Source organism: Emydura macquarii, unplaced genomic scaffold (assembly GCF_026122565.2).
Source record: "Emydura macquarii macquarii isolate MOO-44397 ecotype Brisbane River unplaced genomic scaffold, CSIRO-AGI_Emac_v2 contig_3305, whole genome shotgun sequence".
NCBI lineage: Eukaryota > Metazoa > Chordata > Testudines > Chelidae > Emydura > Emydura macquarii.
In genome coordinates, this window is record NW_027133442.1 from 378551 (window position 1) to 810877 (window position 432327).

Consider the following 432327-nt stretch of genomic DNA (forward strand, 5'->3'; position numbering starts at 1 on the left):
ACAATATGGCAAGAAGATAAGGATTCATGCCAAAATGTTGATCCATTACACTCGCTGAGAGCCTTAGAAAAGAACACTCCTTTACCGTCACTATTAACAGGAGATTTCTAATAAAACTGTGTAAATATGGCGATAAAAGGATGTAACTGCCAATGACATTAAGTTAATAACACCAGGGGTATTTTAAATAGAATAGCTGTTTTGTAGGTTCAGTACTTCCATATTTTTAGATATCATCCTACCTGAATTTTAACACCATCTTTGAACCACATATTTTGATTCCTATAAATAACTCAGGCCGTTGCTATACAATACAGTTTTGTTTAGATGAGAGTCCAGCCGCAGTTACTCTGCTGTTCAGCAGACCATTAGAGGGAAGAGGGAGATCACCACCATCAGAATAGACTCTATATTTCCTTTCAAATTGGCCATGACATTATGGAAAAGAAAAATGTGCTTAATGTTCTGAAATTGTTTGTTTCCAAAATTAGATCGGCTTCCTTAGAAGTCTAAAGTATGGGAGGAGAAGGATTGTGCAGTGAACAAGATTCAGCCGAGTGTCATGATGGTACTTATGGGCTTAACTCCACACACAGGGCTTCTGAGGCAGACAGTGCATCAGGAAAGTTTGTCTGGGAACCTGAAAAGACACAGTGAAGCCCAAAAAATGTGACATTGGCCAGGGATGGGACATGACCAGGATAGCTAGGAATGTACTGATTTTGCGTAGCCCCCCCAGGCAACTTCTATCAGCAGGACTCCTATGGAGGTCCAGTCATAACTTAAATTTCTCTCTTCACCCAAGACCCTGGTGGAAGGCAATGGCGGTACCGCCATATGCATTTCATTGGGGTAAATGTCCATAAGAGTATAGGGGGCCAGGGTGACACAACATGGTGTCATTTACACCTCCCTATGGGCCTGATCCCATTACAGTCCGTGGTAGGAGTCTCACATTCTACAGTGGGAATTGCATCAGACCCTAAGGCCCCAATTCAGCAAAGCACTTAAGCACATGCTTAAGTCTCAAGGAAATCAATGGAGCTTAAGCATGCACTGAAAGCTAAGCATATGCTTACATGCTTTGCTGAGTTGAGGCCTAAATTAGGTTCAGTGAATCTAACCCATTAACATCAGCAGTTTTTTAAAGCGTTTCAGTGAATGCAGTGTCTGCACACTAGCAGTGTGGATTTTATAAACTGCAGATGCAGTAAAATGTTCCCATTCCAAGCAGTGCTATAGAAAAAAGTCCTTCAGTGATGAATGAGCAGAATACAAGACTCCAGCAAGGAGAGTCTTTACCGAATGTGCCTTTGACTGAAAAGAGAGAAGTGACTTTGAAAGGCTTTATAGGGGCTCTATAGATTTTAACTAAGAGTGAACTACTGAGCTAGATTTTTACTCTTTATAGTATTCTTTAGGAAAGTAGGTTCGCCCTGTTAAGTTTTGCCAGGAGTTGGCATATCTCATTCCTGGATTCTGCTACACAAATGAGGCAACAATGTTGGAATGAGTAGCAGCTGTTTTTAGCAAACACGGCCTGATCCTAAGCCCATTGAAGTCGATTGAGCTTTGGGACAGACCCACAGTCAGGAAAGTCAGGAATGTTTATTGCTGTTTTCTCCTACAGATAGATCACAATTCAGCTGGTCTGATTAGCAAAGTTTGTGTGTCACTGTTCACTTGATTCTGAGTGATTCATAAATTCATAAAAGAGTGTGAGCTAGCACACACTGTATGTTCAGTACACTTGGCAGTTTCTCTGTGTTCCCAATGTTAGTTGATTTACTTTGGAGCTCTTTGTTGCATTTCTAGGGAACAAATCCTTTTTTTTTAAAGTGTTTATAGCCCTATTCGAAGGAGAAAAAGAGATATCTGGTGTGACTGACAAATCTGGGCTCAAGTACTGCAGCAACAATTACCCCTTTTCTCCTTCTATGTACATGGGTGCATTTGTAGGTGTGGAGACTAGGGTATAAAATAAGGGCAAAATCCTGGCCTCACTGAAGTCAATGGGAGTTTTGCCAGTGATTTCAAAGGGGCCAGGATTTAACACAAAATGTTGAAAGCACTCTTATGTTGAAAGCACATACTGTTATAAGGTGAGAGTTCACCCAAATTCTGAGTCCAGTCGTTACTTATACATATACGCCCATTTGAGTCAATAGGATTACTGCAGGAAGGACTACTCTTGTGATTGAGAGTTTGCAGAACAAGTCCTTTATCAGTACAAGTCTCATTGTCCCTTGTCCTTTATGCTGTTCAGGACAGTCTTTGGCAGTTAAAGAAAAGTTAGTTTCTTGTAATCTGATGGAGAATGTACCCTGCAATTTATTTATGAAGGTACTTATGGCGGGTGTGTACAGAATCCACAAACCAGTCTCAAAGCTACAAAATGAGGTCTCTAGCACAGGTCAATTTCATCTGTGTTATCAGAGCAATAGAGTTACACCAAGGATGACTATAGCTCCATGTCATAATATCTGTAGCAAATTATGATAACTGAACAAAAATATGTGGAGGGAAAGGACAGAAATATATTTTATAGCAGGGAAACTCTTGAATAGTTGAAAGGTAAGGGGTCAGATTTCCCGACAAATATATGATCTACTGCATGTCCCACCACATTTTTAGGGTATAATAACCTGAGTGATTGTTGGTTTGTCCATAGGCCATTATATAAGAAGACTTCTAATATAGTTTGAGTGGTGGAGAATTTGAAGAATTAGCAGATGTAAAATAATGTTGGCCAAATGCTGTGAATTCTGTTTCAAAAGCAGCTGTCCCTCTGAATTTGGTTGTTTGCTTGTAGATGAATATATTGTTGGTTTCTTTGTGTCATAAGGATGTGTGATTGTGCTACCATAATCCCTTTATTAAGTGTAGAATCAACCTGTGGATTTAAATGTTTACAAGTGCACTACCTACAGCAGAATTCATGCATTGACTAGCAGAAATAGGAGACAGTTTTTGGCCCAAGAATAGGTGGGAGAAAATGCAGAGTGGAGCTTCTGCTTCGAGTACCTTTCTCCCACACAATACCATGCTGGTGTAACTCACGGTGTACCCTTACACTGCACATGACCATTGAAACATCAGCTCATTACACAGGCCATTGGAATCCTCTCCCAAAATCTTTTCCCAAAGAGAAATCAGTGAAATTTGCACAATGCACAGGTTTTTTATATCTGATCCTCTTCTGGGGGATCCCTGTCTTGTTCATTTATAAACAGGCCACATGTTCTGTCCATTGTAAGCAAGTGAAGTGGACAGGATCCTGGCATTTTTATAGACAAAGACAATGATTACACAATGAGTATTACTGATCCGATTGAATGATTATAGTTTTGACATGGGTATTTTAAGCTTCCTGAAGCCAGGCCATCCCATATTAAACTATATTCATTAAAGGATTCGGTCATAAATATAAGCTCTTTGACAGATTTTTGGCCTTATTTTTTTAAATTTTTAAACAAAGATTTATATTCGTGTACTTTATGTACTTTAACCCAGTATGTTCTCGGTCATTAAAACAAAGCCCTGTGGTAGCTGGCTGCCATGTGACTAGGAAAAGAAATCTATTATGGCTGTTGATAAGACAGTAACTGATATAAGTATTTAAGATACTTACACACACACACACACACAATTTTATAAGTGCAAAAGATGGTTACTTGTTTTTGTTTCCACATTTGTATCAGCAAGTAAATATTAGTGTTGCATGCCAGTCATATATGTATATATAAAAAATATAACAGGACAAAAGTGTAAACAGCATATCTTTGTAAATTCAATAGTATTTCTAATTATTATTACTGCTACTATGCTAAATTCCAGTTCCCTTTTTTGAATGTAAGAGTTTTTTAAAAAAATTATCAAGAAGGTGAGGAAATTATGCACTGAAATATTTATACATTTATTTATTTATTTCTCTTACATGAAGAATTACACCCCTGAATCAAGAAAGTATGACCTTGTTCAGGAAAAGCAGTTAAAGCCCAGATCAGTCAATGGAATTTAAGCCCACGCTTAAAGTTAAGTACAGGCATAGGTGCTTTCCTGAATCAGGACCTAAAGTTGGAGCTGTTTAAACACATTCGTACCATCCTTTTGAACTTCTGTGAAAAGCAGGGAGACATTTAATTTACTGTGATTTTTATCAGTTTGCTAGTCCCCTTCCTGCAACCTGTATGGTGAGGATAGTTATCGAACACTGAGTTAATCTGAAAAATGTTTCTGTGCTGGTCACATGTACTGATTGCTGGAGTAGAAGTGTGTACATATCAAACTTCCACTACTGTCTGTCAATCTATCATATTTTGAGGGCAACCAGCCCTGTTTTTTCTGAGCACCATTTACAGTCATTAAAATTTACATTTCATGAGGTACCAACAGGTATTTTATAAAAGGTCTTCCTTTCCCTGGTTTGTGCCAATTTCTTCTAAAACCTTTTTTTTAAAAACTTCTAATTGACCTCAAGTTACATGTGGTGACCTGCATTTTTGAAAAGAGATGTAACATGCAAGTAAATGCTCAGCTGCAGATCTTCAGCTGATGTCAATTGTCATAGCTCCATTGATGGAGCAATGGATCTGCCGCTAGAAATCCTGCAATAAAATGCTCCCACTACTTGTAAACATTTGAGGGGTACCCCTGTTTCCATCAACCTGTTTTTCCGTTTAGGTCAGCACATCTCCATTCTAGGAGAATGTATCATCTGCATTGCTGTCAAAGGGGATTACGGTAGAATTGAATGTGAGGAGGCAAGGAGCAGTGCAGGAGTCGTCATAAGAATGGGATAGTAGAGAGGAAAGGTTAGAATTTTATGCTTGAGCAAACTCTTAGACACTTAGGTATTTTTCATTTTAGGAAAAAAAGCCTGCAAATCAAAAGAATAAAGGCTGATTATGAAGCAAGCATTGCATAAAATGAACCTCCATTTATCGTAGAGTTCATGACTCAGCTGAATTCTTCTTAGGTTCTTACAGAAAACATCTTTCTTTTTGGTAGCTCTCCTTAGTGAGTCTAAATCTTCACGTACAGCATGCATTTCTTTGTATCAAAATTGTGCTATGAAATCAGAAAATTCTTAGATAAATTAAAACTCCAACTAAAACATTGAATTTGTTGAGCTCATGAAAAAAGACAAAGGTTTCTGGATATCTTGGTCATTCAAGCATTCTAATTTTAAAAATGATTGACATATCAAAAGGGCACAGCAGATACATGTTTTATACAGCACAGGCGGAGAGCAAATGTGAATGAAAGTAAAATTGCATTGTGAGACACTGGTTCTTGTGTAATGAGAATGTTGGCAAGTTTTTCAAAGATTGCATTTATGTTGTGATTTGTCTGAAATAATATTTTATCTTTACAGTTCACTTTACCAGTTCTGAGAGAGGGTTTTGTTTTGTTTTTCCAGTAACAAGTACTGTATTTCCTTATCAGGGAAAGTGGGGAAGAGGAGTCAGAAATATTGCATGCGTCAGACTTGATTCTTATCTTAGATACATAGTACGTATCACTGATCATGCAAATCTACTCTGCCCGTGTGTCAGTATAGACCTATGTATCTGAGAAAAGACTCACACCCTTGCAATTACTGAATTCTCAGGGTCAAATTGTGATCAACTTCCTGACAAAAGTAGCCTCTCTGACTTCAACATCTACTCTCATGAACAAGGAAGTCACAGTTAGACTCTTAGACCTAGATGCTCAGAGGTATTTAAGTACCTAACTCCCATTATGGGAATTAAGCACCTAAATATCTTTGAGGATCTGGGCCTTAGTTACCGTACTCAGTGTTTGCAACAGCTGACTAAATAAATGTTAAGAGCTATTTTAATCCCCACACTGAATGTTCAAGATGAAAAATAAGCTAGAAGAGACACATTCTCTCTGGCAGTGTCCTGGGCAATGTCAAATTCCCCAATAAAATGGTGAAATCATGAATGTGTTCTCATGGTTAGAAAGCACCAACAAAAATTCAAACGGGCGTGTACAAACAGGAAGACAATACTGGTGCTTTTTTTAGTGCATTGTTATATATCCAGAAATAGGCACAGGATAAGCAGTCCTATGGGGGTAAACTTCACCCCTGTGCAGAAAGGCAGTACAAGGCTGATGAGACATTTAAACCCATAAAAAGGATTTAAATAGGACTTAAGTGCCACATAGGTCTAGAACTAACCCTATGCAGAGACGTAAATTTCAATCATGGTAAATAGCAGTGCTTTCAGGGCCAGATGTTCATGAGAGCTCAGCATCCCAACAATTCCCATTTAGGCACTAAATAAAGGATGGATTTTTTTTCCAAAAATGCTGAGCACCCAATATCTCCCATTGAGAGTATCAGGTGTGAGTGTGAGTGCTCTTGAAAACCTCGCCCTTTGATTTTTTTGTGCTTGACAGCACATGCTTCTGTGGTTAGAATGAGTTTACAATTACATTGTTGTAAGAGATAAAGAATAATGTAATGTATTCCCTGGAATTCTTCAGGAAAACTCCTTTGTTTTGCTAACAACGTTAAAGTCTTTAGACCACTGAATGCAGTCTCTGGTGTGGCTTGTTCTAAACTAAACAGTGATCAAACTATATAGATTTCCTTAAACTATTGTGTGCATGCTTAATTTTCTACTTAATGGTGTATCAGAAGCACAGCAATAAAAGTAACTGAGCTGAACAGCTTTCATTCAAATAACATTATCTGGGTTCTTTTCCACTGAGTTTGAAGACTCCATGATGCTTCTAACCATAAGGAAGAAAATGTAGGTGAAACTGAGTGTAAATCTGAAATGCACACCACATATAGATCACTTGTAGCAGCTGGGACTCACCAGCAAGGAGAAAATTCAACTGTTTATAGTAATAAAGTTCTATTCCAAATAGCTTCTTCTTAACGTGCTTTTGAAATGTCAAAATGGTGGCACCACAGACAAAACATTTGTTACCTTTTCAGATAAGTTACAATAATTTTGTCATACTTGTACAAGTATTATTGTCTGTCTTTCTGTACGTTTGTTTTGCAATTTGTTATAGAGTACTACTTGTATGCATAGTTGTTCCACTTGCCTGTGTCAGTTAGAAATTTAACAGAAATGAGAGCATGCATTTCTCTGTTTGCTGGTAACCTATGAATTAGAACCTTGTATTTTCTGTATTTTTAAAGTGTTATAACTATAAACAAAAATTCACAGCACTGTTGTCTAAGAAATATCAGAAAATTTTAATAGATTGAATTACTTTAAATGTTTTGTCATTTGATTTGATACTGTGTCAGATATCTACACTAAGACAATACATTTTATCAATAAAAAAATCTCTTGGTACTAACTTAACACTTTAGGACACATTGTGACAAACAAATAGAAAATCAACAGTGGGTCAATATCCTGCTTTTTAATTTTCTGGCTCATTATTTTAAGGACATCCAGTACCATTGTTTTGATCTGAACATTTAAATAAATAAAAAAAACAGGGAAAAGAAATCAATTTAGTAGTGTTTATACTTTACATTCCCTTCACTATTAAATTTGCACCTTCAGGGACTCCAGTAGCTCTGTTGGATATGGTGCAGAAGGAGGCTGCTAGAAATTGTATGTATTTGACTGCCACATAGAAAACAGACATTGAAGAATTTTATTTGCCTAGTAGATAGATGGCCAAAGTCTGCTCTTTTACATCCATCTAAATGAGCAGTCACTCCACTGAAGTTATTGGAGTTGTTCCAGATTTACACTGATTTAACTTGGAACTGAATCGAGTCCAGTGTCTTTGTTTTGGGACTAGTCTCACGCCATTGAAGTTGATGGCAAAGCTTTCATTGGTGCAGATTCAGGCCCTATGGAGCCAGCTTTGGAAGACAAAACTTAGGAGGTGCTATTAGTACAGCCAGACTTGTTGTAATCAACTTTTGTTAGGAGCCAAGCTCAGATGCCCTATGAAAAGGAATTTTGAAAGGTCATACATTCTTCTGGAATAGTGAAGTACCTGTATATACCTTGAAAAGGAGCAACTTGTATCTTCAATGAATGAGTCAGACAATACTTTTTTCAGGTATAAAAAATATGATGATGACAATGTTGTTATGTAGGATAGGCCTGTGATCAGATGGAATTTATCCAGTGTAAATTCTGCTCCGCACCAAGGAAAACTTGGATGAAGGTTAGATTTCTTCTTGTCCATATTCAAAATGTTGCTTGGATCACACAAAACATTGGTATCTACATTTGCCATACATGAACTGTCCCATCCACCCCAGACCACAAAACTGCTCATCTTCCACATGGCCTCTGCATCTTCTGACTTGTGGAATGTGTCTCTGTGGGGCTGCCAATTTCTGGGCAGCTTCTTGGAAAGCATTGGTCATTGGGAATGCATAAACTCTCCCACTGCAGCACCAACGGTACAGAGCCATAGTTATAAGCACACAGTTCTCAGTGCCAAGACCTCTTTGGATATGAGATCTGACTCTCCTCCACCCTCAAGCACCAGGATAAGAGTAAGTGGAGTTCAGGGATGCTCTCCACAGCATGGGGAAGAGGGGAGTGGGGTTGTCTGATCACAAAGAAGGAACATCGCATGTAGCCAAGGAGCTCAGGAGTAGATCAAAGATTTCTGTTCCAAAGGTGCTCCCGGTCTTACAATACTAACAATGCCTAGGACTCTGTCAGCTCTCCCTGCTTTGGTAACAGGTTCCTTGTGGCTTCTACTCAATACACTTCCTTATTCATGGGCAGCAGTGTAGCCTAGTGGATAGTGCACTAGACCGAGGTTCAGAAAAGTTGGGTTCAATTCCCAGCTCTTTTATTGATCTACTGGGTGACTTTGGGCAAGTCACCTCACCTGCCTGTGCCTCAGTTTCCCCATCAGTAAAATGGGAATAATTATACTGACTCCCTTTGTAAAGGGCTTGTAGAGCTAAAGATGAAAAGCACTGTGTCAGAGCCAGGTAATAGTATTCCAGTGAGCTGAATGGTCTCATCAGAACTGTCTCCACATGCTGACTTTAGCTTCTCTTATCACTTACTTTTTCCCTAAGAGGTTGGTTTAGGCTCTTCACCTATCAGGCCAGCTCATTTCAGATACTTTTGTGTATGCTGGTGACAGCCACTACCACAAGGGCTTTCTTTTGGCCATTCTAAAGCACCAGAGGTGTTCACCAGTAGTGGCTGTATATCTCTGGCACCAGGGAGGACCCGTGTACCCATATATGGACAGCTTGCTGGCTGATTCAAGCTTACACAAACTGACCCTTTGAAGAGTCCCTGTCAAGGACAAGCTATCTGTTTCAGTCATTATGTCCATGAATAAATGGAAGATAATCTGCCTTGATATTCTTCATCAATTGAAAACAGGCACAGACAAGGGGCAAAGAACTGGTGTATGCATTTCCGGTCTTTCTGTTGGTGTTCCAGAAGGTAGTTGGCATAGGGCCCAGACCAGGCTGATGACTCTGGTTTAGGCCAGGCTTTATTGGTACTCAGATCTTCTGGACATGTCATGGGACACCTTATGTTGTTTTTCACTATCACTAGACCTTTGGACTCAGGAAAATCTTGTTTCACATCCTCATTTAGAGTCACTCTCCCTGGCTTCTTAGCTCATGGGAAATTAACAGACTGTATGAAAGGTGCTCTGCAAAGGATTTTTTTTTTTAAACTGGGCTTGTGTCCTTATTTTATTCTGTATGATGTATAAAAGTCTGGAAGTTTGAAGGGCTGGGAGGGCTATTTATTACAGATGCTTTTTTAACCTTAGAAATGTCAGGAACATCCAGACTGGCCTTTCCTCGTTTTCCTGGAGAACCTTTGTGAGGTGTCTGTCTCAAGAGTATTTATTGTAAGGTCTAACAACACTTTAGCGGAAGGAGCAAGAGTGTTGAATCTGTAACACGGCTTTCCTAAGCCAAAATAAGTTTCATAGGTGTCTATAAAACACAAACTACAAAGAAAGTTTTAAACACTCTCACTCAAAGAAGGAAAAACGGGCACAAACCCATTTTATTTGTCTCTTTGAAGGTCACCTTTAGCTTACTCTGAGGAGGTTCAACCTGTCATTTGCTTTGAAATGTTACTCCCAAAAACTAAAAGGCTTGTCTCTAGGACTAGCAGATAACATCTGTCTCCCTGTTCTGCCACATTGATTTGGGGCTCTTTATTATACCTGAAGTATCTCTGCCTCTGCTTGTCCTGGATCAAATTGCACCTGTCTGCAGGCTCATAATATGGCTCTCCAGTTGACAAAGTCTTCAGCCATCTCAACATCACGGGGTACCTCAAAGGGCTGATTAATTATTTCCTCTGTTGCTAAGGTCAGCCTTTTTTCACTGAAAAGACATCTGCAAGAAGTGTTAGATGCAGGTTTTGATGGCTGACCCACCAATATCTTTATTCCACAGGCCCTATAGTCACATCCAAAATTTAGTGTCTGAATGCACCTGGACTAGCACATCAGTTTGGTTTCCCTTCCAAACCCTCATTCTCACCCAGAGGAAACGAGGCTCTATAATAAGACGACTTCCATGCCTGTTTATTTTGGTAGGACTAAGGCATTTAGGCAATCACCTAAACTTCTAGTTGCATTTGGGGTTCCATAAAGGGAGTGCAGTTTCCACACATTACTTATCAAAGTGGAGTTGGCTTGGCATTGATACTTGTTCTACCCCAGCAAATCTGTCAGTATTTACAGGGGTTGGGGCTCATTTGACCAGCCTGCCGCTAATGTTCCAATGACAGAAACCTGCAGAGCTGCGGCCAGGAGTTCTGCACACAGCTCGGCTCTCTCCACTTGGCAGCTAGAGCTGGTGCTCGTTTGGGCAGGGGAAATCTACAATACTTGCTGAATTAGAATGCCTCAGCCCACCTTCCTGGGGGCTGTACTGGTAGCTAGACTCCCACAAATAGGAATAGACAAAGGCCCCCTTATAAAAAGTTATTACATACCAGTGACAGTGGCTCTTGGCGAGCGTTGACCTTGTACATTCACACTCCCTGCCCACTTCCTCAGGTTTCTGCTCTCTGGGACTGAAGAAACGGAGGCAGTTGCAGACTTCACAGGCCTTTGCCACCTCAGCTCCTACCATTTGGGGCTCTCATGCAGTCCCAACAGGCAATCTAGAAAGTTCCAGAAGCTCATTAGCAATGTGTGGCCACATCTCCCAAGTGGGACTATGCAGAAAGAAGACTCAAGGGAAACCACAGGTACGTTCCTTCATTTATTTATTTATTTAGTGGCTGTTGCTTCAGTAATCATCCCTCCTTAGACCAGCTCAACCTCTGCCCAGTTCCCTTACATCTGCTCTAATTAGGATGAAGTTTGCTTTCAATGATAACTGCATCTTAAACCTCCTATTTATTTACAAGAAGTGCCCTGAAATTGGTGTGACTCTCTCTCTATAGGGCCAGTCAAATCACTAGAGATGAGCAGCATGGAATAATAAAAACAAGGAAATACCACAGTTTTGAAAGAGCTGGTTCAGAGAAACCACTTCAGAATCAAGCATTTACTCATTCTATGCCTCTCACACAAGATTTTACAAGCGATCCTTTTAGAGAAAGCATGAAAATAATGCAGCATAACTAAAATATCAGTTGTGGTGAAAATGTGTCACGCAAATAACATTAAAAAGAAACAATTATATTTCTTAAATCAAAAATTTGTCTGCTCATAGAATCGTTTGCTTTAGCTGCAGAGAAAGCTGGTTTTCAGCATTGTATTTTCTAATGTTGAAGAGCAATGCCATCTGTGGCATACTCACATACTGGTGAAGAATTTTTTTTCATCCTTAGTAACTGACCTTTCGTCTTTGGATAATAATATATATTAGCTGTAAGTGGGAAACTGCTTTCCTGTACTGGGACAATTTGAGATTTTAAATGTTTTTTCCAATCTCAAATCAGGACAAAAAGATGAAATCTCAAATTTTCATATCCCAATAATCTGAAGAAAAATTTAGTTCAGGTCAATCAGTAACTTCAAAATGTTTTGGTTTTGCTTTCTACTTTTTATATTTGTTACCATTTTTTTCTATAAATTAACTTAAAATTTGAAAACTAAAAGTTCTTTCAAACCAAAACATGGAACTTTATGTTTAGAAAACGTCAAAACGGGACATTTTGACAATTTAAAAACTTTTTTCAATTTTCTTGTTGAAAGGGTAAATTCACTGACATGGTCTCTTTTCCCCAGAACATTTTGGTTTTGATAAGTGGGCATATTTTTTTACAGCAAAACATTTAATCAAAACATTCCTGAGCAGCTCTAATACCTGTTTGAATGCAAATAGAATTTGATTTTCCAGTATATGAATTTGATTATTATCAAATTCCAGTATATGATTTATAATCATATGTCCATGATAATCCATTTGTAATCATATTTTCAGTATATTAATTATAATACTTTAATAATTATAATCCACATACTGACAATATGATTATATTATTCATCATTTCCAAATATTATTTTCTTATTATATTATTTCCATTATATTATTCATCATTTCCATAGGATTATAATCCATTTATAATCATATTTTCAGTATATGAATTATAATCAAATTCTAGTATATGAATTTGATTTTCCAGTATATGTTCTTTGTCAGATAGTAAATGACAGTTTTTTCTTGGTGAAAAAGAATTGGAATATAACAGCTTGTTTGTGTGTATGTGTTCATTCTTCTCTGATCCAATCCACTTAATTTGTAATTTGTCTGGTATGGACAGATTATTGATATTCTTAGTAATCATCAATCATTGGAGGCCTCTGCTGATGGCCATTAGCGCAGTCTGTAGGTAGAAGAGCTAGAGGTAGCTTATATATATACCATCTTATATATGTGGGTGATGATTGAAAATTGTATGTATGATGGGCCAGATTTTGGCACCTTTACTCACAGTGAGTAGCACTTCTCGAATAATCCCATTGAAATCAACATGGCTACATGTAGAGCAAGGTGCTGTTTAGCATGAATAAGGCTATAAGAATCTGGCCCTATTTTAGTCAGTCCCTGGCTATCATCACTTACCTGGGCTGTTTTATGTTATGAAAAATTGGCAGAAGATTAAGAGCCAAATCTTCAGCTGCTATAAATCAGCATAGCTCCATTGGGATTGGTGGAGTGACACTGGACTTAAGGTATAGCTCCAGATTCTCAACTCTCTTACACTCTTGGGCTAGGCCTGCACTTATGGCAGCATGTAGAATACATACACCGCACATGTCCCTAGCACAGGTTTACACAGGCACTGCTTAAGCGAGTAGAGCACAAACACACCAGAACCCTGGGGTGTGTACTCTACCCAGCTCTCCACACACCCAAGCAGTGCCTTCCTGTCTAATGTCCTTTGCCTCCTTGCTTGCTGGAGCCTTTCACTGTTGCATGTAGCTACCCACCGTAGTGTGGACGCAGCCTATTTTTCCCTGCTGTATGTAGCTTCACGTACTTCCACGCTGCTGCCTATTGTAGATAAGACTTAGATATACTGTCCTGTACTTTCACTCCAACAGCATCCTTTCATAACCTCAAACTTACCATTCCCCTGGAATGGAAGGCCCAATGACTTCAGGAAACCAAGCCAGTGTGTGTGTGTTCTTCATGAACAGTCCCTGACAACAGCCACCATCTCTGGACAGAGTTTTTAAACAGTTTATGGCCCTTTTTGATTAGTTTGTTCCCAAGCTTGGCAAAACAGCTGTGTAACTGTGACTGGAGCCTGGAAGTAGCATCTTCACAACTGATAGCTCAGGTATTGCTTCTTAACCTCCTGACAAATTTACCAGGAAGTGCTTTATCTGGATCCATAGGGTTGTCTTCCTGCTTGTTTCCTAATAACTCTGTTATTAAACCAAAACATTAGAATGGCCATGCTGGGTCAGACCAATGGTCTATCTAGCCAGGTATCCTGTCTGTGACAGTGGCCAATGCCAGATATTCTTCTTTGAGTGATTGCTCATGTCCATTCCATTACAGGTGTGTGCATAACACCGTACATGGCTACTGGAACTTTTTTCCCCCTTAGCAGATCCTGTAGAGCCGGCTCTGGTGCCCCCTGGAGTCCCACGCGCATGTCGCGGTATGTGTGGCACTGCCGGCCCTATACCCCCTCAGTTCCTTCTTTCCACCCATGGCAGTTACTGGAACTGCCTGCGCTTGCACTGCAAGCCCTTCATTCCCCGAGTTTAAACTTTAGACAAGGTTTTTTTGTGTTAGTTAGTTAGATATAATAACTGCTGTAGTGGTAGTTAGAGACTTAAAGATAGTCTAGCTCAGACTTTTCCAGGCGCAGGTATGCTCCGGTGTCATGGCTTCAAGCCACGTGCTTTTGGTGGGAAGGCTTTCCCGCTAGTTGGCCCCCACTGCCTGAGGCGTGGGGGGGAAGCCTTTCGTGGAACCCAGAAAATCCGCCTGAAAACCTGGCTCATGGAGCCCCGAGCCAGCTCCAAGCCATCCCGCTTCGCCACAGTATCCAGCGTGCCATTGGTGCAGAGGGCACCATCGGCACCGACCTGACTCGGCACCACGAAGACAGAGCACGGACACTCCCCCGCACCATCGGAGCAGGAGGGGTGGAACACCTACCGACACCATCGACTCCAGTGGCAGAAGAGTGGCAAGAGCCTTGTTGGCCTTGCATACGCCACCGCCGCCCATACCTCGACAAGAGAGAAAGAGCTGGCATTCGGGGTAGCCCCTGATTGGTTCAGGAGATCCCTGGTATGGGGAGGAAGATCTCCTGCAGACCGGTTCCTAGGGTAGAGCAGGGTGCTTCCCTAGAAGCCATCCCAGGTCACGGTCGCCGAACTGACTCGCACCAAGGAGGCGAGCGGACTCCCCCGCCCGGCACCAGTCTCGACAACCCCTGGCACCATCGGTACCGACTCGACTCCGTGGAGGCATACTCCCCCGCACTGTCAGAGCAGGCGGGGTGGAGCACCTACTGGCACCGTCGACTTCGGTGGCCGAAGGGCGGCAAGAGCCTTGTTGGCCTTGCATACGCCACCACCGCCCATACCTCCACAAGGGAGAAGGGGCTGGCGTTAAGGGGAAGCCCATGTTGGGACCTCCTGAATGGCTCTGGAGATTCCTGGTATGGGGAGGAAGATCTCCTGCAGACCTGTTTCTTAGGGTAGAGCAGGAACACTCCCCTATAAGTAATTCCAGGCCGTGGTCACCAGACCAACCTGCATCGAGGCAGAGAGCGAAATCGCTTGCCTAACACTGGTCTTGACCCCCCCGGCACCGGGCGAGGTCCATCCCACCACACCAGCATCGAGCAGTTCGCCCGCAAGGATGCGGAGCTGATCCCGGTCACCACAGACAGTCTCAGTACCAAGGACTTTGTCGGGCGGTGCAGAACCTGGTAGTCAGAGACAGGCTTGGCACTGAGGAGTTTGCCAGGCTGTGCAGAACCCGGATGCCGGAGACGGTCTCAGAACCGAGGAGTTCACTCCTGTGCCGAGGCAATGCAACCCCAGATGTTGGAAATGTACTCGGCACCAAGGAGTTCGCCGGGCAGTGCAGAACCCAACATTGTGAGACAGCCTCGGCACCAAGCGGGTTCGCCCTCATACCGAGGACGGGCATAGTTGGTTGCTGGAGCTTGACTCGGCAACGAGATGCATGTAGAGCACAAAGTCCTCGATGCAGGGATGATGCTCTGGTCATCTCAGTCCACCGGAGCATTGTCTGTATGCCTGGTCCGGCCACGGCACCCACAATGAACCTGGTAGTTGAGGTCATCATCGCCAGGGGGTCGCTCTCTGGAGTGACTGTACCACACAGTAAGAGGCTTTTGGGCAGCCCCAGCAGTGGTCTGTCAACGGTGCCCCAGTATCCCTTCGGGGATGCAGTACCTGGGGGAGCAACTATCAACGGAAGGTGCCAGAGCCCCAGGTGGATGGCCTCAGAGGCAATGGTCACCCCAATGGCTGTATGACCTTGGGGGTTTCCCGGGGGGACAGGACCACGGTCTGTCAACTCCTCAGGGATGCAGTCAGTGCCTCAAGTACAAGAAAAGGCCACCATGCGCCCTCGGACAACGGCTCAGTCCCACGGGCAGAGGCTTCTGGGGGGGACCGCCTGTTGGCGGAAGAGGGCTGCGGCTTGCAGAGCGCCCCCCCCTTCTCTCCTCCCCGCCAGATGAAGTATGTGCCCAAGCCCTGGTTGATTCTAGGGCACAATGGGAACTACTGAAGAGGCGACCTCCACCTTGGGGCTGGAGGCCAAGGAGGAAAAGGGGGCGGCGGACTACCTTTAATGTGATACCAGTGGGCTCCACAGAGTGGTAGCCCTCCTGGTCTACAGAGGGGTGCCAGGCATAGAGAAGGTCTCATGGCAACCCCCTCCTCCATAGCCCAGTGCCTAGAGGGAAGAGTATTACACCCACCCTAGGGGTGGGAATACTGTTCACCACCCCGCCCCAGGTCCCTGGTGGTATTGGCCGCCGATCACAGGGACAGGAAGGGCGGACGGGCTCTACTCCAGAGAACAAGGGCGACTGCAAGCCAGAGTTGTTGGAGAAAATTTTATTCAATAGTGCTACCAGCAGGTGGAAAGGGAGCCCTTGGGGGACTTGGTGAGCTCCTTTGCTGAGGCTCTGCCCAACAGCAGGTGCAGAACCTGTATGCCATTGCAGAAGAGGGTACTAAGGGAGCTAGAGCAGCTCTCCAGGCACCCTCAGGCGCTGCTGATTTGGTGGGCTGAGCCATGTCCCCCGCCATCGGCATGCCCAGGGGTTAGTGGCTGCAATCCCGGTCTAGCCCAAAAGGTCCAGCAGTCTATCCGGAGCCCTTCCTTGGACAAGTCAGCCCTCTCCTTGGCTCGGATAGAGGCGAAGCTGCATGGTCTCAGGGCCTCCTAAACCACACTCTGTTCCCTGGGCCGCTACGCACCACAGACCTTCAGGTGTCAGGCAGGTCTCCAGGGACAACAGCAGCAGGAGTGCCAGCCACAGCCGTCTCCTGACCTATGGGCAATGATACAGAGTCGGGGGTCTGGGAGACACCATCCGCCCTGACTGGCTCCTTAGGCCTCCAGTAAGGGTCCTCTCGGCAATAAGGCGCCACTCCCTTCCTCCCTCTCAGTGGCATTTCCACATCCAAGAGGTTGAGGGCGCCTCAGCCACGAGCAGCGGGAGAGATCCCACAGGCAATGGCGGAAGAGGCCCTACTCTAGGTACTCCCTCGTCCTCCCCCCCCCAAAAAAGGGGGATTTGAGGACAGTGGCAAACCTATGTCATCCCACAAATACCGAACAAGGGGCTCAACTTTCGCATGATTCCCCCAGCTCTAGTAGTGGAAGCGTGCCGACCTGGATGTCAGGGACGCACATCCGCAAAGGTTCCCTCACTTTGTAGGGTTCGACTCCCTCTAGTGCTTTACGGCTTACCCTGACATCTGTTTCTTGGCCAACAGTGTCTACTGAAGGCCTGGCAGTGGTAGCCGCGTGCTGATGGTGCATGATCTGCCCACACAGGCCCAGGTCCCAAGCCCAGAGCAGTGTGAGCCAGTCAGGCGTCTCTTGCGGCCGGCGGATCCTGCTGGTAAACGCACAAGTTCACGTTAACACTGGTGCAGCCTACGGAATGCATTGGTCTGACTGGTTGTTTCCCGAACCAGATTTTCTTGCCCCAGCCGTGCTGTGGGACACAGTCCCTCACGGGACCCCATTCATCAGCCTTATAAAGGGAACCTATCGATCCTTAGGACCTGGTGGTGATCACCTCCCAGGGGTGAGGAACGGCAAGGCGGACCGCGTCAAGGGGTTGCTCTTCCTCACCACGAGGGGCCACTGCACCAACTAAGGGTGTTTACGACCGTTTGGAGGGGGGGTTTTCCCCCAAAGGGAATCTGTCGATATCGGACTGCAGCATGACGTCCGCAGTACTGCCTTCTCCCTAGTCAAGGGGCAGGGGCGCTCGCCAACGCCATTCATCTGCATCGGTCAGAGGCCCTCATATTCACTTTCCTGCCTTCCCCCTCCTGCATACAGCCCTGTTGAAAGCGAGGAGGGGCTAAACAGATGCCACCTCGATTGTTCCGGCCTGGCCACACCAGCATGGGTTCAGCATGCTGCTGGATTTCTCGATCGCCACCTCGGGAGCCTCCAAGCCAGCACGATCCCAGCTCCAGGGATCACGGTCACCTGTGGTGCCCAGACCTGTACCTTCAGCACCTCAAGGGGTCTGTAAGCGGGCGCCACGGCCCGGCTGGGGTGTCGCGACCCTTCCTCAGTCCCAGGCTCCGAGGAAGGCCACAGTGCCTCTGCTAAGGGGAATTAGCAGTCTGTTAGGAGTCTGTTGCCCTGGCCCTTAGGCAGGGCGGGCGAGTGAGCAGTCTAGCGCCCCGGCCCTTAGGCAGGGCGGGCGAGTGAGCAGTGGTGCCACTTTCGGTAGTGGTAAGGGAGAGCACATTCTCCCGGGGTGGCTAGGGAAGGGAGGAGGGGGACGCAATACGCTGATGGGGGTCTTGCCCCTGACTCAGCCACTGTCTACGGCTGTCCCTGGGCCACTTCCTCCCCCCGGTCTCCCAGTACTTGTGCCCACGTATCTCCCTCCGGGTTGCTGGGGGAGGTGGTGAGCGGGCGTCCAGCGAGTCCCTCACCATCGACCGGCGGCAGGTCCGGAAACGTCTGAAGGTCATCTGCGAGTGGGAGTTCCTCCAGGTCAGCGCCAGCCTCAGGGGGTTCCTCCGGTCGCCTAGGGGCCATCCATGCCGGTGGGTTCTCCATGCCAGGCAGTTCCTCCAAGGCAGGGCTGGCCTCAGAGGGCTTCTCCCATCCAGCAGGTGGGGGTAGCTCCTCCATGCTACTAGGGTCCACGGCCCTTCCAAGTCCAGAGGGTCCGGCGGCCCTCTCCGGTCCTCCGGTCTCGGCACCCCTACCCAGTCAACCAGGTCAGGCAGCCTCCTCCAGTCACTCAGGCCTGGCAGGTCTGGCCAGGTTTGGGGCCTATGGTTGGCAGGGCATCTACACCACACCACCGCGGGGCCTGGATCAGGCCCAGTCTGCAGCCCCCAGGAAGGCACATCTGCTTCCAGCAGCAGCTTCCTCCCAACTGAGCTGCTGGGCCTGTCTTTTATACTTCCTGCCCTGGGCCTGGCTCCACCACTCTGCTTCCAGGTGGCTGGGCCTGCAGGGCCTGGTTCTGTCCAGCAGGGGCAGAGCGACCCTTCCTCTGGCCCAGGCTCCAAGGAAGGCCACAGCGCCTTGCTACAGGATCATAGATCAGTGGCCGAGAGGCGATGAGTTAACCGCTCATAACAACCCCAGCGAGTACCTATGGAAGTCCTCCACGCAGGTCATGTACCGGGCTAAGTGGAAGTGGCTGTGGCCTGCCGGGAGCAGTCCCGAGACACTCTGCCTGGCCTTTCGCCAGTATAGGCGATCCGGGAAATGCCTACCGCAGCTAGCAGCCATATCAGCCTTCCATCAGCCACTGGAAGGGGGATTGTGGTCCTCCCGTCAGATGGCGATTTGGTCCCGAAAGGGGATGGGAGGCTCTACCCGTAGGCCCCCGACCCAGTGCCTCCCTGGGATCTCGACCTGGTCCTTCCCGGCCCACAGACCCTCACCCCCCCAAAACCCAGGGCGTCATGCCCTCTACTTTGGCCTTCCGGGAAGGTGGTCTTTCTTGGGGTATATTACCTCGGCAAGGAAGGTCTCCAGGATCAGAGCTCTGACCTCAAAGCTCCTTCCTCATACTGTAGTCTATAAGATAAGGTTCAGATGAGACCGCACTGGGCCTTCTGGCCCAAGGTGGTTGCCCAGTTCATTGGACCAATCATATATTCTCCCCAGGTTTCCCCGAACCACATGGCTCGGAGGAGAAGGAAAGGCAGCACTAGCTAAAACACGAGTGGGGCCCTGGCTTCTACACCAGATGTACGAGGCTGTTCTGGAGAGCGATGCAGCTCTTCCTCGCTGCATCTGACTGGATGAAAGGTTCACTGGTCGCCGACCGGAGCAATTTCCTTGAGAATAAATTCCTGCATCGCGTTCGGCCACGAGCAGGTGAAGGTGCTGCTTCCGGATGCCACAGCTCTCCCAGCAGAGCTCAAGCTCCATCTACAGCCTTCCTAGCGGAAGTGCTAGGGCATGGTATCTGCAAAGCAGCTGCCAGGCTGATGGTACGTACCTTTATGTCCCACCACGCCTCTGTCCAGGGCACGGGAAGGAGTGGGCTTCAGCAGAGCTGGGCTGCAGGCAGCTCACTGCTAACTCCGGCCCACCTCCAAGGTATTGCTTGTTAGTCACCTATAGTGGAATGGACATGAGCAAGCACTCAAAGAAGAAAACAAGGTTACTTACCAGTAACTGCTGTTCTTTGAGATGTGTTGCTCATGTCCATTCCACAACCCACCCCCATCCCCGCTGCCGGAGTTGGCAGAAAGAAGGGACTGAGGGGCGTAGGGCCGGCAGTGCCTCATATACTGCAGCATGCATGCAGGACTCCAGGGGGCACCAGAGCCGGCCCTACCGGATCTGCTAAGGGGAAAAAAGTTCCGGTAGCCGTGCATGGAGGCATGCACACACCTATAGTGGAATGGACATTAGCAACACATCTCGAAGAACATCAGTTACTGGTAAGTAACCTTGTTTTTCAGAGGGCGCAAACAGAACAGAGCAATTTCAAGTGATCCATCCACTGTCGTTCACTCCCAGCTTCTGACAGTCAGGGGTTTAGAGACACCCAGAGTACGGGGTTGCGTCCCTGACCATCTTGGCTAATGGCTATTGATGGACCTATTCTCCTCCATGAACTTACCTCATTCTTTTTTTAACCCAATTATAGTTTTGGCCTTCACAACGTTCCCTGGCAATGAGTTCCACAGGTTGACTGTGTGTTGTGTGAAGTGGTGCTTCCTTTTGATTGTTTTCAACTTGCTGCCTGTTAACTTCATTGGGTGACCCCTAGCTCTTGTGCTATGGGAAGAGGTAAATAACACTTCCCTGTTCACTTTCTCCAAACCATTCATGATTTTAAAGATGTCTGTCATATAAGCCCACTCCCACCCTCCCCTACCCCCCGTGCCAGTCGTCTCTTTGCTACAATGAACAGTCCCAGTCTTTTTAATCTCTCCTTGAATGGAATCTAATCATTTTTGTTGCCCTTGTCTGAACCTTTTCCAATTCTAATATATCTCTTTTGAGATGGGGAGACCAGAACTGCATGCAGTATTCAAGACCTGGGTGTATCATGGATTTACATAGTGGCATGATATTTTCTGTTTTATTATCTATGCCTTTCCTAATGGTTCCTAACGTTCTGTTAGCTTAGACACTGCACATTGAGCAGATGTTTTTAGGAAAATATCCACAATCACCCAAGAAAGATCTCTGAGTTATAACAGCTAATTCAGACCCATCATTTTGTAGGTATAGTTGGGATTATTTTTTCCAATGTGCATTACTTTGTACTGAATTTCATCTGCCATTTTGTTGCCCAGTCACCCAGTTTGGTGTGATACCTTTGTAACTCTTCATGGTCAGCTTTGGACTTCACTATCTTGAGTAATTTAGTATTGCCACCTCACTGTTTACCCCTTTTCCTAGATCATTTATGAATATGTTGAATGGCACAGGTTCCAGGAAAGATCCTGGGGGGACCTTGCTCTATACTTCTCTCTCCATTGTGAAAACTAATCATTTATACCTACACTTTGTTTCCTGTCTTTTAACCAGTTACTTATCCATGGGAGGATCTTCCCTCTTATCCCATGACTGCTTTCTTTGCATAAGAGCCTCTGGTGAAGGACTTGCTCAAAGGCTTTCTGAAAGCACCATATGCATACAGTGAACTAACCAGTGTAGCTATACAATAAACATTCCAATGTCCCAGCCATGGAAGTGCCAGTCCACTCTCTGTTTCATAGAGCTATGCTGATTTACATGTAGTCCTTTTTCTATTTCTTTCATCCCAGCAACAAGAAATTACTTTTGTAATTAAAAGGGTTGATCTGGTCTTCAGAGACGATAGCCCCAGCTGCATACTAGGAATGCCTATAAAATAGCCCATTTAGCATCACACACACAATACCAGCATAACATAGCAATGGAAGTCCTGGAGAGCAATGAGCAAATGTTAGCTTCACTAATTAAATGTGAATCTGATTAACACATCTTTGTTAGGTTCAGTTAAAAAGCAATTTGTGTTAAGAGGTATATGTCAAGGTGACAGATAATTAGTTAAACATCATTCTCTCTAGTGATTTGTTTTCCTTTAAATTAACAGACTGTGTATGGTTTTCCCCTTTAACTGGATGTTTAAATCACTCTCCTTTGCCTTTAATGGAATGGTTTTATGGCCAGATCTCACAACCTGAAACATAGCCATTTTTCCTTTCTTCTTCTTTGTTTCTTAAAGATGAAAGCTTTCATTAGTGTTCTGCGAATTAAGAAGTCACTGTCCTGACGACTGAGTGACTGGAAATGCCAGCATCTGGTTTGGGGATGGATGCAAAGAGGCTGAGAGAGGTCCTTGGTGTGAAGATGTATGATGATATAAAGGTGCTACGCCCTCATGATGATTAAGTTTGAGACTAGGGCTTGGGAGTCAGGTGCCTAAATACCGTTGAGAATCTGAGCCTAGCTTTCTGTTTAACAACTCACTTTTCTAAACACTCTAAATCCCTTGCATGGTCTGTCTTGAAAATCACTGTGCTTTGTGAGGATCTGAGATGGGGTTAATGGTCCAAATTTGAAATGGTTTAATCAAGGGTTTCTGAGATACATACAGCCCCCTGTAACAAGGCAGCCTGACCTTTAAGGGCCAGGAGGTCTGGGGCCAGTGAGCCCTGCTTTACTATGCCCTGCTACACCTGTCCTGGCATATTGGACTTAAGAAGAGGAAATAGGGTGATCAGACAGCAAATGTGAAACATCTGGATGGGGGTTGGGGGGATAATAGGCACCTATATAAGAAAAAGCCCCGAATATCAGGATGGTCCCTATAAAATCAGGATATCTGGTCACCCTAAGAGGACGAGCAGCTGAGGGGTGACAAAGGAGGAGAGTTGACAGGCTACTTCTCTCAGGGTAAGAAGCCTAGTTTGAGGGCCAGGAGGGCTGTGGCAGACCAGAGCCCTTTTGTAGGAGGGTCTATCACAGATCCCAGTGAGTGCTTCTGCTTCAGCCACCTGCCAGGAGTGCAGTGAGGGGAACCCATGGCTCTGCTGTTCTGGATCCCCTGGGAAGTGTGAAGCTTCTGCAGCCTCATCAGGCTGCAGTGCTGGTTCCTCCCTTGGCATCTCTGGTACACTTCTTGGGTGCTGACTTTGTCTGCCACCCCTTAATGGCATTGGGGCTCCTCAGGCCACCTGCCCTAGGCCACCAGGACTGGCACTGACCCCCTGAGATACCTCCGTTACTTAAACTCACCCCTCTCCCAAACTCCACCCCAAAGACCTGGAGCTTCTGATTACAGTTAACTCTCAAAGGGGCAGGCAGTCATTGTGAAGCAGTCAAAACTCACACTTTGCACAATCTAACACCTTTATGTCCTGTTATATTAATCATGTATAGCACAGGAGATTCCAGATCATACTAAGTGCATTCCCCTGCCTACACTACTCCAAGGCATTCTTTGGGCTGGGGTCTTAGTCCTTCATGTTGTTCCGAGTACTTGAGGTCACCTGGGCTCAAGAAAGCAGGCAATCCTCCCCACCACCATCCCACCCCATGAGGGTGCTACATTCTATGTGACCTCTCCCCTCATAGAATCTCTGACCCTGCTCTCTCTTCCTGCCTAGATTCTCTGTTCATGTGTGTTTATTAATCCCTCCTGGTCTCTTGTTCTACTCCTGATAAGTTTCTACTCCTCTTACCTTCTCCCCTCCTTTCAGAGGAACTAGTTAAACAGGTTTTCTAAGGCAGCAACTTATCCACTACCCCAGATGTTTGCACCTGAATAGTGCTGTTATGTCCCAGACCCCTTTGGTTGTAGCTGTCTGGTGTAGTCTGCTTCTACAGGGCTTGTTAGCAACAGTGGAATCATGTACATACAGGTGCTCCTAATACAGCAGTTTTTTATAATACAACTTCACAATATCAACCAGAATTCATAAACTGTACAAATATAACCCCAATTCACCTCGGAGTGGGCCTGGACTGGATTGTTGAGTGGACCAGAGCCCAAGTACATGTTGGGGGGTGTTGAGACAGTTGCATCTGCAGCTGAAGCCAATCTGTAAAGGAGACGGCTGGATGCTGGGCTGAAAATTCCTTTGTTTTTGTATTTTTGTTCTCCTTTAGTTAAATGATTCGGTTACACAAAGAGTCATTTATACGTGCGGCAGGATTGGGTCTCATTGTAAGCCCCCAGTGTGTTTCTAGGTAGCCCCCTCACAGGATGGCTCAGGTGACATGCTGTGGCTATTGAACCAGAGCACCCTATTGAACTGTGAGTTCCAACTGGGCCCTTGGCAGCTTTCTAAAAGTATGTGCTGTACATATTAATTGTATTCTGCAAGGGCTCCTCTGGAAGTCTTGCCCTGACAGCAAAGCTTCTGGTTTTAAGAGCTGATATTTCAAACTGCTCTAAAAATTCACAGGCACACTCAGATTTTATTTCAGAAGTATTGTATGGGAAAATAGAATGAATTAAATATAAGGAAGATGAAAGACTTTAGTAAGCGTTAGGGTAATGCAGTCACGCTGTGTGCTCCTCACCCATTTCTTGAACAATGGCCCTGAGTGTGACCAAAGAAACTGCAACTTCCATCAATGGCAGCATGTTCAAAGTGACCATTGAGCATCAGGAGAACCCTGTTCCAAGGACTGGCATGAGGTTGACATTGACTAAGGGCTGGAAAAGTCAGCTTTTGTCGACAAAACAGTGGAGGTGTACAGACTAAAATGCTCCTCTCACTGATGTAACTCCCCTGCTATGCCAACATAATAAAACCACCTCAACAAGAGGTGTAGGGCTTATATTGGCTTAGTTAGGGCAACACAGTGTCAATGTAGGCACTGCGTCCCTTACCTCAGTCATGAGGCTATGGGTCTATCATTCTTGTCAATTTCACCTTTCCTGTGCTGCTGAGGGGTGTGCAGATCCCCCTGGAAGTAGAGGACAGGCTCAGGCTCCCTTCCGTGCCCCCTATCACTGCCTCCAGCTTGTAATGTACTCCTCATAGCCCATTGGTTACCACCTTCCTTCCTCCTCAGGGTGCTGCCAGCCGTACTGGGGCCTGGAGGGCCAAGACAGAGCTAATACTTGTGTGGCAGAGGTGTTCCCAGGAAGCTTCTGTATACCTCCCTCCCCACAGGTTCTTTCCAGTCATGGCCCCCCTCATTTCTACCACTTCCTCAGAAAACTAAGGAAATTCATTGCCCAAAAATGTTATTAATGTGATTAAGTGAGATCCCAGGCCACCCCGATACACCTCATAGCACTCTGTCCTGCCAGATGGACTGAAGCACTGCAGAAACACAGCATGTGGGGATAATAGGAGAAACTGTCAGATCGTGTCCTCTCTAAGGCAAAAGTTGTATCTAGGGCAGGTTTAGTGAATATCAGCAGGTTATATATGGCCTATAATTGACCCCTTCCCCTACTCTGCAAAAGCACCTTAGACTTGCCAGGTGTTATCACCCCTTGACCTTTGTCCCAAGGATTCCTTCTGGAATGTCAGCTGCACTTTTCTCTGCCCTATAGTGCACTGTCAAGTATGCTACCAGACTGCCCCAACTGCCTACAGCAATAATAGACTGTTGTGCTCCTCTGCTCACACAACAGACATCACTGGCTGGAAATGACAGATCCATATTCCCTTATCTTCACAGCACCCTCTGGAGGAAATTCCTCATTACAGATAAAGAACTGAGGCACAGTTAGTTAATTGCTCAAAGTCACACAGGCAGTCTGGGTCAGGGCTGGGAATTGATCCAAGATCTCCTGATGCTTAGCCCAGTGCCTCAACCAAAAACCCATCCTTCCTCTCCTCTTTAGAAACCACCCCTTTATCCCAGGCTTTCACTAACATCAGGCAGCCAGCAGTTAAAAGTGATATAGGAGAGCTCTTGTGCTTAGCTGGCTGTCTTGCCATGCCATATTTTCCTGGGATAATGTAACATTCTGCTCAGGACACCCAGAAGTGTAAGCCACTGTGTTACCCCTCTGCCTCGGCAAGTCAGAGCTTTGCTGCTGTTAAGTTGTGTGTCAGCTCCCTGACATTCCAGCCTGTCTGTCATGCCAGCAAATGCCTCAAGAGTTTGCCAGTCTAAACCTTGCCTCGCAGGTAACAATCAGTGCACCCCAGCTCCCCAGAGACGTCTTTCTGCAATGTACAGTCCCTCCTGCTGTGACTCTTACAGGAATTATTAAGGTCGCTGCTTCTGAAGACACAGCGTACACACCAACCTCTTCATCTAGCAGGAACCTTACACTTCACTTTGCTACACAGCACTGATCTGGTTTTGTAATGAAACAAGTTTATTAACAAAGAACAGTTGAGGCACGACTCTCCCTGCCTATGAGCAGACATTAGAGGGCTGTGACTGGACCTTGGATCATTGGAAGCACTTAGTAGGTGCCACAGGCCCATCCTGCCACTGAGTAGCCAGAAGTCCAGGGTGGAGAAGACTTTGATGCACCCATTAGAGATTGGCTCCTCCTCTAACTCTGTTACTGGTCTTGCCTCTGTGAGCTTCTCTTCCCCCTCTCCTACAGCTCATGGGCATGTGAAAGGCTTCTAGAATAAGAGCCAGCTGAGGAGGCAGCTGTCTTGAGGTCAAAATGTTGGCAGCCGCAATGAGAGAAAGCAAGGCAGAGGTTATAAATGTTTCTGTTCTTGGCTACACCTGCGAGGGTGTGAGAGCAGAAAAGCCAGCCTGTTTCCTCTCAGAGCCCTTCAATGCACCCAAAGCACTGCCTAGCCCGTGATCTGTGCACAATAACTATGACAGGAATAAAACAAACAAGCAGTCCTCTAGCTTTAACGTAGCCAAAGTATAAGCAAACCAGCCTTTTTTAAAGCCAAACTACCTGGAAAAGCCTGCCTCAGCTTAAAGCTACATTAATCTAGTGATGGGGAAACCTCAGAAGGCCCAGAGTTTGGATACTTGTCCAAACTATCCAAATCACTGTGTGCGTGGGGGAACATAGGGAGCATGTAGCCATCTGTCTCCACAGGAGGATGGTTCAGGGGTTAGGTTGTTAGGTCTCTGGAGGCCAAAGTTCAACTACCTGCTCTGCCACTGACTTCCTGCGTGACCTCAGGCAAGTCACTTAGCCTCCCGTGCCTCAGTTCCCCACCTGTAAAATAGCATTGCCCTATCTCACAGGGGTGTTGTGAGGATAAATAAATCAAAAGATTTTGGGGTGCTCAAATACTGTAATGCGGGCTACATAAGTACCTTAGATGGATATGTCCCTCTAAAGCCAACATGACCTGTACTAGACCCTCCCTTCCTTCACAACCTTCCCTTACCTCTATCTGTTACTCTTAATAAAACTTAGCTCTTTCCATAGATCTCAAAGCACTTTACAAAGGACAGTAAAGTATATCATTATACTAATTTTGGGCCAGAGAAAGTGAGGCATGGAGCAGTAACGTGCAGGTCAATAGCAACACTAGGTATAGAACCTACCCAGGTCGCCTGTTGGCCTGCTAAATTAACTCTCCACGGGACGCCTCTGCCTCTTGCAGAGAAAGGTGTATGGCCTGCAAACTTCCTTTGGCATCTTTGGTGGATGAACCACATCCCTTCCAGTGTGCATCGTGACTCCCAGGAAAGAGGCCGCTGCTCCCCACAAATCTTTCTGTGGAATTAATAATCAGACATCCTGGTTCTCCAATACACACAGCTGCAGAGTGCAGAACAGAGATGCTCCCTATGCTGTCAATTTTTGTTTGGCTCTGAGGACACACACACGAGTCAAAAATGGCTTCTGCTAAACCTTCTGAGCTGAGGGGATAGACTCAGCCACTCAGGAAAAGAGAACTTTATCACAACGCAACAGGAATGCTACATGAAAGAGAATCAGAAATGTAGGGCAGGAAGATACCTCAAGAAGTCATCTAGTCCATCCCTCCCTGTATTGAGGCAGTACCAAGTATACCTAGGCCATCGCTGATAGGTATTTGTCTAACCTGTTCTAAAAAACCTCCAGTCATGGGGATTCCACAACCTCCCTTAGTAACCTATTTCAGCACTTAACTATACTTATAGTGAGAAAGGTTTTCTAGTATCTAACCTAAATCTCCTTTGCTGTAGATTAAGACCATTATTTCATATCCTATCTTCATTGGACATGGAGAACAATTGATCCCCATTCTCTTTAGAACAGCCCTTAACATATTTGAAGATTATCTGGTCCCCTCTTAGTAATATTTTCTCAAGACTAAATATGCCCAGTTTTTTTTAACCTTTCATCATGTCAGGTTTTCTAAACCTTTTTTAAATCATTTTTGTTGCTCTCCTCCAGGCTCTCTTCAATTTGTCTACATCTTTCTGAAAATGTGGTGCCAAACACTGGACAAAATACTCCAGCTGAGGCCTCACCAGTGCTGAGAAGAGCAGAACAAGTATCTTCCACTAATACACTATTTGTACACTCCTGTTAATACATCTCAGAATGGTATTTGCTTTTTTACAACTTCATCACATTGTTGGCTTATAGTCAATTTGTGATCCAGTATAACCTCCAGATCTTTTTTTGCAGTACTACTGCCTCGCCAGTTATTTGCCATTTTGTAGTTGTGCATTTGATTTTTTTCCTTCCTACGTGTAGTACTTTGCATTTGTCTCTGTTGAATTTCGTCTTGTTTATTTCAGACCAATTCTCCAATTTATCAAGGTCATTTTGAATTTTAATCCTGTCCTCCAAAATGCCTGCAATGCCTCCTAGTTTGGTGTAATCTGCAAAATTTATACTCAGACTGTCCACTCCATCATCTAAGTCATTATTGTAAATACTGAACAGTACTGGATCCCAGACAGAACCCTGCAGGACACCCCTAGATATGTCCTCCCAGTTTGATAGCAAACCATTGATAATTATGATATGGCTTTTCAATCAGTTGTGCACCTATTTTATAGTAATTTAATCTAGACCACATTTCCTTGTTTGCTTATGAGTATGTGGGATTGTGGCAAAAGCCTTCCTAAAATTAAGATGTATCTCATGTTCTGCTTCCCCCCATCCATTAAAACAGTAACTCTGTCAAAGAAGGAAATTGGGTTGGTTTGGCATGATTTATTCTTGACAAATTCATGTTGTCTATTACCCTCATCCTCTTACAAATTATTTAAACAATTTATTCTAGTAATTCTGGGTATTGAAGTTTGGTTGACTGGTCTGTAATCCCCCGCCTCCTCTTTGTGCTCCTTTTTAAAGCTAGGTACTATGTTTGCCTTTCCCCAGTCCTCCGGGATTTCACCCATCCTCCAGAAGTTCTCAAAGATAATTGCTAATGATTCTGAGATTGCTTCAGCTGATTTCTGAAGTACCCTAGGGTGAATTTCATCACCCTCTGATAGCTAGTTAATATAAGCAGTACAACCTATGCACCTAGCACATGTTGCTGACTATTCTTAAGTTAGTAGGCTCAATAAAATTGTTTGTTATGCCAGTGTAACACCTTGGAGGCAATCATCCACCAGGGCAAGTCAGGGCAGGCTTTCTGGGAATCTGGTCCAGAATTTCTTCTAAAGTATAGCTTCCTGATGCATTATGAATGAATGGAATCAATTGCAATCAATAAGCAAGTCTTAAGTGGTTTGCTTGATCTCAATACTTGCTCCATGTAACTGTTCACAGCAACTATCTTTCTTCCTCACAGGTTTCACTACCTCATCCCACCAAGGACCTGCTAGTTGGCTCCACAAAAGAAAAAGGGTAATGTAAATCATTTTAAAAGTAACAGGTGGGGATTTTTTTTTTTGGCTAGCAAAGCAAATGGGGAAAGCTATATTCCAATGCCAACACATGCAGAAATGTGTGAAAGGCTTTAGTGTTATGAAGCATCACCCCCTGTGTAAACCTGCTGGGTCCATAAGTTAAAATGTCAAAAATCACCAGTCTGGGGAGGACAGACTGTTTTGTTTTTAATGATGTAACCTGACCTACTCTACCCTGTCTCTCCCTGTCCCCTTGCCCAGTGGGGAGTAAGCAGGTATTTCACATCCTGACCTAACATCTTATTGTCTTCTGCTTGGGGCATGTAGTCCAAGCCGCAGTCCGGTCCAACTAAGGCACCTGGCTTCAGAGACAGAGGAACAGAAAAGCAAGTCACATTAATATTTCTGTTTATAAACTCTAAAACATTTCTGTAACAAAGTCTCTGTAACAGAGAGCATGCACAGAATAGACTCATAATTCCAAGTCCAGAAGGGACCATTGTGATCTAGTCTGACCTCCTCTATAGTGCAGGCCACAGAACTTCCCCAAAACAGTTCCTAGAGCAGATCTTTTCTAAGAGCACCCAATCTTGATTTTAAAATTGTCAGTGAAGGAGAGTCCACCATTATCCTTGGCAAATTGTTCCAGTGCCTAGGTACACTCACCGTTAAAAATTATGCCTTATTTCCAGTCTGCTAGTTTAGTGAAATATAAAGGCTTTATTGGCACTTACTTGGGATGACCTACCAAACTTACAATGCTATATCATGGATGAATAATGCAGCCATTCCAATAAAATAAAACCTTATATCACCTCATCTGTACGTAGCTGTAACTTTCAGCTGGGGCTACATGGAGCCCCACTAGCAGAAGCTGCTCAGTTGTATCCCCAGGTTAGTTGATGCATCCCCAGACTATTCTGGCCACATCTGCCCCCTGGGTATCAATGCTCACTTTTGGAGCAATCCTGGATTCCTGTGAGCCCTTGCACCATGTTTGTTTGTTTGAGGAACTGAAGGTACTTTGTGCCACCAAAACCTCCCTCTGTGGATTTTCCACCACTCAGGACTTTTGCTTGAATCAAGCCCTTCCAATGTTTGAAGTGTAAACAACAAGATGGTGTTTGGTTGAGACTGATACCCCAACACGGCTCTCTTAATAGGTGCCCTATTTACAGATAAAGTGTTAGCCAAACTGTAGGGAAAAGCTTATTCTTCTCATAGTTTTATTGATGAAGCAAAATGTAATGAAGTAAGTCTGTGTTTGTGAAATATTGCATGCATGGATATTGGAATGAACTAAGGAACACCCATCGTCTGAACTACATAACCCTTCTATTCAAATTGCATTACATACTGTGGGCCATTTTCAGTGTCTCCACTACATTAGTTGAAGTCAATAGAACTGAATGTGTGTGAGAAAAATTGGCAGACCAAAAAGGTGCAGGAGGGAGGGAACATGATAATTGCTATACTGCATCAGACTGGTGATCCATCCAGTCCCATGTCCTGTCGGAAGCTAGTAGCACTGCTTGGATGAAGGTGCAAAAAAACCCTGCAGTAGGAAGTTATCGAATAATTTGCCCCATGGAAAGTTTGCTCCTAAACTCCATCAGCGGAAGAAGTGGATTAAGACACACAACCACAGAGCTGGCTAGAAGTTAGACACACTCTTCAGCAAGTCTGGGCTTGCTGGATTTTATTGCACTTTCCTTTATACCATTAACACTCTCCTGCCTCAGAGACACCTGAGATTTAGTCAGCTGCTGTATGCAAGGCAGTGTGAGACCTTGGATACAAAGTACTTATTAATACAGTACTAAGCATTGAATGTGCCCCTTTGGCCATGCAAAGCTGCGGTTTCAAGCACAGGAACAGCTAAAGAGGCACACATTCTGAGCAAAGGGATTCAAGAGATGCCTTTGGACTGTAGCCCTTTAAGTACGCAGCTCTCTAGCTTCCCATACTAGTGTTTAGCAGGATTCAGATCCTCCTCCTCCTATTGTCCAGCACCAGCTCCCTTCTCTGCCAGTCTGCCCACTCCCTTCCAGGCATCAGGTGAGGCACTCACACAATTCCCTTTGAGGTCCCATTTTCCTACATAGCTGAGCCAGGTATCAAAGGGAAATGGAACTGGCCCTTAAAGGACACAAGCTGAGAGGTGTCCCTCATGCTCCACTATTCCTGCTCTGTCACTGCCCCAGCCCCAGCCCCTCCCTGCTGCTCCTGCTCCCAGACCCCCCAACTTCCCCATGGATCCAGCTCCTGCCACGCCCCCCAACCCAGCTACTCCTGCCCTCAACTTTCCTGCTGCGCTGGAGCCCTGATGGCCTCTGTTCCTCCAACTCCCCCAACCCCTGCCACTGCCCCCTGATCCCTGCCCTCACCTCCCCCATCCCTGCTCCCCACTCCCCCCATCCCTCCCCCAATCCCGGCCCCCAACTCCCCCCAATCCCACCGCTGCTGCTCCCCTCCTCCTACCCCCCCCCCGTTCCCCTCCCACGAGCGGGAGCCAGGGTCCCTCCTCCAGCCTGCTCGGTAAGGGGGAAGGCGGCGCCGCAGCGAAGCCCCTTAGCCCCTGCCCTGAGCCGGCCGGGGCCAGCTGACATGGGGGGGTGCGCCGCCGCCGGCCGGCCGGCCCCCGGGAGTGGGCCAGTGGGGAGGGGCCGGGGGCGAGGCTGAGGCGAGAGGAGCCCGGCCGGCGGTGGTCACACAAAGCCCCGGCGGCTCCTCCCTCCCTGCCTCCGGGTGCCCGGCCGCTCGGCGAGGCGGGCAGCGCCGGGCTGCTCCCGCCGCGCTGGGCCGTGGGCAGCAGGAGGAGGCCGAGCAAGGTAAGGGCTTCCCGCGGGCTGCGGACACACGTGGCGCCAGGGGGCGGCCGTGGGAAGAGGGGCTGGGAGGGCTGAGCCCCCTCGTGTCTGTGGGGCCCGTCCGGGCCGAGCGACGGTCACCACAGCGCGGCCAGGTCTCTGCTCAGCCCAGGGGCGATAGCGCCGTCCCTGGCCCGGCTCCGCAGCCGGGTTAGAGCTGGCCTGGGCCCCTCGCCGTGGCCTGGCGCTGGGGTCCGGCTCTGGGCTTGCCCCGCGGCGGCTGGGAGCAGCATCTGGGCCTGGTAGTGGGATTTTCAAATCCATCAGAGCGATTTAGGAGCAGATCTGGCGCTCCTAAATGGCTGCGCCGCTTTTGAAATCCCACCCACCACCTCTGCCTCAGCCACTGCCAGAAGGTCGCACCAGATCATCTAGTGTGAGCGGTGTCTGTGTACAGCTTACCTGTGCCCCCACGCTAACCCCAGCAGTGAAATGAGGCCAAAGCATTAGCCCGTGGGAGACTAGGAGGTCATGTGCCATAGGCGGAGAGCAAGACCAGACCCCGGTGCCATGTATTCAAGGCCCTCACAATGAGAGGGAATGACTCAGAGAAACCCAGGTGTTCCTGGCAAGTGACCCGCACCCATACACTGCAGAGGAAGGTCATTGCTAATATGACCTGCTGGAAAATTCTCTCCTGTCCCCATATTTGGGGATCAGCTAGACCTTGAACATATAGGCAGCTTGAAAAATTGATTGGGAAGTTGCTTTTATGAACAATGCAAAGCAAAAATCTTAGAATTCTTATGGAGTCCTATTTTTTAACTTCCCTTTACATGATCTTATCGCTATTTTCTGTATTGGCTGGTATCCTGTGGGCCTCACACTCAGTTACTAGTGGTTATATATGAGGAAAACTTCTTGGTTGATTTCTTTTCTAATAGTTTTGAGAGGCCCCAGCTTCAAAAGGAAGTCATAAGTACATACATATATTAAAAAAATAGTATCACCAACTTATCCTCTTTCAAATCTTTCCTTAAAAGCTTCCTAGACTATGATATTTACAAATCATTGCCATCTGGCATTGGCTAGGCAGGTGGAGAACTTCGACTTATGATTTTCTACAAAATCTTGTTTTTTATTGTTACCTTATCCTCCCAACCCAGCCAGCCTCCATTTGTCAGTTTTGCCCCACCTGTTGCATCCTGCCTGCTGTGTAGATTATGAGCTCTTTGGGGGCAGGGACCATCTTCTAGCACATGGTGCATAGCACAATGGGGCTCTGATCATTGACTGGGGAATGCTAGTGCTACCGTCACCGAAGCCAGGCCTAGAGTACAAACTTTTGCTAGCATAGCTATGTTAGTCAGGGGATCCCTGACCAATATAGCTGTGCAGGCAAAAGCTCCTGGTGTAGAGTTACACTGGGATAATTTATTTCACTTGGTAGTTAAGGGTAGGGCACTGGAATAAACTATGCCAGCAAAAACACATTTGCCAGTACTATTCAATTTTATTCTAGGTTTTTATACTGTAGACATCACCATAGTATCTGAATGCCTAAAAAACACTTGCTCCTTAAAGATGACAAGTGTATAGTGGCATAGCTATACCAGCAAAGAGCTCCTAGTGTAAACCTGGCCTGAGAAAAGACAACCACTTCATTAATATATCAGATCTGTTACCTTTGAGAACATTTATTTGTTTCTTAAATAGTAGACTCTATTTGGAAGGGATTTTATTTGAACATTACTTAATTATAAGGGCATATATACATATAATTATACTAGTAGAAATGTCTTTTAACACTACAAACAACATGTGATTGTTGTAGCAGCTGTGTTGGTCCCAGCATATGAGAGAGACAAGGTAGGTGAGGTAACCATTTGTTGGTCCAGTAAAATATATTACCTCACTTACTTTGTCTCTCTCTCTCTCACATAACTAAGCAAGAAAAAAGGGCCATTTTTCTGATTTGGAGCAGTCCTCTTTAGTTGCACAGTATTAAATACAGAATACATTTGATATCACTAACACAAGATGTTGCTAAATGTATTCATTTATCTTTTATATTAATTAAAAATACAAATTAAATAGTGCTTACCAAGACTAGCATTGGGGGAAAATGTATATTGACTTTCCTCAAAATATGGAGGAACAGTTATATAGAACAAAATCCTTAAAGCATGCAACTTTCCATGAATCCACTCATCAAAGATGCTGTGTTTATAACTTTCAATACTCTCTATAATTTTGTTGGGAAACTATCTGTAACTTATTCACATATAATAAATTAATAAGAGATTGTTTATTAGATTATGAGGAGAGCTGGTAAAAAAAAATGTCAATTGTTTCTCTTGGGAAATTTGGGGAAAATATTTTTCAAAATTTCCTAAGGAAGTTTTTTGGTTTTACCAAAAACTGAAAGCGTTTCAATTTAAAACAATCCAGCTTTTTTAAAAACTGAAAGGCATACATTGTTACCAAAAGAAAATCAATTTCTAGCTTTTCATTGAAAAACTGGAAAATTTCAAGAAAAACAAACATTTTTTGTGAAAATGTTTGCTTTGGTGATAAAGCAATTTTTCATGCAAAAAATGTTTAGATGAAAAAATCGCAACCAGCGCTTCAAATTATCATTGTGAAATGAACTGGCTGATCTTTCGTGTCCCCTGGTGGTGGTGGTATGTGTAATATAGCCTCTAAAAAGTGCTTGTATAAAACAAGCTTAAGTTATTGTTTGGCCAAGAGTTTGGAATGGCAAAATAAATATTCAAGTCTAAGCAAAGAACACTGAAATTTCATATTGGTCATATCTTTGAACATGAGTATGAGTGGACTGCTTAGAAAACCTGCTGAATTGGGACTTCTTTGCACTAGGCACTTTACAAACACCTAGAAAGACACAGTCCCTTACCCTGGAGAGCTTATAACCTAATTTAAGACAAGATCCTAATATGTTATTAAAGTTGACAGGTTTTAGTTTTATGGGGATAATTTTTTTTATAATGAACAGTTTGGAGTCTGAATTCTTTGTGATGGAGTATGTAGTTTATCACAAAACACCACCAGCAACATAGCATCTCAAGGGCTTCTGTGGAATGTTATTTGCTTCACAAACATGGCTGTGATGCATTCTATAATTCATATCCCTCCAACTGCAGAGGATCAGTGCTTCACTATGTGAAATGAGTTTGGTGATTTCAGTCCCACTCTTAGAGCACATCATAAATCCACTGCCGTAATTATCACTACGTGGCACCTTTATTAGCAATCTCTGCAAAGGGATAAAGCCTTATCCAAAGCCTATTAGAGTCATGGGAACCTTTTCATTGATTTGTTTTTCCTGTGGGCTTAAGGTCAGGATCTGAGTGGGCATGGAAACTGAACTATGGTCTCACCTCCTAGAGATGGTAAGATTAGGTCATTTGCTAAGGAAACAACAGATTGATATAAAATAACTTAATATGATGTAGTAGCAGTGTGGTGGATATGGTTGGTTTGTTTTGGTTTTGAGGCTAGGGGGAATATCTATCCAATATATGTCTGAGTTTAGTACACTGAAAATAAATGCATCTCTGCTCACAGATGGTAGTTAATAAGCCAAAACATTTAAGCAATACAGTTGCTACTGAAACTGCTCTTGTATGCAACAGAATATCAGTGCTGAAAGAGACTGTTTATACATCTGCTTCTTAGCACTTACGATTCTGTGACTTAAAAGTGAATTACATACTGGCAATTCAGTTTTTCTTAGTCTGTGCTATCACCTGTAATTACACAGACCTACAATATCTAAAAAGCTGAATTTAATTGTGAATGAATTCTGCCCCTCCTGCATAGTCTGAATGGGGGTTTAGAGAGGAATGGACTTCTCCTCTCCAATATGTAAGCAGGCTGTAAGGCTGCAGTGCAATTCATCTGTGGATACTAGTCTAGCCTTTATGCTGGAATAGTGGCTGCTATTGCTTCATATCTCTGTCACCGGATTGAAGTGTCTCAGAGGCTGTGACTTCTCCTTTACCGCAGGCTGTTATGGGCTGGTACAGAGGGATCTCTCTAAGACGCACAGTCTCTGCCTATTCATCCCCCTCCTCTTTCCTTTGTAGCCTCACCACAGAGCTGAAATGGGTTGGATGGGTCCTAGTTTGCATCACAAGTGAATCTCACTCTAAGGTTGTGTCTACACTAGACTTCTTATCCTTAAAGACTCCCGCTCTTTCTACCACTGATTCAGCTCTATCAGTGGTAGCAATGGTGGGAGTACTAATGCAATCAGTGGTGCCTTGTGTTACAACTACCATGTAATCTAGCTCCCACAAGCAGCTCTAGACAAAACTGCGGTTAAAATGAAGGTTGTCTGTCTATGCTAATTCTCCCACTCTTATCCACGGACCTGAACCAGTTAGTGCAATAATGGGAAGGCCATATGAAAAGAAGGCTAGTAGAGACAGGGTGCAGGTGGGTAGCCTTTTCATCTATTAAATATTGTTCTTTCTTAAAGACATTAATCATGATAAAAACAAAAGTAGGGAACAGTGTGAACTTTGCAAGGTTTCACAGCTTTTTATTTGTGGAATAATAATCGCAGAAAAGAGAGCCTTTATTAGATCAAGATTATGGGCCAGATTCTCCTTTTACATCAGTTTTTCACTTATTTACACTTCAAAGGAGTTACTTCTGATTTACACCATTGCCAATGAGAGCTGAATCAGACCTGAACAGTTGATCTTAGTTCTGTAATTTGGTGCTGCCTCATTATACTTGTCCTGCATATAAGCGCATATTATTCAGTGTTGTTCTTACATTGAGCCCATGCTGTACTTTTAAGTATAATTGAACATTCATTTTGCAAAGAGAGTGACTGAAACTTTTCCCCATACTATGGGTTAGATTAAATGAGGATATACAGAGTATATTTAAATTTTATTTCAAAATGGTTTGCTTTTAAGTAAAGTGACAAACAATTATGATATCCTCTTAATGCATTTTAATGAAAGGATTTTAGTGATGTAGCCATTTAGGATCAGGTCAGGAATATTTTGCATTCTGTGTCCAGTCATTCAAACAATAGCATAATCAAAATTCACTTCAACATTTATTTTTGACATATGGAACACATTCCTCAAGACTTGTGGACCTGGATTTAATCAACCAGAAAACTTGTCCAGTAAAAATAAACTGGTTTGGTAGAGGAGAGACATTCCTTTTATTTTCCCCTTCCCTTTTAAGACCGAAAGTTGCACATATCAAGTTTTGAGGATAAGAAATTTTGGCGTACCGAGCCCATTCTCCCTCTGGTAGGGTTAACTCTCTCCTCAGTGGGTATACTTGCAAAAGCAAGTAAGTTAGTGTGGGATTTTCAAGACCTCTGCTCCTGTTGAATAGTAAAACTCCCATTGACATCAAGGGGAGCAGAGTTAGGCCAATGCTGAATATTCTGGAAAAATCCCACTCACATGTCTATTTTAGGATAGGAGGCTGCTATTTCCAATGTTTTCCCACAGATGGTACAAGAGTCCAAATAACCCTTTAACAGAGCCTTTTCTGATATGTACAGTTTATTTATTTATGCACCTAGGAGCCTCAACCAGATTGAGGCCCCATTGTGCTGGGTGCTGTACACATAATAAATGATAGTCCTTGGCCTGAGGTACTGACAGTCTAAAACACAAGACATAACAGGTGAGTGAGACAAAAATGTGGTTGGGATGGGAAGGAGGACGAGGTAGAAGTAATGAAAATGAACTTAATCCTTTCCTTAAGCCTCAGAACACAGAGGTGTGCAAAATTCCCTGCAAAAATAGGTTCTTTGGAGAATATGTGTATGTATGTTCAGCTCAGGTTTAAAGTCCAAGTTTGCCCTGGGGTAATTATCATCTCCCTGGATTTAAAAAAGATCTGCCCTGAGTAATTTTGTAAGATATTTAAATACTGAGAGCCAGATTCTCAGATGTAAATAAGTACAGGTCCATTGAAATTAATGGAGCTATGCAAATTGACACCAGCTGTGGACTTGGCTTGAAGAATCAACCTCCACTGCACACACTAAGTTGAGGCCTGTTCAGTTTTCAGAGCCTTTCCTCAAAAGAACCTCTTTGCTCTCCTTTGCACCATCTCCAGAATGTGAATGTCTGTCTTTTGGCTCAGTGCCTGGAGTACTGATGCTCTAAATGTGACCTCACAAGTGCTTTGCATAATACCCTTCCATATTTTCAAATGACTCCCTTACTTCTGTGTTCTAAATAATTCTGTTTACTTTTACTTTGTTTTTGGTCAACACAGAGTCCCTTTGTTCCAATTATTAACTCTGGGGTTCTTTTCGTTCTGTGTTAGTCAAAGCATGTTCCAACGTGAAAATAATCTTCAATCTCATTGGCTTTCCCTGCATGCATCATATTACATTTGCTGACATTCCCTTATCTTGTTTCATCTACCTGAAGATTCCCAACATCCTCTTTCAGCTAAACTCAAATTTCTGTTAATGGTTGACTCTGGGCCTGTGCCATACAAGATATATTTAAATACCCATTTAGAGAAAAGTTTCCAAAGTAACCAAGCTGCATCTCAGCCAGACTTGTATACTCAGAAGGGCGAATACATGGAGACACATGGAAATCCTTGTCTGGCCAACCTGAAACTGCTCTATGTTCCTTCAGGAGCTGAAGGATAGGGCAGACAGGGCAATGAGTGGATGGAGCCTGCACTAAGCCAGCTAACACAGCTGAGTCAGTGTATGGTGGGAAATATTTTGTGCCATGTAATGGACTGGCATGGATTAAATTCCCCCAGTGAGCAAAGGACAAAATTGTGGCTCTCTGAGTCCCAGTTCAGCCCCATGTCTACTCCTAGGCCAACACAACTATGCTACGTCCTGCCTTTTACTCAGGATTCTTGGGAGCTCCGTAATTGAGTCATGTATTAGGTTTGATCTGATGTTGATTAAGTGCCAGATTGCAATATGAGTATTCCCACTGCCATTGAGACTGCCTATGTGTGTAAAGGCTCATCAAATTGAGCAAATGAATTCAGTTTGGAACAAATATATCATAAAAAAGAATATCAAATTCACGAGAATAAATACCCATTGCTTTTGGTGACTGGGCCCTTGCCACATTCCTGACCCTGAGTTTATTTGGCCAATAATTTCCTGGGAAAAAGTTCAGATGTTGGCAACCGTGGGACACAGACAAGTAGTAAAATTTTTATAATAAGTTGTTCTAGCAATGGTTGGGGATTTAAAAAAAAAATCTGTTTTGCAATGTTCAGAGCAGTTAATGCAAGATGGAAAAATACTATGATTTTAAAGTTTTAAATAGCTACCAAAAAAGAAGCCAAAATTCTTAGTGTGTTCACTAATAGCCACACCTGCTTGGCTTGTCTGCTTGTGGAATAGCAGGGTACCATATATCATTTAAAATTTCTCTGCCAAATGCCAAATCATGAGCACTGCTCTTGTATACAGCTGTTATTAGGGTCCAGAGACAACCTTGTAAATTATGTTTATGTTGGAATTGGAATTTGATCAAAAACTCAGTACTTGAAGTGAGTTTCAGTTTTGGAAAGTGTGACTTGGTGATGTAATATTTTTGGTCCTGTAATTTTTATAATATGAGCAGCTTGAGCTTGATTTTTGTAGATATGAAGCAATTTGTTGCAGCTACAGTCAAGAATCTGTCATTATGTACATTAGGAACTGGGAGCCGAATGCTTTGTAAATTGGCTATAAAAACTGAAACTTGGAAAATGATGTCTTAGCAATGAACAAACTTTTCCTCTTTAGTTTGATATTTATAGTTTAACAAATCTATGTGGGAATTTGTAAGTCAAATGCCAAATATACAAACATAGGCCCAGGTCCTGCAAAAGGAGCTCAGGCACCAATCCTGGAAAGACTCCCGTTGACTTTGATGAGCTTTGAATCAAATCAAATGTAGGCAGAATCCATTGGGACTTGTATGGAGGGATCTGTTGATACATTTGCAGGATCAGGGTCCATGCTTGCACAGAAATATGCCATAGAAGTCTTTGGTTTTATTGCCTTTCATAATTTCAAGGATCCCAGCACATTCTCTGTTTTAATATCAGGTGAAATTGCTCCATAGTGACACCCGAACTTTTTCCAAGTATCAGCACAGCAAACCAATGGAAAATTCATTTACAAATTTCTAGAAAACAAACCCTGAACTCAGAATGGAGGAACTATGAGAATATCAACTACAGTCAGTGACAAGTGCACAGCTTTCATGAAAGTTACATGGTACAGAGCAAATTCAGACTATAGAAGATACATCACATTGCCACATTACCCCATCCTACGTTAAAAGCCATACGAGGGGGCCCTGTGGGAAGAAACATCTGAGGCGTCTGCCAGCATCGTGTGATGCCTCTTCCCCCATTGTAAAAAGTATGTGATGACCATGCTTGCATCTGGACCTCTCCCAGGCATGAGACCAATTCTCATTCGCATATAATGGAGAGGACCAGGAATTATACTGAAGTACAGGTTTTGAAAAATATAACAGAAATGTTTCAAAATAACTATAATTAAAGGTTTCACAGACAGCCGTAAGTTTAAGAGCTTGTTTACACATATGGCGCTACATCAACATGGGAGTAGCTGTGCCACTGTAGGCTTAGTGAAGATGCTACCTATGCCAATGGGAGAGCTTCCCCATCGGCGTCAGTACTTCACCTCCCTGGGAGGCAGTAGCTATGGCAAAGAAAAAAGCCTTCCCGTCAGCATAGCTCTGTCTACACCAGGAGTTCGGTTGGTATAACTGCGTTGCTCAGTGACAGTTATACTGACATAGGTCTGTAGTGTAGACCAAGCCTGACCTTGTATCAGTGCCTATTTTCTTATTCACTATGCATTTTGCTAATTACTGTGCTTGGGATTCATGACGTAGCTGGTAGAAATGAAGCTGCAGTATCCGGGGAGCAGTAAGCTTCCTCAGGTTAATTCAAGTTTTCATATAATCTTTCATCCCATTTTGCAATTATAATCAAATTTCTGTCCCACTCTGGCAAGTGGATAACACATCAAATGGAGTAGGTATTATTGCCATTGCCTTTTTTTTTTGCCATTTTTTTGTATGCTGCTTTGAAAATATTCACTTTTGTTGTCGCTTTATCCCGGACCTGCAAACTGCCAAGATAAATATTTAATTTACTAGATTTCAGATTCAAATTTTTTATGTCCAAAAGAAAAAGATTATTTAATCCCTTAGTATTTCAGGAACTATTGCACACATGTAAGCTATCATTTATAATATATTTCCCATATGGTTAACTGTGGTTCTAGAAACCAAAGAAGTGACTTGGCTCTACTTCACATCTCTTGTTCATTGCTAAAGATAGCTTAATATGTATACACCCTTCTTCTAGACAGACTAGGCATTTCCCGTTTACTGCCCTCTTTTTATTGGTAATCTTATAGTTGCCATGTGTTGTCATACTTACTTAAATCACTAGATTTACTGTGATGTGGCATATAATGGAGAGTAAATTCCCCCCAAAACATTCCACCTTGACAGTTCTGTCGAATTAAGGCCTTTGTTCTGCTTAAGATTTATTTTGAGGCCAAACAAGCCATAAACATATTCTGCCAAGTTATTTGATTTTGTGTGACTTAGTTTTCACAATGTATTGTATTTTGCCAATCACTGAAAGTTATTTTATAGGTGGTTTAAGAAACAGTAATAATTACATTAATAATACATTAGCAATTCCTTTCTTTAACAGTTCCAGAGGGCTAGCTGTGTTAATCTGTATACAGCAAAAACAACGAGAGTTCTGTAGTGCTTTAAAGACTAACAAATTTAATTTCTGCAGGCATAAGCTTTCGTGTGCTCCAGACCACTTCCTCAGATGCAAGTGATAGAGATATACAGGAGGCAACATATATAGGAGGCAACATATACATATCCAAGGGAAGTGACGACAAAGGGGGGGGGGGGGGAATTAAAGCAGAGTACTTGAGGCCTAATTACAGCCATTGAGTAGGGGGTGATAATGGGTGATCAGAGGCAATTACTTCTTGTAATGAGATAACCATTCTAAGTCTCGATTCAGACCCAGTTTGATTGTGTCAAGTTTGCAGATGATTTCTAGCTTGGCAGTTTCTCTTTGAAGTCTGTTTTTGAAGTTTTTTTGTAATAAAATAGCAACTTTCAAGTCAGTGACACAATGACCTGGGAGATTGAAGTGTTCTCCGACTGGTTTATGGATGTTGTTATTTTTTATGTCTGATTTGTGTCCATTTATCCTTTTGCGTAGTGACAGTCCAGTTTGGCTAATGTACATGCTAGAGGGGCATTGCTGGCACATGATGGCATATATAACATTACTAGATGTGCAGGTGAATGAGCCTCTTATGGTGTGAATGATGTGTTTAAGACCAGTGATGCTGTCACTAGAGTCGATGTGTGGGCAGAGCTGGCAACAGATTTTGTTGCAGGGATAGATTCCTGGAATGGCCTTTTTGTAGGGTGTATGGTTGCTGGTGAGTATTTGCTTCAGGTTGGGGGGTTGTTTGTAAGCAAGGTCTGCCTCCAGATACGAAAACTGCAGCTTTGTTACTAGCTACTCCTGTATTTTGCAGAGCTGTCTGTCATAAGGTGTGAGTACAGATGTTTACTGTGTAGAACTGTGGAAAAGTTTGGAGCCTTTGAATATGCCATTAATAATGTTTAATAGAAGACAGAAAGAAGAAAGTGCTATTCTAAGTGTGCTCATAAAAAATTTATTTTCTGCCAGTGACTAGAGAAGGTTGCTCTCATAAGACCAATTAATACACTTTGTCATACAGCCACCCCTTCCTTCCAATCAACATCCTTATGGACATCATTATAACTCCACCTACCAGGAAACTATGTTTAATTGTGATTGGCAGACTTTTATTTTCTGTTTTTACTTCCTTGCTTCCTGGTGTAGGTGGAGTTATAATACTGTCTGCAGGGATGTTTCCTTTCCAGGATGGGGGAAGAGGTAGACTGACAAAATGCATTACAAGTAAGTAATTGTTTTCTTCTCTGTGTGTAACTAAGCCCGATGTACTCTTTTGAATTCTGTCAAATTGTACAGAAGGAAAAAACCCTTTGCTTCATTAGCAGAGCTTGATTTGGAGTAGCTTCCTGACAGAAATCTGATGGTTTTCATAGGACAAATGTGATGAATTTAAGAAAGGCAGCTGGAAGGAGCTCAGCTTTACTATGTAGTGTCCAGATGCAGCGAGGTACTTTAAACATGTGCATGGTCTCATGCAAGTCAAGTTATGCAATTCTTAAGTACGATCTCTCAGTGCACAGGCCAAGAAGAGATTTTGCTTAAGTGTAAATGTTAGGGCATTATAGGTACACTATCAGCCCTAGTGGTGTAGGGGTTGTATACCCAGTGCCCATCATTTAAAAAGCTTTGTATATTCTGAATACACAATATTCAAAGTATTGTTTCTCATGTAAATGTCTTATTATGCTTGACACCTTTGACATTATGAGTTAATGAGTTTTATAAAGGCACTTATTCCCTATGAATTGAGAATCTCGGGGCCAGTTAATCACAGGTTTGAAGTCAGTATTTTAATTCTACTTTTGGCAGCACCAAATTACACATCAGATTTTGATTACATAGCAGATATTCTTTTTAAATTATATAATGTATTGTTACTTGATACCTAACTAATCTGCTAATTTGCACAAGTACATGTATAATACTGAACTTTACTAAACGGAATGCAATACAATGAGTGGTGGTTGAAGGTTAATTTATGATAACTGACTTAAATATCTAATACTGTGAAACTCTACGCCACTGACAAATCAGTCCTTTCAACTGTATTAAATGTTTCTACTCTCTTGCACTCTAAACATTCCTCTGTATCATAGTTACACAGCCAGTGAACAAGCTCAATTTTTTTTTTTGGTTTCAGGTAGCTGCTACACAGTGTATTAATCAAATGCAAATAACAGGTTTATTGACTTTATCCTCTCTGGAAGATTTTGGTTCAAATTTTCAGAAATAGGTACCTAAATTTTGGCTTCCAAATCCATATTTAGGCCCCTGCCTGATTTTCAAGAGTGCTTGAGTGCTCAGTTCTCCCATTGACATAAACAGAACCTTCAGGGTGTGCACACTTTTGAAAATCAGGCCACTTATTTAGCAGCCTAAATAAAGACATAGGAGCCTAATTTTCAGCATTGTTCTTTATGGAGGGAGAGATTTTTTTAAAGGCATAGAGGGCAGCTAGGCATCCAACTCCTATTAACTGCCTAACTGCCCTTTGTGCCTTTTGAATATCTCCCCCTTTAACTGTGGCTCCTAAATCCCTCTGTGGGTATCTAAATAAAGTGTCATGATTACCAAAGGTGCTGACCCGTGAAGCACTCCTAGACTTCAGTGGAAGTTGTGAGTACTCAGCACCTCTGAAATCCAGGCCACTTTTATTTTGGGGACTCAAATTTGAAAAACTTCCCCTTTATCCGTGTCATTACATCCATTTTCTAGGATTTCACTGTGGTTTTCAGAATAGAAAATATATTTGGAAGGTCACTTATTCAAGAACAACCTGAGTCTCATATTTGGTTGTATGAAAAGAAAATATAATCATTCTGAATGTTTGGTTTTCTAAAATTAGTTGTTTGTTTTTTTTAAAATGTTCCTCCTTAAAGAGCAAGATGCTGAGTGCATCTGGAGGAATGATGGTCGGTCCAGAGGTCAGAATGCTAGTCTGAGACTAGGTTCTATTCTCTGCTCCACCACAGACTTCCTGTGTGTAAAGTAGGGTAATACAATTACTGTAAGCCAACATGGGTTTATGGAAAATAGATTATGTCAAACTAACTTGATACCATTTTTGATGAGATTGCAAGTTTGGTTGATAAAGTTAATAGTGCTGATGTAGTATACTTAGACTTCTGTAAAATGTTTGACATGGTGCTGCATGACATTTTGATTAAAACACTAGAACAATGTAAAATTAATGTCGAACCATAGAAATGCAGGTCTATAAGGGACCTTGAGAAGTCCTCAAGTTCAGTCCCGTGCTCTGTGGCAGGACCAAATAAACCTAGACCATCCCTGACTTGTGTATGCCCTACCTGTTTTTAAAAACCTTCAGTGATGGGGGTTTCTCCCTTGGAAGCATATTACAGAGCTGAGCTACCCTTATAATTAGAAAGTTTTTCCTAATATCTAACCTAAATCTCCCGTGCTGCAGATTAATCCCTTACTTTTTGTCCTACCTGTAGTGGACATGAAGAACAATTGATCACCATCCTCTTTGTACTGGCCTTTAACATATTTGAAAACTGTTATCAGTCCTCATCTCAGTTGCCTTTTCTCAAAACTAAATATGCCCTGTATTTTTAACCTTTCCTTATAGGTCAGGTTTATGAAACCTTTTATGATTTTGTTGCTCTCCGCTAGACTCTGTTTTGTCCATACCTTTGCTAGTGTGTGCTGTCCGAAATTGGACACACTACTCCAGCTGAGGACTCAGTAGTGTCATGGCACACATTAAATTGATTAAAAACTGGCTAACTGATAGGTCTCAAAATGCAATTGTAAATGGGGAGTCATCACCAAGTTGGTGCATTTCTGTGTGGTCCCACATTGTTGATTCTTGGCCCTCTGCTATATAAAACATTTTTATCAATATCTTGGAAGAAAACATAAAATCATCACTGATAAAGTTTACAGATGAGACAAATTGGTAAACGATGAAGAGGAGGCTTCATTGATAGAGGGTGATCTGGATCCCTTGGCAAGCTAGGGACAAGTGAGCAACATATGCTTTAATTTGGCTAAATATAAATATATATATATCTAGAAAGAAAGAATGCAGGCCATGCTTACAGGATAGAAGACTCTGAAAAAGGTTTGGGAGTTGTGGTGCGACACTGTGGCCAAAAGGGCTAATGCGATCCTTGGATGTATAAACAGGGGACTCAAGTAAGAGTGGGGTGAGAGATTATTTTACCTTTGTTTGGCACTGTTGCGATTGCTACTGGACCACTGTGTCCAGTTCTGGTGTTCACAGTTCAAGAAAGATGATGATAAATAGCAGAGGATTCAGAGAAGAGCCATAAGAATGACTGAAGAGATAGAAAACCTGCCTTAGAGTGATAGACTCAAGGAACTCAATCTATTTAGCTTAACAGAGCTAAGGTTAAGGGTTAGTATAGTCTGTTCGTACCTTCATGGTGACAGAACAAATACTTGATAACGGACTCTTTCTTCAGTCTCCTTGTTGATGCCACCTCAGAATAGCAGTTACTCCCAAGACTGTAGTTTGGGGGAGAATGCATGTATAGTTGGTCATGTCGCCTTCTCAAAGTGCAGAATGGGGTCTGACTGAGCTGTCACACAGGAGTTTAGGAAAAGTAGTGGGCCAAAGGAACATATCAGCTTCCTTTTGGCATCCAGAAGTGTTTAAAAGTAAACTGAGGTAAGGATGAGCTTTCATTTCCAGCTTTGGAATGGACTGTTAGTCCATGCTCCCAGTATTATTGCTAAGTGCAGAGGAACAGCTTTTCTGGCAGGCAGCAGTTAATTGTCACTTTTCTGGAACTAGTTTGGGTTGTCCTGACCTGATGGACAATAGAATTTTTCTTGGTTTGTTGGTTTTCAAGAGTTGTATGCTTGGAATCCAAAACACGAGCACAAAACTTCAGAGACTTTGAAAAATCAGGTCAATGTAACATGCATGACAACGAAGTAAATATCAGGTATTATCCAGCAATCGCTGGGCTCTATTGGCAAGCATGCAGTTCTGGAATAAATCTGACTTGTAGTACAGGGGATGATGTTTAATTTACATATATGCTGACAAATGGTATTAGCTGGCATTTCAGCTATCTCTTTTAAAATGTTATTTTAAAAAACTACCTTTTATGTTGGAAGCCCAACCTCTCCCTCATGTAGTTTTGGAGCTAGGAAGACTGCTGGAATGAATCAAAAGGGTTATAAGAAATGTTATAAAATTAACATGGTTAATCTACAAAGTATAGTGAGCAACCACCTGTATATTTTTATGCCTAATATCAACAAATTAACATTTATAATTATCCAGTTATATGTATTTTATTTTGTTTTGCATCAACCTGCCTGATGTTTTGTGGGATTATTGATTTTGTTGTGATAAATTGACATTCAATGAAGGCTGTGTTTTAGGCCCTGATCCTGCAAAGATCTAAGAACGTGCTTGACTTTACACAAAGGCAATAGTCCCATTGACCATAATGAAACTATTCCCTGTGAGTAAAGTTAGGCAAGTGCTTAAGGCCTTGTCTACACTAGCATGTATGCCGGCAAAACTTTTGTTGCTCAGGGGTGTGAAAAAACACCCCATTGAGCGACATACATTTGGCTAGCATAAGCGCTTGTGTAGCTGCGTTATGTTGACAGGAGAGAGCTCTCCTGCTGACATAATAAATCCACCTAAATGAGCGGCAGTAGCTATGTTGGCGGGAGAGCGTCTCCCGCTGACATAGCGCTGTCCACAAAAGCGCTTATGCTGGTGAAATTTATGTCGCTCAGCGTGTCCTTTATTAACACCCTTGAGTGACAAAAGTTTTGCTGGCATAAGTGCTAGTGAAACAAGGCCTAAGTCTTTGCAGGTTTGAGGATTTTGACTATACATTTTACAGGACAGAATCTGTATCTTTCTCTGAAACAAGGGTTGCACTTGAACAAGAGATACATAAATTCAGATCCTCCTTCAGCATATCAAACATCAAAGATGAATCTGTTGTGTCAGGATTCCCCAAGACAGAAAGTAAATATGTTTTCTTCTTCTTAGCTACTCCCTCTTCAGACAGATATTTTCTCAGTGACCCAGCAAAAGGGGTACGCTTGTTATGGCAGGTATCACCAGCTGTTTGTTACATGTAAGTATGTGTACACAACTACTGGAAGTGAGTCTTGCAGCCTGGGTCGATGGCCTCACGCTACTGGCGCTTATGCTAGAGCACTAAAAATAGCCATGTAGACGTTGCTTTGACATTCAAGCTCAGCTGGAGCTTGGCCTAGGAAGGGGGGTAGGCTTTGGAGCCTGAGCTGGAATGTTCACGTTGCTTTATTAGTGAGCTAGCATGAGTCTGTTGACATGGGCTGCAAGATTCGATCCCAGCAGCTGTGTAGACAGATCCATAGTCTTCCAAATTGTTTTTCTTAACATGTGAGCAAATGTTCATTTTTGGGAAGACATGCTTTGTTGTGGTTAGCTTTTGTTATGCAATATTCTGTGTCGAGGCAGTGAATGGTCCTTGGAGTGGGTGCTGTGTGAGCACCCTGAGCATTTGCTCTTTGGTTAGAGTCAATTCATGAGGCAGAGATGTTTCCTGTGAACTTAGCATTGGAGTTGGGCTGAGATTCCTGAAAGGAGGGATTGCTTTGCTTGCTGTTTGACTACCTCTGTTCTAGGACTGGTGTATATGTGTAAGTAAAATAAGTTACACATAAAGTATATCCAGACTTGGTGTCAGTGACTGTTTTCTTTGACTGAAACTGATTTGTTTGGCTGAGGAGCAGTGCTGGTATCAGAATGTAACACTGGCATCAGAAGAAGGAGCAGCAATGTAAATGAGAATCGGACCTCATCTGCTTTTCCAGCTCATTTAGAATGGTAGGCTTCTATCACACTATACCCAATAATTCATTTTTGAACATACTTACTTACTGAGAAACTTCAATAAAATGTAGATGGAAATACTAAGCAAGACACAAGAGAGCATTATAAAGCTACTGTATCCCTAACCGTCACAAGACAGACGTAGGTAAATCCCTAACAGCCTTTCATAGATAATTTACCTCTTTGAATGCTTTCAAACGTCCATTTTTCCTGCATTATTATCGACGCAGATAACCTATGTCCATCAAATTTTGCACAACAAAGCAGAGTCCAAGATTCATATTGTAAGCATAGTCTTAAGAACTCCTCTTTCTCTACCACGTGAAATATTGAACACAGCTGCTTTCCAACTAAATCTATTGTGCAGTTGTTTGTTTGTTTAATTGTATCTATCTTGTCATTTCCAATTCCCATTTTGCTAGTAGATTCAGTTTTGTGCTGCACATTTTTTGTCGTATCAGTGTATTAAAGCACTGTGTGATGATAAGAGAATTACCCTCGTTTTAAATACTAGTTTGCCTTGATCTAATGATTTATACGTTGGGTCATGTATGCCATTAAAAAGTTATTTCTGAAGGCAATAAAAGATTACTGCGGTGAGCATTTCTTATTACAAAGGGCTCAGTCTTGCATAAACTGAAATCCGCAACAGGGTTTGACATACTGCTTTAGTATACAGGTTCAGTAACATGACATTGATATAATAGGTGAGATTATTTTAGAAGTACACATTCAGCCTTTCTGGTAGAGAAATGAGTTTATGACTTAGGTTCAGTATTTGTGACTGATCTGTTTTATATATTCATCTAAGTAATAGACTGGATCAAACAATATTTTTATTGTTCAGAAATTGTATCAAAAATTTTCAGTTATCTAAAAATTTATACCAGCTATATAGCTGGTCCAAAAAAACCTAAGAAGAGTTAATTTTTGTCAGAACATGAGAAATTTTTTTTGAAAATCAAATTTTCAAAGAGATATTTTATTACCTTTATTATTTTTTTGTTTTTATTTTTGTGACCAGCTATAGACATAGTCCACAATTTTTCAACAATCCAGAAATGTAATGAAATTTAATGTGTGTGTATATTATATTTTAAAATTTCTGCAAATTTTATTTTTTTTGCCAGTTAAAGAATTGAGAGAAAAGAACAAAGTCACCCTTAGTTAAATTCAGCACTAATCAACATATGTCAGATAGTTACAGTTCATCTCGTGTTCAAAATATGGATCTTTGGTACACTATGAAGGACTTCCTGTTGTTGTCTCCACTCCCTTGCTCTCATTCTGACGTCTATGATTAGGTTGGGCAAAGGTAAAAACCAGTAAATATGTAACTGCATCAGCCAACATAGTTTTAAAGATCCCGTTCCAGATTTGACATAAAATACACATTACGTGTCAGAAGGATTAAAGTGCAATGGTTTCAGTTTTAGTAAATGTGTACTGTATCTTCTGGCTCTTTTCTTATATTCAAATTACATAGAAAGTTAGCTGAAGGCAGGGTTAGTTTAAGGTGATTAAATTCTTAACAAAACTTGAAACTATCTGTCAAGTATCCTTACAGTTTAGTACAATGTTCAGTAGGAGTGGGAGGAGATTTGCCATGATATAGGGCCGGGGCACTGGGCATAACTCTACCAGAACTCCTTCAAGAAAGATGAAGAGTCAAACAAGCCAGATCAATGCAAATTTTGGATTAAGACAAACATTGGACTGTAGGAAGTGGGTATTTTTCAACACTTTATGGTTTATCGGCTTCTATTCATCTACTGCAGTCCAGTGGCAGATGGAGGAAGTTGTAATGTCAGTTAAAAGCTTTCAGCGCTGGACATGCAAAGGTTCAACTGGAGGAAATATGGTTATTTGATTAGCTCCACAGCCTCCCTTCTTGACTTACTCCTCTCTCTAGCCTATGTCTTCAGCCCCTTTCTTCGGTTGTGTCTATGCTGCAGCTGGGAGATGTAATTCCCATCTTGGGTAGGCTGATGCATGCTAGTTCTGCTTGAGCTAGCATTCTAAAAATATGCTAGCAGTGTGGCCATGGTGGCATGGGTGGTGGCTCAGGTAGGCCTGATTCAATAAAGCACTCCCTCACTAAAAGTCAGTGGGATTTAAGTACATGGTAAAGTCTTGTACTGAGGTTGGCAATATAATTGAATTGAAAGTCAGCTTGTTGGAGAAGGTGTTTAATGTGCTAAACTGGATGAGTCATGAATGGTAGCATGCTGATGCTTGGAGATCGTTGTATTGGATGTGAATGTGGTCTTTACTTGTTACTTCCTTGTTTTTTAGCATCTGCATTTTGTGAGGAAATACTGTACACATGAGGAGTCAACTTTTAAATTAATGAATTTCTGAACTGTGGGATTTTATAGCGAGAATCTGTGGTGGCATTGTACAAATTTTGTTGGCATGAGTTTGTTATGGCTCTATTACCCATAAGTGGTAATGAAATCTCAAGTTTGGGATGAACTGAGTAACTTGCAAGTCTTCCCAAAAACTTATTACATAAGCATGTATTCTTTAAATAAAACCAACAGAACAAGAGAAATATGATCACTCTGACCACTTTGTTTGTTCCTTGTATCTCTTTTCCCCAACTTTTATTATTTTACATTGTAAGTTCTTTGGGGCAGGGATTGCATCATTCTGCATGTTTGTACATTGCCTCATAGCACATTTGGGATGCTATTGTCATACAAATAATAAAGTCTAATATAAACTACATATTTAACAGGAAGCCACTTAGAAGTATTTGAGAGCTTTAAACATCTTTGATTGACTATTTTTTGCATACTTCTGTCTGTAAAGCCAGGTGCCTTATTTACTGTGTCCAACTGTGCGAGAAGCAGAGGGAGAGAAAGATTAAACTAATATATTTTTTAGACCTTCTGCAAATCACCTAAAATAGTTTTTCTGGACATAAAAAGGTCATCTTTAAATATCTAGTATCTGGAGACAGCCCAAGACTGGATGCATGTGCTTTGTCTTAATGGGAAGCAGCAATGTTCCTCTTTTTAGTGGTAAGCTCCAAGTTCTAGCTTTGGTGGTCATGAGATAACAGATCTTAAACTCACTGTTCTAGGAGTGACTCTGAAAAGGTGCTGCCCATGTAACTTGTGTGTGGGTGTGGGATGGGTATGTTCATGTGAAATTCCACATTTGGGGACAAAGAAAAGAAGCATGTCTGTGATAGTTCGCTTAAAAAAACGGCAGCTGTTTGAAACTGCTCACAGGATTGGAATGTAAGTAATCCTGGCAAAGAGAGAGTAATGGGCAGAGGCGGTCAAAGGGCTGCAGTAAATTCATTTTATCAAATGGATGTAGCTTTATTATCACCACTATTTATACTACAACAACACCTACAGTGCTGTCCCTTGTGCTAGGCACTCTGCAAATACATAGTAGGAGCCATTCCCTAGCCCAAAGAACTTAGTCTAAATCAACAAGTTTGACAGTGGGTTGGAGGAGAAACAGAGGCACAGAGAAGGGAAAGTGACTTGCCCAAGGACACAGCAGATATGACAAAGTTGGGAATAGAACTCAGGTCGTCTTCTCTGAGTCCCGGTCCACTAAGACATGCTATCTCTGAGTTGCAATAGAATCTTTAGGCACGGGGGACTAATGCAGTCAGCTTCTGCAGAAACTGAACGCTCATTTAAAAAAAGAGAGGCTCTAGCCATCACGGCTGTGAACAAAACCTTTAAAACGTGAGCTGAGTATAACCAGTGCTGCAGCTGCCAGGTAGTAGTAGAGCAGCTGCCACTGCTGTTACACTTTCAGGCCAGTGATTCTCCTACTTTGCCCCTCTGAGGCCTTCTCCCATGTCTGGCCCTAGCTGGCTCCTCCTCTTGCCCAGTTCCAGCAATCACTTCCCCAAGCCTAGGGAAAGGAACAGATGACACCCAGCTACTTACCCACCTCTAGGGAGAGGCCAAAATATTCTGGCAGCTCTGGTGGGCATCTCCTTAAGTGGAGGAAGGGACAGTGCAGGGCCCCAGCCCCTTTTTTTTGGGACTGGGGAGAGGGGAGCAGCCAGGAGGAGAGGTGAGGGGGCTGCCATCAGGGGGAGACTCAAGGCTCAACTGAGGGAAAAATCAAGATGCTGCAATCATGAGGAAGCGTGGGTAGAGCTTATCTGGCTGCTGCAACTGTGGATAGTCGGTGCTGGAAGATGGGTCAGGGAAGAGAACTGCTGAATTTGGAGGGTGAATTTGGGGTATGGGAAGAGAATGGATAGGCTGAGAGTAAATGGAGTGGTGAATGGCAGGCATGTGCCTCAGTGAGGGAGCCTTGAAAACTGAGTGAATGATGGGGTGTGTGTGGTTATCTAGTTTGAGACACGAGGAGGATTCGTGTGTGTGAGTGAGAGGTTGGTATGGAGTTTGCATGTATTAGTGTCCAGGAGTCTGTGTGTATGTTACGTAGTGCAGGAGAAGTTTACATTTTGGTGTTTAAGGATAGGTGAACAGATTTCTGTCTGGGCTGGTGAGATTTTTTTTTTTTACCATTTTGCAAGGTTGATATAAATAATATTGACTGGCACTAATGGCAGTACTAACAAAACATTGTCCAATTATGGCCATATTGAAAACAGGTCTTGAAATTATGACATACAACCGAAAGAACAATTTTTACTCACAGGCAGTTGGGGTTTTTTTTATTGTCCCTGGAAGGAAATGGGATATAATCACGTATTCCAGATGTTAGTTGCATTACTCAAACAAGTTAATTTATTCTTTTTCAAAAGAGCAGTAAGACATATTTCCCAGCACCCTCACTGATCATCCCACCACCCCCGCTCTTCCCCCCCCAACGCCCAAATTCATATAAGTTGTCAGTATGCTTGTTGTTACCATCAGCCATGGGAATCCCTCAGGGTGCCAGTATGCCAGAAAGCATTTAGCCCAGAAAATGTGTATTCACCTGATTGACACACCCTTCTGAGTTTTACCACCATACTTTGTGCAATGTATCTGATGTGAGTCACACAATTTTAAATTAATAAACACATCCTGTATAATATAAATCCCTCAGTATAATAAAGTATTGGACTCAGCATCTGCACTTACCCCAGTATGTTTTAATTTCAACCCTCCTCTGCTAGTTCAATCACTGCTTTGATTCTGCCAGATGTTTTTCTTTACAGAAGTCTTTTTCAAACCTGGGATGGAGAAAAAAGAAAACAAAACTTATAAGTAAATAAACAAATAAAAAAGAATGAAACCCCTGCTCTCCCTTCCTTAGGCGTTCCACTTTTACAGATCTCTATAAACTCACAAATCCAAAGGGAAAACTAACCATTTAAACAGTTTTCAATCAAATTGTTCCTGACACCAGTGGTGGTGACTGGAGAGGAATAATGATTGGGATGATCACTCTGTGCGTCCCTTGTGGACAGGAGTAGGCAGGACAGGGTGGAGGCAGAGTGCTGTTATGGCAGAAGATCCCAGATGGAGCTGTCACATGTAGTCTTACAAGTTTTTTCTTAGCATATGTGTAGTATATAGTCTTTGAAGACATGTTGTGACACTAGGCCTGAAAAAGCCAAACAACTTTACAAATTGCATGGCCCAAATCTGACCTTTAAAGATATATTATAGGAAAATACAATGGTAGTGAGGGTTATTCCTCATAAGTAGACTAGAGCTTTGATATGCAAGTGTATTGTTGGTAGTTATTTGATGTTGTTGACGTATCTCTTGTTAGAGGTTAGCAGTGTAGATAAACGGCTTTCCTGTCTATCACTGTTCCATTGATTAAGAGTTCAAAAGGAACATATGAACATTTAGATAGAACTTTGAATGTAACAATCTATTGTTTGTATTTCTTTTTGAAGTTTAAGTAGTAAATACCCGTAAATGGTTGTAAATGGCCAGTTACCTTGTGCTAATGTAACTAGTTACCGCTGTGCACAGGACATAGGAGATGATACTTCAGAGTCCCAGGTAATCATTTATTAATTGTTCAAGGAGGCACCTGCTGTAAAGAAAATATCAGTCAGCCTGCATGGATCTATAAAAGATTCTAGTGGACTGATCCTTTTTATCTCAAATCTGTCCAAGCTTGGCAGGGAAAGTTTGGATTGCAAGAATCCAGCCTGGAATCACCCTGCTAATTCTCATGGAAGAATTTGAACAAACTCTGCACATGAATTATTTAGTCTTCATTTCTCTGGACCGGATTTCTAACAAAGACGCTCTAAACAAGGACTGATGACCTCCAAGCTGTTTGGGTAATTTCAGAGACTTTGCAATTTAAGAACTTTGCAATTAGTCATCATCTCTGCTTTGAAACTGACCTAAGAGCTTTATTTTCATCTGTGTATGTATACTGACCTTTTAACCATTACTCTCTTTTCTTTTTTTAAAATAAATGTTAGTTTAGTTAATAAGCATTGGCTTTAAGCGTGTATTTGGGTAAGATCTGAACTATTCATTGACCTGTTTGGTAATGTGCCCGATCGTTTGGGATTGGTAGAACTTTTTTGCATATAATGGATAAAGATTTTCAGTAATCCCCATTATATTTGACTTGGCTGTCTGGGTGCTAGCCAGAGGGCTGGATAGTTTTAAGGGAACTGTACTTTGTCTACTGAATGACCAGTGAGGTCGTCAGAACCTGTTGGTTGCTGGCTTGGTATATCTTATGGAAGAAAAATCACCAATATGTAGGGCTTTGTCTGCCCCTTTCTTTGCAGGTTGCCCTGTTTAAGCCATCTCAGCATGGATCCCCTGGAGGCCAACATAACACATGTGTATTATTGTTAGTTTTGTGATGAAGATTCTTCTGGGGGAGCTATGGAAAGCTGCAAGAGTTGGCTCTTTGCCTTAATCTCTCTCACTAAAGTCAGTTGAAATTGCTGTTTGGCCTGAGATTTCTGAAAGCAGGGGGTTGCTAGGTGTTGTTTGTGACTACTTCTGTTCAAGGACTGGTGCACAAATTACACTAAAAATGTACCCATGACCAGCATTACTGATTTCTTTTCCAATGGGGAAGCAATCTGAAAGCCCTTGACATGTGCTGTCTCTCAGCAAAGGGGCAACAGTACCTTCATTTATTCCTCCCTCAGCTGCCCTGTGGCTACATGGCTCCTTAACATCCTTTGTTCAAAGCTATGCCTAATAGCCATAATCTAAATCTTCAGTGTATTACTTTCTGGCCTGGATTATTAAACCAGGAAGACCTGCCCCTACTGTGGGCAAACAGAAGAGAAAAGGTAATGTAGGAAAAAGGAGATTTCTGGCCAGCACAGAAAAGAGAGAAATGAAATATACCTATGCACAATCCCCTACCACAGAGAATAAGCCTCTTGCCTAAAATGTAACATGAATGTAAGCAGTGGGGAAGGCTCTCTTTCTTCTGCAGTTATTATTTTCCTCCTTTATATCATAAACATTATATAGAAACAGCCTGGAAGAGGTCTTAACCCTTTCACATTGCCCTAAGGATCAGTTTGTTTAGTTAATTTGTGATATAGGGGCTTTCTCTCACTGGCAGGAGTAATCTGTGGGGAGGGACTTTAGGGAAGGAGTAAGTGGCATTGTCAGAGGTGATGGGGAGGGGATAAGATGAGAGATCAGAAGTTCAGTTTCTTTCTGTCTTTAATTTAAGAAAGTGGTGGGACATTGATGAGAAGATGTTGGAAAGACAGAGAGAGATGGGAGCCCTAGCAGTGGGGGATCTGTTAAGGGTGGATGGGTAGATTTGAGAGGACAGCAAATAGTGTAGACACCTACATGGTAAGTGTAAATGTAGGATATAAGGGAACCAAGAAGAACCCTGAACAAGTGATTATCCATGTACTTTAAGTAAGAGGGACATAAAAGTCCAAAAGAAGAAAGGTTTTTAAGGATATCTGTGACTGACTGATTCAAAGGTAGCCAAAAGATTGAGGAGTATGGAGAAGAGACCCTTTAGGTTTAGGGCAATGTCAGTGGAATAGAGAAGGCCTAAATCAAACTGGAGAGGATTGAGGAAGGAATTGGAGTGAAGAAATTCAAGACATTGGTGACAGATTGCTCAGGAAGCATAGAGGTGTAAACAAGTGGAATGAGAGGATGTGGGGAAAGAGAAATGAGTCAAGTGAGGATTTCTTTAGGGGTATGGAAACAATTTCATGAAGGAATGCAGAGGGAAAGGCAACATGGGCAAAATCATGAGAGTTGGCAATCTCATTACATTTGATGTTTTATTAAATGTCCCAGATTCTGGAGTCTGGTGATTAGGCAACATTCTCCAATTTCTTGTTTTAAAAGTATGTTTCTATCCATCATGATTGCAGAGAAGAGTTGAAAAATATCCTGAGTCAACCAGACTCAAAAACCAGAAGGGAAATTAAAAGAATCCCAAATTTATCTTTGTTTTCAAGGTCATGATTTGGAGGGCCTAACTCATGATATTTTGTCTGGAGTTGGTGTGATGTTTCCCTCTGCAATCTGGACAGGTTTTGCTGTGTCACCCCAATCCCTCACTCTTGGAACCTGTCTTACACTTGGTCTGCTGCATGACACACGCACAGCCTACAGCAAGGAAGCTGTTCCTAACTCAGTGAGTGAGTGCCTCTAACCAGCCACTCATGGGATTATGCAGTGGTATGACCCTAGCCTCCACCACCCCCCAGGCCCAGATGCAACCCTAGGAACTGATGTCTTACAATGTTCAGTGCTGCCCATTGCATGCTGCAAGCTCATTGGTTTGTCAGTTTATCAAAGAAATTGATATGCACCAGCTTTGTTACTTCAAATGAAGTCTCTATACGCTTTAAACCGCATGCACAGCTTTAGATAAAACAAACAAACAAATGTATTAAGTACAGAAGGATTTTAAGTGATTATAAATCAGAGTAAAGTAGGTCAGATTTTATCAAAAGTAAATAAAAGGAAATCGCATTCTAAACTAAGCTTAACACTTTCAGTAACCTTACAGTCTTAGATGAGTCTCACCACAGGCTGGCTGGTCCGCTTCCAGCCAGGCTCTCCCCTGGGTCAGCATTTCAGTTCTTGGTGGTGTTTGGAGATGGAAATGGAAGAGAGAGAGAGAGAACAGCAAAATGTCTTCCTCTTTAACATGTTCCTTCACCACCCTCTGGGGCCCCATCCCGCCTTTCATAGTTAGGTGACAAACAGTGTCCATGCATGGTTCCTTTGTTGATGCTCTGGCTAGTCCTTTTGTTCCTGAAAGAGCTGGGTTTGTTTTATGCAAGCCTTAGTGAGGTGTGAATCGTCCTTTTTTGCTCTTTAGAGTTTTGCCTACATCTGTCTCAGGCCATGAGACACGTATTTGGGAATATTACATAACGAAGCATCATAACCATACACATGACATTGCAACAAACATATTACTATAACAACAATGTTCAGTATGTCATGAGCTTTCCAAAAACATCTGACATGATATAGTTTGCATTAAACAATACACAATTACACTCTAAGGGTGAACATTGGGGTGCAGTGTCACAGTTGGCAATACTGGAAAGGAGCCAGAGGAGAGACAACAGTTGATAATCAGCGATGAGGGATTGAGGGGAGGGAACAAAGGAGGTTAGGAAATGTGCAGGGATAGGTTCAGTTTGAAACAGCTAATGGATCAGACAGAATAAACTTGGAAATATCCAGGTCAGACACAGGGTAATAGAAGTGGGTGGAGAAGAAACTAGGGAATGTAATGCACCTGCTAGATCCTTTTAGTTTTGTCTTTAAGATCTAAGGTAGAGAATAAGGACAGAGAGGTAGAAAAGAGCATGAGCAGACACCTAAAATGGTGATGGATAGTTGTGTATTAGAGGCATGAAAGTTGATAAGGTAGGAGAAGTAACAATGGTTAGGCCAGGAGCAGAGTAGAAAGAAAAATATACATATAGTGGAGAACACTGACAATCTTGGGACTGCCTCCCCTGGTGCTCAGCGACATGAAAGAAAGAGTGGTTTTAAGGAAGGCTGGGGATAGGCAGAGCAAACAGCCAGTGGGAGAAGGGCAAAGGAGTCAAGTACAGAAGGTGGAGGATGGCTGATGACTGAGACCATGGCACTTTTCCAAAGAGACATTATTAAGAGCACAAGAGCAAACTATCTCACTACATAGGAAAGATAGGAAGTATGGCAGGAGACCACCCTGGCTTAACCAGGAAATCTTCAATGATCTGAAACTCCAAAAAGAGTCCTACAAAAAGTGGAAACTAGGTGAAATTACAAAGGATGACTATAAACAAATAACACAAGTATCTAGGGGCAAAATTAGAAAGGCCAAGGCACAAAATGAGATTAAACTAGCTTGAGACATAAAGTGTAACAAGAAAACATTCTACAAATACATTAGAAACAAGAGGAAGACCAAGGACAGAGTTAGCCTGTTACTCAATGAGGGTGGAAAAACAATAACAGAAAATGTGGAAATGGCAAAAGTGCTAAATGACTTTTGTTTCAGTTTTCACTGAAAAGATTAGTAGCGATTGAACATTTAACATAGCGAATATCAGTGAATATGAGGTAGGTTCAGAGGCTAAAATAGAGAAAGACAAGTTAAAAATTACTTAGACAAGTTAGTTGTTTTCAAGGCACCAGGGCATGATGAAATACATCCTAGAATATTCAAGGTGCTGACTGAGGAGATATCTGAGCCATTAGTGAATATCTTTAAAAAATCAAGGAAGATGGCAGATATTCCAGAGGACTGGAAAAGGGCAAATATAGCACCCATCTGTAAAAAAGAAATAAGGACAAGCCGGGAAATTATAAACCAGTCATCTTAACTTCAGTAGCTGGAAAGATAATGGAGCAAAGAATTAAGCAATCAATTTGCAAATATCCCGAAGATAATAAGGTGATAAGTAACAGCCAGCATGGATTTGTCCAGAATAAATCATGTCAAACCAACCTAGTAGCTTTCTTTGACAGGGTAACAAGCCTTGTGGATGGGGGGAAGCAGTAGATATGGTATATCTTGACATTAGTAAGATTTAATAAGATTTTTGATGCTGTCTCGCATGACCCTCTCATAAACAAACTGGGAAAATACAACCTAGATGGAGCTACTATAAAGTGGGTGCATAACTGATTAGAAAACTACTCTCTGGAACAGTTATCCATGGTTCACAGTCAAGCTGGAAAGACATATCAAGTGGGGTTATACAGGGTCTGGTTCTGTTCAATATATTCACCAGTGATTTAGATAATCGCATAGAGAGTACACTTACAAAGTTTGTGGGCGATACCAAGCTGGAAGGGTTGCAGATGCTTTGGAGGAGAGGATTAAAATTTAAAATGAGCTGGACAAACTGGAGAAATGGTCTGAAGTAAATAGGATGAAATTTAGTAAAGTCAAATACAAAGTATACCACTTAGCAAGGAACAATCCGTTGCACACCTACAAAATGGGAAGTGACTCTCTAGGAAGAAGTACTGCAGAAAGAGATCTGGAAGTCATAGTGGATCACAAGCTAAATATGCATTGACAGTGTAACAGTGTTGCAAAAAAAGCAAACATCATTCTGGGATGTATTAGTAGGAGTGTTGTAAGCAAGACAGAAAAGTAATTCTTCTGCTCTACTCTGCACTGATTAGGCCTCAACTGGAGGATTGTGTCCAGTTCTAGGCACCACATTTCAAGAAAGGTATGAACAAATTGGAGAAAATCCAGCGATGAGCAACAAAAGTTGAAAGTCTAGAAAACATACCTATGAGGGAAGATTGAAAAAACTGGGTTTGTTTAGTCTGGAGAAGACTGAGGGGGGACATAACAGCTTTCAAGTACATAAAAAGTTGTTACAAGGAGGAGGGAGAAAAATTGTTCTCCTTAACCTTTGAGGATAGGACAAGAAGCAATGGGCTTAAAATGCAGCAACAGTGGTTTAGATTGGACATTAGGAAAAACTTCCTAACTGTCAGGGTAGTTAACCATTTGAATAAATTAACTAGGGAGGTTGTGGAATCTCCATCATTGGAGATTTTTACAGCCAGTTAGACAAACACCTGTCAGGGATAGTCTAGATAATACTTAGTACTGCCATGAGTGAAGGGGACTGGACTAGATGACCTCTTGAGATCCCTTTTGGTCCTATGATTCTGTGATTGACAGATAGTAAAGGGAGGAGGCGGTGAGAGCAGCAGAGATCTTGAAGAAGTTGATTGATTGATTTTGATTGAAAAATCACAGGAGAGGTGCACGACGGGGTGTGAGGGAGGAGGAGAATGGGTGGTCCAAGTAACTGAATTGGCGGTCAGAGAAAAGAAACTGACATTGAGAGGTCAGAGAGAACAATCATAGAATCATAGAAGATTAGGGATGGAAGAGACCTCAGGAGGTCATCTAGTCCAACCCCTTGCTCAAAGCAAGACATGTCACAATTAATCATCCCAGCCAGGGTTTCACAATATTCTGTGAAGATCAGGTCCAAAGCAGAACTGTGAATAAGAAAAGGATAACATATTTACATGCCACTATAGTTATAACACAGACTTAGCTTTGAGCTGTCTGGCTTTGGCCTAATGTTGAATTCAGCCTATCCCACACTATTTATATAAAGAAAGAAAGAACAATGGGATTAGCTCAAGGCAGACCTATCAGCAACCTTATCATTGAATTTCCTGGGTATTGTTAGCGTGTGTCATAACCTCAATATGATTTCACTATTTAATTTTCTTTTGTCAAGAAAAGAGGACAAAAATAATAAACACACACTTTTTTATAGACCAGAACATCATATTTGGGATTTTTCTGATCTTGGTAAACATATATTCAGAACAAAATCTAAACTGGCTTGTAGAGTAAATACTTAGATAACTGATTTAAAATCAAACAAAGAAACCAACCAGAAAAAAACCTTAGCAAGTAAAAAAAAAAAAAAAAAAAAAAAAAAAAGACAAGTCAGCTGTATGAAAAATCCATTTAGAAGAGCATTAGTGATATAAATGAACAAATTAAATAAGTCATAGAACTATAGGGTAACATTTTCAAAAGTGCCTAAAGAGACTTAAGCGTTGATGTCCCTGTGACTGTCAGTGAGACGTTAGCATTTGGTGCCTCATCTTAGAACTGCTATATGTAATGTGGGTGTATAAATCACACTGTCAAATTATCTTCATTGAAAGAATACGGAGTATATAGATATTTTATATTAAAAAACATATAATCTCTTTCTTTAGTCTCAAAAGAATCAGATAATGAAGTGCTTGGACTTACGTAGATCTGCTGTGTCATTAGAAATACCAATAGCTGGGTATGTAGTGCCTGAGAGAGCTATTGACTGGTCTACAAGTTGGGAAGTTGGCAGATCTCACAAGACGGCTAGACAAACATCTAGTCAGTGCTTGGGAAGAGCCCACTGTGGTTGTTCATGTTGGTACTACTAATAAAGGGAGGCTTAAGAGAGACAACGTGGAAGCTACATTTAGATTACTAAGAAAAAGACTTATATCCAGAGCCTCTGCGTTAGGTTTCTTTCAGTTCTATGGATAAGCACAGTGAGACAGCAGGGACCTCAGCGTCTCTGTGTGTGGAGAAGATGACATAAAATGGAAGAAGTTACATTTTTAAGGTACTGAAGAACTGTTTAGGAAAGGGAAAGATTTGCCTTAACCAAAGTGGAACCAGATTGCTGGCACAGACAGTTGTCCGACTAGATTCTTGCAAGGTTAATTATTCAAACTAGGAGCTGGAAGAAAGCTGATGGGTGCCACGGGACACTGATGTTTGACTGAGGTATCTGGTAGGGATCTCAATAATACAAATGTATCCATCTCCCGTGTAGGCTAGGAGAGAAATTAAAGTTAAACTGCAGGAGGGACAGATGTTCAGAGAAGAGAACTTTGACAGAATAGGCACCTCTGAAACATGAAAGAATGACAAAACTCAAGAGGATGCTGTAATACTGGCTATGAACTGTCCAAGAAGGATAACTGAGGTCCTAATAGTGAGAGACTAATCCTATATCAAAAATTTTCCATAGGATACAGATTAGATGGTCTACCGGTCTGATCCACCATGCCATTTTCCTATATTACTAAATAGTCTCTTTCTATTTTCCTATAATATATAAACCAGTGTAACCTCAATAAGACAGAGCAGTGCCTAGCTGTGTCATAGTCCAGGTTGCAACTGGGTTTCTGTTTAAAGCCAAATTTTGCATTAATCTTGGGTAGCTGTTAAGTTTTCTTTAATTTAGCAGAACAGTGGTATGTTTAGTGCATTCTGGATAACTTCAGAATCTTGGAACACCAAACATATTGGACAAGAAGTAAGGACCAATGAAACTTTTTTCTATAGGTTTCATCCACTGTGATGTGAAGCTGGCCTCATTGAAAGGACAGAAAATGGTTGTGCTTTGAGGATTATCCTGCTTGGTATGTTGGCACACTTGTCTATCAGTCAGTTCAAAGCTGTACATGGCTCAGTTTCTGTTTTTTGACATAGCTTAGTTGAGCGAGTGTGATTCAAGAACAAATTACACATTCTGAATCAAATTGTAATTTTCCCTAAAAGGATCTTAATACTCCATTGCCCCCCAGTACACCATAAAGGGAGAGGCAATGGGGTATTATAATCATTTTATTCCTTTATGTGGCTTACCCACATCACCAGTCTGGTCCTGTTTCAAATCAAGGTGAAAAATAGTAGTTATCTGATATAGATGTTTCATATTAGCATATCATCAATGCATCCTAACTCAATCTGGGACAGTCAAAGCTTTGTGTGTTTAGATCTCTTTTCTTGTTAATGTCTATTAAATTTACTTGGAGGGTATTTTGTTATTTTGGGGGATAATAAAAGTCTGTTTTCGTTAGATAAAATATATGTCTTCTTCAGTCTTTGTGTGCGATAAGGCAGAAAATGAACAGATTGAGACATTTACATGCCATCATTTCATGTCTGTGGTTTTTCCAATGAAAACCTTTTATTTCGGTCAATGAGTCATAAATGTGTTTTCCCCAGTACTAAACTTCATGACTCACCGTATTTATACAGTGTATTTGCAAGTCAAATTGACAGCAACTTTGAAGAGTGTTACAAAAGAGAAGACTAAAAGGAACTGATGGTTTTTTTGCAAAATATCCTACAGGTGAATGTTCAGTGAGTAAATAAGTGAAAATTGGCTGTAAATCCTCTATTATTCATCCCCACCACCCATTAGAGAGAGAACCTTATTTGTGAGTCATATAATGTGGGATATCTGCACATTAACTTTCTGTGCAGGAGGCGAAAGTGACAGTATCAGAAAGACAACTGGTCTCTTTGTTAGAAGTATTTCATGCACAATCGTTCACAAACAAAAAAGCCCCCGTGACCAGAGGTGTGTGGGGGGGGGGGGGGGAAGTAATGCGGGGCCACCCTTCCCCACCTGCAGTTTGTTGCTTGGCTTGTACTGAGCATGCTCATGTGGACTGAGCAGGCTCAGTAACATCTACTGAAACTGCTCTCCTTACAGTGCCCCCCCATTACCAGTTGCTACAGGTGATCTCTGCCTGATACTATGTAGTTTATACCAGTAAAGTTAGAAAGTTGTAACTGACCCAATAAAAAGCAACTGTTTTGTGAGAATTCAAAGCCAATAATGTCTCCCGACAGACATGATGAAAATTCAGCCATATTTCTGAAGTCAAAGAATTTCAATAGATTTACACCAGCTGGTCCAAAATGTTTAGAGTCTGTTCTCGTTCTTGGGGGAGAGTGTCATAAAATCTTTGCTGTTTGCTTTTTTTTTTTTTTAATTAAGATGCATGTTGTTTCACATACCACTTACTGGAAGAACTGCCAAATTTCTGCTCAAGTTTTCCTTTGAGGGAAAAATAAGTAAATAGCTGTGACTGCTTAATAAAGCTGTCCATTTGTAGACCAAAGAAATCCAAATGTTTCTCCAGAGATTGGTCAGACATTAGATGTTTTCTCACCCAGTGGTGAAGCTAGTGAGTTTTATCTTTCTGACCTACTCCTGCAACCATGCCACCTTGAATCTTACTCCCCAGAAGTAGTATTAATACAAAGATTTTTTTATTTCCAGGAGTAAGTTCAATCAAACAATGTGGTGAGATCACTCCTAAGGGTGAAATCTCGGTCCCTTGAAGTCAGTGGTGAAACTTCCATTGACTTCAGTGGGTGTAGGGTTTCATCCTAGATTTTTTGCCCTCCGTAGGGGGTATTCCTAGGAACTAATAATAGCCATGTTTGCCCTCTCCAGTTCATTGTCCCCCGGGAGTGCAGAGTATCAGGTATCGCCCAAACAGATTAGTCATTTCTGTTTCACCTTTACCACAGTGTTCCTCAATATTTCCATTTGCAGATAAATATAAAGTTACAACTTAACCGGTTCTGTATTATTTATAAAATAATTATTAGGGTTTTAAATATGTGAATTCCATTGAGTGATGCAAATAAAGTGGCACCATGCAATAGCATCATGAATTAACTAAAGCTACATAGGAAAAATTATGAATTACAGAAAGAAGGCAAGAAACAAAGGTTTCATTCAAGAACTCATTCTTACTTTCCTACCTTCCCCTCAAAATAAATAAAAATTGAGGATGGGAAGTAGACTTGGACAATAAAGTTCTGCCCTTTGCTTATCTACTCTGTATAAACAAACTTGTAGACAATCAAGACATGCTTCCACTCCAGTGCTATATATAAAAGCACATCTGCATGAAGTTCCCAGTAAGTCACGTGGAGAAGAAATACTCATTTTCTTGAAATTTCCCTCATGGATGTAGCTCTTGCTTGTGGTGAAAGAGAGACTAATATATGGTGGTGCAGAAGCCCAGAGTTCCTTTTTTAATTATCATTATGCACTCAAAGGCTTTAAATTATTGGTACCTGGTGGTCACATGTTGTCTCCCTATCCTTATCTCCAGTGTTCCTATTGGACCATGGTTCCCTGTTATGCACAGCCATCTTTGTTTATATTCTCCTTTCTTTCTTGTGGTCTTTTCTGATTTTGCTCTGTGGTGCCCTCAGCCCACTGTTCCTGTGTTTTCCCTCCTGCTTATTACCTTCCTGTATTGTGTTATCTACTGCAGGTACTTATAGGGCCCCCAGAAAACCACAGTATCTGAGCGCCTTATAATCTTTAATGCATTTATCTTCACAACACCTCTGTGAGGTAGGACAGTGCTATTATCCCTGTTTCTACAGAGGGCGGGGAACTGATGGGACTAGGGAACTTGCCCATGTTCACATAGGAAATCTGTGACAGACCACTCAAATCCAGGTCTCGGCTACTGCCCTAACCACTGAATCTTCTTCCCCTTCTTCCACCATATGGCTCCTTTTCTTTTTACAAAGATAACTAATATTAAACTTTAACCAATGTGCCAGTTTCAACAAGAACATTAACTTCTGTATTTAGGATAAGCAGCATGTCAGCTGTAAAAGGGCCACCAGTCTATACTGGGAGTTCTTTGAAAAATAAGATTCTGAAAGTACGGTTTTTAAGATGAGCAGGTGATACTCCAGTTCATAAGTAAGTAAAATGTTAGAGTAATGGGAGCCAAATTATTTAAAACTCTAAAAGAAAAGTCTCTTAGAATGTCTTAGATAAGACAGTTCAAGGTTAGTAACACAACTAGAGTTTACCTTTCCTCCTAGTAAATCATTACTTCAACGTCTAATGCTGTGCTCAAGTTCAGATGCACAGTTAGTTGGAGCAAAAACACTGAGAAATTGCATGCAACAGAAAGGCGTGAGTACTATAAACTACTTCTATTTTAAAATATAATTGGGAATGACAGTCAGGTTTACTGTCTTAAATACTTCATTGGCTTTTTGTGCAATGCATTGTAAATTGGGGCCCAATCCACTGCCCCTGGAAATCAATGCAAGTCTTTCCATTGACCTTAAAGGCATTGGATCTGGCCTCTAATGCATTAGCTATTTCAAATGGAAAAATCTTTCACTTTCTTAATCTCTAAAATTTAGCAAAAAGTAATCACTAAATATATCCTCCTGTTTTCATAATAAGAAAAGTGCAGAAGGGGGAAAAAAATTAAAGGAGACACTAATTATTTTGCAACTACATAATAGATGCTATCACTCTAAAATAAAACGATCTATTAAACAGAACTGATATATTTAGACTAGCAGACTAGTAAACAGCTATAAACTGCTGCAGTATTATATTTTGACAAGTTACATTTGATAATTATGAACTTGAATGCAAACTTTCTAATTTATTGAATACAGTAATCTTAAAAATGCTGAAATGATTAAAAGATACATGTTTTCTTTTCACTGAAATATTACAGGAAAAACGAGAGTTCTGTAGCACCTGATGCATCAGATGAAGTGGGTTGCAGCCCACGAAAGCTTATGCCTGCAGAAATTTGTTAGTCTTTAAGGTGCTACAGGACTCTCATTGTTTTTGCTGTATACAGACTAACATAGCTACCCCTGTGGAACTTTTGAAATATTATAGAGTATCTAAGCAGCTTTTTCAAATTCTTTTTGGCTTTTTCAAATTAACTTTCGGGTGTGTGTGTGTGTGTGTGTGTGTGTGTGTGTGTGTGTGTGTGTGTGTGTGTGTGTGTGTGTGTGTGTGTGTGTGTGTGTGTGTGTGTGTGTGTGTGTGTGTGTGTGTGTGTGTGTGTGTGTGAAGGTGACATTTGTGAGCACTCAAAAGTCAGGAAATAATAAAAATTAAGGTTGCATACCGAACCTTAACTACCTCCTGCATATGAGTAGTGTCTTCTATTGCATATTTCTTTGTGTAAATGTAACCCTTGGTGTGGTGCTCTGTCCCCCTCTAATGGCATCTAGACCATTTAGAGCAGAGATCTAAGAGATAAGGGGAGCACAACTCCAAAAGTTTGGGGGCCACTAATCTAGGGATTGAGAAGTCTGCTACAGCGTTGGGTAAGAGCCACATGGCTCTTAGCTCATGCAGTAAAGGCTCTACACTAAGCTTCAGAGCTCCTAGGTTCAATCCTGCCCACTGACATTACATAAACAGAATCCTGGAAGTCAGTTATATACAGAGTGTGGAATTTTCAAAACCCACAAGTATTGGCCTAAAGCTGGGGTTGGAATTGGCTTCATTGGGAACCTGCCAGAGGCCAACACTGAGCACTTCTGAAGATTCTGCTCGAAGTGTGCAGTGAATGAGGCAAGAGCTCCATCGCACCAAAATCCTGAGTCTGAAGAAAACATTGTAAAAGAGAAATTATACCTACTTCACAGGGAGCTGGAGCATTAGTTCATTTGAATTTTGTAAGTTGGTTGGAGGCTGTATGGAAGGTGCTTTAGAAATGCAGATTATTGTTGTTCAGGCTAACCAGACTGGTGGGAACCATTACAGGTGTTCTGTTTATGACAGAAGACCTGGCTTGCTGCGCTCTGCTCCACTCAGTGAGTTCTATGTATCACAGTTATGGTATAGCAGGATTAAGAGTGAGAGCTGTATCCAGATATAAGGAGTGCTGTAAGTCTTATCTTCCATTGAGTTGAATCACTGGGTTCCTGACATTAGGGCAAGAAAAGACATGAATATATGCAAACAGTTAGAAATGTTTTCAAGCTAACTAGGCCATGCATGGCAATTTTAGGCCAAGATTTTCAAAAGAAAATAGCAATTGGCAGGAGTTTGAATTTTTGGAGATCTGACATCAGACACCTTAAAATGGCTTTATTTTCGTGTGGTGGGTGCCCTGGACTTTCTGAATACCAGGTCACATTTTAAGATTCTCAGGTTGAGCACCCAGAACCCGAGGCACCAAAAATCACTAGTTATTCTGAGAATCTTGACCTTAATGCTTGAGTAACATATTGCCCATTCCTGCTCTCAAAATTATGGGAATGGATTACTTACAGAGCCTGCCTTCAAAGCACAGTATTGAATCTCCTTTTCTTCAGACAAATGGGCCTTGGCCATTGATGGGACACTGCTTCTCTGTGGATGTATGCTACATTATTCCTCAATCTCTGGTTCCTGTTTTTATTGGGTGCAGTGGTTACCATTTTGTGGTCAATTTAAGGATAACAGGAAATGATGAATCTGTGGAGGCTTAGACAAAAATGCCACACTGTAATCTGAGGCTGTCTGTGTCACTTCTGGTAAGTTACTTAAAAACTTTTTTAAAGATTGGTTTAATAATATAACCATCAATAGATTATATAACTTATAGGCTACTTACTGTATTGAGTAGATTTTATTTATGTTCTCTGTTTTCAGTCCCTTGGAGTTTGTGTGTGTACATGTATGTATAAAATAAATATATTGAGGGAGAGGGGGGGATCTCAAAATCACTCTGTGTTGGTCTAATCTTGTGTCCAGTAAATTCAGTAGTAAAACTCCTATTGACTTCAGTGGGATCAAAGATAGGCCAACACTGAGCACTTTAGAAAACCCCACCTTTTCTCTTTTGCCTTTGTTGTTCTCAAATTGAGAGTGAAATGACAGAAAAGCACCATTCCCCTTGTTAAAAATAAATTAATTAGTTTAATTACAATAGAGGACAAAATCAATAGTGATTTTCTTTCCATGCTCACTGTTTAAACACTGCTCAAGAGTCCCGTTATTCCAAATAACTGTGAAATAAACAGCATGGTGTACAGTGCTGTGTTTAATTTTAGGTAAGCAATTATATACAGGTGCATAGAGAGAATATAGGAGCTGTTAAACTGTCGGTACTGGGATAGTATTACATAGTAAAAGTATATGTAATCACTGAAGGCTAGATCGTGGAATTACCATGAGACCAAAGTAAGCAGTGGCATGTAACTGCACTGCCTAGGAACGGCTTAGGTCCCTGCTTCCTCCTTGGTGTGGCGCGAGGTGGGAGAGAAGTTATCTGTGACAGCCCTATAGTCAAGTCTCTGCCCAGTGCCTGCCCCTAACTGCCCACCTGCATGGGAAGGAGAGTAGTTGCCCTACGGGAGCTGCTCTTCCCCCTTCTTCCTATAGTGTGAGCTGTGATGCAGGTAGCCTATGCAGAGGAGTAGAGGGGCATCTTACGTAGGGGCATAGGACAGTTGCATAATTTGAAAGAATGAATATAATCGCTCTCTGCAGTCAGAAAACTGACGGAAGTTGGAATCCTTTTAATATAATTCTTTTACTTTTGTTTGTGGATACAGCTGTACTAACACAATGCAACGCTTGAGTTAAAAGATCTGTTAAAATCCTGGCACCAAAGACAGTTTTCATACTGAGGCCCTTAATTGGTAGATATTCAAAGTGATACTGTGTTTGGTTGTATCAATGTGCTGCTTGAACTAGGCCTTCAGCTGACCTCCAAAAGGAAATAATTTCAAAAGGAAGAATTTAAGTTTGCCAAGATCCTGATAAGGGCATGGTAGTTAGACAATCCAGGGCTTTGTGAATTAGATATAAAATACAGTTATTTTGACAGTGCAATGCAGTTGCACCAAGAAAATGGGAAATAAAATGTGTGAGGCTCGTATGATGTGATTACAATCTGAAGTTTTGAGTCGGTCTTTTAATTTACCCTGAAGGGCAAATTTGAATTTTAGAAATGTTCCTTCTCATTAAAAAGGGTTTGCAAAATATATCTAGCCCACATTTTCTTAAAGCTAGGGAGCTTTTAATTTAACCCACAGAAAAAGGTTCACTGAAATTGAGTGCAGCTTTGTTGGGGTTTTGTTGTCGGGGTCTTTATTACCATTTCTTTAATTTAATTAAAAAACTATATTTCTTCATATAAATGTATTGCTATAACATTCTTGCTGTGATGTGATGTGTGGTGGTGATTCACAATGGACTAGTAGGTATGTAAATAGTATTTCCAGACAACCAGTGTATGTTTCTGTACTGAGGTGGTGAAGAGAACATGTCAGCTACTGTACCATAACCAGACGCTGGATAAATGGAGGGCAAGTGGCCAAATTTTAAAATGTGTAAATGATTATAACTCCAGTGACATCAATGGAGCTAGGCCAGTTTGATGTGCTGAGGATTGGTCCTTATAGTTGGTACTATTCTTCCATGGCAGGGAGTAACAATCATTATTTATTAGTTGCTGTACAGCAGCTCCTAATAGCCCCAGTCATGGATCAGAGGCCTCGTTATGCTAGGCACTATGCAAACATAACAACAACAAAAAGACATTCTCTACCTTAACAATTTTAAGAAACTAAAATGGGATGTAGAGTGAGATTTTCAAAAGCACTCAGTGTTGCCTTGAATGGGAAGAGTTAGGTCCATGCGGAGTGCTGCTGAAGGATCCCATGGCTGATCTTTGAGAATCAGTTGGGGTGCTAGTTTGACAGTAAAATTGTTACTTTGTAGCAGAAAGCATTTTCGGTGTCAAATGCTGCATTGCACTGAATTTTTCTCCATTACTCCGATGCTTAGCTCAAAGCTTTCAAATACTGCACCTAGCTTATGGGCTGCATCTAGACTGCTTGATATATTTATGCAACCTCTGTAGCATATTAGATTCTATGGAATCTATTTTTTTTTTTGGTTTTGTTCTTGTTTTGTTTTTTGTTTTTTAAAAAAAGCTAGTCTTCATAGCCACAGGTGCCAGGAATTGGTAGCTTCTGCAGGGAAGGGAGAAGAAAAGAGGAGAGATGCAAAGACTCAAAAGGAGGAGAAAAACAGGGAGGAGGATTTGGAAGGGAAAGAAACACAGGGCAAAAATGAAAATGGTCCCAAAAACGAGTTTATTTTCCCAATGAAGGATGCTAAATGGGGCCTAATAAGTAACAACAGTGATGACTAAAAGTTTAGTAAAACCATGCAAAACGATGCCCTTGAAGTGTCTCTAGTCTCTGTTTGCTAGAAGCTGGAAATGGGCAATGGGATGGATAACTTGATGATTACCTATTCTGTTCATTTCCTGTGATGCACCGGGCATTGGCCACTGTCGGAAGACAGGGTACTGGGCTGACTGGACCATTGGTCTGACCCAGTATGGCTGTGCTTATGTTCTTAGTAACAATATACAGGACCTAATCTCTCCTCAATATGTGCTTTGGGATTACTCTGACTTTGGTTATTATTGTTATACTTGGTCAGAGGTAGTCAATTTATTTTTGTCAAGGCCCAGATTTCTTGGTCAAGGTACAGTCAAGGTCCAGACTCCAGAGAAATATTTCTCACATTGCAAGTGCCCCTGTTCAATGAACACATACAGTGCTGTGTAATATACCCAGAGCCTATTATAAGGGTAGTCAATAGGTAGACTGTGGGCCAAATCCAGACTGCCAGAAGCTTTTGACTGATCACAAAACTCTGGGGGGCCACAGGCAGTTAGTGCTGAGGGGAGACGGGGGACGGGGACTAGTGTGGGTAAAGGAGTGACTGGTTGTGTGCTGGTGGGCTTCAGGGAGCTGACCCTCGGGGCTGACAGATAACTCAGGGTGGCAGGTGATCCCCTCTGCCCTCCCTATATGGAGTCCTGCCAGGCGCACTGGGGCTTGGAGTTCCAGCCCCGTAGGGGGCGCACCAAGGCTTGGGGCTTCAGCCCCATAATCCAGTGTAAAGTCTCTGGCAGTTCAAATTTGGTCTGTAGGCTGGCTACTGACCACACCTGGACTAATTGTGTAGCTTTCCAGGCTGGCCTGTCTAGACTCAGAAAACTACGTAGGGTTACGTTATCCTCTCTATTCTTGTGTGCAGCTTCCAGTGATGTCAGTGGAAGTTGAATGCACTGAATGAGGCATGATATGGCTCCATAGGTACCTGAATACCTTTAAAAAAAAAAAAAGGTACTTAATAGACTCTGTTCAGAGGTATGGATTCTACAAATGTTGGAGCTTGCATCACTGGGATGATCTACACGACCCTAACCACACTATAATGTTCCAATGATTTAATTGGGCTTTGGATCAGGAGCTGTGTGGAGTTAGCAAGCTAACATTTTTAACAGATGGGTTTATTACTCAGGAGAATACACATTTTCCAACTCCCCAGCGTTAGGTAGGTTGACTCCAATAGTATAAACTGCACGTTTAGTATATTTAGATAATACAATTGATGTGTATGTAATTTGTTAACGGAAGCTATTTGAGCTTTCTGCAATACTGTTTTTCTGGTTTGTCTCTGTCCCACAAAATGGGCCAAATCCTAAGCTGGTATAAAATGGCATAGCTCCATGAAGTCAGGAAAGTTGCACTGATTTACGCCAGCTAAAGATCTGGCCCAGAGTGTTCCATATTTGGGCTTTGGCAGGTTCTTAGCACTGTTTTGCAGTTTCATTCCTTTTTAATTATTCTGAAAGCCTGGTATGGAAATCCTCCAACCTTCCCAGTGCATTTCCTAAAAAGTTCATTTACTTCCTCCCGTTCTTGGTAGTTAGGTTTGGCAGAATTCAGTTTTTATTTTTTTTATAATTTCAAAGGATAATATTGGTGTTTGTTTATTTTTAAGAATTTTTTGTAGCACTTTCAGTTTCCACAGTAGTGGGACATTATAGCCGAGTTAGACATAATTATGTAATGACAATAGATGCTGAGATTCAAAAAACTAAATCTTTATAACCATTAAAACACAAATTGTCAACATCACGTGTCAAAATATACAAAGTAAATATCCTCAAATAAAACTGTAAGTTCTTAAGGAGCATTTTTCTTACTTTGTCTATCTATAAATTTTGAATATTATAGATGGAAATATTTTTTGTTGGTTTGTGTATGTACAGTTAAATGAATTTTTACTGACCTTTACCTACAAAAATCTAATCCTTCCCAGCATATTGATAGTCATTGTTTCTACACCACCATGGGAGATTTCCCTAGCCTTCATTAAAACACACTTAATTGAAAACATTATTAAGCTGACCACCATTTCACAACTATAATGTGACAACTGCTTCATTGTTGATTGTTGTGTGAAAAGAGAACCAAAGGATTATGACTGTGGCTTTGGAATCATTTCAAATAAAAAAAAAATATTACATTTTTAATTAAAAAGTATTTTAATAGCCAGTTTCATTATTTGCAGCTTTCAAAAGACAGGCAAATATGTTCAGATTAGGACTTACATTTTTGTTTCTTAAAATAATTCATTTACACAGATGAATGGATTAGTTTTTTAACAGACTAATTCAGTACCTTCTTGTTGCATTCCTTATTCATTTAATATTTTGTATAATTAATGTGTTGTATGACTCTTGGGACAGAACATTAAAGCACTATACTCTAATTTGCTATTCCTCCTCCTCCAACATTCCTGCATAACTAAAGGCTCATGTACACTTAAAATACTACAGCACTACAGCTGAGCAGCTGCAGTTGCATGGCTTTAGTGCATCAATGTAGACACTGCCTATGCAGATGGGATGGATTCTCCCATCAGCATAGATAAGTCCATCTCCCCAAGTGTTGGTAGCTAGGTCGACTGAAGAATTCTTCTGTTGGCCTAATGCTCTCTACACAGGGATATAGATTGGCTTAATTACGCTGTTCAGGGGTGTGGATTTTTCAGTCCCCTGATTGCCGTAGTTAAAATGACCTAATATTCTAATGTAGATCAGGCCTACATAGCAATTTGTGATTGTAGCCAGCATAGACAGTAAGGGCACCATTCATCTCACTGAGGATTTAGGTAGACAAATTCACTCTTCATTGAAATTAGAAATATCTGGTTATAGGCACTGATTCAGCAAAACACTCAGGTGTGTGTTTAACGTTTATGTGCATGTCTTGTCCTTTAAGCTTCTGTTTTACAATCATTCCATAATATGACCAAAATATTTTTTTGGCCTGAATTCTGGTTTACACTAAGAATCTCTTGACATTGCTTTAGCCATGTACAAGGGCCTGAAAGGTGGAGTGAATTATAGTTTCACCCACTTTAAGATTTCTTTACATGGTCAGTGAGGGTGTAAGGGGGCCTGAGAATAAAGTGCCTATTTGAGTGAGGAAAAGGGGGAATTGTAAACATCCTGGGCCTGATTCTCCACTGCATTCCACCAATTTTATAAGGAGGTAACTTCACTGAAATCAGTGGATCTGCCCTGGGCTAAAACAGGCCCAGTCATATTTAACTGATACACAAATTTTAAAATATAATAAATATGCATACATTGCATATAATGTAAAAAAATTCATGCACGTTTTTTCAGACTTTTTTCTTTTAAAAAGTTGACTGTCCACACAAATGCCTTTAAAAAGAATAAATACAAACCCTGATCTCAACTGTCTAACTTCAATCTGATTTTTATGGCTCTTGTTATGACCAAAACATAAGGTTCCATGTTTGATGTTTTACTTCATAACTTCTCAATCTAATCATTCTTCTTTGAGTGCTTGCTCATGTCCATTCCCAATTTAGGTGTGTGTGGTCCCTTAGTGGTACCTGTAGGAGCTTACTCTAGTGCCCCTGCAGCGACGCGCACATGCGCCCACATATAGGTGCCGTCGACTCCCCCTCCCCCTCAGTTCTTTCTTGCTGCTAATGACGGTGCTGGAACGTCTCTTGCCTTCGCAAATTCTCTCGCAAAAACCTAGTGGTTTATTCATTGCTCTGGTGTACACAGTTAATAGTTTGGTTCTAGTTAGTTCTAGTTTGTTAGTTGTTAGAGGCCCACGGCCGGGATTTAAACCCAGTGCTTCATGTAAGAAGTCTATGCCGAGGAACAACCCGCATCAAAGTTGTTTAAAGTGTCTGGGGGAAGCGCACACCATGAGAGGTGCAAAATTTGTAAAAGTTTTCACCCACGGACTAAGAAAGACCAAAATATTTGTCTCAAGGCCATCCTGATGGACTCAGCACTCAGACCAGTGTCGGAGCCTGGCTGATCAGACTTGGCACCGAGCACGACAGCCTTGGTGCGCAGTGCCCCTCCGGTGCTCTTGTTCTCCTCTCAGCATCTTCACCATCTCCGGTACTGAAGAAGAGGCCAAAGAAGACTCACACGGAGCGGGGATGCTCCCTTGTGGAGAAGGCTAAGGGGGACCAGGTGAGACCCATGTCGGGCTGTCAATCCTCCCTGCCTCAGAAAGGTCCCTTGCTGCTGCGAGCATCAACCCCGGCACCAGGCCCTCCATCGACTCTGGTAGCGGCAGAAGCCCTCACCGCCGGGTAGTGCCATTGACTCTGGAAGCTTTCCAGGCAATGAAGGACCTCCTGGCATTGCCCATGCCGCCGATGCCGAGAGACGGCAGGCCACCACACTAAGAATGGGCACTGGCACCAACGGATACCCTATCAAGGGACAGATTTGCCCAACAGTCCCCATCTTCGAGGCACTGTTCACCGGTGCACAGGCGGTCCCCGGAGTTGAGACCACACTTTCTGGCTGAGGACAGTGTCAGACTGGGCTCCTGCCACCAGTCTCCAGAGAACTGGCACCGAGCGAAGCACCACCATGGAACTACGGAGCAATGCAGGTCACCGGACTCACGGCACATCACTGGCACCGTGACCGCGCTTGTCTAGTCCAAACAAAAAGCCAAAAGACGAGCTGATCCTGTCACGCCCATCACTTGGACTCTCTGTACCGCTCACTGGTTCCAGTGCATCAGCGTGCTCTGCCCGGCACCGTGAGATATTTGGAATCAGTGCCACCCTGGCCATCAGAGAGCAGCATCTCCTCCTCAGACAGCGAGGAGGTTATTCATACTAGGCAAACTGCAGCCCCAATGTCCGGCTTCCCTATAGTGCTGCCAATGGGGGTGTGGTCATAGGGACAATGGCCCGGACTGTAGCCTTACCGGTGGGGGGTTTCCCTCGGGGATTCCGCAGTCCGGTTCCGTGGAAGGAGCATCGGCACTGCAAGCCTCCATCCCTCACAGTTCGGCACCACACCGACATGGATTCTGACCATGAGGGTTCACGCGCCTCGAGCATGGGGGGGAATCACCCCACCCAGAACAGAGGCCCCTCCCCCCATCTCAGCTTCGGCCTCTGTGTACTATATCAACAGACAGGGGGTAGAGGGGGCCCAGTCCCCGACCCTGTGAAAGGAGACCATGAGTTTCTGGAACTTTTGCGTCACTCACAACATTCACCCAATAGCAGTACATCTCCCAAGAGTCAACAACTCTTTGACGGACCATCTCAGCAGGTCCTTCTGCTCTCATCACGAGTGGTCTCTCCTTCTGGAGATAACGACCTGCATCTTCCAAAGGTGGGGCAATCCCCAAATGGACCTCTCTGCCACCAGGGCCAATAGGAAGTGTCATCGCTTCTGTTCCCGTCAGGGACTCAGTGCAGGCTCCATCACAGATGCCTTTCTCCTCTCCTGGTCGGGGACCCTCTTGTACGCCTTCCCGCCAATACGTCTAATCCACAAACTCCTCCTGAAAGTAAAGAGAGACAAGGCATGGGTCATCCTCATAGCGCCAGCATGGCCCGACAGCATTGGTTCAGGATGCTTCTAGAACTGGCGGGACCCAGGCAATGGACCCTCCCACTGAGACTGAATCTCCTGTCCATCAAGGTCACCTGCTCCACGCAGAGCTGGCCTCCCTACATCTGACGGCATGGATGTTCCGTGGCTAAGTCAGAAGGAGTAAGTCTGCTAAACCCAGGTCCAATGTGTGCTCTTGGAAAGCAGGAAGCCATCTACCAAATCGGCCTACAGGGCCAAGTGGAAGCGCTTCAGCTGCTGGACGGCTGAGCATGGCATTTCCCTCGATGGAGGCATTGATCCCAACGATCTTGGAGTATCTGCTCCACTTGAAATGAGGGATTGGTCTTCTCATCAATCAAGGTTCATGTAGCGGCCATATCTGCTTTCCACCCTTTGGTGGAAGGTAGAACAGTCTTTTCGTATGAAATCACAGTTAGGTTTCTTAAGGGATTAGAAATGCTTTCCCCGCCGATAAGAGACCCTCCTCCTCAGTGGGATTTGAACTTGGTCCTCTCCAGACTCACTGGGGCACCCTTTGAACCCATGGCTTTGTGCCCCTTTACATACCTGTCCTGGAAGGGCGCCTTCCTGGTGGCTATTACGTGTGCGAGTCGAATTTCGGCAATCCTGGCATTAACATCAGAGTCATCCTACACGGTGTTTTATAAGGACAAGATCCAATTACGCCCACACCCAACCTTTTAGCCCAAGGTGGTCTCCCATTTTCACCTTAATCAGGAGATTTTCCTACCTGTCTTGCCCCAAACCGCACAGCTCCAGTAAAGAGAGGTGCCTGCATTCTCTCGAGGTGAGAAGGGCCCTGGCATTTTACATCAACAGAACCAAACCCTTTTGTCGTTTTACGCAGCTCTTCATGGCAGTTGCGGAATGGATAAAGGGTCTGCCTGTTTCCTCGCAACATATCTCAAAGTGAATCACAGCCTGCATCTGAGCCTGTTATGAGCAGGCTGGAGTCACGCCTCCGGTGTCCTTGACAGCCCACTCAACGAGAATGCAGGCATCATCTGAGGTCTTCCAAGCACATGTCCCCATACTGGACATCTGCAGAGCAGCTACCTGGCCATCAGTACGTACCCACTATGCCTCGACGCAGCAAGCTGGAGACGATGCTGGTTTTGGTAGAGCAGTGCTTCAAGTGTCACATCCATGAACTCCTGCCTGCCACCGGAGACATTGCTGGAGAGTCACCTAAATTGGGGATGGACATGAGCAAGCACTCAAAGAAGAAAGAATGGTTACTTACCTTGTAACTGTTGTTGTTCGAGAAGTGTTGCTCGTGTCCATTTCACACCCGCCCTCCTTCCCCTCAGTCGGAGTTCCAGCAAGAAGGAACAGAGAGTGAGGGGGAGCCAACGGCACCTATATGTGGGCGCATGTGTGTGCCACTGCAGGGGGCGCTGGAGTTGGCTCCTATGAGTACCACTAGGGGAAAAAGTTTTCCGGCACCAGTGCATGTGGCGCGCACACACATCTATATTGGGAATGGTCATGGGCAAGACATCTCGAAAAACAACAGTTACAAGGTAAGTAACTGTTCTATTTAGTTAGCGAAGTAAGTTTGTTTTGTTTTTAACTGCCAGTCCTATAATCTCACTCCAGGATCTGAGAACCAACCTGTGTTCTTTCCTTCTCATGGATTGTCACAAGGAATCCAGGTTCTGTAAGCCAAATTATGCCCTCTCTTACATCTATGTCATATAAGGCTGAACCAGGACTGAAGCTGCACATGTGTTCCTCAGGGCATGTTTGAAGATAAGGGGATTGCACAGGTGTAACTGAAGAGATAGTTTGATCAGCAGAATCTGTATTATTGATGATGATGCTCACACAAGATAAATCCCAGTTTGACTTTCCGATCTCAGAGTGAATTTATGGGGCTGGCAATTAAAGAGAAAAAATAGAGTATTTCAGAGAATGTTTAATCCAGAAAGTAGAGATACAATAAACATAGACTTGCACAAGGGGATTTTTCAGAGCAGAACAGCATTTTCTGTATGTAACTGTAATTAATGGGAACTATCTGTGTATATATGAGTGAATAGACCCCTTAATGTTAATATTAAGTCCTTCTAAAGTTCTTAGGTTTGGATGGTGAGAGAAGATTATTGAGGAAGGTCTCTTCTGTCATATAAAAGTTGGTCAAAGAAAACCAGGCAAAGATAGTGTTTATTTCTGTATTTACTTGAAGCCAATATTTTATTTCTTTGTGTGTGAGGACTAGGGAGAAAGTCTGGATAAATTTGTTTGGACATTGTCTGCATGAGCACTCAGAAACGGATCTGAAAATATCATCAGGCTAGAACAGTCATCCTATTTTATAATTTATGTGACCTTTTGTCTATCCAGCAGGAAGGTAACATCGGTAATCTGGCCATTTTCGTGTTTACTAAAAGCATTGTGTGTATTACCTACATTTTAACCCATAGAATTATTGGTTCCTGAAAAACAGAGGCAGACATTTTCACTGACATCTTACCTGATTCCTGGTTGCAAGCGCAAGTCCTGTGATTCATGAATGGTTGCTTCCCTCCTGCATTTACAAGTACTGCTTTCCCTTGGCTGTCTAAAATCTGGATAAAGTGTGTGGGGGGAGAAAAAAATGTGCTTTGCTGATTCCTCTGAAATACAACACCATAAACAACATCTCTTCCTGGATGTTCCAACACCCCCTCAAGCTCAGCTTTACAAAAACTGAACTCATTTGCTTTTCCCAAAAGCTGCCATCTCTTGCTTCTCATTTACACTAAGGAGCCTGTACGCTGTCTGGCCCTTAATGTAACTGAGACTTCTGACCTCTGTCTTAGTGAAAATCTCTGCTATTTTCCCTGTCTCTTGTGATTTAAAACTTTTTTTAACATTATTATTTTTGCAGTAGCATTAAACTTCTGTCCTTTTTGACCCTGCACAATCCTCCTCTCCCTTCAACCAAGCTGTCACCAAACCTTAGCAGTTTTCTCTAATTTATTTCTTAAATCATCTCTAAAAATAAAACCTTTCCCCTCGTCTCTAAAACACCTGGCCATGCATGAACCATCTGTCACTCTCACCTTGTTTGCCCTATGAAAAAGGCATATTTTCAGTTTGAGATTGCTAACTTGAGCTAAAATCCTAGTGAAGATGAGGCAGTTTGTAATATTCATATGTTAGCAGGTTGACTGAGTTAACAGGTCACGACAAAGGACTGTGGGACAGCCTACCTAACTAAAAATACCTTTTTTCTGTAGTGAAGACAAGGCATCTCAGTATTGCAACCTCTTCTCTGGTCTTCCAGTTTCTTATCTTTCCCACTCCTCAGCCCATCCAAAGCCTCCCACAAAGATAACCTTCCTCTCCTGCTTCTCCAACTAGGCTATTCCTGATCCCTTTACTGGCTTCCCCTTGCCTTTCATTTAAAATTCATAGACCTCGCCCTCACCTTCAAGCCTGGCACAGTGCTCCGCTTCTCCATACTCCTGCTCTCATTTCATCCTATTCCGTTACTCAGTGCCTTGGCTCTTCTCAAGTCTTTTGCCTGAATGCTTCTTTTCTGTTCTTTTTCCTCTCTCATCCTTATGCTTTTTTCCATGTCCTCTCCTACTCCTGGAAACTTCCTCCCTCTTGTTCACCAACTGTTTGCCTCCTCAAAACTTGCCTTACTTAAGAGGCATTTCAGTTAGAACCTACAAAGCTTTCACATGTTGAAAGATTTTAATTTCTCCCATTGTGTGAAGGTTCAGTCTTCAACTAGTGTATTTTTTACCATTTATGTATATATGAGATAGCGGTTGTGATTCTCTAACCGTATTCACCAGTACAGACCCCTGCATCAACACAGAGCCGCACTGATTTTAGTAAACATCTGTACTAGCAGATCTGATTGCAGAATCAAGTGTGAGTCTGTACTTCCTACAGCTCCTAGATAGAAGCTCATTGCTGGCAGGTGCAGCATCTGTGTTTTGTACAGCACTGAACTATATACCGAGTGCTGAATAAGTAAATAATACATCCATTCTATATTCTGCTGCTGACAGACATTGGTTATTGGGAGAAAAGCACCTAATACGCCTCTCCTGATTGAACTTAGAGTCCAGTTCTGACTCTGATTTTCAAAACCCTACTTGGTTTTGGTACTGGTTGCTTGGGAGACCACCTTCCCTTCAGGGACCAGGACCTTACCACTGCTTCACTGCATTGGAAAAGCGATGCTGTTGATAAACAGGGAAGACCCAAATTGGCAGGAGCTGTACCAAGACTATGGCATTTGCTGCTCCAAGAAATAAGCCTGACCTGCCACTTTCTGCATATTCAGAGCTAAAATTCAAAACCCACCTCTTAGACTTAGCTTTCCTGCACTAACCATTTCAAACACAGCATCACCCTCATGCTTTACATAGCTTTAAAAGACAAAAACAGGCCCAGTAACTTGCAGGTTGTTCCTACTAACAGGGCTGCGGGATCAATTTTTATATAGTAGAACCTCAGCGTTAGAACACCAGAGTTACGAAGTGACAGGGTCAACCACACACCTCATTTGGAACCAGAAGTATGCAATCAGGCAACAGCAGAGACAAAAAAGAAAAAAAAAAGCAAATACAGTACAGTACTATGTTACATGTAAACTACTAAAAAAATAAAGGGAAAGCAGTATTTTTCTTCTGCATAGTAAAGTTTCAAAGCTATATTAAGTTGATGTTCAGTTGTAAACTTTTAAAAGAACAGCTATAACATTTTGTTCAGAGTTACGAACAACCTCCATTACCCAGGTGTTCATAACTCTGAGATTCTACTGTAAGTGTTATAGAATTGTGGTAGCAATACTATCATTCAGGCCCTGAATCAGCAAAATGCTTAAGCATGTGTTCAAGTGCCATTAAAGTGAATGGGATTTAAGCACATGATTAAAGTTAAGATGTTTGTGATTAGCTGAATTTGGACATTAGGTCACAATGGCACATCTTACAACTCTCTGTAATTAGCATCTAAAATTTCTCTTGCGTCATCTTAGCACTACATTTTTTAAATTTTTGTTTCTTAAAAATCTATTGAGCTCTATTTAAGGTTATGGGTGTGAATGTTTTTCACTAGTTAAGAAGCTTTTTTTGCACTCTGTCTCTTAAGCTATGTCTACATTGCAATCAGAGATGTGATTGCAGCTTGCATAGGCTCACGTGGTCTAGCTTTAATTGATAATTTAATTAATTTAATTTAATTGATAATTTAATTTAATAGTGTGGCTAAAAATAGCAGTGAAGACTTACTGGTGGGCTTCTGGGTGTGTTGAACAAGCCCATCTGGAACCCTGGGTACATACTTGTGTTACTAGTCACTGCTGAAGACTGCACTACTGTCCCTTCACTGCTGTTTTTAGCCATGGTAGCTAGACATGAGCTGTAAATTGTATCTTTGGCTGCAGTGTGGACATGCCCTAAGGTAAGAGGAAAAGATTTAATGAGGAAACCTTTTTCTCTTGTTACATTTACCTGTTGATAAGAACAGCTTCAAGCCATTTCCTTGCTTGTGGGTTTTCAGAGTATGGCACTAAAATTAATTGATTCATAAGATCCCAAGGCCAGAAAGGATCATTGTGACCATGTAGTTTGACGTCTTAAGTAATACAGGCCCTACAACTTCAAAAGTAATTCCTAGAGCAGATCTTTTAGAAAATCTTCTAATTTTGATTGTAAAATTGTGATGTAATTATTCCAGTGGTTAATTACTTTCACTGTTAAAGTTATGTTTTACTTCCAGAATTCATGAGACTTCTTTCCTAACCTCCTGGTTATGCAGTTGCATTTGTGCTCTTCTTTTGAGAGGACAGTAGCCACTGCTAAACTGAAAGCTTGTTTGTTCTTTACCTACTTCAGCCTGTTTTACACCTTTGTTTGGGTAAATGAGCATATGATCAAGCGTCGCTCAATTCACTAGAAATTCTAGAGTATGCATGGAGCTTGCTCTGGACAAATGAAGCTGTTTCTTTCTCTGGCCACTAGGGAGACAAAACAATATTTAAAGGAGGAATGGATGTAATATAAGGAGTCTGTGTTTTTCACAGAAACTAAGGTATGGGTGATAAATAAAGTTGCACTTAGTGCTGGATTTTAAATAGAGAGGCATATTGGGAGTTGAAAAATTCAGTTTTAATGTGAAATACAAAAGGACATGTACAGTATTATTTAGAAAGATTTTCTGAACGGGATAAGGGACTGATCTGGAAGAGGAGTTAAGAATAATTGGTTTAGCAGAAGGTTTTTGAGTCTGACAGTTTTTTGGGGGGAAATGTTGAAGAATCAACTGTTTTCCTACACAATTTCAGATGTCAGCTACCTTGCTGGGAACTTCTTTATAATAAAGTCCCTGACAGCAGAGTTGATCCATATCTTTGATGTTGATTTATGACAGTAGGTTCACTCTGTAGCAGCTCAATAATTGAACCCTCAAATACATGTAATAATACAGTGAATCAACAACATTTGGATATTTATAGAGATGCAGTAACACTCTAATAGATGGGGCACTGGAGGGGGAGACAGGACAGCTTTCCATGTTGCCACTTACCTAGGGTGTGACCCTGGGTAGGGTAAGTCATTTCCTGCCTGTTTCCTCCCACCCTTTGTCTTGTCTGTTTGGACTGTAAAATCTCTGGAGAACTGTTTGTAGAGTACTGAACACAATGGGCCCTGATTCCAGTTGAGGCCTCTGTGTTACTTTTATACAAATAATAGTAACAATAGCAGCCATGGAAAAGTATACAGCCCTAAAATACCCAACAAGAAAAGCATGCAGTTATCTTGTTTTCCAGATGCTATTTATTATTTATGCTGAATCTAACACCTTTGTTGCTAAACATAATAGTTTATAGATCTTCACACTGCAAATTTTGCTCTTTTGCTATGTACTTGTAACATATGTTCTTTGTTTTGTATGTGTCTGAAATCTTATAACATTAATTTTACCATTGTTACTTGTAGAAATAAAATGTATTTAAAAATAAAATCTTGGCGTAGTCTTATTTTGGTAGTACCGAGGCTGTATGTAGATATACATTCGGTACAGTTTAAAACCAAAGATTAGATTTCCTGTGAAATGGCTGTTTTTTACAAATAAGGTTATTAATGACAGTTTTATGTGAATGTGTACAGATGGATGTGCAATTAAATTACATAGCTCATAAATATCCAGTTTAACACTCTTGAAGTTTGCGATGTTGCCGGTGACACAAATTTGACACTGTCTTTTAAAGGGACAACATCAACTTGAAAATTGCATTTCTGTCTTAATTTCTTTTTACCTATGATTGCTACAGGTAACCCCCTAAGATGTCTGTAACTGAAGGAAGATAGTGAGAAAATAAATATTTTTTCTTTCAGTTTACTTTATGTTCACTTTATTTCAGTTCACTTTGGGCCAAATCCTCAGCTGCTGTAAACGGGTTTAGCTCCATTGCAGTCAGTGCCAGCAAAGGATCTGATGTTTAGTCAGTTGCACAGTTAGTGGGTGCTGATTTGCACTCCCTATCCCATGCATTGCTGTGGGGAAGACTGAGGTGGAACTTGCACACATGCCCCTTCCTGGGGCCCTGCAAGATGGTGTTTGGCAGTAACAACAGCAGATCAGGCTCTTCCTCTTGATCCACTATTCTGACAGACATCTGAAAACCCTTTGGAGTGAAATCGGAGCCTGTGTTTGGGTAATGGTGCAGTGCACCCCATTATAATATAGGCACATCATCAGGGAATTACTAGCCTGAGATATGATCTGTGGCCTTTTGGTAGAGCATCTAAACTCCTGTGGTGGTCTTCCTGTGCTGGGGTTCTATACATTCAATTCTCAGCTCAGTGAGCTTCTTGGAAATCTCATTGTAAAGCTTGCCACTTCTGTTCTTGCTCCAAAATTATGGGTCCTTATAGCTTTGTACCAGAAATCATCCTGTACTTGATGTCTGTCTCTAGCAAGCTGGCAACAAGCTCTGGTAGTATCATCTTTGGGGATGTTCTCATCAGGAAACAGAAAAGAGGCAGATGGCAAGAAAAGGACAGAGGCAGGGGATCCTAGTGGTTGTGGGAAGGTATTGGAGGACTAAGAGCTCTTGATTGTTGTGTGGTGTTGCTAGCCTGCATCTATGCTACAGGCAGATCCAGTTAGTAGCTCTCACGAGAAGCTCACTCGAGGTCTGCCCTGCACACATCGTCATGCCAACCAACTCCTCTTACTACAACCAATGCACAAAGTGATGAGTCTGTGTGCATGAGAACACTAGAACTATCCCTCATGTTAACTCACTAGTGAAGACGAACCCTTGAATTGGCGGTTGGAAGAGTCTCAATAGCAACAGGAATCTTGGAGCATTGGAGTGTAGATGAGAGAGATGAGAACTTCCTTCTGTGCTGCATGGAGCAACCAGACTCCTGCATGGAGACAAAGCATGACCAAAACCTTGGGGCAACCCCCCCAAAATCTTTCCTTCAAAGCTCCTAAACACACATGCATTACAGTAGCCCCTAGAGGCCCCAGCTGAGATCAGAGCCCTGTTGTGCCACATGTTGTACATGTACACAGTAAGCTCTTTGGGGAACTCTTACTATCTGAACTGAGAGGAGGGACAAAGGCTGGGAGAGAAGAAGGGGTTTCATTCCTGTTTTACAGGGAGGAAACTGAGGCACAAAGAGATTAAGTGACTAATCCAAGTATCACTCTTTAGTTCACATACTCTCCCTTACTGAAAAAAGATCCTTATAAGCATCAACCAGGAAATATAAATAATGACATTTAAACAAAACAAATAGGGCCTTGCTGTTTAAAGATAGCTCTGTCAGAAACTTAAGTCTCTTAAAATTAGAAAAGTTGACCACATTTATTTAAAAGAGTACCTACTTCTAGCTAATTCGGGAGTTATGTTTACAGTTCAAGCTAGAAGTGTAAATTCCAGCTCAAGGAGACATACTCACGCTAGCTGTGATTGAACTAGCACGTTAAAAACAGAAGCATAACCATGGTGGTACAAACGGTGGAATAAGCGGTGGAAGGGGACAGTCTTCCAAACTATGATCCTATCCAAATCACTAAGCACATACTAGGGCAGCTAGTCCCTCCTGACTTGCATGCTGCTGTGGCTTTCCTATTTTTAGCACGGTAGCTTGATCAGAACCTAGCATGGGTACATCTCCTTCCCCTGGAATTTATACCTTCACTGTGAAGTGTAAAAGTACTTGGTAAACCACTGGAGTTTTGAGTTCAGTTTGGCCAAGTGTACAGAATTCAACCTCAGAAGTCTGCAAAATCAGATTGGAAGCTTCTTGGAAACAGGCTTCTTCATGAGTTTCCCAGCCCTTCTACTTCTCTTTCTGGCCATGCCCCATAAGTGGAAAACCTGTAACCTTTTCTAATGTTCTGCACTTTCAGAGTAGCTTTAGAAATGGGCAAAAGTTCAGGGTGGGGTGAATGGTAAGCTTCTTTCTACATACTAAAATGAAAAGAAAATATTCCATTTTATCCCTCTCGCCTCTTCTAGCTCATAGTTTTACTTCTCATTCTTTTATAGTTCGTTTTTCTTCTTTAACTTCTCCACTCTTTTCAGTCACTCATTTATTTTTTTATTAACTCCTTCCTCCTTGAACTTGTTCTTTGCCCTTCTTGGCTTCTTCTAATAATGCCAATAAAGGAAAGTAAGAGTGGCTGGGTTTTTTTTTTTTTTTAAGCTCTTGCAGAAATTTTTGGCTCAGCTGCTACTTTCACTCAGACTTAAACTTCAGCTATTCAATGCCTTCAATTTTTCACTTACATTTGTACCCAAACTAAAGGGTCACATCTCTTGTGGTATGGTGCATTTTGCACTTCCAAGATTTGGTGCAATAATTTGGTGAAAACTCCAACATAATCAACTACTGTAATTTAATGAAAAGGTGGGGGGGGGGGATTAATTTTTAATTAAAGGTGAAGAATTATGACTAAGGACTGCAGATTTTGGCCTTTGTTTAGTTCAGGACTTTGTTTGCAAGAAATACAAACCTGAGTCGATTGAGACTATTTTTTTAACATCGCTAATCAGCTAAATATATTAATGGATACATGCATTGGTATAGATATGTTTGTACAAACATTATATTCTGGACATTGAATCACATTTTATTCAGATCTGGAAAAAAGTATTATCTTTGTAATTGCACCCCTGTATAAATTTATTGGATGCAAAGGTCCGAAAGGTCAATAATTATTTCATTATCTTAAATTAGATTCTCTCCTCTCCTCTCTTCTCCCCCCTTACGTTTACAGTAATTTGTTCTCTGTCCCTTGCTGGTGCTCTATTTTTCCTCTGATCAGCTACATTAAAACTGTAATCTTTGGGAGCGGATTGTGGTGACATCTAACATTTGTTCTATTTGTACTTCAGACTGAGGTCAAGCAAACAAACAAAGCAATCATTATGTTTTAGCATTCTTTTTTAATGAGTGCATTAAAATCCTCTCAGAGAGCATTACACGATCAGTTGTGAAGGGGAAAGGGGGAACGGAACTCCTAGTAACTGTCTTTTGAAGCAGTGCAATTTATAGGAAATAATAGACAAAAAGGATATGTAAGGGCTTTGGTGGGAAATCAATGGCACTATGTTGTTGATGGAAAAAGATCTTGGCAGAACTGTTGTTGTGACTGTTCCTGTGGCTTAGAAAGGAATTTCCTACAGACTGGACTAACCATTAAAAATGTCTCTACTTTTAGGAGTTCAAGACGTTCAGTGGAGTCTTCCCAGGGAAAATGTCGTCTGTGACAATGGAAGCCCGTTGTCTGGACAAGAGAGGAAGTTTCTTTAAGGTAAAAGGAAGATCTGATTTATTTCACTAATTAGGAATACACATTTGCTTTGAAAACTATGGCTGTTTATAACTACCAGCTGCAGAGAACCTCGGTCCTTTTACACATTATCCTGAGAGAACTTGCCTTAGGATAAACTCCAAATGTGTTATCTTCCAGCAGTTTAAAGTTTTGTAATTTAACAGACCAATACAAACACAAAGCACATGGCTTTATGTGAAACTGATGCTGCAGAATATGCCAAACAGCCTTTGATATGTAGAGAGCCTTATTTGTAAATTGGTAAGCATCTTACTATGTGTCTCATTTTACAAGTTTTGAGGTCTGATTTAAAGTCCAATCCTTTCATTTGCGGGTTTTTGCTATATATTATATATAATGATACATTCTGTGTAAACGTTTGTCTTGTGGCTTTCTCTGCAGCTGCTACTGACAACACACACAGACATCACACCTTCTTACTGTTTTTGCAGCAGGGATTGTTATAGTTAAAGTTGCAAGACAACATTGACTTTTTTCATTCTAACTCCTGATTTTGCTTTGTTCATAATTTTTCTGGAAAAAATGATCCCTTCAGTTGAATCTTTCTGTGTTTAGTTTCAGTCCATTGATTTTATTTATTTATTATTTTATTTTATTTTACTTTATGAAAACTTTGTAGGAAAACTCTTCAATGGTTTTTGAGTTACCTGAGCATGAAAAAACATTATTTTTCCATCTTAACCGATATTTAAGATTTTTTTCTTAATATACTGATAACTCAAATGATTGAACTTTTACAACTTTGTATTTCATACATGGCGAGTCCTTAGTGAGGAATAGCTGTGTCAATTCTGAGAACATATTTTAAAATACCCAGTTAAAAGTGACCTGAAAAAAAGGGGTTCATGCATTTACTCTTAAATTATGTACTATTTTTTAAGTTAATGCTTACCTGCAACACTATGGAATAGCAAAAGACATCATTGTGCAACACCACAGTCCTACAATGAGCATTTTTCTTTCTCCCACTCCCCTAAGAGATATATATTTTTAAATAAAAACAAGGAAATTAAATGCAACAGCCAGTTTTCATATGACATTAAAATGGCAAATTTCAACACAACAGTCACAAAATTGGAACAGTTAAAGTTCCCATAGCAACATTGATTTACCCACGTTGTGCACAAAGATATAACAAGGTCTAGAGGCTGGAAGTTGAAGTTAAACAAACTCAGACTAGAAATAAGGCAGACATTTTTTAACAGTGAGTTAATTAATCATTGGAATAATTTACCAAGTGTTGTGGTGGATTCTCCATCATGGGCAATTTTAAAATCAGAATTGGATTATTTCTAAAATATATGATTTAGTCCAAACAGAAACAAATTCAGGGAATTATGACGTCTGTATTATACACGGGGTCAGATTAGATGATCACAAAGGTCCCTTCTGGCCTTGGAATCTATGAATATTTTTGGTTACTGCTGCAGTTGGTATGTTATACTTAATGTGAAGAGAATGTTCCAAGTTCGTTAACTCACTGTTGCTCCAATTGGAAGATTTCATTTAATTTTATTTAAGAAATCCTTTTTCCCTCCTGAAGATAAGGATATAATGGAAGCTTTTACAGAGAAGGTGGTTGCATGCTGACATACAAATAATTAGTTTTGTGATGTGGAAAAATGTATATGACTCCTAGAGCGTGTGTGTGCCTAACATTTCAATTAAACTTGTCCTTTTGGCTATTATCCCCCTGTATATCACAAAGAAAACAGTATTACAATATACAGTGATGACACTGCAGGAACACTTGTAAATTTAGGAATTTGCAGTTATCTTTCCTGCTAATCTAGGGTCAGATTTTCTAAGGCATTTAGGTGCCCAAAGATGCAGATGAGCACCTACTGAGATTTTCAAAAGTATCTAAGAAGGCTAGGTGTCTAATTCCTGCTTGAACCTAGTGGGATTTAGAGCTTTTTGAAAATCTCAATCAATGCTTGTCTGTATCTTTATGTGACTAAATTACCTTTGAAAATCTGGCCTTTAGTCCCTTTAAGTTGCTTAGACAAATATATTGGGTGAAACAGACGTTAAGAAATCCATCCACCATGTCAATATAGAGTTATAAAGAGGTAATGTTAATACAGTAGAGCCTCAGAGTTATGAACATCTCAGGAATGGAGGTTGTTCATAACGCTGAAATGTTCGTAACTCTGAACAAAATGTTATGGTTGTTCTTTCAAAAGTTTACAACTGAATCTTGATTTAATACAGCTTTGAAACTTTACAATGCAGAAGAAAAATGCTGCTTTTAACCTTCTTAATTTAAATGAAAGATGCACAGAAACAGTTCCATTACCTTGTCAAATCTTTTTTTAAACTTCCCTTTTATTTTTTCAGTAGTTTACGTTTAACACAGCACTGTACAGTATTTGTGGTTTGTTTGTTTTTTTAAATCTTTGTTGCTGCCTGATTGCATACTTTGGGTTCCAAATGAGGTGTGTGGTTGACCAGTCAGTTCGTAACTCTGGTGTTCGTAACTCTGATGTTCTCCTGTAACTTCACATATGATACTGGTTAATGCTTTCTGAGTCTTAGGGTACTGTATTTAGTTGTCACAGTGGCATACAGGTACTGACGTCCTGTGTTTCAATACAAAGGACCAACGAACCCCTCCATTCTGCACTGCAGAATAGAGTTAAAGTACAAGAATGGCATGAAATGGGCCAGGAGGACATTTGTAGAAGAATGGGAGAAGAACCAACACAGTGTACTTCCTCCCTGGCACACCCTCTGAGGCACTGACACCTGTTGGGGGTTCGATGGCTTTGGAGGGGAGATCTAACTGCTCAGAGCTGGGTGACGCTGTGGAGCCCCTGTTGTAGGCAGCATGGTCTGCGCAGAAACTCGCTGTGAATACTCCTTAGAAGTGCGTGATGAGCAACATTAACTTCAGATCCATTGTTTCTTACCCTCCCTCGCCCCTGGGAGCTATTCATGAGCACTTGTATGGGGAAGTGGGACCTAGAACAGCACAGGGAGGGGAAGGCACACTCTGTGGATTCCCCAGAATCAATGGGGTTAGGCCAGAATTTTCCATAGATCCTCAGGCTCCCCATAAATGAAAAGTCTAACACCACCCCTCCCCCCACTCCTTGTGCACAGCTACAAATTCCTACTTCCCCCAGGGCACATGTGTTCGGAAGTAACCTGCTGAGTTTTTGACCTAGCTTTTCCCCTTTTTGGGTATGTCTTCATTGCAGACAAGTGATTAACGCCTGGGCAGCCTAATGTGGGTGTGAGCAAGCATACTGCAAAGACCTACCCCAGTTACTGCCTCCTCACTGGTGCTGCGTTTCCCCTTATGTGTCACTAGGTTGCTGTGCATTGCAACTGCTCGGATTCTTTCCCAATGAATTGTGGGAGAACTTGTCAATCATTCTAGGCACATGGTGTGGAATTGAGGAAAGGCTTTGGAGGACAAGGCATTGAGTGGTTTAGCCTGCATTCTTGCTGCAAAATGGTTGGATTATGCACCCAAATGAAAGCAGCACTTTTGTTTTTGCCTATAGCCCAGATGAGCCTGCTAGCCTGGACTGTAAGTACCACTAAATTCGGGAGAGAGGATTTTGTGTGGATGGGAGAGGAGTTAGGGCAACACCTGAGAAGGAGCCTGAGTTAACTCTGCAATGAAGAGTCACAGAGTGACTCTCCAATACGAAAATCCATAATTCTGCTCCACCTCTACTGACAGTGTAAATTGTAGTGCAGACCAGATGTAGGCATTTTTGTTTAATTCTGTTCCCAGACCAGTCTGCGCTACACCTTACACCAGGGTTAGTCCAATTAGTTTTTGTCAAGGTCCAGGTCAAAGTATGGTCGAGGTCCGGACCCGAGAGAACATTTTTTACATTGCAACTGTCCCTGTTCATTGAACACATACAATACTGTGTAATATACCGAGGGCCTATTACTGGGGTAGTCAATAGGTGGACCATGGGCCAAATCCAGACCACCAGAGGCTTTTGACCAGACCATGAAACTCTGGGGGGGGCTGGGAGCAGTTAGTGCAGGGGCGGAGAGGGGGTCACTAGTGTGGGTAGAGGAGTGACTAGATTCATGCTGGTGGGCTTGGGAGAGCTGGTGCCCAAGGCTGACGGGTAACTCAGGATGGCAGGTGCTGACAGCAGGAGCTGGGGCAGGTGACCCCCTCCCGCCCTCCATAAATGGAGCCCTGCCAGGCATGCCGGGGCTCGGGGCTTCAGTGCCTCCAACAAGGCCGAAGTTCCGAGTCCCAGCATGCTCTATGGTCTGGTGAGAAGCCTCTGGACCCGTGGGCTGCCTATTGACTACCCCTGCCTTTCACTGTTGGTAGCACCAGTGCTGGAAAAAAGTACCATTTTCCCTAATGTAAACTGGGCCTGTAGTGAATGAAACGCCAGGAGGACTTGTTGGTGCTGAATTAATATGTCTGGATTGTTTTTTGTCTCAAACATTGGCATGCTGCTGCAAACTTAGCTACTCAGCAGTGAAGAAATGGATCTTTCAGAATCCTCTCTGCCTGTATCAGAAATAATGTATTTGCTTTCTTCTCCTGGCGTTGCAGCTAACATAAATAAAAAGCTAAGATGTAACTGACACCTGGCAGCTGCCATGCCATCCTGCTGAGTCTTAGTTGCCCAGCCTTCCCAGTCTGTTGTTCTGGTCACACCCTAATCTTCCCAGCAGGTTACATTCCAAACATTTCACAGCTGTTGTCCTTCCCCCACCAAGGCTGAAAACTCTTGCTGTCTGAATCCCTCCTTGCAAACTGCACCCAAATGCCTTGTCACAGAAGTGATGGATCTAGCATGCCAGCAACATGACACATGCCCGTGAACCTCAGTGCTCCCACTGATGCAGAGACAATCACATCAGTTTGGATTACAACTTGCTTCCTGCAAAGCTAACCATGGTGTGGCTCTCACCAATGTCCAAATGGGTGAGGATAGCTGACATCATAGCTCCACTGCTGTAAATAGTCTTCCCAAAAGGCATTCTGAAATCTCCCAGAAGCCACGGCTTCAGGAAACTGCTGGGGGCTGTGGTGGCTGTGAGGTAGGTAGGTATCCAGAGGACAATGCAACTGCATTGCAAGAGCAGCTGTGTGACAAAACTGCAGTAAAAGCAGCATTGGTACTTGCACCCATGAAATCTCATCCGTTGGGTTATAAATGGATCTGTTCTCCAGTGTGGAAGCAGCACTATAGTGTGTCTACACTCTAATGCTTTGTACCGATTTTCTAGTGACATCTTAGCTGCGCTGATGCTTGCAAATGCAGTGCTTAAAATGGCCTAAAAAAGAGTATGGGGTGAGGATCTAGCGTCTTGATATCCCCTCATCAGTCAATCCTCCGGCCCCACAATTAATTCTGCATCCCAGCTCCCAACTCAATTTTGTGCCCTCTGCCCACCTCTGCTCCTCCTTCAGCTCCTGGGGTCCCTTTTCTCTCCTGTCTCTCTCAGGCCTGGAGTCCCCACTCTGCATTTCAGGGAGACTGGAGAGAAGCTGCTGTTGCTTGGAGGGGGAGAAGGAAGGGGAGTTGCCTTAATGGGCTCTTTCTGTTCCCAATTTCTTCTCCCTCCACCCTTCCCTTTGTGTGACTGAGAATGGTGTTCGGTTGCTGAACTGAGGCGGGAGGGAGAGTTGTGCCTGTTTCCTGCAGCTGCTCTACCCCAGGAGACAGGCTGAGGCAAGAAGGGAAAAGCCGTCAATCAGAGTTCTCCCAAGTGGTACTAAAAATGTGCATACTTGAGCTATCTAGCTCGCTTCTTAGAAATTTTATTTCTTGAGTCTGAGATCCCCTCAACCTGGCTGGCATACATCAGACACTGAGCAAATGATGCAACCAATGGAGAAGACAGGACTCCGGTGTTTTAACAACTGACAACACCGCTAATTGACACCTTATCTATATTGGAGCTTACACTTTTGCTAGCATTGGTGTTGCTGCACTATTGATGGAAAATGGGTACAAAATTTCCCAGTATAGACAACTCCCTTGATTCTGGTGTTCAAGGTTCAACCAGTTGGGAGATTCTCCCCACCCCCTCCTTCCCTCTCCCCTCTTTGCCTCCCCACAGGCTGGATGAAGGATGGGCAGTAGTAGTGAACTGTGTGCAATATGTATGCTGGAAAGGTGGCAGTGGAGGGTGTCACAGTGAACTTTGTTACCTTGCAATACAGAAGCAAGTGATGCAGCTGCGCAGATGTCCTGCAACAGCAATCTAGGGAAAAGGCATGTGGATATGGCAGGTCAGACACAATCTACTCACTGTCTGTCCTGCAAGATGGCATAGAATAAGAACTACCTACAGCCATGGAGAAGCTAAAACTTCCACATGCATTTCTTAGCTAGTATGTTAGGTTTGAATTATAATGCTATAGCTTGGGGTTTAAAGAAAAACCTAAAGGCCCATTTTCCTCTGAATTTTAAAGGGATTTGAACACCTTAAATTCCTTTGAAAATCCTAGCCATACTCATTTTAAAATACATATTTACCTATACAGCCGTTGTTTAAAAACCAAAGTGCAAATCTTCCTTTTAAGTCCTTAGCTGGCAATAAACATGCCTGGACTCCCCAGCACTTGGCCATTGGGGCTGGCTAATAATGTTGTCTGACAACACATTGTGTCATTAATTTTCACTTCAACAGCCTCATCCTATGATTATCATGACATACTTACACACTGAAATGCTCAGGTAATGCATCACATGTTTTGTTCGTCTATTATTTTAACACCATCATGTTAGGCAAGTCATTGGAAAACAAAAGAGGGGATGAGTTATATTGCAGCGATGAAGCTTTTTCCTCTGTGGTAACTTAAGCAAAGCCTCATGCAACCCAAAATAACCAGGGTCATCTAGGGACAGAATCAGCTTCTCAGTTCTTGCAACACATTCTGCTTATGTCCCACTTTGTTTAGATTCAGCCATTATCTTTATTTGGTGGCAATAAAGTCTTTCATTTTGAATGAATGGCCATGCTATTCATTAATATGATCAAAGTATCTTAAATTCTCAGAAGAATGTAGAGATTATTTCAACATGGTGGAGGCCAGGGGTTTCGGAGTTTAGAGTAGGGAGTCTAGTTCTGTGTGTTGTCTACATTGACTTTAATAGGACGTAAATACAGGCATTGTGCTTTGCTGAATTGGGTTTCAAACTTTTTTCTGGTAAGGGATATGCTCTGATTATCTTGTATATAATTTAATTATTGAAAACCATCGCTCTCTTCCACTAAGAAACAAACAGGAAAAAAAGACCTCATGGTAACTAAAACAAAAAAACAAATACAAACTGACCATTTCATCTCCTTTATTTGAAGCCTCCCTCATTGTAAGACAATGACATTCTGGGACCAGATTCTCCAGCCTGCTAAGGCTTCTTTTTGACACTATAGCAACATAAACAGCTAAAACATCAAACTGGTCACTGAAGATTGCCCCCTTCCTTTCCCCTCCCTCCCCATGTAAGCAAATTTTTGTGGGTAGCTAGACATGACAGTAGCAGCCAATGTAAAAAAACAGCCCCAAGGCTGCTCTGATTTTTGTCTGGGACCAGTCTAGTAGGTGGACAGCCCTGGGGGGAAGGAAATGTGGCTCAAAGCTACCTTTTCATCCCCACTGGAGAATTTTGCTGAGTACAGTTTGGCTGTATCTCAGGATCTAGGCTAGAACATCTTGGAAGTTGCAAATAATCTGCATATTCAGGCTGGCTACATTCCTTCTGCATTGTACAGTTGGTGAGCAGATGCACTGGTGACTTCTTTCACTCTACAAGGAGTGTTTCCTTCTCTTTCTCCTTATGTGGGGTCATTAGACCACAGAAAGCTGCATCTGGATGGGTTAGACAATACAACATTTCATAGTTCAGATTTAAAGAAGAATCCTATAGTATTTTCTCTTCTTTTTAATTTTTATTTTTATGACTGCACCCAAATATTTTACTTACTTGTTAATTGTTTTGTGTTTGGCGGGCATAACAGAGATATTTTCATCTCCATGTTGATGCCTAAGACACATTTCTCAGGATGTTCTCCAAATTCACAACCTGTCATCATAGGAGAATTTAGGGACATTTTGCCAATATGTATTATTTTACATTTATTCAAGTTACATTTAATCTGCTACCCGGTTTTCCAATGCATTTAAATCTATTGGGAGTGTCTTGCCATTCTCAGTACTTTTTACTATACAATAACAAACAAACAAAAAAAACCTAGCAGTTGTCAATGGCAAACTTCATAAACTTGTTATCCTTTTTCAATAGTATTGAAATGGTCCCTGTTGTTTTAGCTTCTGAGCAGCTTGCAATTTTTAACATTCATTCCCAGAACCCAGTAAGGTAGGAAAATATTACTTTTCCCATTTTACAAAAAGACTCAGTGACTCACCCCAAGGTCACATGGGAATTTTTTGGCAGAGCAGGGAATTGAATCTTCATCTCCCAAGTCCCAGGCTAATATTAACCAACAGGTCATCCTTTCTCTCCACTGGCTGCCAAAATTGTTAAAACATTTTAGAGATACCCAACTTATTAATGTGTGTGTGCCCTGAAAATAAACAGTTTCTAAGACTTGCTTATTACTTAACCAGATTTTAATCCATAATAGAGTTAATGTTAGCAGCCCAAGGGAGGGGATATTAGAAATTCTTGGTTTATAGCACACATTGCAAGTTGTTGAAGTAGATAAATACTTCAGTTCTATACAGACATTGGGAAAAACTCTCAAATTGGAACTCTCAAGTATTTGGCCATCATTGGCTTTTTGCCAGGTTCTTATACAGGGCACCCGCCCTTTCAGAATTGATGCACTCTGCTCATCAAAACAGGAAGGAAAAAGCTAAGATGCCAAAGAGGATGCAAGGTTCCAGAAAGAATGAAAAATGAAATGCTGGGAGGAAAGGGAGCAAATGCAGGCAGTTGTTTCCCGATTAAGTATAGCATTGGTCGTTGTTGTTTTTAGGTCATGCTCCCTTTCCAGGTTAGAAATGTTTATCCTTTTTTTTCCATCTTAGCTATTTTAAAGGTTTGAGTGTGATCCCTTGGAAACGGTCAGCAGTGGCCACCACAGTTGATCCTTGAAGTGCATTATAAGCAAGTTGGAGGTTTCATAAATTCACAGTGAACTTTGTTACCTTGCAATACAGAAGCAAGTGATGCAGCTGCGCAGATGTCCTGCAACAGCAATCTAGGGAAAAGGCAGCTGTTGTGCAACACAGACTTTTTTGCCAGTCTAATGGTACAAAGACCCACCTTTAAAGATCCCAGGGTATGGACATGTTTCCAGGGGCATGTGAGACAATGGATTAGATTATCCATTATGTCTGCACTCTTCTAGGCACAGGGCAGTAGTGTGTGGTGATTGGAGAAGGACTTTAGGGAGATGGTTATAGGTCCTTGATTCTGTGCTGCTCAAAGTCTGTTAGAATATTAGAGGCTGCTCTGACTTACGCTACTGGTATAAGGTCCTAAAGATGTAAACCAGAATGGAAGAGTAATTTAATCAATTAATTCAGGTACAGAGGAAACTGACATGCATGAATAGCAGCGGTCTACTCCATTTGTGGACAATGTATACCATCTGCACTAGCCTTCAAAATCTATGGGATGAATATTGTTGGCTGACATTAAACATGATGGGATGCAGTATTAAAGAAAACACTGTGTGGGTTTTGAGATATTTGTATTTGCAGTTTCATTCCTGGGTTTTGTGAGTGTAAACAATTAATACTTGGGTATTTTGGGTAATGTTTGGAATTGGTTTTGTTGGGCAATATCATACCAGAGAAGAAGTCTGCAATTGCTGATGGATACTATGATGTTATGCTAATATGTGACTTCATGGATACTCTGGGTCATGATAATTATTATTTAGGTTTATAATGGTTGTGTATTTCTTCAAATGAAAGGCTAACTGATGGTATTACAGTATTTGATCTTGAAAAGCGTTTTCCTTTTTTGGGTCATTTCTGAGGAAGCATTGTGGATGTGTGAAACTGGTTGTTATATATGTAAACATTATTGACAATTTAAATTTTGGATTCCAGAGGATGAGTTTCTACTTCCACCTAGGAGTTCGCTCTGTGTTGCTTTTTTTTTTTTTTTTTTTTTAATTCCTTTTATAGGTGCACCAGTGGTCCCAGTTTCAGTAATTCCTGTAGTATTGGCTTTGGTATCAATAGCTCATTGCCATGAATAATCTCTGCAGATCACTTCCATGGGTTTAAAGCTTTTGGTTGCTATTAACTTGGTATAGAGCCTGCAGATAAAAATATATTTCCATCTTATCTTTTAAGAAAATTTTCTCAAAAACAAGTCTTTTGAGCCTTGATCCTTGAAAGTCCGTGGTCTTTTTCCATTGAGTTCAGTGAGAGTTCAAACAGGTTCTTTGTGAAGGCAGACCTGAATTTAAAGAATTCGGATATATTGGGCCTTATGAGGTAATGAGCACCTGTAACTCTATTGACCTCTCAGCATCATATCTGTTGTCATTTTTTGCTCAGTATTCTAGCTGGTACTTTTGGGTGGAAGTATGTGTGTTAAGAGCTCCCTGTGAAGATCTGCACACAAGCTGCCCTTTTTGTGGTGTACAACTGACAAGAACTGGGGAATCTGTCTGTACAATCTATGAATTCTATGTGAGATCTTTGTATATATCTTTACCAAGCTGTAAACTCCATTTTGAACGTGCAGCCTTTTGCCTTGTCTCTTGTCGGTATCAGATTATCTATTCATATAGATCGGTTCTATTCAGTTCATGTTAATGATTCTGGTCTTGAACCAGAAAGCCAAGTAATTCAAATATCTCATCCTTTCCCTTTTACAATCAGTGTACAAAGTGCATAGGAAAGCTCAAGGATGCATACAAATCATTAACATATTGCCAAAATTCTCACATCCATTACATCAACAAATATTTGTATTGATCCTAGAAAACCCAGGAACTATACTACACATTCTTGAGCTCCATCTGCTGGTACATTAGCTGTTTGCTAACTAGCTACATTTAAACCTGCACCACTTGTAACAATATCTGCCTGTAAACAGCAAAGATGTATACATTCTCAGAACAATTTCCAATTGGAATTTCTGTCGAGGTTAGGACAACTATTTTTCTTTAACTAAATTTTTTTGCAAAATTTTTTTTATCTGCTTTCTGTGGAAAATTCATTTTTCTCTTGTCAACAAACAAAACAAAAAAACCAAACAAACCTATAAACCAAAAAATTTGGCCAAAAACTGAAATATTTTGATTTGGATATGTTGCCACAATGCCTTTATGGGAATTGCAGTTCAGTTGGATTATGTCCCCATTACCTGGTTTGTACTTCAAAGCTGGACTTCAACTCCCATGATGCACAGCCTCCCCTTAACTAGTGGGTGCATTCTGGGAAATGTAGTCTGACCAGGGAGACTGGACTATTTAGGAAAATAGGAGTCTGGGGCACCTGAACTAGAACGCCCATGAAGTGGGTGTGGCATTTCCAAATTTAAATATTTTAGTTTTCAGCTAATATATTTGGGTTTTCAATTTTTATTTATTGATTTCATAGAATCATAGCGTCATAGAGTTGGAAGGGACCTCAGGAGGTCATCCAGTCCAACCCCCTGCTCAGAGCAGGACTAACCAGGACTAACCTCAGCTAAATAATCCCAGCCAGGGCTTTGTCAAGCCACAGCTTAAAAACCTCTGAAGATGGAGATTCCACCACCTCCCTAGGTAACCGATTCCAGTGCTTCACCACCCTCCTAGTGAAAAACTTTTTCCTAATGTCCAACCTAGACCTCCCCCACTGCAACTTGAGACCGTTGCTCCTTGTTCTGTCATCTGCCACCACTGAGAACAGCCTACCTCCATCCTTCCTGGAACCCCCTTTCAGGTAGTTAAAGGCTGCTATCAGATCCCCCCTCATTCTTCTCTTTTGCAGACTAAACAAGCCTAGTTCCCTCAGCCTCTGCTCATAAGTCTTGTGCTCCAGCCCCCTAATCATTTTTGTTGCCCTCCGCTGGACTCTCTCCAACTTCTCCACATCCTTTTTGTAGTGGGGGGGCCCAAAACTGGACACAATACTCCAAGTGTGGCCTCACCAATGCCGAATAGAGGAGAATAATCACTTCCCGCGATCTGCTGGCAATGCTCCTGTTTATGCAGCCCAATATGCTATTAGCCTTCTTGGCAACCAGGGCACACTGCTGACTCATATCCAGCTTCTTATCCACTGTAACCCCCAGGTCCTTTTCTGCAGAACTGCTGCCTAGCTCATTGGTCCCCAGTCTGTAACTGTGCATGGGATTCTTCCATCCTAAGTGCAGGATTCTACACTTGTCCTTGCTGAACCTCATCAGATTTCTTTTGGTCCAGTCCTCCAGTTTGTTTAGATCCTTCTGTATCCTATCCCTACCTTCCAGGGTATCTACCACTCCCCCTAGCTCAGTGTTCTCTGCAAACTTGCTGAGGGTGCAATCTACCCCATCCTCTAGATCATTAATGAAGATGTTGAACAAAATCAGCCCCAGCACCGACCCCTGGGGCACTCTGCTTATGACCGACTGCTAGCTAGACACGGAGCCATTGATCACTACGTGTTGAGCCCTACGCTCTAGCCAGTTCTCTATCCATTTTATAGTCCATTCATCCAACCCATACTTCTTTAACTTGCTGATAAGAATACTGTGAGAGACTGTATCAAAAGCTTTGCTAAAGTCAAGGTATATCACATCCACCGCTTTCCCCACATCCACAAAGCCAGTCACTTCTTCATAGAAACCAATCAGATTGGTCAGGCATGACTTTCCCTTGGTGAATCCATGTTGACTGTTCCTGATCACCTTCCTCTCATTTGCTAAAAAGTCAAAGTTTTCTACTGGGGGAAGGAATTTCCAACCAGCGCTAGTCAGGACATGAATACAGAATCATCAACAGTTTTAAGAAGACTTAATTTTTTCATGACAAAACTTTATTTTTGTAATCCTTATCCCATTGAGATATGACATTAAGGTTAAGTATACCAGGGATTGTTTAAAAACAATTACATTTCCAAAAACTTTCTAATACATTACCAAAGAGCACTTCCCCAAATTAAACAGGTTCTAAATGGCCGTTTTATTATATTAAATAAGACAAACACATAAGATCACACAGAGGCAAGAATAATTCTGCAGACACTCTGCAAAAGAAAGTGACTGTTGAAAGAGGTAGAAGGAAACAATGCAAATGCTCAGCTCTTAGCTACAAGTCAGAAGGAACAACTAATAAAGCACAATTGCTCCTTTATGTAAGCAAGTGATGCAACAAGCCAACACAGTATTTTAGTTCTCTTCTCATAATATAAACCAGTAGCACCATTTAAGATTAAATTGATATTATACAACGTAGAATTGTACTGAAGCTATGGAGTGTAAAATACACGTATGTTCTGGAGTCTTTTATGTCAGGCCATTAGTGTAAATGAGGCTAGAATTCTTTTCCACAGCGGCCCCCCCGCTCCCCTCCCAGTGTGTTTTGTACATTTGATAAAACACTGATTAATCCAATTAACAATCTGACAAATCAGCTAATTATTTATGGCATGAGGCCATAAAATATTTAAATTAGGAAGTTGCCTGTATCGTACACTGCCATGAAAAGGAGCAGCTTTTAAAAGGGTGCTGAAAAGTGCATTTAGCACAAGCTGTTTGCATGTAAACCGCTTATAAAAGGGTGTAGGCATGTTTATCAGTTTTCTCTGATTACATTGATAGGAAGAGTAGGGCTATAAATGATACACAGATATTGCTTCATGTAATAAGCTTGCTCACAAATGCACTTACATAGGAAGGTAGATTAAGATGAAAGCCTAAGACTAAACTGCACTACCATACAGTATTTTATGTGTAAAATGGAACTATTCATGCATAAGTAACTCACTGTTTCCATGTTCTGTAAATCATGGCTGGTTCACAGGTGATTGCAGCCTTCTTCTGCTACTGGCTCGTACAGATAGCTCTGTAGGTAAAGAATTCTGTGCTGCAGTGCTGAAGCTTTAGAATTCAAAAGCTGCTGCATGTACATGATGGAGGCTTGTTACTGTTAGAATATTTTTTACCTTTGGACATTAATGCTGGATGTTTCTGCTATAAATGTGCTTATCCTCCAATCCCAAACTGCCTCTCCACGTATGCTAGAAGAACCAAGGGCATCCTAACTACCTGCCAAAATCTCCAGCTTTCCTCATCTTACATGTTTTATAATGCAATTATGCATTGTCAGTACACAAATCTATAGCATATTGAAAAATACAATTTTACATGGACTTTATGTTTTTAACAGGGTTCATCACCTCAAATGTCCTCTCATGGCCTGTGGTGGCTGTGTGGAAGCCTGTTTCAGTTTTCCCTTCTCCCAGGGCTTGTTAAATACAGCGTTTCTCAAATGGTGGGTCCCTGGAAGACTCTAGATGGGTCTTGGGTCCATTGTGCAGGGGAGACTCTGGGCAGGGGTTTGGGGAAGTGGCTGGAGAATGAGCTCAGCCTTCAGTGATGGTTTCTGTGTTGCGGGGCTGCATCCCTGCTCCAGGCGCTGTGGCCTGGCACATGGATTGCAACATCACTCATGTTTTGCCTGCCCGCCCCGCCGTCATGGCTGGATTGCCAAAAAAGACAAAATACAGTTGGTGGGCCACCTTCATAAAAAACTTGGGAGCCACTCCCTTAATTCCACACAGGCTCTCCCATGACTTAACACCAGTACTGCCTGGAGCAGGTTTAATAAACAGTTCAAAACAATCCTCAGAGTCTCAAAACAAAGTCCATCACCACAACACAAAAATTAATACTCAGCTGCAGGATCTTCAGCCTGTCCTGGAGCTTTTCTATTCTAGTCTGCTCTTCACCAAATAACCACTCCCAGACCTTCCTAGCTGGAGCTCAGCCTTCTTCACCCCTCTCTCTGGCTCAGAGAGTCAGTGGGCAGCCCCTGTCTGCTGCTTTCCTGGCGCTCCCCTGGTTACTCAGGGTCTCCTGCAGGAAAGCCTCTGCCACAGCTCCCTCTAGCAGCAGCAGCATCCTCACCTCCCTGGGCTGAGAGAAGTCAGCTGGTAGCCAGTCTTCCCCTGCTGCTATCTCCCCCTTTATAATGTCCAGGTGCTTTCTCTTAAGACCAGATGGGTAGCAGATAACCCATCACCTGTGCATTGGACCCTCTTAAAGGGGCCAGTCACCCAGTGACAAAAAAATTGCTTTTAATAGAAAAATAACAGAGGGCTACTGTATAAGTTGGTTGCTTTATTCCAATATTTAATTAATTCAAAACCTCCATTTTTCAAAAATAAATGACGCTGCTACAACATGTCCAATTTGATAATACACCTTGGATTCCAGGGATCTTGCTGGAGGATTTAGGCCTAGCTTTCTATGGACTATCTAGGGCCTTGTCTTAGATGGACAAGTGGTTCTCTAAATAGATGAGATTTTGCTCACACTTAAGAGGCCACGAGCAAACAATTGTATAGCAGAACTTTGGAGGGGCAACCCGAGGTGTCTTGAGATTCCTATTGCTTCCTCAGAGTGAAGAACACCGTGATTTTAATTCCCCCCCCCCCCCTGCTGTTCAGACATTTCCTTCTGCTAGTATTTTTTCTCTCTTCGTTTTAGTTGGGCCTCCCACAGGAAGAATAGACTACTGCAGGCGGAAGAGAGAAAAAAACAAAAACAAACCCACATCAGGCAAGGCTAAGAGGAAAGCAAACAAGTTCTCCTATTGTGGTGCACAGTCAGGTCTGACCAGCTCTTCTGTGTTTAATATGGCAGGCTTCTCAACTGTAATGCATGATCGTCGCTGAGGTATTTGCAACACCTGGCTTTGCTTCAGCTATACCTACTGAGGGGAGCACAGCTCAACAACTGAAGAGTGGGCAAGCCTGGTAGACCTCTGGGATGCCAGGGCAGTACAGGTCATTAGAGAAATGACTTTTCCTTTCCCTATTCCTGATAGACATCTCTGTACCAATTGCCTTTGTGGCAGCCAGACGGCAGAGGGAGAATCCTTCTTCTGCTCCTGTGAAGTCCTAAGGAAGTATCTGAAATTAAAAGGGAGACCTATTGTGGAAGTCACTTGGGTTGCTAGTCAACACTAAAGTAATCTCTCTTCCCTTTGTCTCATTTGATATTGTTTCCTTAAAAACTGTGGCTCCCTCTTTTGATGACCCAATTAAGAATAGTCCACACTGTTGTTCTAAGTCTCAGCATCCCGTAAGATGCTTGCAGGACTGGCCTTAGGGCTTATGGACTTCATGCAAAGAAGTTTGAGGTAATATCATAGTTCCTCTCTCTCTGTGAATCAGGCCCTCCATTCTCTGTGGTGTGGTTGGAGGCCCTCTGACAGAAGGATTGGGTAGGAGGCATGGGGACTCTGTGTGACCACATAGGTAGCATCGATCTAAGGATGCTCCTACATACTCCAAACACTGCTCTCTTGACTTCAGAGATGTCCCTGTGTGTATTTGGTGCATTCTATGTCTTTTCTGTGCATATCTATATAAATGTATGAGAGATTTTATTATGTGAGAGAGAATTGGTGACAGGGAGACAGAATATATTATACAAGTACATAGTACACAAGTGTACAAGTACAAGTACATAAGGAAAATTAGAAAGATCAACCCACAAAACTAGATTAAACTAGCTAAAGACACAAAGGGTAACAAGAAAACATTCTGCCAATACATTAGAAGCAAGAAGTAAACCAAGGACAGGGTAGACCTGTTACTTAAGTGGGGAGGAGGAGAAACAATAACAGAAAACGTGGAAATGGCAAAAGTGCTAAATTACTTTTTTGTTTCAGCTTTCACTAAAAAACTTAATAGCGACTGGATGTCTAACATAGTAAATGCCAGTGAAAATGAAGTTGGATATGAGGTTATAATAGGGAAAGAGCAAGTTAAAAATTACTTAGACACATTAGATATTTTCAAGTCACCAGGGCCTGATGAAATACATCCTAGAATACTCAAGGAGCTGCCTGAGGAGATATCTGAGCCATTAGCGATTATCTTCAAAAAGTCAAGGAAGACGGGAGAGATTCCAGAGGACTGGAAAAGGGCAAATATGGTGTCTATCTATAGAAAAGGGAAATAAGGACTACCTGGGGAATTACAAACCAGTCAGTTTAACTTCAGTACCTGGAAAAATAATGGAGCACATAATTAAGCAATTTGCAAACACCTAGAAGATAATAAGGTGATAAGTAAGAGTCAGCATGGATTTGTCAAGAACAGATCATATCAAACCATCCTGATAGCTTTCTCTGTCAGTGTAACAAGCCAGTGGATGGGAGGGAAGTGGTAGATGTGGTATATCTTGACTTCAGTATGACTTTTGATTCTCTCTCGCGTGACCTTCTCATAAACAAACTAGAGAAATACAGCCTAGATGGAGCTATTATAAGGCAGGTGAATAACTGATTAGAAAACCGTTCCCAAAGAGTAGTTATCAGTGGTCCACAGTCAAGTTGGAAGGACATATTGAGTGGAGTCCCTCAGGGATCAGTTCTGAGTCCACTTCTATCCAATATCTTCATCAGTGATTTAGATAATGGCATAGAGAGTACACTTAAAGTTTTTGGACAGTACTAAGCTGGAAGGGTTGCAAGTGCTTTGGAGGATAGGATTAAAATACAAAATGATCTGGAGAAATGGTCTGAAGTAAATTGGATGAAATTCAATAAAGACAAATGCAAAGTACGCCACTTAGGAAGGAATAATAATTTGCATGCATACATAATGGGAAATGACTGGCTAAGAAGGAGTACTGCAGAAAGAGATCTGGGGGTCAGGGTGGATCACAAGCTGAATATCCATCAACAGTGTAATACTGTTGCAAAAAAAGCAAATATCATTCTGGTATGTATCAGCAGGAGTGTTGTAAGCAAGACATGAGAAGTAATTCTTCTGCTCTACTCTGCGCTTATTAGGCCTCAACTGGGCATTGTGTTCAGTTCTGGGCACCACATTTCAGGAAAGATGTGAAAAAATTGGAGAAAGTTCCGGGGAAAGCAACAAAAATGATTAAAGGTTTAGAAAACATGACCTATGAGGGAAGATTGAAAAAACTGGATTTGTTTAGTCTGGAGAAGAGAAGACTGAGGGGGGAACAAAACATTTTTCAGTACATAAAAGGTTATTGCAAGGAGGAGGGAGAAAACTTGTTCTCCTTAACCTCTGAGGATAGGACAAGAAGCGATGGGCTTAAATTGCAGCAAGGGTGGTTTAGATTGGATATTAGGAAAAGCTTCCTAACTGTCAAGGTAGTTAAGCACTGGAATAAATTACCTAGGGAGGTTGTGGAATCATTGGAGATTTTTAAGAGCAGGTTAGACAAACACCTGTCAGATCAGTGGTTCTAAACCTGTGGTCTATAGGCTGCTTGTGGCCCAATCAGCACACAGCTGCGCCTCATGTGACATCCTCAGGGCCATATAGGTATTTTTGGATGAGTCCCACATAACACATTGTGGACGGCATATATGGCCCACAATGGTAAATAGGTTGAGAACCACTGGTCTAGATAATGCTTAGTCCTGACATAAGTGCAGGGGACTGGACTAGATGACCTCTTGAGGTCCCTTTCAGTCCTATGATTCTATAATGGAGGAGGTAGAGTGTATGATTTAGGGAAAAGGAGAAGAGAGAAAGAAAAGCAGAAGGAGACTCTGAAAACAATTCATGAAAAGATGCACTATGATTTATTACAGGAAAGAGAGAGGAAAAATTAAGTGCAGTAATCCATACTTGTTGTATGGGACTTGGCATATATATTTCTTGAGTAGTTTATCTGATGAATAATCTAGCTGGGACGATGGTGATCTGGGTTCAATTCCTTGCTATGCCACAGACTTCTGTGTGACCTTGGCCAAACCACTTAGTCTCTTTGTGGCTCAGTTCCCCATCTATAAAATAGGGGATAATAGCACTTCCCTGCTTTGCAGGGATGCTGTCAAGATAAATGCATTAAAGATGGTAAAGTGCTCAGATACTCTGATAATAGGAGCCATATAAAATAGTTAATACCTTAAAGGGATCACTCATCTTAGTGGCCTAGGTCTATCCAGGACCAGCCTGCTTTTCTCCCACCAACAGGGTCACTAGGAAGCATTTCCTGCCTACCACTTCACAGTAACTGATTGATTGATTGATTGGCTCATTGTTCATGCCTTATAACCGTAGAAATACATGACCACATGCTGGCATTTGGATTAGGTTTGGCCAACTACATCTTTTAGTTTAGATTTTCAAATATGGGAACAAGGACTCTTTATTTTAATCATATAAAGCAGTAACTACCTGGACTGAATTCTTCCCTACTGTAAAACTAGGAATGATTTTGCCCCATGTATTTAAAAGCCAACTGAATTACACTGCTCAGTGCTTGGCAGTAAAGATGCCATTTCCATTGGTGCATAGTGCACAAGAGGCGAGGTGCCTCCTAGTATAGGGTGAGAAAACTACTTCAGTACAGTTTCACTCCTGATACTGCTACTTCTGATACTCAGAGTCTGACTGTGCTTTTGCCCAATTCAATGTAGTGGGTCAAAGGATACACTGTGGCATTTTTACTAGTCAACACAAGGAAAGTCTTTGTAAATTCTCAAAACAATGGTACACTGGTACTTAAGGTTACTTACTAGGACTATGATCCTGAAAGGAGAATGCCTATGAAAAGATAGATAGAAGGATGTACTGTATTTCCTGTAGTTTTATTATATAAACCCTGGGATCTCTAACAAGACTGGAAAGCTCTAATCTATATGGTGACTGAAACCTTTCCTTTGGATTAATCAAAATAATGTGCAATAAAAGAGGGCATGCATGTCTGAGGTAGAAGGAAAGTATATTTGTGATTATATGCAGAAAAATGTTGTTTGGTATAGTACAGCCCCTTTGAAAACACTGCTCTTGTAAGGCTACCAATGTTACTGAGATTGTAGGTTATTACCTCTTTCTTATGTGATGAAGGGTTGGGCTGGAAAGGGCTTGGGGTTTTCTTTGGGGGAGCGGGGGAGGTTGGAGGTTGATTTTTAAAGCTTTGCTTACTTTTGGCTATTTTATTTTGTACAAAATCTGAGTTCTCCTGTGTTTATTCCATCTCACTGGCATCGTGCACCAAATACACTTGAATGCTATTGCTGTGGAAAGTATAGGGGGCTGAATGACTGACTTGTAAATTTGATGGTAGAATCAATTTCTGCCGTTTGCTATTAAAATATTTGCAAACATCTGATTCATACACACCATCATTCTAATAGTTTCTTATTCACTGAGATTCCACAGTATCCCTAAACTGAAGTCTAGTTCTGATCTCTTAGCTAAAGTACTGGAACACAGTATCACTTAACTAATAACTGGTCTGTTCAACTGTAGTCCAGGAGTTAGTGTGAAAAGTCATTACTCTTTTATTTGTGAAAATATATTTATTTTTGTACCAAAGAATGCTGAAAATACGATTTTGTGTACCTGTGAATTAACTTGAAATTTGTTTTTTGTTTAATGTTGTTTTTATGGGATAGTTTTCTTTTTTTAATTGTGGACTTGGTTGTTACAGTGGTCAAACCACATGATTGTTTTTAATTAATACCTTACTATGTTTGTGCCTATTGAGACTACAGTACTAATACATCTAATTTAAAATAATAATCTCATCTAACTTCCTGAGATGTTATATCCTGTAATTAAACGTCAACAGTCCTGCCTCCAAGAACAAGTACAGTCTGTCTCTCACTCATATTTTTTCTTTTGTAAGGGGAAGTCCAAATAGTATGGGATAAAAGGTTTATAATTCTAGTGACTAAACTTGTCCATTCTGTTTCCATGCCTCTTCCACTTGCTTGACGTCATACTGTTTTTGTCCCTGTCTAGCTCATTGACACAATTGCCTCAGAAATTGGAGAACTGAAACAAGAGATGGTACAGACAGATCTCATGCTGGAAGATGAATCCGCTGATTTGCAAAGGTGATTAAAAAGTATATTATAATAGTTCCTGGCAATGTAAAATGACAAGCCTGTTTTCACTGTGCTGTTTTATTCAGGAAGCTATTGTTTCTGTCATATTCATTACTTTTCCTCTGGTGAACACAAAAGGTTGTAGTTGCTGTAGATCAGTAATGAAGATGTTTGCCTGTGAGCAGTGAGAGTGTCTGCTGATTAAGTTGTATATATATTTGTTTTAATTTATTTTAGAAGCAGTTGAACTTTGTATACTCCCGATTCCTCATAACAAACAAACAAAACCCTAGGAAACAGATACAGTTTAAACTCGGAAACTACTAACATTATTACTGCTGGTTGTGGAAATGAATCTAACTTTTACATTGTAAAGTTTTTAAAATATTCATTGCTCCAGTCAACTTTATGAAGATTCAAAGGTACTTTCATTCACTAATACATTGTTGTTTTGCCTTTACAGGTTAGTAATAGTAAGGTATTGACTGCTATAAAGTGGTCCTTATTAAAGTATTTGTGAGATCCATGTGAAGTTTGTTTAATTGGGGCAATCTTAATATGTAAGGACAGTAGACTGATGAATTTTGGGAAGGCTAAGAAAGATGTTACAGTACAAATAAAGTTCTGGTACATAAAGTGCAGAAGTGGGTTATTATTGTAACTGTTAATTTAAATCTATTGCTTTCTATTGGCAAGCTAGTGAAATAGATAGGTAAATATTAGGACCATAGCTATTTGGTTTATCTTTTTAAATGTCTTTTTTAGCAGTACTGACATCTAGAAATGTTTGACAATTCAGTCAATTTTAGGGGACCTTTTTCCTCCTAAAAGGTGAAATATTAGTTGTGAAAGGAAAATAACTGATCCAGACATTCTGTTTAATCCGAGTGTATTGAGTAAATAGGCGGGTTTCTAACTAACTGATCTTTTATAATATGCAGCGTTGTTGTAGCTGCGTTGGTCCCAGGATATTAGAGAGACAAGGTGGGTGAAGTAAAATATCTTTTATTGGACCAATAAAAGATTTTGCTTCGCCTACCTGACCTTTTATAAGGCAGTGAAATGACTTCTTATTGCAATACCTATTAATATCTCCATAGTTAGACTTAGTTGCCATTTTCACTGCAGATGCTCATTCAGGGATATATAACTTGGTTCAGTACTGGTATTTGAATCCAGAGAAAATGTAACATACAAATTCTGAGTCAATAGGGGTCTGTTTGTGTGTGGTTTCCTTTTAAAAATAATTTAAATCACCTTAACTGCTTTTTAAATACTCAGTAAAATACTTTGAAAATGGAGTGGCTGCAAGGGCCTTTAGCTATATTCTAAAACCAGCTCAGAAGAAATTTTCAAATTGCGAAATTTTAGCTTCCATGCATTTCAACAGTTGTGGTGGCACAAAGAAGTGTTAAGAAGATGTGGTCAGCATCTTGGGGAGTGAAGCTAGTGCCGCCCCACCTCCTGTGTGTTGGCTTCCTTCATCAACAGGCGTGAGTGGGTAGGGCGTATAGTTCCTTTCTGGAGTAGCAGTAAGCACCACTACAAAGCCCATTGCTGTCCATATCCTCTGAGCCATCCTGCTTTACGCCTACAGGGCAGCTCAGGGGTATTCTGTTTGGCGGCTGCCATTCTGTTCTCCCCCTCACTATTGTCTTGATAAGGCCAGAATTTGGCCCTGCCTCTTTCAAATGGAGTCTCATGTAGTTTGTTTGTTTTTTTTAATTGATGAGGGGAGACTGGCAGCCTGATGTCTAAATGTGTTTTACATTTGTCAGGGCCATTCAATAACTAGTTTAAATAGTTTTTGTGGTGTGGTATTCTAAGGTATATTGTTCTTATTAGTGTCATCTGGCAGAAATATTACTTTAAAAAAAATCAGTGAGGCCATTCATTTCCTTCCAATCATAGCAGCATGCAGAAGATTCATCATGGAGCTAACCCTGGAAACAATCACGCCAGCAGCTCTGTTCCCTTTCCCCTTCCCTCTCCCCCAGCCTTGCCCTGATCCCTGTGAATGGGAGAGAAACAAGCTGGGAGAATGCACATCCCCACTGTTGCATGAGTAACACGCTGTAATACACTGCAGTGGAAAGTTATGCAGCCAGTTGCTGCATTGACTGCTCTGCAGGCCCTTCTGCTCTAGGAAAGACCCCCTGAGGAGTTGGAGCCTAGAGTTTCTGATGACTAAAGGAAGAGCTGGCAGCAAGTTTCCATAAGCTGCACTGTCAGAAAGGTATGAGGACCCCAGAGTCAGACTCAAGACACAGGGCCTCTACTTGTCTCTCTCCCTCTGGAGACCATGGTACCCATCATCCTAGCATCCGAGCATTTGAGGAATGGAGACAAAATAAAAGTGGCCTAGAAACCACTTGAGGAATGGGACCAGGAAAGAAAGGACAAAACAGGGTATGTCTTTGGTGCAGAGTTAACAAAAGCTCTTATTTGAGTATTGCCCCTAACCACCCTCCTGTCCATACACACACAGTCCTCTCACCCAAATGTGGTAGTGTCTTGAACCTGGGCTAGCTGGCCTGTCTGGGGCTATAGGCTACAGCAGTGGTTCTCAGCCTGGGGTACACATAGCCGTGGGGGTGCACAGAGGTCTTCCAGGAGGTACATCAACTTATCTAGTTTTACAATAGGCTACGTAAAAAGCATTGGCAAAGTCAGTACAAGCTAAAATTTCATACAGACAAAATGAGAAAGTAAGCAATTTTTCAGTACTGGTGTGCTGTGACATTTTGTATTTTTATGTGTGACTTTGTAAGCAAGTAATTTTTAAGTGAGGTGAAACTTGAGGTACACAAGACAAATCAGACTCCTGGAAGGGAAATGTTGAGAACCACTGGGCTACAGTACTACACTTGGGCTGGTAACCTGGATACTTTGCAGTGAGGACAAAAGGCTAAACCTCTCAGGTTCTGTTAGTCTTCCAGTGCCTTCCCACAATTTCCTATTGTGCCCAGAAAGAAGACAGGTTCTCCCCCAATTCACTGAAAGAATGATTGAGCAGTTCAGTTTATTGCAGCACTGAAAACCATGGACTATACCCCCAGAAGTTCCAGTGACACACTGGTGAGAACAGCACCTGTGAGAACACAGTAACTGGGGTAGGAATTGGCAGTGTGGCTGCTTACCCCTGGGCTAGGCTAACCTGCTGCTCAGACCCAGGTGCTGATCACCCAAGTTAGCTCTGCAGTGAAGACATACCCTAAATTACGAGTAGGGAAAAGACTCCACGTGTTTTATGTGTGTGTTTAAGAGGGAAAGTTCCACTATCCTCTTAGGGCTTGTCTTGGCTGAGACTTTGCTATAATGACAGTTGTTGTAGCTGCACCAGCACAGCCCCTAGTATAGGCAGACAGTGATGCAGTGCATTAGTGCAGTTACCTTATCTGTCTACACTCCAGAATGGACCAGTGCAGCGATACTGATTGCTGCTACTGGAGCAAATCCCCAGACCAGACAGGGCCCTAGACTTAGGATATGTCTAAACTGCCCAGTAGTTCGGACTACATGGGTGTGACCAGCAGTGAGCACCAAAGTGCTTTGCTGTAACTACCCCATGTGGATGATGCAGGCAAGAACTAAAAGGTTCTTAGTTCGGTTAACAGTCCTCTTCAAACCGGACTACATTCATGCGAAGTAAGAACCTTTTATTTAGTTCACACTTGTAGCGTGCACATGGAGGAGTTATAGCCTGCTCAGTACAATGGCAAACACACCGTTAAAAAACCTTTTAACCTTTGTTTAAAGATAAAGAAAAGAAGGGAAAACAGTTAAAGAATTTCAAATGTAAAGTATTAAGTGAGGCTATTATTTTAACATTTCCTGTTCCCTTTTCCTTTAGCTGGAGAGAGTTTTAGAGGGAAATCTCCTCTTGTTTGGCAGTCTTCAAAGATGGTAATAGCTGTTCTTTTTCGTAAAATAAGTTAGTTGGTATGAGGTGGAGCTGTTGTTGCTGCTTTTGTTGTTAAAGACTGAAGTTACCCATTTTATCTCAGGTGGTGCTGGGGATTCTGCTGCAGCTGGTAGAAGTGGTGATGTCATCTGGAGCCCTCTGTCTGGCCCAGTCTGGTCAAAACATCGCTCAGGATTAAGACGAAGAAGCTATGTGGTCCCAGGAGGCAGTGGGTGTGGCAGTCATGATGGTGTAGCTCGCTCCACTAGCCTCCGTCTGTTCTTCCATGTTTTCTCTGCAAAGTCTTTTTTTAGGGACCCCAAAAAGGAGTGATGAATGGATAGCCAGTCCCTTTAGTATTTGTCCACCAATTCGACTAAATATATGTTCATTTGGTTCATTAATTTCCGGTTCCACATCATCTGTTTTACCAAGCATGATTTCAGTGCAGTCCTTGAGTTACATCAGTCGGCCTTTTTGTTTTAGACTAATTCAGTCGGTTTCCCTTTTGTATCTTTTCCCATCGACTTTGGTTATTATAGGTTATTATGACATTTGATAAACTTTCATGTACTTTTACAGTCGAGCTCACAATTAGGGTAAGTTTGTAGGCTCAGTTATTACAACAGACTTTATAGTGAGCGTAGATTTTAAGGTTCTTTTATGTGTCTGGGGCAGGAATCAGATCCACCATCATGCTTGTTATAGTCCTGGGAATAATAAGGACTCAGCTCTGAAATTCCTAACCTTTGTGGGTTTGTACAGCAGATTGGCCAAAACTCCCGTATTTGGGGTGTCTATTCTTCCCTCTTGCTCGGAGAAAATAATTTTCTGTGGAAGGGACAAACTTGCAGGAATTAAGAAGAGACTTGGCCTAGGAATGGGCAAGAACCTTTAAAGGTTCTGTAATCCACTATTTACATAAGAGAACAGCTATTCTTTTATGTTCTCTTCTGTAAAAAGGTCTTTGTCTTAGATTTCACTGATTTCGTATTAGATTTCCAAACTTAAGAGTTCAAAAATCAACACTGGTTGATTCCAGCGTCTGCAATTTTGATAAGAGGGTTTCAGTGGGGCTTTCTTGGCTTCACTGCCCATGAACTGTCATTTTGATTTCCAGAGCCCATAATTATTAGACATGGCTGCTACGTACAACATACTCCCTCTTACTTTGGTTTGTTTTATTCTTTTGTCTCACTTCCTTGACTAACAAAGATCATTTATTTCTCTTCATCAGTTTATATATTGTGTATGGAGGTGCCTGAGCAAGTCATCTGAGTTTAAGGCAAAGATGTTATATCTACACATGAAAGTGTGGACTTGGAGAGAGCCTATTTGATAACTGTTTGATGGGCAGAGATCACAAAAGCAACTAAAGGTGGTGAAGGAGAGCCCACAGAAGCCAGAAATGAACTGATATGGGGGACCAAGAATGAAAAAAACAGTCAGGAGTGCAGGTTACAAGGTCAAAGCAAGAGATCTAGAAGAGATTGAGAAACTGGAAAAAAAAAAAAAAAAAAGAAGCCAGTGTAGCTGACTTTCCTAGAGAAAACAGACACATTGAGTGATGCGGGGTGGGTTGCACATGCATTCCAGCCTTCTGCTTACCGGAAGTAGATCGTACTGATTACAAGTCGCAACCTGCGCTGTGGACTTATTACCATAAGTTAATTGTGGTTTGGAAACAGCTAGTCATTCATTTCAGCTCTTACCTTCCAGTATTTCCCACATAATTGAGGGATTTCATGAATGTAAAAATAAAAGGCAAAATATATGGTTTTCTTTTGTCCCTCTGTGAGTTATGCAGAAACCTAGAGAGAATATAAATCTTTATAGGGGGATATGAAAATAATCAGTGCAAAACATACCAGAATCTGTAATTGTTTTATCTCAAATTGACCAAACCACTGTGAATATGTTTTTTGTTTTGTTTTGTTTTGTTTTTCTATTTTACTTGGCACTAGTCTTGAATATCACCAGAAGATACCATTATAAAACACCGAGTCATTAAATAATTTAAAAAAATGTATTAAATTGCATTTGTTGCTATTGCACAATGTATACTGTAGAAACTTTTTACTGTCTATGTTCAAACTAGTCAAATATCCCTTTTGGCTTTCTAGTGTTCATTTTAAGGTACTGTTGTTTTCCAAGAAACAATACACGACAAAACCCTGTACCAAGGAGGTTACAGTCTAAACTTGAGAGGTGCTGAATACCTGTAACCCTTGCCTCTCTGGATTAGATCTTATTCCTTTGGTTTGTGGATCGTTTCTTAAAGAAAATGCAAAGACTAAGGGGCTTGATTTTCATTTACACTAAGGCAGTATAAAGTGCCTTTCTAGTGCTGTAAACGGGTGACTGGATTTGTCCCCTGGTGTCTATGAAATTAGCTATACATAAATGTCTTGCAGGTTGTACAAGGAATTTTAGTGCTATTACCACAGTTCACCCAGGACTGGTGTCTCTTCCTTCCATCTACTATCCAGAAAACCTGTAGGGAATTTTAAAAAAAGGCAATTTGTTCCCAGTTTACTGGTGTGAAGTTGATAAGATGAGCCACTGCTGAGCCTGCTCTGAAGCCTAAGTTCATGTGAATCAGAGAGTGTGTTTGGTAGGGATGGAAAAACATTTTACACTGATGTATCATAATCTTTTGTCTCTATGTGAGAGGCCAACATACACAGCTGCAATGAGCTTCTGCAATCTAATTTTGTGTATCTAGGTCGTGGAGGTGTGGAAACCTGTACTACGTTCCTTCCTGTACCTGGCATGTGGAATGGTTTGTGTGGCGAGAGCTCCTGATAAACACTCTCTGGTTTAAATAAGTAGTTGTTAAGATTAATCTTCTTACATATAGCACAAAGGGTGTATATGACTGTGCATTTGTAAGCATTAAGATCTGAGTTGCATTTAATCCATTGGTAGATCAATGGGGAGCTAGGATGCATGCATGTGCACGCAAACATGCGCTCTCTCTTGGCATTCTTCAGACATCGTCACTTAAGCAAGCAGTGCATTGCTGATGCCAGTAAATGCTGCTTCTTTTACAGTTAACACTGAGTAAAATTCACTCCCTCTCAGTCTCCACCATTTGGTTAGGGCAAGGCGATAGCCTTGACACGGTTAAGTTTGCAGCCAGATTTTGTTAAAAAGCTCTTCTTTAGCACCGATATAACTCTGGCTTGGAAAATTCATTTGGCTTGAACACTGCTAAGTTGCTCTGAAGGCAAAAGCAGAAAGATTCTGCAGAAAATGTGTTAGACTGTTTGAGTTAACAGCTTCTGAAAACATTACCGTGAGCAGAGATTGTTGACTCCTGTGTGACTTGTTATAACTGATCATTTGTTTCTGGCAGCACCAACAGCATCCTTGGTGTTTTGCAATTATAAAAGGGACTGTCTCTACTTATAGCGTGTATTCTAATACACACAGGCAGAGATGCGGGGTAAGGGAAGGTGGAAATGCAAACCAGAAAGATGAGCAGGTGGTGAATGGACATGTCCTGATGATAGAAAATTGTAATGACTGTTGCAGTTCTTACTTGGCCATGCAATAAGAGTGAATAAGTCCCCCCCCCCACCAATTTTCCTGCTCAGACTTTGACTATAGAGGGGAGAATGGGGGCTGTTTGCCCAGTTGTCTTTGTTGTGAGCAAGCGGTCAGGGAGCAATGGGGTATGGGAAGTGGCTCTGCCCCTCCTATTCTGACTAGAGTCGCTGGCTGGGTACATCATGGAGAATGAGCTGCTCCGTGAAAAAAGATGAGGCAACTTACCCTCCCTTCAGAACAAGCAGGGAGCATGGAGGAAATGTGACCTACAATTTGGTCGCTGATGTGTTCCTGGGGTGGTGCAGCTACGTGCCAGTCCTTCTTACCCAAGGCAGATCAGAAAGTCACACATAGCTCCCTGTGGCTGGCAGGATGGAGAGTCACGTTCACTCATTAGAAGAGAGTACAACTCTGCTCTTGATCTCTATGGCATACAGCACTCGTGCTCAGTTTCCCTGTGTCAGGTCTAACTTCTGCATCTGGAGATCAGTCGCCAAATTAACAGTTTTGTAATTTTTCCTAACAAGGGAAGAATCACAGGATGTTCTTTGGTTGGGAAATAAGGAAGAAGTGCAGACACTCATGCACAATCCATACTTCCTATTCAGAAGTTTGGAATTGATGAAGAAAATTTGTATAAAACAACCAGGCAGTGCTGAGTTCATTTAGTTTCTTTGCAAGCACATGTTTTTAATATGTAGCTAGTGTCAGGAGCCCCAGCGCTTGCTGTTATTTTTCAGTTAAACGAGTATTTTAATAACTTGCTACCCCACCACTAAATAACTTTAACTCTGGTTAGCTTGTCAAGTTCCCCATATAGGGCCAGCTTCTGCCTTTGTTTTTTACATGGGAAGAATTAAGTATCAAAACCAAAGCAACCAGCTATATAAAGTTTAAATAGCCAGCTGTTTACCTATTTTCTTTCAGTTGTGAGGCAATGACATTTTAAAAAAGGGAGTGATGAAAGGCCTCACTTTGACACAAATTAAAAGGTCAGATAGAGAAGCTGGAAGAAAGTGGTTTAAAATGCAGGCCATACAAATGATTTTGTTTGCATTACAGTAGCACTGACAGACCCTGGTTGGGATCAGAGTGTGATCTGTGTACATTGTGTGTACAGTGCCAAACACAGGAAGGACAAAAGCAGTCTCTGCCCCAAAGAGCATTCAGTCTTTGATTATGATAGAACAGTGGCTTTCAACCTTTCCAGATCACTATATCCCTTTCAGGATCTGATTTGTCTTGTGTAACCCCAAGTTTCACCTCACTTAAAAACTACTTGCTTACAAAGTCAGACATAAAAATACAAAAGCGTCACAGCACACTACTACTGAAAAACGGCTTACCTTCTCATTTTTACCATATAATTACAAAATAAATCAACTGGAATATAACTATTGTACTTACATTTCAGTGTATAGTATATAGAGCAGTATAAACAAGTCATTGTCTGTATGAAATTTTTGTTTGAACTGACTTTGCTAGTGCTTTTTGTAGCCTGTTGTAAAACTAGGCAAATAATTAGATGAGTTCATGGAGCCCTGGAATGCGTCTGCGTGCCCCCAGGGGTATGCAAACACCTGGTTGAGAACCATTGTGATAGAACACAATAGATGGGTAAATGGGAGAATAAGGGATTGGTGAAACGAGCCAGTTTTGCACTGTAAGTGATAGTCACAGCTCATCATGGTCAGCTGGCAGCATTTTGTAGGCATCACAGTTAAGGTGAGTCTCAAGGAGGATCATTTGAAGTTTTTTGGAGAGGTTTCTCCCATGTGTAAGGGTCAACAAGGAGAAAGCATAGAAGTGTTTGAAGGAGAAGCTGAGAGATGGGAACATGGGTGGAGCAAAAGTAGCAGTCAGTGTTGTGATAGGTTCGTAGAGTGGCTAGTTTGGGTGAGTCTAAGTCATGAAGAGCCTAAAAGGCAAAGAGAAGAAGCTGATGTATCATGTGATGGAAAAGGGAATGTCAACTGAGTGGTGCAGAGAGGGGAGTGCCATGGTAAGAGCACTGAGCAGCATTTTGAATGGACTTGAGTGGGGCAAGGTTTCTGCAGGTTCTAATTTTTGGGATCCGGATGGGAATAAAATGTATCTGAATAATAATAAAACTCTCTTAACATGAGAGAGAAATAGATATGAAAAATGTTGCCCTGTTTAGTTAATATAGACAGGTGTGCATATGGCTGTGTATGGTATCTTCTTGTTGTAATTGCTGGACTTCAAAAGGCTATTGTCCACCTGACAGTAATGTACTATAACTTGCTCTTAGAGAGAATTTGTGGTCAGTACTAGTGGTATGAAATCTCAACAGAAGAAACATGTAGTAAGGGGGATACCCACAGCGTTGTCATTAAAAGAATTCCCTGTCTGTAGAATTGTTTGTTCTTGGAGAAATTTACTTGCCTACATTTTAATTGTTGTTTAATTCTTTTCCTTACAGCCTAGTAAAGGACATGGATAATGTCTGTTCTGAGAAAAAGGACTTAAAAGGCTGTCCCCGGGACTCTGGATATGACAGCCTTTCCAATAAACTGAGCATACTAGATAAACTTCTCCATACCCATCCTGTGTGGCTACAACTTGGCCTGAATGACTCTGAAGCAGTGGACATTCTTCAGTCCCAGCCTCCTGGAGTAAGAGACAAATCTTCAAACTGTTTTAATTCATTTAAAGTATTTCTTCCTAATGTAGCACACATTCACCGGCAGGGTACAGACTTCCTCTGATAAAAGGAAGCTCATCCCTCAGGGCCACAGCAGTTTGCGTCTTGGATGAGTTCCCCCTCCCCTACCTTATGTGATGGCCACCATCTTGGCTGATACTCTGTGGACTGAACTGGGGCCAAAAGCATGAGCTGCTGTAGCTAGAACTAAAGAGCCCTGCCTCTCTAGCTGGGGCTGTGGCAGACTCATGTTCTCTATGAATCAGGCACAAAGGAGTGACCTGTAACACATACTGACCAATGGGTCACACTGGTATTTCTCCCTTAGTGATGTCTCCATCAGATTTGCTGGCTGGACTCCGGGTCTAGCTGAGTTCAGCTGAGGACACTCCCAAGGTGAGGGAGCTCTTAGCTGGTGGGAAGCTGGGGTAGCCAATTTCTTCTCCAGGTGCAGCTCACATCCTGGCACAGGGGGCTTGTGAGAGGTGGAGGTGGGCAGATGGAGTGCAGCTGCATTCCACTAATTCTTGGCTGGTGTACAGGCTTTGGAGACTCTGGAACTCCAGACCTCTCTAACCTGTGCCAGAGCTGGATTAGATGCAGTGTGTTAATTCAGGAAGCCTTATCTGGCTCTATGATAGCACCTCTTCTCTCTCCTGCACTGAGCAGATCTCTGTGCAGGAGAGAATCTGACCTGCTAGGCTTACAAGAGCAAACAAAAATCTTTTGCTAAATACCAGCACATCACACTTAGCCTCAGACCTCGGACATTTTCTGTCTGAAAATCTTGATCTTCCATAATTATGAGTAATGCTTTGCCTAAGATGAAAGCAATTAGTGGAAAGCCATTTCTTCTTCTTTTTGTTTACTTTGTGCAATTGGCAGCATTTGTGTACAGTCAGTGTCATTGTTTCCCTATACAGCCAGGCTCCTGTCCTTGATCTCCATGTGGGTGGACCAGAGTGTCCATGCGGAGCCCTGTTGTCTTACATGGGTCATTCCTGAAATGTGCATAGAGCACTTTGCAAGACTGGGACCAAAGTTAGAACAGGATGGAGGACTCTATCCTGAGAAGCAGCAACTCTGAAAGATTTGGGGGGGGCGGATGGTAGAGGATCATCAGCTGAACATGAGCTTCCAGTGTGACTCTGTGACCAAAAAAGAACTAATGCATTCCTGGGACGCATAAATGGGAGACTCTCGAGTAGGAGTAGGCAAGTTATTTTACCTCTATATTTGGCGATGGTGTGACCACTGCTGGAATATTGTATCCAGTTCTAGTACCCACAATTGAAGAAGGAAGTTGATAAATTGGAGAGGATTCAGAGAAGAGCCACCAGAATGATTAAAGGATTAGAAAACCTGCTTATAGCGATAAGATAAATAGATTGAGCTCTTTGTATCTGCACCCAGAACAAATATTTGATAATGGGCTCTTTAATCTAGCAGAGAAAGGTATAACACGATCCAATGGCTGGAAATTGAAGCTAGATAAATTTAGACTGGAACTGAGCTGTGAATGTTTAATGGTGAGAATAATGAACCATGGAACAATTTACCAAGGGTTGTGGTGGATTCTCCATCACTGACAATTTTTAAATCAAGATTGGATGTTTTTGTAAAAAATTTGCTCTAGGAATTTTGGGAAAGTATGCAGGAGGTCAGACTAGATCAGCGGTTGGCAACCTTTTGAAAGGGGGGTGCCAACTCCTCCCCCGGCTTCTCTCCTATGTGCCATGGGCTCAGCGCCCTGGCCAGGGTGTTAGGCAGTGGCGTAGCTGGGAGGGGCACCGGCCGGGCCTTCCTCTGATGACCCGGCCCCCGCTGACATCCCCGGCAGCTGCCCCTCTCCCACGTGGGCCCAGCTGTGCCTTGGCTGGGGGTGGTGGGGAGCAGCCGCCGCGCAGCTCCTGGCCAGGGCCAATGGTGCGCCAACGCGGCTCCTCAGCCTCCTGTCCTCCCGGCCCCCGCCTGCCACATGGGTGGGGCTGGAAACGGGGAGGCGACCGCCGCACGCCCCTGCTTTGCAGCCGGGAACGGCACAGCGTGCTGTTAAAAATGGTCATGCGTGCCACCCCTAGTGCCAGGGGTTGCTGACGCCTGGACTAGATGATCGTAATGGTCCCTTCTGGCCTTAAAATACATGAAAAGCATCTATAACAAAGATTTCTAAAATCTTATTTTCTTCTCCTCTCAATAGATGTTTCTGGTTAGGAAATCCACACGAATGCAAAAGAAAGTCATATCACTCCGTCTGCCCAATGAATGTGGGTCTCGCCTCAAGGAATTTGCAATAAAAGAAAGCACATATAGTAAGTCATCTATTATGGAGATTTTAGTCATTTGCTGTACTGTATGGGCCAGATTCGCTTTGCATCAATGAAACCCAGTGTCTGGACTCTAGGCTGCAAGCAGCAAAAAAATCAACTAGGGTCAGGGGAATAGCAGTGCAAAAGCACCCTACAACGCCCCCTCTGCTGTGGGTTCCAGCCATCTGTGCAGGCCTCAACATGAGTGGGGCTGGCCCTGGAGGGGGTAGGCAATAGGCAGATTAAGACTGGTTAAACAAGGTACTTAAAAACATATGCCTAATGTAAGCAAGTAAGTAGTCCCACTGAAGTCAATTAGGATACTCGTGCTTAAAGTTAAGGCATGTGCTGAGTACCGTGCTGAATGGGAGCCTCAGTGCTTGTTATAGGCAGTCTCCACTTGTAAGGCTTCTATAGAACCACACCAGAATTTAAATCTACCCTTCCCTAATGATGCCACCATCACCCTCCACAGGGTGACTTCTTTTCTGGCACATCTTTTCCATGGGCACAAATGAGATTATGGCTTTATGTATTATTTTAGCCATTTGTTTGTTTCTCTGATTAAGTAACCATTTTCACCAGTCACAGCGTCAGAAATTTAACATGATTGAGAAACATTTCTAATATGAGATCACTAGACCTTGATTTTCATGATGTTGCAAGTATTATTTGTTCCATGTCTTAGTTAATAGAAATAAAACAGTGGCAAGGTTCCAATGAGTTTCAAAACAAAGATGTAGTGATCTCTATGAAAAGAGGGAGTGAAAAACAGTTCTAGGAAAAACTGAGAATAAAAAAAGGAAGCTGTATCTTCCTTAGATTGAAGCACAGTTTGGAAGCAGCAAATAGAACAAAGGGGTTATCTTAACAACATGCTGAAAATTGGAAATGAAATTTAGCAACAGATTTTCAGCTAAGCACCTTTTTTCAGGAATAATCTGTGAAGGAAAAGCTATCTTTCTATAGTTCCTTATGTGATTTAGCTTTTTTTTTTTTTTTTTTTTTAAATGTTTATCCATTACTGTTCCCCTGAGTCTTTACTTACATGGCTTTTTTACTCATAGAGTGACATTGTGACATTCACCACTGGCAGAAATGGGTGCCTCCACGTTTGAAGTCAGTGGAGTTGCACCAGCTTGTATGTGAGATGTATTTGTCCGTGGTCTGTAAATGTGCATTGATAGAAATACAAAACCATGGTGGAAATTACATTGTTAAAGGTCTTTATTATTTCTGTGCATTTAAAATAAGTGTTTGAATTTTTAGAAAAGTTCTAGTACAACTTTATTAGACAAAAGATATTTAGCTAAACAATTGTAAAAGCCATCACAAAGCATTAATATGACTCAGAATTGGCTAGAGAGCATTGTTAAAAGGGGAATGATTCATAGATTTGTCACCTATCATTACCAGTGGTTACTTGTATTGCTGCTAATGTAACTGAGGCAAAAAATTGGAAGGGTGGGTGCCAAGAGAAGGAAAGAGGTTTTTAATTAACTTGTCTATATTAGTACTATGGATAACACAAGGTCTCAGTTGTTGACTGGCTGTTCTGTTAGAAGTTGTGCAATTCTAATCTCTTTTGATCCTTTTCCAAGGATTAGAACATGTTTGGAATGAAAACACAAACCCACCACCCAGACTATCAGGATGCTTACTAGAATGTTTTTGACCCAGACACATACTCCTCCGCACAGTTGTTTTTGATTAACAAAACAGTAGTTAGTTTGATGCTGCAAGCTCCTTACTACTTACTGTGCAAAATCAGGAGCGTTTCCATTAAGCCTGGTTTCTTGCAATGTGCACTGAAAGACTGATCTGTTTTTTTCCTAATCGTTCCTTGCAGCTTTTTCCTTGGAGGGCTCTGGAATAAGTTTTGCTGATTTATTCAGGCTCATTGCTTTCTACTGTATTAGCAGGTAAGATTGTATTATGTTATATTTTGAGTAGCATTTGCTAGACCAGTGGCTCTCAACCTTTCCAATCTACTGTACCCCTTTCAGGAGTCTGATTTGTCTTGTGTACCCCAAGTTTCACCTGTCTTAAAAACTGCTTGCTTACAAAATCAGACATAAAAATACAGAAGTGTCATAGCACATTATTACTGAAAAATTGCGTACTTTCTCATTTTTACCATATAATTATAAAATAAATCAATTGGAATATAAATATTGTACTTTCATTTCAGTGTATAGTATATAGAGCAGTATAAACAAATCATTGTCTGTATGAAATTTTAGCTTGTACTGATTTTGCTGGTGTTTTTCATGTAGCCTGTTGTAAAACTAGGCAAATATCTAGATGATTTGATGTACCCCGGGAAGACCTCTGCATAGCCCCAGGGGGTACATGAACCCCCTGGTTGAAAACCACTGTGCTAGACCATCCTTAAAATTATTTGCTGTCTGTATGGATTTTCTTGGTTAAATATGGCATAAATATTCATCATCATGATCTCCTTTTGCCAAAGCCAAGGTTTCTTGGCTTAGGTAAGAACCTAGACTGCCAGCCACCTCAAGTCTAGTATAAATATTACTTATCTATAAATATTATCAGACTGTTTTAGAGGATAACTGGCGAAACAACAAGAGAGCATGAAGTGGAGCTAAGAAAACACAAAAGAAAGTCCTTGTTACCCTCTGTCTCATGTGGCATGACTAACAAAGGATCAAACGATGTTGATCTGAACATGCCGCAGAACATCACTGCTCTGTTTTTTCAATGAACCACAAATCCACAGGTTTGCAATGTATTGTGAGATCCTGCTGCTGGGGAGGAGGGGAGGGGGGGGCAATTCAGGTGCTGTCATGCTTCCTGCAAGCCTGTGGGGGAGTGGCACATCACCTTTTGACTCTGCCTTTGGCATGGACTAAGACCTAAAATGATTTCTTGCCATTTCTGCTTCTCTTCCATAATGGGTGGTGTTGTGCTACTCTGATTGTGGGAAGGGGCTGGAGGTGGAGGTGGGAGTCATTCTGTTCCCTTGGCACAAAGCAGCATTAACTTTCCTTTTTCCACATGTCTGGTCTCAGTGCTGCAGAGGCATGAAGTCACTTGCCCTGGCCCTTCCTCTTTCATCTCTAGCACTTGCGAATGGACAAAGCATGATGGGACATCACCGCTCTCCCATGCCCCGCATGCAGTCAGCATGGATTAATAAAGCTCTGTCGTATTTAATAAAGTTACTGTATGCAAGCACTTAAAGGGAGGCAGTGTGGCTTAAAGTATAGAGCACTGGATTGAGACTCATGAGATGACCTGGGTTCTAGTCCCAGCTCTGCCCCTGGCCTAGAGAGTCACTTGAGCAAGTCATTTCATCCGCATGTGTCTCAGTTTCCCTATCTGTATAACAGGAGCTAGGTACTTGGTTATTAAAGGGAAAAAATGCCACAGGAACAAATAACTGTGCAAGGAGATGGAGTCAGGTCACAAATCCACCTTCTAAGTCTGAAATGTTGCTGTATTACCAACACATCTTCAGTTCATCTTTTAATGCTAACTTATTTAACAAATACTGAACCCTTTCAGTCATTTAGGAATGACAGTTATTGGAGATGGTAGTAGAGAATACTGCCTTAAATGCACTGGGTGAATGTCAGTTTACGTTATGCAGCACTGCAGCTGAAAGATTTGTAAATGGCAGAAAAAATGGGAAAGTTCTGACAGATTTCAGTGTTATGACTGTCTGTCTTGTTAAACAGTTGCCTCACTGGTTCTCTGTCTAGTGTGTGTTGAAGTGTCTGGTATGTGTTCCTTAAACTCATTTTAGTATGAATTTAGTACTTGTGGCAAGTCCTGGATTGATAGCCCTTGGGACTCAAGTCCTATGTTTAGCCACAGAACAGGTAGAGAGCAAGGCCAAACTTCACCTCTAGGTGAATCCGTTCTAAGGGGGGAAAGACCGTTTGATCTCCTTGGCCCCTCTGCTCAGAGGGGTTGCCAGATATTGCTGGTGATGGTGGTTGAAATATGGCAATGTGAATATTTACCCACTGATGACTGAGAGCACAAAGCTTCCTGTTGTTGTTTGTGTTGTGGAGCACATAGAAGCCCCAAGGTCAGGGTGCCATTGTGCTAGGTGCTGTAGATGCACATGGTAAAAGACAAGCTCATGTCCCATAAGTAACTGATCAGCACTCAGAGAGTGACTGAGCTGGACTGGATTGAAACTGGTAACCTAGCAATGAAAGGTCCTATATCTTAACCGCATTCACGTTCTGTTTAAAATTCCATTTCTACAGAGTGGCTTTTAATTTTGCATATGGGGCTTTAAATCCGTTTTTGTTTGGAGCAAAGTTGAGACTGAATCTCCAGTTATGGACCAGCTGTCGCATGGAATCCTCCTGCCTGTGGAAATTAGGAATTGCAAGGGTGGATGCAAGACTGCACAGTCCCTGCAGCCATACAACAATGTGCAGCCCTGCTTCCTTTCTTGCTGCACCCTCAGGAAGTGAAAGACGAAGAAAACTGGAGAAAACAGAAGGGTGGTGCAAAACCAGACATAGCTGTGACTACTCCAAAGTGCTGCTCCTGGATATTCTTAAAGACATCCTTACCTGAAATCATATCCAGGGATTTTAATAGATATCTTTTACTCTACATTGATCTCAAGACGCTCCTAGAAGCTTGTGGTTTATTTCCCTGCCAATGTCTTTGTTTGATGATCAATTTCATTTTGCTGTTTCTCAAGCAGCAGAAACCATTCCAGTTCCATTTCCTATCCTTTTCAGGCTGTGTCTTGGCATCATCTGGGATATATATAAATGGGAATATGCTCAGTTCTGGGGGAAGCTGTAGTCAATGACTGTGACAGAGCAGCAGAGGGAGCTCACGTTAGTCTCTAATTTAAGTGTATCAAAGAAGACACAAGATAGATTCTTGACAAGAGTGGAGAAGTTAAAAAAAACCATAGCTGGGGTTTTCAAAGGAGCCTATTTATGGGAGCTGGGTGCCAAAGTCCCACTGAAATTCAGTAAGATTTGGGTGCCTGATTTCTTTAGGCTCTTTTGAAAACCCCAGCGTCAGGATGAAATCTGTGCCCTGGTGATATCAATGGGAATTTTTCCATAGCCTCAAGAAGGATCAGAATTTCACTCTTTAGTATTTGGAGACATTCCATGCTAGATTAAAATGGAATACTGATTTTGGGCCATGGAGATAGTTGACAGCATCCTTTCAATTATTTGTTAGTAAGTGTGTTAACCCACTGCATGTGTTTGTGATTTTAATCTGTTTGGAGTTTGCTGATGATGATTTTTCAGGGTGTAAACATAAAATATGGAAATTGAGTGATCAAAGAGCTGTTGTCTGTATTACACCATATGCTCGATATGCTTACAATTTTGAAAGTAAATTATCTCTATTGACACAAGTTGTATCTGAATGTAATGAAAGGGTGTGTAGGACACTTTTGCTACATGACCAGTTCTTATTTACTCTCATTACATAGGTACTTTTAATACAGATTTTGCAGTTTTTCAGGCTCTAGTGTTTGAGAATGCATTAGTATCAAGTATAAACAAATGGGGAGAAAAGAGATATAATATAAGTGTTAGAAATGCTTACACAAAGTATTTAGACATTAAGTATTTAAGAGTATTAAGTATTTCTTAATTAATTCTTAGTTAAGTATTCTTAATTTCTTGTTTTAAAGGATTTATACAGTGATGTGGTTTGTAGTTAAGTAACATCCATGGAGTCCCATATGTAAACATCCATTTATTATTTTAGTAATTGTGAGTGGGAAACAGATATGACCACAGAAACATGAATGTAGCTGTACTTGTTTGAACCAATGTTTATTCCAATTAGAGGTATTTTCAAATTCATAGAGTGGCTCTAATATATCAGAGTTTACAAGCACTTTTGTATTCTCTGTCCCAAATGCTCATTCAGATTCTTTTTGAAAACTGGAGGTTAAATAGGAACAAAACTCAAGTTTTATTCACAAATATGAAGTTTGGCTAAAGTGCTGATTTTGGCAGATGGAAGTTTCAATAATTAGACTGACATACTCTAAAACACCAGTGGAAAAGGTACTGCTATAATAAGAGGAAAAGTGCGTGGGCAGGGAGAGTGAGTCCAGAAGTAAGGGACACTGGAGGCCCAATTCTCATTTGCACTAAAATTTCTATACACCAAGGGGACTTAAAGGATTGCTGATTACATCATTCTCACTTTATTGCCCCTTTAAACTGCCAGAGCAGTTCAAAGTGGCTTTAATGTAAATGAGAACCTGACCTGTAGTCACTGCATGTGCTGGAAATAATGAAAAATTTGAAATATGGAAATAATTGCAAAAATTACCAATACTATTCCTTCTTTCTTTTAAAACAAGGGATGTCCTGCCATTCACCTTGAAATTGCCTCATGCTATTGCAGCAGCAAAGACAGAGGCTGAACTTGAAGACATTGCTCAGCTGGGAGTGAGTAAGTATGACTATTTACATAGGTTTATTGCCCTGGATCATTGTAACCATATCAGTAAAATAGTCCTTACGCAAAAGATGGCCCAGTTCGTTTTTTTGAAAGATAATTTTGTTGTTGCACATGTAATAGCTTTTTAATATCCCACCTACTAGCACACTTGATTCCCTTCCTATCCTACTGATGAGTCTCTGTGATTTGCTTTGCTACACTGCTGCCCCCTACTTTCTCTCTAGTTGTACGCACTCAGTCCCACAGAACACCTGGTACTGATCCAAAACCAGTCTCAGAATCCTGAGAGCAGGTTTTGGTGAAGTCCCACCTGCACTGTAGGTTAGAACACATGCAGCTGAAAGTGGAATGGCAATTACTGGCATAGGTCTTAGCTTGGTAATTGCTGGAAGATTTTGAAGGAAATTCATTATGAACAACATTCTGTATTCAGACTGGCACGTTTATATTTGCAAAGTGATTTAGGACTGACTGTGCAGTGGCATGCTGATCCGAATGCAAGTAGAAACACATGCAAAGTGAATGTATTCATGTTGGTATGATGAGGGTTTTCAAATGAGGAAAGAGAATGCAGGGCCGGGTCCCTAGAAAACACATAGTTCCACTGCTAAAACAAATATGGGCATGTCCCAAAATGTGGCTTGAGCCTAAAGCAGAAGTAAAACCAGGCAGAATTTAAACATGGACCGGAACCAGATCGTGTTGAGTAACTCCTGCTCAGTGCTGAGCTCCCTCTGAAGTCAGTGGCAGTTGCGGACACTCAGCACCTTCCAGGATCTGGCCCTCACACCCGTTTAACTGAGAGCAGAATTTGACCCAGTAACTTTTGTGTGCCCTTCCTCAGCATGGAGATTTGCACTAAAATAGGACTTGAGCACAAGGATCTTCATAGGTTGTTACTCTGCAGTGAGCCCCTAAGATGGCTCTGGATTTTGTTTTGCTGCAGTAACCGTGGTGATTGCTTTATACCACTGTCTGATCACTGAAGTCAGTTTAAAGTGTGCTGAAAAGACAAGAGAGTTGTCTTTTGCACTGCTAATCTGCAACGTTAGGTAGCTAATGAAAGTTTAGATTTACCCAGGCTGCAGCCAGATAGAATATGGAGTAAGCGCTTCCTTGTGGCTGTTTGTTAGGTCAGTGCACACAAAGGCCTGGTCTACACTTACCTGGAAATTTGGCGGCAGTTGACGAGAGTTACACAAGCTACGCAGAATAGCTTGCGTAACTCCCGTCAACTGCAGTACTTCCGTTCTGCGCAGTGTCTTCACTGCACTGCGCCACTTGAGAAGGTGATTTTACTAGGTCGACTTCATGATCAATTTAGCAGGTCTTCACTGACAGCTCAATCGATCCAGAACGATCAATCTGACGACGGACAGGTCAGTGTAGACATACCCAAAGAAAGGCAGGGGGAGCTGGGTTGGGATGTCGTTGGCATTTGAGCCTCTTGTACACCAAGTACTAGAGGAATCTATCCAAAGTAGGTGCAAATGCCACTGGTCACAAGCAGTCCTCTCTCCCCATATCCAGAGTTCTTGTACTTGTGTTTGTCCTGTGCAGATAGCATACACCACTGCTTGGATGCTGTGGGTCTGTCACCCCCGCCCCCAGACTTCCTCTGGCTGAATTTATGCCCTTGGTTTTGAAAATTAGTGATATGTTTGAAAGCTGAGAGAGGAATGGTCTAGTGGTTAGGATGTAAGCATGGGAGTCGGGAGACCCAATTTCAGTTTCCTGCTCCACAAGGCTTCCTGTTTGACCTTGCATGAGTCACTTAGTATGTCTGCGCCTCAGTTTCCCATCTGTAAAATGGGGTTAATAGCATATCTCTGCCTCAAAGGGTGTTGTTAGGACAAATTCATTTGTGTGTGAGACACTCAGTAGCTATGATAATAGGGGCCATATAAGCATCTAGATCAATGGTCCACAAACTGTGGGATGTACCCCTCTGGGAGGCACAGAGAAACATCTGGGGGAGGTGCAGCGGGGACTGGGCCAGCCCTCACGATGGGGCGGGGAGGGAGCACCACCCAGCTTTGGCCATGGTTCAGCTCCTGACCCCGCACCATGTCGGGGGCATGGACAGATTCTGTTACAGGTAGGGGGGTGTGAGAGAAAAAGTTTGGGGACCACAGATCTAGATAGTTTTTTAACAAACCTGTCAGTGTCCGAATTTATTTCTGTCCGATCATTTCATTTTTGTGCTAGCCAAGTTGAAGCATGTTGAACACCCGTAGTATAATTTGCAGGAATCTATGGGGTTGTTAAAGTAGCTGTTGTCTGATTTCCATAGACTCTCTCAGATGTTTTACTGAGTGCTATGTGGAGATTGTAGTTAAAATTTGCCAAGTTAGTACAGATTTTTCATACTTTTTTGCTGATGGCCCTGCATGTTCAATCTATTTATGTGCTACTGAGTATCTTAAAACCTCAAACAAATTGTGTAATTGTCACAAATGCACAGCTGCTGGTAGAAACACTTACAGACATGAATGCCTGACCAGCATGGCTAACGATTGTATCTGCCAAGGGGACAGAAACTGATTCCAACTGTATCATGCTTAGCTTGCTTTATTTTTACTCCGAACAACATCATCTTTTGCAAATTGCCCTAGGCCTGACGTTCAGGTTGTGTAAATCAGCAAAGTTCTGTTGATGTTGGTGGAGCTTCGCTGATTAACACCAGCTGCAAATCTAGCTCTTATTTTCTAATCAAGACACATTGAATATTAGCTCAGGGTCTGTTTCAATCTCAGAATGTAATAATGGTTGTTTTATAGCAATCATTCTTTTCTTTATATCCCAATTTATTTGCAAACTTAGCTACAAAGTCAGTTATAAAGATTCACACTGGCCAAGACATTTACAAACTGTAGACAAATAGCTGCAGTTTGAGTGTTTAGCATTCAGTTGAGTCTGACAGTGTTTTATGAGGCTGATTAAGAAAATCTTTTAAAAAATAAAAGCTTGCCTAAAGATTTCCATGCTTCAAAATTGCTATATTGAGTTGAATGTTCTGAAAGCCAACAGCATAATATTGAAATTCTTATGTTAACACAATAATGATTTTCAGATTTTTGGAGCTCTCCGGCTAACAACAACCCCCCAAATCCTTCACCTCCCCGTAGGCCTCTGCCCTCAGACAATGCTTGCAAAGACTCGCGTCAGCTCTGCCTTATAAATGGAGTGCATTCTATAAGAACCAGAACGCCTTCAGAGCTGGAGTGTAGCCAGACCAACGGAGCCTTGTGTTTTATTAATCCTCTCTTCTTAAAAGTGCACAGCCAGGATGTTAGTGGAAGTTTGAAAAGGCAGAGCCCAAGAACTCAAGATGTGAATGGCATAGAGAGCCCTCGCTCCCCCCCACCCAGACCTCCACCACCTTCTATTAATAGGCTTCTCACAAGTCCACAGCTCTCCAGGACTATAAAGCAGAAGGGCATGCCAGGAACAGTCAACCATAACAAACATAGGAACTCAGATTTGCTGCAGAAGAAACCAACCCCTATTCCGCCTCCTCGTCTGAAGAAGCAGGCTGTTTGCTTAGAAGTGGAAGGTAATGCAGAGACCTTGGCAGTAATTCAATCTAGTCATAACTCAGTGCGTGGGTCAGAAACTGCTAGAGTTCCAGGTGAAGCCCTGTGTGAGCAAAATTTAGCAGCTTGCAAAAAGACCTTGGCTACAAACTCTGAGTCACAAGGACAGTGGAATGGAGGCAGGCAGAGACTGAGCGACATGAGCATTTCCACCTCCTCATCCGACTCATTGGATTTTGATCGTAGCATGCCGTTGTTTGGCTATGAAGGGGACACTAACAGCAGCCTAGAGGACTTTGAAGGGGAAAGTGACCAGGAAAGCATGGCACCCCCTTTGAAGTCCAAAAAGAAACGGAACAGTTCATTTGTGCTCCCCAAGATTGTGAAATCCCAGCTGAGGAAAGTCAGTGGGGTGTTCAGTTCTTTCATGACCCCTGAAAAGAGGATGATCAAGAAAATTGCAGAGATGTCCCAGGACAAGCGCACTTATTTTGGGTGCCTGGTACAGGACTATGTCAGCTTTCTCCAGGAAAACAAGGAATGCCACGTTTCGAGTACGGACATGTTGCAGACAATTCGGCAGTTCATGACACAAGTGAAGAACTATTTGTCACAAAGTTCTGAATTGGACCCCCCCATTGAATCATTGATTCCAGAAGACCAAATAGGTAAGAAAACATTGAGTCTCTATTTTCAGGGCACATTTAAAAAAAAAAAAAAAAGATTCTGTGGTCTGAGTCTTTGAATCAGTTTTGGGGATATAGATTTTTCTATAAAAATTCAAAACCACTGATTCTTTTGTTGATTTTGTTTGTTTTGTTTTAAAGCTCAAATGCAAAAGGTCCATAAAACTATGTTAAAACAAGAGCAGTTTCTGTGAAGTTTGCCTTAAAACTATAATGGTGAATGTTGGACTTAATTGACAAGTGACTAACTTTTTTTTAATTACAGTGCTGTAATGTTACATTGGTTGATTCCACCCTACAGTATTTCTCTGAATTGTGGGGAAATATTTTTAGTATTTATTTAAAACAGATTACATACACATGCACGTGCACCCCCCCAATATGTAAATCATATACAGCAGCCATAAAATTCAAGTACATTATAAATGAACGACAGATGACATGGAGAGATTTCATAACTTACTCTCCGAGTATTGTCTCATTCACTATCAGCAACTTGCACTGTCTCCACTTGGTGTTGTGATATAAACAAGAGATTTTTATAAAAAGGAGAGGGAGATGCTAATCTCTGGATTTCTGCACCCCACTGTTGAATGTCTGTAAGTGTTTTATAAGTGTCTGAAAATGAAGTGTATGTTTGGGTTCACATTTTACTAACAGAGAAGGATTTGTGCATGCACAAAAGTGAAATAGTTGGATGGATACACATATTCTACTAACAAATAATGGCTTGTGTATGTATAAAAGTGAACTAGTTGTATAAAAACTCTGATTGTCCCTTAGTATTGATGTGTGGAAAGGTGTTAATAGAAGAGTTTGTAAGCCACATTTACGAGGTAAACATCCTTGAGGGAGAAATACTTTCCTTGTGAGCTCATTTCAGTCATAATTTGCTTGTTTTCCTCCCTCACTTCAGTGTCCTAACAGTTTGGCCAGTAAAAAGCTCAGTGACTTTTAAAATTGGCAGATATTTCTTTCACTGGCAATGGTTAGTGTTTTTGTTTTGAAATTTTGAAACTTCTTGAGTAAGAGGCGCTTTTGTCACATTGCTAGTCAACAATAAGGGAATGAGGTTAAGTAGTACTGCCAGGCAAAAAGTACACTCTAAAAGTTTCCTGTAAAATCAGGATTACTTAAAAGACTCTCATTGCTTTAGTTAGAAAAGTAAAAACATTGTGTGGACATTGTGTATTGGGCTTTTTTTGTGCTATACAAGTCTCAATTCTGTTGTGTTTCTGCATAATCTTAGATGTTTGACAAAGAAATCTAGAGCTCCTTATTTACGATTTGGTCAAGGTTTGGTTTTAACTTTCACTGTTTCTTGCAGGGGTGTAGTTTAATCCAGCCAGTGGGTCTCATAATAGCTTGCTAAAATGCTTGCTTTTGAATGTCTCAGTAAATTAGAGTAACTGAAGTTACTGAGTATCGTAACCAAACTGCATTAGTTTTTTTCCGTGATTGAGAGTCTGACTTTCTTTGTGCAGTTTCTTCTAAATAATTTATACTGTGAGGCAGTTTGTTCAAATGCAAGTTCCATGTTTGCTTAATCTGTTGCCTTCACCACTACTGGAGCCTGCAAACAACCGCAGCAGAGCAAAACATCAAATGTTGCTGACCTAAGCAGATAGCTATTTGGCAGATCCTTAGTCATCCTGCATAGCAGAACCTTTCACAGTAGAACAAAGGCCAGACAATCTCCCATCTAGTGTTTTACCTCACCACATCAGTACTGAATTGCAACCAGTTTTGTGACTACAGTTAAATATCCTGCAAATGTATTATTCCTATTAAAGTTACATTGCGAGACAAAGTTTCCTACTTTAGGTTCATCTGACTTGCTTATAGGCTATTCCGCACCTTCTGGCATGTTTGGAAAATATTTCCGTTGAATATCCTTCACAGACTATGCCTTGGTGGTGGTGGTGATTAATAAATATTTATTTTATTATAGTATTCAGTTGCTCTGATCAAGGCCCCATTGTGCTAGGCCCTATACATACATAGAGGTAGTCACGGCCCCGTCCCAAAGATTTATAGGTTTAGAGTCAGTAGGGGCAGCTGCACCCCATTGGAAATGCTTAGGAAGACGACAGGTGCTGTTTGCAGAACTGCCCTCCTACGGGGAAAGGCAGCTTTATGTTGCCACTAGGGCTGGTGGAGGCTGGATAAGGGATGCTTTGAATCAGCACATCTTTGGGCACCCTGGCCATTTTCCCCTCCCTGGCCGGTTCTGCACACTTTGAGAGCTGCACTAGCCAATTCCTGCCTCATTTTCCCCCTACAAAGCAAGTGTTTTGGCCAGCTAATATTTTAGGATGCTTTGAAAATCCCGTCCTACCCCATTTTATTATTTGAGTCGGTAGAAACTAAACTGAGTGCAAAAAGTTGAATCCATGTCTAGCTGTATAAGCGCAAAACAGAGATTGAGACTGGGTTGGGAAAACCCAGGTTGAATTTAAAGTTCACTGAGGTTTGAATTGCTGATGTTGGATGCTTTATTTATGTTTCATCTCTGTGGCACCCAGCAAAACAATAACGACAATCCTGATTCTTCTTCTGTCCATGGCCAGAAAAAGATGAACTTGAATATTTATTGAAGATAGTTGTGACTAGAAAGGATCTAAACAATTCAACAGCTCCATCCTGAAACCCAGAATCCAGGCCTATCCCAAGAAATTCCTGGTTTAAATACAAACAGGTAATAAAATGTTGAGTAGTGGAAAAAGGCACTTAAATATAAACTCGATTGTTTGTTCTGGCACTCTTAGCTGTTCACGGCATGCTTTTTAAGGTTTGTGTTTTAAGGCAGGACTGACCTATTAGTATTGGTGTGGAATTGGCCAAGTCCCTTCATCCTGGACATAATTTGTCATACGCGGTTCTGTTACTGAGAAACGGGAGACACAGTTATCCTGTGGTGAGAGATCAGAACTGAGAGACGTGACTTCTAGTTTCTTTTCCTGACTGTACCTCTGACTTGTTATGTGACTTTGAGCAATCATTTAAAAATTCCCTGTTCTTCAGGTTCTCCTTTTTTGTAAGAAGAGTGTAATGATCTATATCTGCCTTACAGGCAAACTGCGCAGTTTAGTTTAACATCTGTAAAAGCTTTAACATCTTCTGATGAAAGGAACTATAGAAATGCTGGGTAGTCCACAAGGCATAACCTTTCTGAAGTGAACTATATCTCTCTTGTGGCTGCATATGGTGTAGTACCAACCTGCTGATGCATGCAGGGTATTGAGAGAAGCCCAAACTAGGGTAACACAGTATAGTCTGTAGCTGTCAGGTCCCCCACTTTTTCATCCCTGCTGAACCTAGGTGATCTCTCTGTTTTCAGCCTTTTAAGAAATGCTGTTCTTACAGGCTGCATCTTGCTGTGACATTTCCTAGACTGGGCACATCTCCACTAACACGGTCCATCTTAAATTACCAAAGTGCTGAAGAACAGTGCATGCGGTCATAATAGAGAGAAACAAGGCGTGTGCGTAAGCCTGGAGGGTGAAAGGGGAAAGATAATCTCAGTGGAAGAGCAATAATTGGAAACTGGGTGTAAAGAAGTTTTAAAATTGGGACTTTGGAGAAGGGCAGGGGAACGTCGAAGACATTGGTATTCTTAATGCAGGGAGGACTGCAAAGACACCTGGTATGACCAGTATATCAAACAGCCCAGATTTAGGCCTGTCCTTTGTTGCCCCTTCGCATAGTTACACAACATGTCAGCACAGGATACAGATGTATTTCCACAAGCCTCAGCGAAACTCACTAGCCTTTCATTTCATTTATCAAAGCACTTCCAGTTCCCATTTCATGACTAGTGACTAATAGCAAATATTGAGTAAAGAAGGTTTAACAAGACTTAATTTAAAATGATATATGTGGAACCCATTGGTGAGTGTGTGTTATAGGTCCCTCTTTGTGCAGATCCACTGAGGATGTTAATCCTTACAGCTCCCAACTACGGGGCTTGGGACTTTCACTCAAGGTGTAACAGCTCATGCTTTTAGCTATGGAGTTTCCTGGGTCGATCTCCAGTGTGTTGGCCAAGATGAGGCCATCACATAAGCACTTAAAATATGAAGTAAATGTATTTTTTGAACATTCAGGGTGGAATTTTCAAAAATGCTCCGCATTGGCCAAACTCTGCTCTGTTTGAAATCAGTCGGATTTTATCACTGATTTCAGTGGGAGCTGAGTCAGGCCAAAGCTGACCGCTTTTAAAAGTCCCACTCTCAATACCTCAGAGAAACGTAGGAATATTAGTTTAAGGCAACCAAAGCGGTTTGTGCAATATATGTTACCAAATATTCATGAAATGCCATGTTTTCCGTTCATAGATTTCCCCTTGTCACCAGCCCAGCCTGTTAGAAGATAGTAATTGCCAGACTCCATCTAATCCTGTATCCTGTCTCTGACACTGGATGGCACCAGATGCTTTAGAGAAAGGTGTAAAAACCTACAGGAGGCAGACCCACATTTGGCCTCATCCAGATCTCTAATAGCTGGAAATTGCCTGCAACATGAAGCATGAGGTTTAATATTCTTCCCAAGCTTTTGTAATTCATTATGATCACACTGGATATTGTTGTTGATCCACATAGATGTCCAATCCCTTTTTGAATCTACCTAATTCTTGGCCTCAGCGACTTCCTGTGGCAATAAGTTCCCCACCCTAACTTCATGTTGTATGAAAAAAATATTTCCTTTTATCAGTTTTGAATTTGCCACCTATTAATTTCATTGAATGTTCTTTTGTTCTTGAGTTTACAGTGTGTTAGAGTTTACAGAAACAGTGTGGGAGGAAGGAAGGGGGATTTTTGCAACAGAGACTATGAGATCAAAAGAAAAGCAGCTGTTTACAATAATTAATCAATGGGAAATAAACCAAATGCCAGTGCAATCATGTTGTCATTTCTTATTTTCTCTTTGGCAATGAAGAAGTAAATGATTTCCTTGGTTATTGATCATCTTTGTAAAAAAAAACCCAGTGTATTAAAAAAGGGCCATTGGCCTCAATTTGTCTAGCCAAGTCTAGGTGTGATTAGTCTCTCTTTGGAATAGTGTATACATTTTCTCTTAAAATGTGGTTTTCCTTTATTTAATTTTCATCTTTCTTATTATGTGTAATGCAGTAATTAAGCCACATAGAAGGATTCCCAGACCAACCCCTGCCAAATATCTTACAAAAAACCCCGGATACATCCCTCTGATCATGCAAATCAGGGTAACAGAAGCCAGTAGGAAGAGACTTACATTAAACTTTTCACTCTGTGCAGAAAGGATGCGACCAAGTACTGTTAACATTCATGAGCCACCAGCGAGTATTTTGTAAGAATTGGGAATTTCTGCACTAGTCCATGCAGTTGCCCATGCTACCTTCCTTATAGCAAGATTGTATTGACTGCTTAGCAGATGAACTGTCTTATCTGCAGGAAGCTAGTGGTTGTGTGGGAGCTTGCCGTGGTCATAGCATTGCCAACAACTACCTGGGCAGTTCAGCCTCTCTCTATGTACAGTTGCAGATAGGCTAAGTTCCCTGAAAAATTGGGTCACCTGATTTCAGTGGGTTTCCCTGGCTCCAAAGACCAGGTCTGGGGATAACTCGTGATGGGTAGGAATCACTGTGACAAATTGCAGATGTGATGGCCGAGACAAATAACTTCCTTTTTTCCTTCCTGCACAGCTGTAGTAGGAGAATTGAAAAAATCTCAGTGATGCATTGTTCATCCATAAAGCTGTGAGACCGAAGTCAGGGAAGAGGGTGCCACCCTAACAAAAGTTAGGGCTTCATAATCTGTTGTCCTCACTAGCTTATTAGTAGAGTGAGTCTGCTGGCAGCATTCTCCCTCTCAGCCCTCTGGGAATGCTCAGGGTCTGTTAGCCTCTGAAGACTGGCCAGCAAAACAGGTCCCTTGACACAACAGGAAACAAGTGCACCAGATTCAGACTACAGGAGCTGGTGTTTGATCCAAGACGTGGGCAAGAGTTCTGTCCTCAGATCCTAGTCTAGATGCCCCCTATGTGCACGCTTCTCGTAAAGATAATTATCACAGACACCCCCCTGCCATTCCAACCAGGAGTTGTAGGAAATCTAAACTGTACCTGTTACATTTCAGCGGCCTTCATATCACCAAACATGATTTTGACACAATTTGTTTAGAGCGTGGTCTCTAGTAAGGGTCAGATTCCGCTAGCCCTCTATGTAAGGAACTCCAGTTGAAGTCACTCAATGGGAGATTTGATTCACAAGGAATGGAGAGTTGAGATCCTAAATGTAATGTTTGGCAGTGCTTATAATAGCCTTTGATTCTGACTTCAACAAGATTCAACAGCTGAAATGCTAGCTACCGAGGTGTTCCATTTAAAAGCACAGCACTTACACAGAACTTTTGATATTTAAAGAGTCAAACAGTCAGTACAGTTTTAAAAAAAAAAGGTAAATTGCCAATAAATACATGATGTTAGCAAGGAACTGTATGTACTATATTGAAATCAATTCATTTACATTGCGTTTGTGTGTGTATTTTGCTGGATGGGAACACATCCCTCTCCCACTAAGTATAAACGTAAGTTTTCTCTCATCTCTCTCGAGTGAAAGTTTGTCGAAATAAGGTCTAAGGATTCTCACTCTATTCTGGAATCCACCATTTACACCTGTGTTCCTTCGGGGTATTCCTTTTGCTCTTCTTCTGGCTGGGTGGGCAGTGGCTGTCAGTGGGTGGGTCTAGTGGGGTGATTGCCTACCTCCTTCCCTAATGCTGTAGAAAAGGTACAAATTATTTGAAATGTCACATCTTGTCACAGTTAGCAACTATGGCATAATGGAGACTTGTGGGTAAGTTAGCTTCATCCTGTATCTTATATGCTTTGCCCTGGACGGACCATCAGTGCTGTCTGGTCTGTGCACAGCTGGCAGGTCACATGGTACTGGCTCCTTGTCCTCTTTTTTGCTTCCAGTTGCTTTTACATGCTCCATTGCAAAGAACCTGGTGCCTATAAAAGCAGCTGGAAACAAAGAGGAGCCAGCTTACCTGCCTCCATGAGGGGCTTCTGCCTAAGAGGAGGAGTGGAAATAGAAGATGGAACATGCTGGAGGAGACAGGAGCTGCGTGTAGAACTGGAGCTGCCTGTGGGAGAAAAAGGAGTTGGTATTTGGGGAAGTCTGTGCACAGAAAGGGGAGGTGAGTGGGGCCATGTGGTAGAGAAACGTGAAGGGGGAGCAGTGGGAGAGTCCTGAACAGAGCAGATTTGGGGGGTAGGGGATGGATTTTTCCAAGACACGCATATCTCTAGTCACATTAAAAATAATTAAAAATGCAAAAGAAAGAAAGAAAGAAAGAAATAGGCAGTGTTAGTGTGAAATAACAAACCTAGAGGTAGTCAGGAATTTAAAAACAAAGTAAAAAGAGAAATAGGCCATGATTTAAAAGTATTAAAAACAGGCAGCCATTTTTCCTATAAAATAAAACAACCATGGAAATAGGCAGAGTTTAAAAACAAAAAAAACAACCAAAAAGCCCTTTTAAATGATTTGCAGCCATCAGACTGTACCCATCACTAGCTTGTGCAGCCACACAATCTTAGTTGTTACCCTCCTCCCTTCCTATTGTTTTTTGTGCTCACTTGTTACATCTCCTGGTTTAGGCCCCATTCCTGCAATGCAGTTGGTGGGACTTGGCAGGGGTCCGCTCTGGTGGGTTGTATTGCAGAATCAGGATTGATCTGAGATTGAAAGTTCTGCAGGGTAGAGATTCTTTCTGTGTGCTGGTACAATATCCAGCATAATAAGGCCACAGTCCTGCTTGAAGCCCTTGGGAGCTACAGCAGTACAAATAACAATCATACAGTAACCTTATACTTTCCTAAAGGTTTTTTTTTTGTTTTCATATGAGCTCCTGTTTGTCATTGCCACAAGGATGCTAGATGATTCTGAATGCGAGGTGAAGCGGTCTGCGTGATTGCAAAGGGTAGAGGAGGAGACTTGTGCAGCCATGATTTGGAAAGGAGCGTGATCCACAAAGAGCTGTCTGTTAAGATGGGGTCCACACTGTGAAAAAGTTTGAGCATCTGTTATTAAGCCTTGGTGGAGCAGGAATAAAAAGCTGTGGTTGCTCTGCCATGTGTGCCCTATAGCTAAACAAAGACCATGAGGGTTGATGACAGAGTTGTGAATAACTCCCATAATGAAATCTGAACTGGACAAAAACCGCTTGATTTTCATTTTAGTTGAAATCCTATATGCTGGCCAAAGTGCACAAACCTTTTGGCAAAGCTGAGCCAAGTTTTAGCAAAGCTGGACTGATCTATGGCTTTGGATTGGAAACTATGCAAAACTGGATGGATTCAACCCCAAACTGGAGAAAACTTATGGGTTTTGGCTGACTTGTACTGAGATGGGATTTATTTGAATCTGAAACTCAAAGCAAAACTCAGAGTCCCAAGATCCTTGTCAATCAAATCCAAGAGAGAGGTTTGCATGAACCCCTGTGAACTCAAGCCACTGTGTTTGATGCAGTTGAATAGTCTGGTTTTATTTTGCTTTTCATATTTGCCAAACTACTGTGAATTCAAATGAAATGCAGATTCTGTTTTGTCTTTTGATTCCTTCTTAGCAAACATCTGGAAACTCAGCTGTATTAATATATAGACTTTATTGAATAGATTCCACTCTTAATTTCTCCTTTGGGAGTGGCTAAGTTAATACTGAATCTACTCTAGGCGATGAAATCAAATGAACTTGTTTCCCTTTGCAGATGTCGTGCTGGAGAAGGCCATGCACAAGTGTATCCTGAAGCCCTTGAAGGGCCACATTGAAGCAATGTTGAAAGAATTCCATACCGTGGATGGCTCTTGGAAACAGTTAAAAGAGAACCTGCAGCTAGTGCGGCAGAGGAATCCTCAGGAACTGGGTGTATTTGTCCCAACACCAGACTTTGTGGACGTTGAAAAGATTAAAGTCAAGTTCATGACCATGCAGAAAATGTATTCACCTGAAAAGAAAGTCATGCTGCTGCTGAGAGTGTGCAAACTGATTTACACTATCATGGAGAATAACTCAGGTAAGACTCTCTTCAGGTTAGATCTCCCTGCTTTGAAACAGTTAGAAAGGGGGAGTAAATCATTTGTCTCCATGCTGATTGGAGTCCCCCTTTCTTCACTTACTTTGATCCCTTGTCATCTGCTTCTCTGCCACTCAGTTTCTGTCTAGAGTGCTGTGCTGCTCCTGGCAGCAGATCAGCTAAATACACAGATTTATGAACTGCAGGAGCAGCCCTTGGAAGAACAGCTCTGGTTAACTATTGGCATTTGAAGTAGACATTGAGGCTCTGAGCAAGACTTTCCGTAGCTGTCCTATGGAACCTGAATTTGACATTCTTAGTCTGAGTGCTTTCTAGAAACCATAATGGATGCAGTTAAACACATTCTGTATTTGAGGAGTGGAATCTAATAAGGTAGATACAGTACTACAGACTGAAAAATACTTTAACTGGAAGGTGGCAAATTAAACTTATACTTCTGACTAGCAGTGTCTCTGGATGTTCTAGTCTGAGCAGTGTCTTTTATGTTTTAGATAAAAAATAACATTACCACTTCTACACTGCAACAAGTATCAAAAATACAACCCGGGCCTTGAAAGATAGATAATGAAATGGAATGACATACCGATAAGAGGCATTTTTTAAATAGTTGCATAGAGTCAATAGCGAGGCATGCAGCTAAAACATGCTGCTAGATGGTGAGAATGTAGGGGTGTAGCCCTGTTACTTAGGACTGTGGCCTTATCAGGTGTCACCAGCTAAGCTGGGTGAAGCTCATGATGGGAGAGTTCCCAAGGCAAATACAAGATGTTGCAGGAAGTGATGTTGGTAGGTGCATTTTCGCCCTCTAAGGAAACATTGAATCTGGACTCCAGCATGGTGCTCTTTCATTTCTATGGATGGCACTTCTGCAAGAAACGGATCCAGCATCCTGCCCAGGTTATATTCGGCCTGTCTGAATTCCTCTTGCAGTTTCAATCTGATACAGAAGTGTTCCTATAGTATAAACCATGGGAGGGAAAGGGGGGGACTGGTTCAGGGTTAGGAGCTGCTTATGAATGTCTGCTGTATATCCAGCCAGCAGAGGGATTTCTAGGGTGCCATTTAGCTGGTGTAACTTAAGGTCTGTCTACTCAGCAGCTGGGAATGTGCTTCCCAGTGTGGGTAGACAGACCTGCGCTAGCTCTGCTTCAGTTAGGGTGCTAAAAATAGAAGTGTGACTACGGCTGCACAAGTGGCAGCTTGGGCTAGGTGCCCAACTACAAACCCACGCAACCCCCTGGGTGTGTGCTTGGGTTCGCTGTCCCCCTCTAGGGTGGTTAGGCCCCCCCCCAGAGAATGATGATGCTGCCACAGCCCTGGTTAACGGACATGTGTCTCTTAGTACAAGCAGTAGAGGCTCATGCATTTCGTTCCAGAGGTGTCAGGTTTGATCGCTGCTGCGGACACGCCTGTGTGGGTCAGTGTTACACATGGTATACTCCCCAGGAAAGGGAAGCACATCCCTGAACTTGAGACTTTCCCAGTTAATTGCCTGAAATCCCCGTATGGGCCACCATTTGTAATGCTGACCCTCATCTGGACATTGGCAGCGGAGATCAAACCTGGGACTTCTGGAGCTTAATGAGTGAGTAGCTATTGCTGGAGCTAAAAGACACACATCTCTGTTAGCCAAGGCTGTAACAGACTCTTCATTCTGTAGGAGTCCTAGCCACCACTGGGGGGCGGGGCAGAGCGCCAGTCCAAGCAAGCAAGGGTTACAGTGCTTGAGCAGAACTAGCCTGTGTCTGCCTGCTCTTGTTAGGAAGCACGCTCTCAGCTGCCATGTTGTTCTAAGGTTAGTTTGGCTTCTGGTCATGGTGGTTCAAAGTCACCTTTCCTCTCTCCCTCTTCGACCTAGAGTGAACACGGCTCAGCCAGATCCAGTGATCTGGCCCTTAATTTTTTTTTTTTTTTTTTTTTTTAAATGAAAGATTTTTAAATTCTGTAGAGCTGATGAGACGAGGAAAGAAGTATGGATATCATTGCACATAACACTTCACAGGAATGTTGTGAGGCTTAATTCACTAGTGATTGAAAATGAAATTCATGGAGCAAAGATGCTATTTAAGTGCAAAGAATAATTCTATCACTGTCTGTGTTCCTTTTGCTCCAGGGAGGATGTATGGAGCGGATGACTTCTTGCCAGTGCTGACCTATGTAGTGGCCCAGTGTGACATGCTGGAGCTTGATACTGAAATTGAATACATGATGGAGCTGTTGGATCCGTATTTACTACATGGAGAAGGTAAATGGGGTTTTTGTTCGTTTTTTGTTTTTATTAAAACCCGTTTCCTGGTAGCATAATTTGAACAGAAAGTATTTAAAGGAGCCCCAAAGCCAATGGTGCGCTGCCAGGAGGTTAACAAGAGGCTCCCAAAACTCTGTTCTCCTTAGGCTGTTACATACCCTGAGTCCTGTGGTTGCAGCATTTAGAAGTAAGGGACTAGGGAATCTATTTGTGGGGTTCCCATTTCCGTGACTAGGATTTCAAATAGCCCAGGAGGGATATGGCGTGACATGGCAGACAAGCTTATATTCAGTGCACATGCTGGATATGTTTATACTTCAAGTCCTGAAAAATATTCTGAGTGTATTTATAGTGCAGCAGCAGCATGCAGTTAACTTGTACTTTGGAATGGGGTTGGGTGGATGCCTGGGGAATCCTCTCCTGGGAGATGTTTGACAGTACCTCCCAGGTGACACACACTGGCCCATTCCAAAGGCAAAGTATTTGCTTCTTGGGAAGTATTTTTTTGAGCCCCAGGTATAAGTCATCTGTGGTTGGGATGACAGAGTGGGCTAAATGCTATCAGAGGCAGGGAAATCACTGCAACCCTCTCCAGTTTCATGGTGGTATTTAAGAAGGGGCTCCTGTGAACTGCCATCACTATCTATACCCAGGAAGATGGTTTTTAACTCCTGTGGTGAAGGTTAATTTTGAGTCTAAATTTACATATTTTTGCCATCAAGAACATTCAACTTCCTACTCTCATTAGACTGAACAAAACTGCTGTATCCTGTTGGATGCTGGTATGTTTGAGAGGATTATATCAAGACTCCTCCCATTCTGCACTTTTCTGTTCCCTGCCTTGGAATATGGAACTCCTCTGGTGGATTGGTCAGAAATCTGATCATGGAAAATATTTGGTTTGTGAAGCTGGTGAACATTAACATGCTTGAAAAGCAGAAACATCTGCTGAACTAGCTGGAAGTTTTGTTTTTAGTTCAGTAAAAGAAGTCCACAGTTGATTGGCTCTTGTCTTTAACACCAGATGCTCTGATAAAGTATAAGAGGAACTGTCTAGTGATTTGGGACCATGCGGTTCAAAAGGAACATACTGTCTGGTTTGACTGGTGGGGTTAGTGGTTATTTCACATGCTTTATATATAAAACTTGTTCAGAGACTAAAAGCCAAGAGGACACTAACCATAATCCTGAAAATACTGCCGCCAGCGTGGTGGTAATCTTTAAATGGCACTGAGTGACTAGAGCATCAACGCAATGTAAATCTCCCATTTGACTGGCTTGTTTAAAAAAAAACAGGGGGCGCCTTGTGTCCCCCACTTGCAGAGAGCTCAGTCAGTGTTTCCATAGACTTTACTCTGGGACTTTTACGGCTTTGGAGCCTGCCTTTTCTGCTGTAATTCTATCTTGGCTTCATTTAAATCCCTAATAAAAATTAAGTAAATAGCAAGAGAGGATTCCAGGGACCACTTCCTGAGCTAGATGGAAAGAAGGGATGCTGAAGGAGAGAAAGAGGGCATGGGAGATTCCTTTGGAAAAAACAAAACAAAAACAAACTAGGGCCAGGCTTCTGGCCAACAGACTGCATTGTGTCTCCTTAGCCTCCAAATTGTAGCAAACTCTCTGAAATTTGTTACACCCAGGAAATATTCCATTCTCAGCTGTTGCTTGAGAGCAATTACAATAATTTGACATAAGATCCTGTGTACTGTAAACTGAAGATTTTCGTTTTAAAAAACAGTCTGTTAATTTTACCTCTACCCAAAACTCAGGAGGAGAAAAAAAATCACTATTTGAAAATGGGGTGTTCAAATTAACTAGGGGAAAATAATATCCAACTTCAAAGAGGATGGTATAAATGCACAGGAGTAAAGAAACATTGCTTATGTGTCTGGTTTTTTTCTCTTTTTTAAAGAAAGCACATTTTAAGTAAATAGCTATCCACAATACTGCTGGGTCTGATGCTATACATGTCATAGCATTTCATAATGTGCAGTGTGTAAAACTGAGGTACAGAGCAATTCTAATCAGCCAACACCTTAACCAAATCTATTACTGCAGACTACATGTCTGGATGGATAGACTAATTCCAACAGATGAGCTTGTATTTTCCACTAGTGTTAGTAAAAGTGCTATCCGGTTACCCTGTTAGGAATGTTAATATAGGGTAATGGGCCCACTGTGGTTTTTTCCTTTTGCCAGAATATGACTATTTTGGAACTAGTATAGAGAATTTTATGGCTATACTGATTGTAGTTTCTCCCCTGATATATCAGCAGAGCTGACTAATTTCTTGTTTCTGAATATTTTGAAAAGCTCTTCTCTTGCACTCTTTCACAGGAGGCTATTACTTGACAAGCGCATATGGAGCACTTTCTTTGATCAAGAATTTCCAGGAAGAACAAGCAGCCCGATTGCTGAGCTCAGAAGCCAGAGATACCCTTCGGCAGTGGCATAAGAGGAGGACAACTAACAGAACAATTCCTTCAGTTGATGATTTTCAGGTACTGCATATGGTTTGTGAGAGAAATAAAGGGCCAGGTTCTCCATTGCAGCTATGATCTGTTCAGTGCAAGAGACAGTGAGGCCATGAGGAAAACGGTTATGGCTCGCTGATTCTTGTCGAGCTCTGCCTTGGCCATGGCACAGCTTAGAGCAGCCTCTAGGCTGCTCTAACCTACAGCAGCTGGCAATAGTCCTTCAGGCTACCCCTCTATCATTTTCTACCATATTCTCTAGTATAAAGTAGTAGCAGAGGAGCCTGTTATACACAAGCTGTATGCCTCCTGGAGTTTGCTAGGAGAATCCCCAGCTAGAGAGATGTAGCTAGTTTCCACTCCAGAATCTGACCCAAAATGTCTCATTCAGTTTCTGTGACAGTCCCTGCATCATACAGTAGAGTTGAGTTACAGCATGGTCTGGGAAAATGGATTAAAAGGAGGAATTTAATTTTTCCCTCCCTTTATACAAGTCTAGAGGCTCACAAGTGTGCTAACCTGCTCTAACTTCACTTCTGTATTTGCTTCATTGTTGTTATAAACCAAGTACAGGCTCATACCCTCATACCTCTGTTGAAGACCATGGAGCCAATCCACTTTACAACATCTGGGGAGCTGGCTCACTGTATTTCAGAGAAGCCTAAACAGTGAGCTGAATGAATTCTGAACTTCAGACATTCAGTAATCTTTCTGCCTTTCCTTGCTGCTCTTTAAGTGTAGGGCAGTAGCTTCCTCTGAAAAATAACTGAAATTAGTTTTAAGATTGTGTCACCTCTTTAGACAGCTCTGAGTTGTTCACAGAAATCATGATGTACCCAAGTACTTTCTAGTCGGATGATTCTTGCAAATTACTTCAGAAGATTAGTTGGCTAGATTAAGTAAAAATCTAATTTCTCCCTATGTCACAAAGTGACTTTTAAAAGTAATTTGTTGAGTCACTTAGACACTTATTGCATGGGACATACTCATCCTACAACTTCTTGTGAATATTTTACAGTAACAACTTCCCCTTTCTGATCAGAGATGAGAAAAGCTGCTTCTTTCTCTATTCTATACCCTCTCTTCTCTAGGTATTTCCTAAAATTGTGTTTTATGGAACTTTTATTATATTAATTTGTGAGCCACTTATTTTAATTCCTATAAACTCAGAAACTACAGTGGTATTTCTTTCTACCATCCTCTCCAGTCTGAATCTATCCCTTTAAAACTAATACACAATCATTATTTTGCTTTTCTTCTTATTGAAGTTGGGCTTTTTTTATATAATTTTGCTCAAAGTCTGAAAGTTTCATCTCTCTGTGAACGTGTCTTGCTCTTGAAAATAAAGGCTAAGAATTAAAAAAAAAAAAAAAGGGGGGGCCTAAAGTTAATTAGAAAAATTTGACTCAAAAGTGATGCACATTCTTAGCTCCCACTGAGTACAGTGGTTTTAAAAATATTGATAAAAATTGTAATTACAGTTGGAATTTCTAGGTCACCTTGTTAACCGACTGACTGCAGTAATGACATTGGCAGTATTGGGAACCTAGTATAAGAGACTGTATACACACCATAATCCTTGTGCAAAGTTTAAACATTATAAAAGACCTTAGTGTGTGGTTCTGCTCTGAAAAGTGACTGTACAGACCTGTGTTCTGGGTGTATTCAGAATCCTATCAGCTGACATTGACAAGAAAAAGTGTTTTACTTCCTCATAACACAGCTAAGAAAGTATGAGCTGGGGACAGCATCTGTATTAAGGGAGGATAGTTTTTCAAGTCCAGAGTTAGACAGCTCAGATATGTGAACTGCTGGACTAAAATATGCAGGTGGAGGATGGAGCCACAGAAAACTTTTTGGTTTCAGTTATTTATAGTTCACATCATAGTCTCTGAAGTTTCCATACTAGTTCATGATGACTATCAAGTGCACAATCAAGGTCTGATGGGGGTAAGCCATCAGTGGACAGTATAAACTTATTTCATTCAAGGTAACTTTGATGTTCTCTCTGCCTGCTTGGTGGTTTTCATTGCAAAGGATTAAAGATTGAGGTTGAACAGGAGGTAGCTGGGAAAAGAAGCCATCTTACATGGTTTCTTTTTAGGAGTTACGTAGGCTGTTAACCATGACCACCGCATGGAGCTAGTCTTGTCTTGCTGAGATCAATTTTATAAGTACATCCCCTTTACTTACATGACATTTCAATCTACCTGAGTCTACCCTCCCTGTCAATCAAATTATTGCACCTTTTGTAGCAACATTGCTAAAGAAACACCCTAATCTTAATGCATCTCCCATGAAGGACTTCATCGCAGAATGCTGCTGCTGTTGGCTAAATTCTATATTCTGTGCCATCCCCTCTTCCTGTGCTCCCAGATTTCAGAGTCGAGGTGAATTACATGACTGGGAATCATGCTGAATGAGGATGCCTGGAAAACAGATTTGGCACTGCATAAGGGAGACCACAGCTTCCCTTTCTGGGTCCTTCTTCCAAAATGGAATCTTGAATTATCAGGTTACATCCCAACCAGGCTATGCTTGGTGAAATTCATGCATTCAGCTAGCTGCTAGAGATGTCAACATTCTTCAGATCCTTTCTCACACTTCCTATGTTCCTGAAATAAAATATCCCCCATATGAACAGATGTGCAAAGCCAAACCCAGATGTTTTGAATTGCAGCATGCTCTCTTGGTCCAGCCTATCCTCTCTGGACACTGAAAAGATTCCACCCATCCTCCCTCATTCAAGTTTAAAAGCAAACTAGCCCCTAAGTTAACAATTAAATGATCACCCTCCTCATATATGTGACCTTGATACTTGTTATGAGTTGTGGGGGAACATCTCCAAGTTTTATCTTCTCCTTAAAGCAAACCTGTCAGAGTTAAAATCATGTATGTTTAAAACATATTTGTACTCAGGTTAGTAACACCTTAATTTCTCCCTCAGTTTTTAATAATTTAAAACTAATTTACTTTTCCCTATTTATACTGTTTACTTTTTGCATTAATTCCAGCTTGGATAATGAAAATAGAGTAGGTTTTTTTTTGGCTTTTATTTACAGTCACGTTCACTCTTGTCACCTCATGCATGGTCACAAGGCTGAAAGGTTTGGTCTGCAAACCCTGCAGGGGAATATTTAATTATTAAGCCAAAGTGTTTCCATTGGAATTTTTAAAAATTATATAGATGTTACTGTTGGGCTTAGCTTTTAACAACTCAAATGTGAGTTGGCCCCTTTAATGACTCTCTCTGTTTAGTCACATACAAACACAAGTCCCATCTGCAGTTCTCACTCAATACTAACCTCCTCTGCTTCCTTGATACTACCTCGATTTTTTCCTTTCCCCCAACTCCACTCCCAGATACATTTTTCCTGTAGGAAACTCTCTGTAGCAGACTTATTTCCTCTTGTGTTAAAAATGTGGATGTTATTTCTGTCTCCATGTTTTACTTTTCTAATGCTTATTGGAAAGCAGAAAGGTAATATTATTTCTTCTTACGTTGTTTTATTTAGCATTATATGTAGTGCCAAGGGGGGAGAGTGTCACTTTTCAGAGAGAAAAAAGATCCAATTCCTGCCTCAAAATTATACTGATGGCAGTCAAATATTGCAGAGGATTGTCTTCACATATCGTCTTTCTGTGCCTCTTAAAGGAAAGTAAAATTGTTACTTATTTTAAAATAGGCAGAAAAGTTCAGTTTTCTTCTCATTGTTAAGCCAATACTAGTACTTTCCTAAAGCTTCTATTCTGCAATCTAGCACAACAGCATCATCTGTTGGACATACTGCTCTGGGTGTGCATATTGCTTCCCAACATTACAATTCACATTGTTCATCAGCAAGGCCCCACGTAGAGTGCCGTTAAGATCAGTGCATGGGTGGTAGAGTCTTCCTAGTGGCTCTGATTGCAGGATTTAGAGCCTAAAGTACTAAAAGCAAGATGGAAGCTTGTTTATAGTTTTCACCAGGAGCTCTAAATTGTCACTGTGTTCCCGAGTGATATCAGTTTCGTAGCAAGATGGTCACCACTTCCAGGAAGCTTGAAAATGTAGTGTGATGTTTCTCACAATTAACATGTGGTGAGGCTTGCTGCTTACTTGTTGACCTTTCAGTCTCCTGGGGTGAGCAGAACAGTTTCATGTTTCTTTTTAGGTCTTTCATTTGACTTTTGTTTCTAATCTCTGTTTTCTCACTTTACAGAACTACCTTCGAGTTGCATTCCAGGAGGTTAACAGTGGCTGTACAGGAAAGACCTTATTAGTAAGACCTTATATCACCACAGAAGATGTGTGTCAGCTCTGTGCTGAAAAATTTAAAGTGGACAACCCAGAAGATTATAGCCTGTTTCTTTTTATTGATGATACCTGGCAGCAGCTAACAGAAGATACCTACCCTCAGAAAATTAAGGCAGAGCTGCACAGCCGTCCACAACCCCAGGTTTTTCACTTTGTCTACAAGCGCATTAACAGTGATTCTTATGGTGCCATTTTCCAGAACAATGATGACAACTCCACTTTGTAGAACAGATTTGTGTTCCTTGTTACCTTGTTGAAAACATCTCTTGGGTGGCTGCCTTCTTCTTTAGGAGGCAAAATAGTCTATAGATTAAATGCCTAGTAAGAACACGAGCAGCAGCTTTTAGCACTGCCTATAGAAAATATCTATACAGTACTTATGGCCAATTGTGCAGTATATTCTGAGGGTCTGAGTGAGGCAGCCCATGAAGCTGAGTTTCTTGGAACTCAGATTCTTCTAAAATATATTACACTGTGGCCCTCTGCAGGTCTATCTCTGTAAGCATGCTGAAATTAAGTTTCCCATACTTATCCTTCAGCCAAATGTTGTTTTGATTTAAACATGTATGCTAGACAAACTTTTGTGTGGACTGGCTGGCGCACTCTCAGTTTCACCAGCATAAGTGTGACAAGACTGTCCGATGCAGGGCATCAACTAACTCCCAATTATGTGGATGGTTGCATCCTTTTCTTTCTTAAACTAATTTTTTTTTTTTTTTTACAGAAAGGCTCCATGTTTTTATGTATTTCATAGAAATTTTTATAGCAGTTGCAGGTAAACTGTAAGGGTGGGTTTTTAAAATATTTTTTTAACTATAAAGTATTCTATAATTATGCATGTGACTTTAACATTTAATATACAAAAATAAATCTCTTGCTGGTTTTAGAGTATTGCATTAAATGTCTGTGGTTTTCTCTTCCTCGTTACTGGAGGGTTTTATGCAACTTTTGAGATTGTATTTCTGTAAGCAATTTGTATCATTGACACTGGCCACTTAGATGCCTTTATATGAACCTGATGTACTGTTATCCAGACTATTGTTTATATACAGCGGTTTTAGACAAACAGATACAAGAGTGTTGAAGGGGAACACGAAAGAAATGGATGTAGAGAAGAGGTAGATCGAGAATGTAGAGAACCTAATTTAGGAATCAGATGTGTTAGTCTGCTGGTTCAGGCTCCTTGCACAAAATGGGTGAAGGAGATTGATAAGGAATCATTGTATGTTTAAAGTACTGTAGATATGCTGTTGGATTTGACAATAACTCTCCCAGATATTAGTTACATTAGTAAAGGCTTAAGAGCACCAATAAAATGAATGAGAACACTAACCATTTTATATAGATTGATACTAGCAACATCAAACATGTTTTTGACTGAAACAAAGATTATGTTGTAATTTTTGATGAGTCTGAGATTGTCTTTTAGACAGGAGAGAAACTGTAAAGACACCTGAAAGTCAAAGCCTTAAATATAGAAAAGTAAAATTAAATTAAATGTGTATGTTCTTTAAAACCTGCTTAAGATGCTAAATACTTTGTTTGAAATTCTGGCCTCCTCATCCTCCATTGAATCATGGAATCGTAGTACTGGAAGGGACCTTGACAGGTCATCTAGTCCAGTCCTCTGCACTCAAGGCAGGACCAAGTAGACCACCCCTGACAGGTGTTTATCTAACCTGCTCTTAAAAATCTCCAATGATGGAGATTCCACAACCTCCCTAGGCAATTTATTCCAGTGCTTAACTACCCTGATGGAAGTTTTTCCTAATGTCCAACCTTCACTGCCTTTGCTGCAATTTAAGCCCATTGCTTCTTGTCCTTATCCACAGAGGTTAATGAGAACAATTTATCACCCTTCTCCCTTGTAACACTTTTATGTTAAAGTCTATGTTTTACCATTGACTTTAATGGGGCCAGGATTTCTCCCTAAATGTTTGTAGCCGTGTAGTTTTAAGACAGGTGGGTATAAGAACATAGACCTTGAACTTGTACGTATGTGTTGTTTATGTAAAGATCTGTACCTTTTCCATGTTGGTTTGCCACATATCTGAAATCCTTGGCACATGTTTGTGTTTTTATTTCATTTTGTAAATGATAAGCAATGAATTTTGCACATAAAACATTGTAATACTGTATTATAACCACGGGTGTTGTGTGATTATTTTGAAGACAGTCCACATGTTGAATTTTTGTGCATCAATAGAACCTTATGATACAAATCTCCAGCAGTGTGTAGCCCAGCCTGTAGAGTTTGCTGTAAGATAAGACTGGGGAAGTATATGCTAGTCTGTATTAAAATACAGTTGTGAGAAGCTGAATGATTTCATTAAAGGAAAGCAGCCTTTCATTTTTATTGAAATTAGAAATAATTAATGCAAAGAAAAAAATGAGTTGGATGGTACAGGAAAGCAGCAGCAGTATGAAGGAGCCTGAAGCTAGATTCCCCCATCCAGTCTCTTCCTCCTTGAAATGGAAGCAGTGCTTGCCCTGCATTGATTTTTTATTTGAGAAACATGCACATTGAAGGTAACACCAGAAGTTCTTGGTGCCACAGACTAGAACCAGCTAGTTATTCTCCATGATAGAATCATAGAAATATGGGTCTAAAAGGGATCTCGAGAGGTCATCTAGTCCAGTGGTTCCCAACCTAGGGGGCGGGACCCCCCTTGGGGGGAGGGGGACGCCAAAGATGCCAGGCTGTCCATGAGGCTTCAATAATATTGAGATCATTTAATCCCCCCAAGCTCCGCACCGGGTGCAGCAGCCTTGAGCTCTGTGCCAGCTGGAGCGGAGGAGGAGCAGCCCCCCTCACAGTCCCATACCAGCCAGGCACCCGGCTAGAGAGGAGCAGCTCTGTGCTGATGGGGGCCTGGAGCAGCCCTGGTCAACCCACCAGAGCCTGCCTCCATTACCCTCAGTCCATGAGGGATGGGAAGAGGTGAGGCCACACAGGGCATACGGTGGCAGCTGTGCCAGGGAGGGCTTAGCTTCTTACCCAGGTAAAAGTAATTTATTATGTAATTTAGTGTTATCGCTATGCGTGTTTATAGGAGTTATATGTGTTTATGGCTAGTGATGGGGTGGTTGTGGGAGAGGGGGAGAGAGAGAACGCATGTTTTACCTAGTGTTAACTAGTGAGGCTTTCACTTAAAAAGGTTGGGAACCACTGATCTAGTCCATCCTCCTGGCTGAGACTGAGAGTTATTAAAAAAAAAAAAAAAATTGTAGTGAAACAGTGCTGCTAAGTTTGTTGCTCAACCATTTCTTGCTTAGTCAGGAGTGACACTGGCTCCACAGGAAGTTCTACCCTTTCTTATTTACCAGGCAGCTATGATATGGGAAGGAGGAAAAGAGAAAAATTGTTGAGTAACTTCACAACTTCAAATGTGAAATGCTGGAACGCAAAGAAGGAGCAAGGGGAGGGAAACACGTGCACAAACCACCTCAAGATGATTCCTCTTGTACGCTTACGCAATTGCTTCTTTTGAAAATTAGAACACAATGTTTTTTACTAATTTTCTTCACTGGGCAAACATTTCTCACTTCTCATAATGCCAGGAAACAGATGAGAGTAAAGGTCTGGAAAAGATACATGATAGTAAAAATAAGTTGCTCACTTCTTGTGAGAGGAACAAAAGAGCATGCTATGAAATATTAAGAGACCAGGGGAAAGGTTTTAAACTAAGTATTATTTAGAAGTTCTATAACTTATTTTTGAATGCACATTCCCTATCAATTTTCATTTGAGTTGGAGAAGTGACTAGGGCGTAGGTGTGAATAAAGTTATACACGTTGGAAAGGTATCTTCAAATTGAATACAAGTCAACAATGTGATGCAGTTGCAAAAAAAAGCTAATATAATTCTGGGGTGTATTAGCGTGTCCTATGTGAGACAAGGGAAGTAATTGTCCTGCCCTACTCAGCTGTGGTGAGCAATTCTGAGCACCACACTTTAAGAAAGGTGGACAAATTGGAGAGAATCCAGGGGAGAGCAACAAAAATGATAAAAGGTTTAGAAAACTTGACCTATGAAGAAAGGTTTAAAAAAAAAACTTCTGAGTATGTTTAGTGCTGAGAAAAAATGACAGAGTGAACCTAATAGTCTTCAAATACCTTGAGGGCTATGATCAATTGTTCTCTATGTCCACTGGAAGTAGGAAAAAAGTAATGGGCTTAGTCTGCAGGAAGGGAATGTAGATTAGATATTAGGAAAACCTTTCTAACTATAAAGGTAGGTAAGCTTGGAATAGGCTTCAAAGGAGGTTGTAGAACTGTCATTGTTGGTTTTTAAGAACAGGGTGGACAAACACCTGTCAGGTATGGTCTAGTACTACTGGGTCTTGTCTCAGTGCAGCTGGACTAGACCTGATAACTTTTCAAGGTCCCTTCCAGCCCTACATTTTCTATGATTCTATATTTCCTTGGTGGATCCGAATACAAAAAAGCTTGCATATTACAAAAGTTAAAGCAGTTTGGAAATAATTCCTCAAAACCTAAAATCTGAATTTGGAAACACATTCTTGGAAATCACAAATATTAAATAAAACCAAATAGTAACACAGAATCAGAGGACTGGAAGGGACCTCTAGAGATCATCTAGCCCAGTCCCCTGCATTTAAGGTAGGACTAAGTATTATCTTTTGCCCTGGGATTGGTTTCTGTGTTCCCATCTTGAACATTTTAACCTTCCTCACATACCCTGCAGCATGCGCTGTTGCCAATTCTCTGATATATGGAGTTTTTCTTAAAGCTCCAGCTCCAGGAGCCAAGTGATGACATGAGAATCTCAGCTTTCGACAGGAAGAAAGAAACAGTTCTAGAGCCCTCAGAGCTGCAAAGAAAATGGTAACCCTGTGAACCCTCAACTCCACAAGCAGACAGCAAAAAAAAAAAAAGCCCTCAAGCTGCATTTTTATTTCTTTTACATTTCATGAGTTTGAAGCCTAATCTCATGACTGTTGGAGGTGGGAGAGTCTGACCTGACTTTTTAACTGGGGGCGAGGCAGTAAATGCTTTTCTTTAGCTTGACCCATGTCCTGCCAGCGGGGAAGGGCCTCCTCCAGCCTGCTGCCCAGTCACCCAGCTCTGGGCTGCCTCCCCGGCTCCAGCCCCGAGGCCTGCTTTGCCCCGTGCGTCTGCAGGCCGCCAGCAGGGCTACAGGAGCGGAAGTGGGCACCCTCGCGGGGCCGGCCATGCCGGGCTGGGGCCAGGCTCCAGCGCCCCTGCCCTCAGCCGTGCCCCCTTGGGCGTCTCTGCCGGGTCTGGCTGCGGGGCCCGTCGGCCTGGGCTGGGGCGCAGCGGGGGCCCGGCGCCTGCCTCTGCAAAGCCCCGAGGCGGTGCCAGGCGGCGGGGGCTGGGCAGCCGGATTGTGGCGATTCGGGGGGGAGGCTCCAGCGGCCAGAACAGGGAGGCAGCCGAGGCCCAACTGGACCGGACCTGGCCTGGGCCGGGCCGCCGCCACCAACCAGGCCCCGCCTCGCCCCGGGCCGGAGGGGGGGGAGGGGCGCCCAGCAGCGGGAGGCGCCGCGTCTCTCGGCGAACGGGGCCTGTCAGCAGCTCGCCTCCCAATCCGCCCCGCCCCGTTGCTTAGCAACCGCACCCAGCCCCCCTCCCATCTCCCTCTCCCCGGGCGGAAGTGACCCCCCGCCGGGGCGGGGTCAGAGGCAGCAGTTCCGGGTCGACGCGGGGACGCCTGGCGCTGGCTGGCGGCCGGGCCGGGGATTGGACGGGAGGGGCGGGGAAGCCATGACCTCGCTCCGGGCCTTCACGTGCGACGACCTCTTCCGCTTCAACAACATGTGAGCGGCTCCGGCCGCGCGCTCCGGGACTGGGGGGGCGGGGGGGGCGGGGCGCGTGGGAGCGGCCCGGCCCCCGCCTTAGTGGGGCGGTGGCTAACCTGCCCCTCCCCACCCCACCCGCCCCGCCCCACCCCTCGGGGGCCCTCAGCGCGCCGCGTGGGGCCCGGGCCGAGCGCCCTTCAGCCGGGGCAGCTCCTGAGCCTGCGGCTCTGCCCCGAGCCGCTGGGTCTCTGCAGAGCCCTCGCTGCCCAGGGTGCGCTGCCCAGGCTCGCCCCTTTTCTGAGGTGGCTGACCTGGGAAACGTGTGGGGCCCGGGCTTGTGGGCTGAGTGCGCCCAAACCCGCGCTCCAGTGTCCCGCCCGGCGTGGCGAACCCGGCTTGCAGCTGCTGGGCCGGGGTCTCTGTGCAGCCTGTGCCTGTGTCTGGGTTGCGCTCGGCGCGGCCGGAGCGTCTGACCCCCGCTCTGCACTGCGGCTTGAGCTGCACCCACGCTGCGAGATGACAGGGCGCGGACCCGAGGCACAGAGCCGCTGAGGTTCTGACCTGCTTAGCTCGTAGCGTCTTAGGACCCAGGTCCTCAGTGCTTGCTGACCCGAGTCACGCTGATTTATGTGGGCAGAAATGGGGGATAGCGGGGGGGATGGATGGGCTTGTGCTTCAGCTCATACCTGAGTCAGCGTCTAGGTTTAGTGAGAAGTGTAGACAAATCGTCGTGGGGGGGTCAGTACATGTTGCCAGCTGCTCCAGTTTATAGGCTCAGGATCATCACAAATCACCCAGGGTTTTGTACCTCAGAGGTGGCAACTGTACCTGAGGCCAGGTGAATCCATTGTTGACAAATGCACAGTAAGGGAAAGTGGGAGCAACCCCCATTGCCAGGTCTGACTGATCTGTAACCAGTCAGGAAGTGGGCATCCCTCACAGCACAGTGAAAACCCCTGACTGGTACTTAGGCATCAAACTAGCAAGTGGCGTGTTAAGGGTGTGCTGGACGCTGATGCTGACAGTGCTGTACTGCCCTTTTATTAATCAATGCGGCACTCTTCCCTGATATCCTGAGGTGGTGTGACAAGGACTGAAGGGTTGTAGCAGAAATAAAAGGGGTCTGGAGATAAATGACAAAAAAAATTATAGGTTGGGAAGAGACTTTCATACGAGGAGAGAATAGAACTGTTCAGTTTACAAAGGAGGTAAATAAAAGGGGGCAAAATAGAACTATTATAATAATAATACCTGTAAAACCAAGAAATGGCATAGAGATGGTAAAACTCACATTTCCTGACAGTAGAGGTGCACGGGGACATTCAGAAAAAACTGAAAACAAATTATAAAGGAAATAGATTTTTTTTGAGGGGGTGCTCTGGGCATAACCTAAATGTGAACATCAAAGAAACTTTATGTATGGAGAGGTTCTACCATAATTTTTCACTAACAGGTTTCTAGTCACTTCCTCTTGAGCATTTGACACTAACCTTTGTCAACGATGGGGTGCCAGGCTAGATGAACCTTAAGTGTGATCCAGTAAAGAAATTCCTGTGGTGTGGTGTGACAACTTCCTGGGATTAATTATATTAACTTATCTACCTGTTATGTGGACAAGAGGGGGAGAAAGTCCAACGTTTTGGATCCTTGTCACTGACATTTAAAACTTCAGAGTGCACAATAAGAGCAGAAGAGTTTGAATTAGGGACTGAAATGACACTTGGTGCATTTCTGGCCCTTTCTTATAAAATTCCCTACTGTATCTCTAAATCTTTCCTTTTAATTTGGACATTTGAGTGTTTTTAAAGTATAATCTTCTATATCTCCTGTTTACAAAAAGGCTTACAGTTAAGGATAATGAGAAGTTTTGGTGCAGAACAGAGAGTGGGCCCTAAAATATCCTTTTATGAGCTGGTCCTAGAAGTAATGCTTGCAGACACTGCTAGAACAAATAACTTATTCTTTGCTCTTGTCTTCAAAAGAAGGGACAGTCCACAGAGGCAGGCAATCATGCCAAAATTTAGTTTGAAAACTGGCACTGTAGCTCTCCCCTAACCTGCTACTAAGGGCTGTGGGAAAAATAACAATCAGAAACAAAGAGAAAATAATACAGTAAGAAAACTAGTAATGTGGTGGAAATTAATGAGCTCCCATCCCCTTCAACAACAGTCTGTTTTAGTTCAGATAATAAAAATAAAGATTAAGGCCACAATCCTGATATTAGATCCATGCGGGCATAATGGTCCATTTGAACCGGAGTCCTGTTCAACTGAGTGCAACTCTGTGCAGGTGTAAGAGTCTGCCATTTGGATCAAGATCAGGGCCCAAAGACATTGTTTGTGGTAGCATCACATGATGAATTTTGAATATTTTACGTTAAAGCTATGTCTGTGTTGTGGTTGGAGGTGTGATTACAACTAATGCGGGCACACCAGTACTAACATTAATCTAAAAATAGCAGTGAAGTTGTGACAGTAAGGGTCAGAAAGTGTGGGCTAGGATGTAAATACACACCCAAGTTTCTGGGCAGGCTTATGTAGCCCATGTTGCCACGTCTTCACTTTTGTTTTTATCCATGCTACGTAAATTAAACCTATAGTGGCTTTGCTTACACAAGCCTCAAATCACATCTCTGACAGCAGCGTAGACCTAAACTTACTGATCTAATACAGTTTTTGTTTCAGACTTACATGAACTCATTCAGTACTGCACTCCGTCACCAATGATAGGGGTTTTTTAAATTATTTTTTTTAGGGTTTTGTCTCCTGGAAATGTGTTTTTGGGAATTAAAACCTAACCAGATTAATATTCAAATAGAAATATACTTTGTAAGCCTTTTAAAAGTTTAATCTGTTTTTATTTTTTACAGTAACTTGGATCCACTTACAGAGACTGTATCCTTACGAAGTTTTTCATTGTACTTATATCTACAGTATTGATATCAGCAGCTTTGGTTAGGCTTTCTTCCCATCTTGTTCCTGTATGCAGTGCCTCTGCTGGGTGTGGAAACACAGCTTTGTGTTTATCTGCGTCTCTTCAAGCCATGTGAGACATACATTTGGGAATATGACATAGCAGAGTTTCATATCTGTACATATATATGACATTGCAGGAAACATGCTACCATAACCAGAATGTTCAGTATGCCATGAGCATTCCAAAAACACCTTACATGACATGTTTTGCATTAGACAATACACAGTTACACTATAAGGGTGAACATGAATGATACACAAATCACACTATAAGGGTGCGCATGGGGTACAGTGTGTCACACCATAATATGGTCTTTACTACATTTATCAAAATTTGGTAAATTAACTTACAGTAATTTGTAGGGGTCCTCAAGGCCTTAAATTTCTCTGCAAGCTGCCCTAACCTTTAATTTCTTCCAACATAGTATTTAAAACTATGTAAACCATATGTTTTGTTTTATGTTGCTCTCACATAGACTGTCTGCTGGCTTATCCCTACTCTTCTTTAAAATACTGGGTGAAGACCCAGACATAAGAATCTACTTTATCTGTGTAGTGAAAGCTGGCCATCCAGTATACTGATACAAGGAAGGTATAAATGCAACCAGTCAAGCTAAGACTCAACAGACTCCCACGTGTTTAGTGCATGTCATTTCAATGCTAATCTTTGACAAGCCATATTCAGTCCAGCATTGTGTACTGAAGAAAGTAGTATTGTCAGTAAAGCTGTATATTTCTTAACAAGAAATCTGTAGTATGGAATACCATTTTACCTACAGTATCTGGCTCACTGGCCAGAGTATTTTATTGTTGCAGAAGCACCAGGTGGAGAGCTAATGGGTTACAGTAAGTAGACTATTGTACACTTTGTGTGACAAAGCTTATAATTTTTAACCTGCTCTGATTCTATTTCATTTTAATACTTTGGAACTATGAATCTGATTTCAGTTAACTTCCAGGTTTTTTTTTAAATATTCACATCAAACAGGAGAATTTCCTACCAACACATCACCTCACAGGTGTTGAAGGGCATTACATAAATGACGCAGTCTTGTTTTGTGATGGTGTTCTTGTGTGGCAGTGAAACAGGACGAATGCTGAGCTCTAATAAGACACATGCCTTATGTTACACTTGTGTAAGTCTTTGCAATAGTAATAGGCCTTTGTCATTGCACTGGACCTCTGTCTACCATCCTTCTGCTCACACGTGAGGTGAATGAAATGTTATCCTTTGTTCACACTCTTGCCTTTAATAGGACACAGTAAACTGGATTGTTTTTAAATTAACTAATTTCAGCACATTCCAATTTCTTAGCACTCCCTCCTAATAGAATGGTTTTTTGTTTTTGTTTTCTAGTTCTTTAAAACAGAATTTATAAGGGGCTTGTGGGTGGCTTTGAGAATAACACTCCTTAACATGCTCAGGCCTTTTCCCCTTTCCCTATGCACATGCGCACCTACCACTGATTCACTTTATTCAGTTCTTTCTTATATCGCAATGAGTGAGTGATGTCAGTGTGGTAGTGCATGAGACATGAAGCAGAAATGACCATTCATAAACCAAAGCTGATCTGCCACAAAGTGCTGTCAATCACATTGGAAAAAAACACCAAAGACATATATTTTTTTCTAATGACTTCATTTGTGTAGAATTCACTCTCCTGAGGTCTTGGCTTTCTGGTGTGAGACAGGCAAAACTCTCCAAGCTCTAAAGGTTTTTGGCCCCTAATGGCAGCAATAGTGGCCAGGGACTTGACTGGCTAGTCCCCACTTCCGGGGAGCTCTTTGGGCCTCGAACAGCTGTTCCTTGACTGTTACGGTCTGTTCCTGATTGAACACCTATCAAAGATTCACCCCAAAATGTTTCACTTTAAATTTATGTTTCAAAGACAGAAATTATATGCTTAGCTGAAAGTCAGGAGTGAGAACCTTGCCAGATGGTATCCTGAGCAGAATTACAAGGGAGCAGTTTTCCTATTTTTCTCCAATCTCTTTCAGTTTTAATATTCTAAAGCCCTGGTCTTGCAAGGAGGTCTGCCTACGGACAGTGTGCAGGATTAGTGCCTTGGGGATTAGGGTTACTAGTAACAGTCAGAAGTACACAATTTAAAGATAGAAATGTGAATTTTTTTCAAATTGACTGTCCCCTGTTCCTTCTAATGTGAGGCTTTTGCAGTTAATGATATAGTAAAACTGTTTCATTCCAGCTTTCTGAAACTATTTCAGATTTAAGTATCACTACTGCAGCCTTTACAGAATCATTAAAACATTTTGGTTTAGAAAACTGTTTCAAAGATGTCTGTGGGTGTCCTTTGCACAGATGTTCCCCTGGGGATGGCATATGTTAATTGCAGCGGGTTAGCTTGTTAAATGCTCCTTCTGTTTGCAGTAATGGGTAAAGCTGAAGGCTCTGTGGCCAGGGAGGAGTGGCATGGACACGTCACAGCTCTCTCTGTTGCACCCGAGTTCCGCCGGCTGGGTTTGGCCGCCAAGTTGATGGAACTACTGGAGGAAATTTCAGAAAGGTGAGCCCCACGTACAAATTCTAAGAAACTTTTTCTTGTGCCCAAGAAAACTGACCTTCCTTGTCCACTGAACGTGTGATGTTCTGATTATAATTCCCAGTGGTTACAGAGAGCGAGGTTTCAAATGATAGCTGGCAATTTTAAGACATTTCCCAGCTGTTGTGAAAGCCTATTTGTGGGGATGAGAAGGAAGGAACTCCAGGTCCAGGAGGCGCACCCTATAACAATTGCTTGTCTTGGTCAGAGGAAAGTAGGGTGACCAGATAGCAAGTGTGAAAAATCGGGACGGGGACTTAGGGGGTAATAGTCACCTATATAAGAAAAAGCCCCAAATATCAGGACTGTCCCTATAACATTGGGACATCTGGTCACCCAAGAGGGAAGATTCCCTTCACAAAGGGTCAACACTGTTTCCTGTAGTGCTCACAATACTGTGCAAACAAGGTGGAAACTATCCCTGTCTCAAATAACTTACTGTATGAGAGACGTAGAGAAACAGATTAAATCTGTGAGGCTGCTGATTTTAGTGCTTGCAGTTTTGGCTTTGTGTATTTTGAATGAGATTGTTCCCAGCTGATGTGATCTGAAAATACTGGAGTCTTTTTTAAGCGCGATTACAGTGTGATTTTCATTTAAAATCTCTCCAAAATTATCAGAACACAGCTGAGCAATAAACCAGATAAGCACAGTATAAGATTAGATAAATGTACATAATGCAAGGGAAAAGGTAAAACTACAGGTTGTTTTTTTGGTTTTGTTTTTTTTTTGTTTTTTGCAGAACTGTGGCCAGCAAAAGAAATACAGAAAATAGTTACATGTGTAACTAAGGCTCATTTCTAGTGTACAGGACTCTCCCCTCTCTTGTTTGAGAGATGGAGCTAGGAGGGAAAGTTATTCATGTAGGTCTTTAAATGGGTGGGTAAAAAACTCTGCTCCCTCTCCTTCCATTGTGCAAAATATAGCAAATAACTCACCCCGTGTTTCTTTGGTCACTTGTACACAACTCCACTCTGCAGAGTTGTGGGTTGTGTGAAAGCCTGAGATTGTTCATGTGGCTAGAATCTTCAGTTGCACCATAGAAAAATACATCTGCCTGTAATATAAATAATACACCTTTTATCGTCATTGAATAGGATTAAGATTTAGTCTTGGGTGTTTTGAGTAAAAGTAATGGACAGGTCACAGGCAGTAAACAAAAATTCACGGCCTTTGACCCTGTCCATGACATTTACTATAAATTCCCAACTAAATCTTAGCTGCTCCAAGGGCACTGCTGCTCTGGGGGTCATAGGGGCCAACGGCTGGCCCCTGTTCTGGCAGCAGGGTCTGATTGCCCCTGGCCATCCGCTGCTGCAAGGCCCCCAGGACTGCTGCTCGAGTGGTCCTTGGAGCCAGCCACACCAGCCACTGCTGGAGTGGCTGGTGCGATTGGCCACAGAGCCGCTCCAGCAGCAGCTGGCACAGCTGGCCCTAAGGTCAGCAGCACCGGCCACTGCAGCTGTGGAAGTCACGGAGGTTGTGGAAAGTCACGGAATCTGGGACCTCTGTGAAAGACTCGCAGCCTTAAATACGATGAATTCTGTGCAGAATCTTTGGAAAAATTATTTCTCTTCTCTGTGATTATCGCTAGTAGATTAATGTTATCATGAAATGTATTCTTTTGCTCTTCCTCATTTTGTGTGTGGTTTTTTTTCCCTTTATAAAGAAAGGGTGGATTTTTTGTGGATCTCTTTGTAAGAGTGTCAAATCAGGTTGCAGTAAATATGTACAAGCAACTCGGCTACAGTGTCTACAGGACAGTACTAGAGTACTACTCAGCTAGCAATGGGGAGCCTGACGAAGATGCTTATGGTAAGAGCAAATAACCACCTATAATACTTATGAAGTGGAAAGCTACAGTGTTATTTTTCTTTTTTTGTTTAAATATAGCTAACTCAGACAATTGCTTATGAACTATACAAATGTACCTTTGGACAGTTCTTTAAAGAACAAATCGTACTTGAAATGACATTTCAATTATAGAATTTGATTTTTCAACACGTATATACTTTGTGGTATTTATATTGTGTGTATCAACCTAATACTTCCGTTTTGAATGTTGTTGATATTAATTGATACTCCTTTATTCTGATAGTTTTGGTAGTTTAAACACGTTATTTTGCCATTATAACAAGTACCAGAAATGCTTTCTATAACTGATTAAAATGCAGTTACTGTTCTAATCCCTCTTTTCATATGCATATAGCTTTATCTAGCAAATTCATTTTGGGCTAAAATTATCGCTGCTTTGCCTCATCCCACAGATGAATTTATTTTATAAACAGCAGCAAAATTGGTTGTCCGTTGAGTATTTCTTCTGGGGTTGAAAAATCCATTCATTTAATCATCAGTGGCAAGTAGAACACTTTCCCTGGTTTGGGAGGAGTCCTTAGTCTTCAGTTTCTCCGGAATATAAGCTTTTTGTGTAAGCCAGTTGTGAAGATAACCTTCCAAATGTAATACAATGCTGTCTCCCTGAGAATGTAGACAGAGGGCTGCCTGAGCATTGTGGATGCCATTCATAGCTTTTCCAAGCAGCTGAAGAGTGACATTGACATGATTCTTGTCATTTTTACTGTTACTAGTCAGAATCCTTTAGACAGCAGCTGAAGCTGATGAGAATGTGTGTTAATTTCATGCTGTTGCTGCTGCTGCTTGGGAAAGCTATGATCAGCAGCAGATGTAGGGAATGGGCATTCACAGGGGAAGGAGGACCCAAAAGAAGTTGGGACAGGAGAGCAGCTGAGACTCCCAACTTCCAAACACCTCCTAGTCAGGGGCTGATATAAAAGCTGTAAAGCTGGGAACCAGCTTCTTCCCCCTTCCCAGCTGGGAACGGAGAGGGCTGGACTTTTTACTAGTTCTATTGAGGGGGCCAAGCCAGCCGTTCATATTTTGTTTGGCCTCTGGATAGCAGATGCTGGTAACCCTTTGAAGCCTTGCTTTTATCAGACAGCCTGATCACAAAATTGTGAATGTTTAAAGTTAGCAACAATAAATGCGTGGCTTGAAACTTTTCTATTTGAATGCATGTGTTAATGACGTGTTCCGCTGGTGATACTTGTCGGTTCCTCAGGTGGTAGAGCCCTGCGTATTCTTTTCTATTAAAAAACAAAACAAAAACCACATGGACACATCCCTATACCTGAGATATCAGGCACTCACTGTTTGAGTTTTATCATCTTTGTTTGCTCCCACAAGATTTACTTGAGGATGTACACGTTGTTTTGTTCCTGCTTTGTTACATGTCAATATATGTAATGATTTATTAAAGTATACCATAAAATACGTAGGATGTGGCAGCTCCCATAGCATAGTGTGTTTGCTATTTCTACTTTAACATTGCATTAAAGCTAGTATATTTTGCATTTAGTTGTATTGCATTTGTAGCAGTCTTATAGTACTGGAATTTTTCTCATAAAACATGGCTTCTTATCATTTACAAGAACATTCACTTAATATGGGTTTGTTTAATATGGGTTATGCTGTCTGTTTTAGTCATAACATTTGTGTTTGTCAACAGATATGAGGAAAGCTCTTTCCAGAGATACAGAGAAGAAATCAATTATACCATTACCTCATCCTGTGAGACCTGAAGACATTGAATAACTTTAAGCTGTGGTTCTCAGGCAACTTACTAAAAATGTTTATGGACAATTTAAAATTTAGACCACATCAAATGTTTTTTGAAGGTAACTGAAAAGATCGTGGATGGCTGATAAGGAAGCAGGGATAGACTTCAAAAAGAATTTTAATTTAGGCTCAGTGTTTTACTTTTCATAAAGGCTCAAAAACAGCAATAGGAAGTTTAGAGTTACACTATTTGTATTTTGCTTTCCTGTTGTTATTTATAAAAAAGCAAATAAGTTTAAACATTCCACCATCATATTTTATACCATGTATTAAAACTCAGTGATGGAAAATATCACTACTTCCTCCTGTTGGGCCTGAGAATCACAGCTGCTAATGTTCTTGTTCATCTTATGTTTGAACAGTTGAAGCTGCAAGGGTAGATATGAAAAAGATGAAGTGTACAATAAAATACAAATTCAGTGTGTGATAAAGTGATTCCATGGCTTTCTCTCAGACTATTTGGTTTACATCATGTTCAGAATGTATTGTTCTAGCCTTCCCTGATCAGTTTTCCTGTTTAAAAAACAGCTTTTGCAAAAAGTGTGATATTGTGCATCAGTTATTGGTTAGACCAATCCAGTTGTGTGTGTGTACTGTACAGTATTATTAGAGGTAAATCAGCAACATTCTAAAACTTTAAAAAAACTTTAAATTTAATTTAAAATTCTCTTTACAGAAAATAGATTGTCTTGGCATGCAAGTGTTCTGAAATCAGAAAAGGTGATACCATTTACTATACTATAACATTTCCTCCTCACAAAGTTTAATTGTTCGAAAGTAAAATAAGTGACAGAAGCTTTGTGCTGGTGATGAGATTCATGGATTCATGTTTTCAGGGACTGAGTTTCAGTCTGATGCGGCTGTTGAGAAAGCTCTATCACATCTCCCTCTTGTGGTTGACAGGTCTGTTGTTCCATGAGAACTCAGCTTGTTGTGTATAGTTGTAGTCAGATGTGATTCCTCAGGTAATTTTAGCCATGCCCAGTCTTGCATGCCATAGGACGCCAGTGGAGAGCAGAGCAGCAGGGCAATGTGTGGCAGTTTGTTTTGCTGAAGAGGCGGGCAGATGCACATCTAGGCTAAAATCTTAGTCATATGAACCTTGCAAAAAGTTTTTGACTGGTGTTCAAAGTGGTGGTGTGCTGCAGGAGTGACTTGTTCTAGGATGCAGATTACTAATACTGAAGCTGTGCTTTGCTCTGCTTAGTGAGAGGAGGGAATAAGACCTGAGCCAGAGCTGCTAATTCATGTTCCCAAACTTTCTCCACAGAAAGACTTGAATAATACATTGAATTTAGTCTGATCATTGAAATGTGCCATATTTAGTAATCTGTTGCTACTTGAGCTGTCCTTCCACCTATAATTAAGGGTGCTGAAATGTATAACTGAAATCCTCTTTCCTCAGAACTAGGGAACAAATGGGAGATTGGCCTCTTGAGCGACAGAAAGGTGATCAAACTGGGGAGAGAACAGAAACAGGTGTGTGTGTGAACATGCAGCGCTCCAGTTGTATTTGAGTACTGTAGCCTGCTGTTGCATATTGAAGTTTTACATGAGAAGATAGTTAAAATCTCTGAACAGATCTTAAAAAACATCCAAGAGCCTGGTCTTCATTAAGGATGATAGTGAGAAATTTTAAAAAGCCAATTTTTAGAGTCTAGTGTGATACATTTGAAAAACTTGGAAATGAGCTGGCTTGACTGTAACAGTTTCCATCTGAAGACCTTAGAGTTCTGTACAGAGGTTGGCAAGGTATCACCCGTTTTACAGAGAGATGAAGTGACTTGCCTGCGCATGGTTCTACATGGCAGCCATTGGAAATAGAATCCAGCTTTTGAGTCCCAGTCTGAAGCCTCCTTGGGAACAGATTTTTCCAGCCATTCTAACTAACTGCTAGCTGGATAGAATGTTTCTGAACTGAGATCGACCTTTAGCTTTAAATGTAGGCAAATGTTAATTTTTTTTTCAGTAAGTTAATATCTCCACACTGACATATAATGAAATTGGTTTAAGCCCCAAGTAGACGGCTTGGAAAACAACTAGACTGTGTGTGTGTTCGGTTTCCAGCTATTGTGATAAAAGATTATTAAAAGGAATTTAAGGAAAATTTAGAAAGTGTTAAATGAGGTTCATACCAAGTCTAGTATGGAAGAGATCACCTGCTTGTGTCTTTTTTAAAACAACTTTGCAATATTAAAAAGTTACTCAAATACATTTATTCAGTCACTCAGATGAAATACTGTACAAAAATCAAAGGCAAAGGGGGGCAGAGGAGGAAAATGAAAAGTGTTAGGATTCGCTCTCATCAATGTCCTTGTCTGGATCCATCTCTTCAGGATCATCATCTTGTTGCTGTTTCTTCCAAAGTTTAGCCATAGCAAGCAGTTTGAGGTTGGGCTGGTTGGCAGCATCTTCTGGAAAGATATAATCATAGTATTCCTCCCAGCCAGCATCAGACTAGAAAAAGAACAGTACAAGTCACAGGTTAGTTTAGTTTGAACACGAGCTTTTGCAGTAGTTGAGCATTAATGCAAGTTCCTGGTATGCTCATCTCTAATAATCATGGCAATAAGAGCTAAGGACTAAATCAGAACTGAGGTTTTTATTTTTCATTCATTAGATTACCAATGACTGCTAAAATTAAGGAATCAGAGAGGCATGGAGTCCACTGCCTATTAATGTCACTGCTTCTCTTACATTAACTAAAAGGGAGAGTGCATACAGAGAAGAGATTTGAATGTACTTTTTAAGATTTACTCTCAGAAATAGCATCATGCATATCATATAGTCCTGCTAAATTCAGTTTAGTCTCAAAGATGCATTATAATAATGTACTGTGCACAAACAATGCCATCCACAATCACAGAAGTTATTTGCTCTGCCTTTACTCTTACCCCATCTTCAGCCTGCAATTTTCTTCTCTTCTTGACTTTTTCTGGCATAAGTTTTTCTACTCTCTCTTTATTGTCATCTGTTCCAAACTCCTCTTCAAAATTTCTCCAGGATTCCAGAAGCATAAGTCTTTCCTCCTTCTCTTCACAGTTGCGCATTGTTTTATTAGCCTCTTCATATACCTGTCTGCATCGTGACAAACTCTCCTCTTTTCCTGCAGAAAGTTCAAACTGAGCAAAACTGATCCATACCTAAGGGAAAAACAAAGCAAACCCTAACTGAAATTTCATTGTGAAAATGTCATTAAAATATAGGGTAAAATAAAAACAAGGGCGATGTGTCCCAGCTGGAAACCATCTATAAAAGTCACAGCCCTTATGCAAGCTTTATAAACACCCAACTAGACAAAATCATGTCATTGATTCAGAGTAAAGATTTGGTGAAGGTCCCATTTTATTATTGAAGAATATTCTGGTTTTAAAGTAGAGTACCATTGTTAAGTGTTTTCAATGGGCTGAAGGTCTTCATCTCAGAAATCGTGCCCCAAACCATCTTGGAGACACCACATAGTTCTAAGAGGAGTAAGACTAGTGTCTTTATTCACTCCATCTTTGGTCTTTCTACTTAATTTTCTGCCAGTTTTTGTAATCTGACCATAAGAAACTGGATTAACCCTCCCAATTCATTTTCTGTAAATCACTTAGCCAGCTGGTGGCCATTACTTTTGGTCATCATAAACCTAACTGAATTTAGTTAACTCATGGATCCAAATCACATTGCTAAGGCTGGTCATTTGTCACAGCTTCTGCAATTTTTTGAGCAGTTTAAAACAAAGATAAAAAAGAGGTCCTGGCTGCTCAGATGAGCAGAGGTGCTACATTATCAATTTTTTTTCTTTTTTTAAATTAATTTTATAGCCACAATGGTCGTCAAGATAATCTTCCAAATGTGGGAAACTCAGGAAACCTGGCTTAAGGAGCAGTGCTGTCTTCGTAAGTCCTAGTAACCCAAAGTTTCTCCAGAGTGATCTTTTTTTTAATATAAAGATGGTTTTACAGATCTTTTTAACTCTAAACATGTCATTTTTCCATTACTTGTTCCCAATCCCCTGATCCATGAATGTCCCCACAAAATAATGGTTGTAGTTAATTTTAAAGTGCCATACCACTGAAGTAGCTGAGATGGCTTCTCCTAATGTAGGATTTTGACTCTGATGCATACAACTGATCCTGTATTCTAAGTACACAAACAATTACCTTGACGTGCTGCGTCCGCTGCAGCAATCTGCGATAAAGGTTTCTTGTTTTCTCATACTCTTCTTGCTCAATTTCAAAGTCAATGTAGGATTTCCAAAGAACCTGAGAGAGAATGGGTCAGTCTCAGTTCAAAGCACTTAAAGTTACGATTGTTCAATGCACTTCATGATAAAGCCTTAAGAAGTTATAGAGGTTACTGAGCAGAAAATAAGCCAAATAATTTTCAACATTAAGGCAGTACTAGGTATTATTGAGATCAGATAATAATCTACAGCTGTAGGTAAGGGTAACAGGACAAAGGTCAAAAACCACTACCAAAAACAAGTGAGTCAATGATGTGTTCTGGGCTGAATGAAACATTGGGCTTCCAAGAGAAAGAGATGACATAAATCATTAGAATTCAGATGGAGGAGGAGAGAGGCTGAAGAGAGATTTAAAAGAGGCAAAGAACAAAAAAACAATGGGAAGACATGAACAGTGAGGCAAAGTAATCCTTTTGATCCTCTGCTTGCTTTTGGACTGATTGAAGAGGGGATGCTGGAAGATCACACTTACTATTTCAGATATTGAAGCACAAAATCACAGAGCAGAAATCCTGATTCCCACATCTATCTTAGGCAAAACTTGTGGATTTGTGAGCTGCTTAGAATTATATGGAATATTTAATACCATGAGAAATAGGACAACTAATAAGTTGCTTGACAGACACCGTCTCACCAATTGGAGCATTGTCCAAAGTGAAAAGTCAGCAGTGAGTGGGGGAGACATTAATTTGCCACAGTGGTACTTAACTTGAGGTAATTGGAACTGGAGAGAGAGAACATTCTGTCTATGAAAAAGAGGGATATAGTTGTATAAATTAGCTTATAAATGATAGCTTAGGCCCATGAATAGAGAATATAGAGAACTAAACAGACACATCCTATAAGTAATAAATTATTTGACGATAACCCCAAAAGACTGACTAGCTATATAAGGAGGAAAATACAAAACACTGGTGTGCAGCCTCAGAAAAGCCATTATGTGCTAAGCAACAGAAGAAGACAGGTGAGCTATAGTGTCCAAAGCACTTAGACTGGTAAGAATAAAAGTGAGATATTTTATTTTACAAATGTATCTATTGCACATTTATTTATATATATATATTGCGTGTGTGTGTGTAAACTGAACGTGATATTATGTAACCCTGACTCTAGCAGCCTCATATCTAGGACTGAGGCAATATTTTTTTTTTTAAAAAAAAGAACACCACATAGTTAAACTATGAAACTCAGAGCCACAAGATATTGAGGCAAAGAATTCAGAAAAGAATTAGACACTTATATAATATCAATTACACTAGCTAGGATGAGATAAAAGCAGTGTCAGCCCTCGTGCTACAGGCACATGCCAATCACTAACTCCTTAGGATTAGAAAAATATCCCCTTAAGCATGTACCACCCCACTTGTCTATTGTGGACTTGTATACTGCCTGCTGAAGATGTGGCTGACCACTATGAGTAACAGGATGCTGGATTAGATGGACCGCAAGTCTGATCTACCATGGCAACCCCCATGTTCCTATTAGCAAGTTAGTTAATTTTTTTTCTAACAATGCAGAGTGTGTTGAGAAATAGGCTACTTCAGAATTCTTCCTTTACTCCCATACCTCTGGCATGTCTAAGCGAGGTTGACCAATAGCCAATTCGTATATTGCCCGGGCTCTGTCAATATCACCAAGAATGGTTTCTAACTCTGCAAATTTAATCCATGAGGTGCAGTTTTCAGGTGTAAACTCTAGGAATTTTTCATACAGTTTCCGGCAGCGATCGAACTCCCGCAGTTGTAGTTCCAGTTCAATGTAGCCTTTAAATAGTTTGTTCTTTGGGCATTTACCTATGGATGTTCCCTGTAAAATAGAAAACAGTAACTGCTTAAGGCATCTCTATGAAGAAAAGCTCTTTTCCAGGTCCACTTAATCATTCAATACTAGCCTTTAAATTAATCTTTGATTAACTAGAGTTTCTATTGATTATGCCAGTCAGGACTAGTGTGAAATCTAACTAGTAATGATTCAGCCGGATCATTACAAAACTAATGTGTGCATAAAGTATCTAATAAGTCCTTTGAAGACAGAAAATGTATTAATTTGTTACAGCCAGTGTTCAAGCATATAATGTTTCTCCATGAAACTGAGCTAATGCAAATGAGTGCTTCAATTTGAGTCTCGAGACTGTCACCAGGCAGACAAAGGATGGCTCCAGCCTCTGATCCTCCAGGTAAGAGGTCCACAAATATATTCATAGTGAGAACCACATCTTAATAAATACTGTCTGCTGGTCCACCTCCCCGCCTACTCACAATTGCACAGCAATCCTCTGGTGCCTACAGTAATAATTACTAGGGCAAGTAAGCTTAGAAAAGTACTGAATGTATTTTAGCTCATTTTAATTGGTTTTAGGAGCTGAAAATAATTGAACCACCACCATGTGCCCAGCAAGGATGCAAACCAGCAGCTAGTGTGCTGTGACTCATCATTTGAGAAGCTCTCAAGGCTAACTTGGTTCAGATGGGCGAGTTGGAGTTCAGAGAAGAGAGAAGCCATCTGCTTCCTGCACTGTAGGTCTGTTACATTGGAAGAACAAAACTCACACCCCTCCCCAGTCACTTGTGAGGGAGGCAATGAAAGCAGAATATTCAAATATTTATAAAATGCGCCCAGTACGTAAATCTCTGCCTATGAGCCAACGGAACTGATTTTTTAAATCAAACTCAACACACTCCCGCACAAAATGTTCCTTACACTTGAGGTGTGACTCAAGTTCATTTTCTATCCATATACTCCCTAAAAATCAAGGAAGCCATCAGTCAAGCAAGTATTAGCATTCAATTCATATGCATTACCTACCCGGTCATCAGTTTCAACATACGACTACCCATGCTGCACCCACCTAGGTTTTTCCTCCGTTTCTCCTACCATTGCCTTTTTTTATCCAGACTAAGCTCCAGCCAATTTGCTGTCATCCAAGTCACAATCTCACACAAACACTGGTAAAAGCAAAGACCAGACAGGTCCAATGAAAATGAGGCAGAACAGTGTCATCTGCATACTGCTCTGCCACTAAAGCGCAGCAAACCTGATCTGTTTTTTCTGCAAAGAAACAGACATCTCACAGCAAGAAGAATGACTGAGTCATTACCAGCGCTAGCTTTATCTCAATCACAAGTAAAATGTCTCAGTCTTTAACCAAGCCTACTGGAAAACCAAGAGTGGAGGGAAACAGAGAGATTTTCATTTAAAAGGAGTTGGCTTTGCCAGAAGACCCATCTTTGGAGAGGCACTAGTGTGTTACTAATTTGGCACAAAGGCTTGATGCAGTTTCCTAACAAACTAGCCGAACCCCTAGTAGTGTTTTAGCTAGTATTCTGGTTGTTGCACTCAAAACTCTCAGGAGACAAGTCCTATTACCTGGATGCTCAGAGTTCTCAGAGATCAAGGGTGATTTTTAAATGTTTTCAATTCATATACCTACATATACCAATTAATACTTTATAAACACAGAAAGCTGACTCTGGCTTCTCAGTTGAGTGCTTTCCAGCTGAAACAAGTGAAGCTTCATTATGGCCAACTATTATCCAAACATTTAAACAAAGCCATATCTCCCTTTAAAATACGCACAACAGCATATATTGGACACCTATAGGTCTCAAATACACATCGACATTTTGATTTGCTTATATGCGTTGCAAAGAAGAGATTTTTCAAAGTTCTTTCAACTCTATTACCCCTAAAAGTCTTAATTTCCTAAAAGACAATTCAGTAATTACTCTCTTGTATTCCTTTACTTACCAAAGCTCTTCTGGCAAATGGAAGATTTTTCTGTCTTATTTCAAACTGAGCATACAATAGCCATATTTTGGCAAATGTAAACTGGAAGAAAAAAAAACCAAGAAACATTTGGCTTAGATGGATTCTTAGCATATAATGCTACTTATGTAGTTTCAGAAATTATTTCAGTATTTTACTGACTCTGTAGAGTGAAGTAATATTATGTAATTGCATGAATGGTCTTATTTGAATTAACAATATTTTGCTGAACAGGTGAATGTTACATAATCCAAAACAATTTCTCATGACAAAAACAATTTATTCATGACTGGCAGAAGTTGTTCTCCCACAGGAAGAAAAAAGTTATAGTTTGCAAATTAAGGCATTTGAGTTATATCTTTTAGAACTGAATAGATTGCATGGTTTAGAACAATGCCACACAGGAAGAGGAAATAAATGACACACAACTATTTCCAACCATCATACACACACAAACTAAAGTTAATTTTTTCTAACAAAACAAATCAAGATAGTATTATCTACACTAGGAAAGAAGAAAATTGAAAATTGAGACCAAATAGATCAGGCTAATATATAAAAGATTCTTCTTGAACTGTAATGTTAAACCTGTTTTATATTAAAAGCAAAACAAAACCTACATCCACATTTTCACTAAGTCACAAGTTTCTATTTTGTGAAGCAGAATAGCATCTTCTCTCTATTTCACTAGTAGCAGCTTTAAAAACAATTTTTTCCCCATTAAATGAGAAACACAGGAAATAGGACTTGTATGGGCCCAGTATTAAGCAAATCATTAATATGTACTTTGATCGCTTTAACAAGATGAAATAATGTGTAAACTTAATGTTCTGAGAAAAGAACTGAAAAATACCTTCATGAGTACAATTCCTAGATTAGGAAATACAAGTAGCACATTTGACCAGCTGTTACTCATAAATATCTTCCAGATTTCTACTATGCCCATGTAGGCACTATTTACTGATTAAAATATTCATCTTTCTGAAATAAGGGACGAGAATCAATTTCTTAAGAGGCAAAAGAAAATATAGAGAAGGGGAAAGCAATGATTTCATATCTAACAGGATGCTGGAAAGGAACCTAATCAAAATCCAGGGAAACCCTCTCCCTCATTCCAGAGCAAAGACTACATGACTCTGCTGGTGATTCTGTGCACAAAACACTTCTGGGGGTCTCTGAGCCCTGCATCCCCTGCTGATTGAGGGGGGAACAGTCCAATTGATCCCTTGTTACCAGGGAGGAGCATGTAGACCTGGGCAGTAATTTTCAGGATTTTGAATGTGTATTTTGAGCTAGTGAGAGTTTGGCACTAGACCCATTAGAAAAGCTATACCTTTTTGTGGGGAATGAGTTCCACACATGCTTGATACACCTGTCTCGTTCGTTCTGGATCCTGGAAGGACAAGTAAACTGGGTTAAATATTCTATTCAATACAAAGATTATTGCAGGGCTCTAATAAAATTTTGATTCAACAAACTAAACTCTGAAACAAAGGAATTTTTGGAAGAACGTGTTTAAGGTCAAATGTTTAGAACTGTGCAAACTAATTTTTTTTTTTTTTTTTAAAAACACAAACAACTTGCCCACTGATTTGTCTGCACAATTCCAAAAAGCTGGCCCTTCACGATTTAACGTTATGATCAAGAGTACAGACTACCTTTAGACCAAAGAATTACAGATGTTTTATCCTCACAGTGGGAATGTTTTTGTAGAAGAATAGTTTTTCTCCCTTTGACAACACACACAAGCTAAGATGCTATGTGATCATATTAAACAAAATTTTAAAGCAACTACAAAATGACTGATTATAAACTTGGAAAAAGCAGTTCTGTTTCCACTGGTAACTTATACCATTTACCCAAAGCTTCCTGAGGCCAGAGTAAGAAGGACTTCAGACATTGCCTACGAGAGAGTCACTTCTAAGAATTTGAATTTGAAAATGCCATCACAAAATGTGAGTTCAGACAACAGCCTGCCATTGGTAATTTAGCGAAGCCTGAGGTGGCTTGGTTCTACTTTTATATATCAGTAGGTTATCAGTTTGAATTGAGGGAAATGTTGCAGGATGTACCATTAGCAACTATACAGGGTACTTCCACAAAATGACTGTTCAATTCATGGCAGATTACCAGTGATAAGTATATAATTTAAAGGTCTATTATAAGTACAGTTTAATTTTCCAGGGAAAAATAACAACTTTGCTCAGAAAGTCAAGCCCCATTTCAGATTTTGCAAATCAAATGAGACAGTAGATTTTGCTTATTTAATAAGAAAAACTCAGAGCCAGACAGCATCTTACTTAGTAGGTCACAGACAGAAGTAGAGAAAAGAGACTCATATTTTTACCTTTGCCTCCAGTTCTTCATACAATGCATAGTTGATCCAGAGATATATGTATCTCTTCCAGTGTCTCTTCTCTTGAATTGGTGGCACGTTGGCAATGGCTCTTTCATAAACTTCACGTACGGTGTCAGGATCGGCATCACTTTCAACCAACCGTAAGTAGTCAAACCATGCATCGTAATTGTGGGGATTAGCCTTCCGGAAAGGGATGGGATACAGTTTCAGTAATGCATATATAACACATGTTCCTCTCTCTATAGTTTAAAGGAGAATTATGTTGGTTGTATTCTGTAAACTTGTACATCTAGGCTTTTTTTTAAATTAATCACTGAAAAAATGAAAGGTAAAAAATGTTCAAGTGCCTAAGTTATTTAAGCATTTTTGAAGATTTTACCCAAAGAGATAATCATGAGAGTTAAAGATGGACAAACAAGAGTGGGAGAAGAATTGCCACCATTATATAGTTTCAGCAATTCAACAATTAAATTAATAGAAAATGGGTATGCCAGATTTTCCCCCTTCACCCAAACTTATTTACACAAATCTAAGACGTTTTGTAAAAGTCTGTGAACTAGTAGAGGAACTGAACTTAAATCTAATAACGGACTACCAGCTATAGTGCAATTTGCAAATATAGTAACTATAAGTGAACAAAATCCTGGTTTTGATTTTTATTTGACTAAATGGGTTGTCAGGTGAACTTCACAGTTTATGTGACAATACAGATACTAAGAGAAGTAAGGAAGACAATCAAAATACTAATTTCATTCCCTCCCTCAACTTTCCACTTAGAAATTTGAAAATACAACCCCTTCGCTGCATCAGTTTCTTGGAAACACTATGGTGGATAAAGAAAAGATTAATGATCCATATCCTAGCAGGTAATTTTGGAATGTCAAATTTAGAGCCAAAACGCTGATGTTTATCATGAAGTCGTAGACCCTGAAGCTGATAAATACCCAGAATTTTACGTTTCAAGATGAGAAGAGAGCTGTCAGGTGTTTAACCATCAGTGAGACAAATTAAATATTTAAAGCCAGTATGCAGTCCTAACCATTAAAAAAAAAAACAAAACCAAAAACCCAACCCAAGATTATGTTAGTTTTGTTGCACTTTCTGCAGTTCCTGTAGTGGAACTGAATCTATCCCAGTCAACTGACATATGCCCTCGATAGCCCAATTCCCATTAAATCCAACAGCTAGAGTTTAAACGCGGTATGAGGAGATCCAGATAAACTATTGTATCACTTGCAGATAAATTACAATTAAACTAAAAATTCAATGATTTCATATGACCAACATTTGCCATTTAAAAGCAGTGCCTCAATACCAGTAGACACATGAGAACCTCATTCAGCACTGCAGATTGCAATATGTACCTAAAGCATATTTACATTTCTGTAAGCCTCAACATTTACCTTCACTTCCTCTTCATACTGGAATCTCCTTTTGCTGACAATAATGTCTTCAATGCCTCTTCTGTCTCCAAACTTCTTTTCGAAGACTGTGTAATTTTTGAAGAGTTCTTGGGCCTCCTGTTTTGGAATTCTATCCAGGGCGTATTTGTAGATCACTCTCACCCTCTCAAACTGAAAACATTAATACATGACAAATCAGTCATTTGTACTACATTTTATAAAACATCTCCTTTCTTCTGCTCCCCCTAAACCATAGCTAGTAGATTCGTTTGCTAAAAGTAAAGAATATTTTAATCTCTCACTGAGCACACAGCAACTTTTAAATATAAATGTTTTGCCTTTTTACCATCCATTCTTTCATGAGAGCTCTGTGAGGAGTAAAATTTGTAATGATTGCATTACTACTATCAATTAAGCTGAAATATTACTTGCTTTCCACATTGCAAAGCATGGGATTGCTATCAAAGAAAGGAGCAAAACCAAATCAGTGACATATTGAAGAATAGGCACCAAAGGTGTGATCCTGCACCACAAAAGTAACTGGGAGTTTTGCCACTAATTTAAATGGGTGTAGGAGCAGGCCCAAGGAGCGGAAGAGAGAAAAAAAGCCTTTTACCTAATACACAGGAAAACCAGAGATGCAGGTGCCTCAGTTGTTACTATAGAGAGAAAATGAAATGGGGAATACAGCAGACACATACTCTAGACTACTTTGTTGCACAGTACGTGTATAAGCTTTAAAAACTTATCTAGATGCTCTCTAGGGCAGGGACTTCGTTTGTAGAGTACCTAGCACATAGAGGCCCGACCTGATTGGCTACTAGGTGCTACCATAATTTTAATTAATAATAAAATGCAAAACTTGTTTTTTATACTGCTGTTAAGGCAACAATCATGATATAACAATGTTACAAAACTGCAACATAATCCCTGCTTTGTGCCACAAGGAAAAACCTACAGTATAACAAGCACCTGCATGGTAACATCTAAGGGACTGGAAATCTGACAAAGCACGGACAATCGTTAGGGAGATAAAAGGGTGGAAGTACATGATGTTTTGATGGTGAAATGTTCTATGGCAAGCAGGCTTCACACAGAAGGAATCTAAAGGATATCAAATCAACAAGGGAAAATTGTACACTAAGAACGTAATATACCATTGATTGTAAGTACTGTTTTTCCTAATGAAAGGTCTCTCCAGTTTATACTCTTAGATTGAATCCACACTTCATAAAAATAAATCCAACGTCAATGACATTTAAGCCTAAAGCAATGAGATACCATGTTCCTTTACAGGGTTCTTTCAGCTCCATGGCATCCTAGTTTATCAGGAAAGCTCTACAAGGGGCCAGTGCTTGGTGTACACCAGAATTAGAAAACACTGTTAAGAGTTAGAATGAGGAAGCACAGTATGAGGTACTGTAGGTGCAGAAAAGTAGGTACTAAGCCAGATCGTCAGCTGGAGTCAGCGAGTATAGCTCCACAATGATTTACACCAGTTGAAGATTTGACCCACACCATATTTAAAATGCAAACTGATAACCATTTTTGGTCCTATTTTTTCCCTGTGTTGGACACCACCTTTTCTCTTCTCTTGTTTAAAGTTTCGGGCTACTTTTTAAGAGGGTGGAGGATTTTTTTTTTATGTTTGAACTTTTAGGACGTTTTTAGTGTATTGTTACTAATGCTCCAGGAGGGTGTTTAGGAGAAACATAGGTAAATGCTTATAAATTAAGGACACACTTTTATCCCTGAAAGTTTCTCAAATATTGGGTAAAAAGACAAATTTAGGCCTTGATCCTGCAGAAACTTACCCATTTGAGCATTCTTACTGAGTTAATCCCATTAGCTCTTGCGCATAAGTGTTTGCTGAATCAGGGCCTAAGTCTCTTGATGGCAAAGCAACAGTGTCTTGCTCAAGTCAACAAGAAAAGACTAAGCTTCCCTTGATATCCACAGAAGACAAATATAAAACAAACATAAAACAACAGCCTCCTTGTTACTACATTCTGAGCACGAGTAATATGAACTCAGTCAAGATGCTGAGAAACTACAGCTAAAGAGAATTCTAAACGGCACAGAGGACAACTGACAACAAGAAATCTGCATTTTTATATTAGTTCAATACATTTTAGGAAGTCCTTACTTCTTTCTGATTCTCCTCAAATTTTGCAAAGGCCACAAACAAATGCTCATTCATATGTTCTTCTCCAAAGAACTCCACTGCTCTCTCATATACTTTTCTTGCATGGGCAAAGTAACTGTGTTTCTCTTCAAAGCGGGCGTACTTGATCCAATTTTTAACATCAGGATGCACAATGACAAGTATAAAGGTGTTAAGGAAATGCTAACAGTTCACCATTTCAAAATTCCATTCTTCCCAGGGATTACATGATCATGGATCATGTGAGAAAAGTAGTTAAAGATGAACTATGCAAAGAGCATAGCCAGGAGGTAGAAGAGGGTTAATGGGTGTTCCATACACAAGGGGTTTCAGACTCAGGCCCTACAGTTTTTAGAAAGGAAAAATAGTGAATAAAAAGGAAGGGAAAAAAATAAGATGAGGCAGAGGAGGAAAAACTTTTAGTAGCTCTGGCTGTAAGGAGAGGCAAACACCTTAGAAGAGAGAAGTGACCCTCTATGTCACAGCAATTTTTAAATGCAAACGTCCAAAGCTACTTCATTTATGACCTACCATATTTTACTGCAGTGCTTTGTAACATGTTTACTGTTTTTGTTGTTGTTGTTGTTGGTTATAGTGCTTAAATTATCAGCATCTTTCAAGCCAAAAAGATATACTTGCTGTGACAGTTCAATTACATACTTATTCTTGTGGGACTTTTATACTCATTTAACTGAATTTCACTGTGGTAAATAAAAATTCCCATTAGTGTGTACTCCTAGATATCAGCATTGTTTGTTGCTCACAAAACAACTAAAGTGAAGAAAAGTCACATACAAACTCATGGGCATTTAAGATGGATAATAATGAAATGTAAAATGCCGATTTAACCGTAGGTGCAAGTTGCACTGTTCTAAAAAGGATATATCTCTCATAAATGGTGCGTGCCCTCTCCACCTCCTTGTATCTCAGCTCAAAGTTAATATAGGAATGCCAAGCTTGTTCCTCTGGCTGCCACTCCATCCAGCGTTCAAACACTTGACGTGCTCCAGCAACGTTCCCCAACATCTCTTCCATGTAAGTATACTTGTACCTTTAAAAAAAAGCAAATGAGCTAACACTGTCAAAACCATTTAGTAAATAGAGAAAACTGTTTTGAAATGTATGTAACAAAATTATTATTTATAGGAAGTCCGTTTGGTATTATTCATTATTTGCATCACAGAATTGTCCAGAGGCCCTTTTGTGCCAAACCCCTATCCTGATGATATTACAATCCAAGAAAAAACAAGGGAGTGGGGGAACTTTCCAATAACATGAGTCTCCTTATTAATATTAGCTTGTAGAATCTCAGAAATAGAGAACTGAAACTCCAGAGATATTGAAGACTCTGTATTTTCACATGCAGTCATTTTTCTTCTTCACTAAGTGAAAGATCAGTTGTTTTTATTATTAGAGGTGAAAGAACAAGCTCTACTATCTGAACTTACCAGAACTGGTTGACCCTGGGGAGGGTAGTGATGGCTCGATCCCAGATATTGCGGGCATGGTTAACCTGGCGGTTCTTCATTTCCATTTCTGCATACTTCAGCCACAGAGTGACATTCCTGTAGTCCACGTCTAAAGCACGCTCGTAGATGGAACGAGCTCTGGAAAGCAAACAACATTGTTGAGGTAAATGCACATATGATGCAGTTTAAGAACTCTGATTGTATTAGTTGCACATATTCTTGAAGGCATATGAGTGATGCCCATCTTCATAATTACCTTTGAATTTCTTTTAGGCTTTCCTCCCATTGTGCGTACTTTATCCAGTTACTGATAACAGTCCTGTTTTTTCTTATATTATCTTCAAAGGTCTGAGAAGAAAGTTATAATTTATTTTTAACAGTAAAAAGTTTCTCTATGCAGAAAAATCCCATTGTAAACCCAGGATGGTGTGTTGATAACTCAAACAAAATATCTAAAGATTGGACTAAAAATCCCAAACATATTACAATTAGTTTAAAGGGAAGTTACAATAACTTAGCTTTGAGATCAAAATGAATAAGAGGTTTTCTAAAAGTTATGTCCTTGAGCAGTTAGAAATGTAGCTGCAGTGTTAAGTGTAGATCACAAGAAAGTTGTAAGCTTGTGAGAGCCTGTGTCTATAACACCAATGAATTAACAATTATAAGAGCATTCAAAATTCCTTTTAAAACCCTGTTTAGATATTTTAATAGTAACATTAATTTGCAGTTACGAGGCTCAGGTTTTGCACACAACACTGAAAATATATTCATTTTGACATGCAACATTCATTCTTTTGTGGCTAAACTGATCATTTGGTGCAAGTGTCTGATATCGGACACGCCAGCGCTTAGTACTTCCCAATCGTCTATATATGTACATTAGCGTTTATAGGCCATAAGAGAAGCCCATGAACTTTACGTCTTCTTGACTAAGTATTTTCTGACTCATATCTGTATGTGACCAAATGTCAGGAGGTAAGTTTTCAGTTCCATAACAAAGCAGTTCCACAGCTTGATGAACCGGAGATGGCATATTCAGTATTACAGATTGCCCCCAACCTATGTCCAACTAACATGACAGTGTCATTCTCACCTAACAGATGGGTATGAATGTAGAAAACCATTTGTACAACACTTGGCACATCAGGGCCCTAATCGTCAATTAAAGTTTCTATGCACAATGGTAATAAGAAAAAATATATGCATCAAGCATCGGTTTTGAGTGTACAATTGCTATATGGTGTGCTACAACAGTTATCAATTCTGAGTGCATGCCCTTGTTCTTCAGGGACTATGCCACTGTTCTTCCATCTCTAGATCTCAATTATGTTTAGACAATAAATAACTGACTTTGTAAATCAAGTTGGAATCAGGTAAGGATCAATCCAAGGTAAGCAACATGGTAGGTGTTCACCTCCTTTTGACTCTGGAGAGGAACTATCAAGGGAACAGACAGAACAAGCCTGCAATCTGTAAGTGCGTTTGCATAAATAGATCAGTCTGATGCAGAAAGTTCCATGTGTAATATAGTTAAGTGTGAAGAGAGCCCTCAAAACATGCCCATAGCTAGTGAAAAGGGAAAGTGTAGCTCCATGCACTATCCTGGAAGAGAACAATTTAAATTTGTTCAAGTACAGTCTAATTAATAAGAAACCTACAGTTTTCACTACAGTCAGGAAAAAAACAAAATCCCCCAACAGTGGCAAAAGCAAGCCAGTTCTAAGTTACATAGAATGGCTAAAAAGACTACAGCTCTGTTGGAGAAATCACACACAATAGATTATAAAAGGGGCAACACAGCAGCTCTGGTATCAGAGAGGCTCTTGAAGATTTAATACCATCAGCATAGTCTATCTAAATTCACATCCCTTTGGAGATTAACCTCAGTAAACTTTCAGACACTATACACATTCAAGTACTCCCTCCCTCTGATTCATTTTACTCTTCTTCCCTTGTTCGATAACCTACCTCTCAAGTTTCTAGCACATATGAATAGATTCATTAATAACATACATACAGTTTCTAATACAAAATCATAATGGAACAATTATACTGTTAATTTGCTACTAAATCCGAATTTTAATTGTTTAAAGGGAACAGGTAAAGTACCCTTTAACAGCTACTGTATTTTTGATTTTACCTTAAAACCACATAATGTCTATTTTCTCTCTTTGAAGTTAATGAAGAATGAATGAAAATATTTAGTAAAGTACAACATATGCTAGATTCTTAGTACTGTACAGGAGAATCAAGTCACTTGTGCACTTACCTTCCTTTTTCGAAGCTTGTAGTCATTTAGCTCTTCTTCATCTGTGATCTTTTGTTGCGGAGGTGGCGGAAGAAGTTCAAGTTCTCTCTCCTTTGCTTCTCTTAAGAGCTGTTCTGCTGTGATCTGTACTTCTGCTGGCGCTTTGTTTTTCACCTTTAGAAGAAGAAAAAATATTTGTTTTTGGTTTTTTTTAGTATTCTTTTATCTTTCTACTCCTATAAAATACTGAAAAATCCCCCAAAAAGCAAGTTAATCCAATGATTTAATAAGCAAAATATACAAAGGAATAGGATTTGGTGACTGGCTGAGAAATAAATAGAACTGATTTTGCAAATAGAGAGGAAATAGCAACACCAAATAAAAAATACTTATTACTGTGTCCATTTCACCCCATAAAAACTTCACAAACTCTGAAGCTATAACTCTGCCTGGAATGCAAAAAGATGGGAAATTTGGAACAACGCATAGAAGGGTATTCATCCAAGTATAATTGGGACAGAGGTGACCACCAACCTTGAAGAAAAATTAAATATGAACTTAGATCTGGAACTTGGTTTGTTTGTCAGATGCCACATAAAGTTGGAAATATCCTCATTTTTAAAAAATACTGTCAAGTAAAAAAATAACCACATCATAGACAATTTTACTTTTTAACCTATGTTACTGATAACTCCTTGATTCTTAAGCATAAAATAATTCTTAAATTCCAACTTGACTATTTACGTTCTTTATTTATTCTTAGCATTCCTCTTAACTTGGACAATGAAAATAAATGGTGGTGATTTAACTTTGGTTCCACATTTGCTGTACTGTGTTTCAAAACTAAAGAGCAATATTAATTTGTTTTTAAAACTGTGGGCTTTGATTTTTTTTAAGAATGGTGTAAACATTCTACTGATATTACAGGTTTTATAAAAGCTTGGGTTTGGAAGGTTTAAACTGGGGCCAAATCAGGTTGACCCTGTATTTGTCATACAAACTATTGACTGGATTAGAGTTACCACAGCTACAAAACACATGAATATGATCTATTTTGGAAAAAGTAAAGTATAAAGCCAGGAGTTTCTACATTTTTTGGAATACAGAGTATGGCTCCAATCCTGCAAACACATATACTTCATTTTACGCACGTGAGTAGTCTCATTGAATTAAATGGGATTACTCATGCCCTGAAAGCTAAGAACATGCATGTCAGAGCCACATCAGCATCTTCCAACAAAAAAAGTATCATCAAAAAATTCTCATTTGTCAAAACAAAAACTATTCATGGAAATATCGATGAAAATTTTTTGATGAAAATCTCATTGGGAAGGTTTCTCAGGTCCCAGGTGGAATTTCTGGTCAAAATCAGAGCACGTGATCACACCAGAATGGCCAATAGTTCAATGATCAGGGCACTCACTTGGAATGTAAACTTCAAGTCCCTGCTCTGTCTGATTCTGAGCAGGAATCTGAGTCTCGCACACCCCAGGTGACTGCCCAAACCACCAGGGTATTGGCTATTCTCAGATGGGTCTTTCTCAATATCTCCTGTTGGAGCTGTTCCACTTTATTTAAATAATTAAATATCCATGGAGCGAGAATGACTCTATAGCACTGTTCTTCAATTGGCAGCTCACAGGCCAGATCCTGCCACAAGGGCCTTCTGTTTGGCCCACTGCCAGGCATCAGCTGTTCCTTCATGCCCTCAGCAACCACCAATCAGAGCTTCTCAGGAAACAGTGGTGCTCATTCCCCCCTTCAGGAGCCTAGCCTATTCTCACTGAAAGGGGGGGAGGGAGGGAAGGCCCATCTCTGCTGACTGGAGGGGTAAGGGAGAGGAGGGAGCAGAAAGAGCCCTGCAGTTCAAGGTAGCTCCACTCCTTTTTCCCCCCATCCCCTCCTCCATACATCCCCCTCCCTCCCTCTAACACCCAGCCAGGAGAGGGGGTGAGGAACCTCTGGAGCTGCCTGATCGTGGGAGAAGGCGGGATATCACTGCAGCTCCCTCTCCCCTTGGCCTGGGAGATGGGGGGTGAAGAACCCCAGTAGGAACAGAAGTGAAACTGGAAGCAGGACAGTGAGGTAGGCAGATGTGGGGACTGGGCAGATGCACTTCAGTTTATTTTCCCTTTTTACCATCCTGTTATGTATTTAATTTAGAAATTTCATTTACATTTAAACACAATGGAACTAGACTGTGTTGATATATTTCAATTTATGGTGGTGCACTTTTAATCAGGCACTTAATCAAATGCTTATGAAACATAAAGTGATCAGTAATTGGCGTATTTTCATTAGTTAACCTTATTAGCACTTTTCCAGGGGGTAGGGAGAACCGTGTAAGTAAGTGTAAATATTTCAGGCAGTAAGAAAGGGAAATTAGATATCCATTCATTTCTTTGGAGTTTAACGTTTAATTTTAGTTGCATAGTTGTAATAGAATTAATATTAATAGCATGATGTTTAATAGCATTACAGTGTATATGTATAATAATTTGTTTGCAAGATTTTGTTGGACTATTGTCCACCGCAGCATGCTTAACCTTTTATTTTGAGATTAATAAATACAGTCTGGCATACCACTCTTGAAAGGTTGTGACTCCTGGCCAGTAGCAAGCTTACTTTCTACAGAGTAAACACCTTAAAAGCCCTTTGGCCTGCCAAGATTTGGACATTGCCTTATTCATCCCATCAGAAAATGTATTTGTAAACCACTGCTCTATAGTGTGGTGGATAGAGCACCAAATCAGCCAGAGTAGGGATCTGAACCTAGATCCTCCCACATCCCAGGTGTGTGCCTTACCCACAGGACAATTGGCTATCCAGGGAGGGATGCTCTTTCTCACTCACTCACTTTTAAACGGTCAGGGTTTCAGCCAAATGCTGACACCTTGCATTTTTTTCATGAAATGGAATTCTTGCTTTCTGGTCAGTTCTAAAGCACATGTTGGCAGGAGCAGATTTTTAGACATTCAAGATTCTGGTCAACCTACTGAAAGCTAGATGATTAGCTTGCAAAGAATGGTCTTTTAAACCATTCTTGTATGTGTCAGTGGGGCTTCACATAGGTGTAGAAGGCACCCACATGACACTCGGTCCAGGATCACAGCCTTAGTAATAACTGATGATAGTGCCATGGTAGCAATGCTATACCTAGCAATAGACTTTGGAATATTCCTTTTTTGTTACTTATGAGTTACAATTATTCTTAAAAAATTTAATTTGGATGAGTCTGCACTAGAAGGAAATTAAAAATATAGTAAGGCCCTTAACTAGCTCAGAACTCCATGATGGTAGGCCCTGCCCATACGCAGAGCTCTACTGCAGTCAAGAGGGTGCTATGGAAGCACTGGAGCACCAGCACTGTCAAGCAGGTGAAGTGCCTACCTCAGTTTTTAACCCAGTGTATGATCATGACTTATATCTGTATTTATTCAAAATATAGTGATCATAGACGCAGAAGTTCAGAATCGTATTTCATCAGTCAGTATTCCACGATTAGTGCTCAGGACTGTCACAGTAAGGAAAAAAATCATGGATAGCATGATTTTCCTATTTGCTTATGACTTCTTTCTGCGTCCATGACTCACCCTGCAGTGGCAGCTCCTGGGGCTCTTGTCCCACAGGGCTGAGCCTGGCTTCCTGCCTTGGGTGGTGTGACCTGACCTATTCAGGTTTGACCAGCCTGGTGCAAACTTCAGTGAGTAGCATTGATACCTGGTGCACCATCATAATGGGGAAAGGGAGGAAACCTGAACAGCATTGCAATCCTTCAATGCACGGAGCAGGATGCTGGGCCCAGCCTAGTGGGACACAGGAGCCACAGTGGAGGGGTGAGCTTGCTCCCCAGCCTCCCCTCACACCAGTCTGAGATTAGGGTCCGTACTCCATTGGCAGGGTGAGGAGGAGGGCATTTATTTTTTTTAAATAAAAAAATCAGGGAGCAGTCACAGAAAACTTAGTAACCCATGATTTTTATTAAATTTACTATGACTGCTCTGTGACTTTTGATTTAAAAAAAAGTCACGACAAATCTGCATCTCTATTCATGATTTATTAACTGATTGAGAGCAAAAGACTGCAACATATGCTTAACTTTCCTTCTCTGTAACTGTGTTAATGATGCAAACTGCTTGTTCCTTGAAGGCAAAATGGATGATTGCTAATATTTATTAATTAAAATCTAATCCTTTGAAGCCTATTTACACGAGGAGATACATTAATTCAAATGACCATTCTGCACAATACAGACTGAAAGTCACAATAACTTTGACTACACTAAATGACCGAGACGTGTAATTCTCTACCCAGTGGTAGCATAGACAAGGCTCAGGTGTTTTTAAACCAGGGTGTCATCCAACCCATCAAACTGGGAGTGATGGCTCATCATACAGTGCTGGCTCCTTCTCTTCATTCCCTGCTACTAAGTCTGATTAAAGCACATCTTAACAAAAAATTACTTTCCTAATTTTACTTTTTATGTGAACAAGTGTTGTAGTTGCCTCAGGGAGGTGATGGTATAGGAAATGGAAGTGATCCACAAGACAATCTCCCCATTGAAACATGGGGATTTTGATGACTGTTAAAAATGCCTTGTGTACACTTAAGTTTCACCCATTATTACTAGTGCTGTAGTTACACTAGTGGTGAATCACAGGTGCCATTTTTCCTAGAATAAACATAGCTGGAATGACTAACCTAACCTTCTCTAACCTTTAGTTCAGCACTTTTTCCCCCTCCCAGTTGGGTGCATTTACACCTTTTTAAAACTAAAAATGGCTTTGAAATTGTGAGTACATGGAATCTGGACATGTTTTTTTAAAAGAAACATTATAAATTGTTTGACCAGAAGTAGTGCTTTGTGTTAACTCTGTACCAAGACTTTTCTGGTGGTCTCATCTGTTTCTTTAGAATCTACAATTTTATTTGAAAAATTGAAATTTTGTTGGCCTTTTAACTATTGAGAAAACTTTCCCAAGGGGACATATCATTGTGCTGCACATATACAACTACGGGCCACATTCAGATCGTGGTGTAAAGCAGTGCACCAGGACTGAATTTGACCCAACAGGTCTGAGATAGACAAACTGACCTATTGGATCTTCACTCTGAAGCTTAGTTATAACAATTTAAATGGCTACAATTGTTAACCATTTAACTGCTGGTCATTTTAGTGGAAGTTTTCAACTGCTCTAGAACTAGGGTATAAGGAAGAAAGGCAACTGAACAAAAAGTTTTTCCTCCACCAAACAAGGATAGCCACCATTCTACATTAAGCAATGTCCCTTATTTGGTACTAACATCCCACAGCCTGTATCCCATAGGGGCCCACCAGTATGTGTTTGATCAGATAAAAGTTAGTTTTCAAGCTACAGCCGTGAGACCCATCATACACTGAGGGGAAAACACAGGATGGTGTCTGACCCTTGCGGGCAGCAGAGCCCTAAGCAAAGGCTGTTTCCAGCATGATTCACGCCAGAGGCCCCCAGCTTTCTTTATTGCTCTCTCCCCCCCATCACCCACCCTGGTATATCTGGGCACCCCTGAGCCCCCCCACCCCCAGGTCCCCCAATTCCCCAGCACCCCCCCACCCCCAGGTCTGCCCCTTCCCCCAATCTCCCTCCAACGGGCCTCCCTGCCCTAGAGAACTTTCACCCACCCCCACAATCTCTCCATTTCCCCTGCGTCCCCTCCGCTCGGCCTCCTCCAACACACCCCCCCGTCTCCTTTCCCTGGCAGCCGCATCCCCGTGGGGATTCTTCCCCCCCCCCGCACCTTCGCCACTTTGGGGATTCGCTGCTTCCCGGCCGCCGTAGACGCCATGTTGCCGCCGCTCTGAGCCCCAAGGCCCCCGATTCCGAACCCGCCGCCCGGCCCAGTGCCCCGCCCCTCTCTGACCTTTCACCTCTCACCCCGCGCAGCGTCGCCCGGGTCGTTGCCACAGTAACGGCGGCCGCGCGTCTCCTCCCACTGGCTGCGGCGGAATCGCTGCGTCCCGGGTGAGGCGTCGCCGGTTCTTCTCCGCGCTGAGGCGGTGGGACCGCCAGCCGCCCCGCGCCCCGCGTAACATCCGCGACGCTCTTGGAGTCCGGGGAGAAGGCGCTCCCGGCGACGGGGCAGGGACACCCCAGACAGGTGAGCGAGTCCCATATCGCACAGCTCTCCTCACCTGGGGACTACAACTCCCAGCATACAATGCGCCTCCTCCCCAGCGGGGACTACAACTCCCAGCATGCAGCGCGCCCCATCGCCCTTCCCTCCCGCGGGTGTTCTTTCCAGCGACTGCTCTGCGCTGCCCCCTGACCGCCCGCCCGAGAACTGCAGCTGTGCCGCGAGGCTGGCCGTGGGCGTGGCCTGGGTAGCGCGAGGAATTCAACCAGCGGGTGCTGGGATGGGGGATTGGCGGGACTGCAGCGGGTGTTGGCCCTGACCCACAGGCTGGGTGGCCCGCTGAGCTGCGTTGGAGGGGAGGTGGCACTCCCGCCCTGAGCCCTGCCGCATGGTACCACCCCCCCCCCATGTTCCTCTGTGCCCCCTGGGGGGGCGCACCCCACGGTTTGAAACCTCTGGGGTAGCTCTGCTCTGAAGCTTGATTTGTCCATTTTTATTCCGTATAGCCTTGACCATGGTGGTGTGGGAAGAGCCGACCGTAGTCCGTGTCTCCAGGGCAGTCAGTTAACTCCTCCTTGCCCTGATCTAGTGTGGAGTGTGTGCGTCCCAGCACTCTCCCACAGTCAGAAGGTTGGGGCTGTGGTAACCTTTTCCTAAATAATCTTTTCACAAGCACACCTATGACACGTTTGATGTGACTGGATGTAAGCCTAAACCCACCTACAATCAAAAGACTGCTAGGAAGGGAAATCTCTCTTGTGTTTAAAAAGTGTTTGTTTAATGTTGATAAACCAGAGAGGCAATTACTGGAAGAATTGGAGCAGAGTCCTAAATTTACCTGCCGTGTTCTCCAGCTCCTAACCAGTGCTTCCTGTCTCAGATCTCCTCCACTCCCCAGCTTCCTTGACCTTAATCTTCCACGTTTTAGTTCTACTCCTAATAAATTAACATCCCCAGTACCTATAGGAGCTGAGGCAAGGACAATATGTCTCCTATCCGTGCTTTGTAAATGTATTTGTCCCGTGTGCACTGTTGTTACTGGGTATTTAGTGATTAGTGTGGATATTCGTGAGATATGGTATGTTTGATGTGTAGATTAATAAGGTTTAATGTGTAGGTTTTTTATAAATATATTAATTAAATATAAAGTTTAAAATTAATTATAATATATTGTATTTATTAAGTTTAGAGAGCTAAGTAGTTATTTAGAAGGTTGTATATAGGAATGGGTTTTTTTTAGGGGCTTTACCAGGGAGTTAGTGGATTTTTTGGTTTGATTGGTAGTATTTTTTGTGGAGTTAGGTGTTGATGGAGTGTGTGTTTTTTGTTTAAGTGGTGATTTGTTATTTTTTAATAAATAATTTTTATTTAATACTTTTTTATTTATTATTATACATGTTAATTATTTATGTTAGGTTTTTATTTTTAATTATATTTTATTTTTATTATGATAATTGGGGTTGTTAAAACAACATTTGGTGATAGGAGCGGCAGTGTAAAAGTATGCCCCTTGGCAATGAAAGAATGTACCCCCAGACATTCAAGGATAACATGTTTTTATTACTGTTATTTCTGTGCAGCTGCAAGCAATATATGTTGTGTATTTTATTTTATGTGCTGTGGTATGCAGAAACTGAGATATTTACAAGGTTATTTAGTAGTTGTTTATTTTTGTTATTTGGAAGATGTTATGTTACAAAAATCAAAATAACTAAACAAACAACGAAAACTATAAAACAATAATCAAACAACTCAAAATATACTAAGCCTTCAATATGCACTTTATGAAATAGATGGTAGGGGTATGACACCTGTGGACCTTCTAAGTCCTTCAGTAGCTCCTTCCATCTTAATAATTTAACATTTAGAAAATAAATTTATAGCTGCATAATGTTTTTAGAACACAAGCCACCAACTACCAACCATGGAAATTCACCAAAAAATATACTTAACTGAGTTAAGGTTTCTATTTATCAGTACAATTTAAAATTGAAGTATACAGTCCAATTACAATTCTTAAAAAGCCTATGCATTTAAAAGTATGGAAATGAACAGCTAAAGAAAGGTAGATAAAGATTCAAGTTCAGTTCATACAGACTCTTGGGCAAATGTGTAAGTGTATTAAAAGGAGACTTCCTTCTCTTTGCCCATTCTAAAAACCAGCCTTCACTCTACTCAGTACACTTGTTCAACTATCAACTCTCTAGCCAAAATATACCTGTCATCATAAGTATTTTAATTTAAGATATTTATTTAAATTGTTTACACAAGAAAATATAATGAATTCTACAGACATCATTTCCATTCTCTTCTCCACGGTAAGAAGTACTGTTCTGATGAGGCCACTGACCTCAAGCTGCCTTATTTTAGTATATGTGTAGCACGGAATGAGTGTCATGCTGGATGCAAGGTCTGTATCTGGCAAGTGAGGTCTCTGACTTGTCAGGATAGTGAATATGGAGAGTAAAGTGAAGTTTCCAGTCCCTGTAGGGACAATGGATGGTGTCGATTGGGTCTTTTGTCTGATATTGGAATGGTGGATGGGAAGATGTTGGTTTTGGAATGTATATAGACAGTAAGGCCCAATTCTGCTCAGAGTACCACACCAATGAAATTCTATTGAAACCAGCTGGTCTCAGTGCAAGCACAGGGATGTGCAAATATAAGCTTGCAGGACTAGGACCTATGATACTATACAGTGTGGCCTGTTGACCACAATGGGAAATTAGGGTGGTTTGAGGGCTCATTTCCCTATTCTACATAGGGAAGATATAAGATGAGATGTTAGTTTCTCTGGCCCATATTACACAGGTGTGCTTGCGGATGTTCTGAGATAGGATGTATGGGCCATACTTGGGATGGTTGTCCAGGGTTGCAGTTGATATTGGAAGTTGCAGTCTGAGTGAATATTGGGAGCGCAGTTGTTTTTTTTTAAATGGGCAGTGTTATATTTTACCTATATTCCAATATGTGAGTTATTGTATGAACTGTGATTGTATTTGAACTGTCCATTTTCAGACCTTTAAATGCTTAGGCATTTTTGTCTGTATTTTTTTTATATTGCGACATTACTAGGTATGTATACATTTACACTTTAATGTTAAGTGGCAACAGAATTGAAAGGTAACCAAGTTTTTTGTTGGTTAATCATAGTTGGGCTGAATTCATATCACATTATGTATTATAAAACTGTTAGACATACAAATGACCAGATAGGTTAAGAGGATACTACAAACGCATGTGGAACTGCAAAATGGATTTTTATTTGCATCCAGAGTTAGGACTAATCTATAAAGCCTTCCACGCCTCCTGAAGTGTAAATAATCTTATTGATTTAAAAAGTTGGCTTTTGGACAAATAGTTTGAAACGGTCAGATACTCTGAGGATGAGCATTATAGAAATGTCTACTAATAAATGTGAAACCATTTTATACAGTTGTAGACCATTAAAAACATTCCCTCACTGTACAGTAATATTTTAGGTGGTAAGCATTTTACTACATCTAATTTGAGGCTGGAGTTTTCAAAGGGGCCCATTGGAGTTAGGCACTCAGGTCCCATTGATTTTCAACAGGGTTTAACTGCCTAACTCCCTTACATTCCTTTGAAAATCCCATCTAGAATGACTAACTTCAGTGTTTTCTTTGTTTTTGCTACAGTGTATAAAATGACTGCAATAACTTCTGCAAGAGGAAATACAGAAGTGGTCAATGCCAGAAGAACAGAATCACATGATGTTTCTGGTATTATCAATCTCATCACATATTTTACTGAAAAAACTTTTGGAAGGATTAATGTCATCTATCTTTTGTAAGTAGGAACATGTGTGACATTCTCGTCAAAGTAACTAGAATCATAAGCCACCGTGTTACCTCTCTGCCTCAGCAGAGAGAGCTTTGCTGGAACTTAGGCTGTGTGTCAGCTCCCTGCCACACTTGTCTGTCCTCCTTACCGGCAAATGCCTTGAGACTCTGCCAATCTTAACTTTGCCTTGAAGGTAACAATCAGTGAACCCCATTTCCTGAGTTCCCCAGAGATGCCGCTGTCAGTGTTCAGTCCTTCTCACTGGACACTCACAGAAATGATTAAGTTCGCTGCCTCCCAAGAGACAATTACACACACCAGTCTGTTTCTCATCACCATGATAGTGAAATAAAGTGAGAGTTAGTTTATAAAAAAACAAGAATAAGTTTATTAATAAAGAATGTAGATTTAAGAGATACTAAGCAAGAGTAAATGCGATAGGTATGGTTACAAACAAAACAAAATAAAACATGCTTTCTGGTGTCCAATTCTTAACTTTAACAAGCCACAATCTTTGCCTAAACAGCTCTCTCACTTATATCAACTTTCCAGCATCTCCAGCCCTTACAGCAAGAGGATCCAACACTCATAGAATCAGAAGGTGCTGTCCCCTTTGTTCTCTACGTTATGGATAACTAGACTGTCTTTCTGCTCCTCTTATATTTTCCAAAGTCCATTATCTTTGCTTCAAGAGCCAGGAAGACCACCTGGCAGTTCACACTCTGGAGTGTCCCCCGGTGTGTGTGCCAACCTATTTCCTTCTCTGCTTGTTAGCTTGATTGCTTTGTTTGCCTTTTATGTAAATGTACTTTCATTGTCCTCTGCCTGTGACCAAGCTGGGCAGACAGCTAAATCTGCATTTCTTTGGAATAGGGCAGGTTTGTTTATCCACTGCCTCCAAATCATATTTTAAAAACATATTTCCAGCACCCATACATAACTCTCTATATGCAACCTGTACATACATCACACAATGATATTCATGACCAGCATGTCCTTAGTTTTTATATGACACCATGCAGGAGACTGGTTGGCTAAATATTCTGACAGCAGTGTGTTGAGTGTGCGTTTTCCCAGTTGGCATAAATGGGCTTTTAGGGTCACAACATGTTACAACTGTTTCTACAGGAGGCTTCAAGAAACCATGGTCTATGTGGGTAGATAGTATTTACCTGCTTGACTCTATGTGGCATAATGTCATTAAATACAATGTCTCAAAAAGTCAGGAAAACACACCATCTGTTTTCCACTGCTGTTGTTCGTGACTTTAAGCCAGATCCTGCTCACTTGGCTCATATATAGTCCCACTCAAGTCAATGAGGCTGGTGTGCTGAATTTGTCTTCATGTTATAAGTAATAGAGAATCCAGATTTCAAGACTTTTATTAGGGCCATGAGAAATAAACCTGAGCGTTACCTGATGAAACCTATAGATTCCGATGTTCGTTCTTTGTTTTGCCTGACTCAGGTCTTTTGTCAATTGGAGAGGGTTTCAGATACAGGGGTAGGGATTTGAGGCTTTGATGACAGATTGAGGACACAACCTTTCTTTTTTTTCTTCCTTGTTTATTTCTTAATTTTACCCCCACTCTCGCTTCCCAATCTCCTCCCCAAAGAAGGGGTTGCTGGTTGGTTCTTGCCACTCTCACTCTCTTAAGCGATTGGCTCCCTACCTCTCTCTATCTGTTAGAAAGTATGTGTTTCAGTGTTGCTGTTTCTTTCCCTCTCTTGTTCCAAAGAGACCTAAGAGCTCCTCATAGCAGGTGGTCTCTTTAACCAATGGACTGTGCTGTACCTGGCACATGACACCCTCCCTCCCCCCCAAAAAAAACAAAACAAAAAACCCCAACCTTTCTGCCTTTTTTCATTAATACATAGGAAGACAGCTATGCTGGTGATAGAAACATTATAAATGCCTGAGAGAGATTAGTTTTGTGTGTTGCTGCGAGCTATTTTGTATAGCAGAAGTGTCCAAAGAAGAGAAGGAAAAGTTGTAAATTATGTTTTAAAATTATGTCTTATATGTAACTCCCAGATCATAAAAGCAAGTTTTATTGCTCTGTTTTTCCACACTTGGATGAATTAAGGCATTGTCAGAAGCAGGAAGCTTACACACTTGTTTTGTTACAATCACTTCCACTTGTGGCTAACTTTCTTTCTCCAAGGAAAAATACTGGATGATATATGGGGAGATAAATAGATTACATGGAAAGTTCAGTGGGTAATATAAAGTTGTTCTTCCTTATCTCCCTGAGACAGTGTGGATAAACCCCATGCTGGAGAATTAAGGGTGCAGGAACAACTCTAGGCCAAACAGGCCTCACCTGGGCAGGCCTGTTGAGCATGCTCCAGTTGGAGGAAGGACTCAAAAGGGAGTCTCTCCAGCATAGCAGGGTGACACTGGCGGATGGAGAGAGGCAGAGCTGCGCTCATTCCTGCAGAGGGACTACACCAGAAGGGCATTCCCAGGAGCAGGTCTGCTGCACAGAGATGAGACTCTGCTGAAACTTGTGGACCAGATTGCCAAGGGCAACTGCTAGCCATGATGCACCATGCGGGGGGACAGAGGGGTAGGAAGAGACCCAGGAGAGGGTGTGAGCTGGACTGCAGGTAGTGGACTCCTGCCTTAAAGGCCCTGGGTCAGAACCCGGTGGAGTGAGAGGGCCCAGGTTTCCCTACCCCCGTCCTGTGAGGTGGGGCTGCCACCACAACCTCTTGAGTCTAAGTGGGGAGGCTTGCCCCTACTCACAACTAGTGAAGAACACGGGCAGGATAGTGCAGTCCTGCTGAAGGACATAAAAAAGGCTAGCAGAGATGCGAGGAAGAAAATAAAAAGGGACTTCTTGGAGGTGGAGACGCTGCTGAAGTGTGTGGTGGAGAGCCAACAGTGACAGGCAAGTCGGCTATAGCAGCAACAGAATCAGTTACTACAACACTGACCTCCCAACACTGGTAGCAGCAATTCACTCAGGAGCTGACCACCCAACACCAAGAACAACAACAAAACCTGGTCCAACAGACGGTAGCGCTCCTACAACCCCCAGGAGTTGCTGGAAGCCGAGGCCAGAGTCCTCTGGGGGGGGGATCCTGATGCCAGGATCCTGGTCAAGCTGATGAAAATGGGCCAGGGGAATGACCCTGAAGCTTTCTTGTTAACATTTAAATGTGTGGCTACTGTGTTGGCATGGCCACCAGACAATTGGGCCATGTTCTTGGCCACATATCTGATAAGGCCGGCCCAGACAACCTGTAAGGCAAACGCCCAAGATTACCATAAGGTCAAGGCGGCTGTCTTGGTCTGTTTTGATATCTTCCCAGACATACCTTCAGGGCTTCCAGAGGGAAAAATATCTGCTGGGGGCCTGCCCTCAGATAATTGCCCAGCGCCTCAGTGATTATTGTTAGCACTAATTAACCATACAAAGGCATGCTGGGGTGGAGGTGGTGGAGGATATTGTCCTTGAACAATTCATCCAGACTCTCCTAATCAGAGGATGTGAGTGCCTATGAAGACATCAACCTGGTGCACTGTCAAAGGCAGTGGTCCTCATTGAAAATTACCTGGCCCCCGAAGGGTCAATGCCCCAGGATGCTAAGGGTGAAGGCCCTGAAATTAGGCCATCACCAAACATGGAGGGCCAAGTGCGATGGAGAGAATGGGACACAGGAGAGTGAGGTCTGTGACAGAGCCTTCAGGACCTTGAAAGACCTCCTGAGCAATGAACCAATCCTGTTCCATCTGAACTTCATACAACGATTCTTACTCCACACTGATGCTACAGCTGTGAGGTTAGGGGTAGTAGTGTCCTGAGACTCTGTGGGGAAAGAACATTTGATACTCTACATCTGCCAAAAGCTATTTTCTCGGGAGAAGGCCTACTTGATTATAGAAAAAGAGGGCTTGGCAATGAAATGCACCATTGAAGCATTGTGATATTACTTACTGGGAAACTCCTTCCTCCTGATAACTGATCACACATCCCTCTGTTGGCTCAATTCCATGAAGGACACTAGCTCTGGATTGTGAAGTGGTATTTGGCCTTACAGCCCTATGCCTTCCAGGTAAACCACAGGCCACGGAACAAACACCAAAATGCAGATTTCTCATCCTGGGAGGGGGACTGCAAGGCTTGGACTTGGACACGCTAGCACCGGATTTAAGGGGTGTGTGTGATGGAGTGGTTAAACCATGCCCTGGAGAGTTAAGGGTGCAGGAACAACTCTGGGCCCAGGAAGCCCCGTCCTGACAGGCCTGCTGGGCATGCTTGAGTTGGAAGAGGGATTTAAAAGGGAGTCTCTCCAGCACCGCAGGGTGGGGTGTGGGGAGAAGCAGATCTGCACTTACTGCTGCAAAGAGACTATGCCGAGAAGGCATTCCCATGAAGAGGTCTACTGCACAGAGTCGGGACTCCATTGCCTGCTGAGACCTGTTGGCCAGATTGTCACGGATAATTGCCAGCCATGACTGGGGACAGAGTGGTAGAAAGAGACCCAGTGGAGAGTGTTAGCCAGATCACGGGTAGCAGATTCCTACCTTATAGTGCCCAGGAGTGCCTCTGGGTCAGAACCCGGTGGAGTGGATTTGGGTTCCCTTACCGCTAGGCAGGGCTCCCACTGCCGACCTTAACACTAGGCAGGGTAACTGGAACAGGGTGTAACTGCTAGGTGGGGAGGCTCACAATCCCTAGTGGCAAATATCCGAGTTACTACATTTTGAGGAAGGTTTTTTTAGAATTAAGGAAAAGATAGGAACTGGAGGAGGGGGCATTTAATTCTTATACACTAAGTATGGATACTCAGAGGGTTAAAATCATATAAGCTGTTATGAGTTCAGTATTAGTTAAATAGAAGACACCTGTACAAGTATTTGCAACTGACATGTTCACCTCCAAAACAATGTGGACACAGCTAATGAAAATGCAGTCTAGTTTAGGGCCTGATCCTGCAAACACTGATGCACACCCTTATCTCTTCTATTGTGAGTAGATCCTTTGAATTAATTGGGGCTACCGAGAGTAGTAAAGCTGAGTAAGTGTTTACCGGATCGGAGTAATGAAAAACTGTTTGAAAGGGGAGAATGATGGTCGGAGATCTAAAAGACAAATTTATCACATTTATAGAATTTTGATGGATAACTCACAGGGGAGCAAAGAGAGAGGGGGAAATAAATAATTAAATCTGTATTTTAAAGAGATCCACTTCTTTGCTTTTTTGCCAATAAAGCAGGGATACCAGTGAAAGATAATCAGTAAAGTTTTATCATTTATAAATTATTAACAGCTGAGAAATCTATGGCGTGGCAGATCCTCTGGTAAATAAATTGTCAAGGGCCTAAACCAATGGGCCTACTCCAAGATAATTTACACTAGCTGAAGATCTGTTCCAGAGGATTTGATTGGGAAGCGATTCGTCATAACATTTTCTGGTCATGTACAAAATTGTTAATTTTTTTGGAACATGATAAATATAACTGAAAAAATACTCTAAATATATAATTCAATTTAGGTCCACTTTATTAATATTTGAAACCCTGGTGAAAAAGTTACAGAATAACAACTAGAGACAGTTATTTAAAAGGTATCTGTTGCTGCCAAGAAACGTTTTACAGTCTATCAGTTGAAGTCAGAGATACCGTCTTGTATGATAGGTCTTGAACAAATTAAGACGATAGAGGAGATACAAAAGATTACAGCTTAAATATGACAATGAAAAGATAAATAGGAAGTTAGATGATTGCCTATGGCATTCTGAATGGAATATTTCTTATCTTCAAAACATTTTATAATTCATATGATGGTTTTCTATGCAGATGTGTTCTGACAATAATAATAATATTCACATTTATATAATAGTAATAATAATACAAATCTTATATAGCAGTTCTGATCAGTCGATCTCAAAGATCTTTACAAAGGAGGTCAATATCATTATCCCTATTTTACAGATGGGGAAAATGAAAGACAGAGAGGGAGGTGCCTTGGGCTGTTTGTCATTCCTTTTTATAGTTTCAGAACCCCTCTTGAAAAACATTTGCAGGTCGGTACCTGGAGACAAAAAGTCTATGGGGAAAGATGTTCCTTGCTGTTTTTTCCTCACCTGTTTGAGCTTCCTTTTTTTTCCCCTTTCCTGTTCGATGACTCTTTTTACTGCTTAAATGCAAATTAAGCAGAGGAGGCATTCTTTTTTGTGAGAGGGACCTGTTTGCCACCCTCAGTTTGGAACATGTGTTAACACCACCATACAGTGGAATCTTATAACTTCACATATAATGTTACTACACATATTTTATCAGGATGATAGTGATCAGGAAATTATGAATTTTCAGGTGATATCTTATAAGGCATACTTTGTACAAAGATTACTATAATAGTGTGTAGGATGTGAATACATGGGTACATTCCGTCACAGGGATATGATCGAGATCTATAAAATAATGAATAGTATGGAGAAAGTGTATAGGGAAATGATATTTACCCCTTTACATAACACAAGAACTGGTGGCCATCCAATGAAATTAATAGGCAGCAGGTTTAAAACAAACAAAGGTAATACTTCTTCACACAATGCATAGTCAACCTGTGGAACTCATTGCTAAGGGGCGTTTTGAAGGCCAGAAGTATAACTGGGTTCAAAAAAGAATATGATAAGCTCATGGAGGATAGATCCAGCAATGGCTATTATCCAAGATGGTCAGGTGTGCAACCCCATGCTCCAGGTGTCCCTAACTTTCCAACTGCCATAAGTGGGGCCTGGATGACAGTGGATAGATCACTTGAATTTCCCCTGTTCTATTCATTCCCTCTGAAGTATCTGGCAGTGTCCCATGTCAGAAGACAGGATACTGGGATAGATGGATCATTGGTCTGACCCACTGTGGCTGTTTTTATGTTCTTAAGTTATATATTTTGCATTATATTATGCAGTTTAAAAATGACCGTGTTGTTATATAATTGTTAGTTTCGGTGTTAATATTTTTAAATAGACAGCTATTTTTTAATCTCTGAGGCTTCATTGGTTTAACAATAGTTCTTATTGATTGTCTACTAAAACACTGTTTTATAATTACATTGTTTATTGGCTCAATATTTAAAGATATAGGAATGTGGAGTGGATGTTGATATGCTGACATGTGCCTCCAGGAGAAATGACGTAAAAACAAACAGCTGTTTTGGTATGACAGCTTTTATATTTGTCTTGAATATTTTCAGAACACCCCAGAGACAATAGCACCTCTTTTAAGTAAGCCTGATCTAAAGTGAAATGATGTCAATGGGAATTTTTCATATTCTGTAAGAGTTCACAGTAAATTCTTTTCCACAGGAACTGAACACAGGAAAAGTACAATTTTAGGCAAAGGCTGTGCCATTTTAATTATTTGTTTAAAAAAATAAAAGAAAATTCACACACAAACCTATTTTTAAATAACATTAAGATTGACATCAACTGTAATCAGCTAGTAAGGTAAAAAAATAGGCTGATCATGGTATATTTTAATCATGGTGTGTGTGTTGGTGAGGAGGGAGTACATAGTTTATGGAGAGATTGTCAGCCTGGATTTAAAATTTCCTGGATTTTATTATCAATAAAATGTGGCATGATTGCATTCTTGTGGCAGAGATGTTCTTAACTGAAAGTGGGTGTGGTTCTTAGAACCAGATTGTCCTGAGCAGATGGGGCTCATTAGTTGTGGAAGGCCATCCACGTAGAAGAAGGGACTCTGATTTCCAACCAAGTACATGAGGCCTGGCCAGCTGGTTTGCAAAAGTAATGCCAATTATACCTGCTCTGTGGGTCTTCATCTTCAAGGAGCATATCAGAATGCTAGAGTATTCCCTGGAAGAGACATACAACCACTTTGTGTGATGGCTGTGGACAATGGGAAAATGCTACCTCATTCTGGTTGCATGTGGCTAAAGAAGACAGCCCAAGAATGACATGGATCCCAAATGGATCACTTGATGACTACCTGTTCTGTTCATTCCCTCTGAAGCTCCTGGCATTGACCACTGTTGGAAGACAGGATATGGGGCTAGATGGACCATTGGCCTGACCCAGTATGGCCATTCTTATTAATGTTGGAATAATAACTGGAAAATCAAGTGAAATAGCCAAGACATTGAAAAGAAGGAGAATGCCCATTGCCTGTATATGGAGACAAAATGGAATGGGTCAAAATCCATGAACACTTAGGAAAGTTACAAGATGCTGTATCATGGCTCAGTAGCAAGGAGGAATGGAGCAGAAATATTACAGTATAAGGTATGGGCATCTAAATGAAAAGTGACTGGCTCATGAATATTAGAATGACACTGAGCAGAGAACCAATATTTAATGTTATGTGCGGCTATGGGACACAAATTGGTTATACAATTGACGAGAAGGAGCGATTCCAGATAGAGGTGGACTAAGTGATAAGTGAAGTACCACATGCCTAGTACATGATTATCGGAGCAGATCTCAACAGATATGAGGGATAGCACAGTTATTGGCACGGAGGACAAGGCTTTGGAACCAGAAATGAAGCTGGTGAGGATATCTTAGCGTTAACTAGAGCCTATGGCTTGATTTTTGCCAATACATACTTTGTATGTACATCAGAGACAGTAAATTGATCCCAGGAGTGCAGATTGCAGGGCAACATAGATTATTTGTAATGGACTTCTGAGTGAAATGTCTAGTGTGGGACAAAAGATGAGCTGTGGAACAAAGGATAAAGTGGTGGAGGCTTGTAGATAGGTAAGTTAGTCTGAGATTTAAGGATGAGGTTTTATGGAGGTTGGACAATGACCAAACTGACCACATGATGATATCAATGAGATTGGGGGGGGGGGGAAATATCCAGACATATTGGAGAACATGCACAAGCTACCTGTGGCCAAACAAAAGAAGGAAAAATTCATGGGAAGGAGACATGGTGGTGGTCTGATGACATGTAGGAGGGAGTAAAGAAGAAGGAAAAGTTTAAGCAATGGCAGAGAATAAGAACGGTGGAAAATTATGAGGAATAAAATCTGGGAAAGAAAATGGTGAAAAGAGTGGTTGAGGAAGCTAAAGATCAGGCATTTAAATCCTTATATGCAGGATTACTAACAAAGAAAAGGGAAAAAGGAATATATATATTAGCCCAAGATTAGACAAAGAAGCACAGAGGACCTGGGAACTGTGCAATGTGTAAAAGATTAAAATGAAAGAGTAGTGGTGGAAGATAGTGAAATCATTATGAGATGGCAGCAATTTTATGAGGAACTACTCAATGTGGAGAATGCAAAGAAACTTGTGGGAAATATGTACAAGGAACAGCCTCACAAGAACTGTCACATGATGGAGACTCAGACAGTGCTAAAGATGATGAAATGGGGGAAGGCGGTTGGACCAGCCCATGTACCATTGGAAAAATTTTAAGCATTAGGCCACGAGAGAGTGGTGATGATGATGAACTTTTTCAACTTAATTCTCCATGCTGGAAAAATGCCTGATGAGTGAAGGAAGAGCACATTGGTCCCTATTTTCAAGCATAAAGTAGATGTGCAAGAATGTAGTTATTACCAACCAATTAAATTACTGTGTCACACAATGAAATGGCTGGAAATAATTACCAAGAAAAGAGTTCAGGAGGAGCTGGAACATCAAGTAAGGGATAACCAATGTGGTGGGTTTATGCCAGGAAGGTCAACAATGGATGCAGCGTTTGCAGCCCAAATCTTGCAGAAGAAGTACAGGGAGAAATGCAAGGAATTGCATTTATTGTTTGTGGATTTAGAGAAGGCTTATGTCAGAGTTCTTAGAGAACTGTTATGGTGTGCCTGCAGTTGCATGATCTGCCGGAGACATATGGACATATATGAGGGTAGCATAACAGTAGTGAGAAGAAGCTGTGGCGACAATGAATCATTCACTATGAGGGTGGAATCACATCAGAAATCAGCCCATTCCTATTTGTGATTGTTATGGACACCTTGACACAGGAGATTGGGTCAGAAGCTCCATGAAGCATGCTTTTTGCTGATGACATTATGTTGTGTCTCAAAGATAAAGGCAAACTGGAAAGGGACCTAGAACTATGAGGGGCTGCATTAAATGAAAATGTTTTATGAATCAGTTGACAAAAAAAGGAATACTTTCAATGCTTCATTGAGAGGGATAACAAGAAGCCAGTAAAACTGGATGGCATGCAGTTAAAATCTGTGCAGTAATTTAAATATGTTGGTTCAGTGTTGAGCCATGATGGAAATGTGGATGCAGATGTTAGGAACCATGTGAAGTGCTCTTGGTGTAAGTTGAAGGAGTTGATGGGAATTCTCTGAGATACAAATATGCCAAGTAAACTAAAGAATTTGAAGATCATGATTAGGCCAGGCATGACATATAGGTCAGAAAGCTGGCCAATGAGGAAGAGAGAACAACTACTTCATACTACTAAAATAAGAATGCTCAGGTGGATGCTGGATAAGATGAAAGTGTCAGTTATGCAGTGAAACAGTATGAGCCATAGTGCAGGTAGTTGCCATCATGGAAAAGCTGAGAGAATATAGTCTGAGGTGGCTGGGTCATGTGAGATAAAGAGATGTGGGCTATATTGACCAGAGAGTATATGAGCTAGTAGTCACAGGACAAAGACCACGAGGAAGAACTAGAAAAAGGTGGTTAAAGATGCAAAAGGAGGACATGAAGTTTAGTATCAGCTTGGTAGATGCACTTGATAAGAACACTTGAAAATGAAGAACAAGAGCTCCTGACCCTAATTGAGAGGACAAGGTGAAGAAGAAGATGAATATAGCATTATTTCAAGAGTCCTTTTTAATGAGAATTATTCATATACTGTATATTAATTTTGAGACTTGAAGGTTTAACTAAGGCATAGTATACAGCAAAATGTGGTACTATTCCTAGAGAATTTTATACTTTAGTCATAGTATTGAACTACAATATACAGGTATAATGATGTTTACAGTCTGCCACTGTTGTGGTATTCCTTCTTTCAGCTATCAAAGCATGGACTTTTTCTCACTTCTGATCCAAGAGAGTTTGCTCCAGCTGGGGTGTAGAAGCCTACTTCTTTCCTTCTGGTGGGATGTTGGGGTTCCTGGGTTTTCTGCTTTAATGCCTTTTCTCTTTTGATAACTATGATTTTGGTTCTCTTCCACCAGATCAGCTAGTGGGAAGGGTTTCCTTTCAGGGAGGCGATAGTGTCACTCCACAGACTAGAACAGAGTTTAGCTACATATTGCATCTTTTCTCCAGCTATTCTAAAGCACTTTACAATGCAGATGAATTACATATTAGTTTATTAGTTGTGTCACATATAGGCTAATAGAACAATCAGTACATACCCAGTAATAAATCAGATACAACGGTTTATCACCCATATTTTCAAGTGGCCACTGATTTTGTGTGCCTCAGTTTCTGTGCCCAGCTTGAGATCTCTTGGGCTTGATTTTTCAGAAGTGCCAAGTACCCACAGCTCCAGCTGAAGTCAGTGGTAGCTGAAGCTGTACCTCTGGAAAACTGGGTCCAATGTGCCTCAAATGTATTGTCTAGGTATACTTAATCCTGCCTCAGTATGGGGGAATGGACTACATGACCTCTTCAGGTCCCTTCCAGCCTTACATTTCTATGGTTCTCTGAAGTTGGGCACCTAAATCAGAGGACCCCCCAGATCAGTGACCACTTTTGAAAATGTGATTATTAAACTCTCTTGGTTCCACAGAGAAGATGGATTTACTGGCAGGAAATGTTTGTATAGCGTATCGGAGACCCTTTACGTTAACCTCTAACAAGGTTCCCTCATGATGCTGTTGAACAGCTATAACCTGAAGACTAAGAAATCTTATATCACTTACAGAATCTTCTTTTTGTCGTTTCTTTAACTTCCGCAAATTGAAATGTTTTCCACAGAGAAAAAGCTAATCTTGCCGTGACACTCAGCAATGAGAAGAATGAGGTTATTGCCCATGCTGCATTTCTGGACTATCCAAATTGGAATATTGTTGATCAAGCTGATTGGGAATCATTCTTACATGAAAACTACAGTAATAAAAAATGCACGGTAAGTAGAGTTACCACCTGGCCGGTATTTGATCGGCCTGGCTGGGTTTTTTTATGGATTTGCCAGAAAAATAATTTAAACTGCCAGGGTTTTTTTATGTGGGTCTAAAGATTTGCATACTTATCACAGTACACTGGGATATCTAATGTTACAAGTTTCTGTGTCCAGCTAAAGATGCTGCATCTGTATCTGTAAAGATACTTCCACACTTTAAGCCATAATAGATCAAAACTGTTGAAAATACAGCAGTTGTCTGCCCACCAACACTCAAGTGCACCATGCATCTGTGTGAGAGAGAGTTTGAGTCACGTGAGAGTGAGGAGATGGTGGGATGTTATCAGTCTTATCTACATGGGTTATTTCTTTAGGTACTATAAGTGGCTGTTGAAGAGGAGGGGAGTTGTGAGTTGCCTTGTGGTGGGTGGGTGGTTGCCAGTTTTTTTTGCATTTCAAAAGTGGTAACCCTAACGATAAGTAATTTATTTTTTCATATTTGTTTTCACTTTCAACTTGGTTTTTTATTTTGTTTCTTTTGAATACTCTGTATTGAATTTTTGGTACAATACGGGGGGGAGGGGAAACAATTAGATTACAACAGATGTTAAAGGGATGCATTGTCCTTGTTACATGTATTGCTATTCCCTAGGATTTGGGAAGGAGGTCAGTGTAGAAAATGGGATTCCTTTTATGGGAAATTTTTGTTTTGTTTTCCATTCCAAGTGATTTCTTTGTTTGACTAAGTTGGCCGATGGGTTTTTCTACACAAATGTTCTGACTCACTGAAAGAACATCCTTGGGGCCCTAAACATTCTCAACACTAGAAAATTATAACATATTAGATTTTATAATAGTTATCCCTCATCTTAGAGCTCTGTACAGTTTTAAAGTGTTACCAGCTCTTAGAATTTTATTTAGTGTCTCACTATCTTTGGCATTTTTCTGAAAGCCTTAACTCATGGAGTCAAGTCATTATGTGAGAATTTCCACTTTCCTTTTTTCAAAAAGTAAACTTCTAGACCGTTTTTGGTTGTTGAGATAAGCTGAAAAAATTGAATACTAAAGACAAAAACCAGAAGGCAAATAGAAAAACCAAAATATATTATTGGCTTAATAATCTCATGATTTTTTAACATATGGGGTTGGCAATACTGAAATTATCAAAATGATATGCAAACCGCCTAGAAAGAATGTTATCCACTAGTGATATTAAGCAACTGTTTTTAAAGAAACTGTCAAGTCCAGCATTGCTACCTGAAATTGTTGTGTATACTGTTATTAAAAAAAAATCTTAAAATCATTATAACTGAAGAGACTAAAAGGAAAAAAATGATATTTTTTCAGTTTATTTTATTTGTACAGTTGACAGCCTTTTGTACACCGTTGATCTCATTGTACTGTTGATGGTGCATACTTTTCCCCAGGCTATGCTTGGGGTGCTTACCAATAACACCATCAACAAAAAAGATGTAAATGAGCCTGATGAAAAGGCAGCTGGCTGAAGTGTGCACAGAGAAAAGGTGGAAAAGAGAAAGCTTGAAACATCTAAGATGTTACTGCTCCCAGGTCTGGCCTGAAGGCCTATCTGAACATCAGCAAAAAGTAGAAGGACCTTATTATTTTTTTAAAAAGAGATTTTTTTAAAAAACTTGAGAATATATCATTTAAAAAGTGCTTTAGGATCCTAATCCAGAAAAGTAATTCAGCATATGCTTAACTATAGTCACATGAGTATTCCTATTGACTTCAAATGAAAGCTGAAGTTAAGTGCATAAAGTTCAGGTATATCAGAAAATAGAATTTCAAAAAATTCAATTTCAAGGTGTGTCTTTTTCAGAGCATAGCAATACTAAAATAGTTTAAGGTCAGAAAGTAAAGAATGCTGCATCCAATTAAAATTTCAGGGGAATTTACATGGGCAGAATATAATTACCCAAACTGAAATTTGGTAGGGATGTCTAAATTAACATCTCTACTCAAAACTAGGATTAGAACTCAAGTTATTGATTCCTAATTCTACACTTGAACCTCTTTAACAGACCAGTCTCTCATTCACCTCTTTCTCCTTCATCTTTCTCTCTTCCATAATACTATACTTTAAAAAAAAATAAAGAAAAAGACATCTCTGTTTTAGAAATGGATTCTGAAATTTAGGGCCAGGTGCACTGGTGTGCTTTGGCTCCTTCCTGCTGCTTCAGCAATGCAAAACAGTAGTAAATTCAGTTTAATTGGCCAGTTAAACTATATTTATGGCAGTTTTGCATTGCTGGAACCATGCTCTGGCTACTTTGCTTATTGGTGAATCTGGCCTTTAGATTTTTAGTTAAGGATTAAAATACTCTGAGGATCAGGGAAAATCTACCTATCTAAATGGCAGGAAAAAAAAAAAAAAGAAACATTGAAATGAACTCTCTCTATGTCTAAGCTGGGCTTTCATTGTCTCACCATTTGGAATAAGTATGAAATGACAAAACTGCTGAGTAAAATTGTAGTTTCCCCTCCACTTTAGGAGTACTCCCCTGGCTGACATTTGTGAGGTTAGCTCCACAGAGCCATGTATGCCAAATATGTACCTTTAACCTGACCCCTCCTCTGGATGGAGAGGTAAACACGCATGTAGATAATATATGATGATGTAATATAAAGGTTTACTGGCATACATTTGGTATGGCTGCATTATGTAATGAATAGCAGAGCCACAAGTGAATGATTCAGGCAATCTGTAGACCACCTTAATATAGTAGCATTGTTTTTGCTATTCATTTTCTAGAAAAGCAATTTTCCAAATGTGATTTTTTTTTTTTTACTCTCTATATAAAGAAATGACAAACTTTTTTTCAGTCAAATGTTCTTAAATTAAAAATGTAGTGCTGGTGCCTTAAAACTTATTGTAATATTAAATATGAGTATAAGCCAAGTTTTCTGGCTTTTTTTAATTTACTGCATAGAGCGAGACTCAGAAATCCCGACATTAAGACCCCGCTCCTGCAAACATTTATGCACAGGAGTAAATTTACCCATACAATTAGTCCCATTAAAGTCAATGAAGCTACTTATGTGTGTCAAGTTACTCACGAGTCTTTACTGACAGGATTCGCAATTAAATTTGTATATTGAGATTTTAATTAATTTAAAAAATACTGCATGCATGGACTTATTTTATTTTATTCATTCATTTCTTTGTACTATAGCCTCTGAATACACTGTTTATGCATTTTTTTGTGGCAAATGATGAATATGCAGTTGGATGTGCCCAAGAAATCATTAGGTGAGTTGATGTGTAAGTTGATGCATAGTGAAGCCTGTACAGTTTTCTACTAACTCTTATCTGTAGAGACTGTGGAATTAAAAGATGTTACTGTAACAAAAAACAGCTTAAAAGCAATTTTAACAAAAATTAACAACGTTTCTAAACAATTTCAGTATGTGGCATGACATGACACAACTAGTGTACCCTGATGTACATTCTAGATTTCAAAACTAGATTCTTACAGTTCTGAATATATTTTCCTAATAGTGTAGTCTCTTGCTATATCTTCTTGCTGTTATTCTTGACATAAATATCAGTAATGCAGTCATTGGGACAAATCGATTTTTTGGAGTGGCGGGAGAAGAAGGTTCATGGTGCAGGGTTGTGCAGGAAGCCTAAAAGTTGTCAATGTTTCTGAAAAACCATTGTCTGCAGGGTGTCCTTGAAATGTTTGTTAGGTACAGACCATGCAGTACAAATAATACAATACATCCGAGCGCTAGTTCAATTCACAAACAAGCAAGTACTGCTTAAATTAATGTGGTTCAGCTCACAGCATCCCTACATAAACAGCGTAAATTGCATCTGGTGCTGTTGTTGTCAGTTTTACAGTTACTCTAACTGTAAAATCCAGCTCATCCAGATGCCAGGTCAAAGATCTGCTGGCAGAGATCTGGCATCTTTAATTTTTCACCACTGGGAAACTGATACAAAAAGGAAGTTATGTGAAATCATAGGATTAGGATATTAAAAAGAGATATTGGGTGGAAAAAACAGTGAAAATGCCTTGATAATTTTTATGTAATCTTTTTCAGAAATCATGTTTTAATTTTTTAGCTGTGTGCATTTATGAATGAAGTTACAGAGAACAAAGTTCCTTTCATTAAGAGACTTGCTGATAAATTTGATGTATGTAGTTACTGATACTAAATAAAGTAATATTGTTTGTCCAGGACAGTTTTTAATGCAGTACCAGAAGTGCATTTTATTCTTCTTTTTGTACCAAGTCATGTGGATTTAGGTAAGAGTTTATTTAATATTATTTTAATCTTAGAACAACCAATGTAGTCTTAAGTATCATTATGATTAATACAGTCGTGTTGTTTTCAACATATTAAGAAGGGATCATTCTATAGAACTGTGGAAGAACCAATCCTATCATATCCTTTTAAACTTCGAATAGCATCAACTCAGCCTTATATTGCTTAATATTACACAAACAGGCTAACAGTGTATGGCCCTGATCTGACATGGCTGTAGATCATAGTGCAGTATCATGGCCTAAATTTGAAACCACATTTTGCTCGAACAGTTCTACTGATAGGTTAAGAGATTTTTTGGTGACATTCCATTATAGTTTTTAACATGTTTTTATCATTCTTAGGCCCATGCTTAGGAACTTTTTTTGAGCCGATGATGAGTGTTCCAGGTTCGACAATTGATATGGACTTTACTTTGTTTATGTGCCACAGGCACCAACATTGTCCCCAGCTGTACATTCGCAAAGCAAGGTAATATACCTTCATCTTCTTTGCCAGGATGAGTTTGTTTGGTTCAACTGAAGGAATCCACTTTCTCGAATCGTAGTCATAGCAGTTTTCATTAAAACACCTAAATAGCTCCTTCCCACATTTTTCAATTTTCTTTATGACCCAAATTGTCGACTCATGACAGTTACTTTTATTAGAGAGATGAGATGGGTGAGGTAATATCTTTTATTGGACCAAGATATTACCTTAACCACCTTGTCTCTCTAATATCCTGGGACCAGCAGAGCTACGACAAGACTGCATAGTTACTTTTATTCTAATTTGTCACAAGACTAGTTGAATTTTTTGTAAGATAGGTGGCCTTATTTCTGTATGATTTAACTGAATATTTGTATAACAATACAGTTTCCAGATTCTGATGTTTCTCTTATACATCTGTTTATTTGTACATGTCATATTGCTCCATATTTTCCTGGGTACAGAAGAACTTTCTGTAACTTCCACATCGCCTCTTGGACTATCTTGCTGTTTAGTCCCTGTTTTTTCTGATAAGGCCAAATTCTGACCAACTGAGCAAAGCCTGGGTAAGAAGGCTTTTCTGTAAAGGAATTGCATAATAGAGCTGAGTAAAGAGGCCTTAGCCCCAACAAACCTTCCAGCATGCTAGTGCCTGCCTTCCTACACATTGTTTGGCACTCATGAATTCACTCTGTGTACAAACCCATGGGTGATCTCCGTAACTATATCCACTCACTGTCTGCCTGTGTAGGCCTCTCTCCAAACCGCAGAGGGAGTGCAAGAAAAAACCAGGTATAATAATCCTATTTTCCCCCACCCTCTGTCTGTCTGCTTCATTTAGATTCAGGCACACTGGCAGCAATTCCAGGCCACAGGGCAGATCAGTCAGTGGCCCCTCCCCCCTGGAAAGGGATTGCTGAGGTTTATGACCAGGGGAGGCAAAGTTTCCCATCCCACCTCTTCTGCCCTCAGCCCCACCCACACTCTACCGACCCTGCTCCACTCCAGACCCAGCCCACTCACCACCAGGTCTCGCCCCGCCCCTCCCTGTTTGGTCTTCCTCCTCTCTTCCACATTCTCCTTCCCCCCAGGTGGCGAGCAAAAGTGGGGAGGCTGAGCAAGGAGTGGGGTGGGGAGGCTGAGCAGGGAGTGGGGTGGAAGGATGTGGTGAACAGCAACAGAGGAGGAGAGGAGGGACGCATGCAGCGAGTGACAGTGTGGGGGTGCTGAGTGGGGAGGGGGGACATGGCAGGGAAAGGGGGTGTGTGGAAGAGAGGAGGGGGGGCCAAGCAGAGAGGGGGGAAGGGATGCGGTGGCGAGCGGGGGAGGGGCAGGGCAAGGGCCTGGGGTGGAGCAGAGCAGAGCAGGCCGGACTGTGGGTGGAGCCGCGGGCGGAAGAGGCAGGACGGGGAGCTAGCCTCCCTAGCTTCACCTGCCGCTCATAGCCTGGGCCCTTTTAAAATCGCCAGGCCCCTGGGCAATTGCCCCTTTTGGCTCCCCCTGTCAGCAGACCTGCTTAGATTATAACCAGTTTGGGACAGGAACCAGGTCTTACTGTGTGTTTGTACAACGTCTTCCACAATGGAGCCCAGAATTTGATTTGGGCTTCAAGGCACCAGTGTAATAAAAATATAATAATACAAATAAATAAATCAATAGAGTCCAGCTGTGTGGCTATCTGCTTCTCAGCCCCCCAGCACATCGGAAGTGTGATGTTGCTGTCACATTTAGGCCTTGGGGGAGGGGTCAAGGATATCCCTACAAGATTCATCTCTAGTTCTTTGCTCTTAGCTTTATTATCTCTATAACCATTTTCAGTACTGTTGTTCTGTAGTCTAGATCCTTATAAACAAGAGGTATTACTCACAATGCCTACATGTGTTTTCTCCTCACAGGAAAGGTATTCTGTGGCAATTCCTTTTTTAAAGAAAAAAAAATCAGTTTCTTTTAACTAGCAAGTAGGAAGAATGTTGCTTAAATCATTCTGTGTTTATGTACTGTGAAATGCTGCTCCACGATGTTCTTTGCAGATGTCTAAAATCTACACTTTTTTCCAAATAGTATCCACCACTGCAAATGAAATATGTGTTAAACTTTGGCATGTTGCAAAATCATTTATGTGCTGCAGACTGGTTTGCATTTCCCTCTGAGTCCATATTCAGTCTTTCTTTGGTACTTTATACTCTCCACCATCAATCAATAATGTGTGAAGGGACCTTAAAGTTGAAGTAATAGCAGAAGATAAACTCACTCCAGAGCCTTGAAAAGGTATCCATGTCCCTTGATTCTGTCCATCATGTTTGTCTTTTATTAATCTGAAGTACATTCTTCCCTTTGAGGGCTGTCAAACAATGCGGTTTGGGAAATAACATTTTTTGACATGATTGAAAATGCTAAGAAAGCCATTCCAGTATTATACTGAAGAGATGCCATCTTGCCTGAGTTTTTGTAATACATATGAGGTAATAATGGACTGGTAGCATTAATGAAAACCAGGGTAGAAAACTAGCCAGCAAACTGTTTAAAATAATGTAACTATTTGTGCTGCAAAATTCATAGTTTAGTATAGTCTGTCATAGATTCTTCAAGTACGCTAAATTATATTAACTGCTGATGCTTTTCCTTCCCTTTTCCTCTGTATTTGCCTTTATACTTCACTAGCATCCGTAGTGACATTCAGTGGAAACTCTTTAGAGACTTATTGATGAAAGGGTTTTGACGCAGTCCCCAGCCACCTGCCTAGCAACATGTTCTGGGTCAATGATATGAGATTAGAGTAATCTCTGTTCCCTCGCCCCCTTACTCACAGGAAAAAATATGCTGTAAATTGATCCTTTGCTTAACTCCTATTTATTGAAGTTATTCTTTATCTGACCTTTAAAATGTGAATTAAAGCTGTAGCATCCAAAACACAAACCAATGAGCTTTCATATTGAAGTTCCTTGCCTGTACCTTGCCATTTGATCTAATGATCATTGTTTGTGCTTCTCTTCACTTTACAGCTGTGTACAATAGATCACAAATCTGCCTTTACTGTGACATTTGTTTGTTCGAATCTGGGAAGACAGTAGAATAATATCTATATGTGTAAAAAGCCACCGCCTCTTATAAAGACAGAAGGGGGTTGGTTTGTAGAAGTAGACGTTGTGGTTCCTATCATGCAACATGTCGCATACAAGGAAGCTGTTGCACTTTTGGAGAGCCCCATTGACTTCAGTGGAGCTTTGCATGCATGCCAAAGTCCATCTCGTGCTACAGGTTTGCAGGATCAGGACCCAAATCCTGAAATGTGATTTCATGCAACCCCACGTTTTAGGAGGGAGAGTGTCATTTCAGTACAGCGCTGCTTTAAAAGAGCCAGTGGCAGCAGTATAGAAATGTCAGAGTGGCAAATATATAGGTTTAACACTTAAGTATAAATGAAAAAAATAGTGGTTCTTATCTCTTTCTACCTTTCATTGCTTGGCACAATAAAACAGCAAGTTGAAATTACAGTACAGCTTCATTGATTTGAACCAAAAGACTAGTTTTAATTATTTGAAATTTCATAGTAAACATACTATACAAAATCCAGTTGAAGTAATGAAGTCATGGTAATAGAAGACCCCACTCCAACCACGAAATCTTGTCTGAGGAGAAAGGAGAGACCACCATTTTTTAGTGTAAATTAAGAAGTGTGTGGATATTTGTTTTAGCCGGGGTCTGCTGTATTAATAGCTTCATTTTAGATGGAGGTTTCAGGTGGATAACTAGAATCACAATATATAGTCTGTTATATTTACCAATAGTTCCTTCTTGCCTATATAAGCCCATTCAAATTAGGTTTCTACCTATCCAACATATTCAGTAAGGGATGAAGGTGGAGTGGGAAATTTTTGTCACTAATGGCAGCTTGTACTCCCAGTTTGGAGTGGGCAGCTGCAGAATCCACCTGTATTGGGTCCCCAAGATTGTCATCCAAGCTTAAAAATCATGTGAACGAATCCAGTGACTTCTAGCAAAAAATTGATACAAATGAGTTCCTAACAGAGATCAATGCAGACATAGCTGAAATTCACTCCAAACTGCTAGGTATTTAAAAAAAAACAACCCAAAAAACAACCCCACCTTCCCCCAAAAAACCCACTTGGCAGACCTAGATGAGAAGGCCAGCACAGGTGAATCTAGTGTAGCAGAGATTACAGAGGAGACACTGAACCTGCAGACTGGAATCAAACAAACAGAGAGAAAGGGACAAGATGGGATCTTTCAAACTAATGGTACAGAGAATCATAAAAGAAGGGACAGTGTAAGAATAAAAGGTATCATTGATGACCAAGAGAAGAATAATCTTTCTCTAAGGGTCAAATACACTCCTGTGCATAAGGCCAGCACAAATCGTTTAAGCACCACTTAAGCCATGCTTATACCCTATGTTCAATTCCACCATTCTACAATATTTACAAAGCCAGACACAGTATTTGTCATAAAATTAATCAACAGAACTTCTGGCCATTTAAACCACTTTAAGGCCTCTTTAAACTGCCAGAGTGGTCTAAATGGGAATCAGGTCCTATATTTAATTTTTTTAAATCACTGGCTTCAGGGAAAACTTGGTATTAAGGGTTTCATTTTACATACTTGATCAATAGGAACATAAAGGAGAATATTAGTTTCCATTGGGGAAAGGTCTTAACAGAAAAATAGCCATTGAGGAATGGTTATCAGTATGATATTCAGAAAAAGTTTATCTAGTATGTACTATTCTAAAGGAAAACTATTTTAAAATATTGTTTCAATGACATCTTATTCCAGAAAAATGTAACAAAAGCTATAAGGCAAATGGTGACTAATGGTGATGAGGACATGGGAATATTGGAAGCTTTATTCATATCTAATAGGACTGCTCACAGGTGAAAGATTATTGGGATGGGATTATGACTCAGATTTGGTCAATAACTGTATATGGTCTGTTTTAAGGGGCCACTAGTAATCCTTTTAGGTCTTACAATTAATATCGTGGCTTTCAGTGAGCATGAGTCTTCAAGATTTTTCAGTAGCAGTATGGTTCTTAGCAGGGGATTATTCTCTCTTTTGTTAATATTTTGATTCATTAGAATTTTAGGACATAGTGGAAATGGAGAAATTAATGCATCAGATTAAACTCAATCTGTTGTCACCTGCACTGGGTGCGCTATGTTTGTCTTCCTCCCACAGGATAGAGATGACTTCATCTGTACCAAGTGCAGGCTGGTTTCCTTATTGGAAGAGAAGGTTAAAGGACTAGAGGCCCAAATGTCAACCCTGCGGTGCATTACAGAAAACAATGTCTTTCTCCATCAGGCACAGGCAGAGCGTAAGGAAGATTCAGAGAACGCCCGGCAGGCGAAAATGAAGAACGGGGAAGGAAATTGGCAGCATGTGACCTCCCGAAGAAAGAGAACCCATGTGCCAACCATGCAGATAGAAGTAAGGAATCGTTTTCATCCTCTCTGCACAAGTACTACGGCAGAGAATGATTTGGAGGACCCTTCAGAGGAAATGGATCATCAGGAGACCCGTTTGATCAGAAGGCAAGAGATGCATTCTCCTAGGGATGGGGGTTCCACGACCACTATTCCAAAAAGGAAGAGAAGGGTGATGGTGGTCGGGGACTCCCTCCTAAGGGGGACGGAGTCATCCATCTGCCGTCCGGACCGGGAAACTAGAGAAGTGTGCTGCTTGCCTGGAGCTCGGATTAGGGATGTGACGGAGAGACTGCCAAAACTTATCAAGTCCTCAGACCGCTACCCCTTCCTGCTCCTCCATGTGGGCACCAATGACACTGCCAAGAATGATCTTGAGTGGATCACTGCGGACTATGTGGCTCTGGGAAAAGAGATAAAGGAGTTTGAAGCGCAGGTGGTGTTCTTGTCCATCCTCCCTGTTCAGGGAAAAGGCCCAGGTAGGGACAGTCGCATTGGGGAAGTAAATGCGTGGTTACGCAGGTGGTGTCGAAGGGAGGGCTTTGGATTCTTCGATCATGGAATGCTGTTCCAGGAAGAAGGATTACTAGGAAGGGACGGGATTCATCTAACGAAGACAGGGAAGAGTATCTTCGCAGACAGGCTGGCTAACCTAGTGAGGAGGGCTTTAAACTAGTTTCGACGGGGGACGGGGACCTAAGCCCGAAGGTTAGTGGGGAAGAGGGACACCACAAGGAAGCAGAAGGAGGAGGGTGCAGGAGGGGAGGCCTCCCGATTCATACTGTGAAAGTAGGCCAATCGGCTACTTATCTCAAGTGCCTGTACACAAATGCAAGAAGTCTGGGAAACAAGCAGGAAGAACTGGAAGTCCTGGCACAGTCAAGAAACTACGACATGATTGGAATAACTGAGACTTGGTGGAATAACTCTCATGATTGGAGCGCGGTCATGGATGGGTATAAACTGTTCAGGAAGGACAGGCAGGGGCGAAAGGGGGGAGGAGTTGCACTATATGTAAGAGAGCACTATGACTGCCCTGTGCTCCAGTATGAAGCTGGAGATAAGTCAGTTGAGTGTCTCTGGGTTAAGCTTAGAAGCAAGAACAATAAGAGTGATGTCCTGGTGGGTGTCTGTTACAAACCACCAGACCAGGAGGACGAGGTAGATGAGGCTTTCTTTACTCAACTAGGGAAAGTTTCCAGTTCACAGGGCCTGATTCTCATGGGAGACTTCAATCACCCTGACATCTGCTGGAAGAGCAATACAGCAGAGCACAAACAATCCAGGAAGTTTTTGGAGAGTGTTGCAGACAATTTCCTGGTGCAAGTGCTGGAGCAACCAACTAGGGGCCGTGCTTTTCTTGACCTGCTGCTCACAAACAGGGAAGATTTGGTAGGGGAAGTACAAGTGGGTGGCAACCTAGGCAGCAGTGACCATGAGATGGTCGAGTTCAGGATCCTGACAAAAGGAAGAAAGGAGAGCAGCAGGATACGGACCATGGACTTCAGAAAAGCGGACTTTGACTCCCTCAGGGAACTGATGGGCAGGATTCCCTGGGAGGCTAATATGAGGGGGAAAGGAACCCAAGAGAGCTGGCTGTATTTTAAAGAGACCTTATTGAGGGCACAAGAGCAAACCATCCCGATGTGCAGAAAGAATAGCAAATATGGTAGGCGTCCAGCTTGGCTTAACAAAGATGTCCTTGGCGAACTTAAACGCAAAAAAGAAGCTTACAAGAAGTGGAAGCTTGGTCAGATGACTAGGGAGGATTATATAAACACTGCTCGAACGTGCAGGAATGAAATCAGGAAGGCCAAAGCACAATTGGAGTTGCAGCTAGCAAGGGACGTGAAGGGGAACAAGAAGGGTTTCTACAGGCATGTTGCCAACAAGAGGAAGATTAGAGAAAGTGTGGGCCCCTTAGAGAATGAGGGAGGCGACCTAGTGACGGAGGATGTGGAGAAAGCTGAGGTACTCAATGTCTTTTTTGCCTCTGTCTTCACAGACAAGATCAGCTCTCAGACTGCTGCACTGGGTGGCACAGAATGGGAAGGAGGCGAACATCCCACAGTGCTGAAGGAACGGGTCCAAGACTATTTAGAAGGATTGGACATTCACAAGTCCATGGGGCTGGATGCAATGCACCCGAGGGTGCTGAGGGAGTTGGCTGAGGTGATTTCAGAGCCATTGGCTATTATCTTTGAAAGCTCGTGGGAACAGGGGGAGGTCCCTGACGACTGGAAAAAAGCAAATATAGTGCCCATCTTCAAAAAAGGGAGGAAAGAGGATCCAGGGAACTACAGACCGGTCAGCCTCACCTCAATCCCTGGAAAAATCATGGAGCAAGTCCTTAAGGAATCCATTTTAAGGCACTTGGAGGAGAGGAAGGTGATCAGGAACAGTCAACATGGATTCACTAAGGGAAAGTCATGCCTGACCAACCTGATTGCTTTCTATGATGAGGTGACTGGCTCTGTGGATGTAGGGAAGGCGGTGGATGTGATATACCTTGACTTTAGCAAAGCTTTTGATACTGTCTCACACAGTATTCTTATCAGCAAGTTAAAGAAGTATGGGTTGGATGAATGGACTATAAAATAGATAGAGAACTGGCTAGAGCATAGGGCTCAACGAGTAGTGATCAATGGCTCCATGTCTAGCTGGCAACCGGTCACAAGCGGAGTGCCCCAGGGGTCGGTCCTGGGGCCGGTTTTGTTCAACATCTTCATTAATGATCTGGAGGATGGGGTAGATTGCACCCTCAGCAAGTTTGCGGACGACACTAAGCTGGGGGGAGTGGTAGATACCCTGGAGGGTAGGGATAGGATACAGAGTGACCTAAACAAACTGGAGGATTGGGCCAAAAGAAATCTAATGAGGTTCAACAAGGACAAGTGCAGAGTCCTCCACTTAGGAAGGAAGAATCCCATGCACAGCTATAGACTGGGGACCGACGAGCTGGGCAGCAGCTCTGCAGAAAAGGACCTGGGGGTAACGGTGGATAAAAAGCTGGATATGAATCAGCAGTGTGCCCTGGTTGTCAAGAAGGCTAATGGCATATTGGGCTGCATTAGGAGGGGCATTGCCAGCAGGTCACGGGAAGTGATTATTCCCCTCTATTCGGCATTGGTGAGGCCGCATTTAGAATATTGTGTCCAGTTTTGGGCCCCCCACTACAAAAAGGATGTGGACAAGTTAGAGAGAGTGCAGCGGAGGGCAACCAAAATGATTAGGGGGCTGGAGCACAGGACTTATGAGGAGAGGCTGAGGGAACTGGGCTTGTTTAGTCTGCAAAAGAGAAGAGTGAGGGGGGATTTGATAGCGGCCTTTAACTACCTGAAAGGGGGTTCCAGGGAGGATGGGGCTAGGCTGTTCTCGGTGGTGGCAGATGACCGAACAAGGAGCAACAGTCTCAAGTTGCAGGGCGGGAGGTCTAAGTTGGACATTAGGAAAAAGTTTTTTACTAGGAGGGTGGTGAAGCACTGGAATGGGTTACCTAGGGAGGTGGTGGAATCTCCATCCTTAGAGGTTTTTAAGGTGAGGCTTGACAAAGCCCTGGTTGGGATGATATAGCTGAGGTTAGTCCTGCTTTGAGCAGGGGGTTGGACTAGATGACCTCCTGAGGTCCCTTCCAACTCTAATATTCTATGATTCTATGATTCAATAAAGGAGACAAAAATCTAACATACATAGCTGCCCACCTGCCTTTTGTTGGATTTTCATATCAGGGACAACCAATAGCTGTAAAACTGACACCATTAAACACTCTGCATTTTAAATGAGAAGTTGATTATGAAACCTCCAGTGGAGAGGGCCTTCAACAATAGCAAGAAATATAGACTTATGCAACTGCCCTTCCCAGGAAAAAGAAGAAAGAAAATAGACTTAAGACTGATTTTACTATATGTTAGTACAGCACCTAGAAAATTAAGGCCCTGACCTAGCTACTTCTTGGAGCTACCACAATATAAATGTTATGTAATAATAATTAATGGACTAAAAACAAAACAATATGTAATAAACAAGAAAGAAGTGTAAATTAACTAAGGCTTAACTTTACAACATAAAATATTGCACTGATTCATGTATTGTAGGAACACTGTAAGAATGTCTTTTTTATTTTTGTTTTATTTTATAAATCATTTTGAAAAACCGAGTTGTATTTTTTAATTGCAGAAAGGTGCCAATTTTGAACACTGATCCTGTTTTGCGAACTCTGCTTATACAGGAACAAAAACTTGAAGAAAAAGGAAGCTGCCATAGTTTATCTGGCTACCTTGTAATCTGTGAATTATAGATTGTTAGGAGTATAGTATGTAATATATTCCAGTGGTTTTCGAAGAATGTTTAATAAAAGGATTGCCCCCAGTTAATGAAAGAAATTGCTGTGTTAATAACTAAGAGATTTAAGACTGTTAATCTTAAGAGGGATTTGGAAGTTGCATGACTCTAGCTTTTTAAAAAGTTTCCTCAGCAATTAATTTACTTTGTTTCAGAACATTTTCAAATGTGTTGCAGCCCTGTCTGAATGTTTGGATGAGTAATTTATAAGAAATGTGTTACATACTTGACCACTAGAGGTCATTAGAGACCTTACAACGAAATAATCACTTGCATTGCTTCTGGATGGCAATACATGTCCCAGTTTTGTGTTTATTATCTGAATGGAACCAACAGACAGGCCTAATTGTAGCCACCCTGGTCCTTTATTACTTAATATCTATATAATACTCGTTAGGCTGACATGATGACAGTGTGATAAAGTTCATGATTGCACCACCTGTGGGTGTAGTATGCCCACTCTTTGCCAAAAATATTAACACTCTTGGGGTATTTTTGAATCTCCAGCTCCTTTTCAATTTCAAGGTAGCAGCAGTGGCTCATTCTGCTTTTTAAAATGTGTGGTTATCAAAGAGGTCATTAGATATTGCTAGCTATCATGCCTTAGTTATCTGCAGTGCGCTATACTTGAAAGGTACCTTTTAAAAATGGTCTATACATTTTAACAAGGGAAGAATATGCTGGTTTACTTGTTTTAGTGCAGGGGGGTTGGTGGAAATATATCACCCATGTGCTCAGTGAACTGCACTGGATGCCCATCTTCTCTTGTTGGCTCAAATGTCTAATGCTCGCCTTAGTTTGATTCTTTCACCGTTAGGGACCATCTCTCTCCCTGTGCATTTCTGTGACAGTTGAGATTAGCTAATGCACATTTATAGAAGTCCAGTCAGGCAGACTTGGAGGCCAGGTGTTTTCAGTAGGGAGTCCCTAGCTGTAGAACTCATTCCTTCTTGTGGTCCATCACAGCCTGTGTTTCCTGACTATTAGGGGACAGTGCAAGGTACATCATTTTAGTAAAGCATATGTTTGTTGGACCACTGCTGAACTAGTTGGTTTGGGTAGTACAGGATGGGGACAGTTTATCCTGTTTATTGTGGATAGTTTAACATGAGGTATGTTTATTTTGTGACAGGCCCAGGTGTCATGGGTACATTAAAAAGCAGTAAATAAATCAATCAGTAGGTTTTGCATTTCCTAACTGTACTCTTTATCTACATTATTCAACATGCATTAAAATTCTCATTCAGTCTGGTGCTTCTCCTGATTAAGAACTAGGATTTTAAAAGCTTAATATTGGCTTTTAAAGTGAGAAAACATTAAGTATTGTTAAGTGTGTTAATCTCTTCGGGCCTTTAAATGAGACTCTATACACTGTGAATACTGTATGACTTTTACTGACAACAGTGTAAGTCAGGCCAAGTAGAGACAGGTTGAGGTAACTTTCACACCAACAGCAATTTGAATGTAGCGGGAACAGTAATAAAAGCAGCTAAAGTATGGGTCCTCCAAATTGCTACATGGGGAGGACCATTATGCCTTTACTGGAGTCCCATTTTGACTTCATTGGGAAGCCATGTAGACTCAAGGGTCTATCTTTGCAGTAAGTTGCAGGATTGGGTCCTAAGTCTTTATCCCTTCCCCCCCTCCAGTTATCCATGATTTATGTTGGAAAGATGATTGGCAGATGTTAGGCAGAGAATGGAGAGAGATTTGGACTACCCTTTCAGGCCATGCCTTCAGGCTCCCCAGCCTTTGTGAAGAAGGCAGCAGCTGAAGTGTCATCTTTGGGCCTTAGCCACAGAAGCCATGGAAGACAGCACAGGCTCTCCACACAGAAGGAGCTCTACCCAGGAGCACCTTCCAGTTCAGGGCTGACGTGCTGAAACATCCAGCCGAGAAATAGTTCAGAGGTTCCCCTGCCCAGACAGCTGCTAGTGCGTGCAGATCTGAACAATGTGACCTCACCTCAGTTTAGAGCATCCCTACCAGATTCAGATCTGGTCCATGTGCTCAGGACAGCACAGAAAAAGGGGAGATAGAGGATTCTCTTTAGGGAGTGTAGCATATGCTAACCTTCTGAAGTAGCTGACTGGGCATTTTTAGAGGCAATGTCTGGAATGGGAACAGCTTGATGCTAAATCTTGCTTGTGATTGGTCTTTCACCGACTGACTGACTGACACCAAGGGCAAGGGAATGCCCCTATTGTTAATTCTAGCTCACCAAGTCACAGAACACCAACTAGCGAGTAAGCGCAGTTCATTCTTTTTGAGTGAAATTATGTAATTTAATGATATCTTTTACACAAAAGCACACAGTTATAGCTGACTCTGCACAGGTGTGCTGGGGGGACAGTAAAGATATAGGGAGAGCCTCCCTACCCATCTTTGCACCCTCTTTGGTATGGCTCCATGAAGAGATTTCCACTAGCTGAGGATCTGGCCAATTGAATGTAGATTTTTGTCAGCCCTGTGTTATTTCTTTTCATCAGGGGATATTAGATGAGCTGTTAGACTTGCTTTGTAAATTAGCAATCACTGCCAGCAATGCAGCACTTAAAAGACTAAGTTTTTATTTCTCATCTTTGGGTAAGAGTGTAAGTAAAGGCCTCCTCCTATCTCAACCATTATCTCATGTTTTGTTTATGTTTTGTCATGGTGGTAGTTACAGATGACCGACGAGTACGTGATGAGGAACTTGACAGGGCTACTGGTTTGTTGTGGTATTGTAAGTCCTATGTTGCTGTCATGGGTCAGTATACTCACCTCTGTTGCATAGCACAGGAGGAAGCAAAATCACAAAAAGTTTATGGAAATTCCATTGGATGCATTGCAGGGAAGAAGGTTATTCAATATGTTCATTCCTCATCTCAGAGTCAATGGCAGCTCCTTTATATCAGCAGTGTGGAATTTCTTTTTTATATCATTCAAGGTTGTGGATGGATGGAGTTGGGGAACAGTCATATTATGTAATGGAAATGGCACTTAGATATGTAGTATACGTTGTTTTTGCCCTGAGCAGCAGTAATTTATCCTGTCATCAGAGGAGTGATTTGCATCTTCCAATAGAAGCATCACCACAAAGAGTCCGTTGTATTGCCAATACTGGGATAGTGGGGGGTGGGAAGTTCATAGAGGGTTAATAACTAGTCCTGGCTGTTTGAAGATGTCTGGGATTGGGTTTCTTTATGGATCCTTACTTTCTGCTGGTTCTGCTTCAGCAGGGGCCACGCCTCCAGCAAGGAAAGATGTGGTCAATGTTTACAGTAACAGCTCCAATTACCTTCCTAAGATCTCTTGTTTAAAGTGTTGTAAAGAATGTCTATGCTGTAAGAAATAATAGCTATCCAAATTTTCCTTTTCAGTTACCTCTGGTATGCCCAGCAAGACATCTGTTCTTTCATGCTCTGTCATTCTCTGTAGTGCATCAGAGTACATTCATAAAGCGTTCTAAAAATATTTTAACAATATACACTGAACGTGTTTTTATTTTATAACATTATTCTAAAAATAACTATGTCATTGACATCAAATAAATGGTTGCCTTTGTATAGAAATTATCATTTGCCTGTTCTCTAAAGGATCAGTATTCTAGCGCTAGAAAGTTTTAAGACATCACTGACTCTAAAAGACAACATCTGTTTTATAGGGTGGAAGACCATGATGATCTCATGCCTATCTTCATGCATCAGAATGAAATTCTGAGAGAAACCTATGGAGAATACTTTCTTGCAGAGCTAATAGAAGCTCAAGATGAAGGAAACCATGCTGTTGTTTGTGAGGTAGATCCTTGACATGCAGTAGGCTAACATTCATTACGCTGTATTTCGATAATAGCTGGTGCACTGGCTTCTTGAATAAAAAAGAACTAATTAGGATTTACTATGCCTTAGAAAGCAAAAATCATAATTTTGATGGCCACTTGACACTTGAGAAATTCAGCCATTTTCCTAGTAAGCTTTCAGTTCTCTCTGGAAAGTGATTGCCCCATTGCAGTGGGTATGTCCTTTAAGGATGGAACATGACAAGTGAATTAGTAATAAATAGTAATCATACTTTGTATTTCTAAAATACCCTTCCATCTGAAGATCCCAAGATACTTTGCAATTGTACCTCACAATATTCTTGAGGATGACAGTGTCACCCATTCTACAGATGAGGAAATTGAGAACATGCACATTAAGGGCCAGTTCTGTGGTGTTCTGATTGTGAGGATCCATGTGACCTTCACTCCTGTTGACCTCATTATGCTTTGAAGATGCTAAGTACTTCTCAGATGGTGCTCACCCCTTTGCAGAGTTGGGCCTTAAGTGACAACAAAATCATCATTGTATGTCACATGAAAACTTTTTTCATAAAAGAATGGAAATGTATTAATTTAATCTTGACTGGCCAGTTTTTCTGTGGGAGGGAGTCAGGAGCATAAGAACTGTCCAGATTTGCAGCCCCTTTGGTCAAGAAAGTATAGAGACTACTCTTGAGATGCTTCCATTAGGAACTCATTGAAAAGGGACGGAATCATGGTTCTGCCCTCCCATGCAGAGACCACCAGAATTGGCTGGACATACAGTGAGCAGTATGTTACACCTTTTAAAGGACTATAGCAGTTTGTATTTGCCCTAGCACAACTGGAATGCACAGGCAGGTACTGCCTTTCGATGCTTCATGCTCCAGAAACTGTGCCTTCAGTACAGGACTGTAGCTAAATGCCACACTCTATCCCAAAGTGATTTGTTTATATATTTTGTTTCTCATGGTGATATAAATGAAGCTACAATTTAGAGAATTTGCTAGATTTTTCTGACATAATTGAAAGATGTGATCTTAAATCAGTTATTGCTATTTTAGTCACTTTGCACTATAAATATCCAAATTACATTCACTAGCAACCTTAATACTGCATGTAAGGACTGGTAACCAAGGATACATAGTAAAAAATATCTCCAAAAGGCAGATGCTAGAGATGGACAAGATGAGTGAACACTGACGTTCGTTTCCATCTCCTGATCCATGCAGGAAAATGAGTGCAATTTCCAATAATCAGGAATTAGTTTCTTAACCAAAAGAGAAATGAGAGTGGCCAGCATGGAAGATATTTTTAAAACAACATTGATATTTTACATTGTCTAATTATCATACTTCGTAATTCTGTGAAGTATTGTAGGCAGATAGAAGATATAACCTACTTTAACTACAGAAATCTGCTCCCTATAGCAAAACAGAAAAAAGAAAAAATCCTTAAAATGTAATCACTGCTGTTTGAAACCAAGCGGTAAACAATAAGTCATCAGTGTAATAACACATTACGAACAGCTATCTTATAAATAATATATTTCTATCATACATTTATAGCTCAATACGAAACCAGCAAAAGGTGCTTCAGGCCTTCATAGTATAGAGTCACCAGTGCTGCTGCAGATTGGAAAGACACCTCCATGTGAACCAAGATAGATGCCAATTTCCCCTGCAGAGACTGAAGCTGGCAACCTCTTTTTGCACATATGGTAGATGGATTGGTTAATCAGCCTCTGCTGAGCCTTGGGCCTAAAATTACATAGCAGCCAGACAACTGCAGAGACCCATCTTTTGTTCAGTTACGCAAACAAGACAAACAATCACTTGTTGTTGGGGGGAGGGGGAGGATTTTATTTTTATTTTTATTGAAGTGTTGATGGCTTAACAAGACAGCTGGACAAATCCAGCCTTTTACTGCAAGATTTTTATTAAGTATAGGAGGGAAAAATACATATTGCAGTTATATGTTTTATTGATAGGTTGCATATAACGCTAAAAATTAAGTGGCTACCTTCTACCTGCCTGTTTTAGTGAAAAATCAATGTTGATTCTTACTTTCAGTATCTGTTTCTTACTTAATATTGTAACTTGCAGGGAACTTCCAATTCCATGCATTATTAAACCATTGTCACCTGCTATTTCATCAATGCAAGGTCCTTATCACTGTTATATCTGCCTGTGAATCTATTAAGGCATTTGTTTCTTGATATGTCCAGAACTTGAAATTATCTAGTGCCTATAATTACTGGGCTTCCTGTCCCCAAATTAAACCATGTCACAGGGGGAAAAAATATATTTCTTCCATTTAAGAGCACAAAGTAATTTGTACACTAGTGTTTAGCAATTAGTCAATCATTGTGTTTAGCTAGATCCAGACATTACTTAAACACGGTTTTAAATTAAGCAAGAATCTTTTCTGAAATTTATAATTTAAAAGTGCCACTTTTTTTTCCTTTAGCTATGTTTTGTATCTCAATAATTATTTTAAAATGTTACACAGAAAAACAACAACAACAACAAAAAACCTTACAAACAATATCTAACAATTTTTTTAATTCTTCCCCTGGGTATTTTAAAGTTGTGTGTTACTTTTTCTTATACCTTCCTCTGAAGCATCTGGTATTAGCCTCTATCAGAGACTGGATACTCAGCTAGTTGGACCTTTTTGCTGGTCCAGTCTGGCTATTCCTATATAAATCTTTCAAACCCTAGTACAAAATAGCTTTGTTAAGGTGCGATTTAAGATAAAAATGATCAAATATACTGGATGGGATGCCTTTTCTTGTGCCCCAAATTCATGTCTTTATATAGCCTTACAACTTTTTAAGAATGTGATCATATTATTTTGATATTTCAGGATGATGGAACTGCAGTAGGGTTCATGAATGTGTGCTCTGAAGTAAATATACAATTGCTTCATGATTGTTTTGACCTGGGGCCTTTCCATGGGCTGTGCATACCACATCCCGATGATATTCTCAAACCACCACAGGAGCCAAGCATTCAAACAGGTAAAAACAGAGTAAAATACATGGATTCAAAATCAGTTAGGCTACATTTATTTTTAACTTCCAAATATGTTATTTAGTAAGGTTGGAAGGGGACATTTTGGAATGGACTAGCTCAACACTTTTTACATCAAGCAGAAAACACAAAATGACTGTGCCTGGTGAGGAGATGTTTTCACAATGCATATTTTTTGGGGGGTGAGGTGAGAAGGTTTGACAGCAGTTGTCTCTGGTTATGATATGCTTGTCACTGATGAGGAGATGGAGGATCTTTCAGGATCAGCAGCATTATATAAACAAAGTTCAAATTTTGGAAAATTAAAGCACTTGGCATGTCCCCCAGATGTCATCTGCAACTGGACAGTTAACTGAAGGTCTCAGTTTGAAGCTGATTCTAATGACTGAGAATAGTTAGGTAACTGGTTAACTGTGACTACTGTTTATCAAGCTGACCAGTATCATCTCATTGTTCCTTTGTGCTCCCTCTGTCTGTTCTATCTGCAAGTTGTCTATAGTCTTGTACCTAGTCCCTGCCCTAAAGAGCTTATAATCTATCTTTTTGTTAAATGTTTGTATAATAATGTCTAGCACAGTGGGCCCCTGGCCTCTAAGGGCTACCATAATACAAAGAAATAATAATAAAATCGGTGTATGAATTGCTTGAAGAGTGGAAATGTTCTCTTAATGATGCACTGTCATCCTCTGGCCTCTCTTTCTTAAGAAGCACTGAAGAGGTTTTTTGTGTTTGTTTTTTTGCATAGACACCACATTTTGCTATTTGTTAATAATCAATAATAGAATAAAAATGAGCACTAATAAGAAGTTAACACATTTATCTGCCTCACTGAATGTTTCTAATGTCTTGTCTCAGACACAAAAGGGGTCCACTAAGCAGTCTAAAACCAATCACTCACTGATATCCTAGACTTGTCAGCTTCAGAGAAGAGGCTAGAGGAAAGAACCCTCTCCTAGCTATTATATAAACTTTCCCTCCCCTGCAAAGAACCACCATGTTAATAAAAGACTAAGGAACTCAATCATTTTATTCTTTCTTGCCTCCTTGCCCTTGATCTGCTGGAGTGTTACTGCAGACCTAGGTGAGAAACTGTGCTGGGAATACAAATTGGGCTGTGGGAGGAGAAAAAAACATTTGTACAAGTCCACTATTTTGTTGAGAAGCTCCAGCCTCATGACTATAGTTGGTGTGGATTCCCTCTTTCCTAACCTTGCATGCTGGATCAGCCTTCTTCAGGATCAGTTGACATTGACATTTGTTCTATGGCAAGTTCTGTTATTTGTCATAAAAAATACATATATGAGAATTATTCTAAATATAACATAAAATCATAGAATTTACCATACGAGAACTATTTATTCTATGCATGTTCTTTTGCAGCCGTTATCATTGTAGCATCTGAGTACCTTCCAGAAGTGTATTAAGCAACATGAATAACATTTGTCATGTGTGAATCTCTCTTTCTTCCTTTTCCTCTTCCTGGGGAAAATTGTGAAGTTTGTTTGTTCCCTGCAGTGTTGTGTGTGTTTTTATTGAGACAAGGTCAAAGAAGTGGCCCTTGAACTTGGATAGGAAAGTAGTTGGAAAAAATGGAAAGTAATGTGGTTCTTTGTTCCCGTAGAAGTTTGTTCCATAGTCTTGGACCAGTTCTCAAGGAAGCTCCATCTCTTGCACTGATGAGCTTTTACTGTAGTGTTGTTACAGCTCTATTGTGCCTGAGGAGTGGAATTGTTGACAACTGTCCTCATCTCAGAGCTACAGATGATTTTTTAAGTGTCTTGAGTCGAGATCATTGAGCACCTTGAAGAAAAGGACAGACATCTTGAATTTGACTTGATATTTAACTGAAAGTTGAGACTTTTACAGCCTGTAAAAGTCCATAGCCCTTCTCATTCATTCAAATGCTGAGAAGCAACTTTGAACCCAACCCTGTCATAATTCTGGGGAAAAAACAGAATTGAAACTGCTGTGAATTTTGTGGATAAATTATTGGCAGCTAATGGTCATTTATCACCCAACAACCAGGATTATATGAATTAGAAATGTGATATTTTATTGTATTAAATAATAATTACATTTGATGAATATTCACCTTTTAAAAACTAGATAACATGATTATAATGGTTCTCCTTCGAGTGCTTGCTCATGTCCATTTCATTGTAGGTGCATTTGCACTCCATGCATGGTTACCGGAAAATTTTTCACCTTAGCAGATCTCGTAGGGCTGGCTTCGGCACCCCCTGGCATCCCATGCACATGGAGTGGTATATGAGGCGCTGCCGGCCCTGCGCCCCCTCAGTTCCTTCTTTCCGCCACTGACGGTTGCTGGAACTGCGTTCTTGCTTGCTTTGGTGAGTACCTCTTAGCTGTTGCCTTTGTTTTTATAAGTACTTGTTAAGTAGATTAGGGACCTCCACCTGGCGTCGTGGTATGCCCCGATTTCCAGGCTTTAAGCCTTGTGAATCCTGTGGGAAAGCCTTCCCGATTAATGACCTGCACAAAGACTGTTTAAAGCGCCTTGGGGAGTTTCATCAAAAGGAGAAGTGCCGCATCTGCAAGGCGTTGAGACCAAGGACCCAAAAGGCCCGAGATATCCATCTGAAGACCTTGTTAATGGACGCGGTCTTGAGACCAGCATTGATGTTGTCCCGCTCCCTTTTGGCACCGAGTACCGGGTCAGTGCAGAGTGCTCTACTGGCACTGACTCCATCGCGGCACTCTTCACTGCAGAGGAAGAAGCCCAGGAAACAGTGTCTGCCAGATGACTGCTCCCCTGCGCGGAAGAAGGCGAAGGATGTGGGGTTGAGCTCCAGGGCAGCTCAGAGCCAGTGCACCAAGCAACCCACGCAGGGGCAGGTCTCGCCTGGGTCAGTGAGCCCCTCCGCAGAGCACCCCTGACTCCAGAGAGCGGAAGGAGACTGCTACACCTTGCGGTGCTGTTGATGCCAGAGGCACTTCAGGCAGCGGCCAACCTGTTGGCCCTTCCCGTTCCTCACACCCCGTCAGCTCGAACAGAAAGGGGGACGAGTAGGATGCCCGCAACGAGGGGAAAGCCTTCTATGGGTCCCCTCCAGTGGTTGCACACCTTACCAGACCCCTGATGCACTTCTCCATGAAACGGGTCACCACGGCAGAGATTGATCCCACCTAGAGGACGATCCCCTGGGGCACATTCTCTGGCACCGAGGCAGTCTCTGGGGACAGCGCACTGGTACCAGAAGAGCCCAGACAGTCCGAAGCGTCACTCACAATCTCCAGTACCGAGGGCGGCAGCATCGATGAGTCAACACAGGTCCCGCTCAGTATCAAGCAGATGCTCCCCATCCGGAGCCTGGCACCATTCTAGGTCACCAACATCAATGAGTTTGCCCACACATGGGCATCACAGAACCTGGTTGCCAGCATCACAGTGTTCGCCCAGGGAAGAATCTCACCAACCACAGGCTTCAGTACCAAGAGACTCCCGATCGCCCACACACCGCTCCTCCTCTAACCGCAGGCAGTCCTCCTTGCCAAGTTGGTGCTGGCAGTGACACAACTGGTCACTGGATTCGTATTCCCCATCCCCAAGACGTCGGTCAAAGGAACACTGGGATAGGAGGTGCAGATACTGCTCCCCCACCCCTCACTACCATGAGATAGGGAGACGGTCAAGCTCCAGGAGATGCTGGTCACCGGCAGGAGGGTCCAGCAATTCCAGGGGAGGAAAGGACCTAGTGGCTCCCCCCACCTAGCTTCCTCAATCTGAAGGGCAAAGGCAGGGTCCCTGCCTGGCCCCTCCAGGGTGGCCTCAGGGCCAGTGGCCACCCTAATTGCAGTACTGGAACCCCTGGGGGTAACAGGTGACCTTGGGACCCTACTCCCTTGTCTCGTCAGGGAAGCAGTCGAGGGCCCCAGCACTGCCGGCAGAGGCCCATGACTCCAAGTCAGGGGAGGAGTTGGACCCCATGGAGCGTACATCTTTAGGGGCTCCTGCGCACTCAGCAGAAGTGCCAGCCCCTCAGGCACTGGGTCAGTCATCTTCTTTCTCCCCAGATGAGGCACTGTTGACAGGACCATTGGCTCCCCTGGACGACTTCCAGGAGCACCAGGAGCTCCTAAAAGGGTGACCTCCAATCTTGGACTAAAATTGGAAGAGCTGCAGGAGCAGATGGAAGACTTGTTTAATGTGGTGGCAGTGGCGGTGCCATCCCAGGTCGCCCTGCTGGTGAATGAGGAGGTTCTAAAGTTGGCAAAGGGTGTCTGGCAAACTCCATCCTCCCTGCCCCCGACCTGCGCTCCTTGGGTCTGTACACACCACAGGCTTCCAGGAGGCAACTTCGGCCCCAGCAGAGCCAGCAGCAGCAGCAACCCAGGTTCCCAGCATAGCGCTTTGGGACCTACAGGAGGAGAGAGAGAGAGGAACGTTAGGTGGCGCAGGCAGGGCCCACCTTCTTCCTCGACCGCACAGCCGCCTACTTTCTGGCGCTTAGGCGGTCAGCGTCACTCATTTTGATGGTGCGCATGAGGACAGCATTCCAATCTCACACCTGGATCCTGCATCCCCACCTTTCCTGAACTGTCTCACTCCTTTCCTCCCAGCCTGGGCCCATATAACATCAGATCACTGGGTCCTGGACACCACTGGAACGGGCTATATCCTCCAGTTTTTCTCTCCTCCTCCCCGCACTTCCCATCCCTCTTCAGAGACCCCTCTGATGAGCAACTCCTCTTACAAGAGGTGAACAATCTTCTCATGCTGGGAGCCATACAGGAGGTCCCATTGGATATGAGAGGATGAGGTTTCTACTCCTGATATTTCCTCATCCCAAAGGCCAAAGGGGGACTCAGACCCATCCTGGACCTGTGGCACCTAAACAGGTACATCAGAAGGCAAAAATTCTGCATGGTTTCCCTGACCTCTGTTATCTCCTCCCTGAATCCAGGAGACTGGTATGCTGCCCTCAATTTGAAGGAAGCATATTTTCAATATTATCAATCTTTCCAGGTCACAGAAGGTTTCTCAGGTTTGTTGTGGGGGGTTCCCACTATCAGTTTACAGCCCTCCCGTTTGGCCCATCTTCAGCTCCGAGGGTGTTCACAAAGTGCATGGCAGTGGTGGCTGTGTATCTCAGGTGTCGAGATCTACCCATATCTGGACGACTGGTTAATCGAGGGCTCAGGCCTAAGCCAGTCTGGACCTTGTGTGAGCCACCTGTCACAGGCTGGGCCTGCTAGTAAACGAGCAGAAGTCTACTCTGGTGCTGGTACAAAGGATAGAGTTTATCGGGGAAGTCCTCAACTCAACGCAGGCCAGAGCGTTCCTGCCGCAGGCCTGGTTCGAGGCCATGTCTGGCCTGATCAGGAACCTCTGGGCTTTGCCCCTTACAATGGTACAAGTCTGCCTGCAACTACTGGGCCATATGGCAGCGTGCACCTATGTGCTCTGCCACACCCGCATGAAACTCAGACCACTTCAGCTATGGCTGGTCTCAGCTTACGCCCTGAGCAGGCACCTCATGGACAGGGTTGTCACGGTGCCCACACAGGTTCTGGCCTCCCTAGAGTGGTGGTTAGGCCCTTAGATGGTGATGGAGGGAATGCCCTTTGCAGACAGGGCCCCTCGATGACTCTAGTGTCAGATGCTTCAGACCTAGGATGGGGGGAGCACATCAGTTCCAGTCACAGTATTCAGGGGACCTGGTCGGAAGAGGACCAGAGGCTCCACATAAATGTCAGGGAGCTCCGAGTGATCCGGTTAGCATGTGCTGTGTTCTTTCCCTTCTTGATGGGACAAAACCTTCACTGACGGACAACATTGCTGCAATGTACTATATCAACAGACAGGGCCGGGCTCGTTCCTCAGCCCTCTGTCTGGAGGCGGTGGGTCTCTGGAATCTGGCAATAGGCCACGATTTTCACCTGGTGGCCTCTCACCCCCCTAGTATCAAGAATGCCACAATGGACCGGCCCAGCAGACCCTTTGTATCGTCTCACGAGTGGTCTCTCCACCCATCAGTCGCCTACATATCTTACAGAGGTGGGGGTTTCCCCAAATGGATCTCTTCTCTTCCAAGGTGAACAAGAAGTGCAGCCAGTTCTGCTTCTTTCAGGGGCGGGATGAGGGGGCCATGTCAGATGCCTTCCTCATTCCCTGGTCGGGCGGGCTGCTGTACGCCTTCCCTCTCATTCCGTTAATTCACAAGGTCCTATTAAAGATCAAGAAAGACAAGGCGAGGGTCATCCTTATTGCACCTGCATGGCCCAGGCAGCACTGGTTCACGACGCTCCTGGAGCTGTAGCTCACGCCTCTCCTGGAGCTACCAAGGTGGCACAACCTACATTCCCAGGACCAGGAGCGCCTTCTGCACCCAGACCTGGAGTCCCTCCACCTGACAGCCTAGAGGCTGAATGGCTGAGCTTGGAGGAACAAGCTTGCTCATTTCAGGTGCAAACTGTACTGATGAGTAGCAGGAAGCCCTTCACGAGGTCATCATATTTGGCCAAGTGGAAGAGGTTCACTTGCTGGGCTGCAGCACGGCAGATTAAGCCCCACCAGGCGCTGATCCAGGTGGTCCTGGACTACCTGTTGCACCTCAAGCTTCAGGATCTAGCTACTGCCTCTCTAAAGGTGCATCTGGCTGCCATCTCAGCCTTCCATCCCCCGATTCACAGGTATTCAGTTTTTTCTCATGCCATGGCGGCGAGATTTCTGAAGGGCATAGTAAAGTTCTACCCTCAGGTCAGGGATCCCATATTCCCCTAAGACCTGAAATTGGTCCTCTCTAGACTCACGGGGGCACCATTTGAGCCTATGACAACTTGCCCACTTCTGCTACTCTCATGGAAGGTGGCCTTCCTAGTAGCTATCACATCAGCTAGAAGGGTGTCCGAAATCAGGGCTCTCACCTCGGAGCTGCCCTATACGATTTTTTATAAGGATAAGGTCCAGCTGGTTTCACAATTCCACAGGACGTTTTCCTGCCAGTGTTTTTCCCAAAGCCTCACACTTCCGAAGAGGAAAGGAGATGGTATACGATGGATGTATGCAGAACCCTGGCTTTCTACTTGAAGAGGACGAAGCCATTCCATAAGTCCATGCAGCGGTGGCTGAAAGGATGAAGAGCTTACGTGTCTCGTTGCAACGAATCTCTTCCTGGCTAACCACTTGCATACACTTCTGCTATGAGCAGGCAAAGGTTCCACTACTGGGCAACGTCACAGCTCACTCCACCAGAGTGCAGGCGTCTTCTGCAGCATTCTTGGCACGGATGCCAATGCAGGACATATGCAAAGCTGCTACATGGTTGTCGGTTCATACCTTTACGTCCCACTATGCTATTGTGCAACAGGCTAGGGATGATGCCAGATTCGGTAGAGCGGTGTTGTAGTCAACCAACCTATGAACTCCAAACCTGTCTCCAAGGTACTGCTTGCAAGTCACCTACAATGGAATGGATATGAGCAAGCACTCGAAGAAGAAAAGATGGTTACTTACCTGGTAACTGTTGTTCTTCAAGATGTGTTGCTCATGTCCATTCCATGACCCACTCCCTGTCCCTACTGTCGGAGTTGATGACAAGAAGGAACCAAGGGGTCGCAGGGCCGGCAGCACGTCATATACCATGCCAGGGAACACCAAAGCTGGCCCTACAGGATCTGCTAAGGGGAAAAATTTTCTGGTACAATGGAATGGACATGAGCAACACATCTCGAAGAACAACAGTTACAAGGTAAGTAACAGTCTTTTTTTAACAAGTTATAATTTTCCTTTAAAACACTGTAAGCTGTACCAGTAAATTCTTACTAGGTATTGCATTTATGCTGGGAAGAGTTTGTCTATTGTATCTGGCCAAAGGGGACAAGAGGAAAATGATTTTTTTCTTGTTTTTAAAATCAAAGTAAAAAAAAAAAAAGCTAATTTACATTTATTACTATCCAGAGGTGTAGCCGTGTTAGTCTATATACAGCAAAAACAACGACTCTATTTATTAATATAACATCTATTACCAAATTAGTTTATATATATATATATATCTGCTTGCTTGGAGGGTACAAAAATTTGTACACCCTCTATTTGTTGTCATTTTGCATGGTTTCTTTATTGAAAATTCGTGCTTTATATGGTATATTTTCCAAAATCTGAACCTGAGCTGATTATTTAATTAAGAGCATTTATTCCTATTGTGTTTATTCGGTGTTACGGTTTAATGTCTGTTAATAGAAAGCTAGAGTTTTAAACAATCTGTATAAAACCCACTTCTGCTCTCAGTTAATCAGGTTTCACTTAGGTAGCATATGTGATGTCATAAATCTGTTGGTTCTCCAGTCATTCAAAAAGAATTTCAGGAAAAACAGAGGTGACCCAGAAACTTTAATTTAAAAAAACAGCACTTTTTAAAAATAAAACCTTTCAAGCTTTTATTTTTAATGAAGGTATTCAGGGAAAAAAGGCATACATCTAATTCTCCCTCCCTCCCCCCCCTCCCCCCCCGTGTCATCTTTAAAAGTATATTTTTTAAAAAGTAGTGTTATACATCATAATTTGATAATGGTAGAAAAAAAGTCCATATACAACAATTGCATCTTGCTATTCCAAAGATAAGTCTTTGCAGAATCAGGGTTGACCTGCATGCTTGAAATCAGTAAAACTAACTACTCATGTGACTAAAGTTAAATGCATAGGTATATCTTGCAGGATCACTACCATTTTTTTTGTGGGTACACCATTTGTGCATAGCTTTGAAAATGCAGAACCAAATTGTCTGCTGGTAAAAAGAGAATGAAGCTATGTTACTTTACACCATTAGAGAATAGGGTCCACTGTATATTTAATGAATTCAAAAGCTGAATATTTAAAATGTAAGCCACACTCTATGATACAAGAAATGCTATGTTCATGTATAAATAGCTGTAATAAAGAGAATTTTCAAGCTGTTTAACTTGCTTTAGCCTTGTACATGGAGACCCCAGGTTGTTATTGTTTTTCCCTTCAAAGTGTAATACCAGGCAATAAAAATGAAGGAGTATACAGAAATCTGTGTTTAACATAATGTTGATATGCCACTTACATTTCATTATAATTATAGTAATTTGGCTGTTACTCTATATGGAGTCAGGAATTGGTAGCTAGAAAACACTATGATACAGTGGGAATGATTCAAGAGGTTTTCATCAGGCTTCTTATTGAACTGACTTTTCGATCCTGTTGGCTTTTACTTCTACCATCAACCTAGCAAGCATAGAATCCTTTTCATTTTCTTTTGTCTGAAGTCTTTCTTTCTTCAGTTACAGTTACAATAGATAATGTTCTTCCAGATCGCACATATATGGTGTAAATATACAAATAGCAGGAATGCAACTATATTTGACTGTGTTGGATGGAAGAGCCATTAGAGGATTGCATTTTAGTATAAAATCAGAAACAACATATCAATATTTATATGAAAACTGGAGGCTTGTATTAATTAACTTCTGACACCTGCAAGCCTGCTTATAATGAGAAATATTGTTGGATTAATCAGGATGACATTTGATCATTTCTGTGAAGGTGCCCATCTGTGATGCTGCTGGAGAAACCACATATTGTAGTATGTGCATTTTTGTTCGCCCTGCACATTGCATCAACATTTTTTTTTCTGGCAGTGATTATATAATTTAAAAAAAAATCTTGCTGAATTATTTTAAGCCTTTAACTCATTTTTTAAAAAAGAGATCACCTGAGATTGTCCCAAGAAATACTTACATAAGGGAATCTACCTGTAACTTACTTAGGTTTCTCAAGACAAAGCATGCATAGAGGGCTCAGGTTTTTTGAAGCCCCGTCCCAAGTCTCAGAAGTCTTCAAATTCATAGGTTACTGTTTCGGCATTTTTGTTTTGTAAAAGTGATACTTTATCTTAAAATCTCAAGGAACTTTTATTAATTAAAGCTTCCTCTTCAGAGAATTCATTTTAAGTATATAAAAAAGATGCACTAGGAATATGTCTGTAGGATTTGGAAAGTGACTTTTAAGGAATTTTGATAACTAATTAACATATATTTAATGTTCACATATAGGGATCCCAGATTTTATTGTTTTTGGGTTTATTGTTGGGTTTTTGGTGGTTATTTGCTTTAATGTATTGACTCCATCAATGTTTAACTGTTTCTCACTTAAATGAACTATAAATCAGTTAATATTTGGTTCCATATATTGAATATAAATTTAACAATTGCAGCAGAATTTCAAATGATCTAAAGTAACTCACCTTGATATTATACTGCAAACTAAGGGACCATTCCTGCAAGATATTGAGTAATCTCACCTCTCATTGACTTCAAAGGGAATATAGTGTTCAGTAGAGATTGTGTTTTCCCAAAATTGTGTAATTGCTGTCAAGCCACTACCCAAAGGCTGCCAAGCATATAGATGGAATAAAAGTAACACAGCAGTCAACTTCTGCTGCACTGAGGTCAGATTTCAGTAGCGTCCTATAGTACAATTGTACATGAATGTAAAATAGTTAAGTTATATGTACAGTAGTTAAGCCATTACAAATCAAATGCAATAATGCATTATAAACATTCTGAAATTGACTTTGGACATTTTTATCTGGATTTTCTTGCCATTTTGCATTTTCAATGTGAGGAAACAACCTTGAGTCAGATCATCATCTCATGTAAATCGGCATAGCATTGCTTTCAGTGACGCTATGCCAATGTACACCAGCTGTGTATTTGGTCCATGTGAATACAATGCTGAACATGGTGAAAATTGTGAAATCTGGAGTTTATCAATATTAACACAATAAATACTATTCAGATTTTGCTTTAATCAGATTTTATGGGTTTAAACTGTAATCCAGAAACTCTATTTACACAATAATCTCTCTCTCTTTCTGTCTCTATAAATAATAAAAATATCATGTCTTTCAACGGCTAAATATAAGCTGATAGGGCAAGTGACTAAAATTAATTGAATCCTATTGCTTTAGTCATCAGTTTTGACACCAAAAATATTATTGCAATTGACTAAAACAGAATCTCATCATTCTTGGTTTTATTACTAGTCATTGTGATCAGTCAGTATGCTCAATGCTGTGCAGACTTTAAAATCTGGTCTCAGTAAATTTGAATGTGTGTTGTCCTTTCCTTTCTTGTTTATGGAACACTTTCATCCCTGCTTCACTACAGTTTAAAAACTGGTTTCTTTGTATTCATCTGCCTCCTCTGCTAAAATGGGTGTTCATTAAGCAGATCAGCCAATGTCTGCCTTTTGGGGCTGAAAAAAACAACAAAGATCCTTTCTTACTAGCTGACCAAGTGCTTTAAAGCAGTTACTTCGTCATCCTGTAGAGAGACTCCTGGGTGCTGCTAAAAATCAAAGGTAACCAAAGCTATGGCTTAGCGTAAGAAGGTGAAACCTATTGCCAATCCAGCAGCTCTTTTGGGGCTTAGATGTGCCCCAGATCCATATGCAGATGCTGCAGTGCTTCAAAGGAGCTGCAGCAGTTGTGTAAAAGGATCTTGGAACATGTCTGATCTGAGCCTCAAAGGCAGGCCCCAGCTGCAGTGAAGGAGACAGGTAAGTAAAAAGATAGGAGAGGCACCATTAACCCTTTTAGACTGCCAGCCAAACTAATGCCTAGGGCCAGAGTTTAAAAATTGCTCAGCGTCACTCCCATAAAATATGACCTTTAGTTTCCAAAAGGTTAAGAATACTTAAAATAAAACCCACAAAACCTAGAATAAAAGTAGTAAGGGAGAGAGTTCCTCAGGTAGACTGGGTGGGAGAGGAGAGAAGGGAAGTTTGTTTATATCTCCTGTTTTTTTAGTACAGGGTGTAGATAGCAAGTGGAGTAACTAGCTTGTAGTGAAAACTAGTGACCCTTGGATTTAAAAAAAGAATGAGCCCATTAGTAGACTACTACTTTTATTTAGGTCTTTGTCAGACAATTTTTCAAGCACTGGCTGATAATTTCCCACTAAAGTACACATTGTACTTATGTAAAATTTCAGTAAAACTTCAGTAAAATGTAACTATAGGCCCTTTGAGGTAGAGAATTAGCCATTTTAATTTTATAGATAATGATCATAATACTTCAGATTGCTCTGGCACCTCACACCTGAGGATGTCATGCTTCTTCACAAACACTAATGAATTAAGCCTCACAACGTCTCTGTGAAATAGAGAAATAGTATCTCCATTTTACAGATGGAGAGACTGATGGCAACAGGTTAAGTGATTTGCCCATGGTCATACCAAGTTAGCAGCAGAGATGGGTACTAAATGCTAAGAATCAGACTATCCAATCAGTACTTCAACCATTGACTCACATTGTCCCCCTTCAGTTAGAGACCAAATATAATATTACATCCAAACACAGTGTTAGTTAGGAATTTCTTCCAGATTGTCTTTTGTTCAAACCATCTGTTTTAAAATGACCTCTACAGTTTTGTCTTCAGAATAAATAATCAGATATGCTGAAGTCTTAGTAAAGTGAATTTAATGACTCAATCTTAACCAGGATCATAAGAAACATCTTAATAGTGGTGTTCTGCTGTGAGTTATACTTTCTGTACTGCTGTGATTCTGATGTTTATGGCTCCATTTCGTAAGCTTGTTTGATGCTTTTATTCCTTTTCATTATTCAGATGAAGAAAAAAGCAGCCAAACAAGTCAAAGAGCAGAATCTGTTTTATCTCAAAACTCTGAATGTATTAGTGCACAAGATATGGATATTCAGGTAATATTACTAAACATGATTCATTTAATATTTAAATAAATGCCATAACTATTGAATAGAGGATGCCTTTTAAATAAAACAATAAAAACATATTTGTAAATGCAGAAGGATAATAATTGCAATTTGTTCTTGCTTGTTTAAGAAATATGTGCAGAAGACAAGTCCAGACTACACTTAGTCTGACTACATGACTCTTTACTCACCCAAGTCGTGCCTCCCTGGCTACACTGCTATTTTTAACAGTGTAGTGTTCCACTGCCTCCCTTCAGGAAAAACCTCTAGCAGTGGAGAAGGGCTCTGGCAGGGGGGAGGCAGCTGGAAAAGGCTCTGGCAGCGGGAAAAGGCTCTGTCAGCTGCCTACTGCTGGATTCCTTTCCTGCAGCAGGAACAGACTCCAGGAATGGGGAAAGGTTCTGGCAGGGGGGAAGCGCTTCCCCACTGCCAGCATCTTTCCTTGCTGCAGTGAAAGGCTCCAGCAGTGGGGAGCTGTTTAAGTTTTTCCCTGCTGCCTCTCCTCTGCCAGAGCCTTTCACTGACACGTAGAGCTACAACCGTAGTGTGGACACAGCCTGCTTTTCACTGTGGCATGTAGCCACATGTACTCTGTATGCTGCCTCCAGTGGTGTGTCGCGTAGATGTAGCCAAAGTAGCCTGAGTTGTTAAAGTTTCTAGCAATATCCGTTGGAGTTGGGTAAATACTTACTTATAAATCTGCTTGTCAAAACGGTTCTAATTCCCCAGGGCCTCCTGTAATTTTGAAGAGGTCAGGATATTAGCGTCCTTCTATTTCCAACTCTTTTGCAATACTTTAAGAGAATTCATACTGACCCGTGCAGTAAGGCTCAGGGAAGAGATGAAGTTGTCATTAGGATTATTTGGAAACCCTTGGTTTCTGAGTTGTCTTGAAGCATCTGGTAAACAGAGGAGGAAATAGCTACAATGAAGTTGGCCCTGATGCAGCTTTGCGGAAGGAATTGCCCACCAACTGGCTGGATGAATCTGATTATGCTTGCACTCTGTAGGGCTATGGTAGCTGGATACTTAGGCCCTGTCTACATTAATAAACATCATAGCTGCAACTTAACTCCTGTGAAGCTCCATTTGTGGTAGAAGCACAAGTGTAGGCCACGCTTTGCAATTTATGCCACTATGTTTTAGGATTAAGTGACAGTGTTAAAAATGCCCATGACCTATCTACACTATAGCTTCCATTGTTGCTACGACTGGTGAAGGTCCAGCAATGGTGAACCATAACTATGAAACTTACTAATTCAGATGCATCCTTTACAAGCCGATGTAGATCTGGTAAGACAGATGACAAGGAGGATGGAGTTAGGATTGCCAGATTCCAGTTTAGTTGCAGCAATAGCCTGATTAAATGAATCCCTATCTGCCAAAGGAATCTGGGATGAAAAAACCAAATGGAGGAGTCTGGAATGTTTGTGTATGTGTTTTCATTATCCTTGGTTTTGCAATAAGCTGCCTTTGTCTGCAGACATAATTGGTTTTAAAAGGAATATTTTAAACTGCGAGAGTCATGAGCCCGTTACACTATGTAGTGCTTCATAGATGGGATTTTCAAAAGTGCTGCATGTTTTAACATTGATTTAAAGGAGATCAGAATTAAACCAGTGATGAGCACTTCAAAAAATCCTACCTTACAGCTTCAATTCATTTAATCTTACAGCACTTCTTGAAGTAAATGTTATCACAGTCTAACAGATACAGTTGGGGAAACTGAGACAGAGCATTTGAAATGATTTACCCAGGCCCAGACAGCGAGTCAGTTGCAGAGCTGGGATTAAAAGTCAGGAGTTCCTAGTTTGCAATTCTGTGCTCTGTACACTTGACTACATTGAAAGAGACCATAAAGTTGTATTCAGTTCTTACTTATCCTTAACCTGTGAAGAGAAGAGTTTATGAATGAGAGCCCAATATGTCCGGAATTAGTGATCCATAGAAAAACAAATGATTCATGAATATTCATTTGTATGTGTTACTGATCACTTTCTCTTCAGATGGACACTAAAACTGAAGATGTCCTTCCCCAAGCCTCAGAGGTTGTCACCTCACATTCTACAACAGGAAGTGTTCAGACTAATGTTTCAGAGGTGAGATCCAGATACAATAGAGAGTTTATCAAAATACTCATCCTCAGTGCATTTTTAAATGAAATACACCTTTTGGCATATGGCCACCCAAGGCTTTCCTGTTGTTGACAACTTTTGCAATATTTGGTATTTTTCTTAAAGCTTCAGCTCCTAGAGCCATGATATTACAACAAATCTCAGCTTCCATTAAAAAAAAAAAAAAAAAAAAAAAAGTAAGATTCTAGCCCTTGTGGTTCCAGAGAAAAGTTTGAAACTGTGTTACATAAATGCTGAAAAACCAGAGAGCAAAGAAAAAGAATGCAAAGTTATTACTTTTAAAAATCATTAATTTTTGTGGCCTGGCTCTTTTGGACACTTGGAGCTGGGAAAACCGTTTTCTACACATCTCTACCTATGCGTATTGAGAGGTGGGCTCTCTAACTCATAATAGGGCAGCACTAGGAGACCTTGTGGGGCCTGACAGGGGTGAGAGAATCCATAATTATGTAGTTCCATAACCAAGAACCCTCACAGAAGGACCACATTTCATTCTTAAATAGGAAAAGGCAGATTCTAAATGTCCTTCTCCTCCCACAAACATTTGCTTGAATTCCCACCCAAACCCTATTTACTTGGACCTTTGTGTAGGGAAATATTAAGTTCACTTGCAATAAACAGTGAATTTGAAAGTAAATGTCAATAATTGGTGTGTCCCAACTGTATTGTCACTATATGATTTGCTTTCCCTCTTTAAAATGAAATAATTTTTATATATAATTTTTATTCAATATTAGCATGTAGGTGACATAGCAGGTTATGATAAATCAATTGAAAAGACACACATTGAGTGGATTGATTATTTTAAATGCCTATACAGTCTGGATATTTTGTGCAAAGTTCTCCTATGAGACTTATGCAATAGTAATCAATTTCAATATATTGTTAAATTTGGTATTGGATCTCAGGGAGACCAATATAGCAAAGCTGAATTCTTCCATAGAGATCTAAAAGGGAAATTTTTCTTAGTCTATTTTTTTAAGCAACAAAGAATAATATTCATGAAATACAAATACTCATACATAGGAAATTAGCATTTCTTTAAGTGAGATGACACAGGTTCTCTTATTATGCCAAACTGTCATGATTTATACCTCATGCTACCCCACTGAAGTAATTTGATTTTGTATGGGGTCAAAGTCAGCAGAGAATTTGGCCCATGGAACTATAGACAATTATATCTGTCTTTTATGCTTGCTTTCAGTATATTTTCAAAACTAGTCTCTTGTTCTTCAAATATAGCCGTTCTTAATCACCAGCATGACATTTTCTGCATTGCTATAATTTTTGTTCTTTCAATTTTTTTATTTGGATGGAATCAAAATTTTTTACATTGGAAAATATTTTCTACGATTAAATTACAGTCCACATAGGGACTGTAACAAGAAATATCTCTTCCCAAATATATTGTTGTCTTTATTTCAAACCTCTTGCTACAGGCATTAATCATTTTATAGCCATACAGAAATGTCATTAAAATGCCCCCCCTAAACTTCTACATGTAGCAGAATGTATTGTGCTGGGTGAAATACAATCCTGTATTTCTGCTGGGAATGCTGTAAAATCAGAACGAAGCAACAAAAGGCTCATTAAACAAACAAACACATGCATGCAAAAAGAAATGTGGTTTCAGTTTGGTCCCTTGTCTCTTCTTGCTGCAGAAGGAGGTTGTAACCACTGTTTCCAATGCTGAGTTGCCAATAGATGATGTCATAGGCACAGATTTGAAAGCCGCTGGGACACCTACCTTGGAGACTGATGAGAGAGATTCCTTTCATCCTGTGTACAGAGGAGCTGTAACTGCTTTCTGTATTCAGCTGTTCTGTATTGATGAGAAACATGAAACAAGGCAAGTATAGACATACAGGTATTTGGTTTCCTGTTTCTAATAACAGCTTAACAGAATCCGTATTTATTAAGCCAATTGGGGGAGTGACAGCATCTGCTGCAGTTAAGATTGAATTAATTTCCATCTAACTCCTTGCTTGCATTCACTCATAACTTCTTGAAACTTTCACTTTCCACATGAAATTTTTCACACATCCCCTCTGATGGGGTGCCCTATGATGGAAAGGTTACCAGGTTGCAATACAAGCAGCCATCCTTCTTGGGCAAATACTAATTGTAGCTGTGAAAGAAGACTCACATATCCTGTGATGGGGTATACGGGCCCTTTTAGAGTATAGGGAGCCAGAAGTTCCCATACCAGGGAGTTGGAATGAGCAAAGACCCTGGAAATGGCCTGGTAGAGGAAAAGAGGAAGCAGTGTTAAGGAATAAGAGATTGGATGGCGGTGGAGGCACTCCAGGACTCTTCCTTTAATGGCTTGGGATCAGGAGCCTCGTAGGTAGGGTGTGGCAGGCTTGCCTCTCTTCCAGCCAATCAGGAGGAGCTGTCTGGAGGAGGGCAGTATATAGACTGGCTTTTGCCTCCGAACATAGGGGAGACACTGGCAAGAGAAGGAAGCCAAAGTCAGAAGGCTAAACTCCAGGGAGAGAAAGTTCTGAGCCGCGACCCTGTGAAGAGCTGGCTATAACACGCAAAGCGCTCTGTGTGGTTGCAAGAAGAACCAGAGATAAGTAGGAACCTTTGGACAGCAGTGTTGGACTTTATTGATGGGACTGTTTGGAATTGTTTGTGGGCATTAAATCAGGTCCAAGTGGAAGGTGGAAGGAGTTATGAGAAAGACAGTGGGGAGTCCCTCAGGGCCCCTGAAGCAGGAGAACAGAGGGAGGCTGCTGCAAAGGGAATCCTGGTCATGAGGGACTGCTCAGGAAGTGGCAGCCTGGTTACAAGAGAAACAATCGTTCATAATGTTCACTACTGAGTGTATGGAGAGAGCCACATGTCAGGTGACATGATGAGGAGGGCAGTTGTTTTCTGCCTTGACGTTAGATGCCCTCATTTCCATTCTAACCCTTCAGGTTTTTTTGAAGGAGTTGGTCAGCTTGCTCATGTCTGCTTCAGAGGACCTCCCCACTGGATGAAGATGAGTGGTCTTTTCCCTTGAATCATATCCCAGATTATCTTGGACACTGAGGTGTTGAGCACTGTGAAGCAAGGTTACAAATCTGCGTCAGAGAAATTCCTCCAGATGTCCCTCATCCCCTTGAGAATGCATCAGTATTCATACCAGGAGAAGTCACAATAGAAATGTCAGCCGTTTCTGGAAAAAAAAAGCCATTGAGCCCCATACCACTAAGTGAAAGAGGAAAGGGTTATAAATGTAGCTACATCTTGATATTCGGAAAGACAGGAGGGCTTAGGCCTATCCAGGATCTTAGACACCTTAAAGTTTATATAGAAAAAGAAATTCCTGTGATGTGTCTGAGAACAATTACACCTCCCTTAGAAGGGCTAGCTATGATTTATTTGTACAGCGCCTCGCAGTGTAATCCCAGTCCATGACTATGCTCTACCTCAATACAAATAATGATTAACAGTAATATGTGCTCTGGATCTTGTTGATATTTACATAAGGATATATCTCAAGCACAGTACGTATTCAGATTTCATATGGAAACAGCAATTGTGTATTGCCTATTGGGTTGGCATCAGTGCTGCATGTTTCCATCAAATGCTTGGTGATAGTAACCGTGAGTCTTCAGAGATGAGAATGAATTCCTTTCTCATTGAGATGAAGGGTGTCCGATACACAACATGTAGGCCAGATCCAGTCTGCATAACGTATTTATGTGGCCCACTTGACCTATTTAAATGCTCCAGATTCTAAACTTTTTAAAGTAAGTTTCTAGTCCTGGTGACTTCAGAGAGTAATCTTCTAAACATGAACTGGGTATACACAATATTTGTCTGCTAGTGATGTGCGCCTGAGTCTGCAGACAGCTTGAAACAATGAACCAGAGGAGTCAACTCCTCTGTCTTCTGTTAATCTGAGTGCCAATTATACAACCCTGTGGTGACACATGGGTGTCAACTGTAACTATTCAGTCACTGATCACTTCAGCAATGAATGTGGGTAGGGAATGGCAGTGAAACACACTGAACTGGAGGTAGGGGATTGATATTGAGTGTTGCTGCAGGGAAGGAAATGCAAAGGAAAGAACAGAGGCTACTCGCAAAGGCAGAGAAAGGGGAGAGGGAAGAGGATGTTGAAGGAAGAGAAACAAAGGGCAGAAATAGCAGTGGTCCTTATGAGAACAGATTTTCTCACTGATTGATGAATGCAACAATAAGCACTAAACCAATAACAACTAAATGTTTAGTTATTATTTATAGGTCATATTGTCCCTTTGATCTCTGTGCATATCTCACATTGATACTGTGGACTGTGGAGGGCATATACGCCTCAGTTTATATCCTAGGTCACAGACCATAATTAGACATAGAATTTGATTCTCTTCTTCAAATGAGTATGATGCCCTTGACCTGGGTGACTGGCTTATCAGAAAACACCCTAAAAAGTCTCCAAGGATGAGCTATTACGTCAGTTCACTCACTAGGGGCTTGTCAACACAGGGAAATTTACAGGCACAATTATATCACTGTAGTTCTATTGGTGTAATTCCTGTGTGGACACTTTTATTTGGAAATAAGAGAGTGCACACAGTGTTTACCACAGTTTAACTACAGTGGTATAATTATACCATTGTAATTATGCTGGTAAATTTCCCCATGTAGATATGCTCAGAGGCTCACGATATACTGCTCAAAGTCCCAATTTGTTCCTGAGAAAGAACTATAGTATGTAGAAGTTCTGCTAGATACAGCTTCTCCAGGACAAGATCTGTATGTATCACTGTGGATCTGAGAGATGATTTACCAGACCAGCAAATGTTACTAGAGAAGAAGTTATGATTATTGAGTCTGATGACTGTAACATTATTTAAAATACCTATGGCACATTTCCACATAAAACAGTCTCAGGAGACCCTGGGTGACTGACAGAATCTGAGTTTCACTTAGTGGTAGCCCACATACAAAGTGCAATGAGGAATGGACTTCAAAATTCCTTCATACCAACTGGATTACCCAAAGATGCATCCTGCTTGGAATGGGGAGCCCATCCAAAGGGCATATGCACGCCATTGAGTATCAGCAGCTGTATGTATATTTTCTGAGTATAATGGCAGTCCTAATTGTTCTAAGAACCTTGAGATATCATAGAATCCCAGCAGGTGACTATGTTTCAAAAAGACAATCAGGCTACCAGGTTTTTAGAAACAAGCAAGGAGGGCCAGAATCATTCCTCTTCGGTCAGGAAACCCTGTTGAGTGTCAGATTGGGTAGTGTCCCACAAGACATTCCCTGTGGCCACTTACCTGGAAGAAAAAGGAATTATGTCAAGAGGCATTTGAGAGGCATGTGTGCTACATGTGCAGGTATCCATTATGTTTGCATTCAGGTGAGATGCAAAATAGCCATATAATCTTCTCTATATGTTTTTACCAAGCAATCTTGCTTATATTCAGCATTGACGAAGAAATTCAGTTTTCATCTATCAGTTGAACAAGTCTATGGGTTTGCCTACCCAGGGAAATTGATGGGCATAGCTATCACTGAATTCCACCATATCTATTCTGGAATAACTTCCCTGTGTACACTCTAGTCTAAAATAAAAGAGAAGTGGAGTAATTATTCCATAATGAAAACATTTTTATTTTGTAATCCATATGGGAGAGTTATTCCCATTGAAATGGAATAGCTATAGTGGAATAGTTATTCTTCTATAGCTGCGCAGGGAAATTTCCACCATGTAGACAAGACCTATTTGTGGGCTAATAAAATCCAGTTCTCCTGCCCTCTAGTAGTTTTGTTTTGCTGGAGGATGTATCTTTAATTTATTTGTCCACCTTTAGTATTTATCTCTTGACATTTCCCCCTCCACACACACCATTGTTGTTGCTGCTCAAAGTATGCTTACCTTGCTTATCTCATTATACACTTTAGATTGCAGTCTCCTTTAATTTTTTTCTTAGAGGCGTCTTTGAAATTGTTCAGACTCCAAGATGGATATCTTTGGGAAAGAGATCATTATACCTGTAACCATTTTTCTCTAAAATTAACACTCTTCATGGAGTTGAGTTGTCTGTAAATCTTGTGATTTAAATATATATAATAATTTATCATATAAAATATATATCTTTCTCTCTTTAATTCACATTACTTGAATGTATGTTTACCTCCTTCTGTGAAAGAAACTGACCATTAGAGGACTGGGGGTAGCATAGGTATCTGAGGGAATGGCACAAGATAAGTTAGAATGGGAGTGGTATCTTCAAATTTTGTATGGAAGGACTTCCTGCTGAGTCTGTGTGCAGAAGCACAAATCCAAGAGTAGTAATTTGCAGAAATGTAACAGTTACAGAGAAGTAATTATCTTGTACCCCTCAAGGGGAATTCACTAGTGAAGAATTTGTGTTATCCATTAGTTATCAAATTTTTCATCTCTCTAAATCTAGAGCCAACATGTGGACTGTTAGTGACTGGAAGTGATTTATCAATGAACTAAACTGCCAGTCTAACAGCAAAAATATTGTATGGTTCCTCTAGTGCTGCCCCCATTCTTGAGGCCCCTAAGGTCAAGAAAATACTGAACGTTGGAAGAAGGGAAATTGCGTTGTCACGGATTTACTATATGTGGGGGGAAAAACGCATCTCAATTAAGCATAATTATACATTTATATTGTATGGGAGAAGTGAAAGTGTTACTGCATTAGCTTGGTTTCCCAATTCCAACATGTGGAGTTATTGTATTTTTATAAAATTTCACTTTTATCCACTCAATTACAAACATCTCAGTTAAAAATTATTACCCTTGTCATTTTTATTGGTACTGAAACCATGTAAAGGTTATTTACTTCAATTGTTTATTGCCACCATGGTTAGTCTTTTGAAATAACTGTGTGTGCTGGATGCATTTAAAATACATACATTTTCCTTTTTTGAGAGAATAGAAATAAAATTTCCACATAACTCTTGATGGGTTTAGAACAATTTCATATTTTTGTATGTTATAGAAACAGGTTAAAATAATTATTTCTATTGTCTTACTCAACTGGAATATTACATTTCACTTTCACCATGGAAAAGAAAGGGGAATTATTCCAAAACAGTAGGTGAGAAGTGAAAAGAAGGAAAATGTACAGAAACAGTTTTCAAAGTATACATGTTCCCATTAGTTTTATATGGTCTATTGGATAGGTCTACTGAATGGAGCAATGGAACAGTAAGTCTTTTGGTGCATGATGGAAATACCTTAGTCCTTAGCTATAACTGGTAATCATTCTTCCTGGACACTAATGCTATTCTGGCAAAATTTCTAAAAGTCTCCCAAAGGATGCTTCTGAGTAAACAACATCTTACTTTTATTTCTTCCTCTCACAGAAGAGACTTCTCTTGAGTTAATAAGCTCAAATCTCCAGGCTTACTGTTGCTTATAGTGTTGCTTTAGGCCCTAGAAAATGACAGTTGAAATGCATCATAGAACTTCTGCAATTGATTAGTGCTGAACTAGATGCAATTTCTGATTAGGAAGTATGAATAAGTGCTGCATGGATGGAGGGGGGGAGAGAAATCTTTTGAAATATACAGTACATATTGAATATGCCTTTGTTTATCTACATAAAGTGTTTGCTCTTGGTTGCAGGTCACTGGATTTCTTGCAATATGTTTTCAACCTCTTTCCAGTACGTATAAGTAAAATCTTAAGGTGAAAGTGAATGAAAATGTTATGATAAGAAATAAAATTACTTATAACTTGTACATAGCCAGCTTCCCCCCTCGTTTTTGGGCACACACCCTCTCCCCCTCCACAATGTTAGCAACCTGTTGGAAGGAAATTTCTGTGAGGAATTATTTGTTATTGTGGGGTGGTAGCACCACGATAGATAAAGTTGAGGTTAGTTTACAATTTAACAGCTGATTTTTTCCTGCTCTGAAATCTACATTCTTACTCTTATTATCTTGAAAATTGCTGTGCTTCTTGGGGATCTGGGATAGGGTTCATTATCCAAATTAGATGCTGTTTGGTCAAGGAGTTCTCCAGATACAAGTCCCCTCACCCTCCCCCCAAAAAATCATGTAACATCATTTTACAGTTCCTATAATTTTTTGTGTGTACACCTAAGATTCAAACTTTGGCTCTGAGCCACAAACTGATATCACCCTCTTGGGATTGATTCTGTTAGAAGTCAGCACTCGCTACCTCTTTGAGAAGCAGTATTTAAAAAGTTATTCAAGATCAAATTTGGATCTACAAGGTTGTTTGAGCGAAGTTGAGGAGTCAGAGAAAGTAATTTGTGTACGTGCAGCAGAACTGGGGCTCTGTTGCAAATCAGAATATTTGCAGCCAGCCTGATGTCGGAATAGGTGGCTAATTCAAGGTTGCATGTTTTGGCTATTGAACCCAAGAAGCACTCATGTACTCTGAGTTCGAGGCCTGCTGGCCCTGAGACTATTTCTTAGAAGGTGTATTGTGCATATTAGTTGTTCTCTGCCTGCATTCTGCAGGGGATCCTCTGGAAGTTTTGCACTGGCAAATAAATTTCTGGTTTAAGAGTTGATATTTCAAACTGCTCTAAAATCCACAGACAATCCTTCATCCTACAACCTTAACTCTGCCCTCTTTGAGTGATGCCTCAACATGTTCCTGACAGACCACATAGCATTCTATCCTTTCAGATGGTATGGAGCACTGAGGGGAGGTTGCGTATGGGTTACAGCAAGAGAAACTGTCAGATTGTGTCCCCACTATGAAAAACGTTGTTTTTAGGGGATCTCAAAGCATGAGCTCCTACAATCTCAGCTAAAAAGTCTGGTTGGATGCATAGCCAAGGGTTCATCAACCTCTGTGTGGTGCAGTCGCCACTAGAGGGGGACAGAGTGCCATAGAGAGTATGTATGAGTTATACTTGCAGCACTATATGTCCATTTTAAATGTTGCTCTTCACATATATGTCAGTTTTTTCTTAAATCTCAGTGGGAACCTTTTTAAAATTTGCTTTTAAATCACCAATAACCTGTTTGTTGTTTATTAACTGATATAGAATATTCCTTGTAAATCTTTTCAGGACAAAGACTTTTGCATCATCACAGTGCCACATCTTGTGCCAGAATTCCTTCTAATCCAGAATTTTGTTCGCGTTGATCCTTTCAGCAACTCTACTCTTGATCATGAGCTCTACGTGTTTCACCGTGCAGGACTGCTCAAGTAAATGCTTTGCTACAACAAATTATATTAACATAAAGCGACTGTCGAGACCAAGGCTATAAAGTGCTTTATATTTGAATTTAAAATTAATTAATAAATGACTTTTCTTCACTGAAACTACAAATGGGAAGATGCTTACAAATGCAAAAGTAAACAAGATTCACTGGCTTGCAAAAAATTCATATTAAATTCTTATAAAGTAATATGCATAGTGAGATGTTTCATAAAATGTTACATTAACAGATTCAGATTAGTTATAGATGCAAAGTGGTATACAGGAATTAAGTTCTCTGAGTTATCTAATTGTAGACTAAGGGCATGTAATAAACACAAGGCAGATAAAGAAAAAAAATCTAATTTTCTTCTTTGACAGGATAACTGGCTTAGTGGATAATGGAGAAGCAGTAGACTTGATATATCTGGGCATTAGTAAAGCTTTTGACATATTTTCACATGACACTCTCATAAGCAAACTAGGTAAACATGATCTAGATGAAATTACTATATCGTGGGTGTACAACTATTTGAAAGACCATACTCAGAGTTGTTATCTATGTTTGCTGTCAAGCTGGGAGGACATATCAAGTGGGGTCTTGCAAGTGGTCTGTCTTGGATCCAGTTCTATTCAATATTTTCATTAACAACTTGGATGATGGAGTGGAGAGTGTGCTTATAAAATTTGTGGCTGACATCAAACTGGGAGAGGTTGCAAGCACTTTGGAGGACAGGATTAGAATTCCAAATGACCTTGATACATTGTACAATTGGTCTGAAATCAGTAAGATGGAATTCAATAAAGTGCAGAGTACTACACTTAGAAAGGAAAAATCAAATGCAGAAATAAAAATGGGGAATAACTTGCTAGGCAGCAGTACTGCAGAAAAGGGTCTGGGGGTTCTAGTGAATCACAAATTGAATGTGTGTCAACAGTGTGAGGCTGTTGCACTAAGGAAAAACCACCATTCTAAGAGGTATTAACAGGACTGTTGTATGTAAGACAGAGGAAGTAATTGTTCCACTCAGCTCTGGTGAGGCCTCAGCTGGAGTACTGGGTCTGGGTTTTAGGCACTGCACTTTAAGAAAGATGTGCTGCAGATTGCCTGAACTGTACCGTCCTTACTGCACCTTCGTGTTCACTGTTTTCTGCTTACTGGATCATTAATATTTTAACCAAAGACTACCTTACCTTTGAAACAATGCATTTCTGAAACACACAGAACACAATGATAACTTGATTGGGAAAGTCCATTTCATCACCTTGTTCACCTCTTCATTTTCTCTTGTAGTGCATGTACTTTGTATCTTTTGAATTTTGAAATACTCTGAACATTACCATTTGCTAAAATACTGGTCTTAGGTCATGAAGTTAATAGTCCATTATAACTCTTCTGCTGTTTAGCATAATAACGTTTCTTGCTATGAGATTCATGTCTTCTGCCTCTTACATAGTGTAAGAATCATGCTGGGTCTGTAGTCTGCTTTAAAGGGCCTGGTCTTGTTAATTCAGCTCTTCATTGAATAATTGCTCAGTAGCACTTGTATTTTGAGCTTGTAATTGGTCACCTCAGGTGATATACCAGTAATTCATGCAGTAACTGGACAATAACCAAAAGCTTATTTCCAGACAAGGAAACTGAGCTTCTGCATATTACGTAAAGAACCTATTTTATCTTCCACTTGGCCACAGAGGAAGTCATTGATGTAATTACTGGTAATCTCAGGCACAGCTGTTGAGTAATTCATCAGTGAGATTGGTAGCCATGTGTCCTTTTGATATTTGTGATCAAAATCAAACTGGTCTTCAAGGTTTTGTAAAAGCGTCTACAGTTCTGCATAAATCGTGCATTCCAAGTGGTATTCATATTTCCATGAAAGCACAAGGGTTAGGGAATCAGTGACCTTTCCTTAGACTTCCTGCAGTTCTGGAGGAGGGTTTCCCCTTCTGAAGAGTCTGAAGTCAGACTTCACAATTAGCTTGTGAGTAAGGTTCCATGATCAGAAAATCTAAGGGGGAAAGTGGTTCAGGGTAGTGGGAAGTTTCTGAAGAATGTATAATTCAATGTGCAGTAGTAAACACTCTGTCATTTAAAAGCAAATTGTGAAAAGTAAAAGATCAATGTATTCTAGTTGCACCATAAGCTTTAAAAATATAGGTGACTGGAAAGGGAGTTGCATACAATGGATTAAAAGAGAAATCATAGGGTTGAAAGTAGAGACACAAAAGGGCAAATCAGAAAAAGAATGGCACAGACAAAAATAAGGTACTGATTAGCAAAGACAGTAAAAGGAACACAAAAAAGTATAAGGTACACAAAAAAGCAAGAGGATGGCAAATGGAAATGTTAGGTCTGCTGCTGAACAGGGAAGGAGAACAAATAATAGATGACAAAGCAAAGGCTGAAATGCTTAATGGCTACTTTTCTTCAATTTTCACTAAAAAGCATAATAATAATAATAATAATTATAAGTGTCCTGGCTTCTGAGCAGTCAGAGGAATTGGACTTCTAGAATGGGTTAATTCCATACTGGGAGGGAAATGAGAATACACAGACCCAGGATAGTGTTTCCTTAATCTATTGTACTACAGTGGACCTGACTTTCTTGTTAAATGCAGCCTCCATGTTATGCAGGTGGTATTTTACTCATGCTAAAAAATAGCTGCCTTCTCCTAACCGTGGGTACAAACGTTATCTTTGGGATGTCTAATTACTTAAATTGCTTAACCAAATATATTAGTGCAAATCTCATATCTAGAGGTAAAAGAAACCAAGAAGCAGGATTCAACGGGCAAGCTAGGGAGCCAGGCAGACAGCAGACTGAATGGCTAGGGAGTAGGGCTGGTTCCCTTGCCTCATTGCCTAGACTGCCTCCTAGGCTCCTCATTTGCACCTGCAAATAACTGTGTATAAAATTTGCCAGCAAAAATAGCCTGAGGTGAAGCGCTCTTAAAAATTCCAGGTCCATGTGTAGTTTAACAAGAGTTAAGCAAGTTTTGAAATATAGCCTTGTAGTCTAATATTTAGATCCCTCAAGTTAACCAATGGTCTCATTGAAACAGTTTGAAGTTTAGGTCCATGATTTTCAAGGCAAAATCTCAGGTAACTTTATTTTTAAACAAAAGTTACTAACATTTTTCATAGCTGTTTTTCACACAGTGAACTTGGACATGTTGCACAACCTTTTTACTTGTGGAATCTGTTAATAGTCTAAATCTTAATACATGAAAATTTAAATTGAAAACAAGGACGGCTGGAATGGAAATATGCCTGGCATGTGCTATGGACTGTAGTTAACTTTGTGTGAGAAACCTTAACTATTGGAATTTTGTAAGTTATAATGTAAGTTCCTGGAGTTACAACAATTGTCATGGTTTGCATTTTTGAACCCTGCTTAACAGAAATATTTAGTTTTCTGATGGTCAGGTCTGATGTCCTCCCACTAATGTCTGCAGAAGCTCATGTAACGTGGAATAGGAGGCAGATCCTTAGCTGGTGAAAATTGTCATAGCTCTCTTACAGTGAATATAGACCTCTGACAAATTACATAAACTGAAGATCTATCCCCAGGTCTTTGACTGGAGTTGGAGAGGATGTCAGTTCTGGCATGTTCATTGTATCCTTTGTGCCATCTGAACAACTCTGGACTACATACAAGCTTTTCATTGGGCATCTAATATCTCTTGTTGGGCTTGTGGGGTTGCACATGTAACAACCTAACCTCTTCCCCAGTGGACCTTGTCAGTCACTTCATCTGGAGCTAGTGTTTCCTGATGGAGAACTACTGAGTTTTCAAACTGTTAAGCTTCTTGATTTTTAATTTCCCTCTGCTTCATCAGCTGAGTTTGTAACTTCTCATAACCACATAGCTGCACATTTAGATAACGGTCTGGTCACACATGTATATCATACCTATCCCTACTTCTCACTGATTATTAAAATAGTAAAAAGCTTCAGAAAATTACTAATACTTGTCCCAATTTCCTTGAGAACATGGTATGAATAGGAGCCAGGAATACTTTTTTCCACCTCCAGATAAAAGGCTTCATGCCTTCCTCTTGGACAAGGCATGGCTACCATGACCCATACATTCAGTATGTCAAGAAGGATTACTATCACTCCCTTTACCCAGGGCTATCAGTCAAGGCCCATCAAACTCCACTTTTCCAACACACAACAGCTTGTGTAGGACTAAACTGCAGCGAACACATCATACTAGGTCTCCAACCCCCTTACTTCTTTTTAATTTCAAGATTCGTTTCATAGTCTTAATCTTTAAACATATTCCTGGGCTGCAACAAGGCTTCCGTAGTACCAGCCTCTCCATCGCTAGCTCTCCAAAACTGCTGTGCTTATCAGGACCACAGAAACTGGAAGGGTTCAAAGGAAAGCTATCAGAAGTTGGAGGCATTTTCAATGCTGGGAGGCTATGGAACACGCTAGCAAAGGAGATGAGAATGCGATTCATTCTGGCCATATTCACCATGTCTTGTAAAACCCATCTCTGCATCAAAGCCCATCCACAATAACAGAAGCCATGACAGTGATTAAAGACAATAATAATTTTGAGTACAAGTGATGACACCCTAGGAAGGCAAGAGTGGAGCTCACCTTTGCGTTTTGTTTGGTGCCTCTATAATTTTACTATATTTCACTGGTATTCTGTAATACCTGAGAGAGAGTAGTGTGTGAAAACAGGAGGAAGGAACGGGAAGCGTTCTTCACCCTTAGACATAGTGGTTGCTCTCAGCAAGACTACAGCATTACTTTCTGGTTTAATTTAAAGCCCAGTTCAAAACCTATTTTCTATTCACTTTTACTTTATTATACCTCTACAAGTGGCTCTCATTGGTTCCCATCTGCTAAGCCTTCATCTCTCTTGCACATTCACTGATTGATTTAATGTTCCAACTGAATCTATTTTTAACTCTTAATTCAGTTTTACAAATTTAGATTTAAGACCTGCTATTTTAACATTTAGACTGAAAGGAAAATGAACCATGCAACAGTTTTTTTTCCTATGGCCTGATGTAAACATTTTGTTTGGTTCTTTTGCTCATGTAATTTCATTTAATCTGTTCCATTTTGCAGACAATCTAAAATCCCAATCCTTAATCCACACATCAAACATGTGTGCTTAATTTTAAACATACCAGTTGACCTTTTTACTTCAGTAAGTCTACTCATGAGCATAAAGTTAAGCAAGTGAGAAGGTGTTTGCAGGATTAGGGCTCCACACCAACTTTCTTTGTTGGAAAGTTTGTTGTGTGGCTTTGACATCCCCAATGTCCTCTTGTTCAGTGTTCCAGCATGGCTTCTTTATTCTGTTTTCTCTTTTCTTATTCTTTTCTGTCTTTGTCCTTTTTTCTTATTTCCATCTCATCATTTCTCTCCATGTGTATTTCTCTTTTCTGGTTGATTTCTGTTTTATAAGATTCTTTGCTACCTTCCTATAATGGCTCCACCCTCATTCACTAGAAGGCTATGTACTGCTTGGAGTGGCAATGATGATGGTTCTGTGGGGCTAGGCCGGATGTACTTTAACATTGACTAAGTATTGTGCAGATCAGTGTGGGACATTTTATGTAAATTATGAATTAGCTGATTTACAGATTTGAAAATAATTTGCACAGAACCGTACATTTCATGTTTAAAAAATTGTTTGGCTGTAGTGCGAGTGAAAGGCATTGTCTTGACTGAACTGGTGAATGAAGTCTTCTGTTGATCAGCAGGGCAAACTTTTCATTTTTATCTCCTTTAATAGGTCATTTAAGGTAAGAGCAGCAATAACCAGTGACACACCTGCTGTTGAAATGCTCATCAAAACCCTTGACTTGAATGAAAGTATACTGGATGACTTAAAGGTCTTCACTCAGGCTCGCAGAGATCCAGTGAGTACTTGTTACAAAGACATACCAGTAATTGTCCATTGCACTGTCCAATGCTAAACCTAGCAGATACTAAATAATCTTTCTGAGGGTCCAAACCTATTCCACTGAAGTCAGTGGGGAAGTGGCCATTGACTTCCAGAGGAGCAAGATCAGGGCAATATACGTTACATCAATGGGCTTTGTTTGGGCACAGGAGTCCATCCATGTGGAGCTTACTGCCAGATTGGTCCCTATGTTAGGGAAAGATGACTGTAACCGAGCAATGCACAGGGGAAAGAGTATTTTAAATGTAGCATGTTATTGAAATTACAGTTAAGATCAAATAGCAAATTCAGAATTCTGATATTGTGTGTAAATCAGTGATCAGATTATTATTTGTCTTTCAGGATGGGACTCCGGTCCAGGCATTTGTAGCAGAAGTTTTGGGTCAGATAGTTGGCATTTCTGTTATTAGAAATGAAATGGTAAATCTCTTTGTATATATATATTTTTCCTTCTCCCATTTAAGATGTCTGCCCTGAGTTTGCACAGTGTAATGCCAGCCTCATTAATATTTCTATTACAGTAGCCCGAGCCAAGATCTTGGCCTTGTGCTAAGCACCGTACATACATGTAGGAGAAGTCCCTGTTCCAAAGAATTTACAATCTACACAAAGACAGACAAAGGCTAGCAGAAAGGAAGGATTATTATCCCTTTCTACAGATGGGGACCTAAGGCACAGAGAGAGATTAAGAGACTTGTACAAAGTCACACAGGGAGTCTGAGATGAAGCAGAAAATTGAACCCAGCTCTCCTGCATCCCAAACTGAAGCCTTAACCACAAAACCATTCTTTCTCTCTGTGACTTGATTACTCCTTGTAATCCGTTGCTACAAACCCATATTTTGGCCTATATTTTCCAAAACAGAAAATCAGCAGTTTGTCAGCATATTGAAAATGGTACTTCCACTCCTCAAATTGTCTTTTTTTTCTTTTCTTTTCTTTACAATAGCTTCTGAGTAATGTGCATCATACACATTCAACTTCAAAGAAATTCATGTTTTAAAAATAGGTAATGGTCGGGGTGGGTGGGGGTTAAAAGCAGAAGAAAAGCTGTCAACTGTATTGGGAAGTGAAGAGAATGTTTTGTTTTATGTTGGTTACTGCTAATTTAAAACTTCCCTGGCATTTTGCTGACACTAAAAAGGCAAAAACCTGGTCTTTCTTGAAAGATTGTAATATTCTGTTTTTAAATCATATCAAGGTAAGGAACAACATCTCTGAAAACAGAGATGGTTTTTAATTCTTCCAAATGCATTGAAATCACAGGTCACCATCTGTAAGGTGGCTAAACTAGAGCAAACCTCAGCTCTCCTATAAAAGAGTTGATGAAGGAATCATTGCCTAGGGCTCCTCACAGAGATTTTCTTCCCAAAAGTCCCCTCCTCAGCTTTTACTGTGAAAGAGACAATCTGGCCTTCTGTCTGATACTTGAAAAATAGAAAACTTGTTTCTTTGTAAATATCTGTCAAAAAATGTCAAGTGCTCGTGCTTTACATGTGTGCTGCTGGTGTCAGATATACATTCTTTATAGTAAATAAAACATGTTATAAAAATTGATTTTGATACAAAGGAAAGATTGTGAAGAAGCATTTGTTTAGCTAAAGTGGTTTGCTAGTGAATAACTCGCAAGGTGGTCTTGTTTCAATGTTCAAATTTTATCATAAATAAATATAAAGGCAGTTTGCTGTCACATCTTTTATCACAAAAGCACAACTCTTTCATCATCACTGATTTAAAATGTCTTATTTCCTAGGATATTGAATATATCCGTTCGCATTACAACATTGAAGATTTTATTTACTTCAATTATCACCAGAGGGAGGAACATGGTCATCTGTACCACTTTGCTCTAAATCCTATATTCCATCTCTATACCAAACATTTTCTGAAAGAGATCCTTCGCTTAGCCTACAAATCTTGTCTCTACTACCCTATTTATCCGCAGTCTGTGGAAGGCAAGGTAAAAGGAAAAGTCATTAGTGATTTTATTCAATGTCATACAACCTAACCTTTATTTGGTTTGGTTTTTTGTTTGTTTGTTTGTTTCTTTCTATGCATATCTAGCATGTGATTGGTACAGAGAAATTTCTTCAGAAATGTTGCAAACAACACTTTGTTCTCCTCTCAGACCATACAATCTCCGTTTGTGTTGAAGGGTTACATGCGGTAGGGCTAGGTTGTGGCTTTGCTACAATGCCTGTGTTTGGGGCAGCACACCAAGTGTGTTTTGTCAGGGACAGAGCAATGCAGGAATCATGCCTCAGAGAGGAATGATTTGCTCTCTACTTCCTCACTTGTGTCAGTGAGGGAGGTAGTTTGGTTTTTGTCCCTACTGTTACCTTCCCGCTTTGCACTGGCTCAGCTCTGCTGACTAATGCATTGTGCAGGTTGTAGCCAAAGCGCCGCCCATTCCCTTCCCACTGTCTGTGGCTGCTCCAGGACAGCTTAACAATACCCCCTCAGCCCTGCACATTTGGACACAATGTCCAAATAGCAAAATAAGGGCAGTTTTTACTCTACCTTTTGCCCCAGCATGGATGCATAGTTGAAGAAACAGTCTTGCTCATACTGTGTATTGACAAGGGAATACTCCATAATATTTTCATTAAATTGTTTAATATGCTGATGCTGCTGGTGTAACCTTATGTGAATTGCAGATCAGTTACATGGCACATTTTAAAATGTCAAGATATAAAGCAATTCATAGTTTGCATCTTCACCTTATATTTTCTGTTACATTAAACCAAACTTTTCTGATTAGTCATGTTCTCCCACCACGTTTCTCAGGGCTTGTCTACACTTACCTTGGAGATTTGGCGGCAGTCGACCAGAGTTACGCAAACTATGCAAAAAACTTGCATAACTCCCATCAACTTCTGTGCTTCTGTTCCTTGCTCCATCTTCACTGCACTGCACCACTTGAGGAGGTGGTCTTAATACGTCCATTTCTGGATCAACTGAGTGGGTCTTCACTGACCGCTCGGGCAATCCAGCTAAGTCAATCTGACAGCGGCGAATTTGCCGCTGTCAGTGTAGACATAGCCTCAGATGTTATCACTCAGTTGCATAGTGAATTTTGAGATGTACAGGTGTTCGCTTTTTATTTAGAGATTAAGGGTTGGACAGCAGGAAGAGGAGAACGGGAAGGTAGAAGGTCACTGACTACAACATGATGAGAATAGATTAAGGATAACATTTTTACACTGCTATTCACACCGCAGTCGTCAGAACTGCAGGACAGTGTAGACATAGCCACGGTGTCATTGAAAGCCACTGGGACTTAGGCGTCTCAATCACTTTTGAAAATGGGACTTAGGCTCCTAAGACACTTAGACACTTGAAAATTTTACCCTGAATCGCCTTTTCTTTTCTAGCACAGGACCTGTCTAGACAGAAAGTTAGTGCACAGCAAACTGGGATGTAAATCTGCAGCACACTAGCCTGCCCTGCATGGCCGTGTAGACCCTTCTACTGGGCACTAAAAGTTCCTTAGTTCACAATGACCTACTCCCATTTCAAATCAGAGTAAATCAAAGCACACTAGGAAACTTTTAGTGTGCTGTCGCAGGTTCCGCACTGCCAGTTAGTGCACAGCATGCCAGCACACTGTAAATTTATATTCCAACTTGCCACGCACTAACTCTCTATCTAGACAAGCCCGTATAGAAATCTTGGTAAGATAAATACACACATTTTCAGAAGAAATCTTTTTGCTTCTCCAGTGTGTGTTCTTCTATACAGATTACCACTCTGTGAAGTTTTTATAATTGCCTCCTTGAAGAATTAACCTCCCTGAGTAACATTTGGCTTTTTTGGTTCTCAAAGGGTCATTCACAGGAATGACCATGATAGATGGAGAAGATGAGTTAAATTTCAATAATATTTTCTCCTTGGATCTAGGTTAAAGCAATTTAGCTTTAACTCAGCAATGCATTTTAATAAGTGGTAAAATATTATTTTGTTCATCTTACATTGTAGTATCATTAATCATGATGAATTCTGTGGGTGTTTGTGGCTCTGATATAGACTTCAAAGGCACTTGAGTGTAATTTACTTTCCGTTAATGTCCACTCTGTTTCTGATAATTCTCCTATTTTGTCTTTTCATGTAATGTGTAATTGGGTCAGTCATGCTGGAACAAAGCTGCTTCTAATGACCTGCACTATCCAAGTTAACATTTGGGGGTTTTGTTTAGTTCAATCTTTTTCCAGTTTATTAACATTTATCACTTGGATGAAATTGACATTTTAGTCAGTATAGATTTGCTATATAAATTCTTACACCATCCTTTGCCAAACAAGCAAAGGTTAACAGTAAGCAGATAATACAGCTTAATGAGGTCAAATCAAGCTGATTCATGATCACTGTGGAGAAAAATATCCTCCTGGGGAAAATACTTGTGCTGAAAAATCCCATAAACCAAACCACTTGTTTATCTGTCATTCCCACAGAGATAGTAATGTAATTACTCTCATAATTATCTTCATTAGTGTCAGGAATTATCTGCAATTCATTCCTCTGCTCTGAGTATGTTTGTTTGTTTGCTGATTTTTCTCTCAGATCTAGCCAACAGAGTTAAGTATTTTGTATTTACAAAGCCATACAACAGACATCTGTGATGCACTGTTCTGACATTCTCTGTGCTAAAATATAGATTGCTGTCTTTCAGTTTCAGAATCCCTATGCCCATTCCCTGACATCTGCCCTTCATTACATGGTTCCTGTGCGACCAAGACGACAGATTGTCTATCCTCTGGAAAAGCTTGGCATAAACGCTCCATCAAAGCAGGTCTCCAAGGATCAGGTGGGTAACAGAAGCAGCAGCAGGCAAGAGGCATAGTGCCAGCTAATGCAGGGTTTGGCAGATGGGATGACATTACTGTCTTAGTGTTGATAGGCTGCTTCTTAATTACATTGAATGTGGTGTTCATACCCTTACAGTCTAAGCTTTGCTAGTGCCATAATATATCTTTTTCTAAGCATATATTTCAAATTGAAGATTATAAAAAGCAGCTGCTAATGCTATGATATTTCCCTATTAGTAAATATTTACCGGTTTGCTGTATTTCCTATGAAATTACTTTAAAACTCATAGATTTTAAATTATTTTAATTAAAACACAGATAGCTCTTTGTACTGATGATTTTATCCTTCCTGTTGGTTCTCTGCTCTCAAGACAAAAAGTACAATGAAACACTTCTGACAACTTGTGTAGAAATACTGTTTGATGTGTTTTAAATCAATTTATTCTTCAGACTCACAGCCAGGTTTGTTTAATGCTCCACAACCCCTTCAAAAACCACTGCTTAGAGGTCCTAAACTGAAAGGTGGTTAAAGTTAAATTTGTAACACTTTTGTGCATTAAAATAGCTGGATTCTTTGGATCATTAAAATATGTAAAGATGTTTTCTCTGAAGTAACCGTTAAAGTTAAAATGTCAGGAAAAAAAATCACATAAGTGACGGATACTTTTTGTAAGTGGATGTAATTTACTTGGGAAAACATAATTAGAAAATTTTACATCTATTTAATGCTAGATTCCAATTGGCTGAGACAGGATCGTGTATAATATTCTTTAGCACTGTCCCCTCCATAGTTGGTCGGTAGTTCGTGGCATCAAAACTTCTTAATTGGGTAGCAATTGGCAAAGCAGAATCCCAGAACTTTTCTCAGCCAATTGGATTGTGTTATGCTCTTTGGAACAATATTCCCTTTCATATGTAAAACATTTTTCCTACCTGCCTATTCTTTACCTCATTGACTGCCTATCATTTTCCTTTAAACTGCTTCCTATGTTTCTTCAGATTACACTGAAGTTGCCTTAATGGCAGAACCTATTACCATTTTTGCTGGAGCCACAAAACACTACCCTCACCTCTCATTTTTGAGAGTTTTATGTTTATGGGATTTATAAAACACTATGTACAAGTCCTTCCTGAGGATTTTGAGTGAGATAAGTGAGAGTTGCTTGAAGCCTCTCAAACTTAACAGATTCCTTTTATATAAAAAGCAGTAGGCTTTTCAGCTCACCACTAGCGTTCTGCTGAAAGAGAAATGGAGCCCAGCTGCTTCGCTGTGGTCTTTGCATGTGCACTAACATTCAAAAATGATTTTCAAAAGGCTATTTTCTATCTAAACTGGAAGCCTGGGGCTGCTGAGTCCCCAGCAACTCAAGGGTTACTCTAGTCCGCTACTGCTGCTCATAGCTTTCTGAAGTAGCAGCGGCATGAAATGAACAAGGCTGAATTGGCTCTTCTGGTAAGCAACCAGCGTGGCCTTTGGCTACAATTAATTGGGCCATTTTAATAATTTAAGAGGCAACCTAGTGAGTTGGACTGTTTGTGGTACTGCAAATAGGAGGCAGGTTCTGCTTTCTGATCCCATCTCTTTTGCGGATTCCCTCTGTGACCTTGGTAAAGTTACTTACTATTACCCTCCCTGTACTCTGAGACCTGTGAATAATCCTGTTCACCCTGCAAAATCACACAGCCAAGTGAACAATACATTGTGATGATCGAAGGCTACAGCTAGAACTAATACAATCAACTGACATCTAGTGGATGTGATTATTAAATTTTATAATATGGTAGCATTCAAGGGCCCCAGTCAGGCACATTGCAAACAGAAAGACAGTCTCTGCCCTGAAGAGTTTAAAATCTAGACTAGACAAAAAGTGGGGAGACGGAGGCAACATACGAGTGGGGAGGGTTTTAAAAAAATCTCCATTGTGGGTGACAGGATAGGATAAGTGAGGCTGGTGAAAAAAAGGAGCTAACAGGAGGCCAGAGTAAGAAAAATGGAAAAAGTATGTTGATGGAGAAGAGAGGAAGCGAACAACCAATCAGCAACATAATAAAAATGTCCAATGTCCAGATTTAAAGCAGAGTCTGATGATGATGATATCCCTTGCATCCAGGGGTTCTGAAGCAGGCCATCCTCTTACCCACATGGATGGGAGTAGGACTCTGAGGGTTGTGGTGTTCTGGAGGAGTTGGGGCACACTTCTGGAATTTGAAGTAGCTGGAAGGTCCTGGTTTGGCTCCCCCCCACTTCTCTATTCTAATTCTCCCAGCATCTTTTGGGTGAGGGAGTCTTTCTTCTAATTGTGAGAAGTATTTCTTCTTGGCCAGTGCTGGTGATCACTTTGTGCCTTGAGCCATAAAGACTGAGAGTCATTGTAATTTTTATCTAAGCTTGTGTAACTGCAAATCTTTTCCCTATTAGATACAGCACAAAAGCTGTAGGGTCAGACAATCATAATTCAGAAAATGTGACATTTTTCATTTGAATGCCCATCATGACCCACTACTGAGTGGTCTCTCTCCATTTTTGCTATGGAAACAATTCTATTAAAATTCCTACCTTGGTGCCCATATCCTACCCTTTTGGTGTCCATATCCTGCCCATCTGCCTTCAGTCTATTGCTTCTGCAGCTTCAGACCTGCTTTCTGCCTCCCTCATTCCAGCTGCTGGGACTTGCCTCTGTCTGTCTCTTGCAGTAACAGCGTCAGGCTGAGTAGCACAGTAGTTCCTTTGCTAAGCACAGCCTTTGATTTACATGCACACATACACCCCCATCCCTCAGTGGACCATTAATAGCTTAGTATCTTAGGAACTTTGCGCATTGGGATCCCTGGGGCCCTAGTCACTTGTGCAGCCCTTTAACTTGTTCCAACCCCCTCATGAGCATGAAGAGATTCACTCCTGAATATCGACTTGCTAGGGTTAGTTCTGACAGAGTCTACAAGTGCCCTCTTCACCCCTTTCATTCCTCCAAAGATCAGATCAGAGATGCAAACCAGAAGGTCTTTGCCTGCCTTAATTCACTCTGTGTGGGATTGCTAGTCCAGACTGAACCCAGACTTGTTGGGAGGAGGCAGAGTCCCTGCGAGTCCGGACCAGTTCTGTCACATACAGATGAGCACTAGTTGTTATCTGATCTAGTTATGTGCTCGTTTTCCTTCCCTTCCCCTCCATCAGATTTTTCTGCTCTCCTTCCATGACTTGAAAAGAAACATGCCATCCTGCAGAAGATCCGCAACCTGCTCAGCATTAGGGCAGTTCAATCTGTACCACACTCAGCGAGACAGAGCTCTATTATATGGTGTCTGTTGGTGGGCCTTCTCAAACTGGCCCAGTCGCTGCGGCCCTTTCTCGAGCCCTGACCCCGGAGGAGGCCACAGCGCCTTCCTGTAGGGGAAAAGTTCACACTTCAGTAGCCTATTTCCCTGGCCGTGAGGCCGGGCGGGCAAGCAAATAGATAAGGGCTCCGGCCCTGAGGCCGGGCGGGCAAGCAAACAGATAAGGGCTCCGGCCCTGAGGCCGGGCGGGCAAGTACTGGTTCTGCTCTGGCAGCAGTAGGGAGGTTGAGGCTATCCCAGGGTGGCTAGGAAAAAGGGGGGAAAGGGGGACGCAGGCCCACCCGCCTCCACTGCGTCCCAGCCCAGGGCCCTAACAGTGGCAAAGGCATTGCCACTTAGCCCAAGGGGCTCCTGCCGCAACACGCCAGCAGGGCCGCCCCAATTCAGCCACCATTTATGGCTGCCCCTGAGCTATCTCCTCCCCGTATCCCCCTGTACCTGCTTCCCCAGGGTCGCTGGGGTCCGCTGTCAGGGGTAGGCCCGCCAAGTCCCTCCTCGTCCGGCGGCGGCAATGCAGGGCGCTCCTCTTTGAGGGGCAGTTCCTCCAGGTCACTGGGTTCCGGGAAGGGTGCAGCCTCCGGCAGCTCGTCGAGGTCTGGTCCCGACTCAGGGGGCTCAGCGGCCGGCAGTTCCTCCAGGTCCCGTCCAGCCTCAGGGGGTGTTACCCATCCGGGGTGCGCCAGGAGCTCGCTCCAGTCCCGGGGTTCAGGGCCTGGTTCTGGCACTGTGGTTCAGGGGTCTCAGCCCAGTCTCTCTGGCCGGGTTGTACAGTCCAGCTACAAGATGGCCCTACCCAGTCTCTAGGCCCGGTTTGATCCGGGGTTGGTCAGAGTCTTGGCTCCGGCCTAGGTCTCAGCCAGCGGGGTAGCACGTCTGCCTCCAGCGGCAGTCTGCCCCTGATTGAGTTCTGAGGCCTGTCTCTTATACTGCCCGTGCCTACAGAGGTTCCGCCTCTCTTGGGCCGATTGAACAGCTCCAGCGGCCCTATCACGGCCCGACCCCTGGGTTGCCAGGCAGACTGGCCTGCCAGCCCCTTCACAGTCCAGCCGTTTGGTTGTTGGCCAGGCTGCTCTGTGGGGCTATCCCTTGTCCAGCCTAGTCGCTGCGGCCCTCCCTCGGGTCCTGACCCTGGAGGAGGCCACAGCGCCTTCCTACAGTGTCCAAGAAACAATGGATCTATCTCCCCTCAATCCCTTCACATGGAGAGCCAGTTTCAGGGTTGAGAGGGTGACTCTTCAGATCCAGGAGATTGTAATATTATTGCCTGTCTTTGTGGACCATTATCCCTGTGTGTCCATACACCCTGTTCTCTACAGGCTTCTTCATATCTGCCTAGGTCAATATCACTTCTGGTATGACCCTGGCCTTTGGCTTCTCAGTATCCTTTTGCTTATGGGAATAACTATGGCTCTGAGGAAACAGGCTCAGTTTTTTACTGCTTTGAACTTTGTTGCCTGGCCCCACTCTCAGAGCAAGCAAGAGGTTCCTTTAACTGACGCCACTGCCTCTGCATTGCCACAACACCATGACCCATCTAGTGAGGGCTAGAGACAGGTGTTTTATACCCCTGGAGACCTGTGCATCTCCACTTTCTTATGGTGTAAATAATTTGCTTCGCAATCCAATAAATCATATAATATTGAACCTTACACATGTGATAGCACCTTATATATAAAATTTTTCTTCAAGGGCCGTTGTGTATGTGTTCTCACTTGTGGGATTCCACCTTCTGGTGGTGAGCTCATGGAACCCTCTTTCTAAGCCAGGTCCATTGTGGAGCATATGAGCGCCCTCATGTGGCGGTTTATGTCATATGCCCAAGTCTATATAAGGAAGTGCACTTCCCCATTCTTGGATCTCATCTCAGAAACACAGAGGATCACAGAAGAGGTTCCTTTTGAAGGCCCATGTCCTTTTCAGTGATGAGACTGAAAAGGTGCTGGAGAAAATGAAGTCTTCTAGAACCACAGCTAGATATCTTGGCTTTTCCCAGATTTCTACCTCTTCTCAGAAGAGATACTCCTCCTATCCAGTCTCCAAAGGCAAGGAACAGCATCTTCTCAAAGCTACTCATCTCAAAGGAGGTTCCAGTTCCTCCCAGAGCCAAATTACAGGAAGAGGCCTCGGCAACAATATAGAACTAAGAACACCAGTGGTGATCTTCAAGGAGTGTCCCTATGGGTACTCCACTGTATGTGCGGTAACACCTCCTGCACTTGGGATCGGAGATATTCAGTAGCAGTGCCAGTTGGGCCACACATGCGCTCCTCCCTGTCTCGTATTGTGAATGGTGTCTATAGTGCTGTGCAGTCCTACTGCCCTCAGTTTCTTCTAAACCACCTTTGGTCTGGGACAGAATCCTGAGCAGAGCCCTTCAGTCATCCCTAGTCTTTAGTAATAGTAGTGTTTCCATTATAGCTTTGTAGATACTAGCTGTTTCTTTTAATTTTCCTTCCCCCTTAAAAAAAATTCTGTTGCTCTTTCCTCCCCATTATTCTTTAGCTTAGCATATGTTTCCTTTTTTCTCTGCACTTCCTGTTTAGGAAACTCTCCCTGCTTGGGTTATGTTCAGTTTCCTTGGGTTTAACAGGTGTCTCTCTTGACGTGAGGCCAGCTCTGTGAGTGATGGTCATTTGAGGTGCATGTGCTGCTTAGGTGAGGGACACATCTCTCAGAAGTGTACCCACAGCCTCAACTTGAAGGCCCGGTCCACAAAGCACCATGAACTGAGGCTAAAACTTTTGCTCAGAGAGAGCTCTCTGCAACCAGCCTCAGACGCTGGCCCCGATACCTCTCCTATGTGGCACTCACCATCGGCACGGTCTTCAGCTGACCCACACTTGCCGCACAGTACCAAGAGGAAATCCACACTCTCCCACCTAGATGAAAAGAAAAGGGCCACTAGCTCACCCTTTAAGAAGCCGCCTCAGAAAAAAGGCATCCCCGGCGAGGTCCATAGCTTCAGCGTCTTCAGGGGTGAAACTTAACTCCTGTGACCATTCGGGTACCTCCGATACCAACACAAAGGACAGGTGCAAAGATCCTAAGAGGGCAGGACTGCAGGCAGAAACACTGTCTTGCAGCACTGAGAAAGACAGTGTAAGACTTTCAAAATCGGTACCGACCAGGTCAACAAAAATAATCCTGAGTGCTTCAGCATCGACTAAGCCTTCGGCACCTGTGAAACCCTCAGCACCATTTGAGGGAATGCACTCCGCCTTTGGCACCGACTATGCCTTCAACCACTACAAAACTACCGGTGCCAATGATGTTCCTGCCGATACAACAGGAGTTCAGGTACCTCATCGTCTCTGACGTGCCACAGTCACCACTTTTCCTCAGCGAGTTCCCTGCATCGCATGCACACTCTCCAGAGACTCAACAGCACTCTCCTTCTCTGCTGAGGACAGCACCACCCTTCTCACATTCCTCTGTCATATCAAGAGCAGACACACACAAAACCATCCTCTTGTCCCTGATACCCAGTGACCAGAACTGTACTAAGTCCCTGGTATGACCCCCGTGGATTCAACCCCATATGCCAATTCCTCCATATTGGCCTTGTTGGGATCCATGGGCTACATATAGGGCACACTTTCCCAAACCACCCATGAAGCAGAGGCAGACACAAAGACAATCTCAGTCTTCATCAGTCTCTAGACTTCCTGACACTGAACAAGAAATGCTAGAGGAACAGGAGGAAGAAGTGACACCACCAATGCACTTCTCATTTTCCCCCATGGAGACCATCATGCCACCACCTCCAATGTCTGCAAATGATTTTAGGTAGTTTCAAGAACTGTTCCACAGGGTGGTAGATTCTCTCCAGATCCGTCTGGAGGAAGTCGGAGAGCAACAGCACAGGTTGCTCGATATAATGCAGGCCTCTACATCTGCCCAAATAGCACTCCTGGTCAACAAGGTCTTGTTGGACCCAATCAAAGTAATCTAGCAGACCCTAGCCTCAATACCACCCATCCGCAAGTGAACGGACAAGAAATACTATGTCCCTGCTAAAGATATGACATTTCTTTACTCCCACCCTATTCCAGACTCCCTAGTGGTCAATGCAGTACAAGAGAATTGGCGGTAACACCACTCTAGAATGACTCCCTACGACAGGGATTGGAAGAAGCTAGACCTCTTCGGTCTTAAAGCCTATTTGTCAGCTACGCTCCAGTTTTGCATCGCTAATTATGAGGCATTCCTGGCAAAATACAATCATATAAACTATTTGAAATTCCAAGACTCTTGTCAACATCTCCTCAACAACAAAAGGGAACAGTTCCAGGCACTGATCACAGAGGGTCAAGCTCGTATGGCATTGCCAGCCTCTTTGGAGTCCACAGACATGGCTGCCTGCTGCATTGCAACATCAGTGATGATGAGACGAGTGTCATGGCTTCACCACTCTGATTTCTCCAGAGAGCACAGACCACTGTTGAGGATCTCCTATCTGAAGGGCCTAAACTCTTTACTGAGTGCACGGATGAGTCCCTGCATACCTTAAAAGATTCTAAAGCAACACTCCGCTCACTTGGTATATATACTGAGAGTCAAAGAGAAGACAGGGTAGATATTAGCCTATCCCAAAGTTTTGACGGCCACACTTCACACCTCAGCAGCAGTATGACCCACAACATCAGCAACAAAGATCCCCTCCCAAGCACAGGCAGACATCAACACAAGCTGCTGCACCTCATACATCCACCTGTGAACAACAGTTTTGAAGTTTTGATCGAGGCTCCGAGATGCCTCCCTCTGGTTCAGGTGCTCCAACTATCTTCAGCAGACCATCAGTTTGGTGACTGCTTGACCCCTTTCTATTCATTATGGTGACAAATCATTTCAGTCATGAGGGTTTTACAAATTGTCAACAAAGGGTACGCCATACTGTTCCCCTCCTCTCACCCTCTGTCCCTCTTCAGGGACCCTTCTCACACACACCTGCTATGAGAAGAAATAAACCATTTTCTGCGACTGGGAGGCTGTAGAACTCGTCCCATCCCAGCACATAGGGAAGGGTTTCTATTCCCACTATTTTCTGATCCAAAAGAAATCCGGCAGATGGAGGCCTATCCTAGACTTGAGGAACCTCAACAAGTTTGTCAAACTACAACCGTTCAAGATGGTCTCACTATTAACAATTCCAGCACTGGAACAGGAGGACTGGTTGTCTGCCCTCGACCTCCAACATGCATACTTTCATATAACCATACACCCTTTCCACAGGTGATTTCTCAGATTTGTCCTGCGGTCTGACCATTACCAATACAAGGTGCTACCTTTTGGCCTTTCAACAGCACACAGGGCATTTTCCAAAGTCCTCCGGTGGTGGCGGTGCACCTACGCAAACAAGGGATTGTAATATTCCCATACCTAGATGACTGACTCCTCAAGGATCTGTCCAGAGTCTAGGCTGTCGAGGCCGTAAAAAAAAAATGGACCTATTTTCAAACCTCGGCCTCCAGATGAACATGCAAAAATCAGTACTGACTCCAGTGCGGCATCTGGAATTTATTGGGGCCCAGCTATGTGCTATTCAAGCCAGAGCCTTCCTCTCAGCTTTCAGATTTTCTGCAATAGTGAGTCTCATTTCCATAGTAAGAACCAGCCTGCAGATTTCCATCATGACACATCTACAACTGCTTGGCCATATGGCAGCAGCTATGTTTGTGATGAAACACACCAGGCTACACATGCACTGTCTCCAGGCATGGCTATGAACAGTGTACGTGCCCCACAGACACAGCCTAAACAAACTCCTATCAATACCAATCAAGTTCAAGGACTCATTAGATTGGTGGACAGAACCCCAAAATGTCTGGCCTGGGGGGGTCCCTTTTCCACAACCAACACCATCCTTGATACTGAAAACCATCGCCTCCCTAATTGATTGGGGAGCACATCTACAGACCCACACTGCAGGGGAGGTGGTTTCTCTCAGAATCCACATTGCACATCAACCTCCTAGAGCTGTGTGCAGTACGCAGTGCGTGCTGACACTTCCTACCACTGACCAGACAAAGGACCATAAGAGTAATGACGAACAATATTGCCTGCCTGTTCTACATCAACAGACAAGGGGGAGCCAGATCACAGTCCCTGTGCTCAGAAGCAGTGAAATTGTGGAACTGCTGAATCCAGCAAGACATCAACATCTTGGCCGTGTACCTACCGGGACATCAGAACACCATGGCAAACACATTGAGCAGGAGGTTCTCACAAGACCACGAGTGGGAATTAGACATAACAGCCTTACAGCATATATTCCACTGAACATAGATCGCTTCGCCACATCCGACAACGCCAAAGTCCACAATTCTGTTCAAGAGTGGGACTAGACCTCCGGTCTCAAGGGGATGCCTTCCTCATCCTGTGGAATGCATCCCTACACTATGCCTTCCCATCATTTCCCCTTTTGTTCAAAGTACTTGACAAGATATAGGTGGATCAAGCCAGAGTAATTCTCACAGCCTCAACATGGCCACAGCAGATTTGCTATCCTTACCTCCTGCGCATGGTGCTCTGTCCAGCAATCATCCTACAACTGACTCCATGTCTCCATTCTCAAGACATAGGCCCACTCCTCCATCCCAATCTAAAACTCCTCCATCTGAACTCATGACTCCTTCATGTTTCCAGGATCTGAAGATGACCCATTCAGAAGAGGTAAAAGATTATTTTAAATAGCAGACATGATACAACTTGCCATACTTATCTCTATAAATGGAAAAGAATCAACGTTTGCCTCTGTGTATTCACACTCTGCACCCACTTTCCCCTGTGGCTCAGAGTTCTGTGTGCCTTGGGACTTGTTTGTGGTTCAGAAGAAGGCACTGAAGTGGTTTTGGGATTCACTCCCTTAGGCAGACTAGGGCATTTAACATAAGACACCAGACGAGGGTGCTTGCGCACCCCCTAAAGGAAACTGCTTTGAAAGAGTTTCACATGCTCACTGCCTTGTGGCCCCAATCACAGAGGTGTGAATGCAGAGGTGACTCTCAAAGACCAACAGTTACTGATGAGAAACCTCTTTTTTGTGGAACTTTTCAATACATTTCTAAAATTAGTCATTTTGTTTCTTGCCGAGGCCTATACAGCTGTCTACATGGTACCAAGGTAACTTGGTTTTACAGGCAGAAGTATATAATAAATAATCCTAATAAAACATTTCACAATGCTCTAAAACATCTCTCTTTGGCGTACAGCACCAGGAAGTACTGTCCTCAAAGTATTTCTGCCCCAGCTGGAAACAGGAAGTAAAGGAATATCATTCAGAGTGCCTGTTCTCACAAAAATTCCAGCTCAGTTCTGCCAGCCCCAGGAGGTTTGGATGTGTGTTGAAACTCTGGGACGCCCATTCAAACTGTACCTCCACAACATTTGAGGAGCCCCATCTCTTCTCAAAATCACATCAGGGTATACATCTGTCACACTACAGTTTCATGACAGTTAAAACTCCTCTCTGCTCACTAACCGATCAGATCATTTCCAAAACTGTTCTAAATCAAACCGAAATGTCCATCCCATATATTCTGAAACAGTAACCTGTGTCAAACAGCCAACTGTTATAAAAGAAAAAGACTCAGAATTTTAACTTCCACATTATTTAAACTGTACATGAGTTCTGCCCACCGGTCAGTCATTTTTAGTCACGTTATATGAAAGAAAGTTGAAAAGAATCAGAAAAAAAAAAAATCTATCATAAAGTGCTGCTTGTTTGTAAGGTGCTTATAATTAACTGGAGAGTAGAAAACTAGATAATTAAAACATTTTATAATGATATCTTCATAAACAAAAATTTATAAACTGTTTATTTACTTTTTCACCATCTGGGAGCATTCTATTATCCATCTGCTCCATGGAATTATAAATATAAGGAAAGAATAGGTGATATATTTAAAAAGACTAACTGACCCACAATGAGAAATAAAAATATCATGTCTGTTGAATTATTTTTTGTTTCTGTCCCTTCATTATTATTTTGTTGGATTATTTTTTATTGCATGGTTGCATTCCAGCCTGTTTAGGTTTCATAGCGCACTTCAGGATTGTTTCTGCAACAGCTCAGGGTTAGTTGATGTTAGCTGATAGTTAATTAGTTAGTTAGTTGATGTTAGTATAGAATTAGTTAGATAGTAGTGCGGGGATTTTGCTTTTTCCCTTTCCTTTATCCCTCTTTGTTTTCCAGTGAAATCTATCAGCCTGGTTGGGCACATCTGGATCACCAGATTTCAAATAGTGCCTCTGTCAGGAGCGTATCCCAGTCAGCTGTGGCCACTTTGTGTGTCCGTTGCTTGGGGGAGTCCCATATCTCCCAAAAGTGTAACTTCTTCCTAGCTCTCAAATCTAGAGCACAGAAGAACTAGGAGAATAAATTGAGGCTTCTGATGATAGCGTCTGACCTTCGACCTGCTTCTGAGTCAGGTCAGGAGACTCACCCCACGTACATCTGTCTTTGAACAGATCCCATGCCCCTTTGACTTTGGCCCAGGTCTCTCTTAAGAAAGAGAAGACTTTGGAGGATTCAGGGAAAACACAGCAAGAGATGAGCTCTGTCTCCCATCACAAGGATCTGGCTCCCAAAAGGCCCTGATCTCCCACTAAGACTATGGTGTCGGAAGTGTTGATCTCTCAGCTTGGTACCACAGAGGCAAAAGACTCTTACTCCAGTACCAGTAGGGTGGGAGATCCCAGAGCTCTTCGGAGAAGCACAGCTCCAGCAGGCCTCCAATATCACCTATGAAGGACAGGACTGTATCACCTATGAAGGACAAATGCACTCCTCCAGAACAGCACTGTTTGTTAGGCTTGTTATTGGTAACTTCTCACTCAGCACCTTTGGTTCTGGGAAAATCAAAGTGACAGACAATTTTGGCCCCTCTGTCAACATGCTCCGGATTGATGATGCCATCCATCTCAGCTGCTGTGTTGGTACTGACTCACTCATTACTGCAGGAATTCTGGTACTCCAGGGACTACTCAGTCTTAGACAAGCCAGAGTCCCTGTACTTCTGGATACCAAATGACTCTTGGTACTGAGACCCTGGTCTCTGGATTACCATTGCTTCTTGGTACCTTAAGATTCTGTCTTTTTTAATTTTTTTTTACTGGGGCCCCTCCATTGGAGGACATTCAGTCAGTGTCCTGTATATCAGTGCAGTGTTTCCCCACATCCATACAGGAACCCATACTTTAACAAGGATCCTCGTCCATGACAGTTGGTGTGATCAGCCCTGGTGCCACCCTCTCCCATATGGGCCCCCACAAAGACCATACTGGGATTCTTGGGCTGCCTATCAGCAACAGTTTGCCAGACCTCACCTCTGTTGCATCAAGAGGTTAGTATTACTCAGTCCTCTCTACCAAACCCCCAACACGAGGAACCGGAGACTAGGGCAGATAAGGAGGCCATCCCTTTAACTCCTATTACTTCCTTGTCTCCGAACAAGGGAGCCATCCCTCCACCACCATCGATGGCTGACGATTTTTGCCAGTTCCAGGACCTTGAGAAGAAGTTGGCTGACACCCTTCAGATACCTCTTGAGGAGGTCAAAGACTTGCAACACAAGCTCCTGGATATTCTGCAGTCAGCAGTGCTCACCTGCATTTCACTATCCATTAATGAAGTGCTCTTATATCCAGTGAAGACGGCATGGCAAACTCCTGACACCATCCTGCCAATTTGTAAATGGGCGGATAAGAAATATTATGTTCCACACAGGGACTGACTTTTTCCCCCCACCCGCCACCTATTCCCTGATAGTGGATGCTGTAAATATGCAGAGCAAACAGCATTAGTCTAGGTCTATCCTTTGTAATAAGGTTTAGACCTTTTTGGCCTAGAGTCTTACTCATCCATGACCCTCCAGTTTTGGATTGTAAACTATCAGATGATCATGGCCAAGTATGACTTCATGAATTACAATCAATTTGCAACTTTTATTGAAATTCTTCTTCCGTAGGATCATAGAGAACACTTTCAGGCCATCATCATGGAGGGTAGATTATTAGCCAAAACCTTTCTTCAAGTGTCCTTAGATGTGGTGGATACCACCGCCAGATCCACCTGCACAGCTGTTGTTATGCACAAGATGTTGTAGCTCCAGCTCTCAGGAGAAGCTCAGAGAAGTTCAGAATACTGTTTAGGACCTCCTGTGTGATGCCTGGAAGTTCTCCTGAGAGACAATGGATGAGTCTCTGTACACGCTGAAGAACTCCAGAGCCACATTGAGGTTTCTGGGTACATACACCCTGTGAACAAAAGGAAATTTAGTAGATCTCAAACTACCCAGAGGTCATGCCCTGCCCAATTTTCAGGATATTCAGAGAACCACCAAACCCACTAGAAATAGAGCTACTTATCCTCCTTTGGTGAGTACCAGTCATCATCTAAACAACAATTTTGATAGATCAGTTGAGGGTTTAATTCCTCCATCAACTCTAATTTACAAGCTGCAAACTTTTGTCCACCTTCCCACTTTTGGAGACCACATTTCCTATTTCCAGCAGGGTTGGCAGCATATTAAAACAGAAAAATAGGTCATGGAGGTCATAACATCTTTGTTATGTCCACTTTATGTCTCCTCCCCCCTCTCCCTACTTCCTTGTCCTTTCTGTGGGTCCCCTCTCACAAGATTATACAGAGTCAAGAAGTGGACTCTGTCCTTTGCTTATGAGAGAGAGAGCCGATCCCATCTCCTCACAGGGGGAAAGGGTTTTACTCCAAGTATTTTTTGTGCCAAAGAAGAATGGAGTGTGGAGACTGATCTTAGACCTAAGTTGACTGGACAAATTCCTAAAGTCTCAAAAGTGCATGATGGTGATTCTGGCAGCTATAACTCCAGAGGCAGGAGATTGATTTTCGGCCCTTGCATTACTGTTATGGTTGGGAACACACCTCAGTTCCCTTATGACACAGAGCAGATGGTCACTTCAGGAAACCAGTCTCTATAACAACCTGTTGGAACACAGGTCAGTCAGTTCCTACACCTCATCAGAGGCAAATCAATCAGGGTCATGACAGGCCATGTGGATTGCATGTTCTATATCAACAAACAGGGAGGAGCAAGATCCTCCTTCCTGTGTGTCAAAGCTATAAAGTTATGGAACTGGTGTGTAGCCCAATAAATTCAGATCTCAGCTATATACACTTCCTGGAATCCAGTATGGCATAGCCAGTATGCTCAGCAGGCACGTCTCCCAAGATTGTCAATAGGAATTGGACTCTCAGATTCTTCTCAGGATATTTCAAAGATAGGAACTTCCAGAGGTGGACCAGTTTGCCACATTCACAACTAAAAGTATCTCATATTCTGCTCAAGAGGAAGCCTAGGTCGTCACTGTTTGGGAGATGCCTTTCTCTGTTCCTGGATGAAGGGCCTGTTCTACTCATTCCCTTCAACACCATTAATTCTAAGAATAATGAACAAGACAAAACAGGGCAATGACAGGGTTATCCTTACAGTACCATCCCGGCCAAGACATGCTTGATATCTTTACCTGCTTCACCCATGCGTCCAACCCGTATCTCCCATCCCAGGAAATAGGTTGTGTGCTTCACCCTAACCTAGGGGTCCTCTGACACTGAGCATGGCTCCTACTTGGTTCACAGGATTAGAGTCCACCTGCTTGACAGGAGTACAACAGGTATTACTAAACAGTAGAAGGGAGTCAACTTGAATTACTTACCTTCAGAAATGGTTCAACCACTGGTGTCACCATCACTGTCTTGTGCCTAAATCCTCTTTACTCTCCGCCATCTTGGATTACCTACTGGACCTGAAGAAATCAGGCTTATCAATCAGTTCTATTAAGGTTCATCTGGCTACAGTATAAGCATTTCATCCTCCACTAGAAAGGTTTCCCAAAATTGCTTACCCTATGTCCTCACAATGTATTAAGGGTTGAGGGAACCTCTACACCCAGGTTAAAGATCCTACTCAGGTTCTCAATCTGGTACTCAGATACCTCGTGGGACCTTCATTTGAACCTGCAGGCAATCTGCTCCTTGCTTAGGGAAATTGGGGCTTTAATGGAAGACCACCCATTTATAGTATTTTTCAAGGACAAATTGTCTTTGTGGCCACACCCTACATTTTTATCTAAAATGCTATTGGATTTTCATCTCAGCTAGGCCATTCATCTGATGATCTTTTCCCCAAAGCGACATACATCTCAGAATGAGACCTTCTTTTATATTTTAGACGTTAGGTGGGTGTTGGCCTTTTTTTCTAGATAGGACCATGGAATTTCAAAAATCACCTACACTGTTGTCTCCATTGCAGAGAGATCCAAGCAGTCCATGATCTCTATACAGAGACTTTCAAGGTGGATCTCTGAGTCTGTCATTGCTTACTATGATGCATCTGGTGCTTTGTTCCCACAAAGGATAATAGCACACTCTACCAGATCACAGGCAATTTCCAAACACTGTGCTTTGGTGCATGCAGTTAGATCTGATATGATGTTTGGTACTGCTGTACTGTTTTGAGTCACGGACTCAATCCCTCCTCCCTGGGGGGATACTGCTTGGGAATCACCTGAAGTGGAGCACCCACAGGGATGCTACTTGAAAAAAAAGAAAAGGTTACTCACCCTGTGAAGTAACTGTAGTTCTTCAAGATGTGTCCTATGGGTGCTCCACTCCCTGCTTTCCTTCTCCTCTGTTTCAGACTGTTCTTTGTTGGATGTTTGGATAGAGAAGGAATGTGGTTCTCCTGCACAATGCTATATACTCTCTGTGTGTGGCATGAGGCTGTATAGAGCACATGCATAGGCTGAATGGATATTGCTAATAGAAAAACTCTGATCAAGGCCCTAAGAGTCCATGGGAGGACACATCTTGAAGAACTATAGATACTGCATAGGATGAGTAATCTTTTCTTTTTGTTCTCCTTTCACTAGCAATGAAGTAACATTTAGTTCAATAATATTTTTTAAACCTACCAGCAGATAATCTCGCAACTGCATCCAACAGTCTTCTACTGGAAATTTATCCTGTGATACAAGGCTTTTTAAATAGAGGTGTAAGCTATCAAAATGAGTTAACTTCACTGGGAGAGCAAAGGAACTCATCAAGAAAACAATATTTTGATTAAAAAGAAAGGTTTCATTTTCATCATGTTTACGATGAGGCCAGCAGTCTAATTTCCGTAATGGTGTATGCATGAAAGTGCCTGTTTTCATATTCATAATGAACAGCCATATTCACAATAATCAGGTGGCAAGTCCCCGTAGTCACAATTATATGTGGTGCTTTTAGAGAGGATGTGAGTTTGAGCCCCAATTGAGACAAATTATTCCCTTTATAAGTTTAGGAGCTGCTTACCTTTTTTTGCCAGTTATTCTTTTAATTCAGTACAGTACCAAAGTGAAGCTTACCAATATCTCTCTCCGCCAAGAAAGGATTCTTTGATCCCCACTTTGGGCAAATCCTTTAAACTCCCCATCTTTCTGCAAACTCTTCTTGCAACATGCTTTGGCACTGCAGTGCTGTTAGTACTCTTCTCCCTCTAGAGAATGAAATCTGGAAGAATAGAAACTTGTTCATGATGCTAGAGATGGTAAATGCTAGCACAAGCACTGATACTACTTGATGGGAGGGGAAACGGGCTGTGTACACTGCATTACCCCCATGGTGTTTGGTTTTACATCACAGCATTTGTGTGCATTTTCTTGATTCCAGGCTAGTTCTCATGGCAGTTACTGGGGGGAAATCCCACCAAAAGAAAATTCAGAGAGATCATCATATTAGTATGAAATGAGAGAGAAATACTGGTTTGAGATCTATAAAATAGTTTTTGTGAAACAAGAAAAATGATTAACAGAATCTTACTCCTTATCCCTTTTTGCTATAATTCCTTTCATTCAGAAAGATTCTAAAATGTTTTACAAACACACATACTTAATGGGCATCAATTTATCCTCCACTAAAATGAAGCCACTTCTGGATTTGAAGGTGGCAGCTATTGAACAGCACAAAGCAATGCTATACAAGTTTAGTGCAGGAAAAGAAGGTGAATCTGCCTAGGGCATTTGTCTTGTTATCTAAACACTAAATAGCATATTCAGTTGCAAAAAATCTCACCTTTTTCAGACTGATTGAAATATTTCTGCCACCTCCCCTCCAGGGAGCTTGTGCAGAACTTGATTCCCCACACAAGTATTTGGATTGGAAACTGGTGACTGCAAGTTAATTATTAAATGACTCTTGCAAAGCACACCATTAACTTAGGTATTGCTCCAATGCTCTTATCATTAAACCAGCTAATTGAAATATGTCTGAACCGCCTACTGGTTTAGTAATATCCCAGTCAACTTAGGACACAGTATTCCTGACCATAGGTCCCCCAACCACCACTTTACCTGTGGAAAAAATCAGGTGAGGATCTTTAATGTACTGAATAATGGCTGGAGAAGCCCAGCATAGACATGACTCCTCATCCAAGGAAGGTTGCACTCTTTTTTAGTGTAAGGAACAAGCGAGAATGTTCACTGCCTGCAGCTGACATCTTTTATCCTGTTCAGTAATAAAGGTTGCGAAGGGTACTGAATTAGTAACATCAGTTAGAAAAAAGGGGAGGTCTGTAACCCGTGGTCTGCTGGGACACTTTCCACTCTCCAGTGCACTTTCCCTTAGGTCAAAGGATATTTCGATTTGCTGGAATCAGCAGTGGAAAGGGGATCCAATTTGTCTGCATCCCATCAGAGATTTAGTTCTGTGGGGCGTGCTGAAGTGACAAACTGTGGAGCATACCCCATGGGGATGGAATGTTTGAGTGATTTTAGCAACAAGCCTCTAGCAATCTCTGCTAAGCCTAACACAGGCTGCAGATGGTAAATTTCAGTAGCCTATGACTCAGTCAAATGTGAACAGATTTTCATAGGTACAGAAAAAGGCACCTTCCTGACCTCAGGACTATCTCCCTGCCATACTTCAAGAACCGCTGTAAATGAAGCAGGTATTAGAAAAGTTGGACAATGTTTTTAATACAAGGAGTCTGGCAACTTTAATATTGTCACTACCTCTGTCAAAGAAAATGTGGATTTTCAGTGTCATGATTTTGTGTTGGGTCTTTTCACTTAAATATCTTACAAGTTGGAGCTATTTTCCTTAGTTATAATACTGTAGTGTATTGTTTTTAACATTGAAAAATACTTGTGGCCCAAGTGATGGTAAAGAGATGATTTCCTGATTTTAACATAAAGGTTAATATATATTTACATTAATGTTAAAATGAAATGAAAACAATTCTGTATCTTATAGCATATGTGGATCATGTTGAAATGAAAAACAAAGGCTCAGGTTGCATGGTTTTCATTTAATCAAAAGAGCGGTATTAATTTTTTAAGAGGTAACTGTTGCTTAAGATGCTGTTGTGTATGAGTAATACATTTTTAATGATTTTCTTGTACATGCATGGATTAAAATCCATTATTTATTGTAACTTCCCTTGCCTAGTAAAGGTGCTGCTTTTATAGCACCAGCAGTCATGCAAACACATTTATTTTGAACTGATGACTGATAATAAATTTCCTTACTGTAAATGTCAGTGGATTTTGTGTGTTGCTGCCATTACATGTTGTTTGGAAGCCTGAATGTTACACAATTACGGGATGCACCAGATGGCATCATTAACAGGAATGCTCTGAATGTTTACCACTTATGTGCATGTGTGAAATTAAAAGTAAGATGACCTATCCTTACTTTGAAAGCATGATGTCAGTAGTATACAGGTGTTAATGACATTTGCAGTAAGATAGAATATTCATTCCTGCCTACAAAATAGGATGGGTTTTTTTAGCTGTTTGAAAACAGCTTGTAGATTGGAACCATGCTAGGTGTAAGAGCAGTTTGCAAAGAGGGAATAGACATTTTTTCCAAAGAAACTTGCAGTTCAATATTACAAAATGAAAAGCCCCAGCTGCTGTCACTAAAATGTAACTCTGCTACAGTAAGCAACAAATAAATCTCCCCTTGTATCACATTATTGCTATTTAGCCTTGCTGTGCTAATTATTGTCAGTATAAAATTTGATGTTGCTGGATTTATTTTTATTAAGGTTTATTTTTAAAAGTTATAGGTTTAGGCCTGTTCTGAATTTGTCAATGTATTTTCTTCTCAGGCAAGATGCCACTTTGATAACTTTGGAACATGTTGTCATGTGTTTATCTGCAGAATAGGTACAATAGGTAGAGTGCTGCAGTCTTTCATTCTGCCCTACTAATGTATGGCAATCCAGTTTGAAAGGGATGAGAAGGTGGGACATGGTGTACTGATCTTTAGGTGCCTCCTGGATTCAGTAATGATGTATCCCTGTCTAAAGGTGCCCTTATGGGGAGACCTTGCTGAGCCAGACAGCACTGTGGAATTTTTTGAGTTAAATCCCAGCAGGTATTTTCACAGTCCTATCTATTAGTGCCTCTCTGAGCTGAAGCAATAAGGTGCATCTGAGTGAGTCTGGTTAGTCTCAGAGCCTTAGAGTCTGGGTTTCTTTTAGGGGAGAGAGTGTTTGTTCTCTAAAAGTCAGGATAGAGAGCTCTAGAGACAGAAAATCTGCCTCGTTTACATGATTTTGTATTTATAGCTGATCCTTATTTTGTTTTATTTAAAGGTTTTAAGATGCATGAAGGGAATGTGGCCAAAGACTGATTCCCCACGTGTGCTGTTTTGGTTGCACAAACACCATGTAAAATAAACATGAAAAACTAGAGATACCTTTTGTAGCCCAGTCTAGGTCATGCATGACATTTCTCTCCAGCTGCAGAGACCCTGGTTCTGCCACAGATCGTTATTCTCCATGCTCATGTAAGGCCTGATCCAAAGCCCAGTGAAGTCAGTGGGAGTCTCCATTTCATTGAGTTTTGGATCAGGCTCTTCTAAAGTTGCCAATAAAGGACGAGCTTTCATTTAAAAAATGCATTTTCAGCTCAGCTACTCAACTAGTGATTGTATAAATTAACAATGCATTAATCGTGATGTCACTAAGAACAGGGCTTTGACAATCATAGAATCATAGATTAAGATTGGAAGGGACCTCAGGAGGTCATCTAGTCCAGCCCCCTGCTCAGAGCTGGACCAACCTCAACTAAATCTATACAGAGAGCTTGTTTCCTCTTACTCTCACTGACCTTTCTGGCATCTCGGTAACAGTCATATTCTTCTCACAGGCCTTGATCCTGCGAGCTTTTCCATGCAGGCAGAACCCTGTGCCCACCCCGAGTATCATTGGCATCACTGAGGATCTGCATGGGCACAAAAGTCAACCTGCAGGAAGCAGCTTGCAGGATCAGGACCCATGTATTTTCCCCAGTGGATACTGCCACCTTTCTGTCTCAATTAAAGTTCCTCACCTGATGACTTCAACTGAAGCAGTAGGTCGTCAGCATCTAAGGACAATAGGGAGTTTTTAAAATGCATTAGGAACAAAAGAAATCCTGACAATGGTTTTGGTCCACTGCTAGGTGGAAACGGTAGAATTATCAATAATACAGAAGAGGCAGAAGTGTTTGATAAATGTTCTGTTTTTGAGGAATAAGCAGACAATATAGTCTCATTATATGGTGGTGATACACTTTCCATTCCTCCATTTTTAAATCAGCAGGTCTAAATATGTTGCATCCAAGAATGTTAAAAGAGTGAGCTGAGGAGCTCGCTGGACTGTTAATGTTGATTTTCAATAAGTTGTGGAGCACTGGGGAAGTTCCAGAAAACAGGAAGAAAGCTAATGTGGCCATTTTTAAAAAGGGCAAACAGAATGGCCTGGATAATTATAGGCAAGATAATGGAGTGGCTGATAGGGGACTCAATTAAAGGAGAGTAATATAATTAATGCACATAAGTGTGGGTTTATGCAAAATAAATCCTGTCAAACTAACTTGATCTTTTTTTGATGAGATTGTTTGGAGGGGCCCCAAATTAATTCTATGAGGTCTGTCCCATTGGTGATGGACATGGAATTTATTAAAGTTTCCCAGGTGAATGGCAAAGATGGCCTAGGGTGGAGAGACCCTGGTGCCCAGATTTCTCTGGTCAGAAAGTATGGTCAGGGAGTCTGATTTGCTTCAGGGACAAAGTGTGGAACTCCTGGCACTGGGAAAATATAAAACTCCTGTGCCTTTAGCTAAAGTGCATTTGGAGGGAAAGGGTTGGTAGAGTACCTTAAAAGTGGATTGTATTCTGGTGGAAATGCTCGTGGGAAATGCTGTATTAACTATGACTAATGCTGTTATTATTGTAACCCATAGTAAAAAGGAATATTGTTCTGTAATCCCAAAAGGGAATGATAAAGACAAAGAAACTGCTGTGGGAGAAGGGGAAGACACTTCTAGTTCCAACTCAGCAGAAGGAAGCTGCGTGTGGGTAGGCGGTTGATACCAACTCCTGCATAGTAGAAGAAAGTAGCATGCTTCCCAGGCTGGTAAGGGAGTAATTGAAGAAGCTTGTCCCAGTTGTCAGCTTGCCAGCATTTTGCAGCTGAGCAGAAGGCAGACCCTACTCTAGAAAGCATAAGGGAATGCATCCTAGAGAGAACCCCAGTGAAGGGAAATGAGGCAAGCTTTTTGAAAAGGAAGGAAGGTTTTACAGGAAAACTCCCAGAGGGAGCGCAGAGGACCTATGATGGGTTAAAAAGGAATTTTTACGGGCCAGGGATACAGAATAATGTGAGAGTATTGCAGATCTTGTGACTTATGTCGGAAGAGAAAGAGAGTGTCAGTCCCCTAAAAAGTTCCTGTCATACTGCCTCGTAGGGGACACACCTAAGAGTGCCAATCTCAGGTCAGACTGCCAAAATACAGGGCATATGCTCCAGACTGGTAATATAATATATCATAAGATTTCACAAAGCCAGTAACAAATGTGGGCTTCTAAAATACTATACCAGTTATTATGAAGCCACAGACAGTCCCATCTAGCCACTCATGCACCACCCAGACAAACCAGACTTCTGTGATAAATTATTATTAAAAGCAAGAATCATATATATAGTCTTCCATTTGCAAAGAACCAGACACACACGCAGGTCAAAATATACTTCAGATCTTACCCCAAAACCACGTTGGTAGCCAATCCTTTAGTAGCTAAATACTAAAGGTGTATTGATATTTTTAAAAAGGAAGAGCATCATCAAGAGGTTAAAAAGAACCATATAGATTAGTTTATAGATCAGGATAATAGCAGTGGTGTTAAATCTGTCAGTTTTATTCTAAGTCTCTGTGGTTCGTCCCAAATATTAGAGTCCTCAGTTCATTGTTTAAAGCTCTTCTTTGTTAGAAATCAGTCCAGAGATGTGGAGCAAGAAAGAGGCAAAGAAAGTGATGTCACAGTCTCCACTTTTATATCTTCTGTCCATGTGCATGGAATATTGCTGGCACAAACATGGAGTCCTGGATCACATAACCTGACATGCCGCCACTGAATCATAGGACATCCATTGTCACCGTACTTTCTGAGGTGTCTTCAGCAGAGGCTCACCTAATAGTTGATTCTCCTTAATGGGCTATCAACACATGGCTGGCTGTTCTCGATGTAAAATCTATCTTGTGATTGTTACCTAGGAACACAAAACATTTGAGGTACAAACATATAGTAAGTATTCATAACTTCAGATACAGTGTTGATACATGGATTTAAACAGGATAATACTACTTAGCAGCTCATAACATTTCCATTAATACCTTACAAGGCATACTTTGTATAAGGTTTATCACAATTGTACATCAGTGGTTATATCTTAAGTGTAAACATGGTTATATTTCTTTTTATACAGTGCCCCAGTTCCCCTACACCCCTTCCCTGTGATACAAATGGCATTTTTCAGGGTAACAATGAACATTGTGGGCTTTATGCCCCATCCTACCCAAAGGGGGAAGGAATATATCTTGGTTGTAATGGATTTTGCCACTAGATATCCAGAAGCAGAGTCTCTGTCTAACAGAGGTTGACGCTGTGGCAAAGCCCTTTCATTATTTTCAACAGAGTGGATTTTCCTAGGTCAAATTTCATATCCCAGCTATTTAGGGAATTATGGAAATTGTATGGAGTGAAACAACTAAAGAATGCCCCATATCATCCAGAGACAAATGGTTTGGTTGAGAGGTTCAGTGGAACTGAAATCTGGGCTGGGAACGTATGCAAACAGAAGGGCCCAGGACTGGGATGAAATTTTATCCTATCTACTATATGCTTATAGGGAGGCCCCCCAAGAGTTCTTCCCTTTTGACCTTCTATTCATAATAGATCTTCACTCTTGGATCCATGTTCCAGGAGTGTGAGTAGGCAGGAAATAACTGCACACAACGCATTCTGCTCCAGCTAAAGAGATGCAGCCGCTAGTGTCTCTGTGACTGACGCAGCTCTGCCTTGAGGAGCTGACCCAGCAAATGATGGAAGTACTGAGGCACTGTGGTGGTTCTTCCTTGAATATACAAGAAGACAGGAAAACTAGTGCTAATGGATGAACTAGATTTACTGGGCGAATGGATCAGCCAAGCTGGTATTGTTTGAACTGTTGGTCCATGGCGGGCCAGCACTGACAAGTAAATGGAGCACAGTGTAGCTGACATGGAGAGAAAGACAGGTGATTACCACCCACAGCAAACACCTAGGAGCCATAGAGAAGCAGCAGGTTCAAGGTTGCTATAATAAACACCCTCTCTGCTGAGGAAAGTTGCATATGGGATCATCATTAAGGCCACCGCCTGAAGCACAGAGACATATGCCTGTCCAGAGCTGGTCACCACTACAACTGCCCAAAGCAGAGGAGCACCGAAGAGTGCCTCAGTTTAATGGTGTCCATGGCAACCTCACGCAGCATGCTTTCTCTGTACAGCAGACCAGCCCCCTGCTGCCATCTCCAAATGGGCTGGCATGAAGCAACAGCTCTGAAAGGCTCAGTGCCATACTTTGCCTCCTCAGATAGGCCACATCTCTAGATCTCCTCTTGGACCAATCTAGCATCATGTGCTCACTGCCTCAGAGAAACCACGCACCATGCAACACTCCCCCGGAGCAGCTTGGCATGTAATAGTGTGCCATCTGAGCAGCCTAGCACTCTGCAATGCTACCTCTTAGTGGTCTGCAGCCAAGCAATCACAGCAGCAAGGATGCTGCCAGAGCACAATGTGTCGGATACATGCCTCTACTGGAGGAATGTGACAGGCTATGCTCTCTGGACATTGTGGACAATTTCACGCTCCTAAGAATACAGTCTAGCCTCTGGAGGTGTAACATAATTTACATTTCTGCTGGGAGAAAAGCACTGACAATTAGAAATAACTGCCTTTTGGGCTACCGTCAGCATTATGTGTGTTTATAAGTGCTTAGCAGCCTTACCTACATTTCTACACATAAATCTCTGTGACATTCCTCCCTGCAATCTGGACTGGTGTGTAGCTGTGTCACCCCAATTCCTCACTCCTGGGCCCCGACTTACCCCGCTTTGCTGTGTGAACCACCCACTCCTGGGTCAGCCCACGCCCAGCTTCCTGCAAGTAATCAGTGCCTGACGTGAAGGAGCGCTTCTGGCCAGCCACACATGGGATAGACCCCCAGCAAACACGCCCAGTCCCAGATGCAATCCTGGGAACTGCCATCTTGCAAGGTTCAGTGCTGTACTATGCACCCTGCAAGCTCATTTACATTTGTCCGTCAATTTATCAAAGAAATTGATATGCACCAGCTCTGTCATGCCAAGTGAGGTCTCTGCACACACTCAATCCACATGCACTGTTTTAGATAAAACAAACAAATAAGTTTGACTACAGCAAGATTTTAAGTGAATCCCAGTCAGATTAATATAAATCCAAAGATTAATAATGTGTCAAGGAGTTAGTCACAATCAACTAAAAGATAACTCGCCTCCTAAACTAAGATTAATATTTCAGTCTGTATTCAGCTTACCACACAGGCTGGCTGCGATGCCTCTAACAACCAGGCTCCCCCTGTGGGTAGATGCTCAGTCTTTGGTGTTGCTTAGAAGATGGATTCCAGGGGAGACAGAGACAAAGACGCCTCAGCTTTTAACAAGTTTCTCCAACACCCCCTGTGGTCAGGTGATCAGCCCTGTCCGGCAATGGGCATGATTTATTTCACTTGAGCCAAAGTGCTCACAGGTGCTTAGGCCAGTCCATTGTTCCTGTATGCATGCCTCTGCAGGGTGTGGAAATACAGCTTTGTGTTTGTCTGCATCTATTCAAGCCACGTGAGACACACATTTGGGGATATGACACAGCAGAGTTTCATATCTGTACATATGTATGACATTGCAGGAAACATGCTACCATAACAATAATGTTCAGTATATCATGAGCATTCCAAAAGCACCTTACATGGCGTACTTTGCATCAGACAATACACAATTACACTGTAGGGGTGAACATGAATGATATACAAATCACACCATAAGGGTGTCCATGGGATACAGCGTGTCACTCTCGTCAGATGACTGATTAATCAAAGGCAACATCTGGGATTGGATCCTAGGGTCAGTCAAGTGCCATCAGTAAGCAGTGTCAGTATTTGCTTATTTGTCCCTGCAAGGAAGTTAGATGTTCATGCCAATTGTTATTTTCAGGGAGTAACTGAAATTAGTTATCTCTTTTTGGTGCAAGCTTTGCATGTTCAAAGTGTTCTTATAGGTGTCCACTCCATATAGAATGGCAGTGCATGTTCCCCCTTCCCCCCATCTATGTACACTTTCAGCTTATTAAAGTCAGCTCCTTGGAAAGGACTTGGAGAGGGGAGAGTTAGGAAGCCTTTCAGAAGTGCCATGGAGAGGCTAAAATGGTAGAGCTCATAGTAATTACCTGCAAGCCCCAGCTTTACTGCGGCATATTTGGAACCAGATCCTCAACTGGAGTAAATCAGTATAATTGTATTGATGTCAGGTTGTAAGAGAGCTATATTATTTACACCAGCTGAGGATCTGGCCCTTAGAATACATAAAAGCACATCCAGGCATGACCATTCTTTGAGCCTTCCTTTCAATTCCAGATCCACGTCACTCTTTAGATTTCAAAACCTGAATTCACCAATCCAGCATCCCCGATTTTTCCCCACATACACTTGGAATCCATAAGAGCCCAGCTAAATAAGACTCCTCCACCAATCCCATCGTTGAGGGTATCTCAGTCTAGTTAAAATTCTTCATTGTTACCAATTTTATAAGCTCCTTAGCAGGAAATTTTTTTTTTTTTTTTTTAAATACCTGCAGAATGGCGTAAGTCGGGATAGCAATAAACAATGGATAAAGATGGAGCATAAAGCGTTCACTATTTCTGTAGGGTCAATGACTTTTTTACAAAAACAGATGCAACCTGCTGAAAAAGGGTTCCTAACCAGAAGTTTCCCTTACTTTAAAAGCTGGGGGGAACTCAGACTGAAAGCAAGCCTTGCCTTGCTTCTCTAAAGATGATTAGCTCAAACCCAAGTTTCCTTTCAGGAGACACTAGAGATCTTTTTTAAAAAGTGGGCCTATGAAGAGTAGGATAATTAATTTATGGGGAGAAAATGTTGGACCCAGAGACATTGCAAAGAACTTTCAGTGTAGAGAAGATAGTAGTATTTAATTGTGTACAATGGACACACTGTATTTGAAACCCCCCAAAAAGGCCAGGCTTCAAGGGACCACACATAGGAAAGATGATAATCAACTGTAGAGGCTCAAAAAGCATCATTTAAAAGATACATCATGACATTATTGAACTAGATATGGAGGCAAATGTAATTACATGAATAGCTGGGAAAAGATAAGAAAATTCCCCTGCAGCACTGGGCCTTTATTGGCATCAGGCAGTTTAGTCTTCTTATATTTGAAAGGGAAAAAGAAAATCCTAAGTTATATCTGCAGATTTTTTTTTAAATGAGAGGTACTACTAATAGAGTATCAGATGACTGTTGGGGAGTGTGGAATGAAAGGTACCTTTATCCATATTTGGTGAGAATGTCTCCAAAACACAGAGATTTTAAAACTCATAATGGATGTAACAAACATGAAATTACCAGTGGATCCACTGGCCAAGCATTTGAAACTTCTACATTAAAAGACCTATTTGCCTCAAAATATTAATTGGCTGTTTCTCCATCTGATAGGATCAAGGTGTGCTCTGTCAGAATTTGGAAGCAGAAAGAGCCCTTTATTAACAGATCAGATCCATAGCTGGTGGATCAATCAATTTTAAAACTGTCAGATTTTGTTTCAGATTATTAGACCTTTTGCACATCTGTCCAATTGAGACCATTGCATTGCTGGTGTAGAATAGTGCATTGCCCTCATCTCGGTGCCAAGGACCAACTCGTCACTCTTCCTCCTGTATTTGCATTCTCCCTTTTATGATGGTCGAAACCTTTTTGCAGAGGCATACCTTTCATTTTGACTCCACTGGCAACTGTGCTGGTGATAGATGCTTCAAGACTAGGCTGGGAAATATACCTGCGTCAGCTCACAATCTAGGGCCTCTGAACACAGACTAAACTTCACATAAATGTTTTGAAATTCAGCGTGCTCAACCTGGCCTGCCAGACATTTTTTCCTTGACTGAAAAGCACCTTTAGATTTGAATGGGCAATATCACCACCATGTATTATATCTGCTGATAGGACAGGTCATGATAGAAACGCTGTCGTGAAAGGCAGTGAAGCTTTGGAACTAGAGTGTCCATCCTTGCCTTTCAGCTACAGCATGTTCTAGGAAAAGAACATCCTAGCAGATGACCTCAGCAAGAAGTACAATGCCTCGCACTTGTGGTCTGTCAAAGAAGTGGGGATCTCCTCATCTTACCCTTTTTGCTGCAGAACATAGTAGGGTACCAACTGCAACCAGTCCTGCACAGAGGTGGGAAAGCTCAGGGTCTCAATCAGACACATTGTTCTTGGACTGGAACCAGATCTTCCTATTCAAATTCCCTCTGATTCTTCTTATCCTTAGGGTCCTGTGGAAGATCAGACAAGACAAAATGCTCCTCATAGCATCAGTTTGGGCCCACCAGTTTTGCTACCCAACGTACTGGAACTGGCAATGCATCCTCCAGTTCCTCTGCCCCTTCTACTGCACTTGTGTCACAGTGGTGCAGTCAGAGTCGGAGGTCTTTGGATCGGGCATTCTGGATACTGTTTGGCAGAGCAACTTGGACTGTGATTGTTCTGTGGGAGTTCAGAAAATTCTGTTGGGAGACAGGAAACTTTCTACCAGAAATCCCTGTGAGATGGAAGTGGTTGTTCTATCTGGGAAAGGCAAAAAGGATCTGCTCTTTATCAGTCTTTCATTCCACTCATTCTGAACTACCTGCTTCCTCTCAGACAATCACATCTCTCCCTCAGACCAATGAGAATTCCCCTGGCTGCAAGTTTGGTCTTGTACCTTCTGTTACAGGACTATACTGTATTCTCTGTTCTCACAGTGATAAGATTTTTTTAAGGCCCTACTTCATGCTTTACCTGTCTTCCGAAGTTGCCATGTCCTTGAACAAATGACCTGAACCCCACCTTTCAGCCCTTGTCAGAATATTTCCTATTGAATTCTGCAGTCCTGGTGTCTGTCATATCAACCTGGAGAGCTTGAGAGCCTGACAATAATAGCTAATTGATCTACCATACCTGGTGTTCCATATGGATAAGATGGTCATTCACCCACACTATGTATTCTTCCCAAGGTGGTTCCTGATTTCCATCTACACCAATCTATCAGGCTACCTGCATTTTCCCCAGGCCTCATTCATTTCCAGGAGAGGCTAAGCGATGCCCTCTAGGTATGAAGAAAGCTCTGAACCACTATCTGAACAGGACTAAGCAGTGCTTAATTTGTAATGAAAGAGGTGCTGGGGCTCAAGCAGTTTTGTTTACTTTCATGACTGACACGACAAGCCCAGGGGTATTAACTGCCAAAGTTTAGGGGTTCTGGGACTCAGTCCTGGCAAGCCCTGGTACAAATTAAGCACTGAGACTAAGCCATTCTACAAAACAGCTAGTTAGCTTGAAATATATGGGGCACTGGGGGCCAATCAATCCCAATCCAGAAGACTGTCTAAAAGAATTAGACTGTGGATAAAGCACTAGACTGGGACTCAGGATACTTGGGTTCTATTCCAAGGTCTACCATTGGCCTGCTGGGTGACCCTGGTCAAGTCATGTTACTTGCCTGTGCCTCAGTTTCCCCATCTGTAAAAAGGGGGATAATGATACTGACCCCTTTGTAAAGTGCTTTGAGATTTACTGATGAAAAGCACTATGTAAGAACTAGGTATTATTTTCTTATACGCTTTTGCTATGGACTAATAGGAATTCTGATATCAGCAGGCATCAGAGCACATCCACTGGATCTAAGGCAGCCTTAACTTCCTGTCTAATAGATGTTGATATATACAAGCTGAATCCTAGTGTTCCATCCATACCTTCACTCAGCATTACTAATAGGGTTTAGCTTCTTCTTCACATGCTCTGTCTGGGAGAACAATCCTGCAACTTTATTCAAAGACTCATCAGACCCTCCTTCTTTGGGCTTGGGGACTGTTCATGCTCTAAGAAGAGTTAATTGCCATAATAACTGTGGTTCTTCGGGATGATCCATACCTACCCTCCTTCCCTACTCTTTTGGAATCTCTCAACAAATCCCTAAATTACTAGAACATACTGAATAGCAGTTGAATGGAAAATGGGGCATGAAGACATATAGGCAGGGTGTGTATGTGGTCCCAATGGACAATACTTTTCAGTAAATTCTGAGGACCCAGGCTTCACCTAAAGTGCAGCTATAGTTTCCCCACCTATAAAATGGGGATAATGATACTTACCTCCTTTGAAAGTGCTTTGAGGTTTATGGATGAAAAGATCTTGTAGAAGATGCACAACTGCCGACAGAGCTGGCTAGTGGTCAGGCGGGGTTGGAAAGTCATCACCCACTGGAGCAGTGCCTTCACCCTAAGGATTTCCAGTTCTCCTCATTAGCAAAGGGGCTTTGGGGCTGGGTCTTTGAACAGTCACAATCTTTTCCAGCAGGCCAGTCACCCTAAGTGAAGGCTCTTGCTGTTGTATTGTCCTCTCAGAGTGGGTAGGGGAGTCTAGGCCTTGCCTCTCCACCAGGTTCCTGTCCAGGGCCAATTGGTGAGCAGTTACACCCAACACCTTTGGGTTTTAAATCTCTATTTATATGTTTTCTTAAAAGCTTTCCTCTGACATTAGTTTTTGTGCCTAGCTCCTTAGCAAACCTTGATTTTTGTTTTCAATTTAAATGTGTTTTAAATGGAGCCTGAAATTAAAATAGCTCTGTTTGTTCACTTCCTAGTTCATGCACCACCATTGGTGACCTCAACACAATTCTAGGAATAGGCTTGGTAGTCATTTTGTACTCCCATTTTGGTTTTACTGTAGCGGAGTCCATATAGCAGAGTAGCGAGTTTTAGGTTCTTATAAACAGTGGATGTTTTTCAGATTTCTCAGTAATAAATGGTAAATTAAAAGAAAAAGCATGTTGACTCTAGTGGACCTGCATAGAGCCATAGATCATAGGGCTGGGGAAATCCTCATAGGTCATCTAGTGCAGCCTCTTGTAATAATGCAGATTTTACTTTACATTCAGGACTCAATCCAGCAAGATACTGAGCACTCTGGTCCTGATCCAACAAAGCACTCAAATGTGTTACCTGTGAGAACACAGGCAATACCACTGGATGTAGCTTTTTGCTGGATGAGGCCAGAGTGCTTAGCACCTTACAGACCAAGTCTTAAATCCTTAAGTTTTATTGTATCTAGTCTTCTCCCAGACAATTCTAGTGATGGTGGGATAACACTGTCCCTTAATCCATTATTTCATTGTTTATTAGGATGTGTTTCTTAGTATCTTATTCAAAAAGCCCCACCATTTCTTTTTACAAAAAAATAACAAAATCATCTATCCCAATGTTTATTCTTCACCTTTTCATTTTTGTGCCAGTTCATGTGTTTCATCTAACCTGTCGACAATTTTAACATATTTTTCCTTATTTATCTGTTTAGATTAAGATGTAATGTGGTCCCAAATAAATATTCTTTCAGGAAAAATGTTTTTAGGTGTATTCTAAATAAACCTGGGTCAAATTTTAAAAGCTGGGCCAATAGATGGTGCACCCGTTAAAACATACTTCCCCCTGAGTCTATGCTTCCAAAGCCTCTCATGTTCACAAGCATACCTACTTACTCTATTTGCACAAGCATGGAATTTTGCACACTCAGCGGGGGTGTGATGGTGCTGGTGCACTTGTCACACCCTGCTTTGAAAATATGCCCCCAAAAGCAAATCAGAATATGTTATAAAAGCAGAAGGCAAACTATTTCTTTATATATATTTTCATTAGTGGTATCTATGTGAGGGGGCGGAAATGGTTAATAGTGTAGAAGTTGCCTGCTCTAGCATAATCAAAGTACGTTGTGCTGTGAGTCCATGAGCCTGAGTCATGATTTACAGACAGGATTTGCATTTTCACTCGAGTACAGTGCAAGTTGAGTAAGTTTTTAATGGAGGTGAAGTATTCAGTCTTGTAAGTGGATGGAATTGGCTGTCCACGTGCAAAAACAACCTACACAGTTCAATCAAGAAAAGTCACATTTGTCAGCAGTTGCAATTGAAGCAGCAGATAGGCACTCTGCCCTGCCAGGTGGAAGCAATGTGACAGATGGTACATCCTAATAAAAGAAAATGTTACTTCTGTGTACATATTCCTTTTCTAACAGTGGTAAAAAACTTCCTAATCTTCTGTAACCATTGCTCTTCAAGATGTGTTGCTCATGTCCATGCCAATGTAGGTGTGTGCTCACCCCGAGCACTACTGCCGGAAAGTTTTCCCCTCAGTGGTATCCGTCGGGTTGACTTTGGTGCCCCTTGGAGATGCGTGCTCATGGTGCCAGTATAAAGGGCCCCGCCAGCTATATTAGTGGTAACTATAAACAAGTTAGAAACAAAGTCCACTGAGGAGTGCTTGCAAACGCAAGAGTGAAGCAGTTCCAGCGAACGTCACGGGCAGTCAGAAGGAGCTGAGGGGATGACAGGGCCCTTTATGTTGCCACCATGAACGCACGACTCCAGGGGGTGGATACCACTGAGGGAAAAACTTTCCAGAGGCAGTGCTCCCGGCGAGCACACACCTATGTTGGAATGGACATGAGCAAGCACTCAAAGAAGAATTAGTCTGTGCCTTATCTTAGTTAAAGAATGCTGTTTTATTTAACAAATGGATACAAATATAAACAAGTTTGAGCTTACTGTTGACCTATCTATTGTGATGTCTGGGTGCTCCTCTGCGGAACTGTTACCATCTTCTGGTGTGGTCTTTCAAGGGGTCTCTGCTTCTGACTGACCCTCCTTTGTTTGCTCTTAAAGCAGTTTCTAGACCCTCATCACCAATTAAGTCTAGCATCCCTTAAATTATAGGACTTGCAGTCTTCTTTGGTCTTCTGGTTGTTTTCTTGGAAGCAGCCTAATGTAGGGCCATCACCCCTTTGCTGTCCCAGGCCTTTCTGCCTTCTTCTTCTCCTCCTTCTCTCTACCTTTCTTCTCTATGGGTTGCAGCTATGGGTACCTGCCTTCATGATTGGCAGCTGTGTGGGGTTGTGATCAAGCTGCTTGCTTGTAAAAAGAAGCTATCTATGCTCAGTATGGGGTTTGTAGGCCCCATTATATATCCTCCCCTGCAAGGCCTAGGCCTGGTCTTGGCTGATGTAGGCTACTTCCCTAAACAGAAAATAGGCAATAAACTTCCTGCCCAGTGCTGTATCTGAAAGGTGTATGGTTGTAGTGACAGGTACCATCTTGTGACCCTTGGGTTTGTCTCTTTCATTTAGCCAGCATAAGGGATCACGATCAGTGACTAGTGCAAACTCGTTTCCTAGGCTGTAGTACCACAGGATATCTCGCCCATTTGCAGCCAAACACTCTTTTTCTATCACTGGGTATACTTTCTCACAGGGAAAGAGTTTTGGGCTGATATATGCTATTGAGTATTCTTCATTTACCTCTTGAGAAAGGACTGCCATGGTCCTACCTCCGATGCGTCTGTTTGAACTTCATGCTCTTTTTCAAAGTTCAGGCTATACAGCATTTGGTGTCTACAGAATATAGTCTTGAATTTTTGAAAGCTGCTTTCGCAGGTTGGTGTCGATAGCACCCGTCTTAGGGCAGCATTCTCATTTAGCAGGGCTGCTATGGTGGCAAAATGGGGTATGAACTGGCAGTAGCAGCCAGATAAGCCAAGGAAGACAAGCATTTGCCTTTTGTTCACAGGGGTCTTGTATGCCTGTAAGGCATGAACTTTATCCACAAAGGGGCAGACTTGGCCTCCACTGACTCTGTGCCCAAGGTAATGGGCTTCTTCCTTTCCTATTGACATTTAGTGGGATTTGGGGCTAACCCAGCTTCTCTCAGTGGTTGGATAATGGTGATTACTTTGTTCAGATGGGAGTCCCATCCTTGCTAAAGATAATTACATTGTCCAAGTATGTCACCACATATTGACTCTGCTGTTAGAATAATTGGTCGATCAAACATTGAAAAGTGGCCACCACTCCATGTAACCCAAAGGGCATGGTGTAAAAATTAAATAGGCTGAACAGCATACAAAAAACCTTCTTTTCCTGGCAATCCAATGCTAGGGGGATCTGCCAATACCCATTTTTAAAATCCAAAGTGGTGATGTATTGGGCTTCTCCCAGTTGGTCTAAAAGTTCATCCACTCATGATGTGGGGTAGGCATCAAATTTAGAAATTGAGTTCATTTTTTCTGAAATCTATATAAAAACATAGTGAGCCATCTGGTTCTGGGACCAGCAAAATCAGCCTCCTCCTGTCATTCTGGGATTCTTCTATCACCCCAAGTTCAAACATGATCCTGATCTTTCTCTTTGCCCCCCGTCAATTTGTTGGGAATTGGTCAGAGCCCTTCCAGTGTTACCTTACAAGATTTTGTACTAATGTAGCATAGTGCTGGGAACATCTTCCCAGGGAGAGCTGAGACTACCTGTGGGAAAGCAGTCACCATGGGCGCACCTGTTCCTTTTGCTTATGGTTTAGATTCTTTCTGAGAGATACTGAGCTTTCTTTTAGACAGTCATTAATTTGGAGTCATAGTTCCAGTTCCTCAGGATACAGTGTGATGAAAAGGTTTTCTCTGGCTTTCCAGGACTTAAGCACATTTACATGGTAAACTTGTTGTTCTTTTATCTTCCCTGGTGATCTGATCAAGTAGACCACTCTCTTTATTACCTAATAAGGGCCTTGCCACTTGGCCATTAACTTCTAACCTTGGAAAAAGCAACAGCACTCTGTCACCCTGTTGAAAGACGCGTATTTGTGCCCCTTTATTATACTGTTGTTGTTTTCCTGTGCTTCCTTGAGATTTTTCTCTAGCATATGGTCCCATAGCTGCCAACCTCTCACGTAACTTTAAAATATACTGCACGATATTTTCAGCTTTTGATGCTTGGCTTTCCCAGGTTTCCCATACCAGGTTGAGTATGCCTCTTGGTTGTTGTCCATATAGCAGTTTGAAGGGCGAAAACCCTATTGAGGCTAGGGGCACTTCTCTGATATTGAAGAGTAAGGCTGGGAATAGTTGGTCCCATGTCGAGGATCCTGGACAATGGACTTTTTGAGCATCCTCTTGAGTTCCCGGTTGAATCTTCCTACAAGGCTGTCAGTCTGTGGGTAGTATACAGATGTGTGTAATGCTTTGATTTTTAATAATTCCCATGCTTCTTTCATCAGCCGGGATGTGAAATTTGTCCCTTGATCTGTCAGGAGTTCTTTAGGAAACCCTCCCCACACAAAGACCTTCAGCAGATCATTAGCAATAGTCTTGGCATTCGTAGACCAGAGTGGTATGGCTTGCGGGTATCTGGTGACATAGTCCAAGATGACAAGTATATGCTGATGTCCAGAGGTGCTCTTCTCTAAGGGCCTATCAGGTCAATTCCTATTCTTTCAAAAGGAGTCCCCACCAAGGGGAGGGATACTAGTGGAGCCCACAGGATTTCCTTAGGGGCCATTAATTGGCATTCAGAACACAATGCACAGAAATTCTCGACTTCCTTAAAGACCCCTGGCCAAAAGTACTGGGTCAGGATCTTAGACTGTGTGTTGTCCTTCCCAAGATGTCCTGCACATGGGGTTGTGTATGCCAGATGAAGCAATTTGCAGTGATATACCCGAGGTACTAGCAGTTGTGGTCTTATCTATTGTGTCTGCTTGTCTTGATCTACACGATATAGTAAATCTGCCTTAAGGGCATAATGAGGGTACTGCCATGCCTTTAGGGGATCCACCATTTGTCATCTGGAGCAGTGTCTGGAGCAGTTATTTCTTCCAAAGAGGGTCCCCAAATGGCTTGAGCAGCCATATAGTCCTCCATGAGGCAGATGGCCTCCACTATGTTACTAGCTGATGTCTACAAACCCAGTCTCGGCCAGCAGGTGGAAGAATCTGTATGAACTGTTGCATAACTATGAGTTCAGCTATCTGAGGTCCTGTCCAAGACTCTGGTTTCAGTCAGCACCAGCAGAAGACCTTAAGTCTTTGGGCGATCGTCTGTGGTCATGCCTTCAAGGGGTAGTGCCCATGGTGAAAAAACAGGTGCTAGGTCTCTTCATCTACCGGTAACCAGTCCAATATGGCAGTCTTCACTTGTTTGTAGTCCTGGGCTGCTATGTTGTCAAGCCTTTGGAATCCTGCTTGGGCTTCCCCAATGAGGAGTGGAGTGAGCTGGATTGTCCACTGGGCCAGAGGCGAGGGGAAGCAGTGGCTATCCTCTCAAAGGTTACCAGGAATTATTCTGGATCATTGTCTATTGTCATCTTGAGAGCGTCAGGCTCAGAGTGGTTCCCTGAGTTATGGGAGATGCATTCCTCGTAGAAACGGAACTCTGAGGGGTAGCAGCCAGCATTAGTTTTGCTACCCATTGCAACAACTATTGTTGATGGGCTACCATCTGTTCAAACAGCTGTTGTTGCCTTCCTTGTCGTTGTGTGTATGAGTCAGCCAGTCATTGCAGTAGCTGATTCACCTCTATAGTTCTCTTGTATATATAGGGGGAATAAAAGGAGGGAAGTTTTGTTCTGTTCTGTTTTGTATTTTTGGTTTCTCTTTTCTGCAAGGACAATTAACTGCAACCCCACTTTTGGTACCACATTGTCATTGTCTCCCCGGTTTGATCTTTTGAGGGGTTTCTGCTTCCCCTGACTGACCCTCCTTAGTTTGTTCTCAGGCAGGGCGGTTCCTGGACCCTGATCTCCAATTACATCTAGCAGCCTTTCAGTTTAGGGCTTGCAGTCCTGGCTGTTTTCCTGGAAGCAGCCTGATGCAGGGCTATCATCTCTTTGCTGTCCCAGGCCTTTCTGCCTCCTCCTCCTTCTCTGTACTTTCCCCTTTATAGCAGCAGGCTTGCTTTCTCTATTGGTTGCCCTTATAGGTGCCTGCCTCTATGATTGGCAGCTCTGTGTGGGGGGGTGTGATAAAGCTGCTTGCTTGTAACTGGAGAGGCTCTTCTCCTCCCCCTATCTACGCTCAGTATGGGCTTTGTAGACTCCAGTTCAGGAACATATGTAGTCATTTGTCCTGACATTTTGTTTAAAAAGGGTGGCATTCTGGGACCAATTCACCTAATTCCTAACTCCCTGGGGCTGGTGAGCGTGCTTGGCTGTTAGAAAGGTGGTTTCTGAAGCACGACAGATGTTGTTGTTAGGTCTATTGTGTGATGAACAAAAATGGTAATATTCTGCTCCTATGCAGCCTTTGTGTCATTGATACAGGAGCCATTTCACAAATTAGGTACAACTCTTCCTCAGCAAATTGCATTACTGCTTTATATTTCATTGCTGGACTCCATTTTTTTAAAATAACAGCACTGTAGTGGAAGTGAATAGGTGAATTTAGGCGTTGCTGTAAGGCGTGTTGGGTTTTGATCTTATTAGCTGCTGACATTCCTGTCTAGGTGTGCTGGTTGATTGGATACATTTGCAGAAATTTCTCCTGTCCTCATATGCTTTTTGCCACCTTATTAGTTTTGTTTAAAAGCCACATTTCAGTAACTACATTTCTAATAATTTCTCCTAAGAAGACCCTGCTTTTTAGAAAACTGCTGCCCAGTCAACAATCAGTACCTCACGTTGGATAAAGCCTTCCTCAGTCTAGGCTTGCAGAGCACAGAGAACTCACTGCACGCACAGGCATGCCCAGCTTATTCACTGCATTCTGCTGACAAGGGAATTATTCTTAAATGATACAGCCCTGCATAGACCCTTCTCTGGCCTGCCATTTTTAATTTCAATATAACAGAAAGGGCAGTGGTTTGTAACATCCAGACCCTCCCACACTGGGGTGAAGTACTGGCCTCATTGAAGTAAATGACTTAATTGGAGCCAGGATATCACACCTGCTCTCTAATGTTGTCTGCAAGTCAGTAAGACCTAGATCCTTAAAAGTATTTAAGTTCCTAACTTTCATGGGAGTTAAGTGCCTAAATGCATTTGAAGGTATGGGCCAAAGTGCTTAAATGTGAAGATAGAGGCATATGTATTAGAACATCCAAATAGTATTGTGAGTGAAAAATATAGAAGATGAAAATTGAAATGCCGTTTTAAAGTCCATTTGCATGTTTGTTGCTTTAAATTTGTTGTTGCTGTAATAATAACTAACTAACTGTTATATAATGCTTTTCATCAGCAGATCTCAAAGCACATTACAAAGGAGGTCAGTATCATTATCCCCATTTTACAAATGGGGAAACTGAGGCAAAGATTGGTGATGCGACCTGCCAAAGGCCAGTGGTAGAGCTGAAAACAGAACTCCTGAGTCCCAGTCCGGTGCTCTAGTCACTAGGCCACACTGCTGTATAGTGCAGCTATTGGTTCAAATAACTAAAGGAACACCACAATTTCAAAATCATAGTTCTGCCTGAAACTTTCTTTTACCTACTATTAGTAAAAATAACACCTAAAATAACAGCTGTGAATGTGATTAGACAAATGTTTTTCTCTTATTTTTTCAATTTGTTTACTTTGTGCATCTGACAGCATATTCTGCATAGGCAGTTTAGCTGATTCCCCTCTGTACTTTTAATTAGGCCTCAATCCCTGCAAGTAGCTTAATATGTGCTTAACTTTAAATATATGAGCATTCCCATCAAAACAAATGGGCTTAATTGTCATAGCTGCATTGACTTCAGTAGAGCTCTGACAGTTACAGCAGCTGAGGATCTGCCCCGATATAGTAGGCCTTAGTGAGATTCCCATGGTTATTTGGGTCTTTCATGGAGCAAAAGGTGAGAGGAAATCTTTTTTTTAAATGTGATTGTAAAACCACAAAAATTGTCAGAGTGACTCAGGGATAGATGTAACATCTAAGGCTACCTTTAATTCCTTTTTTTTTTTAAACTGACCAAATCGGTTGACAGTGTCCCTTTAAATATATTTGAATAATCAAGGGATTCCTGATGAGGAATCCTAGCAGATACAATTTAAAGTTCAAGGCCCTAACTGCAATGTGCAAAACTCCAACTGAAGTCCAGTGGGAGTTCCATGTGGAGCACTTGCAGGATAGGATCCCGAAATATTACATTTATTGTAGTGCATAAAGGCACAAATATATCATTTTTATTTTTTAAACAAAACGCTGCTATGAAGACATTCCATTAATAATTTTCATTTTGTTTCCTGATCTCGCTAATCTCCTTTCAAAAGATTTTAACTTTTTGTCACATTATAAACATATCCAAACTTCTGAAATGTTGAAACATTATATATTTTCATTTTCATAAAATCATTTTCCTTAAACATGGGAATTTATTAATAAATCTTGCTATAACAAATATCTAAGTAGGTGAAATACTACCGTTTTTCAGTTAAATTGTTTAAAATTGTAAGCAGACAGTTGTGAAATACTCAGTAAAGCCAAAGTTCTCACAGTGTTGAACTCTTCAGAGTCAAGTCCTGATAAAATCAAACCATTTCTCTAAATGTGGGTAGTAGCTAAACAGTTTGGAATCATATGAAGATGTGTTAGATTTGACACGTTTGACGTCTGTGGTGATCGCTTGAATCTAATCAGAATAGTAAATTTTGTAGAATATCTTCTGGAATATTCTTAGGGAAATCCCATAATTGAGATTAAACTAACTGGCCACTGGATGTCATCACTGCATCACAAAAAAATACAGTTGGATGAACATTTATCTGGCAGTAAAAAAACAAAACAAAACAAAAAAAACATAAAGTGCATTGGCAAAAACATGCATTTAACATATATTTACCTCTGGATTTCAAAGATTATAAAACATTCTTGTCTGGTGCAAAAGTTTTCTTCCAAATCTCTCACATTCTTATGATTCCTGGCATGGCCGCCAGCCTCTTTAAAGTCACCTTGTTTGTTGAGGCTTGATTTTTAGCACATCAAGCTGCTGTGTCAACAAATTTATATTAAGAGAAAAATTCTCTAATCTAAATCCATAGGAATCTTTGTAAGAATAATTTATTTGGAAGAATAAATGTTGTTTCCCTCTCTTGTCTCCTAGAGTTAATAGAGGGAAACCTGTTAGAAGTTTTAGATTGCATCCTGAATAAGTGTCACTGCAGAAATGTACCACAAGAAAGAGTGTCTGATGAATAATAAAAGTAACTCAGTTTCCTATTTCTCCCTTCAGTGCACATGTGAATATACAATTATGCATTCTGTGACATGTGAAGTTTGTGCAACCCAAAGCAATAACTAAAAGGCAAAGTGTGTAATGCTTCATAATAGAAAAAGCTTCTCTGCTTTCTATGAGAAAACTGAAAACTACATGTAGGACACTGCAGAGATTTTCTGTCAAATGCACTATTGTTTCTTGACCCCTCTCTCACATACTTTCTGGCATCTCTCTGTTGGCTAGTGAAACCAAAGGACAGCAGTAAAGATGAGTACACCAAGTTTTACTGTATCAACCAGTGTAGACGTTAGAAAGAAGGGAAGATGAGAAGCTATGAATGAATCATTTAACGTCTACTGACCAGATCTTTCAGTTGCTGTAAGTTGGCATAGCTCTGCTGAAGTCAATGGATGTGCTGATTTACACTAGTTGAGGATCTGGCCTTCAATCTACCCTTTTTTTATTTGGAAAAATGATTTTGGAAGCTATTTCTCAATGTGCTGCTTGAACTCACAGAGAAATCCAAAACATTAAAACTATTTTAAATTGATGCTTCAGGTAAAGACATTCCATGAATAAAAAAAAGGGCAAAATCTAAAACAATAGCTCCAGAAGGCACAAAAATATTCAAAAAATTATATGAACAGATGCTCCTAGGTATTAGGTGAATGTTAATAAATTATAGAAAACTCAGGGGGAAAAAAGTTCAGTCTCTAGCCTCCAACAAATACTCCATAACCTCTTCTCCAAGAGAAGTTGGAACATTAAGTTCTAGTACTTTTCTGTAGCCTGTTACTTACTCAGAAATGTTGACTTATTTAGCCATTAGGCTGATTTGTGGTGTGCCTGGGGAAATTCATAGTGTTGGTCATGTTGATGAGCCATAAAAATAGTTTTAGAGAAATCGAAGATAATTCATAACTAATGTGCTAAAGATTCTTAGCTCATTTCTCTTTGGTTTTTATGTATGTATATTTATCTTGTTTTTGGTTTCTTCTACAGTTAAGCTATGCTTTGTACCACATAAATCGAAAGCTGATGCTAGAGCCTAAAGTGTCTGTCAATGCTAGAATTGTGGTGGTTGGTGCATCAAATGTGGGAATCTCCTTTCTAGAAACACTGATTTTCTGGTAAGTTTTAAATTTTTGCTGCCTTTGGTATAGTGAGGGGAATAAGCTGTTTTTTAATTTCAGAGGTCTTGATTCTGCAATGAAGTTTCAACTCAGCTTCTATTCCTTTTGGTGCAGTTTTGCACCCACAAATAATTGCACCTACATTTTTATGTTTGTATTTTAATTATGGATGCAAAATTAGTAGTCAGATCTATAACTGTCTGATATATGGAGGTAAAGAGGTAGACCTCTTCTTATTAATGGATTCTGCAATTCAAAAATACTAATGTAATTGTTTGCAGGTGCAAAATTGTGCCCCCAAAAATGAAGGCCATCTCTGAAAATCAGGTCCTCGCTAGCCATGGATAGAATTAAAAATACAAATTTTAGAATGAAGGGACATCCTGTATATCAGCCACTGAAGGTCTCACAAGAAGACGGAACAATGAGAATGCAAAACTACATTGTATTCTACCCTCAGAATCTCGGCAGTAATGCTATGGGGTGTGCATCTTGTACATTCCAAATGGATTTGAAGTTAGCTGCTTGATGAGGTGAATGAAAAGCCTATAGCCTATACTATTGCATGTTTTGGCTCTATCAACATTGGCTGGCCAATCATATTAGAACACTGTTTAGCTGCAACTGAGTTTAAATCCTCTTTGAACATAAGTCATTAGACTTGGTTGCAAAGACCATACAGATGTGGCTTAAATTTCTAGCCATTTCTATATAAACCAATGTTCGATTGACCTTTGGAGCTTGTTCTGTATAGGACAACCCATATTTCCCAAGGGGAAAACAGGACACCACGTGGGACTAGCTTGAGCCCCTCCCCCCCGTCCTCCCGAGCAGGGCTGGCCCGAGCTGCTTGCCCAAGTCCTGCCCTCCCTTCCCCACGCAGGGCTGGTGTCGCGTTTTAATGACTGTGCCTGCTAAGAGCTGAGTTCAGGGTTTTGTATTGCTACTACAGCAGTTGGTATCACAAGTAGAAATATCTGTAAAGCATTAGACAGGGGAAATTAAGCACTTTATGAACGGTATTGCATTATTATAAGCAATGGACAGAATAGCTCCTGTTCTCGCTCCCTCCTCTGGGTTGCCAATGCCTTTCTTTTAACCTTTGATGGAACACTTTGACCCAGTGTATCCCCCGTTTGTGTAAGACCCTTCTCCTCTGGTGCTTCTGCCCTCCTCACCTTAGACTCTTTATCGCAATGTATATTTTAGCTGTTACCCCTCTTTCTGTTTCTCACCATGTGCTGTTATTTACTAAACGCTCTAACTATGTTATGTATATAACTCTTGCAAATGATTTTAATAATTTATATTACAGTACCATCTAGAGCTAGGCCCATTTCCCAGTGCCCAGTGCTAGGCACTGCACATAAAAGTAAGATACATTCCCTGATGACATTCTGGTCTAACTAGACAAGACAGACAAAGAGAGTGGGAAAAAGGAAGTAGTAGTATCCCCATTTTACAAATGAAGAACTGAGGTACAGTGAGATTACATGACTTGGTCAAGGTCACACAGGAAGTCTGTGACAAAGCTGGGAACAGAACCCACATCTTCTGAGTTCCAGTCCAGCACCTTGACCATGAGACATCCTTCCCATTTGTACAGCAATTTTCATACAAAAATGTCTTGTATCCTTGACGATTTACATTTACAGTTCTAAGAAATTTCCACAGACAAGACTTCTGAGCGGTAAGCTTTATTCCAGCTGTGTTCTAATTAAGAGTTCTCACAAGATCTGTTTGCATGATATTTAGAAGTACTAGTCTTGAAAACAATATGATTGGAACTTTCAGGGTCATGCGAATTTGAGTACTGCCACATAAGAACCATTGAGAACTCAAAGAATCAAAGGAGCCAATACTCAGCATCACTTTTTTACATATTTTTATGTTTATGTAGTATAAGCTTAACAAAGGTAAATTTTAATTTTTGTATCAGCAGTTGATAAAGAAAGTCCCTTGTTCAGTGCAGAGACCTTTTAATACAATTTAATTTAATCTATTCACAATTTTCTGCTATTGTTTGCAAAGGTTACATGTACTAAAAATAACTAGATTGAATCAATTTATAAACCCCCTAATCCTTAAAAGAGGAAGTAGTTTTCTTCTCATTTTTCTTCCTACTTAATTATTTTACATTAGTAGTCACCATAGAAACACACAACTATAATACATTTACTTTCATAACAGTCATTACAACTTGATTTTAAAAGTGATTTCAACTTGTTTGAGACTGAAGAAATATATTTTTCATTAAATACTGAAAAAATAATGAGAATTATATCTACTTGTTTGAAAGATGTAGAACACTGCCTCTTGGTGCTATTGTGCTCTAGTATTAAATGTGGCAGTAACACTAGTTTGTGGAAAATCCATTTGAGGCAGAGTGCTCTAGTTATTTTTCTAGGACATTCAGTGCTCTCTCTGTTTGAACAATGCAGGGGAGATTCTAGCATCAGTTCTTATCACCTGAATGCAAAAATATGCTCTGCAGTCCATCCTCCAAAATGCTGAAGTATATTTTGTATGATATTATTTTATTAGAAAACGCTTCTTAAATCCCTCATTTACACTCGCAGGGAGGAAATCAGGAGTTTTTTAGGAACACCAGGATTGCCATACTGAATCAAACGAGTGGTCCATCTAGTTCCATGTCCTACAGTGGCCAGTACAAGCTGCTTCAGAGAAGGGTGCAAGAACTCCCATAGTGGACTACTATGTACTCCAGGGAAGCTTCTTTCTAACACCCCTTCCTTCAATAAGTTGTTGGCTAATGCCCTGAAATATGAGGGTTTATAGCCCTAATGTTTTACCCTATTGAATGGGAGTGCAGCTGTTCTTATTATCCATGTTTCATTATCCAAATAAATGACTCCTGCTCCTTTTTCCTGAGTTTAGTCTTCTACTTTAGAATTTAGTTTTAGCTGAAAAGTAATTTTAGTTTAGTCTACAGAAGAGTAAGAATTTTTTCTTCACGAAATGGCCCGAAAGGGGCACAACTGTCAATCCCTCCTAGGCAGTTACAAAGGAGAGTAAGGGGGTAAAAGTCCCACCTTCATCAGATGCATGTCCTTCCCCGATTGTGAGTCCAGATGCAGGTGTGAAAGCAGGCTTCAGAGGATCGTTGCTCTACTCCCCATCCCTAAGCAAGTGTGTGGGAAGGGGAAGGGGCAGAAGAGAGGAAGCAAACAGAGCCTTGGTTCTGCCCCATCAATTCATCAGCCAGCAGAGCTGAACCAGTGTGAGGGGAAGAAGTCAGTAGCACCATAAATTGCCTCAGTAATTAACTTCCCTACAGGAACAAAGGCAAGCAGGGAAGGAACTGTGACTCCCACAGTTCCTAGCCAGAGCTCCTCCTGGCCAGTGCAAATTACATGTTTCTCCTTACACAAAGACAGGATTTAGGGTTCTGTCTAGGAGTAGGACAAGGCAGTGCAACATCACACCTTTTGTTAAACCAGCACAATTTTTGTTTGTACACCAGCCCTAAAGCAGAAGCAGCAGCCTAACAATGCTCTTGTGGAGAAACAGTTCAACCCAGCAATGCTGAGTCTCTGTCCCTATTGTTCTCCCCGCCCCAAACTATCTCATTGCTGCTCCTGCTTACCGTTTGTTGTAGAATGTCAGCAGAAAACACGATTTTAGAATGAATCAAACTAAAGAAGTACCAGTGAAAGATTTTAAAAAGATGGCCTTTTTTTTTTTTTTTTTTTTTTTTGGCATTGAATAGCAGTCTCAGACAAGAAACAACAAGAAAAGGAGTTTGGCAGATGTTCAAGTAAAAATATACAATTTTACATCCTCAGTGTTCTGAACACCAAGTTATAAAAAAAATTCTGAGTCAGGACCTCCCAAAACCATGAGATTGGCTCAAAAGTTATAAGATTTTTTAACTAAGTATTGGGTTATTTTTATTTGCCTTCTGGTTTTTGAGCTTTTAGGATTACGTTTTCAAGCTTTTATTTACAACCATGAGTTCTAGAAAGGTTTGATTTTTGTTTTTTTAATGAAAGCTCAGATTCTGATTACACAATTCCAGGAGCTGAGGTTTTAAGAAAACATCAAATACTATGAAACTTGTGACTAAATCTGGAGAGTTGACAACAGTGTGGTGTTTTGTTTTGTTTTTTGAAAGTATGGGGTATTTGAAATGCAAGATCTGGTCCAACCTGAATTTATTTTAGTGTGTGATCCTTGAAATGATTCGTATTATAGAGCTAGGTTTATACTGGAATAAATATATGTGCTTCCATGTATATGTCACTGAATATTGAAATCATCACTGCAGTGAACTTAATGTCCTGGCCAGGTGATTCTAAAATTTTAAATTGCTCTATACTTCCTCATTTCAAACTTGGCAAAATATGCATTCCTTATTGAGATACATTGATGTATACATGCTAAATTGAAAGTTATAAAACAAAACCATATTTGAATTACTCAGCTGCAAAAACAGAATCTGAAAGTATTTTTCAAGTGTGAATTCTGTTTTGAAAAGTACATACTTATTTCACAGTTTAAAAAAAAAAAAAAAAAAGACCTTGAAGCTGAGATCAAGCATGAGAAATACCAACCTGAGTTAAATATTTGATTTGAGAAGATAATGAGCAACTAGAAACTGGGTATAGAATGAAATAGACATCTCTTTTTAATCATTGTTCCCCCAACAACATTTCCATTTGAACATAGTTTATAGCATTATATTTTATGCATTTTCTTTAATGTTGACATACTCTGAAAAAATATCCTAACCCTCCCTCCCCCCAGAGTACCCTATTAATTGTTTTTCCTTTTTCTCAGTTTTCCACAAACATTTAGTGTCAGACGGTATTTAAGAATGTCCGTTAGAACAGCAAAATTAGGCCAGGGAAGAAGATAATCCATGTTACGTCATTTTTAGTTTATTCTAGCATATGATTCACTAAAGCGCATACTAACTAGCACCCTCTGTCAAGAGTTGATTGGCGTTTGTCTGCAAGATCCCAGAAAGTTCCCTTGCAGCAGTATCTTGTCATTGGTTCTGGTACAATGAACCAATTAGCTTTTTATCCATCTCTTTGCATATAGGTGGGGAAAGTGTTATTGTGTCCTGATTATGGAGAAGGTCCATTTTAATCCATGGTTTTAAAACCCTTCTTAATCCAATCTCTGCTGTAAACAACGACTTATTCTCTACATTCTATAGTCATAAATGTATCATATAAATAACAAATAGGAGGTTGCTGAAATCGCAAAATACAATATGATGACACAGAATAGAACACATTCTGCTTTGCATTTCTAGACACCGAAATTATTTTGGCACTTAAAGGACCATAGTCTTAAAGTATATTTCAGCAAGACATTGAATCTGGTCTTCAAACAAAATGAGATGATCTCATTAATTTGCTAAACTGCCGATTTTCTGTCATGAGATCAGCTTCCCTCTGATGGTAACTAAGAATAGCTTAGAAATACTAGGGTTTTTAAAAGCACTATTTGCAACAGAACAACTACAACTCCTGTTATCTGGCAACACGCTATTACACAATATCCTGCACATCTGTCCCATTTGGCAATAGTGAGCATAATGCTTGCTGTTTAATTAGGCTTTTTATCTTTACATTTGTCTGAGAACATCTGAAGCGTTCCATGTTGCCTGTCACTCATTAGTTGACTAATTAAATAGTTAGTGCTTACTTGCTGATCACAGAGCTAACATGTAATGAAGGGTTTAGTGATCTTCATTGTTTTATTCTATCTGTCTTTGCCACATGAGTTGATATATGTGTGCTTCCTTTTGACTGCTTTTTTTTCATACCAAGGCAAATCCAAAACAATGTTGTAGTCTACCATGTGTTCAGTGTCACTGCTCCTGCACCATTCAGACATTGTTGCCTTCCATCATTTATAGTGAATAGAGATCAAGTTGTGACAGAGATAAATAGGATAGGTCATATCTTGCCTTGTTGTTAAATCAGTGTCACAATGGATACTGTCAGTGACTGATACTAGCATAACCTATGGGGAAGGCTATGAGTCAAGATCATCCTTACTAGCAATCATTTGACATTCTTCTGCCAAAAATAATACTGAATTAGCCGAGCTATATTATTAGTTTATAATGAAATAGCTTGTTTTAGAGACTATTTTTAACTTGAAAACAAGACTATTTCTATTTTAAGCATTTGCCATTTTAAACATACCATGCAAACACCACATTCTGGCATGTTTTATATTGTAGGTGTTACTATTTATATTTTTTAAAAACTATATTTAGGACAAAGAATATTATGCCTCACAACGGGCCTGTTGCAAAGCCCAGAATGGTCAATGAGAACAGTTGATATTTTAATTCTGAAAAAACAGTTGGGTGACTCAGCATCATAATAGCATGATCAGCTCATTATGGAGCTTTGTATCTGAGTGCCTTGAAGTTTGTAGTAATCTAGAATATGCAATTGAGAATAAAAAAAGGAGCACCACGATACATTTATGTTTTCCATTTCTTTGTTTAAGTGGCACTGGAATAATTGCTTTTCAGTTCTGTTCATGATTATTTTTTCCTTGTTTAAAGAAGCATGCTTTGGAAAAGAGATTTTTCTACCCATAATTGAGATGTAACTATTGAGATCTTCAAAGAAGGATGTCGGCTGCCTATTAGTTGATTTTGAAGTACAGTGGAATTTGCTGATTGAAATGTGAGAGATAGCTGGCTGGTTGTACTAGTAACTTTGCCCTTTGGTGTTTAACATAGGATTTGATTCCTGCGTATCCATTATTTAATGTTAATGTGTACTCTCTCTATGACAAAGACATTTGTTTGAAGATATTTATTTATTTATTTATTTAGGGATGTCTTTTTGCAGTTTGGAGATCACTTTTTGGGTATAATTACCACCTACACCCTACGTATCTGCAGTGTAAAGAGGAATGTTATGGGTGCAGTTTATGTTGAAATGGAATTTGGAGGGGTGCATAAGGAGTGGTAATGTAACTGTAGTATGTTCCCACAGCAACATAACTGTGAACGGCATCTTTACGCCAGCCAGATGTGATTGCAGTAGTATGCGAAACAGAAGGCATGGCCTGCTGGAGGGGCAAAAATTGGAGAACAGCCTTTGTAGTCCGCATGTTTCTCTTGTAAAGAAGTAGGTGAACCATGACCCTCCATCACAGTGCTCCTCTGCCTCCAGAGGAGCCAATGCTAGCCAAGCAATTGTGCTTGAGGATGTTGGGAGAACCTAAAGGGCAGCTGCTACAGAGGCGGACAGAGATTTATTGGGGCCCTGGGCACAAAGAACGTTTTGGACCCCCACACCTTGGGGACTGGGACACCAGAACTAAGGGTGCCAAGGGGCCGTGCCCACCCACTTTTTACCATTGGCGTAGTAGCCTCGGGCAGGCATGGAGCAGCAGTGGCAGGGATTGTACTTTGCAGTGGAGGAGCTAATAAGGCTCCCCTGCCACAAAGTGTAGCCCCTGCTAGCGGTGCCAACCGCTTCCCAGTGGGGCTGAGATGGGCCTTAGCCTCCCCTCGCTATGGGGCCCTGTCCCTGGCCAGGCTGGAAGCTAAAGCCAGGCCATGGTAAGAGCCACTCAGGAAGTCCAGGGCACTGTGGTCATGCTCCAGGGGGTGGGGACATGGACCAGAAGCTGCTCTTGGGCACTAGCCCCTCTCCTCTCCCCCAGTACAGGTTGAGGATCCATAGCTCTGGCTTCCGGCCTGGCCAGGGGTGGGGCCTCAGGAGGAAAGAGGAGGAGCAGGGGGTGCGGCCGCTCCACTTCTACACAGGTTCTGCTGCTCCTGCAGGGGCCCTCAAATTAGCCAGGACCCCTGAGCAAATCCACTACTGCGTATGGATGTTCTGAGATCAAGGGTTTTGGGCCCAGTTTTCCTCTGGATCTTCAGCTAGCCATGGCTTCTCTCATTATACATCTGCCAGCTTTCCAACACGACAACATAGCACCATGGTGGCTGCAAAAATATCACACAATTTTGTGAGAAATATTCTTTTTCTGTGTGGAAGATGACTGGGGAATATCTGGTCCTGAGTCGACAGGGAAAATAAGCATGTAGGACTGAATATAACACCAGTGGGAGTCTTTCTACTGACTTCATACCTTTTCTCTCAGTCAAGAGCAATAGATGCAGTACTTGTGCCAAGCAATAGAGAGCATTTCAAAATATTAGGTCTGTCTTGTAGACACTTGTAGTACTAGAAAAGATTAAGGTTAAGCATTCAGGTTTCAAAATTTGTCTTGTGGCGTAAGGAAATAGGAAATACTATAAAAAAAAAAAAAAGTCACATGAAAGCGTTAGAATTTGCACCGGATGTTACTCACTGAAACACTGGGAGCCACTCTTTTGTCACATTCATACAGCAAAAACAGAATAGTAGCAGACAAGAAACTCAAACACACTGTTGTTGTCCTTCCCTAATGTGAAGCTCCTCAGTACCTTTGTTTGCAAAAACCAGTATTAGTAAGCATTGTAAGAGTGTGCCTCACTGGTGATTTTAACTCTGCTAAATTCCAGGCAATCGTATTTAACAAAATCAAGAATACTATTCCCAAGGTCATCATCTACATTCAACAAAGGTAGAACAGCCGAGCCCAGTAGCTCACAGGTTCTGGTTAGGGTTTGAGGGTAGGTAACATAGCAGCCTTCCAGGGGGTGAATTTATTTCAAAGTGTGAGCAAAAACAGGTCTGATGTTTTTTAAATTATTAATAAATAAATAAACCTTGCAACATTTTTGACCAGCTCTAGCACTGAAACATCTGGGGAAAGGAAGTTGATTTTTTGTCCCCAAAATAGCCCTCAATAAGGAGACGTGCTTTTGTGTGTTCTGGTGAAGATAGAATATTCCTCATGTAAACTATGCTGCTAAGGAGGTTCATAATGTGCGTGTCTGCCTGAATAATTTAGCTATACACCTTACACGCATGAGGTGAGACAAGAGCTTCTTGTAAGGTACCCTGCTCTGTCAGACAGGCTCACAGGAGAGATTGTTATGGACTAGAAGATCACGGAAATACCACGAACCCTGAATAAGGTGTGTTCTGTAGCTGTGCTGGCCCAGGAGGAAACCAGGGACCAAATTATGCCTCAGAATTATAATTTGGACCCTGCTTATTCCTTGCTCCAAGGGGGGAGTAAACTGGATCAGCCTATAATGTATGGCCAGTGTGTTTGAGAGCAGAGCCACAAGGTTCCAGACATCCTTTCTCCCTGCCCATTTGCTTACACAGGACCCTGCATCAGCTGTACTTTCCCCATCCCATACATAGGCCAGCTATTCAGGGAGCTGGTGTAAGGAGGCCTCTTAGACCCCCTTGCTCCCTTGCACAGACAGGTAACCCAGCTCACACTTAAGCCTAAAGTGGAGCTTGGGTGAAGGAGGAGGAGAAAGTGCTGTTAGTCAAGATTCATTTGCCAGTTAGTTGTAAATGTGGTTCCTCAGTTTGTCCTCTGTTGTCTGTATACTTTTTCTTTATACTTACACTTACACACTTTATACTTATACTTACGGGATTTTTATTGTTATACATAGAGAAACAATACAAATATTCTTTAAAAATATTGGCATGATGCTGGGCAAAATGGTAGTGTTGAGAAGAGGGTTTCAGGAAAGCCAAGGGGTAGAAGGGTTAGGTGTTGAAGATACATGGTCCATTCAGGCTTTAGACGTCAAGTTGTTGGAAATGAAGAAGACAAAACAGAATAAAGAGAGAACTAATAGAATTACCGGGACAGAGCCAAAGATGGAGGTTGGAGCAAAGAGTGGTGTGAGAGAATCTATTGTAGAGACCAAGGAGTTGACACAAGTAAGGAAAGAGGGAGCTGAGAGTTTCAGACAAGTTAGATAAATCTATTGAAGAGTATGAAAACAATGACGGTGAGAAGGAGAGGGGAGGGTGAGTTATTCAAGGAGATTAAATGGGCATCAGGGAGGGGGTTTGAAGATAGAAACTGAAAAGATAAGTGTCTCGTAAAAACTAGGTCAGTAGAGGGACCAAGATGGTGAGTTGGCCCAAAGCTAGCCATCAAATGAGCACTATGAAAAGACGTGGAAAGGAGAAAAGTCAGACTAGTGAGTATTATGGGAGTTTAAATTGCCTGGGATAAAGGCAGGGATAGAGGAGATAAGAAAGAAAGTCAACTGTTGAAGTTAGGAGAAGTCAGGGAGTCTGGGGAAGGAAGAAAGAGAGGAGAACTGAATGGAATGAGTTTAGAAGAGGAGAATGGAGCAGGAAGTGACAGGAGAAGGACAGGACCATCCCTGAGTCAGGATGATTCAGGGGAGAGATCACCAAAGGGGAGAGCAGCAACCGAAGCAGAGCCAGGTTTTAGTGAGAAGGAGGAAGGAAGCAGGAAATGATTTGTGGATCAGAATGAATTTATTGGAGATGTAGCAGAAGTTCAAGGGGTATCAGGAGCAGAGAATGGGGAGTACAAATTATGGAAATACACTTAGCATAGGGTAAATTTGAAGTCAGGGGTGAGAGGTCATTCTGTTGCTCCCTTGGCATTCAGGGAAGTAGAACTGCAAGAGAGAGGAGATCTTGCAGCTTCCTTGAGGAGAGTCAGTCATAGGTCAAAGTGAAAATTCCTTGACTTTTTGGAAGAATCACCACTAAGATAAAGGAGACAGTGCTTGCTTAGTGGGCTGGTGGTGCACGGTGGTTTGCTGTGTATTTCTGTGGGGTACAGTATCTGCCAGAGAAATCAGGAAGAATGTCATTAGTAGAACTGGCTGGAAATTTTCCAACTGAAAGTTCTTCTGTCAGTAAATGCCACTTCTTTGATATCTAAACGATTCACAGGAATGTGTCAGTTTTGACTAAATTTTCTTTTGAAAAAAATGAAATGAATGTTTTGATGATATTCAATGATGTTCTGTTTTGATGCTATCGGAACAAAATGTTTTTAGTTTTTGTTTCAAAATTACTGTTCTAAAAAAATGTTGAAGTCAAAATTGGAACAAAAGTTTTGATTTTTATCAAAATAAAACATTCGACTGAAATTTTTTAAAATATTATTTTGTGGGAAATTTTAAAAATTTGTTTTGATTGAAAAGAAAAACAAATTTTGAAATGGTGGATTTTCCCACGGAACAGAAATTCCAAGTTTTGACCAGCTGTAGCCACCGTATGTTCCTCTGCTGATATGGTCTGCATTTGGATGGTGGTTTGGAGGAAACCACCTGGGAAAGATAAGGGGTGAAAATCTGGCAACACTGAAACTCTCATTGATTTCAGTAGGGCCTAGGATTTTATCTGAAGTGTCAGCTACTGAGAAGCCCTATGGAGCAACTGACAACTAGAGTCATTTTTAGTGCTGCAACTCAGATGGGGAGAGGACTGTCGAGGAAAAGCCATTAATGACTGCTGAGAAGTTTTATAGAGAATGCAGCAAATTCATCTTTTGAATTATTCAGACAAAATCTTTGAGAATAATTATATATGCTTGACCCAATGGAGCATAATTCTATACCCTGGAATCCTAGTAATGAAAAATGTCATAAGGGCAAAAAAGTGTATTTGAGGTCACTTCCTGGAGTCCTGTCTTGAAAGGGTCCTGATAAAAACTCCACTGCAATGTCTCTCTTCACACAAGCCATTTCAAATACCTTGGCATTTTTTTTCTCCAGTGTTGATCCAATGGAGGACTGGTTTGTCTTGGAGAACTCTTAACTAAAAATGTAGGAATCTTGTTTTGAAGACCTAAGTTGATACACATATGTAGTTTCTTGTCTGCCAACACATTTGTTTGGAAGTCATTGTTCACACAATGATCTCTTCTGCTTCCTCCTTTTGTTGGCACTCTCACTTAGAGCGTAGTAAACAAGAAAGTATGACCTCAGGTGTGGGGACGTTATGATGTTATGTATGACATCCTTTCCACAGAGAGATAATACTGCTGCATTGTTTTCCCGTGACTCCTCATACTTATAGAATCATAGAAATGTATGGTTGGAAGAGACCTTCAGGTCATCAAGTACAGCCCGCTGCACTGAGGTAGGACTAAGCAAGCTTAGACCATCACTGACAGGTATTTGTCTTACCTGTTCTTAAGAACTTCCAAATTTGGGGATTCCACAGCCTCCCTTGGAAGTTTATTCCAGAACTTAACTACTCTTATAGTTAATTTTTTTCCCTAATATCTAATTTAAATCTCCCTTGCTACAGATTGAACCCATTACTTCTTGTCCTACCTCAGTGGACATGGATAACAGTTGATCTTCATCTTCTTTATAACAGCCCTTAGCATATTTGAAGATCATTATCAGATCTCCCATCAGTCGTCCTGTATCAAGACTAAATATGCTCAGTTTTTTAGCCTTTCCTCATAGGTCAAATTTTCTGCACTCTTTATTATTTTTTTGCTCTCCTCTGGACTCTCCCTGGTTTATTCACATCTTTCCTAAAGTGTGGTACCCAGTATTGGATACAGTACTCCAACTGAGGCCTCACCTGTGCTGACTAGAGCAGGACAATTACCTCCCATGTATTACATACAACACTCTTATTAATACACCCAAGAATGTTGTTAATGTTTTTCTCAAGTGCATCACATTGTTGACTCGTTTTCAATCTGTGATCTACTATAGTTCCCAGATCCTTTTCAGCTGTACTTCCGCCTAGCCAGTTATCCCCCATTTTGTAGTTGTGCATTTGATTTTTCCTTCCTAGGTAAAGTACTTTGCACTTATCTTTATTGAATTGCATCTTGTTGATTTCAGACCAATTTTCCAATTTGTCAAGGTTGTTTTGAATTCTAATCCTGTCCTTCAAAGTGCTTGCAACCCTTCCCATCTTGGTGTCATCCACAATTTTTATGCATACTCTGCACTTCTTTATCTAAGACATTAATGAAAATAAGGAATAGTAACAGGACTGACCCATCTACATAGCCCTCCCAGCTTGACAGCGAACCATTTATAACTACTCTGTGGGTATGGCCTTTCAATCAATTTTGCACTCACCTTATAGTGATTTCATCTTGCCCACATTTCTCTAATTTGCTTGTGGCAATGTCATGTCAGTGTGTGTCAAAAGCCTTACTAAAATCAAGATATAACACATCTGTTGATTCCCTCCCTATTCACTAGGCCAGTAACCCTGTCAAAGAAAGAAAGTCTGTCAAAGAAGGAAATTAGGTTGGTTTGGCATGATTTGTTCTTGACAAATCCATGCTGGCTATTCCTTATAACCCTTATTATCATCTAGGTCAGTGTTTCTTAACCTGGGGTTTTAGAGGGGTCGCAAGTGCAGAGCTGGTATTGGGGGTGGCAAGAAAGGCAATTGCCTGGAGCCACAGGGGCGCCATGAAACTAAGTTACATGCCTCAGCCCTGTGGGGGTGGGACTCAGGCTTCAGGGGTACAGTAGTTTGGAAAGGTTAAGAACCACTGATCTAGGTGCTTACAGATTGATTGTTTAATTTGTTCCAGTAACTTTCCATTTAATGAAGTTAGATTGACTGGTCTATGATTCCCCTGGTCCTTTTTATTTCCTTTTTTAAAGATAAGTAAAGTACTATGTTTGCCCTTCTTCACTCCTCTGGGACCTCCGCTGTCCTCCATGAGTTCTCGAAGATAATTGCTAGCAGTTCCGAGATTGGTTCAACTAGTCCCGTAAGTATCCTAAGATGAATTTCATCAGGCCCTGCCAACTTGAATACGTCTAACTTATCTAAATATTCTTTAATCTGTTCTTTCCCTATTTGGCTTTCATTTCTTTCCCCTTGTTGTTAATATTATTTGTGTTGAGTATCTGGTCAGTGTAGTGGTCCCTCGCTCTTGAGTGGGGAAGGAGGCCATTCCTCCTCCCTACAGGCAGACAGCAGGTAACAATCTTTAAGGGAAACTCTGGCCCTATGGGCAGGACAGAGCCACAAACAGTCTTTAGCCCACAACCGCCTGGATGGGGCAGACAGCAATAAACAGTCTATGGGGGAGTTGGCTGCCATCCCAGGTGTGGGGTTGGTGGCAGGGGTTAGAGAGACCCAGTCCTATCCTACTCCACCAGGTCCCAACCCAGGCCCTAAGAGTGGCAAATGGGTCTGACCCTGTGTCAGCGTGGTCCCAGCAGAAACACTGACTCACTCACTGGCAGCAAAACTGGACTAAAGTATGGTTCCCCTGGGCTACTTCCTACTACAGTCTGGGTGTAGGGCTCTGTAGTCCAAAGATCCTCTGTCTCCTTGGGGTACTCGGCTATCAGCAATCCCCATAGCTCCTCGGGGCATTCATCTGATGGCGGTCCTGGCAGCTCCTTGGGGTACTCATCTGTCTCTTCTGACTACAAGGTGAAGCTCCACTCCAGGGGTTAGTCCAGGATCCTGTAGAGATCTCCGCTCTCTGGAAGAGACGTTTGCTCCCTCCGATGATCCAGCACCAACTGAGCTCCAGGGCTCTCCTTTTATACTTCCTGTTCTGCCTCGGGACTTCCAGTACCAGGCGCAGGGCAGATTCAGCTCCGCTCACCAGGGGGAGTGTAGTGGTCACTCACTCTCCAGTTTGGAGGGAGGCCACTTTACCTCACTACAGTCATCATTAACATTTTTAGTGAAGACTGAAGCAAAACTGGCATTAAACACCTCAGCCTTCTTGATGTCATCAGTTATTAGCTCTCCTTCCCCTATAAGTAGATGACTTACACTTTTCTTCCTCTTTTTTTGCTCCTAATGTATTTAAAGAGTCTCTTCTTCTTGCCTTTTATGTCTCTTGCCAGATGTAACTCATATTGTGCCTTAGGCTTTCTGATGTAGTCCCTACATGCTTGTGTTATTCTTTTGTTCTTCTTAACAATTTGTTCATGTTTCCCCTTTTTGTAGGATTCCTTTTTGATTTCTCAGGTCATTAAAGAACTCCCAGCGAAGCCATATTGGCATCTGAAAATCTTTCCTTCGCATTGGGATAGCTTTATATTGTGCCTTTAATATTGTGACCTTGGGAAACCACCAGCTCTTCTGAACTCCTTTATCCCTTAGATTTTCTTCCCATGAGACCATACCTATCAGGTCTCTGAATTTGTTAGAATCTGCTTTTTTTGAAGTCTGTTGTCTTATTTTGCTGCTCTCACTCATTCCTTTCCTTAGAATCATGAAATCTATCATTTCATTTCATTTCATGATCAGTTTCATCCAGATTGCTTTCTACCTTCAGATTTGCAACCAATTCCTCCCTGTTGGTTAGAATCAAGTCTAAAATGGCTGTCTCCCTGGTTACTTCCTCCATTTTCTGAAACAAAAAGTTGTCCTCTACTCATTCCAAGAACTTACTGGAAAATTTGAATTTTGCTATATTACTTTTCCAGCAGATGTCTGAGTAATTAGAGTCCCCCATTACTACCATTCTTGTGCTTTGGATATTTCTGTTATTTGTTCTAGAAATGCCTCATTCACATCGTCTTCCTGATTTGGTGGTCTATAGTAGACCCATACCATGACATCAACCCAATTTTTCCCCTTTTATCTTTACCCAAAGACTTTCAGCTGGTCTGCCCCTCACCTCCTTCTGGACCGCCGAACAAGTGTACAAATTCTTGATGTATAATGCAACACCTCCTCCCTTTTTTCTCTGCCCATCCTTCCTGATCCCCTGTATAATAGTATTCCAGTAATGAGATCTTGATCTTATGTTGATTCTTACATGCCAGAAAAGAATGCAGGTACCTGAAAAATGGGAGAAAAAGAAAGGCATGTAACTGACTTCAACTCTGTCTGGAAACGGAACAAGTTACAAGGCAGCAAGTGGTCAAAAAAGTGATTAAGATTATTTATGGTATCAGAATTACACAGGTAACATGTAGAGAAAGGTGCACTGAATGAAGGCCACTCTGCCAGATTTTAATGGAAAATTAAGGTGATATAATGTATGTACTAATTTGATTTTCCATATTTATTATCAGCTACGCTTGTTATACTGTAGCATTTACTTCTCTATTAATAGTTTGAATAGTGCTCAAAACTGGCAGTTTGTTACACTTTTTTTTAGAACTAGCACCAGCTTTCGTAGTTAAACCACTTTTTATGTTACAGGGTCAGAGTACAATGGAATTAAAGTTGTCTGTGCTTTTGACTTAGTACATCATATAACACCAAATATTAAGGTTGTTGTTTAAATACTATGCTTACAGGAGACCAGCACATCAGGTAACCTCTTTTGTTATTCAGAGAATATATTACTTCCTATACAATTTTGTCATTTACTTTAAAGAATTGGAAAAGCTTTTGCACTGGTGTGTAATATTTAGGTTGAAGTAAATGAATTGGAAACATTTAGATCCATGTGGGCTACTGCTCTTTACTTTGTGTTAAAAGGCTGTTTGGCTATTTATTTGCTCAAATGAGAAGTTTAATAAAAGCAGTTAATTAAATGGCTTTTTTAGACAGTTTTTGCTAAAACCAGCAAAAGCTAAGGAGGAATAGTCTGGTAGATTGGCAAATGGCTCTTGCCGAGATGCCTATAAGTAATATACTAATTTTTTGTGGTTGCTTCTTTTATTACACTCACAATAAATTGGCAGTGTGACCCTTTTTTTATTTCAAGAACAAGGGTGATTAGGCCTCCTTTTGTAGTTGTCCTATAGAACTGTGCAATGAAACTCAATACCTTTTACTTATTTCCCTAGATACTCTAATCCCTCCCTGCTTTACAAGTATCTTTGGCCGTTCTTCCCCTTTGTATCCACAGCAACATGAATCCCTGCAGGAATTATTTGCTTCTAAAATGCAGGTGCACTTGTGTAATGTTTCATTGGTCTGAGCTCTTAACTTGAAGACTTTTTCACAAAACGGTGACCTCTCCTTTTACAGCACTTGATGCTGGGCATTGTTTATATACATTAAAAGCATATAAGCCACTCTGTCTCCTAATGTGCAGTACCTGTTTTTCAGTGTCTGTTGTTGTTTTTCAATTATCAGGAGCTGGCTTTTAGACTTGCACTGAGGAATCTAAAGCCAGAATGTATGAACTATTCTTTCATTTGCATATAAATAAAATTATATGGGAAAAAAAAGCCCAAGTGTATGTTTAGAAAGTATAAAGATACTCAGCAGTGTTATTGGCCAGAATTTTCAAATCTGGTTCCTTGTGCACAATTCTGTATTCAAGCACCTGAATTTCATAGATGTTGAGCACCTGCAGCCCCTATTGACTTGTCGGGCTAATTATATTTCGGTGCCTAAATGTGGATTTAAGATCCTAATTTAGGTGCACTGGGTAAAATTTTCCAAAGCACTTTTGTGATGTAGACATTTTTGATAATGGGATTTATGCACCTATGTCACTTAGTGGCAAGTTTTTAAAGCTATTTAGGCACTTACAGCTGCAGATAAGGGCCTAACAAGATTTTCACAAACACTTATCTCCATCTTTAGCCTAAATACCTTTAAAAATCAGGGCCTTTGGCACTTTTGGAAATGCCATCCACAGACTTGAACATTTTGAAACTAAATTTATGAAATTGACATAATTTCCATTTTTGGGGGTTTATAAGTTGGCTAGAAGAAATATTTTAGACTCTTGACATACAAAATCTTATTTTAGATATTTAAAAAAAGTTATATTTGACTATTCTACGTTACAGAAGTGCATATAATATTTAAAAAAATATACCGGGTTTTCATACTTTCTATATGACCACGTAACTTAAAAATAGCTTTCTATTTAAAATGAAATTGTTCATATTATTAGTGTGATAAACAAATTCCTTTTGGAATACAGGAATTGTCATGTTGGATTGCTCCAGTGGTCAATCTAGGCTGGCCTCCTTTCTCTGCTAATGGGCAGTACCAGATACCTCAGAGAAAGGTGCAAGAAACAATTACGAACCAATCCATAATTTCTATAGTAGTGGAAGTTTCTTCCTAACTCCTGTCACATAGTGGCTGACTTAAATCCTTTCTAAAAAAATAATGAGCCTGTTTCTCTGTTGCCCTGCACCTTGTGTTGGCATTTGCACCGGTGTGGATTGAGTGCAAATTAGGTAAATTGCTACTATTATTTGGCTATATCCCCCCTTTTGCAGCAGCTTCTGACCGCTCTCTCCCCCGCCAGTAGAGCATGGTTCCCTTTCTCTTGGCCATCTGGACAACATTTCCCACATCTCCACCCCACCCCCACAACACACACACTTAAAAGTGTGGTGCAGTCATTCTGATCTGATATAGTTTAAACCACTTTGCACTCACTTTGCACTGGTGTAAATGACTGACTTGCACAAGGTGCAAGGCAGTTTAGAATCTTACCCGTTTTAAAAAAATAATCCTGTCTAAAGTAACAATGTATATTCTCGGTATCCATATACATGTCTAATCTATTTTTTAATCCTACTCTGCCTCACTGATATTTAGTGACAATGAGTTCCATAGTTCAATGTGTTGTGTAAAACAGTATTCCTTTAAATCAGTTTTAAATTTGCTGTCTTTTAATTTCTATCAATAACAAATAATTATTTCTATTATAAGAAAAGATGGATAGGAACAGCTGATTTACTTTCTGTATACAATTAATTATTTAACATATCTCTATCATACCCCTCTTTCTTCTCTCTTCAAACAGTGCCAGTCTTTTCAGTCTCTCTTTACATCTCTTTCCATGCCTCTATTTGCATTCCACCTCTATTTCTGCTATATCCTTCTGGAGAGAGGGCTACCAGAACTGACATAGGTATTTCTGGTGAGAGTGTACCATTGATTTATATCAGAGCTGCCAAACGATTAAAAAATAATCATAATTAATCACAAGACTAAAAAAAAGTTGCGATTAATCACATGATTAAACAATAACAGAATACCAATTTAATTTTATTATAAATATTTTGGATGTTTTTCTACATTTTCAAATATATTGATTTCAATTACAACGCAGAATACAAAGTGTACAGAGCTCAATTTATATTATTTGTTTTATAAATATTTGCCCTGTAAAAAAGATAAACAAAAGAAATATGTTTCAATTCATCTCATACAAGTACTGTAGTGTAATCTCTTTATCATGAAAGTGCAACTTACAAATGTAGAATTTTTTTTCATAACTGCACTCAAAAACAAAACAATGTAAAACTTTAGAGCTTTCAAGTCAAAGCATGAAGGAGCATACAACTGGCATGTAAATACCTCGCAACATTGGCTACAACAGTGCCATGCAAACGCCTGTTCTCACTTTCAGGTGACATTGTATATAAGAAGCGGGCAGCATTATCTCCCATTAATGTAAACAAACTTGTTTGTCTTAGCAATTGACTGAACAAGAAGTAGGACTGAGTGGACTGAGCACTGTACACTTTGTATTTTGTGTTTTAATTGAAATCAATATTATTTGAAAAATGGAGAAAAACTTCCAAAAAATTTATAATAAAATCAAATTGGTATTCTGTTATTGTTTAACAATGTGTTTAAAACTACAATTGATCGCAACTGTTTTTTAAATCTAAATAATTTGTTTTCCGTTAATCACTGCATTGACTGTAATTAATTGACAGCCCTAATTTATATAGTGAAATTATAATTTTTTCAGTATTATTGTCTATTCTAATCCGTATGCACTGTAACATTTTGTTTTCTTTTTAACTATTACTGTACAGTGAGCAGAGGTTTTCACTGAACTGTCCGTGGTGGTAACCGGGTCTTTTCCCTCAATGGCTACAGTGAATTTAGACCCCAATAAGTTGTATAGTTCAAATTATCCCATCCAGACTTCGTTACTTTGCATTTGTCAACACTGAATTTCATCTGCCATGCTGCTGCCAGTTCATCTAGCTTTGTTATTGTCACACTATCTGGAGTGGTTCACAACTATGAGTGCCTACCTCAGGGCAGGGTGTCAAAACAGGGCAGACACCCCAAACTGGTGGTGTGTTCTCTAATTAGATTTCACAAAGCCAGTAACAAATGTAAACTCCTGGATAATTGTAACAGTCTCACCTTGGAATCACAGAAGTCCCCTAAGACTCTCCAGTCTATCCTGCCACCCAGACAAACTGGATTTAGTGATATATGGTCACTTAAATCAAAAAGCACACCATATTTAGGTTGCTTCTAATCCCAGAAAGACCAGTCACTTCTCCAGATCAATTGGTATCCTAGATCTTACACCAAAAACAACACCTGTAGCCAATGCTGTAATAAACTGTCTGAAGGTTTATTAACTAGGAAAAAGAAATGAGAGTTATTTGCAGTGTGAAGCAAATAAACATATACACACAAGTGAGTAACTATCTAGATTCTAAAAGTGACAGAGTTGTAGTGAACTGTCAGTTCAAAGCCTCTTTCAGGGCAGAGGTAACCCCTGGGGATCTCTGGCTTCAGTTTGTTGGCTCTAGCACTGTGAGAGTTCAAACAGTGAAGAGATGGAAAATTTTCTGGTGACTTTGTTTTATTTTCTTCATTCAGCTTCCAAGTCCACAGGATGAGCTTCCTTGCATGTAGTATTTCCACAGTGTGATAGGGCCATTAACCAACCCTTTTTACCGCAGTGTTCCTTCATGGCCCATCTGAATTTGATAGTCCTTCTGGATGGGGCAGAGAGATGATTCCTGTGCCTAGATTCATAAGTTCAGAGCAAACATTTTCAAAGTTATAAAGCAAAACTTAATAAATAGCATGGAATACAGACATTACAAGTGAGATTAGTGCATTCAGCAACTCACAAGCATTTTCTAGAGTCTAAACTAAATACATTCTTATAAGTCTAATATCTATTTTGAGCAAAACTAACATACATGTGAACTGTTCTGGTCTCCAGCTGTGAGTTTTTCAGTTCTTAGCTAAAGCCTGTAGCCTGGGCAAGAGCTGGCATGTGGCCTACCAGCATCACAGTTATGCTCCTGTGATGTTCCTTACTGTCTTCCCTAGTACTGACCAACCTAAGTGTTTTGTGTCTTCTGCTAATTTTGACATCTTACTCTTCACCTTCTTTTTGATATCATTAAGAATATATTAAACTTCACCAGTCCTAGTACTGCCTTGTGGCACCCCACTGCTAATCTTTTGCCATGTTGGAAACTAACCATTAATTCCCTTCTTTTATTTTTCTGTCTCTTAACCAGTTTCTCATCTAGGGCAGTACTTTGCCTCTATGAATGCTTATGTCGCTTTATTTATTTTTGTGAAGGATTTTAGAAAAAGTTGTTCCGATAAACGAAGGGTGGTATTTTCGAAAGCACTTAGTGTTGGCCTAATTTTGCTCCAGTTAAAGTCAGTGGAATGCATTGATTTGAGCACTTTTGAAAATCCCAACCAAAATAATTTCAAGTGGTTCTCCATTAACAACTTTATGCTGACATGCTCAAAAAATTCTAATAAATTCAAAAGGCATAATTTTCCTTTACAGAATGCAGGCTGCTCTACCCCTTGTATCATGTTCTTCTAAGTGTTTTAGCATTCTACTTTTAATTATTCTTTCAACCAAATTATCTGATAATGGGGTAAGGCTGACTAGTCCCCAATTCCCATTTTTGTATTTAGAAAATAATTAAAATGTCAAAGAATATGAAGGTTTAAAAGTGGGAGAACATGTCAACTACTTATTGTAAGGGCTTTGACTGTGCAATTTTGTTTATTATACATGGCACAGGAAGCAACACCTGTAGTTAAGACTGCCCAACACTTCCCATCATAAGACCTGGTTTTCCATTGCTTATCATTTTGCAAAACTTTAATCGTCTGTGTTGAGATTTTTTTGTTCATGGTGTCTGCTTTGGGCTGGATTGTTCTAGAAAACTTCCACAAAAATAGTTCAGCCATTTCTTAAAAAAAGGTGAGAGAAAATAATTTGTTTTGCCCATGTTAATTAAGTAGTTGTAAGAAATTATTTTAGATACTCTAGTGCCTTCGTGTTTTGGAGAAAGGACTTCAGGTTTGGCAGGGAGGTCATCCTGGTATCAGGGATGTGCCTTTTGTTGTTCCTGAAGAAAAAATGCACAGATTTGACCAGGTTACAATCCTTTATAAAATCTCAGTTTTCACATGCTTGTTAGAGTCAGGATGCTAGAATCTCTAAAGATTCCATCTGTACTGAACATGCTGCAGCCCCTCACATCTTCTAAATGTGACTGGACTACAGGAAGAGGAAGACTGGTTCATGATTGAGTTGAATGCTACCCTGGAGAATTGGATTTAATCCTGCTTCTGCCACAGAGTTCCTCTGGGATGCTAGGCAAGTCATTTATATCAAAATGTTCATAGTTGCCCAAGATGAGACACCTGGGGGCAGATTTGCAGAAGTGCTGAGCACTCACACTTGCAGCTGAACTCAATTTGAACTGTGCTTTTGATGTACTAAGTGCTATAAAAATGCTATAAAAGTACTCTGAAAATTCAGGCCCCAAATTTCTCAAATTGGGCACCAAATGTAGTAGATATTTTTGACAATTTTGGCCTTAGTCTCTCTGTGCCTCAGTTCCCAGCTGTAAAATGGGGATAAAAATACCACCTAATCTCACAGAGGTGTTGTAAAGATAAATTAATTAATGTTTGTGAAGCACTTAGACATTATGGTTAGAACATCCTAGAAATGTCGAGGAGGAAATTAATAATTTTTTATTCAGTGCAATGTTGGAATGGGTAATAAGCTCTGGGGCCACACACTGAATGTGGAAGATAAAAAGAAATATAAAATAACTACTCATCTACTGAATGAGGTATGTTTCTTGTGGAAAAAAATAGTATGGGATCATGTAATTAATGACTGTATCAGAATGTATACCCCCAAAGAGGAAAAATTAAGATTTCACAAGCAACCTTAAAATAGGCATTTCCTAACTACCGAGTGCCTGACTTTACATCCCTAATGTTATTTTAACACCATTCTTTTAATGTAATTTAGTATGTACATTACAGTAGCACCCAAGATTGTACTAGGTGCTGATAGCATGCTGAAGAAATGGTCCCTGCCCCAAAGTGCTTACAATGAAAGATAACAAGTGACATATGAAGGGGGCAGAGGGACAGATTTATACATTGAAACACCAATAATTTGGATATCAATTTCCATTTATTATCCTGATAATGATATGTAAACTGCCAAGTATCTGAATATTATGGATCTTTATGATTAATTGTATTCATTCACACTCACACCCACAGTAGCAGCTCCGAATGCAGATGGCGAACTGTATGTCTTAAAATGCGGACGAATGGATTGGATCTGATTTTCATTTCATTTTAAAGCCACTTTACAACATTCTGTGAGTATAAAGGGGCCTAAAGTGAGAGAAAGTTATATTTATACCCACTTTAAGGCCCTTTGCATTGCTGTGTAAAATGGCTTTTGTGTAAATGAAAATCAGGTCCATAATCTGTATAAATATATGCACTTTGTTACATTCAGGTTATGTATTATCATTGTGCCCAAAGTATGCATGGAGATTTATAGTAGATGATCCATAATCCAGAATTAAACTATTAATATGCATTTATAGAGTGGCAGCCGGAACCTTGAAATTCCTTGGTTTAAGTATGACCTTTCACTTTGTTTGAATATATTTTTTAAAATGTATGAATAACAAATTAACATTAGCAGATAAAAAGCATACCATTTCCTTTGTAGCACTTGTATCTATCCATATTTAAGTTGTACAAAGCCTTGAAGATCATAAGGCTTAATCATTCATAATATTTATTTGTTTTTAAATGTCAGATCTAGTTTAGTTTAATATATTATCAGAGCCCACGTTGTTAATCAAAATGCAGTGGGACAAATTATCTTGATATGTACCAGAAAGCATGTGCAACTGGGAAAATGGCAGAACTCTTGGTGTTTAGATCCTGCCCCATACAAATGAATTGCTGTGGAGAACCTGCTGGGGATGGCATTGAAAACTCTGCTGTTCCCTTGATATACCCTCCTACTTGCCATGAATCCATTACAGGAGAAGGTTAGAGTATTGCAGGCCACGAGGTTCTCTCAAGCCATTGTGGCCTCACTATTCAGCAATCTTCCTTTGGAGGCTGAGCCACAAACGGTACTGACAAAGTCGTGACAGCCTTATTTCTCCCATCCCACCAGCAGTCCTGCTTCCAGCTTTTGTCATATGTTATGTGATGGCATGTTGGGAGTAATTAGTTACTCATGAAGACCCTATATCTTGCTTTGGGCAGTGCTCAGCAGGTGTGGGACGTCTTTAAGCATAACATGCACGTTGTTGGAAAGGCTCTGTTCTTTTCCTAGTATGGACCCAACAAGCCACATTAAAGCAATAATTGTAGCTGTCCACAGATATTCATCTGCTGTCTGAATAACTGCACATTTCCAGCATGCATTGTGTCTGACTATGTACTTTGGTCCCAGTTCTGCAAACCACTGAAGCTCATGTCTAAATCCATTCCTATTCAGCAAAGCATTTGAAATCAATGGAAGTCAAGTGTGTGCTTAAAATTAACGTCGCTTTGCTGAAACAGGGGCTTTATTTCTGCTTTGCCTTCTTTGCTTGCATTATCTTAACTTTGCATGGATGGGGTAAGCCATATGTATTTGATGGCATATGTTTGCTAGAGAGAAAGAAAGATATAGCTATCTTTAAACTCCCACATGAAGATAAGGCAAGGGTCTTTCTTCTACCATTTCTGTCTATCACCAATGTACAACTTTATTTTTCATGTTATTGCAAGAAGTGAAGCCTCTGAAGTTTCCACTTGGGTGTCTCATGCAGGAACATCAGCCATGCTGTGCTTAGGAAAAATCTGGTGACTCTTAACCTTGTTAAAGAGTTTGAGTTAGCAATCCAGATTGTGGCTGGCACTAATGAAGCTGTACAGGGATTAAAGGGGGAGTAAAATCATCTTCACTTACCAGCATGACCTCCCAAACCTTGGGTTCTGATGTGAGGGGAAGAATAGGGTCTGCACTCCTAAGAAGATGGGCAGGGAAGGGGCGGAGAGGGGGGGTATGCAGAGCCTTGACTCCATTCCCTCCATAGTGCCAGCAGGCAAAACTGAACTGGGGTGGGTGAAAGCAATCTGCACCCAGTAGAGGGGTAACAAGTGTATATTTCCAAAAGGGGGTGGGGAGGACTCAGAGAAAGAATTCTAACTCTGTAGAACTTTGTTTTCCCCAGGTCATGTGGGTGGGAGCACTAACTAGACAAGCTGCAGCAACTGACATGGTATTAATGCTATGGGTTGACAAGGACTATTGTCTTTAACTTCATGCCAGCTGACACTATGTCAAACACAACATCCCTCATCTACTTGGAGTGCTAAGTCATGTTTAACACTGTGTCCATTACTATGACTCCTCAAGGCCATGTTCTAACACAACCTAATTTGCAAGTGAAGGCAAGGCCTGAGCCACAGTCCCTCCTGAGACAGCGTATATACGTGCTTCCTGATACTCAGGTCATGGAGCAAAGGCTCAGTCTAGCTCTAGGATGGATTTCAAGTTAAGTGGTAACTGAGGTAATTTATGCCATATAGCTCTACTGACACAGGTCATAAATACTTTTATTTGATTTCTTATCTGTATTATGATGTAGCCCAGAGAGCCCCAGTGAAATTCAGGGCCCCATTGTGCTGGATTCTGTACACCTAAAACAAACTTCTCAGGAATCGATTGGGAAACTCTGTTAGATGTAAACAATAATTATAGCAATACTTTTAAGCAAAATCAAATTACAAGTATGCCTAACTGAACTTCAGCAAACTCATGTTGATCTGTGTATTGCATTTTGTTTTTTCTTCTTTAGTCCACACCTGAAGTTTAACAATCTGACCCTTATTTCAACTCATGGGCTTCCAGGAAAAAATCCACCAGGCTGTAAGCACAGAAGATTTTTAATTAACAGGTTTGATTTAATTTCTAAATATTTGTGATAGTTTCAAAGGAAAATATAATACTGGTGATTTTTTTGTGAATTTGTAGTACAATTCAGCATATATCGTTCTTTGTTGCATTGTATATAAATTAATTGATTTCAAAATTCCTCCTCCCTTTAAGGGTTGGGAATGAATTGCTCGTCAGTCAGCTGTGTTTATGAGGATTATCAGACATACACTTGCAAGAGACAGAGCTTTTCATTTGCCTTCTAATTTCTTTTCCTTAGATAGCACATATGATCATCTCTTTCGTCCTCCTGTGAATGGCATCTCTTCGGTTGCTTCATACAGCATTTTGAAGGTTTCTTTAATGTCAGAACAATAGTTTTTATCCTTACCATTTTGGAAGAGCTTATTTGGAGAGGGAAAGTAGAAGACCAGATCTGATGATATCTCTGCCCTTTACCGACAGGTCTAAAAACTGCCTTTGTAGTTTTAAACACTTTCAGAGCAAGGCTATATAACACAGTAGTTATACTAACTGTTAATGTTGTCACGATAGCTGTTACTGGTGGAGCTGAACCAGTGATAGCAAAAGTGGCAATATTTTAGCAAAAGAGCATTTTGTAGAGACAGCCAAAAACAGGAAATTATCAGGTAAGAAAAATAGTTTCTTTCACAGGGGCAAAAATCTACACTGCATCGGATAGCAAATTTGAACCATAGTAAAGTATATATTTCCGACTTCTTTTTAAACTCTGTTGTAGTATGGCCTGACACTAGGAGCAATTATTTGGTTTTAACAGAAAGTTGCCGGTTTGTAACTGAGTGTTTCATAATGAATAATCTCTCACTATAGACTTTAGTAAGCTCACAGCAAGACAACAGAGTTGAACCACTAGGAGACTTCAACCAACTCACCAGATGTCTAATTAATGCCTGCTGTCAGTTGCTAAAATGTCACTTATAGATATTCTTTCTTCACAGCCACTGTTTTAATGATAAAGATTATGCATTGATGTCACTTTGTTCCTCGGTTAATGTTGTGGTTGGTAAAATGACTGGCATAGACCGAGCTGCCAAACATGTAGTGGTTTACAAAGGAAAAAAAGTGCCATATGACCACCTTGTTCTCTGTACTGGGCAACAATATCAGGTAAGATTGTGCACATAGTGGAAAAAAATTAATGTTTGCTATTTACAGTGATTAACGATTAATATATTTGGTGGAGAGTGTCACAATTCAGGGCAGCTGCACCTGTATTTCCCCCTCATGGTTCAGCAAAGGCACTCACTCTAGACTTTCAGCTGTAGAGCAGTCACCATTCTTGGGTGAAGACCCACATCTCTCTCCTTGTCTGGGGTTTTTCCAGGCTGCACAGTTCCCTTTCTACATTGTGAATTGCAAGTCAGGTGGCCTAAATGGCAAGTGTCTGTATGTTGCTTTCTCCTGAGAGGCTGTCAACAGCATAATTCTCCACAGTTAAGTTACCACACAAATCTTTCTAAGCAAGGACATTTATTCTTAAGGTAAAACCTTACAGAAAAACCTTATTAAAATAATAAAACAATCTACAAGCAGCTATTAAGTTTATCTGAGATCACCCCCCAATGTCGACAAGGGCTCTTGCAGCTGATCAGACCTTCAAACCCCACCAAGAGGTGGTCACAAGTTCACAACAGCTTCAGCTCAGAACAATCACCCCCTTGAATCTGTGAGTCCCTCCTTTACACAGTTTAGGCCTTTGATCTTGGGACTCTGGGAACAGGTACTCAGCAGACTGTTGCCCTCGCCTTAGGGTGTAGCTTCAATAGGCTATGATTTTGCATAACTGGTGGCAGGGGTGGTGATGGGATTTGCATACCCCCTAGATATTTCTCAGGAAATCCACTTCATATGTGTTGTCCCAAAAGATCTTTCTCATCTGCCACATTGTCCAATATAGTCCTTTCATGATCCAGGCCCACAATGATCCATAACCTTTGCATTTAGTACAATGGACTCCAAAGATGGTTAAACTTAATTCAGCAAGGTTTATCAAAGGTATTGCAGGAAATAGCCTTATCTATCACATTGAGCACAAGAAAAGAATACTCCACAGCAAGTCTGTTACCATAGGCCAACCACTGCAGTTCTATCACCTTATAAAAGGACTTAGGTCTCATCCAATAGTCCTTAATGGAAAACTGTTATTGAATTCCCTGGGAATTTTGCTTGAGTAAGGACTGGAGAATAAGCATTAAAACCATGACTATTTTAGTTAAGGGTAAGATTTTTTGTCAAAAATAGTTAAATTTGTACAACCTTTAGTGGGGACATACTTTGCTATAAAGTACTTTATAACTATATGTTTAGTTTATTTCACTTCCTGAATGGGAATAAGCTATACTGATATAAGTGCATTTATATTAGTATAACTTTATCCTCACTGGGAGTGTGGGTTGTACTGCTTTAACTATACCAGAATAGTTAAAGTGATATCATTTTTGTTTGTAGACAAGACAATTTTACCAAAAAGTTCCACCAGTAATAACACTGGTGGGAGCTGTAGGATGAACAAGGTTCTGGCAGCTCCCAGCCTTCTTACTACCATGACAATTAAGCCATGTTTTCCAATGTGCATTACTTTGCATTTATCAGCATTGAATTTCATCTGCCATTTTGTTGCCTAGTCACCCAGTTTTGTGAGATTCCTTTGTAGCTCTTCGCAGTCTGCTTCAGACTTAACTTTGTCTTGAGTAGTTTTGTATCATATGCAAATTTTACTACTTCATTGTTTACCCCCTTTTTCCAGATCATTTATGAATATGTTGAATAGCACTGGTCCCAATACAGACCCCTGGGCGACACCACTATTTACTTCTCTCCATTCTGAGAACTGACCATTTATTCCTACCCTTTGTTTCTTATCTTTTAACCAGTTACCGATCCAGGAGAGGACCTTCCCTCTTATCCCATGACCGCTTTTGTTGCTTTAGATCCTTTGGTGAGGGACCTTGTCAAAGACTTTCTGAAAATCTAAGTACACTGTATCCACTGGATCATCCTTGTCCACATGCTAGTTGACCCTCTCAAAGAATTCTAGTAGATTGGTGAGGCATGATTTCGCTTTACTAAAACCATGTTGACTTTTCCCCAACAAATCTTTTTCATCTGTGTGTCCCATTGATTATTCTCATTCCACATGCCCCAAAATGGGACCAATAACAACTGTGGTAAAAAACAATACTTGTAAAATGGAGAATTGAGGGTTTTTTGTCACTTCAGTTTTTAATTGACCATGTCTGAAGATAAATTTAAGCATAGGATATGTGCTGTATCTGGGGAAATGCATTGTTTTGTGTGCTGCATCGTGTATGCACGCACATATACACATAGCAAAAAAATTGTTAATCCTTGCAGGTTCTTCAAAATCATGCATAGCTTTGCAGATCCTGCAAGGAACAGAAAAAATATATATAGTAACACTCATCAGTTCTTTTTATGATCAATAACTAGTTGATTATAAGTCAGATGTCCAAAAGGATTCAGATTTACAGTGCTAGTAATTCTTATATAGTCAGCTACTTTGTGCCATTGCTGTTCGAAGTCTCAGTTAACACTTAACAGTTATCAGTTATATGTGCATTATATTTATGTCAGGTTCCATGTCCTACGGGAGCACAGATCCGTGAACTTGTGACTAACAGGGAGGTCATACACAGCTGTAAACAAAGATATACTGGTGAAGTTCCTACTAATCTCTTTAATCTCTCTGATGATGAAGACTGCTTAAAGGCAGAGCAGTGGTTAAAAGAAAACTTTATCAATTCACAAGGTAAGGATTTTAGTAAATATATGCACATTTTCAGAAATTAATTTAGGCTTATTGTGTCTCCATTTCCAATGTATAATTAGTGCCTAATTAATTCTAAAAAATCTTTCATCTGCCACGCATTGTTTTCCAGATTAATTTACAATTTGGTGTCATTTTTGGATATCCAGCATATTTTGCTAGGAAAAAAGGCTTGAGATAACTTAATTATATATAATTATTATATGACACAAAATGAATGTCCTAAAAGAAAAGCCTGGCTAGAATAATTAATTAACTAATTAAAGAATAATTTAATTAGTAAACATGTTTTGCAATTATATAGGAAAATATGTAGATCTAAAAAGCACTATCGAGAAAAAAGTCTAAATTAGCACGGATATTTTTTCAATCTCCATTGTCTCTGTATTCAATATCATCTTTAGCTACAGCTCTTCAGATAGAATTGCCTGTGTACTATATTTTCTATTAAACTGTAAAAGTCACACATTTGTGTAAATCTCTTTATCTATTATCATATTTGTACTGTCTCACACTGTCTTCAATAGATCTTCCATTTATTGCTCACAAGTTATTAAAATTTGACTAAAATATATCTTGTATGTTCTTTGAGAGCCTCTTACATTTCACGTACATGGTGCTGAGTTCAGTGTGTGTGATTACAACAGAAAATATGTGGGATCATCATTGCTTCCTCCACAGAAAAAGAGATAATAAAATGGGCTCACATTATAGCACTTCCGAGTTTCTGATCAGAACTAATATAGAGCTAGGAGGAGGACATTCTATCTTTAGAGATAGATACTTTAGTTGATTGCTACAACTGGAGTTCCCTAAAGGTGTAGTCTAGCCTTCACTACTCACTTTCAATTGAAAGCATAATAAAAAAATGATAGTTATAGCTTATGGTCTACAAAAGTGCACATACTATTTAACAGGCCTTTAAGGAGATTGTCAGGCTACTGGAACTTTTTATACCTCCTCCAACTCCTGCCCTATGGTCTAAAAGTGTAGATGCTGGATCGGATCTGTACTATTGTTCATATAATCTCACAAGTAAATATTTTCCACTCCCAGCGGCTCAGCAAAAAAGGTGTAAATAAAATGTGTTTTCATCTATGTTTCATCAATGCTAAACCCTAAGATACACATTTTTGTCTGGTTTCCAGATGATACAAACAACTGCATTTGTATGAAGATTGGGTTGTTAGCTTTCTATCTATCCAGTTTGCATACACAGTTGTGGAATTTACACACACAAGTGTGCAGTAATGTTGTATATGCACCAACTGAAGACTTTAGAAAATTTGGATTTAAATACCTTGAAAGTATATGCTTCTGAAGTATAAAATGTTGTATAAGATAAATCTGAGTGCTGATTTATTTTGTGATTACTTCCTCCTTTCATTTTAATTTAATGACTGCTTTGTTGCTGTTTTTGTTGTGATGACAAGATGGATATTTTAATCAGACACTGATTTCATCTTTAATTATATGCTTAATCCAGAAGTGCACAATTATATCAATTTTGGTTTCTTTCTTAGCGGAGCCACAGTTAGCAGGACACATGATGCTTTTTCCCCCTCACACTATCTCTTTGGCTCCTTCTTCCTTTTCTGTCTTCCATCTTCCTTCTTTCTTCTGTGTCCCTCTTCTTGCTTCTGCAATTACTTTTCCCTATGTGTCCCTGTCCCCTCTGCCTTCTCTCTTTCACTGCCCTTGTTCTGTTTCTCTTCACTCTGTCCCTCTCCACTTATATTCCTTATAGATCTTGTTCTTTCACACCTCATCTCATACCTGCTCTCCGGAAAAAAAATTCCATTTTTCAGCAGCTAACCTATTTGAGAGACAGAGTCTGATAAGTGACTGGGTCAGAGTAGATATAGGAGCAGATGGCCCACAGAGATTCAGCAATCGATTTGGATATCTATCAGCTGTATGCAGGCCATACTGTCACTTCCACCTGACTGATTGCAGCTTGAGGGCACTTTTGGTTTAATCTTACTTTTAACTTTTACTTTTCAATTTGTAAACCTTTCCAGAACTTTGTTATCTTTAAGAGATAGTAATATTCTGGCTCATACATTTCCTTTATTCATACTTGATTACTATAAGTTATTGTTAATCAGATTTCCATTCTAAACCATTAATTAATTTAAAACTTTCTTAGAATTCAGAGCTTTTCCAATAATGCTGGAAGTTAAACAAAATAGATATTAAAACACTGCCTTTGGGAAAAAATCAATTACCAATGATATGCTACACTTGTTCTTATTTCCAACATGCAGCATATGCACTTCATTTTTACAATTTAGAAATGTAATTCTTATTTCTTCAAATGCTTGCTCATGTCAATTCCCAATTTAGGTGTGTATGTGCTCGCCACATGCACCAGTGCCAGAAAACTTTTTCTCTAAGTGGCACCCTTACAAGCCAGCTCTAGCACCCCTGCAGTGGCGCTCACATGCACCCGCATATAGGCGCCGCTGACTCTCCCTCCCTATCAGTTCCTTTTTGCTGCCAGTGATGGTGCTGGAATGCTCCTGCCGTCACAAGTTCTTCTCGTCTCCCTAGTGGTTTATTCATCGTTTTAGTGGATATAGTTACTTGTTCGGTTACAGTTATTTCTAGTTAGAATCCCAGGGTCAGGGCATGCCCCGTTCCCCGGGGTTTAAACCCTGTGCTTTGTGTAAGAAGCCTATGCCGAGGAGCAATCCTCATCAAAGTTGTCTAAGTATCTGGGGGAAGCCCACATCAGCAATAGGTGTAAGTTCTGTAAAAGTTTCCACCCGTGGACTAAGAAAGACCGGGATATCCATCTCAGGGCCATTCTGATGGAGTCAGCTCTTAGACTGGTGTCGGAGCCCAGCAGGTGGGACATGGCATCGAGCATGATGGCCTCAGCATGCAGTGCCTGCTTCATCCTCCCAACACCGATCTCCCTCCCCGGTTCCAAAGAAAAGGTCCAAGAAGATCTACACGGAACGGGGACGCTCTCCTGCAGAGAAGGCTAAGGGGGACCTAGCGAGACCTGTGTCAGACCGCCAACCTTCCCCACCTCAGAAGGGTCCCTCACCTCAGCGAGCGTCAACCCCGGCACTGGGCCCTCCACTGACTCCGGGTAGTGATAGAGGCCCTCATCGCTTAATGGTGCAGTTGACTCCAGAGGCCTTCCAAGCTATGAAGGTCCTCCTGGCACTGCCAGTACCGCAGACGCCGAAGGACAGCAGAGTGCTGCACCGAGATCTGGCACAGGCGTCTCAGGGTAGTCTATCGAGGGACAGATCTGCTTGTCAGTCCCCATCATCGAGGCACCACTCACCGGTGCGCAGGTGGTCCCCAAAGTCCAGGTCATGCCCTCCAGGTCAGGATGCATTCCCTGGAGGACTGGCACTGAGCAGAGCACCGCTATGTAGCAGAGTGATGCAGGTCGCGAGACTCACAGCTCATTTCTCTGGCACCGCAACCCTGCCTATACAGGAAACCCAAGGACAAGAGCCAGTCCCGTCACACCCAGCGTTCAGGCTCCTCATGCCGCTCTCCGGTTCTGGCGTATCAGCAACATGTCTCGCATGGCACTGCGAGGTATTTGGAGATGGTGCCACCATGGCCATCAGATATCAGCACCTCATCCTCGGACAGCGATGAAGTTGTCCAAACTAGACAAGCCCCAGCTCCCGTGCCAGTTTCCCCACGGTACCACCAATGGGGGTGTGGCTACAAGGCCAATGGCCTAGACTGTGGCCGTACTGGTGGGGGTTTCCCTCTGGGATTCCGCAGGCCAAATCCCTGAGAGGAACCTCAGTGTCGCAGTCCTCCATCCCTCAGAGCGCGGTATTGCACTTGTACATGGACTTGGACCATGAAGGTTCCCACGCCTTGAGCCCTGGGAGTTCCAACCCAGCCAGAGCAGAGGCCCCTCCCCTATCTCAGGTACCGACTTCTTCCTCATAGTCATTGGATGAGGTGGTCGCAGGACCCTCATCTGTGGTGCCGAGGGATGATTTTAAGGCACACTAGGACTTATTGAAAAGGGTCGCCTCCAACTTGGGTCTCAAGATAGAGGAGCTGGATGAGCCAGTTAACGATCTGTTCAGAATATTGGCCTCAGCAGCTCCTAGTAGAGTGGCCTTCCCAGTCCATGAGGGGGTTGTTGAACTGGCCAAGGCCTTTTGGCAAACCCTGGCCTCTCTGCCCCCCACATCGAAGAGGGCAGAAAGGAAATACTATGTTCTGGCAAAGGGGTTTGAATATCTTTATACCCACCCCGCGCCAGGATCCCTGGTGGTCAGAGCTGACAACAAAAGGGACAGACAGGGGAATGTGAGCTTGACCACTAAACATAAAGACAACAATAAACTCAACTTGTTTGGTTGAAAAATTTATTCCAGGGCCAGCCTGCAGCTACGAGTGGCGAACCAACAGGTGCTGCTAGATAGATACCATTTTAATATCTGGCAATCACTAGACAAGTTTGCAGTTTCATTGTTCCCCTCCTTCAAACAGGAGTTTGAGGTCATCTTAGAAGAGGGGAGATCGGTGGCCAGGGCATCTCTGCAGGTGGCTTCCAATGCGGCAGATTTTGCAGCCAGGACAATGGACTTGGCGATATTGATCATGGCTCCAATTCTCGGATCTCCCATCAGAGGTCCAACAATCTATCCAGGACCTCCACTTTGATGGCACGGCCCTCTTTACCAAGCAGACAGATACCCTACTGCATGGCATGAAGGACTGCAGGCTACTTTGCAGTCCCTTAGCCTCTATACACCTTCTTCCTCTAGGAGGCATTTTAAGCCCCAGCATGAACGGAGATCTGGGGACTGCCCATGCAGAGACTCCTATAAGAGGAAAAATAAGGCTTACAAGCGGCACCAGGACTGTTCATCATCTGCCAGCCCTCAAATAGGCTCTAGCCACCATAACCAGGGCGGAAAGCAGGCCTTTTGAAGGTGCGCCTGAGAGCGATCCACCAGTTCTTTTCATGGATCCAATCCCCCTTCTGTTTTCTTCTTGTTTTGCCCTTTTCCTCCTAGCCTGGACTGCAGTGACATCGGACAGATAGGTGCTCAGCACGGTGGCTATTGGTTATACCCTCCAGTTTGCCTCACTTCTGCCTTCTGGCTCTTCCTCCTTGTTCCTCTTCAGAGACCCCTCTCATAAGCATCTCCTTGAACAGGAGGTGCGAGCACTCCTGCAGGTGGATGCAGTGGAAGAGGCTCCCAGAGACCTGTGGGGTCAAGGATTTTACTCCCATTACTTCTTGATCCCAAAGGCAAAAGGAGGGCTGAGGCCTATTCTAGACTTAAGGCGCCTGAACAAGTACCTCAGAAAGCCAAATTTTTGCATGGTCTCCCTATCCACCATCATTCCTTCTCTGGATCCAGGTGACTGGTACGCCACTCTCGATTTAAAGAATGCCTACTTTCACATTGTGATCTTCCCTGGTCACAGAAGATTCCTGAGATTTATGGTAGGAGACCGTCACTACCAGTTTGTGGTGCTCCTCTTTGGCCTCTTGACTGCGCCAAGAGTTTTCACCAAGTGCAAGTCGATGGTAGTGGCCTACCTCAGGAGAAGTGCAGGTATTCCCTGGATGACTGGCTCATCAGGGGCAGGTCAAGGTCTCAGGTCCAGGCCAGTATCTTGATCACCTGAAGTGTTTTTCAGGTGCTGGGCCTCCTAATAAACTAACAGAAATCGGTATTAGTCCCTGTACAAAGAATAGAATTTATCAGAGCAATACTGGACTCATCCAAGGCCAGAGCATTCCTTCCAGAGGAAAGATTCCGGACAATGACAGAGATTATTACCTGCATTTTGTCTCATCCCCTCACAACAGCAAAGGTGTGCCTCAGCCTCCTGGGCCACATGGCAGCCTGTACCTACGTGTTTCCCCAGACCAGGCTGCACCTCAGACCCCTCCAGATGTGGTTGGTGTCAGTCTATTCTCCCGTTAGGCACTACCTGGACAGGATACTTATGGTCCTTTCAAAAATACTTACTTCCTTGGTATGGTGGTTGAGTCCCAATCACACCCTCTCGGGAATGCCCTATGAAACACCTCAGCCATTGGTAACTCTGGTCTCCAATGCCTCGGACCTGGGATGAGGAGCTCACGCTGGTTCCCTGAAGACATAGGACACGTAGACCTCAGGATTACGTATCAGGGTTACATATCAGTATCAAAAAACTTGGGGCAATTCATCTAGCCTGTGCAGTTTTTCTATCACATCTTGCCAACAGGGTGGTGCAGATTCTCAAGGACAATACAGCCTCTGTGTATTATATCAACAGACAAGGTGGGTCAGATACCCTGCCCTATGCATAGAGGCCATGCACTTTTAGGACTTTTGCATCAGCCACAATATTCATCGAATAGTTGTTCGCCTCCCAGGGGTCAACAACTCTTTGGCGGACTGCCTCAGCAAGTCCTTCTGCTCTCACCACAAGTGGTCACTTCATCCAGAGGTGGTGGCTCGCATCTTCCAAAGATGGGGCAATACCCAAGTGGACCACTTTGCCACCAGGGCCAACAGGAAGTGCTGTTGCTTCTGTTTCTGTCAGGGCCTCATTGCAGGCTCCATCATTGACGCTTTTCTCCTCCCTTGCTCAAAAGAATTCCTGTACACTTTCCCACCGATACCGTTGATCCACAAAGTCCTCCTGAAGATAAAGAGAGACAAGGCACAGGTCATCCTTGGGGCACCAGCGTGGCCCAGACAGCCTTGGTTTGGGATGTTGGTAGAGCTGGTGGGACCCAGACATTGGACCCGGCCGCTGCACTTGGACCTTCTGTCCCAAGATCAAGGTTGCCTGCTCCACCTGGAGCTGGCCTCCCTCCATCTGATGGCTTGGATGCTCTGTGGATGAACCGGGAGGAGCAAGCCTGCTCAACCAAACTTCAGCTTGTGCTCCAGGAGAGCAGGAAGCCATCGACCAGATCGACCTATAGGGCTGAGTGGAAGCGCTTCACCTGCTGGGCAACTGAACACGGCATGTCCCTGGCAAAGGCAATGAGCCCAACAATCTTGGAGTATCTGCTCCACCTGAAGCAAAAAGGATTGGTCGTCTTGTCAATTAAGGTCCATATGGCGGCCATATCTGCTTTCCACCCCTTGGTGCGAGGTAGAACAGTCTTCTCACATGAAATGACGACTAAGTTCCTCAAAGGTCTGGAAAGGCTTTTCTCACCGATAAGGGACCCTTCTCCACAGTGGGACTTAAATTTGGTCCTTTCCAGACTCACAGGTCCACACTTCGAACCTATGGCCTCATGCTCCCTTACATTACCTGTCCTGAAAGGTCACCTTTCTGGTCGCTATCATGCCCGCCAGATGAGTGTTGGAGATCAGGGCATTAACGTCGGAATCACCCTACATGTTGTTTTACAAAGACAAGGTCCAGCTACGCCCACACCTGGCTTTTTTGTCTAAGGTGGTCTCCCATTTTCACCTAAATCAGGAGATTTTCCTGCCTGTTTTTTGCCCCAAACCACTCAACTCAAATGAGGAGAGGCGTCTGCACTCTCTCTATGTGAGGAGGGCCCTGGCTTTTTACGTAGACAGGACTAAGCCCTTCCGTCGCTCTACACAGCTCTTTGTGATGGTTGCAGACCGGATGAAGGGTCTACTGGTTTCCTCGTAGAGTCTTTCAAAGTGGATCTTGGCCTGCATCCGAGTCTCTTATGAGCAGGCAGGAGTCGCGCCTCCGGTGTCGTTGACAGCCCACTCAACAAGAGCGCAGGCATCTGCGGCCTTCCAAGCACACGTCCCCATATTGGACATCTGCAGGGCAGCTACCTGGTCATTGGTGTATATCTTCGCGTCCCACTATGCTTTGACGCAGCAAGCTCGGGATGATGCTGTCTTTAGTAGAGTGGTGCTTCAAGGGTCATGTACATGAACTCCTGCCTGCCTCCGGAGTCACTGCTGGTGAGTCACCTAAATTGGGAATGGACATGAGCAAGCACTCAAAGAAGAAATAACAGTTACTGACCTTGTAACTGTTGTTCTTCGAGATGTGTTGCTCATGTCCATTCCACACCTGCCCTCCTTCCCCTCAGTCAGAGTTCCAGCAAGAAGGAACTGAGAGGGAGGGACAGCCAGCAGTGCCCATATGTGGGCACATGTGCGCAGCGCTGCAGGGGGCACTAGAGCTGGCTTGTACGGATACCACTCAGGGAAAAAGTTTTCTGGCACTGGTGCATGTGGTAAGCACACACACACCTAAATTGGGAATGGACATAAGTAACACATCTCGAAGAACAACAGTTACAAAGTAAGTAACTATTCTTTCCTTGTATTATGTAAGTAGGGTCTGAACATCCTGCAGAGCTGTCTGGCGGGAGGGGAGCAGGCATGGGGGAGCGGAGGATCAGACTATATTTGCATGAGCACGCCCACTGTGCTTAGGTGCTCAGCATGATGGGACTGCTTTGCTGAAATTATCCCTTTGGCTGGTGTTGGGTTACAAATCATTTTAGTGTTAAATGCAGGGGTGATTAAATGTCGTTCCCCTTATTGTATGAGCAAAGGGCAGTAGAACTGTGCTTATCCTGTTCTGATTGAAGGGTCACTATCATCTGAACCGAACTGGCTAAGCAAGGGACTCAGATGCCAGAATCCTGTGAAGATAGAGAAGGGGTAGGGACAGGTATTCCTGTCTGGAAGTGTGGGCTCTGCGTAATAGCCCCAGGCATGGTTTAACCTCTTCCCCCCTCCCCCCTGCCCCGTATTGTTCAAAGATAGAGCTAATTAAAATTCCATTAGAAATCTTTTGTTTTGTTAAGTACTCACTAGAGCACTACTGTGGGACAGTGTCTTCTGCCCCTACTTTGGCAGGGAGATTCACCTGCTAAGAGCTGAGAATCAGAGAGCTGGGTGGAACCTCAAGAGATGGACCTGCAGTGGGCTGGTGGTAGCAGAAGGTGATGGTGTGCAGCAGAGCAACCTGCAATGCAGTGAGCGGCCAGCAGGATGGCTGGCAGAGCAGCTGGCGGGGCAGATGGCAAGGCAGCTGGCGGGGCAGATGGCAAGGCAGGTGGAACGTAGTGGCCAGATAGCAGAGCAAGCAAAGTGCCTTCTTCTCCTCCTCCAACCAGTGTGGGAGGTGAACTCTGTAACTACACCTCTAGACTCTGAGTCTGTCCTGACTAAGGACAATACCTGTGGGTGGGGTGCTGTGGAGGGAGGGACACATTAAAGAAACTTCTTGTTGCTGGACTTAAGAACCCGGAAAAAGGAAACTGCTCAATGTACTATGGGGTGGGTGTTTTGTTCATGATTTTGGTATGTGTGAATCCTTTTTGTGTCATTTTCCCACCTTAATGCTGGGTTACTTCTCCCTTTTTATTAAAGTCTCTTTTCTACACTTAGTCTCTGTGCTTGTGAGAGGGGAAGTATTGCCCCTAGTGGCTCCGAAGGAGTGGTGTGGAATTGTCCCAGATTATCAGGTGGAGGCTTGAGCTGCTTTTGTGGTGTATTGTTAAAAGGAACCCCTAGATATTGAACCTGGCCCTTGCTGCTGCCGACTCCAACTGGCAGAAGGGTGACATTATACAAATTATATGATGCAGTCACCTAATCCCAGGTTTTTTTCATACTTCTTTCTAACTAGTTCATTGTATTACTCATATATTAACTATCCATGAACTTCATCTAATGGGGTTCCTTTTGTGGTTTCCAGCCTACTGTACCAGACAGATGCTTCATTGCTTCTCATCAGGTGTAAATCATTGTAGCTCCACTGAAGTCAATACTATGCCAATTTAAAATAGATGAGGATCTAACCCAGATGATGTTTGTTCCTCACTTAAAATCCCAGGGCTCATTCCTATAACTAAAAACGGGAGTTGGAGGGACTCCGGACTTGAAAGGATTGGGCCCCAGATCTTCAGTTTCTGACTTCACAGTAGGTTGCTTTGGCAGTGATTATGATTACTAACCAAATATAACAAAATGTTTTGTTTTCAAATAAATTCCATGCTTGGTTCATTGAGAAAATTGCTTCTTATCTTTTGAACTCTTGGATTGCTAAATTGAGCAAAATAAATAATTTTTCTTAGAGTATATGAGGTCATGGGGGGCCAGATTTTGAAAAGCCTTTAGGTGCCTGAAAATGCAGATATGTACCTAATGGGACTTTCAAAAGTTCCTAAGCATGTCAGACACCAACACACATTAAATTAATGGGAGCTAGACTCCTAAGTCTTTTGAGAAAATCATACTAGGCACCTATCTGTATCTTTAGGTGCCTAAATACCCTTGAAAGTCTGTCCAATAATCCTCTATCTCTGAACCTGTTACTGTTGGGGGGCAAGTCTTATTCACAAAATGATACCATCCATAATATTGACATTGACTGGAGGATTGGGCCAAAAGAAATCTGATGAGGTTCAACAAGGACAAGTGCAGAGTCCTGGATGGAAGAATCCCATACACAGCTACAGACTGGGGACCGATGAGCTAGGCAGCAGTTCTGCAGAAAAGGACCTGGGGGTTACAGTGGATAAGAAGTTGGATATGAGTCAGCAGTGTGCCCTGGTTGCCAAGAAGGCTAATAGCATATTGGGCTGCATTAGTAGGAGCATTGCCAGCAGATCGCGGGAAGTGATTATTCCCCTCTATTAGGCATTGGTGAGGCTGCATTTGGAGTATTGTGTCCAGTTTTGGGCCCCCCACTACAAAAAGGATATGGACAAGTTGGAGAGAGTCCAGCGGAGGGCAGCAAAAATGATTAGAGGGCTGGAGCACAAGACTTATGAGGAGAGGCTGAGGGAACTAGGCTTGTTTAGTCTGCAGAAGAGAAGAATGAGGGGAGATTTGATAGCAGCCTTTAACTACCTGAAAGGGGGTTCCAGGGAGGATGGAGCTTGGCTGTTCTCAGTGGTGGCAGATGACAGAACAAGGAGCAACAGTCTCAAATTGCAGTGGGGGAGATCTAGGTTGGACATTAGGAAAAAATTTTTCATTAGGAGGGTGGTGAAGCACTGGAATGGGTTACCTAGCGAGGTCGTAGAATTGTCATCTTTAGAGGTTTTTAAGCTGTGGTTTGACAAAACCCTCGCTGGGATTATTTAGCTGAGGTTAGTCCTGCTTTGAGTAGGGGGTTGGACTGGATGACCTCCTGAGGTCCCTTCCAACTCTATGATTCTATGATTATAGGAACTCAATAGAAGATTATTATCAAGTTCCAATCTGCTTTAAAGATACTTCTACCCTAACGGGTAGCTTTGTAAAAAATGCCATTGTGGAGTTCTATGTTCATTGTGTCGCTCTAGTTTCCATATCAAATATGCTTAATTCACAAGTAACAAGATATTTGTGTGAACTGCCAGCCCTGCTAATTCACCCTAATAGAGGGTCTGCAGTGAGGTTATATAGGTTTATAAGACGGCCTAATTTGGCCCTTCCATTCCTCTATTACTGGTGATGAAAAAACCCATCTTGACTCTCAGATCCATTTTGAGTTTGCAGGACTGGCAGTTTGTCGGGAGAGAAACATCTTTGTACTTGCAGACTCAGCACATTTGATATGGAGCCCAGGGAGATGCAATAAATATCAAACTTTTTAGTGCAGAACCTCACTTTAGTATTTAGTCACAATTATAATAGTAACTAATGTACTAAAAGCTTTGTTCTTATGCAGTTGTTATTCCAGCACACATAACATACCTGAGAAACCCACAAAAGCAAGGAAATGAAAAGTTAAGCCATCTAATAATAACTTCTCCTCCTCTTCTCACAATCACATACCTTGCAATTACCACAACTTCAGACCATATACCACAGCCTTAACTTTGTCCCCCTCAACCCAACCTCCCCCACACACCTTGTTATCAAACTTACTCCTGTAGTCACTATTAGTTGTGGATGTTTGATGCAGTACTGTTCAGTGTAGTAGGAAAGGAAAGAGCCGAAAGTCTAGGATTCTAGCCAGCAACTTGTGCATCCCAGGTTCACTTCCTAGCTTTGCTATGTAACTGTGCAATTCAATTAGTCTCTCTGTGCCTCAGTTGCCCATCTGTAAAATGGGGATAATACTTGCTATTTCAAAGAGGTGTTGTGAGGCTAAATATATGTATGGTAACGAGACCATATCAAATAGGTAGTGTGTTGTGTCTCTCAACTGACAAGTTCTATTAATTACTTTAGCAACTGGTAGCTTTAACTGGGTCTGCATCCACTCCCATGATTTATTGTTGGGTCTTAAAAGAGATTCCAGTAATAACAAAAAATATATTTCAGTTAGCAGTTACAAAGAGTATTTACCCGTGACAGCTCTTTGCACCTGAGCATCAGTTAAAAGATCCAATTATTTTATTAAACACACCAAAACAAATGGAGAAAGTCATCCCTACTCCATAATACAAATTAACCTTTGTAATCAGGACAACAGAGGAAATCAATCCCTCATCATACCTTAAAGCCCATCATCCTCCACAACAACTAAGAAAACACCAGGGAAAATAGATGGCTTTTGCAATGTGTCCTGAAGATCAACAAATTGGGTCTATTTTGGATCAAGGAGAGAATGAAATCCGGAGTCAAGGTCCCCTTGTGGAAAATAAGCCATCAACACAGTCCTCTACTATGGGCCCAGTCACCTCAATTACTGGATGAATATGGATCTAAATATTAGGCTGTGAACTTAACTTCACTTAACAACTCCAGTAATTTAGTGAGATAGTGCCTGAAACTCAAATAAAGAAGACCTAACTTTTGTCCTATCAAAATATTGCTCTTTCTAAGTGATCAGGGTGCTTTATTAACCGTTAATAGAATTCACAATAATAAAATAAATATACCTTAAAACATCCTAATTTACAATCAACTGAAAACATTTTGCAAAAGGAATTTCCTTGGCCATTTATTTTTAAAGGAAGAGTAATGGGCAAAGGTGGATTCCAGAGGGAATAAGTTCTATACCGTATGAGCTACTACAACAAAATATTGGTCATCTGCCAACATCAGACAAAGTAGCAGAGCCCCTAAAAGTTGAGCAGTGAAAGAGCACAGGTAGCCATCAGAATGAGTTTGAGACAATTTCTTGTCTAGGCCCTGATTTAGGAAAGTGCTTAAGCACGTGCATATGTCCAATTGACTACTGGGTCTTATTGGCTTAAAGTTAAGGAGTAAGCTAGGTTTTGAAAAAAGCAATGAAGATGCTCTTTCATTCCCCCACCTCCAAGCACCAAATTAAAAAAATGTCAGTTGCTTGAAATATTTATGTGACACAGTTAAATTCCACTTCTAGTAAATAGTAAGAAATATTAGTCATTGAACTTTAGAGAGTGAACCTTTTTGGAATGATAGGATGAAATTTTATCTGATAATTGAAGTTAGTTGTTCAAGGCATAACCTATCCTAGCAGATACCTCTGATTGTTGGCTGTAGGATTATATTAACAGTTATGGGTTAAAGTACTGTTCTTCAATCTACTAAACACTGAATCCAATCTCACTCTAGCTGAAATCAATGGTTATTTTGCCACTGATTTTAATTGTAGAATGATGGGGCCCACTTCGAATTGCATCCTATGCCCCTTTGGATGAAGTGGCATCCAGGAAGAATTCACCAGATAAGCATGGGGACATGATGGGGATACTGCTGTCCTCCCTGGGTTCTCTCTCCACTTCAGGAAAGGAAAGGCAGCTTTAAACTTCAGAAGACTTACTAGAGGAGGCTATCTGGAAGATGCACTAAGTCAATACATCTCCTGGTTGGTCTAGCTCTACTCACTCCTCGGCTAGTCCGACTCACCTTATGGGCTGCAGCAACCAACTCCAGAAGTGGATTGTAGACAGTTTACATCACTGCACCCATGCTCCAGAAAGATTTTCTGCCACTGAGGGTTCACAACCTGGGCTAAAACCACCCCTCCATGAGATCTAGAGTGGGAATAACTGAAGTGAGAGTTACTATATGTTGAGATTCTGAAATCTAGCATCAGACACAAACCTTTCTTTTTCAGTATGAGGAAATAAGGAGAATAGAAACCCTTCCTGGCATACTCTTGAGGCACCAGCTCTGTTGCTCCTAGATCAATTAGATCATCTGTCTCTTGACACTTGGCATTCTTGTGAGAATGGTCCAGAAAAGGGACCAGGAACGGGTGTGAGCAGGCATCAGAGATTGAAAACGAATGGCATAATTATCCTTGATGGCCTGAAGGGCCCATTGATCTGTGGTGATTGCCACCCAAGCCTCCTGAAAATAAGATAGGCAAGAACCAAAAGGTGGGACTAAAGAGTATAGATCCGTGTAGATTTGTTCAAGACCTTTGACTGTTGCATCAAATCTGATGCCTCTATATCTAACCTGACTGCAATTACAGAAGAGAGTAGTGGAACGGACTATGTCTTTGATATCTTGATCTCTTTCTGGATTGTTCAGAAGATCTCTGTTGGTAGGACAAAGAAGATTGAGTGTTCCTCTGTCTAAAGCATGACAATTTAAGATTAAATTATTTCTTCTTAAACATAGAAGTATATAAACCTAGTGATCTGAGAATGGATCTCAAATCTTTTAATGAATGAAGAGACTTGTCAGTCTTAGTACTAAATAGATTCTGATCATCAAATGGTAACTCTTCAATGCTTGTCTGCACATCAGTAAACCTGATGCAGAAAACCATGATACCTATAACCAATAAACAAACACCAGAAACAGCAGCATCTAATGCAGCTTGAAGTGAAGATTTAGAAATCACCTGGCCTTCTTCACTGATTGATTTCAACTTATCTCTAAATTCTGACCCTGTCCTTAAAATCTGACAGTCTATCCCATAGTAGATAATCATATTTAGATGGATAGCATGGCCTGATAGTTAGCTATCCTGATCTGTAAACAGGTCAATGAGTAGATCCAGGCTCTTGGGTTCTTTCTCCTTGGGAGTTGATTTCCCTGTGTGTTAACTACTCATTGGCAGCAGCAACAGCCAAGGAAGATGGAGCCAGATGAGTATAAAAATAATTGAAATTTTCTGATGGTACTTGATATCTACGATCAGCATGCTTTAAAGTAGCTGAAATCGAGGTAGGGTAGCTGAAATCAATCAGGTTAGTCAAAGTTCTTTCATCAGATCCCATATCCCTTCATTAATAAATAGTGCAACTCTGCTTTGGGATGTTGGCTGTAAAATATCAAACCGCTTATAAGCTTTTTCTGAACTGTCTCCAATGGAATTTCCGCTGTTTTCATCATGCATTTCAATAATTCCTGAAAGGTTTTTAAATCATCTATTACTAGATGGAAATGGTTACATTATCAGTAATAATGGAGAAAAGGCATTCCACTAGTATCTCAGGAGGATGCTAAACAGCACCTGCTAAAGTCAGACGTTTTTAAATCAGCAAGTCCACATAACTTGCACCCAAGATTTTTCAATTTTTCAATCAAGAGTTGGCTGTGGAGATTACTGGACCATATTTTTGATGAGATGACAAGTTTGGTTGGTTAAGGCAATAGGGTTGATATATTTTTGATGAGATGACAAGTTTGGTTGGTAAAGGTAATAAGGTTGATGTAACATATTTACACTTTTGTAAAGTGTTTGAATTTTAATTAAAAAACTAGAACAATATAAATTTAACATGGGATATATTAAATGGATTAAAATCTGGCTAACTGATGGGTCTCAATGTAATTATAAATGGGGAACCATCATTGAGCAGGTGTGTTTCCATTGGCGTCCCTCAGGGGTTCAGTTGTTTGCCCTCCACTATTTAACATCTTTATCAGTGACTTGGAAGAAAACATAAAATTATCCCTGATAAAGTTTGCAGAAAACACAAAAATTGTGGGAGTGGTAAGTGATGAAGAGGACAATTTACTGACACAGAGCCATCTGGATCGCTTGGTAAGATGGGCACAAACAAACAATATATGTTTTAATATGGCTAAAAGTAAGTGTATACATCTAGGATCAAGAATGTTGGCCATACTTACAGGATGGGGGACTAAACCTTGGGAAACTGTGAATCTGAAAAAAATTGGGGGGTTGAGGTGGATAATCAGCTGAACATGAGCTGCCATGGACTCCCAGGAGTCCCATGTTACTCATGGATACATAAATGGGAATCTTGAGGAGGAGCAAAGAGGTAATTTTACCTCTGTATTTGGTACTGGTGTAACTGCTGCTGGAATACTGTGTCCAGTTTTGGTGTCCACAGTTCAAGAAGGATGGTGATAAATTATAGAGAGTATTCAGAGAAGGACCACAAGAATGACTGAAGAGTTAAAAACATGCCATATAGTGATAGAATTATGGAGTTCAATCTATTTAGTTTAACAAAGAGAAGGTTAAGGGAAGACTTGATTACAGTCTCTGAGTACCTATATGGGGAGCAAGTATTTGATAATGGGGTCTTCAGCCTAGCAGAAAAAGGTATAACAATGACTGGAAGTTGAAGCTAGACAAATTCAGACTGGAAATAAGGTGTAGATTTTTAACAGAGTGTAATTAACCTTTGGAACCATTTACCAAGGGTCATGGTGGATTCTCCATCAATAGCAATTTATAATTCAAGATTGGATGTTTTTCTGAAAGATGTCCTCTAGGAATTTAATTGGGCAAGTCCTATGGCCTGTGGTATACAGGAGATCAGACTAGATGATTACAATGGTCCCTTCTAGCCTTGGAACTTATGAATCAATGAAAAATCGATACTGGTACAACATATGAAATGGCTAGATCAGGCAAGGAAGAAGAACAATGGAGAATCGGAAGGATCTTTCTGATGAATAGGTATTTCCTCATCAGTAGACTCTTATTGTTCCTCTGTCTCTTGAACTTGATGAGAACAAGATTCACAAGAATTTGCAGCAGGTGACCTACATGTAGACCCCAAATATTGCAGGAGAATTTGTCCTTGAAATTGTGGATATTGTGGCCATGAGGGTCAATATGGCCATGGTTATGGACCATATAGGAAAAAACATTTCACCAATTCAGGGGAAGCCAAGGAGCATAGTGAAAGTTGGTTCTTCCCTCCCTCCCTTTCTTTCTTTTACAATATGCCTTCCACTCTGGTATGGGACTCTTGTCGGAGTTTGAGGAGGAATCAGAAGAAAAATCTAACAATGGAGCCATAACAGAGGATTGTAGGATTTGAGTGGGCTCACATCTTTAATTGTACTGCCATGTTGGCTCAGAGAAATGTTCACCACAGGAACCCTTGTTTCTTCCTGCAGAAGTGATTTAGCTGGTACCAAAATTGAGGAAACCTCCACAATTGGTGACTCAGGCTCTGGAGTAACCTTGTAATCTGTTGAGGACACAAAAAAACCTCTCCATGCTGAGAAATTGTTTGGAAGAAACATCTGTGCTGAGGGTGCTGTTGCTATCTTCCTTTGTGTTGAAGAATCTTCAGAGGCTGGGACCACTGGTGCCAGGCAGGATTTTATTAATAATGAGGATGCCGACAAAGAAGAAACCAGAGTAGATCATGCTGACTGCTCTGGAGCAAAGGGGGACAGTGCCAATAAACCTGGTGCTATGGTGCAATATAATAAATGTATCTTTGTGCATCTATGCCCTACAGCCCTCATTATTGATGAAGAAGATCTGTGTGCTGACTCTTTATTATGGTGCAGCACTGAGACTTCTTTCCCACTTTTTCCTGTGCTGGTAGCAATGGCTTCTTTGAGGAGCCCCTCCTCTTACCTGGCAATGGGAATAAGCTTGGTGTTGAAAGCCAACTTGGAGTCTACATTTCTCAGGCCTCATACAGCAGGGATACCTGACTGCTCAGATGGATTTTTGTAGAGTATCTTTCTGTTTCTTTATTGCTCCTGAGCTTGATGTCATGTGTCTAGTGACTAGCACGCTGAAAGGATGAACCAGGAGCGAAGAAGTCTTTTTGGTCCATGTAGACCCTGTTGGTGTGCTTTAACATAGGCTAATTGAAAAGAGTACTACCTTAAAGTGCATGAGGGAATCTTTAGTGAGTATGGACCAATTAATGTGCAACACATTGGCACACTTAGAAATCACATCCCTGTTCAACACATTAGCCCATTGTGTAAACAAGATTTCAGTGGCATGCTATGTTCTTCACCCAAACAGTAGAGATACGTGTCTAGGATGTCTGTCAGAGCGATAAATCCCCCCTTAGAAGGGGCGTGACATGAAGCCAGGAGATCTAGGCTCTGTCATAACCCCTCTTCCAATCTGCTCTTTCCTCTTCTTTCTTACTGCCAACGGCAGTAAACACTAACAACTACAACTCACTATAAACAAATTAATTACAAAGTACAGAAGGGACACAGTGTTGTTCACTGCCTAAGGCCATTGGAAGGAGCTGAGAGGCAGGCGGGGTCTCTGCCCCTTTATGCCCTCAATAGGGGATGTGTGAGGGTACACATGGCACATGTGCAATACCTGTTGGACACAACTAGTGAAAATGTTCCAAACTCCTGTGCTAGGGAGCAGACACCATAAGTAGGATCCACATATGCAGAACATCTCGAAGAACCACTGTTACTGTAAAGTACGTAAAAACCACGAGAGTCCTGTAGCACCTTAAAGACTTAACAAATTTCTTTGGGCATAAGTTTTTGTGGGCTGCAACCCACTCCGTCAGATGCATGTAAAATAAATAAACATCCTTTCTGTGATAAAATCCAGTAGCCTAATGCACTGTAACCTATTATAACTCTAATTTATACTAATTGAAATTAATCTGCTATTACCTCTCCACTTTCCATGGAAATAAAAAAGTGGGATGGGAGTAAAGTAAAGAACAAAATTTCTCTAATGACCCAAAATGGATCAATTATTTTCCTCTTTAGGTAAAGACAGTTTACTACCTTATTAAAAACATGTTTGTAGAAATGCTGCAGCATTAAAATTCCAGTGCATGAATCACCAAGCAGAGCTCCTGTTGCTTTATCTAATGTTGATGTGTCTTTTATTTTTGAAAGCTGAAAGGATTTAGGTCATGCTGGGGTCATAGAAATCTTGTGTTTCCACGTATAGGAAATGATGGGAATGCTCTGCAGTGGAACGTGGGCATGTAATATTAAATGATAAAGTACACTAATGGTCTTTATTTATTATTCCTGTTTTTCCACTGAATAGTATTGTGTTTACTCACAGATGCATTTTCATGCAGTTAAATAATAAAAACATCTTGAAGAATTACTGTCTGTCTGTCTAATGGGCATAATTTTAGTCTATAATGAATATGTGTAGTTCCTACAGTACCATCACTGTAATCTAAATTCACTAATATTGTAATAAGCAGAAACCATAAATTGTTGATTTAACAGAGGTCAGTAAAGGAACAATGTTTGCCTTAATCAAATGTATTTGCATTTAATGTTACTATATAAAACAGATTTTTAATTTTTCTTGAGAAACCCAGTGCTGAATTCTGATCTTGCATATATAGAAATACCAATATATATTACAGTAGCTCATCTTTCCTCTGATTCATCTTTCCTCTGATTCTCAGATTTGTAAGCCTTAGAGTGAAAATTTTGCTGGATTGGTCTTCAGTAAGCATTGCTCACTCTCGTTTCCTAGCCACTGCATCCTCTTCAGCTCCCCACAAAGTAAAAAATTTCTAAATGAAATGTGAGACACTGTTAGAATAAACACACCCATGTTCTTTGCCTGCGTTACTAATAACACTCTAGATTATTAAAAATAAAAATGTCAAAACTCACATTTCATCGTTGATGCTGTTTATTTTCTTTTTCCATTGCACTTAGCTTGGAGACTGGAAAAGATGGTTCAGTCTCACTTTTTAAGTTCCCATTCTGGGTCTTTTACACTAGCACAACATTGCTGTTTCAGGAGCACAAATAGGTGACCTGGCAAAAAAAGACGAGAAAATAAAAAGATTATCATGGCTTGACATGGGTATTTTACAATATACAAATGGGAGTAAAATTTCCCATTATCTATAGTGGGCATGTAAATATTCTGTTATACTTAGAAAGGTAACGAGGTCTCTTCCCACCGACTGTCACAATCCCAGAATTGCAAATAAAATTGTTCCTTTCCAGTAGTCAGTCATGTGATCAACAAAAAATGTTTCCCACCACTCATGAGAATCTGTATTGGTGGTGGAATACTTTTATATTCTCAAAGAACTATGACAAAATATGTTTGTTTAGCATCTGCAAGAAACTGATGTAAACAATGTAAAATAACATTAGTATCAAAAGTGCTTCCTTAATCTGTTAGCCATTTTGACATCAACATTCTTTGGAACAAGGGCTTTGTCTAGAAACTCCTTCTTAGCGTCCACTATAGCACGGTGCAAGTGTCAGCAATACATGCTTCTAGTAAAAACATTTGAATCTATGGAATAGTAAGATTTAGGTTGTAGGGATTCTCTTGTTGCAGTGACATCTAAATGTCAATGTCAAGATGAATGTATAAGGTAGCTGTACAGGAGAGACTTTGTCTATTCCAGTCTTTCACTCATCTCCTCACATGAGCACGGTGCACCGTGCAAAAACAGAGCACCCCTCACCAATGCACTGAAATGCAGAAAAAATAAATCCTACCAGAAAGGAAGATCAAGCCAACTGTGCATAGAGAATACAGTTATGGGGCCAAACTCTACTCTCACAACTATTCAACCTAATATAGCCAATGCCATCCTCTCTAACATATTTCAAATGTAATCCCTTATTGAAGTGGTTTTCAACCTGTGGTCCGTGGACCCATGGAGGGGTCCACACTTTATCTAATATGTCCAAAGGGGTCTGTACCTCTATTTGAAATTTTGTAGGGGTTTTCAAATGAAAAAAGGTTGAAAACCTCTGCCTTGTTGGAATGGCTGCACTGTTTCAATACTTTTAATTCCTTTTAAATTTCCTTTACTTTCCTTTTAATTACATTTTTCCCTGTACATTTTTGTTGAACAGCAAACCATGGGCCAGGTCTGTGTGTGAAGGAAGGACTCAGGACACATCTGCCACACCATTCTCCCTCTTCCCCACTGTCGTGTCCAGAATCCTCACTCTGAGGGAAGAGGTGGAGACTGGACAAGTTGGGATATGCACATCCTTCTCCTTCCAGCCCTATGGACCCTACCTGAAAAAATTACAGCCTCAGGCTATAGTATCTTCTCTCCATATTGCTGTTCTGGGGCTTCTGAAGTCCTCTGCAGCCCATTGGTTCCCTCTGTTAGCATGGCTCAAATGGATCTGTGCTGCCAGAGAGCTGGCAGAGAGATAGGCACCAGAAGCCAGAGCTGGTACAGAGACACAGGACCTCTCTATGGTGGCCCAGGCCTCGTGCAGATCCCCAGAGATCTGCCAGGGTTGGAGGTGGGCCACCCATCCTTTCCCACAAGGGAGAGGCCTCTACCTCTCTCCCACTGATGGGACAATGAGAGGAAATCTCTGTGAAGGATTCCTCATGATGATTTCTACCCCAGATGTCCACTCCTGCTGCTCTTTTTGCAAGAAGGGACAATCCAGAAGCATTTCTATATAATTTTGAAACCTTTACAAAATAACATGTTAACATGATGTTTCTACATTTTGTCGAGAAAATATGTATGTTGCGATTTTGATCTGGTATCTTTAATAAATAATAATAAATAATAAATGGAGAAAGTAACAGAGGGAGAAGGAAGGGCAAGATACAAGATTTTTATTTTAGAGGTTTTCAATCAACATAGTTTCAAGTTCTGGGGTCATAATTAATGTCATACGTCTGCATTAAGTACTTGCCTACTTTATGGGATGTTTTGCACAAATTCTTCACTAAATTGTCTTAGTTACTGTTGCTAGGTAACATTGTTTGCTTCATGGCATCAGAGCAATAAGAGGTCAAAGAGAGCAATTCTGTATCATCGTCATCTGAGTTACACTGATAGAATTGTTATTGTGTGTCTTTGATTTTTTTTTTCTTTTTTCCCCTAGGGAATGTCATTGTCTATGGGAATACCATTGACATTTACTGCACAGCACAAACCCTCCTGTCTCTTGGAATTCATGGTTCTCGCATACACCTTGTGCAGCCTCCACTTAGCTCAAATGTGACTTGCCTTAACAACAATGCGATTGAGAAAGCTGTTAAAGAAGCATTGTCAGAGAATGATGTGTGTGTCTATTATGACAGTATACTGGCACAGTGGAATGAAGGTGACCAACCAGATCCTATAACGTGTGCTTCTTTCACGACTAATACAAGACCAATTAAACTGCAATGTTCAGTAAGTATATGCATTGTATTTCTTTTTGTCCAGCCTGAAGACAAAGATAATCAAACCAAGCTAATCCCTGGTGGTTTTATCTAGATTTCAATGTATCTGGAAGAGTTGACATTCATTTATTAATCTGAGGGAATTTTTTTAAATCTAAATAAAACCATTTTAGATTTCCAAAGAGATTTGGATTTAAAAAGTGTTTAAATCAAAGGACATACAAATTGCTATTCACTGTTGAATGACAGGGAGTTTTAATTATTTTTTCAAAATCATTCTTAAAATACTTCTAATGTTTAAATACCTACGGTACTCCTACTTATAATGATCCAAATCTGATTAGGAAACCGAATTCAAGTCAAATTGTAAGATCGCAGTGTTAATATTGATAGGCATAAAATTTAATCTACCCTTATTCTAACTATTTTAAATAGATTTTTCTTTACCAGGAGGAAAAATGTATCAGCCCTCTAAGTTAAGAACTGCAATTAAAATACAATATCAGCACTGCAGTATTTGGACCAGTCCTTTAAGAATTACTCATGGCTTAGTTGTATGAGTAAGGATTGCTTGTGTGAGTAAAAGTTTCAGGATATGCGCTTGCAGGCACCCACATGACCATATTGACATGTCTGCTTTGCATGCATTCCCCATTCGTGTAGTAAGTTTGAGTGGAGGTTCTCCCATGAGGCTCCCAGCAGTAAAGTTCCCTCCCAATTCTCAATCCCTACAGTCTATAAACCCTTTCATGTCCCCAAACATTCCCTCTCACCCTTCCTTTCTCCTCCTATCAATTTTCCAATTTCTCCTCCTCCTCCTCCTTATAAACACTTAGTTCTTCCTTCCCTCTCCTTTACCCCAGCCATCCCTCTTCCCTTAAACCTATCCTTCTCCCCTCCCACCCACACAGAACCCTTAGTCTGCTCTGCCATCAAAACCCTCATTTCCTCTCTATCTCCCCTACACTCACTCATTCTCTCCCCTTTCCTCCCTTCAAAGTACCCCTATTGTTCCATCATTCACCCCTCTCACCCATTCTTTTGTCTCTCCCTTTCTATTTGCCCCTCCAACATCTTTGTCTCCCCCAGTCTCACCCCCTGCAGTGAGCCTGTTCCCTGTCATGGTCACTTCCCAGCTCTCTGCTTTTCTGACCCCGAAGATGGGGGCAGGGAAGAGTACTCCTGTAGTTGCTGCTGATGTCAGGGACTGTTTCTCCTCTTCTCCTGGCCCTACCCCATCCCTGTTTGGTGAGACTCTACTCTGCACTCAGAGTCAGGTGAGAGAGTCAGTTTTCAGGGTGAGAGAGGCCCAGATACTGGGGAGAAGAGCCTGCTCCAGAGAAGAGTCTCATTTCAACCTCCTGCTTTCCCAGCCAGTGGACAGAGTGGCTTGTAGAGTGTCCTGCATGTTAGCAGGCAACATACTGGAATGTACAATTTACTTGCCCCCTCTCTGCATAGATATCACACAGCTGGTAAGTCTAATTTCTTCTTCGAGTGATATCTCCATGGGTGCTCCACTGTGGGTGCAGCAGCGCCTTTGCGTCTGGAATCAGAGATCTTCAATAAAAGTGCCTGGCAGACCGCACATGCGCACCTTCCCTGTCTCGTGCATCGTGCGGGTAATATAAATAGCGCTGTGCAGTCCGGCCACCTTCAGTTCCTTCTCCTCCGCCCACGGTCTGGAGTGGAACTTTAGCAGAGCCCCTTTTTTCTCTTCAGAAACTTCGTTACTTACCTTTAAATTAGATAACTAGATCTTGTTTCTTCTCTTCTCCTCCTCTTCTTTCTTTCTCTCCATCCTTTTCCTCCTAAAAAACCAAAAAAAAAAAACCAAAAAACTTTTTTTCTCTCAACTACTATACTTCTTCTATATAGTTGTTAGTTTAGAGTAGCATTTTATTTCACCTTACCTTCCCTATAGGGAGGCTAATTGCTCAACCCTATGCCCAACTCCCCCGGGTTTAAGAGGTGCCTATCATGCAGGACCGCCTTTTCATTAATGGACTGTCATGCACGTTGTATATGCTGCCTGGGAGAGGGACAGACTCTCCACAAGTGCTCCCACTGCCTCAGCCTCAAGTCAAGGGTGAGAAAGGACAGGGACATTAAACTAAAGCTCATCCTAATGGAAAAGTCCCTTCACCAAGCATCAGACCCAGGCTCTCAGTCCTCCCCCGAGAGACCCGCACGGTTGGCAAGATCTTCCACCAACCCTCTTGCCTCACACCCAACCAAGAGAAAGACATCATCTGACCGGGCTGAGAGTATGAAAAGAACCACCCGCTCTTCAGTGTCTGAGGCTCGAGCCTCCAGAATGCCATCCCACCTAAGTCCATGGTTTCAACAGCTTCTGATAGGGGTCACAACGGTGAGAAAACACTTGTCCCCTCAGTCTCTAGCGGAAGATCTGAGGGATGTGCTAGTGCCGATCTACAAACACCAGCATCACCCTCTACTTGTGCTGCTCAAGTGCAGCCTCCTGTTCCAGCTCTGGGTCCAATGACATTTCTGATCCCAAAGAAAACATAGGCACCAACATCTGCACTGTCAAAAAGCTTGACACCGTCAAAATTGTCGGACACAAAGACTTTGGCACTGACGAGATCTTCGGCATCGAAAGCCTCGGCACTGTCAGAAACCTTGGCACCAAAAGCAGCTGTGCCACCAAAAGCCCCGGTACTGATGAAAACTCTAATAAGTTCTCAAGCAAAATGTTTCGTAGTTTGCCTATCTGTAAATCTGATGACTGATGGAATTTTTTTTTTTTGTCGGTTTGTGTGTGTGTGATGAAATGACAGCAACATTTACTGATTTAAAAAAAAATCTAATCCTTGGAAGCCTACTTATAATATGTCTGCATTTAAGGCCTGCTCCAAATTTCCATGTGGTCCTGAATCTTCTTGGGTTAATACCCTGACATCTAGATTGCTGACATGATTGATGAGAGCATTTTTCCGAAGTCTAGTGTTTGGTTTGGGGGTTTTTTTAAATAAAAAAAGCAGGATTTTTTGATCAAACAAACTCCATTTAACATTGCCATATATTACACTTCAAACATTCAGAATTGTGATCTGAGTTCATCCAGGCTGCATGGGTTGTGATTTCAGCTTCTACTCGCTTGGCAATATCCTAGATTTTGGTAGGATTGCTCCATATACCACTGGGGATACTTGAGGTAGCGGCTTTACCTTCATGGCTGCTCCAAATTAATCCAGATTTCTTTGTAGCAGCAAGATGCTTGCGTTGTGAGTACCACAAGGTGGATGTATACACTTACCTGCCAGAGGGATGTCCTCTTTTGCCACTGTCTCATTTGATTTGGGTGGGAGTCTTGTGTCTCAAAATTCTTGGGCCTTCTGCTCTGCTACTTTTCAGAATATAGCTCATACCACACACCTGAAGAAAAGACTTTTCTCATAGCCATAGCTACTGCCCACACTTAGTGAGACACAAACAACCTGACCAGTCCTCTGTAAACTATAATCCATATGTGAATGTGACAGTTGGTGCTCTCAAATCCCCATTTTCAGTCTCAAGTCATCTCCATTTCTACCTTGAACGGGTGTATAATCTGTCTGTGTTTCCCCAACGCTCTTTTATACCCCTAGTAAGACATGCCAAGTGTTCATTCACCCAGATATATCAAAAGTATTCAATGAATTTGAAGATAGCATCTATTGCAGCTCTCCTTTTTTTTTTGTAGAATTTGCAAAGTTCTTGCTTGAAGCTCTAAATGTATATATTTGGCAGGTGGGGGGGATGTCCCTCACTGAAGTCTGATATGGGAGTGTGAAATTGTGGCCACTTCCAATATGCTCTTGGACTGGCAAAAACACCTGATGCTAGTTTTGGCAGTTTTATAGTCCTTGTTCGGCTAGAACTCCTCAGCCCATCTTCCTAGGGAGCTGAACTGCTTGTTAATTTCCCACAAGTGGGCATATGCAGAGGCAACTCTGAGAGGAAAGAAAGGTCGCTTACCTGCACCTTATTCCTTGAGAGTGCTGTCTCTGCATAGTCATACTACCTGCTCACCCTCCCCTTATCTTCACAGTTCTCAGATAAAGAATTCCAAAATTAGGCAATGAACTGAAGGTCAGATGGGACCATACACACCCCCTTTTATACCATTGGAATTCTGTGGAGGACCCGGGGGGGCAATTGGCTTAATAGGATTACAGACTAGAAAAATCCCGCAGTTTGACACAAGGGGTGTTATATTCCACAAGTATGAATATGCGGAAGTGACACTCTTGAGGAACAAGAAGTAGTAACCAGTCTTTTTTTTTTTTTTTAAACAAAAGCTCACAGCTCCAAACATATATTGAACTTGTGACTGCTATATTCAGATGATAGCTGTAATATGAATAGGATGCCAAGTGGCTGGCAACAGATGCTTCAGAGGAAGGAGCAAGAACCTAACAGTTGGCAGATGTGGGATAATCTGACTCCCCTCATTGGTCTCATCTTGATCCCTAATTTGTGGAGATTTATTTAAGTCCTGAAGCATGAGGTTTCATAGCACTTCCAAAATTTTCATTATTATAATTAATTATAATAAATCCAGATATTCTTGCTATGCATATACATTTCTAATACCTTTATCAATCTTTTTAAATTCTTGGCCTCAATTACTTCCAGTGGCAATGAGTTCCACAGTCTAACTAGATATTGTGTGAAAATGTTTCCTTTTATCAATTTTTAATTTACTAAATTTTTATTTTATTGAATGTCCCTTTTGTTTTTGTGTTGTAAATAATAAAAATAAATGGTGTTAAGTTAGAAAGTGATGCAGATCTTGCTGAAGAAAGATCACAAGATCAAGAAAACATAAATAGAAAGCTAGCATCTCATAATTCTGATGGAAAAATCTTTTACTTGACTAGTTTATATTTTATCATTCGTTTGTCTTTGCATACTAATAAATGTTTGAAATTACCCCAAACATTTGTTAGTTGAAAAATAAAGTATCATTATATCTACAGAGTATAAAAACTAATCTGACAAACATGGTCGTTTTGATTTCTCATAAATATTATAGCTTCAGCGTACAAAAAATATGTGTAAGACTTTCTAAGCCATGAAATTCTGTTATTTTCCAATAGACTTTTTCAAATTGGTTATATATTTGAGGGGAGGGGAAAAGAGTTTTGTAAAGCCTTGCATTCTTTATTATATACTTATAATGATACAGGTAAAATATATACTTAAATTCAGGATATTTAAAGCACTAAATAATATATAGTTATTAAAATACAGTATATCTAGTTAACCAGAAAGTAGGAAATTCTGAATACTGATAGCTTAATGAGCTCTTTGGGTCCTTTTAATTTTAATTAATCTCAAAATTTGGTCAATAGCCCACATCAGAGTATTCAAAATCATATTGTATTTTGTGCTGTAGTTTGTAAAATAAATTTCATAATCAGTCGCAGAACCTCATTTATTACATTAGACTAATGACTAGTGTTATGACCTACACTTATATCTTTTTAGGCATTCTTTAACTTTTCCAACAAGGGAGTGGATTATGAAACCTTCAAGGCAATTAATGATGCTTGTCTTGTTTATGATGGAAGACTTGTGATTGATACCAACTTCCATACTAACGACGTTACTATCAGAGCGGCAGGTCCTTTAACCAAATTCTCCAATATATATTATGCAAATGAATGGACACACAGCAATTTCAGTTCAAAAGAGATCGGTTTCCAGCTTGCTGCAGCTATGCTGAATCTCTTTGATCCAACTCTTGAGCCAGTTTCCGAGCCACCAGAAGATATGGATAGACTCATCCCTATATACAAGGGATGTAAAATTCAAGGTATGTCAAAAACACATTTTTCATTATGTTACACTTCTATGTTTTCTTTAGTACTTTCTTCTGTAGCACAAAATGTCATGGACTGGTATGAATTTATATCAGTGATTGTTGGAATGTTGTATATAAGTAAATATTAAATAACAAATTATTGATCTATAGTAAATTTTATGCTGGACACATGAGCAGATGGGTACTCGCAGTAGGTTTAATGTTACTCTATTTATAGTTAGCCATGTTAGTGAAGGAAGACTCCATGTCCTCACACTTTGCTACTACCATCAAACTTGTTCTCTGTTCCATTTGTTTACTGTTAATTCTTCACCTCTATCTTTAGAATCACTTCTTGATAATAAAAGTTTGTTTAGCTCAACACTATTTGATCAGAACATGTAGGGCAGCAAATAAGACCATTTATAATGAACTTGTAACAACACATACTAGTTTTTAGCCTACAGTACTTAGAACCTTTCAGATTTGCCTCTCCCAACCTTGCAGTTTACATCTTTGACTGACTGAGTTTTCTGAGAATTTCATATCAATGATGTAATTCTTAGCAACAAGCCCATATGAAAAAGCTCAGTTTCTTTATATCTGTGATTTATCCTTGTTTTTATTAGGGACTGAGCCAACAAGTTCAATAAAATAACAACTTTCTCTCAAATCTTTGCCCCAAAGCAATCAGTTTTGATGCCAAAATCCCATGGTAAATGATCCCTAGTAATACGTAGAAGGTTAAATTTTAGTGTGTCTCTGCACTTCCTGGTTTAGTCCCAAAACAGAAGTATCAAAATATGACAAGAAATTCTATTCTCATATTATTTCTCATCCAGCCAAATCCAGGAAGTAACAGAAATTTTGTTTAAAAAAAAAAAAGCTTGGTCTTGTGAGATTTTCAAAATAAAGTTCATTCGAACCAAATTGGGCATCTGACATTTTGGAGACCAAACTTTCAAAATCCTTTGTAGTAGGATGAGTCACACTAACTGTGTGAAATTCACCTCTACACAGAGATCCAGCACTAGCACTCAAGTCTGAGTTAACTGGTTCACAGACCCTGTATTAGCCCTATGCACAGGCATGATTTCGTCTAATGTGTGCGAGCCTTTGGGCCCAAAAAAAACTCAGTGGTGTATACAAATGGGGTAATTGCAAGTGCAATTATTTGCACATGTAGTATGCCTGATATATGTTATATTTGGACTCAGCAGAGACAGAGAAAGACACAGAGGGAGCAGATAGAAACATAATTGTCCGCAGTTATGGTAGCTTTGTTGTTCTGGAGCAAAACTGAAACCAACACAAAAGTGAGTCTTTTCACTGGTGCAGGGGGAATGCAGAGCACCCAAATGTTTAAAGGGACGTGACATCACATTCCTCCACCCTACTTTAAAGAACTCCCCAAACAAAACACTCTATAACCTAATTAAAAGTTACGGTTGGACTACTGCAGACTCTTGAATTGCAAGGGATTCTTCTGCCCTGGAATAGCAATTCACTATCTAAACAATTTATAAATTCAGGTACACTACTGGTTTTCGAACTCTTTTGTGATAATGTGGTGATGGTGGTGCGGCAGTGTCCTGAACAACAGGAACAGTCGATGATAAGGAATCAATTGTTTCTAGTAAGGAATCAGCAGGACTTGGTACCAAATTTTCTTCTGCCAAACCATCAAAATTAGGAGTTTTAACTGGAGGAGATTCAATCAGAGGAACGGAAAGTCTTACTGGAACGTCCCTGGATTTTGGTACTTGTTGAGGCTGCAACTGATCCATATGTCATTTATATAGAATACCACTGGATAGTTTCACCACAAACAAAACAAGTCCTGTGTATTTTACAAGATCTCCAGGTACCCATTTTATTCCACAACCATAGTTGCGAGTTTCCTACTTCAAAAGAACGATGACAAGTCTCACATCAATGATCAGTGTGCACAGCTTCGGATTTGGCTACACAGAAGGCACCATCAGGACATAGCAGGTGCCAACAGATACTCAAAGATCACTTCAAGAAAAGAGTTGCGGGTGACTCCTGGATAGTAGCATGTGGAGCATTCCTGTAGACAATTAAGAAATTGTCCTATTTCTCCTGATTACTCAAAATAGACTTGTTAGCTCTTAAAGCATGTTTAAGTGTCTGTACAAAGTATTTTACTAGTCCATTTGTAGCAGAATGGTATGGAGCAGAGTGTATGTGATAATTCCATTTGAAGCTAGGAACCTCTGAAATTCTCCGGAACACAACTGAGGTCCATTTTCACTCACCAACTGTAATGGTAAACCAAACTGATTAAACAAGATATAAAGATGTCCAGTAGTCTTGGTAGCTGTAGTAGAAGTCATTCTGAAAACGTATGGCCATTTCAAATGGGTGTCAACTACAATCAAAACCCAGTAACCTTCTAATGGTCTGGCGAATTCTGTGTGAATACATGTCCGAAGAGTCAGAGTCCAAGACCAAGAATATAGATGAGCTAGGCCAGGATCATGCTGAATTTGCTGACACATAGTATAGCCCTTGCTCTTTCTCTCAATGTCTTTGCTGATCACTGGCCACCACACATGACTCTGGATTATAGTTTTCATCTGTACAATGCCAAAATGATCTTTGTGAAGAACTTCTAAAACCTGAGTTGAAGTGATTTTAGAAAGATCACTCATATTCCCCATAAAATGCAACCATGATTCAGAGATAATTCACATTGACCTGACACGAACTGTGTAAACTGGGGATTCTTATGTTCCAATACTGTACTTTTATTACCATTCCCTTCACAAGCGAAAGCATATAATTCTTAGCGGTTTTTTTGTTGATGTCTGTGCTAGTAATGAGTAACCAAACCATCATACTGAGATAAAACACTTCGTTGGAAGTTTCTTTGGGCATGGCAGGCATGACAGCCCATCAGCATTGCCATGCTGAGTCCCTTTACAGAACTGAACAGTATAGGAAAGAGCTGAAAGTAGCAATGCCCATTATTGCATATGAGCAGCAGATAATGATGGAATTCCATGTTTCTATGCAAAAATTGAAAGTAACAGCCAATGATCCATCAGCAAGTAAAATGAATATCATACAATAGGCATGGAACTTCCAAACTCTGAAGATAATGCTGAGAGCTTCTTGCTGTATTTGCACATAGTTCTTCGCAGGGATGGTGAGTGTTTATGAAGCAAAGGTAATTGGTTTCTCCGTACCATTAGGAAAAATGTGGGAAAGAACTGCACCCACTCCATATGATGAAGCATCACAAACCATTTGCAATGGTAACGAGGCATCAAAGTGCATAAGTGTTACCTAGAGTCTTAAAATCCAAAGCAGTGGTAACTTAACTGTTTCACTTCAGGCAATGGCAGGAATAAATCAATGGGAATACAGCACTTTCGACTGAAAAGAGATTGATACAAATAAGCATGTCCTTGTCTAAAATTACTATTTATTAGATTTAAGCACATACAGACATAAGGAATAGGTTTAGGACATCCCAAATAATTATCTAAAATCTGAGATGATCTCGAGTTATTAGCAGCAGGTCAACAATGGCCAGTCACTTCCCCACCAGCGAGTAGGCTGTCAGGAAGAAGTCTCTCAGGATAGCTTCAGAGAAGTGCTCCAAAATGCACTCTATTATATAGTCTTTTTATAACTAGCTTTTACAAAACACATAGCTCATAGAGATCTCTACTGGGTCATCACTTCTCCTAATTTCAATCAACTATTTATCAATAAAACATTCCTAATAATATTAGCCATAATAAGCTTCTATATCAAAGGTGCTCAAACTCAAGGTCTCCATTCACTTATTTTCTTTCAGTCTCATAATTTGTTGACTCTTTTCTCCAAGTCCTCCCATTCTGATCAGCAGAAACTGCAAGTATTTGACCTTGCCTCCAAAAACCCTGCTTGTCCAAATTAACCCTTAACTATATGTTGTTCTATTTTATTAATGGTGGCTGAATTCACACAATATGGCTACTATTAGCTTGGTCAAGTTCTGGGGTAACACTTCCCTCAATTCCGGGGTAACAAGAACTGATGTCAAAAGCTTCTTTGCCATTTTAACTGCACTGCTTGTAACAGTATGAATGGTGAATGGTGTGAATACATTCCCAGATTAGGCAGAAATTTACCATAATAGTTAAACAGCCCTAAGAATAAATGTAACTGTGAGAAGTTCTCTGGCAGTGGCACTTGAAGAATTACCTTCTCTTTCTCTAGCAATTTACTTAAGCCCATGGCATCAATTACATGTTCAAGATATTCATCTGAAGGTTTGCAAAATTCATGTGTCTCAATATACTCTCAGGCCATAGTCTTCCAAATGTTGCAAGACAGTATCCTCTTGGTCCTTTCTTGTAACAAGGATATCATCCAAATAGCACTGAACTCCGTTCAGTCACTTCAGAATCTCAGCCCTGGCTTTCTGGAACAGGGCATGTGCCCATGTGATAGTGAAAGGCAACTTGTTTGTAGTAAAATAAGCCTTTGTGTGTGTTGATTGTGAGATATTTGGGACATGCTGAATCAATCTTCATTTGTAGGTATGTGTTGAGCAAATCCAATTTACTGAAACAGTGTCTCCAGCTAATAGTAGCAAACAAATCTTCAATATAAGATAGTGGATACTGGACTGCACATAAAACCGGATTTAGTATCACTTTGAAATCTCCACAAACTCAGAGCCATCCTTCTTGATCATTGGTATGATGGGTATAGCCCACTCACTGTGTGAAACAAGTGACAAGAACCCAATGTTCACTAAACGGTCGAAATCTGCTTCCACCAGAGACTTTGGAGCATAAGGGACAACTGTGGGCTCATGGTATTTTGGCTGTCAGACTTAACAGTGAGCTTCACTCACACATTGATCATTTGTCCAAGTTCTTTTAAAAAAATATTGGCTTGTATGTCCAGTATTTCTTGGAAGTTTTGAGGGGCTCTCATGATCTCCTTGATCTCAGTCCAATTCACCTTGAGCTTCTTAAGCCAAATAATTGTGGATACTTTCCTTCACTCACATACAAGGGTGAAATGACTGATTATACATCTAGTTGAACTTTCACCTGGAATATCCCTTTGGGGACTAACTTTTCTTCAGTATAAGTCTTCAAAACTGTGGAGCAGAAGAACTTGTGACGAATTCTGGTGATAGGTAGATGCAGAAATCTGTGAGATGGCAGCTCCAGTATCAAGCTTCATTCTTGTAGGAACCTCTTCAATCAATCTGGCTCTGTGTGACTATTGCACTGAAATACACAAAAATACAAAAACATACACAATATGAATGCCATCAAAAAGCAACATTCCTCTCCAAGGAATTATTTAGTAAATATCATATGTTTTAGGGGGAAAAAACTTTTCCTTTGTTTTATGGCTGAATAAATAAATTGTCATTTCAAACATTAACAAAGATACTAATCTTAGCTATTTTGTCTGTAGGAGGCATTCTTCCCGGAGGTTATAATTACTTGCATGTTTCCAAACCAGGAATCCCCACACGCTTGGATGTACAAATTACACAGTCTAATTATGTAAGTATTATTACTGAATTTTTCTTTGCTTTGGCCTTGATTCAGGAACACATTCTGATTTAGGATGGTACTTAAGTACCATGCACTTATACTGAATAGTAATGGACTTAAATACATACTTAAAAGCTTTCCTGAATCAGAGCTTTTATCAGTAGATCCATGAACTATACAAATGATTTGTGATTCATTATTACCAATACGAAAAGCATTTTCAGCTTTTCATTTACTAGAAACCTACGTTCACAGGTATACCATAAATACAACATAAACATAAACAAGCAAAGAAGACTGCTTCTCTAAGATACCATTTCTGCAAGACCTTCATTCATGGGTCTTAGTCCCTTAGCATGAAGCTAACAGAACTCCTGTAGCTTCTCAAGGGTTTTGGGTTCCCTAAGGTCAGCAATAGTGGCAGTCATGTGGACACCTGCCCACTGCCACAGGTACTTATACACCCATTAGTTATCCACACATGATGTCTTCAGAACCTTGCAAACAGTTCCTTTTCCATAAATTCATAGACTCTAAGGCCGGAAGGACCATTATGATCATGTAGTCTGACCTCCTGTAAAACACACACATGGAACTTCCCCCAAAATAATCCTTCAAGCAGATCTTTTAGAAAAACAGCCAATCTTGATTTAAAATTTGTCAGTAATGGAGAATCCACCACAACCCTTAGTAAATAGTTCCAACGATTAATTACCATTAAAAAGATCCACCTTATTTCTAGTCTGAATTTGTCTAGCTTCAACTTCCAGCCATTGGATCATGTTATACCTTTCTCTACTAGGATGAAGACCCCGATACTAAATATTTGTTTCCTGAGCAGGTACTCATAGACTGTAATCAAGTCATCCCTTAACCTTCTCTTTGTTAAGCTAGATAGATTGAGCTCCTTGAGTCTATCACTATAAGGTATGTTTTCTAATCTTCTAATCATTCTCATGGCTCTTCTCTGAATACTCTCCAATTTATCACCATCTTTTTTGATCCTCTCCCTTCCCCTTCCCCGCCTCCCCTCATGTAAGCCATATTCTGGAGGAGACTTGCCTATCTGGAGCGGTCTGAGCCCCTCTCCCTACCCCTATATGAGCTGGGATCTGGGAGTTTAAGCCCTAAGCCCTCATGTGCACATCATGCTCTGGGGGAGCCCTGCCCCTCCTATGGGGACATGATTTCCCCATCCCTTCCCTTCTTCATGTGAGCCAGGTTTGAGAGTGCTTGCCTTTCTGGGTATGTCTGAACCCCTCTCCCTACCCCCTCTCATGTGGGTTCGGATCTGGGGATGCCATGAGGGTCTGCGCCCATCTCTCTATCCTGATGTGAGCAGGATCGAGAGAAGCTCTGTCCCTCTGGGTGGAGACCTTAGTACTGGCATGCTCAGATCAGGCACCAAGAACACATTGTGGAGACTGGCGTGAGGAACCGAGGACAGGTATGTTTGACACATATCAGAAAGTCTCCACGCAGCCAGATGTGAACAATTACATCATACTTTTATTGGTTGCATTGGCACTTCTGGGTTACTTCACACCTATGAGTGTCTATCCCAAGCCAACCTCCGGGCCTGTCAGATTCAGGAGACCTTTAGCCTCTGAGCTTTGCTCAGTGCAGCCGGCCTCTTGCCTGCATACTTCTCTTTTGGTGTATTTTTTCTTGGTGTCGTGGTGCTTTGCCACTTCATCTTTGGTCCTTTGTTACTTTGCTGTCTGTGGCACTTTGGTTTTGGTTGACATCCTGACACAAAAGCTGCAACATGACTTCTTGACCCTCCCCTCCCAGTTTTGGTGCCTCGGTGCTTAGCCTCAGACTTTCTCTGGCTCCTTGACGCATTTGCCTCAGCACAGTCTTTGAAGCTATGGTGTTGATTTTTGTTTGGTTTTTTTCAGTGCTCTGATGCAATTGCTTTTGTCTCAGAATGGCATCCTTTTCCTTGATTCTGTGGAGAAAGAGAGGCAGCTCAGTGGCTTTGATGACTTGGAACTGTATTTCTTCTGAAATCTTCACTGCACATTTAATAAACAATATATAAAACCAACAGTATACACTAAACAACAGATTTGCATGAGAGACTAAATTAAGGCTGGGTGTGTGATGTAAAGCAGATCAGGTGATAGTGAGCAATTAAGAGTTATATACAGTAGTGGGGAACTAAGTGGATATCTGAAATGTTCATTTTCAGACTTTCTAACCTTTGGCTTTCTCAAAAAGAATAGAATTTTTGTAAAGTATAATATGGTCTTATGCTTAGTGTACTCCACTGAAACACACTTTCAACCTTATTTTTTGTTAAACAGTTTGTTATTTCCATGTGGTAAGATCTCGTAAATGCAACCTGAGGATAAAGAACTGCAGCCATGCAGTGAATTTGTTAGCATTCCATGCTGACAGAAAGTAGGAGCACTATGGATGTGATTGTCTCAACTTTGTCATGAGAAAGTTCCTTATGCTGCTGCCATGATCATTCTTTCTGCCCAGTTAATATCAGGCACTGCCTCCGATAATCAAGCCTAGTGGTTGAAGCATGGGTCACAGCTAGGCTAAGGCTGGATCTGGGTCAAGGGTGGTCCTGGAATTGAGATTCAGGGAGCAGGCCAAGGTCAAAACCGAGATCAGAGTCCATAGACAAACCAGGATCAGGACCGTAGCCACACTCCAACTGCAGACCAGAAGTCAAAGCTGGGTGGTCAGAGTCCAAGAACAAGGCAAGTTTATACTGAAGCCGAAGTCCAGATATGCACTGAAAATTGAAACCAGATAGTCAGAGTCCCAGGATTTGCGGGGGGGAAATCAGGAGCTGGAGGCGAGGCTATAGAGAAGCTAATGCAGAGCAAGGTCAGGGCTCAGACAGGGGTAGGGGCAGGCTGACTGTTGCTGGAATCTGGTGCACTGCGAGGCAGTGAGAGCTTTTCTGGCCAGGTAGTGCTGTTCCTCAGACTGATGTGCCACTCTGCTGGGGTTGTGGAAATACCTGAGCCTGAGGTCATCTGATCCAGGCTCTGCCCACTGATGGGGTGCTGCTGCATGCCTGAATGCTGACTCACCGCAAACTTGAGCAAGCCTGGTTTGGCCTCACAGTTAGGACCGGAAGAAGTGGTGCCTCATGTAGGGATGAATGGAAGATTCATCCCTGATATAAGTGGGACAAAAGGCTCTCTTACTGGAGAGTCTGAATTGTTAAATAAGAAGAGTAATAAAGACATATATTTTAAGGCCAGAAGAGACTGTTATGGTCATTTAGTCAATCTCCTGCATAACACTGGCCATAGAATTTCACCCAGTGATTCCTGTATCATACCCACAACTTCTGGGTGAGCTACGGAACATCTTTTAAAAAGACATCCAATCTTGATTTTTAATACTTCAGGTATCAGAGAACCAGGTATAAGAACAGAACGTTTAAAGGGGAGAGACTTCGAAGAAGCCATGAAAATCAAATCATGGGTCCCCCTCTTTTGAGGTTCTGGGTAGTGGATCCAGAAGGAACCTTACAACATACCTTGTGGGGAATTGAGGAGGTCTGACAAGGGATGGCTCCTCCACTATACGCACAGAAAGCATTATTGGAACTCTTTCACTGCATCTTTTGACTTGTTCACAGTCCTCTTAAAAGAGAACATCTTTAAAAACATTCCAAACACTTCATGCACATCATCAAAGGACATACTGCAGAAAGAAATGAGGAAAACTAGCAAAACCTCTTAGCTGAGAGCTGTGGGAATAACAGAGCTTGCTGTGTAGCCTAGCAACTAATTTTACAAAATTGGAACATGAACACAGCTCAGAATATACCTGTGAAATGTTTGGCCACGACATTGAAATATGAGGTTTAAAATGCACAATTACCTTTTGTCAATTCATTCAGTAGCTGATAGATTTGGCTAAGTGAAACTAAGCACTGTCACACCAGAATTAACATCCAACATGATTAGCATTTCAGTTGTTGTAGTGTTACAGTAATGCCTAGAGTCTCCATCAAGGATTGGGGCCCCAGAGTGCAAGGAATTCTAGAAAAATATAGTGAGAGACAGGATGGGGGAAGTGATTTGTCCAAGATCACATGGCAGGTGAATGGTAGAGCTGGGAGTAGAAGCAGGTTTCTTAGTCCCAATCTAGTGCCATATCCACGAGACCACACTAACTCTTGGCAGTTTGAAAGGCTGTTCTGCAGGTATATTTCTTAAAAAAAAACAAAAAAACAAGCAAAACATAAAACATAAGTATCCTGTGCTGACTAGAAGGAATAGAGAGATAAATAGCTATACCTTCATGTGTATGCTTTATGTACCAGATCCTCAGCTGCTGTAAATCTATATAGCGTAATTATTTTCAAGAGAACTGTGTTAATTTATACAAGTTGAGGATTTGACTCTGTAATTTTAGGAGGTGCTCTAGTACTGCAGTGATGGAGATCTTAGAAAAACCTAGATAGATGTAGCATCCACTCAGATGAATATTGTGAAAGAATTGCATGAAGAGATTATAACCACTCTTGCAGTTTGTCAGGATGAAAGTATAATCTTTAAATATTGATAAATACAGTTTAACCTATAGACTGGGATGGCTAAAAGTGTAATATGCATTTCTAAATGTACCAGAACTGTGTCAAAGTAATAATAATGAACAGTGATTTACCACAAAGGATATTTATTAATGTGGTTTAACTGCTATCTATGGGTAAAAGCAATTCCAAATCAGTTTCAGAAAAATAAATTCTTGTATTAAGGCCATTGCACAACAAAATTGCTGCAGAAAACAGAAATGCTTGGTTAAGAGATATTTGCTCAATGCAATTGTTTTAACCTTTACATTATTTTGTAATTCATTACATTTTGTTCAATTTCATTATACTGATATACTGGACTTTGTGTCTTTTCTTATACTGTTATCAATGCTGAATGAGTTTCCTTTTATTTCTGTCCGGTTACTGGCTTTGCTATTCTTGCATCACAATAGTAATTTTTAAAATACACTTTCCTTGGTTACTTTAAGCTACTTTTGATATTAAAAGTAAATAAAAGCGCTTAAGTCCAGATCTTCCAAATAATAGCATGTGGGCAGACTTGTATACCCATTTGGATCACCACATGGATACAGCAGGCAAAAGACTTCATTCTGACTAACGGGGAGGAATTGGTTGTGAATCTGAAAAATTGAAAGTAGTTTGGATGAAAGTGATCATGAAATGGTAAGATTTCATTTTATTAAAGAAAGGAAGGAGTGAGAGCAACAGAATAAGAACAATGAACTTCAAAAAGCAGATTTTAACTAATTCAGAGACCTGGTAGGTGAAGACCCATGGGAAGAAAATCTAAAGGAGAAAGGAGTTTCAGGAGAGCTGGTAGTTTCTTAGCGATAATATTAGAGATGCAACAGCAAGCTATCCCGATGCAAAGGAAAGATAGGCTGAATGGTAAGAAGCCAATATGGATGGCTCCATCAGGAGGTCTTTAAGGACATGAAAACCAAAAAGCAATCCTACAAAAAGTGGAAACATGAACGGATTGTTAAGGAGGAATACAAAAGCATAGCAGGGACAAAATCAAAAAGGCTAATTCATGAAATCAGAAAGGCTCAGGCACACCTAGCAAGAGGCATATAAAAGGCAAGAAGAAGACATTGTATAAATACATTAGGAGCAAAGAAAAAGATGAAGGAAAGTGTAGATACTCTAGTGGGGAAGGAGAGTTAATAACTGATGACATCAAGAAGGCTGATTTGTTTAATGCCTATTTTGCTTTGGTCTTCACTAAAACAGTTAAATGTGACCAGATACTCAACATAATTCATATTAACAAGAGGGAAGGAACAAAAGCCAAAATAAGGAAAGAACAGGTTAAAGAATATTTAGATAGTTTAGAGGTATTCAAGTCAACAGGGTCTAATGAAATAGATCTTAGGATACTTAAGAAACTAGCTGAAGCAATCTTGGATTATCTTTGAGAACTCATGGAGAATGGGTGAGATCCCAGAGAACTGTAGAAGGGCAAATATAGTACTTTCCTTTAAAAAGGGGAACAAAGAGGGCCTGGGGAATTATAAACTAACTTCAATAAATGGAAAATTAAACACTCAATTTGTAAGCATTTAGAGGATAACAGGGTATAAGGAATAACTAGCATGTATTTGTCAAGAACAAATCATACCAAACCAACCTAATTTCCTTCTTTGACAGAGTTACTGGCCTAGTGGATAGGTGGGAATTGTAGACGTGATAGATCTTGATGTTTGACTCAGTTCCACATGACGTTCTCATAAGCAAACTAGGGAAATATGGTGTAGATATAATTACTATAAGGTGGGTGCACAACTGATTGAAAGACCATGCTCAAAGAGTGGTTATCAATGGTTTGCTGTCAAACTGGTGGGATGTATCTAGTGGGGTCTTGTAGTGGTCTGTCCTGTGCCCAATACAGTCAATATTTTCTTTAATGACATGGATAATGGACTAGAAAGAGTGCTTACTAAATGTGTGACTGACACCAAGCTGGGAGGGGTTGCTAGCACTTTGGAGAACAGGATTAGAATTCAAAATGATCTTGATAATATGGAGAATTGGTCTGAATCAACAAGATGAAATTCAATAAAGACAAGTGCAAAGTACTATACTCAGGAAAGAAAAATCAAATGCACAACTACAAAATGGGGAATAATCGGCTAGACAGTAGTACTGCTGAAAAAGGTCTGGGGGTTATAGTGGATCTCAAATTGAATATGAGTGAACAATGTGATGCAGCTGCAAAAAAGGTTAATATCTTTCTGAAGTGTATTAGTAGGAGTGTTGTATGAAAAATATGGGAGATAATTGTCCTGCTTTTCTTGACATTGGTGAGTCCTCAGCTGGAGTACTGTGTCCAAGTCCAGTCTCCACACTTTAAGAAAGATGTTAACAAACTGGAGAGAGTACAGAGAGAAACAAAAATGATAAAAGATTTAGAAAACCTGACCTATTAGGAAAGGTTAAAAAAACTGGGCATGTTTAGTCTTGAGAAAAGAAGACGGAGACGAGATCTGATAACAGTCTCCAAATATGTTAAGGGCTGTTAAAAAGAGGATAATGATCAATTGTTCTCCAGGTCCATTAAAGGTAGAACCAGAAGTAATGGGCTCAATCTGTAGTAATGGAAGATTTAAATTAGATATTAGGAAAAACTTTCTAACTATCAGGATAGTTCAGTACTGGAATAGGCTTCCAAGAGAGATTGTGGAATCCCTGTCATTAGAAGTTTTATGAATAGATTACACAAACACCTGTCAGAGATGGTCTTGCTTTACTTGGTCTTGCCTCAGGTCAGGAGGCTGGACTACATGACTTTTCGAGATCCTTTCCAGTCCTACATTTCTGTGATTCTATGATTGTGCCATCAGCTTCACTAAGGTGCCTTGCTTTATAAACTACGTTTCGTAAAGCTGTTGTTTGCTACTATAATCTTCTTTGTCTCAGAGAGAGCTAGTGTAATGATCAGGATGATGTTAACATCAGTTTTAGCTCATGCTATACATGTGCCAATTAGAATGTCCCCTCAGTCTAAATAGTTTTCTTAATATTCATACTATTTTTGTTCCAGGGGATGGAAATCATAACAGGAGATGCAACAAAGGGGAATTACTTCAGGATACATGTCAACCAGTACAGTATGATAGAAACTATTACCTGCCTTTCAAAGGAGCCCTTCCCTGTCTCCAACTACATTTGTTTGTTCGGACAGCATGAGCGGGTCCTTAACAATCTTTGTTCTCGCTGGAAGGAGGGATTGATCAAAGACCTTTTTAGGTAAGATGAGAGCAAATTCTGCTTTCTGAATACAATTATTGTTTCCTTTTATTACAATATGTATTCTGTGCCTAACTATTTTATTTGCTGTCCTGGAGAACCTGGAATACTATAGTTCTTTACCCTCAAAGCCAGAACACACTCTCTCTTTCTCTCTCTCTCTTTTTAATCTTACTGTAAGTTGGCAAAGTCATTCATTGCTGTTCAATAGCCAAAGTCTTTCAGAGAGAGCTCTGCTCCCCAAATTTTATTATAGAGGAATGGAAGCTGCTCTGTTATTAAGGTTGCAACCAGCTTTACTTAAAAGCCCAATGTTAGCACCCCTATAACTGTGGCTTGGAAAATGAATTTGCCCTGAAAATTACCAAACTTCCTCTGAAGGCAAAGTAAAGTTTGATGGAAATTCATAAAACAGTTTTTAGTTACAGGTCATTGCAAATATTTGAAGTAATGTGTTATGTATGGAATTGGATCTAGTCATGACACTCTTGTGCTGAATAGTTTGTGGCTGCTTACCTGGCAATGAAACAGACTCTATGGACTTCCCCTCTAGACTTTCTGTGCCCTGTGTGTAAATACGGCTCATTGGGAATTGTTTTAATTTTAAATCAGTTTTCTAGTTGGCAAACTGTGCCTGGACTATACCTGTATGCACAACAAGGTCCCTCTACCAGTTTTTAGCAGGGGGATGGTTGTATAGATCCTCTGTTAAGGTGATCTGCTTCTCCCAGCTGTGCTGAGGAATGAAGAAGTTTTGTGACTAGGAATTCTGAGGCAGAGCCAAGTTCCAAAGTTCATCTCTCAAATGATAGAAGACAGTAAACCCTGTTTTGAGAATGAAGCCTGGTTATTTCTGCCTATGGTTTCTTATGTCTCCTTCCAGAGGATTTTTTTTTTTTTTGCTTTTGAAATTTTTCAGTTAATTGAAGGAAAGTACTTTGGGGATATGAGTGTTTTGAAAAATGAGAGGAACAGTGGTTCTGAAGTCTTCTGATGCTTTTTTGGAATGTCATATCTCAAAAATGTCTTGGCATAGAAACTCCAAATGTATTTTATTTATCAGTCCTCAGTCAGAGCCAGTGCTTTTGAGGACAGCTTCTGCAAAGGAGGATAGCTATGCATCAGTACTTTATTAGAATTCTTTGAATATGTCAGTAAAATAGTGGAGAGAAAAACTCGTTGACATAATTTATATGGACTTTCTAAAAGTCTTTGACAAAGTCTCTCACAAGAGTCTACTAAAGAACCTTAGTAGCCATGTCGTGAGAGGCACCAAGTACTGTCTTAGAACAGAAACTGGCTAAGAGACAAAAAAGAAAGAGTAGGAATGGATGGTAAATTTTCATTATGGTAAAAGTTAACAGTGGGATGCCACAAGGTTCCAAAGTAGATCTGGTCTTGTTTACTATATTTATAAATGATTTGCAGATGGTGGCAAAATTTGCAGATAAGACAAAATTATTTAGGGTAGTCAAGACTAGAGAAGATTGTGAGGAACTTCACAAGTATGTATCCAAGTTTGTGAATTGGCAGCATGGTGGCAAATGAAATTTAATATTGACAACTGTAAAATAGTTAACATAGGAAAGAATAATCTGAACTACTCATACACCTTAAGAGATGCTAAATTAGCCGCAGCAACTCAAGAAAAAGACCAGAGCTTCATAGCAGACTGTTCAGTGAAAAAGCTCTACTCAATGTGCAGTAGCAATTGAAAAACCAAAATGTTGGGGTGCATAAGGAATGGGATAAAGCATAATATTGTATATATTTTACAATGCCATTACATAAGTCCAAGGTGAGCAGTTACCAGGATAACTGTTCAATTCTAGTCAACCTGTTTCAAACATCATCTATCAGAAAGGGTGAGCTTCAGCGATGGACAGTGAAAATCATTAGAGGAATAGGAAAACTCATGAAGGCAGATTGAAAAGACTGTAACTGTGTACCTTAGAGAGTAGATGAATAGGAGAGATAAAGGTATAAAAACAACTAATGGTATTTAGAAAGTTGATTGGGAACTTCTGTTTGCCTTTTCTCCAAATACAAGAACAAAAGGGTATTTAATTAAATTGAAAAATGGCAAATTCGAAACTGAAAAAGGAAATATTTTTTCACACAACACACAATTAGCTTGTGCAAATCACTGCCACAAGATAAGGCCAAAAGCTTAGCAGGATTCAAAAAAGAATTGGTCATTTATAATGATAGCAAAAATATCCAGAGATACAATAGTAAGGATTAAAAACCAAGAGTTTTGGAAGGGATATAAACCTACCTGATTCAGGACAGAAGCCAATCCTGACTATTGAGGGTTAGGAAGAAATTTTCCCTATGGACAAATTATTCCAGGTTTCTTGCATCTTTCTTTGAAGCATCTGGTGCTGGCCGCTGTCACATGTGTGATCCAGTCTTGTAATGCCTATGGTTCGATGTTCTTATTTTTTAAATTGTTGCATGGTTCATTTTGGAGTACCCATTAAAATCTTTTGAATTTCTCAGAAGCTTGTGAGCTCTTTAGAAAGTTTAGAAATTTCACAGTCAGCCTGTATATTTCCCCTTCCCCTTGCACTCCTGCTGATTCCAAAGCCTTTGAAAGCCCTCTCCATTAATGTGCCAATGCTGTTGTGCACTGATAACATGGGGATATGGGAATGCTTCCTGCAAGTCATGGGAAACAGACTTTCAAAAATTTAAATATAACCCTCACTTAGAATTTCTCAGCTTCCCGGGTTTTTTTTTTAATTTGTTTTTAATATAATTGCAAGGTTCCCATAGAGCTTTTTACCGAAGAACTAATGAGCTTTTAGAGCCTTAACTCCATCTTTAAAATATTTTGGTTTTGAAGATGAATAATAATTTTAGTTGTGTAACCTGAAACAATGATAAGAGAGTAACCAGGTATATACTTCAGAGTATAAGATTGAGTCCATCTTTTGGAAGGTGCTTTATTGCACGTATTAAGCATTGCACTGTTGCTCAGCTGCCTTAAGGACAAGGATCTCCTGCCTATCAAGTTTCTGGTACCAGCCACTGCAAAGGGCAGAATCAGATTAGAGGAATCAGTGAACTCATCTGGTATTGACACTGTGGATTTTGAAGTTGCATTTCTAGAAGCATTCAGGGCAGTTTCATGTCTGCTAGTAGAGAGTTTTTTGGCTCTTGCTCGGGCAATATTTTGTTTTTCTCAAGCAGTCTGATACCAGCCTGTTTCATTATTATTATAATTAATGTTGTTATTATTACTGTTAGTATTACTGGAGTGGCTGGGAGCCCTAGTCATGGAGAAGGACCCCACTGTGCTAGCCACTGTTGCATGAGAATGCAGGGCCCCATAGCACCCTATACATTTGTCAATACATTTGTTAGCTGACCAACATCATCCTCTTCTATTAATGGTGGAAGGTTTTCTTGTATTCGTTTTTTGGGAGAACATGTTACCAAGTGTCACCTTAAATGGTGAAGTCCTTTGAAAAGAATTCACATTCCCTTAGGACTGGACCTGCATCTTGTCTAGGACGCTCAGATGCGTGGGGTGTGATTTCTCCGCCTGAGAAATCCATGTAAATATTCTGGCATTTAGCTCTTTGGCTGGTCTGTTCTCCCTATCCTGTGCAGGGAGATAGGATTGAACCAGATGAAAAAAACCCACAGTAACATATTACTTGAATAATTGAAGTTTGAACATTGAACAAGTCAAGTACTAAATATTTTTCTCTAGGGAAGTTTTTCCTATGGCAAGCTATATGGAGGGTAGTGGAGTTTCTGATTTATTGATATATCTGAGATTGGTTTTGATTTACAGAAAAGGTATAGCACATAGTAAATGTAAAGTAAAGTAAAGAGTGCATTGCCAATAGCAGCTAAAGAATAAGATACTGAGGAAGAATGAGGTCACTCTAGCAGAAATGGACTAAGAAGGCAGTGTTCCTTACATTTTCACTGATACTGCTCAGTTAATACATTTTTAGATCTACCATGAAAGTGATTCAATAATCTAGTTGTAGTTAGATGTCATCAGACTTTTTCATTGCTTATAGTTGTGTTACAGTGTGTGCACACAGCTGTGGCCACATCTTTACCATGAATCACAAATGTTTCCTGACACTTTTGGCTTTGTTGTGGGCCCAGACATGGTTACAGTGTCACATGGGGTTAGACATGCTAGCAAAATTCACACCAGTGGCAACAAAAGGAAAAATGAATGGTTTTTTGACCTTGGCAGAAGCAGCAGTTATTCCCTTTTCCTCTGCTGCTGTCTAAAGTGCCTATACAGGTCTGTAGCCATTCAGAGGAGGACTGATTGTTTACTTACATTCGTTTTATTGTCTTTTATTCTTTCATGTTAGACATGGTTTCATATACACCACTCAGCCAAGTTCAGGACCCCTTCTGGTTCCTCTGTTTCTCCAGTCACTGATTCATTGTCTCTTTTTTAAAGATCCAGCAGTGTTAGTGGTGATGCTGGGATTGTAAGGCAGTGATATCGGAAGTGGGAGTGGATGGCAGGATCGTGATTTCAATAGCAACATGGTAGCTAAACTTCCTGTACGAGAGGAGGCAGGCGACAGGTTCAGCAGCATTTGTCGTAGTGGCAGTGGCAGAAATGGTACACCTGCAATTTTGATCAAATTTGTAATTGCTACTGATGAACTTCCCAAGGACATGTCCTCTTCTGGCTGCACAGCCAGATGAATAAATAGGTGCTGTAGGGAGAGCATGAATCACTTCTGACTGCACGTTTTTAGAATTACTCTGTGGAACGTGTGAGGAAGAGAGAGACCTCTCCCCATCAATTAAAAAACAATTTGAAGCAATAAAATGTCTCTATTAGCGCTGTTCAGAACCCAGAATTCCTGTTCCATGGGAAACTCCAAAATGTCAGTATTTCAAAATTGTGATTTTCCCCCCCACAGAACAAAATTCCAAAATTTCATTAAAAAACAAGGTCAAATTAAATTTTGTTTTGACCTTATCAAAACATTTTCTTTTTATAAGGCCAAAATTGTTCAACCATTAGGGGACCTGGCTAGCTTGTCGGCTAGCCAGCTCCTCCACAAGCTGGTCAGGGAGCCCAGTCACCAACCAGGGATCCAGGAAGCCAGCCAGGCAGACCACCACCAGGCAGCCGAGAAAGCTGGCAGGCTTGCTGCTGTCCAGGCCCCGAACAACTGCTGCTCACCGTGTGGATGGGCGGGCTCTCCAGCTGCCCACCTTGCTTGTTTGTCCAGGCTTGCCAGCTCCCTGGCTCCCCAGCTGGCTTGCTGGCTGGCCACAAAGCCAGCCAGGTAGCCAGCCAGCAAATTGTGGAGTCTGGTTACCTAGGGAGCCCAGCAGCCTGCTGGTTGGGCAGCCAGACTGCCTGCCTGGTTTCCATCTAAAGTTTAGACAGCATCAACATATAGAACATTTTGATTCCATTGAACTGGCATTTTCTTGAAGAAAATTGTTCCAGCAGAAAATTTTCAACCGGTTCTAGTCTCTATTCATTTACTATTTACTGCACTCTTGTGTTCAGACTGCTGGGCAAAATGAAATTACTACCATCGCTTCCAACAGCTGACATCAGTTGAATTGTTTTTGCTTCCTAAAAATTAAAGGATTCCCACTGTACGTATCATCAGGATGCCACATTGGGAGGCCCAGGGGCATAACATAGAGGTTGGTATTTGCCTTCATTGAATTAAAGGCACCCTTATTGTGTACCTAGGTGTCTCCACCCTAGAGGTGGCTGTATCTCAGCACCGTTATATGTATCTAGTTGTAAAGCATTTTGGAATTCTTTGGGGATGATGGAGGTATTCTATGAATGTAAAAGTAGTAACAGAAAGAAGATGACCCTAACACAGCATTCTCCAGTCAGTGCTTCCTAACCCTGCCCCAAAACGCTGTGGTTGAAATTTCACATAGGAAAATCTGTGGCTGAGAAAACCAGTAGTTATAGCCTGCTGCTTAGTAGGAATTACCGGTGAAAGAAAGCCAGAGAGTGAGAGCAAGTGAGAAATGGCTAATTATTCGTCACAGCAAAGGCTCTCAACTGTCATCACAGGGCAGCATTGTTTACTTTGTTCTTGCACAGATCACCCCAGCAGCCCTCACCCCCCTCCCGGGCACATGCTAATAACCTTTAGAAATAAGCCTTAATGGATATCTGGTCTAAACTTCTTTGAGCTTTAATTCTTGGTCTTGCATTGTACCTTTAGCCTGTAGTGTGAACAGGTCTTGCCCTAGATTCTTTGTAAGAACCCATCAACACAAGGCTTAAGTCTCCTCTCAATCACCCTTTTTCAAGGCTTACCATATTGAAGTCTGTGCCCATAAAGCAGGCCCTCCCCCCACTCCCTGCAACTAACTTTGCTGTCTCCCTGCACAGTTTGACAAATCCTTGAACATCCTGTGCAAACAATATTGCACACAGTATTCCAGACGTGGTTGGGCTAGATGAGACATTAACTTTCTGAATATATAGGTCATTTATTTGTAATTACACCCAGGAACCTATTAGCCTCCCTTGCTTTTAAAGCACCTGTGTCCTTATCTTCATGCTGGGATCCTGGGATCTCTCCAGAAAGAATCCCCATAGAAAGGACAAGCCAATTGTTGGGGTTGCAAATAAGGACAAGGCACAAACGTTTTGTAAGACGTATATTTAAAATCTCTGGATGGATGAAGACCCCTTGAGTGGACACATTCATGGGATGATTTGGAGCAGCCAATATCATAGGGGTAACAGGAGTGACTGGGATAGACAAGGCTAACTTACCTTATTCCAGGAGAGTCGCACATGCAGGGAGAGTTCCCAGCTTCAGTCAAGGTATGGCGACATGTCCCACAGGCATTACCTTTCTCCATGTAACTGTGGGTTATATGGTGGCTGAAACTCGTTCTGCACCAGGAGCTGAACTTTTGGATGGTCAGGAATCTTGCATTCACATGCTCCCTTTAGGCCTGGAGTCACCTCTGGAGAGGGTCCAATTACGACTGCTGCTCCCACATGCTCTAGAATTGCTCCTGCTCGTTGAGGAGCCCAGGGAAAGGCAGTCCACTGCAGTAGGGGGATGAAAAACTAGCAGACAGAACTCAGCTGTTTTTGCCTTCCCCCACTGTCATCCATCACTCTACCACCTGCCAGGGAAGAGGGAGGTCTGAGGCAATAAAGAAGATATAACAAGAGAGAGAAAGATGGAAATGAAGTGGCAGGCCTTCGCTAAAGCAAAATGGCAAAGGGAGCTGCTTCTGTCAGATGGAGGTAGAACAACAGGCTTGCAGGGCAGATTCTGGGTATGTATAGCAGGAACTCTGAGGTGCAAAATTTCTATTTGATGAGTTGCCTACATAAGTGCTGGTGGGCCTGGTTACCCAGTAGCCCATTTCCAGATTGGTGGATTCCCTGTGTCTGAGAATGTAAAACATAGTCTATGATATCAATGGCTCCATGTCTAGCTGGCAGCCGGTCACAAGCGGAATGCCCCAGGGGTCGGTCCTGGGGCCAGTTTTGTTCAACATCTTCATCAGTGATCTGGAGGATGGAGTAGATTGCACCCTCAGCAAGTTTGCGGATGACACTAAGCTGGGGGGAGTGGTAGATACCCTGGAAGATGGGGATAGGACACAGAAGGACCTAAACAAACTGGAGGATTGGGCCAAAAGAAATCTAATGAGGTTCAACAAAGAAAAGTGCAGAGTCCTCCACTTAGGAAGGAAGAATCCCATGCACAGCTATAGACTGGGGACCGACGAGCTAGGCAGCAGCTCTGCAGAAAAGGACCTGGGGGTAACAGTGGATAAAAAGCTGGATATGAGTCAGCAGTGTGCCCTGGTTGCCAAGAAGGCTAATAGCATATTGGGCTGCATTAGTAGGAGCATTGCCAGCAGATCACGGGAAGTGATCATTCCCCTCTATTCGGCATTGGTGAGGCCGCATTTGGAGTATTGTGTCCAGTTTTGGGCCCCCCACTACAACGAGGATGTGGAGAAGTTAGAGAGAGTCCAGTGGAGGGCAACAAAAATGATTAGAGGGCTGGAGCACAACACTTATGAGGAGAGGCTGAAGGAACTAGGCTTGTTCAGTCTACAGAAGAGAAGAATGAGGGGGGATTTGATAGCAGCCTTTAACTACCTGAAAGGGGGTTCCAGGGAGGATGGAGCTAGGCTGTTCTCAGTGGCGGCAGATGACAGAACAAGGAGCAAAGGTCTCAAGTTGCAGGGGGGGAGATCTAGGTTGGACATTAGGAAAAAGTTTTTTACTAGGAGGGTGGTGAAGAACTGGAATGGGTAACCTAGGGAGGTGGTGGAATCTCCATCTTTAGAGGTTTTTAAGCTGCAGCTTGACAAAACCCTCGCTGGGATTATTTAGCTGAGGTTAGTCCTGCTCTGAGCAGGAGGTTGGACTAGATGACCTCCTGAGGTCCCTTCCAACTCTATGATTCTGTGATTCTATATAGTATTGCCATTTTATAAAGGAGCTATATAGCTACAGAAAAAAATTTAAGGTCATCTTTGTTCCAGGAAGTACTGTTACATTTTCTCTTAAAATTATTACTTCTCAGTAATCCTTCTGTTTGTTTATTTATTTATTTTTTTTTTTTAAAAGTTTGAAATATCTTAATCGTCTGTCAAGTCAAGTTCAACATTGTTGACTTGTTGCAAAAGGTGAATATAATTATAATATAATATAATGCAGAACGGGAGTAATTTGTGTTATTAGTTCACTTTCCTCATTTGTCCATGTACCAGTGAATTCATGCCTGGTGACCCTATGTGAATGAGGACAAAGTTCGGAGCACAAAGTCTCCCTAGTTATTAGGATGTTCTTTTAGATATTTTATAAATCACAGTTTACACACTTACATTTTAAAACTACATTAAAAGAACATTATTAAGGTTGCAAAATCAAGAACACCAAAATTCAGATATGTGAGAATTAGGTTTCTTTGTGCAACTTTAATTCAGCTCCCTTCTGTGTAAGCATTCTGATACAGTTTTTAAACACATGATCACATACTATTTTTTTCACAGGACCCTGCCTCATTCGGTGCACAGGATAGATGGTGCTCCTTTAATGAGCATCCATTGCCAGGAATGGACAGCTGTCACCTGGGAGATAATTTGTCTCTCTGTAACATGCAAATTATCTTTTAAATAATTAGAGACAGCACCTAGCAATGAATTTCCTCACTGCCTTGCATGCAGTAAAAAGGCGGATGGTTAACCCTGGGGTACTGGATTTCCTGAACATAATGTGCCTGTGCAGTTTTCAAATTAGCATTAACAACAGGCCCTCAAGATCCTGCTAGCTGTAAGAAGTAGCCTCTTTCTGATGTGTGTATGAAACTGCCACTAATGCTAATAACAGGATAAATCTTGTACTTCGCATCCAGGCAAGACTCCAATTGATTTCAACAGGAGTCCTGCGTGAGTGAGGACTGACAGTGGCACATACAAATCAAGGATGAAACCCTCCCTCTTCACACACACACACGCATGAGTAAATTTGCTTTGCGCAGGAAACTAAGTGGGGTTGTGGTGAATCCATCCTTTAGCCCAGGGGCAGGCCATGGGATGCCATGCGACTCCAAGTCCAGCCTTTCCATGAACACTCTTCCAGTCTAGGGACTGGAAAAGCAGCTGCTGTCCCTCCAAACCCCAGAATTTGATCTCAAAAGAATTCTCGTGATTTCACAATCTTCTAAGAATTCTGATCTCTTTAAAAAAAAAAAAAAAAAAAGGCTAGTTACCATGTCACCTGTACCCACAGAGGCCTCTGCAGTTCCTGAGGATTGTGGCACTCCTCATCCACGCTGTGTCGTCTGGATCTGGCTGTCCATGCTGGCCTCTTCTGCACAGGGCATCATGGACTCAATCCCTACTAGGCACTTCAGAGTGGTGCTAGGGAGGCCCTCTGCATGTGCAGTGCCTCTTCGAGGTCCAGATGGTGGGGTTGGTTCTCCTGGCTAATTGCAGGCCGCCTAGGGGACCCGAAAGGGGCTGTATCACTCACAATGTCAATTTCTCTGATTAACAACTAGCTGTGTTTCAGAGTGGTGAGCCAAGGAGAAAATCAAGCCCCAGTGTCTCCTGCTTGGGTAAAGATGGGCCTGATGAGGCATAAAGACATGCTTGGGGGTGGAGTCTTGCTATTTACATGAGATCTGCCCACCAGTCTTTGAGTGGGTAGGTATATCCCTATTCTGGCAAGGTGGTTGCCCATCCCTTCTGTAACCCCTGCTGCACTGAGGATCTTGTCCAAAGCCTATTGAAATATATGGGAATCTTTCCATTGACTTCAATGGGCTCTGAATCAGTCCCTGGATCAGGGTTGCGTGACCCAGTGGATTTGCAGCGGTAAATGACAGAAAAGTAGCAGATATTCTTGCAATTTCTTGTGATGTTGGCTGTATGTATTAAAAGACTGATGTTCTTAAGACTTTACATTCATGAACTATCTAAGCAGTAGTTCCAAAACAGCATAGGATCATCAGGCTGCATTTCCAGTCACTTGATTAGAAGTGCACTAGTATGTACTGTAGGTTAAAAGCACTGGAAGCTTTTACTGAGTTAAAGATACTCTATAGTACTTCCACAGCTCAGTAAAAGCCTCAAATACCTTTGAACTAATTTTTTTTCATGGGAACAATGCTTTCAGTTTTCATGGTTAAACCAGCCAACACTGGATCTGATGGAACTAATTCGTTTCAGAGGTTAAGATTTTTCCTTTTTTTCCTTCCATTAACAGACAACTAATATGGACATTTTGCAAGGCTGCATCAGTGCGGTATGGTACCGGTAAACATAAGAACATAACAATGGCCATATTGGGACAGACCAATGGTCCACCTAGGCCAGTATCCTGTCTCTGACATTGGCCAGTGCCAGGTGTTTCAGAGGTAATGAACAGAATAAGGCAATTATCAGGTGACCCATTCCCTGTCATCCAGTCTCAGCTTCTGGCAGTTGGAGGTTTAGGGACTCCCAGAGCATGGAATTGCATCCCTGATAGACATTAATGGACCAAACCTCTATGAACTTAATTCTTTTTTGAACCCCAGTATAATTTTGGCCTTCACAGAATCCCCTGGCAATGAGTTCAAAGGGTTGGCTGCATGGTATGAAGAAATACCTCCTTTTGTTTGTTTTAAACCTGCTGCCTATTAATTTAATTGGGTGACCCTCTAATTCTTGTGTCATGTGAAGGGTAAATAACACTTCCCTATTCACTTTTTCCACTCCATTCATGATTTTATAGACCTCTATCATATCCCCACCTGAGTCATCTCTTTTCTAAGCTGAACAGTCCCAGTCTTTTTTATCTTTCCTCATATGGAAGCTATTCCATAATAATTTTCGTTGCCCTTCTTTTCACCTTTTCCAGTTCTAATATATCTTTTTTTGAGCTAGAGTGACTAGAACTGCACACAGTATTCAAGGTGTGGGCATACTATGGATTTGTATAGTGGCATTAGGATATTTTCTGTTTTATTATCTATCCCTTTCCTAATGGTCCTAAGGTTTTGTTAACTTTTTTGACTGACGCTGCATTTTGAGCAGATTTTTCAGGGAACTATCCACAATGACTCCAAGAGCTTTCTTGAGTGGTAACAGCTAATTTAGACCCCACCATTTTGTATTTATAGTTGGGATTATTTTTTCCAATGTGCATTACTTTGCACTTACTAACATTGAATTTTATCTGCCATTTTGTCTCCCAGTCTAGGGAGATCCCTTTGTAACTCTTCACAGTCAGCTTTGGTCTTAACTAGTCTGTCTGGAATAATTTTGTATTATCTGCAGATTTGGCCACTTCACTGTTCACCCTGCCCCCTTTCCAGATCATTTATGAATATGTTGAACAGCATAGGCCCCACTATAGGTCCTTGAGACAACCCCATTATTTACCTGTCTCTGTTGTGAAAACTGACCATTTATTTCTATCCTTTGTTTCCTATCTTTTAACCAGCTACTGACCTAGGAGTGGACCTTCCCTCTTATCCCATATTTTGCTTAAGAGTCTGTGGTTAGGGATCTTCTTAAAAGCTTTCTGAAAGTCCAAGCATACTATATCAACTGTATCACCTTTGACCATCTGCTTGTTGACGCCCTCAAAAAATTTCAATGGATTGGAGAGGCATGATTTCCCTTTGCAAAAACCATGTTGGCTTCCCCAACATACTGTGTTTATCTATGTGTCTGACAATTTTGATCTTTACTATAGTTTCAACCAATTTACGTGGTATGGAAGTTAGGCTTACTGGCCTGTAATTACTAGGAAATAAAATAAAAGCTCTTTGGAATGGAAACACTTAGGGTTTGTCTACACTGGGGTTTAAACTGGATTCATTTGATGGGCCTTAGTTAATGTGCAGTGCACAAGCTGCATTCATAGCATGCACATGGGACAGCTGTGCCCTATTTCATTTTGCATCATTATATACACACAGTGGCAGCTTGCTGCTTACTAAGCACATGGCATTCTCAGAGGGCATCCCATTGTCCTTTGGTTCATTGCTTAGCACTGTGCATTCTGGGATTTTTCTTGTGCATTGTAAGATGCAGAGCAGAAGCCAGACAGGTTCAAAATTTTTAAAAATCCCATGATTCTGCTGTCTCTGTCCCATGCTTCCTTTCTGAGCGGGCTAGCGCCATTTTCAAATTGCTGTCGACCAGCATGGTTCCAATAGTGCTCCATGCCACTATACTGACAACCGTGGATATGCAGAGGCTGCTTAGGCTGTATTACAGCTCTTGAAGCTGGGTGGCTTTGGTCTGGACTTTGCCCACCACACCACCCAAGCAGATGATGTGGCAGCAACAACCCGTTCCTCCAACAAAAGGAGTTTTAGCATCAGTGGCAGAGAAATTGCGACAAGGAAGAGGAAAAAGAGGACGTCACCAAGCAACTGATATTGGCGGAGCTATTTTCTTGAGCAGCTTCACAGCGTGCAACACCATTTCAGGAATCAGGAAATCAGTGTCGACTGAAGAGACAGGATCATTCTGCAGACCTGGAATGAGCAGCAGTGGTGTGAAGAATCTGAGGATGGCAAAGGCAACTTTCTTCAAGATACATGCTGAACTAGCCCCAGAGCTACAAAGGCAGCTTACCAACATGTAGTGCTCCATACCTGTGAAGAAGCTGGTCACCATTGCCATTTGGAAGCTAGCCACCCCCAAATGCTACTGGTCCATAGCCAACCAATTTGACGGAAGGAGATTGACTATTGGGGCCATTGTCATATAGATGTGTGATGCCGTGCATAAGGTACTGTTGCACTGGGTTATAAAGTTTACTTATGCTCATGAGATTATTGAAAGCTCTGCATGTATGGAGTTCAAAATTTATAAACCGAAAGGGGTATTTCTCCATGGTGCTCCAAGGGGTTGTCAACCGTTGTGACAGATTTACAAACATAAATGCAGGGTGCTCTGGAAGGGTCCACAATACTAAGATCTTTCAAAATCCAGTTCTAGTTATCTTAATGGATAACGGATGGTTTGGCCCCAGAAGCACTATGGTCATTAATGGTGTGGAGATTGCTACAGTTATCCTGCAAGACCTGGCTTGTCCTCTGCTTCTCTGGTTCATGAAGCTATTCATGGGCCATTTGGACAGAAGGAAGGAACTGTTTATCGCCTCAGTGGAGAGTGGAAGATGATGGGGTGGAAGATAACAGGGTGAACTTTGTGAAGGTTGTCAAGTGGGAAACCATGACTAATATCATCAAACTGCAACCGAACATCAACTGTCGACTTCCCAGTAGATCAGACCTGGGCTAAAGATCTTCCAGTTGAATGTTGAAGACCTCTCATGGTCCAAGTGTGACTACTTGCAGAAAATGCTGAAGATGACTAACATCAATGTCCTCGCCCTCCAGGAGACCCATATTGCAAATGAAGAAAAAGCCTATTGCTACAAAATCAATGGCTCTAAACTCATAGTCAGCAATTACCACGCAAAATATGGGCTGGCAATTTACATAAAGCAAGAGATCTACCGCACACATGCAAACCACTACTATCTCCATGCACATCAGCAAGCTAAACATCATTAATGTATATAAACCACCTTGGGCACAGTGGCCTCGACTAGTTTTGCAGAATGCATAGGATCCTGCTGTATTTGTGGGCGACTTTAATAGTCACCACACACAGTAAAGCTCTGCAGCAAACAACATTGCAGGTGAAGAACTGAGACACTGGGCATTGGAAAATGATATGTTACTCCTTTTTGATGCAAATCAGCATGCCACTTTCCACTCTGCAAGATGGAGCAGAGGACACTGCCTTGACCCATAGATGATATCAGCACACCACTATCCACATTGTGGATCTTCCTCAATGACTTCCCAAACAGCCAGTAGAGACCAGTACTGACCCATATTGGCATTCAATTCCCAGCTGTCTACTCAAAACTGGCACTGCGCTGAATTTTCAAAAAGCAGACTGGGGACAATATAATACAATACAATCTCACGTATTTCCCCAATGCTGCAGACTTTTGACCATTTTACTGTGCTCCTAATCTCCACCGCAAAGAACATCCCACAGGGACACAGGTCATCGTACACTCCTTGCTGGACTGCAGAAAGCCAAGAACTCCTCCCCAAATATGACGAGTGTAGAGATCCAGAAATTGGAAAAGTCAGAAATGGTGGCTTGAATGCTTACAAGGTCTAAACTTCACACTCTTGAGCAGACTCTGGAACCTGCAGAGACACTAGAAGGTGGCAAATCCCACACATGCCACTACGCTGCAGGGGAAAGCCAACACCATCACTTCTAAGCTTTTGTGAACATCAAAACAGACAGTGGACAAACAGTATTGCAGACAAGTCCAGAATCAACTTCTACAGGTGATATACACATGCACTCCGTTGTCTCAATGGTCTGGATTATTCACAAGGAAAGAGATCAATGCTGCCATTGCAGCCGTGAAATTGGGGAAAGAAGTGTGTAGGCTGGTGGCACGGTCCGGCCGGGGTGTTGTGACCCTTCCTCGGGCCCAGGCTCTGAGAAAGGCCACAGCACCTTCATTTAGGGGAATAAATAGTGCCCGTTTACAAGTCTTTAGCCCCGGCCCTCAGTCGGGCAGGCTAGGAAGTGGTCTGGTGCCCCCGGCCCTCTGGCAGGGCGGAGCAGGCAAAGCAGTCGATGGTCCCCAGCTTTCCCACAGGCAGGACTAGTAAAATAGTCTGGGGCCCCCAGCCTTGCAGGCAGACGGAACCAGTAGAGCTCAGGATCCTCTGTCTCCCAAATGCAGAGGATAACACTCCCTCCCAGAGTGGTTAGGGCAGGGGGGAGGGGGCGCAGGCCCACCCGACTCCACTGTGTCCCAGCCCAGGGCCTATCAGTGGCAAAGCCGTTTGCCACTGAGTCAGCGGGGCTCCAGCTGCAACACGCTGATGGGGTTTAGCCCCTGATTCAGCCACTTGCTAGTTGGATGCCCCTGGGCCACTTCCTCCCACTCTGTCCCCAGATACCTGCAGGAACCAGTCTCCTTCTGGGTTGCTGGGGTAGAAGGCAAGCGGCAGTCCCACAAATCCCTCCCCGTCAACTGGCAGCAGGTCCGGGAACTCCTCTGCATCGTCAGCGGATGGCAGCTCCTCCAGGTCCCAGGGTCCCAGGGGTTCCTCCGGTCCACAGGGTTCCGTCAGCTCCCGGGGGACCCCGGCATCAGGCAGCTCTTCCAGGTCACGGCCAGCCTCAGGGGGTATTTCCCACCTAGGCGTCTCGGGTGGCTCGTTCCCGCTACTAGGGCCTGGCAGCCCCACCCAATCACTAGGGTTCAGCGGCCATTTCCAGTCACTAGGGCCCGGCAGCCCTATCCATTCACTAGGGCCTGGCAATCCGGGCAGGTTTTGGATGCTCCACTCGGTGGGGCGGTTGCTCTGCTCGGTGGGGCGGTTGTTCCCAACAGCCGCTGGGTCTGGGTCAGGCCTAGGTCTAGGCCACAGCCTCCAGGAAGACACATCTGCCTCTAGCAGCAGCTTTCTCCCTACTGAGCTGCTAGGCTGGCCTTTTATAGTTCCCCTTCCTGCCTTGGCTCTGCCCCTTTGTTGCCGGGCAGTTTGGCCTGTAGGGCCCTGTTCTGCCCAGCAAGGGCGTCACGACCCTTCCTCGGGCTCAGACTCTGAGGAAGGCCACAGCGCCTTGCTACACAGTGGAAAAAGATGGTATCTATCCTGAGTTCCTGTATAATCTTGGTGTACTGGCATGGAAAGGGATGATGCAGCTTTTCACCAACATCCTGGAGACCAGTGAAATCCCTTGCATGTGGACAGAAGCCAAGGTCATTGCACTCCGAGAGCCTGGAAAGCCTGCAGATCATCCTTCTAGTTATAAGCCTGTCTCCCTCTTGAGCACCACCTACAAGGTGATGAAACATATGACTCAACTGAATCAGGCCTATAGTGGACACCAGCTTACCCAAGAAGCAAACTAGTTTTTGACCCCACAGAAATGGCTGCAACTATGTCCTGGCCTTCACTACAAATATCACAGCTGGATTCCAATGAAAACTCCAGACCGGTACTGCTTTCATCCATCTGTCAGTGGCATAAGACACAGTCTGGAAGGATGGTCTGCTACTGAAAATGGCCAAAATGATTCCGGTATGCTGATTCTCAAGTGGATGCGGTCGAAGGATACATATATACTTTGGAGGTCAAATCAGCAAGCCACGCACAATGTTCTATATTTCTATATTTTCTCCAACACTCTTCAATGTATACACGAGCTGATGATTTGGCACTCATAACTCACGCCTGTAGCTTTAACAAACATGAAGTGACACTTAAATCTAATCTTAAGATCATGGAGTAGTTCTTCCAAAAGTGGCACCTGAAGCCAAATCTGTGCCACTTCTACTGAGATTCTGGTGCTCCTGGTTTAGAGCAGTGGCTCTCAACCTTTCCAGACTACTGTAGCCCTTTCAGGAGTCTGATTTGTCTTGCCTACCCCCCAAATGTTACCTCACTTAAAAACTACTTACTTACAAAATCAGACATAAAAATACAAAAATGTCACACTAATACTGAAAAATTGCTTACTTTCTCATTTTTACTATATAGTTATAAAATAAATCCATAGGAATATAAATACTGTACTTACATTTCAGTGTATTGTATATAGAGTGGTATAAACAAGTCATTGTATGAAATTTTAGTTTGTACTGACTTCACTAGTGCTTTTAATGTAGCTTGTTGTAAAACTAGGCACATATTTAGATGAGTCGATGTACCCCCTGACATACCTCTGCATACTCCCAGGGGTACACATATCCCTGGCTGAGAACGACTGGTTTAGAGCATTGCATTGCTTGCTGCCGAAACAGCAGCATGTGCTGCACCAGAGCATTCTTGCTCTGTATTGCCTCCAGGGGTTGCCTCTGCATCTCTCAGTCTTTCTCAGCAATGTCTTTTGCTGTGGCACTGCTGTGCCTGGCTACTGCAATGCTGTCTTTTGCCACTCCAACAATCTCTCTGGGGAGCTCCATTTCCTTTTCTCTTTCCGACCTCGAGTTCAACCTCCTCCTTGTTTTGGGGTTGGTTTTTTATGAGTCTACAAACATTTCATCCTGAGTTTGCTGCTTTCTCCCCATCATGTTAGCCAGCCGTTCAGCCATTGATAAAGGTCCTGTCCTTGAGGGTGTCTGGCTGCTGCAGGTGCCATGTCTGTGCCATTGTTCATATTCCAGAGAGGCTATGACAGCATATTTTTATACATTTCTATACATTTTTATACATTTCTGACTTTCCATCCCTGGTGAGTAGTGTATTCAGGCGGAGGGCCATCCTGAGATTTCCGTCAGTGCAATATATGCTGTCGGGGATTGCTGCTGTACCTTGGAGCTGGTGTGTGCCTGTGCATGTGTGAGGGAATGTTTGGGAATTATGTTTGCAGTTTTTCAGTGCCTTGGAGGTGCTAATACTGTGTCGGTGGCATTAGTGGGAGGTATCTGGGGGTGAATTGGATAGTAATCCTGTCTACATCCTTTTTAGGCTGTCTTGACTCTTGATGACATTACACTGATGTGGGTGACTGGGGGGCAGAGAATGGCTTTATTCAAAAAAGGTAAAGGGCAGACCAGCAAGATACTATCACCAAGATGGTCCCCCCCCCAGAAGTGCTAAAGGAGTGAACAGGCATTGTGAGCTCTACCGGGGCAAATAACTATGCAGCTATTCCACAGACTGTCTGGACCAAAATCGTACAATGTCTCAGTCTCAGATTCTGCTTTATGTCCCTTGCAGAGATGGTGAAAGCGCAGAGAAAAATAAATGGGTTTCTGCACTGGTTGTCTGAGGTATTCACTGTTCCCAATATTTCTCTATGTAAGCCTGTGAAAAGCCATCAAGAGCTTTAGTATCCCTAAAGTAAAGATCCTTTCCTGTAAGAATGCGTGTTACAGGGCATTTATGCCTCAGCAGGGAATTGTAGTCTGTGCACCTTTACAGACATACTGTGTCCATGTCTACCTCCTGTAAACTGAGACTACTAACCAAACTTCTTTGCCTGCAACCACTGTCTCGGTAAACTGTTGAGTTTTGTACAGTTGAATGTTTTCATTTAATGTTTTCCTGCTGCAGGAGGTAGATGGAGGACAAGCTGCAGCTGTGCCATGCTGCCAGCCGCCATTTTGAGCTGGTGAATGGGGTTTGATGGTGGGTGTTTGCCAAGCAGGACAGATACTGGGAGGGAAAATAGGTAGGTAGGCATGTGCCCTCTGTGGTGTAGTCCTGAAAATGTTCGATAATCAAGGATTTAGCATGAGACACAGGTCAATTTTCTCGGCTGGAGCAGCCACCGTTTTGAAAACGTGTATGCGGGAGGGGCAAATGGACAGTGTGGGTCAAGGGAGAGAGGGGGCTGGGACTGGAGACTCAGAAAGGCACCTAGCTCACACCTGCCTAAAACGACTGCAGGCATGAGGCATCAGGAATAGAAGCTAGCATGCCAGTTAGCATAATAATAAATTTTAAAGATAGCTACTTCCATAACGAGCTTCTCGCATGGGTACCTGGCTGGGAGGGCATCAGTGTCCTGAAGCCTGAAGAGATCCTGCTTTCCGGGACAGCTTTTCACTGGCCTCCTCGTGTCCATCCTCAGATGACTCTTGCTGCTCAGCTTTGGGCCGGGGCAGAGGTGGGGGGAAGGGCTGAGCAGAGGAAGCAGCAGGGTCCACGACCTTCTTTGGGTGGTGTAATTGATCAAAATCTTGTCCAGCTCCTCCAAAAATGAACAGGTCACATTTCCACTGTCAGACCTTTTCCTGGCATCCTTGGTTTTCATGTACATCCTCCTGAGCTGTTTGCTCTTTATCCTGCCTGGGTAGGCGTCCCGGTTGTGAGCTGTCATGGACATCTGCTTAACAGTGTCCACAAAAAGAACTTTATTGCAGTGGTTGGCCGCAAGAGGTTGCTGCACCGACTCTGCTCCCCAGATAGCATTGAGATCTAGGGTTAGGGCAGCGCTCCAAGAGGCTGCATGAGACATGTTGTGAAGCTATAATCAATATTATATGCTCTGGCCAAGATTTTCAAAAGTGGCTGTGTGGCTGGGGCAAGCATGCCGGTTCCCCATTTGGGGCGGGTAGGAGTCGCTATAGCCCCACAGCTGTGTGTCCTGACCCCTTTAGCCTCAGGGGTCGTAACTTAATGGCTAAAGTCAATGTGGCTGTTCTCTTTCTCTGAACTGTATGACATGATGGCCAGAGTCAACATGGCTGCCCTTTCCCTCAGGGTGGTATGTCTAATGGTCAGAGTCAATATGGTTGCCCCTTCCCTCAGGCCAGTGTGGCCCAATGCCCAGAGGCCATATGTTGCTGCCCTAACAGCAGCATGTGCTGCAGCAGGGTACAGAGTACACTTAACCCTCGGAGATCCAGTGCGGGGCAAGAGTGCCCCGTCACAGGCTGCCGAAAGTTAGGCTCCTAAATCCATATTTAGACACCTAAATAAAAGGCCAGTTTTCAGAAGTGCTGAGCATCCAGCAGCTCCCATTGACTTTAGTGTAGCACCTTAAGGAGCCTGTTTATTCAGGTACCTAAATATGAGTATAAGTCCCATTTTTGGCTTTTGGCTGTAAAAACATCAGTCCTGGTACAAATTCTTGGGGGAACATACTATTAAGCTAGAAGATGAGCACCTCCATGATCAGATTGCTGCCCCTTTTATAACTAGTCAACAGTGGCAATCTCATCAGTTTATTCTCCTGATAGTTTTAGACAATTCCAAATCTATTGGGGAAAATTGCAGATCTGTTGTGCTCTCTCTAAAGAGAAAAGTAGCCATTCCCATCAAAGATGGCCTACTGAATCCTCCTCAAGTAGAGCTGGGTGACATTATAGTAATTTTACTAAAAAAATGGAATTTTGGGGCACCAAAACAACTTTTGAATCCCACAACTAGTTTTGGGGAGAAAAAAATTAAAGGTCTTGACCACTTGGAAATGTTTGGCTTCAACATTTTCATTTTGAAACATTTTGTTTAAAAAAATTTCAATTGTTTCATTTTGACTTTTTGCTTTGACACCACATTTTATTTTGAACTTGGCCAATTTAAACAAAACAAAACAAGGGTCAGACACACCTGAAAACAACCTAAACAAAACAAAAAAAACTTGAAGAAAAATTGTTTAATTTTCAGTCGACCAAAATGTTTCAGGTCAACCCAAAACAGTTTTTTGGTTGTTTTGATTTGGTGAAAAAAATTTAAAAATGGGTTTTCATTTGAATTGAACTGAAATGTTTTTAAGATTTTGTTTTTGTTTGGCCCCCAAACCAAAATATCAATTATTTACTCTCAGACCTCCAGGTCTGTCACTAATACCTGTCTCATTCCCTCAGAGATTGAAAAGAGATAGGCTCTATCATCATCATGATCTAAATTTGGGTGCAAAACCAAAACCCTACGTTCTGTTGCATGTTTGGAAATGGGTCTAAGAGGGGCTTGCATAATATCAGGGCAGAAGAGAGCTCAGAAGAGGAGACACTGAGGCTGACGACTTTGTATACAAACCTGTTATGCTGCTTGCAGTACCCCAGGGTCTAAGGACACATTTTACAAGGTATAAGCAGGCAGAGAAAAGTTCCTTTCACAGAAATGTATAGGGTTGCTACTTGGAGCTTTATTCACATTTTTACAAAATCAGTTTCTTAATGTATGGGCTAGATCTCATGCCCATGTCAGGAAGGCAGTTCTGCAATCTTTATTTAATTAATTGTTTCCTACCACTCAGCCATAAGGGGTTGAAGCTGCTCCATTGTGGATAAATAATTTTAAAAGTCTTTGGGCCAGAGAGAGGAAGAGAGCACTCATCTGGTAGGTGGGAAACTCCAGGATCCAGTCCCCCCTGCTCCAAGGACTTTTTTATTTGTCCACACTGGAGCAGCTTCAAGAGGAGAGTCTGAGGAAGCCCTACAGCAGAATATACCATAGCACAGTGGCTAGGGCCCTCATCAGAGCATTGGCAGCTTACCTGTTCAAATCTCTTCTGCCCCTCTGTCGGTGACGGGACTTGAACTAGAAGTCTCCCACATCTGAGATGAGTATCCTAATCATTGGGCTAAAAGTTATGAGCAGCAGCTACTAGCAGAAATAGAATAGGCACCTAACCCCAGTGGTGATTTGCAGCTGAGAATCCCAAGCAGAGGGAGGCACCGCCCTCTAGACTGGATTTAGGTACCTATGTCAGTGAGAGTGACTCGCGCCTTGCCCTAATACCTCTTAGGCAAGGGCCACCCAGCATGCTGGCTTTTGTGAATCCCATTCTGAGGCACCTATATCTCCCCATTCATTATATAGGGAGCCTAGATGCCTAAATCAGGTTTGTGAATCCCTGAAATTTTCTAGATGCCAAAAAATTAGGTGTGGCAATGCTGTGTGTCACCACGTCTAAATTCCTTTGTGACTCTAGCCCTAAATATTTACAATAATTCCCAAAAGAAGAGTGGGATGAGTTGACTGGCAGATTAAATCACTTGTTCCTCAGCCCCTCCCCTTTTCTCCTGCAATAAAACAGCCACTGTGGAAGCCACAGTTGCCAAGTTATGGACTGTATCTTTAGAGCAATGGCATCTCCCGCTGCTGCATCTTAAGTACAAAATAGATCATTAGAGGATCCTCCTGATACTTGGTAACCAGTTGAATATTCTTTGGTATCAGGGCATTAATATAATATGAAAGTGATTCATATAAGCTTCATTTTGCATTAATAAAAATCACATTTGTTAATACAATGTGCAAAATCTCTCTTTACCAGCTAGTTTCTAAAATACTTAAGGAGCTTATTTATTGAATTAACTGTGAGTGATCTTCATACATAAGATTTGTAAAGTATCAGATGAGTGAATTTGTTTTCAACCCTACTACAACGTAGAAGTTGATCACCGTGATATGATGCAATAATGTTGATGCCCAGGCAAGGCAGGGCTGCTCCTGAGATTCAGCCCTAAGTACCAGTACGTAGAGTGTATCTGTCATCACTGGAAAGGATAAGCTAACACAGGGCAATGATGAGCTAACATAGGACAATTATTCTCCATATTATATTATAAAAGTGCACATTTGGGGATTGCATTACTGGAAATACTGTAGTAGGAAGATGTGCCGTGCCAATCTTTCTTAAAAAGCCAAAACGGATTTTTTCTGAAATGTAGTGACAAAGGACAATGTTTATTGCCCTTGTGATTAATAATAGCAGATGTGACTAGCTGTTCACATATCAAGGTGATGAACATGGTATAAATGTTTCATTAGAGAGACTATTTCTTACCATTATCTGATTAATCAGCAGCACAATATATGGGATATTTTCAATAAAGGATCAAATACATTAGCTTTTAATTGCCACCAAATTAAACTTTATTTTTAGTGTTTACACTCAAAGGGTGTCTTTCTGCATCCTTCTATAATATTGACTTTGAAGGTGGTCACATTACATTCTATTCCCCTCCCACAACCTCTTCTAGTACATTACTACTGTTTAGTTTAAAGTTTGCATAGGGCTCTAGTGGATAAGGAAGCCCTTTAGCAGATCAGAGATTTGGGTTTAAATCCTAGTTCTTCCACAGACTTTCTGTGTGACTGTTGCCAAGTCACCTAACCTCTTCAATTACCCCCTGTGTAAAAAAATATTTAGAAATAGTAGACAGTTCAGAATGCTCCTTTTGCTTATTCAGATCTGCACTGGCTATAACTTGCTTTCTGGATGAAATTTAAGGTGTTGTTTTGGACCTATAAAGCCTTGGTTATTTTAGAGACCTCTCAGTATGGTTCAGTGGCAACCATAGCACAGACTCACATCCTCCTGGTTTAAATGGAAGAGGGATAGGGGTTAGAGGATTCTTGATGATGTGTCCTTGACTCTGGAATCCACTGTGCCCACCTTGTTCTGCAGAGCTCTGGTTTAGTGACTCTCAGGACATGCTGTGACACAAGTCTTTTCCACAGACAAAGCATTCAAATTTTCAGCCCCAAAGGTAATATTATAGCTGTGTGAAAACAGGGAGTTATAATGGGAATGATTTGTATTTTTGTAACATTTGCTATCAGAATTACGGCTATAAATCCATCCTAAAAAGCTACATTAAAATAACATTAAGGTTGCAAAGACCATACAAGTGGAGACTATCACTGGGTGTTCTAGTAGCTGTTCTCTTCAGTCACATCCGCTTATCCACAGGTGAAATGCTCAGGAGTCTGTGATTCTAAGTGTTCAAAAATATTTCAAAATGATACCAATAATACTGACATTTTTAAAATGTAACCATTTGGCCTTTTCTTCTTAGATTCAATTTGCACAAAGCATTTTTAACAGTAGGCTAGAATTAATTCAATAGTGAGCGTAATTTTTTATGAGATTTTGAGAAAAAGACCACAATAGAATGATTAATGGCACAATTCTAATCTCAAAACATAACAGAGACATTAGGAAGGAGAAAGAACATTTAATGTTTTTAATTTTATCTTTTAAAAGACTAGTAAAAGATATTCATTAAAAAGGACTTATGGACAGGATAATCATTGCACATCAGGGATTATATTAAACATGGGATATGTACTACATATTAAGATTTAGACCAGCCTTTCAAAAAATGAGGAGCATTTGTTTATTAAAAGAAATTTTAGACTGCATTGCTTTCTGGAATTTGCTGGATTCTGTAGCATTAGCGTGCCTCCGTTACATAAAAGGGATTCCACCTAACTCTTTTGTTAACCCCGCAGATTTGTATGAGATATTTTTCCCTGAAGGGGAAAAAAAAAAGAACAGAAATGGGGAAGGCTGTGAACATGGTTGAGTGGAACTAATGCTACTCCGTACCCTTTCCAGCCTAATTAGAGGTAAATTGGTGTGCTTTTTTATGAAGAGAGAACCAGAATAAGAGGAGCTCATGAAGGGATGGATACTGAAGCTCTAACAGCTTTTCTTTTCTACTGGAATTAAATGCTAGCCATGATTCACACTATTAAAGCTGTACTTTCATAACAAATCAATATAAATAGCCAGACATCTTTAGGTGGCTTAGATTTATTTTATATATTTAATTAATGTAGTTTTTAATGAGCAACTAAGCTTCTAATGAACAGCTAGGTTACTAAGAAACCCCAAGGCCAGATTAAATAGGGAAAGCCTAGTCACTAAATCGTAACATAGTTTACTTATGGCAGAACCTTGCTAATTCATATTAATAATTAGACAAACCATTGTAAATTATTGAATGTTCTGAATCTGTAAATGAACAAATAATTTTAGAAAAGCAATCATACAGCATCACAAAGTATATTTTATTGATTTTGTTTGACAGTTTTAGTTTCCTTTTAATTATTTTTCATGATACATTAAATATACATCATGTAGTGTGTTGTGTAGAAATACACAAAACCTTAATACATCTGCTATTAATTTTTTTTTTGAGAGAATAGAGGAGACACTGCCATTTTGGGTACCAGCTGTAAAGTGTTTGGATTAGCACATTGCAGTTTAGCAAGGCTGTTTTGTGCAGTACTCACTATTAAAAAGTAAACATTTACCAATAGTTACAATCTGTGGTACTGAGGTAATGCAGAATACCTGCATAGTGTACTTAGAATAGGAAATAACTGCTGTACCTCAGTTACTGTGGTGAAGTTACTGTTGCTAAATGTTTACTTTTTAATGGTGACCACTGTCTATGATACTATAACATAATATTCCCTTGATATTAAAAATACAGAAAATAAAAATAAGAAATCAGTATGAGATGGATGAATAGTTTTTACAATGTGAGGATGCTGGCAAACAATATTAATAGGTACAAGTATGGGTCCTGATTCAAATCACATTGAAAACAGTGGGAATCTTTATATTGACTGCAGTGGACTTTTGATTGGGCCCATTGGGAGCAGTATTTTGGTCACTAGGCAAAACCCCTATCCAGCTCAATGATTGCTTTTCCTAAATGAGGACCACAAAATTGGGCCTATAGTGCAGTGTGCTTATGTACTATAATTAAATTATAACAGCACAGTATTTTAAATGCCAATATATCGATGTTGGATTTGAAAGCAAATATTTAACTATTTCTTAGCAGAATTATAGCCAGTTTAGCAATAATCCCAAATTCTTTTAAAAAATTATAAATAGCCACAAACTTCCTTCTTTGAGTTGTATATTCTTATTGGAAGAAGCAGGAAATAGATTTCATCCTCTCAACTGGTGAATTTTATCATTTTGTAGTCCTGCTTCAATAAAGTAAATCGTAGGGCCCGATTGAATATCCCTTGAAGTCAATTATAATCTCTGTTGATTTCACTGGGCTTTGGATCAGGCCAACAGTAGCAGACTCCCAGATAATGAGTTAGCCAGGGAGCACCTGAAATACAGGGATAAATAGATGTGCAATAAGTAGTGTTTTTGTGCAAGGAATTAAACAGTACTCCTGCAGTAGTTCTGCTGTAATGTACTTCTGTTTTCCTGTTGAGCAATTGTAAATAAGTTATAAGCCCTGTAAAAAAAAAAATTTAAAAACAATTAAAAATTGATTATATATACTTTGCATTTTACACACACACACAATTTTTTTAGCTAATGCAGCATAAGGTTCTACAGAATTTAATTGTATTGTTTTCGTAGGTGTGCAATAAAACTTTTTATCTCATTTATATCAGTTGGTGTTAGTAGCAAATTTTCAGTGTTCTTTTCTTCACTGTGAATTTCATTTTCTGGTCTCATCACAATCACATTGTAATTCAGAATATCTCTCTCTCTTTTTTCCCCCAATATGATTCACTGAATAACTTCTATTTCAGTCAATTAAATTGCAGTCACAGTGCCACAAGCCCAGCAATGTCAGGGTCAGTAACCCTGATATTTATTTCCAGCAGGGTTGACTTTATAAGTACTTTTTACAATTGTCTTGTTTTACTTTTGGATGGAGTGTATGTTAGCAAGTTTTTGAAAAAGTCTTCTTCCATTGAAAATAAAACCTCTTTTGGAAGGTATTTGCTGAATCCTGTGTTTGTATAGTCATAAATAATACTCTACTATAGACTTAACCAATCTTTACTGTGTGGAGAGGCAGGTGGTTCTCAGCATACAGGGAACATGATTTTTACCTTGATTGTCACTTGTCATTTTTCACAGACCAAAGCTTTATCTAAGTGTCACCATTGCAAGCTTCCATTATTTTCTATTCAGGCAGATTGTCTTTGAATCTAGATCTTGATCAAAGTTTTTATTTTCAGCCTTCTTTGATGTCACTACTTGTTGCAACATCCTTTTCATAATTCTGATAAGTGCAGTCTGCTGAAGATGTGATTTTCAGTAGATTTATAGAACCAGATTTTCAAAATTGCACACATAACCTGCCCACATAATTAATGTGACTGCACCGGCATCATAATTGTAAGCAGAAATCACCAGAAATGGTCATTTGCATATACATATATTCCGTGTGCATCTGCAGTTATGGCAATTACATGTTCAAGTTAGGCATATAGCTGTACATGCCTAAATGTCATATAAAATTTGCTATGTTTTCGGTAACAGAATGAGAATTTTCCTCTTGTGCTTCTTAAATGTCCTTGCAACTGAGCAAAGGCTTTATTTAAATATAGCACTTAGTGCCAAACTGAAAACATACATAGCTGGGGGACAACATAATGATAACCTCTGGATCTAATACAATGATTCAGATTAAATAGGACTGTATATGTCATCCAAGAGATAACAATGAGTGGTGTGTTGCTGAATAGCTGGGCTGTTACATTCTAAAACAACTGGAAATCCTTGAAGGGTCAGAAGCTTCCTTCCTAGAAATGAGCTACAATATTTAAGCCTAGGGATCACTAATAAGAATCTGATGGGATAGGACACAGTCTTTTGGCCAGCTCTAGATGGGCATTTTTAGCAGCTGTAGCTATTTGGATAACTTCAAGGAACAAGGAATGCGGAAGGACACAAGGGTTATGATCCATCTTGAAGATTGTAGGACAGTCACCTTGATGAAGGGTGAAGTTCCCTTGATGAAAGGACATTGTGAGTTCTTTTAAACACTTCCTTCTCCACGCCAGCTAACCTTCATTTTGCCATGCAACTGTTCATCTAAGTGCCAGTGATTCCCAGGTCATACCTAACACTTTGCCATACCTGTATCTAGACTGTAGATATTCTAAGTAATGTCTTGAGGAGACTAACAAAAACTCCCAAGCAAAAGTCATACAATGTAGCTCCTAATATGCTCCTTATTTTTAAACACATTGCAGTAGTGCTGAATACTTTGAGTGGTTGCTAGAATGAAAAAATTAGACCTGATTTCTGGAAAATATCTTTCACCACAAAGGCAACCAAATGACTTTTGAACACAATAAAATTCCCCCTACGGTGCTCTCAAGTGAAATTTGCTATTTCTGTGTGCAGGTCTAGCTATTTTCTACTTAATAATCACAATTTAAATTTGAGCCAATATGAACTGGCCAGCCTGCATGAATAATGGCCACATTTGTCAGTCAGTTCAGGTCAAGATTCGTTGCAGTGGCACAGGTGTTTGTTCTACCAAATGTCCAGTGATAACAATGGGAAGTGGGGGAAGTAAAGTGTATCAGAGTGATGGCACACTCCAACATTTGGGCTTTTTACTTTCCATCAGCACCAGTGAGAAGGGTATACTCACTTGTATTCACCTGCATCTCACATCATAGATCAAGCATTGCCAATCTTGAAAGGCTGCGTGTCAGAACAGAGATGGTTTCCATAAACTGTATAGCATAATTATAGGCTTAAGGCATCGAAACAGGTGAGGAAAATTGCTTAGAGTATGTTGGGTTATTTCAAATTCTGAACATTTGAGAACTGATATAGTGTCTCCAAGATGTACCTGATAGAGCCTGCCAGGTTTTGCATATTTACTGTATTTCAAAAATTACATTCTTTGTCAAAAATAAGGTTAAAACATTTTTTTTAAATCTGGTTTGACTGTCCACTGCATTGCATTCTGGGTAGGCAGCCATACCCAATGGTACGGGCATTAAACTTTACCACACAGGAACTGCACCCACTCTAAACTTCTGATCTGTATTTCAGTTATGCTGGCTGGCTCTATGAATTGAGTCTTGGTGTGCTCCAAAACGGGGCAATGGCCTATCCTGCATGTATTCTCTGTCTGGCTGACTGCATAAAGTTGGTGTGGGTGGCTGATGTAAACTATAGCAGCCATGAAGCTGAGTTGATCTAAAGTGCAAAGCTAGCATGGAGAGTCCCCCCCACACACACACTTTTGGCATATTTAGACTGTAAGATGTTCATGGCACATGCTCTCTTTTTATTCTGTATTTGTAGCATGTCTAGCACAATGGCTTCCCAGCCCTGATTGGATTCTGTAGGTGCTATCACAATAGAAATAAGGAAGATAGGCAGAACTCATACTGGAATCCAAAACGGCTCCTCTGAAGAGCAATACCTCAGTTGGCTGAAATATGGATTTTTCTGTGTACCTCCTGAACCCCAACTTAAATAGAGGAAAAGTACTCATAAATACATTAACAACCGCAGAGTTTGGGGCACTGATGTGCCAGTCATCTATATATTGGTGTATTTTAAGTGCTAAGTGATGAAGCTGAGAACATTTGGGGCCTGATCCAAAGCCACTGAAGTCAATGGAAAGACTCCGATAGAGTTCAGTGGAGTTTGGTCAGGTCCTTAGTGAACCTTACTGTTGTGGCTGATCCTAAAAAAGGGCATTTATTGTAGTAATGGTTGATTCACAGCTTAAACATGAGATTCGTCCAATTAGACTGCCTTATCAAGATATGAAAATCAACTATCAAGAGATCCAAACTAATCCTACTGATTTAGAGAGTGAATTATGATACCCAAATATGCCCAGCCAAATTTGTCCTGATTGATAAATTTGCTGAGATTCAGAAGTAAAGAGAATTGAATGAAGTTCTCTTCTTTTGGGAGTGTGTGGATGTGGGGTGGGGTGGGGAAAAGAGTGGGAAGGACAGGAGTAGGAATAAGAAAATAACTGACCCCTTGCTTGTTACTTTAATGTGGTTTTATTAGTGCTGCTATTGTAAAAGTTTTTTTTAGCAGACAACAGATCCCTAAGAGAGTACTCTCTATCACCATGGCTAAATAACTCTAGCTGAAAGCATACTGGTAACTTGTGCAGAGATTTTCAAAGGCACAAAGGGTAGTTAGGTGCCTAGGCCTTGTTGAGTCTCAGTGGGAACTGCGTAACTACCCTTCATGCCTTTAAAAAGCCACCAGCCATCACCACACACACTCCTTGGTCTCATCTCAGAGCAGAGTCAATAAATTGGTAGCATAAGGAAATGTATCAATGATAGAAGTGTCATAATACTTATCTGTTCAGCTTGTTTTCTGTGTTTGCTTAGATTATATGAACATGATTCTGTTCAACAGACACAAAATTCAGATTGTTTAATAAACTCACCAGCAGGAAGAGATTGTTTCTGGGTAGTTCAAGGAGACATTGTCAGCATTTCCCAAAGTGTAGGGTGCACCCCAAAGACAAGCCAGCTTGCTGGGACAAAGGGGCCTTTCAGATGTCCTCCAGAATCTCAGCTTGCTTGCTTTTTTTTAAGTACGTTTTTATCTGCTGTGGTTGTGAAAAAAACCTTGAAAATGTGACCCAAGTGTGCAGCAGTGTTTGCCAGGGAGCCTGATGCTATAGCTCTGAAGTGTGAACTGCCACATTCCTTGCTAATTCAGATGCCAATGATGGCACTTTAAACGTCAACATTGTTAAATATACTACTGCTCATTGAAGCATGTGAAAAAGAAGAGGATATATCATATTAAGAAGATCTACACAGTCTTACAATGCCAATGTTCAAAAATGATGAGTTGAGCCACACACACAGAGATTGGCTTTAAAAATTCTAAAAATTGAATAAATATTGGGTTCTTTTTATTTACCTTTTGTTTTTTGAGTCTTTATAGTAACCCAGAGACTCTCAACAGGTCCCATTCAGTTAGGCCCCACACTTTCCCTCACCTTCTTCTTGTTGCTAACCTGTAGAAACCCTTCTTGTTACCCTTCACATCCCTTGCTAGCTGCAACTTCAGTTGTGCTTTGGCCTTCTGCTTTCACTCCTGTATGCTTGAACAGTATTTTTATACTCCTCTATAGTCATATGTCCAAGCTTCCACTTCTTGTAATCTTCCTTTTTATGTTTACGTTCATCAAAGATTTCTCTGTTAAGCCAAGCTAGGCGCCTGCCATATTTACTATTCTTTCTTTACATCGGAATGGTTTGTTCTTGCACCATCAATAAGGTTTCTTTAAAATACAGCCATCTCTTCTGGACTCCTTTTCTCCTCATATTAACCTCCAAGGAGATCCTGCCCATCAGTTTCCTGAGGGAGTCAAAGTCTGCTTTACTGAAGTCCAGAGTCCGAATTCTGCTGCTCCCCTTTCTTTCGTTTGTCAAGGTCCTGAACTCTATTATCTCATGGTCACTGCTGCCCAGGTTTCCATCCACTTCTACTTCCCTTACCAAGTCTTCCCTGTTTGTGAGCAGCAGGTCAAGAAGAGCACAGCCCCTAGCTGATTCCTCCAGCACTTGCACCAGGAAGTTGTCCCCAACACTCTCCAAAAGCTTCCTGGATTTTCTGTGCACTGCTATATTGCTCTCCCAGTAGATGTCAGGGAGATGGACGTTCCCCATGAGAACTGGACCTGTGATCGGGGAACTTCCATTAGTTGTCTGAAGAAAGCCTCATCTACCTCATCCTCCTGGTCTGGTGGTCTACAGCAGATGCCCACTAAGACATCACCGTTGTTGCTCTAACCTCCAAACTTAACCCAGAGACTCTCAACAGGCTTTTCACCAGTTTCATACTGGAGCTCTGAGCAATCATATTGCTCTCTTACATTCAGGGGAACTCTCCCACCTTTTCTCCCGCCTATCGTTTCTGAATAATTTATACTTATCCATGACAGTGCTCCACTCATGTGAGTTACTCCACCAAGTCTCTGCTACTCTAGTCACATCATAGTTCCTTGACTGTGTCAGGACTTCCAGTTCTTCCTGCTTGTTTCTCAGGCTTCTTGTGTTCATGTATAGGCACCAAAGATAATTAGCCAATTGACCTACTTTCTCAGGATGAATCAGGAGGCGTCCCTGTTGCACCCTCTTCCTGGTGTTTCTCCCAGTATCCCACTTCCTCACTAACCTCCGGGTTTAGTTCTCTATCCCTCGGCGAACCTAGTTTAAAAGTCCTCCTCACTAAATTAGTAAGCCTGTCTGTGAAGATGCTCTTCCCTCTCTTTGTTAGGTGGATCCCATCTCTTTCTAGCTATCCTTTTTGGAACAACATCCCATGGTTGAAGAATTCAGTCTACTCTGCTCAACTGCTCATTTTAGATAGATCTTTAACAATACATGGTGGGATTGATGGGGGCAGTGGAAGGGGGGGTGATTGGTTTCATTTTCCTAAAAGGGGAATTCAGCTTTCAGTGCTGCAGTGGGTGGTAAAAATGAGTATTATGTCTCTGTTACTTTATAGGAGTATGCCTAAATGGCTAATAACCTATGCCTGGCAGAATATGGGCTCCGTCAAGAGATTTGTAGTCCTAGTCTCTTTTTCAACATTTACTCCTATTACCCATTACTCAGATGTCATGGGCCTTTTTTGATGTGATAAAGTTCTCTTTAACCTTTTCTTTAATTATTTCTTTCGTGGTTTCTTGTTGTGGATGCTGAGCTTGGCATTATTGGCATGAAAGTACTTCACAACTTTCAGAATTTTTAGTGTTTTTACATGTTCCCAGCCAAGGAAAGATCTGATGTCTTGGATGGCATAAGTGGTACAAGTGTGGATAAGGGTCAGTGTGATGTCCTCATTGCTTTTTTTTTTTAAGAGTACCAATAAGCATCAGAGACCTAATGCTGCATCATAATTAGCTTTCACAAAGAAAAACATTGTCCTCTAAAAATGGTGTAAAGCAGTAAATTAAATAAGAGTCTGGAGAATAAAAATAGACGGGTTTTGAATTGGAATCCATTTACATGCAGATTTCAGGGTACCACATTTTTATTTCCCAGGTTGGGCAACTTTATCTGCTTATTTTTATCTTGTGCCCCCTTTAAATTAAAAAGTTTCAGCTTCTTTTGCATAAGATGCCACTAATAAATTTTCTTTTTTTTCCCCTTCATCTAATATATGGTACACATCACAGATGAGGCAGAACAGACTTTATATATTGTTTGTCAATGAAAAGAGAGAACAGCTTCCTAGCAACAAAAAGGATGTCACATATTGTCTTCAAAAGACCATTTCACCCCATCTAGTTACAAATGCCTTTCAATGATAGCTTCTGTAGATATAAAAGTCTACCAGCAGGGGATCCCCAGTTAAGAAGTGACCAAGTTTTAAAATCTGTTATGCCCCTGGCAAACACTGTCATCTTGTACATATTTAGCTTGATCATTTTGGCAGGTTATGAAAGACTAAATGGTGCAAACACATGTGGCAGATGCTGTTCTCATGATAGTTGAGGAGCCTCTGAGCCTCTATTGGTAGCATGCCAGGTTTATCTTGTACACTGAAGAGCATTATACTTTCAAGCCTTCTATAGCTTGCCCTTAGGGACTACTGTTGAAGTGGTAATAAAATTTAAAATGAGTCTCAGAAAGTCAACTTGTTGATTTGGCTTCAATTGTATCTTTTTCATTATTAAACTTCACTTTAATGGAACATGTGTTGTTTCTTGAGAGAGTAAATCAAAATATGGTTGTTAGAAAGGTGATTCTGTCTTAAAGATAAACATGCACTGTCAGAGAGGGAAGAGAATTGCTTATACATTAAAACAGTCTCTGATGGTTGCATTTCTCTGTTTTTAATGAGGTAAAGGAAATTTTGTATTAAATAGCTGGCTATTGGTAACTCCTGTACAAGCAGGCTTGAAAATATAGACAAGAAATTCAGAATAAATGCACTTTTATTTGAGCCAAATACTGTAGGTTGGTCACAAATTTCAGGCCTTATGCTCCCATATGTGGGAATGCTGAGATGAACTGTAAAAGTATGAGTACCTGAAGATGTACTTATCAGCTGATCTGGTAATAATAACAATAATACTCAGTATGCTTAAAGCATTGTACAAACATCATTTAATTCTCATAACATCTCAGTGAGGCAGGTAAGCAGTTTCATAAAGGCAGGGTAGTTAAAAGATTAGTTTCAATCACAAGATGAAATCACTGTCAGGGCCAGAATTAAAACTTGGGAATTCCAGGCTCCCAGGTCTGTACTCAGATCACTATAAACTTCCTTGCTCAATAGATGTTTTTCTGTTAAAACAAAATTACCAGTAGTAATTGCACAACTAAAACTAAGATGCCAGGTGAAAATACAGGAAAAACATTTGACTACAGGGACATGGATTTTGGTGGTGTATATCAGTGTAGTGTGAGCATCTTTTATTATCTTGTCGTATCTTTTCTGTGCCCTTGCTATCTTGCTTTGCCACCTAACTGTTGGCGTGAAGTGAATGCTTTTTAGATTAGTTAGTTATTTAAATGTTTTGGGGAAATGTTCGTTTCTTTCTTTCTTATAGGGATATGATAAATACATTTTAAAGTATGTTTTTAAAAGATGCTCTTAGAGCTGAGTGCAGCTTTTGTAATATTTTCTACCCAAATACAGAGATGAAATCAGTCTTGGTAACATGCTAGCGGTGTACAGCAAAATGCTCCTATGTCTGTCAAAATGAGTAGCAGTGGCAATAAATATTCATATTGTGGAAACGTCCTTTATTGTGTTTAGGGCCTTATTGTGCTGGGTGCTGTACAAACACAGCAAAGAGACAAACATTGACTCAGAGGGCTTAGTATCTAAAGTAGTATGGAGGGAAGGCGATGGGGGGTATAACATATAAGTGGATGGCTATGGTGAAGAATTGGCACAGCTCTGTGTGTTAAATGCTGGGGATATTGGTTGATTCATTAATATTTGAAGTCCAATGAAGTTTTTATTTATAGAAAAGTTGCGGATAGGAAATCTCACAATTCAACATTTATAAAATGTTGGCTCCCTTTTAGAAAGCAATTGAATGCTGGTTTTCTGTGGCAATTATTAAAATTATGTCATTTGAATTTTTTTATCTAGAAATGCATACATTCATTTAAAGGACAGAGTTACACATGCAGTATTGCTTATTCATAAGCGGAATCCCACTGATGTGAATAGATTACAAACTTTCAATGACACTGTTCACGTGTAAGGACTATGGCCATGATCTTGCAAACATGCACATGCTTAATTTTACACCCTTCATTAGACTTCATTTGAGTGAGACGACTGATGTGAGCAAAGTTAAAAATTTGCATAAATGTTTGCAGGATCAGGCCCTATTTATCTGATACTTAGTTTAATAAGTCACACTGATTCTTTTGGTCCTATTCTTTCATCAGTGGGTCCTTTTAACTCCCATTAATGTTAATGAGAATTGCATGCACACATCAAGCAGAGAATATACCTCACGTAATCTACAGATTATTGACACCACAATTACTTTTCATTATATAGGTAACAGAAATAAACAGCGATTTTCTTTGTCATCCAGTTGCCTCTAGCTGCATTTACAGTATCTAGTTATACATCTCATTATGTCCTTACGATAAGTAGATACTTATATTTTTCTAACTTTTCACAGAAAAAAAGTGTAATGAATGCTTTCTGTCAGTAGATATAATATAAATGTTAAAATAATTCCTCATAGAATAGATTCAGTTTAGTTTCAATGCACTAGTGGCAAGAACATATTGCAACATTGTGGTGGCCTGTTTTTCTGGCCTTTATTAATCCAGAAACCTTAATGATGAACAACATTTGTGTCATTGTCTACACAAATTTAATTTGTTTATGCAGGAGTTCAGTTAATCCTGCAATCTGCTTTTCTCAAATGAGGACAGATAATGGAGACACCGTTCTTTACAGGTCTTCAGGCTTTTAAATTCTGATAAAATCAGGATTCTTCACTGGGTCTTGCCACAGCTCTGAATTAAGCCACTTTAAATGTAATTACTGAAGCTGGCTGTACATCAGGAACATCCATTAAAAGAATTGATTGACCATGCTGTTACGGGAGGCATTTTATGAACAAACGATCATGATGGGTCCAGAACTGTAATTTATAAAAGCAAAAAAGCAGGTAAATACTTTATTAGTGGTTAATGAGAGGTTCACTGGATAACTAAATTTCTTCTTTTTTTAACCAGCTATTTCAGGGAACCTTGGTCCATGGCCATCTATCATGATCGGTTTATTGATCTTAAGAAAGAACTGCGCCAAATCCTAATATCCAGCCAGGTAAGAAAAATGACCAGCAAGTGCATTTTATTATTGGAGTAATTTGTTATTTTGAGCACTTGGGTTTTTGCTCCCATCTTCTGCCTTAAGTTTCACTTTTGTCCATTTAATTACTCACTTTGGAAAGCCTAAACAGACATAGAGTGCATGCAGCATATTGGGGATTCAGTAAATACTGGACATTGCTCATTTTAATAATTTTTACAAATCTCAAAGTTGCTGGAAAGTTTTTCCATTGTGTAAGTTGCTCCATTTTCCTATGCAGCATTTTTATACCACTTATTTTATGTGGTTTTTAGTGCAAACTTGCCACTGAGACTTGGAATTCCCATTCCTTTAGATAACACTGCTTTCCATACAGTTTTGTTGATTTTTTTGTTTAATGATATAAAAGCACTGTATATACCATCCTAAAATGTCAGATCCTATGAGACGTAAATCTTTCTATATATACCTATGGGAACAAGCTACATAGTTGATAAAGTAACACCAAATGGCTTTTCAGTGATAGATGAAATTCCAAAATATAGGGGTAGGGAGAAATTAAGGCATTTGCTAATGTCATGTGCATCCTTAGATTTTGCACTGTAGACCTGAGCATAAATTCGCAGTAATTTCTCTCTTTTATCTCTCCAAGCGTCTGACCCCAAAGTCCATTGAAGTCAGTGGACAGGCTCCCACTTGATTCAGTGGATTTTGGATCAATCCCAAAAGGCACAAAGTTGTAAATATATAATTGTCTCTAAACAAAACTTTTTTCTACAGTCTAAAACTTGCTAAAAAGTATTATTTTTAGATTTTCTTGAAAGCAACTTGTAAAGAAACAGAAAATGAAATCCTTAGCAAAAAATTATGCCTGGTGGGTAGTAGTTTTCTGCCCATCACGTATTATAATCTGAACAATTTATCACTTATGTGGTGTCTCTATTATTGTTTATGGACAGCCTGGAAATGGTGTCTTACATATATCAGGATTATGGACTCAGTCGTGCAACCTGTCTCCCATGTGAGTAGTTCTGACACATACGCACATAGTCCTGTTGAGATCACTGGGACTACTCCTATGAGTCAGGATTACTTACATGAAAAAGGGGTTATAGGATCAGGTCCTGTATCTGACAGGGCAAATGTATATTTGTCATTCCCTTTGTCTATTTTTGTTCTAATTCCCTTCACACTGGTTTTAATTGATTTTTAGAAACAATAAGTTTAGTAAATATGTATCTTCTGTGTGTGATTGTACAGCACTGAGCATACTGTCAAGTGCTTAATAAATACTTACTGCACCCTTGAAATATACGGAAAGTGTCTTTAAATTGTCTTTATATAATTTGGGAGCAGGAGGACCAGAACCTTTACCATCTGTTGCTCATATTCCAGTTGACCAAGACATACAAATAAAAGTGCAATCAAATGCAAAAAATAAGTAATGTAATAAGTAAGAAGGTTTAAAGACCATTGTTATAGTTGAGAATGTAAATGTACAAAGGTCAGAAATTTTAAATTATGGATTCCATACTCAATTACATACATTAAGACAAAACTTAACAAGACATGTAGTAAGAGACCCTAAGACATGGATAGGAACCAAGTCATTGTACGGGGAATGTGAACTGTGAACTAGTATGTTTAAATTTTCAACCATAATATTGTATCTATTTGATTAATCTCTTGCACAGGATGTTCTTCTTCATCTTCAAAAGCTGACTGATCATATTTTGAATATTTACCCATTTTGTAGGATCCCCAACATGTATTTATTTCAACATGTAGTGCTCCAGCTATGCAGATGAAAGAGCTGGGTTTTTGCACCTCCTTCCAGGGCTAGATTCACAAAAAGCTGAGACATGGCGATGCTGAGTATTGCCACGCGAATGGCTGCTAGAAAATTGCTGGGATTCACAAAGCTTGGGTTCAGCACCTAGGATTCTTATGAACAGAGGGAGAAGGCACCTCTGAATGGATTCACATTCACATCCAGCATGCTGGGTCGCTCCTGCCTAAGCTAACCAATGGGAGATGCCAGGAGAGGGGAGTGTCCTAATCCCCACCCTTCTCAGCAAATTCAGCCCCTAAATCAAGGGAGGCATGGCCTTCTGCTTGGGATTCTCAGCTGCAAACTGTCTCTTGGAGTTAGGCATCTATGCTGATTGTGCAAGAAGCTGGGGGCGGGGGAAGGAAGGGAGACTGGAGAGACTCCTTCATAACTTTAAGCCCAGTGGTTAGGGTACTTACCTGAGATGTGGGAATCCCCCACTTCAAGGAGGCAAAGGAATTTGAAGAGGCTTCTACCACATCTCATATGCATGCCCTAAATGCTGGGCTATGAGCTATTCCCTCAGTTTCTCCTATTGAAGCTGTTGCACTATGGATAAATAATTTAAAAAGTAATTGGAACAGGGGGATTAGATCCTGAGTCCTCCACCTTTCAGGTGAGTGCTCTGACCCCCAGGCTCTATGAGAGTTCTTTTCATGCTTGTGTGCTCTCTCTCTCTTGCTGTCTCTCTGGCCCAATGATTATTTATTTATCCACAATAATATTTTCAACAGGAGAGACTGATGGAGTCTCACATTAGAATGTCTCCAGCACAGTGGTTAGGAAACTCACCCAATAGGTGGCAGACCTGCCTATCAGTGGAGAGGGTACTCCTAGATGCTAAAAGTTATAAGGGAGGTCCCTCCCCAAGCCTGTATATGTAAGCGCGCATATAGGGGCCTTATCTGGTAAGTAAGTTTTTTGTATGCTTTCCAGATCTGGCCCCACAGGCGAGTTAAGCAGAGAAACACTTACCTTCCCCCAATTTGTGCATCACTCTGGGGCTTCAGTATCCAGATAACGAGAGCAGGGTTGCTGTGCACATGCACAGAGAGAGAAACATAGGTGCCTACAGAACTGTTACTGCAAAACTTTAGGCACCAAGTGAGTTTAGGCTCCTACAAGGTTCAGTGATAGTTGAGTAGGGATTTTGTGAATGCTAGTGGGCCAGATTCTGGGATTTAGGCACCTAAAGTGGCAGTTAAGCAACTGAGTCCTTTTGAGAATCTAGCCCCAGCTGTTAAAGTATTAGTAGAAAATTGTACCGTGCCATGTGCAGTATAAGCTTTTCAAGCAAAGGCACTTGTACTCACTAAGAACTACTCATCTGGTTTTCAGATGGCAGCTGGGGTTGATCGGAAAATCAGGGCATATGTTGCTTGCAAATTTGACATTTAACAACATAAACCTTTCTGAACTATCTGAACACCAGAAATGTGTCTGGAAATTCAATTTCTAAGAAGTTCAAAAACTAAAATAATTTTTTCTTGCACAAGACATTTATCAAACTTATATACACGATATGTGTATCTGTCCATACACACACACTGTACACAGTTGCCTTTTGGACTGTAAATAGCTGAAAATTTTCAGCCCAAAAGATCAATTTAAAACAAATTAAAACCTGAACTTATGGTCTTATCAAAATGTCCTTTGAGCCATAAGTATTGTGACACTAAACTGCCACAGTGTGATAATCTTGCCGCTGCGCTCCTGGTAGCCATTGCCACCAAACTCCCCCTTTGTCATCCCAGGAATGTGGCAACCAGCTGTCTGTCTATTTGTTGCCAGAGTTTTGACTGGCCAGCCTACAGGGAGAAGGAAGGGTGAAAGGCAGGCTTAGTTGGCTGCCCCAAACGAACGCCCTAACATCTCCAAAACAACAAATCCTAATGTATCTGGTGCCCAGCTTTGAAAACTGTTGCTGACCTAGGTCCATCCAGCTGTACAAACCCTTTAGTTCAGTTACACGGATATGTTTCTCTAGTGTTGTTTGGAAACAGCGTTAGGGTGCGCGTATCCAGCCTGCCTGTCCTGCTGTAGTGGAAGCTAGGGTGGCTGTTACCTGCCGCCTCGGTGTTTATCTGCCAGCTTATGCCTCTCTTTTACAGGGGGATGGCCTTCCTTCCCTGGAACAGCTGGTTCGCCAGCTCGTGGATGGCGAGCTGAATCTTTCTGAGAAACCGAAGAAATACCTGAAACGGTTCTTTCAGCAAAACATCTGCAGGCGCCTGGTGGAGGAGCGCGTCCTGGGCTACCTGAGCTACAACGGTTACCATCTGCCTATGTATGCCTGGCCAGGGATTGTTTAGCTGGGTGGGGAGAAACCAGGCCGGCTTCTCGCTCCCGATCCCCGATCCCGGCGAGTTATAGGGACTGGAGCGCGGCGCGGCTTTCACACACCCGGGAACGTTCCCGTGCGGGCGGCTCTCCAGCGGGGCTGCGATTTCCCCGCGCCGCGAGGACCCGCCCGCGCCGAGCCGAGCCATGCCCGTGCCAAGCCGGGTTTCCACAATAAAAGCCCGCTCGGAGCCGCCTGCCTCCCTCGTGTTTATTTGATCCGGGCCCGGCCCGGCTCCTCGGCTGATCCGCCAGCAGCAGCAGCAGCAGCAGCAGGGCGTGGGGCGGCGATTGGAGGAGGCTGGTCTCCCCGGCGGGCCCGTGGGCCAAGGCGGGGCCTGTGCCGGGCCGGCAGCCCCCGCCCCGCTGGCAGATGGCCGCTGGGGGCTGGATAGCGCAGCGTAGCCGCGGAATTGTTCATTCCCCACGCGGCGGCAGCGGCCTCTTGCCGGCCAGAAGGCGCCTGGTGGCGGGGGGGGGGGGGGATGCGCCAAGGCGCGCCGGGCTAGTGACCCAGCAGCTGCGGGGTTAACTCCCTCGCTTGAGGCGCCTCGGCAACCAGCTGGCCAATCGCCGCCGGCGCTTTGCTACCCAGCCAGCCAATCAGGAGGCGAGCGCCTAAGGCGGGAAAGCTGAAGCCAGGCAGTGGCACGGGGCAGGCCTGCCGCGCTCCGGCTAGGTCGGCGCGGGGCGGGGGGGCGCACTGCGGCGGTGGCGGCGGCTGCTGCTGCTGCTGCAGGTGCCGTGCGCACCGCGTAGCGCTGGGCTCCTGTGCGTGGTGTGCGACAGCCGCATGACATCTGTGCACGGTGCTGCATCCTCTTATCTCTGCACCGGGCTAGCCTACGAACTGGGCAGGGGAGGGCTTCTCCCTGGGCAGAACCACGCGGTGCCATGCCGCCTTTCATCTCAGTGCCTCCAAAGGGCTCGGGCGGCTAAAGTAACGAGCACGATGCGGCCTGCGAGACCTCCATGTTAGTGGGCGGTTTTGCATGGGTTAAGCGCTCGCGGAAGAAATCACGCGCGCAAGGTCAATGCTGGGGCGGGGTGAGCGCGTCCAGTGCGGACCGCGCAGCAACGCGCGCGCCGCGCCGGGAGCCCGCTGGCCGTCTCTGCTAGCGGGAGAACCAGGATGAGCTAATGGTGAACGGAGGCTGCTGGGCTGGTTTCGCCGGAATAAGGTGCGGCCCCCCTACCCCCAGGTCACGGGGCAAAGCGGGGTGAGGCAGCTCGGCGACGTGCCCTAGCCGCGGGTGCGCAAAAGCCTCCTCTTGAGGCGTTAGACCTTGGCGCGGTATTTTCAAAGCGCCAAACGGGCCTACTCCAGCCTGAGGAGCGCGCGCTGGGGGCTGGTTCAATGAGACATCCTTCCCCCACCCCGGCGGGTGCAGGGCGATGATGGAGGTGGCGAATGAGCCCAAGCGGCAGCTGCTGCTGTCCGGCGCGAAGGTCTGGAGTCTCTTGTTTAAAAAGCGCCTTCCTTCGGCCTGCTTCCGAGCGAGCAAGCGGGGTTGCAGGCCGAAGGGCGGCAGCGGGGACAAAGGGAAGGCCCTGGAGTAGGTTAGCAGCTGTTTGCCATGGACCTTGCTATCTGCGGTGGACGCTGCTTGGGGCCAGGCACACCTGCGAGTGCGTCTCCCTCCTGCCCCAGCAGCGGCGGGGGACACGGGTGTGTCTGGGGGAGCGGCCCCTTTATAGCACACTGAGAGCTGTGGGAATGCCACCCCCGGGTTCATTAAACCCCCCTCCACACGGGAAGACCGAGAGGTGGATTTAAATATATATATATATATACAGCTGCGGCCCGGGAAACCTGGGCGCTCTGCCGCACCCTTTCCAATGGAAGCAAGCTTGGCGCTAAATCAGCGCCGCACCCGTAAGCGCAGAAGCTGCTGCTGCCACCACCCCCAGCACGCCGGGGTTGCTCTGCACGCATACAAAGGCAGGACCGCGGGGAGGGAAAAGTTAAGCTGTTCTCGGCGGCGGAGGATGTCCAACACGTCTGAGTGTCTGTCGCTATTCAGCCGTGGCGGGGGCGCGCGTTAGCCCCGGACCCGCGAGCGGGGCGGACCGTAGCCATGTGTGCCTAGCTGTTGATTGTTCGCTGCCTGGGTTGAGTGATGATAAAGTCGGGGAGGAAGGATAAAGTGTACATTGCTCGTGTCTGTGGGGAGGAGTAACCTGCAGCTGTATGCTAATGATAATAGACACAAATCCACTGCCTCCCCCATTAAACAGGGAGGAGGCAGGGGAAGCACACATCACTGAACAAATACACTCGCACTAGACAAATAAAATAACACACCCTCCCAAACACCCCAACCAGGAGAGCAGGCACAAGAAAGGGGCAAGCCACGGGCCGGCATGTGGCTGGATGTGAAGCTCAGTTATTCTCTCCTGCTTATCTTTACAGGCTGGCGGCCGGTCACTCGGTGACGCTCAGGACACGCTTATGGGGGAGGCGAAAAGAAATCAAAGCTGGATTGGTGTGGGGCACGGCTGCAAGGTAACATCAGCTGCAGGGCGTTTGTCGTGCTGGTCCTGGAACAAATGCCAGCGAGCTCTGGCCTCGCACACACTCGAGTTTACTTGTTCGCCCTCCCCAGAGCCGGGGAGCAATTCACCACCTTGGGCTGAACACCCAAAACTTCCTGTTCCCTTAGGCCTTGGGGCATCTGTGCCTGCCGCGTCCCGAAGAGCCTAAACACATCGCCACGAATAGGCCACTTCAAGGAGAACGCTCCTCCACACAATGTACTTTGTGTAATAAAAGAGATGCTCTCCTGCTCCACACACACACACACACACACACCCATCACCCCCGAAGCTGAATAATGGCAGCCCAGCAGATTGCCATGGGGATACTTGAAACTTAAGCAATAGAAAATACTTCAGCTCTTTTTCTTCTGGTAGCTGGGTGAAATGGAACAGCCTCGTGGGCTCGCTCTTGTTTTCTCTCGCTTTCATGTACTATTCTTTTGTGTGTAATTATTTAAACGGGAGATCCATGGCAGCTTTATGCTAATCTGCGGGACAAAGGGAGCGGGGCGGGGGAGCGGGGAAGGTGAATAGGGGGCGGAGGGGGTGGGGAGGCAGCGGGCTGAGGGATTCGCGTGTCTCTCGCGTGGCCCGCAGACAGACACAACAATCGCTAATTCCTCCAAACGCCAGGCGCCCGCTCCCGGGTCACACCGTAGCAACCCAGCTACACAACTCTCTCGGGTGTGAGAGGGAGCGAGAGCACGTTGAGCCTTAGCCCAGGAAGGGGAGGGAAGAAGGTAGATTTAAATGGGGGGAAGGTTGCAATCAAATCCCAGGAAGGGGGGAGAAGGTAGATTTAAATGGGGGGAAGGTTGCAATGCAAACCGGGTTGGACAAACAAACCGCTCAGCGGTTCGCTCCGATGCGCTCGCCTCACCATTCAAAACCAGCAAACGCCTTGGCTCTCAGCTGTCCCGCCACGGCTCGCTGCGGGCCGGGACCCTCAGGGCTCCGGTGGGAACGCGTCTCCCAGCTAAGCCGCGCCAACAGGAAAACGCCCCGGCAGGTGTGCGTGGCCGCCACTAATTTTGGAGCCTGGCCGACCACAAACGAAATGGCGCGAGAAAAAAACACAAACGTGCCTTATTCCCCCTGCAAACAAACACACAAACAAAAAAAAAGTTGCAAATTGTGGCGCTGAAGTGAGTCGAGACGTTGGGTCAAAGCCGGGCTGCGTTTCAAGCAGGCATTCATTCGTTCGTTCATTCATTCAGGGCAGGCCTGTGTCACCCAGGAGGTCACCAGCAGATGACAGGCGTCCCGCCTGGCATTGGGCGCTATGAAATATTCCCGGGGCACATTCCCGCATATGCCGTCGGGCGCATCGTGCTTGTGCAGGGAACTTGGAGCAAAGAAAGTGGTTTGTAAGGGGGGGGGGGGTAGCGGGAGGGTGGACTCAGCTGGGAATCCCTAGGGGGAAACGTGGACGTTTTCTGCTGAAGACAAAGAGTTAAATGGGGGGGGGGGCGGGGGGGTGGAGGAAGGGCTGCGCTGTCGTGTCAGACACTCACACGATTTGATTTTGGTTTTACAGGCGCTGTTTTATTACAGCTGACTGGACAGAGCCTGTTCCCAGATCGGTGCTAAAGTCATTATTGCTGGTAAGGTGTTCGTCTTCATTCCGATTGCAGCGGTGCCCGCCGCGTGCTCGCTCAGTGCTGGCCAGCTACAAAGCAGGACCCAGGCCTTGCCCCGCAGGCTAAAAAAAAAAAAAACAAAACAAAAACCCGATGTCTTTCGGGTTAAACGCCAGCCGTTGTGTAGGGTGCGCGCTGTCTGCAGGGCTGGAGGCAGCATACTGCTGCACGGGCGAGCAGCAGCAGCGCCAACTGTCAGATGATGCATACTGCTGCACCTGCTTTTAAAGACGGGTCTCTCTCTCTCTCTCTCTCTCTCTCTCTCTCTCGCTCGCTCGCTCTCTGCTCCCCCTCCCGAACATTCCCCCCCCCCCCACTCTGTTGTTGTGAAAATTAGTTTAGAATACTTGTACCTTTCAAGTTTCAATTAATCTTTACCGTACACGTCTGAAAGCAAGTTTTTTTTTTTCTTCAGCTGGCTGGGGCTAGCAAAACAACAAAAAGAAACGGATCCTTTGAATCTAAGTATCTCAATAGGTTTCAATAGATTCCCTTTGGTTAATTCATAGCAGCACTGTTTGAATTCGCTGTGCCTACAGCGGGTTTCTGGGGCTTTGCTTTTTTTTTTTCCCTCTTTTGCTGCTTTTACATTCAGCTTTTTTTAAGCTTATGTATTTTGCCGTATCTATTGTATACTTTTTTTAAATGAAAAAGAGTGCATATAGACTTCAGCTGTATAGGGCAGGAGACACAGAGAAGAGTCGGAGTAACTACAAAACTAGCCAAGATGGAATCTGCAGAGTAATAATAAAAATCGGAGAAAGTAAAGGGGGAGGAGTCTCTATCTCCATCTCTGTCTTTATAGAAGCACTATAAATCAAGATTAACCCGGCTAGTGAATAACATTAGTTGCGTATGGATTAGCAGGCTTTTCTGGATGTTTGCTATATAGGCAGGAGGAAAAAATGGTTTGCTGAGATCCAATGTTAGGCTGACGTGTTGGGAGAAGGGGCAGAGCTGTATAGGCACATAAAGTCGAAACATTGCCTCAGTTTTTCTCGTTTTTCACGGTGGGCTGTCACTACATTAATATTTGCCTAATAACGAATGCCCGTCTGTGAATTATTACACGAGGGTCTAGCTTGTGTTATTATTTCACAGCTACCTTAAGGCCCCAATCCGGCAAACATGCAGGTCCTTAACTTTATTACCGTGAGAGTAACGCATAGGCACAAGCGGTCAGCGCCCTGAACCGCCGATCATTTTATCTGGTCAACACACAACCCTGGCCCTGCGCAAACCACGGCACTAAGTAACCTACAAGCAAAATACAGCAATGTAGATCAGCTAACAAACTTCAGCGTTAGGGTACGGGGGTGGGGGGAGATTAATACATTCCCTTCGTGTAGGAGTAGACACAAAAATCACACGGGAAGCCTGGGGCTGGATGGCTTTCGATCCATTTCTTCTGGGTGGGGGGGGAGTCATTGCCACTTTTTTTTTTAAATCCCTCTCCTATGTCTGGCTCTAGACCAGATTAAAGGACAAGCAGCTCTGGGGAGGTTTTATCCAAGCCCCATGTAACAGGTATTAGTGCCTGAAACGTTTGGTCCGTGGTTTTCCTTGCGCAATCTGGACAGAGACAGAGCGTATTTAGAGAGAGAACGCGTTTTGTGTCCAAATGCAGAGGCGAGCAGGGAAGGGAGGCGGTGTACTGGTGGCGTTTGTTTGTTTTTTCGCTCTTATGACTTTTGCTGATGGGGGTGGGGGGGGGGGGGCATCTTGTGCCAGTGCAGCCGCTGCCTTGTCTTGGTGGACAGATTTCGCGGCCTCCCCCTCCGCCCCGCAGCACGCGTCTCTTTCTCGTCCAGATTGGCTGCGGTTCGCCTTCAATAGAAAGAGGTTAATTTCCTTCACAAAGGTGAAGGGGGTGAGGCTTTGGGAAGCTACTGTGCAGAGACAGACAGACCCTTTCTTTATTTTTAGCTACTTGATTAGACCCCTTGATTTAGCATCTGATGTCAAACAGCAGACAAAATGCACCAACTGAATTAAAATGCATGAGGCCGCAAAGGCTAATTTAAAAGAAGTTTGTCAGCATGGAGAACAAATATTTGTCCACCGTATGAGCCACTCTAGCAGCATTATAATTTTAATAAATAACACTGAGGTTATAAGCAATTGTATTCTCACTAACTTTTTTTTAAAGTTTTTTTTTCTGTTGTAATTTAACCACACACGCACACTCCCGCAAACTCAGGTTCCCCCTCCCCTGCGCCCCAATCTGTTAAACTCCAAAATGCTCCAAATCAACAATTTGTTTTCCTGATAAACAGTTTATTGAAGGTAAGAACTTGTACAGGAGACCGGGGCCAGGATTGTGCTGGGTTTTTACGAGCGCCTCAGACTAGAATAACCAGCTTTTAGACCCTCGAAGCGTTCGCTGCTGTTGGTTGTAGATAAAAAATACCAGCATGTATGTTTCTCCTCGAAATGGCTTCCCATCACTTCCCGAGGACTCTTCCTTTGGCAGTGTATTGAACGTCCTGATTTTCAGACTCCAATGGCAAGCGCCTAAAATGTTTTGTTCGCAATTACCCCCCCCCCCCCAGCACCGTTTCAGCATTTCTTTGGGGTGGGAGCTTTTTAAACAATTCAGAACCTACATTTTCTTTCTCTTCTCCCCCCCGCCTTTCTCCCGTTTGCATATTGAGCCCTCCTGACACATTTCTGACCATTCTTCTCCTTTGTTGCTATTTTGCTCCAGAACCGCGGGTAATCCCCCCCGATTGGAGCTGCTGCTCATTGTCATGCTGATGGACATTTCCATTTGGCAGATCTGTGCCCCCCGGAGGAGGCAGACAAAGACCAGGCACGTGTGCCTTCCTATAGAAAACCATCAGACCGTGAAAAGAGGAGGGGCCAGGCGTGTGCCTCTAGCCAGGAGGGGCCAGAAGTAAATGGGGGCCAGAAGGGAGGGGGGCGGGGGGCCGAGGAGGGGGAGAAAGGAAAGAACGAGAGAAACCCCTCAGGTACTTCTGCGGCTGCACCTAGCCAGCGACCCCGATGTCCCTGCCCCTTTCTGCGAGCGTTCGCCCTCCCACACTCATCACATCCCTGGGAGCAGCAGGAAGCGCTGATTGGCTCGGGGACGGAGCAGGAGGCTCGAACAATGACATCCTCTCCCCTTAAAAAGAGTGCGGCGATCTGGGCAGGGGCAGACGGGACCGTATATTCGCGGGGCGCCCACGAGACAACCAGCAAGTGCCAAGAGGGGGGCTGGGGGGAACCGGCGGCCCCCGTCGCGGGTTTTTCTCCTCGCTGCTGGCCGAGCCGGGCCGGGCCGGATGGCAGAAGGAGGCAGCGCCTGAGCCAGGCAGCCCGGCTGGAGCCAGACGCGCGCCACACGCCTGGCTTGCAGCAGCTCCGCGCCCCAGCCGCCGCCGCCCTCCAAGTGCCTCCCCCCTCCCGCCGCTAAAAGATGCCCCGGGGCTTCCTGGTGAAAAGGAGCAGGAGGGCCACGCCGATCTCCTACCGGGTCCGCTGCGGCCAGGAGGGCGAGCCCGAGCTGCTGCTGTTCGCCGGCGGCCAGCAGCGCTGCTCCCCGCCTCTCCTCTCCGCCGGCCCCGACCCGCCGGCCCCCGCCGCGCCCCGGGAGCCGCCGCCGCCGCCGCCGCCTCCCCCGCTGCCCCCCACGCCGGTGCAGTTCGGCACCCCGGAGGCCGGGTGCCAGGCGCTGTACAGCCCCACCCGGCCGGTCAGCAAGGAGCACGAGAAGAAATCCTTCGAGCGCACCTTCAACCTGGGCTCGCCGGTCTCCGCCGAGTCCTTCCCGGCCCCGGCCGTGCCCAGCACCATGGACCCGCTGCTCTTCGCCCCGGCCGAGCTCAAACTCTGGGCCGCCGCCGCCTCCTCTTCCCCCAGCCAGGCTGAGACCGGCGACACCGGCGGCGGCGGCGGCCCGGCCAGCACCAGCAGCCTCTCGGCCCTGCTGCCCACCTCCTCCTCCTCCGGCCGCCCCCAGCCCAAGCGGCCGCCCGGCGGCGGGCCGGAACCCGGCAAGCACAAGCCGCCGGCCGCCAAGAAAGCCAAAGCCATCCGCAAGCTGAACTTCGAGGACGAGGTGACCACGTCGCCCGTGCTGGGGCTGAAGATCAAGGAGGGGCCGGTGGAGCCGCCGCGGGCGCGGGGGGCGGGCGGGCCGGGCCCGCGGCCGCTGGGGGAGTTCATCTGCCAGCTGTGCAAGGAGGAGTACGCCGACCCCTTCGCCCTGGCGCAGCACAAGTGCTCGCGCATCGTGCGCGTGGAGTACCGCTGCCCGGAGTGCGACAAGGTCTTCAGCTGCCCGGCCAACCTGGCCTCGCACCGCCGCTGGCACAAGCCGCGGCCGGCCCCCAGCGCCCCGCCGCCGGCCGCCAAGGAGGAGCCGCCGGCCGCCAAGGAGGCCAGCGGCAGCGAGAGGGACACGCCCAGCCCCGGCTCCGAGGAGGGGCTCTACGAGTGCCCCACCTGCGCCCGGCGCTTCCGCCGCCAGGCCTACCTCCGCAAGCACCTGCTGGGCCACCAGCCGGGGCCCGGCCCGGAGGAGAACCCCGGCCCCGGCGCGCCGGCCGCTGGCGAGTGCCACGCGTGCCCGGTGTGCGGGGAGACCTTCCCCAGCAAGGGCGGCCAGGAGCGGCACCTGCGCCTGCTGCACTCGGCGCAGGTCTTCCCCTGCAAGTACTGCCCGGCCACCTTCTACAGCTCGCCCGGCCTCACGCGCCACATCAACAAGTGCCACCCCTCGGAGAACCGGCAGGTCATCCTGCTGCAGCTGCCCGTGCGCCCCGCCTGCTAGGCCCCTTCCCCGGCCGTGCCTTCGCCCCCCCAGGCCGCTGGCTCGCCCCGTGTTCGTCTGTCAGCCCTGCAGAGCCGAGCTCTTCAGTCGCCCGGCTGATCCCCCCTTCCCTCCCCCAGGTTTATTTATAGATTTTGTTTTTAAAAGGGGGGTTTGGGGAGTAATAATGGGGGGGAAAAACCCTCTCGTGCCAGTGTCTCCTTGGTGGTGATTCCTCCTTCCTCGCTGTAGCTCGGCCTCCGAAAAGCCCCCCCTCTTTGATCGCTAGCGGTCTGACGCTGCCCTTAGAAAGTCTCGGTCTCTGCCTTTCTCTGCTCCCAGCCCATCTCTCCGTGTAGGTAGCCGGGGGTGGTGGGTTTTTTTTTTATTATTATTTTTAAAAGTCAATCTCGAAGAATAATTGCCTTTATATTTCACAGGCTGTAAATTGAATTTACCACATGATTAGCTTTATTATGGCTTGTGAATTGCTGGAATCTGGCTTTACCTTTTTTTTTTTTAATGTGAACAAATAAAAGTGCTTAATTTTGTTTTCTTTAGTATAGCCACAAATGCCTTGACTCTACTGTTGATGGTCTCCAGAAAATGCTGTAGAAACTGCCTTAAATATGACCTGCCAACTTTTTGTTTTTGATTGTTTTTCCTTAGTGCGGTAGAAGCACGAGCTGACTGTATGTATATGTTGATTTGAGTAATTGTTATTTATTCTTTATTTATTTATATTAATTATGAAGATTGATATTATTTGATCGTTACTATTTTAATGCGCTTTTTTCCCTCCCCCTTCCTACCATTTCACTGTGCATTTTAGAAGAAGATCTTGTTCTAAAGGGATCTGCTAAAAGGTTTTAACTTTTATACCTAGACTAACACACAAGCTGAACCATTTTATCCTGCTTCAAGGGCGTAGACAGCTCTTGTAGAACCGACAGCTCTTACTTTTAGATGCAATCTCTTTTCTACACACATTATTTTCTTAACTGTTAGCTATTTATAGAATGCTTCAATAGAACTGTTTCAACTGTATAACTATTTACTATTCAAATAAAAATATTTTCAAATTCAAATACACATCCCCTCGTGTCTCCTCTTTCTCGTTAGTCGTTGAGCGAAGCTCAGCTTCCTGGTTCGGATTCCTTAAGCTTAAAAGAAGGAAGCTGTAAATGGCATAGAACATCTCACGCTCGGGTCTCGGATGGTCATTTTCACACGCCCTCTTTTGAAGGCGCGCTGGGTGATCGAAGCCAATTAACGCGTCTGCAGTCTCTGTGCGCGGCCTCTGGACGTTTTAAACCCACCAAGAACCGCAAAGCTCGAGAGCCATTTGCTAAATGGTTAGTACCGTGAGAGCACAGCTGGGGAGACGGGGGGATGTTGGTCCAGCGTTTTGCAAAGTTACCAGAAAGCAAGTTACGTGAAACCAGCTCCTTGTGAAAGGGGACTGGCTACACCTGATGTCAGTCGGGCTCATCACGCCCCGGTCTCGGGCTAATTTACCGGTCGGTACCAAGGGCTGCGTTTTAAAATAACGGGATATTGGCCCCAGGAGCGAGACCAAACCAATACGTTAGCTCCAGTCCCCAAATCACAGCGCTAAGCGCGGCTTTATAAAGGTCTGATTGTAACGATCAGCTGCAGCGCGGGGTGTGTTTTTTCCAGCGCCTGGGCTAGGTGAGATATTCTGCCCCGTCAGCGTTCATTGATCCGGACCCGGGGCCTAATCCGCAGCGCTAGGCTAGTTCGAAGCCCCCAGTGAAATGGGTCACGCTAAAGCACTCACTAACTCCTCTTTGGGGGCGGGGCAGTGTAGACACCATTACTCCCCAAGAAATTGAAGCCACGGTGTTGAAGCTAGGCGAGGGTCTTAGAGGCAATCACAGCAGGAGTTCACTCTCAGGGTGAATGTCACTTTTCTTATTTACCCCAGCCAGCCGCACAGGGAATCGGCTGGGTTCCCATTCGAAGCCACTTCACTTAACCCTGGCTGAAAATAACACGCATCTGCTCAGCTCCGGCGTCGGCTGCGTTTCGCTGCAGTCCTGAGCTCATCAGACGCAAACGCGCGGCAAACTGGCCGCACCTGGGAGCGGAGTTACTCAGTTGCTTTTGCAGCTGCACCGTGTTGCACAGACCAACCCCAACCTCTCCCCCCAGCATTTATGGCGGCTAAAGTCAAAACGCCACTACTGCCAGCGCCAGAAGTACGTGAATAAGGACAAGTAACCTACCAAGATGAGCTGTTAGCATGAAACCAGACTGGCCAAGGGCGCAGCGCGATGAAGCTGCTGGAGACCAGGCGAGGGTAAGGGCAAAACTCAGCTTTACTTTGCCATCGTCCTAGACACACACACACAAAATAGAAAGGGGGGGTAGGCGCGTTGTAACCTGATTGGGAAATAAGCCACTGCTGGGATTTTTTTCCCCAGGCTCAGGAGTCAGCTAGCGCCTGTTGCATTGGGAGTCTTCATGATCAACACCTAGGCTCGGATTGATTGACCGAGTCCAGCCCTGGATGGGGCCATGCAGAGCAGAAAGCCTGTCCATCCTCAGGACAGCCGGATTCCCAAAGCACAACCTAAGATTTGCACATGGGGGCAGGGCGTGGTTTGATTTGCACTCAGCTGGATCTAGGAAGTGCTGAATGTATGAAAATCACTTGCTCCCCTCCCCCAACATCTTCTGCTTGAAACAGGTTTCATGAAGTTTCCAAAATATCTGGAGGGGGTAACTTCTAGCAAACATTTGAAATGAAACCTTTGGAGCACTTTTTGCCGGTAAGGAAAAGTCAAGCCCTCTAAGGAGACAGAGCCTACCCTGTACCATAGTGTAGCTGTCTCACAACTGTAATAGGGGAAGTAATTCTTTTACTGGGCATTTTAAACTAAGGGCCTGATCTGAAGCCTGTTTGAAGGCAATGGGAGCCTTTCTATTGACTTGAACAGGCACTGCGTCACCCCTAAATCCTCTGAGCAGATCTCAGATAAGCAGTACCCATGAAAGTTTATCTGGCAAAATGGTGATTAGCTGCCTCCTTGTTCCAACCAGGAATCAGAGCCTATGCACACCTTAGCTTAGGCTCATTTTATTTTTTGGAAACTATGACATCACACTACCTATGAGTCCAAATACTTCCTGTGTGGTCAAGTGGCCATGCCCCATCCTTGGTCTCTCCACAAGCTGTAGCCCCATGGCCATGGAAAGTTTCTGAGCAATAGCTGGCAGTTGGGTGTGCACCAGTTCACTCAACCGTAACCATCTATAGACAGAGCCGTAGTCTACACACACAAGTTACACTGGTGTAGTCAAATTTTTTTTGTATGTTACCATGCTAAGCTAAATCATTATAAGCCCATTGTAAACGGAGGGAAGTGTGTCTACAACAGGGAGTTGCATCGGTTTAACGAAATTGAGCCGAAGGTTAAGCCAATTTGAATTAAAATAATTTTCAGAATCACTCTGCCAGCCGGAAAAGCCACAGAACCAGTCTTACTCTGTTCCTATTGTGCAAGCCTACACGTCAACAGCTTGTTAAATAGTTATGCTGTTAGAGTTCAGCTCAGGCTGAAAGGCTTCAGTTTTAATACTTAACTTTTTTTTTTGACTCTTTAATCAATTTTGAAAAATGATTTAGGCTGTCGTAGGCCTAACTGAAAGCACAGTGTTTTAAGAGGCACTTTCTTGCCCCACTTCATTCAGGCATGAAAGAGCCTTTTCTGCCTTGGGAACGGGTGCAACGCCTTCTCATAAAGAGCTACGAGCACCAGAAGTGTTCACTCCAGAACCAGAACCTGCTCTTGTATATGGCTTTGGGTACACGTCAGCCTGGGAGAGTTTCTCCTAGAAAGGCTTCCCCAACATGAAGGGTGTGGTTGCTAAACTGTCCCTTGGTGCAGAAGCCTGGTGCAAAATCTTTGTCTGAAAAGGGTCATCCTCTTGTAAAGGCTACCAAAACAAGAGCACCAGGCATAGGGGATTTGAGTTCTTTGGCTGGAAAGCACCTCTTATGGAGCCAGCAATTTCAAGATGTTGCGTGGTAGGAATAAGATCCTGCTGTTGGACCCAACCAGTCTCTGTGATTTCACATTCCCTGGAGCTTAGGAGTCCTCAGAAATACAGAAAGGCCTTCGGATCCTGGCCCATCAGACTGGACAGCCACATCCTATGGGAATCCCTTGATCTCTTCCATCTGAGTACTCTGGATCAGTTGTCCTGGCTGATGTTGAGCCAGACTGTCTGTTTCTCACAGGATGAGAACTGGTGGGACAGAGATCTCATTTCTAGCTCATCTTCAGAAGAGGCTGTCTTAACCCTGTCCACATTTCCTCTGAGGGACACCAGGACCTTCCAGGACATGGTGGACAGAATGGCTGTAGTGTGGGAGATCTTCACGATGTTTACTCGGGAAGTCTTATAAATGATTTGCTGACATGTGGCGCTCCAAGAGAAATGAGCCCCATTTATCAACAAGAGGAACTGGCCAAAAGGACTACAGGACTTATCAGCTCGCTTGTGGTATTGGCTGCAAATGAGAAACTGAAAAGTGGGGAAGTGACATCTATCTCTGGGGACAAGAAATCAATCCAAGGTGGGATATATTTGGCACGAAAGCTTCTCTCTCCACATCCCTGATACTGGGAATCCCTAATTGCCAGGCTGGCATGACTTAGTATAACATCTCCTTACAATCCAGAATGGCATCTTGGACCCATTTCATTGCAAAGGGCAAAAAGGAGTAGCCCTTCAAGAGAGGTCACGAATGATGTATCCAGCACAGCAGTCAGATTTTGGCCTAGCAGTGTCCTTCAGAAAAGCCATGAGGTTCCAGAATTCAGGTCTTTGCTGCAATATAGCATCAGAAACTCCTTGACCCTCCATAGCTCAAGACAGGGAACCTACCTCCAAATGCTTTGTCACTACATGCATCAGCGAGCCGAGAGGGAATTCATTTGTGATGTTATCAATGTTCCTATAGCTTAAGGAATCCAGCTATTCCTCTGTAGGAGGCAGATGTCTAAACTACAGACGTCACAGCAGCGCCACTGTAAGGGCTCCCAAGTATCCGCTCTGTACTGATGGGAAAGCGCTCGCCTATTGGCATAATTAAACCAAATGGTAGCTATGTCAGTGGGAGAGCGTTTCCTGCCAACATAGTGCCATCCACACTGGCATTTCTGTAGGTGTGTCAGACAGGAGTGTGTATTTTTTTCACATCCCTGACCGACAAAAGTTTTACCAACATAAGTGCTAGGGTAGGCCTTGCCTTATTCTTTTTTGAACCCAGCTATAGTTTTGTCCTTCACAATATCCCTTGGCAAAAAGTTCCCCAAGTTGACCATGCACTGTGTGAAGTGGAGGTTCCTTGTGTTTGTTTTCACCCTGCTGACTATTAATTTCATTAGGTGATCCCTACTTGTTGTGTTATGTGGAGGGGTAAATAACACTTCCCTATTCACTGTCTCCACGCCATTTATGATTTTATGGACCTCTAGCATAAACCCCTCCCATCATCTCTTTCCTAAACTGAGAGTCCCAGCCTCTTTAATTTCTCCTCAGATGGAGCCTGATTTAAGTGACCGCTTACATACAGAAGTCAATAGTTCTGCAATTTCATATCTGAGTTCCTTCAAAACTTCTGGGTGAATACCACCTGGTCCTGGTGAATTATTACTGTTTATCAACTTGTTCCAAAACCCCCTCGCTATTGACACCTGTCTGAGAAAGTTCCTCAGATCTGTCACCTAAAAAGCATGGCTCAGGTGTGGGAATCTTCCTCACATCCTCTGCAGTGAAGACCAATGCAAAGATTAATTTAGCTTCTCCATGACCGCCATGTCTTCCTTGAGTGCTCCTGTAGTATGGTGGTCATCCAGTGGCCCCACTGATTGTTTGGCAGGTTTCTAGCTTCTGATGTACTTTTTTGCTAGGTGCTCTTCACATTCTTTTTTGGCCTGCCCTTTTATAATTATGTGCCAGGACCTTTGGAATCCTGAAAATGAGACTCAGGTGCCCACACTGAAATGCAGATGCAGTTAGTGACAAGTTGAAAGGTGTGATATATTTTTGACAACACTTATTACATACAACCTGCTCTTACATTCAACATTCCTTTAATAGGTGACCACCTTCTTAAGGGTGACTGGTGGGATTGGGGAGTATCTCAACTGAGTGTAATGTTGCAAACACAGCACTCTAGGTTACTTTGCTTATGTGAGGATCCATTTTCTTGTTTTGCTGATATTCCTAGCGCTTGTGTTCACTTACCAAACTGTGACCAACACAACACATGCTCCTAGATAGTGCTTTGTATGTCTCCATGCTTCTATTGCCACACTGTGATCTGCCTCAGGTACACATTTTGTTGGCATGATTGTTGCATCTGGAAAATAGCATATTCATGCCATAAATGTTTTCTTCTGGCATGTACAAATGGTGAGCAGATGGGACTGAGGGTGAGTGTTGACATGCATCTTTTTGTTTTATGATTTGTACATGGTGGTGTTTGATTATTGGGGTTTCTAGGTGACCTATTAGTAACTGCCTCTCCTTGTGGTTGGGTCCACGTGCCCAGGGTGACAAGCCAATCTGTCCAGTGAGAATGCTCACCAAGATTATATTTAGGAGCAGGAGCAGTGGAAATATGCAGCTCACACTCGTGCCTCTGGCAGCAAGGATTGCAATATTTGTTCTATGTGAGGTTGCCCATTCCCCATTTTTATGGAGATACTTGTGGAACACTTGAGGAATTGCTCCTGGTTACATTTGTAGACCAATGCAATCTGGTGCTAACACAACATGAGCAGGTGTGCGCAGGTCAAGAGTAGGTCAGCAAAGCAGCAGGAAGGATCACCTCTGTAGGTACCTCAAGTAGCAATATTAAAGACCAGAACTTAGATCTGAATTTCCCAACCCCCTTCTGAGGTGTATAAGAATCTGGATATAACTAAAGTGGAGTATCTGCTTAATCCACTGATAGAGATCTCTGTCTTCTGCAGCATCCTCTCTCAGGTAATAGGTACAGGTTTAAAAAAAAATCCAAGGGTGGATTTTCAGAAGTGCTCAGTGTAGTCCTAACTTCGCTTCCACTGCAGTCAAAAGGGACCAGTAAATTATATTTATACCTACTTTAAGGCCCCTTTACCGTGCCAGAGCAGTGTAAAAAGGCCTTAGGGTAACTGAATATTAAGAATCAAGTGTTTTACAATTTAAATTATACTGTAAATACTATAGTATTTCATTATCTGGAATATCACAGAGGTTTTCTTAAGGCTAGTTTTGGTAAAGTAAGAGCACACTTGAACTTGCTGAATATAATTTTAATGAAATTTAGTTCACTGTGCAACTAGCATAACAAAGATTTCAGATTTGCATCATAAAAACTTTTGATATGTTAACCGGAAATTTCAAGCATGGGTTTTATCTTACAAATAGTATAATACATCAAAACAGGACATTGTAGGACCTGCTTTTTATAACAGCTACCCTGACCAGTGCTTTGCTGAACAGGTGATCTTATTCAGTCTAAGATACATATATACATCCCAATGTGACTGTACTTCTGGATTCTGATTTTTCCATTATTGTTCAGCAGTACAGCCAACATAAAACTAAAACCATGCAGAAAGGAGTTCCACAGCTTCCATATAACCCAACTATAGAATACAGCATTCTCATAATTAATACATTTTGCCCAGTGACATGTCAGGTGAGGTAAGGTAACATTGGAAAAGTTTTCAGAACGCACTCTACAGTCATGAAACTTCACTTTATTTTTTAATAGTAAGTTAAAACACCCAAGGTAACACACTTTTGCCTACAATTACTTTTAGAAAAGAATCAGTTACTATTCCTAGAAATCAGAAAACTATTTTGAAGCTATCATAGTATAGTATAAAGAAACACATTTTCAATATTTTTCACAATGCCCTTGGAAGTTCAATGGCTTAGTGCAAAGTGTTAATTTTACATCACCTTTCCTCTTAGGTTAGAAAATTGACTTCTTTTTCCTGAATCTACACAAAACTATTGCAAAGCAAAGTTTCTCTCCTATCTCTTAATTGCCTGGCTTTTGTCAGTTCAAAGCTGGAAGTCCTCTAGTAGTTTGGATCACTGTATTAACTGATGACGTATATGCTGTAATACCAAGGCACAGCAGAGTACGTTAATGACATACATCAGCCTCTGTTCAGAATGGTCTTTTAATTGTTGGGTTAAGCCAGCATTTTATGCCTATTTTCTATAGTTTTTCATATGTAAATTAAATATTAGTTCAAAAGAAAAAAAAATCTCAATGTCTGACACCTCCATCTGGTGGTTACTTAGATTCTTTTTAACAATGCGATTTACTTGGCAGACGGAAGAGGTCTGGTCTATTGTATACATTTATATTTAGGGACATTTACGCTAATATTATCATGGTTGATCATATAGGCTCTGATTCAGGAAACACAAACACATGTGCTTATGTCAGCCTTATTCAGAGAAGCGCATAAACATGCTTAAGTTGCATTGACTGCAAAGTTCAAGTCAAGCATATACTTATGTGCTAATGTTTACCCTTACTTCATGTAACATTTAAAGCACAAGTAACCCCACTGACTTCAACGGTCATTGTACCCATGTTAGTAGGCACAATGGGCCTGATCCAAAGCCCACTGAAGTCAATGGAAAGAATCTGCATTAACTTGAATGGGCTGTGACCCTCTGGTAGCAAATGTTTGCAGGATCAGGCCCATAATCATTACAAGACTCAGTGCTGATCTTCGCTATCTGGGTGATTGCTTAAGCAATAAGGATCATGAGGTGGGTCATTTCCCAGGGAGTGATGTAAATGGGGGAAGTTAATGGCCTGAAGCACAGTTAAGAGACCCTAGATGATCATTAATCCTGAGCATCAAACTTACTGCTATTTTTGCATGTGGGGGGGGGAGAGAGAGAGGAAAATCCCACGGGTGGACAAACTAGTTATGGGTCAAACGATGCCGTTTCAATTGAAACGTACAATGAATGCCCTGTAAATGAGTCAGCACCGCATTCATGTTTCTGTACTGTTCATCTTACAGAATTAGCTACTGCTCACCGGTGTGCAATGCACTAGCTGATTTGACAAGATATGTGGCAATGTGGACTAGCGTATCTAAAACTAGACCTGAGCTGTTCATGTCTTTTGACTACTCAGCTGGATTAGTTAAGAACAGCCATACTGGGTCAGACCTATGGTCCATCTAGTCCAGGACCCTGTTTTCCAGTGGCTGGTGCAAAATGCTTCAGGAGGAATAAACAGAAAAGGGCAATTTTTAGTTATCCATCCAGTCCCAGTTTCTAGCAATCAAAAGGCTTAGGAACACCCTTAGCCAAGATCAGGGACACAACCCCATGCTAACAGCCATTGATGGACCTATCCTCCAGAAATTTATCTAATTCTTTTTTGAACCCAGTTATAATTTTGGTCTTCAGCATCCCATGGCAATGAGTTCCACTTGTTGACTGTGTGTTCTGTGAAGAACTTATGTTTGTTTTAAACCTGCTGCCTATTGATTTCATTAGGTGAACCCTGGTTCTTGTGCTATGTGAAAGGGTAAATAAACACTTCCCTGTTCACTTTCTCCATATTGTTCATAATTTTATAGACCTTTACTATATCGCCTCTCAGTTGTCCCTTTTCTAAGCTGAACAGTCCTGGTCTTTTTAATCTCTTCTCATACACCTAATATTTTTGTTGCCCTTCCTTGAACTTTTTTGATTCTTATATATTTAATACTAACATTAACTCACCCAAATGTGAACATCAAAGATATTCTGGAGTCATACAAGAGCAAGATACTCTTGAATGATTGCCGGGCTTCAACCTCCTGATAATACAGGGTGTTCGGAGGGGAAAGTTGACATATACCAATCCAATAGCAACAATGTTAAAATCCTGATCCTGTAAATACTTTGACTTAAAGGGTACTACTCACCTTTGTAAAGCAAAGCAGGTGTGCAAGTGTTTGCAAGGTTGGGGTCTAAGGGAATATTCTCCCCCTTTTTGCTCAACTAAATCCTCCGCATGTTTTACTGTGTTATATGCATATAGGGAAGGGAAAGGCAAAGTGCGATTTATTTATTTATTTATTTATTCCTCCAAAAGCACAAAGAGGACTTAGGTGCCCAAATTCCATTGACTTGCCATAGGAAGTAGTTGGCTAATTTCCCTTTGAAATTTTTTACAAATTAAGGC

General features: G+C 41.7%; 5 protein-coding genes and 1 long non-coding RNA gene across 9 annotated transcripts; 5 read left to right on the top strand and 1 right to left on the bottom strand.

Annotated features, from left to right (window-relative positions):
• The first annotated feature begins 32466 nt into the window (after positions 1–32466).
• On the top strand, positions 32467–151330 carry RIN2 (Ras and Rab interactor 2). 4 transcript variants are annotated; one of them, XM_067533028.1, is made up of 13 exons: positions 32646–32673; positions 43588–43665; positions 88240–88332; positions 109250–109344; positions 119235–119427; positions 121657–121768; positions 123615–123687; positions 128106–128197; positions 131280–132410; positions 141182–141487; positions 143622–143753; positions 146094–146257; positions 150433–151330. In XM_067533028.1, the coding sequence occupies exons 3-13, from the start codon at positions 88276–88278 to the stop codon at positions 150751–150753; spliced, it is 2676 nt and encodes an 891-aa protein (XP_067389129.1). In that variant the 5' UTR covers positions 32646–32673; positions 43588–43665; positions 88240–88275; the 3' UTR covers positions 150754–151330. The 4 variants fall into 4 exon arrangements, with proteins under 4 accessions (XP_067389132.1, XP_067389131.1, XP_067389129.1 ...); XM_067533031.1 differs by lacking the exon at positions 43588–43665 and having other exon boundaries at positions 32467–32673; XM_067533030.1 differs by lacking the exon at positions 43588–43665 and having other exon boundaries at positions 32549–32673; positions 131484–132410.
• Positions 151331–156184: 4854 nt separating this feature from the next.
• Positions 156185–167266, top strand: NAA20 (N-alpha-acetyltransferase 20, NatB catalytic subunit). The gene is made up of 6 exons (XM_067532948.1): positions 156185–156328; positions 159180–159204; positions 160041–160131; positions 161675–161810; positions 163516–163661; positions 165373–167266. The coding sequence occupies exons 1-6, from the start codon at positions 156276–156278 to the stop codon at positions 165456–165458; spliced, it is 537 nt and encodes a 178-aa protein (XP_067389049.1). The 5' UTR covers positions 156185–156275; the 3' UTR covers positions 165459–167266.
• Positions 167267–167675: 409 nt separating this feature from the next.
• Positions 167676–188987, bottom strand: CRNKL1 (crooked neck pre-mRNA splicing factor 1). Its single transcript, XM_067532947.1, has 14 exons — positions 188900–188987; positions 183143–183295; positions 181130–181221; positions 180853–181011; positions 180289–180455; positions 179387–179565; positions 177241–177411; positions 175826–176017; positions 174812–174871; positions 173461–173541; positions 171280–171519; positions 169631–169732; positions 168377–168625; positions 167676–167939 (listed from the first exon to the last, which is right to left on the bottom strand). The coding sequence occupies exons 1-14, from the start codon at positions 188945–188947 to the stop codon at positions 167772–167774; spliced, it is 2061 nt and encodes a 686-aa protein (XP_067389048.1). The 5' UTR covers positions 188948–188987; the 3' UTR covers positions 167676–167771.
• Positions 188988–189138: 151 nt separating this feature from the next.
• On the top strand, positions 189139–413677 carry CFAP61 (cilia and flagella associated protein 61). The gene is made up of 27 exons (XM_067532819.1): positions 189139–189259; positions 192895–193045; positions 204934–205084; positions 208273–208349; positions 209285–209352; positions 209716–209842; positions 223271–223403; positions 226274–226427; positions 239056–239147; positions 241166–241258; positions 242956–243143; positions 248904–248943; positions 250327–250466; positions 256227–256353; positions 256740–256817; positions 258150–258356; positions 261066–261200; positions 302185–302312; positions 327991–328089; positions 329048–329216; positions 331704–331878; positions 353766–354058; positions 359545–359872; positions 365315–365406; positions 372978–373183; positions 408910–409000; positions 412928–413677. The coding sequence occupies exons 2-27, from the start codon at positions 192903–192905 to the stop codon at positions 413126–413128; spliced, it is 3735 nt and encodes a 1244-aa protein (XP_067388920.1). The 5' UTR covers positions 189139–189259; positions 192895–192902; the 3' UTR covers positions 413129–413677.
• A 6304-nt stretch (positions 413678–419981) lies between these two features.
• On the top strand, positions 419982–423145 carry INSM1 (INSM transcriptional repressor 1). The gene has a single exon (XM_067532901.1). The coding sequence runs from the start codon at positions 420756–420758 to the stop codon at positions 422109–422111; it is 1356 nt and encodes a 451-aa protein (XP_067389002.1). The 5' UTR covers positions 419982–420755; the 3' UTR covers positions 422112–423145.
• A 673-nt stretch (positions 423146–423818) lies between these two features.
• Positions 423819–425922, top strand: LOC137143232 (uncharacterized). The gene is made up of 3 exons (XR_010917131.1): positions 423819–424413; positions 424804–424885; positions 425808–425922. It is a non-coding gene; the product is annotated as an uncharacterized lncRNA (long non-coding RNA).
• The last annotated feature ends 6405 nt before the right edge of the window (positions 425923–432327 follow it).

What these genes read in the sequence shown, in the direction of transcription:
- RIN2 (XM_067533031.1), top strand. Translation starts at nt 88,276, where the DNA reads ATGTCGTCTGTGACAATGGAAGCCCGTTGTCTGGACAAGAGAGGAAGT. An exon ending in AGAGAGGAAGTTTCTTTAAG is followed by an intron (nt 88,333 to 109,249) that starts GTAAAAGGAAGA and finishes GTCCCTGTCTAG; the next exon opens with CTCATTGACACAATTGCCTC. An exon ending in GATTCCAGAAGACCAAATAG is followed by an intron (nt 132,411 to 141,181) that starts GTAAGAAAACAT and finishes TTCCCTTTGCAG; the next exon opens with ATGTCGTGCTGGAGAAGGCC.
- NAA20 (XM_067532948.1), top strand. Translation starts at nt 156,276, where the DNA reads ATGACCTCGCTCCGGGCCTTCACGTGCGACGACCTCTTCCGCTTCAAC. An exon ending in TGGATCCACTTACAGAGACT is followed by an intron (nt 159,205 to 160,040) that starts GTATCCTTACGA and finishes AGAAATCTGTAG; the next exon opens with TATGGAATACCATTTTACCT. An exon ending in CTGGAGGAAATTTCAGAAAG is followed by an intron (nt 161,811 to 163,515) that starts GTGAGCCCCACG and finishes CCCTTTATAAAG; the next exon opens with AAAGGGTGGATTTTTTGTGG.
- CRNKL1 (XM_067532947.1), bottom strand. Translation starts at nt 188,947, where the DNA reads ATGGCGTCTACGGCGGCCGGGAAGCAGCGAATCCCCAAAGTGGCGAAG. An exon ending in AGTATGAAGAGGAAGTGAAG is followed by an intron (nt 176,018 to 177,240) that starts GTAAATGTTGAG and finishes CCTTTCCGGAAG; the next exon opens with GCTAATCCCCACAATTACGA. An exon ending in ATGAAGAACTGGAGGCAAAG is followed by an intron (nt 174,872 to 175,825) that starts GTAAAAATATGA and finishes TTGTCCTTCCAG; the next exon opens with GATCCAGAACGAACGAGACA.
- CFAP61 (XM_067532819.1), top strand. Translation starts at nt 192,903, where the DNA reads ATGACTGCAATAACTTCTGCAAGAGGAAATACAGAAGTGGTCAATGCC. An exon ending in CTGTACATTCGCAAAGCAAG is followed by an intron (nt 209,843 to 223,270) that starts GTAATATACCTT and finishes TCTGTTTTATAG; the next exon opens with GGTGGAAGACCATGATGATC. An exon ending in AGAAGATTTTTAATTAACAG is followed by an intron (nt 328,090 to 329,047) that starts GTTTGATTTAAT and finishes CTTTCTTCACAG; the next exon opens with CCACTGTTTTAATGATAAAG.
- INSM1 (XM_067532901.1), top strand. Translation starts at nt 420,756, where the DNA reads ATGCCCCGGGGCTTCCTGGTGAAAAGGAGCAGGAGGGCCACGCCGATC.